The sequence below is a fragment of the Rana temporaria genome, chromosome 3 (assembly GCF_905171775.1).
Source record: "Rana temporaria chromosome 3, aRanTem1.1, whole genome shotgun sequence".
NCBI lineage: Eukaryota > Metazoa > Chordata > Amphibia > Anura > Ranidae > Rana > Rana temporaria.
Window position 1 is genome coordinate 227,771,330 of NC_053491.1, and position 576,716 is coordinate 228,348,045.

The window sequence follows — 576,716 nt, forward strand, 5'->3', positions numbered from 1 at the left end:
GCACGTGGGGACAAGGGCACTTTAAAAAAAAAATACTTTTATTTTATAAAATATTTAAAATTTTTGCACTGTCCCTTCTAAAAAAAAAACGGATTACTTTTATTACTATCACAAGGAATGTACACATCCCTGGTGATAACAATACAGCATGACAGGTCCTCTTTATGGAGAGATCTGGGGCCTAAAAGACCCCAAATCTCTCCTCTACCCTTAAAAGCAAAATCTTTTGTGTAAAAAAAGAAATAACAATGGACTCCAGCTGTGATACATCAAGGCTGGAGTTTGCAAGTGCTGAGATACATCTTGGACTTCTTCAACTTCAGATAAGTAAGCAATTAAGCCATGGAGGTTGTTATGAACATCTGACACCATTGGTTGCACGGCTTTTCATTCTAAGGTAATGCGTTTTTATTTTCAATAAAAATTACACTTCTTGAATTATGGATACTAGCATTTTACTAGTTCATGTCAAGTCATTATACAACGAATACAGTTATACCTGAACCCAAGTGCTCTTATGGACCTTATTGCGGCTTTAAAAAAAAATTAACTTGGTTACATGTGGCCTGAACTGGAAGTGATGTTATGACAGCCATCTTTCCTTTGCTCATCTCTATGCCTACAGTAGCTGTCACGAGTGCTGGATGGGTTCCTGGGCTCACCAAAACAGTAAGGTAAGCCCAGGAAGTGGCGGGAGGCACCCTTCTTGTCACTTCTAAAAGTGTAAAAGCTGCGGTGAGGATCACTTTTATCTTTAAAGTCCAGTGCCTGAGGGAAAATAAAATACTGGGGGGTTATAGCAGCTAGCTGCAGCCATAATCCCAGTTTTTAACATAAAAAAATTGCATATTTTTCCAGTTAGGCAGAAGATTGTGATGGTTGTATTTCAAAATGCGTAGGAGCTTTTTGTTCAAAGGCAGAAGTATAATGTGGAAATTCTTTGTATAGTTTTTCTGCCGCTAACAGAGTTATCATTGTAATTTAAATAGGGACACAATACACCAGAGCTCATATTTTAAGCATCTTTGGTTTTTAACTTTGTATTCATAAAGACAATTTTCATTATATATCTTACATTTTTGTATGATTTATCTTCACTGCCTAAAAGTCTAAGGGGGGAAACTCAGTTGTCTTTGTATGCTTCATGAAGGACAAGCAGCATATTTTCCTCTATGTGATCTCTTTGTATCATCTTATAATGCCAGATGAGACTGCTCCTTTCTTAGCAGACCAACAGTCATTCACTGCTTACAGTCTTCACCGTACAGATGGGCCCCAACATTAGTCAATTTGAGTTGGGTAATCAGGAGCCAGGTCCTCAGCAGTACCTTTCTCAGGAACGTATATGCCCACCCACTCTTAGCAGTGTAAGAGCAGGGTGCACTCAGTGACACTTTTTGAATTGTCATTGCAAAGATTTACAGTGAGTGTGGTAATATACTGACACTTAAAGCGGTTGTTAAGCCACTCTAACAAGTATACTCCATCAGCACTGCCTCCTATTGTAATATCCCCATAAATGCTGCAAATACCTAATTTCACTGCCAAGATTGCAATCACATGACTGGCCGGCTTTCTCCTTTCCTCCTCTGGGAGATGCAGTGGGCAGGGCTGAGATTCCTCTGCTGATGTCAGTCTGGAGGGGAGGAGTATAGGAGGAGAGAGCTAGCTGGTCATGTGATCGCAATCTCAGCTCTTAAATTTGGTATTTACAGCATTTATATTTATAAATCATTCACAGAGGTAAACACTATAACAGAAGGCAGTGCTGATGGTTTATACAGGTTAGTGTTATGAGAGCAGCAGGAGGGGGAGGGGTGGCTCACACACAGACAGATAGGGGAGGGGGAGGAGGAAACATGAGCAGAGGGAAGAGCAGATAGCAGGCTGCTGCTGACAGAGGCACGGTTTCTGGTCTCAGCAGCCATGATACACCATGGTCAGTTTACAGAAGGGTGGGGAGAAACTGGCGGGATCAGCCAGGTTTTTTAGGTATAACAGGGGGCCAAATGACACAGGACAAGCACTGTGTCATATAACATTAACATATATAACATATAGCTTTAAAGGAGCAGGATCCATTTGAATTTTTTTGGGGGTTAACAAACGCTTTAAGTTATACAGATGTGTCAGAGGGAACCGAGCAGTTTACAGAGTTGGGGCAAAAGAGAGAACCTATCATATCAATCGGCTCCTCCGTGGATAGAGCTGCATTACCAAACTAAGTGAAAAGCACAAAAGAATATTGTCCTTATGGATAAGAGTTTGTGTATCACATTGGCAAAACCATGTAAATATCACATTGGCACACTATTACCACCATGTTTTAGAAATGGGAAAGCCGATGGAACATACCCTTAATACTTTAAAATAAATAAGAGACATCAGAAAACTTGTTGGATGATAAGGGTCCTTTCACACTAGCGGACCGTTCGTCCGCTCATTACAAGTCCGTTAACGGACTTGTAATGAATCCCTATGGGATCGCGTCCGTTAGCGGATGGAGCATCCGCTAGCGTCCGCGTCAGTCGGGATCCGCTTTTCCGAACGGAAGAAACCCTATTTTTCTTCCGTTCGGCGGAACGGATTGGATGCAGACGGACAGACGGTCCGTCTGTATCCGATCCCCCATAGGGGAGAGCGGAGCGGAGACAGGGCGGTCTCTGCACTGTGTGCGGGGACCGCCCTATCCGCCGACAGCTCAGCGGGGATCCCCGCTGAGCTTTGGCGGACACACGGAGCGGACCCAGAAACGGTCCGCTCCGTGTGAAAGAGCCCTAAAGGCCGCAAGTGTTTATTATTGGTTTCAAAAGGTAAATAAATAAATAATTAAAATATTTACATAAATAAATAACCTTAAAATAAGCCTTAAAGCTAACCTAGCCACTACGGCTCAGGCTGCCAATAAAAATTACTCAGCTTTACACAAACACTATAGCATCAGCTAATAATAATAATATTATATAACACATACTCATGTAATATAAATAAATAGCTAGTCCCCCTTTGATAAAACAAAGGTGACACTACCACATAGCAAACACTGCAACAAAATTATAAAAAAGGGGGGGGGAAGAACACCACAACTCCTAAGTCTTCTGAGGCGAATGAGCCCGGGCTAACGGAACCCTGCTTAAATAGCCCAGAACCAGGTTGGTTCTGACCAGTTCAAACTGGATTTTCCCGGGCTTACTACCCCAGACTACAGAGGTCATCTGTCGGGCAATGAGCCCGCCAAAATTCCCCTGCAGTAAGAGGTCAACTGCAGGGCAAAAGAGCCTGCCAAATTACCTGAGGGAGAAACTGCACCCTAGGGAAAAATGGAACCATAGGATTCATCGCTTTCCCATGAGGAAAAGGGGGGCAAAGGCTGCCTTCCCCCTTTTCCTATCATTCTGGAATACACTGTATTGTTCATGGATCTGTAGCCTGCCCAAATAATATTTGTCAATTTCAGTAAGACGACTGGAAATTTGTGTAATTATCCAGTAAGGGAAAAGGCAGGAATATGTCATCAATTAAGAAAATCTACTGGACTGTGTGGCATTATAAAAAACAGGTGCATGCATAAATATGGACACCGCTGCATTGCAAAAACGGCTACAAATTGTTTCATAGATTCTTACCATGTTGGGCAGTTTAGAATAACCTCTTTCATCAACTGCAGTTCATAAAAAAATGGTTTATTTGATACAATTCCCTTCTGAAAATTGTTATGTTGGTAAAACAAAGTGACAACTGCATATACCTACAAGTGAACATAAAATGAATTTTGACCAAGAATGAGAAGAATCCATTTACCATGCACTTTGTTCATTTTCATAATAACTCTTCTCAGGATCTTACTTTCAAAAGCATCTATCAATTATACCTTAGTGTTCTAGAGACGGATATTTAATTTAAAAGGAATGTATGTGTGTCTAGAGTTGTAAATTAGTACAGCAAAAAGGTTAAAGCCCAACTCCGGAAATTAGAGACAATCTGCCTTTGCAATCATCCCCCATACCCCCCCCCCCGACTGCAAGGGTTAAATTCTTTTTATGTCTAGGAACAGGCTATATTACTTAGCATAATTCCCTGTTCCAGCAAGCCCTGCCACTCTTATCAAAGCTCCGGCCTGTGGCCAGCCCTTCCAGTATTATCATGTACAATGCAGTACTATTATCCCTGAAATAGATATAGAGAAGGCAGGAGTGTGGCCATGGCTGGGAGCACCTTACAGGGATTTGAGTGAACAGTTGCACCACTAAAGGGACCCTGCTGGAGTGAGGAATAAGCTAGTCATTCCACTTTATTTATTTCTTATCCCACTGTGATCTGCTGTTCAGGTGATATATATTTGGGTCCTCTGTAGGGTTGCCATCTTTTCTTCAAGCCAAACCCAAACACTTTAGAGGCGCACAGCAAACGGGAGCACACAGGAGCTCCGGGGGCAGCAGAAGGAGGTGGAAGCTGGACCGAAAGGGCAGCAGGGGTGGCGTTTACTAGAATAGATCCTCTGTATTTCCCTCCTGCAGCAGCTGAATGTCAGCAGGAGGTAGACGAGGAGAAGCCAACAATCAGCTGCTACAGAAGTAAAATACAGTCAATCAGTTCTAGTAAATGTGTGACAGGGAGTCGGCACAGGCCTCCTGAAGCTATGCCGCAAGTCCTGTCTGATTAATGTGTCCGAGTTGCAGGCCAATACCACCAACATTCTCTACCAGGGTTACGTGAGGATGAAAAGCCGGAAACTGAGGGTGAGGGGAGGGGGCATGGGAGAGGCACCGATCATCCTTCCCATCATCCCTTGAATGGAAATGAGTACCCAAACACTGCCCATTCCTCAACCACAGTCTGGCCTGAACAATGTGTTTGGGTTTTAGGGGGAATGAAACCTGGACTCATGATTCAAAACCCGGACTGTCTGGGTGAATCCCAGAGAGGTGGCAACCCTAGTCCTCTGCTGCCATCTTGGTCCTATTCTGCTGACTGTCTCCTCTGGGTGCAGGCAACCAGTTACCTCTGACACACTTGGCCCACTCTCCGGCCTCTATGTTTGCCCAATCCTGCAGCCTCCTAGGAAATGGGATGTAAGCATGAGCAGGGTTGAAGAATACAAAAATATAAAAATTCATAAACACAGGAAATAAAGGCAGTACTGCTTAGGGGCATGGGCATCCGCTCCATAGGGCAAGGGAGGGCGCTTGCCCCCCCTAGAAATCAGTGCCATGATCCTCGTGAGAAAAACAGCGGGCAGGAAGCAAGGCGGCGGCACAGCGAATCCAATTAGAGCCGCTCTCTCTCTCTCTTCTAGCTCCAGCTGACAGAGGGGGGGCTCCATTTTTTATAATATTGTTATTCAAAGTTGCTAGTTGCATCAGGTTTCTCAAACCTTTGCATGCCTGCGATTTATGTGATAATGAGTAAGCCCCTCCCCTTCATGATATTGTCAAAAAGGGACCGAGCATGGATGACCTTAAAATGATGCCCCCCCTGAAAAAAGTTCAGCGGACGCCCATGCTTAGGGGATATGGCTTAAATGGAACTAACTTCCTATTGGGAGTCAGGTTTTAACCCTTGCAGTGTGGATGGATCTCTCTGCAAAGATGTTTTGTTGTACCTGCAGTGGGGCTTTGAACAATGAATAATACAATATATATTGTTTTTGACTGGATGTTAGAAAACCCCACTTGCCCTCTATACCTAGCATATTACAAAACATGAGCGAACGTCTGCTTACCTTTTCAAGAGAATTGTAAACAACAATTAATTAACAGTTATATTTATGTTGCTACTGTATATTCCAGAAAAATAGGTTGACTGTATTATAGTAACCCAACTGGCAATTAGAACATATAAATGGCAGATAAATCCAGTGTATCAACACAGTATGAAAGCCTTAAGGGTTCATTAAGATTTGTGTGTTGCAGCAAAATATGCCATGACCAGTGTATTAGAGAAATCCCCACACTCTTGCATACCAACCCCTTACCACAAGTCCCTTACTTAACCACTTGCCGCCCGCCAATGACATATTGGCGTCGGCAAAGTGGTTGTAGAGTCCTGACTGGACGTCATATGATGTCCTCAGGATTCTGAGCCACTGCGCGCCCCCGGGGGCGCGCATCGCGGCGATAGTTGTTGCAGGGTGTCAGTTTGACACCCCGCAACACCAATCAAGGTAAAGAGTCTCTCATGGAGACTCTTTACCACGTGATCAGCAGTGTCCAATCACGGCTGATCACAATGTAAATAGGAAAAGCCGGTAATCGGCTTTTCCTCACTCGCGTCTGTCAGACGCGAGTAGAGGAGAGCCGATCGGCTGCTCCTGTGACAGGGGGGGTTTGTGCTGATCGATTATCAGCACAGCCCCCCCCGAGGATGCCCACTGGACCACCAGGGATGGCCACTGGACCACCAGGGATGGCCATATAGACCACCAGGGATAAAAAAAAAAGAAAAAAGGATGCCACCCTAGACCACCAGGGATGAGGAGGACACAAAAAATGGATGTCAATCAGTGCCGCAATGGATGCCAATCAGTGCCCACAATGGGCATCACTGATTGGCAGGCACTGTTTGGCACTAATTGGCATCCATTAGTACAACACATACAATAGTGCCCATCTATGCCCATCCGTGCCACCTATCAGTGCCCATCCATGCCACCTATCAGTGCCCATCCATGCCGCCTATCAGTGCCCATCCGTGCCGCCTATCTGTTCCCGTTGTGCCGCCTATCCATGCCCGTACATGCCGCCTATCTGTGCCCAGCCGTGCCACCTATATGTGCCCATCTGTGCCACCTATCCGTGCCCATCCATGCCGCCTATCCAAGCCCATCCATGCCGCCTATCCGTGCTGCCTATCAGTGCCATCAGTGCCGCATATTAGTGCCCATCAATGCCACCACATCAGTGCCACCACATCGGTGCCCATCAGTGCCGCCTTATCAGTGCCCGTCAGTGCAGTACCATCAGTGCCCATCAGTGAAGGAGACAACATACTTATTTACAATGTTTTATAACAGAAACAAAAAAAATTGTTTTTTCTAAATTTTCGGTCATTTTTTTATTTTTTTTGCAGAAAATAAATATCCCAGAGGTGATCAAATACCACCAAAAGAAAGCTCTATTTGTGGGTACAAAATTATAAAAATTTAGTTTGGGTACAGTGTACCATGACCGCGCAATTGTCATTCAAAGTGTAACAACGCTAAAAGCTAAAAATTGGTCTGGGCGGGAAGATGTATAAGTGCCCTGTATGGAAGTGGTTAAACATCCCTTTTGACCTTTTCCCCTTTACTTAAATAATAGACCACACCAGAGTTGGAGTATGGCCATAACAGCCTTTTTATTAACAAATAAATAACTCCAAATTTTAAATATCTTTCAATTAAATAACATTTCCATTAACATCTACAACCATTTTGTAACAACAGTTTTATAACACTTTTTTCCACTTTTTACCCTACACTGCGATGCCATAATTTCTCATACCAGGCCTCCAGCCGTAAACCAGCTCGGAGACAACCCCTTCCCGCAGTGCAACCATTACCGTATTCCAGTGGACACCGTTCCACTGAAATACACCATAGGGGCCCATACCACCGATGAGCCCCCCACCAATTCCATCACCTCTGTTTTGTGCCACCTTCAAAGACCAAAGACCCCGCCATCCTACTGCTGCTATGACGACCAGATCCATGCGTCCTGCAAGAGAGAAAACAACGACAATACCAACATACACAGTACTGCATAACCCAAAATAACCCTGTTCCCTCCCCCACTATATAAACGGCTCCTACCCTTGTACAACTAAACCTGCTGCCTCCTCCCCTCTTCCTTCCTTAAACCTTCACCCTTCTTTCTCCTTCTCCTCTCTCCCCTGTCATGTCCGGCCCTCCATTATTTTCTTTCTGTCTTTTATTCTGGGCCCCCCTAAACTCTCTTGTAATGCACAGTACAGGCATACCCCACTTTTAAGTACAACATGGGGTTTATTTACTATTGCTGGAAAATGCTAAATCAGGCTCACTTCTGCATAACAACAATTGGCTTCTAACCCCAGCTTGTTCAATTAAGCGTGGTAATAAAACCTGGAAGCTCATTGGTTTCTATGCAGAAGTGAGCCTGGTTTTGCACATTCCAGCGATAGTAAATAAACCTCATTGTGTACTTAAAAGTGGGGTATGCCTGTAATGCACCTGCTCTATATACAGTGTGTTGTGAAGCTTTTTGTTGTGAATGACAATATAACCCACTGAACAGTAGACTGCAATGTATGATACACTGTAGTGCACCACAACACAAATACCATACAGTAGATAGCTGAGCAATGCCCAGGGAGCACCTCTTTTAACCACGTCATAACGTGCCTATTCTGACACTCCTCTCCTGCATGTAAAAAATATAATTTTTTTGCTAGTAAATTACTCATAACCCCCAAATATTATATATGTTTTGTTTTAACGGAGACCCTAGGGAATAAAATGGTGGTCGTTGCAACTTTTTATGTCACAGCACAGCAATTTTTCAAACAGTTTTATGAATAAAAAAAAAACACTAAAGTTAGCCCAATTTTTTTGTATAATGTGAAAGATGATGTTATGCTGCATAAATAGATACCTACTCGTTGAATAGCTCCCCACCCCTGTGATCTCCACTCCCCCCTGCTCTTTGCCCCCACCCATGTGCTCTCCAACCCCGACAGTGCTCTCCGCTCTCCCTTCTCTCCAGCTCCCACCCAGTGCTCTCACTTCCCCATGACCAGAGGACAGGCTGAATGGGGGCAGGAAATGAGGACGACTGAAGGTGCAGGTGGCCAGGGACAACTTAATCTCACAGCAAACAGACCCTGCCTGCTGATGGCGATCATGGATATCCTGCTGGCATGGAAGGTACTGTACCGAGCATCAACAACACACCTTCCCACAGACAGGGACTGCAGACTGGGACATGGGGCATAAGAGGGGCTGCAATTATGGGCACAGAGAGGCTGCATTCGTGGGCACTGTGAGACTGCATTCATGGACACAGTAAAGCTGCATTTGATGGGCAAAGTGAGGCTGCAATGATGGGCATAGCAAGGCTGCAATGATGGGCACATTAGACTGCATTCATGGACACAGTAAAGATGCACTTGATGGGCATAGAGAGGCTGCAATGATGGATACAGTGAGGCTGCAATAGTTGGCACAGTGAGGCTGCATTCATGGGCACAGTAAAGCTGCATTTGATGAACACAGTGAGGCTGCATTTGATGAGCACAGTGAGGCTGCATTTGATGAGCACAGTGAGGCTGCAATGGTGGGCACAGTGAGGCTGCAATGGTGGGCACAGTGAGGCTCCAATGGTGGGCACAGTGAGGCTGTATTTGATGGGCACAGTGAGGCTGCATTTAATGGGCACAGTGAGGCTGCATTTAATGGGCACAGTGAGGCTGAATTTGATGGCCACTGATGAGGCTGCATTGAGTTCTTGTATCATGTCTGCAGCCTCTGACCATCTCCTGTATCATGTCTGCAGTCTCTGAGGGAGTCTGGAGAGGAGTCAAGAGTGGGATCACCACCAGGATGGGGGTCATGGGAGAAGTCAAATGTGTGTGGACTGTGAAGAGGAGACTATATAGGATAAAACTAGAGCCACCATGCTGGAGTCGACTGACTGAGCCCTGCACGGTACACCTGAGAGGAGGTCAGTGACAGCACCGCTAGGCCAGTCTGAGGGGGGTCCCTGATGTAAGGGGGAAGTAAATACGATAATGTAAGGGGGCACTTATATAAAGGTTTCCTCCCTATATCAGTAACCCACCCCCCTTACCTTAGTGTATTCTTATGCAGAAGGTGCCCCCCCCCACGTTCTGAGTTCCTGTGGTCCCCCTTGATGATTGACCACTTTTAACTGGAATTTGCTTTTATATATATAAAGCCATACAGTATGTGCTTTCATATCTGTCTTATCTATATATAACACACTCTTCAAATGTGCTTTAAAATGTATGCCTTTCCTTTTCACGAACAAGAAAATAATGATGCTATGCTGTTACGCTGGTATAATAATGCTGTGGGGCTGGTATGAAATTTTTTACAGGGCTGATTTTTATTCCCAGTTCCGGCCCTGTGTATGTCCCTCCTGGCAGTACACAGCTTTCTATGTTTTTTTTTGGACAATCACTTGCCTATTAGCCTTGAAAATGGAGTGAACTAATTTGAAATCCTTGCCTCCCCAAGACTTCAGTGTGGTTTGCATTAAAGTTTCCAATTTGTGGATTTTTAGATGTGTTTGCTGAATGTGCCCGCAAATGGAATCCAAGCAGAGTTGACCATCGCTATTAGGGACTTACTAAAGTGAATTTTGCTGTGGGCCACTTCTGTCTTTGAAAAACCCAGTATGAGGTATTTTTGTAAAAAGCATGCATTAGTTTTAAATCAGAGTTAGCATGAGGAATGCAATCAAATAATGTATAGTATCAGAGTTGCAGGAGCAAATTCATATTACCTAAGGTGCATGTGCTGAAAGCAATTATAGAGTAGAGATTATCTTATAGATCTTGACAAGTTCATTCAAACTTATCCAAAAGCCATGGCTGTAAAGAGAACACTGTACATTTATAACAAGATGTGGAGTATTTAACATCTCCATGTGACCTTGATTAAAATTAGTTCTCCCAGCCAGGAGCATAAGGTTGGCAGACTGTAAGGGCAGCATAATAGGAACCAAAAAAATGACAGAACAGAAGGTCCCTTCTTTCCTGCATGTCCTTCGCATCTGATACTGACCAATTTAAGTAACAAAGACACGTTACAAAGAGGTCTGATGGGCTATTGGCTCTTTTTGTCTCTGTCATTGTGTCACTCCACTTTTACTAGAAAAGGCTTGATAAGCATTAGAACCTTTTCTTTCCCTATTTCTTTCCCTTTTCTTTGCTGAAAATAGTACAACTTAATGGTCTGCAGATTCCTTGCTCAACACATAGGGGCTGATTTACCAAGCCTTTACTCCATGACTCATGGAGTAAAAGCAGGAGTAGCAGCCGTTTGGTGATTTACTAAAGAAATACGCTGCTAGTGCAGTGTATTTCCCTAGTTACTAATGTGCTCCGTGCGCCCAGGAGAGGGTGCATTGTGCACCAGTACAGACCTGGCGCACGGCACATTAAACTGTAAATTGCGGGGGTTCGGGCGGGAGTTTATTAGGGGGGGAGGTGGGGGGATGCAGGGGAAGTGAAGTGACATGTGTTTTGAAGTGTTTGGCGGGCCGAATTGAAAGGGAAAGTGTTTTTTGAAAACAGATCCCCGTACGCTTGCACAGTGCGCCTGAACCTCGGGAGGTTCATTTGCATACTGGGCATGCGCAGAGAGAAAAGTCAGGGATTCCCGTGCGCCTTGTCAGTACGCCGTGAAAATCTTGGTAAATACCAAGCGGCGTACCCGTGATTGCGCTGCGTGACGCGGCGCACGGGAATCTCCGAGCTGTTTTCAGCCCTGAAGGGGAACTCCGCGCCAAATTTCAAACTTGAAATCGGCGCGGGTCCCCCTCCAGGGCTACATTAGGCTCTTAGGCTTGGTTCGGAACGTGAGGGGTTAAACCCGCGCCGATTCGGCGCGGGGGTCCCCCCCAGATCCAAACCAAGCCCTCATCCCAAGCATACAGTCTGGCCCGGACAGGAATGGGGGCGGGGACGAGCGAGCGCCCCCCCCCCCCTCCTGAGCCGTACCAGACCGCATGCCCTCAACATGGGGGAGTGTGTGCTGTGGGGGAGGGGGGCACTGCCCCCCCACCCCACAGCACTCTTGCCCCCATGTCGATAGGGACAAGAGCCTCTTCCCGACAACCCTTGCCATTGGTTGTCGGGGTATGCGGGCGGGGCTAATCGGAATCTGCGAGCTCCTTTAATAAGGGGGCCCCCAGATGCCGGCCCCCCACCCTATGTGAATGAGTATGGGGTACATCGTACCTCTACCCATTCACATGGGGGAAATGTAAAGTAAAATAAAACACCACACAATAAAATATTTTATTAATCAGCTCCGGAGCCCCCCCTTTCTTCTTTAGCTCTCTTAGAAGGGGGGGTTTCTTCTCTCCCGATCTTCTGCCGGGACCCTGGGCTTCGGTGATTTCTGCCGGGGGAGGGCGCCATCCCTCGGTCCTCTCCGGAGCCTTCCGCCGGATGCCCCCACCCCATTTAAGCTCTTTTTCATTAGGGAGGGGCATCCGGACTTCGGGGTCTTCTGCCGGGGGATGGCGCCTATCCCCCGGTCTTTCCGGTGCCTTCCGCCAGGGTTCCGGTCTTCCTGGTCTTCTGCCGGGGGTGCGCCAACTCCCCGGTCTTTTCTCTGCTCCCTCTTCTGCCTGGCTCCCCCGCGGAGCCAGGGCTTTCTTCCGTCTTCTTTCTTCTCTCTTCCTTCTTCTGCCTGTCTCCTCCGGGAGCACAGGGCTTGTCTCCGCTGTCTTCTTGCTTCTCTTCCATTGGATGTTGACACGACAAGGTTCCGCGCTGACATGCCGTGTCAGCGGCGGGCATGGACTTATATAGGGTAATGCCACCATGTGACCTCAACCCATGTGACATCACATTCCCTGGGCATGATGGGAATGTGATGTCACATGGGTTGAGGTCACATGGTGGCATTGCCCTATATAAGTCCATGCCCACTGCTCAGACGGCATTCCAGCGCCGGACCTCGTCGTGTCAACATCGAATGGAAGAGAAGGGAGAAGACAGCGGAGACAAGCCCTGTGCTCCGCGGAGGAGACAGGCAGAAGCGGAAGGCATCGCAGAAGCCCGGAAAGTGGCGCCCTCCGGCGGAAGACACCGTACAAGCCCGGGACCCTCCCCCAAAGGCAGGAGCCTCCCTGGTGAAGGGGGTCCCGGTGAATTACGTCGCTGAAGACGGGGGTGGGGTGCCAGTGCACCCCCCCCCGCAGAAACCGTCGTGGAAGCCCGGGACCCTCCCCCAAAGGCAGGAGCCTCCCTGGTGAAGGGGGTCCCGGTGAATTACGTCGCTGAAGACAGGGGTGGGGTGCCAGTGCACCCCCCCCCGCAGAAACCGTCGTGGAAGCCCGGGACCCTCCCCCAAAGGCAGGAGCCTCCCTGGTGAAGGGGGTCCCGGTGAATTACGTCGCTGAAGACGGGGGTGGGGTGCCAGTGCACCCCCCCCGCAGAAACCGTCGTAGTAGCCCGGGACCCTCCCCCAAAGGCAGGAGCCTCACTGGTGAAGGGGGTTCCGGCAGAAGATGGCAAAGCCCGGGGCCTAATGGGGTGGTGGTGGGGGGCCCCGGCAGAAGACCCCCGGCTGACTAATAAATTAATTTATTCATGTGTGGTGTATTATTTTTTTCCATTTTTTTCCCCAGGTGAATGGGTAGGGGTACAATGTACCCCATACTCATTCACATAGGGTGGGGGGCCGGAATCTGGGGACCCCTTTATTAAAGGGGTCTCTCAGATTCTGATAAGCCCTCCGCCCGCATACCCCGACAACCAACGGCCAGGGTTGTCGGGAAGAGGCTCTTGTCCCTATCGACATGGGGACAAGAGTGCTTTGGGGTGGGGGGGCAGTGCCCCCTCCCCCACAGCACACACTCCCCCATGTTGAGGGCATGTGGTCTGGTATGGCTCAGGAGGGAGGGGGGCGCTCGCTCGTCCCCACCCCCATTCCTGTCTGACCAGACTGCGTGCCTGGGATAAGGGCTTGGTTTGGATCTTGGGGGGGACCCCACGCTATTTTTTTTGCGCGGGTTTAACCCCTTATGTTCCAGACCAAGCCTAAGAGCCTGGTATGCACCTGGAGGGAACCCACCTTATTTTTTTTTTGGGGGGGGTCTGGAGTTCCCCTTCATGAACAGCGATCTGTCATTTACACATGTCAGTCCCCCCCCTACAGTTAGAACACACCCAGGGAACATATTTAACCCCTCCCTCGCACCTAGTGTTAACCCCTTCCCTGCCAGTGGCATTTTTACAGTAAGCAATGCATTTTTACAGCACTGATCGATAGAAAAATGCCAATGGTTCCAAAAAAGTGTTCGATGTGTCCGCCATAATGTCGCAGTACTGATAAAAATCGCTGATCGCCCCAATAACTAGTTAAAACAAACAAAAACATATTTTGTAGACGCTATAACTTTTGCCAAAACCAAACACTAAACGCTATTTGCGATTTTTTGGAACCAAAAAGATGTAGAATACGTATCGGCCTAAACTGAGGGTTTTTTTATTTTTTAGAATATATATTTTTGGGGATATTTATTATAGCAAAAAGTAAAAATAATTTTTACATATGTGGGCGGGACTTACGCCCACATATATAAACATCGTTCAAACCACACATGTGAGGTATTGACGCGTGCCTTAGAGCGAGAGCAATACTTTTACCACTAGACCTTCTTTGTAACTATAAACTGGTAACCTGGAAAAAAAAATAAAAGGTCGCCTATGGGGATATTCACGGAATTCATTTTGGCCCCATTGCAGGAGTGTTTCCAATAGTAAAGCGTGACATGTAAGGTATCTATTTACTCAGTGTAACATCATCTTTCACATTATCCCCAAAAATTGGGCTCACTTTTGTGTTTTGTTAATTTTTAACCACTTGAGCCCGGACCATATTTCTGGTCAATGACCGGGCAAGTTTTTGTGATTCGGCACGGCGTCGCTTTAACTGACAATTGCGCAGTCGTGCGACGTGGCTCCCAAACAAAATTGGCAACCTTTTTTTTCCCACAAATAGATTATTAAATGTGCGTGTTTACTTCTGTCTTTAACACCTCCCCTTCAGGCTGGAAAGCATCAGATCAGGGGAAACAAAAAAAAAAAAGCTCTCATTCCATTGCAGCTTGGTTCCTACATGTGTGATGAACTGAGCATGCTCAAACACTTAGAAAAAAAATATCCTTTGTTTTTAAAAGGTGAAAAACACTCCTTGGATGCTCATAGAGCGTGGTTTGGGTTAATTGCAGGTGTGCCCAATTACAAGCTCACCCAAACTAGAGACTGCAAGTTGTTCATGTGATTTCAATTGCTTCATTACTAGCACTGTTATAAAAAGCTTGGATCGATCAGTCCTCAGCTGCCCTCAGAAGGGGCAGGCTGGCAGAAATGCTGTTGCTAAACACAAATGTGGTTTGTTGCATGGGTTTTGTTTTATTTTGCCAATGGTTTTGGTTTATTTTTAAATGATGTTCACTTTGATGTATTTGTCTATGTGGCCTTATTTTATGAAAAATGTGTGAAGCTATGGTTATTTAGAATTTTGAAATGCATTTTTGTGTGTTTGTTTGTCTTTTTTTGCTTTCCTTGTTTTGTTGACCAATAAAAATTACTTTAAAATTGTTAAGTTTGTCTTTTGTTACTTTTTCATGCTACATATGTTGACAGCTGCAGCTGAAATCGGTTTGGGCCTAACAAATTATGTGTGTCTAAGCTTCTTTCCTGGTGTGTAATCATGAAATGTTTGCCATGTTTATTCCCCATGACTTTAAAGACAAAAACTGGTAAGTATTTTATTTTTTCTGCAGTGGTCCTCAGCCCTCAAGTAGGACATGTTTTGTGGATTTCTCTTATCAAGAATTGCTGTCCAGACTGTATTTTAAAGCACATGTGCAAGATGAAGGAAAACCTGCAAACATGGCCTGTGGGGGGGGTTTGCTATTGGTGGACAGGCTTGACGTGCTGATTTACAGCACTGTGCTTAAATCTAGCGCAAGGCAATCCTATTCAAATTGTGGGTGTTTGAGGGAAGCCAAGTGAGTGTTAGAACCCCTGCTTTGTGTTTTTTTATTTTTGTGTTGTGTCCCTTTTCTTAAAATTGGCTTCACTTCCTGTCACACAGCTGAACAGGAAGTGAGGTTAAAACCCTACCAGTGTCATTTCTTGGGGACACAGGTCAATCTAACTAGTGTCCCCATTAAGCAAATTGCACTCGAGCACTGCTGTGTACACCCCAAATCATGGGTCTTCAAACTACGGCCCTCCAGTTGTTCAGGAACTACAATTCCCATCATGCCTAGTCATGTCTGTGAATGTCAGTGCATTACAAGGCCTCATGGGATGTGTAGTTCTAAAACAGCTGGAGGGCCGTAGTTTGAGGATCCCTGCCCCAAATGATTATTTAGTTTGGGGTTTAGTAAAGGCAAAGCCACTCTGCAGTACAAGCATAGTTGCTGAAAATCAGAGAGGAAGCACTGATGGTTTTAACATCCAATCCTGTAGAAGCAAAGTTGTTTTGTTTTCTTTCTTCCTTGCTTTGCACTTGTAGTGCAAAGTGGATTTGCCTTTAGTAAATGGACCCCAAAGTCCACGATCCCTAATAATTTGGGGTGTACACAGCAAAATGCTAGAGTGCAATTTACATAATGGGAAACTATTTAGATTGATCTCTGTGTCCCCAAGAAAAGATATTAGTAAGGTTTTACCCTCACTTCCTGTTTGGCTATGTGACAGGAAGTGAATGAATTAGAAAGGGTGAAGACACCTCACAAATGTTGTCACTATCAGGGGTGCAGACATCCCCAAAAAAATGAGCAGATAATACTTATTTGCAAATTAATAATTTTTTAGTTAACATTGGGTGGGGTGCTCTAACACACACATTCCTACATATTAGCAACGCTCTATCCTGGCCTATTGGCATGGTTATATTTTCTTAGGGCTCTCAATAAAACTCTATGAAATTTGTGCTTAAACTAGAACCAGGGGCGGACTGACAACTCATGGGGCCCCTGGGCAATAGAAGATTATGGGGCCCCTCTGGCTTACAGATGACCACCACGCCAGGAGGTAGTGCAGAGGCGGGCAGCTAAAATCTTGGGATATTCACATTAAAAGCATGTCATTTTCGGACATATCAGGGACAGATCTAAAAAAAACACAGATTTTTACATACTGTCCCTGGTTTTACTGAGCCTGGCAACCCGGATGGGGCCCCCTAGTGGCATGGGGCCCTCGGGCAGTGCCCGAGTGACTCAATGGTCAGTCCGCCCCTGACAAGAACTATAATCAACAAGTTTTATTTTCTTTAATTTTGGATAGAGTGAGGGAGGGTTATAGGCCCTGTCAGTTTATTTTGTATTATCTGTGTCCAATTGGGGAGATTTGCCTTCACTTCCTGCCCCATAGCCAAACAGGAAGTGAGAGAAAAACTATGCAAATTAACCACTTCCCGCCCAGCCTATGGCCGATTTACGTCCGGGAAGTGGTTACACAATCCTGACAGGACGTCCTGCAGGATTTCATGCCGCACGCGCCTGTGGGGGCACGCAGCGCGGCGATCGGTGATGCGGGGTGTCAGTCTGACACCCTGCATCTCCGATCTCGGTAAAGAGTCTCTCACGGAGATGGAGACTCTTTACCACGTGATCAGCCGTGTCCAATCACGGCTGATCACGATGTAAACAGGAAGAGCCATCGATGGCTCTTCCTCACTCGCGTCTGACAGACGCGAGTATAGGAGAGCCGATCGGCGGCTCTCCTGACAGGGGGCGTTCGCGCTGATTGTTTATCAGCGCAGCCCCCCCCTCGGATCACCACCCTGGACCACCAGGGATGCCCACCCTGGACCACCAGGATGTGCAAAAACAAAAAAAATATAGAACAAAAAAACAAAAAGCATTAAAAAATAAGAAAAAAGATGCCAATCAGTGCCCACAAATGGGCACTGACTGGGAAAATCAGTGCCACCCCACAGTGTTCATCAGTGCCACCCCACAGTGCCCATCCATGCACAGTGCCCACCTATCAGTGCCCACCTGTGCCACCCATAAGTATCCATCAGTGCCACCCATAAGTGCCGCCCATCTGTGCCGCCCATGAGTGCCCATCAGTGCCGCCTATGAGTGCCCATCAGTGCCGCATAGCAGCGCCGCCAATCAATGCCACCTCATCTGTGCCCGTCAGTACTACCTCATCGATGTCCATCAGTGCCATCTCATCGGTGCCCATCAGTGCCGCCATATCAGTGCCCGTAATTGAAAGAGAAAAACTTATTTACAAAAAAATTAACCTAAAAAAATAAAAACGTTTTTTTGTTTCAAAATTTGCAGTCTTTTTTTAGTTGTTGCGCAAAAAAAAAAAACGCAGAGGTGATCAAATAACAACAAAAGAAAGCTCTATTTGTGGGGAAAAAAGGACGCCAATTTTGTTTGGGTACAGTGTTGTATGACCGCGCAATTGCCATTCAAAGTGCGACAGTGTTGAAAGCTGAAAATTGGCTTGGGCGGGAAGGTGCGTAAGTGCCTGGTATGGAAGTGGTTAAGGGAATCCAGTGCCCCCCCAGAACTAGTGTGTGGGTCCCCTGAAAATTACTGGGCGGGGTTATACAAAAACAGGGTGTGACCTTGACAGGAAGGGGTGGGTCATTTTTCTATTAGGAGGTGCAGATATGTAGTCAGGCCTAGGGCAGAACCAAACCTAAATATACTACTGCATATTAGGGCTTATTTAGACCGGAACCGATTTACAGCGTGTTTTTATATTGTGGGAGGAAACCCACGCAGGCACAGGGAGAACATGCAAACTCCATGCAGATGCTGTCACGGGCGGGATTCAAACCAACGACTCTTTTGCTGCTAGGTCAAAGTGCTATACACTACACCACTGTGGTGAACGAACATGATTGCAGCTGAAAGCATGAGATCTTTTATTTTTTTTTCAATACCATGCTTTCCAGCCTTATTGACCCCGCCTCTCTCCATAAAGAGGACCTGTCACACACTAGTCCTATTACAAGGGATGTTTACATTCCTTGTAATAGGAAGAAAACTGATCATTTTTTTTTTATTTTTTTATTTCAGTGTAAAAAATTATAAAACTAAATAAAAAGAAATAAGAAAACCCAAAAAAAATTTTTTAAAGCGCCCCGTCCCGACGAGCTCGCGCACAGAAGCAAACGCATACGCGAGTAGCGCCCGCATATGAAAACGGTATTCAAACCACACAAGTGAGGTATCGCCGCGATCGTTAGAGTGAGAGCAATAATTCTAGCCCTAGACCTACTCTGCAACTCAAAAAATGCAACCTGTAGAATTTTTTAAACGTCGCCTATCGAGATTTTTAAAGGGTAAAAGTTTGACGCCATGCCACGAGCGGGCGCAATTTTTAAGCGTGACATGTTGGGTATCATTTTACTCTGCGTAACATTATCTTTCACAATATATAAAAAAATTGGGCAAAATGTATTGTTGTCTTATTTTTTAATTCAAAAAAGTGATTTTTATCCAAAAAAAGTGCGCTTGTAAGACCGCTGCGCAAATACGGTGTGACAAAAAGTATTGCAATGACTGCCATTTTATTCCCTAGGATGTCTGCTAAAAAAAAAATATATAATGTTTGGGGGTTCTGATTAATTTTCTAGCCAAAAAATTGTGATTTTCACATGAAGGAGAGAAGTGCCAGAATTAACCCGGTGGGCAAGTGGTTAAAGTACTCATGGCTATAAAGAATAGAGTCATTGCTCATTAAAAAAAAAAAAAAAGGGGGTCCCTCCAAATTAAATTACCAGGCCCTTCAGGTCTGGAATGGATATTAAGGGGAACCCCGCCGTAAAAAACCCCCCAAAAAATGGCGTGGGGTCCCTCCAAATATCCATACCAGACCCTTCAGGTCTGGTGTGGATTTTAAGGGGAACTCCACCCCAAATTGGAAAAAAAATGGCGTGGAGTCCCCCTAAAAATCCACACCAGACCCTTATCCGAGCACGTTGACCTGGCCGGCCGCAGAAAAGAGGGGGGGACAGAGTGCGGCCCCCCCCCTCTCCTGAATGGATATTTGCCGGGAACCGCACGTCTTTTTTTTTGAGGTTTTTACGGCGGGGTTCCCCTTAATATCCATTCCAGACCTGAAGGGCCTGGTAATTTAATTTGGGGGAACCCCTACACATTTTTTTGTTTGTTTTATGAATGAATCCCTTTAGAATTGTCAGAGCCGACAATTCATTATAGCCGCGTGTGAATTTTTAAATGACTTTTTTCCTTCTGAATGTCACTTTGTGCAGGGGGAGTTCTAAGTGCAGGAAAAATGCGCTATTTCACATGCTGAAATTACACCCCCCCTAGGTACGAAATTTAAAGGAATATTTCACTTTTATTGTTTCACTTTAAGAATTATTAATTTCACTGCTCCCGAAAAAACGGCCGTTTTAAAAAATAAAAAAAGCATTGATACATGTTCCCTGGGACAGGACTGAGGTCCCCAAACACTTTTTAGGACAAAACTTGCAGATTAGCCTTTAAAATGAACACTTTTGATTTCTCCCATAGACTTCTATAGGGAGTTCGGCGCGGCTTTACATATTAGTTTCAATGCGCCGGCTGCTACGCTGGTTCATGCGCCCAATTAAGCCTCCACCCGGAGTACTAATTAACGCATGAACCAGCGCAGCGCACATAGCATAGTAAATCAGGCCCATAATGTTGTTCATCAACCTATTTATCGCACTTTGCCAAACCCTTTGCATATAACAGTGAAACTAAACAAAAGAGCTTTTAGTGTTCATTTTAAAAGCCTATTTGGGTGGATTATATTTTCCTACATGAAGAATCATGCATAAACATCTAAAAGATGACCACTAGTACTGGCACATAGAAAGGAACCAAATTCTCCCTTGCATACTCTGATACTACAGTAACAAATAAAGGAGAATCACAGGCAAATATATATTTATGGTTGGAGCCCTATGGCCGATACGGATATAGACGACATAGACTGACAAGGACTCACAACATACAATGGGCCTGAAGTGAGCCCTGGCCTAATGGACGGTACGCCAAAATAAGGGGGCATACCCTGTTAAATTATGGATATTGAGGAGAGGAGTAATTTCTGAGAATTCCTTTAAAAGTGGAGGGGAAAGTGGGTGACGTGCGCCGGAAAGCACGTCCTGGGCACAGGAAACCGACAGAGCCCGCAGCGGAGCGTGATGGCTATATAGGCTGCCGGGCTCCACCCATAAATCCAGGCCGCTACTCTGCCTTCTTACATATATATATATATATATATATATATATATATATATATATATATATATATATATATATACACTGTATATATTTATATATTCCACTTCTATGGGTCTTTATTTAGGGCAAAGTTCCCAAGGAAGGAATAGCCAATACCCATTAGCATGAGATTCAGAATGCCCTACTTAATGTAATAAAAATTGTCCCTTGAATAAATTCCCCGCGTAAAAGCCCTGCACATTACCATCACTGCTACAAGGACGAAGATCTTAAATAAATATGCATCTGTGGCATTGTAAAAATGGAGCAGCGAAATGAGCAGGAGGCAAACTAAGGCAATTCAAGTGAGGCCCTGTTACCTGAAGAGTGGTTTATGCTGATTAACTACAGTCATTGTTTGGCTGACAACTTTCAACCCAACAACTCCTTCTATATTGAGATCAAAGGATGTCTGGTGGAGTGGTTTACTCCACCAGACATCCTTTGATCTCAATATAGAAGGAGTTGTTGGGTTGAAAGTTGTCAGCCAAACAATGACTGTAGTTAATCAGCATACACCACTCTTCAGGTATTCTGAAAGCTTGCTGACAGAATACAACAGCCTACAGTGGGATATTCATCCATTCATAATGTTATCTGTGAATAGGGGAAGTAATAGATTTCTAAAAATGGTCAGTCTAACACGCTTTGAGTTTCCGACAATAAATGTTCGATGGGAGCTTTTTGTCGGAAATTCCGACCGTGTGTAGGCCCCATCGGACATTTTCTGTCGGAATTTCCGATAACAAAAATTTTAGAGCTGGTTCTCAAATTTTCCGACAACAAAATCCGTTCTCATAAATTCTGAGCATGTGTAGACAATTCCAATGCACACAATTCCATGCATGCTCTGAATTAAGTACGAGACGGAAGCGCTCGGTCAGGTAAAACTAGCACAATGGAGATAGCACATTCGCCACGCTGTAACGGACTGAAAAGCACAAAGCTGAAAAACACGAATCGTCTCTCACCAAACCTCTACTAACACGAGATTAGCAGAAGGAGCCCAAAGGGGTGTGGCAATTGGTATGGAACTTCCATTTTATGGTGCCTCACAAATGTTTATTGTACTTATTTGTACATCATCATCACCTGTACCTGCTTACATTTCACATAGAATCCTCTGTCTCTGGGTGTCCTTTGTACAGTGCCTTGAAAAAGTATTCATACCCCTTTAAATCTCCACATTTTGTGTTACAAACAAAAACATAAATGTATTTTATTGGGATTTTATGTGATAGACCAACACAAAGTAGCACATTATTGTGGAAGGAAAATGATAAATGGTTTTCCAAATTTTTTACAAATAAATATCTGAAATGTGTGGCATGCATTTGTATTCAGCCCTCTTTACCCTGATACCCCTAACTAAAATCTAGTCGAACCAATTACCTTCAGTGTGTAATTTAATCTCAGTATAAATACTGTTCTGTGAAGCCCTCAGATGTTTGTTAGAGAACCTTAGTAAACAAACAACATCATGAAGGTCAAGGAACACACCAGACAGGTGCAAGATAAAGTTGTGGAGAAATGTAACCACTTTACAGACCACCCGCCATCATTATACCTTGGTACTTTGAAGAGGAATATTGTTGTTATGGCAGCAGCTAGCTGCCATAAACCCGGTATCCTCTTGTTCAGCGGGCGGTCCGCTTTTAGATAAAAGTGGTCTCTGCGGCAGGTTCACAGCGAGATCACTTTTATCGGGGGTGGAAGAGGGGCCCCCTCCCTCTGCGCTCTGGTGGTCTCTGCCGCTTACCGGACCTGCCAAAGTGGTGGAGACGATCGCGTCCTCTCACGTCCTCTGCCTGGGGTCAAGTGAGGGGAAGATGGCCCCCGCTCGGCTCCAAAGCATTGGAGGGCGGAAGCAACGTCAAACGGCACTTCTGCCCTCCAGTCCTAAAGGGGAAAAAAAATGGAAAAAAAAAAATTGGACCCCAGAAATCATATTTAGGAGGCCCTGTCATGCTTTTTCCTATTACAAGGAATGTTTACATTCCTTGTAATAGGAATAAAAGTGACCCAATTTTTTAAATGGACAGTGTCGAAAAAAAAATTAAAAAGTAAAATAAATAATAAAAAATAAAAAATAAATTTAAAGTTCCCCGCTGAGCTCGCGCGCAGAAGCGAACGCATACATGAGTAGCGCCCGCATATGAAAACGGTGTTCAAACCACACATGTGAGGTATTGTCGCAATTGTTAAAATGGGAGCAATAATTCTAGCCCTAGACCCCCTCTGTAACTCAAAACTGGTAATCTGTAGAACTTTTTAAACGTCGCCTTTAGCGGGCGCAATTTTGAAGCGTGACATTTTGGTGCATCAATTTACTCGGCGTAACATTATCTTGGGCTAACATTAAAAATTCTTTTAACTTGTAAACACAAGTCTGAAAAAGTCTGAAAAAGTGGTTAAAGCAGGATTAGGTTATAAAAAATATCCTAAGCTTTGAACATCTCACAGAGCACTGTTCAATCCATCATCCGAAAATGAAAAGAGTATGGAACAGCTGCCAAGACGCGCATAGTAACTCAAGAGGAGCTGAAGAGATCCACAGCTCAAACATGTGAGGGAAGGTGCTCTGGTCAGATGAGACAAAAATTTTAAATTTTGGGCTAAAAGCAAAACGTGGCAGAAAACTGCAAACACTGCAAATCACCCAGAGCACACCATCCCCACCCATGAAACATTGTGGTGGCAACATCATGTTGTGGCCATGTGGGATCATTAGCAGGGACAGGGAAGCTGGTCAGAATTGATGGGTAGATGGATGGAGCCAAATACAGGACAATCTTAGAAGAAAACCTGTTAGGCCTTGTACACAAGACCGAACATGTCCGCTGAAACTGGTCCGCAGATTAGTTTCCGCGGACATGTCCGACCGTGTGTAGGGCCTAGCAGACAGTTTTCCGGCCTAGCGGACAGGTTTCCAGCGGACAAAAGTTTCTTAGCATGCTAAGAAACTTGTCCGCTGGGAACATGTCCGTCGGACATGTCCGATGGTTAGTACGACTCATTGGACATGTCCGCTGGTTATGACGTATGACGGTTATGACTTTGTGTTAATGTATCACATAAAATTCCAATAAAATATATTTACGTTTTTTGGTTGTAACATGACAAAATGTTGAAAATGTCAGTGGTTATAAATACTTTTTCAAGGCACTGTATCTGTTGTCACAGGTCTTATTGGTCACAAAGCTTATGCAGTAAGGGCTTTATTTGCATTGACTGTATCCAAAAACATTTGGTTACCTTCACCATCAAGAGGAGAAAAGAACAAAATAATAAGTCATTTTTAATCTAGGCTGATCTGTACCACCAGCTCTACAAGAATCAAAAACTTTGGAAATCACCAAAATGGCCTGAAGCTAGGGATAACCTCAGCACTGGTTGGCTTGATGCAGTTATACTTTGGCTGATGCGGAGTGAGATTGTTGTGGTAATTGCTTGTGTATTTTATGTTCGCTAAATAGGCAATGTGTTATAAATGTGCCATCTGTTATAGTTGTTATTGGGCGAGAAGTCACATATACTGTAATCTTCTGAAGGAATCACGGTAGCTCTAATGTTTAACTGGGCCTGGAGAAACAGTGCAGCCTGTGCACCAATGGGAACATTTTATCTGTCTGAACCAGACTGAACACTTGATAATAATAGAAACTCTGGAAATGTAGTCTGGAGCCCTGAAAGCATTATCGGGGTGTAAAAATACGCATTTTCCTTAGAAATAAGTGTAAGGAATTCAGTCACACTGCTTGCTGTAACTTTCAATTCACTTTATATGACTATATCGTTCAATGTCTACAGAGCCTAAATGAATTATTGAAATAATAGTAAAAGGTCTAAAAATGAAATCTGAGGTGAAAGAACTCCTATACCAATACCTCTGTAATTCTTTGAACAAATATCCTGATCTTGGCAGCCTGCTTCTGCTTGATCCTTTTAAATAGTGTTGGGTGAATTTGCATTGGATTGATTCACCAAGGGTTCCATGAATCTTGTTCACAAATTGGTAAACCTGAAATTAGAGGTAAATGCAATTGAAATCTATATAGGGTAACTCTTGAAGTTAACCAAATTGTGGACCTTTTAAAGGAGAAGACCAGCCAAAGCTCACCGCGACAATAAAGTCTGGATCTGCCAGGTGCCTGGGCTGACACCCCGCTCAGCCTCTCAAGTCCAGGCAAAGCTTGTTTAGCTGTACTTCTCCTATGGATCACAGGAGTGCATTTCCTTTTGCACTCCTGTGACCCATTTTCAGCAGAGAGAGGGCTGAAGTCTGCTCTCTGCTGACGTCACAGAAGTCGGTCCGAAGTCGGTCCGACACCCGGCTCAGCCTCTCAGCTGATATGACCGCTTCGCCCTCTCCACAGCGAAACGCTCCAATGAGGGAGGAGGTTGCAGAGCAGAGAGCTCTGACTGATCAGCGGTGTTCAATCGCTCTGTTCTCACCGGGGGATAGATGCAGCACTGGGCCGATGCTGCATCCACCTAGGCAAGTATGAATTCAAAATAAATCCTTTGCTTTTAAGGGGTAATAGGCAAAATAATGTAATAATAAAAGGCAAGAGAATCTGGGCACTACCACATGGTTGACATGTGCATACTGTATACCAATATAGCAAATAAAATAAATAAATAAATACAGCAGCATTCCAATCTGATTATTTTTAATATTGAAAACAAAACCCACATTTTTTTCTAGTAATAAATGTAAAATGATGCCACTTTTCTGTTATCAAGAACATTCATTGTGATTATAGATGCCACAACCACTCTGAATGTGTTCCCACACCCTAACAATAAATCGAATAATAAATAAGTGTTGCACTGCTCTATCTCTGAATGCCCAAAAAAATATCTGTCAATCTCCAAAATATGCTCAAGCCATCTCTTAAAACAGTGATAGCAATATTCCCAGGCTAAAACTCCAATACTTAAATACAAATATACTAAGTTCATCCAATGCAGTGAAGAAATGAATGTGAATAAGAAAAAAAATATATATAACATGGTATATATACACATCAAAATATAGAAACAAATATTTGGTGGGCAATATCAGTGTGGTAAGTGCTACACAGCGGCTGGGGGCAATGCTCAAAGAAAAACAAATATCAAATCAATCAAATCAAATCTTGGCAATAATACAATACATTTTAAAAATTGCTTTTTTTTAATAATAATTCACTCACATAAAAAATATACATAACAGACTCAGCAATAATGTACACAGTTTCAGAATCAAAACCAGTTGCTGAGAAACCGCAACTGTGTACATTTCTGCTGCGTCAGTTACATATATTTTTTATGTAAATTTAATATTTTTTTATTAAATAGAAAGCTTATTTTAAAATGTATTGCACCATTGATGATATCTGTTTTTCTTTGAGCATTGCCCCCAGCTGCTGTGACTCGAGCTGGATGCTTTAAAGGGAGCTACACACGCGCCTCCTGGGTCCAGGGATTCCATTCATGTGGAAGAGATACTACACTTACTGACTGGTACAGATTAAAGTGCATGAGACCAATATGACATATAGATCAAACCTTGAGATGAACATGTAACCTGCACAGAGGTGAAGTACTAAGTAATTTGGAGTAGTGGAGCATGAGCAAGACATCATGTGTGACTGTAAACTAATAGGTGGATTCAGAAAGACTTAGGCTGGCGTATCAGTAGATACGCCAGCGTAAGTCTGAATGGGCGCCAATTTAAGCGTATTCTGGAAACCAGATGCGCTTAAATTAGGCTCAGATACGAGCGGCGTAAGTGTCTTACACCGTCGTATCCTAAAGTGTAATTTTTATGCTGACGGCTAGGTGGCGCTTCCATTGCGGTCGGCGTAGTATATGTAAATCACTAGATACGCCTATTCACGAACGTACGCCCGGCCGACGCAGTACAGATACGCCGTTTACGTAATGCATTATCAGGCCTAAAGTTATTCCATCAAATAGCTGGAATAGTAATGTTAAGTATGGCCGTCGTTCCTGTGTCGAAATTCGAAAATTGTACGTCGTTTGCGTAAGTCGTCCGTAAATTGGGATTTATGTCATTTACGTCCACGTCGAAACCAATAGGACCGTTCGGCGTACTTTGCCGCAATGCACACTGGGATATGTAGGCGGACGGCGCATGCGCTGTTCGTAAAATACGTCAATCACGTAAGGTCAACCTCCATTACCATAAAACACGCCCCCTCAGCTAAATTTGAATTAGGCGCCATTACGCCAGCCCGATTTACGCTACGCCGCCGTAACTTAGCAGGCAAGTACTTTGTGAATACGGTACTTGCCTTGCAAACTTACGGTGACGTAGTGTAAATGCCATACGCTACGCCGCCGCAACTATGCGCCCGCCTACCTGAATCCACCTATAAGCATTGGTTGAATAATATATGGACTGATATTTACACCTACATACATATTAAGTTGGATTGACAGCACTGGTGTTGTGGCATCAACTGTGGATTTGTAGTTCGTGATTTATTTTTAGGAGCAATTGTATATTAAAAGGATTTATGATTGATGTAGCTTTACCAATATTCTTTGTGAACTGATGCACTGGTATCACTTACCACACTGATATTGCCCCTCCACATATTTTTTCTTTATTTATATATGTGTATATATTTTTTAATAATTCACATTAATTTCTTCACTGTATTAAAGTTTTTGTTTAAGTATTGGAGTTTTAGAATGGGAATCTTGAGCATATTTTGGAGATTGGCAGTTTGTTTTTTGGGGTATCAGAGATAGAGCAGTGCAACACGTATTTATTATTGGATTTTTTTGGGTAGCTTTAGTAGCAACACATGTTTTTTCTTTTATCAAGCAGTGATAGATCAATTTTGACTGTAAGTTAGAAATTGGTCAGTAGTTGTCTGTGACTTTCCCTGTTCTCACTGATGCAAAACTGATCTGCTTCTGGCAGATTTCTATCAAGATAATAATTAAGAGACCACAAATAATACAGTAGTAAAAAACTTGCCACTGGCCAGTAGCAGGATTGTTTTAATGAGAGAAATGGATGAAATGTAAAAGAGAATAACAATACATGCAGGTGTTTTACTACATGAATGAAGAGACTGCAAATGACAAAGCAGTGCAAAACTGTTCAGCAATAGAATAATATGAAATAGCAGGGCTAGGCCTAAATTTACTAAAGGCCACATGCTGGGATATTACTACAATAATTAGAATATTGCAGTCGCCGGCTCAGCAGAGATCAACGGAGCAATCTGCCGCTGAGCTGGCGGACTCCGCTGAAACGGATCGGCCTCGTGTGGCAGGGGCCTTAGATGTACATTTGACTCACTCTTAGCTCTTTTGTTTCTTTCAAATGATGTAGTAGTGTGCTGCAAACAAAAGGCAGTAAAAAATAAAATGTTGAAACTACTCTGCCAAACCCCTAAAGCTTGTCTACGAACTAATGGTAGGATCTCAGAGAGATTTCCGCTGCAGAGCGGCACACGCCAGGGGTGCACCCTTTCCCCTTCAGGTTTTGCTCTTGCATTGGAATCACTGCCCATCTTGCTTAGGGCCTCCCAACAGGTGGAAGTGCTGTGGATTGGCCCCTTGAAGGAAAAGGTGTCATTATATGCGGATGACACCCTGTTACAGTATATTTGCTTGACATGGATTCCTCCTTGTGTACCACCCTTGTTCTCTTTGATGAGTTTGGAGGCTTCTCGGGGGTCGGAATTAATTGGACAAAATATGTACTTTTTCCCCTAGACCCCTTGTCACAAGTTGCCGAAGCCAATACCCCTCTACAGTGGGTCAATAGCTTTAAATACTTAGGTATTCAAATACAGCATGACCCTAATAAATTGAATGATCTTAATATAGATCCTGTGCTGGTGCAGCTGGGGGCTAGGTGCGCTTCCTGGGGGACTCTGCCACTGAACCTGTTGGGGCACATTAACCTTATAAAATAAATGGTATTCCTCCCCAAGTTTAACTACCTATTTAGAAATTCCCCAGTATGGATCCTGGGTTCATTCTTCCAGGACCTAGACAGATGCATTGGTGCCTTCATATGAAGGGGTTAAATTCCTCTTTTGGCAAGATCCACCTTGTGTCTTCCTGTTTGGGGTGGATGGTTAGCGTTGCCAAATTTCCAGATATATTATTGGGTGGCTATATTGGTCTCGGCCCTCTGGTGGTTTGTCCTCTCAAGGGCCAACACAGCTGTGTGCCTGGAGGGTGGCCTTACTGGGCTCCCTCAATGACCTGGGAAACCTAGTGTATCGGGGTCCTGGGGCCTATGCTGACCTTCCGCATCCAACCAGGATGACTCTCCGGGTATGGATGGTCACTAGGAAGAGGTTTTATAGACAGAACTCCTAGTCACCCTTTTAACCACTATGGGGTAACCCTAATTTTCCACACTTCTGGTCTATCCTGGTCCCTTAGGGACATTATGCCAGCGGGGACATTACTTGTATACAGGGACCTCCTGACCAAATTTAATCTGCCTAGATTGATGTGCTTCTGTTATTGCCAGCGCCACGCTGCTAGGGCCCAGTTTCCGGGGCCTATCGCCATGGATCCCATAGAGGAGCTTTTAGCCCAGGAGTCATTAACCAAACCTCTCTCTTCCCTCTATATGTTATATTGGATTCCCCCAAGTTGGAGAGGCTCTGGAAGGCTTGGAAAACTGATATTCCTACATTAGAGAGAGAGTATGATTTAACCTTTTATCATTGAGGGAATACAATCAAATAAGAAATGTACCATTGTCCTAATATTCTAGTAAAGAATAGGGGGTCCCAGGGAATCCCCACAATCCCTGAGGCTCCAACAGGAGAAGAGGTGGACGGGGAGGACTATACCGGTACTTTAAAGATTGGTTGCAGACAACCAGAGTGAGTCACATTAGATAAATTGTAGAAAAATGTATTCACATGAATACATTAAACAGAATAAAAAATACATGACATTTAAAAAAAACAACAATACAAACATGTTTGACCACAATCAAATCACCGGTCGTGCAATCCCTTATATGTGAACAAGGGGAGGTAGCGGTGAGAAGGTTGGAGTCATGAGACAATAGTCTCTGGTCTCTACTAGTTTCGCAAACTCAATTTTCGCTTCGTCAGGAGACAGTCTAAAATATAATGCAAAACAAGAATAAAAACATTGCATTAAAATAACATAAAACAAAATTTACTACCAGGGGGTGTAGGGAAGACACCCCCCGGGTACCAATAACAATCATGGTAGGGGAATTTGTCAACATTGTCTCATACCTAGCGGCACAGCGTTCTCTGGCCCCCAGAGGATCCAAAGCAGATAGTGGGTTAAAGGCTCACAGAAAAGCCAAGAAATGTATCTTGGGACAGACCTAGTAATGGTGATGCATATTAATGTTGTACGCAATTGATGTTAAAAAGAAGGGTGAGGAGAGAAAAGAGGGGGGGGGGGAAAGGAAAGGAAACAGAGGGGAGGGAAGGGGGCGAAGGAGAAGGGAGAGAAGGGGAGGGAGTGGGGGAGGAAGGGGGGTGGGGGGAAAAAGGGGGGAGGGGAGAGAAGTTAAAATTATTTGAAGATGGCTTTCATCTGCTTAAAGAGTTTTAAGGGAATGTATAAAGGGGCATGCCACACCATGTATAGAATCTTGGGTAGTATGATAATTTTTATTAAATTTATGCGTCCCGCACCCATAAGGATAATCTGTACTATTTCTGCATTTTGCCTTTAAGTAAGTCAAACAGAGGGGTTACATTCAAGAGTTTATAGTCAACCAGATCCCTAGTTACTTCTACTCCCAGGTACTTAATCTTGGATACTCTAGCTAATAGCAGCGGGGGGGTTGTGAAAGGGGGGGGAAACAGATCGATTGGAAGAATTTGGGACTTGTCCCAGTTTATACACAGACCCGAGTATCCCCCCATTTGTTCTATGAGTTGTAACGCAGCTCGGAGTGATGGTCCCTGGTCTGCTAGATATAATATGGTGGCATACATTCCTATTTTGTCAACCGTGGGGCCTCGGCGCAAACCCTGAATATCAGGGTGTGCTCTGATGGAAAGAAGAAAAGAAAGAGGCGCACCAGCCTAGTGTGTTACCGTTATACCAATTTAATAGAATAAAAATGTATTAAACCTCCTCCTCACAACGAAAGAATCACAATAGGCTTATCGACAACCGCTGTAGTGGATAGCCCACGAACCATGCTCCAATGGGGGGGTGAGGGTGTGTCACTGCCGGCTGACGCATTGCGAGGCTCCAAAGACCTCTTCATCAGAGAGCTCTGATGAAGAGGTCTTTGGAGCCTCAAAACGCGTCACCCAGCAGTGACACACCCTCACCCCCCTATTGGAGCATGGTTCGAGGGCTATCCACTACAGCAGTTGTCAATAAGCCTATTGTGATTCTTTCTTTGTGAGTAGTTTTTTATACGTTTTTATTCTATTAAATTGGTATAACGGTAACACACCAGGCTGGTGCGTCTTTTTCTTTTCTTCTTTTCGTTTGCCATAAGGACATTCCCCATCCATGAAGGGCAGCAAGGCCGGTGTTACTGTTGTTGATACTTCTTCCATGGATTATTGATTGTTGGACTATCCATTAATGCGCAGGAGAATTTGTTTTCTGGAGTTTTTTTTTTATAATAAACTGAACTTTTTCACAGTAAAAAAAAAAAAATATGTGAATCCTCCACTTTAAGCACCCAGACAAATAAAAAAGCACTATCAATATACAGTAAAAAAACACAAGAAATAAAAACTCCAAAATAAACCATCAAAACGAAAGCACAAAAAAAAAAAAAATCTATTTTTAAAGACAGGCCTTGCAGCAAAACGTTTAGCGCCCTCCTAGTTGGGTGCTAGAGTGAGTGTATAACATTTTTGGTTTCTCTGCTTAACAGGTAGAGAGCTAGACAAATGTAAGTGCTGTCTGCTTAAAAGAGAGCCGTGTGCTCTGGTGCTGCTCATGCTGTCTTGCAAGTTGACACTGATCCGTCCAATAGCTATGGAGTATATTGGACAGTGGGTGGAAAAATGGCAGATGAGAGCATAGATGTCTGTAAAGCCCTGGCCATTTAGAAGCGGTTGTGCCCCACGGCATGCTGGGTACCTGCATTTATATCTGAAGATCACATGGGCTCATGGTCCAGTCTTTCTCTGCAGAGAGAGGTGCAGGTGGGGAGGGGGCTCCTGACTCTCTCCAGCACAGGCTGCAATGTGGCCTCAGATGGTCTACTTAAGGGCCTGAAACACAGAAGCTGTAACCCATGGTTCTCTTGCAAATTGTCTGAGGGAGGATGTGCACAGAACCCCATAGGGGTTTCCTGGGAATTGTGATGTTAAATCCTCCTCTTGGTGCTAGAAGTCAGTATACTGGGTGTGAGCTAAAGGGGACACTGGCTAGTGTCTTGAAGAAGCAAACAAATGGACTTGCTTAATTCTGTACAGCCTGCTGCATACCGCTACTGACTGACTTCTACACAGTTCTATTAAGAAGTTGTCCTCGTTTGTGCATAGTTAATTTGAGGTATCCTACTAATTCCCTTCTCCTATCCAAGTTCTCCAAATAAAACATAAACACACATCCTCTAGACAAAGAAAAAAAACATTTAGAAGGGAAATTGAAGGAAAAGGTAAGTGAACCAACAATGCACTAGCATTAAGGAACCTATTTATAAAAAAAATAAAAAAAACCTTTACAATCCCTTTAACCTGTGGTCTGTCAGAGAGAATATTGTCCACATATGCACTTTAGCAGGGACCACCAAGACAAGATATACATAGTTGGTGCAGAATCATCCATGCTCCAGGTGGGTTTAATCTGTCTAAAATGTATATGAATGCTGTATTATCACTAATAGTTTATCTGTAAGTAATAACCATGGTCTGTGAACTGATGTTGTATTATCAGCAATTATCAAAAAAATAGGAAAAAAATTAGAAAACTATCAATGAATCATAAACAAAAATAAAAAAATAAAAGTCCCTAAATTTGTGAATATGATGGTCCCATACAACTTGTGATGTATACCACTCCTAGGTGCTGCAAAAACATGCAAGTAGAAACACCTCCACCCATGTGTATTGACAACAACTACACAGGTTAATACTGTATGTGCTCCAACACCAGATGGATTCACTTCCTTCCTAATCAGCAGTGACTCTGGCTCTTGGAGAACCTCAGCAGCTCAGGTGGGTGGATCAATTCAATGTGTATTTACATGTTAAAAGACAATGAGAACATATAAAACGTTCACTGTTATTTTATTTACAAAAAGATAAAAATAGAAAGCTACTTACATGTGTTAAGATCAGGCACAAGTCTATGCCAGTGGCGGCTGTTGCTCCAATTTTTTTGGGGGGTGCAAACAAACTGAAAAAAGGACCCCATCAATTACAGCCACTGTGCCCATCAAACGCAGCTACTGTGCCCATCAATTGCTGCCACTTTGCCATCAAGTGCAGCCTCTTTCCGCCCCTCCATGGCTCAGCGCTCCAATGAGCGTGGAGAAGGGGAAAGAGGCTGACTGACAATCAGCCTCTTTCCTCTCGGGGATCTGTGAGAACCGAGCCAGCGGCGATATTCGGTGGCTCTGTTCTCAGTGCACAGACGGCGGGGGACAGATGGAGCATTGGTCTGATGCTCCATCCACCAAGGTAAGTATGAATCAAAAATAAAAAAGAAACCCATAGTTCTCCTTTAACTGGCTGTCTTTAGTCATTAAGGTTAATATAATAAACTTTTTTATTTTAATCTCATATAAGCTAAATTATATTATTGCAAATTCAAAAATTGTTCTTGATGTTTAACCACTTGAAGACCAGACTGTTATACCCTCTTCATGTCCAGGCCATTTTTTAGTGCTGTCACACTTTGAATGACAATTACTCAGTCATGCAACACTATACACAAATTAATTTGACTTTTTTTTTTTAAATAATTAAGGCCAAAATGTATTCTGCCACATTTCTTTGGTGGAAAACAAACAAACCAGTGTATAATATTTAGTCTATGTGAAAGTTATAGAGTCTACAAACTATGGTATATATATTTGAAAATGGATCAATCATGATGTACTGACAGACATTTCTTGAGACCCTAAAATGCCGGTATGGTGCAAATACCCACAAACAACCCCTTTCTGGCAAGTAGGCAGTCCACGGTGAGTCTTTTGAGTTGTAATTTTTTTGCCATAATCTTTTTGGAAAATTAAGAAATTAAATACATTTTTTCATAAAGTTGTCATTTGTGTGCATTTGTTTTCGTCCGAATGCATTTTCGTCCGAATTTCAGGTATTCGTTATCATTTTAACAAACGATAACGAAAGCACAGAAAGCGAAAACAGAAAGATCTGACATAAGCAAATGCTTTATTTTCATTTTCGTTGCGGTCGAATGTGCCTACCTTAACTCTATTAGTCCAATATTTGTCAGGGATCTGTTGCCCGACAACGGCGCGCACACATGCGCACGCATGCTGCTGCTGCTGCACAAACTAGGCAGCAGCAGCTATTCGTGTCTGTGCGCCGGCGAGCGCCAAATGCGTGCGCGTTTGCGCCAATGACGGTTTGGCGCCATTTCCCCTTTAAAAACCCACGAGCGCAACTGATCTAGTGCTGTCTGATCTGCAGCTGTATACCTGTATCCTGCATTCCTGTTTACCTGATACCGACTCAGCTCTGTCTGACTACCCGAACCTCTCCAACCCTTGACCTTTGGCGTGTTTGACCTTGCTCACCTGATTTGCCTATCTGCTGCAGGACCCCTTGCCTGAACCTGTGACTACGCACCTGCCCTTCGCACCCAATACCTGATTACCTGTTGTGACCTGGCCTGCCTGACTCTGCTACTGCCTGTTGCTCTTAACCCAGCTTGCCTCACCAGCTCCTGTTGCCGCTGTACCAGTATCGCCAGCTTCTGGTTGCTGATCCGCTGCTCCTGCTCCAATCCTCCTCGGTTCCAGACGTTCCTGAAGGATCACATCCAGCGCCTGGCTACCACCATCACTCCGGCATTCCTACCTCGCTGCGCTCCTGAGCTTGCTGTCCCCACTTAAGTAACTCACGAGCCAGGGCTGTAGGAGAGGTTTTCTCCTGCAACTAGGCTCTGATTACCAGGTACGTTCGTACATAACAATATTATTCTACAGAAAGAGAAAAGATTCGACATTGAGATAAAAGATTCGACATTATAGAGACATGAAGAAGAGTCGACATAGAGAGAAAAGATTCAACATAGAGAGAAAAAATTCGACATAGAGAGAAAAGATTCGACATAGAGAGTCATGAAGATTCGGCAAAGCAGCTAAAAACATACGATCGCAGCAAGCGGACATTTATGGTGAAATGCTCTGCCCGTAGGCTATAGAAGAATTAGTAATAATAATTAATAAATATAATTATTATTAGTCATTAGTGTTGAGCAGAATACGCCATATTCGATTTCGCGATATATCTCGAATATATAGTCGAATATTCGAGATATATTCGCTAAATTCGAATATTCGTGATATTTTATCGAAATGAAATGATTGCGAATTTTCGCTATTGCGAATGCGAAAATAATTGCGAATTTTCGATAACTGCGGTAGGAGCACTCTGATTGGCTCAGAATATTCGTGATATTTTACAATACAAAATAATTGCGAATATTCGGCAAATGCGGAAGGAGCACTCTGATTGGCTCAGAATATTCTTGATATTTTACAATACAAAATAATTGCGAATATTCGGCAAATGCGGAAGGAGCACTCTGATTGGCTCAAAATATTCTTGATATTTTACAATACAAAATAATTGCGAATATTCGGCAAATGCGGAAGGAGCACTCTGATTGGCTCAGAATATTCTTGATATTTTACAATACAAAATAATTGCGAATATTCGGCAAATGCGGAAGGAGCACTCTGATTGGCTCAGAATATTCTTGATATTTTACAATACAAAATAATTGCGAATATTCGGCAAATGCGGAAGGAGCACTCTGATTGGCTCAGAATATTCTTGATATTTTACAATAGAAAATAAAAAGTGTTTTGCATTGGTGGTGATTCTTTACTCTATCCATCTGTCACAGCCGTTTGTCAATCAAACACCTTGAAGATTGAACACGTTCATGCTGCATGCTTTGGACTTTTTTTCACTTCACATATCAAAGACATTTTTATGAAAGATTATTTTTCTATTATTGGGACTATATTTCTTTATATAGTTTCACTGTGTATTTCACAAGTTATTTGCGCTTGCTTATTTTATAATTTGCCCACATGTCTTGTCACTAGACATATTTTTTATTCTTGTAGAGCGACTCCATTTTCTGTCTTGTATTAATTTATGTTGTATAACATTTTTGAGTTGCTGCTGTATTCTCCCCTTTTTTTAAGGTATGCGCAATTTTTTCCTTCTTACAAAAAAAAATAATATCAAACATACAAATATTCATAACAGAAACATACACAAAGCCCCCCCCCCTTTTGCATCAGAGACAATCAGAGTTCTCCTACCACAGTTATCGAAAATTCGCAATCATTTTCGCATTCGCATTAGCGAAAATTCGCAATTTTTTTTTTTTTATATTCGGCAACATAAAAGGATCGCCTCAGCTTAGCTACTCAGCCCAGGGTCTCTAATCATACCAGCAATGCTTTTAGACGTCGATAGGATGTGATCTGTTTTAAAAATAAATTTGAAAAAATGCGAATATTCGGAATTGCGAATATTCATTGCGAAATTCGAAATATATCGCGAATACTCGAATATGCCATATTCGAGCCGAATATTCGCAATACGAATATTCGTGAGCAACACTATTAGTCATATAACATTAGACCTCTTCTATAGCTTGTAGGCAGAACATTCGACCGGAAATGTACGATTGCGGCATCGTACAGCTTCGTTGCTCCATTGAATCTTCTTAAAACATTCGACAGACACCATAAGCCTTTAATGACAGATTCGACCTTAATTAATTTGGATTTTCGTACGAATGCATTTTTTTAACGAAAAACAAAATAAATAAAAACGAATTTCGGGAGTAACTAAATACATTTATTAACTTTTCGGACGAAAACGAAATTCCGAAACGAAATATTTCAGTGTGCACATGTCTAATGGTTATGCCACATGTGTGAGACTTTTTCACAGCCTAAATGCATAAAGTGGCCCAAAATCCAAGAAGCACCTTTGGGCTTTCAAGAGGCATAAACTATGGGCCAGATTCTCAAAGGCGTTACGACGGCGCAACACCATTAGCGCCGTCGTAACACCTCATCTGGCCCCCGGTATCTATGCGACTGATTCTCAGAATCAGTTGCGCATAGGTACCCATTAGATCTGACAAGCGTAAGGCTGTTACGCTGTCAGATCTTAAAAGTAATTTTTTTCCCGCCGCTAGGTGTCGCATCGTCGCTTTTCCCCGTCGTCTATGCAAATGAGGTAAGTACGGCGATTCCGAACATACGCGAGGTCGACGCAGCGAATTAACGTCGTTTGCGTAGCGTACCCGACGCGTAAGGTTGCCCCTGCTAATTAGCAGGCGCAACCAATGTTAACTATGGCCGTCGTTCCCACGTCGAATTCAATAAAAATTACGTTGTTTGCGTAAGACGTCCGTGAATGGCGCTGGACGCCATTTACGTATACATCTAGGCAAATGACGTCGGGGCGACGTCATTTAGCGCAATGCACGTCGGGTAATTTACCCGACGGAGCATGCGCAGTACGCTCGGCGCGGGAGCGCGCCTAATTTAAATGGTGCCCGTCCCATTTGAATTGGGCGGGCTTGCGCCGAGCAATCTAACGCTACACCGCCGCAAGTTTACAGGTAAGTGTTCTGAGAATCAGGATGTAAACCTGTAGACCTGCGGCGGTGTAACGTAGAGCTCATATATTACGCTGCCGAGGAGCAGCGCGAATGTATGAGAATCTGGGCCTTTGCATCTAATTTCCTTATTACATATTGTATTTTATCCCAAAAGTGCAAGGACAGGAAAAACACCCACAAAATGGCCCCATTTTGGAAAAAGGCATAGTGAGTCTTTTGAAAGTGTAATTTTTACCACAAGTTTTTGGAAAATGCAGGAAAGAAAATAAAAAGGTAATTTTTTAAAATAAAGTTGTTAATTATTATTATATTTCAAACACTAACCACATAGAGGGGCCCAAAGACCAAGGATTACCTTCTGGTTTTCTAAGGGCATAAATTATACATCTAATTTCCTGACTACCTATCCAAACTTTGAGGTGATTTACACCAGGAAAATATAATCAGTCACCCTAATCACCCACACAATGACCACATTTTGAAAATCAAACACATTCTGTTACTCCTCCCAATTATGCCAATACCACATCTGTGAGACTTTTTCACAGCCTGGCCACAAAGAGGGGCCCAAAATCCAAGAAGCACCTTTAGGCTTTCTAGGGATATAAATTATACATCTAATTTTCTGACTACCTATCACATTATTGGGTTGCCTTCACCTGAAAAAATTAGACATCTGACTCAAAAAGGCACCTAAAATGCAAATCACAGTGAATTTTTACTGCACTTTTGCCGCAAATTCTATTCAACCGTACCAAAGATGCAGCGTTCAGGACTTTTCAAAATGCACCACACTCACAGCACAGTGGTGTGAAAAGTCCCATATGATTTAAAGGGAAAGATTTTTCTTGCAGAGTAAAAATGCAGGAAAACTTATCGGTCTGAAAGGGGTCTTAGGGTAACATTGCACTGCTATGGTGGTAATCAGGGACAATGGCATATGTTCATATATGAGCAAAATGTGTCTTGGTGCTGCACTCTCTGAACTATTCTGTCTAGGCACTTGCAGTAGTTTTGCACAGAGCAGCCCAAATCCTCTTCTGGGGTCCCCCGCTGGTGCTCCTGGCCCTTCCCTTCTGCCAAGTGCCCCCACAGTAAACTGCTTAGTCTGGAGGCACAATGGCAGGCTTGCTCTTGAGCTGCTGCTTTGTGTGCCCATTCAAACACAGAGCCATGGCTCAGCCTCACCCCCTCTCTCCCATCATTGGCTCACTTGCTGTGATTGACAGCAGCTGGATCCATAGGCTGTCTCTTTGTGGGGGACTATACAGGCCCTCTTTGTGGGGGACTATACTGGCACAGACTGAAAAAAATGTTTTGTGGATGAAAACAAGGAAAAACTTTATTTTACTCAAAAAATACTAAAAGGGTACAAATACATGAAAAGCGGGTATACATGCAACAAGTGAGACATCTCACAATATATGTTTCTAATGGGGGCCAAATATTGCTGGAAGCAGATGAGAAGGTAGGGGTGGAGACTGCAGGGAGACATCATGTCAGCAATACACTGATCTTCCCAATGAAGAGCTGTGCAGGGAAAAGAAGCAGCACAAGTCTGTGCTCCCAGCGTAGCCAGAAAAATTACAACTTTGGGACGGATGTGCTTTCATGCCTAGCTTGGTCATTTTGAAATTGGAAAGCAGGAGGACTGGTGGAACTCACCAGGGATTTCACACAAAGGAAGAAATTCAAAGAGAACAGGATACTTTTTAACACAAGTACATGGTACAACAGGCAATTATCAGGAATATGAAATGTTTGGGTTGCAAATACTTTAAATACTGTGCATAGAATCACTATAATAATTTGCTCTTTCTTGACTGGTGTGGGTCCTTTTCAAAATGCTCTTAGTTGCTACAATATTTTGGTGTTTTTCCCCAGAGAAATGTATTTGATTTACATTTTTTAATAAAAGCTGGCTGATGTGTGTGCCTGTTCAAAATGCAGCCTAATACAAGCGCTTAAATACGTGCACATAGGGCCAGATTCACAAAAGAGATACGACGGCGTATCTCCTGATACGCCGTCGTATCTCTGTGATCCGCCCGTCGTAACTATGCGGCTGATTCATAGAATCAGTTACGCATAGATAGCCCTAAGATCCGACAGGTGTAACTGTGTTACACCGTCGGATTTTAGGCTGCAATTCTAGGCCGGCCGCTAGGTGGCGATTCCATTGCGGTCGGCGTAGAATATGCAAATGACTAGTTACGCGATTCACGAACGTCCGCTTTGCCCGTCGATCTAAATTTACGTTGTTTCCGTAGAGATGCGTCACGTAAAATTAAGGGTGCCCTCTAGGTGGTGTAACCCATGTTAAGTATCGCCGTCGTTCCCGCGTCGAAATTTTAAATTTCACGTTGTTTGCGTAAGTCGTCCGTGAATGGCGCTGGACGCCATTTACGTTAACGTCGAAACCAATGACGTCCTTGCGACGTCATTTAGCGCAATGCACGTCGGGTAATTTTACGGACGGAGCATGCGCAGTACGTTCGGCGCGGGAACGCGCCTAATTTAAATGGTGCCCGCCCCATTTGAATTAGGCGGGCTTGCGCCGAGCGGATTTACGTTACACCGCCGCAAGTTTACAGGTAAGAGCTTTGTGAATCAGGCACTTACGCTGTAAACCTGCGGCAGTTTTAACGTAAATGGGATACGTTACGCCGCAGCGTAACGTATTTGTACCTGAATCTGGCCCATAGTCACTACAATATTTTGCTAGTATTTCATGTTGATTTTAAAATAAATTAGGTCCTGTTCGAAAGGCGGTTTAGTGAAGGTGCCTAAATACTGTGCATAAAGTCACTACAATATTTTGCTAGTATTTCATGTTGATTTTAAAATAAATTAGGTCCTGTTTCGAAAGGTGGTTTAGTGAAGGTGCCTAAATACTGTGCATGAAGTCACTACAATATTTTAGTGGCTTTTTTTCCCAGGGAAATAAATACACTCAAATTTAGATATTTTTTGGATTAAAACCTCCCAATTAAAAATGCAGCCCAGTGAAAGTGCTGTGCACATAGATTCTACAGTCTTTTACTGGCTTTTTAAGTGAAATAAGTGCACTCTAATATTGTTTTTTTTATTTGAAGCTGATTGGTGTGGTTCCTATTCAAAGTTTGACCCAGAGGAAGTATATGTATAGAACTATTATTTTGTACAACACAACATTCAGTTTAAAATAGAAACGAGGGGCATGTATGTGTGTGTATTTGTATGTATATATATATATATATTGTAAGGGGTTAGCTCGGTAGCGGGGTGTGTGACCCCTTGGATGGGTTCACTACACACTGAATTTATACAGACAGGCAGTCGAAGACGGTTGAAAACAACGATTTTGGTTTATTCTTCCATCTTGCTCGAAACAAGTGCAAGCATCCAAACAGCATAAACAAAATCAAACAAAATAAACCCTGGCCACTTTGGGCGTCTATCTTCACCACACAGACTCCATAGATAGGTTCTATCTATGGAGTCTAGCACAGCCTAGTGCTGGGCAGACACTGCTGGTCATACAGCAGAAAAACAATAGTCTTTTGATTTTTATCACACAGAAAAATCAATCCTCTCCTCACCTCGTCAGAAGACTTTCAGTACACTGCTCTCCTTATTCACAAAGCCTTAGGATGCAGAAAATCAGTGGTAATCCTCTGAACTACTTATAAAAGGCCTTAATTGCCTCATTCTGAACAGCTGAAGTTTTCCAACGGCCTTTAGCCTTTCCTGGCTACATTTGCAGCCGACGCCTAATAACAATTGGTGTATTGTCTAAACAAGGCAGAAATGTATGTCCCGTCTGTGACAACACCCACAGATTTACCTGACTTCCTGTCACAATATATATATATATATATATATATATATATATATATATATATATATACTGTATATATATGTATATATAAAGTTGAAAGTAAAGTTGAAGAAGAAAGGAAAACAGCAGATTCAGGCGTGATGATAGGGAAACAGTCCTGCTCCCAAACGTAACACTTTCTCTGCGCCACTCTTGCCGGAGTGGGTTTAGCGTACCCGGACAAGCCCCTCTCACTGACCTGGCAGCCGGAGTATCACTCAAACATTTGTAGGATAAAGTCTCTGCCACAGACCTTCCTTGGTGATTAATCCACATCATGGCACTCCTCAGACGACTCTCCACCGAACAGCAAATACAGCTTGGGATCCGCAAAGGTGGGAACCCAGTCGCTTACTGGGTCCCCGTTGCTGTTCAGATGCTCCGGGCCAACATGGTCCCAGTACCAGGAACACCGTGTGGCACACAAGCCCTGGCCAGGTAGGCCATAATGCCGGGGGCGCCGTGATGTGGTTACTCTAAAGGTGGGTGCCACACTCAAAGAAGAAGACCCAGAACCAATGGCGTCTACCTCATAAAATACCCCTCCCCAGCATGCACAGTGAGGTCAAACCCTCCTGATTTGCTGCTGGGAAAAAGCACCCAAACCTTGACTCCACTGCTGCCACCTGCAGCACCGGGGTTGGAGGAACACCCCAGTGTAACAGAATAGCCTACAGCACAGTCAAGCTGAGACAGAGACCCTGTTTTCACTTAACAATTTGGATCAGAGTTTAACTATACTCTGATCTCCCTCTAAATGTAACTAGCACCGGTACTATAAAGTACACAGGCGTTACATATATATATATATATATATATATATATATATATATATATATATATATATATATACTGTATATATATATATATATATATATATATATATATAGTGAAGAAACAACAGGACACTGATCTTCTCAGTGACTAGCCGTGTTCTCTGCAGGGGGGTATGTCAGCCAAAATGTGACTGTTGTAGTACAAGCAGACTATTCTCCCAGCACAGCCAGAAAAGTGATCATGCTGGGATGGATGTGCTCTCATGCCTAGTGTGAGTCAGTTTGAAAAAGGCACAAAAGGCACATATCAGGAATATGAAATGTTGGGGTGACATATTCTTTAAATAATGTGCATGTAGTGATTACAATATTTGAGAGATGTATTTAGAATAATAAATACACTCTAATTGTGTGTTGGTTTATTTTTTGTTTGTTCCCTTTTCAAGTGCGTACTGTCCTGAAGCTGCCCAGATACATTGGCATCACTTACAACTTCCCGCAAAGTGTTAAAAGTAAATAAAGACACCCACATTGTTGAAAAGTCCTTTCTTGACAAAGAAAATTTAAATATCATCATCTGATGTAAATCCAACATTAATCCCTCACGTCCAGTTATATTGATCTGTTGTCAATCATGATGACCTGCAGTACTGTTTCCATGTCATTATGACAATCCATCGCACGGCGATGATTCCCAGCTTGAACCTAAATGATAGAATCCCCAAAGCTGCTGTAATAGAAACAACATCCCCAGGGATCCTGGATGGTGTCATATTTGGTCAATAATGTCACCTGGAATACCCAACAGCTTTGTTAAAATTTTTGCAGTGGGCATATGAATGGATGAACTAGCCAAAGATGGCTAGTTTGCTTTGTGGTTTACTCATCCATGATCAGAATGGATTTGGGGAACATGTATCTCATCCCTAGTTCTCACTAATTGGCTGGAGAGGAAAATTCATAACTCAGTTATTGGTTCTTCCTAGTCTGATTACTAGAATCTCCTTAATAGTGGCAGCAGGCAGTAGCAATCAATATCCTGACCCTGGGAAAAAAACACCAGATAGAGAGTAAACAAAGTCCAGGCTGGCTACAGACTGGCTGCTACAGCAAACACAGAAAAGCAAGACACTCACTAGAATCCCTATAGCAGGAAGTGTGTATTTTCAGAAGGAGGTCTGCGATCCCACCCCCCATATTTCTCTTTTTACATTAAAAAAATAAATAAAAAATCATCCAGAACCTTCAATTCCATCAAAAGAGAAATAAGAGCTTTATTCTTGATCACCTGCTGCTACTCAGGAAAAACATAAAAGATAAGTGATATTTACGAATCCTTTTAACTAAGATGAGGAAGTTGTGAAAGGGCTACATGTACACTGCTCTATGTAGGTTAAAATAAAACCAGATTAATAATGTGTAAAGTTACTGTTTGAGCATTCAGCATTTTCTAATTAAAGTGGCTATATAATCATTGCAGTATTTATTTAATTAAACTAGATGTGAAGCTTTTATTCACTCTAGATAAATCAAGAAAATAGTAAATCTACCTTGGCTGTAAATCATATCCATTAATTTTATTTTAGCACATTTATTTTTTTCAAAGTTTGTACTATCTTACCTTCTCGGTTTCTTTTTATCCAGTGTTGAAAATTAAACAATAGTACATTACGCAGGGTAAACAGCACATTTTCTTATGAGGTCATATTATGTTTGCTTTCATTATCTTGCCTTTATATTCAAAAAGTAATGGACACTGGAGTATTTCACTACAATGTTATAGCAACAATCTACAAATCCACAAGCTACCGTGGGTTTATAAATGTTATCTCCTAGGCACAGTTTACTTTTTATAGGTTGTCCTCATGTGTAGATCCATGGATACTTAACATTTCCCATACTCATCTAATGTTCTTTTATTGTTTTCACTCAGGCCCATGAGGTTTGATCAGCAAGATACATACCTCATAAAACTAAGTTGATTTACGCATATAATTTTGTTTTTCACAGTATATCTCTGGACACCATAATTGTCCCTTAGAGCTGGTTCCCTAGTTGTTAAAACTATACTGGTTATGAGAATTGCAGCCAGCTCATATACAGAATAATCATTACAGAAATGTATTGGATGGTCTCTGGAAAAAAACTAAGGGCCTGATCCACAAAAACCCGGCGTAACTTAATTTTTCCCGTTTAAGTTACACTGCCGCAAAATCTCTACCTAAGTGCCCGATCCACAAAGCACTTACCTAGAAATTTTGAGCGGTGTAACTTAAATCCGTCCGGCGCAAGGCGTTCCTAATCTAATGGGGCGAGTCCAATTTAAATTAGGCACGCTCCCGCGCCGGACGTACTGCGCATGCTCCCGACGTGATTTTCCCGACGTGCATTGTGCGGAATTACGTTACGCCGATTTTTGTGAATCGCGCCGGGCAAAAAAGTTGCGTCGGGAAAAAAAAGAGGAGCGGCGGGGAAAAAAAAAATTGTAAAATTTTTTTTACAGCGTCGCGGGAAAGAAGGGTCTACTTTTACATGGTGTACTAACTTTACACTTTGTAAAAGCAACCCTAATTTTGCGAAGGCAAACTAATACTTACGGAGAAAAAACGAAGCGTAAAAGCTTCGTGGATCTCCGTAAGTGCTAATTTGCATACCCGATGATGGATTTCGACGAGAAATGCCCCCAGCGGCGGCTGCGGTACTGCATCCTAAGATCCGACAGTGTAAGTCCCTTACACATGTCGGATCTTCTGCCTATCTATGAGAAACTGATTCTGTGGATCAGTTCCATGGATAGAAACAGGGATACGACGGCGTATCAGTAGATTTAAAGGTGACATACAGGTACGTTGATATGCCTGTCCGTGCCATTCTGAGTGTCCTCACTTCAAGGGTCAGGCTCGGATCTCTGCTGGTATGGTCTCCAGCTGGCAGATGAATATTCACTCTCTCTAACTCCCTTGGTGCCAGGAGGAAGAACTTTCCTGGGCAGTTTAATAAAAAAATCTCTCCACAACTCCTACTGCACAGTGCCTATTGGGATCTGTAATGTAACCTTTCTAAGACATTAAATGGCTGCTGTCTCAAACTGCAACTCCCAGGAATCTCAGTGCTCTGCATAGAAGTCTATGCGCTTATTTGGTTTTAGCGCTCCCCCTGTTGGCTGGAGGAGGATGGTACAGCATAACATTAGTATCTTAGTAGAGGGTGACATGGCAAAATAGGTTGTATGCAGAGCACACAGACATTTTGCCTTGTGCTAAATAAGCACACACTTCATCTTAATGCAATAATGCTTCTTAAGCTAAAATTTACTCACCATTCATTCGATTTGCCATTCATTCAAGTCAAGAGACATCACCACACTGTTCTAATCATCTCGACATCCCAGCAATCACTGCCTGCCGATGCCCATACAGGGTCCTTTTATTAGAAATCCCCCAGGAAGTGATGTCACAGCATGTGACCTCCTCCATAGGAAGTGAGCTCACAGGGTGTGAGCTCCACCCAGCAGATGACCATATAAGGATATCCCTTCCAACAGTGTTATTTAAATTCATACAATACATGAATACAATACAATACAACAACAACACGATACGATACGATACAATAACAATAATACAATAACCAATGAACACAGTTCCTGATAAGGGGAGCTTATCTGCAGGTGTATGCTCATGTCATCACGTCAATGTTGATCAGGCATACAGTGACGGCAAGAGCATACATCCGCTAAACCGATAATGCGTTTGCAGAGAGAAAACATCCCCACCAGGCCAACGTCTGTGCATCAATCACACAGGGGCCCTTTCGCCGGCCGACATCCCCACTCTGCAAACACCCTTCTCCATATCAGGAAGTTTATCTCAACCTGCGTCAGTCTGCCCCAGTCAGCTCTTTAGAGCGGGTTGCGGGAGAACTAACACTGGGTGACACTATGACAATACATATTAAATACATCTTCATAAAATTTCCAAAACAAGGGCGAGAATAATAAAGGGCAATGTCTCCATCTCCATATTGCTGTAGCCCAGCACCTGGCTACAATTGGTTTTATATGTATTCTGTTATGACATTGGTTGACCTGTTTTTATATTCACTTTGATATATATGTTTTGTATTTCATTGAATTTTTTGATTCTTTGGCATTCTCTTAGCTCTCTCTCTTTGAAACAATATTTTTCTGCATAGTAGGTTATTTTCGTTTTTTGTCTGGGGTATCATAGCAGGGGCTTTTCTTCATGATTAAATGTCCTACCTGATGTCATGTACCACAAAATATTACTATTATTAAACCCCCTTTCACACTGGGCCGTTTTGCAGGCGCTATTGCGCTAAAAATAGCGCCTGCAAACCGACCTTAAACATCCGCTGCTGTGTCTCCAGTGTGAAAGCCCCGAGGGCTTTCACACTGGAGCGGTACGCTAGCAGGACAGTAAAAAAAGTCCTGCTAGCCGCATCTTTGGAGCGGTGGAGGAGCGGTGTGTATACCGCTCCTCCACCGCACCCGTCCATTGAAATCAATGGTACACTGCGGCTATACTACCGGCAATGCGTCTCAGCAGAAGTGCTTTGCAGTGTTTTTAACCCTTTCTCCGCCACTAGCGGGGATAAAACCGCCCCGCTAGCGGACGAATAGCACCGCGAAATTTGCGGTAAAGCGCCGCTAAGAATAGCAGCGCTTTACCGCCGACGCCGTCTCTGCCCCAGTGTGAAAGGGGCCCTAGAAAGAATTGACTTCTTTACATGCATCTCTGGATTTGTTTTCCATTATCGCAAGGGGCCTGACTTAAGCAACTTCAGGACTAGGCCCCCCACCACAGACTTTCCTTACTTGCTCATTAAAGGCATGAAAACATGTCTGAAAACTAGGCATGCAAAGAAGACTTATGGAATAGTGTAGGTGGGTGGGGCTTAGACCAGAGGACATGGAAGAGAAATTCCTAGTAAAAATATGAAACTAAATCAGAAAGGACGAAGAGTAGTGTTTTTTGACTAATAAAGGCAATAGTAGGCACGTTGTATTTACATTTAACAGCTTAAAATTCATGACGGATTCACTTTAACACAATGAACAATTTGCTTACATATAAGTAATCAAATCTATTGAGCTTTAAAAATACTTAAATAACCTAATTTGTATTTGTTACATAATAATTTTTACAAAGATAATGAAAGAATGCATAACTGAAATATGCCTTATTAAATAATCAAAAGGGACATTGAGAAAACATGTAAATATGGTGTCTATGGTTTATATTGTCTGATACAAATATACACAGAAATCCTTTATGAAACCAATAATTGAAACGCAGAGGGCTCTCAGCCATAGGTATAAAATCCAGAACAAACAGTCTCTGGAATAAACAAACTCTGATTAGGTATCCCTCCTGTACAATACAACCTCTCAATTCCCATCTGTTTCTTCAGCAGCTATTACATAGTCTTTCTTTTTGCATGCACCATATTAGGCCGCTGTAAATTGAAATACCTGCTAATCCTGTAAAAACATTTAAAAAAATTATATATTTTCCTTTTTTTAACAGAAAATCAGCAAAAGCTACATCTGTTCGGTTTTGTTACATACATGAGGATAGTAATGCACAAATAGATTTAGCAGGTTAACAATTGGATAATACAGAGTATGCTATTGATTGAACAGGAGGCAGCAATCTAGGTGTTATTACAATAAGCTCATACCGTTGACTAAAGGTTGAATAAAATCATTGACTTTTGCCTTGTTATGTGTTAACCTTCTTTTTCCATTTAAAACGAGCTTGTAGTGAGTTTGTCTGGTAATAGCAATAGAGAGGGAAGATATTTAAACCTTGGGTGGTAGGGTGGGAAAAAAGGAAAGGAAAAAAGGGCTAGAAGGTTAGAGGAGGAGGAGGAAAAGGAGGAAAGATTGAAAGGGCGGAAAGAGACAAAAAAGGCAAAATCTATTATGGTGTTTCCCGAGCAGGTAATGCTGGCTCACCCAAGACACGGAGTATAGTTACCAGTTGATATTCACCAGAGCTCCTGATGGTGGATATGGGCAAGAAACCATAGTTGGCCGTGGTTTTCTTCATTGGACTCTTGCACCAGGTTGCAGTTTGTTTAATAGGGCTTCTACAGGGTTCTTGCATAAGTTACAATTTAAAACTTAATTTAAACCCATATCCATAGCCTTGGGGCATGACCACCAAATGTGTAACATCAAGCCCTCTTATCTATTAAAAAACAAAGCAAAGAGGAGAATAGTTAGGTACATATTTAGCAATGAAGGAGGGAGTTAAATACCAACGAATTGAACTTTTTATGAATTCTCTAATGTTAAAATATAAAAAAAATCTTAGCTGTGGAGGTCTAAATTTCCACCCAGTCTTCTGATACAATTTTGCCTAGTGTAACATGTAGTTAGTTTTGAGGGGAGCCTTAAATGAGGGAATAGACAACAGTATGAGTTAAAACAAGTCCCGAAAAGTGAGGAGAGACATTTACGTTTAAAGCCATTGAGAACTAGTAGTTATAGTCTTTTTCAGGGGAGAAGTAAAAGTTGTAGTTGTATATATTCAGTTCTTGAATGATCTATTGAACATAATCAAAGTACCTAATACTAGGAATATAAATTTGGACACATTTTTGGTTATTTAGTGATCTGGGTGTATCTGAATCTCCGGATAAAATAGTAAGGAATTTCATTAAAATTTGTTTATTTTAATTTCTTATATTTGTTTTCTAACAAATTCCAAATTTACAGAACGTTTTGAATTTGGAACGGTCGAAAAATGATCGTCTGATTCAAATTCTGTGTGAAGATTAGCTGGTTGTAAAGAAGCAGGTCAGAAAGCTGCCCGCCGTATCTTTAACAAGCAATGACTCATCAGTTGTCAGTAGGCTTCCCTGCTGACAGATGAATTTGAACAAAAGAATGCTGGCAATAGAAAATTCTGAAAAAAAAACAGCTTGGGGCCCCCAATCCATGCACAGGAACTTATCAAGACTTGATAACAATAGCTTAGATGCAAACTGGAACTCTCTTTATTGAAAACTCTCACAGAATTCATAGCACATCAGATCAGGTAGGGCCCGATTACATTACCCTAACAATACAAACTCTAAACAGTAATTTATTAACATAGCTAAAGTAAAAGCCAATATAAACATCAACCTAATTAAACTACCGCAAGCCTAGGTGTCTCAGTACCCACCCAGACAATGCTTTGATTAATCAATGATCCCACTCCAGATTAGACTGTCTGGCACTAATCTCACAATAAAGTACACATTATTATAGGCATAAACATCCCACAATGAAAAAAATTGTGACTTAACTAACAATGGGAATGCACACCTGGGAGACACAAAATGGTAGAGACCTACTTAACAATAAACACATAGCAAATAGTGGTCCCACCCAACCTCAGATTGTCCAACAACAGTCTATGAAACAAACTAAAACAATGTTCCAGCAGTCTGAAAAAGTTGAATTAATTTATCTTCATAGCTTTCTTGAGGGTTATTGTTGATAAATATTTCTGTCCTGATTGAAAGAACCTCTCCAACGCAGTCTACAGGAAGGCCACCATATTCCCTCTTACCATTAACATATAAAAGATTACATTTACAGCTTTCCATACACTTCAGAAGTAAAGCTTTAATGTCCTTATTCAGAAAATTATTCCAAGCCTCACTCTCAGCATTCATCACGTGTTAGTCCATCATTAGAGAATAATCTTCTCATGGGCCATAATCAGTGGGTAGGAGGCTTGCCCCTAGTCCACTCTTAAAGCCCCTGTCCTGGTTGGGTTACCACATTTTAGAGAGTAAAAACCCCAAGGTATATTAAGAGGAATGGTGAGTCTTTTAAAGTATTATTTTTTGCCCTAAGCTTTTGGCAAACGTAAAACCAGAAATTTTTTTTTTTTTACACAAAGTTGTCAATTTAAAAAAATATTTTTTACAGAGTTTACTGTGTACAGTTTACGTGGCTGATCCTAGGGATGCCAAATTCACTGGCCAGGAGGTATAGGAGGCTGAACAAAAGGTGAACAAAACAGTTCCTGTGGTTTCAGAAGTTCAGTTGTCTTTGAGGGATATCTGAGACTGGTGTCTCTCAGTAACAGTCATTTGGACATGCAGATGGGTCAGTTCAGGTGGCAGGCAATAAACGCTCTTGGAGGAGTACAGGAGGCAGGCAGAGGCAGCACTGCACTGGTGTGGTGGTAATCAGAAACACTGTTGCTTTCTGCGCTGGCTTGGATGACACAGTACTGATGTGGCGGTGATCAGGGGGACCATTGATGGTTGCATTGGATCTGGTGACACTGGCATTGGTGTAACTAGTAATCAGAAACATTGTTGATGGTGTACACTGGTCTGGTGACGCTGGTGCTTGTAGAGCTGTGATAAGGAACACTGTTGCTTACTGCAGTGGCTTTGGTGACACTGGCATCAGTGTGGCTAGGGATCAGGAACCTTGTTGAAGGATTATACTCATCTAATGAAACTGCGACTGATGTGGAGATGATCAGGAACACTGTTGATAGCTTCACTGCTCTGGCAACTCTGGCACTGATGTGGCAGTGATCAGGAACACTGTTGATGGCTTATGCTGGTTTAGTGACCCTGTGATTTGCATGGCAGTGATTAGGAACACTGTTGCTGGTTTGCACTGGTCTTGTGAAACTTGCACTGGTGTTACAGTGGTCAGGAATACTGTTGCTGGCTTACTCTTGTCTTATGACACTGAGACTGGTGTGGCAGTGATCAGGAACACTGTTATAGGCTTACACTGGACTGGTGACAGTGGGACTGGTGTGATGGCACTCAGGAATACTGATGATGGCTTATACTGGTCTGATGACACTGAAACTGGTGTGACAGTGATTAGGAATACTTCTGATGGCTTACACTGGTCTAGTGGCACTGAAACTGGTGTGGTAACAATCAGGAACTGTGTCTCTGGCTGCACTGGTCTGGTGTGGCAGCAATCAGGAACACTGTTTCTGCATACATTGGTCTGGCGACACTGTGACTGGTGTGGAGGTAATCAGGGATACTGTGACTGGCTGCACTGGTATGATGACACTGTACCTTTGTGGCGATGGTCAAGACACTGTGACTGGCTGCACTGGTAATGTGACACTGTATTGGGTTGACTAGTGATCATGATGCACTGGCAGTCAGCCAATGTCACTGATCACTAGCCACTCCAGTACAGTCTTACCATAGTGACACTGTACTGCTCTAGTGATTGTATTTTTTTTGTTTGTTTTTTATTTACATACTGAATATTTCCTATACTGCCAATCATGGTAGGAAACACTCTATTTGTCCTCACAGCCAATTGCTGTGGGAGGAATTAGAACAAAGGCTGCAACATGTAGATTTTGTTTACAAGTGTGATCGCTGTGATTGGTTACAACAATCACATGGTACAGGGCATGCATGAGGGGCGGGAGCGGAAGGACATTTCCGTTAACAGTTGTAAGTAAAAGGTAGCTTTACAGTAATTTGCTCTCTCCACACCTCTGATCTATGTCTATCCAATATTATACTACCGCCAGCCCCAATACATGAATAAATACTATGAGCCCTGCTCTGAGCTCCACAGCCATATCAATAGCTAGGGACAGGACAGCTGAAATAAAATAATAGGGATTTTATCATATTTACATATGAAAAGGGCAAATTACACATATACAAGTTAGTATTGCACCCACGTACACCCATAAGATGGTTAGAAACCCCCAAGTAGCTCAGTGGGCTAGCTATTCACCTCTTTGACTCTCTGCGGGGTACCCACAAGAACAATATGCAGACCTTAGTCCTTTTCAGTGTACGGTAAACACATTTGTATAACCTAAATTTATACCATATGGCCAAAGGTTAGTGACTATCACATCTGTATGAGCTTGTTACTGTAGACATTCAGTGGAAACCCTGTGCATATTGAACCCAAAGATGTTCAATAGGGTCGAAATCAGGGCTCTAAAGTAGGCCACTCAAGTTCCTCAACACCAAACTTGTTAAACCATGTACTTGTGGAGCTGGTTTCATGGTCAGGGGCTAAAACAGATAATGGACTTCCTCAAATTGTTGCCAGAAGTTTGCAAGTGAACAATTGTCTAAAATGTCTTTGTATATAGCAGCATTTACAATACCCCTCTGTAGTAACACTTGATCTCAACCATTTAGTGGGGTGTCTATACTTTTGGTCATATAGTAGGTGTGGTGGATAACTGTCCATAAACATCTGACCACATAATATATACAGTAAAACCTTGGTTTGAGAGTAACTTGGTTTGAGAGTGTTTTGCAAGACAAGTAAAATGTTTTAATACATTTTGCCTTGATATACAAGCGATTTCTTGATATACAAGTAGCGTCATGTCACAACTGAGTGTAGAAGAGAACAGAGGTGCCTCAAAGTGTAGCAATATGGTTACATTTAATGAGTTTATAACATTTAGCAACATATTGCTACACTTAGAGGCACCTCTCTTCTCTTTTATAGTCTGTAACTCCTGCTGGATTGTGCTTCTAATCCCCTTGTGGAGGCTTCCATTTGTGGATGGACATTTTATGGTTACACAACCTATCACGTTGCTATAATCTTTTTATATGAACTATAAACTGAAAGACCTATGAATAAATGGTTGTGGAACAAATCATTTGAGTTTCCTTTATTTTTTATGGGGAAATTTGCTTTGATATACAAGTGCTTTGGAATACAAACATGCTTCCGGAACTAATTATACTCACAATCCAAGGTCTTACTGTATACTGTATAGTTTGTAACTGTGAAAAAAACATTATATGTCACTACAGTAACTGCCTTTGAGATGGAGTTTAGGTAGTCAAGGGAGCCCTTTTTGGTTTGGCTATAGGATCCCTTGCTGATAAGATCTTGTACATACTGTATTCTTTGCAGCTGCTGTAAAACTACTCTTTTTTTTAAACCTTACACTATTTATTTATACATGTGTCTTTTAATATGAGTACTTGATCACACATATTTAAATTTTTATTTTCCTTTAAGAAAAAAATTGGCACATTTTAAAAGATCTGAGTGTAAAACTAGTATCAGCATCTTTAATAAGATTCTTTCACTTTCTCTCGATGACACCATTAGTCTTTGGCCTCACTACCTCCCATAATAATGTGGACACTTTGGCTCTCTGTGAGTTTTCAGATATGCTAATCTAGCTGTAGAAGCCTATTTATTATGTTAGACCAGGAAGCTTTTTATTGACCAGGCTCTGTAAAACTGTAAAAAAAAAAGGAAGGCAAGAGCAAAACATTTAATGAAAGGTGATAATATTTCAACACATTTAATTAGCAATTCTGTGGTACTATTAGAGCACAATGCAAGTAGAATTCATTTTCAAATCAGAGTGCATTTGCTTTCTTTAGCAAGAGATTTACAGTCAGCTCAAAATAGTCTTAACTGTATTTCATTAAAATTTTATTTACAAGTATATTTACAAGTTTTTTGATATAATTATTCCAATGTGGATTTTTGGGATTGCAAGTAAAAGCTGGTATGGCAACAATAACAAGAATGCAATTCAGTATAACTATCTTAATATATATATAAATAGGTTAGAAGGAATTTATGATGCAGTATTATGGTATATATCAAAAGACACCACTTTCTGCAATACATTTGTTAACCAAAAAGTCCCTGTTTAAACCAATTGTCATCAAAGATATGTGACCCCTGCTGGCTCTCAGTCTGGCACCAGGAACACCAGGGGTTTCACACAAAAGAAGGAATACATATAGAATAGGATAATTTCTCATACAAGTAAATGGTACAGCAGGCACATATCAGGAATATGAAATGTTACTACTTGCTGCCCACTGTCAAATGACGACGGAGCAGTGCGGCTCTCGTTTTGGGACAAGGTCATATGATGAAGCCCAGATTAGCTGCAATCGGGCGTGCAGCGATGACAGGCGTGCCTTGTTCCTGAGACACGCCGCGACCCCGATTCCGGCAAAGAGCCCATCAGTGCAGCCTATCAGTGCCCATCAGTGTTGCCTCATCAGTGCATATTGTACCAGTGAAGGAGAAAATGTTGTTATTTTCAAAAATTTCTGACAGAAACTAACAAAAAATATTTTTTTCAAAAATGTTGGTCATTTGTTTAATTTTTAACAAAAAAAAAAAAAAACAACAACTCGGCAATGATTAATTACCACCAAAAGAAAGCTCTATTTGTGTGATGAAAAGTATTAAACATTTATTTGGGTACAGTGAGAAAGCTGAAAAATTGCTTGGGCAGGAAGGGGGTGAAAGTGCCCTGTATTGAAGAAGTCAAGGTCATTACAAAGGGCAAGGGGGACACTCTTTGTGACTGGAGGCTTCTTCACAGTTATAGCTGTGAAAACGAGGAATAGCCTCCCTCAGTTCAGTTGATTGTTTACAAATAAAAACCAGCATGCATTTCTGAATGCAGAGAATATGACTGACTAATATTATTTAGGTAATAACACCTGAGAATGTTTCGTAAAGGTGTAACCCCTGTGTTACCAGCTGCTATGTGGTACGAATGTCAAAAGAATGGTTGCTAAAACTCCTGCAGTGCTTCCACAGTAGGGAGGAGCTTCGAGTTCGAGTCGAACTCATGTTCGACTCGAACATTGCCTGTTCGCCTATTCGGCGAACAACAAACAATTTGGGGTGTTCGCGGCAAATTCGAAAAGCCGAGGAACACCCTGTTAAAGTCTATGGGAGAAATCTAAAGTGCTAATTTTAAAGGCTAATATGCAAGTTATTGTCCTAAAAAGTGTTTGGAGACCTGGGCCCTGTCCCAGGGGACATATATCAATGCAATTTTTTTTTTAAAAATGGCTGTTTTTTCGGGAGCAGTGATTTTAATAATGCGAAAAGTGAAACAATAAAAGTGAAATATTCCTTTAAATTTCGTACCTAGGGGGGGGGGGGGGGTGTAAAGTTAGCATGTGAAATAGCGAATGTTTCCCGTACTTAGAACTGTCTCTGCACAAAGTGTCATTTCTGAAAGAAAAAAATACATTTTAAACTGACTTGCGGCTATAATGAATTGTCGGCTCTGGCAATTCAGAGCAAATTCATTCATAAAACAATAAAAAAAATAGCGTGGGGTCCCCCCAAATTCAAATACCAGGCCCTTCAGGTCTGGAATGGATATTAAGAGGAACCCCGCCGTCAATTTAAAAAAAAAATGACTTGGGGTTCCCCCCAAATATCCATTCCAGACCCTTCAGGTCTGGTGTGGATTTTAAGGGGAACTCCACCCCAATTTTTTTTAAAAAATGGCGTGGAGTTCCCCCAAAAATCCACACCAGACCCCTTATCTGAGCACGTTAACCTGGCCGGCCGCAGAAAAGAGGGGGGAACAGAGTGCGTCCCCCCCGCTCCTGAACCGTACCAGGCCACATGCCCTCAACATGGGGAGGATGTCCCCATGTTGATGGGGACAAGGGCCACATCCCCACAACCCTTGCCCGGTGGTTGTGGGGGTCTGCGGGCGGGGGGCTTATCAGAATCTGGAAGACCCCTTTAACAAAGGTGACCCCCAGATCCTACCCCCCTATGTGAATTGGTAATGGGGTACATTGTACCCCTACCATTTCACAAAGGAAGTGTAAATAGTTGGAAAAAACACACACACGGTAGAAAAAAGTCCTTTAATAATAAAAAAAAAGAAAAAAAATCCAGCGGTGATAATCCACTCGTTCCCGGCTTCCTGCTCCAACGTTGTCTGTATCCAGCGACGGGTGCGGGTGATCTCCGGTCCAGCGATGAGAAGATCCATCTATCCAGAGCGCAGCATCGCCAACCTCCTCTCACCGCTGGACACAGCCCAGCGAATGACGCGGGTGAAGCTGTGACATTTCTTATATAGGGGAGGCGGGCCACCCGTCACGTGACCCCGCCCCCTCTGACGCAAGGGGGAAGACCTGGGCTTCCCCAGTGAAGTAGCAGAGGGTGCATCAGAGGGTGCGGGGTCACGTGACAGGTGGCCCCCGCCTCCCCTATATAAGAAATGTCAAAGCTTCACCCGCGCCATTCGCTGGGCTGTGTCCAGCGGTGAGAGGAGGTCGGCGATGCTGCGCTCTGGATGGATGGATCGTCTCATCACTGGACCGGAGATCACCCACACCCGTCGCTGGATACAGACAAAGTTGGAGCAGGAAGCCGGGAACGAATGGATTATCACCGCTGGATTCTTTTTTCTATTAATAAAGGACTTTTTTTTGTGTGCGTTTTTCCAACTATTTACACTTCCTTCGTGAAATGGTAGGGGTACAATGTACCCCATTACCAATTCACATAAGGGGGGGCAGGATCTGGGGGTCCCCTTTGTTAACGGGGTCTTCCAGATTCTGATAAGCCCCCTGCCCGCAGACCCCCACAACCATCGGGCAAGGGTTGTGGGGATGAGGCCCTTGTCCCCATCAACATGGGTCATCCTCCCCATGTTGAGGGCATGTGGCCTGGTATGCTTCAGGAGAGGGGGGGCGCACTCTGTCCCCCCTCTTTTCTGTGGCCGGCCAGGTTAACGTGCTCGGATAAGGGGTCTGGTGTGGATTTTTGGGGGAACTCCACATCATTTTTTTTTATTTGGGGTGGAGTTCCCCTTAAAATCCACACCAGACCTGAAGGGTCTGGAATGGAGATTTGGGGGGAACCCCACGTAATTTTTTTTTAAATTGACGGCGGGGTTCCCCTTAATATCCATTCCAGACCTGAAGGGTCTGGTAATTGAATTTGGGGGGACCCCCACGCTATTTCTTTTATTTTTATGAATGAATTGCCAGAGCCGACAATTCATTAAAGCCGAAAGTCAGTTTTAAATTAAATTTTTTCTTTCAGAAATGACACTTTGTGCAGAGACAGTTCTAAGTACGGGATATTTCACATGCTAACTTTACACCCCCCCAGGTACGAAATTTAAAGGAATATTTCACTTTTATTGTTTCACTTTTAGCATTATTAAATTCACTGCTCCCGAAAAAACAGCCGTTTTTAAAACTTTTTTTGCATTGATACATGTCCTGTGGCACAGGACCCAGGTCCCCAAACACTTTTTAGGACAATAACTTGCATATTAGCCTTTAAAATTAGCACTTTAGATTTCAAACGTTTGAGTCCCATAGACTTTTATAGGGTTCTAAAGTTCACACGAACGTTTGGTGTGTTCGCAAGTTCTGGTGTGAACCGAACAGGGGGGTGTTCGGCTCATCCCTATTCCACAGTGATGCGTTAATAAAATGGGTGTAATTGGAGTTGTGCAGCCTGTGACTTATATGTTGCAGTATAACCTGGTTAAAACACATTTCCTTTAATAATAAATAAATATTTAAGCCTAATACAGCATAACGTGCACTAATAATGATATTGGTGAATCAAATCCATCACAAAATAATACAATCAATTAAAAAAATACAGTAGGTGAAATTAAATATCAATATTGATAAAATGAATAGTTTACAGTATAGCAATGGGAGATAAATTTGCAACCAGTATAGCTAATGCTTTCATGCCACAATGGGAAAAAGAAAATATATACCCCAACACACACAGCTGAGCTTCTATAAAAGTTTATATAGATGAGGTGATTACCTGTATTTTATGGAACGGGAGCAAAGAATCATTAGAAGACTTCCTGAATAAGCGTAATAACAATGACAAGAACATACAGTATCACTCACATGGAACATGAGCAATGAAAAAATTGAATTTCTAGATTTGGAAATTATGCTGGAAGATGATCGATTGATAACTAAGACCTTTTTCAAAAACATGGACAGAAACAGCTATCTACCTACTGACAGCTGTCACTTTAACCCATGGCTATATAACATCCCAAGAGGCCAACTAATGAGATTACGATGGAACTGCACAAGGAATGAGGACTTCAACACACAAACTGAAATAATGGGAAGGAGGATACACCCATAAATGTATTAATGAACAATATGGATAGAAATATGATGATACAGAACAAGAAAAAAAACACACAAGATTATTATACAGGATATATTTAGCGCCAACAGTTTTTGCAGCACTTACAATATAAAGGGGCACAGTACGATTACAATACAGTTGAAAAAAATAAGAAATAGGAGGCCCTGCTTTTAGAGCTTACAATCTAAGGGGAGGGGGAGGTGGTACAAAAGGTAATAGCTGCAGGGGATGATCTGGTGGAGCTGGGGTAGGCTTCCCTAAATAAGTGAGTTTTGAAGGATCACCTAAAGGTGGACAGGGAAGGAGCTGACCATACATACATACATACTGGGGCAGGGAGTTCCAGAGGATGGGAGAGGTTCTGGGGAAGTCCTGGTGGTGAGTATGGGAGGAGGTAACAAGAAAGCTAGATAGCGGGAGGTTTTGGGAGGAGTGGAGAGGACAATTTGGGCGATATCTGCAGATGAGGTTGGTGATTTAGCTGGGTGGAGATGATGTGGATGGCCTTGTATGTTGTAGTTAGCATTTTGAATTAGGGATGGAGTTGTATGCAACACTGAAAGTGTGCTGAGATAGGTAGGAGGAGAACCAGAAAAGAGCAGAGTCACAGAGGCCAAGGGAGTGGAGTTTATTGAGGGGGACTGGGTTGTCAACTGCGTTAAAGGCAGCAGAAAGGTCCAATAGTATGAGTATGGCATACTGCCCATTGGTTTTGGCAGTTAGTAGGTCATTAGTGAGTTTTAGTAGGGCAGTTTCAGTGGAATGTTGTGGGTGGAGGTCGGACTGTAGGGGATCGGGAAGGTTTTTGTCAGCAAGGTAGCAACTCATACGGTTGTGGACAAGGTGTTCAGGAAGCTTGGAAGCAGGGGGATGTTTCTTAAATTATTCAAACAGGTGGAATCCAGTGAGGGTTTTTTAAGTATGGGGGTAACCAGTGCATGTTTGAGCGGGGAGGGAGAGGTTGAAGATGTGTGTTAGATAGTTTAGGATAGAGCAGGATGGTGGTTGCAGTAATTGTGAGGGGACAGGATCCAGGCGACAGGTGATGAGGTGGGCCATGGAAAGGAGTTTGTCAACTTCCAAAGTAGGAACAGGGTTGAAGAAGGAAAGTAGTGAGTGTGGTGTTAAAGCTGATAGCTGAATATCTCATCATGGATTGGGTCGATTTTGTTTTTGAAATCATTGGCAATCTCCTGGGAAGTAAGCACGTTGGTGGGTGGAGGCAGTGGGGGATGAAGTAAGGAATTAAGGGTAGAAAAGAGTTGATGCGGTTTGGATGAGAGGGTTTTTGATGAGAGTGGTGTAGTAGGTTTGTTTAGCAGTGTGGACGTGGGAGTTGTTGGTGAAGTCTTGCAGGGATTTCGTTTTGCGCCACACTCACTCAAGAGCGAACGGCTTCTGGTGTCATTTGTTTTCCAGGGTTGTAGAAGGTGAGGCCTGGTTCTGCGTGTAGAGAGAGGAGCATATGTGTCCAGGGAGGATGACATTATGTTGCTGTAGACAAAGTGGCCAGGTCTGGGCAGAACAGGGGTGTGATTTTATCATAAAGGCAGTCAGTAGCAGAATGAAGAAGGGAAATGTTGAGGTGGCAAAGGTTCATGTGGGTGAATTTTTTCAGGTTGGAGGCATGGGAGGTAGGAGACAGGGAGAGTTTGAAACTGATAAGATTGTGATTAAAGCGAGGAAAAGGGGTGTTAGAGAGGTTGAAGGAAGTGCAGAGGTGGGAGAATACGAGATTGAAAGTGCTGCCATTAGAGTGAATGGTGGTTTGTGCCCATTGTGTTAGGTTAAAAGAGGAGGTTAAGTTAGTAGTTGAGCAGTGGTTGAGGTGTTAACATTGATTGGAATGTTAAAGTCACTGAGGAGATTGGCGAGTACCTCAGAGGAGAGAAAGTAGGGTAGCCATGCAGAGAAGTCGTCAAGAAAGCGTGACACTGGCCCGGGAGGACGATAAATTACTTCAAGATTTTTTAGTACACTTTAAAAGAACAAAGGAAAAAGAGGGAGGTGTAGGAAGAACCTGGAAGGGCACACATAAGGGGGAGTTGATTAGTGGAATCAGGGGAATTGAGATAAGAGAGCGGGAGTTATGGCTACTGTCAGAGAAGGTAGACTGACAATTCTAGGGGTGAGCGTTAGCTGGAGGAGGATCAGGGTTTGAGGCGATATCCGCAGAAGTTGGGAGTAGTAGGAGGTTGAGGGCAGTAAGGTTTGAGTGGGATTTATATGAGGGCAGGTGCTGCAGTTAATTGGAAGCGGTTACATTGTGTGGGCTCAAAATCAGCAGGAGGTGATAAGTGCAGTATAATTGAAATGGCAAAAGTAAGGGAGATATGTATAAGTTGTGGGCTGGAAGGGGTATAGAAATGAGAGTTTGAGGAGAGAGGGAATTATTGCAAAGAGGAAGATTAGTATGAACATGTTGGAGGGTGGAGAGAGGGGCGAAAAAAAGCCAGAGGGAAAGAGAAAAGATGAAAGGGAACTTGTGGAGCACTAATGTTTGTACTTGCTTTGGTAGAAGTGACTTAGTTAAAGCAGCGTGTTAAAAGTGCCAGGCACTTAACGCAAAGTGGCACTTTGTCCAAGAAGTCGCAAGCAGTCCTAAGAGTTAAACAGCATTTATTCTGGGATGACGTAGGGGAAGGTTAAACAATTATTCAATTAAGAGCTAATAAAACAAACACATGGTGAAAGTGGGGGTTTTCTGCCCTAAATACTAGTGCAAAACAGGAGGGAGACAGCAAGATAAGGCTAGGTGTTTGATCTTGGCCAAGGCATCATCATGAAAAAATAGTAAGTGTAACGCCAAAAAGAACAGTATAAACAACATTTTTAAAGTCTAAGCAGGGCAGAAGTAGATTCCAGTCATGCAAAGTAGCCCAGTGTTGCTGGGAAGAGTGCAAGCAAAGAAAGGCAAAGTGGCTTAGTGTTGTAGGCAAGAGTGTAGGCAGTTACCTGAAAGAGTAGAGCAGAGAAGACATGATGAGAGGATGAAGGTGGTGTTCGCATGTTAAAATACACAAAAGATCCTACTGTACCAATTTTTTATGTGTACAAAAATTGGAGGAGGCCTAGAAACAGATTTAAAAGTTAACAAACCCTAACCCAACAAATAACTAAATTATATTTTATACAACTGCAAATGTATATTTATATAGCCAGATTCAGGTAGACGTGCCTAACTTTAGGCAGGCGTAGCATATCTCATATAAGCTACGCCGCCGTAAGTTAGAGAGGCAAGTACAGTATTCACAAACAACTTGCGTCCTAAGTTATGGCGGCGTAGTGTAAATGTGCCGCGTAAGCGCGCCTAATTCAAATGTGGAAGAGGTGGGCGTGTTTTATGATAATTAAGCATGACCCCACGTAAATGACGTTTTGAACGAACGGCGCATGCGCCGTCCGTGGACGTAACCCAGTGCGCATGCTTCAAATTACGCCACAAAGACTCATTGGTTTCAACGTGAACGTAAATTACGGCCAGCCCCATTCATGGACGACTTACGCAAACGACGTAAAAATTTAAAATTTCGACGCGGTTCCGACATCCATACTTAACATTGGCTGTGCCATCTTTTTGGTGGTTTATCTTTACGCCTGAAAACGCCTTATGTAAACGGCGTATCTTCACTGCGATGGGCAAGCGTACGTTCGTGAATAGGCGTATCTCGCTGATTTACGTATTCAAGGCGTAAATCAGCGTACACGCCCCTAGCGGCCAGCGTAAATAGACATCTAAGATAAGACGGCGCTGGCGGTCGTATCTTAGCAACATTTAAGCGTATCTCAATTTGAGAATATGCTTAAATATACAACGGCGCAGATTCGTATCTCTACCTGAATCTGGCTAATAGTGTTTTTTTTTATGCTTAAAGGTATGCTGGACACATTCCAAGTAAGTTTTGTATCATCAATAAAATATTATATGTATTGGTAGTAATTAGGATTGGATAGGATCCTTCATTTTCCATTTTTGTTGAATTCACATATGATTCACATTGTGCACTGAGTAGTGTGCTACACATTTTTCATTGCCTAGTTCAGGGGTACTGAACTAATATCCTCAGGAGTCCGGTCAGTAAATTTTTTCTTCCAGCAGGGTCTGAGTGTCACATTGGTGCTATGACTCAGATCCTTCACATCACAGGCTCCTGTGCACATCAACGTCCCTCCCCCCCCACCTTTGGGGCCCAAACATCCTGGCCCTTATGGTAAAGTGGAGGGTTCTACTGTGCAGGCAACTGTTAGTGTGAGGTCAAGGAACTGGTGTGGCGGTGCCCATTTATGTGGGGGGGAGAGGACACTCAAGCAAATATTTACCAAGGCTGCGGTCCGGATAGGACTGTTAATGGGTCCGGATCCGGACCACGGTCTGCCATTTTGTGATGCCTGGCCTAGTTCATAGGCTCAGAAGACACAATGGGGAACTCTTTAAAATCTCTAAAGTTGACCATGCATCTCTTCATTTGCTTTGGATGATGTAAATTAAAAACAAATTATTTCCCCAATATTTGGGTGAGCATCTGGGCAGTTTAGCAAATTTTTTGTAATTTTAGAGGATGTATTGGAGTGATTGGGGAACGTGAAATTAGGGTGGTTTTAAGAGTGAAATGGGCTTTAAACGGCTTCTGATTTTATAGATCTCAGAATTAGCCCTGGTTCACACTGGTGCGATTTGACATGTCAAATTGCATGTCAAATTGGCGGCAATTGCCGCAGTGGCACCGTCCTAATTGCACCGATTTCAAAAAGTAGTTTATGTACTACTCTTTGGCCTAGTACACACGAGAGGATCGATCCGCGGAAACGGTCCGGAGGTCCGTTTCCGCGGATAAATCCTCTGGCGGATTTTGATCTCATGGTTGTACTAACCATGAGATCAAAATCCCCACAGAATTCCCTCCGCGTTGACGTGTCGTGCCGTCGCCGCGATGATGACGCGGCGACGTGCACGACGCTGTAATATAAGGACTTCCACGCATGTGTTGAATCATTACGACGCATGCGAGGGATGGATTTGCACGGATTGATCCGGTGAGTCTGTAAAGACCATCGGATCAATCCGCTGGACTGGATTCCAGCGGATCGATTTCTTAGCATGTTAAGAAATTTTGATCCGCTGGAAATCCATCGCCGGGAAAAATATCCGCAGAAAAATATCCGCTGGATCGTACACACCAGTGGATCTATCCGCTGAAACCGGTCCGTGGATAAATTCCAGCGGATAGATCCTCTCGTGTGTACTGGGCCTTTGTGATTTTGGCCCGCAATTTACATTGACGTTTGTGCAGAAAGCTGCACAGATGTCTCTGCAATCACACCCAAAATTGGGACTGACAAGCAGGAGTTAAATCATGTGAGTTGAGCTGAACTCGCAAGGCTTCACTCCCGCAGCCCAGTGTGAACCTGGGCTAAAGATGGAGGTATTTTATTGTTCTGCCAGATATACTGTTAAGAGAGACCAGGTAGCAAATAAGGAGATTAACACACCTATAGCATGACATATTTCTTCTACGAATATACATATTTCTACATATATACATACATATACATATATACGGGTGGTTGTAAATGATGGTATGTAGATCTCCACATGCATTGTTCTCTAGAGAGACATCTGCCTTTGTGCAGCCTACTATTTTATTTATTTTTTATGATAGACAGTAAAATGGATTTGCACAATTATCTAAAGCTTACAGTCACATATGCTTTATTTATGTTATGATATTAGTAATTTCTGACAGCAAGTGTACTAATGAACACAAGTGTGCATGACATCCTAATCCTAACACGTCTCCCAATTTCTACTACCTGCTGCACTGTGTTTGATGCTTGCCCTAGTGATGTCGTTCAACACAGTAGTGACACATGCTGTATATAAGATGACATTTTTTGCAGGTTCCCTTTTTATATTTCGAGGTGTACATCTCCTCAAGGCACACCAACAGGTCATGTTTTCAGGCTTTCCATTATTTTGCACAGGTGATTTTATCAGTTTCACTGCCTTACTAATCACCACAGCCGTTTCATCTAAAGGAAATCCTGAAAACATGACCTGTTGGTGTGCCTTGAGGACTGGAGTTGAAAAACACTGAATTAGCTCATATTGGACAGGTCCACGTATTACTCATATAGTGCCTTTAGAGCACTAGCTAATGATCCCAAAAAACACATTAACCACTTTTGGACCATCCCACATATATATATATATATATATATATATATATATATATATATATATATATATATATATATATATATATATATATATATATATATATACTGTGGCAGGGAGCAGTTCTTCTGTCATACCTTACGTGATTTTGTGCATTGGGTCTGGTGCCCGTATGCACCACCGGCTAACCGCTCCCGCTGTGATTGGACACAGCTGGAGCCAATCAGCGGGTCCGGTGGATCCAATGTTCCCTGGAACTTCGCGGTCGTTCTGAGAAGAGGCAGAAATGTGGTCTGTATATGTAAACAAGGCAGACTGCTGTTCTGTGAGAGGGGAAGATTGAGATCTGTGTTCCTGCTAAGCAGGAAAACAGATCTCTGTCTTCCCCCAGTCAAAGCATCCCCACACAGTTATAAAGCACTCCCTAGGAGCACATTTAACCCTTTAATCACCCCTGATGTTTGCCCCTTCCTCACCAGTGTCATTAGTACAGTGATAGTGCCTTTTTTTAGAACTGATCGCTGTATTGGTGTCAATGGTCCCCATAAAGTGTCACTTAGGGTCAGATTTGTCCGAGCAATGTCGCAGTCCCGCTAAAAATCACTGATTGCTGCCATTACTAGTAAAAATAATAAAATTCCATAAATATATCCCATAGTTTGTAGACGCTATGGGCCAGATTCATGTACATTTGCGGCGGCGTAACGTATAGCATTTACGTTACACCGCCGCAAGTTTTACAGGCAAGTGCTTGATTCACAAAGCACTTGCCTGTAAACTTGCGGCGGCGTAGCGTAAATCCGTCCGGCGCAAGCCCGCCTAATTCAAATGGGGCGTGTATCATTTAAATTAGGCGCGTTCCTGCGCCTGAACGTACTGCGCATGCTCCGTTTTGTAATTTCCCGCCGTGCTTTGCGCGAAATGACGTTGCACTGACGTAATTTTTTGAACGGCGACGTGCGTTACGTCCTTTCCTATTCCCGGACGACTTACGCAAAAAAAATAAAATAAAAAATTTGACGCGGGAACGACGGCCATATTTTAACATGGCAAGTCTAAATAAAAGCCATGAAATAGCAGCCGTAACTATACGCCAGGAAAAGCCGACTAGCGACGACGTAGGAGAATGCGACGAACGCGCATACCTCCGTGGATCGCCGTAAACAGCTAATTAGCATACCCGACACGGAAAACGACGCGAACTCTACCCAGCGAGCGCCGAAGTATTACACCTACGATCCGAAGGCGTACGAAGCCGTACGCCTGTCGGATCGAAGCCAGAAGCCGTCGTATCTTGGTTTGAGGATTCAAACTAAAGATACGACGCGGCAAATTTGAAAGTACGCCGGAGTATCAGTAGATACGCCGGCGTACTCTCACTGTGAATCTGGCCCTATAACTTTTGCGCAAACAAATCAATATACGCTTATTGGGCCGAAATTAATAAAGAAATACATTTTTATTTTATTTTATTGAGTATGTTTTATATCATAAAGTAAAAGAATTTTTTTTTTCAAAATTGTCTGCTTTTTTTTGTTTATAGGGCAAAAAATAAAAAACGCAGAGGTGATAAAATACCACCAAAAAAAAAACTACATCTGTGAGAAAAAAGGACACGCATTTTATTTGGGTACAGCGTTGCATGACCGCACAATTGTCAGTTAAAGTGCTGTTACACAGGCAGGTAAGAGATCAGGCCGCAGGGTCAGGTTGCAGGGTCAGGATCAGGGTCAGGATCAGGATGCAGGATGCAGGATCAGGATGCAGGAACACAGTTCAGGGACACATTGACAAAACGCCAAAAGGCAAAGAGGAGAAGCACAAGCAGGGCAAAAAAAAAACGTCCTGCAATGTGCATCAGGTGATGAATGATCGCCATAAGCTTCTGGCTGCTGAGAGACACCCACTGGTGGAACTGCAGCCTATAGGTCTGGGATCCACAGTGTCACCAGCAGGTGAACCCCTTCCTGACAGGGTGTTTCGTGCTGGGAGAGGTAAGAGGGTCATAGCAGCTATGCCTTGTGTATGTAAATTGCCAGACATCTACAGTGACGGTGAAAGCCTGGATCTGCTGCAAACACTGAGAGGTGCCACTTCAAGAATTGGTGCCTAGCTGTTTGTTACCTAGCATAAACAGTAAATTGCAGCACAGTCTACTGTACAGAGGTTTTAGGGTCTTCTCTATGGACCGAGCCACTGCAAAAAACGTCAAGCCCCGCAACTACTGTTAAGTGAGAGTTAGCCAGGCCAGCTTTAGGGCCCGGGACTGAATATCCAAGGTTATATCTGCAGGGGTTATTTCCAAAAGCATCAGAGTTACCTGAACCTGCCAGTAACATGAAGGCTCGGATGGAGTCAGTGGAGCCTGCGATAGCGGTGGTGCCTGTATTCTGTGCTGCAGATAAATCAGAGGTGATCAGTAAAAAAGGTTAGTCTACTGGGGAAGTTAGTGACAATTAGGGATGCGCTTTATGTTCAGGTTGAACATGAGTTTGACTCGAACATTGGCTGTTCGCCTGTTCGCCAAATAGCAAACAGTTTGGGGTGTTCGCAGCAAATTCAAAAGCCGCGGAACACCCTTTAAAAGTCGATGGGAGAAATCAAAATTGCTAATTTTAAAGGTTAATAAATATGCAAGTTATTGTCATAAAAAGTGTTTGGGGACCTGGGTCCTGCCCCAGGGGACATGTATCAATGCAAAAAACTAAAGTTTTTTCGGGAGCAGTGATTTTAATAATGCTTAAAGTGAAGCAATAAAAGTTAAATATTCCTTCAAATTTCGTACCTGGGGGGGGGGGGGGGGGTGTCTATAGTATGCCTGTAAAGTAGTGCATGTTTCCCATGTTTATAACAGTCTCTGCACAAAATGACATTTCTAAAGGAAAAAAAGTAATTTAAAACTACTCGTGGCTATAATGAATTGTCAGGTCCTGGCAATACATAAATAAATAGATAAAAGTAATTGAAAAAAAAAACAGCATGGGTTCTCCCCTTAGTCCATTACCAGGCCCCTCGGGTCTGGTATGAACATTAAGGGGAACCCCGAAACAAAATAAAAAGAATGCGTGGGGGTCCCCAAAAATTCCATATCAGGCCCTTCAGATCTGGTATGGATTTTAAGGGGAACCCCGTGCCAAAATAAAAAAAAATGGCCTGGGGATTCCCCCCAAAAAACCATACCAGACCCTTATCTGAGCACACAACCTGGAAGGCCGCAGAAAAAGAGGGGGGACAAAAGAGCACCCCCCTCCTGAACTGTACCTGGCCACTTGCCCTCAACATGGGGAGGATGTCCCCATGTTGATCAGGACAAGGGCCTCATCCCCACAACCCTTGCCTATTGGTTGGGGGGGTCTGCAGGCGGGGGGCTTATCGTAATTTGGAAGCCCCCTTTAACACAAGGGACCTCCAGATCCCGCCCCCCCATGTGAATTTGTAAGGGGTACATAGTACCCCTACCATTTCACCCAAAAAAGTGTAAACATTTTAAAAATCACAGGAGACAGCACTTTGGTTAATATTTTAAATGCACTAACCATTTATTGTTAGCTAGCAGTAGGGCTCTACTGGATAGGCATATATTTATTTGTATGTTGTGGGAGTTCAGTCACCTAACAGGATTTATGCCTAACCTGGTGTCAGTCTTAAAGGGTATGTAAAGGCAATTTTTTAAATAACAAACATGTTATACTTACCTCCACTGTGCAGCTCGTTTTGCACAGAGTGGCCCCGAACCTGGCCTTCTGGGGTCCCTCGGCGGCTGTCTTGGCTCTCCCTTTGCAAGAACTCATCACCTTCATGCGAGCGAGCATGGTGATGAGTTCTTGCGGGCGCGCTCCTGTGATACAGCCGGCGGCCATAGATGCTCACTGTATTACTCAGCCCCATCGCCGGCATGGGCGTCATTCACCGAGAAGCCTGGCCGAGAAGCAATCGTGTTCACAGTGCAGGACTTTCGAGTTGTCAGGTAAGTAAACGGGTCTCCACAGATGTTTTTTCACCTTAATGCATAGAATGTATTAAGGTGAAAAAACTTTTGCCTTTAAAACCCCTTTAAGACTGTATTGTACAATTTGTATTATACTTATCTTAAGCCAAAGTAAGTTCATATTGTGGAATGCCACATTTTTATTGTTACACTGTTATTTTCCCCTTTCCCAACCTTATTTTTTGTTGTGTTACCTGGTGCATGAGGACAGTGTTGTAATATGCTGTCCGATTTATGTAGGATATTGTATTACATTACCATATTGACCAGCCATGCTAAATTCTAACATATCAAAGGGACAGCTGAAGACCCTTTGATGTGTTAATCTTATGGAAGACTACCTAGGTGTGTGAGGTATGACCTGTTAACCTCAAAGGGTACATTATTTACATACGTAAGGAAGTATTTATTGATGGTAATTAGAGCGGGTATTCATTCATGGGAAACATTTGGTTGACCTGGCAGAACCCCCCCCCCCCCCCCAGTGTGAGACCAGTATTTGAGACATTCAAGCTGGCATTCAGCCAGTCTTGTCATTCTGTATGAATATGAAGGCACAGGTCTAGAATTGATCTAGTCAAATGGGACTTTGAATTATATGTACTCTGTTGGATTTGTATCATCTGTGGACTTTGGACTTTGTTCTATGTTGGAAGTCAAATAAATTGCACTCTCTGGAGAACTTGGGTGTTGCTGTGGAACATAACTTATAGTCATCATACTAATACCTAAATATCAATTATCTACCACTATACATACATCACTACAGACAGGGGGGGGGGGGGGAGTGTAGCACCATCCTAGTTAGGTTGCCTAGCAGATTATGTTTTGTCTCCTTCTGTAATCTAGGGATCAGAGATTGTTTGGTTTGGTCTGTTCAGAGTTTCACAAAACTGGTCACTAGAACTTTAACAACCTCATGACAAAGAACTCTGAGGATCTGAAAAAAATTATTGTTGCTCTACATAAAGATGGCCTAGGCTATAAGAATATTGCCAAGACCCTGAAACTGAGGTGCAGCATGGTGGTCAATAACATACAGTGTTTTACCAGGACGGGTTCCACTTGGAACAGGCCTCGCCATGGTCGACCAAAGAAGTTGAGTGCAAGTGCTCAGCATCATATCCAGGTATTCTTTGGGAAATACTCTTATGAGTGCTGCCAGCATTGCTGCAGAGGTTGACGGGGTGGGGGGTCAGCCTGTCAGTGCTCAGACCATACGCTGCACACTGCATCAAATTGTTCTGCATTACTGTCGTCCCAGAAGGAAGCCTCTTCTACTAAACAATTTGCGGAAGACAAGCAGACAAAGGACATGAATTACTGGAGCCATATGTCCAGTGGTCTGATGAGACCAAGATAAACTTATTTGGCTCAGATGGTGTCAAGCGTGTGTGGTGGCAACTAGGGATGAGCTTCGAGTTCGAGTCTAACTCATGTTCGACTCGAACATTGCCTGTTCGCCTGTTCGGCGAACAACAAACAATTTGGGATGTTCGCGGCAAATTCAAAAAGCCGCGGAACACCCTGTTAAAGTCTATGGGAGAAATCTAAAGTGCTAATTTTAAAGGCTAATGTGCAAGTTATTGTCCTAAAAAGTGTTTGGGGACCTGGGTCCTGTCCCAGGGGACATGTATCAATGCAAAAAAAAGTTTTAAAAACGGCCGTTATTTTGGGAGCAGTGAATTTAATAATGCTAAAAGTGAAACAATAAAAGTGAAATATTCCTTTAAATTTCGTACTTGGGGGGTGTGAAGTTAGCATGTGAAATAGCGCATTTTTCCTGTACTTAGAACTGTCCCTGCACAAAGTGTCATTTCTGAAAGAAAAAAAAAAGACATTTAAAACGGACTTGCGGCTATAATGAATTGTCGGCTCTGGCAATTCAGAGAGAATTCATTCATAAAAAAAAGCGTGGGGGTCCCCCCAAATTCAATTACCAGGCCCTTCAGGTCTGAAATGGATATTAAGGGGAACCCCGCCGTCAATTTAAAAAAACAATTACGTGGGGTTCCCCCCAAATATCCATTCCAGACCCTTGAGGTCTGGTGTGGATTTTAAGGGGAACTCCACCCCAAATAAAAAAAGAAAATGCGTGGAGTTCCCCCAAAAATCCACACCAGACCCCTTATCCGAGCACGTTAATCTGGCTGGCCGCAGAAAAGAGGGGGGGACAGAGTGCGGCCCCCCTCTCTCCTGAACCATACCAGGCCACATGCCTTCAACATGGGGAGGATGTCCCCATGTTGATGGGGACAAGGGCCTCATCCCCACAACCCTTGCCCGGTGGTTGTGGGGGTCTGCGGGCGGGGGGCTTATCAGAATCTGGAAGACCCCTTTAACCACTTAACCACCAGCCGCCGTCATATAACAGCGGCAAGGTGGTTGCTTAACTGGGGGTCGCCGTTATTTAACGGCGCCCACCAGAAGCAGTAATGCGCGCCGCCTCGGGCGCGCACACTGAAAACTCTGTGCGCGCCGGGTCTATGAGACCCGGCGCTACACAGATCTCGGTAACTGACCGACAACCGCGGTCTTTTACCATGTGATCGCGCCGTCCAATGAGGGCGCGATCACATGTAAACAAACCGGCGTCATTTGATGACGCCGGTTCCTCCCTCCTCTCGCTGTACCGATCGGTACAGTGTGAGAGGAGAGCGCGGATGGCAGCAGCAGTGTGGGATGGATCTGTGACTATTGCAGTCACAGATCCATCCATCCCTGCTCAGCCATCCCTGCGTTAACCCCTGCAATACTCTGCCTTCCCTGTGCAATACTCTGCATTAACCCCCTGAGATACTCTTCCTTCCCTGTGCAATACTCTGCATTAACCCCCTGCAATACTCTTCCTTCCCTGTACAATACTCTGCATTAACCCCTGCAATACTCTGCCTTCCCTGTGCAATACTCTGCATTAACCCCCTGCAATACTCTTCCTTCCCTGTGCAATACTCTGCATTAACCCCCTGAGATACTCTTCCTTCCCTGTGCAATACTCTGCATTAACCCCCTGCAATACTCTTCCTTCCCTGTGCAATACTCTGCATTAACCCCTGCAATACTCTGCCTTCCCTGCGCAATACTCTGCAATGCTCTGCCTTCCCTGCGCAATTACTCTGCAATACCCCCTGCGCAATAATCTGCAATACCCCCCGCGCAATACTCTGCAATACCCCCCGCGCAATACTCTGCAAAACCCCTGCACAATACTCTGCAAAACCCCCGCGCAATACTCTGCAAAACCCCCGCGCAATACTCTGCAAAACCCCCGCGCAATACTCTGCAAAACCCCCGCGCAATACTCTGCAATACCCCCGCGCAATACTCTGCAATACCCCCCACACAATACTCTGCAATACCCCCCACACAATACTCTGCAATACCCCCCACACAATACTCTGCAATACCCCCGCACCATACTCTGCAATACCCCCGCACCAATACTTTGCAATACCCCCCGCACAATACTCTGCAATACCCCCCGCACAATACTCTGCAATACCCCCCGCACAATACTCTGCAATACCCCCCGCACAATACTCTGCAATACCCCCCACACAATACTCTGCAATACCCCCCACACAATACTCTGCAATACCCCCCACACAATACTCTGCAATACCCCCGCACCATACTCTGCAATACCCCCGCACCAATACTTTGCAATACCCCCGCACCAATACTTTGCAATACCCCGGCCAATACTTTGCAATACCCCGGCCAATACTTTGCAATACCCCGGCCAATACTTTGCAATACCCCCCCGCACAATACTCTGCAATACCCCCCGCACAATACTCTGCAATACCCCCGCACAATACTCTGCAATACCCCCCGCACAATACTCTGCAATACCCTCCACACAATACTCTGCAATACCCCCCACACAATACTCTGCAATACCCCCCACACAATACTCTGCAATACCCCCGCACCATACTCTGCAATACCCCCGCACCAATACTTTGCAATACCCCGGCCAATACTTTGCAATACCCCGGCCAATACTTTGCAATACCCCGGCCAATACTTTGCAATACCCCCGCACCAATACTTTGCAATACCCCCGCACCAATACTTTGCAATACCCCCGCACCAATACTTTGCAATACCCCCGCACCAATACTTTGCAATACCCCAACACCAATACTCTGCAATACCCCAACACCAATACTCTGCAATACCCCAGCACCAATACTTTGCAATACCCCCGCACGAATACTTTGCAATACCCCAACACCAATACTCTGCAATACCCCAACACCAATACTTTGCAATACACCAATACTTTGCAATACCCCGGCCAATACTCTGCAATACCCAGAAAATACTCTGGGGAAAAAAATGTGTTTTAACCACTTCCCGCCCACGTCATATGAGGTCCTTGACTTTGTGCAGGGATATCTAAATGATGCCTGCAGCTACAGGCATCATTCAGATATCATTTTTTTCAGCCAGCGATTCCCTACACCATAAGAACGATCATGGCGGCTGTTCCGCCTCTTGATCGTTCTTACGGGAGGCAAAAGTGGACGTCCCCACTCCCTTCGCCCTCCGGTGCTTCTTCTGACTCACCGCTGCGATCGAAGCCAGGATCGTTTTTTTTTTTTTTTTTTTTTTCAGGCTTCCCAGCCTAGAGGTGAGATGTGGGGTCTTATTGACCCCATATCTCACTGTAAAGAGGACCTGTCATGCTATATTCCTATTACAAGGGATGTTTACATTCCTTGTAATTGGAATAAAAGTGATCAAAACATTTATTTTTGGGGAAAAACGTGTCAAACTAAAATAAATAAAGTAAAATGAACAATAAAAATAAAAAAAAAATATTTAAAGCGCCCCTGTTCCCGCGTGCTCGTACACAGAAGCGAATGTGTACGTAAGTCCCGCCCACATATGAAAACGGTGTTCAAACCACACATGTGGGGTATCGCTGCGAACGTTAGAGCGAGAGCAATCATTTTGGCCCTAGACCTCCTCTGTAACTAAAAACATGTAACCAGTAAAAACATTTAAAACGTCGCCTATGGGGATTTTTAAGTAGCGAAGTTTGGCGCCATTCCACAAGCGTGTGCAATATTGAAGGGTGACATGTTGGGTATCTATTTACTCGGCGTAACTTCATCTTTCATATTATGCAAAAACATTGGGCTAACTTTAATGTTTTTTTTTTTAAAAAGCACAAAACTGTTTTATTTCCCAAAAAAATGCGTTCGAAAAATTGCTGTGCAAATACCATGCGCGATAAAAAGTTGCAACGACCGCCATTGTATTCTCTAGGGTCTTTGCTAAAAAAGCATATATAATGTTTTGGGGTTCTATGTAATTTTCTAGCAAATAAATGATGATTTTTACATGTAGGAGAGAAATGTCAGAACTGGTCTGGGTGCTCCAGAACGCCTGATGGCGCTCCCTGCATGTTGGGCCTCTGTATGTGGCCACGCTGTGTAAAAGTCTCACACATTTGGTATCGGCATACTCGGGAGGAATAGCAGTATGTGTTTTGGGGTGTATTTTGTGGTATGAATATGCTGTGTGCGAGAAATAACCTGCTAATATGAAACTTTTGTGAAAAAAAAAAAAAAAAAAAAAAAAAAAACTTGATTTTGCAAAGAATTGTGGGAAAAAATTACAACTTCAAAAAACTCACCATGCCTCTTTCTAAATACCTTGGAATGTCTTCTTTCCAAAAAGGGGTCATTTAGGGGGTATTTGTACTTTTCTGGCATGTTAGGGTCTCAAGAAATGAGAAAGGCCGTCAGTACTTCAGATGTGATCAAATTGATAAATTTTCAGTAATTGGTACCATAGCTTGTAGACCCTATAACTTTCACCCAGACTAAATAATAACCCAATTTTTTTTTTTTTTTAACCAAAGATATGTAGCAGTATACATTTTAGGCCAAATTTCTGAAGAAAAATTCATTTTTTGCAAAATGTTATAATAGAAATGAAAAAAAAATTCATTTTTTTACAAAATTTTCGTTCTTTTTTCATTATTAGCGGAAAAAATAAAAACCGCAGAGGTGATCAAATACCACCAAAAGAAAGCTCTATTTGTGGGAAAAAAAGTTTCAAAATTTCATTTGGTTACAGTGTTGTATGACTGAGTTATTGTCATTCAAAATGTGAGAGCACCGAAAGCTGAAAATTGGTCTGGTTATTAAGGGTGTTTAAGTGCCCAGTTGTCAAGTGGTTAACAAAGGGTACCCCCAGATCCTGCCCCCCCCCTATGTGAATTGGTAATGGGGTACATTGTTGGAAAAAACACACACACACACACACACACCGTAGAAAAAGTCCCACTTGACCACTGGGCACTTAACCACTTGCTCACCGGGTTAATTCTGGCACTTCTCTCCTTCATGTGAAAATCACAATTTTTTTGCTAGAAAATTAATCAGAACCCCCAAACATTATATATTTTTTTTTAGCAGACATCCTAGGGAATAAAATGGCAGTCATTTCAATACTTTTTGTCACACCGTATTTGCGCAGCGGTCTTACAAGCGCACTTTTTTTGGATAAAAATCACTTTTTTGAATTAAAAAATAAGACAACAATACATTTTGCCCAATTTTTTTATATATTGTGAAAGATAATGTTACGCCGAGTAAAATGATACCCAACATGTCACGCTTAAAAATTGCGCCCGCTCGTGGCATGGCGTCAAACTTTTACCCTTAAAAATCTCGATAGGCGACGTTTAAAAAATTCTACAGGTTGCATTTTTTGAGTTGCAGAGTAGGTCTAGGGCTAGAATTATTGCTCTCACTCTAACGATCGCGGCGATACCTCACTTGTGTGGTTTGAATACCGTTTTCATATGCGGGCGCTACTCGCGTATGCGTTTGCTTCTGCGCGCGAGCTCGTCGGGACGGGGTGCTTTAAAAATTTTTTTTGGGGTTTTCTTATTTATTTTTATTTAGTTTTATAATTTTTTACACTGAAAAAAAAAAAAAAAAATTGATCACTTTTATTCCTATTACAAGGAATGTAAACATCCCTTGTAATAGAAAAAAGCATGACAGGTCCTCTTAAATATGAGATCTGGGGTCAAAAAGACCTCAGATCTCATAATTAGACTTAAATGCAAAAAATAAATAAAAAATGTCATTTTTTCAAATGACAAAAAAAAAAATGTTTCTTTAAGAGGCTGGGCGGGACTGACGTTTTGACGTCACTTCCGCCCAGCAGAGCTATGAGGACGGGTGAAGGAGATTTCTCCTTCAGTCCCGTCCCCGCTCAGCTGCCGGACACATCCGATCCCCTCCGCCGCTACCGACGGCTCCGGTAAGCGGCGGAGGGCGCGGGAGAGCGGCGGGAGGGGGGGGGCCCTCTCCCGCCACCGATAACGGCGATCTCGCGGCGAATCCGCCGCGGAGACCGCCGTTATCGTGTACACCACCGCCCCCTGAAAAGATGAATATCTCGGTTGTGGCAGCAGCTGCTGCCGTTATCGAGATATTCAACTTTAAAAAGAGGACGTCTTTTTGACATGGGGCGGTGGTCAAGAGATTAAACCCCCTTCTCTCACAATTTGAATGACAATTACTCCGTCATACAACATTGTACCCATTTGAAATTTTTGTCCTTTTTTTCACACAAATAGAGCTTTCTTTTGGTGGTATTAGATCACCTCTGTGTTTTTTATTTTTTGCGCTATAAAAGAAAAACGACAGAAAATTCTGTAAAAAAAAAAAAAAAACTTGTTTCTGTCATATTCGCAGGTTATTTCTCACACACAGCATATGCATACCACGAATGACACCCCAAAACACATTCTGCTATTCCTCCCGAGTATGGCGATACCCCATGTGTGCAACTTTTACACGGCGTGGCCACATACAGAGGCCCAACATGCAGGGAGCGCCATCAGGCGTTCTGGAGCACCCAGGCCAATTCTGACATTTCTCTCCTACATGGAAAAATTACAATTTATTTGCTAGAAAATTACATAGAACCCCAAAACATTATATATGTGGAGTATTGGGGTATTTCAGAGTATTTGGGTATTGCAGAGTATTGGGGTATTGGGGGTATTGCAGAGTATTGGGGTATTGCAGAGTATTTGGGGTATTGCAGAGTATTTGGGCATTGCAGAGTATCGCGCAGGGTATTGGGGTATTGCAGAGTATTGCGCAGGGTATTGCAGAGTATCGGGGTATTGCAGAGTATCGAGGTATTGCAGAGTATGGGGTATTGCAGAGTATGGGGTATTGCAGAGTATGGGGTATTGCAGAGTATCGAGGTATTGCAGAGTATGGGGTATTGCAGAGTATGGGGTATTGCAGAGTATGGGGTATTGCAGAGTATCGGGGTATTGCAGAGTATCGAGGTATTGCAGAGTATCGGGGTATTGCAGAGTATCGAGGTATTGCAGAGTATGGGGTATGGCAGAGTATGGGGTATGGCAGAGTATGGGGTATGGCAGAGTATGGGGTATGGCAGAGTATGGGTTATGGCAGAGTATGGGGTATGGCAGAGTATCGGGGTATTGCAGAGTATCGAGGTATTGCAGAGTATCGAGGTATTGCAGAGTATCGGGGTATTGCAGAGTATCGAGGTATGGCAGAGTATGGGGTATGGCAGGGTATGGCAGAGTATGGGGTATGGCAGAGTATGGGGTATGGCAGAGTATGGGGTATGGCAGAGTATGGGGTATGACAGAGTATGGGGTATTGCAGAGTATGGGGTATGGCAGAGTAACGAGGTATTGCAGAGTATGGGGTATGGCAGAGTAACGAGGTATTGCAGAGTATGGGGTATGGCAGAGTATGGGGTATGGCAGAGTAACGAGGTATTGCAGAGTAACGGGGTATGGCAGAGTATGGGGTATGGCAGAGTATGGGGTATGGCAGAGTATGGGGTATGGCAGAGTATTGCGCAGGGATAGCTGAGCTGGGATGGATGGCTGGATCTGTGACTGCAGTTGTCACAGATCCAGCCACAGCACTGCTGACACCCGCTCCCCCCCCTCTCCTCTCCTCTCGCACTGTACCGAACGGTACAGAGAGGAGAGGCAGGAACCGGCGTCATCAAATGACGCCGGTTTGTTTACAAGTGATCGCTCCGTCATTTGACGGAGCGATCACGTGGTAAACAGCCGCGATCAGCGGCAATTTACCGTGATCCGTGATGCCGTGATCCCAGGGGACGCGCAAACGCGGAAGTGCACGAGGACGTCCCAGGGACGTCCTGTCACAGTAACACGACCGCGCTGTAGCAGTATTTTTGCTATAGCGCGGTCGGCAAGTGGTTAAGAAAAAAAAGGAAAAAAAATCCAGCGATGGTAATCCACTCGGTCCCGGCTCCCTGCTCCAACGTTGTCTGTATCCAGCGACGGGTGATCTCCTCTCCAGTCCAGCGATGAGAAGATCGTCCGGGATCCAGAGCGCAGCATCACCCGCCTCCTCTCTCCGCCGGACACAGCCCAGCGAATGACGCTGCTGAAGCTGTGACATTTCTTTTATTGGTGAGGCAGGGCCACCCGTCATGTGACCCCATCCCCCTCTGACGCACCCTCTGCTACGTCACTGGGGAAGCCTGGCTTCCCCCTTGCGTCAGAGGGGGCGGGGTCACGTGACGGGTGGCTCCGCCTCACCTAAAAAAAATGTCACAGCTTCAGCAGCGTCATTCGCCGGGCTGTGTCCGGCGGAGAGAGGAGGCCGGCGATGCTGCGCTTTGAAGATTTCTCATCGCTGGACAGGAGAGGAGATCACCCGTCGCTGGATACAGACAACATTGGAGCAGGGAGACGGACTGGGTGGATTACCACCACTGGATTTATTTTTTATTTTTTTATTAATAAAGGACTTTTTTCTACGGTGTATGCTTTTTACAACTATTTACACTTCCTTTGTGAAATGGTAGGGGTATAATGTACCCCATTACCAATTCACATAGGGGGGGCCGGGATCTGGTGGTCCCCTTTGTTAAAGAGGTCTTCCAGATTCTGATAAGCCCCCCGCCCGCAGACCCCCACAACCACCGGGCAAGGGTTGTGGGGATGAGGCCCTTGTCCCCATCAACATGGGGACATCCTCCCCATGTTGAGGGCATGTGGCCTGGTACGGTTCAGGAGAGGGGGCCACACTCTGTCTCCCCCTTTTTTCTGCGGCCGGCCAGTTTAACGTGCTTGGATAAGGGGTCTGGTGTGGATTTTTGGGGGAACTCCACGCCATTTAAAAAAAAAATTGGGGTGGAGTTCACCTTAAAATCCACACCAGACCTGAAGCGTCTGGAATGGATATTTGGGGGGAACCCCACGCCATTTTTTTTAATTGACGGTGGGGTTCCCCTTAATATCCATACCAGACCTGAAGGGCCTGGTAATTGAATTTGGGGGGACCCCCATGCTTTTTTTTTTTTTTTTATGAATGAATCCTCTCTGAATTGCTGGGAGCTGACAATTCATTATAGCCGCAAGTCCGGTTTTAACCACTTAAGACCCGGACCAAAATGCAGCTAAAGGACCCGGACAGGTTTTGCAATTCGACACTGCATCGTTTAACAGACAATTGCGCGGTCGTGCGACATGGCTCCCAAACAAAATTGGCGTCCTTTTTTTCCCACAAATAGAGCTTTCTTTTGGTGGTATTTGATCACCTCTGCGGTTTTTATTCTTTGCGCTATAAACAAAAATAGAGCGACAATTTTGAAAAAAAATCTATATTGTTTACTTTTTGCTATAATAAATAAATATATAAAAATATATTAAAAAAACGTTTTTTTTCCTCAGTTTAGGCCGATACGTATTCTTCTACCTATTTTTGGTAAAAAAAATCGCAATAAAAAATGTATAGCGTTTACAAAATAGGGGATAGTTTTATTGCATTTTTATTAATAATTTATTTTTTTACTACTAATGGCGGCGATCAGCGATTTTTTTCGTGACTGCGACATTATGGCAGACACTTCGGAAAATGTTGACACATTTTTGGGACCATTGTCATTTTCACAGCAAAAAATGCATTTAAAATGCATTGTTTGGGGGGCGTGGCCGAACGTGAACGGAGAAGGACGTGTCCTGGAGGAGCTCCGCCAGGCCTGATTGTATCTACAGCCATCCTAAACTAGCAACTGATTGCTGACCCTCTAAAACCCTATACCCTGACTCCTGGGCTCTCCCTGAACAGATCCCTATTCAAATCACGATCCTGGGACGCTGGATCGCTTCGCCAGACGAGAAACAGCCGGCTACATCCACTGTAAACCCGCCGCCATCTTGAGGCCTGTGGAGCCTGGGGACTTTCCTAGTTCAGGCGCCGCGATCGTGACCGCGAGCGGAGCGGCGATCGCCTCTGGACCCACCCGCAGCAGCGCCATTAGAGGAGGAATACTACCAGACACGCGTCCAGCACGGCGATCGTGGATCCTCCGGCCATCCGCTACTCCAGACCGCGGCTTGGGCCTACACGCCGCGGCTATCTTGAGTCACCAGGTCAGTAGGCGAAATCAGCTCCTGCCCACAACCCCAGACCCCTGGCCGGATACTCCTCCACAAATCCATCGGAGATACCTACCGTACCTCCCAGAGCCCGCAGCCTACTCTGTGTCACCCCTTTGAAGCCATCTGCAGGCTCTGGTAAGCTCCGGCGGCCATCTTGGTACACCCCAGAGGACTTTCTCTATTCCCATATGGAATACTCCTCCTTGCCTCCCCGAGAACACCTTGAACTATTGATTTAAAACCCCGGACCGGGGCAAGGACCGGAATGGCCACGTAAAAACGGAGCTAGCCGCAATCTGAGATGGTCGTCTGAGAGCAGAGCTCCGCGCCACCGGGACACATAACGGCTCACAACAGCTATCCAGGATAACTCCATCACCCAAGACCTGTGCCCATCTACCTGGGGAACCCTCCGAGCATGACGAGAAAACGGAAGGAGGAGAGGAAACCGCACAAGCTGACGGAATTTTTCCCGTTCAGCCAGCATGGAGGTAGGCAAGATGGCGCCGGCATGTCCTCCACGCCAGCAAGCTCCGCTCGCTCTCCTCATCTCCCTCCCGATACCAATAACAGACACAGTGGATCGCAAAACAGCCCGCGATCGAGTCCCAGCACACCACACACTGCTAGCCCAGCCAAAGCTAGATTCCGTATGGAAGAACCACAGTATAGTCCTGTGCAGGGGCCAGAAGCGGATTCTGGAGATGACACGAGGGAGCTCCCTGCCAGGATTGAAAAGTTCCCCACTACAAATCAGCCTGTTTTAGACACAGTGTTAAAAGACATGTTACTATCCCTCAGGAGCACTATCCAAGCGGACATGATGTCCTGTATGAACAAATTTCACACAGATATACAAGCAGTAGAAGAGAGGGTGGAACATGTTGAAACAAAGATGGGTGAATATGCCATAACGATCAACGATCTGGTTGACGCTCAGGAACAGGGAGAGGACGAGTTGGAGGGCATTAAAATTAAGCTCGCAGATTTGGAGGACAGAAGTAGGAGGAACAATTTAAAAATCAGGGGGATCCCTGAATCAGTACAGCAAGGGGAGCTTAAGGCCTATGCAGCAGCCTTGTTCTCTGAACTACTCCCTGACACCACTGCGATTGACATCACTATAGACAGAATTCACCGCCTTCCAAAGCCTTCCTATCTGCCTGATACAATACCAAGGGACGTCATCTTGAGGTTACATTTTTACCACATTAAGGAACAGTTAATGGCGATTATGCGTACCAAAGATCATGTTCCATCCTGCTACCAGCACTTACAGTTCTACGCTGACCTGTCTCAGTATACCCTGAAAAAACGGAGAAACCTAGCTACCATAACCAAGGCACTGAGAAATCATCAGATTACCTACAGGTGGGGTTTTCCAACTAGCATCACCATAACTAGAGAAGGTAAAAACCACGTAGTGACCTCGCTAGAGGGCGGCCTGACCCTACTAAGGGAATGGGACATTCTCCCTGACGAATCAGCTGCGGGCAGTAATGTGAAAAAACCAAAATCGGTGACACAGGCGTGGAAGACAGTCACTCCCAAGAACTCCAAGACACATACCTAACCTGGTTTGCATTGTTACCACACTAAGTCCCGGGGGGGCTTGCTTTCTCATCACAAACTTTCTTTATTCCCCCTATTTGTGCCTGAGCAGCTTGTTGCTGCACTCTGAGCTCTTTTTGACCAATTGGTCAGTTTTGAAGTTTAAATGTTTGCTACGGCTCTTGTGCCGGAATTGCAATCTTGTTTTCTGTTTTTTTGCTTAATTCATCTTCTTTTTTATCTTCCTATCTTCCGTCAACCGAAGCACACCCAGGAGGACAACTGGCAAGCCATTCTGGTCCATCGAACCGTTCACCTGATGAGCACCTGCTCCACTGAATACAACCTAGAATCCTTTCTAATCTGCGATAAAGTAACAGAGTCGCCGAGGAGCCCTCAAAGCTGCACGTTTGTTCTTCTAAGCGTGAGTACCAAACCTACAGATGTCTCACAAACCTACATTAACATGGACTGTTCCCTACCTACAACAGAGGAATTTAGCCATTCTCCATACATCTCGACTCCTTTATGGAGCCCCCATTTCAAAACCACCACTCAGACACCATGGGAGTGACCTTTTTGTCTATCAACACTAAAGGCCTAAATCACCCCGCCAAACGTAGGGCACTATGGGCGGAGGCCATGCAACATGGAGGTGACATTCTATGCGCACAGGAGACGCACTTTCGTGCCTCGGCTCAACCCCAATGTTCACACAAGAACTTTCCGTATGTTTTTACGGCAAGTGCCGAGGTTAAGAAACGAGGCGTTCTAATGGCTATTCGAGACACAGTCTCCTTTCAGCTTCATGAGGAGATTAAAGATAGTAATGGCAGGTACCTTATCATAGTATGTGATATCAACTCAGTTAAATACACACTGGTTAATGTATACGCTCCCAACCAACACCAACTACGATTCCTCAATAGGCTCCTGAAGAGGATTGAACGTGTCAAACAAGGTGCTTTGTTGCTTTGCGGTGACTTTAACCTAGTCCCAGAAAGGTCTATGGACTCTACCTCTACACTTTCCCGGGCAGGGCCAACGCTTCAACAAACGATACACCAACATAGCTTATTCGACGCCTGGAGGTGCCACCATGCAGAAGAGAAGGACTTCACCTTTTTTTCATCATCACATAGATCCTACTCGAGGATAGACTTATTTTTGGTTGATTTTGGCCTCCTAAACAGGACTATCAAAACGAGTATTAACACTATCACATGGTCGGACCATGCATCCGTGTCCCTTTCGCTAGCCGATACACTTTCGGTGGGAGCATGCCCAGTTTGGAGAGCCAATCCTGCACTCCTACAAATGCCAGAATCGAAGGCTTCCCTAGAGGAACACTTAGGGGAATTTTTCTCTATTAATGTAAATTCAGTACATGACTGTTCTATTCTATGGAATGCTCATAAAGCCTACATGAGGGGAATGTTTATTAAAATTGGAGCAGGGGTAAAGAGGCGGAGGCAGAAACGCATCAGGGACCTAACCACCAATATTGAACGCTTAGAAGCCCAGAATAAGCAGGCCCCTTCCCCTATAGTGTCTAGCGAACTTACGAAGTTGCGACATGACCTCAGGATATGCCTTCTGGACGACTTTGAAAAGTCGTCGAGGAGACTTAAAGCCCAATTCTACGCTAACAGCAACAAGGCAGGTAAAATACTAGCACGCCGACTTCGCGGTCATAGATACAAATCCAAAATACCCTTCATTGTGCATCCCGACTCCAAAATTAAACATCATCATCCTAAGGACATTGCAGATGCCTTTAGTAGCTACTATTCGTCCCTTTATAACCTCAAACAAGATCCCCACACTTATCAACCTAACCCAGCATTGATTGATGACTTCCTGTCCAAGGTGTCACTCCCCAGCTTGACCTCGGAACAACTCCAGGAACTAAATTCCCCATTCACTATTCAGGAAATCCATAGGGCCATAGACTCTCTACCACCTAACAAATCCCCGGGCCCAGATGGGTACGTAGGAGAATATTACAAGTCATTCAAGCAAATACTATCTCCCCATTTACTTAGGGTGTTTGATGATGCGATTGCCTCGGCCTCTTTCCCCTCGGAAATGTTGAAAGCGTTGATAATTACGTTGCCCAAGCCAGGGAAGGACCCATCTGAACCTCAAAATTTCCGACCCATCTCACTCTTAAACCTAGACTTAAAAATATACGCTAAACTTATCGCCCTTCGTTTGAACAAGATCCTGCCGATACTAGTGCACCCCGATCAATCTGGATTTACAACCGGACGTCAGACGTCAGATGCCACTAGGCGCTTGATTAACATTATACATTGCTTGAACAAGACACAAACGCCTTCTCTGCTCCTCGCTTTGGATGCAGAGAAGGCGTTTGATAGGGTGCACTGGGGATACTTGGCTAGGGTTTTGGCTGCTTTCGGCTTTACAGGTTCAATTTTATCGGCCATCATGGCGTTGTATACCTGCCCAATGGCGCAGGTGTTCACGTCTGGTGTTTTGTCCACTCCATTCCAAATCACGAATGGCACGCGCCAGGGCTGTCCGCTTTCTCCTTTGATCTTCAATCTGGTAATGGAACCCCTGGCGTGTTACATTCGCAATCATCCACTGATCTCTGGTTTCAAAACCCCCACCTCCACACATAAGATCAGTCTCTTCGCGGACGACGTGATTTTGATATTGACGGATGTGGAGAGATCCCTGGCTTCGGTACATCAGGTATTACAAATGTTTGGTCAAATGTCATATTACAAGGTGAATGAACAGAAATCCTATATCCTGGGCTTGAACATTCATCCTAGATTGCAGGAGAGGCTGGCCAACTCTTTTCCATATACTTGGGATGGGGGAGGGATAAAATACCTAGGCATCACCCTTACCTCCACGACTGCGGGGCTGATCAGGGCCAACTACACATCCTTCCTAGATAAACTCAAAACTAAACTCCGTGAGCTAGGTAAAACGGAATTATCATGGTCAGGTAGACTGGCGGCCTTTAAAATGACGGTGTTACCTCAAATGATCTACATATTCCGTACACTCCCTATCCCGGTGCCGAATACCTTTTTCACAGCTGCACAGTCACTTCTCAACCAATTCTTGTGGCAGGGAAAGAGAGCCCGCTGTGCGTTTTCTAAACTAATCAAGACCAAGCGGATGGGAGGAGTGGGTATGGTGGTGCTGAGGGATTACTACACAGCGACGATTTTGGCTCAACTCAAAGCATGGTTCCCAACCTCAGGACAGAATAGATGGACAGACCTAGAAAGTCATCAGGTACCGGGTCGTGACCTTTCTGCTTTTCTTTTAATGTCGCGTACCATTAATTTCCAGCTGGGCGAGTTCTCCCCGACGATTTTAGCAGCTCTCCAGGGGTGGGAGGTGCTCAATTCCCTCAACTTTCAACACCAGACTTGTTCGAATATACCTATCCCAATTCAGGGTTTAGCTAGTGCAATCCCCAATTTGAGCGTGGAGAGCTGGGTGGGAAAGGGGATCAGAGATATGACAGACTTGACAGTGGGCCCGGCCCTGAAGACGTTTCGCACCCTCCAGCTAGACTTTGGTTTATCACATAAGGATGTATATAATTATTTACAAATTAATCACTTTATGCGAACACACCCAACAAGATACATCTCCTTGCCTTGGCAGGCCACCCTATATTTCACTAGCACTACGGTAAAGACCAGAGGTATCACTATGTTTTATATGCTGCTTAATGACAAAGATGTCTTTACCAAATCTTCAGCAATACTAACGTGGGAAAGGGACTGGGGGAAAGAATATCCCTCTGAACAGTGGCGAAAGGCTCTCGGCATTACATATGCGGCAACCAGGTGTGTGAACTTATGGGAATTAAACCAGAAAATTTTATTGAGATGGTACTTGACTCCTTCAAGGATAGCAAAATTCGCCCCGCAGACATCCAACTGCTGCTGGAGGATGTGTGGAAACCCAGGAACTTTACTTCATGTTCTCTGGGACTGTCCCATAGTGGTTAAATACTGGCATGAAGTCTTCCAAACTATCGCCGACGTTATAGGCGTATCACTACCGATGGAACCTGGCATGGCGCTGCTGTCGTTGGGTGTTGAAATTCTTCCACCCGACAAGAGAACAATAGCCATACACATCCTTCTAAGTGCCAGGCTAGTACTTGCTCGCCATTGGAAGCAAGTCAATCCACCTCCCTTGCAAGAAGTGCTCACAACTACTCGCACCCATGCCGCATATGAACTGTTGTTCGCCTCCACACAGAACTCCCTACATAAAATTCGTCCTCTGTGGCAACTATGGTTGGAATGGTATGACCGTCACAAATTATAGGCTCTCTTGAAGTAATGACTGCTGAACTAGTGGGTGTATTCAACGACGGATGGAACATTGTGCTTGTTTATTTTGTTTCTTCTTTCTTTCTCTTTCTTTTTCTTTCTTTCTTTTTCTATGTTATCTTTTATTCACCAATCTAAGATGCGCTTGGGTCTATTGAAAGGTATGATAAAATACTACTCAACAATACTTAATACTAAATGTATATGTTGCTGTTGCATCAGCTATGGGCCTTGAGCCGTGTTACCTGCTACTTGAAAAATACAATAAAAAAAACTATTGACTTTAAAATGCATTGTTTACTGTGAAAATGACAGTTGCAGTTTGGGAGTTAACCACAAGGGGGCGCTGAAGGGGTTATGTGTGACCTCATGTGTGTTTACAACTGTAGGGGGTGTGGCTGTAGGTGTGACGTCATTGATTGTGAACCCTTATAAAAGGGATCACACGATCGATGCCGCCGCCATAGTGAAGAACGGGGAAGCTGTGTTTACATACAGCTCTCCCTGTTCTTTTAGCTCTGGGGACCGATCGCGGGACTCCAGCGGCAATCGGGTCTGCGGGTCCCGCGGTCCCAGTCACGGAGCTTCGGACCCACGCCCGCAACCCACGTCTGGACAATAGCACAGCACGTACCTGTACGTGCATGTGCTCAGCCGTGCCATTCTGCCTAAGTATATGTGCAGGAGGCGGTCCTTAAGTGGTTAAATTACTTTTTTTCTTTCAGAAATGACACTTTGTGCAGGGACAGTTCTAAGTACTGGAAACATGCGCTATTTCACATGCTAACTTTACACCCCCCCTAGGTACGAAATTTAAAGGAATATTTCACTTTTATTGTTTCACTCTAAGCATTATTAAATTCACTGCTCCCGAAAAAACTGCCGTTTTTAAAACTTTTTTTGTATTGATACATGTCCCCTGGGACTGGACCCAGGACCCCAAACACTTTTTAGGACAATAACTTGCATATTAGCCTTTAAAATTAGTACTTTAGATTTCTCTCATAGACTTTAACAGGGTGTTCCGCGGCTTTTTGAATTTGCCACGAACAATTCAAATGTTCTTGTTCGCCGAACAGGCAATGTTCGAGTCGAACATAAGTTCGACTCAAACTCGAAGCTCATTCCTACTTGTCTACAGTCAAGCACGGTGGTGGGAGTGTCATTATCTGGGGCTGCATGAGTGCTGCTAGCACTGGGGAGCTACAGTTCATTGAGGGAACCATGAATGCCAAAATGTACTTCGAAATACTGAAGCAGAGCATGATCCAATCTCTTAGTAGACCTCCAAGATGACCACTCCCCTGCTAAAGAAGCTGGGGGTAAAGGCCAGACCTAAAGCCTATTGAGCATCTGTGGGGCATCCTCAAACGAAAGGTGGAGGAGCACAAGGTCACTAACATCCACCAGCTCCGTGATGTCATCATGGAGGAGTTGAAGAGGACTCCAGTGGCAACCTGTGAAGCTCTGGTGAACTTTATATCACAAGAAGGTCACGGCATCTGGAAATTAATGGTGGCCACACAAATTATTGACACTTTGGGGCCAATTTATACACTTCCACTTTTGTTACCAGCGGTTTAGACATTAAAGGGTCACTAAAGAATTATTTTTTTTTTTTTGCTGAAATGACTGTTTACAGGGTATAGAGACATATTAATTAACTGATTCCTTTTAAAAATGATTAAAAATAGATAAAAAACAATCATATAATGTACCTGCAGTTTAGTTTCGTTTTTGCTGTTGTTTCCTGGTTCTCTGATGTACAGAGACAAAGAGCCAATAGAGGGCAGTGATGCTTTGTAAAACGAAACCGGATTGGTGCTGACACACAGTAATCACACCTCCTTGATTAGTGACCACCGTGAGAAATCTCCCAGTACTGTGGTGATCAGGAAACAGACAACCAGGAAGTGTCCAGAACAGAGAGGAATTACAGCAACATCAAAGCAAAAACGAGCAATGAGGACATGAAACAAGGACTGCAGTAAGGTAAAGGAAGCTATTTAGCTAAAAAAAAAATCCTTTAGTGACCCTTTAATGTCTGTGTTGAGTTATTTTGAGGGGAAATAAAATGTACACTGTTATACAATCTGTACGCTCACTTATTTACATTGTATCAAAGTGTAATTTCTTCAGTGTTGTCACAAGAAAAAATATAATAAAATATTTTGAAAAATGTAAGGGGTGTACTCATTAAATACTGTACATTTCCTGCAAAAAGAGATGAAAATTACAAAAATCACCAGTATTAATGTAAGATGGTGATATAAAGTTGTTGAACATGTATTAGATGAGCCAAAAGAAATATCCATAGGCTTCTACATGAACATACTGTGTAAGCAGCTGGGATAAATATCACATTGTGGAATGGTTAATTTTTTGCTGGACTATAGATTCAGCCTTGAGTCATGGTGGTAAAGCTGGGAAAAGAGGATTGCTCACACTGTCCATACATCAATAAACAGTGAAATACTCTCCAGGCATAAAAAACATATGAGGTCTGGCCTGCAGGATGGGGATGATGCCATACACATGGATAACTGATCCCAGAAACCAGCTGCAGCCGATATGACCTCTATATGTATATCTGGGGTCCATATGATGTAGGTTACTCACAGTTTTACAGCAAACCAGTCCTGTTATCCAGCAGCTATCATGGGTGATATCACTCTCATCTTGATTTTTTAGCAATGCATGCTCTGGAGACTCAATCCCTGCTGCAAAGCTGATGTTTCAGTCAGTAATGGCATCAATTTAGGCAGTCCAGCTAGACCTCTTGCTGGTAATAGTCCACAAGGTCTGTTCAGTGGTTCACAGGAAGCTTCTAAAGCTTAGGGAGGGAGAAATTACATTTCCAGCCTGAATATTGATCAGGGCCCAATCAATACCTGGGGAGGTGCACCCAGATGGCGGCTTGTCAATCAGCACCTGGGCATAACTAGATCCGCCTACTGCTTTCTAGATTGGCATTACTGACTGTGCCGCTAAAACCCTCCCACTATGATCTGCAGTGTCTTCGAGGGGCAGCATGTGAGAAACAAATGAAGAGGGATTTGGTTTAGTCAAAGAAGGTTTTTTGTTTACGTTATGCTTGTGCATCATATAGTACCTGCAATTGGAACCTGTTTAGACCATCATACAGGGCTCTTTAGATGTACTTTAAGGTATGATTTATAAAGAAAAATAATATTAATAAAAAAAATTGTATCATATAGGATATTGGATAACAGTGCTGTCCAATGGCAAGCATTAATTACATATTAAATAGATTGTTACGGTAAAAAAAACTTGTTTACATAGATTTAGCTCCAAAAGAGCATGAGAAAAGAATGTATAGTACAACAAATGTTGTAATGTGTATGGTCAGTTCAGGGGAGATCTTCTTTCAGATAATGAGAAGTCTGAGGCTATGAATCTATATATTTCCCATGTGTCTTCCTAAATGAATGACATACAGAAGATGGGAAGTCATTGAATAAAATATGTGGGCCAGAAAAAAAAGTCAGTTAAAGCCACCCACATAATTTAAATTTAAACTGCTGTGACTGTAAATGTTATGTAAACCACCAAATAATTATGCACCCAGTGCTAAAGGTAATGCTGCACACTATATTCCAGAAATTATCTGTAAATCTTTATATATAAAGCTCTGTATATAAACACTGCTTATAGTTACAGTGCATTGAATTGAAAAAGTATTCATACCCCTTGAAATTTTCCACATTTTGTCATGTTTGTCAAACGTAAATGTATTTTATTGGGATTTTATGTGATAGACCAACACAAAGTGGTACATAATTGTGAAGTGAAAGGAAAATGATAAATGGTTTCAACATTTTTTACAACTGTAGCGCCTGGTTACTTTCCAGTACCAGTGCTATGTTAAATTTAGAGGGGGTCAGAGGGTTAGTTAACTCTGACCAGTTTGATTTGTTCAAATTTGGGTCTCTGTCTCAGCTTTGGCTGTGCTGTGGGTCCATTCTGTTGTTTCTGGGGTGCTGATCTCACCCCAGGTCGGCAGGTGGCAGCAGTGGAGTCAAGAATTGGGTGCTCTTGCCCAGCAGCCTATCAGGAGGGTTTGGCCTCGCGGTGCATGCTGGGAGAGAGTATTTATGAGGCAGACGCCATCTTCCTGGGTCTCTCCTCGTGTGGCACCCACCTTTAGGGTAGCCACTTCACGTCGCCCGGCGAATGGCCTTCCGGGCCGGGGTTGCGCGTGCAATGCAAGGATCCTGGCTTCGGGACCATGTTGGCCCGCAGCAATTAATCTGCCGCTTGGGGACTCAGTAATCGACTCGGTCCCACCTAAGAAGGTTCTGGGTTGTCCGTCCAGTTGGAGGAGGCCGTATGGTGGAGGGTCTGCCTGAGGAGTACCAAGAGAGGCTGGTGTTTTCTGATAGGGGCCTGACTATCCATTGGGGACCTGGGGAACAGGACACTGAAAGGCTGGATGTTGGCCGCCTTTCAGTTGGTACCCTAATTCAAAACTACCTGAAGGAGATCCAGGTGCCAAGTCTGCTAAGGAGGATTATCTCCGCTGTTCATTTACCAGGAGGGTCTGTGGCAGAGATTTTTTCCTAAGATTCGAGTGACATTCTGGCTGCCAGGCTGGTGAGAGAGGCCGGTCCAGGTGCACTATACCCACTCAGGCTGGAGTGGGGAAAGTGACATTACACGTGGGAGCAGGACTGTTTCCCTATTTGTGACATCGGGATCTGCTATCTTCATTTCTTCTGAACCTCTACTCTTCACCAAAGTTTTATTGTTTTTACCCGGCTGGGTAATAAAGAGCACAGAAAAAGACACCTGTCGTGGACATTCCGTTACTACAACTTTCACCAAACACCCCTAGACATCAGAGAAACACGAGGTAACATGCCGCCCAAAACAAACCAGCAGCTCCTTCGGGGGTAGTGCTACACAATTAAATATCTGAAAAGTACGGAGTGCATTTGCATTTAGCCCTCTTTATTCTGATACCCCTAATTAAAATCTAGTGGAACCAATTGCATTCAGAAGTCACCTAATTAGTAAATAGAGTCCACCTGTGTGTAATTTAATTTCAGTACAAATACAGCTGTTCTGTGAAGCCCTCAGAAGTTTATTAGAAAAACTTAGTGAACAAACAGCATCATGAAGGCCAAGGAACACACCAGACAGGTCAGGGATAAAATTGTTGAGAAGGTTAAAGCAAGGTTAAGTTATAAAAAAATATCCCAAGCTTTTAACATCTTACGGAGCACTGTTCAATCCATCATCCAAAAATAGAAAGAGTATGGCACAACTGCAAACCTACCAAGACATTGTTGTGCACCTAAACTGACAGGCCGGGCAAGGAGAGCATTAATTAGAGAAGCAGCCAAGAGGCCCATGGTAATTCTGGAGGAGCTGCAGAGATCCACAGCTCAGATGGAGAATCTGTCCACAGGACAACTATTAGTTGTGCACTCCACAAATCTGGCCTTTATGGAAGAGTGGCAAGATGAAAGCCATTGTTGAAAGAAAGCCATAAGAAGTCTCATTTGCAGTTTGCAAGATGCCATGCGGGGGACACAGCAAACATGTGAAAGAATGTGCTCTGGTGCTCCGATGAGACCAAAATTTAACTTTTTGGGCTAAAGCAAAATGCTATGTGTGGCATAAAACAACTGCACATCACCCTGAACACACCATCTCCACCGTGAAACATGGTGGTGGCAGCATCATGTTGTGGGGATGCTTTTTTTCAGCAGGGACAGGGAAGCTGTTCAGAGTTGATGAGAATATGTATTGAGCCAAATACAGGAAAATCTTAAAAGAAAACCTGTTAGAATCTGCAAAAGACTTGAGACTGGGATGGAGGTTCACCTTCAGCAGGACAACGGCCCTAAACATACAGGCAGAGCTACGATGGAATGGTTAGATATTCTTGTGTTATAATGGCCCAGTCAAAGTCCAGACCTAAATCCAATTGAGAATCTGTGGCAACCCTTTAAATCCAATCTGACAGATCTTGAGCTATTTTGCAAAGAATAATGGGCAAAAATTTCAATCTCTAGCTGTGCAAAGCAGGCAGAGACATACCCAAAAAAGACTTGCAGCTGTAATTGCAGTGAAAGGTAGTTCTACAAAGAATTGACTCAGGGCGGCTAAATAAAAATGCACACTTTTCATATATTTATTTGTAAAAAAAAATTGAAAATCATTTATCATTTTCTTTCCACTTCACAATTATATGCCACTTTGTGTTCGTCTATTACAATAAATCCCAATAAAATACAGTTACGTTTTTGGTTGTAACATGACAAAAATTTCAAGAGATATGAATACTTTTTCAAGGCACTGTAAGTCCAACAATAGATATAAGATGACAATCAGGCTGTAAATACATCATACCACCTTAGAACCAACTAACTTATTTACCTTAATGCATGTCTCATGTACAGGCATGCTTATGCGGTTAATGCAGTCGCAACCCCTAATATCAAGGTTACATCAAGCATCAATGTGGATGCGTGAGGTAGCGCAGCACTGGTAGAAAGGCATTTTCTGTTGCTATTTTACTCATAGAGGGATCCTGGGGCTATGTGAGCCCCAAAAAATTGGATGGCTGCCACAGAAGAAGAGGAGCATAGTTTTGGAAATGTTTAAACAGAAAGTAGCTAATACATTTTGGGCTTACTATTGTTGCCTATAGTCATAATAGGTAACAAATGTAAAACAAAATATTGGGAACTTGTTTCATAAAAATGTACCTATTAACAGTTGCTGAACGTATAGACCAGGGATCCTCAAACTACGGCCCTCCAGCTGTTGTAGAACTACACATCCCATGAGGCATTGTAACACACTGACATTCACAGACATGACTAGGCATGATGGGAACTGTAGTTCTTGAACAACTGGAGGGCCGTAGTTTGAAGATCCATGGTATAGACTAATGGCAAGTCGTTGGTCTATCAGTAATTTTTCATTAAATGAGTTCCCAATGTTTTATTTCCAATGCTGTCAAAGATAGTCAGCTGTTAGTGCTAGAGAAGTGGTTAAATCACAAGTTTACTTTCAAGGGAACATACAGTAACCTTTCAGCTTGCAAATTCTAACCTGGTCACTAGATTTTTCAGTATTCAGATAGGTATATATGTTGAGAATTAGCCAACTTTTCTCAGTGTTTAAGGATGTGACTGTTATTTTTACTTTAGTTTTTATCATCATCTTGGTAAGAGATATATGCATCATTAGAAAATAAATTATGATAAAGTAGTTTTGTTCAAAACTGTAAAACATATATTTTTTTGCAAACATTCAGAGACCTAAGGAAGACTGTGATTATGTCATGCAATGATCCAGGAAAACCACTGGGGAGAAAAACTGATTTTATCTCTAATTACAAACATATTTGCAGTCATCCTTTATGATTTGTAAATGGAGGCATAATGTTGCACTTATTGCGCACAATGAGGATGGTGTTCTTGGACACCTATTAAAGCGCACAGCTGGAGCTGTTTTTATTTAATGCTATTAAAACTAATTTACAAGGTGCTCAACAGGTAAGTTCCAAGTCCCTGGATAGAACATTTACTAAGGCAAGGCACATTACCGCTGATGTGTCAGTCTGACGATACTTCAATATACTAGCAATCAACAAATCTCCGGACCATTTACAGCTCTAATTTTCTGTATTCAAGGTTTATTTTATTTACTGATGTTTATCCAAAGAAATGATAGCCTTGCTGTATGAGACCATGCAATGTCCTAACATTGGCAAAAATATTTGATAAGGTGACATTCCAAAAATAGACACATAAAAAAAATGTATTTAGGTGCTCTCACACTGCTCCATTGAAAAAATGTTTTAAAAGCTAAGTTCACCTTTAAAAAACAAAACAAACAAAAAAACATTTGTGTTATCTACACAGCATTATACTCACAATCAGCAGGTTGCGGGGGCACTTTCAGGCTCCTGCAGAATCTCATTATAGTTGTCTGCCCATACCTCCCATATGGGCAGACAGATATTGGAAAGCAAGAAGATCAATGAACTATTAAAGAGCTCACCTGCACCCTCGCTGTTCCTTGAGAACTACAAGCCATCTGCCATGGTGACAGATGATAGTTGTAGTTTATTCAATTGCAGATCACTGTGAATAAATGATGTGGCCATATGGGTGGAGTCCGCACAGCTGCGCTCTTTTCAAAATGTGACAGCGGGTGTGTGGAGAAGATGCCCCAATTGCTGTCACAGCGGGAAATCGGCAGTGCACAGGCAGATGATCTTTGGTAACAAGTTACATGTTACACCCTCAATACCAGTGTAACATGTAACATGTTACCAAAGGAGAATGTATCCTTTAACCTCTTCCTGCCTGGCCCATTGTAAAATGACGGCCGGGTGGGAGAACTTCCATCCTGGGTGGATGTCATGTGACGTCTGGTGCTTTCCCTAGGGGCCACACAGGGGTGTAATATATTATTGGTGGACCCTGATGGAGTGAAAGACAGATCATTGTACCGGGACAGGCACGGTACCATGTGATGGCTGTGACCAACCACAGGAATCACATTTCAATAGTACACAATGGTCTTCATTCATAGCCATTCATTGTGTAGCATTGTAATCTCTGTGCTTGGTATCAGTGATCACATGATACGGGTGTCAATCACAGCTGACCTGTACCATGTGATAGCAGTGGCCAATCGTAGCTATCACAATAGTACACAATAGCTCATAAATGGATGCCATTCATAAAATGTATTGCTATCCCCAGAGGTCCTCCCCCTAGTGAGTAGTTTGCATTTACGTTTTTGCCCCAAGTGCATTTGCCGTATATTTGCCCACTCAAATATTTTGTTTAGGTCTTTCTGTAATCTGATGTGAAGTTATTGCCCTGATTATTTTGTGTCATCTGCAAAAACTGGGCTTGAGCTATTTAGTGAGCTATTTATCCCATCCTTTATATAATTTATGAATAAATTGAATAGAATTGGTCCCAAGACAGAACCTCAGGGTACCCCACTTACCAAAGTATACTTTATTTATCACTACCGTTTGGACACGTCCCTGTAACCCATATTTCCTTTGGACACGTCCCTGTAACCAGTTTTTTACCCAAGAAGAAACCTTATGGTCCACGCCTGCAGACCTCAACTTATCGATTAAGCGCTTATGGGGGACTGTATCGAATGCCTTTGCAAAATCCAAATACACTAAATCCACAGGCTTTCCCCTGTTTAGATTGTAGCTCACTTCCTCGTAGAATGTTAACAGATTGGTCTGGCAAGAATGATCTTTTGTAAACCCATGCTGATAACTACTTATGATAATTTTTTCCTCAGTAAATATTTGGATATAGTCCCTTATGGTCCCCTCCAATAATTTACCAACGATTGATGTTAGGCTGACTGGCCTTTAGTTTCCAGGGATTTGTCTGTTCTTTTATGAATATTGGTACCACATTGGCTTTTCTCAAATCAGCTGGTACAAATCCTGTCAGTATGCTGTCCACAAAGATCAGGAACAATGGTCTGGCTATAACCTGGGGACCCTCGGGTGTATGCCATCTGTTCCTAGTGATATATTTGTATTAAGTTTATCTAGTCTTTCCTTCACTCTGGCTGTTAGCCACGATGGTATGCCCTGTGATGTGTCACTAACAGTACTATATACCCCTCCTTTTTCCTGCGTAAAAACTGAGAAGGCATTTAGTACTCTGTGTCATCTGTAAACCATCCTCCCATTCTCATCTTTTATGTGGGCAAGGTGCTCTGATTTTGCCTTTTTACTATTAATGTGTCTAAAACAAATATTATTATTTTTTTACTCTCCTCTTCTATATGCATTCCTTGTAGTGTTGAAATTCTGTCGGTGACCCATCCCTTTTATATTATTTAAGGCCCTTTTTTTTCTCTTGAATTTTGACACATTTTTGGGACCATTGTCATTTTCACAGCAAACAGTGCTATAAAAATGCATTGTTTACTGTGAAAATGACAATTGCAGTTTGGGAGTTGACCACTAGGGGGCGCTGAAGGGGTTAAGTGTGACCTCATATGTGTTTCTAACTGTAGGGGGCGGGGCTGGACATGTGACGTCATTGATCGCCTTTCCCTATATCAGGGAACAGACGATCAATGAAAGCGCCACTGTGAAGAACGGGGAAGGTGTGTTTACACACACCTCTCCCCGTTTTTAAGCTCCTGTGACTGATCGTGGGACTCCGGCGGTGATCGGGTCCGCGGGTCCCGTGGCCGCGGTCACGGAGCTTCGGACCGACCCACGGCTGGGCATTTAACAATCACGTACAGGTACGTAATTGTGCCCAGCCGTGCCATTCTGCCGATGTATATCGGCGTTAGGCGGTCCTTAAGTGGTTAAAAAAGCTTTTTTTTATATAACAAAAAAATGTAAGAACCCAGTGGTGATTAATAACCACCAAGCTCTATCTGTCTCAAAAAATTGTACAAATTACATTTGGGTACAGTGTTGCATGACAGAACAATTGTCTTTCAAAGTGTAATAAGAGCACTGAAAGCTGAAAATTGGCCTGGTCAGGAAGGGGGTGAAAGTGTCTAGTATTAAAGTATCAAAACACATATGCGTTTTTGCACTTTCTGGTTGACATGCATCTGTGAAACATGGACATGTGACACCAAAAACACAACTATGGTACGCTTTTGATGCATTTTTTATGTGTTTTCCATTAATTTTAACGGGGAGCTAAGTTTTTGGTGCGGTTTTTAAAAGACTGCCAAAGATGCAGCATGCAAGCCTTTTCAAAACGCAATTGCAATGGAGTAGTGTGGAAAGTCCCATAGGATTTATTTATTTTTTTAGTTTTTAGCAAGGCAAAAACCAGTGCTATTTTCACCCTGGCCGGTCCTTAGCTGGTGTTCGGGTCCCCAACGCAGCCATCTTGACCGAGGGAAGCCGACTGTGACTTTCTGCATTTTCACAGCTCTTGGTTGCTGGTAACTGCATCACCTGTTGATAACCATTTATTTATTTCCAAAGCACTGGTTACATGACCTGTGCCCTAATGTTGTCTGGCTGCATTCATCCATCGTGCAACAGCTTCCACAAATCTGAGACCCATTGTATCATCACTCCACTACCTCCGCAGCCAAAAGTAAAAACAACAGAAGCAAGAATGCAAACCAATCAGGTTTGTTGCCAGAAATATGTAACATCTACGAAAGAAAACCATGATAATGTATAGGGAGAGTCAGTATTAAATGACACCACATTCCAATCAAATAGAGAAAATAGCCTAAAAGAAGGACACTGTGGACTTTTTAGGTGCACAAGGACAATTTAGGTGCACCTAAAAAGTCCACAGCACCCTCCTTTTGGGATCTTTTTTCTAGGAAAGAAAGACAGTGTGCATTGCCTCTGATCCAAGGGTCACTATCCAATGGAAAACTAGTTTGCCATGTACAGTAGGTGTTTTCTTGTTTAGCCTGGAGTGTCCTGTCTGAATGAGTCTTCAGGGCAGTTGGTTGCTTTGCTATCCCCAAATGTACACATTTATCTGCTGCAAGAACAAAGAGATTTTTTTTAAATTCCTGAATGAATGAAAAAATGCATTCACCTCCCGTTATCTAAATAAAAGAACCATCACCAGCAGTCTGCTACCACCCACTCTTGCCAAACAACACAATTGCTTTAAGGTAGCCTCTTTTATTTGACAGCTCCTCAAATAAAAGAAAAAAAAAAGAAGAAAAATCTTCTTTAGCATTATTGTCCCTGCTGGCACTTCTTGAATGCTACTGCTTCAAGGAAATAAGTTCTCTTCCTACATTTTTACTGTTGGCTTCCCACCTGGTGCTTCAAAATAAAAGTTTTTTAGCTGCTTAGATGCACACTATACACAAATAAAAGTCCTTTAGCAATGTTATCGCTGGCCAAGAATGCATAAACAAGTTTCTGAGTCCCTTCAGCAGTTCTCAGCTGCACGGTGTGTTTGGTATCTTGCAAGACATAACAGCTCCAGGTGTTATTGAAAATGTAGCATCCCTAGGAATGCTTCAGATGTGCATAGAGCTACTAAGAGCTTTCAGGTAACATATACCACTTGAAGTTAACTTATTTATATCTGCCCCCGAATTATTTTAAACCTCTGACAACTTAAACTTCAACAGATGCTAGCAGGTGTATTATGTGTAACACAGATGTTGATGTCAAATGTGTCAGGTATCTCTGTTCTCCATTGTGCTTTACTAAGGTCCCATGTGCCTGGCACTTACCAGCTCCTGTGTGCTTAGGCTGGGTTCACACTATTGCCAATTGGATGCTTCCTCACATCCAATTTGCATTCATGAGAATGTGATTGGCTCTCTATGGAGCTTATTCCCACATCTCCGTAGTGGCTCCAGTGTGAATTGCACAGGAGTCTTGTGCATCTTCTGGTCCGTTTTAGGTCTGAAATCAGCCAAAAGTTCAGGCTGAAATTGGACCTGAAATGGTGAACAAGGACGCACCGGACCCCTGCTGTGAGCAGCTCCATGCTGTGGTGTGAACTCAGCCTTGGGCAAACAATCCCCAAGAATGGCTGTGCATGGTCTTGTATGGCCTTCTCCCCAGACATGCTGCTTTTGTATTAGGAGGAGACATGTCATGGCAGGCATGGGTAAACACTGATACAGAAGCCATCAGTATTTACTTAAAGGGTCACTAAAGGAAAAAAAAAATTTGCCTAAAATTAATGTCTGCAAGGTAGACAGACCGAATAGTGTAATGATTCTGTTAAAAAACGAGTAAATACCTATTAAATTCCTTCATCTATATCACCTCCGGCATTCTAGTTTCTGTTCTCTCATTCACTTCCTGGTTTGCATTGTTCAATCATGTAAGAACTACATTTCCCAGTATGAATTGCGGCACGCCCAGTAATTCACACCTCCTTGAAGTCTTTAACACGTAGAGAGCATCCTGCCACACAGATGTAGTTTCCAGGAGGGGGTGAGCACGTTACTGACCACCGCAGTAAAGCCTCCCATCACGGTGGTCAGTAAAATCAGACAAGCAGGAAGTAAACAGAACATACAAGAAATAGAGCAACTTCTGAGCAAAAACGAACAATGAGGAAGTGAAAAGAGGAATGTCTGCAGGTAAAGGATGCTTATTATGAAAAAAATAAGTTTTAAAGCTTTAAAGTGATTGTAAATGATCACCTTGTAAAACAACCCATTTAGTTTCAAATAGAAATACAATGCAAAACATTTGTGTGTGTGTGTATACATATATATATATATATATATATATATATATATATATATATATATATATATATATATATGCGTAGTGCTACCCCCTCAGGAGCCGCTGATTGTTTTTGGATCTACTCTCTTTTGACATTCCCCTATTTGACTGGCTCGAACCCACCCTTGACACATCAGAAGTCTAGTGAGTGTATTATGACCTCTACTTGGCTGGGGTCACAATAGCAGGCAAATGGCATGCAATGACAATATAACAACAGTATTACCTGCTATGATGGATAGTTCCTCCAGACGAGAAAAATACACTTCACACAGTAAATATATGTAAACCAAAAAGAATGAGTTTACTTTATGTAAACTTGAAGAAAGCAAACATAGGTTTAAGTCACAAGTAGACACTATTATGCAATGACACACTATGAGTCTGCAAGAGCCCTTGCAGGAATCAGCAAATAAGATTAAGGAAGAGATTTAAACTAAAGAATGGTACCATTCAATTAAACTAAGGTAGGCAGTCTATGCTCGTGAGCTCCCTCTAGTGGCAGTTCGGCAAAACAGCTAAAGAAACGTCTCGAGACTAAAGTCCACGTTGCGGCCGGTTGGTGCACGTTAGATTTATAATCCGCAAGTGGTAAACGATAAGTGGAAGTTAATCAAACAAAGTATCCTGAACAGCAAACGTTGGTGAACGTCAGCGTCAGTCACTTCTGCATAAACAACTATGAAGTAGAGAGGCCCTCTAAGTTTCAGCTAGAGGCCAGACACGTCTCCGGCTTGTAGGGTGGCACTAAGTTAATTGTCTGAAATTGTCTGAAAGGGAGGATTTGAGGTTGAGCATGTGCTCTCTCACCCAACAGGCCCGATCCACCTGAGTTCTTCTCAAAAGGTAGATCACTGCTCTACAGCACAAGGATCCCGGCGTCAGGCTCTCCACTGTTTCAGTTGTCAGCTGGATGGCCTCTCCGATCTCCAGGAACATGAGCTGGATACTGGGGTCTTGCTTCCTTCCTGATGGCTGGTCTCTCGGAGGATATAGGCCCAAGCTTCAGGCCTAGCAGTATGGCTGTGCTATCCTCCACAGCTCCGCAGAGGAGAAGAGGCAGGTCCCCAGAGAGCGAGATCAGCCCCTCCCTTTCCTTAGGTAACCTCCCCCATAAGTCTGTTCGGAGGTGTCACATGTTCTGATAACGCAGGGCATTGTGGGATGTGTAGTCTGTTTCTCCTAAGAGTCAATGGAGTATCTCCCGCTACTTGCAGTCCCACAATGCATAACTTCTTAAAGGTATCTTACATATTTACAAGCATGAGCAAAGTTCCAGCGAGACTCAGGCCTGTCATCAGACTCAGACAGGATGACCCTGCTACATATATATACAAATTTATTTTATAGATACCCTTTTTCCCTTTTTTTTAAAGAAGTGGTCACATTCCCTCTGTTCTCAGCTGCATAAGAGCTGGGGGGAGGAGAAGCAGCAGCACACTGAGCGTCATGGGCATGTCAGGACACGTCTGGTCATTGGAGGAGAGCATACTGAGTTCCCAGCACAGCTAGAGAACTGACTACGATATATTCTCCTGCTCAGTGCGCTCCTCCGCCTTCCATTTGAGGATTCCCCACAGATGCTCAATAGGGTTTAGGTCTGGAGACATGCTTGGCCAGTCCATCTCCTTTACCCTCGGCTTCTTTAGCAAGGCAGTGGTCATCTTGGAGATGTGTTTGGGGTTGTTACCATGTTGGAATACTGCACTGTGGCCCAGTCTCCGAAGGGAGGGGATCATGCTCTGCTTCAGCATTTTACAGTACATGTTGGCATTCATGGTTCCTCCAATGAACTGTAGCTCCCCAGTGCCAGCAGCACTCAGGCAGCCCCAGACCATGACACTCCCACCACCATGCTTGACTGTAGGCAAGAAATACTTGTCTTTGTACTCCTCACCTGGTTGCCACCACACATGCTTGACACCATCTAAACTAAATAAGTTTATCTTGGACTCATCAGACCTCAGGACATGGTTCCAGTAATACATGTTCTTAGTCTGCTGGTCTTCCAAAATCTGTGTGCGGGCTTTCTTGTGCACCATCTTTAATAGATGCTTCCTTCTGGGAGGGCAGCCAAGCAGACCAATTTGATGCAGTGTGTGGTGTATGGTCTGAGCACTGAGAGGCTGACCCCCCACCACTTCAACCTCTGCAGCAATGCTGGCAGCATGCATACATCCATTTCCCATCTGGATATGATGCTGAGCACGTGCACTTAGCTTCTTTGGTTGACCATGATGAGGCCTGTTCTGAGTGGAACCTGTCCTGTTAAACTGTTGTATGGTCTTGGTCACCATGCAGCAGCTCTGTTTCAGGGTCTTAGCATTCTTTTTATAGCCTAGGCCATCTTTATGTAGAGCAACAATTCCTTTTTTCAGATCCTCAGAGAGTTCTTTGCCATGAGGTGCCATGTTGAACATCCAGTGACCAGTATGAGAGAGTGAGAGCGATAAAACCAAATTTAACACACCTGCTTCCCATTCATGCCTGTGATATTGTAGCACTAATGAGTCACATGACACCAGGGAGGGAAAATGGCTAATTGGGCGCACTATGGACATTGTCACTTAGGGGTGTACTCAATTTTGTTGCCAGCGGTTTAGACATTAATGGCTCTGTGTTGAGTTATTTAGAGGGGACAGAAAATCTACACTGTTATACAAGCTGTACACGTACTACTTTACATTGTAGCAAAGTGTAATTTCTTCAGAGTTGTCACATGATAAGATATGATAAAATATTTACATATATATATATATAGTAGATAGATAGATAGATAGATAGATAGATAGATAGATAGATAGATAGATAGATAGATAGATAGATAGATAGATAGATAGATAGATAGATAGATAGATATTAGGGCTGTTACTGATTAACATTTTCATGTTCGATTAATCGATTTTTTTTAAATTGATTAATCGACTAGTTTCCATTAATTATAACACATACATTATTCGGATCACCACCATATATAGTCCCCACTGTAATATCCACAGACATCTCCCCACTGTAATATCCACAGACATCTCCCCACTGTAATATCCACAGACATCTCCCCACTGTAATATCCACAATCACCCCCACTGTAATATCCACAGACATCTCCCCACTGTAATATCCACAATCTCCCCCACTGTAATATTCACAGACATCTCCCCACTGTAATATCCACAGACATCTCCCCCACTGTAATATCCATAGACATCTCCCCCACTACAATATCCACAGACATCTCCCCACTGTAATATCCACAGACATCTCCCCACTGTAATATCCACAATCACCCCCACTGTATTATCCACAGACATCTCCCCCACTGTAATATCCACATACATCTCCCCACTGTAATATCCACAGACATCTCCCCACTGTAATATTCACAGACATCTCCCCCACTGTAATATCCACAGACATCTCCCCCACTGTAATATCCACAATCATCCCCACAGTAATATTCACAATCACCCCCACTGTAATATCCACAATCACCCCCACTGTAATATCCACAGACATCTCCCCCACTGTAATATCCACAGACATCTCCCCACTGTAATATTCACAGACATCTCCCCCACTGTAATATCCACAGACATCTCCCCCACTGTAATATCCACAGACATCTCTCCACTGTAATATACAGACATCTCCCCCACTGTAATATCCACAGACATCTCGCACACTGTAATATCCACAGACATCTCGCACACTGTAATATCCACAGACATCTCCCCCACTGTAATTTCCACAATAACCCCGCTGTAATTTCCACAATCACCCCCACTGTAATATCCACAATAACCCACACTGTAATATCCACAATCACTCCCACTGTAATATCCACAATCTCCCCCACTGTAATATCCACAATCTCCCCCACTAGAATACCCACAGACCTCTCCCCGCTGTAGTATCCACAGACATCTCCCCACTGCAATATCAACAGACATCTCCCCACTGTAATCCACAGACATCTCCCCCACTGTAATATGGTCCACATCTCCCCCACTGTATAGGAAGATTAGTGCTTGCTTAGTCTTACCAGAGAAGCCGGCCAAACACGAGGAGTTGAGGTGGGGTGATGGCGTCAGCACGCCGCTCTAGACTCGCCTAGGCCGCCGCCGGGTGGACCAAGATGGCCGCCGCTCCGGGAGATAGGCTGAAGCCGCGTCCTTTCCTATGGAAAGACTAAGGCCGAGGCAGCAGCGGATCTACGTAGATCATGTGGTGTGCCGATCTGCATATGGTGACCTGTTCGGATCACAATCATTTACGATCTGTTGCACCACTAGTACAGATCGAGGAATTAATCTTTATTTTCTTTAATTTCCACAGCCCTAATATATATATATATATATATATATATATATATATATATATATATATATATATAAATAATACGAAATGAGAATTGACTCAAAACAGTGGCCCGGATTCACATACATCGGCGCATATTTATGCCGCCATAGCGTATCTAATTAGTGATGTGCAGAACTGTTGGCTGGCGAATAGTTTGCGGCGATTTTCGCTTGTTCACGTTCGCCGCCGCGGGCGAACATATGCAATGTTCCAAACCGCCTCCTATTAATTAACATTGAGCAAACTTTGACCCTCTACCTCACAGTCAGCAGACACATTCCAGCCAATCAGCAGCATACCCTCCCTCCCTGACCCTCCCACCTCTAGGGCAGCATCCATTTTAGATTCATTCTGAACCTGCATTCTTAGTGAGAGGAGGGACAGAGTTGCTGCTGCTGATTTTATGGGGAAAGTGATAGCTAGGCCAGTGTACTCCAGTCCTGAAAGACTCATCTGATCTCTGCTGTTAGAACAGCACCCCAAACAGCCCTTTTTAAGGCTAATCAATCAGTCTGCTTTTTTTTCTCTGTAATCTGTGCTGCGTGGTTTACAGAGAGAGACAGAGAGAGAGAGAGAGAGAGTGTAATTTTTTGGAGTTAGGCAGGCTAGTCAGTTAATATTACAGTGTGTAGAGGATATATATACATCCCCGGAGTTGTACATATATTTATACACTGTATAGTTTAGTTAGATTAGAGGTGCAGGGTGCTGTGTAATATAAAGGGGTCCAGTGGTGCAGGGTGCTATGTAAAGTGGTCCAGAGCTGTGGGGTGCTGTGTAATGTAAGTGGCCCAGTGGTGCAAGCTGCTGTGTAATATAAAGGGGTCCAGTGGTGCAGGGTGCTATGTAAAGGGGTCCAGAGCTGTGGGGTGCTGTGTAATGTAAGGGGCCCAGTAGTGCAAGCTGCTGTGTAATATAAAGGGGTCCAGTGGTGCTGGGTGCTATGTAGAGGGGCCCAGAGCTGTGGGGTGCTGTGTAATGTAAGGGGCCCAGTGGTGCAAGCTGCTGTGTAATATAAAGGGGTCCAGTGGTGCAGGGTGCTATGTAGAGGGGCCCAGAGCTGTGGGGTGCTGTGTAATGTAAGGGGCCCAGTGGTGCAAGCTGTTGTGTAATATAAAGGGGTCCAGTGGTGCAGGGTGCTATGTAGAGGGGCCCAAAGCTGTGGGGTGCTGTGTAATGTAGGGGGCCCAGTGGTGCAAGCTGCTGTGTAATATAAAGGGGTCCAGTGGTACAGGGTGCTATGTAAAGGGGTCCAGAGCTGTGGGGTGCTGTGTAATGTAGGGGCCCAGGCTCACAGCGTAAACTGTGACCACCTGTCCAGTGCCACATCTCATCTATATTGTGTTGGCACAGTTGATAAGATATAAAAACAAAATTCACTGCAATACATAATAGTAGTTATTTGTCTGCCAGGGTCTCTTTGCCTCACAGGGTAATCTCTGCCCACCTATCCAGTGCCACATCTTATCTATATTGTGTTGGCACAGTTGATAATATATAAAAACAAAATTCACTGCAATACATAATAGTAGTCATTTGTCTGCCAGGGTGTCTTTGCCTCACAGGGTAAACTGTGCCCACCTGTCCAGTGCCACATCTCATATCTGGTGGAACAGTAGCTTGCACGCATAGTACAACTAAACTACTCTAAAAAAAATGACAGGCAGAGGCAGGCCACCCCGCAGGGGCCGTCGTGGTCATGGTGCTGTGATTCCCTTTGGCCCTAGAATAATGGCCAGTGTTCAGAGGCCACATACCCTGAACTCAAAAAGTTCTGAGGACATAGTCAGAGTTTGGTCTTTCACTGTGAACCCTAACCCTATTACAGACAGGGTTAGGGTTACAGATAGGGTTAGGGTTACAGATAGGGTTAGGGTTACAGATAGGGTTAGCTTTACAGATAGGCTTAGGGTTACAGACAGGGTTAGGGTTACAGATAGGGTTAAGGTTAGGGTTACAGACAGGGTTAGGGTTACAGATAGGGTTAGGGTTAGTGTTACAGACAGGGTTAGGGTTAGGGTTTCAGACAGGGTTAGGGTTAGGGTTAGGGTTACAGACTGTAACCCTAAGCCTGTCTGTAACCCTAACCCTGTCTGTAACCCTAACCCTATCTTTAACCCTAACCCTAACCCTATCTGTTACCCTAACCCTAACCCTGTCTGTAACCCTAACCCTAACCCTATCTGTAACCCTAACCCTAACCCTTACACTACCTGATCGATAAAACATCATACCTGATGTTTTAAAGCACGTTATTCCAAACAATTTATGAATGTTAGGTGATTTATGCCCTTTATGGATTAAAAACGGAGTCTGCGACAACTTCGTAATTTTCCATGGGAGTTTTGCCACAGTCCAGGTGTTAGTCCCCTTGAAACAACTTTTCCATCACTATTGTGGCCAGAAAGAGTCCCTGTGGGTTTTAAAATTTGCCTTCCCATTGAAGTCTATGGCGGTTCGCCCGGTTAGCCCGTTCGCGAACATTTGCGTAAGTTCGCGTTCGCTGTTTGTGAACCGAAAATTTTAGGTTCGCGACATCACTATATCTAATATACGCTACGCCGACGCAGCGCACAGAGGCAAGCAATGGATTCACAAAGCACTTGCTCCCACTCGCTCTTAAAGATACGCTGGGTTACCTCCACGTAAGCCAGCGTAGGTGGAAGTGGGCGTGAGCCACGCTAATGAGGCATGACCCCATGCAAATGATGGGGCAAGTGCAATAGAAGTACTTAAAAATAACGGCGCATCCCGTGACCGCATCCCATGCGCAGAAACCCGTCGGAACTACTCCCTAACATACGCCGGATCACTGCCCACGACGTGAACGTAACCTACGCCTAGTCATATTCACGTACAATGTAAACGACAAAAGATACGATGGCTTGTGTTCCCTGGTCCATACCTTTGCATGGGTTGCGCCTCCTATATGGGGAATAACTTTACGCCGGACGTACGACTTACGCAAACCGCATATATTATGCGCCGGGTGCAATTACGTTCGTGAATCGGCGTATCTCCCTCATTTGCATATGTGCACAGAAAATCAATGGGAGCGGCAAATGCGCCCAGCGTAAATATGCGCCCACTATACGCCGGCGTAGGAAAGTTACATCGGTCGGATGAAGCCTATTTTCAGGCGTAGCTCAGTTTATGGGCACAGCGCATAGATACGACAGTGCATACTTACGTGGCGTATCTCGAGATACGTCGGCGTAAGTGCTTTGTGAATCCGGGCCGACGGCGCATACTTACACTTACGCCGACGTATCTCGAGATACGTCGGCGTAAGTGCTTTGTGAATCCGGGAAAATGTTTTTTTACTCCTGTCTCTTAGGAACCATAACAGCAGCTTAGGAATGTAAAGGCAAAAGTTAATATTAAATAGAGCGCTGAAACAGAAGGGTGCATTTACCTGGTCGATAAACTACTAAAATACATTAGGGACTAGAAAGCCAGTTCTAAAATAAATGATAGATTGATAAAGAGAGGCTGTGAAAATAAAGATCTTTTTAATATTTTGTTCTGGATGCTTTTCAGTTTATATTATATCAAATAATTGCAGTTTTGCTAATTTTTAGTCAGGCACTTTTCTTAAATACACAACATTAAGCACAATAATATTTTCTAAACTACTGAACTACAAAATAATATAAGGAAATATATTATTTTAATCATCCTTTATTTGATTTTAAACAACAAGGAAAACAGAGATTCGCGAGTACAATCCAAAGAAAAGAAAAAGGAAAAAGAAACCAAACCCGAGGGGTATTCCTCTGGTTTAACCCCCTTTGATCACATATAACAGGAATATCCATTTAATTACCCATGGAAAGAAAACAAACATTTCAAAAAACCATTTCCCCATCAAATTATTCTTCATTTATAACCAGGGGAAGGAAAAACAAATTACATTTTAAATGTTCTTATCCCTGTTTCTTTCCCCTCCCTCACTCCTCAAAAGTCAGGGCTCTCACCCTGATAGCACCTTTAATATCCCGTTCCGATTCCGTCCCCTTCATAGCGGGAAGCCAAAATCCCGCCATGATTGGGACATTTCCCCTGTATCTCCTTGTTTACTTTACTTGACCCCCCCAGTCCCTAACCCATCCCCAATACCCATTAAACCCCAAAAAAAAAAAAAAAAAAAAAAAAAAAAAAAAAAAAAAAAAAAAAAAAAAAAGCAACGCCCCTGCCTGTCTCCCCCCCACGGACCCCGCAGCAGTCATCCCACCTTCAGTCTACATCCATCAAGGCTTTCCCCTCCTCCGAATATCTGAATATGTTCCATTCCGCCCACGTTTCCAAGTAAACCCTCCGCTTCTGCCTTGAGGTCCATACTAGGTCCTCCATTCTGTTCAAGTTTTCCACTCTATTAAGCCACATCTTAATGGACGGGGCCCTTGTCTGTTTCCACAGCCCTGGAATACAACCCCGGGCTGCGTTCAGGAGATGGCACACCACTGATTTCCTGTAACGCCTCACTGATATTTCCACATCCTGAAGTATGAAAAAAGACCATTCAGTTGGTAGTTGTTCCCTACAAAATCTTTGTGTAATTTCCCGGACCCTACTCCAGTAACTTAGAATCTTAGGACAAGCCCAAAAGATATGCATTAGGGTTCCTCCTTCCCGCCCACACCTCCAACATCTGTCTGTCATGTCTGGAAAACATTTACTCAAAATCTCAGGGGTCCGATACCACTGAGACAAGATTTTATAATTCATCTCTTGTGTCTTTATACACATGGATGTTTCGAAAATATTCCCTATTATCTTGGTTTTTTGATCTTCTGTAAAAGGTCTTCCTAATTCCCGTTCCCACTTATTAAAGAAGGGTAACTGAGAGTCCGCTGATGGAGTATTAAGTAACGCACTAATTCTTGAGAGGGAGTGCCGTAAAGTCCCCTGCCCGCTACAGTACCTCTCGAACAATGTCAGGCTTCGGCAGTATCTAACTGGTGGTTTTAAGGTGTCTAAGAAATGGTACAATTGTAAAGATCTCCAAAAGTCTAGTTGATAGGGCGAGTCTTTCCTCTCCATTTCCTGCCTGGGGATCCAAGCGCCCTCCCTCAAGAAATGCGATGCTTGGAACCACCCCTGTTCCATTAGCTTACTAAAGGGGCCGTTCAATGACCCTGGTACAAACTGCGGATTTCCCAGAATTGGGAAAAGGGGTGAGTCCTCCGTCGATAGTATCCCCCTTACAAATAGCTTGTGTGCCACCCGCAAGGTGGGTCCTATCAGCGGGTGGCTTTTCATTTCTATTGGGAGAGCTCGGTAACACCATGCTGCCCGCTGTAGGATACTACCGCATTGGTCCTGCTCTAGCCCCGGCCATAACTTTTCTCCAGTATGTCGGCTCCAGTCAATAAGTCGACCCAGTAGTGTTGCTTGGTAATATCTAAAAATATCCGGGGCCGCAATTCCTCCGTCCCGTTTGGCCAGTGATATCATATGAGCCTTAATTCTTGGGCGTTTATTTGCCCAAATAAACTTATTAATGAGAGCCTGTACCTGCCTGAAGAAAGATCTGGGTATTGCTATCGGGAGGATCTGGAAGAGATACAGAAATTTGGGTAATATACTCATTTTGATGATGCTAGATCTCCCCAGCCATGAATGAAACCCCCTATGCCATCCATCCAGGAGGACCCATGTTTTGGACAACAAGGGCAAAAAATTAAGTTTAAAAACTTGTGTTAGGTCCGCCGGTATGGAGGTTCCCAAGTATGTAAGGGCAGTGTCAGACCATTTAAATTTAAATTTTGATTTCAATATCCTTAATTCTCTCCCCGGAATCGCCACTCCCATCGCCTCCGATTTATCATAATTAATCTTGAAATTTGACCACTCACCGTACAGACCTAATTCTTGTTCCAAATTGGGGAGGGATTCACTCGGGCTGGTCAAACTGAACATCATGTCATCAGCATAAGCTGAAATTTTATATTCTGTACCTCTCAGAGACACCCCCTTGATACCTGGGTTCAGGCGGATCCTGCTCAGTAGTGGTTCAACCGTCAGGGCAAATAAGAGCGGTGACAGGGGGCAACCCTGCCTTGTCCCGTTTGATAGTTTAAAAGGTGGTGACAGTATTCCATTCACTCTCACCTGTGCCGTTGGTTGCGTGTAATTGCTTGTGATCCACTGCAGCATCTTTCTCCCGAACCCCATGTGCCTTAACACTGCAAACATAAATTGCCAGTTGATCCGGTCAAATGCTTTCTCTGCATCCGTACCTAGAAAGACACATGGGGTTCGGGTGGTGCCTACCAGATGGATCAAGTTCATAGTCTTGACTGTATTGTCTCGGGCTTCCCACAACTGCACGAATCCCACCTGGTCTTTGTGGACAAGCCCTGGTATGTTCTGCTGTATCCGCCCTGCCAAGATCTTGGCAAAGAGCTTCAGGTCTTCGTTCAACAACGAAATTGGTCTATAACTCCCACATTGGGAGGGGTCCTTTCCTTCTTTAGGAATCACCGCTATCACCGCCTTTAGTGACTCGTTATGGAGGGCACCTATATCCCCTAGGCCATTAAACAAATCTACCATAAATAAACCCAATTCAGGCATAAAAGTTCTGTAATATTGAGTGGTATATCCATCCGGTCCCGGTGCCTTCCCTCCCTTCCCCTTCTTCACTACCTGCTGCAATTCCTCTATTGTAATTGGTTTTTCCATCTCCTGGCTCGTTTCTGGTGTTAAGCTTGGGATACCTGAGGTTGCTATGTAGTTACCCATCTCCGCCTGATCCTGAGGGTTTGTTTGCAAGTTATATAGGGAGCTGTAGAAATCCCCAAACCTCCCTGCCATCTCTCTGGGCAGCACAATTTTCTCCCCCTCTATACCCTGAATCGTCGGGATATAGGTTTTGGTCTGTTGTTCTTTTAATGCACTAGCTAATTGTTTCCCACTTTTGTTACCAAATTCGTAGTTCTGCCTTTTGCCATTTTGAATTGCCCATTTGGCCTTCTGTAAAAGTAATTCTGTAATTTGTCTACGTGCCGCCCTTAGATCGCGTTCCAGCACAGGGTTGGGATTATGTTTATGTTTTATCTCCAGATTTGCAATTTCTGTCATGAGAGTTGTTACCCTCAGCTCCCTCTCTCTTTTTATCCTTGCCCCGTGTTTCATTAGAACCCCCCTTATTACCGCTTTGTGGGCTTCCCACACTACCCCCATGTTACAATTTGGGGTCATATTAGCCTCAAAATACCACCTCAATTCCTTCCGCACGTCCTCTAGTACAACCTCCTCCTGCAATAGGCTTTCGTTCAATCTCCAAGACCCCGTCCCTCCTGACCACGAGTCTCCCAATGTATATTTTAGGACAATTGGTGCATGATCTGTCCACGTGATCTCACCAATTACAACCTCCTTTACAGAGTGTAACTGGTTATGTGGGATAAAATAATAGTCTATGCGCGAATAACTCTTGTGCGGAATGGAATAAAAAGAATAGTCTCGCTCCCCTGGGTGCGTCAGTCTCCATACATCTGTCAACCTTGCCTGTTGCAACATCTGCTGGACTCTCCTCCGGGTCCCCCCCATAACGGAAGATCCACCCGAAGATGTATCCAGCTTTGGATCGAGTGGCATATTCAGATCTCCACCCATTATCAACTGTCCTTCCTGGAAGCCTGCCAGTTTATCTAGAAACTTTCTCAGGAAACGGTCTTGGTATGTATTAGGGGAATAAAAGGTGGCAAGAGTTATTACCTTGCCACCTATATTCCCTTTCAGGGCCAAGTATTGGCCCCCCGGGTCTACCAAAGATTCTGTCAGTGACCATGGAGTATTGTTGGATATTAAAATAGACACTCCTCCTCTCCTAGCCTCTGGATTTGTCGCATGGTATACCAACGGGAAGGGTCTGCCTGAAAGAAAGGAGGGCCCGCCCGTTCTAAAGTGGGTCTCTTGTACCAGAGCAATATTGCATCCCCTTTTCTTCAAATCTTGTACTAAGATCCTCCTTTTTTCAGGTATGTTTAGACCCTTGGCGTTGATTGATATCACTACCAATGGATCCATGTCTAAAACCAGAACAGTGCCCACCAGGGGCGCCTCAAGATTCTATGTATTCCAACAACCGGGACACCAGGACGAATCACGCCGTGAGGGTCGCGGGGGAGACACACAGGCAGAGGAAAAAGGAAAAAAATAAAAAAAGTAAATTTACAAAAGTAAAAACCCCAGCCCACCCCCCTAATCTAAGCTGGTATCACCTAGGGCAGGAGATCTTATACCCACCCCCCCCAGGGATACCACCAAGCCAAAGCTTTGGACACTCTTAACCCCCTAGACGGACAACTAGAAACCGGAAGTGCGTGCGGGTGTGCGTGTATCCGCTTTACGCACGTTTCATCAAATTACGTCTTCTGAAGCGGCCGTGTGCGTAAAGCAGATTACACGCACACCCGCACGCACTTCCGGTTTCTAGTTGTCCGTCAGTGGAACGCACGCCGTTCCCAGGCATTCGCCGACACTTCCTGGCAAATCTAGTGCGGCGGTCGGAGCTATGCTAATAGGTTGCTAGCTGCTCCACCTGCATTGTTTGTTCTTAGTTTTAATCCTTACAGAGTGGAGCTTCTTGCCCCGCCTGTTTTTATTGTTTATTTTTATTTTATTACATTTTTTTATATTATACCTGTATTGTGCACGTTACTGACAGTGCCAAATAAACTATCCCCTGTTCCAACATACCACGCTATGTTAGTGTGTTTGTTTTCCCGGAGGACTTTGGATTCATAAAGAACTTTAACCCCTGGATTTGGAAAGCCCCGCAGGGAAGTGAAGGAGTTCCCAAGCAGAGCAGAGGAGCTGTGGGAGGCTACAACTACGTGCACTTTACCCCTGCAGGGGTTAGTGCCTCTGGTGAGTGGGGACCCAGGAGGGGAGCACCGTGACCACTGCGTGGAACTTCACTATTGTATACCTGATCACCCACCTTTTTAGGTGCACCTTTGAAAGCACTGGTTGAACCATTTCAATTTTTGGACGGTTTTTCCACCACTTAGTGACTTTGTAATTTTATATTTATTTATTATTTTTTTACCCCCGGAGAAGAATCTTTTCATCGTATCTACATTTTTTTACAATTGATGGGACTATTCATGGGCTTATGCTTTGTATTCACCATTTTTTCCTTATCAGCATTATTATTATCTTTATCAGGCGACCACTTAGTCATTGAGTGGTTTGCACTTAATACACACTCTTGAGGTTTGCACAGCCTAGCTGACAGTTGTCGGCGCTAGTACAGTTTGTGGTTATTATTTTTACACTTGTTTTTGCTTATGTTTATCCATGCATGTTAGCACTTAGACATTGGTACTAGTCCCATGCAGTTGGTGTGCACATTTGTTTTCATATCCACATTTATTTACGAATCTTTAGACTGCATACATGTTCTTTATACACATAGCATGCTAGATACTTGATATTTCACCATCACCTATTTTTACCCTATAGGGTCCTTGTACCCACCTTATGGTTCGGACTAGTTTATAGGTAGGGCAGCGCCACTACCCCACCCTATTTTATTAGTTTTTCCTGTATCCCCTTTGGGGATTTCTATTTGGGGGGCTGCAGTCCGTTATTTATTTTCCATTTAATTTATTTTATATTCTATTTAATTATCTACAGCGTAGTGTTCTATTGCTACTGGATTAGCCTTGGTTGGCCCTAAGCGCGGTTTCATTTTTCTTTTTATATTCTTAATGAGGTATAGAATATGGAGCCTGATTCATTTTACATTCCTAAATTTAACAACAGTGGCATTTGGAGGCAAAGGGCCCAGTGGAACTAAGAAAAAACCTTCTTGACATGTCTGCCTTAGGTTATAAAAACAAACTGTACATACATAGATATTTAACATAATATATAGCAGATTGTCATCTTTTTTTTTTTCAGTTTTCTATTTATGGTTTGACATTTGGCAAAAATCCACTGTATATGTGTATTCCCATAATATTTCATGGCTTTGCTGACAACATAGAAAGAGTCAAACCGTTTCTCCAGATTAACCAATAGAGACTGACTCTAAGGATTTTCTCTGAGTATCTCAGCTGTCTTTCTGTGACTCCTGTGTGTTGCCAGCACACCACCCGGACTGACTGCAGATAATTCCCTTCTAAGTAGGTGCAGGCACAAGGGAAATAAACAGACCATATCTGGAGCAATCCTTTCACTGCAGCTGCCTAAATTGTCAGGATTCATCCTAGATGTCCTGGTCATTAGCTTTTGGAAGAAGGACAGAATTGTTGCAATGCAATGCTCATTTAGATTTCCTTGTGGAATACAGATGGAGCGAATGTAAACATGACCAAGTAAATATATGTGTCAACCTTCCAAATAATGCAACCACTTTCATTAACTTGGCACTACGGTAAAACATTATCCTTACTGATGGACAGTATTGCTGCCATAGAATGGGTTAAAGCCACTTGTTCTTCAGCAAAACATTTCTACTCATAAAGCCAATAAGAGTGCAGTCTTAATTGGTAGCTCTTACAACTGCATAAGCTATGAAAGCAACAATCAGCCACACGCATACATAATTGTCTTTCATTGCCAGCCATTAAAAACATAATCAGAAAGTGCCTTAGACTCAGGCAGTGGTAAAGCTTGACGTCACTCAACAACAAAGTCTTTATAGGCAGATTAGAGATGACTTTTGCTGACAAACATATAGGATTTATAGAAATGTTAACACATATCACACTCTCAGGCCGAGTACTCACGGCAGGACATGTCCGATGAAAACGGTCTGCAGACCGTTTCCATCGGACATGTCTGGCCGGGGACTGCCCGGGGACTTCTGTTCGATGGCTATACACACCATCGAACAGAAGACCGCGCGTAAACAATACGCGGGGCGTGTCCGCGGTGTCGACGCGTCGATGACGCGGTGTCGCCGCGACAATGACGCGCCGGCGTGGGCGGCCTGCCTTGAAAATGCTTCCACGCATGCGTCGAAGTCATTCGACGCATGCGAGGGATGGCGGGCGGCAGGACATGTACGGTAGGTCTGTACAGATGACCGTACATGTCCGGGCGGACAGGTTTCCAGCGGACTGTTTTAAAGCAAGTCCGGGAAACAGTTGTCTGCTCAGAAACGGTCTGTCAGACAATTGTTTGCTGGAATCCTGTCCGCGCGGCTGTACACACGAGGGAACATGTCTGCTGAAATTGGTCTGCCGACCAGTTTCAGCAGACATGTTTGGTCGTGAGTACGGGGCCTTACAATAAGCAAATGAAAATCAAAATGTTATTTTTTTTTTTAAATGCCCCATTTCTTTTTTGTTCATAACTATTTAACAATAACAATAATAATAATAATAATGATGATGCCCTGTATACGTTAGACAATGTGAACACTGCAGTGCTGATAAATTTACTTATCTGGTGCTTGTTAAAATAAACCTGTTATAAGGCTGTGTAAAGAAATACTAACCCTATAGGTGGTTAGGAAGCACCCTATGGTGCTAAATCTTAACTTTACAATGTCAGTTATACCTTCTCAATACGCCATTGGAGCCCCTCTCCAGTCTCAGGCCTCGTACACACAACCGTTTTCCTCGACAGAATCCATCAAGAAACTTGGTGGCAGAGCTTTTTTGCCAAGGAAAATGGTTGTGTGCAGGGCAGGACTTAGGGTGGTGGGGGCCCCCGGGCTTGAGTGTTGAAGGGGCCCCCTGGAGCCGAGAATTGGGGGGGATCGAAGATGTTGAGCGAGGGGGGGAGATCATAGTTGTTGAGTGGGGGGTGCGCATTAAAGTTGTTGAGCAGGGGGGGGGCGAATTGAAGTTGTTAAGCGGGGGGGTGACTCTCACCTGTGCACGGAATGTGTCGGCTCTCTTCCCTTCAGCAGACATCCACACACCACTCCAGGGGGGGTTTTGCAGTTGTTGAGCGGGGGGGAGTGCCTCTCACCTGTGCCGACAGCCGGGGCCACAGACTGTCAATTAGCCCGGCTGTCGGCTTTCTTCCCTTCAGCAACCACAGTCCTCCACCAGGGCCAGATTAAGAACATCATGGGCCTGGTGCTGAGGATTTTGGTGGGGCCTTTTATAAATAATAAATAAATGCGTGGGAATGACATCAACGCAGCCCGGCCAAGGCAAGTGACCAAAGGCACAGAACCTAGAAGAGAGAATATGTGGCGCACGATCCAATAGAGTAAACAAAATAAGCTGAGGTGTATAAAAGTCTAATAAGGAAGTCCAATAATACTAATAATGTCCATGAAAGTCCTGGATTAGAAAATTGTAGTATAGATGGCTGTGGAGGACACTTAGCGGCAGCACCTGAAGCAGAAGCAATGCTCTGAGCGGTTCAAAAAGAAAGGGACAAGATGCGCCAATCTGAGTGCAGTAAGCCCAAATTTAATGGATGAAACAAATAGATATACATATATAAAAATGCCTACTCACAAACAAAGGTAGATGGTAGGCAAAAGACCGGGATGGGGAGATGCAGATGATCAATGATGAGATGCGTGCCTGGAGTCATTCGGTGGTCTCGACTTGCGGGCATCCAAAGTACAAACTGCAGCAAGCTGATGGTAATCGGTGTCCGGGGACAGGAACACCGGAGAGCCACAGAGGATGCGGCGTGCGCTTCACCGTGGAGCGCAGCGTCCCGTCGTCGCACCGGAAGTGACGAGGTGGTCCAGGCCAGCCAATGGGATTACGCGTTTCACAGCGTCAGCTGTTTCTTCAGATCCATGCTGTCCATAGAGGACAGACGTATTAAAAAGGAAAAGGAACTGCTGTGATAGGCTGGCGGCAAGCGTCAATATACAACATGGATTAAATTAGACAGAGATGGCTAACATATAAACACTGGGCTAGCGCAATGTACAATGCAACCAAAAAACAATATTAATATATATAAGACGGACATCTTGGGGTATTTTAAAGCTCATATAGAAACGAAATATTAGAAATTATTAATAGATAGTCATAATTGTAGTGGAAATTAGAAATTATTAATAGATAGTCATAATTGAAGTGCATGTGTAACATTAGTATGTAATGTATATAAAAGCTGGAAAATGTATATAAAAGCTGGAATCCTTTTTGAAAAAATCTATATATATATATAAAAAGAGATCATTCTTAAAAATTATTTTAAAAATATTTTAAATTATTTTAAAACAAATTATATTTGAACTTATCAGAAAGATATGCTATTTTAAAAAAAACATCTCTAAAAAAATGTCTGTAAAAAAAAAATATATATATATATATATATATGGGCGTAAAATGAAGGATGGATGGCCGCACTCCAAACCAAACAGGTTGTCTTTATTTAAACGAACAGCAAAACATACCAGATCACAGCAACGCCCATGCTTGCCTAGTGCACTGCCAGCACCCTTGGAATCCTACACCATGTGTATGACCCTATAGCAGACCCACCTTGAGCGGTGATTTTCCTTCATATATATATATATATATATATATATATATATATATATATATATATATATATATATATATCTACAAAAATGTATATAAACATATATACACATATTGCTAATAATGGTGTTGCTCACGCAGACGCAAGCACATACAAGGCCAGACATATATGTAAATATATATATGTGCACTCTCCACTTCTCCACTCCTAATATAGCAACAATAAAGAAAAGTAGTAGGGCACATAATTACTGTAAATATATGTGCAGTGAATATCTGAAAAACGCAAAAAGACATCAAATGATGTTGTTAGTGTCAATTTCTTCGTTCAAGCCATACGGCGACATAGTGTTAAGAGAATAGATCCAATAAGTCTCTTGTTTGCATAAACGTTGGAATCTTTCTACTGCTGTGGGGGTTTCAGGAATTGCTTCAATAACCCAAACTTGCAGTAGAGATGTATCACAGTGATGGTGGGAAGCGAAATGGCGTGCTACACTGTATTTGGGATTAGCTCCTTGAACTGCCCGCCTATGTTCGCCAAATCTCGTGCGAAGAGGCCTGATAGTACGGCCAATATATAACAGGCCGCAAGGACAGGAGATACAGTAGATGACATAAGTAGTCGAGCAATTATAGAAAGAATTCAGTGTATATGTCTTATTATTAACTATAAAATTATTTTTGCCGTGCGGAACATTATCACAGGCCAGACATTTTGATTTTTTACACTGATACATCCCAATCAAGGGGATAAGGGTAAGTTGTTTGAGTCTTACTAATTTTGAATTATCTGAAGGTTTCATTTTACTGGGCGCAATCTTGCCTTTAATATTGGGTGCTCTACGGGACGCTGCGCTCCACGGTGAAGCGCACGCCGCATCCTCTGTGGCTCTCCGGTGTTCCTGTCCCCGGACACCGATTACCATCAGCTTGCTGCAGTTTGTACTTTGGATGCCCGCAAGTCGAGACCACCGAATGACTCCAGGCACGCATCTCATCATTGATCATCTGCATCTCCCCATCCCGGTCTTTTGCCTACCATCTACCTTTGTTTGTGAGTAGGCATTTTTATATATGTATATCTATTTGTTTCATCCATTAAATTTGGGCTTACTGCACTCAGATTGGCGCATCTTGTCCCTTTCTTTTTGAACCGCTCAGAGCATTGCTTCTGCTTCAAGTGCTGCCGCTAAGTGTCCTCCACAGCCATCTATACTACAATTTTCTAATCCAGGACTTTCATGGACATTATTAGTATTATTGGACTTCCTTATTAGACTTTTATACACCTCAGCTTATTTTGTTTACTCTATTGGATCGTGCGCCACATATCCTCTCTTTTGCATATTGACTTTATTTGAAGCCTTTTGTGTGCTGCAGACCCTCTAGTGTATATATATCTTTCTTTTTATGTTGGATTTTATTCCCTAATGATATTGATATTGAGGTACGTTTTTATACACTTTCTGTCTTTGTGATCTAGTTGTCTCCATTTGTCGGTTTTATCATGGATATAGAATTGATAGAGAATCATAAATTTGTCATTCTAGATGAGCTATATACTTTATTCCCGGATAATTTCTTTAGCACTACTGTGCACTCCCACACATGGACTAATAATAAATATAAAGATACATGCACGAGAATGAAACGTATAGAGGATCTCACCACTTCAGCCAATCAACAGTGGTGGGATTGTTTCTTTCTCCAACAATATTTTGCATCTAAGATTTCACCAAGAGGACTACGGGTCCTCAAGACATGTACTTTCTTGGACAGTGATACTTGCAAGGAATGGGCTGATATAGCTGAGTTCTGCAGCCTAAAATGGATAAAGATCCTTATTAAACATAGAAACGAACGATACCTTTTGCTACGACAGAAGATTATAGATAATATTGCCAGTTTTTACTCTATATATTCTAACCTCCCAGCTGAATGGTTAAAAACTTTTAAAATTAACACCAAAAAAAGTGAAGATTCTCTTATTCAAAATAAATTGAGTAAATTCAGAAGAGATCTTAATGATTATGCATTTAATAGAGTTTTCAATTGGAAAAATAAGTTGTCTAACTCCGTCCCGGTACCACTCATGTCCATTATTGTGACACCTAAATTCACCTGGCCCACTCAGTACACACACTTACCCGGCAACGTGAGACCTTTGATCTCTAGTCCCCTCATCTCTGCTCCGAATACGATTGATAGCATTGACCACAGTCCACCTCATAATGACTCTCCTGTTGTTGTTACTACTACTACAGATAAACCATCTGGTAGTGGCATCAAACATCCCAATGACACTACTACAACTACATTTGAAGTTGCTTCTAACATTATTTCGGACTCTTTTTTAGTGTCACTACCCCTGCCGAAGTCTGTACCTTCCCATACAAAAAGAAAGCACATAGAAGAGGTACCAGAGGAGGTAGGGGCAAACATAGACTTACATCTTCCACGTCCAGACAAACTACGGAAACTGTAAAAATATACAATTTATCCTCTATTATCTTGAATACGCAAGAAACATCATTACTCGCTAAAGGGTTAAATTTTGCTCCTACTTTTTATCCCAATTCTTTTACCATGTTTAAAGACCTTAATAAGTTCATTCGCAATCTTACCTTAAAAAGACATTTTAATATGAAAACCTATGACATTCTCCCAGAACCCGTTGTGCCTCCTGATACTACATCAATTGTAGATACTTCTGCTGACCTTCAGGCCTTAAATGACCTGTGTGATCTTTGGAATGGTGATAGAGACAAGGATGATTTTTTAGTGTGGTCCCAATACACTCAATCTCCTCGCTCTATAGTACACACTCAGTTTCGACCTAAATCCATTTTTTACCCTACCCAATCCAAGGGCCCTTATCTTTCTACCTTTTATCAGGTAGTTTTTAAGGAGCTTACGGAACTATGTAAACCTGATATTCCCCAAAAAATGAATTTTTGTAAGAATCTTACTCCATTGGAACACAAAGCGCTACAGACCCTCAGTACTAACTCTACCATTATTATTAGATCTGCTGATAAGGGAGGGGGGATAGTCATTCAAGACAAATCTGATTATATGCTGGAAGCTAAAAGGTTACTTTCTGATAAAGATACATATACTAAATTAAAATCTGATCCTTTGCCCACTTTTACCTTGGAATCCAGTGACCTTGTAAAACAGGCACTTGCTGACGGTATACTAACCAAATTGGAGGCAGCCTTTTTTCTTAAACCATTTTTTCATGTCCCTTACTTATATCATCTACCGAAGATTCATAAGGATATTAATAATCCACCTGGTCGCCCTATTGTGGCCTCTATGGACAGCATTACCACCAGCTACTCTCTATACATAGACCATTTTCTACAACCTTTGGCCCAGGCCCTCCCCTCATATCTTCGAGACGGAACCCATGTAATAGAACTATTATCACCCTATTCCTGGGAGCCTACATATCATTGGGTATCCTTGGATGTATGTTCTTTATACACTTCCATTCCTCATTCGGTAGGACTCAAGGCAGTTTCACACTTCCTTAAAGAGGACTCTAACCTAAATTCACAACAGATTGACTTTATTCTTTTAGCTACCAGGTTTTGTTTAGAACATAATTACTTTCAATTCGATAACGATTTTTACTTGCAAAAGAGGGGCACAGCTATGGGCGCGAACTTTGCCCCTAGCTATGCTAACCTCACTATGGGTTTATGGGAAGCCCACTATATTGATAAGAACAATCCATTTACAGCAAATATGGTGTTCTATGGCCGTTACATAGACGATATCATCATGATATGGGATGGGCCTATTACTAGTATTAGTGATTTTGTGGCTTATTGCAACGATAATTCCTTTGGCCTTAGTTTCACCTCAGTAAGTGACCCGGACTCATTATGTTTCTTAGACCTAGAGCTCTTCCATAATAATGAGATTATCAGTGCGAAGAATTTCACTAAACCAACAGCAGTTAACTCATATCTCCACTATTCTAGTTGTCACCATCCTAGATGGATCAATAATGTTCCTAAGAGTCAGTTCAATCGACTCAAAAGAAACTGTACCAGACCTGAAGATTACAATGTACTGAGTTCTAACCTCAAAGACAAATTCATCTCTAAGGGATATCCCCCTAACCTTATACAAAATGCTTGTGACTTGTATTTGAGTGACCCTCCACCTCCACCCCAAAAAACCACTACAGTACCAATTACTCGTTTTATTACTCAATATCATGCCAAACACAAAAAAATGGAGAAGATTTTCGAAAAACACTGGTCGATTTTAACTCAGGACCCCCATCTATCTTCCTCCATTACCCCTTCACCTAAATTTGCTTACCGTAGAGCACCCAATATTAAAGGCAAGATTGCGCCCAGTAAAATTAAACCTTCAGATAATTCAAAATTAGTAAGACTCAAACAACTTACCCTTATCCCCTTGATTGGGATGTATCAGTGTAAAAAATCAAAATGTCTGGCCTGTGATAATGTTCCGCACGGCAAAAATAATTTTATAGTTAATAATAAGACATATACACTGAATTCTTTCTATAATTGCTCGACTACTTATGTCATCTACTGTATCTCCTGTCCTTGCGGCCTGTTATATATTGGCCTTACTATCAGGCCTCTTCGCACGAGATTTGGCGAACATAGGCGGGCAGTTCAAGGAGCTAATCCCAAATACAGTGTAGCACGCCATTTCGCTTCCCACCATCACTGTGATACATCTCTACTGCAAGTTTGGGTTATTGAAGCAATTCCTGAAACCCCCACAGCAGTAGAAAGATTCCAACGTTTATGCAAACAAGAGACTTATTGGATCTATTCTCTTAACACTATGTCGCCGTATGGCTTGAACGAAGAAATTGACACTAACAACATCATTTGATGTCTTTTTGCGTTTTTCAGATATTCACTGCACATATATTTACAGTAATTATGTGCCCTACTACTTTTCTTTATTGTTGCTATATTAGGAGTGGAGAAGTGGAGAGTGCACATATATATATTTACATATATGTCTGGCCTTGTATGTGCTTGCGTCTGCGTGAGCAACACCATTATTAGCAATATGTGTATATATGTTTATATACATTTTTGTAGATATATATATATATATATATATATATATATATATATATATATATATATATATATATATATATATATATATATTTTACAGACATTTTTTTAGAGATGTTTTTTTAAAATAGCATATCTTTCTGATAAGTTCAAATATAATTTGTTTTAAAATAATTTAAAATATTTTTAAAATAATTTTTAAGAATGATCTCTTTTTATATATATATATAGATTTTTTCAAAAAGGATTCCAGCTTTTATATACATTTTCCAGCTTTTATATACATTACATACTAATGTTACACATGCACTTCAATTATGACTATCTATTAATAATTTCTTCTAATTTTTTTCTCATTTCTAATATTTCGTTTCTATGTGAGCTTTAAAATACCCCAAGATGTCCGTCTTATATATATTAATATTGTTTTTTGGTTGCATTGTACATTGCGCTAGCCCAGTGTTTATATGTTAGCCATCTCTGTCTAATTTAATCCATGTTGTATATTGACGCTTGCCGCCAGCCTATCACAGCAGTTCCTTTTCCTTTTTAATACGTCTGTCCTCTATGGACAGCATGGATCTGAAGAAACAGCTGACGCTGTGAAACGCGTAATCCCATTGGCTGGCCTGGACCACCTCGTCACTTCCGGTGCGACGACGGGACGCTGCGCTCCACGGTGAAGCGCACGCCGCATCCTCTGTGGCTCTCCGGTGTTCCTGTCCCCGGACACCGATTACCATCAGCTTGCTGCAGTTTGTACTTTGGATGCCCGCAAGTCGAGACCACCGAATGACTCCAGGCATGCATCTCATCATTGATCATCTGCATCTCCCCATCCCGGTCTTTTGCCTACCATCTACCTTTGTTTGTGAGTAGGCATTTTTATATATGTATATCTATTTGTTTCATCCATTAAATTTGGGCTTACTGCACTCAGATTGGCGCATCTTGTCCCTTTCTTTTTGAACAGAACCCAGAAGGAAGACCGGGTGAAGATGGAAGCGCCCGGGCCCCGCCGGATTCATCACAGCGCAGCACTGGAGGGCTCAGTCTGAAAATTTAAGTGTACCCTAATGTGTTAATATGCTGTGCATACTTGTATGTTGTGGCATAACCTACCCCAGGGCCTCTAAAAAGTAGTAATGTCAGGAAAGTTTAACCACTTACCCCCCGGACCATATTGCTGCCCAAAGACCAGAGTACTTTTTGCTTTTTCCCACAAATAGAGCTTTCTTTTGGTGGTATTTGATCACCTCTGCATTTTTTATTTTTTGCGCTATAAACAAAAATAGAGCGACAATTTTGAAAAAAATGAATATTTTTTACTTTTTGCTGTAATAAATATCCCCCAAAAATATATAAAAAAACATTTTTTTTCCTCAGTTTAGGCCGATACGTATTCTTCTACATATTTTTCGTAAAAAAAATCGCAATAAGCGTTTATTGATTGGTTTGCGCAAAAGTTATAGCGTTTACAAAATAGGGGGTATTTTTATGTCATTTTTATTAATATATATTTTTTACTAGTAATGGCGGTGATCAGCGATTTTTTTTCGGTATTGCGACATTATGGCGGACACTTCGGACACTTTTGACACATTTTTGGGACCATTGGCATTTTTATAGCGATCAGTGCTATAAAAATGCATTGGATTACTATAAAAATGCCACTGGCAGTGAAGGGGTTAACACTAGGGGGCAGGGAAGGGGTTAAGTATGCCTGGGTGTGTTTTTACTGTGGGGGGGGTGGCCTCACTAGGGGAAACACTGATCCTCTGTTCATACATTGTATGAACAGAAGATCAGCATTTCCCCTGCTGACAGGACCGAGAGCTGTGTGCTCCCGCTCCCCGCTCTGTACCGAGCGATCGCCTGTGCCCGGCGGCGATCGCGCCCGCCGGGCACATGCACGGGAGTCGGGGGCGAGCGGGGGGCGCGCGCGCGCGCCCCTACTGGCGGCTGAGAGAGAGGACGTTATACTACGTGCTCTCGCCCAGCCGAGCCGACCTGCCGACGTAGGTGCACGGTCGGCTAGTGGTTAATACCGCTTTAATATCACAGGATCCCAGGAGCCCCTCATGGGGCCCCCTACTGACCCGGTGGGCGGTGGCCCTTGGACAGTGCCTAAGTGCATAGTTGCCAACAAAATATTTTCAGGGACACTTTTTTATACCAGTGCTATATTTAGAGTAGCTGAGATCCCCTATGTTCCTCTATACATCACAGTAGTAATCACAAAATTAAATGAGTGCTAATAATGGGGCAGAACAAATATGAGAACAAATATGAGAACTGAGATTTCCTTTAGTTGAACTATCAAAAGTGTGTCCATTCTAGAGATGGTAACATTGAGGATATTCAGTATAATTTTAAAGAACTGTTTTTGTGGGTAAGCGACATAGGGGAGGAGTATGGACGGTATATAAGTGGGAAGTATGTGCAGGTGAGGGAGAGGAGTGTGAAGGGTATGACAGTGGGCAGTATGTACAGGAGAGGAGTGTGGAGGGGATGACAGTGAGCAGTATGTACAGGAGAGAAGTGTGGAGGGTAAGACAGTGGGCAGTATGTACCGGAGAGAAGTGTATGACAGCAGACACTATGTACAGGAGAGGAGTGTGAAGGGTATGACAGTGGGCAGTATGTACAGAAGGAGTGTGGGAGTATGACAGAGGGTAGTATGTACCAGAGAGAAGTGTGGAGGGTATGATGGGGCAGTATGTACAGGAGAGGAGTGTGGAGGTTATGACAGTGGGCAGTATGTACAGGAGAGGAATGTGGACGGTATGATAGTGGGCACTATGTATCGGAGAGGAGTGTGGAGGGTATGACAGAAAACAGTATGTACAGGAGAGGAGTGTGGAGGGTATGACAGTGGGCACTATGTATAGGAGAGGAGTGTGGAGGGTATGACAGTGAGCAGTATGTACAGGAGAGGAGTGTGGAGGGTGCAACAGTGGGCACTATGTACAGAAGAGAAGTGTATGACAGCAGGCACTATGTAAAGGAGAGGAGTGTGAAGGGTATGACAGTGGGCGCTCTGTATACAAGAGGAGTGTGGAGGGTATGACAGTGGGCACTGTATAGGAGAGAAGTGTGGAGAGTATGACAGTGGGCACTATGTACAGGAGAGAAGTGTGGAGAGTATGACAGTGAGCACTATGTACAAGAGTGGAAGGATGTTTAGGGACTGCGTAGTGGCTAAGCGGGTCATAAATGGATTGAAATTACGCCAATTATGCAGAGACCAGCTAGGTGGGCTAGCAGGTTTTACACAAGTCAATCTATTAATCAACTTGAGTACAACCAGCCTGTTAGGTTTTTCCCAAAACAATCAGTGCTGCCAGCTATAGTTAGCAAGACTGATCATTGTACGCACTGGCAGAACACAATAACACTGCAGGAGTGATTCCCCCATCCACAGGTCAGCAGGTGAGAGGGTGTGTGGGGACAGGCTGGGGAGAGATACTAGTCAGTGGCTGGTATCAGAGCCAGTATCAGAGCCAGATACACACAGGTTACATACGCCACGATCGTTAGAGCGAGAACAATAATTCTAGTACTAGACCTCCTCTGTAACTCTAAACATGTAACCTAAAATTTTTTTAAAGTATCGCTTAGGATACCAAAAAAAATCGTGCTAACTTTAGTGTTTTTTTTTATGAATGAAACAGTGTATTTCCAAAAAAACACGTTTGAAAAATTGCTGTGCAAATACCGTGCTAGAGCTGCACAATTAATCGTTAAAAAATTGTGATTTCGATTCAACCCCCCTGACGATCTCCAATGCAGAGTTTGCTGATTCTTTCATATAACAAGTGGAGAGACTTTCAGCTATCAAAAGAAAATATCTGGGCGGTCTGCCAAGTTTTTAACAGAAAACATTTAGCTAGATTCAGAGAGAGTTAGGCCGGTGTAGTGTCACCGTTTGCTCCCTATCGCAGAATGCTGCCTAAGTCACGTGGCGGCGAACTACGCATGCGCAATGCGTTCCAACGGCAGATGTGATGCGTTCCAGGGGATTCACGACACTACCCTTCAGTGAACCCATCACAATCTGTCGCGGTGACGTATTACCGTACACGGAGCGGGGGGGACAGAGAGAGAGAGAGACCCATTCAGAGCGACAGAAAAATAGACATATAGAGACACGTAGATACATTCAGAGCGAGAGAGAGATACAGATCTAGAGATACTGAGAGAGAACCGGGGCTCAGGGAGGGGATTACCTCCCCTATGTGCATTACTTCCCTTATATAAAATATATGTACACCATCTCTCTCTCGCTCTGAATGTATTTCAGTATCTCTATATCTCTATTTCTCTCTCACTGTGAATAGGTCTCTCTCTCTCTCCCCCCCGCTCCGTGTATGGTAATACGTCACTTCTGTGACAAATTGTGATGGTTCACTGAAGGGTAGTGTCGTAAATCACATTTGCCGTTGGAGCGCATTGCGCATGCGCAGTTGCCCGTCACGTGACTTCCGCAGCATTCTAGGATAGGCAGCAGAATATGACACTGCACCGGCGTATCAGTAGATACACCGACCTAACTCGGAATCTGCGCCGTCCTAAGTTTAAGTGTATTCTCAAACTGAGATACTGTACACTTAAACCTAGCTAAGATACGACAGCCTGCGCCGTCGTATCTTAGGGTGCAATATTTAGGCTGGCCGCTAGGTGGCGCTTCCGTTGAGTTCGGTGTAGAATATGTAAATGACTAGATACGCCGATTCACGAACGTACGCTTGCGTAAGTCGTCCGTGAATGGGGCTGGACGTAATTTACGTTCACGTCAAAACCAATACGTCCTTGCGGCGTAGTTTGGAGCAATGCACACTGGGATATGTACACGGACGGCGCATGCGCCGTTCGTAAAAAACATCAATCACGTCGGGTCACGAGTAATTAACATAAAACACGTCCCCCCATTCTCATTTGAATTAGGCGCGCTTACGCTGGCTGCATTTACGCTACGCCGCCGTAAGTTAGGAGGCAAGGGCCAGATTCACAGAATAGATATGACGGTGTATCTCCTGATACATCGTCGTATCTCTTGTCCTATCTATGCGGCTGATTCATAGAATCAGTTCCGCATAGATAGCCCTAAGATCCGACAGGTGTAATTGACTTACACTGTAGGATCTTAGGATGCAATACTTCGGCCGCCGCTGGGTGGAGTTTGCGTGGTTTTCCTGCGTCGGGTATGCTAATGAGCATTTATGGCGATCCACGACGGTTTTCGCGTTCGTTACGTCGTCGCTAGTAATTTTTTCCCGTCGCAAAGTTAGTCATGATTTTACATGCCTTAACTTTACACGAGCCATGTTAAAGTATGGCCGTCGTTCCCGCTTCGAATTCGATTTTTTTTTTTTTTGCGTAAGATGTCCGGGAATACGAAACGCCGTAACTCACGTCGCCATTCAAAAAAATGACGTCACATCGCGCAAAGCAAGGCGGGAATTTCTAAACTGAGCATGCGCAGTACGTCCGGCGCGGGAGCGCGCCTAATTTAAATGGTACACGCCCCATTTGAATTGGGCGGGCTTGCGCCGGACGTGTTTTTACGATACACCCCAAGTACTTTGTGAATACAGTATTTGCCTCTCTGACTTAAGGCGGCGTAGCGTAAATACGATACGCTACGCCGCCTTAAAGTTGCGGCGGCGTCTCTGAATCTAGGTAATTGTAACTAACGCTTCCTTCTTAGATCAAAGGGATAAACTTCTGTGTGTGTAAAGAACAAATCCGGGCAGTCTGCCAAGTTTGTAACAACATGAAACATTGTAACCAACTATCTTCTTAGATCAAACTTTTGTGTGTAAATGCAGGAAATGTAACCACTTAAAGTCCAACACTTGTTTCTTAAGTTAAAAAGCAATATTTTTTGCTAGAAAATTACTTGGAACCGCCAAACAATATATATATTTTAGCAGAGACTCTAGGGAATAAAATGGCTATTGCTGCAATATTTTATGTCACACTGCATTTTCCCACTTCAATGAATAATAAAAAACATAAAAACAAAACAGTGAATTTAGCCCATTTTTTTTGTTTTTGTTTTAATGTGAAAGATGATGTTACCCTGCAAGAATGGTGAGAGAATCGTGATCTATCTTCTAAGCAAAAAAATTGCAATTCTCATTTTAGCCAGAATCGTGCAGCTCTATACCGTGCAACATAAAAAATTGCAAAGACCACCATAGAGTCATTTTCTAGGAAAAAACAAATTATGATTTTTACATGTAGTAGGATTGGCCTGGGTGGCGAGTGGTTTAATTACCATGAGTAATATACAAATAATTATTATAAGCCCTGTGATCCTATCAGTCTGCTGCAGTGTGTCAGCTTGTATTTATATTGGCCGTTCTGAATGTAGCTTCTGACAGGCTGTGCAAGCAGGCCCGTATCTCCGGAACTATAAATGATAGCCGTCCCATATTTTGATCAATTGTGGGGTAGGTCTTCAACTGCCTACCCTCCATGTGGTGTTTCTGTGACCTCTGGTCGTCGAGCTACAACCCCCGAAGTCGATCTTTTTTGGGGGTTTTTTTTTCAGATTTTTTTTTTTGGGGGGGGGCAAATGGGCCTATCTTGAGAAAGGGGCCTGGAGCTGCAGCTCCATCAGCCCCTATGTTAATCCGGCCCTGTCCTCCACACACTGCTCCAGTTCCTCCTGCTTCCGTGCTGCCTCCTCTTGCAGTGCGGAAAAATTAACCCTTTCGCGGGACTGCGGGAAGAAGCTGTTTGTGCGGGAAAGTCCCGCAGAATCCGTGCATGTTAGGAGGTATGCGCAGCATGGGCCCCTTGGAGCAGAGAACCGGGGGGGGGGGGGGAGGTGCTGCCGCAAGCGGGGGGGGCCTTTACAAAAAAAAGAAGAAATAAAGAAAAAAATACATAAATATAAAAAAAGGGGGGATTGCCATATGGGGGCCCTGGAGACCTCTGGGCCCTTTAATAATAATAATAAATATAGAAAAAAAAGGGGCCCCCTATTGGGCGGGGCCCATGGGCTTGAGCCCAGTCAAGCCCAATGGTAAGTCCGGCCCTGGTCGTGTGTATGTTTTTTGTCAAGAAAACTGTCGTGGAACTCAACGAGAAAAAAAGAGAACAAGTTCTCTTTTTCCCCGTCGGGAGTCTCAATTTCCTCATCGTGTTTCTCGTCGGCCTGGTTTACAACGAGAAACACACTCGTGTGTATGCTTAGAAACCCGCGCATGCTCAGAATAAAGTATGAGATGGGAGCATGCCTTTGGTAAAAGTAGGGTTTGTAATGGAGATAGCACATTCGTCACGCTGTAACAGACTGAAAAGCCCGAATCATCTCTCACCAAACTTTTACTTAACATGCAGTAACATAAGATTAGCAAAAGCAGCCCCAAGGGTGGCGCCAGTGGATTCAAACTTCCCCTTTATAGTGCCGTCGTACGTGTTGTACGTCACCGCGTTTGAGAACGACAAGATTTTGTCTTGACAGTGTGTACGCAAAGAAAGCTTGTCAAGATTCTCGACAAGCCTAACAAGGAACTCGTCGAGGAAAACAACGCTTCATTTACGACGAGTTCCTCGTTTGTGTGTACGAGGCCTCACAGTTCAGTGCTCACTGCCTGAGCAACTCATCACTAAGGGCTCGTTTACACCTGCTTAAAAATGTGCCATCGGGCACACATTTTAAAGCGTTCTGAATGCAAATCAAAGCACCTAAATAAAATGGTTACGTTTTAGTTCTGTTCACATGGTTGTGTTTGCTTTGCTTCACATATTATACCGCATGTCACTTTCCTGGTGCTTCAAAGCATCTCCAAAGCCTCCATAGAAATCTATGACAACGCTCGCTTACAGCACCTGAAGCTTTTGAGGGGCTTTTATTCAGAGTTAGTTTTGCTTTGTTTTGGAGGTATTGCAGATTTGAGATATCCCTGGATGCACTGGGAAACCAACAAGCGAACCAGAAAGAGGTCATCAGCAGTCACTTCCGGTTCATGTGCATATATTCTGGAAGTGTCTGATGCAGATGTCACATCTGGTGTGCAGTGTGGAGCAGCAGCAAGATGAAAGGGGTCCAGATTGGAGTGGAGGAAATAGCAGACAGCACACATGGTGTGACTGGGGGCTAGAATGTCCACATGAATACATAAATGAATGTCCATATGTAAAAAACACAATAAGTGCAGAAATATATATAAAAGTCTGACTTTAAAACAATCCAATGTAGCACGAACACTTACTGTCATGGATCTGCCACCTAAGAGTTAATAGTGCAGACTAATTTCAGTGATTGGCAACAGGCTGCATTATTTCAACACCTCAGCAGCACTGTGTCTTCGCTGCCTGATCTGCAGTTCATACCTGTTCCCGTGTCTTCCTGTTTCCTGTGATCTGATCTGTTTCCTGTGTTTGACCCGGCTTGTTTGACTACGATTGATCTCTGTTACCCTGATCCCGGCCTGCCTTGTAACCACGCTCAGCTCTACACTGCTTGATATCCTGTTGCCGAACTTTCCTGTATCCTGACCATTCTCTTCCTGTCATCTATACTACATCTGATCGTCTGTTACCAAGCTCGGCTTGTCTGACTACATATTCAGTGTCTCCCCAGCCAGTGCACCTACCAGCCTGCTTCCTGTTTCCTGCTGCACCAGCTGAACTGACAAGACCCAAGACGAACCAGGCACCCATACACCGCCAGGCTCTTGAGGCCACTGTTGCAACATCGGTGGCCCTTGAGCCGGGGTTGTACGAGAAAGCCTTCCCACTGCAGGTCAGGCTCATCTGGCAGGTACATAACACTTACATTTAGATTGATGTATAAGCACTTTGTGTAAAGTAGTAGCAACAGTGGGGTCCTACGACACGTTTCGTCCCAAGGACATCAGATGATGTCCTTGGGACGAAATGCGTCGGATAGACCCCACTTCCTTATCTTTCTTTGTCAGGTCTCTGTTAAGTTGTGAGTGCAGCAAACTCTGCTTTTTCTTTGTGTATTTCTAATTCTCCCCTTTTCTCTCCTATAATATGATTGATTTTACTCATCTTTCTTTGTTTATTTTTTTAATAAAAATATCAAAAGCTCCAATCCTTTCTCATTAAAGAAGTTTAACTATTCGTCAACTAATCTTCAGCAATACACACTAAATTGAGTATGTGCAGCATGCCACCAAGTCTCTGTTCTATCAGGAAATGGATTAGGGATCAAACAGCCTTATTACACAATTCAAAGGATTAACCCCCTAGGTTCCATAGTGAGTATAACAAGCATGCTTTACTGCATGTACAGACTGATTTTACTGTTGTGAGTTTAGTATCACTTTAATATATTCCATGAATGTATGAATTAAAATATTTGTAAATATAAGCCACGGGTATGTAACCAATATTTATATAGGAAATACAATTCTAAATAGCTGGCTTGTTTCTCTTTCAAAAAGCTTAAACCAGACTATGTAAAAAAGTCAGATCACAATTCATGAAGAAAATATATAAATAAATGAGGTCAACATATCCAATGCATTTTGTAGACTAATTTCTTTTTGCATTTTGCCAATAATAGATAGAAGGAAAATATCAATATGCTTCAAACACTGTGTGTAGGGAACAAAAAGCAAAAGCGATCTTTCCGTTTTCTTGAAAGTCATAGCGTTAACACTTCTTTCTGAAAGAGCAAACAAACCCAGAATGCTTTGAGAGAGAATGAGGAGAAAAAACATTACATCAACATGTCAATGTGCATTAATTCAGCTATGCTCTGGTATTGACATTCTTATCACTGCCGGAGTGAAAAATAAAGGCACAACAGGGGTTATTTATTAGAACACTAGACTATGTATTCTGTAAGTTGATTTTTTTTTTTCTTGCTTATAGTGAACTCAGCCTAGTTTTGTTTGCCTTGCTTTTACCCATAGCTCCCACTTGATGACAAAAAAACTTGCGACAAAAGAGAAAAACTCTTCTATGTCCTTTTGAGAGAAGTCACGTTTGTGTGTTCCTTCATCTTTGTTGTTGTATGATTCAGATGAATGGCTGTTGTTCACTTCTCATATTGTTCAGTTTTTTCAATCTTATTTTTTGACCATTTTTGTTTACTAAGGTGGAGGCGCTAGCAATGTTTCATGAGTCTTTATGAAAATTTACTCAGGCGATGAGGCCAAATAAATAAATCATAAATCTGAATCACATTTTATATTTTAAATAATCAGCACCCCTCTTACAGCTATCTTTACCACATAGTAAACTTTAACAAATGATTTTTTTTTTTAAAGCAAAGGAAGTAAAATGATTTTGAAGTGAATTCTGAAGCAGAAAATTGAAGCCTGACTCTTTTGTTTGGTTTAATATCTCTCTCTTTTAAACATCTAATCCACATTAGCTCCTGATGAGTGGCAATGTAGCCACGAAATGCGTTGAGCTTCAGATGCCACAATCATGTTCAATCAATGCAGTTTCATATACTCTGTGCCTATTGTTTTATTATTATATTTGATTAACCTCCCTATGTGCAATATGTCAATACAAATTAATTAACTGAGATTGATTATGAATCACAAACCACTGTGTCTTTTATGTATATAATTGTGTAATATTCATTAAATTTAACATTATCAAACCAATACAGCAAATGTTTGCTTCCTAAATGCATGCTTCACTCAAAGTCCCAACATTTTTCTTCAGTGTCAACAGGGATGGAGGCAATTTTACGTAATTGTCTTAGGCCTCACACAAAGTCCCAACCCCTTTCCATTCTATTATTCGTATATTATGCCTTCCCTGGTTCTTCTTTTCTCCCCTTAATAAAATTGTAAAACATCTTCCATCATATACCCAATATAGGACCCAGTAACATTATCATTGGGTCTATGAGCTTCTTTATGCAATGTAGGCAGCTTATGGCTGGTCAGAGGGGCTGAGGATTGTACCTCAAAAACAGCACCCTGCCATAAAAACTCCTCTCAAGAACACTCACCCCTGAAGTAAGCAGTGAAAGAAAAAGAAAAGCACCTCTAAGTGCAGCATTTATTGATTACAACTATAAACAGTCAAGCCTCCGATCTAAAGGTGTATCAACCGCGACGACCACGGTAGACAGAAGGATGCCGGCGAGTGCTGAATTGTTCAGGGTATGCTAGATGGCAACCAGCTTGGAGCGCAGTGTAACTAGTTAGCAAGAAGGCGTCTCTTTCTTAGTTGGTGGAGAAATTTGTCTGGTTAATTCGGATAGCGAAAGAGACTCCTCCATGCTAACTAGTTACGTGACCCCCGGTATGGTTCCTTCGTTCACCCTGGTGACGTCACATGCCTGCGGGTGCTGCGCTCCAAGTTGGTTGCCATCTAGCATACCCGGAACGATACAGGACTTGCCAGCATCCTTTTGTCTACCGTGGTCTTCACAGCGTTCTCAGCGGGTGTTCATGAACGAGCTTATCCATTTGTACCTTATGGGAGTGTTCACTTGACTGTTTATCATTGCAATCAATAAATGTAGGGGTGAGTTTTATGTTCGAGGCGAACATGAGTTTGACTCGAACATTGGCTGTTTGACCGTGCGCCAAACAATTTGGAGTGTTCGCAGCAAATTCGAAAATCCGCGGAATACCCTTTAAAAGTCTATGGGAGAAATCAAAAATGCTAATTTTAAAGGTTAACCACTTAAGCCCCGGACCATTTTGTTGCTAAATGCCCAGGCCAGGTTTTGCGATTCGGCACTGCGTCGCTTTAACAGACAATTGCGCGGTCGTGCAACGTGGCTCCCAAACAAAATTGGCGTCCTCTTTTCCCCACAAATAGAGCTTTCTTTTGGTGGTATTTGATCACCTCTGCGGTTTTTATTTTTTGCGCTATAAAAACAAATAGAGCGACAATTTTGAAAAAAATGCAATATTTTTTACTTTTTGCTATAATAAATATCCCCCAAAAACATATATAAAAAAAATTTCCTCAGTTTAGGCCGATACGTATTCTTCTACCTATTTTTGGTAAAAAAAATCGCAATAAGCGTTTATCAATTGGTTTGCGCAAAATTTATAGCGTTTACAAAATAGGGGATAGTTTTTTTGCATTTTTATGATTTTTTTTTTTTACTACTATTGGCGGCGATCAGCGATTTTTTTCATGACTGCGACATTATGGCTGACACTTTGGACAATTTTGACACATTTTTGGGACCATTGTCATTTTCACAGCAAAAAATGCATTTAAATTGCATTGTTTATTGTGAAAATGACAGTTGCAGTTTGGGAGTTAACCACAGGGGGCGCTGTAGGAGTTAGGGTTCACCTAGTGTGTGTTTACAACTGTAGGGGGGTGTGGCTGTAGGACTGACGTCATCGATCGAGTCTCCCTATAAAAGGGATCTCGATCGATGCAGCCGCCACAGTGAAGCACGGGGAAGCCGTGTTTACATACAGCTCTCCCCGTTCTTCAGCTCCAGGGAGCGATCGCGACGGAGCGGCTATAAACGAATAGCCGCGCCGTCGTCCCGGATCGCTCCCCTCGTGAATCCGCCCAACGCACGCAGCAGAGGGGGTCCCGATCGGACCCCCCACCCGCTAGAAGGCAGGGACGTATATATACGCCCATCTGCCTGTACGTGCCATTCTGTGGACGTAAATAGGCGTGCGGCGGGCGTTAAGTGGTTAATATGCAAGTTATTGTCATAAAAAGTGTTTGGGGACCTGGGTCCTGCCCCAGGGGACATGTATCAATGCAAAAAAAAGGTTTTAAAAACTGCAGTTTTTTCAGGAGCAGTGATTTTATAAATGCTTAAAGTGAAACAATAAAAGTCAAATATTCCTTTAAATTTCGCACATGAGGGGTGCCTATAGTATGCCTGTTAAGTAGCACATGTTTCCTGTGCTTAGAAAAGTCCCTGCACAAAATGACATTTCTAAAGGAAAAAAAGGAATTTGAAACTACTTGCGGCTATAATGAATTGTCGGGTCCCGGCAATACAGATAAAAGTAATTGAAAAAACCCAGCATGGGTTCCCCCCTTAGTCCATTATCAGGCCCTTTGGGTCTGGTATGAACATTAAGGGGAACCCTAAACCAAAATAAAAAAATGCATGGGGGTTCCCCCAAATTCCATATCAGGCCCTTCAGGTCTGGTATGGATATTAAGGGGAACCCTGCGCCATTTTTTTTTAAATGGCGTGTGGTTCCCCCCAAAAATCTATAACAGACCTTTATCCGAGCACGCAACCTGGCAGTCCGCAGGAAAAGAAGGGGGACGAGATAACGCCCCCCTCCTGAACTGTACCAGGCCACATGCCCTCAACATGGGGAGGATGTCCCCATGTTGATGGGGACAAGGGCCTCATTCCCACAACCCTTGCCCTGTGGTTGTGGGGGTCTGCGGGCGGGGGGCTTATTGGAATCTGGAATTCCCTTTAAACAAAGGGGAACTCCAGATCCCAGCCCCCCCCATGTGAATTGGTAATGGGGTACATTGTACATCTACCATTTCACAAAAAAAGTATCAAAATGTTAAAAACCACAGGAGACAGTTTGGGACAAGTCCTTTATTAAAAAAAATAAATAAAAAAAAAGGTTCCAATGATGCAATCCAGTCTCGAGCGATACGAAAAACAAAAAAAAGCTGCTACGAACGATACCGCCTCCATAGGAGGCGCCCGGCCGAATGACGCTCTCCCAGTGTGACAGCTCTTTTATAGCTGAGGGCGGGGCAACATGTCATGTGCGTGGGTGACCTCGCCCCTCTCTGACACAATGAGAAAGCCCAAGGTTACCCAATGACATGTATGGGTGACCACGCCCCCCACTGGCGCAATGCGGGTTTCCCGTGACGTGTCAGAGGGGGCGGGGTCACCCGTATATGTCAATGGGTAACCCCGAGCTTTCTTCTTGCATCAGAGAGGGGGCGGGGTCACCGGCACATGTGACGGGTGGACCCATTCTCAGCTATAAAAGAGATGTCACACCGGGAGAGCGTCATTCGGCCGGGCGCCTCCTATGGAGGTGGTATCATTCGTAGCTGCGTTTATTTCTCCTGTATCGCTCGAGACTGCATTACATTGTTGGAACCTTTTTTTTCTTTTTTTTTTTATTAAAGGACTTGTCCCAAATTGTCTCCTGTGGTACCCCTTTATCAATTCACATGGGGGGCCGTTGATCTGGAGTTCCCCTTTGTTAAAGGGGGCTTCCAGTTTCCGATAAGCCCCCCACCCGCAGACCCCCAAAACCACTGGGCAAGGGTTGTTGGGATGAGGCCCTTGTCCCCATCAACATAGGGACATCCTCCCCATGTTGAGGGCATGTGGCCTGGTACAGTTCAGGAGGGGGGTGCTCTCTCGTCCCCCCTCTTTTCCTGTGGCCTGCCAGGTTGCGTGCTCGGATAAGGGTCTGGTATGGATTTTTGGGGGGAACCCCACACCATTTTTTTTATTTTGGTGCGGGGTTCGCAACATAGATTTTTGGGGGGAACCCCACACCATTTAAAAACAAAATGGCGCAGGGTTCCCCTTATTATCCATACCAGACCAAAAGGGCCTGATATTGAATTTGGTTTGGGGGGACCCCCACGCATTTTTTTTTAATTTTGGTTTGCGGTTTCCCTTAATATTCATACCAGACCCAAAGGGCCTGGAAATGGACTAAGGGGGGGAACCCATGCTGTTTTTTTCCCAAAGATTTTTATCTGTATTGCCGGGACCCGACAATTCATTATAGCCACGAGTAGTTTTAAATTGCTTTTTTTCCTTTAGAAATTTCATTTTGTGCAGGGACTTTTCTAAGTACGGGAAACATGCGCTACTTTACAGACATACTATAGACACCCCCCAGGTAAGAAATTTAAAGGAATATTTCACTTTTATTGTTTCACTTTTGCATTGATACATGTCCCCTACGGCAGGACCCAGGGCCCCAAACACTTTTTATGACAATTTATTGCATATTAGCCGTTAAAATTAGCACTTTTGATTTTTCATGTTTGTGTCCCATAGACTTTAATGGTGTTCGCGTGTTGGTACAAATTTCTTGCCTGTTTGCATGTTCTACTATGAACCAAACCATGGGGTGTTCGGCTCATCCCTAAATAAATGCTGCACTTTTCTTTTACATGCTATTCTTCAGAGTTAGCTTCACTCCTGAGAAAAGTTCTGCCCTTATGCCCTTTACACACGATCAGTGTTTCCGTCGGGATAAACTCCGATGAGTTTTTCAGACGGAATTCTGTTCAAGCTGTCTTGCATACACACGGTCACACCAAATTCCGACTGTCAAAAACGTGGTGACGTACAACACTACGACGAGCCTAGAAAAATTAAGTTCAATGCTTTCGAGCATGCGTCTAATTGTTTCCAAGCATGTGTGTTTTTTTCTCCCTCGGAGTTCCATACAGATGAACGGAATTTCCGATAGAAATAGTTTCCGTCGGAATTTATGAAGTACTTACCTGAGATCATTCATTAAATTTAACATTATCAAACCAATACAGCAAATTTTTGCTTCCTAAATGCATGCTTCACTCAAAGTCCCAACATTTTTCTTCAGTGTCAACAGGGATGGAGGCAATTTTACGTAATTGTCTTAGGCCTCACACAAAGTCCCAACCCCTTTCCATTCTATTATTCGTATATTATGCCTTCCCTGGTTCTTCTTTTCTCCCCTTAATAAAATTGTAAAACATCTTCCATCATATACCCAATATAGGACCCAGTAACATTATCATTGGGTCTATGAGCTTCTTTATGCAATGTAGGCAGCTTATGGCTGGTCAGAGGGGCTGAGGATTGTACCTCAAAAACAGCACCCTGCCATAAAAACTCCTCTCAAGAACACTCACCCCTGAAGTAAGCAGTGAAAGAAAAAGAAAAGCACCTCTAAGTGCAGCATTTATTGATTACAACTATAAACAGTCAAGCCTCCGATCTAAAGGTGTATCAACCGCCACGACCACGGTAGACAGAAGGATGCCGGCGAGTGCTGAATTGTTCAGGGTATGCTAGATGGCAACCAGCTTGGAGCGCAGTGTAACTAGTTAGCAAGAAGGCGTCTCTTTCTTAGTTGGTGGAGAAATTTGTCTGGTTAATTCGGATAGCGAAAGAGACTTCTCCATGCTAACTAGTTACGTGACCCCCGGTATGGTTCCTTCGTTCACCCTGGTGACGTCACATGCCTGCGGGTGCTGCGCTCCAAGTTGGTTGCCATCTAGCATACCCGGAACGATACAGGACTTGCCAGCATCCTTTTGTCTACCGTGGTCTTCACAGCGTTCTCAGCGGGTGTTCATGAACGAGCTTATCCATTTGTACCTTATGGGAGTGTTCACTTGACTGTTTATCATTGCAATCAATAAATGTAGGGGTGAGTTTTATGTTCGAGGCGAACATGAGTTTGACTCGAACATTGGCTGTTTGACCGTGCGCCAAACAATTTGGAGTGTTCGCAGCAAATTCGAAAATCCGCGGAATACCCTTTAAAAGTCTATGGGAGAAATCAAAAATGCTAATTTTAAAGGTTAACCACTTAAGCCCCGGACCATTTTGTTGCTAAATGCCCAGGCCAGGTTTTGCGATTCGGCACTGCGTCGCTTTAACAGACAATTGCGCGGTCGTGCGACGTGGCTCCCAAACAAAATTGGCGTCCTCTTTTCCCCACAAATAGAGCTTTCTTTTGGTGGTATTTGATCACCTCTGCGGTTTTTATTTTTTGCGCTATAAACACAAATAGAGCGACAATTTTGAAAAAAATGCAATATTTTTTACTTTTTGCTATAATAAATATCCCCCAAAAACATATATAAAAAAAAATTTCCTCAGTTTAGGCCGATACGTATTCTTCTACCTATTTTTGGTAAAAAAAATCGCAATAAGCGTTTATCAATTGGTTTGCGCAAAATTTATAGCGTTTACAAAATAGGGGATAGTTTTTTTGCATTTTTATGATTTTTTTTTTTTTACTACTATTGGCGGCGATCAGCGATTTTTTTCATGACTGCGACATTATGGCTGACACTTTGGACAATTTTGACACATTTTTGGGACCATTGTCATTTTCACAGCAAAAAATGCATTTAAATTGCATTGTTTATTGTGAAAATGACAGTTGCAGTTTGGGAGTTAACCACAGGGGGCGCTGTAGGAGTTAGGGTTCACCTAGTGTGTGTTTACAACTGTAGGGGGGTGTGGCTGTAGGACTGACGTCATCGATCGAGTCTCCCTATAAAAGGGATCTCGATCGATGCAGCCGCCACAGTGAAGCACGGGGAAGCCGTGTTTACATACAGCTCTCCCCGTTCTTCAGCTCCAGGGAGCGATCGCGACGGAGCGGCTATAAACGAATAGCCGCGCCGTCGTCCCGGATCGCTCCCCTCGTGAATCCGCCCAACGCACGCAGCAGAGGGGGTCCCGATCGGACCCCCCACCCGCTAGAAGGCAGGGACGTATATATACGCCCATCTGCCTGTACGTGCCATTCTGTGGACGTAAATAGGCGTGCGGCGGGCGTTAAGTGGTTAATATGCAAGTTATTGTCATAAAAAGTGTTTGGGGACCTGGGTCCTGCCCCAGGGGACATGTATCAATGCAAAAAAAAGGTTTTAAAAACTGCAGTTTTTTCAGGAGCAGTGATTTTATAAATGCTTAAAGTGAAACAATAAAAGTCAAATATTCCTTTAAATTTCGCACATGAGGGGTGCCTATAGTATGCCTGTTAAGTAGCACATGTTTCCTGTGCTTAGAAAAGTCCCTGCACAAAATGACATTTCTAAAGGAAAAAAAGGAATTTGAAACTACTTGCGGCTATAATGAATTGTCGGGTCCCGGCAATACAGATAAAAGTAATTGAAAAAACCCAGCATGGGTTCCCCCCTTAGTCCATTATCAGGCCCTTTGGGTCTGGTATGAACATTAAGGGGAACCCTAAACCAAAATAAAAAAATGCATGGGGGTTCCCCCAAATTCCATATCAGGCCCTTCAGGTCTGGTATGGATATTAAGGGGAACCCTGCGCCATTTTTTTTTAAATGGCGTGTGGTTCCCCCCAAAAATCTATAACAGACCTTTATCCGAGCACGCAACCTGGCAGTCCGCAGGAAAAGAAGGGGGACGAGATAACGCCCCCCTCCTGAACTGTACCAGGCCACATGCCCTCAACATGGGGAGGATGTCCCCATGTTGATGGGGACAAGGGCCTCATTCCCACAACCCTTGCCCTGTGGTTGTGGGGGTCTGCGGGCGGGGGGCTTATTGGAATCTGGAATTCCCTTTAAACAAAGGGGAACTCCAGATCCCAGCCCCCCCCCCCCATGTGAATTGGTAATGGGGTACATTGTACATCTACCATTTCACAAAAAAAGTATCAAAATGTTAAAAACCACAGGAGACAGTTTGGGACAAGTCCTTTATTAAAAATAAAAAATAAAAAAAAGGTTCCAATGATGCAATCCAGTCTCGAGCGATACGAAAAACAAAAAAAAGCTGCTACGAACGATACCGCCTCCATAGGAGGCGCCCGGCCGAATGACGCTCTCCCAGTGTGACAGCTCTTTTATAGCTGAGGGCGGGGCAACATGTCATGTGCGTGGGTGACCTCGCCCCTCTCTGACACAATGAGAAAGCCCAAGGTTACCCAATGACATGTATGGGTGACCACGCCCCCCACTGGCGCAATGCGGGTTTCCCGTGACGTGTCAGAGGGGGCGGGGTCACCCGTATATGTCAATGGGTAACCCCGAGCTTTCTTCTTGCATCAGAGAGGGGGCGGGGTCACCGGCACATGTGACGGGTGGACCCATTCTCAGCTATAAAAGAGATGTCACACCGGGAGAGCGTCATTCGGCCGGGCGCCTCCTATGGAGGTGGTATCATTCGTAGCTGCGTTTATTTCTCCTGTATCGCTCGAGACTGCATTACATTGTTGGAACCTTTTTTTTCTTTTTTTTTTTATTAAAGGACTTGTCCCAAATTGTCTCCTGTGGTACCCCTTTATCAATTCACATGGGGGGCCGTTGATCTGGAGTTCCCCTTTGTTAAAGGGGGCTTCCAGTTTCCGATAAGCCCCCCACCCGCAGACCCCCAAAACCACTGGGCAAGGGTTGTTGGGATGAGGCCCTTGTCCCCATCAACATAGGGACATCCTCCCCATGTTGAGGGCATGTGGCCTGGTACAGTTCAGGAGGGGGGTGCTCTCTCGTCCCCCCTCTTTTCCTGTGGCCTGCCAGGTTGCGTGCTCGGATAAGGGTCTGGTATGGATTTTTGGGGGGAACCCCACACCATTTTTTTTATTTTGGTGCGGGGTTCGCAACATAGATTTTTGGGGGGAACCCCACACCATTTAAAAACAAAATGGCGCAGGGTTCCCCTTATTATCCATACCAGACCAAAAGGGCCTGATATTGAATTTGGTTTGGGGGGACCCCCACGCATTTTTTTTTAATTTTGGTTTGCGGTTTCCCTTAATATTCATACCAGACCCAAAGGGCCTGGAAATGGACTAAGGGGGGGAACCCATGCTGTTTTTTTCCCAAAGATTTTTATCTGTATTGCCGGGACCCGACAATTCATTATAGCCACGAGTAGTTTTAAATTGCTTTTTTTCCTTTAGAAATTTCATTTTGTGCAGGGACTTTTCTAAGTACGGGAAACATGCGCTACTTTACAGACATACTATAGACACCCCCCAGGTAAGAAATTTAAAGGAATATTTCACTTTTATTGTTTCACTTTTGCATTGATACATGTCCCCTACGGCAGGACCCAGGGCCCCAAACACTTTTTATGACAATATATTGCATATTAGCCGTTAAAATTAGCACTTTTGATTTTTCATGTTTGTGTCCCATAGACTTTAATGGTGTTCGCGTGTTGGTACAAATTTCTTGCCTGTTTGCATGTTCTACTATGAACCAAACCATGGGGTGTTCGGCTCATCCCTAAATAAATGCTGCACTTTTCTTTTACATGCTATTCTTCAGAGTTAGCTTCACTCCTGAGAAAAGTTCTGCCCTTATGCCCTTTACACACGATCAGTGTTTCCGTCGGGATAAACTCCGATGAGTTTTTCAGACGGAATTCTGTTCAAGCTGTCTTGCATACACACGGTCACACCAAATTCCGACTGTCAAAAACGTGGTGACGTACAACACTACGACGAGCCTAGAAAAATTAAGTTCAATGCTTTCGAGCATGCGTCTAATTGTTTCCGAGCATGTGTGTTTTTTTCTCCCTCGGAGTTCCATACAGATGAACGGAATTTCCGATAGAAATAGTTTCCGTCGGAATTTATGAAGTACTTACCTGAGATCAAAGCCCCGGCAGCAGTGCTCGGTCACCTCCTCTGTCGGCGCCATCTCTCCTCGTGTGACTTCCGCATATCGCAGCTCCGGCGCTGTGACTGGCCAGAGCCGCGACAATATCACTCCCGCACATGCTTGCATGTGCCGCTTTTCTTTTGCAAATATCTCCTAAACTGTGTAGGTTTAGGAGATATTTCTTGCACCTACAGGTAAGCCTTAATCTAATCTAGGCTTACCTGTAGGTTACAGTGGTCTGTAAGGGTTTACAACCATTTAAACAGTCTCTAAATGTGATGGATGCTTTCGTTTTTTTTTTTTTTTGCCCTTTATTTTCATATTTTCACCAAATAATGTTGCACAGGAATTAGGATTTCTTCCTTAAACCCAATTCCCATCTATGCACATCTAATGCCCTGTACACACGATCGGTTTTTCTGATGAAAACTGACCAATGGACCGTTTTCATTGGACGAACCGATCGTGTGTGGGCCCCATCGTTTTTTTTCTCGGTGAAAAAAAATAGAACCTGTTTTAAAATTTTCCTATGGTTAAAAAAACGATAGAAAAAAACCTTGGCCCAGATTCACGTAGGACTTACGCCGACGTATCTTCTGATACGCCGCGTAAGTTCTCGGATGCGTCGTCGTATCTGTGCGCCTAATTCTCAATACAAGATACGCCTGAATGTTGGCTTGATCCGACCGATGTAAGTCTCCTACGCCGTCGTATCTTGGGCACATATTTCCGCTGGCCGCAAGGGGCACTTCCATTGATTTACGCATCGAATATGTAAATGACCTAGATACGCCGATTCACGAACTTACTTACGCCCCTCGCTGTAATCTACGGCGTTTACGTAAGGCGTACGTCCGGCGTAAAGTTAAAACACCATATAGCAGGCGCAACCCATGCAAAGGTATGGACGACGGAACAGCCGTCGTCTTTTACGTTGTTTACATAAGTCGTACGTGAATGGGGCTGGGCGTAGGTTACGTTCACGCCGTAGGCATTGAGCCGTCGTATCTTAGGGAGTATATGCAATGTGATTCTGAGCATGCGCGCATGCGCCGTTCGTTCGGCCCTTCATTTACATGGGGTCACGGTTAATTTAAATGTAACACGCCCACTACCTTCCTACTTTGAATTAGGCGGGCTTGCGCCAGCCAATTTACGTTACGCTGTGCTTTGTGAATACTGCACTTGCCTCTCAGAGTTACGTCGGCGTAGTGCATATAAGATGCGCTACGCCAGCACAAAGATGCGTCGATCTACGTGAATCCGGCTATTCGTCTGTGGGTAAGTCCATCGGTTAAAAATCAAGGCATGCTCAGATTGAATTAGGTGACGGGAGCGCTCGTTCTGGTAAAACTAGCGTTCGTAATGGAGATAGCACATTTGACATTTTGCAAATTATTGCATCGTTTAATGCAGCGCATTGTTTTCTTTGTTCTAATGCTAGAATAAAGAAGTTGTTTTGCTGATGGCATTTATACAGAGTTCTCACATACTGATTTCTTTTAATTTTTGCGTGTGATTTCATGAATAATGTTTTTTTTTTTTAAAGCCAGATCTCTATAATATTTTTCTTTACTCCAGATCTCCTATTTTTTTTTTGGCTTTTAATATTTTCAGGTTATATAAAAAAAATTTATCAAGTTATCACAACAACATTATCCCTTTTTTCCCCCCTCAAGGAGGTTGGTGTCCTTTATTAATTACACATTGTATTTATGAAATGTTTTATGACTATTCACCAGAAACACATAGACAAGTATTTAACTTAAATAAAATCTCCATTTATTCTGGTAAAAAATAAATAAAGAGGAAGGGAAACAATTGTACAATCTGCCGAATATATGCAGACTTTGGAACCCAAAGGCAGACAACATGAATTGGATTAACAATAAAATAAATAATCTGAGGAGTCCCTCTAATTGGGATCACAATCTGGTCCCCAAATCACAGAAATCAGGAGCAGCAGCAGATGTCATACATGTCCCCAAGCTGTGGTACTCCAACAACAAACTGCGTTTTCTGGCAGAGCCGCTTGAAGCCAGGGAATCACTTTCTGGTCTTCTTTGTAGCCTTCCTTCCACGGCTCCCTGCAGCGCTCCTTCCACAGTGACGGCTCCCTCCACTCCCCCTTGCAGGCTGTGGCTCTGGTGGTGAGAATGTGGCAGGAGGAGGAGGAGGAGAAGGATGAGCCAGGTCACAGAGACTGCCACTCACCCCTTCCTCCTCCTGGCTGCCACATTCCGGAGCCTTGTCCTCCTGGCTGAGCTCCTTCTGTGTTTAAAAAAGAGACATGGTTTTAGTTTTTGCTTCATCAATCACACACATTTTTAAGCTCATGACTGTTGCAAATAGAATGTTATTAAAGAAATAGAACAGACTCTCATTCTGACCCCAGCAGTTTACATCCCTGTCGCAATGATTTCTGGCCTCGACTGTTCTTTTTTTAAAATTCTTTCATTTGGATTTAAAAAACATCTAGTTCCCAACAATAATTTGAGGCCAAGAAATATGTTGTTAACTACTATACGTGGCTGAAGATGTGGAGATCCGGCTCTTCTAGCTCTGCTTGCTCCTTATCACCCTCTGCAGGGGTGGGGGGAACGGTGGAAGGAACGCTGGAGGGTACGGTGGAGGGAAGGGTAGAGGGAAGACTCGAAAGTGATTCCCTCGCTTCAATTTGATTGTCCAGAAAATGCAGGTGTTTGTAGTACCACAGCTTGGGCATGTGTACTTGGTCTGCTGCTGCTCTTGATCTCTGTGAAGCGTGGACCTCTTTGTATTGCTTCTTATATGAGTTCCTTAGATTATTTATTTTACTGTTAATCATGTTGTAATCTGCCTCTGGGATCCAGGTCTTCATATATTCGGCAAATTGTTCAATTGTTGCCCTTCGTGCAACACTATTGTGGTACAGATTGTTTTTAATTTCCCACAGGTTGCCAAATTCCTGATACTTCTCAATGAATTTGAGGAGAATGTCGGGCTGTCTCAATGGATCCATTGTTTCTACAAGATTAAACAAAAGACATATATAAATACTAGGTCAGCTTAAATTGTCCTAATCTTATCACAATCTAGGCATTTATACACAGTGTGTAGTGCTGCTACTAATGCTGCCCAGCTCTGCCCTATTCTTGTGTAATGATGATTCTAAATAACCGGCATTCATATGGAAAAGTAATGAGAGCATTCATCTGTAAATCAAGGCACCATTTATATGTATATCATGCCCCTCTGCAGTGATGAGATGATACACTTTTCAATAACCTCTGCCAAACAATCGCAGTTATTGCCTGATCTGATACACAGTAATAAACTTTTTGTAAGTCTCGCTGATATATATTGTATATGTCTCAGAGCAGATGGAGAGCAAAATTGCATGGGGGGCCCCAAGATTTATTTGGTCAAGGGTCCAATCAACATTAAAACGACGGTCCTGCCTTTATATCATGACTCAAGTATATAGGCCACTGATGGCCCCAGTTTCATTTTTACCTTTGTTTCAGTCATTCGGCACTTCCGTTCGTCCCTACTCCGTGCACCCAACGTAGTCACGTCGTTCTCATTATATACCCTGCGCATGCTTGAAACTCCGCCCTCGTCGCCCGCACATGATGGTCTTTTTCTCCTATTCCACGCCCCTTCTCAGTGGGAGACGACAATATGGCGGTGTCACATGTGCGTGGTATACCCTGTACCGGCGAGGAAAGCCCGGAGGCAGGAACGTCCCGATCCAGGCCCAGACGATACAAGGCCACAAATATGTCACTTGATGAGATGGTGGAGATGGTGGACATACTGCGGAGGAAAGATTACGATGGCGATCATGGGCCATACAACACCCCTAATCTGAGGAAGGCACAAATAATGGACAAAGTGGCGAAGAGTCTTTACCATAAATTTGGGGTCAGGAGATCCAAGGAGCAGCTCCGTAAAAGGTAGTCTGACCTTAAATTGAGGGAGCCGGAGCAGTATAGGAAGAATAAGAAAATTCCAGACAAACGTACGTATTTTTCATGTGTTATTGCAAAATTGATTATTAGATTATTGCATATTTTTCTCCATGTGCTTGGTTTGCCCGGTTGTACTTTTGAAAATGGCAACTTTCAGGTTAGTGGCCAAATTTTTTTATTTATTTGTTCATAGTAAACATTGTTTGTCAAAAATACGATGTTTTCCGCAGATCCAGGTAAACCACACGTGTTGTCTAGATCAGCCCTCAAAATTTCCACTCGCCTACTAGCATTTGGCGAGTGGATTTAAGCTGGGGGCGAGTGATGACAGGGCTGCATGACCAATCTCCCTCCAATCTGTGCCTACACTTAGAGTCCCGATGAGATTGGCGGCCGAAGAGGAAAGGTGCATGCTCGGGAAAAGTAGTCTGGTGAGCCACGCACAGGCAGAGAAGTACACAGGTGCTCTACTTACAATTCTCATTAAGCCATGGGACCCAACAGTATGACCTCTCTGAGCCTGCCCCCCTCCCCCGGGCCCCGACCAATGTAGCTGGAGAGCAGAAAGTAATGAGTGAGGTGGAGGATTGCCAAAATTACCACTCCGGTGCAGCGCTCACTGAAAGTTGCCCTGACATGAGAGCGGCAGCCTTCTAGTTTGTGCAGTTTTCTTCTCCTTGTGCTCTATGTAAGTGTCCAACAGTTTAGCCTGAGCACTGTGAACAGACTGGTCTCAATGTGTGCTGTGCGCTGTCAGTGTGCGCTGTGCTATGGTGTCAATGGCTGTGCAGTTGTGTGGATCTCGGCGCTGGATTGTACTTCCTCCTGCTGTACTGCAGCTCCTCTCCTCTCTGCCAGCCTGAATAAAAGGGGGAAGTGAGGACATGCAAGCGTGGAGCCGCACACACAGGCTCCTGATGATGAGATGAATGGGAGAGAGAGAGAGGATGGATGGGAGTTGCAGAGGAGACAGCAAGAGAATGGGGAAGAGACCCAGTTCTAGTGCCCTCAGCCCTGTCCCTCTGGTCGGCCCCCAGTGCCCTGTCCCTCTGGTCGGCCCCCAGTGCCCTGTCCCTCTGGTCGGCCCTCAGTGCCCTGTCCCTCTGGTCTGCCCCCAGTGCCCTGTTCCTCTGGTTTGCCCCCAGTGCCCTGTTCCTCTGGTTTGCCCCCAGTGCCCTGTTCCTCTGGTCTGCCCCCAGTGCCCTGTCCCATTTTGTTAAAGTTGTTGTTGGTAATATTTAATTTTGGAACTTGATTCTGCATAAAACATTGTCATTCCATGAGATAATCTACAAGGGCGTGTTTACGGGTGCAATTAGGCGCAGGGCAGTGTATGAATTAGGTGGGGCAACTGGTGGCGAGTAACTCTTGAGGCCTGGCTAGTAGCTCAGGACTTGAAATTTTGAGCCCTGGTCTAGATGATGTGTTTGTTTGAACTTACTAGAATGTGAAATGCAAACCTAATTCATTCACAGTGTAAAGGAGAGGATACTCAGCAGCTGGTTACACATCTGTACTCAGGAGCACCTGGGTGGCCCACCAGAACAACCTTTTTAGGGTGTCACACACAGGTGCTACCGTGGATACTTTGGGGTGCCCCCATGTGTGGCACTTTGACAAAAAGCGTCAGTATTCCAGCTTGTTTAAACTCCAAAAATCACGTGTTCATTTTTGGACTGTGCCAAAACAGACAATTTACCTCACTTCCAAGCAATGTTTTCAATTTCTGCCCTCCAATATCTGTGTGCTGAGTATACGTTGAGAAAATTCCGTCTGTGCGAAGACTCCGCCATCGGACATCCGGCCATTCTTCCCCACGTCCACATACATAAACTCGTACTGTGCGGACACCACCGCCATTAACACAATACTATTAAAACCTTTATAGTTCTAATAGTACGACCCCGAACGGGGTGGTGGCACTATGCGGACGTGTTTCCCATCAATTGCCCCTCCGCAGTTAGGAAAGTCCCACCACTGGGCAAAATGGGATGCCACAGTCTGTCATTCCTGTGGCGTTGAAGGAAACTGTGGAGTCAAACAAAAAAAGAAATTAGTACTTTTGCACATAAACATTGCAAACAGATTAAAAAAATACATTCTTGTCCAACATCAGTATAACATTTATTTGAATGAGTATTTAAAGCAAAAAATATAAAAGGCCCACTTATCAGATTCCTCACCCCTCTGGTGGCCCATTGTAAAAATTTAAGGGGAAGGGGGTGAATTCTAGCTGATGTTGGGCCCTCCACAAAAAAACCTCTAGCACTCTGCCTAAATTGAATGAGAAACAATACATTTGGACACATTTGGGGGGGGGGGCAGAACTACAATGGAGCAGACAAAATACATTTTTAAAACAGACTAGGCTAGGTGTGTTTGGGCAAGGATAGCATGCTGGAGAGGTTAGTGAAGGGAAATATGCATGTAGGCCAAAAAAGGAGCATTAAAAGCTTACAGCATGCATGGGGACAAAGGGGACATTCACAGCATATTCCAATCATGGCAATTAGGGAAGGATGAAAGAAATACAATACATTAGCATACATTAAAGACATATAATGTGATGTTAAAGGACAAAACTTACCTTAATATATTCCTCCTGCATAACTTGTATGATGGCAGAACACGTTTTCGGGGATGATGATCCCAAGAGCCTGGGGGGAGATGCCTGTCGAGAACTTGAGGTCCTGCAAGCTTCTCCCAGTCGCCAGGTACCTCAACGTGGCAATGAGCCTCTGCTCGGCAGTGATGGCTTGGCGCATCACAGTGTCCTGCCTCGTGATATAGGGGGACAGCAAATCCAACAGACAGTGAAAAATGGGGTCCGTCATATGGAGAAAATTCCTGAAGTCATCAGGGTTATTCTCCTGGATTTCCCGCAGCAGAGGCATATGAGAGAATTGGTCCCGCTGGAGCAACCAATTCTTGGCCCATGAACTCCTCCTCGCCCTGTTCACGGCCTGAGCTTGGGTTACAGTATGAACTGCAAAAACAAGCCCATATGCAGCACGAACTCGACAATGGCTTCCAACATGGCTTCAAACCTTTAAACAGAACGCACCGAGAAACAGCAAGGCCTATAAAGAACGACCTGAACACCAGAAAACGAGCAGACAGGAACGCACTGCCAAACAGATGCGACCTGACTGATACGAACACACAAGCACCAACTGAACACCAGAAAACGATCTGAAAAGCACGAAATTGGCTCTCACCAAACTTTTACTAACACGCGGTAACACAAAATCAGCAAAAGCAGCCCAAAGGGTGGCGCCGTTGGATTTGACCTTCCCCTTTATAGTGTCGTCGTACGTGGTGTACGTCACCGAGTTCTGACATGAACGGATTTTTGACTGATGGTGTGTAGGCAAGACTGATGAAAGTTAGCCTCATCGGATATCTGATGAAAAAATCCATCGGTCCGTTTTCATCAGATGAACCGATCGTGTGTACAGGGCATAAGTGAGCACCTTTCTGCTTTTCTGTTTCAATCTTTTTATTACATTTTTTAAAATAACAGTATAAACATATAATTTAATACAGGAGAGTGTAAAATGGTTCTGTCATCATAAACTGTAAGCAAGAAGTTATTAACAATGACATATTTAAAGGGTAAGGAGTTAAGACAGGAATCCATGGAAGTCCATCAATGGGTACGAGGAACTGCACTAAAGTGGTCAAGTATTGCAAAACATGGCCAGTTATATTCCAAAAAAGAAGCCACGCTACCAATGGGCCTTACATCAGTCCACACCTTTCTGCTTTTCCAAAAAAACACCATCTATGACCTTTAAATTTTCAATCAAACACATTTTTTTTACTGAGATCTCTGTGCATACTTGTTTTGACATGTACACATGCTTTGATTTTAGTTCAGGGAATAAACTGAGATTGTCAAAGTCAACATAATGAAGGCTCTTCATAAACAGATTTGTATGTAAAGAGTGTTGTTGAGTAGGAACTAAAACCCTCCTTTCAATATATCTGTTTAAACACTGAGCAGTGTGTGCCAGCTGAGCATACAGTCTACCAACTCCCCATGGAGTTATTTAGAGAGTTTAAATATTGTATCATCACACATACATTTTAAATAATATTAAAGTTCCAGTTTTGAACATCATCTTGCTCCCCAGTTTAAAAAAAATGATTTATACTTACCATCTTTTATGCTGCTTTTGGTCCAGTCTCATGACCCACAGGGCCCTTTCCTTCTCTTCTGTCCTCCGGTAGTGGGCATTAGTCATTGCTACTGAAAGTTGGTGCAAAACAATGTGGGTTGAATGAATTTAGGTGTCATTTACCTGAAAGAGGACAAGCACTGGACAACATAGGAGGACAGTGATAAAGCATGGAAAACGTAATATTGCTTGGCATTTTTATTTTATTCATGTACATTTACATAGATTCAATGTTATACAGGACTATAACTGCAATAACCTGTGCAAAGGTGCATCAAATCTTAGACGGTAGTCATACTTTTGCTCATGCTGTACAGGGAGTGCAGAATTATTAGGCAAGTTGTATTTTTGAGGATTCATTTTATTATTGAACAACAACCATGTTCTCAATGAACCCAAAAAACTCATTAATATCAAAGCTGAATATTTTTGGAAGTAGTTTTTAGTTTGTTTTTAGTTTTAGCTATTTTAGGGGGATATCTGTGTGTGCAGGTGACTATTACTGTGCATAATTATTAGGCAACTTAACAAAAAAAAATATATACCCATTTCAATTATTTATTTTTACCAGTGAAACCAATATAACATCTCAACATTCACAAATATACATTTCTGACATTCAAAAACAAAACAAAAACAAATCAGTGACCAATATAGCCACCTTTCTTTGCAAGGACACTCAAAAGCCTGCCATCCATGGATTCTGTCAGTGTTTTGATCTGTTCACCATCAACATTGCGTGCAGCAGCAACCACAGCCTCCCAGACACTGTTCAGAGAGGTGTACTGTTTTCCCTCCCTGTAAATCTCACATTTGATGATGGACCACAGGTTCTCAATGGGGTTCAGATCAGGTGAACAAGGAGGCCATGTCATTAGTTTTTCTTCTTTTATAACCTTTCTTGCCAGCCACGCTGTGGAGTACTTGGACGCGTGTGATGGAGCATTGTCCTGCATTAAAATCATGTTTTTCTTGAAGGATGCAGACTTCTTCCTGTACTACTGCATGAAGAAGGTGTCTTCCAGAAACTGGCAGTAGGACTGGGAGTTGAGCTTGACTCCATCCTCAACCCGAAAAGGCCCCACAAGCTCATCTTTGATGATACCAGCCCAAACCAGTACTCCACCTCCACCTTGCTGGTGTCTGAGTCGGACTGGAGCTCTCTGCCCTTTACCAATCCAGCCACAGGCCCATCCATCTGGCCCATCAAGACTCACTCTCATTTCATCAGTCCATAAAACCTTAGAAAAATCAGTCTTGAGATATTTCTTGGCCCAGTCTTGACGTTTCAGCTTGTGTGTCTTGTTCAGTGGTCGTCGTCTTTCAGCCTTTCTTACCTTGGCCATGTCTCTGAGTATTGCACACCTTGTGCTTTTGGGCACTCCAGTGATGTTGCAGCTCTGAAATATGGCCAAACTGGTGGCAAGTGGCATCTTGGCAGCTGCACACTTGACTTTTCTCAGTTCATGGGCAGTTATTTTGCGCCTTGGTTTTTCCACACGCTTCTTGCGACCCTGTTGACTATTTTGAATGAAACGCTTGATTGTTCGATGATCACGCTTCAGAAGCTTTGCAATTTTAAGAGTGCTGCATCCCTCTGCAAGATATCTCACTATTTTTGACTTTTCTGAGCCTGTCAAGTCCTTTATTTGACCCATTTTGCCAAAGGAAAGGAAGTTGACTAATAATTATGCACACCTGATATAGGGTGTTGATGTCATTAGACCACACACCTTCTCATTACAGAGATGCACATCACCTAATATGCTTAATTGGTAGTAGGCTTTCGAGCCTATACAGCTTGGAGTAAGACAACATGCATAAAGGGGATGATGTGGTCAAAATACTAATTTGCCTAATAATTCTGCACTCCCTGTATAATGCAGCTTTCACTATATTGCAGACAGTTCTGCTGCAGCTACAAGAGTCAGCTAGTAGTATTCCCTCTACTCACATTGTCCATATACAAAATGGCTTGGATTTTGTGAACAATTCACAAAATCCAAGGCTTTTTGTGAATGGATAAGAGAAGAGATGGGGCGGATACGTGTCAGTGGCGAGAACCGCATTTCTAATAGCCCAGCTGCCTGGAAGTACAGAAAAAGCTGTACTATCATGTGTGAACAAAAGCACAGAAGGGCAGAGACCCAGACATAGAATAAATATCAGCAGAGGCAATATTTTTTTTTAGAATGGAAAATGAGAAATTCTCTCCCACCTGTAGTTCCGTTTTACAGAAAATTAATACTTGTACAAAGAGTTAATAACAGCAAACCAGCAAGACTTTGAATGTTTTCTTAAAGTGAAGCTTCACTCTCTCAATCAATTGACTAATTTTAATCTTTAGGCTTCTAGCATTAGTAAATAGATAGAAAAATACAGTAAAACCTTGGATTGCAAGCATAATTTGTTCCAGAAGCATGCTTGTAATGCAAAGCACTTGTATATCAAAGCATTTCCCCATAAGAAATAATGGTAACACAAATGATTCATTCTACAACCATTTATTCATAATTCTTTCAGTTTAAAGTCCATATAAAAAGATCATAGCAATGTGACCATGTTGTGTAACCATAAAATGTCCACAAATGGAAGCCTCCACAAGGAAATTAGAAGCAAAATCCAACAGGAGATACGGAGTATTAAAGAGAAGAGAGGTGCCTCTAAGTGTAGCAATATGGTTACATTTAATGAAGGTACAACATTTTAGCAACTCACATGGCTGATGATTAAAACAGGCACATCTAAGTATGCAGTCATCCGGGGTACAGCTGTCCACATAGACCATTCTCCGCACCGCCGGCTCTCACCGCTGTCAATCTGCAATTGTGACCGGGAAGACTACCCTGCAGTAGAGCGATCTGAAAGCGAGGCTTGAAGAGCTTGTGGAGCGCAACGTGGAAGGGACGACGTTGATGGCGGTGTGGAAGATGATCTATGTGGAAAGCTTTACCCCGGATGCCTGTATACTTAGATGTGCCTGTTTTAATCATCAACCATGTGAGTTTTTAAATGTTGTACCTTCATTAAATGTAAATATATTGCCACACTTAGAGGTGCCTCTCTTCTCTTTTATACTCAGTTGTGACTTGACGCTATTTGTATATCAAGACATCGCTTGTATATCAAGTCAAAATTTGTGAACATTTTTTACTTGTCTTGCAAAATGCTCCCAAATCAAGTTACTCTCAAACCAAGGTTTTACTGTATATTATAGTTACTTGTTTTAAACTTTTTTTTTAGTTACTTCCTAGTTTCCAGGCCTAGGCAAATGATGTCATACATTCCAGAAGTCTTCAGGAGGGGAGGAGGGGCTTTCTCAGCCAAGCACATCTTCCTGCCTGTATGCCTGGGCTAAGTGTAGATGGGTTCCAGGAAGTAAATGCTACATGAATCATCCGCCTTTACTCAAGATGGCCAATGCCAAGAAATGCTAGGGGGTGTTTTTCAAAGTGAGTTCTCAGCAAAATAAAGCATGGGGACATGAATGGATGGGGAAGTTTGAGTATTAAAAATAAATTAAATAGCATTTTTGGTTCATGGTGCTCAGATGCAGTGTAGTTCCACTTTAAGTCTCATGCTTTAAAATTGTCAGAATGATATGAATTCTTACACAGTATAGATATTGGGCCAGATTCAGAAAGAGTTATCAGTGATACGCCGGCATAACTCACACTTTGCGCCGGCTTATCTGTTTTTCTGTATGCAGAAAACAAGATAAGCCGGTTTGCAGCAAAGATCTGACAGGCGTAATTGTATTACACCGTCGGAACTTAACTGCAATTTTAAAATGGCCGCTGGGGGGCGTTCTCGCTGATTTACGCCGAGAATATGTAAATCAGCGAGATACGCCAATTCACGAACGTACGCGGGCCCGACGCAGTCACTTTACGCCGTTTACGTAAGGGCTTTCCCGGCGTAAAGATAAAGCTACCCAAAGCAGGCGCATCCTATGTTAAGTATGGACGTCGTGACCGCGGGAAATTTAAAATTTTTTACGTCGTTTGCGTAACTCGTCCATGAATGGGGATTTACGTTGATTACGTTCACGTTGAAAACACTGTCATAATTCGGAGCATGCGCACTGGGATTTTTCTAAGGCGGCCCATGCGCGTGGACGTGCCTAATTTAAATAGGAGATGCCCCCTACCCGCCTATTTTGAATTAGGCCGCCCAATTTACACTACGCCGCCCGCAACTTAACACGCAAGTGCTTTGTGAATACAGCACTTGCGTGTTAAGTTGCGGCGGCTTAACGTAAATAAGAAAAGTTACGCCGCCGCAGCTTTGCGCGCGGCTTTCTGAATCTGGCCCATTGGCATTAAAATATAATAAATATGTGTGTATGTTTTTTTTTTCTTTTCTCTTTCAACTTTTTCTCTGTTATTTTTAATTTGAGCAAACCTGACTAAGATAATCAAGATGACTAAGGATGAGCCGAACATCCCCCTGTTCGGTTCGCACCAGAACTTGTGAACACACCAAATGTTCGTGTGAACTTTAGAACCCTATTAAAGTCTATGGGACTCGAACGTTTGATATCTAAAGTGCTAATTTTAAAGGCTAATATGCAAGTTATTGTCCTAAAAAGTGTTTGGGGACCTGGGTCCTGTCCCAGGGGACATGTATCAATGCAAAAAAAGTTTTAAAAACGGCTGTTTTTTCGGGAGCAGTGAATTTAATAATGCTAAAAGTGAAACAATAAAAGTGAAATATTCCTTTAAATTTCGTACCTAGGGGGGGTGTAAAGTTAGCATGTGAAATAGCGCATGTTTCCCGTACTTAGAACTGTCTCTGCACAAAGTGTCATTTCTGAAAGAAAAGAAGACATTTAAAACTGACTTGCGGCTATAATGAATTGCCAACTCTGGCAATTCAGAGCGAATTCATTCATAAAAAAAAAAGCGTGGGGGTCCCCCCAAATTCAATTACCAGGCCCTTCAGGTCTGGAATGGATATTAAGGGGAACCCCGCCGTCAATTTAAAAAAAAAATGACGTGGGGTTCCCCCCTTCAGGTCTGGTGTGGATTTTAAGGGGAACTCCACCCCAAATGTAAAAAAAAATCCACACCAGACCCCTTATACGAGCACGTTAACCTGGCCGGCCGCAGAAAAGAGGGGGGGACAGAGTGCGCCCCCCCTCTCCTGAACCGTACCAGGCCACATGCCCTCAACATGGGGAAGATGTCCCCATGTTGATGGGGACAAGAGCCTCATCCCCACAACCCTTGCCCGGTGGTTGTGGGGGTCTGCAGGCCCCTATATAAGAAATGTCAAAGCTTCAGCCGCGTCATTCTGGTGGGCTGTGTCCAGCGGAGAGAGGAGGCCAGCGATGCTGCGCTCTGGATGGATGGATCTTCTCATCGCTGGACCGGAGATCACCAGTCGCTGGATACAGACAACATTGGAGCAGGAAGCCGCACTCTGTCCCCCCCTCTTTTCTGCGGCCGGCCAGGTTAATGTGCTCGGATAAGGGGGCTGGTGTGGATTTTTGGGGGAACTCCACCTCATTTTTTTTGTGGATTTTAAATCCTTAAAATCCACACCAGACCTGAAGGGTCTGGAATGGATATTTGGGGGGAACCCCACGTCATTTTTTTTTAAATTGACGGCGGGGTTCCCCTTAATATCCATTCCAGACCTGAGGGGCCTGGTAATTGAATTTGGGGGGACCCCCACGCTTTTTTTTTTATAAATGAATTCGCTCTGAATTGCCAGAGCTGACAATTCATTATAGCCGCAAGTCAGTTTTAAATGTCTTTTTTTTCTTTCAGAAATGACACTTTGTGCAGAGACAGTTCTAAGTACGGAAAACATGTGCTATTTCACATGCTAACTTTACACCCCCCCCATAGGTACGAAATTTAAAGGAATATTTCACTTTTATTGTTTCACTTTTAGCATTATTAAATTCACTGCTCCCGAAAAAAAAAGCAATTTTTAAAACTTTTTTTTGCATTGATACATGTCCCCTGGGACAGGACCCAGGTCCCCAAACACTTTTTAGGACAATAACTTGCATATTAGCATAGCACTTTACATTTCTCCCATAGACTTTAACAGGGTGTTCCGCGGCTTTTCGAATTTGCCGCGAACACCCCAAATTGTACGTTGTTCGCCGAACAGGCAATGTTCGAGTCGAACATGAGTTCGACTCAAACTCGAAGCTCATCCCTAAAGATGACCATACATTTGGCCATTTTCAATCAATTTCTATTGCATATACAATAACAAGAACCTAATTGATCTACCACCCACAAGTTCAATCAACCACCAGAATTCAGTTGATTGTGAAGTTTAAACTGAACAAAAAAAATATAAATTACATCTTCAATACAGTTAATTGATAGAATTGAATGGAATCAAATAGGAACCTCTCTGGACCTCTCTGGCGCCACCAGCCGCCCAGGGATGAAACCGCATTCCTGGAACGCAGACTGACCCACAGAACAATCCAGATTTGGCGACAGCCAAATTTGACAAAATCAAGAATGAGAGCAACATAACTCTCTCATTCTCCCACTAAATTTAACATAGTGTCCTTTCTGAAAGTAAAGGGGCGCTACACCTGTTTATCTGACAGCAATACTGTAGTTCAAAATACACTCCTTGACATAACACAGGATTTGTGCAATGGACAAAGGATAGTGTCGAATTTTCAGACAGAATCCACAGGCATTTAACCACTTCCCGCCGGCCTATGTCCGGGAAGTGGTAGAGGAGTAGAGGAGAGCCGATCGGCGGCTCTCCTGACAGGGGGGGTTTGCGCTGATTGTTTATCAGCGCAGCCCCCCTCAGATAGCCACACTGGACCACCAGGGAAGCCCACCCTGGGCCACCAGGGTGGGACAAAAAAAAAAAAAGCATTGAAAAAAAAAGTCTTAAAAAAAAAAAGCTTTTTTAAAAAAAAAAAAGATGCCAATCAGTGCCCACAAATGGGCACTGACTGGCAACATGGGTAGATCAGTGCTGCCCCACAATATCCATCAGTGCCACCCCAAGTGTCCATCAGTGCCACCCCACAGTGTCCATCAGTGCCACCCCACAGTGTCCATCAGTGCCACCCCACAGTGCCCATCCATGCCCAGTGCCCACCTATCAGTGCCCATCTGTGCCACCCATAAGTATCCATCAGTGCCACCCATATGTGCCACCCATGAGTGCCCATCTGTTCCGCCTATGAGTGCCCAGTGCCGCCCATGAGTGCCCATCAGTGCCGCCCATGAGTGCCCATCAGTGCCGCCTATGTGTGCCTATCAGTGCCACCTATGTGTGCCCATCAGTGCCACCTATGTGTGCCCATCAGTGCCGCATATGTGTGCCCATCAGTGCCGCATTCCAGCGCCGCCAATCAGTGCCACCTCACCTGTGCCCGTCAGTACTACCTCATCGATGTCCATCAGTGCCATCTCATCGGTGCCCATCAGTGCCGCCATATCAGTGCCCGTAATTGAAAGATAAAACTTACTTATTTACAAAAAAATTAACAGAAAAAAATAAAAACGTAATTTTGTTTTCAAAATTTTCAGTCTTTTTTTAGTTGTTGCGCAAAAAACAATCGCAGAGGTGATCAAATACCACCAAAAGAAAGCTCTATTTGTGGGGAAAAAAGGACGTTTGGGAGCCACGTCGCACGACCGCGCAATTGCCATTCAAAGTGCGACAGTGCTGAAAGCTGAAAATTGGCTTGGGCGGGAAGGTACGTAAGTGCCTGGTATGGAAGTGGTTAAACAGATATAACAAAAAACTTTTCAGTTGTATATTTAACAGATCAAAAAGGTAGCAAATAAGATTTTTTTTTTTTACATACACCCTATTACTGGCATAGTACAGCAGAACATGTTAAATGCAATAAAGGAAAAAATATGAGTGAGCTGAAAAAAAAAAGTTTGAGGAAACGTTTTAGTGGAGGGAGGAAGTTAAGGTGAGTACATGGAATTGCCTGCAAACAAAACATCAAGTCACATCACATTGGATGCATTGGTGTCAGGGCAGAGAAAGAACAAGCTGGATGTATTACCCTTTACTAGCAACTATTCTGTACAGAAATTGGAATGTGTGAACTCAAACTCTGATACTGTGTTGTAAATGCCATTTAGCTGTGAACTAGAAGTCTTCTGTGTGAAAGGAAACTGGATATAAACTTCAAAAGTGGCATATAATAAGTCAGTGGCATATATAGCTATTTTCTGGTTATTTTTTGCCTGTAAGCAATGTTACAAAACAGTTCAGCTCTAAACACTTTACTGAAGCTTTTCTGCTTTTAGAAATTTTAAAAGACTGTCTCATTATCTGTTCAGAGGGCGAATAAAAAGGAAAGCTCAGTGAACTAAAATACTGGAACTGAAAAAAATCCAAGTATTTCTGCTGCGTTGTCTCAATTATGGGCACCCATTTACCAGATTGTGAGTCACAAAGTGATATAGTTAAGATGGGCCATAATAAATCCTAAGATTTGAAACTCAAGCTTAGTAGCGAACTGCATTGAAGTCTATGGGGGGCATTCTTTCTATCAAATTCTGGCCATTTTCAAGGCTAATAAGCAAGATGTTATCAAAAAAGCATGGGAAGCTCAGAGACATTCAATTAAGCAAGAATAAATAAATAAATAAATAAATAAATACTGTACAGCATGGAGAGTGTCCTTTTAACTCAACTTCATAAAAAATACATAAATCAAACAACAGTTTTGAAAGACCACTTAAAGCTGTGTGTTGTACCATCATGGTTTTAAGGGACACTCTTGTTCACAGTAGGCAACATATTTTAGTCTGAGGAATTAAAACAGCAGCAGCACTCCAGTCTACTTTTGATGTATAACAGTTTAACAAAAGCATATTGGTGAACACAACATACAGGGATATGGGAAATGATTATCAACACTGACACACCTACACAGGTATAACTGGATGGACTAGCTTCTTTATTCAACATTAAAAAAGTTTGAGACATATACTGCAGCGCATGGTACTACATCCAATATTGTATGAACACAGAAAAAAGGAAAAAATAGAAAATGGACTGTTAACCACTTCAGCCCGAAGGATTTGGCTGCCCAATGACCAGGCCATTTTTAGTGATTCGGCACTGCGTCGCTTTAACTGACAATTGCGGGGTCGTGGTACCCAAACAAAATTGATGTCCTTTTTTTCCCCACAAATAGAGCTTTCTTTTGGTGGTATTTGCTCTTTAACTAAAAAATAGTGTACATTTTGAAAAACAAAGCAATATTTTTAACTTTTTGCTATAATGAGTATTCCCCAAAAATATCTAAAAAAAAAAAATTCCTCAGTTTAGGCCGATATATATTCTTCTACATACTTTTGGTAAAAAAAATTGCAATTAGCGTATATTGATTGGTTTGTGCAAAAGTTATAGCGTCTACAAAATAAGGCATAGTTTTATGGCATTTTTATTATTATTATTTTTTTTCACTAGTAATGGCGGCAATCAGCGAATTATATCGTGACTGCGATATTGCGGCGGACACATTGGATACTTTTGACACTATTTTGGGACCATTGTCATTTATACAGCGATCAGTGCTATAAAAATGCACTGATTGCTGCGTAAATGACACTGGCAGTGAAGGGGTTAACCAGTAGGGAGCGAGGAAGGGGTTAAGTGTATCCTAGGGAGTGATTCTAACTGTGAGGAGGCTGGGCTACCAGTGACATGACATTGATCACTGCTCCCGATTACAGGGAGCAGTAGATTAGTGTCATGTCACTAGGCAGAACAGGGAAATGCCTTGTTTACAAAGGCATCCCCCCATTCTGCCTCTCCGTGACAAGATCGCGGGACACTGGTGGACATCGAGTCCGCGGGTCCGGCAGGCACAGTCACGGAGCCTGCGGCGGTAGGGCACTAGGCAGCAGATTCAAAGCAACGTACCTGTACGTTGCTTTGCCTGCCGTGCCATTCTGCCGACATATATGTGCGTTAGGCAGTTAAGGTTGCCACTATAATCCCACTAAGAAAGAAAATGGTCTCACATTATGATAAAATAACAAAATGTATTGAATCACATTAAAACATATAATAAAAAGGAGTACATGGACATGTCTTTTTAGTAGGGATGCACCGATATATCGGTGGCCGATACATATCGGCCGAAAACCGCATTTTTGGGTCCCTGCCGAAACACATTAAAATTGCCGATAATGAACTTCGTGGGCGGGACCATTTCGTTTACAAGGGGGCACAGTTCTAATACATACATAGCCTGACAGACACACAAGCTGGCCGCCAGACATGTACAGCGCGGGCAGCGGCAGCCGCACTGTACAAATTGCGTGCCGACTGCCGATCGCGCTCCACCGGATTCCTCCTAGCTCCATTTCCTGTTTTTTGGACTCCCCCCTATGGGGGAGTCTTTTGGTCTAGTCCAGCGGCGTGACGTCACGGCCGGAGGTGAGGGAGGACTCGGAGCGCTGGGCAGGCCAGGAGCTGTGTCGGAGCCTGTGACACAGAGTCAGACTAATCACACTGCCTGCCTAGGAGGAACCTAGTAGCAGCGTAACCTGATAAAATAGTAAGCACTAGCAGCACAGAACTTGTATGAAATGAAGATTTAACTTTGTTTGTGTTAAATGGCTGGAATTGGGGGGGGGGGGGGGGGGGGGTGGTAAACTAACTGAGACTGACCAGCACTTTCCTAATGAAAAAATGGCAGATAAAAAAAAGAATTATCTGCTATTTTTTCACAGTGGCACAGTGAGGCTGCAATTAATGTTTTTTTTTGGTAGTCAGAGAAGGCAAGCATGGCTCAATAACACACAAAGTTTTTTTAAAAAAAACGTTTGTTTGTTATTGAGCCATGCTTGCCTTCTTTGACTACCAAAAAAAAAACCATTAATTGCAGCCTCACTGTGCCATCATACGTCGCCACTGTGCCATCATACGTCGCCACTGTGCCATCATACGTCGCCACTGTGCCCATCAAACGCAGCCACTGTGCCAACAGACGTCGCCACTGTGCCCATCAAACGCAGCCACTGTGCCCATCAAACGCAGCCATTGTGCCATCACACGTCGCCACTGTGCCATCATACGTCGCCACTGTGCCCATCAAACGCAGCCACTGTGCCTATCAAACGCAGCCACTGTGCCAACACACGTCGCCACTGTGCCCATCAAACAAAGCCACTGTGCCAACAGACATCGCCACTGTGCCCATCAAACGCAGCCACTGTGCCCATCAAACGCAGCCACTGTGCCCATCAAACGCAGCCATTGTGCCATCACACGTCGCCACTGTGCCATCACACGTCGCCACTGTGCCCATCAAACGCAGCCACTGTGCCCATCAAACGCAGCCACTGTGCCCATCGAACGCAGCCATTGTGCCAACACACGTCGCCACTGTGCCCATCAAACGCAGCCACTGTAACCAATTATATACTATTTGTGTCTAATTTTTTAATAAAAGTTTGGATTTTATTATATTGAATTGGAGCTTTTCAATTCTGGTTATTTTAAATCAATGAAGCTAATTAAAATGTCTCATGTAATGCATACAATTATTGGAAAAAAAATTTAAATAGGGGGAAAAAAGAAAAGTAATTTTCGGTTTCGGTTTCGGTTTCGGACTGAATTTTTTTTTCATTTCGGTTTCGTTTCGGTTCTGAAATTTCCATTTCGGTGCATCCCTACTTTTTAGTACACTGTCCCATATGTATATAGGGAGGCTGAACATGGAAAACCGCATAGATGGCTCATAGAATGATATCACTGTAGTCCCTTCTGACTGGAGGCCAAATTACCGGAATCACAGTATCAGCACCAATGGATCGCTACGCGCTTGGCCAATAGCTTCTTCAGGGGATCCTATTGGTATTGAAGGTTTTGTTCTAATAGGAATTATCACTAATAAGCAGGTGTATAGCAGGTGTATATATCACAATTACTGCTTGATCCCAAAAGTCAGCAAAGATCGTAGCCCGACACAGTCTGTCCAGGTAGCTTCCCTCTAAGGGGGATTTGGGAAACAGACAGTGGGCCCTTTACATTAGGAGTTAGCCAGAACGATGGCCCTGCTCTGTGCCATACGTCCCAAAGCATGCAAGACATATACTATGCATACAAATGTGTTGTAAATGTACGGTAATGACAAAAGAACTGTTAGGTCTCTCAGGTTTCTTAGGAGCAATGGTTCCATGACTCTAGCACTTCCAATGTCAGTGAGTATGAATTTGATCCTAGGAACCACTATCCTGCTAGTCAGTTAACTACTCGGGTAGGCAGGTGCCTTCTCCCCACCAAGAGTCCTCGATTCCCTGGTTCCTTCGTCAGGCTAATTGTCGCCAGTTCACCTCGCGGCCACTCACGAGGTAACCGTGGGTGGACAACTTCAGATGCTGTAGAGCGTAGATGGGTCTCTCACTGGCTCGATCGACAGAGTTGTCCACGAGGATCCCTCACAGGCGATCTGCTCTCCAGTCTAAGCCCCAGGCTTTGTCGGCCTAGGAACACAACAGGTCTCACAGCAGGCCTCCCGCCGGCGGAAAAGTTGGCGAGAGAGCGAGCTGAGGCCTCCTTGTCCTTATATCCGATTCCCCAGCAGGCTGTGCGAGGCGCACTGCAATTTGGTAGCACGGTGGCATTGTGGGTATTGTAGTCTCTGTCCAACCCACAACAACAGAGTCATTTCCTCTCACACTACAATGACCATGCTTTGCTCTATAACGTAACTGAACTCGGCAACTTCAACGGTATAACCCAAATCAGACATCAAAGGGAGCCAGATTCCTGTTTAGGAATACACTGTAGTCTTTTAGGGTATGTTTGGCAGTAACCCCTTGCTACATACATAATAAAAAAAAGCTGTGTTTTACTTCCATGTAAACGAATCAAGTGCTCCACCACTTTCATAAACACAAACTGCTTACCAGACAGTCAGACCTCTATCATACATCCACAAATATACCTGGCAGCTTGGACAGATTAGATTAGAAAATCTGCCTAGTAACAGCCATATACAAGTGAGTAAAAAAAAAACATTTTTAAGATTTTTTTTTTTTTTTTTTTACATTAAAGGCAAGCTGTTAATACAAAGTTTGTTTTTAGGCTGCAACTCCGCTTTAAAGATTTCACAAACCTTTCTTTTCGTCACTGCATGCATCTATGCAGTCAGCAGGTTATCTGGGGGTTGGAGGGCAAAGTCAAGGGATGCAGAAAGTGCTGAATGGTTTAAAAATGTGCAAAATATATGATGAAGGTAAAAATATCATACAGTAATAGAGGTGCTAGCAAATACTTCTGTAAAAATATAGTTAGAATTTATTGTGTCGCTTAGTTCTGCATACAAAAGTAGATATTTACAAAATAATTAATCTTGGTTATTTATTCCAATATAAGAAATGTCTATCTCACAATGAAAACTGATGAGTTAAAATGGGCGCCAATTAGTGACAAGCACAAGATGATTTTGGCGACCAGTAATTGGGGCAGCGGTACCCAGCACGGTCATATGCCTACACATCTTGGATGTAAGATGAATATAGGCCTTGTTTTGCTGTCACTGACAATGAAGGGATTAATCACTCTGACACTCAGGCGTACCCCCTACTATCAACGGAAGAAGCAGGTGCCAAAATTCCCAGATAGATACACCTGAGCACTGCAAAATGATGGTGGGCACCATTTATTACCTGCGGCTATTTATACACTGAGAGCAGGTGTGGGGAACATACAAGCATCCATGCAGAAAGAAGGAGACAATTTATTAACCCTCAGCAAAAAGAAGCAAAAGAAGTACAGTAGGGGGTTTGAGCTCTCTCTCTGTAGTTCCAAAAGAACTGCCAACGTTCAATTGTTTATTAACCAGATTGTAAAAAATTGCAGCCAGCTGTAATAAGATTATTTAAATCCCCACACGCTGAGCTGTCCACTAATTTTAGTGAATACTATCGGTTACCTTTTATCATTTTACTTCTGTAAGGCAAATGGATGTGTTGTTTTTACAGACAGGCATAGCCATCAGCATCGTTGGGGTTAACTCTCCTGGCTCGTCTACCAGCCTTCCCCCAGTCACTAGCTTTGCTTTTGTGAGTTGTCACAACCGCTGAGAAATGGTGTGTATTTTTAGCATGTTCTGCTGCTCTCTGCTGATCTTATTTTTTTCTTGTAATGATGGAGAAATTGGTATTTGGAATTTTGGGAGGTGTGGAGGCGAATTCTGTGTTTTGTGATCTCCTATTTCGATGACAGGTTATATGCCATGAAAACCTACACCTGCCTGTGTGTAACATTGGCTATGCTTTTGTAGTAACACACTTCATGTTCAGTCACTTCAAGCTTGTAGCATTCGTTCTTCTTAATACGTCACTCAGGGACTGAGGTAAAAGGACCAGAGAATTACAGAACGTACCCCACACCTTACTTTTATTGAGTCCTTAGCTGAAAAATCAGCTTTTACTGGAGAGAAGAAAAAGTCTAAAAAATCAACTTTAACAATGAGCCGACCAAACCAATTACCATACCGGGGTAATTCGTCTGAACTAGGAACCAATAGCCTGAGAGCTAGAAAACTACTTTGTATTGAATCTGAATCAGTAGATTTTGGGGCTCGCATTTCTGATATCATTCATTACAGGAAGGGTTGGTCTTCAACACAGAAGATTCCAGCGCAGAGGTAAGTATACAAACAAAGGCAAACACTGTAGAGAAAAGAAAGGCCACGCAACTAAATAAAAGCCTATGAATACATTTAATTGACAAGTGCAATTAGCAAAATCACCTGAACTTACACCGCCCCTAATGCATTTCACTCAGCAATGAGCCTAACCATAGAGACGTTTAATGGAGGATAGACTGTGCCAGCACCTGTAGCTGGGTACGCACAGACACTGAATCTGCAATGAAGCATATGAATATTATGAAGGGTTACGTTTACATTAAGCATGTGTTGCAGTTGGAGTTAATAGGAAAGAAAAGCCCGGAGCAAAAGAAAGAATGCAAAGGGGCGCAGGGCTGACATGACTGAGTTGAAAGGGTATGAAGTAAAGTTAAATGTAAAAGGGTGTGATTGGTTATAGCTATAAGGGGAGGGACTGGGAGGATTAATAAAAGGATTAGTCTCCTCAGGGCTTTTTTTCAGGGGGAACTTGGGGAAACTCAGTTCCACCACCTCTGGCTCAGACCCTTTCGTGCCTGCTCACCACAATCACTTGTAAACACAGAAGTCTGGCTTCTGTGTTTACAAGTGACAGCTCTGCACTCTGTGTGTAACCCCCTGAACTCTGCACGCTGTATGTAATGCAATCCTGGTATTTAATGCTCCTTTAAGACCCTTCTACTGTTTTTGAAATCTGAACGGGGTCGTGGTTGAGTTCCTGCTCCTATTTTCTGAGAAAAAAAGCTCTGAGTCTCCTCCCTTAAGTCAACACAGCGCAGGGGAAAGTTCCCACCCACCCTCCCTAATTTAGTTTTTTTTATTTGTGGTTTGGTCTGTTGTGTTCTTTTCTTTTGCAGGTGTTCAACACGTTGTGGCAGTGGCGGGTGTTGGTCTTTGCGGGGGAAGGAAGATACCTCAAAGCAAGTGGGCAGGACCCATCTGTGGTATGGGTCTTGAGCATGTATTCTGGTTAACAGAGGTTTAGCTGGAATAGTTTGATAATGGGGGCACTGTGGTCAGTGGTCGTCTCTGAGCCAGGTTGTCGGGTTGAGGCCTATGACCAGATGGAGAGGTACCACAATGCCAGGTTGGTTAATATATATGTAAGTTGAGGTTCCTGCAAAGACCAACGCTAGAAGGCAATGGTTTTCTGATGTCAGTTGTTCAGGTTATGTTTTGAGTTGATTTTTGATAAATAATGTATTTTAAATAAATAAGGCTGCTACGGCCTATGTTTTACTCCAAAACTGGAGGTTTGGTCTTGTTAATTAGTTATAGGTAAGGATATGGGGCAAAATGTGGGGTATGCAGAAAAGAGTACATCTGTTATACAATAGTCAAGTTATCATTAGAGTTATAAAGAGGGCCAGCATGCAGGTTACATTACAGGGAGGGTTATTGTGAAGGGTGCAGGTAAGGTTAGTGCAAAGCAGGCCATACATGGGTCAAATTCAGAATTCATTTTCTTACCAAAATCGTAACTAAATTTATTTAGAATTTCGTACCATTAGTGGGCTGCCGCAATGGCTGATTTTCATGTAGCCATCGAATTTGAGTGATCAGGCATGTTGGAAATGTTTGGAAAAACAAACACATTTCTAATCAATGATGGGAGAATCCTGGCCACGAAAATTATTTTCTGTAGCAACATGAGGTGAAATTGAAAGCTTGGTTGGTAGAATTTTGTCAAATCAATAGCACCATCAGATGACAAAATTAACAGAATTTCTGATTTTTGAATGAAAATTTGATTGTAATTTGATCCATGTATGGCTGGCTTAAAAGAGAAGTCCAGCCTGAACTTTTTAGGCTGGGCTTCTCCTTAGGGTCACAGGAGTGCCATTCGTTTGGCACTCCTGTGACCCGTTTTCAGGGGAGAGCGGTCTGAAGTCCGCTCTCCGCTGACGTCGCTGCCATCAGTCGAGACAGCACATCATCCTGACTTCCAAGTCTGGATCCGCCAGCTGCCTTGATTGATGGCTCCCCGCCCCTCCACAGCTCTCAAATATGTGTGGAGAAGCAGAGCAGAAGTGATTCTGACTGACAGTCAGCATGGCTCTGCTTGGGGAGGAGTAAGAACCGAGCCATCGGCAGTGTTCGTGGCTAGGTTCTCAGTGCAAAGATGCTGGGGGACAGCTGCAGCATTGATCTGATGCTCCATCCACGAAGGTAAGTATGAAAACAAAACAAAAACCCATACTACTCTTTTAAGGGTTAGCATTAGGGTTATAGGGAAATTTAGGGGTTGTTTTACTAAAACTGGAGAGTGTAAAATATGGTGCAGCTGTGCATGGTAGCCAGTTAGCTTCTACATTTAGCTTCTTCAATTAAGCTTTGACCAAAAAAAACCTGGAAGCTAATTAGTTTCCATGCAGAGCTGCAAAAGATTTTTCACTATCCAGTTTGTGCAGATCACATGCGATGTCTGTTCGATGCAAATTCAGCCATACAATTTGTATGGCTGAATTTGCATCGCATTTGGACCAAAATGGTGCAGGACCCCTTTTTTGGTCCAAACTGAAATCTGATCGCATGGGTGTTCATACCCATGCAATCTAATTCATGTCTGATTTTGCACTGCGATCTGCGAACCAATTTGGTTTTACCTTTACATTGACACCCGCAGCAATTCGCAGATAGCAGTGTGAACTGCCTGCAAGTGAAATGCAATGTGGGAACTCGCACTGGAATCACGCTGGTTCCAGCATTGCACAAGTGTGAACTGAGTGTGTTGGTTAGGTTTACAGGAAGGGTAAGATTGAAGGTTACAAGTTAGTGTAAGGGTTAGCACTAAGGTTATAGGCAGAGTTAATGTGCAAGTTAGGCCCCGTACTCACGACCAAACATGTCTGCTGAAACTGGTCCGCAGGCCAGTTTCAGCAGACATGTTTGGTCGTGTGTGGGCGCGAGCGGGCCGAATTCCAGCAAACATTTGCCCGCCGGGCATTTTCCCAGCGGACAAATATTCCTGGACTTGTTTTAAAACAGTCCGCTGGAATCCTGCCCGCTCGGACATGTACGGTCGTCAGTACAGACCTACCGTACATGTCCAGGCGCCCGCCGTCCCTCGCATGCGTCGAATGACTTCGACGCATGCGTGGAAGCATTTTAAAGGCGGCCCGCCCACGTCGCTGCGCCATTGTCGCGGCGACACCGCGTCATCGACGCGGCGACACCGCGGACACGCCCCGCGTATTGTTTACGCGCTGACTTCTGTACGATGGCGTGTACAACCATCGTACAGAAGCCCTCTGGCAGACATGTATGGTGAAAACGGTCCGACGGACCGCTTTCACCATACATGTTTGGTCGTGAGTACCCGGCCTTAGGGTTACAGGATGGGTTAGTGTGAGGGTTATAGGAACCATTTTATTCTCTAGGGATTTTGCTTCCATAAAATATATAACAATATATAATTCTTCTCTGACAAGACAGTCAGAGGAGAATGATAACTCCTCCTTTAACCAGACATTGATAGAAGACTGCTATATACTGCTGAAAAGAAAAGCTATTTGGCAGTTTAAATTTACTAAAATACTGTATTTATTGGTGTATAACACTCACCTTTTTAGCCTGAAACTGTGCCTACGTGTTATACGCAGGGGGCTGTGGAAAGTTTTTTTCCCTGGAACTTCCCTCTTAAAATTAGGGTGCGTGTTATATGATGATAAATACGGTAATTGCATTTCCACGTTCTGTGTACTGTGCGAGACCAGATATAGTGAATGCAGGCTCCAGTAACACGTGAACTCTAGCTAACATATAATAAGAAGTTACAGCAACAGTTTTTTTGGGGGGGATAAAGGTTTTACATAAAAAATAAAAATTGTCAGTGGTAAATGGCTTGTCTCATTCCTTTAACTGCTATATCTGCAATATATAAATGTTGGTTCTAAGGTCCCCGAACCAAAGAACCAAATAGGAGAAGATTGGGGCCAAGGTTGGACTATCACAGTACTACTAGCGTAGGTATGGAATGTAAAAAAAGAACAGGTAAGTAAATAAAAAACATATTTTATTAAATGCAGTATCAAAAAAAGATACAGCAGGGGAATACAGAATTAAAAAACAAAACGACCAACATAACACCAATGTAGTAGTCCCCAGGAGGGGGAGAAGAACAGAGGGTTGAAAGTCATATCGAACATCTTAACTAGTTTCACGGCTTCTGTCGCTTCATCAGAAGAAGGTCTACAATTAAAATGACAAGACGTCAAACAATTAAATATTAAACAACAATTGCAAAAAATAATAATGAATAAATTGGGGAACAAGAGACTCGGCTGCTCACCTAAAATCCCCCCACACACAGGAGGCGGGGAGGGTGGCTGCCACCACATGGGGTACCAGATGGCGACAGGGGGGCATGTAAGTAGACGGTTGGACCTACTAGTTTGGGTATATAAGAAAAAGTTAGTTTATGTACTAAGCCCAAACACTTGAAGGGGAAGGTTGGTGCAACCAGCGAAGTGACACCCAGTGATAAAAAATTAAGTCAAAGGTGATGTGCAAATGGTAAGGGGGTGAAGTGATAGTGAGGCTATATCTGCAAGTATTTTCCTGGTCAGATCACTGAAAAAAATAAAATAATTAAGCCTAAAAAAAATATTGCAGCCATCACAGCTAAGAATTGGAAGGCTTCAATATAATCAATGTTTTTTGGGGGGGGTTTAAAACTTTTATGAATGTAGCAGAATAAGGCTACTGTCCATTTTAAAAAGCCTCCACTGCTAGTCCAGTTTGCGAGAGGGGGGAAGAGCACTGACATGTGCAGCACTGACAAGTGTAGAATTAAAGGGTTACTAAAGGAAAAAAAAAATTCTTTAAAATAACAAACATTTTATACTTACCTCCACTGTGCAGTTCGTTTTGCACAGAGTGGCCCCGATCCACATCTTCTGGGGTCCTTCGGCGGCTGTCTCTGGTGCTACCCTCAAGAACTCATCACCTTCATGCGAGAGAGCTCGCATGGTGATGAGTCCTTGCGGGCGCACTCCCGTGATACAGCGAGAGGCTATAGCCGTTCACTGTATCACTCGGCCCCGCCCCTTGGCGCGCCACGTCACTGGATGTGATTGACAGCAGCGATAGCCAATGGCTGCGCTGCTCTCAATCCATCCGCTCTAGCCAATCAGCGGCCAGGCTGAGCGACGAAGAGGATCTCGGGACCGAGCGTGGGACTTTTGAGGGGTCAGGTAAGTAAAACGGGGGCTCGGGGGGGGGCGGCATCATCAGAAGTTTTTTCACCTTAATGCATTAAGGTGAATATGTTTTTTCCTTTACAACTCCTTTAGGTTGAAAGTAGTGAATAAGGGGAGACAATTTGGTGTTAAATTCTCCCAAACTGAAAAGATAAGCTCCACTTTTGAAAGATCCTTTTCTGTACAATCGGTAGACAGTACATTTTGTAATTTAATATTTTCAAAGTTTGCATCTCTCTCATTTTATAAAACTTTGCAATCTATACTGTTTGTGTACAGAACAGTCCCTGAGTTCTCACTTCTTGCTCACATGATTGACTCATTACTTTCCCCATATGTTTTCACAGACCCTGAACAACCTTCAAATTGTAGACATCCCCGGCATTAAGAGCTTCCTCTTTGGCAGGATAATTTCAAAAGAGCTTGCACACATAAAGATATGCAGATTATTTTCTTTACAACACTGAGCGTACTCAGATAATTATAAGAGAAAAAAAATGAAAACAGTTGGCTATTGTAAAAGTAAAACATCCATATTATCTATTTACTACAAAAGAACACATTTTTGGACTTTACTGGTGCCAAAGAGGGACACCCACAAGAAAATATAATAAAAAATATATTTTATTACAAATGTTAAAAAATATGGTTAAAATCATTTGACAATAATCACTAATATATGATGTAGTCCGTATCATTGCATCTTTAGCTTTGCTGTACAATCCAAGAGGTTGACATTGTTTACATTTCTAAGCTTCTTCAGGACCTTTAGCCCCCCAACAAAAAAAAATCAATTGATGACAACGTCATAGCATATACCATTTCATATTATCTGTGTCAACTTACACATCACTTAAATGATATATTATTATTATTATTATTATTATTATTATTATACAGGATTAAATAGCACCAACAGATATAGCAATGAGATGATGGTGAGGTTTTAGGTGTCAACAGTAGGCCTGCATGGTGGAAGGAGCAATATTTGGGAGGCTATAATGATGATACCTGGTGATGAGAATAATTCTCAAACCTATATTAAAATAGCAGCAGGTAAGAGGACCACATGTAGATGCCACATTAAATGATAATTTTATCCACACAAACACATATCCCACCCAAAGAACAACTTCAAAATAGATCACAAATGAAGCCCAATCCATATGAGTGGGAATAGTATTATATCATATCCCGATATATTTGTCTTTTATCAAAACTAACAAATGGTACAAAAGCAGCCTAAATTTAGGAACCACATAATATAAACAGAGAAAATACAGAGTTAGAGAGGGGTTTACCAAAAAACTACCTGTAATCACAGCAATCCCCCATCCACTCCTAATGGGATAGGTAAGTATTCCTTATGTATGTGTGGATGTAAACCCGTTTCATGAAATTTGAGCTGGGCACATACATCTGCAGAATTTTGTTATCTCTTTTCAATGAGCTAAGTCTTATAGCTCTCTCCTGAACGAGCCCTCCTCTGTTATCAGCCTGAGAACTCCTGACATATTTTTTTACTTTTTAGACAAAAGCAGCCTGAATCTTTTGTCAAAGGAGGTTGCTAAAATAGATTAGCAGAGGGCAGCTCCTATTACAAAACAGCTCTGAGAGTCTCTGCCTATGAGGAGAGGGGGTGTGTGCCTTTCCTCCAATCAGCAATGTTAGCTATCTTGGCTGTATGCCCAGACATCACACTCTGTGTTAACCAGGAAGAGAAAATCTCCTAACTATGAACTTTCTAAACAGTATATAAATGTGAACACAGCAGATATACATATAAAACCTGTGTATGGAGTCTCTGTGTATTTTCTGAGGCTGTTCACTCCAATGGGTTTACATCCACTTTAATATATATAGCAAATCAAACAATAGATAGATATAATAAAAGCAGAGCTTTCTACTTTGTAGCCAATTGGAGAGAGAGAGAAGTTATGGAAAGTAGATAACAGAATTTGGTTCACAAAGGTGCACTTTAACTGAATTCTGCATCCTATGAGATTCTCGCCAAACCTAAAAATAACCCCTGTTGCATTGTGTTACCGGTATATATAATTCAGGAGAAAGTGGCATGTCAATGTATCTTTCAGTCACAACATTCTTTATGTTTTGATATTTTGGAATATGAGAGTGGACATTTCTATGCTGCTGCCAGTACTTTAGTTCAACAAGTGTGATCAGTTGAAATTTCCTGTCTGCATTGTAGCCAGCAGGCAGGAGTTAAAGTCAGAAACAAGTTCATGCAACCCAGTCAAGCCAAAAATGTTTTTATGAAGCTGCTACCAGCCCCTAACGGCTGTTATTTGAGTTGAGGTTCTCACCTTGCCTCATGGTGTAAACCACTATGCAGCAGTTTGAAGTCAGTGATAAACAGTACTGTACTATTATAATGTGTGATTTTCCAAGATGTTTAAATGAGGTGAGGAGATCATTGAGATAGTCAGAACACCCATGTAGCAAATTAGATCTTTGCCCTATTAAATAAGATGAATATGGAAATTGTGCACTAGAGAATAAGTCGGGAAAAACAAGAGTCTTTAAAATTACTGTAGCTGTAAGTATGATCACTGATGTATTTTGTTGTGAGAGCAATGCCAGCCATATTGATTATTATGGAATGATACTAAAAGTAGGACAATTACTTTTCTGAAGATAGAGCACTTCTAAACAAGCTAATTGGAGGGATGCATTGTTTTTGGGAATAGAATTGACCATGCAGAACAGATTTTGCGATCAGCTGTGTCTTCTAATATCAGATAGGATGATTTAAAATTCCACATTCTGTTAAGATAAACATGGTGTACTGGAAAAACCGGTAGTTCAAATACACAAATGCATGTTTCTTTTTTAACTTGCATTATATTCCTACTGTAATTTTCTTGCAGTATTTTAACCGGCCCTCCCTGTGCTTGTTATTTAAGGAGCAGGGGGTGGAGCTAGCCATTCGGACACGAACGGCTGAAGGGGTAGCACACAGTAAGTTTTGTTCTGTGTGGCTGCCTCTTCTATGGATCATTTGGACGGCCTGCTCAAGCGGTTGCACTCTGCAGCCATTAAGCAGGGCCCCGGCTGGTTTGCGGAGCAGCTGGCGGAGATGCTGCCGGGACCGGGGGAAGGTAGGTGGACTGTTCCCCCCCGCCCCCACCTTTCAGCACACCAGGCGGTCGAGGCCTCTGGCTCGCTTCAGCCCTGAGGTGTCCGTGAGGGCCAGCTGCCGCTTGGGGAGCCCGATTGTGGACCCTCCGGCACCCCATGCAAATCGCCCAGCCACAGCATCTGGGGGGGGGTGGCCGGGAGGAATCCTCAGCCAAGAGGGGGACCCAGTCAGGAGGGGGGCATCACCTTCTCCCTCACGGCCTGCAACGGGAGTTAGAGATTCGGCGGTGGCGCGTGCAGGGCCTTCTCCCCTGCGTGGCGTCACCTGGCAAGGGAGACCTTCCAGAGCAGCTGCGAGCACCTCCATCAGGTCGGCTGTGGCCATCGGCGACAGAAGCGGAGGTCCTGTGGGAGGAAGGGAGCAGCGCAGCGCAGAGTGATCTGAGGGTTGGCGTCGCCGGTGGGTAGCCGGCCCAGCTGGCAGTTGCAGCGTCCCCTGCTGGTCAGGGGGGACCAGCGATCGGAAGGCGAGATATGGTCCATGAGATGCAGCGGGCCCGTCGGTGTCTCAGCGTGGACCCGGAGTGGCGGCTGGTCGGTCGGTTTCCCCTGGACAGCCTGGTAAGTCTCCTTCTATCCCTTTCAATGTTTCTTTGCCTGTTCCCTTGTTGTCATTGCCCTCCCCTCCCACCCCCCTTCCCCTTGCATTGTTTTCAGGACATTCGGCGGGGGGTGTAGCTCTGCTGACGCAGGCTGTAGCGGGGGGGTCAGTTCAGGGTCAGTGGTGGATGGGGTCCCGGGGTTTGGACCGGCGTTGCTGCAGCACCTATTGGCATTTTTCTTGCAGAGCTGCAGGGACGTGGTGGGGGGTGGGTCCTCTGCCACCACAGGTTAGCCAGTGGTGGCTTGGTTGGCGGGGGATGGGGGATGTGCAGGGATGGCGTCCTTGCCGGCGGTTCCTCTGGGGGTGCCTGGGGAAAGTCAGCAGCCTCTGGGGGCCCTCGGGGGTCTGCTGGGGTGACCACCCTAGCCCCGGGGGGGGGAGTAGAGACTCAGGTGAGTACAACAAGCCCTGTGGTGGTGGTTCCTCCTTCATCGGCGACGCCCCCAGCAAGTGCGGGGTTGAGTGTCGCTTCCCCAGGGGTAGCTGGAAGTTCTCAGGTGAGTACGGCGGGGAGTACAGCGTCTGGGTTGACAGCGGATGGGGTTCGGTTAGCAGGCGCAGCTCGGGGCGAGGTCTACATCTGCTACGAGGGTCCTCTGGGGTTGCATTTGAAGTCGGAAGTGAGGGAGAGGATATGGAAAGGAGACTACGTGGAGATATTCTCATTGCTGCCGCTCGGGAAATTCAATTTAGATAAGGTGAAGTCGGATGAAAGCAAAAAAGAGGAGGAGGAGAAACGGCAGTATCGTCTTATCCCGCGTACGTTTGTCAATTGGGCACAGGCGTACTACATCTTGGCTAGTGTAATTGGCGAAATAGCACCGGAGAATTGTTTGGGGTTATTTTGCTATATTGATTCCATTAGCAAAGCGCAGAGGGTGTATGGGGAAGTAGCGTGGCTGCGGTATGATGAGAAGTTCCGGCAGTGCAAGGCATTGAGACCTGCTCTGCGATGGGATCAGAAGGACATTGGGTTGTGGATGAGGATTATGTCTCAACCCAAGTCGGGGACTCAGCCCTTTCAGGGGGGGGCGGGGGTGCCCGAGCCTCTTCGCCGTCGGCCGTAAACCCGGGAACACAGGGAGGATTTGAGAGTGTGGGAGACGTTTCTTGACCAATACAACGGGAGATCGTTCTGGTTGGAACCTGTGGTGCAAGCAAGAGACTTGGAGCTCTTTACTGACGCGGCTGGATCGCTCGGTTTTGCAGCTTATTTTCAAGGGCGGTGGTGCGCCGACCGGTGGCCGGAGGCCTTGGCAGGTTCGGCGTTGATCAGGAATCTGATGTTGTTGGAGTTGTTCCCTATAGTGCTGGCAGTTGAACTGTGGGGGTTGGAATTTCAGAACCGGAGGGTTCGCTTTCATTGCAATAATATGGGGGTAGTTCAGGCAATTAATTCCTTGACGGCATCGTCATTGCCTGTGGTACGTTTGCTGCTTTATTTAGTGTTGAAGTGTTTAACAGTGGTGTGTGCTGTACATATCCCAGGAGTAAATAATGAGGTGGCTGATGCACTCTCTCTTTTACAGTGGGACAGGTTTTGATGGCTGGCTCCGGAGGCGGAGCGGGAAGGGGTGCCGTGCCCCAGTGGCTTATGGGACCTCATATCGGAACATCGATGTCTTTAGTTCGGCCGTCGGTAGCGGAATCTACTTGGCAGGCTTATGAGCGTGTGTGGCGGGAGTGGCATGAGCTGGTGAGTAATCTCAGGTCAGGTTCCTCTGATGAAGAAAGGCTCCACGCCTTATTGTACTTTCTAGGTCGGAACTGCGAGCAAGGGGTGTCTGTGGCAGCGTTGAATGTGAAAATGGCAGGTTTGGCATTCTTGTTTCAATTGTGGGGGGTTGCGGATGCTACAAAGTCCTTTGTAGTATGCAAGGCTTTGCGGGGCTACAGGAAGGGGCGGGTCAGGTCGGATTCCAGGTGACCAGTGTCGTTGAATATGTTGGAAGTGTTAGTGGGGGTGTTACTCCAGGTATGTCATTCTCGGTTTGAGGTCAGTTTGTTTAGGACCGCGTTTGTCGTGGTGTTTTTTGGGGCTTTAAGGGTAGGGGAGTTGGTTAGTCCTTCAAAAGCGGTGGCTGGTGGTTTAAGTGTCTGGGACGTGGTGTTAGAAGGGGATTCTGTCAAGCTGTTAGTGCGTAAGTCAAAAACTGAACAGTTGGGAAAAGGGACCAGTGTTGTTTTGGGGAGGGTGCCCGGCCTGGCATTGTGCCTGGTGGGAGTGCTCCAGGAGTGGTCAGCGATACGGCCTCCTGGGGTGGGCCCTCTTCTACTTCACAAGGATGGGTCGCTCTTGTCTAGGTACCAGTTTGCTGCAGTGTTTAAACATTGCCTGGAGGCCGGGGGTTCAATTCTGCGGACTATTCCTCTCCCTCCTTTAGGATTGAGGCAGCGACTGAAGCCTTTAGTTGGAGGATGAGCGATGAAATTTTATGGCGGTGGGAATCGCACCGTTCAGGTTGTATGTGCGCCCCAGATACGTTACGCCGCCGGAAATATACGCCAGTCTATGAGAATCTGGCCCATAGTGTCTATAAACTATGGGATATATTTTTTTAAGTTTTTACTAATAATGGCGGTGATCAGCGACTTATAGTGGGACTGCAATATTAGGGTGGATAAATCGGACACTAACTGACACTTTTTGGGGACCAGTGACACTAATACAGTGATCAGTGCTAAAATATATGCACTGCCACTGTACTAATGACACTGGCTGGGAAGGGGTTAACATCAGGGGTGATCAAAGGGTTAATTGCATGCCCAGCCTGTGCTTTCTCACTGTGTGGAAGGTGCTTTGACTAGGGGAAGGCATTGATCCTTGTTCCTGCTTTGTAGGAACACAGGATCAAGACCTTCCCTACTGACAGAACGGCAATCTGCCTTGTGTACTGTATAATTGGCAGGTGCCGGTGGTCATCAAATCTGTGGTACCCACTGCTGGGCTCCCGCTGTGTGTGATTACAGCAGGAGCAGGTTGCTGGCAGCGCGTGCACGCACATCAGACCCGAAAGTTTCAGATCATGTACTAGAGTGACCGCCCTGTCGCAGTATATGTACGGTTGCACCAGATTTTCCACTCTCCAGTTTAAGTAAATTAACCCTTGTGGGCTTACTGGACAACATTACTAAAATGTAATCACTGGCAGAACTGTCACTATTAAATCATGTAAAAACTTTAATTTCTGCAGGGCCAATTCTATTTCCACAAACAAACCATGCCCGTAACAACTTTGATACATTGGCCCTCTTCAATGTTTGCAGTGGCATGCTTAGCAAGCTATTATACCCTGCGATTTACCAGAAAGGTGTGCTGTTACAGACAGCTCTTGCACCCCCCCCAACTCTCACGCACACACACGCATGCACACACACGCGCACGCACACACAGACATACCAAGGCTCATGATGTTCTGAGAGTTCAGTTTCCACTGACATGAAATGACAATCAGTTATTATAGCCATTTTCTGTTGGATCAGACAACAATTTCATGCCTGTTGCAGTTATCGGCCTACTCCCAGGGGAACATCTATTGAACATTTTAGAAACATTACCCTATGTATTTTCATATGAAATATTGTTTACACAAGGGGTTTGTACATCCAATGACCCCTGTACATCTATAGGAAACTTATTCTATCAATGGAAACATCTAATAGTACTAGACTATGTCTAAGATACTTGTGCTCAAGACTAATCTAAAGTGGGTTCTAATGCCAGTGTCGAGACCCTTTTTGCATTTATTTAGCATAGCAGAAGAGATTTCTGGAAGGATATAGCTGCATAAGCGACCGCATTTTAATACAAATATGCAAATTTTTGCCTATGACATTTTGCCGCATGTGTACGATGTGGGATGGCTCCGTGAGGTATGCTACTGTGGATATATTATGGATAATGGAGGCACAGCTCATCTGTATGATGATGAGCTCATCAAATTAGGTTTTATATCAAAGGCATGTTTACTAAATAGTCCTAACAGATTTAGTAAGTGAGCTATAACAATACAAGAGATTGTCTTTCAGGAGATCCTTCTCTCACAATAGTGTTTGGCACAGAACTGCAGGTACATCTCCAGAAATAAGTGAATTGATTGCTGATCCATGCTTAATAGTTCATTTGTGGTATATGCTTGAATTATTTTCAGAAACTGCTACCAACTGTACTGAGTTTTGCATACAAAGTGATTGCCTGTCCCAATTACACAAAATAAATGCATAATACTTACAAGGCAAATATTAATCTTTTCTGACATCTACAGTACCGGCAATGTGGTTAAAGTTTAGCATAGATTATGACAGGATTGGGGATTTTATTGCCTTCTGTGTCCTCTTTGTGTTGATTTTTGCTTTACATGCTGTCCTGACCTTCACTGTTGGCAGTTGGTACAAGTAAGAGGGAATGTTTTACTTTGGGCAATTGTCCTGGCTTTTCTTCAGGACAGTAGAAGAAACATCTTCCCAATAAAAACAGAGACACATTAAAAACAATAAAGGTTCCAACCATTTTCCACAATATCTTCCAAACAATAAAACCTTTTCCCCCTGAGCTGCTGCTAAAAAGTATCCTCTCTGAAACTCCAAATATAACTAACATGACATGTTAAGGACTGATCCTTAGTGATAAACTACCCGCTATACATAACCCATTCCACCTTTTACCATACCCACATACCCCAATAATACAATGGACCACGTTGTGGAGTAAAAATTGGCCTTGTGGCCTATTTATTTAACCATTTCAAAATTTAACATAAATAACCGTTTAAATAACTTTATATACATTTCCAATATCTTGGTGGTCTAGGAGACCACCCCTCCCAACTTGGACACTGGGACAAACAATTTTAACTTAGGCCTTAGTCACAAGACACCGACACCGAAAGGTATCCGATAACCCCATACCACCTACGGGTACAACCTTTTTCCTAAACAACTTCCAGCCTTTCCTCCTCTTCCAGAGACCCAACACTGCCACCGCTCGCATGGGTAAACCCTTACCCTTGCGTGCACCTTCAAACCCTTAGGGCCCTCTGGATTCCCTCCTGCAATCCCAGGGCCCACAAATCAATGCCCACAGCATTGAGGTGAACCCCATCCCTCCAAAGATACCGCCAGGTAGCCACCTCCAGCTCCCTGTGGCACACAACCAATCCACCATTGCGGACAATGAATCTTCCCACCTCCTTGTTAACCTTTACCCAGGCCACTTTCTCCACCGACCAAGCCCACCTCCAAGCCGTCCTGCCCACCATGTCTGACCAAATAATCAGCATACCCGGGAAAGAAGAGCGTAGCCTCAGGAAATCGTACTTTATACTTTATATGTGTGTCTGGCGGCCATTTCTTCTACTGGCAAGATTGCCAGTACTTCCACGGCCATTTCCCTGACACAGCCTTCGGCCATTTCTTCTACTGGCAATATTGCCAGTACCACAGCCATTTGCTTGACACCCACCCTCAACGCCCCGAAAAAGGCCAGTGCAAAAGCCACCTTGAATAGTGAACACATACTGAACTGCACACAGAGCGTAAGCGCAGAAACAAGTTCTGCAACATCACAAATGAAACCGGCCGACGATGATCCTTAACCTTGCGACCCCTCCTGTACCCTTTTACCGCCTGTTTCACCCAAAATTCCTTGGTATAGTCCCGGCCCCCGTGTCACTTGAAAAAGAAAGTTAAACCTGCCAACAGCCGATCTACCGCAGATACCGAGACTCCCTGCTCCATCTTCAAGGTAAGAAAATAAAGTACTGCGATCCCTGCCTCGTGCCCAGCCGGGGGGATCCCCAGCCAATGCGCAAAAGCTATCCATTCCCACCATACCATAGAGTAGGCATTCCATGTAGCCTCACTCACCGACCGCTGAATCCACCGTGCTGCACTGTCAAACACACCACCAGCGGTGAGGCCGCCAAAATGTGATTCACTACCTGGACAACGCCCAAGTTGTCACAGTTGAAACAAACTTTCGAATTTCCGAAAGGACTCGCCCCACAGTTCGAGCACCACTACGATCGGGAAGAGCTCCAGGAGTACCAATTTCTTCAAGAACCCACCTGCTCCCACGCTTTAGGCCAGGACTCCGCGCTCCACTTGCCCCAGCAGAAGGCCCCATACTCTGTAGAGCCCAGGGCATCCGTAAACAAATCCAGGTCGAAATTGCTAACGGGCCCAGGCATCCACAATGCCCGTCCATTGAACGACTCCAAAAACTCATGCCACACCCTCAAGTCATCCCTGTGCTCCCCATTGAGACTCACAAAATGAGTCAGAGCCCGCACACCAGCTGTCACTGCAGACAGAATTCTCACCGCTCCAGGTGAGCCTCGTGATGATCAGGGGTTGTTGAACCACCAGGGTTCTGGCAATGCGGTAATAGCGGTAATAGCAAAAAAACAAAAGAACAAAAGCTGGACAGCCGCACTCCAAAATTTTCTTTAAAAGAGATGTCTTTATTTTCAACAAAATTTTGGAGTGCGGCTGTCCAGCTTTTGTTCTTTTGTTTTTTTGCTGTCACTGCAGACAGCCTGCGGCAAAACACCCTACCCATGGGAATTATCCTGCAGGCAAAATTCAACTTACTTAGCAGCAAATGCATCTTGCGCAGCTGGATCTTCCGCAGACCAATAATCCCCCGCACTTCAGCCTTCAGAGCCTCCAAATTGTCCTCTGGAAGTCGACACTCCATCCACAATGAGTCCAAAACGATGCCCAAGAAAACAATGAAAGTTGTGGGGCCCTCCATCTTTTCAGGTGCCAGGGGGACCCCAAAACGACCCGCCACATATTGCAGCGTGCCTAACAGGCCGGAGCATGCATTAGACTCCAGGGGGCCCACACACAAGAAATCATCCAGATAACGCATAATCGAGCTGAGCCCCTAAGCGTCACACACGACCCACTCCAAAAAAGAGGCTGAAGGTCTCAAACAACGCGCAAGAGATTGAGAAACCCATGGGCAAATAACGATCCACATAGTATGCCCCATCCCAAGTGCATCCCAACAACCGGAAACTGTCCGGGTGAACCGGTAACAACCGAAAAGCTGATTCCACATCTGCCTTTGCCATGAGAGCGCCCTGTCCACACCTGTGCACCCATGAAACTGCTGCTTCGAATGAAGTGTAAGACACTGTACACTCCTCCGGAGCAATGGCGTCATTAACCAATCTGCCCTTCGGAAAGGACAGGTGGTGTATCAAGCGAAACTTGCACAGTTCTTTCTTGGGTACCACTCCCAGTGAAGAAACCACCAAATCCCGTAACGGAGCCGTTACACCTCCTTAGCCATCTTCTCAGAAACCACCGAGGGATGCAACAAGGCGGACTGCAAATTTTTCTCCTCCGGGGAACAACCGAAATCGAACAGGGGATCCTAAAACCACTAGCAACGCCGTCCTCCAGCAACCTAGTGGCGCGCCTGTCCGGATATCTATTGAGAAAGGGCAGCATCCTTCCCACCCGTACCGGAGTCGCTCCCTTTACCCACAGGCTCTCCGGGACGGTTCTTGCTTCATTTGAAACACTTTGACAGAGCGTGGTTACCTCCGCATCTTGAACAAGTGTGCTTGAAGCGACAGTTCGCGCCATACTTGCACGTCCCGTCATTAAATTGCCAGCAAAAGCCCCATCGTTTGTCGGTCGGTTGTACCCGAGGCAGTACCTCCGACCCACCCGGAAAAAACTGCTGCGGGGCCCGTGCTGCTGTCATCAATGTCATCCATAAGTTGATGTGCTTATGATCCCAGCGTAGAGTAGGTCTGATGGCCACCCGTTGCCGGAACTGCTCGTCATATCGTAGCCACGCCATTCCTCCATACGTCCGGTATGCCGCGCTAATGGCCTCTAAATAAACAAACCTGAACAGTGTTCAGGTGCTTTCTCTCCCACCACGCAAGCCAAGATCGCAAATGCCTGCAACCAGTTGGTGAACGTGCGGGGAATCAAGCGATACCGCCGCTTCTCTTCATCCTCTTTCTTACTCTCCTCCGGCTTCAATCTATCCAGATTGAACTTCTCTAGAGGGAGCAAAGTAAAAATTTCGACATACTCCCCTTTCCAAATTTTCTCCCTAACCTCAGGCTTGAGATGGGCCCCCAAGGTGGCCTCAAAACAAATGTACATTTCGCTTTTCGCAGCATCCGCCAGCCTGAGGGTCTCCTTCTTCTTCTCTCCCGCCGACTCTAGAACACTCCCCGGCACGGCCACCCCTGTCCCTCCGGAGGATGCCACCTCAGCCGTCACGGTCGCTTCCACACTCGGAACCACCGGCCCCGCCGCAGCTACCGCAGGCACCCCCACTGTCTGAGATGACCCCCCCTGTGGGGACCATGCCACCGCAGGCGACGCTGTGTCGCCGGCGCCTGGCTCGAACCTCTTAACCAAATCCCTCAACCCAGCCCATAAATCCTGAGGCTCCGCTGCCACCCCTTGACCCCCTGAGGTATCAACCCCCGCCTATGTGCCTTGACCCTACCCGGGCCTACCCCTTCACTACCCTGACCCAACAGATCCTGCAACAATGCACAGATGGTAGAAGAAGAATTGTACTTACCGGGCTGCCTTGGACTGGGTCCACGTGCCGCTGAATTGGAATCCACCGCTGGCTGATGTCCCGGATCGTCACCGCTCTCGGACCCGGACAGCTCTCCTTCCGACCTGTCGGCACTCCCTGCTGGTGAGACATCCAAAGGCTGCACCCCAGTCAGACATGATCTGGTTGACGAGGGCCTATGTTGCAATTCACTCCATCCCCTCTATACCGAAACACCAGACCCGCTCGTAACCTCCACCGACGGACACCAGGTTTGCCCCCTAGCCCAGGCATCAACTGTGCGACCACCGCCATCACCCCTCGTCTTTCCTGTGCTCCTCACCGACCTACCTCCTGGTGCTGTTGGACCCCTCGCCGCCACCGCTGCTTGGCCACTGGCCCGCGGTTTGGACCTCCATGCTGGGCCGCAGGACCGCCACGACTGTCCCCCGCGGCCTTGGCCATGCTGTCCCGGCATCTTCGACGTGCGGGAGGTGAGGGCCCATGAGACCCACTTGACTCCCCCACTGTAGAACTCCGTCCGTGGATTCCTCCCGGCCACCCACCCCGCAGGACCAGGCTCTGACCGCTGTGGAGATGGCACCGGAGGGCCCCTGGCGGGTCGCCGTGTGTGACGGTCAGCTCCCAGGGAGGACTCCGGACTATACCGCTTCGGCGGCCTGGACCGCCGAGCACGTGGTAGGGTTACTCCCCCCGGCGGGTGCCAGATCTGGGCCATCCAGGACCGCCACGACCTGTGCCTGCACCCATTCGGCCCCCTGGGCGGACACCGCAGCACGCAATTGCGCCACTAGCTCGGCAACGGCCGCCATGATACCAGCTTCTTCTACATTTAAAAAGGAGGAGTGACGAAAACGTCACTTCCTCCAAACTATACCCTCTGCAGCCCCACCTCCCAACACTCCAGCCCCTCCCTTTACATTAAAGGAGCCTATCCTACCACCCACTACAGCCTGTCCCCACCCTGTCATGCCGTCCCTCCGCCTATCTTTCTGTCTGCTCTGTGACTATATCAAATCTAGCAACTTTCAAAAAGTGGGCAGAGCTATTGCAGGTGACATCACTTCTGGTTTATGGTGGAACTCACACCAGCTTCTTAGTGAGCAATACGGAGCAACAGCATTCCCACTAGAGGACTAGACTAGGTCTAGAGGGCGGACTGAGTGCCTTTTTTTTTGCAAATGTGCATTTTAATTTGTGAGTTATGCAATGAAGTTGTATTGGGTCTGTGTTTTTTTTTTCAACCTTTGGATCCACAAAGAGGATGGGTGGATGATTTCCTTCTGGCTAAGAAGGATCCTTATGTGGGAAAATTGTTCACTTTGAGCAAGGGAGTTATCTAAAGCTATCCCATTAGAAGCACATATTGACCGTCTTACTTCTAATGCTGCGTACACATGATCGGATTTTCCGTCAGAAAAACAGAATTCTGCTCGAGCTTGGCTTGCATACGCACGGTCACACAAAAGTTCTCTGAACTTTCGTCCATCAAGAACGCGGTGACGTACAACACTACAGACAATCAGATTTTCCGATAGGATTTTTTTTCTGATAGGATTCTTTTGTTGGCAGAAATTCCGACAGCAAAAGTCCAATGGAGCATACACACGGTCGGAATTTCTGTTCAAAAGCTCACATCGGACTTTTGCTGTTGGAATTTTCGATCGTGTGTACGGGCATACGAGAGAATTTTATTCTTGTGAGCTACCCATTTTTACTGGATGGAGGCACAAGAGAACAGAAGATTTATACTGAGGATCTGCACTTTACACATTTTTTTTAAAGAAGAATTGAAGAAGTTGCTATTTAAATGTTTAAAATGTGTACTATGTTAATTGATTTTGTGACACGTATTTATTTATTCATGTTTTGCACTGATCATTTTAGAGTGTTTTCAATTTCCACACAAAGAACAAACTGATTCTTTAAATCTTCTTTCAGAATATCTAGGCATATTTATGTATTTATTCATACTAGTTACTGGGAAGCTGCCAGGCTCTCTGGCCCAGTGTGGCTGCTGTCCTCCTGGGGCATGCAAAATAGCTTTACAGAATGTTGTCTGGATGGTTCCATAGGGTCTGAGGCACTTGGAGAAAACTGTTGGTTTTACAGTAGGTGTTTGTGATATTGTGTTTTTAACACGACAGCATCGCGCTGATTCTCGGCGACATGGTGTCGAGATCTCGCCGACATCTCGCACTCACTGGAATAGTGACAGCACATTCCAACATGCGCGTCATAGAAGCGACGAGAGATCCGACTTGGATTCCCGCCAATTCTACACGTGTGCGGCGTTTGTTATGAATCCTGAGGGGGAAGTCCCCGCCAGATTTTAAATAAAAATTCGGCATGGGTTCCCCCCTCAGGAGCATACCGGGCCCTTAGGTCTGTTATGGGTTGTAAGGAGAGCCCCCCTACGCCGAAAAAACGGCGTAGGGGGTCCCCCTACAATCCATACCAGACCCGTATCCAAAGCACGCTACCCGGCCGGCCAGGAAAGGAGTGGGGACGAGCGAGCGCCCCCCCCTCCTGCGCCGTACCAGGCTGCATGCCCTCAACATGGGGGGGTTGGGTGCTCTGGGGCAGGGGGGCGCACTGCGGGGCCCCCCCACCCCAGAGCACCCTGTCCCCATGTTGATGAGGACAGGGCCCCTTCCCGACAACCCTGGCCGTTGGTTGTCGGGGTATGCGGGCGGGAGGCTTATCGGAATCTGGGAGCCCCCTTTAATAAGGGGGCCCGAAGATACCGGCCCCCCACCCTAAGTGAATGGATATGGGGTACATCGTACCCCTACCCATTCACCTGGAGGAAAAGTGGTAAAAACACAAATAAAAAACACAGGGTATTAAAATATTTTATTAGTCTGCTCCGGAGGCTCCCCCTGTCTTCTTTAGCTCTTTTACCAGGGGAAGCTTCTTCTTCCGATTTCCGGGGGTCTTCTCCTGCTCTCCGGGGTCTTCACCGCTCTTCTGTGACGCTCCGGGGGGTCTTCTGCTATGTTCGCCGCTCTCCGCTCTTGACTCGGCGCACCCCGGTTCTTCCTCCCGCTGTCCAGTGCCTTCTCCTTCTTCCGCTGTTCTGTGACGTGTTCTCCTCTTCTTCCGCTGTTCTGTGACGACTTCTACTTCTCCCTTCAGGCCGCTGTGCTGTGACGTCTTCTCTTCTCCCGATGCTGACACGTCGCCTCTTCTCGCTGCAATGACTTGTGCACGGCTTGCGTCGGACTTATATGGGCCTCACAGTCCCATCATGCTCCGGTACCTACCCACGTGGGTAGGTATCACATGGGTAGGTACAGAGCATGATGGGACTGTGAGGCCTATATAGGTCCGATGCAAGCCGCGCACCGGTCATTTCAGCGAGAAGAGGCGACGTGTCAACATCGGGAGAAGAGAAGAAGATGACGTCACAGCCCGGAAGAAGAAGAATACGTCACAGCACCGAAGAAGAAGATAGACGTTCAGCGCTGAAGGAGAAAGCACCGGACAGCGGGAGGAAGAACCGGGGTGCGCCGAGTCAAGAGCGGAGAGCGGCGAACATAGCAGAAGACCCCCCGGAGCGGAGAAGACGTCACAGAAGAGCGGTAAAGACCCCGGAGAGCAGGAGAAGACCCCCGGAAATCGGAAGAAGAAGCTTCCCCTGGTAAAAGAGCTAAAGAAGACAGGGGGAGCCTCCGGAGCAGACTAATAAAATATTTTAATACCCTGTGTTTTTTATTTGTGTTTTTACCACTTTTCCTCCAGGTGAATGGGTAGGGGTACGATGTACCCCATATCCATTCACTTAGGGTGGGGGGCCGGTATCTGGGGGCCCCCTTATTAAAGGGGGCTCCCAGATTCCGATAAGCCTCCCGCCCGCATACCCCGACAACCAACGGCCAGGGTTGTCGGGAAGGGGCCCTGTCCTCATCAACATGGGGACAGGGTGCTCTGGGGTGGGGGGGCCCCGCAGTGCGCCCCCCTGCCCCAGAGCACCCAACCCCCCCATGTTGAGGGCATGCAGCCTGGTACGGCTCAGGAGGGGGGGGGGCGCTCGTCCCCACTCCTTTCCTGGCCGGCCGGGTAGCGTGCTTTGGATACGGGTCTGGTATGGATTGTAGGGGGACCCCCTACGCCGTTTTTTCGGCGTAGGGGGGGGGCTCTCCTTACAACCTATAACAGACCTAAGGGCCCGGTATGCTCCTGAGGGGGGAACCCATGCTGAATTTTTATTTAAAATCCGGCGGGGACTTCCCCTCAGGATTCATAACAAACGCCGCACACGTGTAGAATTGGCGGGAATCCAAGTCGGATCTCCCGTCACTTCTATGACGGCTCTGTCTCCATCGCGGCAAGCCAGCTCGGCGCTGGCTCCCGCGATGGGGCTCGTAGGTGCTCAATCTCGCCGAGAAAGGGAGCGAGATTGACACAAATAGTGTGCCCTGTCCTGCATCCTTCCCAGCTGCTATCAAATTTAACAAGTGGGTAAAGAAATGTAAAATCCCTGCCCAAACTTGCTGGAATGTGTTTTTTGGTCACATGACCTTGTCACTGACCATGTAGTCCAGTGACATGACAGCATTACCTCTCATATGTTGGGGGATAACAGTGGCTATCTAAACAAAATAATGTAAAGTGCTATAATATAATGATATAAAGTGTAGTGTTGAGCGGAATACGCCATATTCGATTTTGCGATATATCACGAATATATAGACGAATATTCGTGAAATATTCATTAAAATCGAATATTCGTGATATTTTATCCCAAAAAATTTTTTTGTGAAATTTCGCTAATGCGAATGCGAAATTGATTGCAAAATTCTCGTCCGCGCATGCGCGCTAAGAACACGCGAGAACGGAGATAATTTCCTGGATCTTTGCCAGTCGATTTTCGGATCGCTATTTTGTGCTGCCCAGCGAAGCGAAGATGATGGGGAGTAACTTTTCATCCAGTGAGGAAAAACTGCTGATTAGTCTAAGTAATTTCACCACTGTTATTTCATTATCTTTAACAGCATTTTAGACTAGTTTAAAAGTTAGGATATAAGATCAGATATTAGTATTTCCCAAACAGTGTGTCTCCAGCTGTTGCAAAACTACAACTCCCAGCATGCCTGGACAGCTTGCTGATGTGTGGGGGGGGGGTAAACTTTATTGGGGGGGGAAATGTGAGAAAGGAGTGTTTTTTGTTTTTTAGCAAGACAGGCACGCAGACAAAGACGCAGACAAAGACGCAGACAGCTACTAAACTAGAATAAAACTACTACACCTAAAACTTTTTTTTTTTTTTTTTTTTTACACGGACAAAGATGTAGAGTACGACACGGACAGCTACTAAACAGGAACTAAAATACTACACCTAAAACTTTTTTTTTTTTTACACGGACAAAAACGTAGACTACGACACGGACAGCTACTAAACAGGAACTAAAATACTACAGCTAAAACTTTTTTTTTTTTTTTTTTTTAGACTGAAGGATGCAGACAAGGACGAGGACTACAAATACTAAACTAATATGCGCTAAACACTAACTCTACTTACACAAACTTATATGACTAAACTAAAGCTAATTTTTTTTTGTTTTTGTTTTTTTATACACAAAACACAGAGACTAAACACACACTAAACTAAGCTACCTTAAAGAAATGTACACTTACACTAACTACACAGAAATCTATCTAACACTAAGCTACACTAACCTGGACAAAACAACACAAATCTGAGCTTTTAGAAAAGCTGTTGGGTCTTTTGCTTTGAAAAAAGCAGTTGGTTATAGAAGCAGGAAACTCAGAACTGAAAGCACTATAGGAAGCACAATGCTCTAAGCTCTAAGATCGCAATACACTGGAAAAACGCACAGAAACACTCCACTCTCTCTAGCCACCTTGTGAATCTGCACTGAAATACTGCTGGGAGTGATCTTATATACTGGTCGTGCAGGCAGGTTCCTATTGGTTGCTATGGAGGTTGCTAACCTCTGACAACTGTGGTAGGAGAACTCTGATTGGCTCTGATGCAAAAGAAGGGCGGAGAAAGTATTTGCGAATATTCGTAATACGAATATTCGCGAAAGCGAATATTCGTCAACATAAAAGGATCACCTCAGCTACTCGGCCCAGGGTCTCTAATCATACCAGCAATGCTTTTAGACGTCGATGGAGATCACTAGGATGTGATCTGTTTTAAAAATAAATTAGAAAAAATACGAATATTCGTAATAGCGAATTTTGACCGCGATATTCGAGTTATTCGCGAATACTCGAATATGCAATATTCGTAACGAATATTCGCAATGCGAATATTCTTGAGCAACACTAATAAAGTGCTGAGTGTTCCAACAGCAATTGAAATATCTTAGTTGAAAGGAAATCCAAGTATCACTCTCCCTTCTTGCAACTCCTCACCAGAGTTGATAGACCCTCAGCTTTGCAGTCATGGGGTCAGAAAGGCTTGTGATCTTTAGAGATCTAATATGTGGATCCAGGTTCTCAAAGAGGCTTCCATATACATATGTTCATATGGACCGAGGGAGATCGTTCATAGTAAAACAAAATATAAAAGGTACATAGTGAAGTACTGCCAGTACTAATTCACTAATTCAATGTGCATTTACACAAACGTCACTCACGGGATGATTCATCTACCGCATGGTGACGGTGGTGACTGTCGGCCAGGCTACTGCGACTCGGCCCTGCAGACCGGTCCTTATGCAAGCCCTGGAGCGCATAGCTCACCGGCCACCCGTAGAGCGACGTCGTGGACGACCCAGCGCGCAGCTACGGTCGGCACACGCTCAATGGCCGAAACTGGGAAGAATACAAGGATCTAGGATCCAGCCTGTCGCCCAGTCGGCAGTTGATCGAAGATCGCAGAAAAAATAAAAACTCCAAAAAACGGAATTTTAACTAACAGCCTCCAAGCCATGGGCCTGAAGGGAGCCATGTCTTCTCCTAACACTGGGCATAAAAAAACTGACCTGCGAGATGCAGAGAGAGTGGTTATACCCAGCAGGATACTGTGGCGCTCAAGGGTGTGTATGATAAGTTAACCTTTTCTATAAGTTTCTGCCTAGTCACTCCTAAAGGAAGGCTAATACCCACTTTTTCAAGATTAAGGCTGTGTCCGTCCATGAACGAAAGAGAAATGTGCATTTATTTTACACTTCAGCCTGCAGAGCATTGCACTGTCGATTAGTGGATTGTGGGTGCATTGTCAGGCTCCTGCAGACACTGCTGTGAGCTCTCAGGTAATCAGCTACAGAAACTGTACAGTGAAGTATGAGGACACTGATCAAGGCCCTGGTAGTTCATTCACCACTTGCCTACTGGGCACTTTTACCCCCTTCCTGCCCAGGCTAATTTTCAGCTTTCAGTGCTGTCACACTTTGAATGACAATTGAGTGGTCACGAAACACTGTACTTACATGAAATTGGTATAATTTATTTCCCACAAATAAAGCTTTCTTTTGATGGTGTTCAATCACCACTGTTAATTTTTTTATTTTTTGCTGAATAAACAAATAAATGGGCAAAATTTTGAAAAAAATAGCACAAAAGCTTTTTCATAGTTTGTTATAAAATTGGTTGGCACTGATATGGCTGAACTGATAGGCGGCACTAATGGGCACTGGTGCATGGCACTGATAGGTGACGCTGATTGGAGGCACTGTTGGGCACTGATTGGCTGCACTGGTGGGCACAGATTGAAAGCACTGGTGGGCACTTTTGGGACTGGTTATCAGTGTACATGTCCCTTTTACACAAGCCAGTTATCGCTCTCTTCTCCTCTCCTCTCCTCATACTTCAAGATAAGGAAAGGAGTGTTGATAACCAACTTCTGTTTACATCCATAATCAGCTGTGAATGGACGCAGCTAATGATGTGGTAAAGAGCCGTTGATTGCCTCTTTACCTCAATCTGTGATCTGCAGTGTCAGGAGAACACATCGATCACAGAGCGCGCCGCCTGCATCCCACAGTGGGCGCGATCATGGGAGGGCGTCATAAGATGCCCTCCCAGAACTATCCGGCCACGCCGTAGCCATCATTCGGCTATAGCACAGTTGCCAAGCAGTCAAGTACAGTACTACAATCCATCTACCGTGGTAGTTTTCTCATTCATAGATTCCTGTGAATGAATGATGTGAATAGGCAGAACAGTTTTTAAATAGTAAAAAAACACACATGGGTAGTGGTGCAGCCTATTGGGTGTTTTTAAATAAAACAAAAATCCATCTGAAAGTCCTTTTGAGCTAATCAGCTCTGTGTAAAGGAATGTAACAGTCCACTGTGTCAGGGACAGCCTTGCAGGGGAAGTGGAAGCAGACTCCAAACATGCAATAAAAGAGAGAGAAAACTCGGGCGCCTCTGAGCATGGACTGTAACATTTAAAGCGGATGTCCGCTGAAAAAAAAAATATTGCAGCTGCTGACTTTTAATATCAGCAAACTTACCTGTCCTGGAGTCCAGCGCCGTCCGCAGCAGAGGATTCACTGCCCGGTTTAACTGCCCGGTTCCCTACGCCGCATGCGCGAGTCGCGCTGCGCCGTCTGACTGGCTCCCGCTGTGCTCTGGGAGCCGAGTGTTCCCAGAACACAATGGGGGGGGGGGGCGGGAGGTGATGTTCTGCCCGCAGTCTACCCGCAGACTGTGTGGCCAGAAGTGGGTGTAAATACCTGTCTTTAGAGGGTTCCGATCAGCGGGAGTTCCACTTTAGGGTGGAGCTCTGCTTTAACCTCCCTGGCGGTATGATTCTTTCTGAAAAAAGGTGCTGAAAGCGGTACCATTATTTTGCATGGAAATTTGGCGTTTTAGATTGCAGGCCTGTAATTCTTAGGAATAACTCACCTAAATCTGTCCAAACCAGAGTCTCTAGTAGACTATGATGAAGTTTGAAACACAAAATCATAAATTATAATATAATAAATAATAACAAGTAATAATTTAATAATAACAATACTTTTTATTCAATAAATCTTAACAAATAATATATTCAGATACTCTGATTTTTTGGGGGGTCAAACAAGGGTGCAAAATCATTATTCAGTAAACGTCTCGGGTATGAAACATTTTAAAGCAGGGTACAGCGCAAAGTCCAACGTCGCAGTCGGCACAATAGAAACGCGTTTCTTTACGGATTTTTCTTTCGTTTTCGTCGCGTTTGGAGCAGCAAACCACACACATCCTTGTGGGTGCTGTTTTTTTTTCAGTAGGTGGAATGTGGTCCAAAAAATGACGACCAGTCAGTCTTTCAGGGTTCACTACACCAGAAGCCCGACGTCCAGATCGGTTTACCGCCATTGGCGTTTGGTGCTTCAGAAAGATTTGTTCTGCCACCTTCCACACAAAGTCTGAATGGACTATAGGCCTGTCACTTTTTTTTTTCATCAGGATGAAGGAATTCCAGAGACATTGTTCGACAAGATGTCGGAAAAAATTTTTATAGTACTTTTTCTGCTGCTTCCTCATCGCTGGGTAAAAAGTCATGGCCTGGTCAGCCCTGTCCACACCTCCCATCGTGTGGTTGTAGTTCAACACAACTTGTGGCTTCATAATATCCTTGCCACCTTTGGTATGCACCATGACGGTCGAGGTGTTATGGACTGTGCTCATAAGGGAAATGTCTTTTTTGTCCCGCCACTTCAGTGCCAACATTTTCCCTTTTTGCCATGCAGCTACTTCTCCTTTCCCAAGCTTTTTGCTGGGAAATGCTGACGGCATGTTACGCCGGTTAGGCTTCACGGTTCCATAAGCGTCTGTCTAATTTTGGATAAGGAACTCGTACAGTTCTGGGGAGGTATAAAAATTGTCTGTGGTGATACAATAGCCCTGGTTGAGCAAGGGCTCCATCAATGACAGAACTGAAGCGGTTGCCATCCCAAAATCGCTGAATCGCTCGCAGAACTTGGTCCCTTTCCCAGTGTATACGACTGAGTTCCAAATATATCCAGAGCTGGATTCACACAGCATAAAAGTTTTTATACCAAAACGAGCTCGCTTTGATGCGATGAACTGTATCCAGCTGAGCCGACCTTTGTAGGCCATGAGACTTTCATCGATGGTAACGTCGCGCTCAGGAATATAGGTCCGCTGGAAGTTCTGCAAAATAAGCTGGTAAACCTCCCAAATTTTTTTCAGCTTTGGAGCTGGATGAGAATGCTCATCAAAGTCCTCATTATTTGCAAAGTGCAAATATTTCATGATCAATGAAAATCTGTACTCCGACATCACGGATCCAAAAAAAGGTGTGGCCAATAATTTGTTCGTGGACCAGTACCATTTTTGCAGGGGTTTCCCCACCACTCCCTGTAAAATAATGAGGCCCAAAAACTTCCAAATGTCCTCGCTGGTTACAGGCTCCCATTTTCTGCACCTTGAAAATCGCTGAGGAGTCGCAGCTTCTTGTTCTTGGTATCGATTTGTCTCAATAACTATTTTGTCGATCACTTCAGCGGTCAGAAAAAGTTGGAGGTATTCCAGGGGATTGTCATCAACGTCCATTTTTATCCCAGGTGCTCCTGTAAATGGAAATCTTGGGGGCGCTACGTGGTCATCACCGCAATCAATTGCGCACCAAGTCCGCACATCGCTGGGCACAGGATCGTCGCTTATATCACTTTCTGCGTCTGATGACGAACTTTGCCATGCGTCGCTGTCACTCAGCTCCTCCGCAAGTGATTCCGTATCGCTGTCGCTGTTTTGCAGCAGGTCGCATAGCGATTTTGATGTACAGGTGCGCTTTGCCATGATCGCTGTGCAGTTTGCAGACACAGGTACAGTACAGGTACAGTCAATCTGCAGACAGGGCACTGGGGAAAGCACTGGGGGGCAATCAAAGGTCACTGTAATTTATTTTTAATTTTTATCCAATTGTGTCAGTGTGTTTTACTATGTGTTACTTATATTTTTTGAATTTCGCGCCGTTCCCCCCCCCCCCCGTTCCGCCCCCCTGCGTCGCGACGCTCGCAGGGAAGGGAATCAGGGGAACACAGTGCATCGGGCGGACATCCGGCCGCCGTGCACTGGGGAAAGACATCGCTGACATCGCTGGATCGCAGGGAAAAAGGTAAGAAACCTCTTCCTGCATCTAGCGAAGCAAACCCGTGTGTGGCTCGGGGTTACCGATCGTAGCCTAAAAATCTCGCCCCGAGCCACACACGGGAATACCGCTCAGAAGGTTAAGTAAAAAGAGGCATTTAAAAACTCACATAGAAGTATCTGTAATCAGGCACATATGGAACCAGTGGACCATGCTAATGTCCATCCAGACTGTGTGTTTAACCCACATCCCCCATATCCAGATGGTGTTGGAAGTCCTGGCCAAACCGAGGGTTGGAGTGCAGCTGAGGTTCGATGGAGAGGGCTGGACCACAGCACTGGGCGTGATGGCATCACTGGCGTGCTTGCTATGTGACATTTTAACGCCCAACGCTGTGGTCCAGCCCTCTCTATCAGACCTCAGCTGCGCTCCAACCCTCAGTTTGGATCCCGCTTGAGCGCCACAGTATCCTGCTGGCCAGGGCTTCCAACACCATCTGGATATGGGAGGCGCTGGTTAAACTCACAACCTGGATGGACGTTAGCATGGTTCTCTGGATCCATATGTGCCTCAGTACAGTGAGTTTTTAAATGCACCTTTTTAATTAAATATTACAGTCCATGCTCAGAGGCGCCTGTGTTTTCTCTCAGTATTTAAATAGTGACAGCAGGTGTGGGGTGAAGAACCTCCTCCCACTGTCACAGGGAAGGGGGGATTGAGGGGTGAGGGGGAGGATGCTGAACATGTTAGATGTCACATATTACACCCTAAATATGTGCATAAGAACTTACAGTATCCTTTAAATCTTAACTTCACAATTTACAAAATAAATGTTAAATTCTGAATGGCATCTATATGTTAACGGGACTAATCTACTCTGATTTTTAGTCAACCTCAAAAAATGAGTTTTCATCCATATGTTTTTATCTATAATTGCAATATACAAGGAATCCTAATTCTTGTCTATTGGTAGGATCATTCAGATACATATGGAATGTAAGTATGTTATTAATTAGTTAGCAATTACAAAAGAAACTGTTCTAACATGAAATTTAAATGTGTAATTGAAACTGATGTTGAGAAAAATTGGAGTGCTTAGTGAAAAAATAGACAAAATGCATGCTAATTGTCGGGTCTTGTGCACTACAATTGTCTCCCACATCTCTAATATGTAAATTAGCACATTCAGATGCACATGTGTATTTGTATTCAATTAGCATCACACACAGATACATTATGCTGCTTTGTGGAAACTGCTTTTTCTCTCTCTTGTGGAACACAGCTATGTAATAGACCCAACAATTCTTTTTTTTTTTTTTTTTTTAAATCCACTTAAAATTATTATGCAAATAGAAAGTACGGTATTTCTGTTCTTTCCTTGCACATTCTCTTGTCATGATTTCAGATTATATTTTTCTGTAGTTGACACTAGGCAATTTAGTAAAAGGAATATTGCACTTTGAGTATATGATTTGCTCTTCTAAGAGTAATTTTGTGTAGGTCTCCCAGGAAGAAAGAAATTGTACTGAGGGCTATTTTCATATTGAAATACAAATATAATGTTTATTCGGAACATATTGAACAAAAATTTGCATGTCCGCTTAAAAGGCAATCCTCCACTGTTAAATAAAAAAATATAAATAAATGAATGTAGTTGCAATCAAAGGGACATAAAATAAAATGTTTTTGTGATTAACCCTACTTTTTTCATTGATGATGAAATGCCGTCCAATTTTAAGGTCAGATGGACATTTTTTGGATGATCAGAAAATATTTTTAAAAACATATTACAATATCTGGTGTTTTGATTGGTCATTTTGATAATTTTGTTCTATAGCTGCTATAAAGTTTTGTTCCAATATGGCTTCTTTCATGCCCTTCAAGTCCTCCTGTGCATTTACAGCGAGATTCAGCAACCTGTAGATGGCGATCTACCAATAGATCACAGACAGGTGGCTGGTAGATTGTGGTCTGGGAATGCTGACCCACCATTCTAGAGCATTAAACAGAGTGCAATGCAGAGGAACTACTTGTAAAGTTGAAGTTGAAGTTGTAGAAGGGAGCCGCATAAGCCAATGCCTCCTCTGTAGTGCTGGCTCCTGTCCCTATGAGGAGTAATACCAACTGCACTCCACTTCTTATCCTGGCTAGCGGTCTCCAGAGTAGCGCAAGCAGCAGGAAAAATAGATATTCAGGTCAGTGTGAATAAATACACTGGGCGTAATAGTATACGGCTGTTTTTCACATGCACTGTGGTTTAGTGACACCGAGCATGCAGCGTACCTGCAGCTTTCCTGCAGGTTTAGTGCACTTTCTGAAAGAGGAACCACACCTGCAGAAAATAATAGAAGTCTATGGCAAAGGACAGCTAACCCAGGAAAGTTGCAGATGCCCTGTGCTCAGGGCCGACCTTTGGGGTGTGCAGAAAGTGCGGTCGCAAAGGGCACCATAGCAACATGGGCGCCTGGCGACGGCACAGATTCTGTAGCAAAAGGTCTTTCATAATCGCCCGCATACTATGTAGGGAGCGGGGGGGAGTGCCGCACTGGGTTCCACACACTGGGGGGTGTCAGGCCGGCGCCCCCCTCTGCGACTGAAGATGACTGAGCGGCGTTTTTGGGCACCGGGTGGCATGGCGTGGTGACAGGTGACAGGTGCCAGGTGCCTGGCTTTGCAGGGGGTGCAAGCCGAGCCGTCGGCACACCCGGGACCCGGCCGCAATAGTCCCACTTCTCTGTGGCAGTGCCGCGGGTCTTAATATCTCGGCTGCCTGTGACTGTCTCACAGTCACGCAGCCGAGAAGAGTGAAGCCGCCTCCCCCTTTTCCGTACCGTGCTGTGTGTGCAGCATGCGGCAAGCCGATTATCTGAGCCTGGTTTACAGGTCTGAAGGAGGAGGAGGGGGGGGGGGTTCTGTATTGTAGGGGGTCTGCACTGTAGCCTACAGTCTGTAGGGGTGGTTCTGTATTGTAGGAGGGGGGGTTCTGTATTGTAGGGGGTCTGTATTGTAGGGGGGTATTCTATATTGTAGGGGGTCTGCACTGTAGCCTACAGTCTGTAGGGGTGGATCTGTATTGTAGGAGGGGGGTTCTGTATTGTAGGGGGGGTTCTGTATTGTAGGGGGGTTCTGTATTGTAGGGGGGTCTGCTCTGTAGGGGTTAATCTGTATTGTAGAGGGGGTTCTGTATTGTAAGGAGGGGTCTGTATTGTAGGGGAGGGGGGTCTGCACTGTAGGGGAGGGGGGTCTGCGTAACATGCAGGGGGTCCAGAACGGTTAGGGGGTGTCTGTGTAACATACAGGTGTCTAGAGCTGTGGCTGTGTAATGTAAAGGGGTCCAGAGATGCAGGGTGTTGTGTAATGTAAAGGGGTCCAGTGATGCAGTGTGCTGTGTAATGTAAATGGGTCCAGAGGTACAAGGTGCTGTGTAATGTAAAGGGGTCCAGTGATGCAGGGTGCTGTGTAATGTAAAGGGGTCCAGAGCTGTGGGGTGCTGTGTAATGTAAGGGGCCAAGTGGTGCAAGGTGCTGTGTAGTGTACAGGGGTCCAGAGGTGCAGGGTGCTGTGTAATGTAAAGGGGTCCAGAGGTGCAGGGTGCTGTGTAATGTAAAGGGGTCCAGAGGTGTAGGGTGCTGTGTAATGTAAAGGGGTCCAGAGGTGCAGGCTGTTGTGTAATGTAAAGGGTTCCAGAGGTGCAGGATGCTGTGAAATGTAAAGGGGTCCAGTGATACAGGGTGCTGTGAAATGTAAAGGGGTCCAGTGATGCAGGGTGCTGTGAAATGTAAAGGGGTCCAGAGTTGCAAGGTGCTGTGAAATGTAAAGGGGTCCAGAGGTGCAGGGTGCTGTGTAATGTAAAGGGGTCCAGAGGTGCAAGGTGCTGTGTAATGTAAAGGGGTCCAAAGGTGCGGTGCTATGTAATGTAAAGGGGTCCAGTGGTGCAGGGTACTGTGTAAGGTAAAGGGGTCCAGAGGTGCAAGGTGCTGTAAAATGTAAAGGGGTCCAGAGGTGCAGGGTGCTGTGTAATGCAAAGGGGTCCAGTGATGCAGGGTGCTGTGTAATATAAAGGGGTCCAGTGATGCAGGGTGCTGTGTAATGTAAAGGGGTCCAGAAATGTGGGGTGCTGTGTAATGTAACGTGTGGGCGCTGGATGGATCAGCTGTCGGCTCAGCCAGGCAGCACATGCTGCAGTGACACTGTCACTGGCAGTCTGTGGGTTACTCATTAAGATTGCCGCCGTCTCGGAGACGGTGAGGCGGCCATCTTTAAAACTAGACAAAGTACTGGCAGCCTGGCAGGTCACAGGCGGATTCTGCCGGAAAGACGGCGTGGGCGGCTGTCCTTGCCTTGCTATGAGGAGCAGGAGCTCATATGCCATGCGCACTGAGAAGACAAAGGAGGGTAAGAATCCACAGAAGCAGGCAGCAGATGTAAAAACTGTTTGCTGTAAGTAAATTATTTTTTTATAAATGCAGTTTACTGCTTAATGCCTGTTTTGTATTTTATTATTTAAATAGGGTGTTTCTTAAAGGAACAGTAAATTCAAAAGTTAAAAAATACTTTATTGTAATTATGTTTGATATTTGATAGTACATTTACAGGTAGTGGTATTATACCATGTGATTTACTTTATATGTGGCGTTATTATACCATGTGATTTGCAGTATAGGTGGCGTTATTATACCATGTGATTTATAGTATAGGCTGCGTTATTATAGCGTGTGATATACAGTATATGTGGCGTTATTATAGCGTGTGAAAAAAAGTTGTATTTTTATCATAGCTTGTAATCTGTTTTTGGGGAACTTAAAGGAATGGAAGGCTTTAAATGGAGCCGGTTTTGAGAAATGGTTGTGGACACTGAAAAGGGTGTGGTTACTGAGGGGTGTGGTTACTGAGGGGCGTGGTCACTAGGAGGGGGCTGTAAAGCTTTCTCACACAGGGCGCCTAAAGGCCTAAGGCCAGCCCTGCCTGTGCTGCACCTTCAATGCAGGTAAATTGTAGCACATCAGTGTGAAATCAGCCTTATAGGGGGCTCAGAACAGTAAGCATACCATCCAGTTGGCGGGAGGAGCCCGCTTTCGCATGCTCCCACGTAATAGTGAGCACGCTTTGTGCTTGCGTCATAGCCATCTGAGGCATGACATTAGGGGGGGAGTCTGCTGCAGCCATCCAGGGATTTAGGTGGGGGCACTGGCGTGGCAAACGTTCTTGCTCATTCGGTCCTTTATCTCACAGGCATGAGGACAAATAACACTGGTAAGCACCATGACGCTTGTCATTTATGGACATCCATGATTACATCCTTTTTGCACTTGCACACACAATCTGTGTGAGTTTGCACCCACACTCCTTTCATTACTTTCTTACCGCCACAGTCCTTTCACTAGGATGATCTCAAATTATCTTTTCATCTTTTTGACTTTTTTCATATTGGTTGTTTTTCTTTCACACTTTTACTTTTCCCCTTTCTGTATCCCTGCCCATATCTTGGCGGACCCCAATGCATAACATGTATATTACTCTTATTACTCTATACTTCCAGTTTACTGTCACAGTAACTATTTATGGATTTTAGTTTACTGTTTATTATTATAGTATTTATCAATGGATTTAGATACACACACACACACACACATACATATACATTCTACCGTTCGTAATGGAGTAAGCACATTCATCACGCTGTAACAGACAAAAAAGCGTGAATCGTCTTTTACTAACACAAAATCAGCTAAAGCAGCTCAAAGGGTGGCGTCATCCGAATGGAACTTACCCTTTATAGTGCCGTCGTACGTGTTGTACGTCACCGCGCTTTGCTAGAGCATTTTTTTTAAACGATCCTGTGTGGGCAACGTCGTTTTAATGATGAAGTTGGAAAAACCGTCGTTATTTCTAGAGGCTGAAAAAACGTATTTTTTTACATGCCGAAAAATGATCGTGTGTACGTGGCATTAGTGACTTTCTTCTAGACAACTGTCAAGTCAGCATAGTTACATAGTTGGTATCGTTGAAAAAATACTCAAGTTCATCCTGTATGTGTGCGCTTTTATGTCAGTATTACATTGTATATCCCTGTATGTTGTGGATGTTTAGGTGCCTATCTAATAATTTATCGATGCTCTCTGCTGAAACTGCTGCTTGTGGAAGAGAATTCCACATCCTTAACGCTCTTACAGTAAAGAACCCTCTACGCAGTTTAAGGTTACACCGCTTTTCCTCTAATTTTAGTGAATGATCGTGAGTCTTTTTAAATGCCCTATCACGGAAAAGTTTTATCCCGATTGTGGGGTCACCAGTACGGTATTTGTACATTTGTACTCCTCTCAAGTGTCTCTTCTATTTAGAGAAAAAGTTCATTACTAGTAATCTTTCCTCATAACTTAGATCCTCCAGTCCCTTTATTAGCTGTGTTGCCCTTCTCTGCACTCTCTCCAGTTCCAGAACATCCTTCCTGAGGACTGGAGCCCAGAACTGGATGGCATACTTCAGGTGTGGCTGGACCAGAGTCTTGTAGAGTGGTACAATTATTGTTTTTTCTCTGGAGTTAATTCCCTTTTTATTGCATGCCAATATTCTTTTGGCTTTGCTTGCAGCAGCTTGGAATTGCATGCCATTGCTGAGTCTATCATCTACTAGGACCCCCAGGTCCTTTTTCATCCTATATTCCCCCAGAGGTTCTGCCCTTAGTAAGTAGATTATTTTAAATTGTTCTACATTAATCCTCATTTACCATGTAGTTGCCCACCCATTAATTTGTTCAGATTTTCTTGCAAGGTTTACACATCCTGCAGAGAAGCGTTTGCCCTGCTTAACTTATTATTGTCCGCAAATACTGAGATTGAGCTTTTTACCCCATCCTCCAGATCATTTATGAATAAGTTGAATAGGTTGGTCCCAGCACAGTACCCTGGGTGACCCCACTCTCCACACCGGACCAATCTGATTACTCACCATTTCATTTATCACTACTCTCTGAACTCGCCCCTGTAGCCAGTTTTCAATCCATGTACTCACCCTTTGGTCCATGCCGATAGTCCTTAGTTTGTACATAATGGGCCAGATTCACAAATGGGATACGACGGCGTTTCTCCTGATACGCCGTCGTATCTCTGTTTCTATCTATGCGACTGATTCATAGAACCAGTTACGCATAGATATCCCTAAGATCCGACAGGTGTAATTGTTTTACACTGTCGGATCTTAGGATGCAATACCGCGGCCGCCGCTGGGGGGAGTTTGCGTCGTAAACCAGCGTCGGGTATGCAAATTAGGAGTTACGGCGGATCCACATCGTTTTTTTGCGTTCGCTACGTCACCGCTAGTCTAGTTTCCCGTCGCAAAGTTAGTCGTTTTTTTTGGTGCCCTAACTTTAGTCAGCAAGCATATTGCTGTCTAAAGTATGGCCGTCGTTCCCGGTCGAAATTCAAAATTTAACATCGTTTGCGTAAGCCGTCCGGGAATACGGAAGTACGCTACGCGCGTCGCCGTTCAAAAAAATGACGTCACGGCGCGCAAAGCACGGCGGGAGTTAAGAAACGGAGCATGCGCAGTAGGTCCGGCGCGGGAGCGCGCCTAATTTAAATGGCACACGCCCATTTAAATTGGCCCGCCTTGCGCCGGAGGCCGCCGGCGTAGTTTTCATCGCAAGTGCTTGGTGAATCAGGCACTTGCGATGAAAAATTGCGGCGTATCTAGGATACGTTACGCCGCCGCGATTCTACGTGAATCTGGCCCTAAATGTTTATGGGGAACTGTATCGAATGCCTTTGCAAAATCCAGATACACCACATCTGCGAGCTTTCCTTAATTATAATTTTTCAAGAATCCATGCTCATTTCTGCTAATGATACTGTTTTTGTTACTAAACAATTGTATATAGTCCCTTATTATCCCCTCCAAGAGCTTGCAAACTTTTGACGTTTGGCTAACTGGTCTGTAGTTCCCAGGGATATATCTTGGTCCTTTTTTAATTATTGGTGATACATTGTCTTTTCTCCAATTAGCTGGTACCATACCAGACAGTGAAAAAGGTGTATAATTATGCGCTGTCAGTTGAACCAGTCTTATACTTGAGAATTGTGAAAAAATGCTGCAACTACAAATGTGAGACACATACAACATGAAGACCTGTAAAAAATAAGCTGCGCAATAATCATATGTGAGAATAACCTGATGAGCTCAGTGCTGTTAGAATAAATCATGAACAACAACAATGCTCAGAGTGAAAAAATATATATAAAAGGGGATGAGTGCAAAATCAAAATTAAATCAAAAAAACACCCCGTATCAAAACTATGGCACCGATCACTGCACAGATGCAAACGAATAGTTCAAGTAGTCCCAACAGATGGTCAACAGGTTAGATGTTGAGCAACCTCCGTATTTCAAAAATGGATGCCAGTATGTTGGTATTGTGAAGTCCTCCTAGGACACCCAAGAACAGTGCTGTATGATAGAAAAGGGATCCTCCACCTCCAAAACAACTGCCGCTTACCAGAAGATATGATCCCAACTAGAGATCTATGTTCACGCATGGCCTATACCCCAGCCTGGGTCTCTGTGTGGCTCTGTCAGATGTCTCCACTCGATCTAAATCTGTCCTCAGCCACTCTCACAGGATCACAATGTGCTCATGACAGGAGAGGAGCCGCAGTTGACATCTCCCACAAAGGATTTCCTCCTCGTTTAATCTTCAAAGTCTTTGCTGCAGAAAAGAAAACAGCTTGCTCGGATCTTCATCCAGGTAGGTCTGCTATGTGCACACAATGGGCAGACTTTGGTTGTTGATTCAACTTTTATTTGAAGTCGTTGTTGCAGGTTTTGTTGAGGTGTGATGAACCAGAAAGGATCTTTTCACTTCCTCTAATTTTTTTTCCCTACTCATCTTTTCTGGCTGTTTTTCACTAGTTTTGCATTTGGCTAGGGCTAGGGTCAGTGTCACTACTGGTAGCACAAGCCGATACTTGGACCCTATAAAGGTTGCACAAGCAGCCCAATGCCTCCAGGATGGCACATCAATACGTGTCATTTCCAGAAGGTTTGCCGTGTCTCCCAGCACAGTCTCAAGAGCATGGAGGAGATTCCAGGAGACAGGCAGTTAGTCTAGGAGAGCTGGACAGAGCCGTAGAAGGTCCTTAACCCATCAGCAGGAACGGTATCTGCTCCTTTGTGCAAGGAGGAACAGGATGAGCACTGCCAGAGCCCTACAAAATGACCTCCAGCAGGCCACTGGTGTGAATGTCTCTGACCAAACAATCAGAAACATCGTTCATGGGGGTGGCCTGAGGGCCCGACGTCCTCTAGTGTGCTCTGTGCTCACTGCCGGACACAGTGGAGCTTGATTGGCATTTTTCATTAAACACTGGAATTGGCAGGTCCGCCACTGGTGTCCCATGCTTTTCACATATAAGAGCAGGTTCACCCTGAGCATATGTGACAGATGTGAAAAGGTCTGGAGAAGCCGCGGAGAACTTTATGCTGCCTGTAACATCGTTCAGCATGACCTGTTTGGTAGTGGGTCAGTGATGGTCTGGGGAGGCATATCCATATAGGGACGCACAAACCTCTACAGGCTACACAATGGCACCCTGACTGCCATTAGGTATCGGGATGAAATCCTTGGACCCATTGTCAGACCCTACTCTGGTGAAGTGGGTTCTAAGTTCCTCCTGGTGAACGACAATGCCCGGCCTCATGTGGTGAGAGCATGCAGCCAGTTCCTTGAGGATGAAGAAATTGATACCATTGAATGGCCCTCACGCTCACCTGACCTAAATCCAAAAGAACACCTTTGGGACATTATGTTTCCGTCCATCTGGTGCTGCCAGGTTGCACCTCAGTCTGTTCAGGAGCTCAGTGATGCTCTGGTCCAGATCTGGGAGGAAATACCCCAGGACACCATCCGTCGTTTAATTAGGAGCATGCCCTGATGTTGTCATGCATGCATACAAGCACTTGGGGGCCATATAAACTACTGAGGACCATTTTGAATTGTTGAAATGAAATTTCAGCAAAATGGACTAGCTTGCTGCATCATTTTTTCACTTTGATTTTCGGGGTGTCTTTGAATTCAGCTCTCTGTAGGTGGACAATTTTCATTTCCATCAACTGATGTGCCATCCTTTCATTCCTAACACATTACCCAGTCCATATTTGTATAGATATCCAGCATGAGATTTTTTCCCCCCGTTGAGATCTGATATGTTTTCAAAGTGCTCCTTTAATTTTTTTTGAGCAGTGTATATATCATTATAGCATCAATTCTTCACATATATTTGATATTAGTAGATTATAAATGTTATTACTAACAATACATCATAAATTTATACAGATGAATTATTAAGATATAGCGTCCACCTTGCTCATAATAACCTTCTTGATCCCCTTCAGTCTGGTTTTCGTCCTCAACAATCCACAGAAACTGCTCTCCCAAAACTAACGATATACTAACAGCCAAAACTAAGGGCCATTATTCTGTACTCCTACTCCTGGACCTCTCTGCTGCCTTCGATACAGTTGACCACTCCCTCCTCAAAAAAAAACCTCCACACATTTGGTCTCCGTGACTGTATTCTTCGCTGGTTCTCTATCTACTTATCCAACTGTATCTTTAGCGTTACTTACAACTCTACTTCCTCCTCTCCTCTTCCATTCTCTGCTGGGGTTCCCCAAGGTTCTGTTCTTTTACCTCTCCTATTTTCAATCTACACCTCCTCCCTGAGTCAGCTGATACCACCTCTACGCTGACAGCACTCAAATCTATTTCTCTGCCCTTCAATTCACTCCTTCAGTCTCTTCACATATCACTAATCTACTATCAGATATATCAGTTTGGATGTCACACCACTTCCTCAAACTTAATCTATCCAAAACTGAACCTATAATTTTTCCTCCCTCACGTGCCTCTTCCCCTGATCTATCTGTCAAAATCTATGGCACAACTATCAGCCCATCCCCACATGCTAAGGTCCTAGGAGTAGTCCTGGACTCTGAACTCTACTTTAAGCCTCACATCCATTCACTGTCCAAATCTTGCCGCCTCAACCTCCGCAACATCTCCAAAAATATTCCCCTTTCTAATCAATGACACAACAAAACTATTAATTCACTCCCTGTTCATCCCTCGCCTCGATTACAGCAACGCTCTCCTCATTGGCTTACCTCTGCATACTCCATTCCCCTTCAGTCCATCATGAATGCTGCCACCTTACCAACCGCTCTGTCTCTGTTACTCCTCTCTGTCAATCCCTCCACTGGCTTCCGCTCGCCAAACTAATTAAATTCAAAATACTAACAATTACCTACAAAGCCATCCACAACTCTGCCCCCAACTACATAACTGACCTAGTCTCTAAATACCAACCTAATCGTTCTCTTCGTTCTTCTCAAGACCTCCTGCTCTCTAGCTCTCTCATCACCTGCTCCCATGCTCATCTCCAGGACTTTTCCAGAGCCTCTCCAAGGTTATGGATGTCCTTGACGTCATCACCCCGCGCCAGTCATGTGATGTTCCCCATGAGTGAGACGAGCAGGACGCTGCAAAGAGAGCTGCGAGGCTGCCGAGTACCCTGAGTACACTGACCACCGCCGCTCTACCATTACCAGGATTGGGCCTATACCACAGCGTTTTTCTACCAATTGGCAAGCATTAAGCAGCTGATCAAACAATCATCATGACTTTTGAACCGCGATAGACCACAAGATCCCTCTGCCCAGCTGACTGGCCAATCCACACTCTTTACATCAATACGCGTCCATATGGCCCAAAGTAATGGACTGACAAGTATGAGAATGGCGGCATGGTGGTAATGTATTAACATCTTCCCAATTGTCTAATGCTACTGAATGCTAGAACCAATCAGGTGCTCTGAATGTCAATAATATCATCTTTTGGCTACCAGTACTGCTTCATTCACCACTGGTGACAGGACTGTCTATGATTAAGCAAAATAACGCTGATGAAGCAAAGTTATTTATGATTACTGGATACCTATGGACCCAATAGGATACTCATAGCTAGGACAGCCTCCATGCAATGTTTATGAACTTTTATTTGAATAGCCTGACTAATTCCAGCTCATTATAGCGCTTTCAGGAATACTAACCAATAACAATATCTAACCAACGCATGCCTATGGCCCCTACTTTGATATTAACCAACCAGGATATCCTAATATAATTTTTTGGCCAATCCAGACAGCTCTTTCTTTCTCTCCTCTCTCACGCACTGGGTTCAGCCACTAGTAAAAGCACCCATTGGCTCAGCTAAAGAAGGTGTTATCAAACTAAGTTATTTGATTCATATACTTTCCTTCTTTCAACAATTTTGCCAAATAATTCATGAACCATATTGGATGGTGTGCCTGAACCATTTACGTCCGGACTGGTGCTGTGTTTATGTTTTGTAACAAGTTAGTCCTGTTTGTTATTTATGTCCATGATAATTCATGTTTTTAAATGATTCTATTTTTTGTGTCATCAAGTTCTAAATAACTACACTTTCCAATATTTTTGATACTAGAATAAATTTAAGTTGTATCATACTTTGGTGAAGATCATTATTTGTTGCTACAGGTAACCTTTTTTTAAATAGCCTTTTCTTAGGCTATTTCCCTTTCCCAGTCCTTTCCCTACCAATTTACAGATATGGATGTCCTTACGCCAATCTGTCCGTCTATCTCCTTCTCTATTGCCTTTTAGAGGATCCCTGAAAACACTCCTCTTCAGAGAAGCTTATCCTACCCACACCTATCAACTGTATTTTTATTTTTGTCCATCTGATCATCCCCCACAGCTAACTACCCTTTGTCCCACTTGACTCTCCCTTCTAGACTGTAAGCTCTAAAGAGCAGGGCCCTCTGATCCCTCCTGTATTGAATTGTATTGTGACTGTACTGTCTTCCCTGATGTAAAGCGCTGCGCAAACTGTTGGCGCTATATAAATCCTGTATAATAATAAATAATAATAATAATAATAATAATAATAATAATAATAATAATAATAACATATAAAACTAAAAAGGAGATTCTACCTATTCTTAATAAATTACTAAAAAATTACTTTGCAGTGAGCTATGAGGGAAGGATAAACCTTCCCCCTCACATGCTCAAAGATCTGAAATCCTATCTACAACCATCTAAGAACAACCTAATGATTCCAGACATAGGGTAGGCATATATCCAGAGTCAAAATCTCTGTCACATTGTGAACTATACAGGATGCTTAAAGGAATTGTAAAGGAAAAAAATGTTTTTGCTGAAATTACTGTTTACAGGGTATATAGACATAATAGTTAACTGATTCCTTTTAAAAATGATTTAAAAAATTGATAAAAATCAATCATATAATGTACCTGCAGTTTCTAGTTTCGTTTTTGCATGTTGTTTCCTGCTTCTGTGATGTACAGAGCCACAGAGCCAATACAGGGCAATGGTGGTTTGGAAAACAAAACTGATTGGTGCTGAGGGGTTTTAGACACACAGTAATCACACCTCCTTGATTAGTGACCACAGAGAGAAAACTCCCAGTACTGTGGTTATCAGGAAACAGACAACCAGGAAGTGTGGAGATCAGAGAAGAATTACAGCAACTTGAGAGCAAAAACTAACAAAGAGGACCTGAAAACAGCACTGCATTAAGGTAAAGGAAGCTATTAAGATAAAAAAAATTCCTTTACAAACCCTTTAACGCAATATGTTTACATGTGATTATCCCCAGCAGTGTTATTACCCCTGAAATAGCTACCGATTGTCTATATAGAAATGTATGTCTTATTCAATCATAAACCCCAAGGGACTATAAGATTGGATATCAAATATCCATCCAATTTCTCTACGTGAAATATGTCTTTTGAGATTATTCCCTCTCCTGTGAGGGAAATACGTCTCAACAGCAATAACTTGAAGGCGGAAGGCATCCCTATTATGGTGAAGGGTAAAATGTTTAGAGACACTGTTTCCTATAAACCCCTTATGAATGTTGGCAAGGTGTTCCCCTATTTGTACAATAGGTGCCCTTGTGGTCCTCCCCACATGTTGGAGACCTAAGAAGATAGATTACCCCTATAGTTCCACTAATAATAAAATATGTGCTGTTATATATGTTGGAAGTGACATGTGAAGAAAAGGAAGAGGTCTTAATAGTTTTGGATGTTTTACATACAGTACATTTTTTACATGGAAAAAAACTTTTAGGTTCCCAAACATACTGATCTTTTAGGGGGGTGGGGTCTAATGCACTAGGTGCCAAAACTTTCTTCAGGGTTTGATTTTTCCTGTATATAACAATTGGTTTGTCCAGAAGTTTAGGTCCTAAAATTCAGTCACTTTTTAAAACCAGCCAATGTTTTTTAATTATTTTATTAACCCACCAATATTGGGACAAAAAAGTTGTTAAAAAAAGACCATTCAAATCTGTTCTGATTTGCCCTCTCCTTTTTTAGGGGCCAATAAGCTCCCTCTATTTAGGAGTGACACTGTTTGAAGCTCTCTATTTAATTTCATCAGATCATATCCCTTTTCCTTAAAACGATCTTTAAGTATATTCGCTTGAGATTCAAAATCCTCTAAGTGCAAACAATTCCTCCTAATGCATTGGAATTGTCCTTTAGGTATGGACTTAAGCCAGTTGGGGTGATGACAACTGTCTATTGGGATATACCCATTATGATCTGTCGATTTAAAAAAATGTTTTGGTTAATAATTGGCCTTGTTCTTTGAAGATAACCAAATCTAAAAAAAGTGTATTGATGTTCTGCTGTTGTCATATGTGAATCCGTCCCCCATCCAAAGAAAAAAGGCATCATCAATGTAGCGATACCAAAAAAGGAGGCGAGAATCATTTGATGAAAAAAAACCATCATTCTCCCACAAAGCCATAAAAAGATTAGCGGGGCTTGTGGTCCATAGTGAATTGTAAAAGCCTCAAAATAAAAAACAAAGTAGGGGTATTCAAAGAATGGTCCCTAATTAGGAAACACTTTTCTGCTTGATATCCCAACTCATGTGGAATAATGGTATATAGAGAGAAGACATCCACCATTACCAGCATGACGTCTTCCTTTCAAAAAAGCTGGGGTCCTAGTTACCAAGGGTTGGAAAAAATCTACAAACTTCCCTATTCATGAGGTAAGGGAATCTATACCACTATCTATAGGGTGACCTGGTGGACAGAGCAGGTTTTTATGCACTTTTGGTAAATAATAAATTATAGGTATCCAAGGAGCAAGCAGTATTAAAAATTCTAGCTCTTTTTTATTTATAATTCCCTTTCTATGTCCATCCTGAATGATACTATTTAGTGATCTTTTATATACATTTGTGGGGTTCTTTTTAGGAATGGTATATGTATCCCTATCAGATAGAAGATGATCCATCTGATCTAAATCTAGTCTTGTTATTTTAACCACTTACCGGGCACATATACCCCCTTCCTGCCCAGGCGAAATTTCAGCTTTCAGCGCTGTCACGCTTTGAATGACAATTGTGCGGTCGTGCGACATTGCTCCCAAACAAAATTTACGTAATTTTTTTCCCACAAATAGAGCTTTCTTTTGGTGGTATTTTATCACCTCTGTGGTTTTTATTTTTATTTTATTTTTTTGCGCTATAAACAAGAAAAGAGTGACAATTTTGAAAAAAACACAATATTTTTTACTTTTTGCTATAATAAATATCTATTAAAAAAAAATATGTTTTCCTCAGTTTAGGCCGATACGTATTCTTCTACGTATTTTTGGTAAAAAAAATCTCAATAAGCATTTATTGATTGGTTTGCGCAAAAGTTATAGCATCTACAAAATAGGGGATAGAATTATGACATTTTTTTTATTTTTTACTAGTAATGACGGTTATCTGCAATTTTTGTCAGGACTGTGATATTGCGGCGGACACATCGGACACTTTTAACACTATATTGGGACTAATCACATTATACAGCGAACAGTGCTATAAAACTGCGCTGTTTACTGTATAAATGTGACTGGCGGGGAAGGGGTTAACACTAGGGGGCAATCAAGGGGTTAAATGTGTTCTCTGCTAGGTGATTCTTACTGTGGGGGGAGGGGACTGACTGGGGGAGGTGACCAATGGGTGTCCCTATGTACAAGGGACACACCATCAGTCTCCTCTCCCTGACAGGACATGGATCTCTGTGTTTACACACAGAGATCCAAGTCCCTGCTCTGTGACTGCCGATCGCAGGTACCTGGCGGACATCACAGTCGCCAGGCACGCGCATCGGCACCTGAGTGACGTGGTGGACACGCGCGCCTCCCAGTGGCCAGGAGGAGCCGAGGATGTCAATAGACGTCCTCCTGGCATTGTAGAGCCACCTTGTGGCCTTCAAATTACAATGGCCCGGGCAACAAGTAGTTAAAAGAACAATTCCTCCTCTCTTGTCAGCTGGCCGTATAATTAGATTTTTTCTGGCACATAAATACCCTCATGTATATTTTTTTCATGTTCCTTTTTAAAGTGTACTTGTTGTAAATCTTGTAAAACTAAGTCTTTGAACACTGAAATGCTAGGGGCAAGTTTGACAGGTGTATTGATTAGAGAAGCATTCCTCAGACCAGTTCCTATACTTTTATCATCTGCTACACTGTAAGTATGAGTGTTGGTGGTATTAGATAAAAAGTGTCGTTTGATACACAACTTCCTGATAAACTTTTGAACGTCCATGAACATCTGAAATTTGTTCATGGATTTTTTAGGGGAATATTTCAAACCCTGATTTAATGTAATTTTTTCTGATTTTGTTAACTCCTCTCCACTTAAGTTGAAAATTCCCTCGCATTTTACCCCTGCATCCTCTTTTAGTCTTCCTTTTTTGCTCTGACCTTTTCCTAAAAAATTGTCTGTTTTGTTCAGCAGAGGAGCTTCTCCGGGTGGGCCATCACCAGGACGAACATAATTGTTCCGAGAAGGTCCATATCCTGCAGCTTGGTACTCTGCTTCGTCTTCAGTTTCATCATAGTAATCTTGTAGTGATCCAAATCTTTTCCCTACTGGAATGTAATATCTCCAAGGGACACTAGGGGAGTGGGCTGGGCCAAACCTAGTTTTTGGATGCTTGAGGTGGTCTATTTCCTCTATAAGGTCTTGGCTGTGGAAACCTTCTCTTATTTCTAGAATAGTTGTCCCGGTGGTGCTGATAATTATTCCTCGATACATTGTTCTGTATAATTGGGCCGTAATCTCCCTTTTTCTTAGGCTGGTGTGTTGTATGACCTCCACCTCTCCTTCGGGGTCCCAAATCCCTATGACTTGGGGTTGAAGTTCCATTTACGAATCTCTAATTTTCAAGGGGTGGATGGGAGTTGTGCACTCATTTGGTTGTCAATGCTGTCCATAATGACAGCTTCAGATGGTTGTGTGTGATTTCCCCTATAAATCTCCTGCCATTTAAAAACATTTTGGGACTTGTAGTTATCCACATCTCTTAATTGTTTTTCTGTTTCTTGATTCTTTGTTCCATTTCCTCTTCTATCATAATTGCACACAATTCCTTAGCGTATACTCTCCTTATTCATAGGTATGGGTTTTTCATGGTCAGGGTCACAAGCAAACAGGAATAGTCGGGGACAAGCCAAGATCGGTACAAGGAGATAAATGTAGCACACGGCAAGCAGGAACCCAAACACACAATGATTAACAAACAACGTTGATCAGCAAGGCAGACCTGCAGTGCACTGGTTAATATAGAGTTCCTGATATGGCCTGGGGTGGAGCCATACAGGGAGGAGAGATGATAAAAGCAGGCAGGTGAGAGTGTCAGGCCTCTAAGGTGAACACATGGAGAGGAAGGTAAGCTGCCAGACATTACTGCATATCCATGACAGGTTGTCTTTCGGAAATAGACATATGAGTGCTGTCGGCATTGCTGCGGAGGTTGAAGCGGTGGCCTGTCAGTGCTCAGACCATACACTGCACACTGTATCAAATTGGTCTGCATGGCTGTTGTCCTCAAAGGATGATGTACAAGAAAGTACACAAACAGTTTGCTGAAGATAAGCAGACTAAATTGGATTACTGGAACCATGTCCTGTGGTCTGATGAGACCAAGATAAATGTTTTTGGTTCAGATGGTGTCACGCATGTGTCGTGCCAACCAGGTGAGGAGTACTAAGACAAGTGTGTCTTTCCATGGAAGTGGGAGTGTTATTGTCTGGGGCTGCATGAGTGCTGTTCATTGAGGGAACCATGAATGCCAACATGTACTGTGACATACTAAAGCAAAGCACAATACCCTCCTTTGGAGACTGGACCGCAGGACAGTATTCCAACATGATAACGACCCCAAAAACACCTCTAAGAGGACCACTGCCTTGCTAAAGAAGCTTAGGGTAAAGGGGATGGACTGGCCAAGCATGTCTCCAGACCTAAACTCTATTGAGCATCTGTGGGGCATAAACGGAAGGTGGAGCAGTGCAGGTTCGCTAACATCCACCAGCTCCGCAATGTCATCATGGAGGAGTGGAAGAGGACTCCAGTGGCAACCTGTGAAGCTCTGGTGCACAGCACATTTACACAGTTATACAAGCTGTACACTCGCTACTTTACATTGTAGCAAAGTCTTTCACATGAAAAGATATAATAAAATATTTACAAAAACGTGAGCCAACTAAGGCTTCTAGGGATCATTTTTTCTTTTAGATACATTTCCAAAAAAACAATATCCTATGATGTATGCAATTCAGCTACTACACATCCCTCCAATTCACTTGTACATCATTTTTGATATACAGGCATATCCCTCCCCCCCCTTTTTTACAATCCCTATCTCTGCGATATAGGGAATACACTTGAATTGTTGCCATCCAATCGTGAGAGCTTTTGAACCAAGTCTCTGAAATTCCCACAAAATCAAAATCCTCCTCATGGTTCTACACTACTGATTTTATCATGCTTTTTAACACTCAATGATCTTGTAAGTGCTTTTAACTCTTTGTGCACTTTATTAAATTTTGCATACTGCACTTAGAGGCGCCTTTCTTTTCCCTTTTATATCTTTAGAGTTGCTTCTCCTCTAACCAAAGTGCTACCGGAAGTATTCTTCAAACAAGTTCCTCAGAGCTCCTGCCTGTCTTTCCTGAAGTACTGGTTATTTTTTCAGACCATTTTAAAATCAGCCAATTAGTAACTTAATTTATAGCCCAAATACACTAAATTGCAATAGTAGTGCTATAATGGGTAATGAAATAAATGAAAAAAACTCACACGCTCCTTTATTAATTTAATGTATTTTAAAGCAATCCTCAACATTGCATTGTAAAAATACCTTTACAATTGTAACCATTAGCACCTATGTTGAATCCAGATTTTGTATTCTTGCACAACCAGAGGGATTGCTATTGTTTGCGTATTGTGTTTCCAACACTTTAAGCTGTTCAATGTCTGTTTACTGCTGCAGTAGAAATTATTTCAGGTTTATTTCTTTATTTTATTTTTAATTAGGGAAAAGCATTCTCTGTAAAATCTTCAACCTATTTAATTTTGTAAATATATATATATATATATATATATATATATATATATATATATATATATATATATATATATATATATATATATATATATATAGCGTATGGATAAGGAGTATGCAATATAATAACATATGAACAGAGTACAGTCAAGATGTAAATTGCTATAGGCATTAAAACTTGATAAGATGCCTGGGACCTTGCTTATGGGTTTAGAATAATTGAGCTACATTTATTTTACATGTCCAAGGGGTTTATTTAATCACAGTTTGATAATTTCCTAAAGGAGTAATTTTTACGGTTTGTTGAAGCAGGCCTGTTTATTTTCAACAGCCAGCCATATGTGGTGTGATAAAACAAAAAATGTAACTTCTGCACAGGTCCATTTTGGCAATTATGAAATCTACCACTTTAGCAATTTCTGCCAAGATATGTACAAATCTATGAAGGGCCCTTACTGTTACAACTTGTGGCTAAAAGGACTTTAAAGCAGAACTTCACTTAAACTCCCTTTCCACCATCCCAATCCTCCTTCTCTCCAGAACATAAAAAAGCAGTATATTTAAGAAATATACATATATTGGCCCGGATTCACAAAGCACTTACGCCGACGTATCTCGAGATACGCCGTGTAAGGCCCCATACACACGATAGAATCCATCCGCAGATAAATCCCAGCAAATGGGTTTCTGCGGATAGATCCTATGGTGTGTACACGCCAGCGGATCTGTTTCCACGGAGAAATCTCCTCTGGGATGGATTCCAGCAGATCGGATATTTGCTGACATGCACAACAAATCCATCTGCTGGAATCCATTCCAACGGATGGATCCGCTCGTCTGTACAGACTTACCGGATCCATCCGTCCAAAGGGATTCCCCGCACGCGTCGTAATGATTTGACGCATGCGTGGAATTCCTTATATGACAGCGTCGCGCCCGTCGCCGCGTCATAATAGCGGCGACGGCGCGACACGTCATCGCCAGAGGATTTCAGCGCGGATTTCAATGCGATGGTGTGTACACGCCATCGCATAGAAATCTTCTGAAATCCTCGAGAGGATTTATCCGCGGATACGGTCCGCTGGACCGTATCTGCGGATAAATCCTCTCACGTGTATGGGGCCTAAGTGTAACTATGCGCCGTCGTATCTGTGCACAGTGCCCACAATCTGAGATACGCCTAAAAATAGGCTTCCTACGACCGACGTAACTTTCCTACGCCGTCGTATCGTGGGCGCATATTTACGCTGGGCGCATTTTACGCCGATTCACGAACGTACTTGCGCCCGCGCATAATATACGTGGTCTGCGTAAGTCGTACGTCCGGCGTAAAGTTATTCCCCATATAGGAGACGCAACTCATGCAAAGGTATGGACCAGGGAACACAAGCCATCATATCTTTTGTCGTTTACGTTGTACTTGAATATGACTAGGCATAGGTTTTGTTCACGTCGTAGGCAGTGATTTGACGTATCTTAGGCAGTTGTTTCGACGTGATTCTGAGCATGCGCACTGGGATGCGGCCACGGGACGGCGAATGCGCCGTTCATTTTAAGTACTTCTATGGCGCTTGGCCCATCATTTGCAAGGGGGCACGCCTCATTAGCATGGCTCACGCCCACTTCCACCTACGCTGGCTTACGCCAAGGAAACCCAGCGTATCTTTAGGAGCAAGTGGGAGCGAGTGCTTTGTGAATCCAGTGCTTGCCAATGTGCGCTGCGCCGGTGTAGCGTAAAAGAGATACGCTACGGCGGCATAAATATGCGCCGATGTATGTGAATCCGGGCCATTGTGTGTAATATATATATATATATACACAGTATAATTATCAGCAAAATCTTCTCCTTTTTCATTTCATAAAATGAATTTATATATAGAATATATTGTATACTGTATATCATAAAGGCTTGTTATCCTCATATCTCATGTACTGTATATGTCATAAGGACTTGTCATCCTTGTCAATAACGTGTTATCTTCTTCCATGTCACATATTCCAGGAGGCTGCATGCTTGCCCACAGCAAGGGGATGATGCATTAGACTGTGGGGAGTCGACTGCAAGAATCTGAAAAAGACAGCTGGCCCACTGATGACATACAACAGGAATTTCCCAATATGGGAAAATACCTGTAGGAGGAGAGTATCGTATCGTACATTCTGCTATAATATGAGAACGTTTTTCGTGCTTGTTCCTTCTGATATTTTCATGATCGGCTCTCGAAAGCTATGTACTAACGATCAGATTATTAAATGATCACGCCAAAAGCGTTATCTTTCATCTGATTTTCTCTTCCTGTGTACCAGGCATTATGAGGCTTTAATTTTATCCAATTTTCAGAGTGATTATGGTTGCTTCACTTAGTGGCATTTTTGACATGTAAAACTAGTGTGTCTTCTGGTGGGGGGAGGATGCTGGTTGTTAAGAAACCGACACCCACTGGCGTCCTAACAACCAGTAACTTATCCCTGATGTCAGCTGGGGACTGGGGGCTGAGTCATTGGTTGTTAAGGCGCTGGCACCCACTGATATTCTAACAACCAATGACTCATCCATTCCCGGCTGACAGCAGAGTGCAAACAAAGGAACCTGTCAGTAAAAAAAAAGCGCAGGGGGGGTCACCCCGCAATACATGTCAGACCCTTGTGGGGGACAAGCATGAACCACATGCTCCATGCTCTCAATAGGGGGGGGGTACTTTGCCAGTGGGTATCGTCAGTCAAGTCGTCCAGTGATTTAGGTCCACGTCAATCAGGATGAACAAGACCAGATTGCTCCCCTTGCTTGCCTTACATTGAATGGGGATCCCTTCTGAAGTAAACACAGTAATTACATGTTCATATTTGGTCAATGACATCATAAGGTGGTGGGGTCACCCAGTGACATTATTCACTAAAGATGTCCATCTATGGTCAATGATGTCACCGGGTGACCCTGCTCCTAGGTTGGTGGCCATCGTTCATTCTAATTGACATAGACCTACATCACTGGATGACATGTTTGGCGATGAATGCACATTGGGGGGCTTTTACATTTTTTTTTTAATAAAGGACTAATCAAAAACTGTGTTTGTGGATTTATTTGCCAATTACTTTTTTTGGTGAATGAGTAGAAGTACTATCTTCTTCTTAAGCCCTGTACACACGATATATCTGATGGAATCTAACCCAATGGATTTTTTCGCCGGATATCCGATGAAGCTGACTTTCATTCTGACCGTGCCAAAACGCGTGACATAAAACCCTACAACGTGCTGAGAAAAATGAAGTTCAATGCTTCCTAACATGCGTCGACTTGATTCTGAACATGCGTGGATTTTTGACCGATGGACTTCCACACAGACGATCGTTTTTTTCTATCGTTTTTTTATCCATAGGAAAAATTTAAAACATATTCTATTTTTTTTTCACCGATGGAAAACAAATCCCATCGATTTGTTTTCCATCGGTGAAAAAAAAATAGAATATGTTTTAAATTTTTCACACACGATAGTTTTTTTCGATGAAAACAGTCCATCGGTCTGTTTTCATTGGACAAACCGCTCGTGTGTACAGGGCTTTACTCATTTACATGGATAGAATCAGTATCTGGGAGCCCTCTTATTGTTAAAGGAGGTTTACAGATTATTTTAAGCCCCCCACCTGCAGACCCCCACAATCACTGGACCAGGGTTTAAAACCTTAAAACTGTGAATTATTTATTCACACCATCCATGGCTATCAAATACTTCAGAAAAATTTAATAAAGCCTTGGGATTTTTAAAAAAAATTCTATGTGTTACTTACATTTACAGTATAAATGCAATAGCATGTTGATCCAAAGAGTTGTCTACTTGGACACAGGGAAGCAAGAAGGGAATATTTTTTCCTCTTAAAGCTAATTATACAATACTTTACACATTTTCACTTTCCTTTTAATGAAACAGGGTTTTAAAAAATCTAATTCTGAACCAAATGACTAATGATTTTTTTTCAACCCAGCTAACTGTAACTCTTGATGATCTCTCAGTGCCAGTTCACACAGGGGCAACTTGACTTGCAGCGCAATTTTGCAAGGTGATATGGAGGCGACTTCAGTGCCACTTTGAGCAACTTAAAATGCGACTTAAAGTTGCCTCCAGGACAGGCGACTTTGGCTGTCACCAATCACAGAATAATTAGCTCTGTGGGAGGGAGGGGTTTGCCTGGGTAAACTATTTTCTTTTTACTGTAAAGTCGCTTCAGTATAGATGGAGATCCAACTTGGAGGCAACTTCCATTGCAATCTATGGGTACAAGTTGCCTAGAAGTCTCCTTGTAGTAGTACATGAACCTTTTCTGGAGTTGGAGCAACTTCAGTAGTGTGCTCTCATTTACTTCTATGGCATTTCTTATGTCCAGCAACTTGAGGACTTACAAGTCGGATCTCAAGTTGCTGTAGTGTGAACTGGCACTAAGTGTGTGAAAAAACATTTCCGAACAAATTTGTAGTTTTAAAAAAAATCTGCGAATATGCTGTTTAAGACCTGGAAATACAGTAAGTTGAATTGTACAAGTGAATTACAGTTGGCTGATAGATATATTACATACATACTATGGAAAATTAGTACATGGTGCTTTGTATTCCCTTTAAAACTATTGGACAAACAGATATTTGTTGGAGATGCAAGGGGGACTATGGGCCACATCTGGTACGGATGTCGCCTGGTGAGAAACTTCTGGGATAAAGTGTATGAGATATATCGGAAAGTATCGGGAGTAGAGAGGAACCGAAATATAGATATTTCAGTGATATTTCTGATGCCAGAATCAATTAAGAGTATTAAGAAGGATATTTTACATCATATGATAATGGCAGCTGGAACAATAATAGCTCGCAATTGGAGAAAATAAAAGCCCAAATATAGCGGATATGTCAAATGAACGAAATGCAATATATGGAAAGACAGATAAGAGAAGAAGGATACATAAATAGTCAAATGCCAGTAATATGGCAAAAATGGGATGAATTCCGGTTCTCGAAAGGAATGAAAGAATATTTATAAATGAAAAATAAGGCAAAAAATGAAGGGGGAGTTTTAATGAAGTGAAAAATTAGCTAATGGAAAGGGAGGGGAGAGAAATAAGGGTGAGATATGTTTCCTATCCTTTTTTTTATTTGTGAATGGATGGAACATGAATTGGTATGGAAGTTAGTAGGAGTATATGTAGATAAATATTTAAGGGGATTTTTGTTTTAATGATAAAGCAATTAATAGATATGCATCATGATTTTATATACTGAATAACGAGAGGGAACAAATGTATATTGTAACAGAATTTTGTATAAATGTAAAAAAAAAATTGTATTTAAGAAAAAAAGACTAATAAAAAGGAATTGAAAACATTTTAAAACTGGTCAAATTGAGGATATTCTGCTGGATCAGAAAAATAATTTTATACCTACACTTGTATTGCCTGTTACTGTACTGTTGTTGTTTATTTGGTTCATATTCTGTTTGTGTGCATTTTCCTTTTTATTCCAATAAAAATGTAATGACTAAAAAATAAATAAAAATAATGTTATGGGTTATTTTTAACCTGGTAGACATAAAGTGCCAGATTCAGAGAGATCGGCGCATCTTTAGATAGGCGTAGCGCATTTCATATGCGCTACGCCGTCGTAACATTGAGAGGCAAGTACAGTATTCACAAAGCACGTGCTCCCATATGTACGCCGGCGTAACGTAAATGGGCCGGCGTAAGCCCGCCTAATTCAAAGTAGCAAGGCAGTGGGCGTGTTGTATTATAATTAACCGTGACCCCATGTAAATGAATGGCCGATCGAACAGGGCATGCGCGCGCATGCTCAGAATCACATCGCAAATACTCCCTAAGATACGCTGGCTCAATGCCTATGACGTAACCTATGCCCAGCCCCATTTATGTACGACTTACGTAAACGACGTAAAATCCGACGGTTGTTCTGTCGTCCATACCTTAGCATTGGCTGCGCCTCATATAGCAGGGGTAACTTTACGCCGGACGTACGCCTTGCGTAAACGGCATAGCTTACTGCAACGGGCACAAGTACATTCGTGAATCGGTGTATCTAGCTCATTTACATATTTGATGCGTAAATCAACGGAAGCGCCTCTAGCGGCCAGCGTAAATATGAACCCAAGATACGACGGCGTAGGAGACTTACGTTGGTCGTATCTTGGCAAAATTCAGGCGTTTCTAGTTTCCTGAATACCGCGCATAGATACGACGGTGCATCCTTGAACTTACGCCGCGTATCAACAGATACGTTGGCATAAGTTGTCTGTGAATCCGGGCCAAAATAGTTTTCTGAACAGATGTTAGGGCCCCATAAGCACGTTAACATCCACGCACTAATGCACTGCAGGGCTCTGCATGGTGCATACACGTTAACATGCTTTATGCTGCGCGTTGACATTCACTCATTTTGAATGGCCTGCCAATGCACCTCAGTATTCCTAGAACTTGATTTGACCCTAATCTAGCAATGTAACATACGACAAGACATTGTAGTGTGTTTTACTTGTGTTGCAGTGCACTGCAATACAGGTCTGTTGCCCCTAGTGCACTTTCAGAATTAATGGCACTGCAACATGCTACTGCTTACATGCTGCTGTACCATGCTGGACTTAGATTTATTTTTTAATCCTTTTTTTTAGAACCGAGCATTAGGAAAACTGCACATGCACATTATAAACATTTCAAACATTAAAAATAAATTTACAATTCAGAATACAGTTAATTTGAGGTATTTTCCTGGTAATGCCCATCTGACCTGGTGTGAGCACATATACAATCTCCTCCTGCGGTCTTTTTTAAAAAAAAATGTGGTTTTATGTATGAGGGTTAATCAGTGGTTTAGGTTAAACCTGTTGGGGTTGGTGGTGGTGGGGGACAAAAATTGGGGAAAAAAGTAGGGCATGTGGAACAATTGGATGCAAAAAAAAAAAAACAGGGGAAGGAGTAAAACAGCTGTAGGAGGGGAGTGAGAGAGGTGGAGGATGAATGGATGAAGAGGGTGAAGAGGAATGGGCAGAGTGAGAAAGAAGAGGGTAAGAGTGGGGAAGTGGGTAGGTCAGATCCTGTTCAGCTACACCCCCCCCCGCTCAAAGATTTAAAGGGTCACTAAAGGAAACATTTTTTTTAGCTAAATAGCTTCCTTTACCTTACTGCAGTCCTGGTTTCATGTCCTCGTTGTTCGTTTTTGCTCTGATGTTGCTGCAATTCTTCTCTGTTCTGGACACTTCCTGGTTGTCTGTTTCCTGATGACCACAGTACTGGGAGATTATAGTTTCATTTTCCAAACCATCACTGCTCTATGACTCTGTGCTATCACAGAGGCAGGATAATATGCAAAAACGAAACTAGATGCAAAAACTAAACTAGAGGTACATTATATGATTGTTTTTTATCTATTTTTAATCAATTTTAAAAGGAATCAGTTAACTATTATGTCTCTATACCCTGTAAACCGTAATTTCAGCAAAAAAAATGTTTTCCTTTACAACTCCTTTAAGTTACAAATACCAACCTATGTTCTTTTGAGGTGGTAAATCTTATCCAGGTATATTACATTGACTGAAATGTGTAATGTTTACTGAAGAGAGACAAATGAGTCCTCCATAAGCATGGTTTCAATTCATCCTACAGAATTGCACATATTTGTTTCCACAGTGCTAGCACACACACCCTAGTGCTAATTACCTCCCTGCATCCAGTTATTGTAATGACATGGCTGGTTAGCACCCTTAAAAGTCCTTTTAGTTCCACCTTATATGAAGGTCTGGACTGTTTACATTGGCAAGCTCTCCCCTTACCCTCACAATGCAGGTAGTGGAGGAGGAGGATTTCACAAATTACTCTGTTCATTAAATCCAAGGTCTGCAGCAAAGGAATGAGTGATCACAGGTGGTAGGAAAGAAAGAGGGGTGTTTAAAGGGTCAATGATCACCTATGTTGTGGGATTGATTTGGGGTGATGTAAAGTGCAAATAACAAATTAATGATTGGGAGAAAGAGGGTTAAAATGCCACTTACCACAAATGTTGTTGTTTTGGGGGGTTAAAATACCGCTGTCCACTGTGGTAGGATTGTTTAGGAAGGGGAGTTTAAAGTGCTACTGACCACCATCAATGGGGATGTTTGCTTGACACTCACTGATACGCCTTTGTTTTTTTTCCAACGTTTTAACCACTTGACAACTGGGCACTTAAACACCCTTAATAACCAGACCAATTTTCAGCTTTTGGTGCTCTCACGTTTTGAATGACAATAACTCAGTCATACAACACTGTAACCAAATGACATTTTTGTCCTTTTTTTCCCATAAATAGAGCTTTCTTTTGGTGGTATTTGATCACCTCTGCGTTTTTTTTTTCCCGCTATTAATGAAAAAAGAACGAAAATTTTGTAAAAAAATGAATTTTTCTTCATTTCTATCATATCATTTTGTAAAAAAGTAATTTTCCTCATACATTTGGCCTAAAATGCATACTGCTACATATTTTTGGTAAAAAAAAAAAAAAATTTGGATATTATTTAGTCTGGGTGAAAGTTATAGGGTCTACAAGCTATGGTACCAATTTCTGAAAATTGAACAATTTGATCACACCTGAAGTACTGACAGCTTCTCTCATTTCTTGAGACCCTAACAAGCCAATAAAGTACAAATACCCCCCAAATGACCCCTTTTTGGAAAGTAGACATTCCAAGGTAGTTAGTAAGAGTCATAGTTAGTTTTTTGAAGTTGTCATTTTTTCCCACAATTCTTTGCAAAATTAAGATTTTTTTTTTTTTTTTCATACCAATATTGTCATTATAACAGGTTATTTCTCTCACATGGCATGTATATTCCACAAATGACACCCCAAAATATATTCTGCTGCTCCTCCTGAGTATGGCGATACCACATGTGTGAGACTTTTACACAGCGTGGCCACATACAGAGGCCCAACACCGAAGTAGCAACTTCAAGCATTCTAGGAGCATAAATTACACATCTAATCTCTCAACCACCTATTACACTTTTGAAGGCCCTGGAGCACCAGGACAATGGAAACGCCCACAAAGTGACCCCATTTTGGAAAGCTAACACCCCAACGTATAATCTATGAGGCATAATGAGTATTTTGAACAGTTCATTTTTTTGCAGATGTTTTTGGAAAATGTGGAAAAAAAAATGAAAACGCATTTTTTTTACACAAAGTTGTCCATTTATAGGATATTTCCAACACATAGCATGTACATAGCAAAAATTACACCCCAATATATATTCTGCTGCTCCTCCTGAGTATGGCGATACCACATGTGTGAGACTTTTACACAGCGTGGCCACATACAGAGGCCCAACACCGAAGTAGCAACTTCAAGCATTCTAGGAGCATAAATTACACATCTAATCTCTCAACCACCTATTACACTTTTGAAGGCCCTGGAGCACCAGGACAATGGAAACGCCCACAAAGTGACCCCATTTTGGAAAGCTAACACACCAACGTATAATCTATGAGGCATAATGAGTCTTTTGAACAGTTCATTTTTTTGCAGATGTTTTTGGAAAATGTGAAAAAAAAATGAAAACGCATTTTTTTTACACAAAGTTGTCCATTTATAGGATATTTCCAACACATAGCATGTACATAGCAAAAATTACACCCCAAAATATATTCTGCTGCTCCTCCTGAGTATGGCGATACCACATGTGTGAGACTTTTACACAGCGTGGCCACATACAGAGGCCCAACACCGAAGTAGCAACTTCAAGCATTCTAGGAGCATAAATTACACATCTAATCTCTCAACCACCTATTACACTTTTGAAGGCCCTGGAGCACCAGGACAATGGAAACGCCCACAAAGTGACCCCATTTTGGAAAGCTAACACCCCAACGTATAATCTATGAGGCATAATGAGTCTTTTGAACAGTTCATTTTTTTGCAGATGTTTTTGGAAAATGTAGAAAAAAAATGAAAACGCATTTTTTTTACACAAAGTTGTCCATTTATAGGATATTTCCAACACATAGCATGTACATAGCAAAAATTACACCCCAAAATATATTCTGCTGCTCCTCCTGAGTATGACGATACCACATGTGTGAGACTTTTACACAGCGTGGCCACATACAGAGGCTCAACACCGAAGTAGCAACTTCAAGCATTCTAGGAGCATAAATTACACATCTAATCTCTCAACCACCTATTACATTTTTGAAGGCCCTGGAGCACCAGGACAATGGAAACGCCCACAAAGTGACCCCATTTTGGAAAGCTAACACCCCAACGTATAATCTATGAGGCATAATGAGTCTTTTGAACAGTTCATTTTTTTGCAGATGTTTTTGGAAAATGTGGAAAAAAAATGAAAACGCATTTTTTTTACACAAAGTTGTCCATTTATAGGATATTTCCAACACATAGCATGTACATAGCAAAAATTACACCCCAAAATGTATTCTGCTGCTCCTCCTGAGTATGGCGATACCACATGTGTGAGACTTTTACACAGCGTGGCCACATACAGAGGCCCAACACCGAAGTAGCAACTTCAAGCATTCTAGGAGCATAAATTACACATCTAATCTCTCAACCACCTATTACACTTTTGAAGGCCCTGGAGCACCAGGACAATGGAAACGCCCACAAAGTGACCCCATTTTGGAAAGCTAACACCCCAACGTATAATCTATGAGGCATAATGAGTCTTTTGAAGAGTTCATTTTTTTGCAGATGTTTTTGGAAAATGTGGAAAAAAAATGAAAACGCATTTTTTTTACACAAAGTTGTCCATTTATAGGATATTTCCAACACATAGCATGTACATAGCAAAAATTACACCCCAAAATATATTCTGCTGCTCCTCCTGAGTATGACGATACCACATGTGTGAGACTTTTACACAGCGTGGCCACATACAGAGGCCCAACACCGAAGTAGCAACTTCAAGCATTCTAGGAGCATAAATTACACATCTAATCTCTCAACCACCTATTACACTTTTGAAGGCCCTGGAGCACCAGGACAATGGAAACGCCCACAAAGTGACCCCATTTTGGAAAGCTAACACCCCAACGTATAATCTATGAGGCATAATGAGTCTTTTGAACAGTTCATTTTTTTGCAGATGTTTTTGGAAAATGTGGAAAAAAAATGAAAACGCATTTTTTTTACACAAAGTTGTCCATTTATAGGATATTTCCAACACATAGCATGTACATAGCAAAAATTACACCCCAAAATATATTCTGCTGCTCCTCCTGAGTATGGCGATACCACATGTGTGAGACTTTTACACAGCGTGGCCACATACAGAGGCCCAACACCGAAGTAGCAACTTCAAGCATTCTAGGAGCATAAATTACACATCTAATCTCTCAACCACCTATTACACTTTTGAAGGCCCTGGAGCACCAGGACAATGGAAACGCCCACAAAGTGACCCCATTTTGGAAAGCTAACACCCCAACGTATAATCTATGAGGCATAATGAGTCTTTTGAACAGTTCATTTTTTTGCAGATGTTTTTGGAAAATGTGGAAAAAAAATGAAAACGCATTTTTTTTACACAAAGTTGTCCATTTATAGGATATTTCCAACACATAGCATGTACATAGCAAAAATTACACCCCAATATATATTCTGCTGCTCCTCCTGAGTATGGCGATACCACATGTGTGAGACTTTTACACAGCGTGGCCACATACAGAGGCCCAACACCGAAGTAGCAACTTCAAGCATTCTAGGAGCATAAATTACACATCTAATCTCTCAACCACCTATTACACTTTTGAAGGCCCTGGAGCACCAGGACAATGGAAACGCCCACAAAGTGACCCCATTTTGGAAAGCTAACACCCCAACGTATAATCTATGAGGCATAATGAGTCTTTTGAACAGTTCATTTTTTTGCAGATGTTTTTGGAAAATGTGAAAAAAAAATGAAAACGCATTTTTTTTACACAAAGTTGTCCATTTATAGGATATTTCCAACACATAGCATGTACATAGCAAAAATTACACCCCAAAATATATTCTGCTGCTCCTCCTGAGTATGGCGATACCACATGTGTGAGACTTTTACACAGCGTGGCCACATACAGAGGCCCAACACCGAAGTAGCAACTTCAAGCATTCTAGGAGCATAAATTACACATCTAATCTCTCAACCACCTATTACACTTTTGAAGGCCCTGGAGCACCAGGACAATGGAAACGCCCACAAACTGACCCCATTTTGGAAAGCTAACACCCCAACGTATAATCTATGAGGCATAATGAGTCTTTTGAACAGTTCATTTTTTTGCAGATGTTTTTGGAAAATGTGGAAAAAAAATGAAAACGCATTTTTTTTACACAAAGTTGTCCATTTATAGGATATTTCCAACACATAGCATGTACATAGCAAAAATTACACCCCAAAATATATTATGCTGCTCCTCCTGAGTATGGCGATACCACATGTGTGAGACTTTTACACAGCGTGGCCACATACAGAGGCTCAACACCGAAGTAGCAACTTCAAGCATTCTAGGAGCATAAATTACACATCTAATCTCTCAACCACCTATTACATTTTTGAAGGCCCTGGAGCACCAGGACAATGGAAACGCCCACAAAGTGACCCCATTTTGGAAAGCTAACACCCCAACGTATAATCTATGAGGCATAATGAGTCTTTTGAAGAGTTCATTTTTTTGCAGATGTTTTTGGAAAATGTGGAAAAAAAATGAAAACGCATTTTTTTTACACAAAGTTGTCCATTTATAGGATATTTCCAACACATAGCATGTACATAGCAAAAATTACACCCCAAAATATATTCTGCTGCTCCTCCTGAGTATGACGATACCACATGTGTGAGACTTTTACACAGCGTGGCCACATACAGAGGCCCAACACCGAAGTAGCAACTTCAAGCATTCTAGGAGCATAAATTACACATCTAATCTCTCAACCACCTATTACACTTTTGAAGGCCCTGGAGCACCAGGACAATGGAAACGCCCACAAACTGACCCCATTTTGGAAAGCTAACACCCCAACGTATAATCTATGAGGCATAATGAGTCTTTTGAACAGTTCATTTTTTTGCAGATGTTTTTGGAAAATGTGGAAAAAAAATGAAAACGCATTTTTTTTACACAAAGTTGTCCATTTATAGGATATTTCCAACACATAGCATGTACATAGCAAAAATTACACCCCAAAATATATTATGCTGCTCCTCCTGAGTATGGCGATACCACATGTGTGAGACTTTTACACAGCGTGGCCACATACAGAGGCTCAACACCGAAGTAGCAACTTCAAGCATTCTAGGAGCATAAATTACACATCTAATCTCTCAACCACCTATTACATTTTTGAAGGCCCTGGAGCACCAGGACAATGGAAACGCCCACAAAGTGACCCCATTTTGGAAAGCTAACACCCCAACGTATAATCTATGAGGCATAATGAGTCTTTTGAACAGTTCATTTTTTTGCAGATGTTTTTGGAAAATGTGGAAAAAAAATGAAAACGCATTTTTTTTACACAAAGTTGTCCATTTATAGGATATTTCCAACACATAGCATGTACATAGCAAAAATTACACCCCAAAATGTATTCTGCTGCTCCTCCTGAGTATGGCGATACCACATGTGTGAGACTTTTACACAGCGTGGCCACATACAGAGGCCCAACACCGAAGTAGCAACTTCAAGCATTCTAGGAGCATAAATTACACATCTAATCTCTCAACCACCTATTACACTTTTGAAGGCCCTGGAGCACCAGGACAATGGAAACGCCCACAAAGTGACCCCATTTTGGAAAGCTAACACCCCAACGTATAATCTATGAGGCATAATGAGTCTTTTGAACAGTTCATTTTTTTGCAGATGTTTTTGGAAAATGTGGAAAAAAAAATGAAAACGCATTTTTTTTACACAAAGTTGTCCATTTATAGGATATTTCCAACACATAGCATGTACATAGCAAAAATTACACCCCAAAATATATTCTGCTGCTCCTCCTGAGTATGGCGATACCACATGTGTGAGACTTTTACACAGCCTGGCCACATAGAGACCCAACATCCAAGAAGCACCATCAGGTGTTGTAGGGACACAAATTACACATCCAATTTCCTTACAATCTATCACATTTTTGAAGGCCCTTCATATTTCTAACACAGCATGTACATACCAAGAGTTACACCCTAAAATACATTCTGCTGAGTAATGGGTACAAAAAAAAAGGATTACCTGTGTTTTTAGTAGTGCAATTGTCCACAGGAGGAGAGCCCTGATCCAGGCAGCAGGCAGGGACGTGGTCAGCGACAATGAATGGAATTGTCCAGGCAGCAATATTGTTCATAGTCGGTACATAGCCAGCAGTGCCAAAATATTGGTCCTGGTAGTAAGGCCAGGAAAGAATGGGGACAGGGGTAGAGGCTTCTCCCACCCAAATCTCTTTGAAGCCTCCGGGCAACCAGACCCTAATCTGGGAATGAGAAAACTAAAAGATTATTTTTTTCATCCAGAAAAACAATTCTGGAGCCCCTCACATGTGTGAGACCCCTGTGTTCCCACTAGCATAGTAGGGTAAAAGATCAATCCAAGGGGCAGGCAAAAAACGTGGTCAAACAGTCCAGGGTCAATTCCAGAGCAGGCAGATGTAGGTACAGTTTAGGGTTAGGCAAAAGAGTGGTCGTATAACAAGCCAGGGTCAGTTCCAGAGAAAGCAGAGGTATTTTTAGCATTAGGCAAAATCGTGGTCGTATAACAGTCCAGGGTCGGTTCCGGAGAAGGCAGAGGTATGTAGAGTGCAGTGGCATAAGGGGTGTGGAGGAAAATGACAGGGAATTTGAATTTTGTTTACCTAATAATTTTCAATAGTGTGGTAACGGCGGAAACATGCACCTAAACAGAGGCCTGGTTGGGAGGGACAATCGGGACAATAAACTGTTGTGTCTCTTCTGACTCCTCCTCTGGCGCACACCCGGCATTTCTTCTGACGGGCTGCACCTGTTCGACGGGGGGGGATTTTGTCAGGAAAGTGCCGTTTGTGAAGTCTGCTCACGCAATCAGTGCAAAGAATGTCTGGTGGCATTTCAGGGAACAAAAGGGCGGTGATAACGTCTTCTTGGTAAAGTAGATATGGAACGGGATTCTGTGTTGCTTTTTTGTAGATAACATAAGAGTTATAGAAGGCCAAACTGAAAAAGTAAATGGACACTTTTTTATACCAGTGACGGGATTTTCGGGAGGGAAGATAGGGTTCAATCATCTGGTCATTGAAGTCTACGTCACCCATAAATAAATTGTAATCGTAGACACAAGATGGTTTCTGCACTGGGCCGCTTCTTTTGGGGACTTCCACGTAGGTGTCATTGTGGATGGTGGTGAGCATGTGGACATCTCGTCTGTCCCTCCACTTGACAGCCAATAGCTCCTGGTTCCGTAAAGACGTCGTCTCTCCTCGTCTCAGCTTCTGATTCAACAATTTTTGGGGGAAGCCCTTTCTGTTTATTCTCACTGTGCCACATGCTGGGGTGTCTCTCCGGTAAAGATTTCTAAACAGGGGCAAGCTGGTATAAAAATTGTCCACGTAAAGGTGGTATCCTTTTCCAAGTAGTGGATAGATGAGCTCCCAGACGACTTTTCCACTTGTTCCGATGTATTCGGGGCATTCGGGGGGATGCAGTTGGGAGTCCTTCCCTTCATATACAATAAAGGAGTAGATGTACCCCGTGTCTCGGTCACACAGTTTGTACATCTTCACCCCATATCGGGCCCTTTTGCTTGGGATGAATTGTTTGATGCCCAGCCTGCCATGGAATTTTACAAGGGACTCATCTATTGATATATTTTGTTGAGGGGTATATAACTGGGGGAATTTTTCAGAAAAAAAATTTAGAAGTGGCCGAATTTTAAATAATTTGTCAAAAGCAGGGTCATTTCGGGGAGGGCACTGGGTGTTGTCATTGAAGTGGAGGAATCGTAGAATAATAAAGTATCGGGATCTGGGCATACGGGATGAGAAGACGGGCATGTGGTGGATGGCTTTGGTAGACCAATAGGAGTACCCTTTGTTTTTTTTTGAGAGACCCATATTGAAGGTCAGGCCTAAGAATATTTTAAACTCCTCTACGGTCAGGTCTCTCCAATGAAAGGGGCGGGCATAGCTGGAATCGGGGTTGCTTACAATAAATTGCTGAGCGTAGAGATTGCACTGGGCCACAATAGATGACAATAATTCTTCTGTAAAAACTAAATGAAAAAAATCAATCATGTCAAAATTATCGGTGTTCACCTGTACACCTGGTTGGGCGGTGAAAGGGGGGATACTTGATGCTCCAGAATTCGAAGGCAGCCACAGGGGGTTTTGAAGGCCATAGGGAAGGCTGGCATGGCCCCTATCCCTTTGGGGCAGAGAGGACACCCTACTGGAGCCTGACCTTTGTTGCACTGCTTGCGGGGTGGATGGCACTGCTTGCGGGGTGGACGGCACTGCTTGCGGGGTGGACGGCACTGCTTGCGGGGTGGACGGCACTGCTTGCGGGTGGACGGCACTGCTTGCGAGGTGGACGGCACTGCTCGCGAGGTGGACGGCACTGCTTGCGAGGTGGACGGCACTGCACTAGTAGTAGGCTGCTCCACGCCAGAACGCCTTCTTTTAACGGGCACAGGTTCCTCCTCTGAATCCGTATCAGACCCGCTTCCTGTTACGGGCTCATAGGCCGAATCGGAATCGGACAGAGACTCCTCGCAGCTGTCATCAGACGCCCATAGTTTCTGGAAGGCCTGCTCGGTGGTAAAACATTTTTTTGCCATACTGGTGGCTAGTGAGGCTGGACTGCAGAACACTGGTGGGCACTAGTGGCACTGCAGTGGCGCAGGTGTAACTGATGGGCGAATGTGGCACTGGTGTGGCTCTGGTTGCACTGCTGTGGCTCTGGGGTCACTGATTAGCAGGCGGCACTGGTGGGCACAGGCGTCACTGCAGTGGTGCAGGTGGAACTGGTGTGGCACTGGTGGGCACAGATGGCACTGGTGGGGCACAGATGGCACTGGTGGGGCACAGATGGCACTGGTGGGGCACAGGCAGCACTGGTGTGGTGCAGATGAGCACTGGTGGGGTGCAGATGAGCACTGGTGGGGTGCAGATGAGCACTGATGGGCACAGGTGGCACTGATGGGCACAGGCGGCACTGATGGGCACAGGTGGGACTGATGGGCACAGGCAGCACTGATGTGGCTCAGATGACACTGGTGTGGCACTGGTGTGGCTCAGATGACACTGGTGCGGCACTGGTTTGGTACAGGCGGCACTGGTTTGGTACAGGCGGCACTGGTGTGGCACAGGTGGCACTGATGGGCACAGGCGGCACTGATGGGCACAGGTGGCACTGATGGGAACAGGCGGCACTGATGTGGCAAAGATGACACTGGTGTGGCACTGGTGTGGCTCAGATGACACTGGTGCGGCACTGGTTTGGTACAGGCGGCACTGGTTTGGTACAGGCGGCACTGGTGTGGCACAGGTGGCACTGATGGGCACAGGCGGCACTGATGGGCACAGGTGGCACTGATGGGCACAGGCGGCACTGATGTGGCTCAGATGACACTGGTGTGGCACTGGTGTGGCTCAGATGACACTGGTGCGGCACTGGTTTGGTACAGGCGGCACTGGTGTGGCACAGGCGGCACTGGTGTGGCACAGGCGGCACTGGTGTGGCACAGGCGGCACTGGTGTGGCACAGGCGGCACTTGTGGGCACAGGCAGCACTCGTGGGCACAGGCGGCACTCGTGGGCACAGGCGGCACTGATTGGCACTTATGGGCACAGGTGGCACTTATGGGCACAGGTGGCACTGATGTGGCAGTGTTGTGGCACTGATGTGGCAGTGTTGTGGTACTGTTGTGGCACTGGTGTGCACTGGTGTAGGACAGGTGGCACTGGTGGGGCACTTGTGGGGCACAGGTGGCACAGATGGCACTAGTGGGGCACAGATGGCACTAGTGGGGCACAGATGGCACTGCCTGGGGCACAGATGGCACTGCCTGGGGTAAAGATGGGGCACTGCTGGGCACTGCTGGGCACTGCTGGCACTTACTTTAATTGAAAAAAATCTCTCTCCTCTTCTCTCACGCTGCAACGGTGTGAGGAGAGGAGAGAGATGACCTGCAGGTGACCCAGCCGCAGGGTTTGTTTACAAATGTGATCGCGCCGTCATTGGACGGCGCGATCACGTGGTAAGGAGCCGCTTCCATTGGTTCCTTACCGCGAGTGCTGTTGCTGCGGGTCCCGTAGACCCGGCGAGCACCGGCGATCGCGTGTGCGCGCCCGCTCGGGCGCGCACAACTCACTCTCTGGGAGGACGTACATTGACGCCCTCCTAGAGTAAAGGAACCGCTCTGTAGCCGTATTTTGGCTATAGGGCGGTTACCAACTGGTTAATAGGCTACACTGCTCGGCTTAATAAATAAGCATACATGGTGTCAAGAGAGAAGAGCTGGTTAGGAAAATCACTGTTACCAGAAATAAGATGTTTGGCTAGACTTGTTCCTAGATGGCTATGATACAAACTGAATACCGTTCACATTAGTATAGTTCAAGACAGTCTCCACACTAGATACTGACTTACCGTTCTAGTACCTGAAAATGTCTAACTGACCAAGAAAACATAGGGGTAAATTTACTAAAACTGTTGCACTCAAAATCTGGTGCAGCTGTGCATGGTAGCCAATCAGTGTTTAACTTCAGATTGTTCAATTAAGCTTTGGCAATGAAACCTGGAAGTTGATTTGTTTCTATGCAGAACTGCACCAGTTTTAGTAAATAAGCCCCAATGGTAATTTCTGGCCAGCATTTGGGACCTGGGTGTTGGTTGGAGTGCTAAATGACTGGTACAAAATATTCTGGTGGCCACATAGCCTCTCTCTGGTCCTGAAGACTTAAGCAAACCCTCCACTGTGACAAACAACTCCTGGAAAACTCACATTCTATGTCCTCCCTTGGCTTATGTGTCAAACACCAACACACTCAGTTTACTGTTTTAGTTCTATCCCTAGGAGAAGCATTAGAGACACGTACAGACAGGTGTGTTAATTTACTAAAGGCAGATAGACTGTGCACTTTGCAAAGCATAGTGCAGGTGCTCCAGAGCTTAGTAAATGAGCAGAAGCTCTGTTAAATTCCATTATCCAATCCTGTGCAAGCAAAAATTCAGTTTTTTTATTTTTCTTGCACATGATTGGTTATTCTTTGCCAAGTGAAGCTTTACTTAATTTCTAAGTTTTGGAGCAACTGTACTTTGCAAAGTACACAGTCTATTTGCTTTTAGTAAATCAACCCCTTGTCTCTCAATCCAAGGCTATCCCTTTGAATATAGTGTATTCCCTCTTTCCCAATGTAAGTCAGTGTAGTAGTGACTAAGAACAGCAGGAATTGATCAAACCTGTGTCAGCAATGCCACAGGGAGTATATCCATTTTAGGATTGGTAGCCAATGACAGGTGCAGCAACCACTAGTCTCACAGCCTCTGACCCCTTCTGTCTCCCTCCACATGTGCCTCCTTCAAGTGTCTCTCTCTTCACTTCTCTCATCTCCAGCCAATCACAGTGTTACTCTATCCATTGAAGCTCATGCAAGATGGCTGCCACTAGGGTTGGAAACACTGTATAGCTGAACATTGTTCATGATCTCCTTGAAGATGGCCCCAGCACTTAGGGCCAGATTCACAGAAACAGTACGCCGGAGTATCTGCTGATACTCTGGCGTACTTTCCAATTTGCCGCGTCGTATCTTTATTTTGAATTCACAAACAAAGAAACAACGGCATATGGCTAAGATCCGACAGGCGTACAGCTTCGTACGCCTTCGAATCTTAGGATGCAATACTTCGGCACCCGCTGGGTGGAGTTCGCGTCGTTTTCCGCGCCAGGTATGCTAATTAGCTGTTTACGGCGATCCACGAAGGTACGCACGTTCGTCGCATTCTCTTACGTCGTCGCTAGTCAGCTTTTCCCGTCGCAAAGTTACGGCTGCTATTTAGGTGGTGTAAAAATAGACAGCCCATGTTAAAGTATGGCCGTCGTTCCCGCATCGAATTTCAATATTTTTTTTGCGTAAGTCGTCCGGGAATACGAAAGGACGTAACGCACGTCGCCGTTCAAAACATTACGTCGGAGCATGCGCAGTACGTTAGGCGCGGGAACGCGCCTAATTTAAATGGTACACGCCCCATTTGAATTAGGCGGGCTTGCGCCAAACGCATTTACGCTACGCTGCCGCAAGTTTACAGGCAAGTGCTTTGTGAATCAAGCACTTGCGCTGAAAACTTGCGGCGGTGTAACGTAAATGAGATACGTTACGCTGCGGCGCAGCTACGTGAATCTGGCCCTTAGTATTTAGCAAGATGGCCACTGCAGTTCTGTATTATGGCTACCTTCACTTAAATCTGCAAATACCACTAGCATGGAGTGACACGTGTCAAAAAAGAGAAACTTTTGCAACTGGTAGCAGTTGCTGTCCTGGCTACACTTATATAACTGACACAGAAGCTTCGGAGCTGAAAGGAAAATGGCTTTACATACCCCACATTTTAAGGATCTTTGCTTACCCTGATTTGTTCAACAAAATTCTAGTAAAATAAAACAGCTTCCTTGCCTTGTTTGGTTTGCTTGACTGCAATATTATTTGTGAAGATGTACAGGCATGCACAGATAAACACACATCAAAAAGAAGCATTGATGCATTTGATACAAACGGTTTAGTCATAAGACTAATTTGTTTCAGTCCAAAAGTAAATTTGGATGAATTTTTGGATATTCAAAGATTCGGATGTAAGCGAATTTTTGAATAACAATTGTAACATTTTTTTTGTAACATTTTTAATTGCCGGGATTCTGTTGTTTATATATATAGCTGATGAGTCATTGGTAGTTAATGGATAGTTAACAACTAGCTATTCTTCACACAGAGTTCGGAAAGGTCGAAACATTTTCGACTGATTGGAATTCAAATCACTCTGAAAATTTGGAATTTATTAGAAAATAAAAACAAATGAAAACGAAACTGAACGAATTCCAAAATGAATGCACAAACAAAATTAGTAACATAACTAATTTATCCAACACGAAACACATTTTTCCATTCTGCACATGCCTATTAGTCACAAGGAACTATATTTGGTCAATGATGTTCCTTGGGATCCCTGCCCACTTGTTTACAAACAAAAAACAATGAGTATTTCCCATGTCATTTAGTGATGGTAGTAGTACCTCCCCAAAATGACAGCTTACCAGCCTACATTTGCGTATAAACCTCAGCCTCAGATTTCGGTGAGAGAACTGGCCAATATGACCAGTTTGTTTTCCTGTTCATCGAACTCTGACACATGTTCAATACAAACCCGAAGCTCATCCCTAGTTTGAATTACTTACATGTCCCCAGTCTTGACTTCCAACTAGCAGCCATTTTGCTTAGTCATGTACCTCATATGTGGGACTTATTCACTGAATAAACATAATGATTTGCTAAGAGAAATAAGCTAGAAAATGAAATACACTTTTAGTCTACAATAGGCAAATTAGTAAAAGTAAACTTCTTATTGGTTTTGCTGCACTTTAGATATCAACCTTGCTCTGCATTAACGAAAAAGCAAATGATTGCAATCTAAATAGAGTGAATATTATACTTTCCAGTATCAGGAAAAAAGACTGATTTTGGAGAAGGAGGTCCCTCTGTGTTGCTATACAGAGGTGGCCTCAGGCAGCTGTCTACTTTCAGTTTACAATAGAAAACTATTGTAAAGAAGCTTAAAAATACTTAAAGAGTTGTATTCATAGAGATTTTGATTTAAGTGATACTGCAACTTTTTCCTGACTCTCAAACTGCTACATCATCATCTGTTCAGTAGCAGATTGAGGCAAAAAAAATGCTCTCTTGTGTTGATTTCAATTGGCTAATGTTGCGGCACTGTCAACCTCCTCAATGGGAGATAGATTAAGGTTTCTAGAATAAAGACCTTTATTTTTCAGTTTGTGTTCCCACTATCCATCATAAATCTAGTCTCTGTAAGCAGAAGAAAACCCTCCTGTTAGGGGTAAGATGGTAGAATGCATGGAGCAAAATCTGTAACGATATATGCAGCATTGAATAAAACTAACAGAAGCAACAATTCAAAAAAATTCAAAATAATACTTAGAAATAGTTCAGCAACTCAGTTATTGTCTACCTGGTATACGCAATACACCAGTGATCCTTTTTTAAAGAGAAATGTGTAATATACATAGAAGGTCCGACCACTTTATCTCTAGTGACAGATATAACACGATTCTTCACTAGCAGTGGACTTTCTAAAGGCACAGATTGAAACTCTAGAAAGGTGATATGGGATTTCCTTTTTGTCTCTCTTAAGTGTTAGTCTTTAGTTTGAAACAGCTGATGTGTAGACAGAAGATGTAAGAGATGCAACATACCAACAAACAAGTCCACTCAAAAGCCAATGATTAGGATAGACTGCATAGTCAAGAGGTTAAAGTGATGGTAAAGGCTTGTTTAAAAAAATAAATAACAAACATGTTATACTTACCTGTGCAGTTGGTTTTGCACAGAGCAGCCCAGATCTTCTTCTTCTCAGGTCCTTCTTCTGCTCTCCTGGCCCCTCCTTCTGGTGAGTACCCCTTCAGCCAGCAGCTTGCTACTAGGGGCACCCGAGCCGAGTCAGAGCTCTGTGTATCCATTCAGACACGCACCCACCTTTTACTGGTAGGCATCAAGCCATCTGAGACCAATGCTATACAATTATGTTACTCTCCTTAATTCCTTTACATACCATATCTAAATTATAATTTTTAGTAGATATGTGCAATTCGTTTAGTTCCAAATTAGTTTTTTAACAAATTTAGACACATTCGTTAATTCGGAAATATTTGAATTTCCGAATTTTCAAATTTTTCCGAATATTCTAGACCAAGCATATCTATATGAGGTACGCGGCTTGTAGCCCACAATACACATTTGAATAATTAGACACTTTTCAAATCACAACACATTTTTTCCTTTTGTGTCAGTGCTAGGTGGTCTCAGTGTATGCATGGCTGGCCTCATTGGGCTGAAAAGCTCCCACCCACCCCACCTTTTGTACATCTTGGCTGGGGGTATGGTCCTTCCTGCAACAAGTCCAGCAACCTTTTTTTTTTTCAAAAGAATAAAAACACATTGCTGTTACTGTTACTGTTAAATTCCTTCCTGCCAATGGTCAAGGTGTCACTGTGATTGTCTGTCACAGTAATCATGTGATCAGGAGCCCATCCTACTGGCTCGCTCAGTCATGGTGCTGCGGAGGCCGAGTGAACCCACTCCCTGAACAAATAAAAAGGGCAACAAATGGAGCGGTGTACCAAGCTTAGTGCTTGGTACACCGCTCCATTTGTTGCCCTTTTTATTCGTTCATAATATGATCACTTTTATGCCTTGTTGGTTTTTATTCAATAAAACCCACAATTGATCTGCACTAACGGAGCCCTCTTTTTCTTTTCTTTTCACCATGTCTTGGTGAATCGATTGTTTTTGAAGCCTCGCTCCAATGTGCCATCTACAGCCCTGAAAAGGACTGATAGTTTCTCTTCATTTTCTGAAGAACCATATTGACATTCAGTGTACCCTGAGTTTCTCTCCGGTCTAGAATATCTCGAATAAGGATTGTCCACGGTCACATCTTGGGTCCACATTCACCATCCATGGTTTCCAGCAGTGAGAGCCTTCAGACAAGCTGCCAAGACTTACCACGTGGATTTCTCATGCTCTAATGATCTGCTGTTGCTGACAGGTAGATCCATCAACTCTGGTAAGAGTGGTCCATTTGGTTCACGTCCAACCTCACCACTTCTTTTTATTGTTTCTTAAATGGACAATTATTATCACTTGTCACTTTCATGTGGATTGTAAATTCATTATTATTGTTTGCTTAAGACTTTGGGGACTCATTTCGTACCTGTGTGGTCACTCTGAACACTTAGTGCTACATTTTTATTACCAGCACTTTACCAAATGGCCAGATGTTTAAGGTGCGACATTTTGCAAACTGCAAGACAGTGGGCGTGGTCTATGTAATGCTTTGTGACTATGGCTCATTTTAGGTGGGCAAGACAAAGGTTCGATTTCCAAACATGTTTGGAGCATAAGTGGTGCAACCCTGAACTACCCCTGGGTAGACATGTTATAACTCTGCACAATGGACTTGTTCCCAAGATTAAATTATTGGCCCTTGATAGGGTGCATCCCAACCACAGAGGAGGATATTGGAACAAGTAAACAAGAAACAGTTTGTTTATGTTTTTACATACACGATGTATGATCATGCATGACAGGCTGAAGAAAAATAACATAACAATAAATACCTCTGGAAAATCAGGACAAATATTTTGTATTTATCTTTGTCTATTTCCTTCATATGTCCGTTTACTATGATGTTTTTAATAGCAAAAAAGTTCTAATTTTAAGTTGCTATTGTGACTTTCTCCCCATTGTATAACATATTTCAAATAACACAATAAAACGCCAATAAATAAATGAGAAGAGCAAAAGGTAAACGGCCCATAATACATTTTTATTTTATATTCTATTTTTGTCAAAAGAATGTCTGCCTTACATTAAGTGCTAATGACCTTGCCTAGAGTCAATTTTTTTGGACTTAAATAAATACAAGCCCATTCGTAAATATTTACTTGCAATAACTTATAACAGCTAGGTTTCTAATAAATATGATTATATACAGTACAACCGATTAATATTGTTTTTATGAATGGGCTTGTATGTACATAATTATATGACTCTAGGTAGGCTCAATTAGGTTCACTATGATGCTGACTCAGGATGTAAACCAACTGCCATTATGGAGCCAGCAAGAAATCATTTTTTCCCCTTTAAGACATAATTGGCAAGAATTGTCTTCAGGTTTTTCTTTACCTTCCTCTGAATCCAAGGAGCATTGGTTTCTAAATCAGACCTCAGAGACCTTCACATATTAGTTAATTGATTCAAATTACTGTAATTTATCTGGGATCCTCAAAGGCCTAGACTGGGAATCGATAACATTATCACATGTATTGATTACATATTGTATAAATTATTTTAATTGCTGTTTTGCTTATTGCTAAATAAATAAAGAAGGTGAAAAACCTTCTGTGCTGAAGCTCCCCCTCAGACCCCCCCTTTTCTTACCTGAGCCCGATTTGATCCAGCCACTGTCTCTCTCCTCATTGGACAGATTGATAGCAGCAGGAGCCATTGGTTGCTGTCAATCAAATCATGTGATACAGAAGCGAGGACATATCCTGCTGTCTGTATCAATGGACACAGTAACGGGACTCGGGAGCGAGCTTGCGTGGGTGCCCCCAGGGAAAGTAGCTTTTTCGTGGGGGCACTTGATAAAGAGGAGGAGAGGCCTGGAGCACTGGTGGGGGACCCCAGAAGAGGGTGATCGGGGTTGATCTGTGCAAAACCATTGCACAGAGCAGGTAAGTATAGGCGTGTTTGTTATTTTTAATTAAAAAAAAAAAACAAAGGTTTACAGCCACTTTAAACTATGTATTACTCTTCTTTGCTCCCCTATAATTTAGTTAACTTTGTTCCTGGAAAATGACTTTTCCTCAATTTTTGGCTAAACCACCACTAACTGCAATTCAATAAATCTGCATTACAAGCCAACTAGGGCACTGTTATTAGACATAGTGGTGGCAGATGGGGGATCTTACCCACCAGGTTAGCAAAGGGCATTGGTAACCAACAAATAACCCAGTAGACCAGTGAAACTAAAGAGAGAGACACAGAAAAGATTTTGGGCTAATAACAATATTAGCAGATATCTTCTGAGGATCTTTGTCTAACTAAAATGTTAGAAAAGAGTACAGGTTAATTTTAAAAGAGCAACACCATTCCTATTAGCTTCTTTTTTGACATCTTGTAGATGCTTAGAAGGAAATGCTGCTGTTTCTATAGTATATTCATGCATAGGGGAGTCAGACTCAAAAATACCAGGCATGGTTTTCATGATCACCCAATAACAAATCAAGCTTGTGCTGCATTCTTCTGCAAGCTGCAGTGAGAAACTGTCACAAATGTCACGTCTACCCCAATGCAGGTGGTCAGATATTATAGCTAGCTACTGTGTGCTTCGCCTACCCCCAGGACCTATACACAATGCTATAGTGCCTGGCCACCACACCAGGGCAGATGCGAACTGAGCAAACAAGCAGACTACTTGCAGTTAGCAGACAGATAATGCGGTTCTATAACAGTCCAGATAAACACCAGGCTGAGTTCAGGGAATAGTCCAAAATCCGATCCAGGTCATAAACAAGGAAATCCAGACTAGCAAAGCAGGACAGACAAATGGGAGGCTTGGACGGGAACAATGCAGGTATATTGTCTCTTCCAGAAAGCAAGGGATAGAGTGTTGGGTTTGCTTATAACAGGTGACTGACTGTATCAATTACCTTACAGGTGGACACAAACAGGGAGAATGCAACATCCAACACCCAGATGCTGAAACAAAGAGCAGGAGCACAAAATTGATCCTGACAGAAACTCATTTAAGTGGGATTTGTTATCCTATGCTAATTTGTCCTCAGAAGACTTGCCAATAGTGTTGAGCAGAATACGCCATATTCGATTTCGCGATATATCTCGAATATATAGTCGAATATTCGAGATATATTCGCTAAATTCGAATATTCGTGATATTTTATCGAAATGAAATGATTGCGAATTTTCGCTATTGCGAATGCGAAAATAATTGCGAATTTTCGATAACTGCGGTAGGAGCACTCTGATTGGCTCAGAATATTCGTGATATTTTACAATACAAAATAATTGCGAATATTCGGCAAATGCGGAAGGAGCACTCTGATTGGCTCAGAATATTCTTGATATTTTACAATACAAAATAATTGCGAATATTCGGCAAATGCGGAAGGAGCACTCTGATTGGCTCAGAATATTCTTGATATTTTACAATACAAAATAATTGTGAATATTCGGCAAATGCAGAAGGAGCACTCTGATTGGCTCAGAATATTCGTGATATTTTACAATAGAAAATAAAAAGTGTTTTGCATTGGTGGTGATTCTTTACTCTATCCATCTGTCACAGCCGTTTGTCAATCAAACACCTTGAAGATTGAACACGTTCATGCTGCATGCTTTGGACTTTTTTTCACTTCACATATCAAAGACATTTTTATGAAAGATTATTTTTCTATTATTGGGATTATATTTCTTTATATATTTGTTTCACTGTGTATTTCACAAGTTATTTGCGCTTGCTTATTTTATAATTTGCCCACATGTCTTGTCACTAGACATATTTTTTATTCTTGTAGAGCGACTCCATTTTCTGTCTTGTATTCATTTATGTTGTATAACATTTTTGAGTTGCTGCTGTATTCTCCCCTTTTTTTAAGGTATGCGCAATTTTTTCCTTCTTACAAAAAAAAATAATATCAAACATACAAATATTCATAACATACACATACACAAAGCCCCCCCTTTTGCATCAGAGACAATCAGAGTTCTCCTACCACAGTTATCGAAAATTCGCAATCATTTTCGCATTCGCATTAGCGAAAATTCGCAATTTTATTTTTTTTATATTCGGCAACATGAAAGGATCGCCTCAGCTTAGCTACTCGGCCCAGGGTCTCTAATCATACCAGCAATGCTTTTAGACGTCGATAGGATGTGATCTGTTTTAAAAATAAAATTGAAAAAATGCGAATATTCGGAATTGCGAATATTCACCGCGAAATTCGAAATATATCGCGAATACTCGAATATGCCATATTCGAGCCGAATATTCGCAATACGAATATTCGTGAGCAACACTACTTGCCAACTGATTTTCTTTTTTCATTGTATAGACTGGTGATCATTGGATATTGGATAATATTGGATAGAGCGGTAAACATATTTTATTTTGTGCTGTGATTCTTTCTATTGTGAAAACTGCCTCCCAGTTTGGTCATTCAGTCAGGAAGTGAGAATCCCTGGAAAAATACAGACAACAGTAAACATTCTGACAGAGTTTCTAATCCTTTCCCACTCCATCCAAAGTAAAACAATGTTGTTGTTTAAGTTCTACTTTCAGCAATTTGCTGTATTGTCATTTCATAATGCTTAATGTATGCAGCTGTCCATGAACTGTACTTGTATTTTTTACTGTAGCTGTCATGCTTTTGTATGTGTACTTTGTCTTGAACTGCCAACTATGGTAGCTACAAATACATTAACAGTAATTTAACAGCAGAATTCCACAAATACCACAAATGTATTGCTGCTACATTGCAGAGACCCTGAACCATTTTTCACAGAACGATATATATACCTGCTACACAAAACCTACTGACCAGAAATATAAAAAAATACTATTCATTTATGAACATGCTATAAATCAATAAAATTCGGCTTTGGAAATATAGTATTTCTCATAAGCCAAACTGATAATATTACTTCTAGGTAGATTGTGATGACAGAAAGTTTGCAAACACAGAATCGCAATATACCAGTTTGGATTCACTAGGGTTTGTTTACTCTTTCTGTTGGAAATTCAGCAGGGAGTCACAAACATAGTTACATAGCTAGTTAGGTTGAAAAAAAGATACAAATCATCTAGTTCAACCTATAAAAGGGGAAAAGAGAAAAATAAAATAATATCATACAATCCCACAGTTGGCAACATTCAGAAAAAAATAATAGGAAAACATTTTTTGTATGTGGGCGGAGTGTTATTTTAATTAGGGGCGTGGCATTCAGTTGTGGGTGCTGCTGAGCAAAGAGAAATAATGCTGCAATGAGAAATGGGCGTGGTTTAAACTTAATATTGTGCGTGACTCAAATTGGGTGTGGTTAGAGTCTGAGATGAAAAAGGGAGAGGTAAAGAAAGAGAAAAAGGGAGAAAGAGAGGGTGAAAAAAAGAAAGAAAGAGCTAGGGAGGGAAAGAGAGAGAAGGAAAGAAAGAAGGAAATAAAGAGGGATGTAGAGACAGCAGACCCGGATCCTACACCACAATAGCAATATGTGTATTCCAGAAAATGTAACTACCAGCAGATAAAGATACTCCAAACATCATCATCCCAGGAAGATCCCATCAAACAGATACAAGTGATGGTCAGAGACTGCATTGTACCAGCTGATTGGAGAAAAGCCAATGTAGCACCAATATTTAAAAAGGGCTCAAAATACATCCCTGGGAATTACAGACCAGTAAGCCTAACATCAATAGTATGCAAGCTTTCGGAGGGGATGATAAGGGACTATATACAATATTTTAGTAATGAGAACAGTATCATTAGCAATAATCAGTATGGATTCATGAAGACTCATTCTTGCCAAACCAATCTATTAACCTTCTATGAGGGGGTGAGTTGCCATTTAGATAAAGAAAGGCTCGTAGACATGGTGTATCTAGATTTTGCAAAAGCATTTGACACAGTTTCCCATAAACATTTACTGAATAAGGTACTGAACATTTACAAAATAAGGTCTGTTGGCGTGGACCATAGGGTGAGTATGTGGATTGAAAACTGGCTACAAGGGCGACTTCAGAGGGTGGTGATAAATGGGGAGTACTTGGAATGGTCAGGGGTGGGTAGTGGGGTCCCCCAGGGTTCTGTGCTAGGACCAATACTATTTAATTTGTTCATAAACAACCTGGGGGGTAGGGTAAACAGTTCAATCTCGTTATTTGCGGACAATACTAAGCTAAGCAGGGCAATAACTTCTCCACAGGATGTGGAAATCTTGCAAAAAAATCTGAACAAATTAATGGGGTGGGCAACTACATGGCAAGTTAGGTTTAATGTAAAAAATATAAAATAATGCATTTGGGTGGCAAAAATATGAATGCAATCTATACACTGGGGGGAGAACCTCTGGGGAAATCTAGGATGGAAAAGGACCTGGGGGTCCTAGTAGATGGTAGGCTCAGCCATGGCATGCAATGCCAAGCTGCTGCTAACAAAACAAACAGAATATTGGCATGCATTAAAAAGGGTATGCTGTCCAGTTCTAGGCACCAGTCCTAAGGAAGGATGTACTGGAAATGGAGCGAGTACAAAAAGGGCAACAAAGCTAATAAAGGGTCTGGAGGATATCAGTTATGAGGAAAGGTTGTGAGCACTGAACTTATTCTCTCTGAAGAAGACATGCTTGAGAGGGGATATGATTTCAATTTACAAATACCATACTGTTGACCCTACAATAGGGGAATTTTTTTTTGTGTAAGGGAGTTTAACAAGACTCGTGGCCACTCATTAAAATGAGAAGAAAAAAGGTTTAACTTTAAACTATGAGGGTTCTTTACTGTAAGAGTGGCAAGGATGCAGAATTCCCTTCCACAGGCTTTGGTCTCATCGGGGAGCATCAATAGTTTAAAAAAACTATTAGATAAGCACCGGAACGACCACAACATAAAGGGATATACAATGTAATACTGACATAATCACACACATAGGTTGGACTTGATGGACTTGTGTCTTTTTTCAACCTCACCTACTATGTAACTGCAGACATGATACAAGAGATGGTCAGAGAGTGTGAGGACATGATACAAGAGATGGCCAGAGAGTGAGAGAATATGGTAAAGGAGAAGGTCAGAGAGGGTGCAGACATGATACAATACATGGTCAGAGAGTGAGAGGACACATACAGAAGACTTTCAGAGAGGGTACAGACATGACACAAGAGATGGTCTGAGAGTGTGTGGACATGATACAGGAGACTGTCAGAGAGGGTGCATACATGATACAAGAGATGGTCAGAAAGTGTGCAGACATAATATTAGAGATAGTCAAAGAGTGTAAGGACATGATACAAGAGATGGTCAGAGAGTGTGAGGACATGGTACAGAAGATGGTCAGAGAGGGTGTGGACATGGTACAGGAGACGGTCAGAGAGGGTGCAGACATGATACAAGAGATGGTCAGAGATTATGCGGACATGATATAAACAGAAAAGTCAGTGTTACACTGAACACAGAGGAGAGGCCTGTTAGCCAGAAGTTATGGCCGGTGGTCGGCCTCCGATGTGTTGTCTACTAAATACCGGGACAAAGCCAATTGGCAGCTATGCAATCCCATATACACAATCCTATACCCACAGTTGATCCAGAGGAAGGCAAAAAAGCAAAAAAAAGCATGATCCAATTTCCTCCAGCAGGAGAAAATGTTTTCTTCCTGATCCCCCGAAAGGCAATTGGATATTTCCTGGATCAACTTTACCTATAATTGTTAGTACCCAGTTATATTATGTACATTTACTATAGAATCTGGACCTTTTATAGCAATCTACTGAGCTGGCCAGAACCAGCTATTGAGGGAGTCTATTCCACATTTTCACAGCTCTTACTGTGAAGAAACCATTCCATATTTGGAGATTAAATCTCTTTTCCTTCAGATGTAAATAGTTCCCACCTGTCTCCTGTGATGACCTTTAAAGTGAATAACTCACCACCAAGTTCACTATATGGACCACTTTTTAATTTGTACATGTTGATCATATCCGCCCTTAATCTCCTCTTCTCAAGAGGGAATAGATTCAGTTTGTCTAATCTCTCCTCATAGTTTAGCTCCTCCATGCCTCTTATCAGTTTGGCTGCCCTTCTCTTCACTTCATCCAGTTCTCCCATATATTTTTTGTGAACTGGTACCTAAAACTGAACTGCATATTCCAGATGAGGTCTTACTAATGATTTGTACAGGGGCATTATTATATCTCTTTTTTGAGTCTATACCTCTCTTAATACAAGAAAGGTCTTTGCATGCTTAGGAAACTGCATCCTGGCATTGCATGCTATTGTTAAAAAAACAAGAAAAGGGGGCGCCTCTGAGTATATATCATGAGAATAATTTAATAAATAACAACATCCACTCACATAGAGAACAGGTAAGTTGCATTCAAATCCGATTGCTGGGCTGAAGAGATAAAAGTGGTACTGCAAGTCACAGCAAGTGTGCAGAAAGTAAACACAGCCGTGTATTCAGAGTGAGGCTAGGAGAGCATCACAGCACGGCTCCCGGCAATGACATCACACACATGCGACATGTTTTGAAGCTAGCAAGCCATTGGTGGAAAAATGGCAGCGCCTCTTTTTCAAGCATAGAGTGTGTGAGAGCTGGATGGGACATTTATAGGCTGACAGGGGGCGGGGGCCAGAGCGGAGATTTGAAAAAAAAAGGTCGGCAAAGCCAGGGGGAAAAAGAACATTAAGCAGACACAATGCAAGTGGAATGAATATAACATAGAACGAAAAATAATGAATACAAATTCAGGGGGAAGTTAACATTTAGAAAACACAATGCAAATGAAGTCGATAAATATGATGAAGAATTACTGGGTAAAAGGGTTCATCTAAAATTTATGCTGCATGAAGGGAAATAAATGCAGGGAAACTAGATGGTGGGAATGGGATTAAATGATAAAAAAATACTATACATTAGGAAGGATAGTGATACGATATCAATCAGTATCATTGTAATGTAGGTTATTAATGATGATAATGCATCTCAGGTAAACCAATTACATATTAAAGCAAATAATTAATTAATCAACTAGATTAAAACTATGTAGGTGAACTATACATCAGTATCAATATTCATGGACATTGGGTGGAGAAAAAAGATAATGAATAAAAAAAAAAAAAAAAAAAAAGCAGGGATAGAAATAGAGAAAAAAAAGGGGAGGGTTAGGCATAAGATCATACTACCTCCAGGGTTACCATATACTTACTAGGGAAACAAACCCGCCACCCCCATTTTAAAAATAAAATTAAATATATATTTGAACATCCCCAAATTTGCTAAAAACAAATGTGGTGGGAGGACCCTGGAAGTTCAAGGAGCTCAGTTCTGGAACTCCTTGCCCCTTCACATAAGACTGGAAAATGATCTCCTAAAGTTTAGGAGATTGTTAAAAACATGGCTATATATCCAGGCTTTCGGGGTGACTTAAATATTAAGTATTCTAATAGCTCAAAAATGTTATATATTTAACTTTGTATGTTTTATATTTTCCTTTTCGCTGATTGTTATTGTTTTATTGTCACTTGTTTGGTCGATGTCGTTTTTGCCCCTTTTCTGTTCTGTTTTTATCCCGCCAGCGCATCGAGGCACGTGTGTAAGACTGCGCTGTTGTTTTATAAGCATTTTAATAAATAAATAAATAAATATATAGACCTGCATAAAAAAATGACAAAGATGTATAAAAAATGAGTGAATCGATAGATAAAAAAGTAATACCATATAAAATCCAATTATGAGTAGTAATGACTAGTTTATAGATTGCCTTAATACAGTCACTATTTATATCCCTTCTTTTAGGCCACCAGGCGAGAGAACGCCAAGGCAATAAATCCAAAATGTCTCACAGGCACATCATTTTTTGAAGTGTTCAGTCTATGTCATCGTATTGGGAATTTGCTCGATGACCCAGACCGAAAGACCAATGGTAGATTTTTTATGGTGAACGGCAAAATGCCAGGGGATGCTGTGCATATCCTAACCACCCTCGATAAGTCATCAATGCTGGCCGAAACGTTGCCTATGAGAGCAAATAGTTTGTCCGACATAAATCAACCCACAAGGGCAGGTAAGACCATATGCAACAAAGTTGGATATGGTCCAGTGCATAAGTTCTACCCTTATGCCGCGTACACACCATCGTTTTCTGCGATGGAAAAAAACGACACTTTCTGTGAAGTAAAAAATGACGTTTTTGAAACTTCAATTTTCAAAGACGAAGTTGCATACACACCATCGTTTTCTCACAATGATCTTGCAAAGTCAGGTTACGTTCCACCACGTTTTACCATTGAAGCTAGCTTCTGGGCATGCGTAGATGAAAAAACGTCTTAGAAAACGACGTTTTTTGCTACACACGGTCAATTTCTGTGAGGTAAAATGTGCACTTTTGAAAAACGACACATAAAATTGAAGCATGCTTCAATTTTTTTCTGTCGTTTTTTAGAAGACATAAAACGACGTTTTTGCCCACACACGGTCAATTAAATTGACGTTTTTGAAAATGACGTTTTTTTCCATCGCAGAAAGTGATGGTGTGTACGCGGCATTAGAGCAAAAAGGTTTTTTGCTGTGTTGGACAAACAGACAAGTTTTGCAGCAGGCTTTTTTGCATTGGAACATGCCAACTAAGGGTATGAGTATGGTGGGATTGGGGGTGACCTGGTTACTTTTGCGTTTGCTCTGTGCGATTTTATTTTTTAGGCTGGTAGCGTTGCAATAAGTAATTCTGGGTGCTGATGGAAGATGCTTTTGTTAAGCTTATGATCTACCATAACCCCAGATCCTTCTCCACCATTGATTCTCCAATAGGAATGAGCCAAACACCCTCCCCCCCCGGTTCGGTTTGCAGCAGAACATGCAAACAGGCAACAAATTTGTTCGAACACATGAACACCATTAAAGTCTATGGGTCACGAACATCAAAAGTGCTAATTTTAAAAGTTGTCATAAAAAGTGTTTAAGGAACTGGGTTCTGCCCCAGGGGACATGTATCAATGCAAAAAAAAATGCGTGGGGGTCCCTCCAAATTCCATACCAGGCCCTTCAAGTCTAGTATGGATATTAAGGGGAACCATGCGCCAAATAAAAACAAAATGGCATAGGGTTCCCCCAAAAAATCCATACCAGACCCTTATGCGAGCACCCGTGATGTGCGCAGGTCACACATACATGTCACTGGGTAACTCCGCGGTGTTCCCCCATTGCGTCAGAGGGGGGCAAGGTCACCTGTGCACATCACGGGTGGAAAGGGAAGGGGGAAAAAACAATGAGGAGGAAGAAAGAACTTAGAGGGGGGGGGCATATATTGATATTATAACTCTATGAATATAATTTACATGGGAGAAGTACTTACTGTACCAAAATATGGCCCACCTCCCCAGGCATGTATGTGTAGGTGTCTGACAGACACATCGAGCATCACCGGGGGCGGGGGGGGGGGGAGTATGGGTTGGTTAAAAGGGAAGGAAGGGGAAAAACCAAATTAACAGTATAGTGGATATTTCAAGTTCCTCGTTGATACCTCCAGGGTTGAGAGTATCCAATGAATGAATCCAATATGTTTCTCTTTCATACAAATTTTGGAATCTCTCTGCTTCTGAAAGGGTATTGGGGATGTGTTCGATAACCCAGACTTCCAGGCCATTAGTTAATTTTTGATAGTGTTCAGCAAAATGGCGGGGGACACTGTGTTTGTCCTTACCCACCTCAATTTTCCTTCTATGTTCATTGAACCTTTGCCGAAGCGGTCGTATGGTACGTCCCATGTATACAAGGCGACAAGGACAAATGAGGCCATAAACCACAAAGTCTGAACCACAATTAAAAAATTCTCCTAAAATCCTTGGAGACAGCTGACCCGAACGGAGAAAGACACCTCATCGGACTCCATTATGCCAACATTAAGAATCTTCTAAGTGAGTGTTTTGATACATCTGTTCATTAAAATTACATAGTTAACCTAAGTGGCACCTGCTTTTTGTTTTTCCTATTTTTACATGCTTTAGAGTACTGCTTCATCTCTCCCTGCAAGACAGCCCTGGTTATATAAGACTGTTATCTCGCATCAGAACTATTAGCTAGCTCAAAGGACTTATATGGACAAATGTTTACATTATATTACAATTATGCGCCATTACCCATTGTTTTTATTATTGTCTAAACCACTGGCAACAAAAGTCAGTACACCCCTAAATGAAAATGTCCAAATTGGGCCAAATTTGCAATTTTCCCTCCCTGGTGTCATGTGATTCGTTATTGTTACAAGGTCTCAGGTGTGAATGGGGAGCAGACATAAACAAAAAAATGGGTAATACGGCGCACTCTGGTTATGACTCAAAATAGTAGAAATGGATAGGGAGGAGGAGTGGAACAGGGTGGTATTAACAGTATATTAGAGGGAGTATTAGTCCATGTAAGGTCACAATGAATGGATAACTGTTCAAAAGAGGCTGCCAGTTCAATATAGTAGAAGTAAAAAGAACTCTGTAATACAAGAAAAGGAGAGAGAACAGCGCCCTCTAAGTGCAGTAAATATGTTTTTAATATAATGGACAATAAAAATTATTGCACTCACAGGATGGTAGTGAAAGCAGGCATGGTATAGATCATTCACTCCGACTTCCGGGTGAGATGAGAGGGGGAGAGTAGGTCCAGCGTCACTGTAGTGGACTGGTGTCCACGGTCGTGTCTGTCCTCCGGGAACAAGGCTGGAGACGATGCTTCCGGATGGCTAAAGCACGGTCGGCGGTGCACTGTGGACAACGTCACTTCCGGGTCGGGTCAGTGGGGCGGTGCTAGCGTTCAGAGTATTCGTACTCCTTCATCCGGCATTGGATGGTGGCCATGTTAGGGGAGGAGATTTAAATATACTCTCATGCCAAGTTAGCACGGCGGTCACCATGGTGATGATACAGCAATAGTAGAGTTCAACATGTTGAATATAAAAGACATATTACGAACTGTTAAAATCAATAATTAGAGAGCAGTTAAAATCAACAATTGACGGGGTTGACAGGGACAAGGTAAAACAAAGGATAATATTATACTATATAATACTATGTAATGGTCTAGTCATTATACTTACTACAACGATCAAAGTTTGCTGTAGAAAAGCAGACTAAGGACATGGATTACTGGAACCATGTCCTGTGGTCTGATGAATAAACCTTTTTGGTTCAGATAGTGTCAAGCGTGTGTCGCAGCAACCAGGTGAGGAGTACAAAGACAAGTGTGGTTTGCCTACAGTCAAGCATGTTGGTGGGAGTGTCATGGTCTGGGGCTGCATGAGTGCTGCCGTCACTGGGGAGCTACAGTTCATTGAGGGAACCATGAATCCCAACATGTACTATGACATACTGAAGCAGAGCATGATCCTCTCTCTGTGGAGACTGGGCCACCGGGCAGTATTCCAACATGATAACGACTCCAAACACACCTCCAAGACAACTACTGATTTGCTAAAGAGGAAAAGGGAATGGACTGGCCAAGTATGTCTCCACACCTAAACCCTATTGAGCATCTGTGGGGCATCCTCAAATGGAAGCTGGAGGAGCGCAAGGTCTCTAACATCCACTAGCTCCGTGATGTCGTCATGGAGGATTGGAAAAGTACTCCAGTGGTTGCCTTACTCCTGCTCCTTGTTCCTGTACCCAGTCTTGATTCCCCCTTCCTTGCATCCCTGGTATTCCCTGTTAGGAGAAGTACATTTCTTCTGAGTTTGGCTCCTGTCACAACTTCTCTCCCACACACCTCTCTAGACTATTTGCCCTGCACCCACAATCTGACCATCTATGGTTTACACAGAACACAACCAGCAAAATCTTAAACTGCTCAGTCCTAAAAATCCTAAAAATTCTGTGCAGTGAATCTGAAACAAGTGTGGTTGCCGAGAGTGGGATTTCCAGCTTCACAAGATGATCAGGTACACATTTAGGGGCGAAGGTGGAATGTCCCACAGGTGAGGCGGGGCACCATTTGACATCTACAGCCTGGGCACTGGATGACCTTTTTCAGGCACTGCACAGATGATCAGTTTCACTCTCACAGCAAGACATCCACTCAAACTAATGGCGTTTCAGGTTCTCTCTAATAACATGCTGGTTTATTTCAAACTTAGCTACAGGCTACCAATCTGTATTTCTAGCTATATCGGTAGCCTACAATTATTGCTTAATTTTGTTACAAGAACACAGGTAAATTACAGGTAATGTATTTAAAAATTGACAAAATATGTAATCGCTAAATGATCTATCTAAGATAACTCTGAAGAACTTCTGTATGGGGAAAAGCTTAAAATATTTATATTTTGTAATTTGAATGGAAGAATTAACTACATGCTGTACTTTGTATGAAAGTCTAAGTGCTGCTTATATATTACATTTAGGAACGTGGTTTAGGAACGTTTTAAAAAGTGAAAAAATGTGAACACAGTAAGTATTCTTGTGTACCGTAGTTGCCTAAGGCCAAGGCCCTCCCTACACCAGGTGCAGTGCAATTAAGTGATAGAGCTAGCCACCTGTATATACAATCTAAAATGCGCGTAAAGGCTGTTAGCATATCACAGGCCACCTGGGTTTTAATTACAGAACATCAAAAACTGTCTTAGAATTTACAGAATGGCGTTTGAATAGACTCTGATAGATATGCACAACATATCATCACAGCATTGTAAAATACCTTTTTTTATTGTCAGAAAATGTAAGGACTTCATAAAACCAATACCCTACCATACAAACGTTTAGGTATGAGAAGGTTAAAAAGTTTTTTTTTTAAGTCTATATTTTTCTAGAAAAAGCTTTGTGGGGTATTTTGAGGACCCCTAAACTATATTCAGTTAATGAGCATTTTGCTGTAGGCATTGAGAGTTGAACACAGGAGCGTAACCACAGCAACGCCTTGGGCATAAGCAGAGAAACCTTTAATAGAGCAATGTTAATCACAAAAGAGCTCTGCAGAGATACTTCAGGAGGCAAAATCTTCTTAGGTGATAGTCATATGGGCTGGGAGTCAATAGTCCTCAAATACTGCAATCTCCAACATACTCTGTTCTCAAGGTACTTTACTATCCATTGATGGCTCATTAAGTGCTGAAGTGGTTAATGAGGCTTGCAGGAGAGAGAGATATTTTTTTGACAAGACATGCCTTTTTGTATCTCATACATGTTTTGTTTGCCACATGGCCTGTCCCTCTTCTGCAATACAAAAAATGGGAAAAAGGGGGGAGCACTCACATTGCCACATCCATAAATTTAGAAGACAAAAAAGAAAAAATTACTTGAGAAACGGTAAATTGATGGTCGGACTTTAGAGGCAGGACAGGAATATCAACAAATATTAATTTTATTACAAAAAATAGAAAATTTACAAAAACAGATCAATAAAAAAACATATAGGATATATGATATGGAAAATATCCTTTGTGCATCGTCCGACGATGTAACGATGCACAGAGGATATTTTCCATATCATATATCCTATATGGTTTTTTATTGATCTGTTTTTGTAAATTTTCTATTTGTTGTAATACATTTTTTATTTTTTTATATTCCTGTCCGGCCTCTAAAGTACGACCATCAATTACCGCTTCTCGAGTAATTTTTTCTTTTTTGTCTTCTGCAATACAATTGTTAGATAAAAAAAGGAGGCCCTGGACAATCCTAATAGTCTGCTGTAGTGGCCTAAGATAATTATATGATTTTGCACAAAGAACCTTTTCAACACTGGGGGGGGGGGTCTTACCACAGCCATAGCACTGTTTAAGGCCCAATGCACACTGGGCATTTGGCCCCAGTGCATGGGGTTCCATGGTTTAGCCATGGAAGAGGGGCTGGCTGGTGCAACAGTGCCCTTGGCTGTGGCTAAATGCCAGAACCCCATGCACCGAGGTTAAACACCCAGTGCGCATGTGACCTAAAAAAATACAAAGATATGTGAATAAAAAAACATAAAGGTGAAGCTGAGAGGAGTGCATAGTGAGGAAAGGGATTACACACTGGGTGGAGGGGCAGAACATTCTTCTGTGTGTGTAGGTGAAGGTGTAAAGCCTCCTGAATCACTTCTAGCAAAAAGGCAACAGTTATCTGAAGGAGTGTAAACACACTTTTGGCTACTATAGCAGCGTGGAGTATGTTTGAAAACCCTTGCTGGGACTAATGTACCTGTAAGCCCTATGTTGGTGGCACTGAAAGGGTTAAGCACAAATTCTGACAAAAATGTTAATATGTTTTGGATAGATGAGAAAATATATAGAGGGCGCTAGACCACTCAGTGATACTAATTAATATTAAACAAAGTGATCCTGTGAAAAAAATGTATAATTATAGATATGTAACTATCTGTATTAACAAAATATATAATAAAGGTAATTGACAAAAAAAACATTCAGAAGTGTCTCTGTGTCAAAAAATATAGTCCCAATAGTGTGTTCAATCAATGCATCACACATGTATAAACAAATCTTCTTTGTTGGTTTTTCTTTATGTGAAAAAGGAGAGGAAAGCCATCACCACAAATCCAATCTTCTTAATCACCCACTAATGGTGTTGAAGCAAAAAGATGCGCTTACCGGAAATATTGGACTATTATAATTAAACAATAGTCTGTTACACTTATGCAGGATTGTGCCTGCATACACATCGGACAGGAAAACCAAAATAGAACCTCGGTACCAGGGATTCCAGATAGGATATGAAACAACAAAAAGGCAATGGAGATGCCAATAGTGTGATATTGCTAAAAATTTATTAATTATAAAAATAGAAAAAACAAGGTACAATGGACAAGGTGGCCTCTTACTTTAAAAGTGCCTACCCGGCACTGGGGCTGCAGGCGTGTCACCGCTACCTTGTGGTGCGGTACGTGTGTGGGTCGTCTGGTGCGGTGCTAGCTCCGTAGCATGGCTCGGCGTCCCAGCTGACAGCTTACACGGGCAGGGAGGCACGTCACGTGATCGGGTCCGCCTCCGACATACGTTTCGTCAGGTACAACGTCTTCAGGGGGGCGTGCATGTTTTGGATAGAGCAGAGATGGGATAGAACCTCAGATGTCTATTTTTATTTGTATCCTTATTTGGGTATCAGGGCAGAAAGTAATGGTAAAGGAGAACATACCGTGTTTCCACGAAAATAAGGCTGGGTCTTATATTAAATTTGGCAACCAAAAACACTGTAGAGCTTATTTTCAGGGTAGGGCTTGCTTTTGCATTCTTCTCTACCCCTCTCCCTCCCTGCCTGACAGGAATCCCCTGTGTGAAGTAAAGTAAAATGTATTGTGTCAGGTACTATATTATAGCGCCCTAGTTGTTTCAGCTGACAGTGATTACAAGAAATGGCATACAGTTTTATGGTATATAATCTTTCTGACCTTAAGCCTAGGTTCACACTGATGCAGGTTTGAAATCGTGCAAGTTTAAACCCGCATGTGAGTCCGACTTCAGGAGAGATTTCAGAGACATCTGTGTGGGTTCCTGCACAGGTGTCTATTGAAATCACCCCCGAAGTTGCCAAAAGTAGTGCAGGAACTTCGTAAATTCGGATTTGTGTTGTTGCCGGCAATAGCCAGCGATTTGACATGTCAAATTACATGTGAAAATGGCCCAATGTGAACGAGGGGCTAAAGCACATGTATAAAATTCCTTATTTATGTACATATAATTTGTGGGAGTTTAGTATTAAATGTTAATTTTTCAAGACAAATTGAAATACTGTAGTAACGTGAGACCCTTTTTGAAACTGAGCACATTAGTGAGGGGCACATAGTCTACAAAATGGCACACTATGGTAAATATTATAAATTGTCTCCTTGTTAAAGGACAGTATCCATGAAGCTAGCTTTTGTAACCGTTATGGCTAAATGATGTACCATGGCTGCTTTATAGTACTAAGACTGTAAAAGGAATGACCTTTGTTATCTGTGTTTGGAGGCCAAACACAATGATCCTTACTTCTGACATACTATTATAGGTTAATTGAAAAAATAATTGGATAAACAAATTAATAGCTCTTCCACATGAGTATATAACCCAAGGGATCCTGGTCAAGACAGCATTAGTTCTTTGCATTTGCATTTGCATTATATAACAAATTATGTGTATCCCAATATTAATGGTTTCTTATTTTGTACAGATTGGTGTACACTATTTTAATTACTTCTCGAGGGCTATAGGAATACATTAGAATATAATAGAGGGTTGATAAGTCAGTGGCTTTGCATCTCATCTTAGTAGTAAGACCTATGGCAAATATGGCACCAAGACTGTTACCTTTTTCCCGCTCTGTTCTTTTAACCATCTAATTACAAATAAATACAGGTATATATGTACAAACCAGAATTGCTATCCTCTGTTGTAGATTTGCTCAGATATGCATTTATTTCATATATAATAATATATTTTTTCAGTATCATAATTACCATGAATATGGAAATCTTTGGTCACAATAAATGCTACTTTCAAAAAAATCCATAACTAGAATTGTCTAATCTGCCCTCATGACTGACACTCCAATTCTCAATCTCCAAATTTCCTAAAATGACTACACTACCCTTGAATTGGAGTAGAGTTTAACCACTTAACGACCGCCGCACGCCTATATACGTCCGCACAATGGCACGGACAGGCACAAGGGCGTATATATACGCCCTTGCCTTCTAGCGGGTGGGGGGTCCGATCGGGACCCCCTCCGCTGCGTGCGGCGGTCGGGTCCCCTCGGGGAGCGATCCAGGACGACGGCGCGGCTATTCGTTTATAGCCGCTCCGTCGCGATCGCTCCCCGGAGCTGAAGAACGGGGAGAGCCGTATGTAAACACGGCTTCCCCGTGCTTCACTGTGGCGGCGCATCGATCGAGTGATCCCTTATATAGGGAGACTCGATCGATGACGTCCATCCTACAGCCACACCCCCCTACAGTTGTAAACACACACACAGTGATCCTTAACTCCTACAGCGCCCCCTGTGGTTAACTCCCAAACTGCAACTGTCATTTTCACAATAAACAATGCAATTTAAATGCATTTTTTGCTGTGAAAATGACAATGGTCCCAAAAATGTGTCAAAATTGTCCGAAGTGTCCGCCATAATGTCGCAGTCACGAAAAAAATCGCTGATCGCCGGCAAAAGTAGTAAAAAAAAATAATTAATAAAAATGCAATAAAACTATCCCCTATTTTGTAAACACTATAAATCTTGCGCAAACCAATCGATAAACGCTTATTGCGATTTTTTTTACCAAAAATAGGTAGAAGAATACGTATCGGCCTAAACTGAGGAAAAAAAAAATGTATATATGTTTTTGGGGGATTTTTATTATAGCAAAAAGTAAAAAATATTGAATTTTTTTCAAAATTGTCGCTCTATTTTTGTTTATAGCGCAAAAAATAAAAACCGCAGAGGTGATCAAATACCACCAAAAGAAAGCTCTATTTGTGGGGAAAAAAGGACGCCAATTTTGTTTGGGAGCCACGTCGCACGACCGCGCAATTGTCTGTTAAAGCGACGCAGTCCCGAATCGCAAAACCTGGCCTGGGCATTTAGCTGCAAAATGGTCCGGGGCTTAAGCGGATAAACAACTACATTTATTATTCCATATAGTATGTTATTCTATGTAGGTGTGTTTTACTGTAGCCTGTTTAGATTTTTTTGCTAGTTTTCTTAGCAATGTCTGATGATCTTGTCAGTACCTCTTGCTTGTTGCTGCAATCTGAGAACATCAAGAATGTTAGCATAGATCATTTTGAGTGTTAAGCTGGATTCACACCTATGCATTTTAGTGCTTTTTGCATTTTGCAGATTTTCACTACAGAACATTTACCATTGTTTCCTATGGAACACGTTCTGTAGTGCAAATCTGCAAAATGCAAAAAGCGTTAAAAACACATAGGTGTAAATCCAGTCTAAGGCCTCATTTACACCTATGCAGGTTGCATATTCCAGGTACATTTTGCGTTTTTTCAATACACATTTTTGATCCATTGAAGTCTAAGGAATAAAAAAACAAAAAAAAATCCCTGACCCTTTCCATAAAATGCACTTTAGTAATTTTTGCTAGGCACTGTGCAGTGTTCCTATAACTCTGTAGTCAGTTATAGCCACTCCCAACACCCAGCCCTGTTGTTGTCGTGTACCTGGGTGTGTTTGAACCAGAATCTTCCTGGTCCCACAGCTGCAGCCTTACCTATTGTGCTACGGAGGAGATCTAGACTTTTGGAAATGTCCTTGCAATATTAAGCCTTACCTTGGACTCACTAGCCCCACCTGCTGCCAGCTGTGGACAATTTTCAATCAATGCAGTCCATAAATAGGAAGTGATGCTATCTCTCAGCGCCCGTTTGTGTGGATTAGCTCCCTGGGTGTTCTGACTGCTTGTGATCTTGATTATCGTGTTGAACTTCTGCCTGAATCCCTGACTACTCTCTAGCCTGCTGATTTTATACTTCACCGCCAGCTCGTGTATGACCTTTGCCTGCCTGACCACTCTCTGGATTTTGATTGTGTACCGTTTTGCCTGACCTGTTGCCAACCTAATCTGCCTGACTACGTTTTTCGCCTGAATCCTCAGCACACAAGTTCCACTTCGGAGACTACCTACCACAGGTACCTTACAGTTGTGCTCTGTATCAGTGTACAAGATGTTGCATGGTGTCCTGTACACATTAGTATGTATTCTTCTCTGCCTTTCTCTCGGCTCACCTCTCAACCCAACTCTCCTCCTGCCTCTCAATGCACACCACTCTGCCAGACTTTCCCTTTAAAATCAGATGTGACTGGCTGTAGATAGGGAGAGTCAAGGGGTGTCAATCATCACTTTATCCCTGCTTTTAGGCTGAGGATGCTTCCAACACTCTCTATGAGGCTTGAAAGCCCCTGAGATACTTTGGTGCAAGAAGCTGAGTATCAGTTTGAGGATCCATCTGCAGCACATACGACAAGAAAGAAGAAACGACACAGTGGTCACACAACTTCTGATCAAAGAAATTGGAAAACATACTTAACCACTTAAGCCCCGGACCATATTGCTGCCTAAAGACCCAAGGGGTTTTTACAGTTCGGGACTGCGTCGTTTTAACAGACAATTGCGCGGTCGTGCGACGTGGCTCCCAAACAAAATTGGCGTCCTTTTTTCCCCACAAATAGAGCTTTCTTTTGGTGGTATTTGATCACCTCTGCGGTTTTTATTTTTTGCGCTATAAACAAAAATAGAGCGACAGTTTTGAAAAAAAAAATTTCCTCAGTTTAGGCCGATACGTATTCTTCTACCTATTTTTGGTAAAAAAAAATCGCAATAATCGTTTATCGGTTGGTTTGCGCAAAATTTATAGCGTTTACAAAATAGGGGATAGTTTTTTTTTTTTACTACTAATGGCGGCGATCAGCGATTTTTTTCGTGACTGCGACATTATGGCGGACACATTTTTGGGACAATTGTCATTCTCACAGCAAAAAATGCATTTAAATTGCATTGTTTATTGTGAAAATGACAGTTGCAGTTTGGGAGTTAACCACAGGGGGCGCTGTAGGAGTTAGGGTTTACTTTGTGTGTGTTTACTAGTGTAGGGGGGTGTGGCTGTAGGAATGACGTCATCGGTCGTGTCTTCCCTATAAAGGGAATGACGCGATCGATGCGCCGACACAGTGAAGCACGGGGAAGCCGTGTTTACACACGGCTCTCCCCGTTTTTCAGCTCCGGGGAGCGATCGCGACGGAGCGGCTATAAACAAATAGCCGCGCCGTCGTCCCGGATCGCTCCCCGAGCGGACCCGATCTCCGCATGTACGGGGGGGTCCCGATCGGACCCCCCACCCACGTCTAGCAGAGGACGTACAGGTACGTACATGTGCCTGTCCGTGCCATTCTGCTGACGTATATGTACATGAGGAGGTCGGGAAGTGGTTAAACATACTATTTAAATTTTTTAGATAAACTGCATGTTTAACCAGTTAGTACGCTTTACCATGTTGTAGATTGCATATATTAGGTTCATAAATACCATGGCAGGCCACATGTCCTCAACATGGTGGGGTGGGTGCTTTGGGGCCCTGCCCCACCGCCCTAATGCACCTTGTCCCCATGTTGATGGGGATGAGAACCTCATCCCCACAGCCATGGCTGGCAGTTGTGGGGAGTCTGTGGGTATATGACCTGGTATGGTTCAGGAAGGGGCACTTGCTCGTCCCCCTCCTTTCCTGTCCTGTCAGGCTGCAAGCTTGGATTTTGGGGGGACCCCACGCCTTTTTAAAAGAAAAATTGCCGTGGGATTCACCTCCAAATCCATAGCAGACCCATTTTTCCTTTATTTTTTAACTGGCACTTTTTTATTATTATTATTCAGCTGTCATCTGGGAAACACATTTACAGTTGATGACTCATCAGTTGTTAAGGATGCCATTGCCAGCTTCTCAGTCCTGCCCCTTTAACAACAAGCTTACACTGTGCCCTAATTGGGCAGTGCTCAGTGCATTTAATGGTGTTCGTCGGGGCGAACACCCTCCACATTCAGGTGTTCGGCGAACGGCCGAACGGGCAAATGTTTGGCCTGAACTCATGCTCGGGCCGAACCGTTTGCCCATTCTTTTTTTTTTTTAATCCATTTTTTATTTATTTGTTTTTCTTATTTCATACATAAATATGCCTAATTGGCATCTGTTGCATTTCAATTGTCATAAATTGTACAACATTTTTACATTCCTCTTATGATCCACTATACGTCTCTATATTTTTATATCCCACCCCCCCTCTATCCTCTGCACTCTACATAGAGAATCTATCCATCACCAGTTTTGGTGGTGCGACACTCTCATCTCTCAATCAGGAGTACCAAATCTCCTCAAATTTACCTTCTGTTTTCCTTCTTTTGTAGGCCAGGTGTTCTCTACCCAACAATGAGTTAACATAAGCAATCCATTGCTTCCCTGTGGGGACCCCCGGGGCCATCCAATAACGTGCAACAAGTTTTCTTGCCAAATACAACAATCTTGTTATCATATAGTACTTTCCTTTTGTATACTCTCTAGGATCAATGGCCCCTAACAAATATACTAAGGGATCCAATGGGACTGGTACCTGTGCCACTCTATTGATATACTGTGATACTTCCTCCCAATATCTGTGAAGCTTTGGGCATCTCCAAATCAAGTGTATGAAGTCCCCCTGCTGAACCTTACACTTTGGGCACATAGGGGTCTCCCGTCTTCCCCATCTGTGTAGTTGTGGCGCTGTTCTGTAGGCCCTGTGTAAAATAAAGAGTTGCGACAATTTGTGCGATGCAGAAACAGACACCACCGGGACAGATTCAAGCGCCCTCTCCCACTGGTCTCCGTCTATCTCCCCAATGTCTTCCACCCACTTCCTGCGGCTTCTATGGGAGGCATGGCTCTGAATTGTTGCTAACAATCCCTCATATATTTTTGTTATCAGTCCTCTCCGAGCTTCTGCCTGCAGAACCACCGTCATCAGGGGTGACGGTGGAGTCACACCAGTGATCGTGTTTGTTGTTGTTTCTGTAGAGCATGCCGGAGCTGGAGATACTGATAGAAGCCCCGTGGGGCTAATTGGTATTCTCTACACAGTTGCTCGTAAGTTTTCAGTACCTCACCCTCATACAGCTGTGAAAAGAACCAAATTCCCCTCTTTTTCCAGGAGGTAGAGCCTACTAGATCCTGTAGCTCTGCATATCTAGGATTGTTTCATATTGGAGTGAATGGTAACACCCCTTCTGTCCCCACAGTCTTCCGCAGCACCCCCCATACCTTTCTGAGGAGGGTTCCTGTGGGTTCTGCCTGTGGCATACTGGGCAAGCCCATCTCAAGATGGGAGACTGCCTTTAATAAGGGAGCAGTACCAGTCACCAGGTTTCTATTTGGATCCTCTCTTTCTTCCCGTCCCCATCCCGCCAGCTGTTGTATCTGGGAGGCTAAAAAGTACGTTTTGGGGTGAGGTACCACTAGTCCCCCCCTATCTTTTCCATATTGTAAAGTGGTTAAGCTAATCCTGGCTACCTTTCTTAGCAATCAGCAATCCCTAGTATCTGCACTTATGTGGTTTGTAGTTTTTATACTAGCATCTCTATTAAGGATGAGCCGAACACCCCCCTGTTCGGTTCGCATCAGAACTTGCAAACACACCAAATGTTCGTGTAAACTTTAGAACCCTGTTAAAGTCTATGGGACTCGAACATTTGAAATCTAAAGTGTTAATTTTAAAGGCTAATATGCAAGTTATTGTCCTAAAAAGTGTTTGGGGACCTGGGTCCTGTCCCAGGAAACATGTATCAATGCAAAAAAAAGTTTTAAAAACGGCCGTTTTTTCAGGAGCAGTGAATTTAATAATGCTAAAAGTGAAACAATAAAAGTGTAATATTACTTTAAATTTCGTACCTAGGGGGGTGTAAAGTCAGCATGTGAAAAAGCGCATGGTTCCCGTACATAGAACTGTCCCTGCACAAAGTGTCATTTCTGAAAGAAAAAAAGGCATTTAAAACCGGCTTTGCGGCTCTAATGAATTGTTGGCTCTGGCAATTACAGAGATGATTCATTCATAACAAAAAAAAAAAAAAAAGCTGGGGGTCCCCCCAAATTCCATTAACAGGCCCTTCAGGTCTGATATGGATATTAAGGGGAACCCCACCGTCAATTAAAAAAAAATGACGTGGGGTTCCCCCCAAATATCCATACCAGGTCTGGTGTGGATTTTAAAATGACGTGGGGTTCCCCCCAAATATCCTTCAGGTCTGGTGTGGTTTTTAAGGGGAACTCCACCCCAAAAATCCACACCAGACCCTTATCCGAGCACGTTAACCTGGCCGGCTGCAGAAAAGAGGGGGGGACAGAGTGCGGCCCCCCCTCTCCTGAACCGCACCAGGCTACATGCCCTCAACATGGGGAGGATGTCCCCATGTTGATGGGGACAAGGGCCTCATCCCCACAACCCTTGCCCGGTGGTTGTGGGGGTTTGCGGGCGGGGGGCTTATCAGAATCTGGAAGACCCCTTTAACAAAGGGGACCCCCAGATCCTGCCCCCCCCTATGTGAATTGGTAATGGGGTACACTGTACCTCTACCATTTCACGAAGGAAGTGTAAATAATAAAAAAAAACACACAGATACCGTAGAAAAAAATCCTTTATTAATAAAAAAATAAAAATCCAGCGATGTGAATCCACTCTCGGCCCGGCCCCCCGCTCCAACGTTCTCTTCTATCCAGCGACGGATGATCTCTCCAGCGACAGGTGATCAGCGGTCCGGTCCAGCGATGAGAAGATTCATCCGTCCAGAGCGCAGCAGGCAGCTCCTCTCTCCGCTGGACACAGCCCAGCGGAATGACGCGCTGGAGCTGTGACATTTCTTATATAGGGGAAGCGGCCACCCGTCACGTGACCCCGCCCCCTCTGACGCACCCTCGTACGTCACTGGGAAAGACCGGGAAATACCGGGCTCCCTTGAAGGAGTTGTAAAGGCAGAAGTTTTTTTTAATCTTAATGCATTCTATGTATTAAGATAAAAAAAAGTCTGTGTGTAGCAGCCTCCCCAGCACCTCCAATTTACTTTCCTGAACCCCTTCTCTCTCCAGCGATGTTCACAAGGGACCAGGAGTAGCAAAGAGGGACCCAAGAAGAAGAGGATCCGGGCTACTCTGTGAAAAACCAAGTGCACAGAGGAGGTAAGTAGAACAGGTTTGTTATTTAAAAAAAAACAAGACTTTACAATCACTTTAACATTCTAAAAAGCTTTTCAAGTAAGCCAAATACTCCAAAAGTTTTCTCATGAAAAAATCATGTGCTTCTCCAAAATCAACAATCAGTTGGCATATTTCTATTCCTCTTTCTTAGTTCTTTTCAAGCATTTGCCTCAAAAAAAGATTTGGGCTGTCATTAACCTTCCAGCCCTAAACGTGCTTAGTAGTCTTCTAGCCCCATGTATATAATTTTAGAGATTTGACTGTAATGCCAGATGGAATTTTATATGCAGAATTTAGCTTGTTCCTTTGTAGTTTGTAGTATTTCAGTATTGGGCAGAGAATACTAATATTCAATTCCATTGGCAATATTTTTTCACCCACATCATCCTAATAAGAGCATGGGCTTGTTTTTTTTTTTTTTAAACCACGTCAGACTCAACCATAGCAAGAGCCTTGCTCATGATTTCATTTATTCATAAATATTGTCTCTACTTCAGTTTCGCATCATTTGTGGTTATGAATGAATGAAATGAATGAAAAACGTATAAAGCGCGGCGCATGCGAACTGAATCGCTTCTGGGCGCTAGTTGTTCGTGTCTCATGACATCAAAAGAGCAGAGTTTTGATCCGTCTTCTGAAAGTCAGGTGGTTTTTCTCCAACCGAATGCTGGTTGGTAAAGCGTTCCATAGTCTAGGACCCTGAAAAGCAAACCTTCTTTCTCCTTTGGACTTGTATTTGGTTTTTGGTACCCTGACCAGATTTTGGTCGGTGGATCGCAGAACGCGATTCGAATTGTGAGGTTCTATCTTGTCGCAAAGATATTGCGGAGCCTTCCCATGGATGCACTTATGTGTCAGGCAGAGTGCTTTAAATGCAATTCTGTCTTTTACTGGCAGCCAGTGAAGGGTTCTCAACGAAGGTGAGATTGATTCCCATTTTTTTTTCCCAGTCACCAGTCTGGCGGCCGTATTCTGAACGACTTGCAGACGGGAGATTTGGTACTTTGGGAGTCCGAGGTACAGGGCGTTAGCATAGTCCAGTCTGGAATTCACGATTGTTCCCACCACGACTGCTACGTCTTCTTTGGGGATAAATGGAATAAGTCTGCGTAGTAGGCGCAACAGATGGTGCGCTCCGCTGACTACTGACCCTATTTGTGCGTCCATTGTCATGAAGGTGTCGAAGATGACCCCGAGACTTTTGACTTTGGAGCTAGGGGTGATGATTTGGCCCAGAATGGGCGGGGGTGTCCAGGTTGTTGCCAGTTGACTCTTTCGGCTGGCGTGAAATATAAGGAGTTCTGTTTTTGAACTGTTGAGTTTAAGATAACTCTTAGTCATCCAGTTTTCTATCAAAGAGAGACATTTCTCTAAACTGGGATGATGATCCTTTTTGTTGCAGATGCGAAAATACAGTTGCGTATCGTCTGCATAAGAGTGATAGAGTAGTTCTTGGCTACTGATAATATCAAAGAGAGGGCGAAGATAGATGTTGAAAAGCAGCGGTGACAGGGGGGATCCTTGGGGGACTCCACATGACACCGTGCGCTTTTCCGACGTGAAACAACCCAATTTAACTGTTTGTGATCGGTTTTCAAGAAAGGAAGAAAACCATGGTAAATCACCTTCTGCGACTTCTGCTACCTTGGCTAGTCGCATCAGTAACAGTTTGTGGTCTACCGTGTCAAAGGCTGCGCTTAGGTCCAGCAGAACCAGGAGACAAGATTCTCCTTCGTCTGCGGCCTCGAGGGCATCGTCCCATATTTTGAGTAAGGCCGTTTCTGTCCCGTGTCCGGGACGGAAGCCTGATTGTAATGGATCCAGTAAATTGTGGGTATCTAGATGCTGTTGCAGCTGTTGTACCACTACTTTCTCCATTATCTTGGAGAGAACATTTAGGCCTGTTATGGGACGGCGGTGAGTTGGGTCCTTGGGATCCAGGTTAGGTTTTTTCAAGATGGGCTGGATTGTGCCCTCTTTCAACAGGGATGGCACTGTGCCTTCCTTAAATGACTGGTTTATAAGCTGTGTGATGGGTGGTGCCAGGATGTCGGCACATTCCTTCAGCAGTTTGGTGGGGATGATATCATTGGGCGATGTGCTGTTCCTCAAAGCACCAATGATATTTTTTGTGGTATCGATGGAGATCGGTTCCAGAGTGAACTTTGTTGATTGTAGAGCGTTTCTGTGGGTGTTTTGTGGTTGATTGACGGTGGGGTTGAGGGGGGTATTATTTTGCATGATGCTTTCCCGGATTCTTTCAATTTTGTTGATGAAGAAATCCGATAGTTCATTGCAGAACTCTTGGGTGTCTGAGTTGGGGACTTCAAGACTTCCTGGATTCATGGTCTGGGTGACCATCTTGAAGAGTTCGCGGGGGCGGTTTAGGGCGCTGTTAATCGCCATAGAAAAATGATGTTTCTTGGCTTTGAAGATTTCTTTATGATATCGTGTTGTTATTGCCTTGTAGATGATGAGGTTATCCTCTGCAGGACTTCTTTTCCAGGCGGCTTCCGCCCTTCTGCGCTCTTGCTTCAGAAGCGACAGCTGGTTGTTGAACCAGCCGGACTTTCTTTTTCGGATGCAGGCTTTGCGTTTCGGTGCTACTAAATCGGCTGACTGTAGCAGGGCTGCGTTTATGGCATCCAGTGTATCTGCGGCTGTTTGATGTGGATGGATTGTTTTGATTCTGTTTCCCAAGGTAGATTTGAAGAGTTCCGAATGGAGCTTCTTCTGAGATCTAGCCCAGTGTATTGTCACCGGCTTGGGTGCTTTTATCACTGGGGGAATTTTGGAGATTATGAAATTAATTGCATGGTGGTCTGTCCATGGCAATGGTTCATTATCTAAAATGCTTATTTTCAGATTTTGTCTGAAAATTAGGTCGAGTGTGTGACCTGAAGCATGTGTTGGCCCGCATATAAGTTGCTGTAGCCCTAATCCCTCCAGGTGATCAATGCAGGCGTCCGCAATGGGATCCTGTGCGGAGTTGGCCCACAGATTAAAGTCCCCGAGCAGCAAAAGGTGTTTGCTGTTAAGGGTATAAGTGGATATAAACTCCGTTAATGATGGCAAAAACTGCGATTTTGGCCCAGGTGGCCTATAGCAGAGGAGAATGTGAACAGTCTCCTGGGGGGAAGTTTGAAGTTGAAGAGTAAGGGTTTCCATGAATGGAAGAGGATTTTGAAGGGCTGGCTTAGTGATTGTAATGCGATTCTTGTGAATCACCGCCAGGCCTCCTCCTCTTTGCCCTATTCTGTTTTCCGTTATAATGCGATAGTTTTCTGGCACCAATTCTCCGAGAATGGTGTTGCAGTCGTCTGAGAGCCAGCTTTCTGTAATAAAGAGGCAGTCTAGATCGTTTTGTAGTAAGAAATCGTGGATTTCTAATCGGTGTTTTACTGCCGATCTTGTGTTGATCAAAGCACATGATATGTGCTCGAGCTGGGTTAAAAAGTTAACATTTTTGATGGTCGATCGTCGATCGAATCTCAAAAGTTGCTCTATTTTTAAGGCCTTTTTGGTGACGGCTGGTAATGCTGTTGCGAATTGTCTCAGACCCCGAATAGAGTCCGCAGAGTATCGCAGATTAGCCATTGTCGCCAGTCACATTGTCGTCAGTCTTTCCTAATTGCGGCGGCCGCGAATGAGGCCTGGTCTGGCGCGGATGCGGGAAGAGCCGCGAGACGCCGGACGTGATGGGTGGAAGACTGTCCAAGTGAGCCGTCACTCGTTGAGTCTTCTCTCCCTGATTGGTCCAGAGGAAGGCGAAAAACCCCAGGCGTGCTGTGCCAATCTGCAGCGATCGGGGGAAAAATTCCTTCCTGACCCCTTAACGGCGATCGGTGCAACCCTGGATCAATTGGCTAGGGGGGTGTGGTGGACCCTGCTTGGCTGCACTATCCCTGGGGAGAGCCGACTCGTTTGAGAGCGTCCTGCTCTCACTATCCCTGGGGTGAGCAGACTAAGATGAGAGCGTCTGCTGCACCGCTGAATCTAATAGCAAGAGTTCCAGCTTTATTAGTTGCAAGCTTGTTCTGGATCAGTGATTGAAAAAAATAATGAAGACTCCTGTCTTACCTCCTGTTTCAAACTCCTGGTTTTTAACTCGCACTTTTGATCAAAGAATGCACTTCTGATCAGAGAGTCCACATGTGAAGCCACCATCAACTGGGAGCCAGCTCCTCTGGGAGCTTGTACAGCCACTTTATACTCACCTGTGAACAAACACACACCTGTGAACAATTAAACCCTCCCCTTAATTAGCAGAAAGGAAAAAGAAAAAAAAGCTGTTATCTATTCTGTTTTATATATTTATATTTTTACTTCATTTTCTTTTCTTCTCCCCCCCCCCCCCCCCTTCCCCTCCCTCGCCCTCCCTCCCCCCCTCTCAGTCTCCTAAAGGTTTGTTCCTTCCTTTCTATTCCTCCATTATTTTCCCCAAATATTCCTCCGATGTTTTAAAGTCTTTCCACCATCTCCATTTTTTATTATGTTCATTGAGTTGACCCACATCACAGCTACATAGATATTCCATTCTGTTATAGTTTTCAACCCTTTCAAACCATTCTTTTATGTCAGGTTTTTTTTTTATTTAGCCAATTTTTTGGTATTAGTCCTTTTGCGGAATTTATTAATGGTGGAATTAATGTTTTCCTGTATCTTGTATTTGATTGTTTTTGTTCATGGAACACACAAGCTTGTAGCTATCTTTTCTCCAGTTATTACTTCCACACGTTCCAGAATTTCCTTCCAATATTCCTTTATCTTTGGACAGTCCCACCATATATGTGTAGTTGTTCCAATCTGTCCACATTCTCTCCAACACAGTGGGGTTTTATCTTTATTAAATTTATGGATCACTTCGGGTGTCCTATGCCATCTTGAAATACATTTATAGTTCATTTCAATTGTATTCATATTGGTTGCGGTGTTATGTACGGATGCTATTATTCTTTCAACTTGTTGGTCCTCAAATTTCTTACTTATTTATTTTTCCCATTTCTCGATAAAATAAGGTTTTCGTTGTAGCTCTGATTCTGTCAGAATTTGATATAACCTTGATATCACATGCTTTACTGGGGTTTGCGTAGAGCACAATTTTTCTAAAAGAGTTCATTTCTTTTCATCTCTTAAAGGTGTAGGCATTGAGTTTATCAGATATTTTAGTTGTATATATTCCCAGTGGTCGATATCCCACCTGTTTTTTTCTTTTATCTCCAGGAGGGTTTTTATCTTTCCCTGTTCTATGATGTCCTTTATTTGTGCAGCCCCCATTTTTTTTTGTTTACAAAAATGTATTGAGTAGTAAATTGTAGTACAAGCATAGGTAAAGATATAAAGTACAAAATCTTTTCAGAGGTATACAAATATTAAAGCAACATGTGAACAATCTTGCATTGAATAATCCCTGAGTAAGTTCAAAATTATCATGGTAACACTACTTAGAAATTGAGAGTATGGGCCTGATTTACTATGCTCTGTGCGCTGCGCTGGTTCATGCGTTAATTAGTACTCCGGGTGGAGGCTTAATTGGGCGCATGAACCAGCGTAGCAGCCGGCGCATTGAAACTAATATGTAAAGCCGCGCCGAACTCCCTATAGAAGTCTATGGGAGAAATCAAAAGTGTTCATTTTAAAGGCTAATCTGCAAGTTTTGTCCTAAAAAGTGTTTGGGGACCTCAGTCCTGTCCCAGGGAACATGTATCAATGCTTTTTTTATTTTTTAAAACGGCCGTTTTTTCGGGAGCAGTGAAATTAAAATTTCTTAAAGTGAAACAATAAAAGTGAAATATTCCTTTAAATTTCGTACCTAGGGGGGGTGTAATGTCAGCATGTGAAATAGCGCATTTTTCCCGCACTTAGAACTACCCCTGCACAAAGTGACATTCAGAAGGAAAAAAGTCATTTAAAGCGGGGGTTCACCCTGTTAAAAAAAAAAAAAAAAATTTTTATTAGACCATTACATTCGGCATCGTAGCGCGAGCTACGGTATGCCGGTCTTACATTTTTTATCCCCGTACTCACTGTGCTATGGCTCATTGAAGATTCCGGGGAATGGGCGTTCCTATGGTGAGAGAAGGTGATTGACGGCCGGCCCTGGCACGTCACGCTTCTCCGGAAATAGCCGAAATAGGCTTGGCTATTCACGGCGCCTGCGCATAGCCTGTGCGCAGGCGCCGTGAAGAGCCGAGACCTACTCCGGCTGTCTTCGGGGAGCGTGACGTGCCAGAGCCGGCCGTCAATCATCCTCCCTCTCCATAGGCACGCCCATTCCCCGCGGGAGTCGGATTCTTCAATGAGCGATAGCACAGTGAGTACGGGGATTAAAAATTTAAGACCGGCATACCGTAGCTCGCGCTACGATGCCGAATGTAATGGTCTAATGATGTGAAGGAGGGTGAACCACCGCTTTAAAAATTCACACGCGGCTATAATGAATTGTCGGCTCTGACAATTCTAAAGGGATTCATTCATAAAACAAACAAAAAAATGTGTAGGGGTTCCCCCAAATTAAATTACCAGGCCCTTCAGGTCTGGAATGGATATTAAGGGGAACCCCGCCGTAAAAACCAAAAAAAAAAAAGACGTGCGGTTCCCGGCAAATATCCGTTCCAGGCCCTTCAGGTCTGGTGTGGATTTTAGAGCCCCGCCGTAAAACCCCCCCCAAAAAATGGCGTGGGGTCCCCCCAAATATCCATACCATACCCTTCAGGTCTGGTGTGGATTTTAAGGGGAACTCCACCCCAAATTGAAAAAAAAAAATGGCGTGGAGTCCCCCTAAAAATCCACACCAGACCCTTATCCGAGCACGTTGACCTGGCCGGCCGCAGAAAAGAGGGGGGGACAGAGTGCGGCCCCCCCCCCTCTCCTGAACCGCACCAGGCCACATGCCCTCAACATGGGGAGGATGTCCCCATGTTGATGGGGACAAGGGCCTCATCCCCACAACCCTTGCCCGGTGGTTGTGGGGGTCTGCGGGCGGGGGGCTTATCAGAATCTGGAAGACCCCTTTAACAAAGGGGACCCCCAGATCCTGGCCCCCCCCTATGTGAAATGGTAATGGGGTACATTGTACCTCTACCATTTCACCCCATAAAAAATGTCAAAGTGTTAAAAATGACAGTAGCCGGTTTTTGACAAATCTTTTAATAAAATCTTATTTTCTTCTTTCCTTCAGGTTTCTTCCGCTGCTTCTTTCTTGGGTCTTCTCGTCCACATCTTGCCCGACGTATTCTTCTATCTTCTCCGTCTGTCCTTCAGCCTTCTGGTCCCGCATCTTGCCCGTTGTCTTGTCCTGTCTTCTTCTCCGTCCGTCCGCCAGCCTCCTCGTCCGCATCTTGTGTCTTCTCCGTGCTTCTTCTCGGTCCGCCAGCCTTCTCGTCCCCGGACCCAGCGTTTGAAATTGATTTGGCCGCCGTGTTCCCGCTCCTGGGACCCGCCCCCCTCTGACGCCACAAGTAAACTCCTTAGAAGGTCATGTGCGTCAGAGGGGGGCGGGGTCACAGAGCGTCACACAGCGGGGGAATTCAATTTCAATCGCGCCGCCCGGAGAAGAAGTTCCCGCCGTGTCACACTCATGTGACCCCGCCCCCCTCTGACGCACATATGCCACACGCGGACTTTCATATGAGTTTACTTGTGGCGTCAGAGGGGGGCGGGTCCCAGGAGCGGGAACACGGCGGCCAAATCAAATTCAAACGCTAGGTCGGGGGACGAGAAGGCTGGCGGACCGAGAAGAAGACCGGAGAAGACACAAGATGCGGACGAGGAGGCTGGCGGACGGACGGAGAAGAAGACAGGACAAGACAACGGGCAAGATGCGGGACCAGAAGGCTGAAGGACGGACGGAGAAGATAGAAGAACACGTCGGGCAAGATGTGGACGAGAAGACCCAAGAAAGAAGCAGCGGAAGAAACCCGAAGGAAAGAAGAAAAGAAGATTTTATTAAAAGATTTGTCAAAAACCGGCTACTGTCATTTTTAAAACTTTGACATTTTTTTTGGGGTGAAATGGTAGAGGTACAATGTACCCCATTACCATTTCACATAGGGGGGGGGCCAGGATCTGGGGGTCCCCTTTGTTAAAGGGGTCTTCCAGATTCTGATAAGCCCCCCGCCCGCAGACCCCCACAACCACCGGGCAAGGGTTGTGGGGATGAGGCCCTTGTCCCCATCAACATGGGGACATCCTCCCCATGTTGAGGGCATGTGGCCTGGTGCGGTTCAGGAGAGGGGGGGGGCCGCACTCTGTCCCCCCCTCTTTTCTGCGGCCGGCCAGGTCAACGTGCTCGGATAAGGGTCTGGTGTGGATTTTTAGGGGGACTCCACGCCATTTTTTTTTTCAATTTGGGGTGGAGTTCCCCTTAAAATCCACACCAGACCTGAAGGGTATGGTATGGATATTTGGGGGGACCCCACGCCATTTTTTGGGGGGGGTTTTACGGCGGGGCTCTAACGCACGCGTCAATACCTCACATGTGTGGTTTGAATGGTGTTTACATATGTGGGCGGGACTTACATGCATATTTGCTTCTGAGTGCGACCTTCTAGGGACAGGGGCGTTATTTTTTTTTTTTTTTTTTTTTTTTACCTCATATTTTTATTCTTGCACTTTTTTGACACTTTTTTTGATTTTGGATCACTTTTCTTCCTATTACAAGGAATGTAAACATCCCTTGTAATAGGACTAGTGTGTGACAGGTCCTCTTTATGGAGAGAGGCGGGGTCAATAAGGCTGGAAAGCATGGTATTGAAAAAAAAATAAAAGTTCTCATGCTTTCAGCTGCAATCATGTTCGTTCAGCACAGTGGTGTAGTGTATAGCACTTTGACCTAGCAGCAAAAGAGTCGTTGGTTCGAATCCCGCCCGTGACAGCATCTGCATAGAGTTTGCATGTTCTCCCTGTGCCTGCGTGGGTTTCCTCCCACAATATAAAAACACGCTGTAAATCGGATCCGGTCTAAATAAGCCCTAATATGCAGTAGTATATTTAGGTTTTGTTCTGCCCTAGGCCTGACTACATATCTGCACCTCCTAATAGAAAAATGACCCACCCCTTCCTGTCAAAGCCACACCCTGTTTTTGTATGACCCGCCCAGGAATTTTCAGGGGACCCACACACTAGTTCTGGGGGGGCACTGGATTCCCTTAACCACTTCCATACCAGGCACTTACGCACCTTCACGCCCAAGCCAATTTTCAGCTTTCAACACTGTCGCACTTTGAATGGCAATTGCGCGGTCATACAACACTGTACCCCAACAAAATTGGCGTCCTTTTTCCCCCACAAATAGAGCTTTCTTTTGTTGTTATTTGATCACCTCTGCGATTTTTTTTTGGCGCAACAACTAAAAAAAGACTGCAAATTTTGAAACAAAAAACGTTTTTATTTTTTTAGGTTAATTTTTTTGTAAATAAGTTTTTCTCTTTCAATTACGGGCACTGATATGGCGGCACTGATGGGCACCGATGAGATGGCACTGATGGACATCGATGAGGTAGTACTGACGGGCACAGATGAGGTGGCATTGATTGGCGGCGCTGCTATGCGGCACTGATGGGCACTCATAGGCGGCACTGATGGGCACTCATGGGCGGCACAGATGGGCACTGATAGGTGGGCACTGTGCATGGATGGGCACTGTGGGGTGGCACTGATGGACACTGTGGGGTGGCACTGATGGACACTGTGGGGTGGCACTGATTTTCCCAGGTTGCCAGTCAGTGCCCATTTGTGGGCACTGATTGGCATCTTTTTTCTTTTTTTTAATGCGTTTTTTTTTTTTTTTCTCTATTTTTTTTTTTTTTTGCACACCCTGGTGGTCCAGGGTGGGCATCCCTGGTGGTCCAGTGTGGTGATCCGAGGGGGGGCTGCGCTGATAAACAATCAGCGCGAACGCCCCCTGTCAGGAGAGCCGCCGATCAACTCTCCTATACTCGCGTCTGTCAGACGCGAGTGAGGAAGAGCCATCGATGGCTCTTCCTGTTTACATCGTGATCAGCCATGATTGGACACGGCTGATCACGTGGTAAAGAGTCTCCGTCTCCGTGAGAGACTCTTTACCGAGATCGGAGATGCAGGGTGTCAGACTGACACCCCGCATCACCGATCGCCGCGCTGCGTGCCCCCACAGGCGCGCACGGCATGAAATCCTGCAGGACGTCCTGTCAGGATTGTGTAACCACTTCCCGGACGTAAATCGGCCATAGGCTGGGCGGGAAGTGGTTAATTTGCATAGTTTTTCTCTCACTTCCTGTTTGGCTATGGGGCAGGAAGTGAAGGCAAATCTCCCCAATTGGACACAGATAATACAAAATAAACTGACAGGGCCTATAACCCTCCCTCACTCTATCCAAAATTAAAGAAAATAAAACTTGTTGATTATAGTTCTTGTCAGGGGCGGACTGACCATTGAGTCACTCGGGCACTGCCCGAGGGCCCCATGCCACTAGGGGGCCCCATCCGGGTTGCCAGGCTCAGTAAAACCCGGGACAGTATGTAAAAATCTGTGTTTTTTTTAGATCTGTCCCTGATATGTCCGAAAATGACATGATTTTAATGTGAATATCCCAAGATTTTAGCTGCCCGCCTCTGCACTACCTCCTGGCGTCTTGGTCATCTGTAAGCCAGAGGGGCCCCATAATCTTCTATTGCCCAGGGGCCCCATGAGTTGTCAGTCCGCCCCTGGTTCTAGTTTAAGCACAAATTTCATAGAGTTTTATTGAGAGCCCTAAGAAAATATAACCATGCCAATAGGCCAGGATAGAGCGTTGCTAATATGTAGGAATGTGTGTGTTAGAGCACCCCACCCAATGTTAACTAAAAAATTATTAATTTGCAAATAAGTATTATCTGCTAATTTTTTTGGGGATGTCTGCACCCCTGATAGTGACAACATTTGTGAGGTGTCTTCACCCTTTCTAATTCATTCACTTCCTGTCACATAGCCAAACAGGAAGTGAGGGTAAAACCTTACTAATATCTTTTCTTGGGGACACAGAGATCAATCTAAATAGTTTCCCATTATGTAAATTGCACTCTAGCATTTTGCTGTGTACACCCCAAATTATTAGGGATCTTGGACTTTGGGGTCCATTTACTAAAGGCAAATCCACTTTGCACTACAAGTGCAAAGCAAGGAAGAAAGAAAACAAAACAACTTTGCTTCTACAGGATTGGATGTTAAAACCATCAGTGCTTCCTCTCTGATTTTCAGCAACTATGCTTGTACTGCAGAGTGGCTTTGCCTTTACTAAACCCCAAACTAAATAATCATTTGGGGCAGGGATCCTCAAACTACGGCCCTCCAGCTGTTGTAGAACTACACATCCCATGAGGCCTTGTAATGCACTGACATTCACAGACATGACTAGGCATGATGGGAATTGTAGTTCCTGAACAACTGGAGGGCCGTAGTTTGAAGACCCATGATTTGGGGTGTACACAGCAGTGCTGGAGTGCAATTTGCTTAATGGGGACACTAGTTAGATTGACCTGTGTCCCCAAGAAATGACACTGGTAGGGTTTTAACCTCACCTCCTGTTCAGCTGTGTGACAGGAAGTGAAGCCAATTATAAGAAAAGGGACACAAAGCTCAACACAAAAATAAAAAAACACAAAGCAGGGGTTCTAACACTCACTTGGCTTCCCTCAAACACCCACAATTTGAATAGGATTGCCTTGCGCTAGATTTAAGCACAGTGCTGTAAATCAGCACGTCAAGCCTGTCCACCAATAGCAACCCCCCCCCCCCCACAGGCCATGTTTGCAGGTTTTCCTTCATCTTGCACATGTGCTTTAAAATACAGTCTGGACAGCAATTCTTGATAAGAGAAATCCACAAAACATGTCCTGTCGGGGGTACTTGAGGGCTGAGGACCACTGCAGAAAAAATAAAATAATTACCAGTTTTGTCTTTAAAGTCATGGAGAATAAACATGGCAAACATTTCATGATTACACACCAGGAAAGAAGCTTAGACAAAAATCACACATAATTTGTTAGGCCCAAACCGATTTCTGCTGCAGCTGTCAACATATGTAGCATGAAAAAGTAACAAAAGACAAACTTAACAATTTTAAAGTAATTTTTATTGGTCAACAAAACAAGGAAAGCAAAAAAAGACAAACAAACAAACACAAACAAAAATACATTTCAAAATTCTAAATAACCATAGCTTCACACATTTTTCATAAAATAAGTCCACATAGACAAATACATCAAAGTGAACATCACTTAAAAATAAACCAAAACCATTGGCAAAATAAAACAAAACCCATGCAACAAACCACATTTGTGTTTAGCAACAGCATTTCTGCCAGCTTGCCCCTTCTGAGGGCAGCTGAGGACTGATCGATCCAAGCTTTTTATAACAGTGCTAGTAATGAAGCAATTGAAATCACATGAACAAATTGCAGTCTCTAGTTTGGGTGAGCTTGTAATTGGGCACACCTGCAATTAACCCAAACCACGCTCTATGAGCATCCAAGGAGTGTTTCCTGGTGCCTCCATGGCAGCATACCTGTGACAAGCTCCGCCTTGGCTCCTCCCTCAGGACTAGTGAATATTATAAAAGAGTTGGTTAGCAGCGCCCCCACATTCTCCTTTTTTTCCTCATACCTCATGGCAGTGAATACTGGTCGATCGTCCTACCTTCTGCATTCGGCAGCGTCCATCCGGGTTCAAGCCTCTCCCGGATGCGGTCCCTTCTCTTGGGCAGCTAAACGCGCTAATAAGGTTGGGAGTCCCTTCTGTAGGATCTTTTGGGACAGGCAGTTTGTCTCTTAACTAAGAGCTCTATCTGCAGTGTATCTCTCAGGCATCTGGCTTCCCATGGTAACGGAGGCAGCAGCTAATTCTTTTACTTTTCATTTATTTTTCATTTATTTTTTTATTTTTTTCTTTCCCCCTTTCCTAAACTCCTTTCTGGCATCCTTCCTGTCCCTGCAATCCCATGGCTCACCTGCGGTCCCCCTCGTTTTCCCCCTCGTTTTCCCCCGGTGTTTCCCTCGCCTGCCCCGGTCATCCCTCACTTTCCATATTGTCTCCTGGCCCCTTAGGGGTCGCGTGCGTCACCCCCAGCCGTTTTGTATGGCTGGGGGCGTCCTCTGCTGCATTCGACGCTGGCACCGACGGCCGGGACTTCCGGGTCCTAGAGCCGCCGGTTCGCGCATGCGCAGTACGCCCGGAGGCTCCGGCGGCCATCTTGGAATAGGGAAAAACATAGAATTTTTGCCCTTTCTCCAAAAGTTCAGGGCAGAGGCGTTCCTCTGTTCACCTGAACCCTTTATAACTCCCTGGCTGCCTCACTAAGATGCCTGAGGCTGTCCAGGGAGAACCAAAATACTGAGAGCTCCAGGACAAAAGACCTGTTTTCTCTGTTTTAACAGCTCATGTACCTATTTTTTGGTACTAACCTAACGATCCTTGATGTATGCAGATGACCACCAACTCCATTGGTACTATGTTTGGCTCTATTGCATGCTGCCCTTCATTTTTTATTGGATTATGTTTTATGTTATCTATATGTTAAAAATGTACAACTCTCTTTCAGACACATACAAGTAGCAATACTTTCGTGTTATAAAACCATACAACTCGTCCAGAAGAAGCCGTAAGGCGAAACGCGTCGGCGAGACGTTTTATTGCTCGAATATGTATCTATGTTCTCTTTCTTGATAACATTTTTTATATGAATTTTTCTGAATATGTACTATTTTGTAATTAAACTTTATTTTTATAACGATATACGTCCCTGTGATTGCCCTCTAAAGTCCGCCATGTCGCTACTTTTTGTAGTACAATTCTTTTCTTTTTGAACCTATACTTCGGATGTGGGCCAATGTGAGTGCCTTATTGTTTTCTTCCCCCCTGACCCTCTTTTGAAATTATCCTGGGTGGCAAACACCAACCTGTCTTGTTGCACTCGTGGGCATGCCAATCCCCTACTAGGATCTGGCTCCCCCCTCTCCTCCCTTTAATAGATTTTTTGTTTTGCTATATATTGGTATTCCTTTCTTTTTTTCCTTTTTCCTTTTTATAGTTATAAATATAATACTTTATTTGTTTTTGTTCCCAATATCCTGTTCACACCTCTGTGTGATTTAGCTATATTGGCTACACATCAGCGACAATGGCTACTTTCTCGGGCAATGATTGGGAGGACTTTATGATAGGGATTCAAAAAACATGTTCCACTTCCAAATCCAATGAGGTAGAATACGAAATAGTCTATCAAAAACTTTTACAAACTTTCGAACGCAAATCGAGTCTTTTCTGGCATATAAAATATTTTGAACAATATATTATAAGCGGACTGAACCCTAAAGGATTAAGGGTACAGGTGTTCCCAAATATCTGGGCCATTGATAGCGATCTCAAGGCCCGATGGGAAGAAAACCTCTACATGTGCTCCAAAAAAATGATGGAGCTTATGGTAGAATATTATATGCAAGAGTTAAAAATAGTCGATTGCGAAATAAAAAGAATCTATGACGAAAACAGCCAAATACTCAATAAATCTGAATTTGGTAGCTACGATACACGACTCAAGGAACACATACAGACCTTTACTAGTGATTTGCTGAATAAGAAGGAAGAAAAATTATCACGTGATAAATTAGCCTTTGCAGGGAAATATGCTTATAATTGGCCTAATACCAATGGACAACGTGGGGGACATAGGACCTTTGGACCTAATAGAAATAGGAAGGGCCCCAACCAAAAAGACAAGAACAGGGAGAAAGACAAATACGCTGACTCTGATTCTTCTGCTAATTCTCTCATTTCACAGAACTCCAAATTCAGCGACCAAGGACGAACAAGAGGTCGACAGACCAGGAAACGGCAACAACAAGGTGGTGGGCATCAATCGGGCACCGTGAGTAAAAAACATATCACTGACGTATCAGACGGAGCTAATACTGACACCCAAATGGATACATCTAACCGCGACTTAGCAACGGTAGGAACACACACCGTTTCCATGTTTCCTCACGCTGCACCGGGTGTCTCCTCTGAGAATCTTTCTACCCTTCCCAAACTATCGACACCAGATGACCATTTGCGACAGAATATTATAGAGACAGCTCAAAACATGGCTAAATCCCATACCAGTGGCAATAAGGAAGGGAAGGTAAGGGATGGTCCTAAGTGACGTATGGATCACTTTTTTCCACGTATCCCCTATACTGATCCGACCATTGCCCAATCTGACACCTCCAGTGTTGCATTGCCTCTACCTTCGAATATACCAGATGCCAATAATAGTCCTCGTTTGGAGGTAATCAATCTATCATCTTATAATTTAAATACAATAGAAACTGATCTCCTTAGTTTAGGTCTCAGTTTTTGCCCTAACCCAAGATTGAATAAATTCGAACTTATAAAAGATCTCTACCTGTTCGCGCGCAAGTTGACTTTCAACTTTATGTACGACAGTGAAAGATGTAAAAAACAAACGGACATCATACAACAGGACACATGGAAAGAATTTACGGTAGCGGACTTCCGCGCCCTAAAAACTCTGGTTCTTCTATTGGAAGAGAATGAGGGTAATTCAACACTGGAGGACTCATTTGAATCTGAGGAAACAATAGGACAACGAGTACAACTTAACCGTTACCAAAACGATCTAGATGCCCTAGAGAAGGCAGTAAAGAAAAAATCCTTAAAGTTTCCACCACTACAGACAAATCCCAACATTTGGGCCTTCTTAATGCAGGCAATCAAGGACATTGAATCCCTGCCTCCCTGCCTATACCCAGACAAAAATCTTACCTCGGCCCAGACCCAGGCCCTTGCAAATCTAAGCAATAGCCCCCAATTGGTGATCAAGCCCTCGGACAAGGGCGGCAATGTTGTGGTGATGAACGAGTTGAACTACCGCAACATGTGCTGGGATATACTCAAAAATAGGGATTGGTACAGACCGGTTCCGATCGATCTTATCGATAGATTCAACCAGCAGTATAATGATACCATTCAAGCGGCCCTCTCCGAGGGCTTGATCACCAAGCCCATGTTCGATGGCATTCAGGTTCCTTACCCCAAAATTCCTACCTTTTATTCACTCCCAAAGACACATAAAAATCTACATCATCCACCGGGTCGTCCGATCGTCTCTGGCATAGGCTCTAAAACCGAACGTGCAAGCAGATTTGTAGATCAATATCTTAGACCACACGTAAACACTATGCCTTCTTTTATTCAGGATACCCCCGACCTTTTACGGGCACTAGATGATCTAACTGTACCCTCTGGTTGCCTCCTCGTCTCAATTGACGTGGAAGCCTTGTATTCCTCTATTCCACACTCTAAGGGTTTGGAAACCATTAAGAAATTCCTGACCGAAAGAGGCCCTAAGTCTTGTAAACTGAATGATTTCATCATCAAACTCTTGGCACATATTTTAACCAAAAATATTTTTTCGTTCGATGGGTCCCACTTCCTCCAGGTACAGGGAGTCGCTATGGGCACATGCTGTGCGCCGTCCTACGCGAACCTGTACCTGGGGGGGTGGGAACGAGAACTTTTTTCCAGTGACAGTTTTTCCGATTTTCTACCGTTTATTTTGAGTTGGTATAGGTATATCGATGACATTCTGCTTTTTTGGACGGGATCATCAAAAGGCCTCAACAGTTTTATGACCAAACTCGGCCAAAATGATTACAACTTGAAGTTCACGATGAACTCAAGCATAACCGAATTGGCCTTCTTAGATCTAACTATCTACATCTCTGAAGATGGCAATATAAGCACATCCCTATACCGTAAGCCCACGGCTGGTAATACCATCCTCCACGCCAGCAGTGCCCATCCTAAGTCTCTGGTCCAGAGCATTCCGTTTGGACAATATCTGCGTCTTAGACGGAATTGCTCAGATAATCAAAAATTTAAACTTGAGGCAGACCTCCTATACACCAGACTTAGAGCTAGGGGATACAGTAAAAAATGCTTGAAAAGAGCGTTTGCCAAAGCCAATGGTAAATCCAGAGGTGATCTTCTACTACGCAGATTGAAACCAACCGATCAAAACAATACTAGAGTCATTACAACATACTCTAACCAACATGTAGAAACACGGGAAATAATACAAAAGCACTGGCATCTACTAACATCTGACCAAGTACTAACAAGATACATTGGGCCAAAGCCCGAAATCACCTATAGACGGGCCAGATCGATTCGTGACCATCTCGTCACGAGTAACTACACCAGATCCAGCGATAAAAAGCGTGAGATGCCCGGCCTGTATAGGTGTGGGGAATGCAACTTTTGTATGTACCTTATAGTGGGCACTGACGCCCAACTCCCAAATGGACATAAACACAAAATCAGGCAACACATCACGTGCCAAACAAAAGGAGTGGTTTACTTAATCCTATGTAACTGTGGCTGTTTTTACGTTGGTAAAACGATAAGACCCTTTTGGAAACGGATCAAAGACCACACCTATTATGCGACTAATGGCCTATTGAACACCACTATGGGCCATCACATAGCATTCGGGCATAAATATGTACCAAATGTGTTTAAATTTACAGCCTTGGAGAGTATATACGAGGATCCACGAGGGGGTAACTTTGATCAACGCGTCTTACAATGCGAAACTCGTTGGATCCATAAGTTACACGCCAACCAATTTCCAGGCCTTAACGATGCCCTAAGCTTTAAACCCTTCTTAAACATCTAATTGCACTTTATATCACTAATAACCACCTTGCCAATCGGTGATAGGCGGCAAAACTCTTTGACCCCCCTAACATGTTCTCCCCAATAATGCCCTGTTGATATATCCATTGCCTAAATATACCATCTTTTTTCCACCCTAGAAATGTACCTATGTATTTAGGAAAACAAGGAATAAGGTCCTGTATCCACACTTGACCCCTTGAAATATTTGGATGTTTATTCACTAGGGAACTAAAATAATACAGGAAAAATTATCTAATTATCTAATGTTTTTGATTTCCCTTTTTCTTTACTTAAATCTGTTTTTTCTTTTGAAAACCAATATGTATGTATATATATATATAAATATGGATGTGAGAAAATTTAATTTCAAATATCCTTGATCAGGGAATTGGATACAATGTGAAAATATCCATTTGCTGTAATATTTGAATAGTTTTTAATCCTATTGACTGTCAGCATGCAACTGATCCCTTACTTGTTACCATTGCTGGTTGCTACAGGCCTTTCCGTCCTGTTCTTTATCTGCCATCTTGTGGTCAATTAACCACACTGCATCTATATTGCCTGCTCGAGCTACTACAAATGGGGTTTTCCTACCTAGGTTCTTTTTCCGTGCTGTGGTCCATTCTTACTATCGGGTCATTAAACTAATATTAGTTTCTCTCTTTTCTTTGCCCCGATATATTTTTTCATTTATCATATTTTTTTTCTCATCTTTTTACCTACACTGGTTTGTTGATGCGGCTCCTTTCATTGATTTCTATCTTAACCTGGGGGCTGGCATGATCTATGATTACGATCGATGCCGCCCCGCCTATAGTCACGCCCACCTGTTGGGTTTCGTTGGGATAGGCAGGCATGGATATGCATGTCAGCATGGACACAAGTCGCCCATTGGTTGGAGCTCACTCAGCCTTAGCTGATGCTCCTTTGTTTATGCGCCGTAGGCCCAGGCGCGATGACGATGACGTCATCGCGTCTCTCCGACGTGACACACCCTCCCTGATCAGGCCTATTTAAAGCCAGCTCCAGCCGTTGCCTCGGCGTGGAGCACAGGCTGCTACCTCCCCGGGACACACATCACTCCATAAGCGGCAAGGTAATACCCTATCGTTATCCCTTTTATTTGCTATTTTCACTCGCTGTGCATATGGGTTATTCTGGCCATTTTTCATATAGGTTTCAAAGCCTTTTTTCTGCCCTCTACTGCGGACAGTGCAGTGTAGTCACCCAGCGACGGAATCTATTTTCCCTCCAGGTTCTTTTCACCTGTCTTCTGCCTTGCTGGTCCCGGTTGTTGCCTTTTTATACTATCTTCGAGGTAATTCAACTACTTTTGATATTTGTCATTCCTGACATTTTATTTATTTACTATTTTGGCTGCTGTCTACATTCCCATTAGGTTTCATCATATGCACAGATACATTTACCTGCTCCTCTTTTCTCTCCTAGAACCTATTACTATTGTGGCTCCCCATACCATCAGGAAATCGTGTCTTTATTGCTAACCGGGTAGGTCTTTTATTTGGCCTTCTTTGTTTGCTCAAGCGCAATATTATGCATATATATATGCGTACATTGTTCACACATATATAAAGCTATATATACACTGAGATATTTTGCTTGTCAGTTTCTGGTTATTTTTTTCTCTGTTTTAACAGCTCATGTACCTATTTTTTGGTACTAACCTAACGATCCTTGATGTATGCAGATGACCACCAACTCCATTGGTACTATGTTTGGCTCTATTGCATGCTGCCCTTCATTTTTTATTGGATTATGTTTTATGTTATCTATATGTTAAAAATGTACAACTCTCTTTCAGACACATACAAGTAGCAATACTTTCGTGTTATAAAACCATACAACTCGTCCAGAAGAAGCCGTAAGGCGAAACGCGTCGGCGAGACGTTTTATTGCTCGAATATGTATCTATGTTCTCTTTCTTGATAACATTTTTTATATGAATTTTTCTGTATATGTACTATTTTGTAATTAAACTTTATTTTTATAACGATATACGTCCCTGTGATTGCCCTCTAAAGTCCGCCATGTCGCTACTTTTTGTAGTACAATTCTTTTCTTTTTGAAACTGTTTCTACAGGTAAAAAAAAAAAAAAAAGGGGGCCATTTATTACAAAAAAAAAAAAAGAAGACATAAAATAATTTTTTTCTAAAAAAAAAAAAAAAACAATAACACTTAGGAATGTGTCCGTTTAGCCGGGTTAGGTTATGGCGTTTAACCTTTTCCTGTTCTTTCCTTAGCTGCTTCCTCCGCTAATCCACCTAACATGAGCCATTCGCCGTCCATACAAGATCCTACTCTACAATTAAGGTAAGGACCTACGTCCAGGTAAGTTTTAAAAAAAAAAAAAAAAAAGAGTGCACTAAGGCGCATACTCTTATGTATTGCAGCCCTGTACGCCAGAAGACGTCTAAGAAGACATCAAGGCGTCATGAAGACTCTGACTCAAGCCACAGCAGGGGAAGGTCTTCCAGGCGAGGAGACCATGAGAGTGGCAAGAAGTCTTTGGCCAAAAAGCGCCATCACTCACGCTCCCCGAGACCCAGATCTCCAAAGTGTCAAGCCTGTGGAGCTACCCCTCTTCCACATAAACGGATCTGTCAAGATTGCATGAGGGACTATGCGGCGGACAGAGAGTCCGAGGGCATGCAAGTGGCGGACCTGCTTAAGAAAGCAATAAAGGATTCCTTTGCAGAATTAGTGGCCTCAATGCCATCGCAACCGGTGGTTCCTCTCCAGGAGCAGCCGGCGGGGGAGGCCATTCCCGGACCGTCCACTAGCGGAATTCCTCGACCGACACCTGCCTCATCCTCTAAACATCAGGAGGAGGATGACGCTTCAGACGCTCGGATGACCTGGATGTCTCCGGCTTTGCCTTTTCCATGGTCCAGCCCTATGTGCAGGCAGTAAAACAGGCAATTGGTTGGGAGGAAACTGAGACAGAAGGCAAGAAGTCTAAGGCATACTTCCCCTTTCTCAAGCGCCAGATTTCCTTTTTCCCTCTCATGGACGAGATTAAGGGTGTGATCGAGGAAGAATGGGGAAAGACCGAAAAAAGATTCTCCCTTAACCGCCTAGGAAAACTATATCCTCTATCGGAAGAAGACTCTGTAATGCTCGAGGCCCCTCCAGTGGTCGATGCAGCTGTGGTAAGGTTAGCGAAAAACGTTACGCTGCCTATGGAAGATTCAACGTCATTCAAGGATCCACTGGATAGAAGAATGGATCTCGACCTCAAAAAAGCCTACCAGATGGCGGGCAATGCCTGCAAGCCCGCGGTTGCTTTAACATCGGTTTCCAACGCGCTACGCGTTTGGACAGAGAATATAGAGTCGGCAATCCAGCAGGATGTCCCAAAGGAAGACATTATTAAGGCCTTAGATGAGCTAAAACTCTCTGCAGACTTCATTGGGGAAGCTGCCATCGATTCAGTTCGATGCTCCGCAAGGGCAATGCTCCACACAGTAATGGCCAAACGGGCCTTGTGGCTAAAACCATGGTCAGCAGATATTGCATCGAAACAGAATTGGTGCAAAATACCATTTTATGGAAAAGCCCTATTTGGGGAGAAGTTGGATAAAGCCATATCTCGCGTTACTGGCGGGAAGTCGGGTCTGTTGCCCCAGGACAGGCGATCCAAGCGCTTCAGAACATTCACACCCAGATTCCAATATTCTAAGAACAAGGACTACAGACAGTCCAGGCAAGGAAGAGGCTTTAGGCAAAATTGGAAAAGCACGCAGTCCACCTTCCTCAAGAACCGTAGACAGGGATCCGTGCCTACTCCGCAGGATTCTGCTAAGTCCTTTTGACGCCGAACCATCCCAAGCGATTCCGGTGGGGGCCAGACTCCAACACTTCTCGAAAATCTGGGAGCAAAGGTGCAGGGATCCCTGGGTAATTTCCACTGTAAAATACGGACACTTCTGGACGTTTCTAGACAAACCCCCCAAAGACTTCTTCTCTCCAACAAGGATGTCAAGGTCCCCTCAAAAAGCGGAGGCTCTACAGCACTTTCTTCTCTCCTTACAGGAACAGCAGGCAGTAATCCCAGTACCTCCATCGGAAAGATTTACAGGTTTTTACTCCACCCTGTTTCTCGTCCCCAAAAAAAACGGAGGTTGGAGACCTGTCATAGACCTAAAGAGGCTAAATCGTTACATTTTCCTAGAACGATTCAAGAAGGAGTCACTACAAACAATCGTCCGTGTAATCCAACCAGGGGACTGGATGTTATCCATAGACTTACGGGATGCGTACCTGCATATACCCATACTCCCCTCTTTCCAGAAGTATCTGAGGTTTGCAGTAGGCCAGGTACATCTTCAATTCCGCAGTCTCCCGTTTGGCCTCTGCACATCACCGAGAGTCTTCACAAAGACACTGATTGCCGTGATAGCCCCTCTAAGGGAACAGGGGCTTCGAGTATACCATTATTTGGACGACCTTCTTCTCCTAGCGAGCGATCCAGCCCAATTGATGGAACACAGGGATGTTCTTCTAACGACGCTAGTAGACTTTGGATGGAAGATAAACCAGGAGAAGAGTCATCTGTCTCCAACCCAGGAAATGATTTATCTGGGTGCACTGTTCAACACAGAGAATGGTACAGTGTCCCTTCCACCTCAGAAAGTGGCGTCTATTATTCAGCAGATGAAGAGTGTGAGTGCGAGACTCCATCTGACCGCCTCGAAGTGTCTGAGCCTGATAGGCCGGATGTCGTCATGTATCCCCATGGTCCCTTGGGCCCATTGGCATTTGAGATATTTCCAACTGGAATTCTTGAGGCAGTGGAACAAACGATATCTATCTCAACCTATACATCTGACGACCCTGATGCTCAGAAGTCTTCATTGGTGGATGAAGAAACACACGCTGATGAAATCACGTCCGCTAGGGCATGTAAACTGGATCACAATTACCACCGATGCCAGTTCAGCAGGTTGGGGAGCACACTGCAACCAGATCTCAGTGCAGGGGAGATGGTCCTTCAGTGCGACGGGCTTGGTGTCGAATATCCTGGAGATCCGGGCAGCCTACCGTGCATTACTAGCCCTAGAATTCGAGATCACAGGGAGACCAGTCCTTCTACGGATGGACAACAAAGCCGCTGTATCTTATATACACCGTCAAGGAGGGACGCACAGCAGGTCCCTGCTGAGGGAGGTGGAGCCCATTATCCTCTGGGCGGAAAGAAACCTAAAGGACCTAAGGGCAATCTACCTACCAGGTCATCTCAACTCAAGAGCCGACCTCCTATCTCGCAGGTTCATAGATGCCAACGAGTGGTCTCTACACCCAAGAATCTTCAACTGGATAGTGAGCCAGTGGGGGCTCCCCGAACTGGACCTATTTGCAACTGCATGCAATTCCAAGCTTCCAAGATTCATCTCGAGGCTCCCACATCCCCAAGCGGAAGCAATAGATGCTCTCTCAGCCCCATGGGCATGCAAACTGGCCTATGCATTCCCTCCACGGCCCCTCATTCCAAAACTCCTGGCGAGGATCATGATAGAGTCCACAACAGTAATAACGGTTCTACCATACTGGCCGAGACACCCTTGGTTTCCTACGGCAATGTACCTGAGTACTCAGCCGCCGGTCAAGGTTCCGCTGATACCCTTCCTCCTCGCTCAGGGATGTCACACCCATCCAGATCCAGGCAGGCTGAACCTTCACATCTGGCTGCTGAAAGGCAAAGGTTTGAATCACTAGGATGTTCCAACGAGGTTATCGCAACCCTTCTCACGGCTAGAAAGCCTTCCACAAACAGTATATACGATAGGGTGTGGAACAAGTTCAAGGCCTTCATGATTAGCAGAAGCTGCGATCCAGATTCTCCATCATCCTCGCAAATGCTTGAATTTTTGCAGGCAGGCCTGGATGTGGGCCTTGCTATGAGTACATTAAAAGTACAGGTAGCAGCAATTTCAACAGCAACCAGCAGAAGGTGGGCAGAGGACCCATTAATAATCCAATTTTTTAAGGCAGTCAGAAAGATCCGTCCACCAACTAAACAGGCTTTTCCCACCTGGGACCTCGCTGTCATCCTAGAGGCCTTAGCCAGCCCACCTTTTGCTCCTTCGGACTCGGCATCACTTTGGAACTTAACCTTGAAGCTTACCTTCTTGATAGCCATAACCTCTGGCAGACGGGTTTCAGAGCTCCAAGCTCTGGGGGCGGATGATAACCATATCATATTCTACCATGACAGAGTGGAACTGAGAACAGTACGAGGGTTTATCCCCAAGGTCACATCATCTTTGGCCATGTCGGAACCCTGGGCTCTCCCAACGTTTCTAGAACAGGAATCAGGTTCTCTTCATGAACTGGACATTGCCTCCACCCTAAAATGCTATCTCAGGGTCACGGCACCTTTCAGAGACTCTACCAAATTGCTCATAATTCCCTGGGGGAAGAACAAAGGCAAGGAGGCGTCAGCAAGAACAATTGCCTCATGGATTGTTAAGCTTATCCACAAGGCGTACAGGGCAAAGGGTCTGGACCCCCCTTTGATGGTCAGGGCACACTCCACTAGGGCGGTCTCTGCCTCTTGGGCGGCAAGAGCGAACGTGGCAATCGAAACTATTTGTAGGGCAGCGACCTGGTCGTCCCAACATACTTTTCTGAAGCATTACCGAGTAGACCCAGGAGCTCTCTCATCGGTAGAATTCGGCAGACAGGCGATCAAATCAGCCGTTGCTTCCTCTAATTATTGATAATAATAATAATAATTCCTTTGAAATAAACCTCCTAAGCATCATCCCACCCGTCTCAGCTAGTTATTTGTCACAGGTATGCTGCCATGGAGGCACCAGGAAAACGGAAAATTGTATCATACTTACCAGTAATTTTCCTTTCCTGGTGCCTATCCATGGCAGCATACGCTCCCACCCTCGGTATTCTATATTACGGAGAATGTGGGGGCGCTGCTAACCAACTCTTTTATAATATTCACTAGTCCTGAGGGAGGAGCCAAGGCGGAGCTTGTCACAGGTATGCTGCCATGGATAGGCACCAGGAAAGGAAAATTACTGGTAAGTATGATACAATTTTCCATTTTTTCACCTTTTAAAAAGAAAGGATATTTTTTTTCTAAGTGTTTGAGCATGCTCAGTTCATCACACATGTAGGAACCAAGCTGCAATGGAATAAGAGCTTTTTTTTTTTTTGTTTCCCCTGATCTGATGCTTTCCAGCCTGAAGGGGAGGTGTTAAAGACAGAAGTAAACACGCACATTTAATAATCTATTTGTGGGAAAAAAAAGGTTGCCAATTTTGTTTGGGAGCCACGTCGCACGACTGCGCAATTGTCAGTTAAAGCGACGCCGTGCCGAATCACAAAAACTTGCCCGGTCATTGACCAGAAATATGGTCCGGGCTCAAGTGGTTAAAAATTAACAAAACACCAAAGTGAGCCCAATTTTTGGGGATAATGTGAAAGATGATGTTACACTGAGTAAATAGATACCTTACATGTCACGCTTTACTATTGGAAACACTCCTGCAATGGGGCCAAAATGAATTCCGTGAATATCCCCATAGGCGACCTTTTTCTTTTTTTTCCAGGTTACCAGTTTATAGTTACAAAGAAGGTCTAGTGGTAAAAGTATTGCTCTCGCTCTAACGCACGCGTCAATACCTCACATGTGTGGTTTGAACGATGTTTATATATGTGGGCGGGACTTGCGTAAGTCCCGCCCACATATGTCAAAATTATTTTTACTTTTTGCTCTAATAAATATCCCCAAAAATATATATTCTAAAAAATAAAAAACCCTCAGTTTAGGCCGATACGTATTCTACATCTTTTTGGTTCCAAAAAATCGCAAATAGCGTTTAGTGTTTGGTTTTGGCAAAAGTTATAGCGTCTACAAAATATTTTTTTTTTTTGTTTTAACTAGTTATTGGGGCGATCAGCGATTTTTATCGGTACTGCGACATTATGGCGGACACATCGAACACTTTTTTGGAACCATTGGCATTTTTCTAGCGATCAGTGCTGTAAAAATGCATTGCTTACTCTAAAAATGCCACTGGCAGGGAAGGGGTTAACACTAGGTGCGAGGGAGGGGTTAAATATGTTCCCTGGGTGTGTTCTAACTGTAGGGGGGGGGGTGGGACTGACATGTGTAAATGACAGATCGCTGTTCATGAAGGAGAACTCCAGACCCCCAAAAAAAAAATAAGGTGGGTTCCCTCCAGGTGCATACCAGGCTCTTAGGCTTGGTCTGGAACATAAGGGGTTAAACCCGCGCAAAAAAAAATAGCGTGGGGTCCCCCCCAAGATCCAAACCAAGCCCTTATCCCAGGCACGCAGTCTGGTCAGACAGGAATGGGGGTGGGGACGAGCGAGCGCCCCCCTCCCTCCTGAGCCATACCAGACCACATGCCCTCAACATGGGGGAGTGTGTGCTGTGGGGGAGGGGGGCACTGCCCCCCCACCCCAAAGCACTCTTGTCCCCATGTCGATAGGGACAAGAGCCTCTTCCCGACAACCCTGGCCGTTGGTTGTCGGGGTATGCGGGCGGAGGGCTTATCAGAATCTGAGAGACCCCTTTAATAAAGGGGTCCCCAGATTCCGGCCCCCCACCCTATGTGAATGAGTATGGGGTACATTGTACCCCTACCCATTCACCTGGGGAAAAAAATGGAAAAAAATAATACACCACACACATTTAAAAATTAATTTATTAGTCAGCCGGGGGTCTTCTGCCGGGGCCCCCCACCACCACCCCATTAGGCCCCGGGCTTCGCCATCTTCTGCCGGAACCCCCTTCACCAGTGAGGCTCCTGCCTTTGGGGGAGGGTCCCGGGCTACTACGACGGTTTCTGCGGGGGGGGGTGCACTGGCACCCCACCCCCGTCTTCAGCGACGTAATTCACCGGGACCCCCTTCACCAGGGAGGCTCCTGCCTTTGGGGGAGGGTCCCGGGCTTCCACGACGGTTTCTGCGGGGGGGGTGCACTGGCACCCCACCCCCGTCTTCAGCGACGTAATTCACCGGGACCCCCTTCACCAGGGAGGCTCCTGCCTTTGGGGGAGGGTCCCGGGCTTGTACGGTGTCTTCTGCCGGGGGGCGACACCCGCGGGCTTCTGCGATGCCTTCCGCTTCTGCCTGTCTCCTCCGCGGAGCACAGGGCTTGTCTCCGCTGTCTTCTCCCTTCTCTTCCATTCGATGTTGACACGACGAGGTCCGGCGCTGGAATGCCGTCTGAGCAGTGGGCATGGACTTATATAGGGCAATGCCACCATGTGACCTCAACCCATGTGACATCACATTCCCATCATGCCCAGGGAATGTGATGTCACATGGGTTGAGGTCACATGGTGGCATTACCCTATATAAGTCCATGCCCGCCGCTGACACGGCATGTCAGCGCGGAACCTCGTCGTGTCAACATCCAATGGAAGAGAAGGAAGAAGACAGCGGAGACAAGCCCTGGGCTCCCGGAGGAGACAGGCAGAAGAAGGAAGAGAGAAGAAAGAAGACGGAAGAAAGCCCTGGCTCCGCGGGGGAGCCAGGCAGAAGAGGGAGCAGAGAAAAGACCGGGGAGTTGGAGCACCCCCGGCAGAAGACCAGGAAGACCGGAACCCTGGCGGAAGGCACCGGAAAGACCGGGGGATAGGCGCCATCCCCCGGCAGAAGACCCCGAAGTCCGGATGCCCCTCCCTAATGAAAAAGAGCTTAAATGGGGTGGGGGCATCCGGCGGAAGGCTCCGGAGAGGACCGAGGGATGGCGCCCTCCCCCGGCAGAAATCACCGAAGCCCAGGGTCCCGGCAGAAGATCGGGAGAGAAGAAACCCCCCCTTCTAAGAGAGCTAAAGAAGAAAGGGGGGGCTCCGGAGCAGATTAATAAAATATTTTATTCTGTGTGGTGTTTTATTTTACTTTACATTTCCCCCATGTGAATGGGTAGAGGTACGATGTACCCCATACTCATTCACATAGGGTGGGGGGCCGGCATCTGGGGGCCCCCTTATTAAAGGGAGCTCGCAGATTCCGATTAGCCCCGCCCGCATACCCCGACAACCAATGGCAAGGGTTGTCGGGAAGAGGCTCTTGTCCCTATCGACATGGGGGAAAGAGTGCTGTGGGGTGGGGGGGGCAGTGCCCCCACAGCACACACTCCCCCATGTTGAGGGCATGCGGTCTGGTACGGCTCAGGAGGGGGGGCGCTCGCTCGTCCCCGCCCCCATTCCTGTCCGGGCCAGACTGCATGCTTGGGATGAGGGCTTGGTTTGGATCTGGGGGGGGGACCCCCGCGCCGAATCGGCGCGGGTTTAACCCCTCACGTTCCGGACCAAGCCTAAGAGCCTAATGTAGCCCTGAAGGGGGACCCGCGCCGATTTCAAGTTTGAAATTTGGCGCTGAGTTCCCCTTCAGGGCTGAAAACAGCTCGGAGATTCCTGTGCGCCGCGTCACGCAGCGCATTCACGGGTACGCCGCTTGGTATTTACCAAGATTTTCACGGCGTACTGACAAGGCGCACGGGAATCCCTGACTTTTCTCTCTGCGCATGCCCAGTATGCAAATGAACCTCCCGAGGTTCAGGCGCACTGTGCAAGCGTACGGGGATCTGTTTTCAAAAAACACTTTCCCTTTCAATTCGGCCCGCCAAACACTTCAAAACACATGTCACTTCACTTCCCCTGCATCCCCCCACCTCCCCCCCTAATAAACTCCCGCCCGAACCCCCGCAATTTACAGTTTAATGTGCCGTGCGCCAGGTCTGTACTGGTGCACAATGCACCCTCTCCTGGGCGCACGGAGCACATTAGTAACTAGGGAAATACACTGCACTAGCAGCGTATTTCTTTAGTAAATGGCCAAACGGCTGCTACTCCTGCTTTTACTCCATGAGTCATGGAGTAAAGGCTTGGTAAATCAGGCCCTATATCACAATACTGGAAGCAACCACAGAGATTTACCAGTACGACCACTTGTCTTCAAAGATGTAAAGGCTATCGTTAATTGTGTGAAATATTCTCTCTGAAAGCTTCAATAGCTCCATTCTATCAAGAACCTGTGACCATATTAATTCCTCAGATCTCCAGTTAAGTGCTATCATCCATTGCACCAAGCTACAGAGAGAGTGAAGGAGTCTGGTGCATGGGGGTGGAATGTTTGGGGCATTACCGTATAGGAGGCAGATTTGTGGTGTGAGGGCAATCTTGTGTTTGGAAGAGGCTTCGAGTCTGCGGGCTGCTTCTAGACAGATTTGTGAAAGACGTGGGCAGCTCCAGAATATGTGGAGTAAAGTACCGTCTGTCTGGCAGCCCCTGAAGCAATCAGGGGAGACTGATGGGTAGAAGGTATGGATTTTGCATGGTGTGAAGTACCACCTTGTAAATAGCTTTGTAGGTGTTTCTCTAAAAGATACCGCTTTATTGCTTTTACGGAGGTTTTCCGACATGGAGTGCCATGTATCAGGAGAGAGGGTGATATCTAATTCTGTTTCCCATTGGATCATGGGATGTGATTTTTCTGGGGCAGAGAAGTCATTAAGAAAATTATAGAGTTTAGAGATCATGCCTTTGTCTCTGGATGTAGATTTGCATATTCTCTCGAATATCGTGATATTAGGATTTGTGGAAAGTGAGAAGTGTGTGCGAAAAAAAGATTCGATCAGCAGATATCTTTCAAATTCTGAAGAGGGGAAGTTATAATCCTTTTGGAAGGAATCAAAAGATCTGAAGGTCCACCTGGACTGCAGCGAACCCAGAGATGTTAGTCCCCGATCAATCCAGGCGGAAAACAGATGACTGTCTGTATATTCAAGGGGTAATCTAGGGTCACCTAAAAATGATTTGAGTGGGGAGACTTCTGAAGCTAGAGAAAAAATGTCTCTGGAAGTTTGCCAGAGCTTGAAGGCATGAGCTACTATAACATTGCGTTTAATGAGGTCTCGGTAAAGAATATATTTGGACCAAAGAATCCCCTGTAGGTGCAACGGTTGTATAGATGAGGTCTCAAAGCTCATCCAAGGGATATTTTTATTTGGGGAGAACCATTGGGATATTTGGGAGAGACGTGCGGCTAGGAAATATTTCCATAAGTTGGGAAGACCCAAACCACCCTTGGGTTGAGATCTATATTGCAAAGCGTAGCTGTATCTCGGTTTCTTGTCTGCCCATATAAATTTGTTAATGATCCTCTGTAGTGCCTCGAGTTTAGATTTAGGGACATTAATTGGTATGGTACGAAAATAATATAATAATTTGGGGAGAATATTCATCTTAATTGCACAAACTCTGCCCAAAAATGAAATATGATAGTTGGACCAGGCATTCAGGAGGGTGGTAATGCGTGCGAACAAGGGGGTGTAGTTGGCCTTAAATAGACCATTATGAAGTGGGGTGATGTTGACACCTAAATATTTGATTGAGGATGAGATCCATGTGAAGGGGAAGTTGGTTTGAAGAAGAGTGAGTGAGTCTGGGGGGATGTTGATAGGTAGAGCGGAGCACTTGCTTAGATTGATTTTGAGTCCGGATACTTTGTGGAAGAGTTCTAGAACTTTAAGAAGCACGGGTAAGGAGGTATGGGGATTTGTAATATATATCAGTGCATCGTCAGCATACAGACTAATTTTATATTCCTGATGCTCTTTAGCATAGCCCTTTATGTCTGGGTTGGCTCTAATAGCCTGGGCAAGTGGCTCCATAGCTAGGGCGAAGAGGAGTGGGGATAATGGGCAGCCCTGTCTAGTTCCTCTGCCCAGGGGGAAGAAGTCAGAATTGATACCAGGTAAATGGATGCGTGTTTGTGGGGAGCTATAAAGAGCGTTAAACCCCTGCAAAAATGCTCCAGAGATTCCGAATCTGGGTAGTAGATAATTTAGGTATGTCCAGCTGACGCTGTCGAACGCCTTGTGAATATCAAGGCTAAGAAGACATGTTTGGCGTGCATGGAGATTTGCATCCTGGATAATGTTGGTAACAAGCCCGATGTTATCTGTGATCTGCCTATTGGGGATGAAACCTGATTGGTCTATGTGCACTAATGGAGAAATCACCCTAGCAAGTCTATCTGCCAGGATCCTGCCAAAGATCTTGAGATCATTATTTAGGACCGAAATTGGTCGGAAATTTTGGGGGAGTGAATGGTCCTTGTTGGGTTTGGGGATAAGGGAAAGGTTGGCCAATAGCATTTCCCTTGGGAAGGAGTTACCTTCTAGTATGTGGTTAAATAGGTTTTTTAAATGAGGGGCGAGAAGGGGGGCGTATTTTTTATAGTATAGGGAAGTGTAACCATCAGGACCAGGCGCTGTAGAGGATTTAAGTGATTTAATGATAGATGTGATTTCCTCAACAGTACATGGGGAATTAAGAGAGTCTAAGCTTTCTTGTTTTAGGGAAGGGAGATTGAGACTGTCAAGCCAGGACTTGGCGGCTAAACCTGGGGGGGTGTTGGGATCAGACATAAGGTCCTTATAGAAGGAGGTGAATATTTCCATTACTTTTTGCGGGTGGGAGATTAAGTTACCATTACTGTTTCTAAGTTTATATGTATGGGTGGGGTTACTGTCTTGTTTGAGTTTCCTTGCGAACATCGCTGAGTGAGAGTTACAGTGTAGCATGTATTTAGCTTTGGAAAATCTAAGCGATTTTTCAACGTTGGCGGAAAGGAGTAAATCTAGAGATTTTCGTTTGTCTTGTATTTGTTGAGTAATAATAGGATTAACATTGTGGTGTAATTTAATGTATAGATGGTGGAGTTCATTGGTAAGGCGTTTAATGTCTGCCTGTCTTTCTTTGTTTTTTGATGCTGCTAAACTAATAATATGGCCTCTCAGGACCGCTTTATGAGCGACCCATATTGAGGTGGGTAGGGTTTCTTCATTAATGTTGTCTGTAAAATAGTTTTCTATATGTGTGGAAATAGTAGACTTGCAAGAGGAGTTGGTTAGGAGAGAGTCATTGAGGCGCCAGTTGAATGGGGAGGGGGCTAGGCCAATATATGAGGTGGTGAAAGTACAGATATTATGATCTGACCATGGGCAGGGATGAATTAGAGCCTGTGTAGAATTGGCTAGGAGAATGGGAGTAGAGAATAGATAGTCAAGCCTGGCGTAACAGTCGTGCGGGTGTGAGTAGTGGGTATAGGCCCTGATACCTGTGTTATGAGCTCTCCAGGTGTCTAGTAGTTGTGTTTTGTTGATCAGACGGTTAATGGTTTTAGAAAATGATTTTGTGTGGGGGGATACATTACTCCTATCAAGGACTGGGTGAGCAGCCAGATTAAAATCTCCACCAATCAATATGTGGTAGTGAGTGGTATTTATCTAGAATCTCAAAAAATTTGAGAAAAAAGGAGGTGTGTGTATCATTCGGAGCGTAGACAGATGCTATGGTGATCTCCCTGTTATTGATGATTCCCTTGAGGATGAGAAATCTACTCTCAGGATCTCTAAATACGTGCTGTACATCAAAGATTGTTGAGTTGCAAATAAAAATGGCGACGCCCCTAGTTTTGTTATTATATGTGGTAAAATATGTTTGATTGTAGGATTTGTGGAAATATTTAGGGTGATTAGAGGATGCGAAGTGAGTCTCCTGGAGAAGAATAATGTCAGCCCCTAGTTTTTTGTATTGTTGGAAAGCCTTTTTGCGTTTGTTGGGAGAATTAAACCCATTTGTATTGTGTGACAGAAATCTAAGACCCATGACTAGATTTATAGTAGACTATCAGCAGAATAACAGATAAGATAAAAATCTGTCGATATAGAAATATTTCAGATTGAGTCAAGTAGGCATGCATTGAATCAGTCTTTCTATTAATGTGCTGTAGGCGAAGTAAACCCAAGAAGTGTCTATATGGAGTTAGTGCAATTGTTGCACACATTGGTTTGTAGAAAGCACAAATATATAAAACATGTTGGTTGCGTATACCTATAAGTGAGGAGGAACAAAAATACTTATACTCTATACTTGTAAGAAACATATTCAGCTTTTTAGATAGAGAATAATAGGAGATAGCACTCGTGGTGCCATCCAGGAATATCACGACAGGTGGAGACCCATCTAACCTGGATGTATACAATATCAATGAAAAAAAAATAAACGAGAAAAACAATATGAAGGACAACAAGAAAAAAAAGTCCTTTTCCCGCGTCAGGCCTAGCCAGACCATCAGTGATGGTAGTCTAGACGAGGACCGAGGCAGGGGTGGGGTCAATCCAGCGGCGGTGGACGCACCCGGTCAAAGAAGGCAATTTAAACTGCAAGAATCAACATATTAGTGCATGGCAATTAGCACAGTAGAACAACAACATATAACATTATTAAAGTTAAAGAACAGGGCCTGTAAGGTTAATTGCATCATCATGTTAAATGAAGAGAGCAAATGATGGGTATGAACCTGTGGGCATTATCCCAGACAGACCAGCAGGGGGGGGGGAGAGACACATATGAAATGTATGGAAGTTCAACCCAGAGACTGGGGATCAGGATAGGAAAGTCCAGGAAGTCCATCCTTTTTCTGTAGAATCCGAATGTGGCATTAAAATCCGATCAACCTGGGCGCTAGAGTATAGGGCAGAGTCATACTGAAGGAGTAGGCACCTGGTATGTAGAAAAAATTATAGTGCAGACAATACAGTGACTTGAAGTGTCCCTTTACTATATATAGGAGCTGGTAGTGTGTTTCAATGAGCTGTGTGAGTGACTTCCCAGCCTAGATGTCAAGAGGCTTCTGGTATGTAAAATAAATACAGTGCAGACAGTACAATGACTTGAAGTGTTTCTTTACCATACCTAGGAGCTGGTAATGTGCTTCAGTGAGCTTCAGTGAGCTGTGTCAGAGACTTTCCAGTCTATATGTTGAGACTTAACTGGGTAACGCCATATTCCAGCATAATCATGGGGGATTGACATGAGTAAGTCAATGATGTCTCTCTCACTCCCGCAGAATCCGCACAGAGCCATCATATTAAAGCTGTCTGCACCCTAGGCAGTGTAAGGTCGAATTCCAGGAGTAAACGATTAGAAAATAAAGTCATACCTTCAGAACAGATGGTATAATAACTTGAAGCAACCATTCTTAGTTAACATGGGTTAGTTCTGATGGGGGTTGAATAGTCTCCTTTGATCTCTCTGGCTGCGCCTGTTGGAAGGGGTAGACCAAATAGGTGAGGGCCTTGGAGTAGCAGGGAGCCGTGGGTGAGGTTCAGGAGGCAAGAGACCCAGCTTAATCAGGAGTTCCTTTCCTTCTATCACATTATAAACTGTGTACGTGGATCCGTTGTGGGGGATAGTTAGTTTGAAGGGGAATCCCCATCTGTACTTTATCCTAGCAGATTGCAGGACTGAGGTAACCTCCTTCATCCTGCATCTTCTGTCTAATGTAGCAGGTGAGATGTCTGGGTAGATTTGTATGCGTTTCCCTTCATAGGAAATGTTGGGGGTATTCCTGGAAGCACGCATGATGTCTTCTTTTACAAGGAAATCCTTCATACACATAATAATATCTCTAGGGGGATTTTCAGGGGGGGGGTTTGGGACGGAGGGCCCTGTGTATCCTATCGCAGGCAAATGCTGAAAGCTGCTTTTCTGGTAGGAGACCATGAAATACTTGGGACACCGCTGGTAATAGATCTGTAGTAGATTCTGGAATACCACGTATTCTTATGTTTTGGCGGCGATTGCGATTGTCCAAATCTTCGACCTGGGCCTGCATGAATGCAAAGTTATCTGCTAAATTTTCATAGTCCTTTCTCAGGTCGTTATGTGCCAGGGAGAGTTCATCATGTTTTGTCTCTAAGAGATCCGTGCGGCCCCCTATGCTGGCTATCTCATGGGACAGTGCAGCGGTGGATTTGTGTACCTCCCTCTCGATTTTTTCTACCATTTTGTTAAAAATATGTGAGAGACTCTCATCCAAGTCAGCCTTAGAGAGAGGGGAGTTGTACTCACGATTTTCTAAACTTTTGGGAGGCTGTGAGACGAGTTCATCCTCTCCCCACACGCTGCTGCCGGCGCCATTTTGGGATTTCTTCCCTGCTCTCTGCTCCATGTCCAGGAGGAAGTTTGTCAGCGAATGCTGCTGGTTCCGATTTTTTTTTCTTTGGTTGCCAGGCATGCACCCCGTTTTCCCACAGGGGTGCTGATGGTTTTTTTCCGAAAACGAGGGTTGTAGCCCTGGGGAAACGGCTTCTGAGTGACGGGGTGTGGCGGAGCTGTGACTAGGCACGTCCCATCAGCGTCGCGCCGCGCATGCGCTCCCCGTGCAGCCCCCATTTTATTTCCCATCCGTGTCCCTTTCCCCGGTATAAAAAAAAAATAGTTTCCGTGAGTGAAATTAAAGGTGAATTATAAATCCATTTATTCTGTTTGTATATTAAATCCCAAACTTTGAAAACATTCTTTGTTAGTCCGTGTGTGTCTACACACTTTATACTTTCGTGATATCCATACATTTTTGTGAAGTGCTGTTTTACTTATATTTTCCATTCGAATCAATTTTTTTTCATTCTCTTTGTGTTTATTTCCTCATTCTACCATTCGTGCAATGATCGTAGCCTTGTAATATCTCTTTATATCCGGCGCTGCTAATCCTCCGTGTTTTTTTCCTCTTGTTAATGTTACGAAGTTTACTCTTGATTTTTTATTTTTCCATATATATTTTAACAACATTGTTTTGATAGTCTTGAAGAAGCTCGGTGGGATATCTATAGGTAACATCTGTAATTTATATGTTATTTTTGGGAGGATAGCCATCTTAAAAGCATTTATCCTACCTAACCATGAAAATGCTCTTATTGCATTCTTTTTTAAATCTGTTTTTATCTCGTTTAGCAGAGGGATAAAGTTGGCAAGATACAGACCATCTACTGTAGATGTCAATTTAACCCCCAGATAAGTTAGCTCTCCTCTCACCCACGTGTATGAATATTGTTTTTGCAACGCAAGTTCTTCTTTTTTCTTCACTCCTATATTTAGAATTTCTGTTTTTATAGGATTTATTTTGAAGTTCGAAAGTTCTGCGTACTTTTTTATTTCTGTAGCTATATTTGGCAAGGTCACCCTTGGATTAGTTATATACATTAAAATATCATCGACATATGCCGCTATCTTATGTTCTTCTTCGCCTATTCTCGCCCCCTCTATTTTTGGATTATTTCGGAGAGTTGCCAAAAAAGGTTCCAACGTTAGTACGTATAGAAGTGGCGAGAGCGGGCACCCTTGTCTAGTCCCATTATACATTTCAAAGGGAGATGACAGTTTACCATTAACCTTGACCATTGCCGTTGGTCTGCTATATAAATTTTGTATCCAGTGTCTGATTTTAGGTCCCATCCCCAGATGTTGGAGCGTATCCATCATAAATCCCCAGTCTATCCTGTCAAATGCTTTCTTGGCACCTATTGACAGGAAGAGGACTGGGGATTTTACGCTCTTGTTTTCCTGCAGTAGTAATATAGTTTTAAGACTGTTATCTCTACCTTCTCTTCCGGGTATAAACCCGGTCTGGTCTGGGTCAACCCAATCTGGCATTAGATCCTTTAGTCGAGTGGCTAGAATTTTTGCATATAGTTTTGTGTCGACATTTAGTAATGCTATAGGCCTATAACTAGAACATAATGTCTTATCTTTCCCAGGTTTTGGTATTATAGTGATGTGGGCCAATAAAGATTTATGTCGCATTTCTTCTTTTTCCCCTATTTGGTTAAAGTAATCACATAGTCTCGGGATCAGTTGACTCTGAAATGTTTTATAATATTTGATGGTGAACCCATCTGGTCCGGGACTTTTCCCAGTGGGTGTTTCTTTTAATGCTCTTATAATTTCTTCCTGTGTAATCCCTGCTTCCAAAGCTGTCAGGCGTTCTTCGTATATTTTTGGCAATTTCGCATTCTTTAAGTATTCTTGTGTTTTTTTCTTTCCTCTTCTCTTTCTCCTTATATGTTTCTTTGTTTCTAATTGCGTATAATGTACTATAATATGTTTGGAATGCTGTTGCAATATCAGCTGTTTTGTTCAGCATTTCTCCTCTTCCATTCTTTATCTTCTCTAGATAGTTTTTTAAAGGGTAAATTGTATTGTACATACCAGCATTAATACACAGAAGTATGTTACAGTACACATAAATACACATTATAACCAAGCCACATTAGTAGCGAAAAAGCAATGTGAAGTGCAGCATGTACATCCATTTTTATGAAAGCATACAAATTTGAACAAACAGTTTTAACAAGACACCCTCCAGACCTTCCTTATATATACGTATCAAGGATCAATATCCAAGACCCAACCACCACCCGACAAATCATCTGATATCCTCAGTCCATGCATTTCATATTACATCCATTACACCTCCACCTCTCCAGACACTTTCTCCAGCCATTCCGCCCACACTTTCTCAAATTTATTGGGGCACCCTCTGGCAATATAGGTCAATTTGTACAGCGGTAAATTATTATTTACTAACTTCAACCAACCCTGCAATGTTGGGGGTGATGGGTTCCGCCACTTGAGAGCCAGGGCCTTTTTAGCATAGCAAAATAGGATTCTAAGTAGCGTCTTCTGCGAGTTAGAGATATCTTCCTCCTCCAGATCTCCCAGTAGGCATCTGGCCGGGGAGTATATATTTGGCAGGTCCATCTCATTTTCAAGAAATGACAAAATCTCTCTCCAAAAGCCCTCCACCCTAGGACACCGCCACACCATATGAAAAAAATCTGCCTCAGCAGCATAGCAGCGAGGGCATTCCGCTGAAGTCCCCCTACCCATTCTATGTAATCTCAGGGGAGTAAAATATATTCTGTGTAAAAAATTAAATTGAGTCAGTTTATCCCTAGCAGAAATAACCGAAGGCACTAGCGTATCCAGCGCCTCCGACCAAGTTTCCTCTGAAAGGGACGGTATATCATTGCGCCACTGCACCGCCAACTTCTCCATTCTGGGGCATGAGGATGACAGTAGCATGAAGTAATATCTAGATATCAGTTTTGAGTGATCTCCATCTGCAATGACTACCTCCATCTTGGAAGGGGAGAGCGCCACCACCCCCCCACCGTATTGAGCCGTCACTGCATGGCGTAATTGGAGATAACGAAAGAAAAACATATTGGGGACTCCAAACTCATTTCTCAGGTCCGAAAAGGTCTTAAGTATTCCCTCTCTGAACAGCTGATGGGCGTACTTAAGCCCGTAAGCCGCCCAGCATGATCCCTCCGGAACCTTTACAATTTCGCCCAACTGGGGGTTATGCCACAATGGGGTGTTAGGAGAGTTTGTTAATCTGGACCCACCCCCCCTGGCATTACACATGTGGAATATCTTATAGGACAATTTTAACAGCCCTGCCCCTTGATCCGGATACGGTCCATTCCTGTTCAAAACATTGAGCAATCCTTCATATGATCTCATCTGTGCCGCCTGGGTTGCCACCGATGCAATGTCCAAATTTGGAAAACCCCACCAATGCACATGCGTCAATTGGGCCGCCAAATAATAACACTGCAGGTTCGGTAGTGCCAAACCACCCATCCTGATTGGCAAATAGAGTGTCTTCAAGGACACCCTAGCAGGCCTAGGTCCCCAAAGAAATGCTGAGAGCATTTGGTTAATGCCTGTAAACCATCTCTTAGGGACATAAACCGGTGCGTGCCACAACAGATATAGAAACCTGGGCAAATAAACCATTTTAAATATATTAATCCTTCCAAGGAGACCTAATGGTAGCTTTGCCCAAGTTTGCAGACTGTCCCTCAATCTCACCTTCATGGGTGTTAGGTTGTTAATTACATAGGTATTGATTGGGAGCTGAACCTCAACCCCCAAATATCGAAATTTAGAGACCACCTTCAAGGGGACCCCCGGGGGCAGATCCAGGGCGCACGTAGAGTCAAAAGGGAAAATAATGGATTTATCCCAGTTGACTTTGAATCCTGAGAAGTTGCCAAATGTAGCAATTTTGTCCAGGGCTGAGGTCAACGATCCCCCCCACCTCGGACAAATACAAGAGCATGTCATCAGCGTAGAAGGAAGTTTTTTCCTCACGCTCATTGATCATGCACCCCTTGACAGTTTCATCTGCCCTCAACAGGGCCGCTAGCGGCTCTATGGCCAGGGCAAACAAAAGGGGCGATAGTGGGCACCCCTGTCGCGTGACCCTCGCTATCTGAAAGGAATCCATAATAGTGTTATTGACCCTGATTCGAGCGCGAGGCTCAGCATATAGAATTTGGACCCATCGTATGAACCTGGGGCCGAACCCCATCTGCCCAAGGACCGCCACGAGATAGGGCCATTCAATAGAATCAAACGCTTTATGTGTATCCAGGGAGAGGACCACCCGAGTATCCAGAGTGGGTCCCCCGGATTGTAGGATAGTAAATAGGCGCCGCAAATTTATAGCCGTCGATCTTTCGGGTATGAACCCCGTTTGGTCCGGATGAATAATTGATGCAATCACTTTGTTTAGGCGTTTGGCAAGTAATTTAGCTAGGATTTTCGCGTCCACATTAATTAGGGATATTGGTCTATAGGATTCGCAGAAGTCATGGTCCTTGTGCGGCTTGGGGATCAGAACTATCAATGCTTCCCTCAAAGACTCGGGGAGCCCTCCCCCTCCATAGGCATCCAGGTACATTTTGAGCAATTGGGGGGCCAAACTTTCCGCATATGTGGCGTACCACTCCACTGGGAACCCATCCATACCCGGGGTCTTGTTCGGGGTGAGGGACCTTATTGCTGACATAACCTCCTCTGTAGTAAGAGGGAGGTCTAACTCCTCCGCCCCTTCCCTTGATAGCTCCCGAAGGGGTATTGGGATTAGGTAGTTCCTGACCGTCTCCTCATCATAATCTACCCTGGAGGCATATAAATTGACGTAGAAATCTACGCAGGCCTGGGCTATATCCGCCAGTGAAACACAAAGTCTCCACTGGGCATCATATATACGAGGGATAGAAGTAGGCGCCTGATGTGAATGGGCCAAATATGCCAGTAGTCTACTGTTCTTATCCCCAAATTCAAAGATACGTTGGGCTTGGTAGAGTAATTTTTTCTGTGTTTTTTCTACAAGCACCAAATCTAGCTGCCGCATACTCTCTCTCCAGATCTTATGGGTGGTAGGATTGGGATTTCTAATATAGTCAACCTCCGCTTCAGTGGCAATCTGTTCCGACTCTTTGACCTTCCAAGCCCTATCTGATTGGAACTGTTTGACCTCCGCTCTGACCTTCTCTAGATAGTTTAATGACTTATTGCACCTTGGCATTTTTGCGAGGTATTTTCCAGGCTTGTTTCCTCCTTTGTATCTGTCCTTTCTGATACTGTTGAACTCCTTTCTTGTTTCCTGCTCCATTAGATCTTTCAGTGATTCCCTTTTTAGTATTAAAGCACATTGAGTTTCCTTTTCAATATTTCTCTTATGTCTTTGCTCCAGGTCGTATATTTCTTTTAAGATTTTTCGCATATTAGTTTCTCTTTCTTTCTTCTGGCCCCAATAGCTATCAATTGGCCCCTTATAATGGCCTTATGTGCTTCCCAAATGATTGCTTTACTCAAATCTGGTGTATCGTTGATCAGGAAATACTGTTCGATTTCTAAATTCTATTATCTTCTCTACTTCTTGATCTTCAATTATATCTTTGTTTATTCTCCAGGCTCCTCTCCCCTTCATTTCCCTATTTAATTTTAACTTCATTGTCACTGGGGCATGATCTGATATTGTGGCTATATCTATTGATGTTTCCATTACTACTTCCAATGCGCTATGTTCGATCAGTATGTAGTCCAATCTACATTACGTGTATCGTTGAGTGGTATGTAAAGTCTTTTATACTGGGATGCTGAATCCTCCAGACGTCTACTAGTTGATGTTCAAATAGTTTTCCTTTTATTATTCTTAATACTTTTTTTTTCTTTATCTACAGCCCCAGAGCAGCTGTCCATAGTAAAGTTTAAATCTCCAGCCAATATTAGGTAGCCTTTTTTAAATTCACCTTGTTCCTTTAAGATTTCTAGCAAATATTTTTTAGGATGCTTATTGGGACAGTATACATTTGCCAAGGTGTATTTTACGCCTGATATATTTCCTATCAGGAACAGGAATCTGCCTTCAGGGTCGACCTTCTTATCCTCTATCTTGAAGTCAATGTTATTTCCAAAGCCAATTGCCACCCCTTTTGCCCTTTTTGTGGGTGAATCTCCGTAATACTATATAGAGATCTTCTTAGAATATAATTTGAGCATGGTCTTGTTATGAAAGTTTTCACTTCCTACATTAATGATTTCATCTTGAATATTATCTCTCCTTGGTACTTTGTTATTTGTCGGTTTAGAGTTTCTGTATACCCTTCTGTAGAGGGTTGCACCTCTTCACTATGACTAATGTTCTACTGAATGCTCGGAACTGTAGGATTATATAACCTCAGTAGCAGCTCTTTGGAATAGTCTGTCTTCCTGTCAAGAATCCCCATCTGTTATAAAAAAAACATTCTTTAGGTAGACACATGGTGAGCCTGGATTTAAATTCAGTCCTCAGTTTGTTCACAATTGTGTAAAACATGGATGCCTTGTTATTCTGTTCAGCTGCTTTATATCCCTCAACTTTTCTTTTTCTTTTGGTGGAATATTTTATCATCCTGTCTTAACCTCATGTAGTCTATTTTTCAAGCACACTTGTGTTATTCTGCTGTATTATCTTACTTTATTCTTTTCACAGGCAACTTTCTCACATTTGCTATTAAAGTGGAGGTTCACCCGGAAATGAACATTTTTAAGATTAGATTCATGCTCATAATCTATTCTACACAGCTTCTCCTGACTTCACAGGTTAGAGTCTGAAAGAGTGACTCCTCCCCAGGGCTAGAACTGCATCCAGTAGTAATCGGCGCACGTTACCTAGGAGTAGGACGTGTGGCTCCTGGATGCAGACGGGAAGGGTTTTCCTCCCCCAGTCAGCCTTCAGCTTGCTCCAGGACCTGCCATCTGCCTTTCCCGCGGCTTCCTGCTCCTCCACAAGCCAGCAAAGGCAAGCCCCTGGCACAGGGCTGTTTCTCCCACCTCCCCAGTCCGTTGGCGGCCGTCCTTTTCAGGACAAGCCGCAGCGGCGGCCCTCGCGCTACCGCCTGGAACTAATCGGCGGCCGCGATTTGAGGAAAGACCGCGGCTTCACCCGCGGCCTAGCGGCCCCCGCACCTGCCTTCCAGAGAGCCCAAAAAAACGCAAACCGGACACCAATCCCCCCTCCACCCCCCATCTATCACCAGATATCCCTGGAGGAGCCCCCGCCCGCACAATCTAGCCCCCCAGCCCCCGAGTCACCGTCTTTCTGTGGGTGGCCATCTTGGTACACCCCTGCAATTGGGGTTCACCCACCGCTCACCCCTGACTCAAGTCATAACCCAATAACTACCAGTTGGGTAACCCCCCCCCCCACGCCCGTTCTCCCTTCGAGGTCACCACCACAGCTCTTTTGCAGTATTTGATCCAGGGCCACGTCCGATCGCCCCCAGGGGGTCAGGAAGGATTTTCTTCCCCTGCCACGGCACATTGGCTTAGCACTACTGCAAAGCCCCCCCCCCCTTATAGGCATCGGCCCCCAGTGCATAAGCAAATATGACTAAACTGAGGTACAAGGCAGCAACTATTTGGGGACTAAAGCCATTGGCCTCAATATTGCCGGCCGCCACCAAAAAAGCCTTAAGGACTGAACGTCTGTTTAGAATCGATCGACGATCGACAGTCAAACACTACACCTGCTTAACCAAACCAAAGCCCATATCATGCGCTCTGGTCAATACAAGATCTGCAGTAAGTAGAAATTCAGGTTTTCATCTTACAATGCGATTTAGACTGCCTCTTTATTACAGAAAGCTGGCTCACAGCTGACTGTAACACCATTCTTGACGAACTGGTGCCAGAGAACTGTCGCATAATAACAGAAAACAGAGTGGGGCAAAGAGGAGGAGACCTGGCAGTGATCCATAAGAGTCACCTCGCGATCACTAAACCAGTCCTTCAAAACACACTTGCATTCATGGAAACCCTGGGGGTTATCCACAAAGCCGCGGCGCAACGTAACTTTTCGGATTTAAGTTACTCTGCCGCAAAATTCCCAAGTTAGGTGCCGATCCACAAAGCACTTACCTGGAATTTTGCGGCGCTGTAACTTAAATCCGTCCGGCGCAAGGCGTTCCTATTCAAATGGGCGAGTCCCATTTAAATTAGGCGCGCTCCCGCGCCGGACGTACTGCGCATGTTCCGTCGGGTAAATTACCCGACGTGCATTGCGCTAACTGACGTCGCTCCGACGTCATTTGCTTAGACGTTAACGTAAATGGCGTCCAGCGCCATTCACAGACGTCTTACGCAAACGACGTAGAATTTAAAATTCGACGCGGGAACGACGGCCATACTTAACATGGCTTAAGACAACTAGGGCTTAGCCCTAGTTTTACGCGGCGGAACTCGACGTAAACGACGTAGATTTAGAGCGACGGGCCCGTCGGAGTGTTCGTGGATCGCCGTAACTGGTCATTTGCATATTCTACGCCGGCCTCAATGGCCTCGCCACCTAGCGGCCGGCCTAGAATTGCATCCTTAAGATCCGACAGTGTAATTCAATTACACATGTCGGATCTTCGTCCTAACTATGGGAAACTGAGTCTGTGGATCAGTTCCATAGTTAGGACCAGGGATACGACGGAGTAACAGCAGTTACTCCGCCGTATCTCTTTTGAGGATCTGGCCCCATCTCCCTACAGCTTCAAACAAATCCCCAGGAGACCATCCATATCCTACTCTGCTATAGACCACCGGGTCCAAAATCGCAGCTTCTCACATCATTGACAGAGTTCCTGTCCATTTATACACTAAACAGCAAATATTTTTTGCTGCTTGGGGATCTCAACCTTTGGGCCAACTCCTCACAAGATCCCGTGGCCATCGCCTGCATTGACCACTTGGAAGGACTAGGCCTGCAGCAACTAGTATGTGGGCCCACACATGCTTCTGGTCACACGCTCAATCTTATTTTCAGACAAGATCTGGAAGTAAAAATTCTGGAAAATGAGCCGTTACCATGGACAGACCACCATGTAATCAAATTTATGATTACCAAAAATACCCATTTAACAAAAACGCCAAAACCAGTGACAATGCACTGGACGAGATCTCAGAAGAAGCTCCATTCGGAGGTCTTCAAAACAATATTAGGAAATAAAGTAAAAACAATCCATTCACATCAATCAGCCACTGAAACCTTGGATGCCATTAACACAGCTCTACTGCAGTCAGCCGACTTAGTAGCGCCCAAACGTAAAACCTGCATCCGGAAATACAACTCCAGCTGGTTTAATGACCAGCTGTCGTTCCTTAAGCAAGAACGCAGAAGAGCGGAAGCAGCTTGGAAAAGAAGTACTACAGACGAAAACCACGCCATCTACAAGGAAACCACAAAAAAATACCACAAAGAAATTTTCCAGGCAAAAAAAATCATTTTTCCAAGATCATCACCAATGCCTTAAATCGTCCCTGCGAACTCTTCAAGTTGGTCAGTCAGACCATGAACCCAGCCTGTCTTGAAGCCCCCAATTCTGATACCCAAGAATTTTGCAATGAATTATCGGATCATTTTGTTAACAAAATTGAAAGGATCCATGAAAGCATTCAGCAAAACAGTACCCCCCTCAATCCCCCCCCTCAGTCGCCCGCCTAATCCCCACAGAAATCAGGCCCAATCAACAATGTTTACTCTAAAACCCATCTCCCTCGAGGCCACAAAAAAATATCATCAGCGCCCTGCCAAATAGCACAGCGCCTAATGATATTATCCCCACCAAACTGGTGAAGGAATGTGCCGATATTCTGGCACCACCCATCAAGCAGCTGATTGACCAGTCATTCAGGGAAGGCATAGTGCCCACCCTGTTGAAACAAGGATTAATCAAACCCATCTTAAAGAAACACACCCTTGACCCCAAAGACCCTGAACACCGTCTTCCCATAACAGGCCTGAACGTAGTGGTACAACAGCTGCAACAGCATTTAGACATCCATAATTTGCTTGAACCTTATCAATCGGGTTTCCGCCCAGGGTACGGGACGGAAACAGCATTGCTCAAAATATGGGATGATGCTCTTGAGGCCGCAGACGAAGGAGAACCTTGTCTTCTAGTACTGTGGGACCTTAGCATAGCTTTTGACACAGTAGACCACAAACTATTACTAAATAAGTAAATAGTGCAGCGCAAATACAAAAAATCTCTAAATAACAAAATTAGTAACAATTAATAGAAGTCCATATAGTGCACGGTGATGAAGAAGGTGCTCCAAAAAAACAATGGTGACGAATTGTGCAGCAATTTTTCATAAGATCAGTGACCCACAGGAAAGGAATATCCTCCACCAAGGCTATGGATGGCCTCTCACCTCAGCAATTCGACCTGTGGCTAGGTCAAAAAGCATATAACATATCCTCCAAATAGTAGATGGTAACAGCATACAAGAAGTCAGCTCTGTGCGTCCCCTGATGGAGCCAGCATTCAGTAAGACAACTCAGCAATCTCCCAAAACTTATTCCATGGACCAGTGTCACTAGTAGACAATCTGTAGGTGTCATGGACTTGCGGTAGGCAGTATCCTGAAGCTCAAAGATCAGGTGTGAGGATATCCAAAAGATGGTCAAAGGGTTTAGGCAGAACTTCCAGTCCTTCTCAGCTGTGCACAGCTTCTGCAGACAGGTCCACTCCCAAACTCCTCCACTCCTCCTAGTGGAGGAGTTTGGGAGTGGACCTGTCTGCAGAAGCTGTGCACAGCTGAGAAGGACTGGAAGTTCGTCCGAAAATCCAAATTAAGGACAGAATCTTAAAAAAAAAAAAAAAAGATTTCGACTCTTCATGTCTCTCTATGTCGAATCTTCATGTCTCTCTATGTCAAATCTGTCATTGAAGGCTTATGGTGTCTGTCAAATGTTCTAAGAAAAAAAAAAAGATTCGACAGAATCTTAAAAAAAAAAGAATTTGACTTCATGTCTCTCTATGTCGAATCTTCATGTCTCTCTATGTCGAATATTTTCTCTCTATGTCGAATATTTTCTCTTTATGTAGAATAATATTGACCTAATAGAGTTAAGGTTAGGCACATTCGACCGTTTTCTGAGCTTTCGTTATCGTTTGTTAAAACGAAAACGAAAATACCAAAAATTCGGACGAAAATGCATTCCGACGAAAACGAATGCACATGTCTAATAAATACCTTATCTCATATATTTTATGGCCGGTCACATGACCTCCCTTCATTCTTTCCCCATCTAAGGGCTACAGCGGGAGGGGCTGACCAGCCAGCACAGCGGTTATGTGACTTCCCCGGCTGATGCCAGATGGGGAATGGGGATCTCAGCTCCTCCCGCTGTAGCCCTTCAGAGGAGGAACGCAGCCGGAGGTCACATGACTGGCCATAAAAAATCATTTTACAGGCATTGTTTTATAAAAAAAAATGTACACAGTGTGGGTATGATAGATTAATAGAACAGAGGGGCTGGCAAATATTGTTTCTTTAGCTTTACAACCACTTTAAATATGTCATCTAATGCTAACATGCAATGTGCGCGCGTGCAATCCCTGTGCACATTCCTGTGAGCTTGCATGTCCCTGTTCACTATTCTATTGGAAATGCCTTGTGCATGCGCATTCCTGTATGCCAGATGTCTCGCAAGAATTCCCTGAAATCTCCACTACTCCTTCTGCACAGTGCATATTGGGATCTACAGTATAGTCCAGCCAATCTTTGGCTACCATCTCAAACTACAACTCCTAGCATTCTCAGGGCTTTGAATATAAGTCTATGGGCTTGCTTGGCTTTAGCCAGAGGACAATGGTGCAGCATAACATTCAGAGTAGAGGGAGAGAATCAAAAAAAGTGCCACGCTCCTTCTCCATGTTGTTGTAGTCCAGAACCTGGGTACAATAACACACTATTTCTTCCAATGATTGGGCACTATTCTCCCCCACTGACACCAATGCACTATTCCTCCTGTTACTGACCTCCAATTGTGGAATTTTCTACTGCCACTGACACCAATAATGGTTTGCTATTCCTGCATCAATGTACCACCAACACAATTTTTTACCTCCACTGACTGGCAATTTTTACCCCCAGTAAACTTGCCTATTGTTTAAAAAGTTTAAGGACTCCTAATTTAGAACAAAAAGCCAACCCTAAAGGTATGCTTTTATTAAACACAATGATAAAATATTGCTGTAGTTTATCATTGGTTGCACCAACCTATTTAATTTTCCTGTATTCAATATATACTTTACTTTACTGTCTGAAAGTGGCATAATTGTTAGGACTAAAAGCCAACACGATTGGGGCAAAGCAGTACCAACTACTGCATAGGCATCTACGTTACTGGGTTATGGAACTAAACGTCAAATAATTTTTAAGCCATTTTCATTACTGGTCATTAATTATTACTTACTTAGTCATTGTAGATGGATCTACACAGATCAACTAGTGTTTGAAACAAATCTTTCATTTAAAAATGAGCAGTAGTGTGTCCTTCCAAAGTTTTAGAGGTTATTTGTGTCTCTCTTTGTGTCTCTCTCCTATTTTGTGCTTTGTGATACCAGTTTTAGTAAGCTAGTCATATCTGATCCAGCACAGAGGAAGATGTAAGCTTTGCTCCTTCAGCTTCAGATTTGTGTGCTCTGCAGTTAAACATATTTTTCCAGTGATTGATATGACTTGTCATTGTCTTGATGTGACTTGTCTTGTCATTATGTAGCTGAATCTATGCAGAAGTTTTGGTATCTCTTTCAATCATTGTATTAAGGTTTTCCTATGTTGTGAAAGGGCAGAATTTAATAAAAACCCTGGATATAAGGTAATAAAGTAAATCTATGTGCCTTTATTGTTTGGTGGTAAAATCATGTTTGGTTTAAAATCATCAAATATTATCTAAGGACAGAATTATAAAATGTAATGTTTTAGAAAATATTTTGTCATCCATAAAATAGGGAATATTCTAAGGTATCATATATAGATAAAGCATATTTTTAAATAAAGTGAATCATTCTGCTCAAAACAGAGGCTGTGGTGGATCAGACAGATTGGCAAAAGGCAGTAGAGAAGCAAACCACACGGTTACGTATCTGCAGGAGGCAAATACATGGGTAAGTAAATAGGGACTAGGGGATTAACTTTTCATCCTGTGTGGGTTAAGCCCCTCTCCTAACCTGCCTGCACCCTAACCAGTCGGGTGTCTTAATGGTGATTAAAGCACTCTTATTGGACAAGGGAATGAAAACTGAGAAAAGTTTAAGGCCTTGTTCACACCTATGCATTTTTTTGTACATTTTCAGTTTTGCATAAACACACTACAGTCCATTTAACATGGTTTCCTATGGATGTAGTTCACATCTGTGTATTTTACGGAAAGGACCAGGGACTTTTTTTTGGTTTTTGGTTCCATAGACTTCAATGGATCAAAAACATGTATTAAAAAACGCAAAATGCACCGGTAACATGCAAACTGCAACCTGCAAAGGTGTGAATCAAGCCTAAAGGGTCATAGCAAACTGGCTGTCAGCTTCACTTTAAACCATACCTAAAACCCTAATAACGCTATGAAAAAAAAAAATATCTTTCAGCAGTTTTTTGTGGAATTCTGATACATTTTTGATGGAATCTTTGAACGCAGGGTGCTGTGATTGCCATTCTGATCCCGGTCTACAAAATCCTATAAAGCAAGTAAAAGCAAAACCTGTCCACATTGCCTTGCAAAATACAGGTTTGCAATACACAGGTTCTGTAAACCCCCAACTAATTTAAGATTGATACATTTCCCTACTGCTAAAAGATTTCATCATTAACTCTTTTATCACTGGCACAATGTCTAAACAAGGCACTACACATTTGGGAGAGACAGATCCACAAGAAAAATCTGAATTTTTTCTACATACAGTAATTTAAACTCTGAAATGGGCACACAAGCAAAACATCCAACTAAACCAACTTGACATTTTCAACAGAACCAAGAGGCTGACAAAGAGGAACTGCTATCCAGTATTAACCACTTGCTTACTGGGCACATATACCCCCCTCCTGCCCAGGTGAAATTTCAGCTTTCGGCACTGCATCGCTTTAACTAACAATTGCGCGGTCGTGCGACGTGGCTCCCAAACAAAATTGATGTCCTTTTTTCCCCACAAGTAGAGCTTTCTTTTGGTGGTATTTGATCGCCTGTGCGGTTTTTATTTTTTGCGCTATAAACAAAAAAGTGAGACAATTTTGAAAAAAATACAATATTTTTTACTTCTTGCTATAATAAATATCCCAATTTAAAAAAAAACAAAAACATTTTTTTTTCTCAGTTTAGGCCGATACGTATTCTTCTACATATTTTTGGTAAAAAAAAAAAAAAATCGCAATAAGCGACTGGTTTGCGCAAAAGTTATAGCGCTTACAAAATAGGGGACAGAATTATTTTTTTTTAATTATTTTTTTTTACTAGAAATGGCGGCGATCTGCGATTTTTAATGGGACTGCGACGTTATGGCGGACACATCGGACACATTTTTGGCGCCATTCACATTTATACTGCGATCAGTGCTATAAATATGCACTAATTACAGTATAAATGTGACTGGCATTGAAGGGGTTAACACTAGGGGGTGAGGAAGGGGTTAAATGTATCCCTGCTTAGTGTTCTAACTGTAGGTGGAGGGGGGGGTGACTGGGGGGGTGACCGATCTGTGTCTCTATGTACAAGAGACACAGATCGGTCTCCTCTCCAGAGACAGCACCGCTGTCTCTGTGTAAAACGGCAATGAGAGATGATCTCATATGTTTACATATGAGATCCTCTCTCATTGGCCGCACAGATCGCCTCGCGAACGGCCACTCTGATTGGCCGTTCGCGGCGATCTGTAATTGGCTGTGTCCGAGGGACACGGCCAACACAGATTTTCCCCGCAGCGCGCTCTGGAGCGCGCGCGGGGACCGCCCTAAGGGGCGGACGTCAATTGACGGCAGTTTGGCGATTGGGATCCGCACTGTAGCCGTCAATTGACGGCAGGCGGATCCCAAGTGGTTAAAGGAGAAGTATAGCCAAAGCTTGTTTGGCTATAAATCTCCCATGGATCACAGAAATGCAGTGCATTCTGCACTCTTGTGACCCATTTTCAGCAGACAGTGAGCTGAAGTCAACAGAGGCAGTTGAGGCTCGGCCAGGATCACGACAATGGAGTCGGGATCTGCCCACATGCCTGGACCAGCACCCAGCTCAACCTCTCAACGAGCTGCTGAGAGCCTAAATCAGCCCTTCCCATCCCCCCCACAGCCCAGTGCTCCAGCGAGCTACAGTATGTGCTCAGGGAGCTTTCAGAACCAAGCAATCTACCGTGTAATATCGGACCGATGCTGCGTCCAGCTAGGTAAGTATAATTCTGGAAAAAAAGTTAATCCCATACTTCTCTGTGAATGACTTATGATCTGAGACCAATAACTGCATGTCTGTCCTCTCTCAATTTTCTTATGAGGCACTGCAGCTAGAGGGTGCGCTTAAACAATATATTGCTACTAGGGATGAGTTCATGTGTGTTCAGATCCTAGTCCAACTATCCCACTAGGAAGCTGTCACTGCACAAAGCCAATCATAAACAGATGAGGTATGCCTCACCCCAAAACCACATGTATACAAGGGGTGTTTGTATATGTGTGGCTGTGGGGCAGGAAATGTCTCAGCCACTTTTTCTTGGCTTTATGCAGTAACAGATTCCTAATGGAATAGCTCAGGTGAGACTAGGATCTAAATACAGACTGAGATCATCCTTAATTGCTACCTAGGAGAATTACTAAATATTGTGTGTTTATAAATATAAACCCTATAAACCCTTTCTAAAAAGTCTTCTAGGTCCCATAGTTCAAGATACTCAACACTCAGTGAGCGAATTATTAATGCCCACGTTGAAGTGGAAGCCAGAAAGGTGCAGGTTGCATATGCAGAAAAGAGAGCAGAGTTGGAAGCTCAGACAGCACATCAAAGAGCAGAGTTGAAAGCTCAGACAGCACGTCAAAGAGCAACAATAGAAACCTTAAACGAACTGTGTAAACATGATGCAGCTATGGAAAAGCTATCAGTGCAGACGAAGGTGCTAGTGAGAAAGACAGCATCAACCTAAACATAGCAGATAGGGAAGACCCCCTCGCACTAAAGTCTATGTCCTAAGCCACTGCAGCATACACTCCATCGTCTCCAATGCTCCTGACTACATAGAGACTCCTTCACAGCTTCAAGTCAAAGAGGTTCCAGCAACTTTCTGCCCGCAAAATCACTCCAGTGCATTTCCTACCTGCCCACCTAATCCTCCTTCATATGTCACAGAGCATCAGAGCAAGCTTCAAGCAAGTCATCAATTTTCGGTCATCGGTACAGCCTTGAATGAATGTACCATTGGAATAACTGACTTCAAGCAAGCAACTCACCTGAACGTTTCTGCTGCACCATATTTCCCTGTGTCCTTTAACAACAATGTCAAAGATAGTGCAATCAGCACCATTCAGCCAACAGCATCTTGCATTAAGGCAGAGACAACTGAGACAGCAGAGTTTGTGAGGCACATACTTTGCAGAGAGCTCACAAAGACTGGTCTTACAAGTTTTAATGACCAACCTGAAAACTACAAAAGTTGGAAATGTGCTTTCAGAACTGCAATCAGTGATCTTGGCATTACAACTGCTGAAGAACTGGATCTGCTGATCAGATGGCTTGGTCTTCTATCTGCTGCACGTGTTAAACCATTAAGATTGGTTTTCATGGACAATCCTACAGCAGGCCTCACTGCTGTATGGGATTGACTAGAGCAAAGTTATGGCAGTCCAAAAGCTATAGAAAATGCTTTGTTAATGCGTCTGGAAACTATCCCAAATATATCTGATATAAGGACAACAAGGAGTTCCAGAGACTGAGTGACCTTCTCCTTGAGCTTCAGCTAGCCAGGGCAGACCCAAAACTACCTGGACTCAGTTACCTTGACACTGCAAGAGTGGTAAACCCAATCGTCTCCAAGCTACCGTATGGTTTGCAAGAGAAATGGTCTGCACTAGAGTCATCATACAAAAAAGAGAACAAGGTTTCCTCCCTTCCATTCTCTTTCTTCTGCAACTGCATCAGGAAAATCGCAGAGACCAAGGACGATCCAAGTTTTTCATATGGTGAGTACAGTCTCTTCTCACCCTTTCCTAAGAGTACAAGTCTTCAGGGCAAATATAAAACCCGTAGACGCCCAGTATCTGTGAAAAAGACTGACATCCTTCCCACTCCTAACACAGTTGTGGCCACGAACAGAGTAGGAAGATTGAAAACCCTAACAGAGAGTGTCCCATTCACAAGAAGCCACACCCCCTCACTAAAAGTATTGGCTTTAGGAAAAAGCCTCTTGAAGAGTGTAAGAGCTTTAAAAGACTTTTAGGGTATGTTTCAGGTGCTGTGCTTCTACAGAACATTTTGCAAGGGACTATGTGCATAGAGTGTGGCTCTGAAGAACATGTGCAAGCCCTCCATCCGCTTGAGCCCAGCTCTGCACAACCTGCCAACTCTCCTCCCAGGTTGATACATGGCAGGCAGAATACAGACCAAGGGCCAGATTCACAGAAGAGATACGACGACGTATCTCCTGATACGCCGTCATATCTCTGTGATCCGCCCGTCCGTCCTAACTATGCGGCTGATTCATAGAATCAGTTACACATAGATAGCCCTAAGATCCGACAGGTGTAATTGACGTACACCGTCGGATCTTAGGATGCAATTCTAGGCCGGCCGCTAGGTGGCCATTCCATAGCGGTCGGCGTAGAATATGCAAATGACTAGTTACGGCGATCCACGAAGATCCGCGCGTTCGCCGCAATCTCGTACGTCGTCGCTCGTCGGTTTTTCCCGTCGCAAAGTTATACCTGCTTTAACATGGCTTATCTTTAGATCAGCCATGTTAAAGTATGGCCGTCGTTCCCGCGTCGAATTTCGATTTTTTTTTTTTGCGTAAGACGTCGGGGAATACGAAACGCCGTAACGCACGTCACCGTTCAAAAAAAAACGTTGGGGCGCCGTAATTTCGCACAAAGCACGTCGGGAAATTTTAACATGGAGCATGCGCAGAACGTTCGGCGCGGGAACGCGCCTAATTTAAATGGTGCCCGAATTTAAATGATGCGCTGGAGCTGTGACATTACTTATATAGGGGAAGCGCCGGCCACCCGTCACGTGACCCCGCCCCCTCTGACGCACCCTCGTACGTCACTGGGAAAGCCCTGTCTTTCAGGGTCTTTCCCAGTGACGTACGAGTGTGCGTCAGAGGGGGCGGAGTCACGTGACGGGTGGCCGCTTCCTCTATATAAGTAATGTCACAGCTCCAGCGCATCATTCCGCTGGGCTGTGTCCAGCTGAGAGTGGAGCTCCCCTGCTGCGCTCTGGACGGATGGATCTTCTGCATCGCTGGACCGGACCGCTGATCATCCATCGCTGGAGAGATCATCCATCGCTGGATAGGAGACAGTGGATTCACATCGCTGGATTTTTATTTATTTTTTATTAACAAAGGATTTTTTTCTACGGTGTCTGTGTGTTTTTTTTTAAACTATTTACACTTCCTTCATGAAATGGTAGATGTACAGTGTACCCCATTACCAATTCACATAGGGGGGGCCAGGATCTGGGGGTCCCCTTTGTTAAAGGGGTCTTCCAGATTCTGATAAGCCACCCGCCCGCAGACCCCCACAACCACCGGGCAAGGGTTGTGGGGATGAGGCCCTTGTCCCCATCAACATGGGGACATCCTCCCCATGTTGAGGGCATGTGGCCTGGTGCGGTTCAGGAGAGGGGGGGCCGCACTCTGTCCCCCCCCTCTTTTCTGCAGCCGGTCAGGTTAACGTGCTCGGATAAGGGTCTGGTGTGGATTTTTAGGGGGACTCCACACCGTTTTTTTTTTATTTGGGGTGGAGTTCCCCTTAAAATCCACACCAGACCTGAAGGGCCTGGTATGGATATTTGCGGGGAACCCTACGTAATTTTTTTTTTTTTTTTTTTTACGGCGGGGTTCCCCTTAATATCCATTCCAGGCTCCTGAAAAAACGGACGTTTTTAAAACTTTTTTTTGCATTGATACATGTTTCCTGGGACAGGACCCAGGTCCCCAAACACTTTTTAGGACAATAACTTGCATATTAGCCTTTAAAATTAACACTTTAGATTTCAAATGTTCGAGTCCCATAGACTTTAACGGGGTTCTAATGTTCACAGGAACATTTGGTGTGTTCGCAAGTTCTGATGCGAACCGAACAGGGGGGTGTTCAGCTCATCCTTATTGAGTGCAATCAGATACTAGGGGTGTAACGGATCGTCACCGATCCGTGATCCGAACGGGCCACCCCGTTCGGATCGGCACACCACACGATCCGCGGATCGCTCCGGAGCCTCGGCCGTAGGAAAGTCCCCGGCTTCGGCCTAGCTCCGGAGCTGGCGGCCATATTGCTCCAGCCCAGTGGAGAGCGTGTGCTTGCCAGTGACCCTTCACAGCATGGGACTGAATTCCCCTGGCTGCTCCGACAGAAGCGATGGATGTCACCGACTCACCCGTGATTACACAGTAATCTGTAAGTGTCTGGAAGGGGGAACGGCCAGCCTCTGCTCTGCAGATAAGATAATGTTAGGTGAGGGATCGGGAACAAGTGCACTGTATAGAGAGGTGAGAAACGAAGCCAGCAGTGTGTGTTCAGCTTGTTACTTCCTCTCACTCACTTTCTCCTCTCCCTAACCTGCCTGCTTGGAATGCCGTGCTGGAACAATCACACCTGGCTGTGAGGGGATCATGAGAGTCCTTAGGAGGGGTGGAGAGGGCTTAACCTGTCAGTGTGTGCTTGTACATCGCTACTGTCTGTGTGTGTGCTACACTGAGACACTTCCCCCACTGTATACACAGCATGTCACAGTACACCGTTCCTTTGCTTCACACACTGTGTATGGCATTGTCCAGGTCCCTGTTTAACCACTTCAGCCTCTGAAGATTTACCCCCCCCCCCCCTTCCTGACCAGAGCATTTTTTTGCGATACGGTACTGTGTCGCTCATATATTTAGGCCAATATGTACTCTGATAAATGTTTTTTGGTAAAAAAACAAATAGTTTTTTTTGTGAATAGCTGCGTTTAATGGCACCTTACATGCTTGCTAATGTGACAGAACTTCTCTGATATTAATATTTAACTTAATGTGAAAATCGGAGGTGTTCTGTCACATTAGCACGCATGTAAGGTTTGCTGCAGATTTTAAAATGTAACATGTAAACAGTCCGTCAGATTTACATATTCTGTATTTAAGCTCCGTTTTGTGTTGAAAATAACTGAATCTAAAACTCTGTTGGGTGTAACAAGTTTAGTATTTTTTTTTGCTGATCCGAAAAATGATCCGATCCGTGACTCCTGATCCGAGGATCGATCCGATCCGTGAGTTTTCTGATCCGTTACACCCCTACCTGCAGGGACGAAATCCCTACTCCAGCTGCTGCTTTCCATCACCATCACCTGAAGGTAATAGCAAATGAGAAACCACCGCTTGACAAAGATGCTCAGATCCTTCTTCTGTTAGGAAGAGACATTCTAAGAGTTCACAAGGTACACAGACAAGTCAGTGGACCTCCAGATGCCCCATTTACCCAGCGCATGGATTTAGGTAGGGTCATCATAGGCCATGTCTGTATAGGCAAAATAACATTTTGTCATTCAATACAAATGTTCTGCCAAATGGCCAAAACACTTACTTTGAGCCATGCCCACATCTCTACTGGGTGTTAAGAGAAGATAGCCAGCCACGAATGGCAACATGGTATCTCAGGTAACACAAGCCCGTTGTCCTGCCACAATGACGACTTCGACTCTACAGTGTTTAATGCAACCAGTGAAGATGACATACTGGCTCCTTCAATGGAAGACAAAGAATTCATCAAGGTAATGGACAATGAGTTATTCCAAGATGACTCCAATAACTGGGTAGCACCACCTTTTCGTCTCCCAAGAGAGAGATTGCCCAACAACTTGCAGCAGGCCATCAGTAGATTCTCCTCCTTAAAGGGAAACCTAAGAAGGAAACCAGAGATGCAAAAGCACTTTGTGGACCTTATGCAAAATATATTTGACATAGATCACGCAGAGCCTGCACCCCGGCCATCCTTTGGCGTGAATCACCCACGCAAACCATACCAAATCAAAGTTGTCTTTGATTCCAGTGCTCAGCATGAAGGTGTTTCTCTCAACAACATGCTCCTTATGGGGCCCAACTTGAACAACAGTCTAATAGGAGTTTTGCCTCACTTCAAACAAGAGCCTTTAGCAGTAATGGCCGACATTCAACAGATGTTTCACTGCTTCATCGTCAGAGAAGACAACAGGAACTACTTTAGGTTTCTATGGCACAAAGACAATGACATCAACAAGGAAGTTATAGATTATCGAATGAAGGTACATGTCTTTGGTAACAGTCCTTCCTCAGCAGTAGCCTTTGGGCTAAAGAGAACAGATCAGACTGGAGAAGAAGAATATGGATCTGATGCTTGTCAATTTGTTGAAAGAAACATCTACGTTGACGACTCACTCAAGTCTTTTCCAACCGCTAAAGAAGCAAATGATCTTCTCACCAGAACAAAAGACATACTGTCTGTAGCAAACCTTAGACTGCACAATATTATATCCAACAGCCAGGAACTTATGAATGTCTTTTACTCTGGGTAAGTCTGGGTTTGTTGTGGAACATCAAACAAGACACATTCACCTTCCAAGTGTCAACTTGTGACAAAATCTTCACTAAGAGAGGAATCCTGTCGGTGGTGAATAGCATCTATGACCCACTGGGTTTCTTTGTTCCAGTTACCACTCAAGGTAAGATTTTGCTAAGATCGTTATCTACTGTGAACATAGACTGGGATACTCCCTTGCCTAGCGAGAATCAACACAAGTGGGAAAGATGGAGACATTCACTAGAAAAACTTCAGATCTCCCATTGCTATGTTCCAGGTTCCACTTCAACTGCTAAACGGAGAGAGATTCATATTTTCTCTGATACATCAGTTGAAGCTATTGCTACAGTAGCCTATTTGAAGACCTCTGAAATTAATGGATAATCACACTGTAGTTTTGTCCTAGACAAGGCAAAACTCACTTCCAAACCTGCACATACCATACCAAGACTTGAACTTTATGCAGCCATGCTAGCAGTAGAAATTGCCGAAGTCATATGAAGTGAAATGGACACTAGAATTGATTCTTTCACCTTCTATACAGACAGTAAGGCAGTACTTGGTTACATATACAACCAAACAAAACACTTTAATGTGTACATCAGCAACAGGATTGAACGTATTAAGAGATTCTCTCTACCAATTCAATGGCATCATGTTCCCACTGAATTCAACCCATCTGACTGTGGTACCAACTTTGTTGGATCATGTAAAGAGCTACAATTGGACAATTTCCTGGCCAACAATAGATGTACTTGGTTGTTTAATTCTCCACATTCTTCACACATGGGAGCATCCTGGGAAAGAATGATGTAGCCTTGTCAAAGAACTTGTCAAAAACTTCTAGTGTTTTTATTTATTTTTGACACCTTTTTTGGGTGAATGAGAAGTTGTACAGTGTACCCCATAATCATTCACATATGGGGGCTTCCAGATTCTGACAAGGGGGCTTCCAGATTTTGGCAAGCCCCCTGCCCGCAGACCCCTACAACCACCACCCAGGGTTGTCAGGAAGAGGCCCTTGTCCCTATCAACATAGGAACAAGGGGCCAGATTCACGTAGAGCGGTGCAAATTTAGTTTGTCCTAACGTATGTCAGTTAAGTTAAGGCGGCTGAATTTTGTGACGTAAGTGCCGTATCCACAGAGCATTTGCGCCCAAATGCGCGCCAGCATAACGTAAATACCGAGGCGTAAGGCGGGGTTATTGCAAGTGGGAAGGAAGTGGGCGTGCTCCATTGAAATGAGCCGTGACCCCATGCAAATGAAGGGCCGGCCGTACTGCGCATGCGCGCACGAATCTGCACCTTACTGGGCATGCTCAGAACTTGGCCGGCGCAATCGGTGAGATAGGAAAAAGGCCAAGCAGACTAAGTGAGATCCACCATGTGTATAAATAGCCCCACACAAACGCACTTCCATTGCAAAAGTACATCCCTGTGTTCCCCTTCCTAAAGCAAGTTGCTTTTGCTCTGTTATCTGTTGGTGTTTGTTGGTGAGTGTAGTATTGTTAGATAAAAGATTTATAGAAGTAGGAGGTTGTAGTAGTTGTGTTTTTTTTCTGAGTGTTTTTTTCTGTTTGTTTTTTCTGTGTTTGTTTTTTAATTTGTATTAGCTGTCTGCTTGTGTTGTTTGATATTGCTGTCTTGTGTTTGCGGTTTGATTTTTGTGTGTGTTTGTTCAGTGTCTTTTTGTGTGTGTTTGTTCTGTGTCTTTTTGTGTGTGTTTGTTCTGTGTGTATTTGTGTTTGTTTGTTGTGTTAGATTTTTGTGTGTGTGTTTGGTGCTGAGTGTTGGGTGTTATGGCACCAAAGAGACGTAAGCTTAATTTTTCGGTGTGAGAAAAGCAAATACTTGCCAGGGCCATCACCCAATTTGGGCGATATTTACATGGCCCTGAGAGCCGGGACACCACCGCGGCCAGGAATAGGGAGATCATTCAGCAGATAACTGATCAGATCAATGCGAAGGGGGGGGGAGACGAGGACCCCCAGTGGGATAGCCAAGAAGATAAATGACCTGAGGAGCCTGGTTCGTGACAAGATGGCCAAGATAAATGCCCATGCCACGGGCACTGGCAGAGGACCACCCTGCTCCGTCAGGCTGACTGAGGAGGAGTGGGCAGTGGCCCGGTGCTTCCACAGACAACAAGTGGTGGGCCTGCCTGGCTTTGACTCCGAGGAGGGCGTGAGGACAGGTAAGTTATTTTTTTAATTTCTATCTGGTGAGTAGCATGTGTGGGTGGGGGAAGGGAATATGTGCCAAGTGTGTGGGTCCTCCAACCTGTGAATGTTTTGTGTCATCCATAGATGGCCAGGAGATTGCAGGGCCATCAGGCCAGTCCGCACCAACCCCCGGACAACAGGCTGCTGAAGAGCCCCAAGAAGGGCAGGAGTCCTCAGGGGAGGGGAGTGGCCACACCTCACATCATGAGGAGGTTGAGGGGGGGAGGATGAGGGGGAGGAGGATGGGGATGATCGGATGGACTTTGCCAGGGAAATCCTATTGACTACGGATGTGGTTCCCCCTGAGGCTACCCCTGAGGCTACCCCTGTGGCTGGCAGCAGTCAGGCCTCCATCAGGGGTAGCCCCTCCCACTCCTCCCCCAACAGGGCTCCCCCCACAAGGGTCTCTATCTCCCCTCCTCCCAGGCCACAAGCCTCAGCTGCAGGCAGGAAGGCTACCCAGAAGACCAGGGGGGTGGCCGAGGTTCTGCCGGGACCAGGCCCGGCAGACCCAACATCTGGGTCAGGTCGCCCGGACTTTGACCCAGATGGAGGACAGCCTGGGCTCAATTTAGGACTCGGTCAATGAAGTGGGCACAAACTCCTTGGCGGTCATAACATGCATTTGTGACCTGCAGACCACCACAGCAGGCGTGGCCCTGGAGGTGAGTGCCCTGACCCAGGCTGTCCATGCAAACACCCAGGCTGTCCAGGCCAATACGGCTGCCCTCACTGTGGGTCTGACCAGGATAGCCGTGGTCTTGGAGGGGAGGCCAGCAGGAGGACATTCACCAAGGGAGGCTCCTCCTTCCCCTGCTCCTCCCCCATGAGTCTCCCCTGGTTGGCCGTGGCCGTGCCCGTGGTCGGCCCAGGCGTAGCTCACGCTGCCGCCATTCATTTTGGTTGTACTTTTTTTTTTTTTTTTTTTTTTTATTATACTGTGATTATGATTTGGTTTATGTGTGTGAATGATGTATGATATAGGTCCATGAAACATGGACCTATACTGAAACACTGTGTATCATTATCACTGTGATTATTTATGTGGCATAATTTACACTGAGTTGTTGGAACACTGAGACAGGTTTTCTGGCTTCACTGCAGAAATACATTTGTTTTAGGCATCACTTACCTTCACAGGTTTAGTTATCATGTTTATTTTTTGCAACAGTCCTGTTTACTTCAGAGGATAATTGCCATATTAGATTGTGTTATTTTTATATTTCACGTATATAATTTTTCATTCATGGTTTATTCATTTATTTAAATATTCTATTGACACACTTTTCACACTTGATGTTATATTTTGTCTAGCACTGCACTGTCTTTTTCCAAATGATGTATGAATGTGGGGGTGACATTCCTGATGAAAAAAGGGTGTCACCCTCAGTTTTGGTGGAGTAGGGATCCCCAGGACCAGGGAGAAGTGATCCCAGGTCCATGTGAATGGTGTATGAATGCACAGTAACATAATTGGAGCCGTGGCGTGGCGTTGCTGCTCCCTAGTCCCATGGGGGTTACTTGGGTCTAATCAAATTCGATGAGGATGTGATGTGTCTGTGCTAGGGACCACAGTGGGTGTGCATGCATGCATTCTCATTGTACCATGATTAATGTGTGTGTTTACTGTGCAAAGGTGCATTCTGCGAGGCGTCTCCTGGCTGTTGTTCCCTCAGAAGAGGGGGTACCCTCGGTTACTAAAGTCACTAGTATAGCTATGAGCATGGATGCCCCTGGCATGTTGGCATACAGATTGTTGTCCTGCAAGTGTGTGTGCTCAGTTCTTCCCTAACGGTTTTGCTTTAGCTGACATTTACACGGCTGGTGTAAAGTTAGGGCACCTTTTATAAGGTGTCATTTTAAACCGTGAAACTAGCAGATGCACACAGGGCGTAGTCTACGCCGCACAAGCGTACTTTTGTGGATCGCCCTATCTCCTTCATTTGCATATTAGCATAGAAAATCAATGGTGTGTCTAGCGTATTTTGCGCTTCAAGACGCGCCGGTGTAATCGTTTTACGTAGGACGTAAAAATCTGTTTTTCAGGTGTATTTCGTTTTGAGGATCAGGCGCAAAGATACGCGCGGTGCATTTTTCAATTACGCCACGCATCTTTAGATACGTTGGCGTAAGTGCTTTGTGAATCTGGCCCAAGGTGCTTAGGGGTGGGGGGCAGGGTCCCTAGAGCACCCACCCCCCCATGTTGAGGTCATGTGGCCTGGTATGCAGGAGTCATGTCTTACGGTCCAAATCTCCCCAATATCCAGATCCAAAGATCATGGAGCTTGGAGGTACCTAATCCAAGGGGACCACACCCTGTCGAATATTGTTTGTTTATCTTTAAGGATGCTGGTCAATTTTTCATTGACCATGATCCAAGAAAGTTTACTTTTTACTACAGCAAGACTGATCACTGGAGTTTTACATGCTCGTGCAATTGTAATTTTTGCTGCAGAAAAAATAAAAAAGATAAGAGTTCTAATATGTTTAGGGGTCCCGTCCAGTAGGTCTGAAAAAAAGTTTTTTTTTGGGACTTTACATGGCTAGAAGATGAATAGATATCAAAAACATGTTTTTATTGGTGAAACAAAAGACATGGCAAAATTACATGATACATGCAGCAATTAATAAAATAGTCAATCACATATTACAGACCATATATACTAATGTTTGTTTCTATATATGGTCTGCAATATGTGATTGACAATTTTATTCATTGCTGCATGTATCATGTCATTTTGCCATGTTTTTTGTTTCACCAATAAATACATGTTTTTGATATCTATTCATCTTCTAGCCATGTAAAGTCCACAAAAAAAACTTTCTTTACCTTGATATTGTTTGGGCATAACATATCCAAAGCGTGATTTGACATATTTCTGGTAAGTGCAATTCCATCCTGGGGTAGTGGAATCACGTAGTGTGGTGAAGGTGGATTCTCCATGCACCTGATGATTTTCCATGAACTGTCCGAATTTGTCTCCCTGGGTGTTTTGTACTATTGTCATCTAATGGTGTGCAACATTATTTGGAAGCGTTGCTTGCCTTAGGGACTTTTTTCAGAATTAACTTTATGGTTTATGGATTATATAACAAATAGTTTACTGGTGAGTGTTTGATTCATGTGCTAAGCTAAAAAAAAAGCACTAAGTCACACAATGTAGTGTGCACTTTACATTAAGTGCAGTTGCCCTCATTTACTCCAGAGCTTATTAAATGTGGTAGTGCTTCACGTTGTAAAGAACACCCAATCAGGTGCAAGAAAATGCACATTGGATGATGGAAATCAGAACAGCTTTACCACTTTTACTAAGCTCTGGAAAAAATTAGTGCAACTGCACTTGCAAAGTGCACAATCTACTTGCTATTTAGTAAATCCACTCCAATGTCGGTATAGATGTCTAGTCTGTAGTGACATGGCAGACTTTTGGTGGAATCGTTAATAATAAAGGTTTGAGTGTGCTATTCTCTTGCCTCAGTGTTTGCGTAGTGCACACTGAAGTGATACAATCAATAGACTCTTCTTACTTCATTAAAGTGGTTGTAAAGACAGAAGGTTTTTGTATCTTAATGCATTATGCATTAAGATAAAAAGCCATCTGTGTGCAGCAGCCCCCCTCAGCCCCCCTAATACTCACCTGAGGTGCATCTAAATCCAGCTATGTTGCATGAGAGACTCGGCTGGCTAGGACTCTCCTTCTCATTGACTGACACAGCACCATGACACCATTGGCTCCCGCTGCTGTCAAAGTAAGTCAGTGAGCTAATGAGGAGCGAAAGGGGGTGGGACGGGGCCGGGCAGCGGCTCTGTGTCTGAATGAACACAGAGCTGCAGCTCGACTCGGGTGCCTCCATAGCAAGCTGCTTGCTGTGGGGTCACTCAACAGGCGGGAGGGGCCAGGAGTGATGAAGAGGAACCCGAGAAGAGGAGGATCAGGGGGCTTCTCTGCACAGGGCAGGTAAGTATGACATGTTTGTTATATTTAATGCACAAAAAAATTATGTAGATTTAACAGGATGGGTCGTCTTATCCCTTAATGGCCCTTAATTCCAAACTTAAAGGGTCACTAAAGGAATTTTTTTTATGATTTTTTTATATACCTTCCTTTACCTTATTGCAGTTCTGTTTTCATTTCCTGCTTGTTCGTTTTTCCTCTGAATTAGAGTTCTGTCTTGTCATTTCTCCCCACTTCCTGGTTGTGTAGATAAGAAAAAGTCAGCAGAGCGAGGACTTCATAGTGTGGTCACTAACGTGCTCACTCCCTCTGGTTAGACTACAGGTCTGCGTGAGAACGCTGTGTACGTCTGTGTAGACTAGAAGGAGCTGTGATATCGTGGGTGTGTCTAACACCCCAGTACCTCCTCTCTATCTGAAAATTTTGTTTCAGGCAAGCTCTGCCCTGCCTGGATCCCGCCACCCTTTGCTAAGAGGAAAGGTTCACTTTTCCATTTTGACAAAGGTTAGTGGGCTGGAGGAGGCGGGAATATGTGTGGAAGGAGAGTGGAGAATCGAATGTGTATAGGCAGAGGGGCGGGAAGGGGTGTATACCGGTGGTGGTTTGGGCGGAGTGCTGCTAAAGTGTGCATGAGAACTTTGCTCGTTCTCATCCGCACTTGGAAAAGAAAAAAACACTTCTGCGCATGCACGCACTGCTAAGCCTAATGTGAACTGTAGTTCCCATTAGGCAGTGACGTTTAGAACAAGAACGCGCACCGCAAAACCAGGGAGTCAGGGGAAAGAAAAGACAGGACGGACGGTCCTTTTAAACAGGTACAGCTATATTTTAAACAATAATCATGACGTTTTTCTTTCACATATGTATGCAGACTATATTTTAAACCAATAACATTTTTTCCTTTAGTGAGCCTTTAACTGCACTGATTAAAAGAGTATAACTCCCCCCCCCCCAAGAAAAAAAACACTCACAGTCAGAGAGACAAGAGCAGTAGAATACCCAGCCACTTGGGTAAATGCTGGCAGGCATAGTATTTCTTGAAACTATTAGACTGGGTTCACATTTGAACTGCATGCAGCTCACAGTAGGGGTCCGATGTGTCCTGGTTCACTGTTTCAGGTCCGATTTCAGCCCAAATTTCAGGCTGAATTCATACCTGAAACAGACCTAAAGACGTCCTTGTGCAAATCCCACCGGACCTGCTGTGAAGATATGTGAACCGGGTCCATAGGGAGCCGGTCAAAATCTCCTGCTATTGTGAATTGGATGCTGGGAATCTGAATCCAATTTACAACGGTGTGAACTCAGCCTAGGCTCCGTTCACACTAGCAATATCCTTTATCGCCCATTGTAAACTGCTCTGAAAGGCACCAAGTCTGCTTATATGTGAATAGTTGAGGGGTGGTCAAAGAGTGGATCAACCACCTTTTTATTTTTCATCCACTTTTGAGAACACTGGGGGGGGGGGGGGGCGATTTACTAAAACTGGGGCACACAGAATCTGGTGCAGCTGTACATAGTAACCAATCAGTTTTTAACTTCAGCTTAAACAATTAAGCTTTGACAACCAGCCCATGTTTACATAGGGCCGTTTTGAAAAATCGCCGCCTATTGCCGGCAACGGCACCGTCCGAATCGGTGCGACGCTGACTTTACGGCGCTGCAGGAACAACTTTTGTGGGGTGATCTGAATAGACATCTCTGACTGAACTTGCACAGATGTCTGTCAAATCACCCCTGAAGTCGGACTGAAATGATGGTTTGAAATTGTGCACGTTTCAAACCGGTCCTTAGTGTGAACGTGGGCTAAAACCTGAAAGCTGACTGGTTACTATGCACAGCTGCACCAGGTTTTTCACACTTCAGTTTTAGTAACAAACCCCCCCTTCCGCCACACTGTCACTGTTTTGCACAAGTTTGATGGAACACTGGGGTTGATTTATTAAATCGGGTGCAGCTGTACATGGTATCCAATCAGCTTCTGAATTCAGCTTGTTTAGTTGAAGTGGTTGTAAAGTGCTGGTGCTTAAAAAAATAAATAAAAAGGCAAGGCAATGTCATAATGTGCTAGTATGCATCGTATACTAGCACAATATGAGAAATGTATCTTAGAACAAAGCCCTCCGGCACCACGATGTCACCACTGAGATGGCTGACATCTTTCACCGGCCTTTATTCCAGGTTCGAGGCCTCCGGCTACATGAGTGACCAAGAGCGCGATGATGTCACTCTCGTGAATGCGCGCAGGACCTGCCATTTCAGACATGGGCTCTGTAAGCCTTGACCTTCAGAGCAAGTGCAAGTTTAGGAGATATTCACAGTACCTACAGATGAGCCTTATTATAGGCTTACCTATAGGTACAAGTGGTAGTACAGCGTTTACTACCACTTAAAGCTTTGACAATAAAACCTGGAACTTTATTGGTTTTCATGCTGAGCTGCACCAGATTTTGCACTCTCCAGGTTTAATAAATCAGCCCCAGTGTCTTTCACCAGCCTCAGTCAATTTAAAAAAACAAAACATAGAAACAAAGCAGTGAGTGTCTGAGTTTATTTCCTTTTTATGTTACCAATGCCCCTGCCTGTCTGATTAAAATGCAGCACTACTGTGCATCAGAGTATAAAATCTCCTTGATTTTCCTTAAAACTGCCATCAAATATATCAAATCATCACTTTTCACAATAACCATCACATTTTAATTAGTCATACACGGCATGTGCTTTTAATGAGATTTGTTCTATAACAATATTGGGTTGTTGTTTTTTTTTTAGAGAGAACAACTTATTCTTCTGGTCATGTGTGACAAATTGGTTAAATAGACAAACAAATACTATTTAGTTTGGCTTTGATTTCCTTACTTGTAAATTCTGTTTGTTCATTTCTCATGCTCATTTTGTAATGTTCCAAAACACTGGTGTTCTTAAATTGAATTAGGGACGTTCGACAGCATAAAGAGTTGAGCATCACTGATCTAGAAGGAGAGAAGAAAACCACTGGGCTAGAGATGCAGTAAACTAACGATTTAATATCTTGTCAGATGTTAAATTAATGTTGTACTTAATGAAATGTTGATTAAACATCTTCTGTGCTTGTACACTGTAAAAGCGATGAAATAAAAATGAAACACCGGAGTGCATCAAAGCGAAGTTTGCTGTGAGGCACAGACCATATTTCTTTGCTTTTATATGTAGACCTTCTTATATTACATCTTTGTTATTCTACTCTGCTCCTGACTGCCAGCACTCCATAAAATAAATTAATACTCAGTTACTCTTGGAGATTCCCTGCACCTATTAGTTATTCATGAGAGCTCTCCTTGGTGAACAGCAGATTGTGCTCTGTTTTGAATCATGACTTCTAGCCGAATATCCATTCCATGACTCTATCAGCCGCGTGAATCAAACTCCCACAAAGACCACATTGGCATAAAAAAGGCTCTGAAAAATTCACCACGGGGGTCTATGTATCACTGTGATTTTGGCATTAACTCAATGCAAACTTAGGAAATGCTTTTTAGTGTTTGTTACAGGCAACAGGGCTTGCACATGTCTTTAACCATACAGCGTGTGCCAGCTACTTACTGGCTTGAAAAAATCTTAACAGAATTAATTTAGATGATTGATGCAAAGCCTAGCATATATTCAAAATAAGTAACTGTAATGTAGAATAAATATGTTCTTTATCATCTTTTTGAGGTTGCATAACTCATTCCATAACTCTAGGGTCTGTCTTTTTATTTTTTTTCTTTACCTGAAGGTGTTTTATTAACTCACTCTTTTTCTTAGGGGGATGTAAAGTCTTCAGGTCTTTTTGGATAAACATGTAAATTCAATCAGTTTGATGTGAATAATCGTATTAATGAATGCTAATGTTTCAAAAACTTGTTTATATGAAGGAATGCACTTATGCAGGTACACTATTAGAGGTTGTTCTTTATTGTTGTTTTTCATAATGTCACAATCATGTTGATTTACTAAAACTGGAGTGCAAAATCCGTTGAAGCTGTGCATAGTAGCCAATCATCTCCTAACTTCAGCTTGTTTAATTAAAGGGGTTGTAAAGACAAAAATATTTTCCTCTTAAATTAAAGTCTGACAGTAGCTGATAAAGTAAAAAGTAATGTTTTGCATTATAACTAGTTTGATACCTGTTGAAATCGAGCTGTTTTATTCACCTCCGTCACTCCTGAATCGTTATTCTCACTTCCTGGTTTGCGGTGCGCATTCATTCTTGCTACATCACGGCCTAATGGGAACTACAGTTCCCATTAGGCTTAGCCTCCATGCCTGTAAGGGATAAGAGAGCATCTTCACGCAGGGCTGTAGTCCTAGGCTTTCCACCATGCAAAACGGCTCAGATGCTGGTGGAAAGCAAGAAGAGGAGAGACAGGAAATGGCATTTTCAAACCTGGATTACTGTATTTTGGAGGTCAAAAGGAAAAACGAGGCAAGTGATATTTAAATGCTCTAGCTTACAGCAATCAATTGATCTAATAAAAAACGAACATTTAGTGTTCCTTTAAGCCTTGACAAAAAATAACTGGACGCTGATTGGTTTCTATGCAGAGCTGCACCAGATTTTGCACTCTCCAATTTTAGTAAACCAACCCCAAAAGGTCTATAAGTTGACTAACTCATTGAAAACAATACACTCAGTGGCCCGGATTCAGATAGGAGATACAACGGCGTATCGGGCCGTCGTATGTTACGCATAGATTTCCCTAAGATCCGACCGGCGTAAGTGTCTTACACCGTTGTATCTTAGGCTGCATATTTACGCTGGCCGCTAGGTGGCGCTTATGTATAGTTACGCGAGGAATATGCTAATTAGGTATTTACGCCGATTCAGAAATGTACGTCCCGCCGGCGCATTTTTTTACGTCGTTTACATTAGGCTTTTTTCGGCGTATAGTTACCCCTGCTATATGAGGCGTAGCTAATGTTAAGTATGGACGTGGTTCCCCGCGCCGAGTTTTGAAAATTTTACGTCGTTTGCGTAAGTCGTTCGCGAATAGGGCTGGACGTCATTTACGTTCACATCTAATCCAATACATCCTTGCGGCATACTTTGGAGCAATGCACACTTGGATATTTCATAGACGGCGCATGCGCCGTTCAAAAAACCCGTCAAAAACGTGGGGTCATCTTAAATTTAAATAAAACACGCCCACAACATCCCCATTTGAATTAGGCGGGCTTACGCCGCCACACATACGTTATGCCGCCGTAACTAAGGGCGCCAGTTGTTTCTGCTTACGGAACTTGCGCCCAAAGTTACAGCGGCGTAACGTATCTAAGATACGTTACACCCACAGATAGATAGAGCATTCTATCTGAATCCGGGTCACTGTATGGATAATATCATACCACAGTTGTCAAAGCAAAACTCCAGTCAAATTTTTTTTTGCCTAGAATGCAGGTTTTCTTATTGTCTGTTTGCATCATTGGCATCATTTTCATAATTCCTGTCCAAGTTATAGCAGTGAATCCCAAGAATTTAAGCTCAAACAATAATAAAAACCTAGTAGAGCATTTTGTAAATTTAAAAATGAACCTTCCAAAATACATATCAGACCCTTATATACTTTGGGGGACCTTTGGCGCGATCCCCATGCCATTTTGTATATAAAAAAGCCAACAGTTATACATAGTTAATCAAGTTGAAAAAAGACACAAGTCCATCCAGTGCAACCATAAAAAATAAAAATAAAAAATAAATAATATCATACAGTCCCATATACCCAATTATATACCCACAGTTGAAAAAACAGCAGAGCATGATCCAATTTGCTACAGCAGGGGAAAAAATCCTTCCTGATCCCCCGAGAGACAATCGGATTTTCCCCGGATCAACTTTACCTATAAATGTTAGTACCCTGTTATATAATGTACATTTAGGAAATAATCCAGGCCTTTCTTAAAACAATCTACTGAGCTGGACAGAGCCACCTCTGCAGGGAGTATATTCCACATTTTCACACCTCTGAGGCCCGGTACACACGAGCAAACATGTACGGTGAAACCGGTCCGTCGGACCGTTTTCACCGTACATGCCTGCCAGAGGGCTTCTGTACGATGGTTGTACTAACCATCGTACAGAAGTCCGCGCGTAAACAATACGCGGGGCGTGTCCGCGTCGTCGCCGCGACGATGACGCGGCGATGACGCGGAGACGTGGGCGGGCCTGCCATTTAAAGTCTTCCACGCATGCGTCGAAGTCATTCGACGCATGCGAGGGACGGTGGGCGCTCGGACATGTACGGTAGGTCTGTACTGACGACCGTACATGTCCTAGCAGGCAGGATTCCAGCGGACGGTTTTAAAACACGTCCAGGAATATTTGCCCGCTGGGAAAAGGCCCGGCGGGCAAATGTTTGCTGGAATTCGGCCCGCTCGCGCCCACACACGACCGAACATGTATGCTGAAACTGGTCCGCGGACCAGTTTCAGCATACATGTTAGGTCGTGTGTACGGGGCCTTACTGTGAAGAAACCTTTCCGTATTTGGAGAATACATCTCTTTTTCTCTAGACTAAAGAGTGCCCCCCTTGTCCTTTGTGTTGACCATAAAGTGAATAACTCAACACCAAGTTCACTATATGGACCCCTTATATATTTGTACATGTTGATCATATGCCCCTTAATCTCCTCTTCTCAAGAGTGAATTAATTCAGTTCCTCTAATCTTTCCTCATAGCTGAGTTCCTCCATGCCTTTTATCAGTTTGGTAGCCCTTCTCTGCACTTTCTCCAGTTCCCCAATATCCTTTTTGAGAACTGGTGCCAACAAAAAGAAACTGCATATTCCAGATGAGGTCTAACTAATAATTTGAACAGGGGCAAAATGATATCGCTCTCTCTGGAGTCCATACCTCTCTTAATAAAATAAGTAACTTTGCTCGCTTTGGAAACTGCATGTTATGTACTGAACGTACCTTGTAGTAGAGCCTGACTTTGTAGGAAGAGACCTCTCTTACAGCCCTGGCTCAGGAGTCACTGAAGTGGGGGCAGTGAACTCGAGAGTGCAGTGAAGCAGGAGTGCCTGGGATAGTTGTAGCAGCTGACACAGTAGAAAGATGATAACCCTCCAGGGATGGCTGGACTGCAGGTGACAGCAGAGGTGGTTGCAGATCAGCGGCCTGAAGAGCTGGTGGGTGCAGGATCAGCAGTGAGCTGGAGCAGGGTGAGACAAGCTGGGTTAGGTGCAGAAGCAGTACAGAGCAAAGCAGCATACAGTAACAGGGTCAGACAATTTGTCGCTTGGCAATTGCGGCAAAATCGCACCACATTTTGGGCGACATAAAAAAAATGGCATCGCAAACGCATTCCACGTTTTGTTGCGATTCTAGAAGCGCGGGCAGAATCACAGCGATTCCATCCGCAATCCAGAATGCCCAGGTGTTAATGGAGCCTAAAGTATTAAGAGAGGCATCTACCCATGTCCAGCCAAACAATTAGGTACAGTTCACCAAGTTTTTACACATACAAAACAAAGACATATGCCTCCAATAGTGTAATATAGTATAGATAATTTTATTTAAAAACACTTTCATATTACTGTGAATAACAAAAGAGCTCCAAATACCATGTAAGAATCCTGCTGGTAATTAAAGTTCCACTAAACCCACATCATAAAAAACTATCATTAAATGATTTATTACATGCTGTTCATACTCAGGCACTATGAGATTTGTTTTCTGTATTCAGCAAAAAACCTGGTTGATCCTGCTGTTCTCAAAATTCACCTACTTTCCATGCCCCCCAATTCAGCTAGGGATTTAGCAGCCTACAGCAATTTACGGTGATACCAAATTTGTGAATAAATAAATCAAATAGTGTGGCACTACATCAATGCAACATGATAGAGAATACACAAAACTTTTACTGTATTTTTTTTTATTTTTTTTATTCAATAATTTTTATTGAAGATTTTCAGGGAACAACAAAGAAAGAAAAAAAAGGGGGAAGGGATAAAGATATACACAAGGTGCGGTGATGTACACGTATTCCATCATATACTTAGTACTGATACCAGAAAACATCGATAATCAATGTCCATGTACCAAATCTCAAAAATTAAAAACAATGTAACAAAACCTGAGTATCCTTAGGAGTGTATCCTTATAGACCAACAGTCATCAAATTGTTTGGTTCTCATAGCATTGATGGCGATAAGCCTTTCAAATGTGTAGTTTCTATGAGTCCCAACGAGCACGTCAGAAATGTTGATAGACTTATTGGATTTCCAATGTCGTAAGACGAGCGTTCTTGTTTCTAGTAGTATGTGTGTTACGACCGGTCTCATGGTGCAAGGGAATCTATCAATATGTAAGTGGAGAATTGCAAGTGCAGGGTCCGGTTTTGTGAGAACCCCCGTCAGGGATGAGATAAGTTGGAAAACCTGGTTCCATAGGCTCTTAACATTTGGGCATTGCCACAACATGTGTATTAGGTTGTCCGGTTGTCCGCATTCCCTCCAGCAGCCAGCCGAGGCTCCTGGAAAGAACGTGGCAATTCTTAGAGGCGTATAGTGCCACCTGTTGGTTAGTTTAATTGCCAGCTCCCAGTGATTGATGCAGTGAGAGGCTTTGTGGATTTCCCGAAAAACGCGTGCGACCATTGCTCCACCGAGAACGTGGAGTTCAGGTCCACCTCCCATTTTTGCATTGCGGTGGTTTTGGATAACGTTAGCTTGTCCTGGAACAAATTATAAAAGACTTCTATGCCCTTGGTGTCTGGTTTCACAGTGGAGTAAAAACGCCAAACTGTACTAGGGAGGGAAATGTGGGGAGGAGGCAGCAGTCGGAGAAAGTGGGCTATACGTATACCCTTAAATAGAGCGTTACCAGTCAAGTGCGAACTTGTCATAAAATGGTCGATTGGTTTAAGTGCGGTGCCTTCGTAAAAGTCTGATATACTCTTTACGTCACGGTCAATCAAGTCGTCAACCCTTAACATTGGGATTTTTGCTTCCAGCAACTGCAGTGGTAGCACAAAGTCGATGTCCTGGACATCTTGTTGCTTGTGGTCAAGGAGATATCTCCAGGCCCTTAATGATATCTGCACGGTAGGGGGTAAAACGGTCAAGTCCCATGGGTCCCACCTGTCGCTCAGCAGTAGTAGTTTCAGATCCTTGGTCGGTGATTTCGCCCGATTCTATCTCTACCCAAAGGGGACAGTCAGAGTCAAGGAACCAATGTTTGAGTTGGTCTAACCGAACCGCCCATAGGTAGTCGGGGATGTCAGGCAGGCCCGATCCCCCTACTCGTCTGTGTGATAGTAAGTTGTTCCTTAAGCACCTGGCTTTTTTGCCGTTCCATATATATCTCCAGCTGAGCCTCATTAAACCTTTGAGATAATGAAGAGGTATATGGATCGGCAGGGTTCGGAACATATACAAGAGTTGTGTCAAAATTAACATTTTGTAGGCAGAGATTCTACCCATCCAAGATACCTCTTTCTTGGACATATCTTTAAGCTGTGAATCCAATTTGGCTATTAGTGGGGCTATGTTGGCTCTGGCGAGTGAAGACACCTTACTAGTGAGTGTTATGCCTAGATACGTGATTCTCCCCGAGCTCCAAGAGTAAGGTAGACTGTTTTGTAAGGAGCTTTTAATTCGAGGAGGAACCCCCAAGTCCAGGATCAGGGATTTGGAAAAGTTAATTTTGTAATAAGATATCTCCCCAAAAGATGTCAAGACCTTGTGAGCTTCCTGTAAAGATGTTGCCGGGTTAGAGAGAAGTAATATAACATCATCAGCGAAAAGGTTGATGGTGTGCTCGCCAGAGCCAAATTGAAATCCCGTAATCCCTGGATTCGACCTGATGGCTTCAGCCAGTGGTTCTATCATCAGGTTGAAGACCGAAGGGGACAAAGGGCACCCCTGTCTCGTGACATTCGTAATGCCAAATGGCCAAGAGAGGAATCCCGAGGAGTAAACTTGAGCGGAGGGACACGAGTACAGGGAGTGCAGAATTATTAGGCAAGTTGTATTTTTGAGGATTAATTTTATTATTGAACAACAACCATGTTCTCAATGAACCCAAAAAACTCATTAATATCAAAGCTGAATATTTTTGGAAGTAGTTTTTAGTTTGTTTTTAGTTTTAGCTATTTTAGGGGGATATTTGTGTGTGCAGGTGACTATTACTGTGCATAATTATTAGGCAACTTAACAAAAAAAAAAATATATACCCATTTCAATTATTTATTTTTACCAGTGAAACCAATATAACATCTCAACATTCACAAATATACATTTCTGACATTCAAAAACAAAACAAAAACAAATCAGTGACCAATATAGCCACCTTTCTTTGCAAGGACACTCAAAAGCCTGCCATCCATGGATTCTGTCAGTGTTTTGATCTGTTCACCATCAACATTTCATGCAGCAGCAACCACAGCCTCCCAGACACTGTTCAGAGAGGTGTACTGTTTTCCCTCCTTGTAAATCTCACATTTGATGATGGACCACAGGTTCTCAATGGGGTTCAGATCAGGTGAACAAGGAGGCCATGTCATTAGTTTTTCTTCTTTTATACCCTTTCTTGCCAGCCACGCTGTGGAGTACTTGGACGCGTGTGATGGAGCATTGTCCTGCATGAAAATCATGTTTTTCTTGAAGGATGCAGACTTCTTCCTGTACCACTGCTTGAAGAAGGTGTCTTCCAGAAACTGGCAGTAGGACTGGGAGTTGAGCTTGACTCCATCCTCAACCCGAAAAGGCCCCACAAGCTCATCTTTGATGATACCAGCCCAAACCAGTACTCCACCTCCACCTTGCTGGCGTCTGAGTCGGACTGGAGCTCTCTGCCCTTTACCAATCCAGCCACGGGCCCATCCATCTGGCCCATCAAGACTCACTCTCATTTCATCAGTCCATAAAACCTTAGAAAAATCAGTCTTGAGATATTTCTTGGCCCAGTCTTGACGTTTCAGCTTGTGTCTTGTTCAGTGGTCGTCGTCTTTCAGCCTTTCTTACCTTGGCCATGTCTCTGAGTATTACACACCTTGTGCTTTTGGGCACTCCAGTGATGTTGCAGCTCTGAAATATGGCCAAACTGGTGGCAAGTGGCATCTTGGCAGCTGCACGCTTGACTTTTCTCAGTTCATGGGCAGTTATTTTGCGCCTTGGTTTTTCCACACGCTTCTTGCGACCCTGTTGACTATTTTGAATGAAACGCTTGATTGTTCGATGATCACGCTTCAGAAGCTTTGCAATTTTAAGAGTGCTGCATCCCTCTGCAAGATATCTCACTATTTTTGACTTTTCTGAGCCTGTCAAGTCCTTCTTTTGACCCATTTTTCCAAAGGAAAGGAAGTTGACTAATAATTATGCACACCTGATATAGGGTGTTGATGTCATTAGACCACACCCCTTCTCATTACAGAGATGTACATCACCTAATATGCTTAATTGGTAGTAGGCTTTCGAGCCTATACAGCTTGGAGTAAGACAACATGCATAAAGAGGATGATGTGGTCAAAATACTCATTTGCCTAATAATTCTGCACTCCCTGTATAGGGCCAATATAGCCCTCAGGATCGGGCCCCGAAATCCAAATTCATTCAAAACCATTTCCATATACGTCCAGTGGACCCGATCGAACGCCTTCTCCGCGTCAATAGATAACAACAGAGAAGGCGTCCGACTAGTCTCAGCACGGTGCAACACATTGATAATACGCCTTGTGGCGTCCGAGGTTTGCCTCCCCCTCACAAAGCCCATCTGGTCTTTCTGAATAAGCAATGGAATGATATGCGTTAGCCTAGTGGCTATCAGCTTTGCGTAAATTTTGACATCCGTGTTGAGGAGGGATATAGGCCTAAAATTGGCTGGCGTGTCCGGGGTCTTGCCTGGTTTTGGGAGTGTCACTATATGGGCTCTCAGCATTTCCTGAGGAAGCGATGCCGACTGAACAAATTCATTAAAGACTTTCGACATTTGGGGTGCTAAAATTGTTTGGAAGGATTTAAAATATTCATTTGAAAACCCGTCAGGGCCCGGTGATTTACCCGCAGGGATCGTGTGTATAATCCTCTCTATCTCTTGGGCAGTGATAGGAGAATTGAGGCCATCAAGCTGTTGTGCGGACAGGGAGGGTAGATTTATGTTACGCAGGAATGTTTGTATCTTGTCTACACTGGGTTGAGGGGTGGTGGTATCATCGCGCAGGTTGTACAGGGAACTGTAATACTCCGCAAAGTGGTCAGCAATTTCCTTGGGATTAGTTATTTTGGTTGAGGAGGCCGGATGTTTGAGGTATGCTATTCTGGATTTTGTGCGTGCAGCTTTTAGCATGTTCGCCAAATACTTGCCCGCCCTATCCGCGTTGGAGTAGTGGTTAAGCCGCAGCCGCCTCAGGTGCCTATCATATTGCTGGGTCAAGAGCTCCCTAATCCTTTCTCTGAGGGATTGTAATCTGGTGGCTAGGGCTGCTGAGGGCGACTGTTTATTTTGTGATTCCGTAGTGCGCAGGTCTGTGAGAGCTTCCTGGAAAATTTTGGCCTGTTTTCTTTTCTCGATCGCTCCAAACTGTATGAGGATACCTCTCAAAAAGGCTTTGTGTGCATTCCACATGACACAGGGATCCTGTACAGATTCGTAGTTGATCAGAAAATAGTTGGATAGATGCTCAGTGATAGCCTTGTGGTAGTGTGGGTGCTGTAAGATTTTTGGATTGCAGCGCCAGATGGGTGAGGAGGAAGAGACACCCCTCTCTACTATATGCAAAGATATGGCAGCGTGGTCAGACCACGTTATTTCATGTATTGATGCCCTTTCTACGTTCTGTAGCAGCCATTTGTCCATCAGGAACATGTCTATACGGGAATAAGACCCATGTCTGCCAGAGAAAAATGTGTAATCGCGTTCAGTCGAGTGGAGGCACCTCCAAGCATCAAATAGTTCCTCGGAGTGGAGCAGCGGTTGCAGAGTCTGCCCCCCTTTCTTCAGGCCTGAAGAAGTGTCCAACAGTGGGTCCGCCGTGAGGTTGAAGTCCCCGCATACTAATAGCCTGCCATATTTCATGGAATTCGCTCTCTTGAGGACTCTCCGCAGGAAGCGCAGCTGGTGAGAGTTCGGGGCGTACAGTGTGACAATGGTGTACGGCCTGGCATTAATGTCGCCCGAAACTATCACATACCTGCCCCTGTCATCTATGACCACTTCCTTGGGCTGGAAAGCTATCGAGTTCTTAAACGCCAGTAGCACCCCCCCCACTCTTGACAACCGGATTGGAGGCCATGTAAACAATAGGGAAGTCCTTATGTGCACAGTATGGGGTCTTGTCCTTGAGGAAGTGTGTCTCTTGCACGCACATTATGTCAGCTCCGGATTTGCAGGCCTCGCTCCACATGGAGTACCGCTTTGCAGGGTGGTTTAGGCCCCGAGCGTTAAGTGAGAGGACTTTAATCGTCATAGCGGTAGTAAGGTGACGGTGTGAGCTGTGGTGGTGTTTTGGTACTCACGGTTCCTGCAGGACATAGGCCGTGTGTGGCCAATGTGGTTGGAGACGAGTGGTGCTTCCCAGGTGCGGCAACGATCTCTGAGATGGAGGTTCGGGTGAGACTGTGTATATCAAGGGAACAAAAAGGTAAGGTAAAAAGAAGAAACAAACCGAAAACAAAAAAATTGGCAACTGTAAAAATTGGATCCATCAATTGATCCCAGCGCAGTCGTAGCTGCTATAGAACAACGGAGGGGAAAGAAGAGTTAGCGTGTAACATCTCGGCCCCGGAGATAACTAAGTATGGGCGAACTTCAGATTGGTGCGTTGCCACCGGCCTTTTTCTTGGAGGCTTGTTTGCGTGCTACTACCTGCCAGTCGTCCTGTAAACCCTGTGGTGTCATAGGAACAGGAGGTAAAGATGATTGATCAGGAATGATTCCCCAACGGCGTAGTGCTTCCAGGCCGTCTTCCAGTGTGAAAACCAAAACGGTGCTCCCATTATGGGTGATCGTAAGCGTCGCAGGGTACTTCCACTTGTGGATGATATTGTGGTTTCTCAGTGCTTTAGTAACTGATAGTAGATTCCTGCGACGTTGTAGCGTGTGCCGAGACAGATCAGGCAAAAGTCTGATGCCGCCATATTGCTGAGGCATGCTCCCTGGCTTGCGTGCTATTTGCAGCATTTGATCTTCTATGTGGAAGAAATGCACTCTGAGCAGCACATCCCTGGGCGTGTCATCAGGGAGGAAGGACGGTTTAGGGACTCTGTGAATACGGTCGATAAGTAAGTCCTGTGCCGTTGCCGTCGGTAACAGGGTGGAGAACAGAGACTGGGAAAACTGTAGAAGCTGAGTGGGAGGCACTGATTCAGGGATACCCCTTAGTTTGAGGTTATTTCTCCTCGATCTGTCCTCGAGGTCAGCCATCTTGTCTTTAAGCCACGCTATGTCCCCTCTCTGTTCAGAATGTGCTTCTACCATTGTGTTGTATGAGGAGGTATACTCCTCCATCTTGTGCTCAATCTGATTGACCCTGTTACCCAGAGCCTGCACTTCTCTCTGGCATTCGTTCAGTCCCCTGTACAGATCAGATTGCAGGGATGACCGCAGGGACAGCAACATGTCCTTTAACATTGTATCTGACACTGGTCTGTCAGCCATGGGGAAATTAGTTATGGGATCTCCCCCCTGTTCCTGAGAGCCTGCAGCGGCATGTGAGGGACCGCTTACCTCCATGGTGTGGTCTGTCCGCGGCCTAGGAGGGGAGTCCCGCCTCGGCTTGGACTTCACCGGGCTCCTGGTAGTAGGGCTGGCAGAGCTGGAGGACGATCCGCTGGGCGGTGCAGTCGGGTGAGGGCTGATGAGCGGCACTGGCTTGGCTTGGTGCTTGTCCCTCAGCTAAGTGCTGCGTTGTGGAGCCGCCGCCATTTTGTGAGACCCCGCGCGCTGTGAGGGAGAAGAAGCTGTCTAGCTTCTGTGGCAGCAGCGGCTTTTTGCGGCTTCTCCCCATCACCGATCCGTTCAGCGGGGGTTTACTGTTCGGACTGAGCGGGTCCTGTGTAGTTAGGTCACCGGTGGACGCTGCTGGTGGCTGAGTATCTCCGGCGGGCTACGGAGCTCCCAGGTTAAGCGGCCATCTCGGAGTCCGGTCGCCACGCCCCCCAGAATACACAAAACTTAATGTGTATGAAACTAAAATTGTATAAATAAAGAGGGTCTCAATTCATAAAGTGAGAAATTTCTTAAACAATCACCAACATAATATGATTAGTGCAAATGAAAAAACAGCTCTTACTGTGAAGAAACCTTTCCGTATTTGGAGATTAATAGCTGGATTCAGAAAGCTTTACGCCGGCGTATCAGTAGATACGTCAACATAACTCTGAATCGATGCCGGAAACCAGATACGCTTAAATTAGGCTAAGATACGAGCGGCGTAAGTCTCCTACGCCATCGTATCTTAGGGTGCAATATTTACGTTGGCCGCTAGGTGGCGCTTCCGTTGAGTTTGGCATAGAATATGCAAATGACTAGATACGCCGATCCAGAAACGTACGCGCGCCCGGCGCATTTTTTTACATTGTTTACGTATGGCTTTTTCCGGCGTAAAGTTAGTCGAACAAATAGCTGGCCTAGTCAATGTTAAGTATGGCCGTCGTTCCCGCGTCGAAATTTGAACATTTTGCGTAAGTCGTCCGTGAATGGGGCTGGACGTAATTTACGTTCACGTCAAAACCAATACGTCCTTGCGGCGTACTTTGGAGCAATGCACACTGGGATATGTACACGGACGGCGCATGCGCCGTTCGTAAAAAACGTCAATCACGTCGGGTCACCACCCATTTACAGCACTTGCCTCTCTGACTTACGGCGGCATAGCGTAAATACGATACACTATGCCGCCTGAAAGATGCGCCACCGTACCTGAATCTAGCTACAAATCTCTTTTCCTCTAGACGTAAAGAGTACCCCATTGTCCTCAGTGTTGACCGTAAAGTGAATATCTCAACACCAAGTTCACTATATGGACCTCTTATATGTTTGTACATGTGGATCATATTCCCCCTTATTCTCCTCTTCTCCAGAGTGAATACATTCAGTTCCTCTAATCTTTCCTCATAGCTGAGCTCCTCCATGCCTCTTATCTGTTTGGTTGCTCTTCTCTGCACTTTCTCCAGTTCCCCGATATCCTTTTTGAGAACTGGAGCCCAGAACTGAACTGCATATTCCAGATGAGGTCTTACTAATGATTTGTACAGGGGCAAAATTATTAGCCAAACCCAGAGAATTCCCATTTGCCTGACCCGGGCGCATGCCCGCATGCGCACACATGCACTCGTCGGCGTGCACGCTCGCCACTAAGTGGCTCCAAGTGCCACTCCAGGCTTCTATGCCTCCTCTTTACTCTATTATGGGCACCAGGCTGGAGGAGTAAAAGATCATCTTACTCTCCACATCAGGCTCCATCTACAGGTACGTGACAATATGGAAATATTAAAGAACAATCTCCATAGTGTAATTCCGTAATCCAAAATGTATAGCAAAAATAGTTATGAACTTATATCTGTTTAAAAGTCAAACAGCATATAAAAGCAGGAAGTCCGGGATGCGTTGCGCTCCACAGACCTGAAACCGGAAGTGATGCAATGACGCTGTACCTACGTCCTACGCGTTTTGTCACAACAACGTCATCAGGAGTGGCTGCTCATTTGTGTACAGTGTTGCATGACTGTACAATTACCAGTTAAAGTAGTGCCATGCTAAATAGTAAAAAATGGTCTAGTTATAAACAGGGTAAAAACTTCCAGAGCTGAAGTGGTTAAGGGTTCACTTCCAATTGGAGCTGAAGGTTTGCTCAGCTTTCACACAGGAAACACCATATACTTTATACACACTGCAGAGGCATTTCGTAAACCCACCACTCACCCAGTATCAACTAATGGCACAGTATTATTGTATATATACATGCAAGCCTCCTGCATGTGTCCCTACCTTGCAAATGTCACCCCCTTCAACAGTAGGAGCCTCACAAAACTCTGGAATCAGTGGGTGGGTCTGTTTGCCGAAGCTCGTTGGGTGGGGTTATGATGTCACAAGACTCCCTGCCCACCTCTACACTCTCCTACTTTTCAGTCACACTGATAATGACCCATGATGAGTAACATCCAATCAAAACTCAGGAAAGGCACCACATGACTTCAGCATGCCCAATCATGCTGAGGTGTGGAGCAGCCACTCCTGGGAGAGCTGGAAAAGAAAGGAGGGGGGGGGTGAAGCTGGAATCTTAACATACACTCTGCTCTCTAGATGTCAGTCACAGCAGTGGGGGGTGTGGCGACACAAACTTATCTGTGTGTCGTTTTTTATCTTACTAAAAAAAGACAAGAGGATATCTCAGAGCTGGATAAACTCTTCGTGGCAAGACTGGGTAAAGATGACTTGACATTCTCTTCTGTACCAGGTAGAAGTATTCACTAAAACATTTTTTTCAGGTTTACATCCATTTTAAGTCTATTTTCTCTTAGGATCCAATACTAGGAAATATTACATTCGTCTGGTGAAAGGCAACATATAGAAACTGATATTACAGGCATATTACAAACATTAAGGAGGGGGGGAATTTAACAGTTGACAGGTAAGGGTTGAGTTAGAAAAGATCAAGTTTATTACATGTATATAGTACTGATGCCTCACAATGTGAAAGGTAGCATGAGCATGTGCACATGACATAACCTACATAGTATATGTACATAACAACCAAAAAGAAGGTACAGCGCTGATGTGAATGAAACAAATTGTGAGTGAACAATGCAATTATGAAAAATAATCAGTGACTGAATAAAAAAATTAGATATTGATAAAAATAATTCATAAAAATATCCAAAAGTGAATGTACTGATCCTTCACCAATCAAGAATTAAGTATAAGTGACAAACATAGCAAATGTAAATCGGTGAAAAAAAGAGTCCAATGATAAAAAAAGCAAAATTCTTATTTCTTTATCTTCCACCAAGTATGACACCCGTGTGATGGTATTCCAATCTGCTTACCAGAATGACTGACCGTGATTGCGGTCAGATAAAGCCCAGAGATCTTTTAGAGTCCTCTCAAGTGGACTAAATGGCAACAGGTTATACAGATCATCTACTGCTCCAAAGCTCCAGAGGGAATAGGGATACGCTCATATATTCAAAAAGAAGAAGAAACGAGAAAAAGCTCCATGGTGAAGTACTGTATGTAAGGTTGGTTTATTGAGGGAATGATAACACTTACAATTCAGATGATATAGACAGGCTTGTCACAAATCCCAGCGCGTGCAACGCGAACTGACAATCGAATCCTAGGTAGCTGTGTTCAGTGTGTATAGCTCTCTCCGTACAAGCGATGACAAGGTACGCTTTAGGCCACTCCTACGTACGTTTCGTCGTAAGACGTCGTCGGGGATGGACCAATAGCGCGCCGGCCAACGCTAGAGCACTATATAGTGTCCGGCCGCCATTTTTGTTGTGGGCGAACGCTAAGGGCAAGCGGAAATAGCTGTATACACACTAGAAAGGAACTGATGGAGAATCGAATCAAGATGCAGATGACTGCCATCTTGTGGAAAAATAGGAGAAGAGTCTTACCACACACTGAAACACAGCATATAGGAAACGAATGGGACATAGTGTGCAAAATGGACTAGACAAAATAGAAGTCCATTAATACAAAGAACATAAAACATAAAAAACCTGAATATCTTGATGTAACAGTATAAAATCTATGATAATATCTTTAATTGAATAAAATTAATTAAATTAATTAATTAAAACATTAATATGTCTCAATTATTATAATATATAAAATATTAAAAAATATTATAAAAATATTATAAAAATACGGTAAAAAATGGAGAAGCTATGTATTACTGAGAAAACAATTTATATCCCACTCTACATTCAACCCAAAGGGGACAAAACTTTTCATATTAAAAATCCATTGAGTTTCACATTTGGATATAGACCGTACTTTATTTGTTCCTCTCCAGGGAGCATTAAGTTTTTCGATAGGAAGAAATAGAGATCCTGCAATCTGTTTATTGTGATATTTGGCGTAATGTTTAGACAGATTGTGTTTATAAAATCCTCGCCCTACGTTTCCAACATGTTCTTCCAATCTGACATGTAATGCCCGTTTTGTACGTCCTATATATTGTTTAGAACAAGGGCATTGTATAAGATAGACTACATGATCACTAGTACAAGTGATAAATGAGTCTATACTATATGTCCTTTTGGTCTGAGTGGACTGAAAAGACAAGAGCTTACGTCCGCGGAAGGAATTTATTTTACAAATGTTGCACTTTCTGCAAGGGTAGAAACCTTTCATGTCTTGGAAAAACCCTATTGTGTTTGGTGGGTCAATTACATTCGGGGCAACTTTTAAACGCAATGGGGGTGCTCCTCTAAAGATGACAACTGGTTGATCCGGAATAACTGCCCCCAGAATGCGATCATTTTTTAAAATCTTCCAATGTTTCTTTAAGATTTTTTTAACAGAGAAGTGCTGATTGGAGTAACCGGTGATCATGGCATAACTAAATTTAGGGTCTATATTTTTTCTCGAGGCATTTTTGGTGCAAAGTAATTGATTTCTATCAATTGTTCCCACTTGTTGAATGGTATCGTCAATAGTGGCTTGATCATAACCTTTTTCCAAAAACTTAATTTTTAAAATGTCAGCCTGTTGAAAATAATCTTCTGATGATGTGCAATTTCGCCTAATCCTTTGAAGTTGGCCCTTAGGTATGGCCTTAAGCCATTGGGCATGATGGCAACTATTCAGAGGAATATAGGCATTGCGATCTGTCGGTTTGAAATGGGTTGTGGTTTTAACAACTCCATCGTGAACCAAAATGTTTAGATCTAAAAAATGAATCTCAGAATTGCTGGCCTCATACGTTAAAATTATGCCCTTGTTGTTCTCATTTAATCTGGCAAAAAAACTTTCCAAAGAAGGGAGATCACCTTCCCAAATTATCAAAACATCATCGATGTATCTTTTCCACAACCTCAGCTCGTTGGGGGGGTTGGTGTCTATTAGATCCCTCTCCCAAAAAGCTAAAAAAAGGTTCGCTAGGCTCGGGGCAAATTTAGCCCCCATAGCCACGCCTCTTGTTTGTAAATAAAAATTCTTTCCGAACCAAAAATAATTATGAGTGGTTGCAAAAATCAACAAATTAATAATGAAATCTCTTTGGATAATAGAAAGAGTGGAATCTTGTTGAATATAAAAACGAACAGCCTCTAGTCCATCATCATGTGAAATGATCGTATATAAGGAATTTACATCCGCAGTTGTACATAACAGTCAACATGACGTGGTTGGGTTCTGGACCATGTTTTGTTTAAAACCCGGGAGCTGCGATGCACTCTGTGTGTCCTCCCTGTCTCCTTTGCTTTCGCCTGATTGAGGGTGGGAGTGTCCAGGGATTGGGAGGGTGCCCACAGTGCATCGGTGCCACGCACTGCCCCCCTCATCCAACATCATTCATGGGCGTTGCGAGAGGGTTGCGGTATTTCCATCATAGCCGACATAGCTGGAATTTGTGACATGGGCTGTGAGCGGGTCTGTACACCGCCCAGGCTATGTTCCCGCCCCATGCAATGTTCGGCGAGCGTGACGCTGGTGGTGATCGTCGGCACATGCGGGATGCATATAAGGTGTCCTCCCGGTAGCAGCCCTTCACCTCCACACATGTGTAGATGCCACAGTTTTGGAAGATCCCTGTATATGGTACACCAAAGGTAAGAATTCTGATTGTAACAGAATGACCCATAACACCCAGAGACTTTTGAAGGATGAGGGGTACACCTGTGCCAGCGTCACTAATGACTCTTGGGTCTAGGGTCATCCTGTGCCCCTTTTGAGCATAGGGTGACTGGGAAATATTAATTATAAATAACATTAGATGGGACATTACTGATAATTCATGTTTTGCAGGATATCTTGGAATATTACAGTTTGATTTCATGCTGACCCCCAACCGGTCAATAATAGTGTCTACTTCAATGCTTAACCTAGGCTGTTGAGATGCTAACTAAGTACGTCTGCTCCTAAGACCTTTCATTGTGTGAAGATTGTTGTGAGTTAGCAGTCTAAAAGTCAGACGTCTGACTTAAGGAATGTGTATTATGAAGTAGGTGAGAACAGCTTGGCGGAGCCATTCTGTCTGGATAATGTTTAGTAATTAGCCCATCTGAAGGTGTATTGAAGCCCATTGTGTGATGCTGGGGGTGGAGAGTTTCATTGTCACTGTAACATATTTGTACTGTATATAAGAAAGCTAAGGAACCATTGAAGTTCGATCATACATTTTGAAACCAGTAACAGAGCTTGTCTTGTTTTTCTGGGAAATGGGATGGATCGTGTCTGCTAGATTGTGGAGTGTCAGATAGGCTGTCTTGGATGATGGAATGGGAATATCGTAAATGGTGGTGACCGTTACAGTGGTGGCACAGCAGTGAGATGGTTTCATCGCCAGAGGAACAGCTACAAGGACACAGGACAATGGAGACACAGTATGAACGTCTGAAGCTCTCTTCCCTCATGGACTTACTGGAGAGTCGGGGCAGACCTGCCAGCAACCATAAGAAAAGGGACATTATTGCAGAACTTGTCAAAATGTATAGAGCTGAAAGGCTCGGCATAACAGACAGGACACCCAAGGAAGAAAGTTTTGATTGGACTGTTAAACGAGGACTGGCACAGTATGGTCCTAATCCTCCACCGGAGATCATAGACCTGGTAATAGCGGCTGTGGATGCCACTTGGCTACATCAAAGAGGTGCTGCAGCAGCAGAAGTCACAGCAGCACCAACTGAAGAGAGAGGAGAGGTACAGATTCCAGTCTCCATGGAAGAGGAATTCAGAAGGAGGTTACACGAGATGCAGGTACAGCACAAAGGACCAGTATCAGAGGAGGCCCTGCTGGGATGGTCGGATGTGATTCGTTGCCAACTCTGGAAGGAAGCGCTAGCTCTTGAGCAGCAACACCAGGGGAAGGTTCTCCCCTCCATCTATGTAAGGTACTGGCCACAGTATGACGCACGAATGCCGTTATTGGGGGGAATAACCGAAGCAGGACAGCCGAGTTAAGCAGGCGATCCGGGCAGAGATGCGGTTGGACGAGAGCTACAGAGCCCTCCGGTGGTATGTAGCCCAAGAGTGCCTGTGGTCAGTGGATGACAGCCCCACGGAAGGCTTTGACTATGATGTCCTGGGACTATTGTATTGGAGGATGTCCAGTGATCCTGACTTCGGGGATGATAGGGAGTGGCGCTTGGAGGACATAATGGAGCACAGAGAGGAAAAATTTAATGTCTCGGAAGGCCACTGGTTGCAGGAAGATTTGGAGTTTCTGGCCATTCAGGAAAGGGAGCTGGAAATCGCCTACAGACAGCTGCTAGACTCTGCTCAGCAGCAAGGTGGGGCTCCCGTTGCATGGGACTATGAGGACATTTCAGACGACAGCTCTGAAATCCTAGCTGATGAATCGGCAGTGGAAAATATGGAGATTGCCATTCCAAAAGCTGAAGCGGATGGTGTGGAGTTCCAGGGAGCCGGGGCAGTTGGCCCCCCTCTCCAGCAACAAGCTGAGGTGGTAAAGCTTTTACTCCCAGCTGAATCACTGGCAGCCGGGCAGGATGCTACTGACCGCTGCACACAACTACAGATTGAGCTGATATCGGGGGATGGGACTGTGGTCTTCCCTCACAGCAACCCAACAGAAGAGCTGTCAACATAGCAGAGTGCCACAAGCCTCTGCTCTAAACTAGCAGGAAAGGGAGTTCCTGTGGTAGTGAATGGGACTGTGGTCTCCACTCACAGCAACCCAGCAGAAGAGCTGGCAACAGAGCAGAGTGCCACAAGCCTCTGTTCTCAACTAACGGAAGATGGAGTTCCTGGGGTAGTTGATGGGACTTCAGTCTTCACTGACACAACCCCAGAGAATAGTGCGGCACTGATACAGGAGGATGTCAGCTTTGCTTTGCAAGCACCGGGGGATTTTCACCTACCACCAGTGGTTGGGACTTTAGTCTCCACTGGTATACCCCAGGGATGGGGGCCAGTTGGCCAAAAACCCCAACAGCATGATGGACTGAGCCCAGTCACCCTGTCTTCTCCCCAGCGGCAGGCAGGTTCTCTGAGAGAGGCAGAGGTTGGCTGGGTGAGTAATGCTCTGTTTGGAGCAATTTATTTGGGGTACGGTATGGATACCAGCATTGGAGGACTGGAACTACTGACTAACTGCAGAGTCAACCCATTTGGGGTTCCCTCCTATGTCAGTCTCCCCCCGAAAGGGGAGAGATGTAACAGAATGACCCATGACACCAGAGACTTTTGAAGGATGAGGGGTACTCCTCAGCCAGCGTCACTAATGACTCTTGGGTCTAGGGTCATCCTGTGCCCCTTTTGGGCATAGGGTGACTGGGAAATATTAATTATAAATTACATGATATGGGACATTACTGATAATTCATGTTTTGCAGGATATAGATAGATATGTGTTGTGAGTTAGCAGTCTAAAGGTCAGACGTCTGACTTAAGGAATGTGTATTATGAAGTAAGTGAGAACAGCTTGGCGGAGCCATGCTGTCTGGATAATGTTTAGTAATTAGCCCATCTGAAGGTGTATTGAAGCCCCATTGTGTGATGCTGGGGGTGGAGAGTTTCATTGTCACTGTAACATTTGTACTGTATATAAGAAAGCTAAGGAACCATTAAAGTTTGTTCATACATTTTGAAACCAGTAACAGAGCTTGTCTCGTTATTCTGGGAAATGGGATGGATCGTGTCTTCTAGATTGTGGAGTGTCAGATAAGCTGTCATGGATGATGGAATGGGAATATTGTAAACGGTCGTGACCGTTACACTGATCAAAGTTAAAAAGGTTTCAGCATTCCTTTACTCACCGTTTGGATGCTTCTGGTTATTCCTAATGGACCTATTCATCCATTTTAGAAATGTACCCTTTACCTTGATCACCCACTAACCACACTGTGGACGTGGTTATTTGTGGCTTCTTGCGCTATGGGAGTGATGTCGGTGCACCCTTGCGTGTGTTGGATTTTTAGCTACCTCAGCTCCCGGGAGGGACACCTCTTGGGACCCAGCCCCCACTCACACCGAAACCTGGTATATTGTAAGTATCCATAACTGACACTTTGTGTCTGCTGGTTGCACATTATTAAAATCTTATGTTATCATTCTCTGTTAATTTAGATGCCCTTTAACATCCGCCCCTGATGAAGTGGCATTCACAGAAACACGTCGGGCACCAAGGATGTAGCTACTTGCTAATAGGACTTTACTTTATCCAATTTTATGAGTTATATCTATTCTATACACAAGCTATTACAACATGGATCCAAAACCAATCACTGATTTACAAGAGTCAGATTATCTAATGTAGCAAATACCCAGAAGAACATAAGTAAAAAGCCATGAAAGTTAAAAAAAAAATTTTTTTATCAAAACATACACATGACTTTATTTAGATGTGAATGGATAAAGACCCCAACTAAACAAAAACAATCCAAGAAATCCACTTGCTTATCTTGATTTCACAACATGCATTGTGATTGTGGTTATGGGTTATGCTGTAACTTGTAGCGTATATGTTTATTACATTTAAGTTGCACCGTTGTCTTAAAAAAATACACATGTAATGTATTTGCCCCAATGGGCCAAGCTGCAGTATCACATATCTCATGCTAAGAGTGTTATATAAAGTATTTATATCAGATTGTATTCATCCATAGAAAACGAGCAGTTTTAGAGCCTGGAACATTCTAAAGGAAAATATGCATGCATCAATAAGACGGAAATGTTTCCCTTGAGGATCTTAGGAGATACGAGTTAGGAACCCTTTTCACTAGTTGAAAAAACAAATGTTGTATTATGATTGCTTGATCTTTACAGATGGTAGACGTGAAAGCTAGCTATCGCATGGCTGACAGTGCTTCTTTTACAGTAGAGGAGCACCACATATTTAAGAAACATATCTATACAGTCTATACATTCCAGAATATATATATTACAAAAGCAATATACTGTATGTATATGTGTATATATATATATATATATATATATATATATATATATATAGTACTTATATACTTTCATACTTTATGTACCCATTAGGTAGCGATATAGCAGCATGTTTTTTTTTTTTTCAAGTTCATATTACATATTTTCTTTTTGCAAAAAAACGTGTTAGACATTTTTTATTTCTTTAAAATCACATATTGCAGGATAATTCTACACAAGTGAACAGCCAAGTGGCTCTTGTAGGTTATTTCTGGTCTGAAATGTGAAAGGATACTTTTGCAGTTGCCATGCAGATTCCTAGAAAAGTGGATACTGTTCATTGGCTTAAGAGAGAGACAGAAAGACTCCACTAGGTCCTTTAGTGATAAAGAGGCAGTGTTAAGATATCATAAGGCATTGGATCAGTTGGCTGAGCATCAATGAGCAGTTATGAGGCACTGGATTTCAAAATGTTGCTTAAAAATCAGATAGATTTGTTGGAAAATGTGGCTTTGTTTGTCAAAAAAAGCCACTCATCATCAATTTATGCTCTGACACATGTTGTTGATAAATTATGTAAGTTAACCACTTAAGACCCGGACCAAAATGCAGGTAAAGGACCAGGCCCCTTTTTGCGATTCGGCACTGCGTCGCTTTAACTGACAATTGTGTGGTCGTGCGACGTGGCTCCCATACAAAATTGGCGTACTTTTTTCCCCACAAATAGAGCTTTATTTTGGTGGTATTTGATCACCTCTGCGGTTTTTATTTTTTGCGCTATAAACAAAAATAGAGCGACAATTTTGAAAAAAATGCAATATTTTTTACATTTTGCTATAATAAATATCCCCCAAAAATATATAAAAAACCTTTTTTCCCCTCAGTTTAGGCCGATACGTATTCTTCTACCTATTTTTGGTTTGCGCAAAATTTATAGCGTTTACAAAATAGGGGATAGTTTTATTGCATTTTTATTATTTTATTTTTTATTTTTTTACTACTAATGGCGGCTATCAGCATTTTTTTTCATGACTGCGACATTATGGCGGACACATCGGACAATTTTGACACATTTTTGGGACCATTGTCATTTTCACAGCAAAAAAATCTAAAAAAATGCATTGTTTACTGTGAAAATTAAAATTGCAGTTTGGGAGTTAACCACTAGGGGGCTCTGAAGGGGTTAAGTGTGACCTCATATGTGTTTCTAACTGTAGGGGGGAGGGACATCATTGATCGTCTTTCCCTACATCAGGGAACAGACGATCAATGACAGCGCCACTGTGAAGAACGGGGAAGGTGTGTTTACACACACCTCTCCCCGTTCTTCAGCTCCAGGGACCGATCGCGGGACTCCGGCGGCGATCGACCCCCGCGGCCGCGGACTCACGGCTGAGCATTTAACAGTCATGTACAGGTACGTGATTGTGCCCAGCCGTGCCATTCTGCTGACGTATATCGGCGTTAGGCGGTCCTTAACCACTTGCCGACCAGCCGCCGTCATTCTACGGCGGCAGGTCGGTTCTCCTGGGCGAGAGCCCGTAGTATAACGTCGGCTAATAGAGCGGCCGCTCGCCCCCGACTCCCGTGCGTGTGCCAGGCGGGCGCGATCGCCGCCGGGCACACGCGATCGCTCGTTACAGAACGGGGACCGGGAGCTGTGTGTGTAAACACACAGCTCCCGGTCCTGTCAGCGGGGGAAATGCTGATCTTCTGTTCATACAATGTATGAACAGAGGATCAGTGTTTCCCCTAGTGAGACCACCCCCCCACAGTAAGAACACACCCAGGGACATACTTAACCCCTTCCCCGCTCCCTAGTGTTAACCACGTCACTGCCAGTGGCATTTTTATAGTAATCCAATGCATTTTTATAGCACTGATCGCTATAAAAATGCCAATGGTCCCAAAAATGTGTCAAAAGTGTCCGAAGTGTCCGCCATAATGTCGCAGTACCGAAAAAAAATCGCTGATCGCCTCCATTACTAGTAAAAAAATATATTAATAAAAATGACATAAAAATACCCCCTATGTGGTAAACGCTATAACTTTTGCGCAAACCAATCAATAAACGCTTATTGCGATTTTTTTTAATGAAAAATACGTAGAAGAATACGTATCGGCCTAAACTGAGGAAAAAAAATGTTTTTTTATATATTTTTGGGGGATATTTATTACAGCAAAAAGTAAAAAATATTCATTTTTTTAAAAATTGTCGCTCTATTTTTGTTTATAGCGCAAAAAATAAAAACCGCAGAGGTGATAAAATACCACCAAAAGAAAGCTCTATTTGTGGGAAAAAAAGGACGCCGATTTTGTTTGGGAGCCACGTCGCACGACCGCGCAATTGTCAGTTAAAGCGACGCAGTCCCGAATCGCAAAAAGTGCTCTGGTCTTTGACCAGCAATATGGTCCGGGGGGTAAGTGGTTAAGTGGTTAAAAAAAAACATTAAACACTTTATCACTCTTTTTGGTATATTTTTGTACAAAGTTTGGGTTATGGCTAGGGTTCAAGTTTTTGTTTTTTGCAGTAGCTAACAACATGCTAATGAGGGGCCATGTGTTGGTCTAAGAATAGGTCCAGACCAGTTGGCCATCAGAAACCATTTAGTATTGAACCGTTAAAAATCTCTAATAACCACATTCGTTTTGCCTTTTTTATGCTCCAATGCATTGTGCAGAAATTTGTAATTTTGCAGAAATCTCTTTCTGGTAATAAATTATGTCAGGTAAAACTGGAGATTAAGGGGATTTTCAGTAGAAGAATAGCTACGTACTTGAAGAAAGCTATATTGAACGAATTCACCAAGATCCAAAGGAAGGGCTACTAGGTTCCACAAAATGGTCTTGAGTTACCTAACACTCAATAAATCAATTAGGCCAGCTTTTGTCAAACAAATCAATGCCGCCCAACATTTGACCCGTGTGTGTACTAGGCTTTAGCCTCACTCCTGCTTCTGAATGCTGGAATTACATCAATGGTGTTAACAGAAGGCCAGACAACGCCATAAAATGGATGAAGAAATGGGCCTACAGGCAGCTACAGAATTCTCGCTGTAAGGACCCTATTAGCCAGATTCAGAAAGACTGGCTTAACTTTGTGCAGGCGTAGCGTATCGCATATACGCTACGCCGCTGTAAGTCAGAGAGGCAAGTGCTGTATTCACAAAGCACTTGCGTCCTAAGTTACAGTGATGTAGCGTAAATGGGCCGGCGTAAGCGCGCCTAATTTAAATTGTGAAGAGGTGGGCGTGTTTTATGTACATAAACCATGACCCCACGTAAATGACGTTTTGAACGAACGGTGCATACGTCGTCCGTGGACGTATCCCAGTGCGCATGCTCCAAATTACGCCGCAAGGACTTATTGGTTTCAACGTGAATGTAAATTACGTCCAGCCCCATTCACGGACGACTTACGCAAACGACGTAAAATTTTCAAAATGCGACGCGGGACCGACGTCCATACTTAACATTGGCTAGGCCAGCTTTTTGGTGGAATAACTTTACGCCTGAACACGCCTTAAGTAAACGGTGTATCTTTACTGCGACGGGCAAGCGTACGTTTGTGAATAGGCGTATCTCGCTGATTTACGCATTCTAGGCGTAAATCAGCGTTCATGCCCCTAGCGGCCGGCCTAAATAGAAAGCTAAGATACGACGGCGCAGGCCGTCGTATCTTAGCTAGATTTAAGTGTATCTCATTTTGAGAATACACTTAAAGATACGACGGCTTAGATTCAGAGTTACGACGGCGTATCTACTGATACGCCGGCTTAACTCTTTCTGAATCTAGCTATATGATTTACAAATGTAATGTTATGCACTGTTTTAAGAAATAGGTTGTCTAAGCCATGGTCTCCTTTAAAAATCAATGGTTGAAACGAATTAGGTTGCTCTCAGCTTTTCAACAGCATTTTATGTAGTACTGATCTATTCTATACCCAGGCAGAAAAAATCTAGTAGAACAAATGCAATCCCTTCCAGATCTGTTTTCTGTTGCTCAGTGGATTGGATTATACAATTACTATGGAAGCAGAATGACTTTTACATTACTAGTCTCCATCGTGCTTAGATTTGTGAAGCCTTTGTGAATGTTAGTGTACTGGGATTAAGGGTCAGGAAATCCAGCAATGAAATGAAGTCTCATAAATACATGGCTGTAAATTGAAAGTACTGTGAGTATGTAACATTTGGAGGGGGCTGCCCAGGACACAGATCCCAAAGCACTTGTCTCAGGAATAAACAGACCTAGCTGGTGACCTGTCAGATCCACTCAATCCATCAGTGAGGAAGGTTGTCGTGCAAAGTGACAGGCAGGCAAAACATAGCAGGGAAAATGGGGATGAAGAGGAGGGGACTGAACCTGGAGAATGACTGTACCTTGCTTTAACCCTTATTTGCGGAAGGTACGAATGATCATTGTAATGCATAGCCTTAGTGAAGTACCTAAGAATCACGCACAGAAGGGTTAAACTGCAATGGCCTGTAGCGCTCACAGAGGTTGGTCTCTGCGCACATAACTTTTTTTTTTTGTTAATCTTGTTTAGTGCTTCATTGCAGATTTACCAGAATTGATGCTGGCTTTGTTCTATTTCATGTGAAGTAGAGAAACAAAAACCTAAAATCTAACAGGTCATTAAAAGTAATGAGTGTCTTACAAGGTAGGTTCTCTGAAAGAGAAGGTATAATGTGTTGCTCTTTTAATTTTTAGGTATTTAAATACATAACTTTTTTATTCTGGATAGAGCAAGGGAGGGTTATAACTAGGGATGAATCAACTAAACTTTTGCCCATTTGGTGGGAGCTGAGCAAGATATATAGAAATAGTATTTCTATCACTTCTATATCTGATGACTTACCACTGTTACTGGTTCCTAATGAAGCAGCAGATGCTTGCACCCGCCAAGTCCCTAGAAACAGAATCCCCTCAACATAATTAATTGAACAAGGATATCAGTGACATCATTGCTCTGCTCCTTCCCTTATATAACAACTTATAAAAACATAAGGACTCAGTATCTGGAAGCATCCTCATTTATTAAAGTTGACCCCACAACCACCGGCCAGGGCTGTATGGGGAACAGGCCCATTGTCCTCATCAACATGGGGTTAATGTCCTTTGCTGATGGGTGGTCCCTGACAAGGAAAGCCCCCACGTTGAGGGAATATAGTATGGTTCAGGAAGGGGACACACGCTCATTTCCCCTCTTCCTATTCAGCCAGGTTGCATAATCAGTTTAAGAGTCTGGTATGTATTTCAATGGGGACCTCATGCATTTTTTCTGTGTGTGGGGTACCCCCTTAAAATTTATACCAGACTCAAAGGGTCAGATATGGATTTTAGGAAGGACTCTACACAAATATTTATTTCCATTCTTGCTGTAGGATGTGTGAGAGCAAAAAATATATTTACAATGAAAAACAGCATAGACTGCTCCAAATGTCCCCCAAAATACATAGCAAACCTTTAGAGAGGTCTGTACCAATGAAATGTCATTTGCCTGAACTTGTAACTCTTTTATTCTTTGTAAATGTCAGTGCTGCTGCACCACTTTCTGTACATTACAGAGATGTTCTCCTTCACAGACAGGATTTGGTCACCCATAGGCATATTATATAAAGGAACTGGGCATTTTTATGTTTAATTTTAAGCATTTAAAAAAGTATTGCTCCTGGCCGAACAAAATAATAAAACATTTTTTTTTTGCATTGGTAGATGTGTCAGAGCAGTGTGATATTGGGGGTGTTTAGCTCTCGGGGGATAGATGCGTTTTCGTGTAGTGGGTCGACACTAAACAGGCATGTATTGTTAAGGGCCTGGTAGCCCACGTTTATTAAATGAGAAAAACAAAAAAAAAAGTCCACTCAGGAATCCCACGCAGGGGTTTAAACAATGTTCAGAAATAACTGAAAATACCAGCCCACCTGGCTACTCTTTGACAGCACTGCTGCCATAGGTACTGGTCCCTTAAACCAGTGGCTCCTCCAGGCCCCCAGTCTTGGGTGCACACGGCTTTGAAGCCCTTCAACACCCACAGCATCTGTCCGCCACTGCTCCAACTCCACCTTCCTCTCACTTCTGCTCTCCCCAGCCCCTCATTATATGAGCTGTGTGCACCTGGGCACACACCCTGCATGCTGTCTTTAAAACCTGGACACAGGGTTGGAGATCCCGCCCCACCCAAGTCTCTGAAGGATCTCCAAGCCACAGAGCCCCATGTAGAAATAGAAAAATCAGAGAAAACTGCCAGAACAGTTTTCTCTGTCTTTAAATTTAAGCTCTGCAGCTCTGCACTCAGCTGATATGCAGCCTCTGTGTCCACTTTAACCCCATTTTCATTGGGACAGAGCCTCACTCTGCCACATACCCCCCCTCTTGTTTTGATCCAGAGGGAGAAACACCTGCACCCACCATAGCAGTTGGGACACCTCTGTGCTGGCCATCAGCCACGTAGGCCCAACCCTTTATTGGGTGTGCTTCTAGGTACGTCCCAGCTTGGAACTTAACAGGGTCTTATAATTTTGTATACTCTGCCTTCCCACTCTTCTCTTGGGGTCCCTGAGTATACTCTCCTCTCTTGGGGGAACTCTGCCTTCCCTAATTCTATCTTTCAGCTTATGGAAGTAAGTTTTATCTTTCACCACAGGTCTTTCAGGTTCAAAAACCTCTCTCTGGTTACCCACGGCAACCACATCACTTTTAACAGCACCAATCATTAGCAGATCATACATTTCAATGTCACCCAGTCCAACACAATCAGTGCCATCAATCTCAGTGCTTGTTAGAACTAGACCCAAGGAGGGACCACACACAGCTAAGTGACTACAACCCACTGGTCTATAGCACAGCTCCACCTCACCTGTTGTCCGACACTCCATGGGTAACTGATCTAACAAATGACACTGATCCACGTAACTACTTCTTTCCGATGTACACATTACATTGTTGCAGAAACCAACCTTAGTACTTTCATTCACAGCGTCTCCGGGGTACTTTAAGTTGTACCTCTTTCTGAGTGATAGAAAGCATCTCTGCTAGTGCTGCATCTATTCTGAGCCCTTCCTTCTCATGAGGTTTAGCGGGTGAGACAGTATCTGTGCCCTCTACTGATCACTGCTCAGCTGCACCTCGGACTACACCAGTAGGGATGTTTCTAGTCACTACACCAGCTGGAGAGACCTTTGATGTCTCCAACAGTTCTGAGCACCTTCCATACCACTCAGTAACTGGGACCACCCTCTTAGAGAACCTCTGGACTATTTGCCACGCTGTTAAAGCGGAGGTTCACCCTAAAAACAAGTATATACCATTACATCCAGCAAACTTCCGACACAACTTCCGCTCTATACGGTGCTATACGGCGCCTGCGCACAGACTAGGAGCCGCGTAGAACTGACTGCGCAGGTGCCATATAGAACCGACTCCAAGTTCGGCTATTTTCAGAACGTGTGACATGCCTTATCCGCACGTCAATCATCTGGGCTAAGTCCCAGATGAGACTACGCCTCTTCATAGGAATGCCTACTCCCTGCGGGAGTGAGAACCCGGAAGCCGGGTGGAAAAGAATAATAAGACGGTATGTACAGCGATAAAAAAAAAACAGCATACTGTACATGTCAGAAGTATGTGGGATGTAATGGTATATACTTGATTTTAGGGTGAACCTCCGCTTTAATAAGCATTGGACCCACCAATACCACTCTTGATCAAAGTTTCCCTGCACAGCCTGTACCACCTGGCTCCACCTATTGGTACTATGCAGCACAACCTGGTCCGTCTGCGGTGGAGACACCCAAGTGTATAGCGAGTGCGTTTTTGCCAACTACAACATTTCTAATAAAGTTTTTGTCATCTCTATGCAACCCATGTCTAAATACCAGACCTTTCTAGGGACTTTTCCCTGTCTGAGGCATGGAGGGGCTCATCCACTGCAGGTTGAGAGGTTGAGACATTTGAAGAGACCTCCACCATCTTGGAAGTTCCCATGATCACTGCCTGTTGCTCCCCTGGAGCACTGTCATACACATGTCTCCTCTTCACCTCTAACACTAACACCAATGAGCCTCTGCAAGTCAATATTAGTCACATTGTCACCTTGACACTTGCTATTACTTAATTGCTGGGTTGTGGACAATACATCTGCCATGTCTACGCTCAGAACTGTTCCTTTAGACTGAAGGGGATCAACCTTCACAGGGGCCGACATGCCCTTGAGCACCAGCCGCTCTGCAAACCCTCTGTCTGGCATAACAGATGTTGTGTCCACACACTTGTCACCCATCATTGCTTTATAACTCATGGTCACTTTGCTTAGTGTTGCAAAAGTTTCCTTGCACCATGCTTCCCAGTCTGTGGTACTTCACTGACAGGCATTCTGCAGCGCTGCATCACCTGTCCCAAGAGGCACCAAAGGAACTTGGGATTCACTAGCCAAAACATCACCTGGGTCATTTCTATACATATCCCCCTGGGATGACACATTATCTGACAAGGCAGGTTGTAATACATGCTTTTGCCCTACCAGCTCTGGTGGCGCTACTGACACATACAGCTCTGCACTTTCAGCTTTCCCCTAGTTCAACTTTCCCAGGACTCTGCTGGATTATAGCAGGCACATGCATAGTCCCCATGTCCATTTGAGCCTTTAACCTTGTCGTCAGCTGGGCTTCTCCATATACCGCCCCACTGCTCTGGGTAGCACACTGCAGCAAGTCTATGTCCATTTGTACTGCAGATCTCTCTGCCGGACATACTCCCACTTCACTAGGTTTAGTCCCACAAACTGAAACAGTCTTACCATTTTCAGTGGCTGGCATCATAGCCTTCACTTGAGTGTGCTGTCTCTCAGCTGCATCCATACCAGCTACTGTCTCTTTGGGGCCACAGGATGGCACTGCAGCCTTTCCAGACTCTTCAATGGTGTTCCAGACCGCCCTTCAAGCCTCACTCTGCCACAGCAGGTAAAACAAATTCTGACCCGTGCTAAAAACCTGTGAGTCTTAATCTGGGTCAGGGTTTACTAGGATTCAGAGCTGGGTGACTAATGCAGACAGCTCTCTGGTGTCTCCCCCTGGTTCTGGAAAGTTTGATAACATTCTGGAAGCTGGAAGCCCCTCTTATCAATTCACATAGGGGGGGGATCTGGGGTTCCCCATTGTTAAAGGAGGCTTCCAGATTCCGATAAGCCCCCTGCCCGCAGACTCCCACAACCACCGGGCAAGGGTTGTGGGGATGAGGCCCTTTTACCTATCAACATGGGGGCAAGGTGCTTTGGGGGACCCCTAAAGCATTTTCCCCCACATGTTGAGGGCATGTGGCCTGGTACGGTTCAGGAGGGGGGTGCTCTCTCGTCCCCCTCTTTTCCAGGTTGCGTGCTCGGATAAAGGGTCTGGTACGGATTTTTGGGAGGACCCCATGCCATTTTTTTTAATTTGGGTGAGGAGTTCCCCTTAAAATCCATACCAGACCTGAAGGGTCTGAAATAGATTTTTTGGGGGAACCCCACATAATTTTGTTTTGTAATTACGCGGGGTTCCCCTCAATATCCATACCAGACCTGAAGGGCCTCATATGGAATTTGGGCGGGGCCGCCACACATTTGTTTTTTTTTAATTTTGGTTCCCTGCACAAAATTTCATTTTTGAAGGAAAAAAAATCATTTAAAAACTACTCCCGCTATTAATGAATTTACGGGTCCCAGCAATACAGATAAAAGTCAGTGAAAAAAATGGCAAGGGTTCCCCTTAATATTCATACCAGACCCAAAGGGCCTGGTAATGGACTGGGGGGGGGACCCCTGTCATTTTTTTCAATTACTTTTCTCTGTATTGCCTGGACCGACAATTCATAAATAGCCGCTAGTAGTTTTAAATTACTTTTTTCCTTCAGAAATGACACTTTGTACAGGAACAATTCTAAGCATGGGAAACATGCGCTACTTTGCAGTCATACTTTAGACACCCCCCAGGTACAAAATTTAAAGGAATATTTCACATTTATTGTTTCACTTTGAGCATTATTAAAATCACTGCTCCCGAAAAAACTGCAGTTTTTAAAACTTTTTTTGCATTGATACATGTCCCCTGGGGCAGGACACGGGTCCCCAAACACTCTTTATGACAATAACTTGCATATTAACCTTTAAAATTAGCACTTTTGATTTTTCATGTTTGTGTTTCATAGATTTTAACAGTGTTCGCGTGTTCGAACACATTTTTTGCCTGTTCGCATGTTCTGGTGCAAACAGAACTGGGGGGTGTTTGCCTCATCCCTACTCTTCTGAGTCTTCTCCAGTCAAACACATGAAAAAACTGCAGCTTACTCAGCCATAAGCCAATACATTGCTTACTGTTCAAGCAGACTTTTTTTATACACAAATAAGTTCCTCACCTCCCACAATACCCCTTTTAACGCATATAACAATAACCATAATACCCTATTCTTCTCTTTTTTCAATCTCACTAATCCATACATCATAACTTTCCACCCACTCAATCTCACACCCCCGTAAATTTTTTCACGAAATCTTGACATTTACCAATCACCTCTCTTGCAAAGTCACACCTCCAAAATACATGTTTACAGCCTTCCACACCCCCACAATTCCCTCTCGGACTCACATCACACACACACACACACACACACACAAATCCCTCTTCATAAACAATCTCATAGTCAAACACTCTTGCAGCCCCATCCATACATTCTCCTTCTGTTTATTCGTCACCCCATTTCTACCACACTTCAGCCCCATCGTCACATTCACTTCTTTTAAATTGCATACACCCTCCCTTTCCACCAACCATTTTTTTTTTTACTATTATTTTTATATTTTAAGATACAAAACAGATACTATTGGGCATACCCAGGCTCGGCAGGTAACATCACAATAAAACAAACAGTATAGAAAAATAAAACATTTACAGTAGTGCCACTATTGGCACTCAGACAAACCTACATGCTCCAATAACGTCTGACGTTTTTGGTGTATTGTGGGTATTATCTACTCAGAGATAGCATTAAACAAAATTAACAAAGATGGAAGTCACAACTCTTGGACATGCGGATTAGATGTGGGTTCACCCATACACATATGTTCACCTTTGTCTTTGTTAGGCAGTCTACTAGTTTGGAGGTTCCGCCAACCTAAACTCTGCTCTAAACCTTTGCAATACCCAATATAATAGTCCTGAGACACTACAAAAGCTACTGGTACCTTTGAATCCCTCCCCAGCCACCTCCACCTCCTAAATAACCACCCCCCTGAAAACGCAATCTTTCTAGCACACAACCCCTCATTCTTCAAAATGTTTACTACACAAAACCAGTAATGCATCCACACAAATGCTCTCAGATCCACAAGCCACAGTCCACCGTAATGCTGCTGCCTGCACACATATTCCCTCCTGTAGATCCCCACAAAAAGGTAAAGATCAACTTATTAATTTTTCCCTGTCTTACCACCCCTGGAGGGAAGATGTTACTTGTATACAAGACAACGGGTAAAATTATGCTTTAATAATCAATAGCCTACCATAAATTGATAGTTTTCACAAGCACCAAAATCTCATTTTTTTTTTTTGCTGCTCTCACTCCCAGCTCATTACAGCATACATGAATATAAGAAGGGGGTATAGGGGTGCTAACTCTAAAATTACTAATTAAATTAAGATAAAAGGTGCATATATCTTATTTTTTCTTCAATAAATAAATACATATGACTTCCTCTAAAGTGCAGCAATCCAAGACTGATAAAAACTAATATAAATATTCAGTGATAAATAGTATAAAGTGCATCAAACAACAATATTATGTGCAAAGTAGGCCAATCCAAAAAAACAGTAACACGTGCAAATGCAGTTCCTTGTGCTGGAAATGTTCTCGTTTAGAGACTTTCTGGATATATGAGCTTCCATCCCGTTCTCCGTCAGGTATGAACGTTGAATGGGATATAATTTTTATTTTTTTTGGGCGATGATAGGCAGTATGAGGGGAAGATCAGGTAGAGGAGGAGCAGTGGCAAAGTCACCCCGTTCAAGTCTAAGCCCTGGCCCCATGACTAATTATGTGACGCTAGGAGTAAGTGGGAGTAACCAGGCCATAGAAAAACAACACAATACCAAAGGGTGGCAAAACGGAGTAAAGGAGAAAAAAAAGAAAAAGACTCAGAATGAAATAGCCCCAGAAATTAGTACACACTTATAGGTAGATTGACAAAGAGTTAGGCCGGCTTATCAGTAGATAAGCCGAACTAACTCAGAATCTACACCGACTTATGTTTAAGTGTATTCTCAAACAGAGATACGCTTAAACATATCTAAGATAGGACGGCGCGCGCCGTCCTATCTTAGGTTGCAATATTGAGGCTGGCCGCTAGGTGGCGCTTCCATTGCGGTCGGCGTAGAATATGTAAATTAGTATATACGCCGATTCACGAACGTACGCCCAGCCGCCGCAGTACATTTACGCCGTTTCCGTAAGGCAATATCAGGCCTAAAGTTATTCCATCTTGTAGATGGAATAGTAATGTTAAAGTATGGCCACCGTTCCTGCTTCGAAATTCGAAATTTTTACGTCGTTTGCGTAAATGTCGTCCGTGAATAGGGATTTACGTAGTTTACGTCCACGTCTAAATCAATAGGCCCGTGCGGCGTACTTAGCCGCAATGCACACTGGAAAATGTAGGCACCCGGCGCATGCGCAGTTTAAAAAAAACGTCAAAAACGTAAGGTCAAGCCCCATTAACATAAAACATGCCACCTTAGACACATTTGAATTAGGCGCCCTTACACCCGCCCGCTTTAGGCTACGCCCCTGTAACTTAGCAGGCAAGTACTTTGAGAATCAAGTACTTGCCTAGCTAACTTACGGCGGCATAGCCTAAACATGCTAAGCTACGCCGCCGCAAGTATACACCATTATACCTGAATCTACCTATAAGACTCTCGTGAAGAAATAGAGGTTGAAATAGAAGGGGAGATAAGAAAAGAAAAGGAACAACATAGACAAGATCAACTCCCAACGAAATGTGATATGGAAAATATGTTTGCCGTAGTGGAGAAATCATTGAAGAGCTTGGAAAGCTCTTTGAAAAGAGAAATAGCCATAATCCATAACGATGTGGGACACTTACTTATGAGAGTGGAAAAGGTGGAAAATAAAGCAGATATCCATACAACTATAATAAAGGAATTAAAAGGAGAAATAAGAACTTTAAGAACAGAACAGCAAGAACAAGCATATGGACTGGAAGAACAGGAAAATAAGAATAGGAGAAAGAATTTCCGAATAAGAGGACTCCCTGAAAATTCTCAGAGAGAAGACTTGACAGAAATAATGGGGAAAATATTCAACCCATTATTGGGAAAGCAAGAAGCAAATCTTATAAAATCTTATAAAATTGGTTTCCAGGAGGAAGACTTAACGGGGGAAAAGTAAAAGCAAGAGAGGTTGCCCTTCCCCCCTTTTTTTTGTTTACAGGAGGAGTAAAGGGGACGGGAGCTAGGGAGAATAGAAGAGAAATGGACATTAAAGAAATAAAAGGGGGTAGGAGTAGGGATGAGCTTCGCGTTCGATACGAATGTATTTTCGACTCGAACATCGGTCGTTCGATTGTTCGTCGAAATTCGAACAAAACGGGTCGTTCGCGCCAAATTCGAGTGACGCAAAATGTCCCATAATTCACTGCGGCGTTGAGCGCTGATGATTGGCCAAGCATGCTGTATGTCCCGCATGCTTGGCCAATCACAGCGCGCAAAAAACGAAGAGCCATAATTGGCCAAAGCCAGGGTGGCTTTGGACAATTATGGCTCAGGGGGTTTAGTACATGCCCCACACTATAAAAGGCAGCCTGCAAGGCGGCCTCGTGTAGTGTGTTCCGGCTTTATGAAAGAGAAGATCAGTCAGACAGTTAGAGAGAGAGAGATAGATAGAGACAGAGGGCCAGATTCACAAAGAGATACAACGGTGTATCTACAGATACACCATCGTATCTCTGACTTACACTGGTCCTATCTATGCGCCTGATTCATAGAATCAGATACGCATAGATAGGGCTAAGATCTGACAGGTTACACTGTCGGATCTTTTTTTCAATTAAAAAATGGCGCCGGGGGCGTTCCCGCTGATTTACGATAAATAATATGTAAATCAGCGAGATACGCAAATTCACGAACGTACGCGGACCCGACGCAGTCTTCTTACGACGTTTCCGTAGCGGCGTACCCGTCGTATACTTACCCCTGCTTTCATCAGGCGCAGCCATTGTTAAGTATAGCCGACGTTCCCGCGTCGAATTTAAATTTTTTAACGTCGTTTGCGTAAGTCGTTCTAGAATACGGATGGACGTCGTTTACGTAAGCGTCAAAACCACTGACGTCCTAGCGACGTCAGTGGGAGCAATGCACGCCGGGAAATTCCCCGGACGGCGCATGCGCATTTAAATAGGCGCAGGAACGCGCCTGATTTAAATAGTACACTCCCCTAGCCGTGGAATTTGAATTCCGCCGGGGGATTTAGGATCCGCCGTCGCAAGTTTGGAGGTAAGTGGTTTGTGAATTAGCCACTTGCCTCCTAAACTTGCGGGAGCGGATCTTAATTCACGCAGATCGAGCGGATCTATAGATCCGCTGAGCTACGTGAATCTGGCCCAGAGTGTTTTTTCTACCAGATAGATAGATACTCCCACCCCACCCCCTTGTTGGTTTGCGCATTATTTTCCCCTCATTTTCATTCCAGCATACATCCCCTCTCTTCCACACACACTCGTACTACGTTTACTCAAATTCACACTCATTCCTGAGCACACACAAAAGATTGATAAGAGCAACTTCACTCTTTTAACCCCTACTACTGTCTGACAAAATTCTACGACATCGTCCATGTATCCCAGACACTTTATTTCCCTCCCTCCACTTCCTGGCACCAAAAAAAAAACCCTCACCACTATATCCCTCTGTATGAGTTTTAACAAAGTTTTTAACAAAGGGTAATGTTTCTCATTTTAGAGGAACATGAGTGTGGTCATCTCCCGAATTTGGAGGAGTGGGATATGACAGCTGGACCCAGCACAGAGCCTTTCACTTGACATAACATCCCCTGACGTAAGTCAGACAGATGGCCAAAGAGACCCACAAGTGGAAGAAACTACCCTTGAGCCTCATGTTTGCGCAAGTAAGTATTCTTTGAATCTGGCTTCAAATGTGTATACATGTCAAGTGTTTAGCTGTACAAGCCAAACACCCACTCCACACATTAGCAAAGTATGTAGTGCCTTAACATTAGCATGGAGAAGGAAGAGGTGGAATGAGCTGGCAGTGTTGCTAGGTACCCGAGTTTTGTAGACCCAGGCACCAAGGCCAAGATTACAGAGTAGTTGCAGTGTGTACATTCCTAGTAGTGTAGGTGTCTGAAGGGCAAGCAGGTTGCAAACAACAATAGACTGGCTACGTAAGTATTTCCCCAATTTGACTAGTAACTTGACCATAATTCACTATGTAGGGCCTCAGCCACTTGACCATCGTTCCCTTAATAATTTTTTCTCTTTTTCCAAGGACACGAACTTCCAAAATGCCCAATTGGCTATATCAGTGCAGATATGATGCAGGATTTGAATGAGCTTAAGCAAATAAAGGAGGCTGCCACTGGTTTACAGAGAAGAATACAGGATTATGTTGACATGCTAGCCAAGTTTTAAGCTCATCTGGCCTGAAGTTTTATTCAACTTGTTGGCCCCTGTTTGCATTTTTCCTATTTCACATGTTTTTATTACTTCACCCTGGTTCACATTGATGCTACTTTGAAATCTCGCTACTTCACTTGAACTACCACAATTTCGAAGAAGCAAGGTCAGTGCAATTTCAGGTGCTATTTGATAGACATTTGTGTGGCTTCATGCCCATATGTCTATTGAAGTCGCACCTTAAATTGTAAAAAGTAGTGTAGGAACTACTTTTGCAAATTGGTGCGGCACCACTAAATCAGTGTCGCACCGATTGGAACAGTGCCATTGCCTCCAATAGGCTGCGACTTGTCATGTGATTTCAGCTCTCAAATCGCATTACAAATCTGAACCTAGGCTTTGTTAGTGTCTGAGGTAGTAAAATGTTTTTTTTTACAAAAAAATTTGTGGCTTCTTATTTCAATGCTCAATACCAGTGTATATGTTAAGTTGGAGAAGTTACAGTGACAATGTGCCCTAAAATGTGGCAAACTCAGGCAATTGAAATGGCATAATGTGTTTGACATTAATGCATTAGATATATTAAGAACAAAAACATTGTGTGTGTGTAGCAGAGCCACAGCACAACATAATAGTTAGCTGAAGAAGAGATTGTCGCCTCATGTAGTAAATAAGGTACGTTTGCACTATTGTAGAAAATTTGAAAAACTAAGGCCATTTGAGAACCTAGGAGACAGATAAGAAACACAGACAACAGTAGTTCAAATGAAATAGGAGTTTATGATCAAATAAAACATTTATTCAGACTCAGTTACAGTTAGCTGCCAAGCCACGGCCCCTCTACCCACAAAGTAGTCCATGTATTGTTGCCGGAAAACTCTGGCATTTTGGGAGGGCAACCCAGCACGACCACTTTCAAGAGCTGTCATCACAGCCTCTTCAGCTGGGCCTGACACTGCAAGGTCAACATCACTTAGCCCTGAGGCAAGGTAGCTGCTAGCATTCCTCAGTAAAAAATTGTGGAGGATGCAGTAGCACAACACAACATGGTTGATTTTATATTCGGCCAGGTTGATGGAGGTTAAAAACAGTCTAAGGCAACTGGATAGTATGCCAAAAGCGTTTTCAACCACCCTTCTGGCACGAGAGAGCCTATAATTTAAAGTGCTCTGCTCTGGGGTGAGGTTCCTTATAGGAAAGGGCTTCAGAAGATGTTCCCCCAGAGCAAAGGCCTCATCTGCCACAAACACAAAATGTAGGCCCTCAAAATTGTCCTCAGCAGGTGACAAATTTAAGGTGTAGAACTCGGTCTGCATTATGACATCCGAGTTGCGGCTGTTATTCCCAACATCCAGGTACAGGAACTCGTATGTTGCAGACACTACAGCTAGCATGACTATGCTGCAAAAGCCTTTATAATTAAAATAATACGATCCCGAGTTGGGTGGTGGGACAATCCTCACATGCTTCCCATCAATAGCACCACCACAGTTGTGAAAATTCCACTGATGTTCAAACTGGGCCGCAACATCCTGCCATTTCTGGGGGTTGGAATCAAACTGAGGAGTCAAACAAGGAAAAAAAATACTACTTTGGCTCATAACATTGCAAGCAGATTTGACACAAATATTCTTGGACAAAAAAGTATAAATGAGTATTTAAAGAGAAAAGTGTAAGGTCAAGTTATGAGATTCCTCACCTCCTCTGGTGGCCCATTCTGGTGGCCCATGTTCTGTTGGGGGGGATGGGTAGATGTTATGGACAGGTAAGGCTTCATTTCCACTGACATTTTTACAGCCACTTTTTTTAGCCTTTTTTACAGCTTAAAAATGGCTGTCCATTTTTTTTGTGAGCTGGAGCTCAAAAACACAGCGGTAGAGTTTTTGAGCGTTTTTGGTCATTTTGCAAGTTTTTGAGCATTTTTGAGCGTTTTTTAATGTCTAGTGTTTTTACAGCTCTATTGCTGGAGCCACAGAACGCCCTGGTCCCGCATTTTTTTTACAGCTCAAAAATGCCTATGCCATTTGCAGCTCAAAAACGCCTATGTAGGCATGATGCCATAGAATAACATGGACAGGCGTTTTTAAGCTGTAAAAAACGCTCAGAAAAGTGGCTGTAAAAATGCCAGTGGAAATGAAGCCTAACACTCTCCACTTCCATTAAAGCTGAATGCATAAATAATGTGTGATAATTTGGCCAGTCACTTCTTACTTACACTATTGGCAGCCCAGTGGACAGGTAAGAAGTGACATAATCCAAAAATCTGAATACACACTGTCCAAATTGAAGCACATTTTGACATTCATAAATTACCGATCAAGATAATAGGAGACACAAACTTTCACCAGTACAATTTGAAAAGTAATCAGGCAGGCCCTTGCACTACATGCTTTGGTGAATTCATCCAGAAATATGACCACAAAAGAGCTATACTGTGTATGGGTTTCGCAAAGTTAGCAGATAGAGTAGTTGTATCAGTTGACTTAGCATTTTGGGGACTCTTGCACTACTTACCTCCAGTCCCATCACTTGCTCCTGAGAATTGGAATACGTTCCTCAGTACCGCACTTCTCTCATCTTCCAGATATTCTACGCCAGGCAATAGACTACCCAGCTAAAAATCTCCAGTGTCCCAGGGCTTACTATCGGGGACCTGATCCCAGCCCCCAATGTTCCCAGCACTTCAAACACGTTGATAACTTCCAACACAGGAGCTGCCTTCATCTTCTTTTTGGCTCTCTTGTGTTTGGGACTATGCAGCACATCTGCTTTTGTTTTAGCCCCAACTGTCTCCATCTGATCTTCCTCCACATCCTCCTGCTCCTCTGGTTCCCACTGCAATTCTGCCTCCAACTCGCCCACAAGGGACTCCACCTCCTTCTCAGTCTCAACTATGACTTCAAGCACTGGCCCACCACTATCACCTGCCGGTTCTGCTTCTTCCTCAATGTCCAGATGCGCTTCCTGCTCCTCAGCCACCACCTCCTCTTCTAGCCTCTCAAGTGAGTTAGACAGCACCTGTGCGGACACTGGCTGCCCATTCTCAGAAGTATGCTTATTAGCGTCTGCATACAAGACATAAGCCCCACTGACAGTTTTTGACTGTCTGGTCACGCTTCCCACATACATTGCAGGCGTGCTTTGCCAGACAGGCCCCTGCTTTTTGTCCCTCCTCGCCACAATTCTGGCACTTTTCCTGGACAATTCTCTTTAGTGTTGCAAAAAGTGAAGCATTTCCTGCAGTGTGCAGGCTGTCCCGGGTAAAACAGGAATGCTCTATTACCTGCCATTTAAAAATTAGCCAGCAGATGGCGCACCAATCCCATACGGGTCCACTTTTAATTTGACAAAAAAAATAGTTTACTGTTAAATATTCTGACATGGTCGATTAGCCTGAAACCTCCTGTCACAGAGGAACAGTACCTTCTCAAGAAAGCCACAATCAGAGCAATGTCTGTGTAAGGGTTAAAGAGATGAACTACCAAAGGCTTCTTCTCCTTAGAATATAGCAGATCAATCCTGAAGGGCCTAATAAGCGCATTACTTTCTTCCTCCAGTTCCCTGCATTTCTCAAGGACGTCCATACAATAGTTACTATGAATAAAGGAGACATCGTAGTAGCTTGGTGCTGCATGATCTTGAATGCAAAAGATATGGCGTATCTCCACTTGAATGGTCTTCACCAGCACTACCTCCATGAGGTAATCCAAATTCACCTTCCAAATATAACAGATCAGACCTGAAAGTGCAGGGTATTATGTATACCATCCCTGAATGAATGAATGACTTGTATAGCGCTACACATGCAAACTGAATCGCCTCTAGGTGCTTTTTTCAGCCAGTGTCTGCTTGTCTGGTGCGGTCATTTTAACCCGTAGGATCTCGCCATGCTTGGGACACACAGTCGTACACACAAATATATATTCTGGGCCAATTTGGACAAGATCCAATTTACCTACCAGTATGTCTTTGGAGGGTGGGAGTAAACCGGAGTACCCGAAGGAAATCCACACAGACACAGGTAGAACATGCAAACTCCAGGCAGATGGTGTTGTGGTCCCTCTCCATCTTACTCTCCATAAGTTGATTGCAGCTCAGCTCCTTTCAACAGCCTGAAGACTTATTGCAATCTACATACTACAAAGAAAGATCCAGGCCTATTCTTAGGCCAAACACTCGCCACACATGCAGGCCTTTAAATAACCTAGCTAGGATTGCTAACACACCCACCTAGACCCACCCAGTAAAGGACACCCACCAGTATAATTGTTTTTGTCTCTTCATGTAAGCCTCAAGTACACCTGTTCATCAGGAATAAACACTCTTTACAAATGAAAGAATGCATCAGCATAGATATCTGTGTAGGGTAAACCTTTAAAATAACAGATGTCCAAGGCTCTGGCCATGATCAGTTATCCCAAAAATCTCCAAATTAAACTTGTACATTGTTGGTCATGTGGAGGGTACAACACAGGAAATTACAACTTTGTGAGGGTTGCTTCACACAAATTGGTAACAAACCACATTCGTTATTCATCATTAGCATACAACATTCAAATATGTGTGCAGGATCACACCAGACTTATACATCCACATCTGGCCCAAAACACCATTGTTCTAGATTTGGTGCAAACCCACACTGATTTACAATGTCATTTCTTGGGGTTCCATTATGTGAAACCCATCAAAAATGTGATCACTGATAAAAAATAAACTTTTATACCACAATAGAGGAAGAGCACACAAACCTCTAGCCAGGTAGCAGGATTGTAATTCAACCACAGAACCTCAGTGCTGCTAGGCAGATGTGCTTGCAGTTAGCCACTGTGCTGCCAGATGCACGTAGACTGCATCTCTGTGGTATGAAATAGTCATAAGTCCCAGGGGTGCAAGAAGTTAATCAATACAGATGTATTGTGGAACGCCAGAGAGCCATTGAACAACCTGTTTCTGGCATATGCCATCTGTTTTGAAGGTTGGTTGTGGCTGATTACTGTCAGCATGCTGAGAGATAAAAAGCTGTCATTTTGTGGGTTTGGGCTTGGTAAGAGACTGCAATTAGTGCTGGTGGGGAAATGTTATGGTTGATTATATTCCTTGCCAATGGAAAACATATGACACCATTTTCAATGGTGATAGAACCCTCCTACACATAAATACTACATTTAGTCATAATTTATGTAAGGACCTGAGTCAGGAGTTATGTTTAACAACATAGGGAGAACAGATAACTTCTCTACATGACTTGGCATGTTTGGGATTTGAACCAAGAACCTCAACACTGCTAGGCAGAAGTGCTAAGCAGTTAGCCACTGTGCTGCCACATATGGAATCTGCCTATACACAGATTCCATACACGCATTTCTTTGGACATATAGGTGGTGGAATTACATTAGTCAGGAGTTATTCTTCTTGATTTATTCTGTGAAATTTGGTGGTTCCAGGTGTGTGTGTGCATGTAGAATAGTGATGTTACCCTCTGAATTTTGGAAATTACAATTTTTATTTCTGATGTTGGTACAAATATCACATTTTCCTGGGCTCATATTATAATCATTTAGAAATACTAAACAGCCCACAAAAGTGTGACTCATTTTAAATTTGCATCAGCAATGGTATTGTTTGTGGTTTGTAAAGATACCCGTAAGAGCCGGTTCACACTGGGGCAGCACGACTTCGGGGGTGACTCGGCAAGGCGTCCTGAAGACGACTTCAGAAGCGACTTACAAAATGACTTCTGTACAGAAGTCAATGCAAGTCGCCCCGAGTCGCCCCCAAAGTCGTACAAGAACCTTTTTCTAAGTCCGAGTGACTTGCGTCACTCCTTTTAGAATGGTTCTATTGAATAGAATGGGACGTGACTTGTCAGGCGGCTGATTCGCCTGACGAGTCGCCCCAGTGTGAACCGGCTCTGAGAGTTTGGGTAAATTTCAAGTGAGAGATTCAGAGAAAAATATTTTTTTTTACCTAAACATGAAAACATTACTCGTTCTAGCATTCTTAAAAACAAAATAGATGACAAAGAAGCAACATTGTTGCAAGGACAATTTTTTTGAGAAAAAGATACAGTTCATCTCAACATTAAAAGTATTTATTTGAAGAAGTTACAATTGTACCATTATAATCAATGGCTGAAACTTGCATTGGGCTAAATGACTCTAATTTTCACTCTAAAAAATGCTTTTTAGCCCAGCACTAATTTTAGTATTTACTATAGCGCCCTGTAAGAAAGGCATAAGAATTAAAATGAGAGTAGTTTGCATGTCTGAGCATGCTCAGTTGTTAGGAGAGGGGGAATGTATCTCTTCTCAGGCCCCGTACACACCATAGAATCCATCTGCAGATAAATCCCAGCAAATGGGTTTCAGCGGATAGATCCTATGGTGTGTACACGCCAGCGGATCTTTTTCCGCGGATATATCTCCCCTGGGATGGATTCCAGCAGATCGAATATTCGCTGACATGCAGAACATATCTATCTGCTGGAATCCATCCCAACGGATGGATCCGCTGGTCTGTACAGACTCACCGGATCCATCCGTCCTAAGGGATCCCCCGCATGCGTCGTAATGATTTGACGCATGCGTGGAATTCCTTATATGACAGCGTCGCGCACGTCGCCGCGTCATAATCGCGGTGACGGCGCGACACGTCATCGCCAGATGATTTTGGCGCGGATTTCAATGCGATGGTGTGTACACGCCATCGCATAGAAATCCGCGGAAATCCTCGAGAGGATTTATCCGCGGAAACGGTCCGCTGGACCGTATTCGCGGATAAATTCTCCCGTGTGTATGGGGCCTTAGACTTTTAAAGATATTTCAGTGTATACAGTATATTACTTTTTAAAGCAGTTTCAAAAGCAGATTATCTTTAAACCATATACCACATAGTTAAGTACCATTTAGACGATCATATCATGCTCTAAACATTATTTCCATGTGAAATAAGGGTTTGCGCGCTGTTGTCTGGGTTGCTATAAAAAAAAATATTTTGGGAGTATTTTTTCCTCAGTGCTATAGTGAATTCAGTTTTTTAATAGCATGGTTTCACTATTTTGCGTGTATTTATTCACCCATTTGCATATTCACGCTATAGCAAATTACCTCCATAGTGTGCAGCAGACATTCAACTCTGAATGAAAGTGGGGTACCAGGTTCTGGTCGTTTCTTCCTTTTAGATTTGTGATGAGCCTTTTTTAAAGTCTGTTTTATGGACATAATTATCTATTTTTACCTTTTGAATAAATGGTATTCCGGTTTAATGCACTAGGCTGGTGCACCCTAATTTGTCTTTCTGTATATACAACAAATGTGGTTGAAACTAAGGAACATATGGCAGTAAAAAAATGTCATGGGCAGCATCAGCACCCGGATCACCGGGTGTTTGAGCTTTGTATTTTCTGCCTCTATATGCCCCTCTATGTTACCCTATATGCCCATGCACACCTAGGAGTTTAGTGGAATTTAGAATAAGGGGGTGTGTAAGGAAGAAAAAAACATCACTTTAGAGAGGAGTTTTAGAGCACAAAAAAATGCTCAATAGCGCATAAACATGAAATAATCAGCATTAGCACTGGACACGTTAAGGCATGGTCCCTTGTTAATGCACTCCAATGCCAAAATTCTGGTCAATGGAATGTATAAATGCCAGGTGCGGGAATGCGCATGAACACGCATGCAAAAACACGGCTTTGTACTGCATGTTTGGTGTTGCGAAACTCCTGTAGGAGAAAAAGGCATCAATAGAATACAGTGTGCATGAAGCCTTATGGTGAGAGGTAAAACAATATCACTACAAGGAATTTGGAGCATGAATCAAATGTTAACAAAATAAACAATATTTTCAAAAAGTGATTTTAATAAAAATAACTGTCATTCAAGGGCTTCTAAAAGCCCATGGAAGATAAGTTACAATGTTTATACACTGAATATGCTATACCATGGAGAATTAATTAAAATGACTTGTGAGCACCAATCAGAGATAGAAGTCTGGAGCAGGGATGCCTCTTTGCAGTACATGGTCAAATGGAGAGAAATCAGAGAAAGCACAAATCCTGCTAATGAATCTCAAAAGAGGAAAAGAGAAAATATTTTCTAATCATAAAAACTAAATACAGAATCGTTTTTCCATGAATTGCTGGTCAGATTGACAATTCCCATTCTTGTAAATGTAGTTTAACACTAACCATTTGCTATGGCATTAATTGCAAGAGAATTTGTTCTTCACATCGGTGTTTCATGGATCTACTTTGAAGTGTACATTACTTAGGTCTATGCACATCTACCAAGCAGTAAAATAAAGGCTAAGCATCAGCAAGCAGAAAATTCATATACTGTTCAGGTATTTTTTCATTATGTGTATTTTTTGCTATGAAAATAGTAGAACCAGCCTAGCGCTCCATCTAAAGCATTAGTAATACATCTACACCTGGTGAGGATATAGAGTGCCAGAACTTTACACATTGGTAAAGGCGTGTCTATTTTCTGTAACTGTCCCTCTTGTATGAAGTAAATCCTGCTGTTGTTGAATAACTTTTCCAAGAGGAAAAAACAGGTAAATTCCAATATGTTCAGATAAGCCAAGAAACTTTGCAAATATAACCAATAAATTAGGATTTATGTGCTGCAATGCATCATCTACAAGTAGACAGGACTTGCTGTGGAGGAAAAACAAAAAATAATATGCAATCATCTTACTGTATTTAACGAAACCTGTCTTTAGAGAAACATGGAGGTTGGCAATAATGACCTCTCTTCCGAAAATGCTAATTGTAAGGTTGAAATGCTGATCCTCATGCTTCAATACTTTTTGAGTCACCGAGCAGAGCAAATATGTAGATAAGGACTGATGTAAACTTTTCTCTGCCTCTCCCGATCTACATATGTGCTCCAGATCAGTGACTGGGAAAGAATTGAAGCTAGACACAAACAAGAAATTACAATTTTGAGAAGAAGGTCAACAATGGTAGACCTTTATGCCTCTAATAAAAGATCTTCTTTTAAGAGAAATTACAGACAATGATGAAAAAAGGTGCAAACTGATTTGTGAGTTGCAAAGATTGTAGCAACCGCCACTGGATTTTCCAGGTGGCAGTTGTTTAGCCACAGAATAAAGGACTATATATATTTTTCTAATACGGTTTTTATTATTTTTCAAGAACATTTTACAAAAATAATTCAATCAAATCCAAAAAAAATATTGAAATTACAAATAAAATCCTAAGTAAACAAATAAACAAAATATGAAATTCTACGAGTATATTTTAATATTTTATAAGAGTGTGTTTATAGCATAGTGTTTAACATAGAAACAATTACCTTAATGTTTCTATTAATAAAATCTACAAAATTGTCAACCTTGAAAATTTGAACCAAATTTACATTGAGTAAACAATTTTGGATGGACTATATTTTTAATCTATACTATGTATAAAATGTGCTTTTGAAATCTGTATGTGACTGCATCCATTCCTTGTTTAATTCCCATTGCTTAACAAAATGTGCCAACTTTGTCTATCAGCCAGCACTAATATTGATCTTTGATTTTCATCGTTTTTTTTTTTAGGGGAAAGGAGTCAATGTAGCAAATACTAGGACTGAATGCTTGCAGTAGGTATGGGCAACCAATGACTGTCCAATATAGGTAGGAGAAAATAAAGTAGTGATTTTTTTGCCTACAGGTTACTTTATCTAAGAGCATTTGCTTCTTGGTAGGAAAAGGCACTGCTTGAAATATTAGATTTGCATGCAGTAGCGCTTTGAACTCTACACTGAAATCACACAGCTTGAATGTTATATGAGATAACTGAGTTCTATCACTTTCAGATTCTTACTCCATCTGCTATTTAGATATAATATTGTTGCTGCTCTAACATGATGTAATGGTGACCCATGAACTTAAAATATTGGATACAGTTGGACTTTAAAGTATAACTAAAGTCAACATTTTTTATTTAGCTTTGGATTGAGTGGAAAGGGAATATAACCCCTGTCAGTTGTTGTAGCTGTCTGTGCTCCTGTTAGGGAAATTCACAATCTCTATTTGTCATGTTTTTTCCATTACCATTGAGTAAAAGTAAAAGTAGAAGAAAATCACAAATTCTGAGTTGTCCTGGCCTGGGGGTCCCCTTAATTTGCAAGGATTTCCTTCTGGCTATAGGACAGAATGTGAAGGTTAATCTCCCCAATGGGGCACAGACGGCAAAAAAAAAAAAATCAAATAGTGCTGCACTGCTAATATATATATATATATATATATATATATATATATATTAGTGCTCTGGTGGTGATCAGGGTAGGGTGCTTTTAAGGCTCTCTTATATTCATACTGCAAGATTTACCTCCAGAGTAGACCATGATGGCTAGTCAAGGTCCAGATACACTTTTGCCCCCTTGACAGGCTGCAAACAGGCTCCAATTTTGCTCCCACTGTTCCATGGATCCTTCACTCACATAGGAAGCATTATTTAATTCATGAAAGAAGAATAGGGACTGATAGTGCTCTCCGCACAGTAAAAGGTGGCTGCCAATTTAACCTTGCTTCATGCCAATAAGCATTACGCTCAATCAACAGGCTTCCTCAGTAGGACCGAAGTAGGCCAGCAGGACATTCTTATATAACCTCCAAGCTGTTACCACAGCAACCCCTTACTCTATCCAAAATAAATAAAAAAATGCCTATGGTAGAATAATCCTCAACTATTATAAGCAATAGCAGGATAAAAGGAGCATTGTTATTTTAGGGGTTAATAGCATTGTTGTTTTAGGGCTTAATAGGAGAGGGGAAATTATCTGTCCCCACATAAGGAGGGGTCAGAAATCCATATAAACTGCTTTAATAGAGCTACAAGTATAATTTAAGTAGTGCTAAAGACAAAAACTTTTTGTAATGTTCAGATAGAGTAAGGGAAGAGTAAGGTTCTAACCTCTGCCAGTTTTATTTTGCCATCTGTGTCCCATTGGGAAATGTCCCTTAACAAAAACAGGAAGTGAGAGGAAATCCCTCTAAAGTGAAGGAGTTCCTGGTTGTCACTAGGGTCACCAGAACTATATTCCCAATTGGAAGATTTCCCCTCTATTCCTGATCTGGCGACAACACAAAATGTGTGATTTTCTTTTACTTTCACTTGTTTGATTATTCAATAATGGTAAACAGGACAAATATAGAGGGAGAAGGTCCATAATGGGAGTACATACAATAGGTGTTCTAATTATTCTCCACTCTATCCAACGCTAGAAAAAAAGTTTTGCCTTTAGTTATACTTTAAGGATGTAATCACTGAATATAATCTGAACTTTAGTTTTGCTGAATGTGGATACATTTGCAAATTCTGCATTGGAGCCCTATGTTATCTTGGAGTGCAGTCATTGAAACCCTGCTAATTTACCAAAATAAATGTTAATCCATGCTTCCATTATTTAATGTGCCTAGAACTTAGATCATTATGATGAATTTTGGATAAAAAGATACAGGCAAATGAGATGCTAATCGATGCACATTTCCTCTTGGCCCTTATGATTTGGATTAATAGACCTCATCAGTCTTCAGTCAGTTGTTGGTTTTTTCAAAGCTGCTGTTTGATTTTGGTCCCTGTAATTCCCCTGGATCTTCTCTCTGATCTCTCCAGTTGGCTGAGAAGTTGAGAATCTGGCGTATCGTCAGCCATGCTGTCTGTTATTTAAAGCCAGGGATAAGTCTGGCCAGAAAGCCTGCTTGTGTCATTATATTGAACATGTTATCTATGAAGTACTGTTTTGTGGCTTCATTTATCTCCCACTGGTTGATAGCAACCTCCACCTCATAGATAGGATGATTTCATACCTGTCAACTTAGTCCAGAATGATTTGGGTCGGCTGTGGCTATTAACATAAGCTACCAGTGATTTGTACTTCTGTCTCTGTCTATATTAAACATGAAACTACAAATCCCCAGGCACTTAAACCATTGAAAACCAGAGATAGCGGGATGCAAGTAGATAACTTTAGAAATAAACAGCATGGGAGGAAGAGTACTGAATACATATCACAGAAACAAATGAATGTTGGATAATAAAAGACGTAATTTTATATGTTTTTTTTAGTGACTCAATAATTTCAAGAGTTTCGTTTGTGATAGGGATCAAACCGATGTATAACTAGCTACTGAAAACTAATTGTGGTGATCAGCCACTTAACTTAAGGTACAAAATGTTGATGCAAAAATTTCAGAATTTTTTTAAATTATGCATAAATATGGAAAACTACGAAATAATTTCAATTACAGTTTTGAATCATTGTAATTTATCTAAACCATACATACACCAAGCTGTATTTCCGGCCCACACATGCAACACTTAAGCACTGATCAAATGACTCACTAACATGCTTTAAATGTTAAGATTAAATACAGGGTCTGTGGGGACTGAAAAAGAGCATGGTGTATGTTTGTTTTATCTTGTAAATTTTATAGATAGGCAACTCCTATTTTGATGTTGATCAGGTTCCATTTTAATAACTACTGCAGTAAGGAACAGACACAAAAAAAGATACACTCAGCATCATTTCAATTACCTGTTCTGTTTATTTGGCACATTTGAGGGTTTTCATAAACATGCTTAAGTATTTATCACATTACTATTACAATTGTACTTAAAATATAACAAGGGGAGTAACAGTACATAGATGGGCTAGTTTCTTATCAGGGTCTTAGAAATGTAAGTGTGTTGTAGAAGAGTTAGAATGATGCTAAGGGGGTGGCAAAGCATACAAAATTTAATACATGCATATACTGGGCCAGATCCACGTAGGAGATACGACGGCGTATCTCCAGATACGCCGTCGTATCTCTGAGTCTGAGGCATCGTATCTTGGTGCCTGATTCAAAGAATCAGATACGCCAGAATTTTGCTAAGATACGAGCAGCGTAATTCGCCTACGCCGTTGTATCTTAACTGCATATTTACCCTGGCCGCTAGGGGCGTGTACGCTGATTTACGCCTAGAACATGTAAATCAGCTAGATACGCCAATTCACGAACGTACGCCCGGCCGTCGCAGTACAGATATGCCGTTTACTTTAGGCTTTTTCTGGTGTAAAGTTACCCCTGCTATATAAGGCGCAGCCAATGTTAAGTATGGACGTCGGGCCAGCGCCAATTTTTCCGGCGATTACGTCATTTGCGTAAGTCATTCGTGAATAGGGCTGTGCGTCATTTACGTTCACGTCTAAAGCATTGGCTTTTTGCGGGTTAATTTGGAGCATGCGCACTGGGATACTTTCACGGACAGCTCATGCGCTGTTCGTAAAAAGCGTAATTTACGTGGGGTCACAATATATTGACATAAAACACTCCCACGTGTTCCATATTTGAATTAGGCGGGCTTACGCCGGCCTATTTAAGCTACGCCGCCGCAACTTTGCTTTGAGAATACTGCACTTGCCTGTCAAAGTAGGGGCGGCGTAGCGTAACTACAATATGCTACGCCTGCTTAAAATTACGCCGTTCTACGTGGATCTGGCCCACAGAGTTTAACATTTCTCTCGTAGTTATATATATATATTTTTGGAGAAATTGGTTGCACTTCTTTTGTTGGTTCCCGGGCTTTGTTTTATAGATCTATATAAACTTTAACTGGATGACATTTAGTGTTTACTAACGCATTCTGTATCATAGACAATTGCCAACTTTATTTTAATGAAATACTATTTTCCAACATTTATTTTAACTTTTTTTTGCATCTCAGAACTACCTTCAGCTTTCCAGTCTGAATGCACTCACTCCAATGTTGACTGCAAGATTAACTTCTTAAAAGTTAGAGGCATGCACCCTGCCTGCAACATAGTATTGGTAGGGCTGGTTGTAGTCACTACAGTTACAAGGTGGCAACAAAGGAACACTGTTACCATTCTCCTCCCTTACAAGAAGGTGACTAAACAAGATGGATCACCGGGTAATCACATTACAGGATTGCCAGATATTCTTTTAATGATAGTTACAGATTTAAAAAAAAATTGGAAACAACTTTTAAAATAACATTGACATGTTAAAATGTACATGATATTTTAGTAATTGGGTTTAGAGCTATATTAAAGCAGAGCTCCATCTAAAAGGGGATGCTCCACTGGTTTTGACAGGTATCTGCTCCCACGTCCGGGTAAGATCTCCAATCTGTCATCTACAACATTTCCAAACCCTCCCCCTTCCCCCTGCTGCCTTCTGGGACATACACAGCTCCCAAAGGAAGGTGGGACCATTCAGAAAATGCAGCGTGACTCACTCATGCGCAGTAAGAAAAGGCTTCACCTTCTGCTTCCCTTACTACAATTGCGGCCACCTGCACCCAAAGCCAATTGAAGAATCGGCTTGGGATGCCAACGTTGCGGGACTCCTGGGCAGGTAAGTGTCCTTATATTAAAAGTCACCAGCTACAGCCTGAAGTTCCTCTTTAACCACTTAAGCCCCGGACCAAAATGCAGGTAAAGGACCAGGACCTTTTTGCGATTCGGCACTGCGTCGCTTTAATTAACAATTGCGCGGTCGTGCGACATAGCTCCCAAACAAAATGGGCGTCCTTTTTTTCCCACAAATAGAGATTTCTTTTGGTGGTATTTGATCACCTCTGCGGTTTTTATTTTTTGCGCTTTAAACAAAAATAGAGCGACAATTTTGAAAAAAATTCAATATTTTTTACTTTTTGCTATAATAAATATCCCCCAAAAATATATAAAAAAATTGTTTTTTTCCTCAGTTTAGGCCGATACGTATTCTTCTACATATTTTTGGTAAAAAAAATCGCAATAAGCATTTATCGGTTGGTTTGCGCAAAATTTATAGCGTTTACAAAATAGGGGATAGTTTTATTGCATTTTTATAAATTTTTATTTTTTTACTACTAATGGCGGCGATCAGCGATTTTTTTCGTGACTGCGACATTATGGCGGACACTTCGGACAATTTTGACACATTTTTGGGACCATTTAAAATGCATTGTTTATTGTGGAAATGACAGTTGCAGTTTGGGAGTTAACCACAGGGGGCGCTGAAGGAGTTATGTTTCACCTAATGTGTGTTTACAACTGTAGGGGGGTGTGGCTGTAGGAGTGACGTCATCGATTGTGTCTCCCTATAAAGGGGATGACACAATCGATGCAGCCGCCACAGTGAAGCACAGGGAAGCACGGCTCTCCCCGTTCTTCAGCTCCGGGGACCGATCGCGGGACGCCAGCGGCGATCGTGTCCGCGGGTCCCGGTCCAGGAGCTTCGGACCGGGTCGTGGGCGCGCGCCCACGACCCACGGCTGGGTAGATGTACAGGATGTACCTGTACGTACATCTGCCCAGCTGTGCCATTCTGCTGACGTATATATGCAGGAGGCGGTCGTTAAGTGGTTAAAATAAATTGTCCTTGGGACCCCTTGCCAACATTGTACAGACCACCAGACCACCACCTATGAGGTAAAAACAGAGCGAGCTTATCAGAGACCAAAGAATACATAAACCAATTCAAGGTCTTTTCGTGAATAATGTTTTTAATTAAGTCTTTTACTCATTTTACCATTAATAACTAATAACTACTACAGGTGTGATGTGAATTGGTCCTGTAGAATATAATTAAGTTTAACATTTGGCTGCCTGTGGGAAATGTAACGCATTATTGTGCAGGAACCCTCACGAGTATGAAGAGACCTTTAGAGGCACTTTACACTTTTTTTGTGTAAGCAGGGCAGTGTTTAGTATTATTAAGCACACGTGTATGATACACCCTTTGATACAGTTTCCGCTGTTTTCACTGCCAACTGTGATATGTAATTAAAATTATGAAAATATATAAAACCAGAATGTGATATGTGTTCTTTAATTTCCTTACTGAACTGCCGCAGTCTGCCATTCTGCATCCTGCAGAGAAACAAATGAGGACATGTTACTTGATGTACGAACCTTGGAACTCCTTTAACATGGACACACACTTAATAAAGAAAGATTTTCTCTATTACAGAGAGTATATAGAACTCTATATTTACAGTACACAGAAACATCTACATTTTGCCAATAATTCCTCCTGAAAAAAAGCAGAAAACGTTCTGACATGAGTGCTTAGACACCCCTGTATGCTGCTGACATATCATCCTGTAGATCTGGGCTTCTTCCATCACTCCTGCTGAATCTTGATCATAGTCCACATTTCATCAGTTCACCAATCACAGGAGCAGCTCTAAAAGTTAAAGGAAGTAAAGCCCAGACCCTCTACCAAGATGACAGTTAACCTGTTTATGGATGTTCCTGAATCTGCGGTTGGGAAAGATCGATATCTATGAAGGTATGTCAATGTATAAAGCGGCAGTTGAGACAGAACATGCAGTCTCATTTATTACGTTTTAGACGATATGCAGCGTGTAATGCAGATAACTAATACAACAACAGTAATGTGGAATCATATTCCTTTACCTGAAAAAGTTGATATACTCGTGTAGCACTTGTCCCCCCAAAAAATCCCATGTTCAAACTAGTTCTCCCCTGACCTTCTGAGGTGCTGACACTGCTGAAGTGCAGGTGCCTTGTGATATCTGTGGAGCTACTATATTTTAGGCCCATACTATATCCAGGACTATGCCTTTTGCCTGAGGTGTCACTAGGCCCTATCTTCTTCCAGTTCTAACAGTTCAATGAAAAAAACCTCAGTGGAGAGTAGAAGCTGTGGCATCATTCATTTTTGAATTGCGAAAGTAGGGCTTAGCATCAGAAAGGGTTCCGCTAACCTTTGTATCCTATCAGCACCTGTGCTCTTGCCTACTTAACCCTCAATGGGTAAGTCTGCTGTGATGTTTCTTGCCAGAGTCCTATCACTTATTCACCCTGAAGTCTCTCGTTATGAATCCCTTATTCACCCTAAGGTCCCAAGTCAATACAACACTTTGGGCTGGATTCACATACATCTGTGCATATTTATGCCGCCGTAGCGTATCTTCTTTACGCTACGCCGACGCAGCGCAGAGAGGCAAGCACCGAATTCACAAAGCACTTGCCACCAAATCTGCGCTGGGTTTCTTAGGCGTAAGTCGTCGTAAGTGGGCGTGACCCATGCAAATGAGGCGTGACCCCATGCAAATGATGGGCCAAGCGCCATAAAGATACGAATAACGAACGGCGCATCCCAGTGCGCAGGCTCAGAATCACGTCGGAACTACTCCCTAAGATAAGCCGGATCACTGCCTACGACGTGAACGTAACCTACGCCTAGTCATATTCACGTACAACGTAAACGACAAAAGATACGACGGCTTGTGTTCCCTGGTCCATACCTTTGCATGGGTTGCGCCTCATATATAGGGAATAACTTTACGCCGGACGTACGACATGCGCAAACTGTGTATATTATGTGCCGGGCGCAAGTATGTTCGTGAATCGACGTATCTCCCTCATTTCCATATTTGAATAGGCGTATCTCAGTTTGTGGGCACGGCGCATAAATACGACGGCGCATATTTGCACTTACGCGGCGTATCTCGAGATACGTGCTTTGTGAATCTGGGCCTTTATCTCTGCATGACTAGTCAAATACCTGACTGCCTATGTACTTTGTTTTTCTTTCCTCTTGGATAGCTAACACAGAAATATATTTTCCAATTTGGTCAGCCCAGGACCCCTTCTGCCTAATGTATCTTGGAGCTTTGAATAGTGAACCAGGCCACACTGTACAATTTGTGTAAATTTTTGCCTTAATAAAAAAATGCAAAGGTTCTGTGAACACAGGGTTTGCAGCTGTTTTTTTCCCCACTGTAGCATTTTTGGTAGACAAGGAAAGGTAAATGATACCCTCCGAGAGGTACTATGGGTTATTGCACTTTGCAAACATTTTTTTCTTGTTTTTCTGCCTTATGTCCTAAAAGTGTTACAAAGTTGAAAAGCAAAGGAATGCAATTAAAAAATCAGTCTACAGATGACAAAAAAAGGAATAGTCTGCTATTTTGCCTTCTCTGGTTCCTCCCTTCCCCTGCATCAGAATGCTAATTGCATTTTTAAAATACAAGCTTTCTATTTTGGTTACATACCATATTTTAGACCCATTATCATCATCATTGGGACTCTATGCTCCTCTGTGCAATGCTTGGAGATCATGGCTGGTGGGAGGGGCCATCAGGGTGCTGTGCATAGATCCCTGAAGACATCACAGAACCCTGCCTCAGCATTCTTCTTGAAAGTCCTCAGCCCTGATACAAGCAGTGGGCAATGCCTTAATAGGTAGATATCAGACAGGAGGACTGAGCGTTCCTAGGCAGGCTGCATGATTCCGAGCCTTCATAGCTGAAAGAACTGAAATCAAATTAATGAAAGGGGCAAATGAGGTACAGTAAGGCTAGGGAGGAAAAAGTTAGATAATGCTAGACATCCTCCAACCAGGAAAGGAGAAGTTTTAATACGGGAAAGGAGCTAATACAATTGGGCAGGTTTGAAGGTAAGGATGGAATTCAGCCTAATCTGTGTTGAATTATAGATTTGTAGGCTGGGTGGATTATATAGAAACAAAAAACTCTTCAATAAATTAAAAGCTTAAATCGCCACACATTTAACCAGATTTGGCTATCTACTTTGTTATCCCTGCTTTAAGCAACTCAACAGTGTACACTTAGTCCAAAAGCAAACACCTTTTATGAAAACTGTGTTAAAACGAATATGGTCAATTCTGCACACAATAAAGACTTTATTGTTGCTCTTGCGACTTTCTGTGCATAATGGCGATCAGTGGTTGAGCTGTTTCATCTAGAGTCACGACCTTAGTTGTACCCCACCTGGGATTATGAAAAGTCATTAGGATTATCCTAACCCTTATAAATATGTATTGTGGCAGTGGGATCTTGTGATATAGGCTGCATACTGCTGGTGTCAAAGGGCTATGTAAATGTTCTTTCGTCAGGCAATATGCATATTCTGATAAAAGAATGATGTTTACATGGTAACAAGAATCATTTCAACTGCATATTAAAGCCAACTGTTTTCTTACCACTGATTTGCCTTAAAATGTAATTAAGTTCAATAAACTTTAAGACACAAACAATTCTCCTGCGCTCTGGTGTTTCTTGGTATAGGGCAACGGAATCCAATTACAGGGTAAATTCTATGGTCTTGCAGCCCTCCTCAGAATCATGGGAATTCATAGAGCTAAAAAAAGAAAAGAAAAAGGAGGGCGCACCGACCTAGTGTGATACCGTTTAAAAAGGATTTATTGAATATATAAAAAACACAATGGTCATACTCACAAACATGCGTTGTAAACAGCGCTTAGCAAATGATAAGACTGGTACACAGCATCACCAAACAAACACGATGACAGCACAGATCAGATGATAACAGACCGGCAATATGGCTGACGCGTTTCAGAGGCGAGCCTCTTTCATCAGAGCCTTGGTGGTCCGTAGTTGAGGGGCTATATGGTTCTATTTGAGGGGAATCTACCATTTTTTATGTTTAGATATGGTTGTAAATGTGACACATGCTCACATTTTAAACACATTTAGCAAAATGTTATTTAAATAACTATGAACTCGCATTGAAATGCTGATATACAAACCCACGGAGGGTTTCTTCACTGTCACAAAATGTTGCATTAAGCATTTGATGCTATATAGTAGCAAGACATGCTAAACATATTAAAACAGCTAATGATGGTTATTAAGCCAGCAATGCTTACTGAACATGCAACCACACAGGAGATGTGTCTGCTAAGTAAAATAATGTGGGTCACAACCGAATTCCAGCATTTTAATTTAGATGATTAATTAGAGAGAGAAAAATATATATACAGTGCTCAGCTTAACCGCTTGCCGACCAGCCGCCGCACAGGTTGGCTCTGCTGCATGAGATCACGTAGCTATACGTCATCTCGCTATGCAGCCAATAGGGGCGCGTGTGTGCCGCCGGAGGCACGTGCACGCGCCCCCGCTCGCCCCTGGTCACAATCACAGCCGGGCACCCGCGATTGCTCTCTACAGAGCGATAACCGGGAGCTGTGTGTGTAAACACACAGCTCTCGGTCCTGTCAGGGGGAGAAATTACTGTTTGCTGTTCATACAATGTATGAAGTCAGTCCCACCCCCCCTTCAGTTAGAACACACCTAGGGAACATACTTAACCCCTTCCTCGCCCCCTAGTGTTATGCCCTTCCCTGCCAGTGCCATTTTTATAGTAATCAATGCATTTTTATAGCACTGATCGCTATAAAAATGGCAATGGTCCCAAAAATGTGTCAAAAGTGTCCGAAGTGTCCGCCATAAGGTCGCAGTACCGATAAAAATCGCAGATCGCCGCCATTACTATTTTTTTTATATATTTTTGGGGATATTTATTATAGAAAAAAGTAAAAAATATTGTTTTTTTTTTCAAAATTGTCGCTCTATTTTTGTTTATAGCGCAAAAAATAAAAAACGCAGAGGTGATCAAATACCACCAAAATAAAGCTCTGTTTGTGGGAAAAAAAGGACGCCAATTTTGTTTGGGAGCCACGTTGCAGGACCGCGCAATTGTCAGTTAAAGCGACGCAGTGCCGAATCGCAAAAAGTGACCAGCAATATGGTCCGGGGCTGAAGTGGTTAAATGAGTATACTCCTTTTGAAAAGTACGATATTAATCAATATCTCAATGAACACAAGCACAATTTCCCAAATTTTGGCAAAACCGAGTTCTAACAAACATTTTTTTAGCTCCATTAAATGAAAGTAAGGTTAATAATGTAACTTAGATTACAAAATCTTCAGTTTTACTCAAATTAGTTGATGCAAACATGAATACACCCCACAACAAAAACTACTACATCTAGTAACCAAGGGGAGAAGGTGGAGGCTGACCTCCTACCATAATTTGGATTAGCGGCAAGGATTGGAAGTGTCATTTTAATGGGGGATTTTAATTATCCATTCCAGACATAGACTGGGTGGAAGGAACTGCACATCTATCTAAGGCTCGCCAGTTCCAAGATGTCTTGCAGGACAATTTCATGGGTCAGATACACACCAACTAGAAACAAAGCATTACTAAACCTACTGATTACCAACAATACAGACTTGATCACGGATGTAGAAATATGGGGCAATTTAGGAAACAGCGATCACAGGTCAATTTGTTTCAGTATAAATCACACTAATAGGAAACATAAGGGGAATACAAAGACACTGAATTTCAAAAGAGCCAACTTCCCTAAACTACGAGCCTTGCTGGAAGATACAATATAAGATACAGGATATAATCTTAGGCACACGATCATTTTTTGGCATGAAAAAAACTATGTTTTTCGGCATGTAGAAAAAACGTTGTTTTTTCCAACTTCATCATCAAAACGACGTTGCCCACACACTATCATTTTAAAAAAATGCTCTACCAAAGCGCGGTGACGTACAACACGTACAACGGTACTATAAAGGGGAAGTTCCATGCGGATGACGCCACCCTTGGGGCTGCTTTAGCTGATTTCCTGTTAGTAAGAGACGATTTGCGCTTTTCTGTCTGTTACAGCGTGATGAATGTGCTTACTCCATTACGAATGGTAGTTTTACCAGAACAAGCGTTCCCGTCTCATAACATGCTTCTGAGCATGCGCGGGTTTTTAACATCGTTTTAGCCCACACACGATCACAGTTTATCACTGTTTTACTCATGTTCCTTTATTTCCATCTCAAGTAAAGTATTACTTTGGTTATCTTGAAGTCTGTGTGCAGCCTATCTATCATACTGCAGGATCCCTTCCATTTAAGGTAACCTTTAAATTGTATAATCTGTTGTAGTGTAACAGGATATTGTGCTTCCCCACAAGTTACTGGGGTCCACAACTCCCATATTACCAGTTGTGTCAAGGGAGGGTTTTGAGCCACTTTAAGGGGTTGATCACAGAGCTTAGACCCAAAACAAACCAGCAGCTCCTCCGGGGGTAGTGCTACATATCTGCTTTATAGTTTTGAGTTAGGGACCACACTTATCAGAGGTGCCTTGGCACGTCTTTGTGGCTTTAATTATTTTCAAATATATGCAACAAAAGTCTCTATTTTCGACCATTTTATATTTATATTTTTGACTAGACTTTTTTATTTTATTTTTGCTGGCTAGTTTAAAAGTACACTGGGAACCCCCTTTGCTGTATTGCTTAAAAAAAGCAATATAGCAAAGGGAGTTCCCAGTGTACTTTTAAACTAGCCAGCAAAAAGAAAAGAAAAAAGTCTAGTCTAAAATATAAATATAAAATATAAATAAAATATAATATATTCAAAACAGTTTGGTGTGTTTTTGAAAGATCCTGCTTGCTGAATCTTTCATTCGGTTTTGAAAAAACACACTTTACATTATAGTCAATGCACTAAAAATGCAATATGCATTTTAATCACATAACTGTGATTTCTGGGGAGGATTTAAAAAAAAAAAAACAGAAGCGTGCATGTAAAACTAAAGCAAATTGTGCATAAAATATGTCTCATTGTGTTAAATTTTAAAGCAACACATTAAAAATGCATTTTTAACAAAATGTACCGTATTTATTGGCGTATACCGTGCACTATTTTCAGGGCAAAATCATGGGTGCGCGATATACGCCGATACCCGCTTTCCCGCCACGAGTTTGAATACTGCGCCGGCATATACCGAGCGCAGTACACTCGTGAATCTTCAGGCGGTCTTGGCGCCTCTCGCACTGACGTCCTAAGTTCAATGCTTCCAAGCATGCGTCGACTTGATTCTGAGCATGCGTGGATTTTTAACCGATGGACGTGCCTACAAACGATTGTTTTTTTTCTATCGGTTAGGTATCCATCATTAAATTTAATTAAAAAAAATGGCTGTCAACCAACGTTTACCATCCAACCTGACAGAACTGGAGAAGATCTGCAAGGGGGAATGGCAGAGGATCCCCAAATCCAGGTGTGAAAAACTTGTTGCATCTTTCCCAAAAAGATTCATGGCTGTATTAGATGAAAAGGGTGCTTCTACAAAATACTGAGCAAAGAGTCTGAATAGAACCATGTGATATTTCAGTTTTCCTTTTTTAATAAATCTGCAAAAATGTCAACAATTCTGTGTTTTTCTGTCAATATGGGGTGCTGTGTGTACATTAATGAGAGAAAAATGAACTTAAATGATTTTATCAAATGGCTGTAATATAACAAAGAGTGAAACATTTTAGGGGTTCTGAATACTTTTCGTACCCACTGTATATACAAATGTGGAGTGGTACTCTCAAACTGAATAATTAAAAATCTGATTTGGACTCAAACAACCACTATGACCTCACATCTTAGTAATGTAATGCAAAACTGGTCAGGCAGTGGTTACTAGTTGCAATAGTCCAGTGTATTGCATTCTGATAAATAGAAATGCCATATACAGTAGAGTAAATACAATATTTACATGTAAATAAACTATGCTTTATTGTCATAGTGATTCCAAATCAGGTTTTTATTCATTGTGTTTGGCGTACCTGAATCCTCCTATTAAATGAAACTCCAACTTTGGATAATATTTTTTAAGCAATTGCAGCAACATTTTTTTTTACTTTTTCTAAAAAAAGGCACCCTCACCAAATAAAATTGTTTGTTCCATACCATTGTTTGTAATTGCCACTTTCACTGTACCCTTGGTCTGTTAAAGGAAGTAAAAAAAAACAGCTGTAGTGTCTGAATACGGGAAATAAAAGTACAGTATGTTACTGGATGACTTAGGAAAACAAAAACTTCTATGTTTTTTTTTGTTTTGTTTTGTTTTTTAAAGTGTATTTTGTACGTGTACTCGAGAGAGGAGCCGGACTGCAGGAGTTGGGAGTAGGCAGGCCTCCCCCAGAGGCAATCTGCCACCTTTCTCCATTCCCCGGGTGGCAATGGTGGGTGTGTGAGGGGGTCCTCCCACACAGCCCGCCCTACCTGCTCCGCTTTGAAGCCCAACAGGGCAGAGGGACTCCCTATAAGGGAGTGAGAGGATCTAGCCCGCTCAACCAGCCCCGTTAGTCCTTCGCCTCTCTTTTTAGAGACCCCGTGGTCAAAGTGCGTGCATGTTAACCCAATTCTGAATCCGTGTAAGTGTGGTGGTTTTTGTGGGAGGGGGGTGGGCGTACTAAGCGCAGGCTTACCTCGCATAGCACACCCACCGGGAGCCGGGCTGAGACCACCAAACTCAATTCACATGTAGCTGAGACCGGGATCCGAACCCCTAGCTGCAGAGGTGAATGGCTTGTCAGCGCAGTGGCAATCGCATTGAGCCACCAAAAAAAAAACTTCTATGTTAATGCTACTGAGAGACTGCATCATATGTCATTTTTTTTTTATTGTGTCACTGTTCTATTCTAATAATGACAATATTAAGACATTACAATTTTATAATTAATAAAATACAGTGGGCCGGATTCAGAATGAGATACGACGGCGTATCTCCTGATACGCCGTTGTATCTCTGAGTCCGGCCGGTCGTATCTATGCGACTGATTCAGAGAATCAGTTACGCATAGATATCCCTAAGATCTGACAGGTGTAAGTGTCTTACACCGTCGTATCTTAGGCTGCAATTTCAGGCTGGCCGCTAGGTGGCGCTTACGTATTTTTACGCAAGGAATATGCAAATTAGTATTTACGCCGATTCAGAAACGAACGACCGCCCGGCGCTTTTTTTTACGCCGTTTACGTTCGGCTTTTTCCGGCGTATAGTTACCCCTGCTATATGAGGCGTAGCTAATGTTAAGTATGGCCGTCGTTCCCGCGCTGAGTTTTGAATTTTTTAGTCGTTTGCGTAAGTTGTTTGCGAATACGGCTGGACGTAATTTCCGTTCACGTCGAAAGCAATGACGTTTTGCGGCCGATTTTCGAGCATGCGCACTGGGATGTTTTCACGAACGGCGCATGCACCGTTCAAAAAACCGTAAATAAACGCGGGGTCAAGCAAAATTTTAATAAACAATGCCCCCCACATCCCCATTTGAATTAGGCGGGCTTACGCCGGCCCACATACATTACGCCGCCGTAACTTAGGGCGCAAGTTCTTTCTGAATACGGAACTTGCGCCCAAAGTTACAGCGGCGTAACGTATCTAGGATACGTTACACCGGTCGAAGAGATACGCACAGGTATCTGAATCCGGCCCTCTATGTATTAATGTGTGTGCATGCACGCACACACACACATAGAGAATGCAGGCGCTGAGCAGGATTCTTCTAATTAAAGTACTTTAGGCATTTCACAGAAACAATCTAACAATGCGCATTTACAAACTTTTGCAAAATACAACTGAAGGACTCCAACAGAGGAACAAAAAGATCTGTCTGCGTTGTGATTCTTTTCCCTTTGGTTGGACAGAGGTAGGCTAGCAGTCTGGGTTACCCTTCCGGTTTCTAAGGACCTTTAATGTGAGTTTTTTCATTCCCGTTGGTTTCCCATCTCTTTCACCTTACATGACATCTGGTGCAATGCATAACAACATGGGTAAAAGCATATGAAACAACACTGCACTGCGGTCCCACAGATTTAAGTGGATTTCAGTTTCCTAGCTATCAGCACTGCATGATGTTTCTGTTCTGGTTAGATGAACTATCTTTTCAGCTTAAAACCTTCTGTATATACAGTACCCACTTGTAGAAGTATAAGACAGCATGAGCCAGACACCAATGAAGACTCTTTAATGAACCTTCTATAATATCCCACAAGGCCAAGGAAGCTTATTAAGTCCTGCTGGTACAAGAGGGTCACCAATGTCTTAATTTTGCTTTGTCTAAGTGGGAGGCCACTTTATCTGATGACACCATATGGCAAAATGTTCAAAGTTTAACATTTTAAGCCATGGCATGTCTGAGGCTTTAGTTTAAATCACACAGGCACACTCATTTAACTGATGTTCAGTGTTTCAGAAGTTGCAGAAGAGATATCTGTCCCACATACACACGTACATATACACCCACGACCATGACATTAATGGTAAGGACAAAAGGTGTAGATGTCCCAGGCTCACCAGTCTAGAGGGCCCCAAACACTGCTGCGTGGGCCCCAGGTTGGCAAATCTAAAGGTGTAACATTTGTAATTGGAAAAAAATGACTTTTCTTCAAGCTCGGTACCTGCCAGGAAGTGAGAATAAATTCCCTCTTGTTCTTCTGTGTCTCAGCCGTATGGTGTGATAACATGACTGGAATACAAGGAAAATCTCGATTCATCTCCATATACTGTGTATATATAAATATATATATAATATATATATAATGGTATGTATATTTATATAATGGTATGTATATATATATATATATATATATATATATATATATATATATATATATATATATATATATATACATACCATTATGACCGCAGACAGGTACAGTGAATCACATTGATTATCTGAATGTGGGTGGGATATATTAGGCAGCAAGCAAGCAAGTTGCTCCTGAAGTTGATCTGTTGAAACCAGAAAAAAAAAAGGATTTGAGCGACTTTGACATAGGCCAGATTGTAAAAACTAAATGACTTGATCAGAGCCAGTCCAAAACTGCAGTGATCAGGCCCTACCTAGAGTGGTCCAAAGAAGAAAAATATCTAACTGGCAATAAGGTTATGGTAAACTGGTGGGCCAAGGTTTATTGATACGCATGGGGAGCAAAAGCTGGCCCTTGTAGTCTGATCCAATAGAAGAGCTCAAATCACTGAAAAAAATTATCTTGGTTCCAATAGAAAGGTATTAGAACACACAATGCATTGCAGTATGTTGCTGTCCTGTGTCCACAGCCAAAAGCACCTACAATGGGCATGTGAGCATCAGAACTGCACCATAGGGCAATGGAAGAACGTGGCCTGGTATGATGAATTTAAGAATCGTTTGAGGAATAGGGATGAGCTGAACACCCCCCACTGGTTGTGGGGGTCTGCAGGCGGGGGCTTAAAGCAATCTGGAAGCCCCCTTTAACAAGATCCCGACCCCCCCCATGTGAATTGGTAACGGCGATGTAAATCCATTCTCGAGTTCCGGAACAAGGAAAAAATGGGCAGGTGTGACCCGCCCCCTCTGATGACACAGGGAAACACCACGGGGGTACCCCGTAACGTGTATGGGTGACCCCGCCCCCCTCTGACGCCATGGGAAACCCCCCAGGTACGAAATTTAAAGGAATATTTCACTTTTATTATTTCACTTTAAGCATTATTAACTGCTTGCCGACCAGCGCACAACTCTATATGTCGGCAGCATGGCACGGACAGGCAGATGGACGTATATATATGTCCCCTTTAAGATCGCGGCATTGTGGACGCGCACACGCCGCGGCAAGCTCCGTGAGCCCGGCTGCGGGTCCCGCATGCTCGATCACCGCGGGGGTACCCGCGGTCATCTCACGGTGAGGAAGAATGGGGAGATGCTGATGTAAACAAGCATCTCCATGCTCTGCCTAGTGACAATGACAATGATCACCGCTTCCTATAATCGGAAACGGTATTCACTGTCTTGTCACATGTAGCCCATCCCCCTACAGTAAGAATCACTCACTAGGGCACCCTTAACCCCTACAGCGCCACCTAGTGGTTAACCCCTTCACTGTCAGTGTCATTTTCACAGTTATCAGTGCATTTTTATAGCACTGATCGCTGTAAAAATAACAATGGTCCCAAAAATGTGACAAAAGTGTCTGATGTGTCCGCCATAATGTCGCAGTCATGATAAAATCGCTGATCACCGCCATTACTAGTAAAAAAATAATATTAATAAAAATGCCAAAACTATCCCCTATTTTGTAGACGCTATAACTTTTGTGCAAACCGATCAATAAATGCTTATGGTGATTTTTTTTTTACCAAAAATATGTAGAATACAAATCGGCTTAAACTGAGGAAAAAAATATTTTTTATATATTTTTGGGGGATATTTATTATAGCAAATAGTAAAAAATATATTATTTTTTTCAAAATTGTCGCTCTATTTTTGTTTATAGCGCAAAAAATAAAAACCGCAGAGGTGATCAAATACCACCAAAAGAAAGCTCTATTTGTGCGAAAAAAAGGACGTCAATTTTGTTTGTTTGTTAAAGTGACGCAGTGGCGAATCGCAAAAAGTGTCCGGTCTTTGACCAGCAAAATGGTCAGGGGCTGATGTGGTTAAAATCACTGCTCCCGAAAAAACTTAAATTTTGAAAACTTTTTTTTTGCATTGATACATGTCCCCTGGGGCAGGACCCAGGTCCCCAAACACTTCCTATGACAATACCATGCATATAAGCCTTTAAAATTAGCACTTTTTATTTCTCCCATAGACTTTTAAAGGCTGTTCCGCGGCTTTTGAATTTGCCACGAACACCCCAAATTGTTCACTATTCGGCGAACAGGCAAACATCGGTATCATCCCTATTGAGGAACACAATGACAAGCTTGAGGTGTTAACTTGGCCTCCAAATTCTCTATATCTCCAATTGAGCATCTGTGGAATGTGCTGGAAAAAAAATCTGATCCATGGAGGCTCCATCTTGCAACTTACAGGACTTAAATAATCTGATGCTGACAGCTTAGTGCCAAATGCCACAGCATACCTATAGAGGTCTAGTCGAGTCCATGCCTTGATGGATTATGGTGGGTGGTCATAATGTTATGGCTGATCGGTGTATATAATACGGTATAATCATTAGTGTGCTACTATAGTCCTATACAGTGGTACAGTACTATAGTCAGTGCTGTAAATTACCCATAGCTTCCAACTGTCCCTGATTTCGAGGGACTGTCCCTGATTTGGAACAATGTCCCTCTGTCCCTCTTTCCTCCTCATTTGTCCTCATTTTTTGCTGCAATACCAAAGGGGTCCGCAGTCCCTGCCTGTATAGGGCAGTTTCTATGGTCTGATTGAGCTCTTGTCACACCCTCTTTAAAGTGCCAGTTGGCCCTGGGAGTTGTTTTTCTACAAGCAAGATTATGCTGGAGGTAGAAGGAGATGCGTATATACAGGCTGTATATAGTTTGTGTCCCCGAAGAGTTCTGAGCTTGATCAAGTGGACATCCCATGTTTCCCTCATCCCTATCCAAGTTCAATTTCCCTAATAAAACCCAAATCAAAGCTGGAAGGACTGATTCTTGACTCCAGCGTGACATGTAAAATTCTGTGTGCCTGGCTGTGCAGGTTGGGAAATATTTCATTTACCAGCGGCTCCTGCTGGTAATGAATTGTAGATGACTTATTACATATAAGATTTTTTGTTTATGTCTAATACCACTAATTAAATTATATTTGCATCAATACAATTACTTGAGCTAAAATCAAAAGTATGAAAAGCTAAACAACGCATGGTATACATATGCCTTTTAATGATTAAACATTCACTGTTGGTTAATTATTATTAAAAATAAAGAATCTCTATAACTTTTCTGAATTTAAAAATCATTCCCAAACAACTCACTTTTAAAGAAAAGTATTTTTCTGACTTCTGTCCTTGTGTGTCATGCTAATGCACAATATACCTTATTAATAATATGTGTCCTCATTAATTTCACTGACTCCTGCCCTTAATGAAGCTTTGCTGTCATATTGATGATGCAAATTCCAATGTTTTAATCTTCGTTCTCTCTCTCTCTCTCTTTCTCTCTCTAGTGTTGTGCCCTGTTACAGTGGTAGAAGGAGTAAATGTCACACAGGGTTACCATAAATGCAGGTTGAGGGGCTCCAGAATGTTAGTTCTGAGTGAAGAAAATTGTCTTTCAGGTTAATCCGGGATTGGTAAATCCCAGATTGGGTTCTGGAGTCCAAGACTTTGAAGAGTCTTGGGAGGGATGAAGCCTCTAACTCTATGTCCATGTCTTACAGGAGATTAGGAGGCTGAGTGTGCAAGCATGTACAGCCTTTAAAAATAAAGGGGCGGCCTGTAGTTCAGGGCTCCACCCAGGAGACAAAAGGTTGCCTTCCCAGAGGTCAGGGTGTGGGCCAGTGCAGCAAGAAGCTGAAAGATTGCAGAGAGAGAGTGCCCACTAACACACAGCTCCTTTGTCTATCTGCAATGTAGAGAATGTCCTGACTCTCTTGTAGTCTAAGGGAGGGGGCAAGCATAACACTCCACACCAGGGAGAAAGCCTTGCATTACTGTGTGGAGTTACAGACAGAAGAACAGGAAGTGAGGATTTCTCAGAAGAAATAAGGAAGCAAAATTGAAGGATGAGGTAAGTGAAGGAGGACTGCACTAAGGTAAAGGAAGCTATTTAGGAAAAAAATTGTACCTTTACAACTAGGGATGAGCTTCGTGTTCGAATCGAACTCACGTTCAACTCGAACATCGTATGTTCGAGTCGAACTCACGTTCAACTCGAACATCGTATGTTCGATCGTTCGTCGAATTACGAACGTTATGGGCCGTTCGCGCCAAATTCGAGTGGCGTGTCACGGCCCATAATTCACTGCGGCATCGCAGTGCATTGCTGGCTGATGATTGGCCAAGCATGCACAATGACCCGCATGCTTTGGCCATGCGGTGCTTGAGCTGGTGTGCTTGGGAGACAGGAGCCACACTGGGTCAGAGATTCTGTCAGCTCTGCAGGGGCAGGCTCAGATGTGGTTGACGCCATGCCAGCTTAAGCCAGGAATGGTGGTTTGCGACAATGGCACAACCTCCTCTCCACCCTGCGACAGGGACAACTGACCCATGTGCCCTGTTTTGCTCATGTCCTTAACTTGGTGGTGCAGCGGTTCTTGGGAAGGTACCCGGGCTTACAGGATGTCCTGAAGCAGGCCAGGAAAGTCTGTGTGCATTTCCGATGGTCATATAATGCCAGTGCCAAAGGAATACAACCTGCCCAAGAACCACCTAATCTGTGACATGCCCACCAGCTGGAAATCTACGTTGGCCATGCTTCAGTGGCTGCACACGCAGCAAAGGGTCATCAATGAGTATCTGTGCCAATATGGCACCAGAACAGGGTCAGGGGAGCTTGTTTTTTTTCCCACGCCAGTGGGCCATGATCAGGGATGCATGCACTGTCCTGTCACCATTTGAGGAGGCCACAAGGATGGTGAGCGGTGACAGCGCATGCATCAGTGACACTGTCCCTCTTATGCACATGTTGGAGCACACGCTGCATGGAATAATGGACAGGGCCCTTGAGGCAGAACAGAGGGAGGAAGAGAAGGACTTCCTTACCCCCTTTATCCAGACAGTGTTCCTGCTTGCCCGCCTATCACACAGGAAGAGGACGAGGAGGAGGAGGATTGTGTCAGCATGAAGGTGGAGCCTAGCACTCAGCATCAGCAGCAGTCTTCAAGGGATCAATTACAGTCCCAAGAAACCCATGGACTTGTACGTGGCTGGGACGAGGTGGCTGCGGATGCAGAGGACTATGCACCGAATGCCTCAGCAAACCTATGCTGTATGGCCTCCCTGATCCTGCAAAGCCTGCGGAAGGATCCTTGTATTCGTGCTATCAAGGAGTGGGATCATTACTGGCTGTCAACCCTCCTTAATCCACATTACAAGGGTAAGGTTGCAGACCTTATCTTGCCGGCACAGAGGGAGCAGAAGATTAAATATCTTCGGGAGGCCTTGCAGAAAGGTCTGTGCAACGCGTTCTCAGAGACTGGGAGGTTACAAAATCCTGGTCCTGGACAACGTGTTGCTGAGGCTTCGGTCAGTCACAGAAGGAGAGGTGGAGAAGGTGGCCATCTGACAGATGCGTTCAGACAATTTTTTAGTCCGCAGCCCCAAGGTATGACCAGTTCCAGCAACCATTGCCAGCATCTGTTTCACATGATGCGCGAATACCTAGGGGCAAGATCAGACTTGGACACCTTTCCCACCGAAAATCCTCTGGCTTACTGGGTCTTGAGGATCACTGGCAAGAGCTTGCACAGTATGCAATTGAGCTACTGGCCTGTCCTGCATCCAGCGTTCTTTCGGAACACACATTCAGTGCTGCTGGAGGCTTTGTAACCAATCATAGGGGGCGCCTCTCCACAGACTCGGTCGATCGGCTGACCTTCATAAAAATGAATCAGGCTTGGATCACCACCAGCTACCAAGCACCTGATGCTAATGTAACTGAATATTTTTTTTGGAAATGTCAGATGCCTTCAAGACTGCCTATGCTGATGCTGAGTGACTATCCTGTTATGCTGAGTGACTATCCCTTTCCTCCTCAATGATCATGCAGATAGCTTGTAAGAACATTTTTGGTTCTGGGCCCAATTTTTATGCCCCTGTTTAACAAGGGTGTGTAATTACAATTTTTGATGCAATACTTTGCAGCAGGGCTTATTCTTGCGCTCCAACTAGAGTATCTGTGAGGGGTTGCAGTGTTGTGGCACCAACACCAGTGCCTAAAGCCCAATTTTTCTGCCCCTGTTTAACAGGGGCATACAATTCCAATTTTTGATGCAATACTTTGCAGCAGGGCTCATTAGTTTGCTCCAACTAGAGTATCTGTGAGGGGTTGCTGTGTTGTGGAACCAGTGCCTAAGGCCTTATTTTTCTGCCCCTGTTTAACAGGGGTGTGTAATTAAAATTTTTGATGCAATACTTTGCAGCAGGACTTATTCCTGGGCTCCAACTAGAGTATCTGTGAGGGGTTGCTGTGTTGTGGAACCAGTGCCTAAGGCCCATTTTGTCTGCCCCTGTTCAACAGGGGCATGTAATTACAATTTTTGAAATAATATTTCCCAGCAGGGCCCATTCCTGCGCCCACCAAGAGTAACTGTGAGGGCTTACAGTGTTGTGGCACCAGCACCACCACCACCAACAAAGGCCCAATTTTTCTGCCCCTGTTCAATAGGGGCATGTAATTACAATTTTTGATCTAATATTTAACAGCAGGGCTCATTCCTGCACCCACCAAGAGTAACTGTGAGGACTTACAGTGTTTTGGCACCAGCGCCAGCACCAAAGGCCCAATTTTTCTACCACTGTTTAACAATGGCATGTAATTACAATTCTTGATATAATAGTTCACACAGCAGGGCGTTCCAGTGCCCACCAAGACTAACTGTGAGGGCTTACAGTGTTGTGGCAACACCAACACCTAGGGCCCAAATTTCTGTAGAGTATATATGGCAGGCCCCTACTTTCAAACATCTGACTTACAAACGACTCCTATTTGCAAACGGAAGGAGACAACAGGAAGTGAGAGGAAATCTACCCCTAGTAAGGGAAATTCTCTTCTGTAAGAGGTGTCTCCTGTCCACTGATGCTTTATCACCAATCCTTGTTTCACTAAAAAAAAAACATTTTCAAAAAAATATTTGTCATTGGGACAAACAGTGAGGTGCAATCTTCTGAACATATGCGCACAGACAGCAAAACCAATGTTACAGGGGTGATAACCCTTCTCTATGTTTTCCAAAAAGCTTAAAAATTGATTTTATGGCTGGAGCTACACTTTAAAAAAGTACCAGTTCAAAATTACAAAAAGATTATAGTAAAGTAATTTTGTGCAGGGACAGTTTTAAACATGTGCCACTTCACAGGCATACTATAGACACCCAGCAGGTACAATATTTAACCAGTTCCCGACCCGCTCATGTCCATATACGTCAGCAGAATGGCACGGACAGGCACATCAACGTACCTGTACGTGCCCTGCTTGACGGGGGTCGGGGGTCCGATCGGGACCCCCCCCGGTACATGGCGCGGGTCGGTAATCTTCAGGAGCGATCCGGGATGCGGGGGCGGCAGTTCGTTTTTGTCCGCCCCCTCCGGATCGCTCCCCAGCCAATCAGCTTCCTCCCCCGCCCTCCTCTGCCTGCATTGTAAACACAGGCAGAGGAGGAAGTGATGTCACCGCTCCTCCCGCCGGTATTTTCGTCCGGCGGAGGAGCAGAGACATCACACAGTGAGTACACAAGCACTACACTGACACACAGACACATAGGCTTACGATCCCCCCCCCGGTCACCCCCCGATCGCCCCCACCAGCCCCCCCCTGTCACACAGTCACTAAATTGCAGTGATCATTTACTGATCACTGCATTTAGTTTCAGTGTGACAGGCAGTTAGTGTCAGGCAGTTAGTGTTAGGTCCAGGATAGCCCCCCCCCCAATAAAGGTTTTAACCCCTTGATCACCCCCTAGTTAACCCTTTCACCCCCCTTTTTCCAGCGTCACTAAGCGATCGTTTTTCTGATCGCTGTATTAGTGTCGCTCGTGCCACTAGGTAGCTAGTTTTTTTTTGAGGTTCGCCGCCATGTTTTTATAGCGTTAGAAAATTTATGGGGGTACCTAACGCTATAAAAACATGGCAGCGAACCTCAAAAAAAACTAGCTACCTAGCGGCACGAGCGACACTAATACAGCGATCAGAAAAACGATCGCTTAGTGACGCTGGCAAAAGGGGGGTGAAAGGGTTAACTAGGGGGTGATCAAGGGGTTAAAACCTTTATTGGGGGGGTAGGGGGCTACATTGGACCTAACACTTTTAACCCCTTGATCACCCCCTAGTTAACCCTTTCACCCCCCTTTTGCCAGCGTCACTAAGCAATCGTTTTTCTGATCGCTGTATTAGTGTCGCTCGTGCCGCTAGGTAGCTAGTTATTTTTTGAGGTTCGCCCGGCAGGTTTTTATAGCGTTAGGTACCCCCATACATTTTCTAATAAAGGTTTTAACCCCTGATTGCCCCTAGAGTTAACCCTTTCACCCCCCTATTGCCAGCGTCACTAAGCGATCGTTTTTCTGATCGCTGTATTAGTGCCGCTGGTGCCGCTAGGTAGCTAGTTATTTTTTGAGGTTCGCCCGCCAGGTTTTTATAGCGTTAGGTACCCCCATACATTTTCTAATAAAGGTTTTAACCCCTGATTGTCCCTAGAGTTAACTCTTTCACCCCCTACTGCCAGCGTCACTAAGCGATCGTTTTTCTGATCGCTGTATTAGTGTCGCTGGTGCCGCTAGGTAGCTAGTTATTTTTTGAGGTTCGCCCGCCAGGTTTTTATAGCGTTAGGTACCCCCATACATTTTCTAATAAAGGTTTTAACCCCTGATTGCCCCTAGAGTTAACCCTTTCACCCCCTATTGCCAGCTTAACTAAGCGATCATTTTTCTGATCGCTGTATTAGTGTCGCTGGTGCCGCTAGGTAGCTAGTTATTTTTTGAGGTTCGCCCGCCAGGTTTTTATAGCGTTAGGTACCCCCATACATTTTCTAATAAAGGTTTTAACCCCTGATTGCCCCTAGAGTTAACCCTTTCACCCCCTATTGCCAGCGTCACTAAGCGATCGTTTTTCTGATCGCTGTATTAGTGTCGCTGGTGCCGCTAGGTAGCTAGTTATTTTTTGAGGTTCGCCCGCCAGGTTTTTATAGCGTTAGGTACCCCCATACATTTTCTAATAAAGGTTTTTAACCCCTGATTGCCCCTAGAGTTAACCCTTTCACCCCCTATTGCCAGCGTCACTAAGCGATCGTTTTTTTCTGATCGCTGTATTAGTGTCGCTGGTGCCGCTAGGTAGCTAGTTATTTTTTGAGGTTCGCCCGCCAGGTTTTTATAGCGTTAGGTACCCCCATACATTTTCTAATAAAGGTTTTAACCCCTGATTGCCCCTAGAGTTAACCCTTTTACCCCCTATTACCAGCGTCACTAAGCAATCATTTTTCTGATCGCTGTATTAGTGCCGCTAGGTAGCTAGTTATTTTTTGAGGTTCGCCCGCTAGGTTTTTATAGCGTTAGGTACCCCCATACATTTTCTAATAAAGGTTTTAACCCCTGATTGCCCCTAGAGTTAACCCTTTCACCCCCCTATTGCCAGCATCACTAAGCGATCATTTTTCTGATCGCTGTATTAGTGTCGCTGGTGCCGCTAGGTAGCTAGTTAGTGCCAGTAACGCTTACACCCACGCGCAAAACATACTCCCCCCATATGTGGAATTACACCCCAAAATACATTCTGCTGCTTCTCCTGAGTACGGGGCTACCACATGTGTGAGACTTTTTGGGAGCCTAGCCGCGTACGGGACCCCAAAAAACAATCACCGCCTTCAGGCTTTCTAAGGGTGTAAATTTTTGATTTCACTCCTCACTACCCATCACAGTTTCGAAGGCCATAAAATGCCAAAATAGCACAAAAACCCCCCAAATGACCCCATTTTGGAAAGTAGACACCCCAAGCTATTTTCTGAGAGGGATGTCGAGTCCATGGAATATTTTATATTTTGACACAAGTTGCGGGAATATGATAAACTGATTTTTTTTTGCACAAAGTTGTCACTAAATGATATATTTCTCACACATGCCATGGTTATATGTGGAATTGCACCCCAAAATACATTCTGCTGCTTCTCCTGAGTACGGGGATACCACATGTGTGGGACTTTTTGGGAGCCTAGCCGCGTACGGGACCCCGAAAACCAAGCACCGCCTTCAAGATTTCTAAGGGCATACATTTTTGATTTCACTCCTCACTACCTATCATAGTTTTGAAGGCCATAAAATGCCAAGATGGCACACAACCCCCCCAAATGACCCCATTTTGTAAAGAAGACACCCCAAGCTATTTGCTGAGAGGCATGTTAAGTCCATGGAATATTACATTTTTTTGCCCCAAGTGATTGAATATTGACCAAAAAAATAAAAAATTACAAAACGTTGTCACTAAATGATATATTTCTCACACATGCCATGGTTATATGTGGAATTGCACCCCAAAATACATTCTGCTGCTTCTCCTGAGTACGGAGATACCACATGTGTGGGACTTTTTGGGAGCTTAGCCGCGTACGGGACCCCGAAAACCAATCACCACCTTCAAGATTTGTGTGAGTGAAATCAAAAATTTATGTCCTTAGAAATCTTGAAGGTGGTGATTGGTTTTCGGGGTCCCGTACGCGGCTAAGCTCCCAAAAAGTCCCACACATGTGGTATCCCCGTACTCAGGAGAAGCAGCAGAATGTATTTTGGGATGCAATACCACATATAACCATGGCATGTGTGAGAAATATATCATTTAGTGACAACGTTTTGTAATTTATTTTTTATTTATTTTTTTGGTCAATATTCAATCACTTGGGGAAAAAAAAATTAAATATTCCATGGACTCAACATGCCTCTCAGCAAATAGCTTGGGGTGTCTTCTTTCCAAAATGGGGTCATTTGGGGGGGTTGTGTGCCATCTTGGCATTGTATGGCCTTCAAAACTATGATAGGTAGTGAGGAGTGAAATCAAAAATTTATGCCCTTAGAAATCTTGAAGGTGGTGATTGGTTTTCGGGGTCCCGTACGCGGCTAGGCTCCCAAAAAGTCCCACACATGTGGTATCCCTGTACTCAGGAGAAGCAGCAGAATGTATTTTGGGGTGCAATTCTACATATAACCATGGCATGTGTGAGAAATCTATCATTTAGTGACAACTTTGTGCAAAAAAAAATCAGTTTGTCATATTCCCGCAACTTGTGTCAAAATATAAAATATTCCATGGACTCGACATGCCTCTCAGCAAATAGCTTGGGGTGTCTACTTTCCAAAATGGGGTCATTTGGGGGGGTTTTGTGCTATTTTGGCATTTTATGGCCTTCGAAACTGTGATAGGTAGTGAGGAGTGAAATCAAAAATTTGCGCCCTTAGAAATGCTGAAGGCGGTGCTTGGTTTTCGGGGTCCCGTACGTGGCTAGGCTCCCAAAAAGTCCCACACATGTGGTATCCCCGTACTCAGAAGAAGCAGCAGAATGTATTTTGGGGTGCAATTCCACATATAACCATGGCATGTGTGAGCAATATATCATTTAGTGACAACTTTTTGTAATTTTTTTTTATTTTTATTATTTTGTCATTATTCAATCACTTGGGACAAAAAAAAAAATATTCAATGGACTCAACATGCCTCTCAGCAGTTTCCCTGGGGTGTCTACTTTCCAAAATGGGGTCATTTGGGGGGGGTTTGTACTGCCTTGCCATTTTAGCACCTCAAGAAATGAGATAGGCAGTCATAAAATAAAAGTTGTGTAAATTCCAGAAAATGTACCCTAGTTTGTAGACGCTATAATTTTTGCGAAAACCAATAAATATACGCTTATTGCGATTTTTTTTACAAAAGACATGTGGCTGAATACATTTTGGCCTAAATGTTTGACTAAAATTTAGTTTATTCGATATTTTTTACTTTTTGTTATAAGAAAAATCTTTTGTTTTCAAAATTTTCGGTCTTTTTCCGTTTATATCGCAAAAAATAAAAATCGCATAGGCAATCAAATACCATCAAAAGAAAGCTCTATTTGTGGGAAGAAAAGGACGCAAATTTTGTTTCGGTACAACATTGCATGACCGCGCAATTACCAGTTAAAGCAGCGCAGTGACAAATTGTAAAAACACCTTGGGTCTTTAGACAGCGTATTGGTCCGGGGCTTAAGTGGTTAAAGGAATTAAAAAAAATAAAAAAATTCTCTTTAAGCATCATTAAAATCACTGCTCCCAAAAAAATGTCCGTTTAAAAAAAAAAAAATATTCCATTGATACATGTTCCCTGGGGCAAGACCCGGGTCCTTAAACCCCTTTTAAGACAATAACTTGCATATTAGCCTTTAAAATTAGCACTTTTGATTTCGAACGTTCGAGTCCCATAGACTTCAATGGGGTTCTAAAGTTTGCGCGAATGATCAGTCGTTCGAAGGTTCTGGTGGGAACCGAACGGGGGGGGGGGGGGGGTTCGGCTCATCCCTATTTGTAACCCCTTTAAGCCCAGGTTTACACTGGGCTGCGGGAGTGAAGCTGAACTCGCACAATTTCACTCCCGCTGGCAGTCCCGATTTCGGCCGGGATTTCAGAGACATCTGTGCAGGTTTCTGCACAGATGTCAATGTAAATCGCGGGCCGAAATTGGAAAAAGTTGTACAGGAACTACTTTTTTGAAATCGGTGCAGCGCCGCAGATGCAGCGTTGCACCGATTAGGACGGTGCCATTGCCGACAATCCTAAAGCAGAGTTCCATTCGTTTCTAAGTTTATTAAAAGTCAGCAGCTACAAAAAGCGTAGCTGCTGACTTTTAATAAACAGATACTCACCTGTCCCACGGTCCAGCGAAATTTAGCCGCCTGAAGCCTTGCTCCTCTCCCCCTCTTCTCCACGGCGCCATCATTGCAAGTGTTTCACATCCAGGTGTGCACTGTGCATGTGTGAGTCGCGCTGCACTCTCTTAGGGGCAAGGCAATCTTCTGGGACCTGTGATGTGTCCTAGAAGATTGCAGAGAGGGTGGGGGAGAGGAGAAGTTGCCTAGGCGGCGAGGCAACAGAAGCAGGAAGTGGGACAGGAAACACCTGTCAAAACTAGGTTCCCACATCCCCCCTTAAAAAAAATTACATGCCAAATGTGGCATCTAAGGGGGCAAGGAGTGCTTAAAGTTGGGTGGAACTCCGCTTTAAGTTAAAAAAAAAGACAACTACAGTGTTGGCATGCATGTCAAACAAATTTACAAATCTGTGTAGTTTATTATATGATTGTTGCTGTTAAGAAATCTTCTATTGTCAACCATGAATGGCCCAAGGTGGAAAACTCCATACAGCATCAAGACTTGGAGCTTGGGAAAAATGCTAATTATGAACTTGCCTGCTTCCATCTATCTTTTTATTGCAATTACATTGCATAGAAGAAAACAGTCATTGTTTCTGTATATGATCTCCCTTTAAGAGAAGAAAATGCATTAGCCCTTATCTGACGACCAGTATGTTGCTTGTATCATGGAGTAGCTGAAGTAGATAATTATGTGGCTACAACTTTATAAAAGACAATGCAGAATAAAAAGCGGATTCTGATTAAAAAAATATATATGATTTTGGGTCATATGCAGGGTCATACTTTGAGATAGTATACATGAGTGGCAACGAGAGGGAGCTATGTGAAATAGGAAACCTATAGGTTACAACTTGCAAAGAATTAGGAAATAGCTAAATGATACCTAAATCTAATTATTTCTTATGTCTTCTTTTGAAGAGCTTCAGCCACCAAAGCCTTTGGGGTCACATCACAGCATGCATCACCACATGTACATTGCTATGCTATGACTATAGACATTGCAATTCTTTTTATGTGTGTTTCTGTGCTTTTTTTGTTCTGTGCTGTTTGCTTAATGACACATTACTTTTCATTTACCTAACACACACTACAATGTGTCACAATGCTTCACGGTGCTTTTAAATGCCGCCTGCGTAATGTTGATTTAATGCATTAGTGTGAACCGAAACAATAGAAAGCAGGGCTTTTTGCTTTGTGCATTTGTTGGACTGCATTGACCAGCTGCAAAATTTGCCTGGTACAGATCCTTTATAAACAGATCCATTAGTCTATAGAGTGGTGGATAGACGGAATAATGGTTAGAACCTCTCTCAGATTTGTATTGCTGTCTTTGGCTCCATTGGGGATATTTTCCTCACACATAGCAAAAGAGGCCTGATCACACCATGTCAGTTGACCTGTCTTGATCAAGGCAGGCTCAACACAAAGCCACAACTGTTTTGTAAGTGCCCTATCCACTCAATAAAGGTGTATTACATATGTTGTAAAACGCAGCATGTCAGCACATTGCAACACATATTGTGCACTGTTGTAAACAAAGTTTTTCCATGGGGCATATTTGCGTATCTCCCTTTGTGCTGAGAGCACTTTGCACAGTGTGCTAGCAGCACAGAGACCAGGGTCTCGTCAAGAGCCCTGGGTCCATACTAAAGCTCGGGACCCAGAACTCCTGATTCTGGGTCACAAGATCTCTGTGGTAGCCTCTGATTGGCTCCCACGGTGATCACTCCCTGTGAAGCCTGCCCCTATGTTTCTCACTCTGTGTGAAAAAGATGCAATGTATCTTTCTCTCTCCTTGTAGATAGAAAAAAGTGTGTGTAAAAAAAATAAAAAATAAAAGAAGAAAAAAATAAAGAAAAAGGTTTGAGCTAGGTCAGTGCCAGGGTTAGTGTTTGCGTCAAGTAAGGGTCAAAGTTCAAGGTCAGGGTCAAAGGGTACAAACAACAAATAACATACAAATATGTGGTATTGCTGCGATCATCAGGAGCAGGGAATTATTTTTTTGGGTTGTTCTTTGATGGAAGGTTATGGTAGTAACAAAATATTTACAGCAAAATTTTGGAAAATATGCTTTTTATTATTTTGGGCCAGTTTTACTACCAAATGAAGGTCCAATTTGTCCTGGAAAAAAAACAAGGTATAATCCACCTGGATGCACAAAGTAGTTGTGATAATATGTACAGTTTTACCCTTAGGCCCCATACACACGAGAGAATTTATCCGCGGATACGGTCCAGCGGACCGTTTCCACGGATAAATCCTCTCAAAGATTTCCGCAGATTTCTATGCGATGGAGTGTACTCACCATCGCATTGAAATCCGCCCGGAAATCCTCTGGCGATGACGTGTCGCGCCGTCGCCGCGATTATGACGCGGCGACGGGCGCGACGCTGTCATATAAGGAATTCCACGCATGCGTCAAATCATTACGACGCGTGCGGGGAATCCCTTTGGAAGGATGGATCCGGTGAGTCTGTACAGACGAGCGGATCCATCCGTTGGGATGGATTCCAGCAGATGGATTTGTTCAGCATGTCAGCGAATATCCGATCTGCTGGAATCCATCCCAGGGGAGATATATCCGCGGATAAAGATCCGCTGGCGTGTACACACCATAGGATCTATCCGCTGAAACCCATTTGCTGGGATTTATCTGCGGATAGATTCTATGGTGTGTATGGGGCCTAAGGTGTGAAGGGGTTAATAAAGTTTTACAAAGTTTTACAAAGTGACCCTGTCGTTATACAAACACTTTAAAACCAAAACATGGCAATAAAAGAAGACAGGACATACCTTTCTTGCAAACTTCCCTCTGATGTTGAGAACATTCCTTCAGACATCCAAGAGAAACCAAAACTTCCTGGAGTGGTCCCACACAGCATTCATTGGTTCCTTCCTTGTTATAGAAGACACTAGTTACATAGGCCCAGATTCTCAAAGACTTACGACGGCGTATCTCCAGATACGCCGTCGTAAGTGCGAAAGGCCGCCGTCATATCTATGCGCCTGATTTATAGAATCAGTTATGCATAGATTTGGCTAAGAAACGAGCGGCGTAAGTCTCCTACGCCTTCGTATCTTGGGGTGCATATTTACGCTGGCCGCTAGGTGGCGCTTCCGTTGATTTCCGCGTTGAATATGTAAATGAGCAAGATACGCCGATTCACGAACGTACATACGCCCGTCACAATTAGTTACGCCGTTTACGTAAGACATACGCCGGCGTAAAGATAAAGCTGGTCTCTAGGTGGCGCAGCCCATGCAAGGTATGGACGTCGGAACAAGCGTATTTTTTTACGTCTTTTACGTAAGTCGTACGTGAATGGGGCTGTGCCTAGGTTACGTTCACGTCACAGGCATTGAGCCGGCGTATCTTTGGGCGTAAATACGATGTGATACTGAGCATGCGCATGCATGTGCCGTTCGTTTGGCCATGCATCTACATGGGGTCACGCTTAATTTAAATACAACACGCCCACGACCTGCCTACTTTGAATTACGCTACGCCGCCGTAACTTAGGACGCAAGTGCTTTGTGAATACAGCACTTGCCTCTCTAAGTAGTGGCGGTGTAGCGTAAATAAGATATGCTACGCCCGCACAACGTTATGCTGCCCTACGTGAATCTAGGCCAGTGAGATCAGCAGGTAGAACCAGTGAGAGCTGGAGGAAGAATGATATTTCAAAAGAATTGGTTTCCCTTTGGACTTCTGCAGAAGATTTCTTAGCATCGGAGGGCAGATCAACAGTGTAGAAAACATGACTTTGTTCTCTCTTCCTTTAAAGGAATGCAGTGGTTTTAGATGCTTTCCCTAAAAATCCATGTTTTGTTACCTTCGTTAAGATAGGACCCGAAACGAACACACCTTTGGATATTGGTCATAGTCTTTTATTGTTAAATTAGATGTTCACTTATTGAACAGTGACTCTTGTGTCAAAGCCTATACTCCTGGGTACATAGATATATATGTATCATGACACCTGTTGCTCCAGGCTTTGACACATGTAGGTGTTACGACACTTTTCTTGAGAATCACTACCCTAGAGACTGTTCATTGATTCCTGTAAATTACCAGGACCGTCACCTGTTATCATAGCTGCTGTGCTAGTTTTGTCTATTGATTGCAACTCCTACATAAAATAAGACATTTTTAGGGTGCTTGATTTACCATTAACCCTCCAAAGGAACCAATGCATCTATTAATCCAGCTCACATTCAGGGAAACTCACAACAAAATCAAATATATGGCAGACAGAATTGATTTTTTACTATTACTGTCATGATGGTTGGTAGTAATCATTTAAAATATTTATGACACAAGCATTGCAGGAATATTGCACATAAAATAATTTAAACAAATAAGCACGATTTCACTTGCAATTGGGCTCTGCTTAAGAAGTGTATTCGGAACACAGCTACAGGTCTGAGTTGTGTTCAGTTGTATTTTTTATTTAGTGACAACATTTTCGGTAGCATTTGTGGAGTATTGTTTATCATTCACACAAGTCCCTGCTCCTTTCATGCTCTTACAGTTTTATTTGATTTTTTTTTTTTTTACACACTTTAGGACTACTTTAGGCATAGGTTAATTGACACAAACCTTGACAGGACCTCTAAACCAGCCATAGTGATATAAAACACATCAATCTTCCTCAGTAATCGATAGCTAGGTACAGGAAGCTGGAGAAGATGGTCAATTATAAATTTAGTGTTGAAAAGTTGATATTTGCATATCAGACCATCCAGGTTTTGGAGAATCGCTGGACACTCAAAGAGGCTATTGCAAGTATGTGCAGTCAAATGAAGGTGCCAGCCTAACAGTGCCGCAGCTGGTTTATAGTTTTTATCCTATGAAATATTTCATTTTATACTCCTGGTTTATAAGTAATAAAATGTTATTGCCCATGGAGGACACAGGATATTTTACAAGTGTAAAATGTTAAAGTTGAGGAAAAGCCTAACTATATTGAAAAAAAATCCTCCCCTCCTGACTATTTTTCCTAACCTGTATAAAAAAAAATATGTGGATTTACTTATTTTTACTCTGGTCCAGGTCTTATTTATTTATTTGTTTGCTTCAAGTATTTAGTGCCATCAACGTATGCAGCACTTTACATATACAGTATATTGTATGTTCACATCAGTTCCTGCCTTCAAGGGGCTTACTATCTATGATCCCTACTGTAACTCACATTCATAAATACACATATTAGGGCCAATTTAGACAGGAACCAATTAACCTACCAGCATGTATTTTGAGTGTGGGAGTAAATCAGAGTACCCAAAGAAAACCCATGCAGGCACAGGGAGAATATCCTGCAGCTCTGGCTCCCCCGTGTTGGTGGTCACAGGGGAGAGAAGGGATCGCCGACAATGGCTGGGCTATGGGAGCCATTAGGTGACACCTTCGATCCTGGATTTAAGAGTCATTGTCCAGTGCTCCCTGAGAAAGAGTTGTAGGGTCATGTGACTGGACCGATGAGTGAAAATAGGTGAACATATACGTACATATACAGCTTTGCCCAGGAGTGCCACCAGATAGCTTGCAAGTCCGCTTGAGGTGCGCGCACCTGCTGCACATCGGGGAACCTGAAGCATGTGGCTGGCAGGGGCAATCGCCGCCGGCCACGTTAAATTGCGTGTAAACACTCAAATCCCTGTGCTGTCTAAGGAAAGGAGACAGATTGTGTGTTTCTACAAAGTAGAAACCACAATCTGGCATCTCTCCTAGTTAGTCCCACCCCCCCACAGTTAGAACACACAATAGGGAACACAGTTAACCCCTTGATTGACCCTAGTGTTAACCCCTTCCCTGCCAGTGACATTTACATAGTAATCAGTGCATATTTATAGCACTGATTGCTCTGTAAATGTCAATGGTCCCAAAAATGTGTCAAAAGTGTCCGACCTGTCCTCCGCAATGTCACAATACCGCAAGATCACTGCCATTACTAGTAAAAAAAATAAAATGCCATATACTGTAAATGCCATACATCTTTTCCATAGTTTGTAAACACTATAACTTTTGCGCAAACCAATCAATATACACTTATTGAGATTTTTCTTACCAATAATATGTAGAAGAATACATATTGGCCTAAACTGAGAGATATTGGGATATTTATTATAGCAAAAAGTAAAATATATAATATAATATATATAAAATCCACTTTGCACTACAAGTGCAAACTACAAGTGCACTTGGAAGTGTAGTCGCTGTAAATTTGAGGGGAAAATACGGAATGATTTTATCATCCAATCATGTGCAAGCTAAAATTATGTTTTTTATTATCCTTGCATGTCCCCCTTGGATCTACAGCGACTGCACATCCAAGTGCTCTTTCAGTGCAATTTCAAGTGCGCTTTGCACTTGTAGTTTGCACTTGTAGTGTAAAGTGTATTTGCCTTTCGTAAATAACCCCCATTGTGTTTTTTTTTTCAAAATTGTCGCTCTTTTTTTGTTTATAGCGCAAAAAATAACCACATAGGTGATCAAATGCCACCAAAAGAAAGCTCTCTTTGTGGGAAAAAAAGGTCATGAATTTTGTTTGGGTACAACATCGCACAACCACGCAATTGTCAGTTAAATCGATGCAGTGCCGTATCGCAAAAAATGGCCAGATCATTCAGCAGCCAAGTGTTCCAGGGCTGAAGTGGTTAAAACGCCCCCATCACCCGGTAGCTCGTGCAGCAAAGAAACCGCATGCGTAATTCAGGCCCGCATATGTAAACAGTGTTTAAATCACACATGTGAGGTATTGCCGTGATCATTTGAGCAAGAGAAATAATTCTAGCAACATACCTCTTCTGTAACTCTAACCTGGTAACCATAATTTTTTTTAAAGCATCGCCTATGGATATTTTTAGGTACTGTAGTGTGTCGCTATTCAACGAGTGTGCGCAATATCACAGGTATTTAGTTACTCGGCGTAACATCATCTTTCACATTATACAAAAAAAATTGTCTAACTTTATGGTTTGGTTTCTTTTTAATTCATGAAAGTGGATTTTTTCCAATAAAAAGTGCTTTTGAAAGACCACTGCGGAAATACCTTGTGACACAAAATATTGCAATGATCTTTATTTTATTCTTTAGGGCCTCTGCTAATATATATATATATATATATATATATATATATATATATATATATATATATACCCACTATTTGGGTTATGCTCCCTTTAAATAGCTGTGAGAGTGTTCAGGGGGTCAACCAAAATGGGTGAGGGATTCCAGGCGTAAGAGTTAATCCAGAGTGGGCTGGCTCGCAGTCCTCTCTGTCTTGGTAGAGTCATTTGGGGCCTGGAATTTTGGAGGCTCTAAAGTGTTATTCGGGTGGGAAAGAGCCTCCACCCCTAACCACTGGGAGTCAGCACATAGAGAGTTAACACTTCCAGAGAACAGCCCATAAAACAGGAAGTGGTTCTAGAGGTGTGTGGAGGAGTATTGGGTTTGCACCTGTGAAGATGAGCTGGGAGCCGTTAAGAATACAGTGAGGACTTTTGAAATACGGGGGGGGCGAAGACCCGTCTACAACCAATCTGTATGTGTTTTTGCTTTGACTTATTTTGTGCTGAAGAAAAGCAGACTTTTATTTGATGCCGAAGCTAAACGGACTTTTGTGTTATAGTTTTTCCCTGTGTGCTGAGAAAAGCCTTATTTTGGTTTGTCTGTGAATAAAAGCCTTTTTTTCCCCCCAAACGGTTTATGCACTTAATCCCGCTGAGCTATAGCCCCCAAACTTTACAGTATATATATAATGTTTGGGGTTCTAAGTTGTAAAGGTTTATTTTTTATTTTCTAAATAGGTTACTTTAAGCTAGTGCATCGTTGGTTCACTTACCTTTTCCTTCCATTTCCCTTCTGAGGCCCCGTACACACGAGAGGATCCATCCGCTGAAAAATCTCAGCGGATCGGTTTCAGCGGATAGATCCCCTGGTGTGTACGTTCCAGCGGATATTTATCCGCGGATATTTCCGATTTCCAGCAGATAAAAATTTGTAGACATGCTAACAAATCTATCTGCTGGAATCGGCTCCAGCGGATCGATCCGGTGGTCTGTACAGACTCACCGAATCGATCCATCCGAACCCATCCCTCGCATGCGTTGTAATGATTCGACACATGCGTGGATATCCTTATATGACAGCGTCGCGCACGTCGCCGCGTCATCATCGCGGCGACGGCGCGACACGTCACCGCGATGGGAATTCGGCGCGGATTTCGATCCGATGGTGTGTGCACTCCATCGGATCAAAATCCTCAGAGGATTTATCCGCGGATACGGTCCGGCGGACCGTATCCGCTGGTCAATCCTATCGTGTGTACCAGGCCTCAATGTTTTTTTTCATTGTTTTCTTTGTCTGAATTTCTCACTTCCTGTTCCTCCTCAGTAAGGTGTTCAGTAAGCTGTTCTAAATGACTTTCCAACTCTCGGATGATGGTGGAAAGCTTACTGAGGAGAAACAGGAAGTGAGAAATTCAAACAAAGAAAAAAAGACATTTAGAAGGGAAATCGAAGGAAAAGGTAAGTGAACCAACAATGCACTAGCTTAAAGGAACCGATTTAGAAAATAAAAGACGAACCTTTACAACCCCTTTAAGCAAAAAATACAGATTTTAAAGCGGGAGTTCACCCGAATTTTTTTTTTTTTAACATTAGATTGATGCTCATTTTGTCAAGGGGAATCGGGTGTTTTTTTTTAAATCGAAGCAGTACTTACCATTTTAGAGAGCGATCTTCTCCGCCGTTTCCGGGTATGGTCTTCGGAACTGGGCGTTCCTATTTGATTGACAGGCTTCCGACAGGCTTCCGACGGTCGCATACATCGCGTCACGAGTAGCCGAAAGAATCCGAATGTCGGTGCAGCTCTATACGGCGCCTGCGCACCGACGTTTGGCTACTTTCGGAAAATCGTGACGCGATGTATGCGACCATCGGAAGCCTGTCGGAAGCCTGTCAATCAAATAGGAACGCCCAGTCCCGCAGCCCATACCCGGAAGCGGCGGAGAAGATCGCTCTCTAAAACGGTAAGTACTGCTTCGATAAAAAAAAAACTACCTGATTCCCCTTGACAAAATGAGCATCAATCTAATGTTAAAAATTAAGTTTTTGGGTGAACCTCCACTTTAACTTGAGGGCTGACGTTCCAACCTAACCCAAGGCCTTCTTTTGAAATAAGACATTTACTGTATTTATTTTATTGTTCTTTTTGTATTTCGTAATCACCTGTACTTCTAGTTTTCCCAATAGAAATCCTGGGAAATTACTTTAATTAATAAGAAGTTGTGCAAGTACATGCTTGCACAATTCTTTTAAACTTAGAACATAGAGCAACATGCTGCTCCAAACTAACTATATAGGGGCATTAATTAGGAGTAAACAGTTCTCTGTTCTGTGGCTGTGACAGGCAGAGCACACAACACAGAGTTATGTGCCTTGGTATTACAGGTATCTCTGCCCGCTGATCAGTGCAAATGTAGGAGTAGGGTATTACCCATAGGTTTGCACAGCCTATTGCATTAGGATGTGCACCCCAAAGCTCAAAAACACACATGTCTTTCTCTGCAGTCTCAGCTGCACTGGACAGTGAATGAACAGAATAGTGCTCTGTGCTGAGCAGCTTCCTGTTTATTCACAAACTGAAGCACAGTAAACAGTTTACTTTTTCTTCAGTTATGAAGGAACACAGTGAGTGCGTATTTTCACTGTATTCATTTAGAAAAGCAAGGGGGTGCTAAATTACATATTTACTAGCCCCTTTGCCCACTCTCTATCAGAAACATCCCTCACAGGAGAAAAGAGGAGGGAAGCCAGCAGCACTACGAAGGGACACAACGTGGGGGGATCAAACACCGCACCCAGGCAGTAGGAGGAATCAGCACTGCATGCAGTGATTAGGGTGTGCACCCCTATGCACGCCTATGGTGTTAGCTCTGTGCAATCTCTGCTTGTGCTGTGTGATAGCTGCACAGGCAGAGAGCGGGAGGTGAGATGTCTGCTGGTAGCCCACATTCCATACAACAGGGTCACACCTGGTGGGTATCTGCAGCAGTTTTCTACATGGAAAATGTCCCTATTTCCTCTAATAATCAGGTGCAGACAAACACTAGTTTACATTTCCCTCTTAAATAGAGGTTGGCGCAGGTGGCCCAGATAGACCTGAAACAGGTCTATCTGCACTGTTGATGTGACAAACACCACTTCTGACAGTTTTCCTGTACCACTATAATGGAGCAGGATGATTAATTAATTCCCCTGTTTATTGCACACATAGACTGACATAGAAAAATTAGCACGCATTAACAATGGGCAACATCTTTTTTCAACATTTTACTTCCTAATAAAACTGATAATCAGAAAGACTGTATCATTTAGGAATCTTGAGAAATGTTAAATACATTTTTAATGACTATAATGTATTTAATCCAACAATGTTTCTGACACACTGCATGAGTTGACAGGGTTTAAAACGTTTGCTGCTGATTTTCATTAATACTTAGTGTCCCCTGCATATTGCTGCAGTGACCAACAATAGTCACTGATGAACTCTGAATAGTCACCGACGGCACTGATGGATTCCAACTGCCCCAATACCGTTTTCCATTTTTCCATTGTGGTAATGTCCTGGTGAAACCTTAAATCATGTTTGTCACTGACTGTACCTTGATTTTTAGGAAAGAAGTCTAAGTGTGAAAGCAGAAAATGTATCTTCAATGAGTTGTTGCACTTCATGGTTTTTTATGCTGTAAGATGTTGTCAACCAGTGTACAGGACGCCAGGGTTGGGTCCTGGACGGGTGCTATACAGCACCACTATTTGGGCTATGGTCCCTTTAAATAGCGGGAAGAGTGTTCAGGGGGTCACCCAAAGTGGGTGAAGGATTCCAGGTAAGAATTAATCCAGAGAGGACTGGCTCGCAGTTCTATCTGTTTTGATAGAGTAATTTGGGGCCTGGAATTCTGGAGGCTCTAAAGTGCTATTTGGGTGGGAAAGAGCCTCCACTCCTAAACACTGAAGAGCCAGCACACAAGGTGTTAACACTCCCAGAGAACCACCCATTTAAACAGGAAGTGATGGTGGAGGTGTGAGGAGGAGTGTGGAGATTGCACCTGTGAGGACAAGCTGGGAGTCTGATAGCTGCTGTTCACAATACAGTGAGGACTTTTGGAATACAGGGGGTGAAGACCCGGCTACCAACGAACTGTATGTGTTTTTGTTTTTGACTTACTTTTTGGTGCTGAAGATAAGCAGACTTTATTTAATGCTGAAGCTAAGCGGACTTTTTGTTTATAGTTTTCCTTGTGTGCTGAGAAAAGCCTTATTTTTTTGTTGACCTATGAATAAAAGCCTTTTTATGTTCAGGTCGAACGGTTTGTGCACTTAATCCCACCGAGCTATAGCCCCGAATGTTACAACTGGTGTCGAATGCGGGCAAAGTGCATTTGCAGGCGCAAAAACCGTTTAAAACTGACATTTAAAGAGACAGTATACTTATGGCATGTCTTGGGTGAAGTCAGCCCAGGCGTTACAAACAGCAGACAAAGGCATGGAGGAGGTCGTTAAGGCTTTGGCACAAGCCACTGTGGCCCAGCAGCAAGCGTCAGCAGAGTCAAACCGTCGCCATGAGGAAGCGATGGCTCAGCAGCAGCAGGCCCTGGCACAGGCTATAGCTGCGCAGCAGGAAAATACACGGCTGCTATCCGCCCAGTTTACGGCCCAGCAGGAGTCCACTCAAGCACAGGTGGCTGCCTTGCAGGAGGCCGTACAGCAGCTGGCTCAGGGACAAGCGCAAGCGGTCGTTGCCGTTAGCAACCCAGTGTCTGTTAGAGCCAGCCATTTTTTGCAGAAACTAACACCCAGCGATGACGTGGAAGCCTTTCTTACCACCTTTGAAAGGATAGCAGAGAGAGAAGCGTGGCCCCGGGACCAATGGGCCGGCATTATATCGCCTTTTCTCACTTGTGACCCGCAAAAGGCCTATTTTGACCTCCCAGCTGAGCACATCAAAGACTATGAACGTCTAAAAGCTGAAATCCTGGCCCGCCTGGGAGTGACCACAGCTGTCCGGGCTCAGAGGGTGCATCGCTGGCGGTACAAATCGGACCAACCACCCAGGTCCCAGATGCATGAACTAATTCAGTTAGTTAAAAAATGGCTGCAGCCAGAAAAGTTGTCAGGTCCACAAATGGTGGAACGAGTGGTGATGGACCGGTACCTACGGTCCCTACAAGATGACCTACAGCGCTGGGTAAGCCATGGAAACCCTACTAATGCTGACCAGCTGATCGAGCTGGTTGAACGGTATACCGTGGTGGAGGACCTGCTTGGGCCTGCCAAGCGTCGAGAACCCACGCCAAGGACACCCAGACCAGCCACCAACCTGAGGAGAGAAGCCTTGCCAGATGTTGGCGTCCGCAGGTTTACACCATCTGCCCTAGAACCACGGAGGTCGGTTCCTGTACCAAAGATGGGAGACATACAATGTTGGCGATGTCGGTCCTGGGGGCATACCCGGGCACAATGCCCACTGCAGGAGGAGCCTATGGACTGCGGGATTGGTCGGAGAAGCTCCTTCTATGTGCAAAGTGTGTGTGCCACTCATCTTGATCTGGCTGCAGGACGGTTTGAGTGTGAAGTGTGGGTGAACCACCTTCCTGCCAGGGCTCTACTGGACTCCGGTAGCATGGTAACACTAGTACATGCCAGGGTACTTGGGAGGCTTGGGCCAGTAACCAAGACACTACGGGTAGTGTGTATCCATGGGGACACCAAGGAGTACCTCTTGGTCCCGGTGACTGTTTCCTATGGCCATGCCTCAGTTACACAGGAGGTTGGGGTGGTAAAAAGTTTAATTCATGACATCATAGTGGGGCGGGACTGTCAACTATTTCTGGAACTATGGACCCAGGTACAGATGGGGCTGCCAGGAGAACTGGGGACACTGGACCTGGAAGGGACAGGGTCTGAGGGGTCCGAACCTGAAACCTCCCCAACATACCCCTCCAATATGGAGACACCTGTCACCAATAATGAAACTGCAGAGAATGCTAATATGGAGGATAATGCCCCTGTCCCAGGTCTAGAAACCGAGTTGATCTCTGAGGGGGGGAGAGTCTTCCCATTGCAAGTTATGCTGGGGGAGGATGATGAGGAGCTCTCCCAGGTTGAGGAGGGGGAAGGGGAAGCATCCTCAAGGCCAGTACTTCCAGACCTGGATATATCCAGGGGTGCGTTCGGCACCGCCCAATTACAGGACCCTACATTGATCAATGCTCGAGAGCAGGTTTCTGTTATTGGTGGGGTCTCACAAATGCCAGGCGCAGATCAGAGGTTTCCTCACTTTGCATTGAAGGGGGACTTGGTGTATCGAGTGGCTGAGAGCCGAGGGGAAACTGTAGAGCAGTTGCTGGTTCCCCAACCGTATAGGCGGATGCTCCTTGATCTGGCCCACAACGATGCACTGGGAGGACACCTGGGGGCGGAGAAAACAGAGGCCAGGATAACCGACCGGTTTTACTGGCCAGGGCTGAAAGCCGAGGTTAAAAGGTATTGTGCGTCTTGTCCCATTTGCCAGTTAACCGCCCCAGTGTCCCACTATAGAAATCCTCTGGTACCCTTGCCAATTATTGAGGTCCCGTTTGAGCGAATCGCTATGGATCTGGTGGGACCCCTGGTAAAGTCGGCCTGGGGGCACCAATACATATTGGTAATCCTAGATTATGCAACTAGGTATCCAGAAGCCATCCCTTTGAGGAAAGTCTCCTCTAAGGCCATTGCCAGGGAATTGTTTCAAATGTTCTCACGAACTGGGTTCCCCAAAGAGATACTGACGGATCAGGGTACCCCTTTTATGTCAAAGGTGATGGCGGACTTGTGCAAACTGTTCCAAATTAAGCAGTTGCGGACGTCCGTCTATCACCCTCAGACCGATGGCCTGGTTGAGAGGTTCAATAAAACCCTAAAGTCCATGTTGAAAAGAGTAGTCCAGAAAGATGGTAAGGATTGGGATATGCTACTCCCTGCTCTGTTGTTTGCTATCCGGGAGGTTCCACAAGCATCCACGGGCTTCTCACCATTTGAATTAGTGTATGGACGAAGGCCCCGGGGATTACTCGATCTGGTAAAAGAGACATGGGAAAGTGAGTCTCACCGCATAAAACGGTGGTGGAGCATATCTCTCAAATGCGAGAGAGAGTGGCTAAGGTGATGCCGCTGGTGAGGGAGCACATGCAGAAGGCTCAGGATGCCCAAAGAAGAGTGTATAACAGGTCGGCTAAAATTAGACAGTTCCAAGTAGGAGACCGGGTGGCTGTTCTAATACCCACGGTAGAGAGTAAATTCTTGGCCAAGTGGCAAGGCCCGTTTGAGGTGGTAGAGAAAGTCGGTGAGGTGGACTACAAGGTACACCAGCCAGGAAAAAGAAAACCATACCAGATCTATCATGTTAATTTATTGAAACCCTGGAGAGACAGAGAACAAGTGTCCGCGGTAGTAGGGGTACAGTCAGGGGACCATGCAGGGATCGACCTGGTGCAGGTTGCTGCTACCCTGACTGGGCCCCAAACCCAGCAAACAAAAGAATTTTTACAAAGAAATAAGGATATGTTTTCAGAGTTGCCCGGTCGCACCAATGTCATCGAGCATGACATTGTGACCGAGCCGAATGTAAAAATCCGATTAAGGCCTTACCGTATCCCAGAAGCTCATAGGGTGGCAGTGTCAGAAGAGGTTAAAAGAATGTTCGAGCTTGGAGTCATTGAAGAGTCGCAGAGCGAGTGGTCAAGTCCAATCGTGTTGGTACCCAAGCCCAACGGCACCCTCCGCTTCTGCAACGACTTCAGAAAACTTAATGAAGTCTCCAAGTTTGACGCATATCCCATGCCACGGGTAGATGAGCTGATTGAGAGGTTAGGTCCTGCCAGGTACATCACCACGCTAGACCTCACAAAAGGGTACTGGCAGATCCCCCTGACTAAGGAAGCCAGGGAGAAAACGGCCTTCTCTACCCCGGAAGGCCACTTCCAATATAAAAGGATGCCGTTTGGTCTACACTCAGCCCCCGCCACATTCCAAAGGGCCATGGACAAAACTCTGCGTCCACACCAACGGTACGCTTCCGTCTATCTAGATGACATAGTCATCTTCAGCACTGATTGGGAGTCTCACCTTCCCCGGGTTCAGGCAGTCGTAGACTCCTTGAGAAGAGCAGGATTCACCATCAATCCAGAGAAGTGTGCCATTGGGATGGAGAAAGCAAAATACCTAGGGTATATTGTGGGTAGAGGGCTGGTGAAGCCCCAAATGAATAAGGTGGAGGCTATACAGGACTGGCCCCGTCCCATAACCAAGAAGCAGGTCAGAGCGTTTTTGGGCATAGTTGGCTATTATAGGAGGTTTGTCCCCAACTTCGCCACTATTGCTGCACCGCTGACTGACTTGACCAAAGGCAGAAAGTCAGTGATGATAAAGTGGAACGCCGAGGCCGAGACAGCTTTTCAAAAGCTTAAGACAGCTTTGTGCCAAGGTCCGGTGCTTGTAGCTCCAGATTTTAAAAAAGATTTTGTAGTGCAGACAGATGCTTCCAGTGAAGGGTTGGGAGCGGTCCTGTCTCAGGAAATCAATGGAGAGGAGCACCCCGTGGTTTTTCTTAGCAGGAAGCTGACATCAGCTGAGAGAAACTATGCAGTGGTGGAACGGGAGTGTCTGGCCATCAAGTGGGCTTTAGACTCCCTACGATATTTCCTCCTGGGTAGGAAGTTTCGCTTGGTGTCAGACCACGCTCCCCTTACGTGGATGAGACAAAACAAGCACACCAATGCCAGGGTAACAAGGTGGTTCCTTTCTCTCCAGGAGTTCAATTTTGTGGTAGAGCACAGACCCGGGAGACAACATCAGAATGCCGATGCCCTCTCCCGTGTCCATTGTATGGTGTCTACTGGTGCCTCCAACACCTCCGCGTTGAGGCAGAGGGGGGGGATATGTACAGGACGCCAGGGTTGGGTCCTGGACGGGTGCTATACAGCACCACTATTTGGGCTATGGTCCCTTTAAATAGCGGGAAGAGTGTTCAGGGGGTCACCCAAAGTGGGTGAAGGATTCCAGGTAAGAATTAATCCAGAGAGGACTGGCTCGCAGTTCTATCTGTTTTGATAGAGTAATTTGGGGCCTGGAATTCTGGAGGCTCTAAAGTGCTATTTGGGTGGGAAAGAGCCTCCACTCCTAAACACTGAAGAGCCAGCACACAAGGTGTTAACACTCCCAGAGAACCATCCATTTAAACAGGAAGTGATGGTGGAGGTGTGAGGAGGAGTGTGGAGATTGCACCTGTGAGGACAAGCTGGGAGTCTGATAGCTGCTGTTCACAATACAGTGAGGACTTTTGGAATACAGGGGGTGAAGACCCGGCTACCAACGAACTGTATGTGTTTTTGTTTTTGACTTACTTTTTGGTGCTGAAGATAAGCAGACTTTATTTAATGCTGAAGCTAAGCGGACTTTTTGTTTATAGTTTTCCTTGTGTGCTGAGAAAAGCCTTATTTTTTTGTTGACCTATGAATAAAAGCCTTTTTATGTTCAGGTCGAATGGTTTGTGCACTTAATCCCACCGAGCTATAGCCCCGAATGTTACACCAGCTAAATGTAGTTTAGTGCTCTGTAGATGTGAAGAAAATTCTCAACGACATTCTTGAATGCTTTACAGGTGATTTTTACTGACCTCACCAACAGATCTTCAAAACCACTTGTCAGTGATGACTTATCTGATTTGTGCACCAGCAAAAATGCCTTCTTTAATCTTGGCATCAGTTATTCTTGGAATAATTGGTCTCAAACAATGAACCTTCACCTTCTTTGTTCGGTTTCACCACATTTGTCATCAGTCCAAGTTTTATGTGAAGCGGAGGCAAAAATATCTTTAAAAGATAAACAAGTGGTTCATGCGTGTCAGGAACCAAAAAACAGGCTGAGACAGAAAATGCAGTTAAAATCACACCTTTAATAAAATTTAGGGCTGTTACTGATCAAAATTTTTGTGTTCGATTGATCGATTTTTTTTTAATCGATTAGTCGACTAATTTCGATTAATTATAACGCACATACAGATCCAACTACTTTTAGCTGATCTCCTCCTTGCAAGCTGATTCCCAATGCAGCTACCAACCACTGGAAAAATGGATAGCAGGATACAAAAAACACACAAAGGCAGCGCTCGATGGGAATAGTATTAAAACTTTTATAGTCTTCAAGTAGGTAACAAAATAAATATTGCACTGGAGATAAAATCGATGTAGCTACATAAACTGTACAAATGGTGTGAGTAATACCAAACGGTAACAAAAGCAGTCATAAAAAACATGTAGCTAAGTATGATACTGGTATAAAAATGTGTACAACAATGCCACTGCTGAATCCAGATGAGGAGAAGTTAACATCAGTCCGTCGGCATGTAGATGTCCCGTGAAGGGAACTATCACAACTCCCAGTGGATGGTTGTAGAATACCAGGTTGATAGAGGGAAGTTTAAAGCCGCGTACACACGATCGGGTCATCTGATGAAAACGGTCTGATGGACCGTTTTCATCAGACGAACCGATCGTGTGTGGGACCCATCGGTTTGTTATCCATCGGTGAAAAAACTAAGAACTTGTTTTAAAATTATCTGATGGTTAAAAAAACGATAGAAAAAAATGATCGTCTGTGGGCACGTCCATCGGTTAAAAAACCATGCATGCTCAGAATCAAGTCGACACATGCTTGGAAGCATTGAACTTCATTTTTCTCAGCAAGTCATTGTGTTTTACGTCACCGGGTTCTGACACAATCGTTTTTTTAACTGATGGTGTGTAGGCACGACTGATGAAAGTCAGCTTCATCGGATATCTGGTGAAAAAATCCATCAGTCCGTTTTCATCGGATGAACCGATCGTGTGTACAGGGCATAACAGCCCTTGCGTGTGGCAGATAGAAAGGTCCCGCCGACATGCAGATATAAAGGCACAGCAAAGGAGCCCTTCAGATGGACATGGCAAGCCCCGCCGGTGGCCTTGACGTCACCGGATCTCCGACGGAACTCCCTGAAGCCGGCGGAGAGGTGAGTACAAATCAAAATAATTTTGATCGATCAAAAAATTTTTAAGATGAATCGATTAATTAATAGTTACGTTCCACAGCCCTAATAAAATTGCAAAAAAAAACCTATAGTTCAGGAACGTAGTCAAAAACTGAAGCTAGGGTTTGCATGTTTAGACGAGCCAGGGTCAGAAAGTCAGAAGTCAGCGTAGTAAGGAGCAAAAACAGGAACAGGTATCGGACAAGAAGTCAGCCAGTCCAAGTCATACACAGGCCATGCAAAGGCACAGAGGAAATGAGCAAAGCTGTTTAAATAGCCAAATAGGGCTGGCTGTAAGCTAATGAGGCAGGTAATGGTAACGGTAATGGTAACCAGGTGAGTCACCATGGGAAAAAACGAATGGCTGGTTATTAACTGACAGCTGAGCAGCCTCTGCAGCACTGAAAAGAAAAGAGCTGCTTGTAAATAGCAGGAGCAATATGCCCCGTTTTTCTCTCTCTTCTATCTCTTGCACAACTGTCCCATTTGCATATATAGCAATAGTTTTTGGTATATTTGAGATACATTCCAAGCATCAGAGCCACTGCTTTTAGATATTTACAAATATTATAGTTGTACTTGGTATACTGCATGTGCTTTAACAGTTTCGTGTTTGTGTATGTTTCTTTCATGTGTGAAGCATAGTCAAAGGGCATTTCAAACTGCAAAACAGAAGATTTCTATAAATCGGTACCTTATAGGTTAAATTACAGAATATTTTCGTGATTAGCAGCCAAAAACTATAAGATTCACCAAAAAGTAGGAATGTAGCAAAATCTTTGTTGCCCAGTGTAATTATTTTGAAAATTGTCCTTTTCACTGTGCTAAAAAAATTGCATACACAGGCTGTTATATTTATTGCTTTAAAATATATAAAACATAGCTTTTTTTTCTGTTTGTACTATACACAGCTTGTTATTCTTAGATATTTTTTTAGATGACACACTGAGGTGTCCAATAGTTTCAGTATAACTTACATTATAATGTGAGCAAAATAAGCAGACAGATTTTTAACAGTATTTTTTTTTTTGTCTAATGTTAAAAGTTAGCATGAAGTATCCTTTTTTTTTTTTTTTTTTTGGTGAAGCTCTAGGCTTATTTGATTGCTCTTGCTACCAACCAATAGTTTAAAAAAGTCAATTGTTTGAAGAGGTCAATAGCCCAAGGTAAAATTTACACACAGAGCTAGGTAAGTCATAACAATGAATTACCCCTTAACTGGGATCTCGGTCTAAGGTTATTAGCTATCTGAAGGGCAGCTACTATGCTGTCTCACTGGCTATCCGGCAGTGCTTTAGGCATCTTTTATTGTTTAGTAAGCAATTATCTGCAGAACTAAAGAAATGCTTGTTTGTAAAAAAAATATACCCACATCATGATACTTTCCCCTCAATTGACAATGCAATATACTTACCAGAAAAGATTATAAATCATAGTGCTGAATAGACCAGTACTATGGGTTTAGCACTAGGGTTGAGCGAACCTGAACTGTAAAGTACCAGAATTTTGGGGTTTTTGGTACCCCGACCCGAACCCGAACAATTTACTGAAAGTTCGGGTTCGAGTTTGGGTTCGGCAATGTAATGGTGCGCTGCAGGGCAGCCAATCACTATTTGTTTTACTCGTGTGACCTAGAAGCCATCACAGCCATGCCTACTAATGGCATGGCTGTGATTGGCCAGTGCAGCATGTGACCCAGCCTCTATATAAGCTAGAGGCACATAGCACAGCACGGCACTCTGCTTTAGATAGGGTAGGGAAAGGCTGCTGCTGCCCTGAGGGAGAGAATTAGATAGGAGTCAGACTGTCCTGCTTCAGAAATCAAATTACTCAGCGATCTACATATGTGCAAGTCACTCTGCATTAGATACTTTAGGGAAAGGTTCCTGGTTTTGCTTGTAGGGAGAGAAATATATAGGAGTCAGCCCTGCTTCAGAAATCAAATTACACCAGCACTGCATATGTTACTGTGAGATACTCTGCATTACATACTTTAGGGGAAAGGTTCCTGCTTTTGCTTGTAGGGAGAGAAATACAGTATATAGGAGTCAGTCCTGCTTCAGAAATCAAATTACACCAGCACTGCATATGTTACTGTGAGATACTCTGCATTAGATACTTTAGGGAAAGGTTTCTGCTTTTGCTTGTAGGGAGAGAAATATATAGGAGTCAGTCCTGCTTCAGAAATCAAATTACACCAGCACTGCATATGTTACTGTGAGATACACCCTTTAGATACTTTTCTTCTATTGTGCTATTCAAAAAACATCCATTTAGGACACAAAAAAAATTGCAGTGTTTCCACCATATCTGTACGTGTGAGATACACCCTTTAGATACTTTTCTTCTATTGTGCTATTCAAAAAACATCCATTTAGAGAAAAAAAATTGCAGTGTTTCCTCCATATCTGTACGTGTGAGATAAACACTTTAGCTAGTGTTCTTTTATTGTGCTATTCCAAAAAGAAACATTTAGGGCAAAAAAAAATATTTTGCAGTGTTTCCTCTAGTGTTTGCAGTGTTTCCTCTATATTTTTAATATTTATATATTTTATGTTATTTTAAGTTATTTCCCTATCCACATTTGTTTGCAGAGTACTTGCCATGCTCTTACCAACATTTTGCTGCCATTTGCAGCCCTCTAGCCCTTTCCATTCGTTTTTTTAGAGACATTTTAGTACTGAAAAGTTTGGGCCCCTATTGACTTCAATGGGGTTCGGGTTCATGGTCAAGTTCGGGTCCCGAACCCAGACTTTTTTCCGAAGTTCGGCCGAACCCGTCGAACCAGAACATCCAGGTGTCCGCTCAACTCTATTTAGCACCTAAATTGAACATATATTTCTGGCACATTTTTCATTAAATTGTATGTCAAGCCAAAAGCATATTGTCTAGTGTTGGATAGAGTAAGGAAGGATTAGAACTCCTGACAGGTTTATCCTGCTTTCTAGAATTTTGTTAGAGGTGCATCCCCTCATCTCCTGTCCTACTGACAATGGTTTCACCAGAAAAGCAGTGAAGGAAAATCTACAACAGGGACACATACAGAAATACAAATCTGACATGGGTTCTTGCCTTCCCTACTCTACTAAATGAAAACATTTTTTTTTCTGTGTTGCTATTGCAGTGTAACTTTTGTTTTCTTTGAGCATGACAGGAAGTAAGGATACATTTCATTAATGGCGCCCTATATAATAGTAAACACTTGACAGGGATTCTAACCATTCTTCACCCTATCCACCCTATCCAAAACTAAGAAAAAAAATGGTTGAATTTAGATATAAAATAGAGACAGGTATACCTCAGTGCATGGAAATAATTCTCTATAAGAAGAAAATAAATTCTAGGTAATGCCATTTTACAGTGAAGGCCTGTAATGAATGACTCACCCATTGGATATCTAAAGTGGAACTTTGTTCAGAAAAAGTCCTGCTAGATCATTTCAGGCTGGCCCTTTCACAGGTATAGTTATGTAAAACATTATAAATAAGTGTCTATACTGTGTAAAATCCAGTAATACACCGCCTCATCTTGCTCTGCACATGCTTGGTTGCTCCCAATTGTAGGCATTTTTAGGCACCGTTGAGTTTGTAGACAGCCTTAAAGCAGAATTAAACCCTCTTATCATTTACAGCCTGAAGATGCTTCTGTTTGATCTTCAACTGCTATGGTGCTGCACATTTGATCAGTTATGACACCAGTCATTTGATGGTTTGACAGCTTGGTTGAGGACACAAGCAAATGTAACAGTTAGAAAAACCGGCATTCCAGCAATGTAACTGTTTTTTTAAACCATTAAATCAAAGGGGTTTAGTTCTACGTTATGGTTTGCTGCTGTTCAGTGGCTCTGGGCTTCAGCAAAATGACAGCCTTCAACAATAAGAAATAGGAACAATGCTGGAGGTAATTTGGAATGTAATGTTCCTTGCTAAAGAACATGGGGCCTGATTCCCAAAAAAGCTACCTAACTTAACTTTCAGCAGTTAAGTTACACTGACTTAAAATCTCTACCTATGCCCAGTGGCCCTTAAACATTCCCCATGGGTACCAAAGGTAGCATACCCAACCTCCTTACGTAAAAATCCTATCACGGGGCCTACTTTGGAGATATTCCAATCAATAGCTAAAAGACAGGGCATTTCAGATGTACCGGGCCCTCTCACACCACTAGCTGATAACCCGGATTTTACCCCAGGAGTGGACAATGCGTCCCTTAGATCAGCTCCTCAGTCGGACCCCCTACTAGCGGGCGAATGCTTCGAAGGGAATAGGCTCAAAGACTGGCAGGTTCTTAAATCTGACAACAATCTCCCCAGATTGAGGCTCTGGACATATTTCCAACTTCGCAGCTACATACACAAACTTAAAGACTCTGCGAACCTAACAAGACCACTGACCGAAATGGAATCAGTATGCCGCTCACACTCTCCACAGGCTAAAACGACTTCCGTGGCGTACTCTTGGCTACAGCGGGCTGGAGGGGGGGAGTCGGATGGACACAGGGGGAGATGGTCGGAGGACCTGGGAGTGGATATCCCGGAGAAGAGATGGAGGTATGCATGTATTATGGCACACAAATGCTCAATCAGTTCTAGATTGCAGGAAACAAGCTTCAAACTCCTGACCCGCTGGTACAATACACCGGAAAGGTTACACAGATGGGATCCACAGAGATCCGAGGCCTGCTGGAGATGCCAAGATGATAAAGGCACTCTGCTCCACATCTGGTGGAGTTGCCCCATGATCGCCACCTACTGGACAGAGGTGAGAGACATTATTAAACAAATCACAGACACTAAGCTAGACCTAGATGCTGCATGTTGCTTGCTACACCTGTCCTCCTTCTCTCTGACACGCTACAAGAAATCTTTAACTAAACACTTATTGAACGCGGCCAAATCACTGATCCCACTTTACTGGAGCTCTTCCAGAGTCCCGACCATACGGGAATGGCTTCATAGAGTCCATGACGTGTACGAGATGGAGGACACGTTGGCACAGGACAGAGGCACGGCTGAAAGTCTTCATGACACATGGCGCACCTGGCTTGTCTTTAAATATTCTAGCGCATATGATAAACTTATGTCAGGAGCAGACTCCGACAATATCGCTTGAGGAGTGGATTCGGCCGAGCCGGATCTTGGTCACACTAGGGCAGAGGGATCAGACCCTCCTGTTAGAACGGGATGGACGACCCTCTTCTAAATATCATCTCCCAACCTCTTTCTTTCTTCTTTGCTTCAATTTCTTTTAACCTTCTTTCCTGGCTTCCTCTACCTTATTTCTGCTAACTCTGGATGACAAGCTTGAAGGTGATACCTCAGACTGTTTAATATACTAAGTGAAATAGAGATCACCCCTACTGATGGAGTTATAATAGATATCATAGTTGTTTGAACTGGTTTGGCTCAAATGAAAGCTACATCTATGCTATGAATTAAACTTGGGCCCCTGTGTGCCATTCACAATGTTTTATGATGCATTCTTAAATGTACAAGTAACTTATACGTTACAAGTTGCACGGGTCACAATACATCTGTAACTTTTCACTGACGTTTATTGCTATGCTTGTCTGTATCGCATATTTTTTTTTCTTCAATAAAGCTCTTTTGAATATATAAAATCTCTACCTAAGTGCCCGATCCACAAAGCACTTACCTAGAAATTTCAGGCCGTGTAACTTAAGTGCCTCCGTCGCAAGGTGGTCCTCCTCTCCGGGGGGCGTTTAAAATTTAAATGAGGCGCGCTCCCGCGCCGGCCGTACTGCGCATGCGTGTGACGTAATTTTCCCGACGTGCAGCGCGCGAATGTAATTGACGCCGGGCTTTGTGGATTGCGACGGGACACTAAAGTTGCGACGGGTGAAAAAAAATATACGCGCCGGGAAAACAAATAATTATAAAAAAAAATGACAGCGTCACTCAGCATGCATTCCTGAGAGGGAGAACTCCATGCCAATTTTCAAAGAAAAAAACGGCATGGGTTCCCCCCCCCAGGAGCATACCAGGCCCTTAGGTCTGGTATGGGTTGTAAGGAGACCCCCCCACGCCGAAAAATCGACGTAGAGGGTCCCCCTACAATCCATACCAGACCCGTATCCAAAGCACGCTACCCGGCCGGTCAGGAATGGGAGTGGGGACGAGCGAGCGCCCCCCCTCCTGAGCCGTGCCAGGCCGCATGCCCTCAACATGGGGGGGTTGGGTGCTCTGGGGCAGGGGGGCGCACTGCGGGCCCCCCCACCCCAGAGCACCCTGTCCCCATGTTGATGAGGACAGGACTTCTTCCCGACAACCCTTGCCGTTGGTTGTCGGGGTCTGCGGGCGGGGGCTTATCGGAATCTGGGAGTCCCCTTTAATAAGGGGGCCCCCAGATACCGGCCCCCCACCCTAAGTGAATGGATATGGGGTACATCGTACCCCTACCCATTCACCTGGAGGCAAAAAGTAAAAGTTATTAAACACACAACACAAGGGTTTTTAAAATAATTTATTATTCTGCTCCGGAGGCACCCCCCTGTCTTCTTTATTAGCTCTAATACCAGGGGGGGCTTCTTCTTCCGCTCTCCAGGGGGGGCTTCTCCGCTCTCCGGGGGGGCTTCTTCTTCCGCTCTCCGGGGGGGGCTTCTCCGCTCTCCGGGGGTCTTCTTCTATCTTCGCCGCTCTCCGCTGTTGACTCGGCGAACCCCGGTTCTTCTGCAGCTGTCCGGTGCCTTCTTCTTCAGCGCTGGCTGCCTGCTATCATCGTGTGTTAGCTCAATTAATAGCAGGCAGCCATCGCGGTCTTCTGTGACGTCACCTTCTTCTCTTCTGTTCTTCTCCCCTCTTCCGATGTTGACTCGTCGCCTCTTGTCACTGCAATGATGGAAGCGCGCCTTGCATCCCATTTATATAGGCATCACCGTCCCATCATGCTCCGGTAGGTACCCACGTGGTGGGTGCACGTGGGTAGGCACCCACCACGTGGGTACCTGCCGGAGCATGATGGGACGGTGATGCCTATATAAATGGGATGCAAGGCGCGCTTCCATCATTGCAGTGACAAGAGGCGACGAGTCAACATCGGAAGAGGGGAGAAGAACAGAAGAGAAGAAGGTGACGTCACAGAAGACCGCGATGGCTGCCTGCTAGTAATTGAGCTAACACACGAAGATAGCAGGCAGCCAGCGCTGAAGAAGAAGGCACCGGACAGCTGCAGAAGAACCGGGGTTCGCCGAGTCAACAGCGGAGAGCGGCGAAGATAGAAGAAGACCCCCGGAGAGCGGAGAAGCCCCCCCGGAGAGCGGAAGAAGAAGCCCCCCCAGAGAGCGAAGAAGACCCCCGGAGAGCGGAAGAAGAAGCCCCCCCTGGTATTAGAGCTAATAAAGAAGACAGGGGGGTGCCTCCGGAGCAGAATAATAAATTATTTTAAAAACCCTTGTGTTGTGTGTTTAATAACTTTTACTTTTTGCCTCCAGGTGAATGGGTAGGGGTACGATGTACCCCATATCCATTCACTTAGGGTGGGGGGCCGGTATCTGGGGGCCCCCTTATTAAAGGGGACTCCCAGATTCCGATAAGCCCCCGCCCGCAGACCCCGACAACCAACGGCAAGGGTTGTCGGGAAGAGGTCCTGTCCTCATCAACATGGGGACAGGGTGCTCTGGGGTGGGAGGGCCCGCAGTGCGCCCCCTGCCCCAGAGCACCCAACCCCCCCATGTTGAGGGCATGCGGCCTGGCACGGCTCAAGAGGGGGGGGGCGCTCGCTCGTCCCCACTCCCATTCCTGACCGGCCGGGTAGCGTGCTTTGGATACGGGTCTGGTATGGATTGTAGGGGGACCCCTACGTCGATTTTTCGGCGTAGGGGGGGTCTCCTTACAACCCATACCAGACCTAAGGGCCTGGTATGCTCCTGGGGGGAACCCATGCCGGTTTTGAATTTAAAAATTGCCGTGGAGTTCTCCCTCGGGAATGCATACCAAATGCCGTCGCTTGAATGGGCCTTTACAAGGTGTGACTAACTTTCCACATTGTAAAACCAGCCCTAGTTTTGCGCAAGCAAAATCGGAACTTACGCAGAAATCACAGTGCTGAAAAGCGTTGTGGATCTGCTTAAGTCCTCATTTGCATACTCAAAGCTGCATTTCAATGAGAAATGCCCCCAGCGGCGGATGCGGTACTGCATCCTAAGATCTGACCGTGTAAGTGTCTTATACATGTCAGATTTTCTGCCTAACTTTGGAAAAAGCCTTTTGAGGATCGTTTCCAAAGTTAGGCACAGAGATAAGCAGGCTGAACAGCAGTTCCGCCTGCGTATCTCTTTTGGGAATCAGGCCCATTATTTTTTTATCAAGTTGTTGTGGGTAAAGTTCAGTTATAAAGTAGAATTAAAGCCTCCTATCCTACAGCCAACAAAGCTGCTTCTGTTTGATCTGCAACTACTATGGTGCTGTGCCACACATGTCTTATGACCCCAGCCATTTGATGGTTTGACAGTTTGGTTTAGGATACAAGCAAACATGACAGTTAGCAATCCAGGAATGTAACTATTTTTTGAAACTGTGAAATCAATGGGTTTAATCCCGCTTAATGGTTTACTGCTGTTCAGGGGCTCTGGGCTTTGGCAAAATGGCAGCCTCCAGCAAGAAGAAGCAGTAGCAATGCTGGAGACAATTTACAGCACACACTCATTTTGGTAACATAATTAATAATGTGAAATGTATGTTCCTTGCTAAAGAACATTATTTTTTATCAAGTTGTTATGGGAAAAATAAACTATAATTAAAATCATCAAAAATCACATATATGATGCAGCCTATCACTAGCATTATGTCACGTACCTTACCAGAAGCCGAAGTGCTGAGAGGGCTTCCCTTGCGACTGAGTGCAGAATGCCCCCTGGAGGTGACACAGGGGGGTGCTATGCCCAGAAATGCAGGGGATGCTAGCTGCGACTTGCTGAGAAGATGTAGAAGCTCAGCTGTCCACCAGGATACGTGGTCAGGCAGGGGTACCACGGAAGTACCAGATGAGGTAGAATCGCAGGGAACCCAGGGGCGGAGTCAGGAGCCAAGCCGGAAGTCATGCACAGGAAACAGGAAGTAGCTGGAGCAGGTCAGAAGGCAAGCCGAGGTCATACACTGGAACAATCAGGCAGGAATGGGCTAAAGGGTAAACCGAGAGACAAGCCGGGGTCATACACAAAGGAATCTAGTCAGGCAAGCCGGGTCGTCAACGGGTACACAGGAACACAGGAACAAGAGCTCAGGAACACACAAAGGCTGAAGATCATGCAGCAGTTGGTAACTGCTGCAGCAAATCCTTAAATAGGGCACTGACGCCAGGAGTCCCGCCCGCAATGCGTGCACACTGGCGCACACGCATGCGCAGTAAAGAATACAGGATTTGCAGAGTTGTTGCCCGTTTGCTCGCGCACGCGCACTGCGCGCGTTTGCGCGTGCACGTGCACTGCGCGCGTTTGCGCGCGCATACGCACTGTGCTTGCTGGTCCGTGAAGGGCAGGTCTGACAGTTCTTCCACGGTTGGTTCCCTGACACATTAGCACAGCAATTTTTTTCTTTTTTTTTCTTTTAGTCCTACCTGTAACATTGGTATTATTTACACACAAGCCAGGGGTTAATCAAGCACTCTCCGGATATAGTAGCGAACAACTGGTTTAAGAGAAATGGGAAAGGTGGGGGGGGGAGGGGGAGAATAGGGAAGGGAACGGGAAAAGAAAAGACACCGATCTTAAACCATGAAAGATCACAGAACTGTATGTGTTAGTCCATACAGTAAAAAGTCTATAAAAAAGTTTATACTATACTCTCGCCAAGGGCGGATCCAGGGGGGGCAACAGGACAATTGCCCCCCTGAGACAATCATGTCACATTGGCTTTTAAAACTGCTTTGTGGTGCCTGCAGCTGCCACTGCCGAGTGTGTCTCTCTCTCTGTTAATCAGGGCGGGACTGGCCCAGCCCGGTAGGCTGCCTGTCCTGAGGCTGTTTTGAGCTGTAGCTGACTGCAGCGCTCCCCCTCTCTCCTGCGTGTATGACACCGGGCATCTCTCGCTGTGTGTGAGAGCTGGGTCTGTGTTCGGCTGTGCTGCCTGTGCTAGACCTGCTTGTGTGATAGTAGATGGAACACTGATTGAATCAGTGTTTTGTCTATCATACAAGCCCGTCTAGGGGGGGACCTTGCTAGAGCACACTGCCCTGCCGAACACAAACCTACAGCTCCTGTTTGTTGCATGACACACGTTGGGAGAGGAGATACCTGCTGTGTGTGATCGAGGCAATGCCATGGTGAGTGCCATGCACAGTGGGGCTTCATTCATATACAAAGTGGGGCTTCATTCATAGACAAAAGTGGGGCTGCATTCATATACAAAGTGGGGCTGCATTCATATACAAAGTGGGACTGCATTCATAGACAAAAGTGGGACTGCATTCATAGACAAAAGTGGGACTGCATTAATATACAAAAGTGGGACTGAATTTATATACAAAAGTGGGGCTGCATTAATATACAAAAGTGGGGCTGCATTCATATACAAAAGTGGGGCTGCATTCATATACAAAAGTGGGGCTGCATTCATTTACAAAAGTGGGACTGCATTTATATACAAAAGTGGGACTGAATTTATATACAAAAGTGGGACTGAATTTATATACAAAAGTGGGACTGAATTTATATACAAAAGTGGGGCTGCATTCATAGACAAAAGTGGGACTGCATTCATAGACAAAAGTGGGACTGCATTCATAGACAAAAGTGGGGCTGCATTCATAGACAAAAGTGGGACTGTATTCATATACAAAAGTGGGGCTGCATTTATATACAAAAGTGGGGCTGCATTTATATACAAAAGTGGGACTGAATTTATATACAAAAGTGGGGCTGCATTAATATACAAAAGTGGGGCTGCATTAATATACAAAAGTGGGGCTGCATTAATAGACAAAAGTGGGACTGCATTCATAGACAAAAGTGGGGCTGCGTTCATATGTACAGTGAGGCTGCAATGATGGGCACTGATGAGGCTGCATTGATCTCTTGTACCATGTCTTCAGTCTCTGACCATCTCTTGTACCATGTCTCCAGTCTCTGACCATCCCTTGTACCATGACCATCTCTTGTACCATGTCTGCAGTCTCTGACCATCCCTTGTACCATGTCTTCAGTCTCTGACCATCTCTTGTACCATGTCTGCAGTCTCTGACCATCTCTTGTACCATGTCTGCAGTCTCTGACCATCCCTTGTACCATGTCTGCAGTCTCTGACCATCTCTTGTACCATGTCTGCAGTCTCTGACCATCTCTTGTACCATGTCTGCAGTCTCTGACCATCTCTTGTACCATGTCTGCAGTCTCTGACCATCTCCTGTATCATGTCTGCATTCTCTAACCATCTCTTGTACCACGTCTGCATTCTCTGACCATCTCTTGTACCACGTCTGCATTCTCTGACCATCTCTTGTACCACGTCTGCAGTCTCTGACCATCTCTTGTACCACGTCTGCAGTCTCTGACCATCTCTTGTACCATGTCAGCAGTCTCTGACCATCTCTTTTACCATGTCTGCAGTCCCTGACAATCGTCTACAAACTATGGGATAGATTTAAGGCATTTATATTTAAATATTTTTTACTAGTAATGGCGGCGATCATTGATTTTTTAGCGGTACTGCAACATTGCAGCGGACACACCGGACACCTAATTGAGTTCTGTGTGCAACACCTTATTTTCTGGCAGTGCCCCTCCCGAGACTAGACTCTGGATCCGCCCTTGACTCTCGCAAGGAGGGCTGCCAGCTTGCAGGTAGAAGCGACTCTGAAATGGTAAAAGAGGGGAAAAAAGCAGCGCCCTCTAAGCGTAGTAATCTCGTTATTTATTTAAATAGGTAATTCATATAAAGGTGTCACTCACAAAGGAATTAAAAACAAGGGCTTATCTGTAGGTTTTGTCATCCGCTCGACATCCGGAATGTAGGTGCTCTGTTGGTCCAGATGATCGTGGACAGGCGTCGCTGTATGTCCCAACCTCTGTCAGTCACGGTTAGAGATCGTATAACTCTGGTGCTGGGAAGAAGGGACAGCGTTCCGTGGAGCACAGTGGTGGAACGTCACTTCCGGGTACGGGTCGCGGGGAGGTGCGCACGTTCGAAGCATGCTTTTTTTTTTTTTCTCTTTTTTTTTTCCTTTTACTGCAAACATGCTAACAAAACGCTAACACTCCTGAAATGATGCTAAAACCCTACCACAAAAAGCTATTATCAGCTATTATAGGCTAAAAAAAATGCTAGTGTGCATGAAGCCTAATGCCTCGTACACACGACCATTTTTCTTGTCAGGAAAAAAAACAATGGGGTAGATTCAGATAGAATTTACGCCGGCGTATCCATAGATACGCCACGAAAATTCAAATCTGTGCTGGCGTATCTACTTTCTGTATTCAGAAAGCTAGATACGCCGACATTAGTCTAAGATACGACTGGCATAAGTCTCTTAAGCCATCGTATCTTAGGGTGCATTCTCACGTTGGCCGCTAGGTGGCGCTCCCGTAGTTTTCAGCGTAGAGTATGCAAATGACCTTCTTACGCCGATTCACAAACGTATGTGTGCCCGGTGGTAGTTTTTTACGTCGTTTGCGTAAGTAGTTTTCGTCATAACGTTGCTCCTGCTATTAGGAATGGCAGCCAATGTTAAGTATGGACGTCGTTCCCGCGTCGAAATTCGAAAATTTTACGTCGTTTGCGTAACTCGTCCGTGAATGGGGCTGGACGCCATTTACGTTCACGTCGAAACCAATGACGTCCTTGCGACGTCATTTAGCGCAATGCACGTTGGGAAATTGTAGGGACGGCGCATGCGCAGTACGTTCGGCGCGGGAACGTGTCTAATTTGAATGATCCACGCCCCCTACCCGGATCATTTGAATTAGGCGGGCTTGCGCCGGGGGATTTACGCTACGCCGCCGCAACTTTACAGGCAAGTGCTTTGTGAATCAAGCACTTGCCCGTAAAACTTGCGGCGGCATAACGTAAATGTCATACGTTACGCCGCCGCAGATTTGCCCGATTCTACGTGAATCTGGGCCAATGTTTTTCCCCACGTGATTCCTCTCCAGCCTGACTTGCATACACACGTTTATGCAAAAAAACATCCAACCAAAGCGCGGTGACGTACAACACATACTACGGGACTATAAAGGGGAAGTTCCTTTCAAATGGCGCCACCCTTTGCGCTGCATACTTGATTCTGAGCATGCACATTTTTTTTTCTTCTCAGAAAAGCATACACATGACCGTTTTTCGTGACGGGAAACACGATGAGAAAAAAGAGAGCTGGTTTAAATTTTTTTGCGGGTAGTTTTTTCATCGAGAAAACTGCAAGGGAGCATACACACGACCGGTTTTCACGACCAATATAAAAAAATGGCAGTTTTCTCGTTGTGAAAAACGGTCGTGTATACAAGGCATAAGGCTAGCCATACATTATACCATATTCTTGTACAACTTTCCTTTAGATTTATCAAAACCATATAATAGAAGGTCAAACCTAAACACTTTCAATTTGTATGCAACCAGGCAGGTCCTTCCACGAAATAGTTGAAGGTAAATCTAAAGGAAATTTAACAAGAAAATTGTATAATGGATGACCAGCTTTAGAAAAAAAATGTGCTACTGACAGGATGTGAAAACGAAACAAAAAAGCCTAATAATGGCCTTTTTATTTTTATTTTTTTAACGTGACACTAATTGTGTCTAAGAAAAGCAGATACTGTTGTTCTGGGCTGTGTCCCAGAAACTATTTGTACCATTTACATTTAAAGTCTAATGAGCAAGATTCCTAAAATGAAAAGGCTTTTATATAAATACCAAATGACCTTTTTCTCCCTTGTATAAAACATGATGACACTTCCGAGCATCGGATGCATAGGCTATTATGTTAGGATTAGCTGCTAGATTATGTAAGGCTAGCACAATCACTTTTGTTTCTATATTAGAAGCGGGGGGAGGGATGGGTTAATCATCTCTTTATTAGAACAGACCTCGGGTGTCGCTTTAGAACCTTCCACAAAACAGCAGGGACTACTGTTACCATATAATTAAATCCAGAATAGGCCTCCCCGACCCCCTCCTAAGGCAGAGGGTTAATGCTCTGAGTCTGATGAGGCATCGTTGTTGGGAGGGGCACCGTTCAGATAACTTGGAGATTGTGTGTGGCGGAGATCACATTAAATCTCACCGCCTGTACCCGCAGAGATGTTAACGAGCCAGGAAGCTGAAATGGGGGGCTAATTAAATTTGCGTGTATTACTTCTCAGGCGAAAATGATCATCCCTGCTGCAAAAGAGACATAAATAACGCGGGCCAGCCCTGGAGCTGTCACATCAGGGAACAGCTAATGTCACATCCTGTGCCAGACCCAGAGAGATCCGTAGAGCATCACTGGAGGCCTGTGCACAGGAGAAATGCAAATGGGTATGGGGCCCATTGGACCTTAGTGGATGTGCATTAACCTCTTCAAAGCCATCTGCCAACCATGTATGCCCAGCTGCATAGCACTAGCAAAAGATGATATTTGGCCAACAGTCCTAAACAGCATTAAAAAGCATATTTGTAATAAGCAAACTGTAAGATTATACAGAAATACTGCATTTTATACACAAGCTCCAGCAGTATACAGAGTGGAAATGAAACTCTTATCGAAGCTGTTTCTGCTTTTATGACCTTCATTTTTAATTCTTTAGGTGCTTTCAAGTGACTTTTTAACACTTTTGGAGTATTACAGCATATAAATTCTGGCTAAATATAATTTTCTCCTTGTTCATTTGATAATAAAAATAGACAGTAATAATACTAGCAAACCTCATATATACGAATTCCTATCATTTACATGTAAATTACTGAGGTTACAGAAGCATAATATGTAGTAGTGCAAATATACTGTATTTTAATAAAGTGACACTGTAGGTTAGATTTTTTTTTTTACATAACAAACATGTCATACTTATCAACACTGTGCAGCTCATTTTGCACAGTGTGGCCCCGAACGCTGATTTCTGGGTTCCCCCTTTGGCTCTCTCGGCTCCTCCCCGCATCAGAAAACCCCCTCTGGGAAGCGCTCTCCCGAGGGGGTTACCTTGCGGGCGCGCTCCCGAGTCCAGCATTCGCGTCCATAGCCCCCGAATGCAGGACTCTGCCAACACCCCCGGGTAACCGCACCATTGAATTTGATTGACAGCAGTGGGAGCCAATTGCTGTGCTGCTATCAATCTATCCAATGAAGAGCCGATAACCCTGGTCAAAGATCCAGAATGTTCTCGAAGCGGGACTTTCTAGGGCTCGAGTAAGTAAAACGGGGGGCTAAGAGGCCGGTAATTGTTAGATGTTTTTTCACCTTAATGCATAGGATGCATTAAGGTGAAAAAACAGGAGGGTTTACAACCCCTTTAATATTAAGTGTTGTCAAGTCAATGTTGACTCCTGGCAACTGCATGGATAGTGTTTCTCTATAATGATCTGTCTTTGTGTTCTAAGGCCCAGATTCTCGTAGAATCGCGTAAAATTGGGCGGGCGTAACGTATCTGATTTACGTTACGCCGCCGCAAGTTTTGCAGGCAAGTGCTTTATTCTCAAAGAACTTGCCTGTAAAGTTGCGGCGGCGTAGCGTAAATCACCCGGCGCAAGCCCGCCTAATTCAAATTAGCCGGGTAGGGGGCGTGAAGCATTTAAATTAAGCGTGTTCCCGCGCCGAACGTACTGCGCATGCGCCGTCCAAAGAATATCCCAGGGTGCATTGCTCCAAATGACGTCGTAAGGACGTCATTGGTTTCGACGTGAACGTAAATGGCGTCCAGCCCAATTCATGGACGACTTACGCAAACAACGTAAATTTTTAAATTTTGACGCGGGAACGACGGCCATACTTAACATTGGTTGCCCCTCATATAGCAGGGGCAACTTATGCCGGGACAAGCCTAACGTAAACGTCGTAACATCACTGCGTCGGCCGCGCGTACGTTCGGGAATTTGCGTATCTAGCTAATTTGCATACTCAACGGGGAAAACGATGGAGGCGACACCTAGCGGCCAAAAAATAAATTGCATTTAAGATCCGACGGCGTAAGAGCCTTACGCCTGTCGAATCTAATGGTTATCTATGTGTAACTGATTCTAAGAATCAGTCGCATAGATACGACGGCCCAGATTAGGACTTACGACGGCGTACATGGCGTTGCACCGTCGTAAGCCCTTTGAGTATCTGGGCCTAAGTCTTTGCAACGGCATATTTATAATTTCTGTAATAAATTGCTGGTTGTCCATTTTCCTTGTTTCCTTTACATTTTCAAAACATAATTGTTCGGTTACATAGTTAGTCTGGCTGAAAACAAAAAACAAGTCCATCTAGTTCAACCAATAAGTTCCTACCAATTAATTGACTTAATTTCCTCTCCTAACAAGTCCAAAATAAGGCCTTATATTTACTCCTTTATTATTTAAAGTGAAAATTAAAGTGGAATTCCGGGCTGGCTCCAATTAGGCTTAAAAAGTCTCCTACCCCCTTCTAACTCCTGTTCTAATCACCCCATAGAAGAGAGATGCTTATACTTACCTATTTTAAGAATACTTCAGTCGGGGTAACGTGATCCCCCCCCAGCTGTCACTGACAATGGATGGAATGCCTGGGCAATGATGTCAACCATAGGCTTACTATGGAGCATTCATTGTCGGCTGTACTTCCTCTCCCCTGAAGCTGCTGCTGGGAGCCAATCATTTAACCAGACCAGAGAGCCCTGAGAATAGGTAATATAAGCAGCTTCCTTCTACATGGTAGTTAGAATGGAAGTTAGGAGGGGGGTGGGAGAATTTTTGAAGCTTAGATCTAAACTGGACCTCCACTTTAAAGCCTAAATTTTAGTTAAAAAAAAAAAAAAAGATCAGCACAAGATACATTACTTACTATCAGTGTGATGTTTCCTTTGTGCTACTGTCTCCTGGTTTATTGAAATCGTTCTTCTCTACCCCCATTGCCAATCTTCCAGTGTGGTGGAAATTAATAGAACTGAGGGAGCTGTAACTTATCAAAATGTATAGCTATACCCTCCCTTTCTGCCCAGCTCCTTCATTCATAGAAACCATACTATAACTTCTAGGAATGAAAAAGTATCTATGAATAAAGGAGGTGGACCTTTCAATCATCTGCCCATCCTCCATAGGTATCTTTTCATTTATAGAAGAGACAGTACAGCCTCTATTAATGGAGGAGGTGGGTGGAAAGTGTGGGCATACACAGGCACATTTGATGAGTGCCTGGCACAGTTCCCTCAGCTTTATTAACCACAATGAAGCACCAGAAGGAACACATAACACTGTCAGTAAGCAATGTCCATTGTGCTGATTTTTTTTTTTTTTTTTTAACTTAGGCTTTAACTATTACTGAGGGGCAAGATCTTGTGCAATAATGAGCATACAGCATACTGGTAGACTTTCCTTCTAGGTTCCCTCCTTCATTACTGATTGCGTCATGCTTGCTGTCATTGCCTTCAATACTTATCCCGGACCAGCATCCTCGGCCTCTGGCCACTGGGTGGACACTTTTGATGTAATTTGCACTCCTGAGGAATTAAATTACCCTGGGGCAGATTCTCGTAGAATCTGCGGTGGCGTAGCGTAAGCGATTTACACCACGCCGCCACAACTTACTGGAGCAAGTGCCGTATTCTCCAAGCACTTGCTCCGTAATTTGTGGCGGCGTAGTGTAATTGGCCCGGCGTATATGGCCGCGTAATTCAAAGGGGGCGGCTTGTATTCAAAGTAAGCGCGCCCCCGCTCCGATTGAACTGCGCATGCACCGGGCTGAAAAATAGCCCAGTGCACATGCTCCAGCTCACGATGGAAAACGTCAATGACGCCGACGTGAGCGTCATTGACGTAAAGTCGTATTCAAGAACGACTTAGGAAAATGTCGTAACCGACGGAAAAAGACGACGCAGACCCGACGCCATAGTTAACATGGCATACGGCGGACTGGCGTAAGGTTACCCCTCATATAGCAGGGGTAACCTTACGCTTACGCAAACGACGTAAACGACGAGTAGGCGACGCAAATTTGTTCGGGAATCGGCGTAACAGGCTTATTTGCATAGTCAAATGAGACCTGAACGTAAACGCCACCTAGCGGTCAGCGTTGTATTGCATTTAGGATCCGACGGTGTAAGTGACTTACACCAGTCGGATCCTAGCCTAATTCCGGCGTATCATGTTTTGCGAATACAAAACAATGATACGCCGGCGGGAATTTCGAATTACGCAGGTGTATCAGTAGATACACCGGCGTAACTCTTTGGCCCCCTGTCTCCAGGCTCTATTTTCCCCTGCTTACAGATGCCAACAGTGGATCAAGAGTGTATGCTACAATGGACATGCATCAGAAGCAGGGTAAAAATTACCACATAAAAAGGAGAATATAGCTTTTTGGCAGCAGAGACATACAAACACAAAACCTTTACTCTCCAGCAACTTTATTTCTGTAATAAATAATTACATGTTTAGTGTATACAGCCCATCACAAATATGGAAAGTGTAAGGGTGCACTTGTTTTCCTCCCTATCCTAGTACATATTTTAATAGCTCATACTTACCTATGACCCACACCCTTGCTGAAAGGCTAACATACTAGTGGCTGCAATGCACATGTGTGGGTACCCTTAAAAATATTTTGGACAAAGACTGTACAGCACCGGGCAAACAGCCCAGTGAAGATTTCAAAGGACCAGAGTTGTGGGTTATTATGACCTTTTGTGAATGAATTGGGGGGAAAGGAGGGGTGCACAAAAGGATAAGCACAGTAAAATGTGCACTTATACGCTATAGAGTTGAGCATGGACTATGATTCAAAAATATCTCACAGCTACTGAATGTGAAGGTGCATCTCCTCTAGTTTGATAACTCCGATGTACCTAAATCTCACTGCTGGATGATTTTTAGTTCTTCAAATACTGCATTGAGCATGTCTAAAGCCATTTTTTGGCTAGAGGATTGAATGGATGAAACCTCTGTCAGGTTTTTTTTAGTCACCTGTGCCCCATTCTAGAGATTTTCCTTCACTTCATGACCTGTGAACACAGCAAAAAGTAGGAAGAAATCTTTCAAAGTGAAAAAAAATTGGTAAGTTCTCACTTATACAGTTATAATAGAAACATGTGTCCCTATTGGAAGATTTCTACTCTATTCTAGCGTTGGTGGAAACTCAAAACTTTGGATTTTCCCTTACCTTCAATCCAGTAACAGGTAAAATATGGAGGGTTAATATATCTAACTGAGATATAGAAAGCATTAAAAACCTAAAAGGGGTTTTAACCTTTACATTCTCTATGTTTCCTTAAGATCTACTTTAACCACTTCAATACCAGGCACTTATACACCTTCCTGCCCAAGCTAATTTTCAGCTTTCATCGCTGTCGTAATTTGAATGAGAATTGCGCAGTCATGCTACACTGTACCCAAACAAATTGTTTATCATGTTGTTCCCACAAATAGAGCTTTCTTTTGGTGGTATTTGATCACCTCTGCGATTTTTATTTTTTGAGCAACAAATAAAAAAAGATCTAAAATTTTGAAAAAAACGTTTTTCTTTGTTTCTGTAATTTTTTTTGTAAATAAGTATGTTTTCTTCTTCAATGACGGGCACTGATATGGCTGCACTGATGGGCACCAATGAGCTGGCACTGATGGGTGACACTGATGGGCGACACTGATAGGCAGCACTGAAGGCACTCATAGGTGGCACTGATGGGTTCTCATAGGCGGCACTAATGAGTACTTATGGGTGGCACTGATAGGTGGCACGGATGACCACTGACAGGTGGGCACTGATGGACACTGATGGGTGGCACTGATGACACTAATGAGTGACATTGCTCCGCATCACTGATTTTATGTGTGCCATAATGGTGCCAGTCAGTGCCCATTTGTGGGCACTGATTGGCATATGTTGGGAATTAATTTGCACATGTGGATGGCCATGGGGGATGTACCTGGCCATCCACATGTTAGGTGCTTCCCTGGTGGTCCTGGCGGCTTCCCTGGTGGTCCAATGTGGGCATCCAAGGGGGTGCTGCGCTGATAAATAATCAGCACAGACCCCCCTGTCAGGAGAGCCGCCGATCGGCTCTCCCCTACTCGCATCTGTCAAATGCAAGTAAGGTAAAGCCGAACAATAGCTCATCCTGTTTACATCGTGATCAGCTGTGGTTGGACATGGCTGATCACATGGTAAAGAGCCTTTACCGAGCTCCATCGATCGATGTGATGCATGCCCCCACGGGCACGTGGCGGCTGTTATCCTGCTGGACGTCATATGACATCCAGTCAGGATAACTGAACCACCGCCCGGCCATCATTTTGCTATATGCCGGGCGGTAAGTGGTTAAGTTAGAAATATAATCATTGTCTTTTGCTGGACTACAGAATATCTCATTTGCTTCTAACCTCCTTAACATAAGTTAGAGTGTTCTGTGGTCCAGAAGAACACTGCTAGGGATTTCAGTGCATAGGCATTATGTTGTTGGCTTACCAGAGAAGATAGGAGCCCAATGAATTTCTGGCAAATCAATAGTAAGTTTTAAAGGGACACAATATGGAGAAATGTACATGTATTTTTTTTTTTTTTTTTAAACAGATGTATAAATGTACACATTATCAGGAAAGAAGGAATTCCTAACCATCTATCTTCTCCATGAATAATAGGACACCCAGACAGACAGATTAGCTGACATGTATCTTCTAAAATGTCACCAAAATGAACAAAAGCATGATGGCTCCCAAAATTTTAAGACGCTCATGTCCATGAATGACATTTGCAGAGTCAAATAATAATGTATGTGCTTTCTTTTCCAATCTGGGCATGTTCACTGGAGAACTTTGTGACCATTGTCCATGTAAACCTGATTAATATTTGCATTGACATTAAAGGAAGAAGGGGCTGGCAAAATCTGTTCTTCACATTGATAGATGGTAAAAACAAATCAGAGATAGATTTTAGCATCTCTTCATGACACTTTCAGGATATTTCTGTCTGTGGTAACTATAGCATTTTACTGAGCAGCAGATTGTCTTTGGTCAATACGCTTTACGCTCATCAGGAGTGTATCTTTTTTCTTTATCTGACAGAGAGAGGTAGACTACATGCCCTGGAGACATAGACTATGAGTTAATCAAATGTGGAACAGCCAAAGCACTAATAGAGATTCTGTGGAGGTTATTTTTAAAGTAGATGATTGTCCAGACTTCAAATCACAAATCTTAACACTTTTTCCCAAGTACCCTACACGGTCCTTTTAAAATATAAAATCCCTTTACAGATTGCATACACAACAGTATTAGAACAGGGAAAGTTTGAAGGCGTTTAAAAACATCTAGAGATACATCGAGGTAATGAGCTGATAGAAAAGGGGGAAACAGTTGAAATGGGATAAAATAAGGATTTTAAGTGAGAGGTAGGGTGGGGGTCGGGATGGGGGGTGAGGGCAATTGAAAATGTATTAATGCTATATGTAAAATTGCATTTTGATAGAAAACTTTGTTTTTTCTTTTACTTTTGTATGTTGACATTTTGTTAAAATAAAAATAAATAATAAAAAAAGAACAGTTTCCCATGAAAAGGTAACCCATATTTTTCCTGGCCCCGCTGAACCCTCTTACACCGCCCCACATATATCCACCCACTATAACTTACCAATAATAGGCTGACACCAAAGGTTGGGAAAAAACTGGCCGTTGTACGGCCCCTTTTTTTAAAGTAAAATAATTTAACATTACAACCAAAACAAAACATACTCTTATTTGGCTGCCGATCCTTGGAGGCACTACCTAGAAAATCTTTTTTAACCTTATATCTGCTTAAACACTACCGGGTCCCTGCCGCATTGCACCAACTTGGGGACAACCACCTTCAGCAGATATACCATTCCCTTCCCAGTTAATCCACCATAACTGGTATTCACCGGGGACCCATACCTCAGATGTGTCCCCACCCATCAAATTCCATAAGCCTGTTTAACAATGCCTCCAAAGACCCAACCGCATCCCATGGAACTGAAAACATCTAAATAAAGAACAACCCCACACATTACCAAAACTCCAAAACTGTAGGGCGGGCAGGGGGGAACATTTATCCTCCTCGTGTGCTGACCAGAAGCTGCTGCGTGCCCTGTGACCCCCACACTGCACAGCCTCCCTGAATTAGCTGGCCAATCCCCTGCTTTGCCTGTGTCCTGAACTAAACTACATTAACCCATACTAGCCCAGTCTGACTGGGCACCTTCTCATGCTGCCCTGCGCTTATTGTCATTTATTTTTCTTTTTGCTCCGGGCTTACTTTCCTGCAGAAATTTGTCCTAGTTGATTAGTACATTTGTCCCTTGAAGTGAAGCCCAGATATCAGGTTTTATGACATTGTAAGTGCATGGCCTGGAAGTAAAACTGGGTGGCTATCTTTGTGTTGACTATGCTGGCTGTATTAGAAAGAGAAGATCTTAAAAGAGTACAAGTAGGGTGCACCCCGATGACATATGAGGGAACACATTATTGGGATCACTTCATTTGTAAAGTAACTCAAGGCCTACCTCAAGGAATTTGGATGAGCATTGTAAACTAAGAGCTGCATCTAACTTCCTTGTTTGGCGCCAAATGTAGCGTTGGCGGGTGACGGTGGCTCCGGCAGGGACGGGTATCACAGCCACCAGGTACAACTCCCTACTGCTTCCCACACAGCCATGGAACATCCCCCTATGAAGCGGTACCTTATATTGAGCAGCACTGGTCCTGCACAAGTCACAGTGCCTGATCCATCTCTCGGAACACATCAAACCAAGACGAGCAGTACAGCAGAATGACCCAGGCAGTGTCAGCCCTGCACTCCAACCACGATCACAGCATCTGTGGACAGGGCAGCTAATGCAGGGATTGATCAGCGCTGGAGGGACCTATGAGAGCAGGCAGGCAGAATCACAGATGCAGAGAAACACCAGGCATCTCAGCCCCAACAATACATACTGGAGAAGCTGGATGACCTGGAAAATCACTCATGTCGCAACAACCTAAGAATTGTAGGCCTTCCAGAGACCTACAATTCAGGATCACTAATGAGTTATGAACTACCAGCATCCCTGAAGCCCTTGGCATCGCCATCCCCTGTGTAGTGGAGAGAACCCACCGAGTAGAAGCACCATAGAATGACCAACGTTCCCCCCGCCCGAAAATCATAAAATGCCTAAATTACACTGACAGAGTTGCTATCCTAAAATCATTCTGAAATGCAAAATCCTTTCAGCATGAAGGACAAACGCTTCTCACCTTCGCCAATTGTTCCTAAAACGTTTCACGCAAGAGGACAGCTTTCCAACCCATCTGCTCAGCTCTCCACCTTAAGGGGATAAAATTCACCCTGTCATACCTGGCTATTTTACACCTCTCCAACCAAGCAGGGAAGACCATGTCCTTCAGCCACCCAGAATAAGCTAATCCCACAGGATCTTACCCCCATGGAAACCAATCAATGCCCCAAAGGTCTCAGGGATCAGTGTGGTCCTCACAAGCACCCTCCAAAAAGGATCTGCTACTCAAATAATCCAGGATCTCCTAAAAACTGCTGAAAAAGGGCTCCATAAAACCTGTGTGCTCAAGCTCCTAACTAATTCTGGCATCTCTAATACCTCTATCTAAATGTTCAGGCAACATGTTATTTTTGTTACTTTTTTGTTACCAATATGCATTGACCCAAACTGTATGGCGACCTTCCTTTACCTTGCCATCCAACATGATACAACTGCCATGCAATCATAACCTGGCATATTGGCCAAGTCCCCCCTTCTCCAGTAATGCTGTCCTTTGGAGTTTGTTACGTGTGGAACAAAGTGAATTCAAGACTTCCCTTTAACTGTGAGTTGAATTTTACTTTACTTCTATTTCATCCCACTGCTGATTTTTCACACATACCCTATCATCTACCCCTCCCTTGGTTTGCACCCACCCCTTTCCCTTTACGCCTTTCCCTGACCACGAAACCTAGCAAATACTCCACAGGCCCATTGACCATTAACACACCGCTTTCTTTGACATAATCTCAACCCTTATAACACAATGAAAATCACCTCATGGAATGTCAAAGGGCTCCGATCCCCCCACAAATACATGGTAATAATCCGCCACTTAAAGAGGTTACAAACAGGCACCACACTTCTCCAGGAGATCCATTTCCCTTCAGCTGACTTTTGGTATATGTGCAAGCTTTGGGTGGGCCACACCCACGGCTCGGCCTCGATAAAAGGCAATACAGGTGTCCCGATCCTCATACACAAAAACCTCCCTTGCGAAGTGGTGTCATCTACAAACGATGAGGAAGGGCGTCTTTCAACCCTACACCTTTGTATCTAAATAAAGACCACATGGTGACCAATGTCTATGCCCCAATTCTCCTACCAAATTCTTTTTCCAGGCAGTCGGTTCGCACCATAACCTTTGAACGGACCGAACGTTCGCGTGAACATTTAGAACCCCATTGACGTCTATAGGACTTGAACGTTCCAATTCAAAAGTGCTCATTATAAAGCCTAATATGCAAGTTATTGTTGTACCTGGGTCTTGCCCCAGGGAACATGTATCAATGGAAAAAAAGTTTTAAAAACGGTCGTTTTTTCAGGAGCAGTGATTTTAATGATGCTTAAATAAAAAAAATTAAAAAAAATTAAAAATTCCTTTAAATATTGTACCTGCTGGGTGTCTATAGTATGCCTGTGAAAACGTCTTTGAGAACCCGGGTCTTGCCCCAGGGAAATTCTCCAGGGAGGGGACTACATCCCTTCGGATACCAAGCCCACATTAAGCTGATTGTCAAGAAAGGGAAAGACCCATCAGAACCAAGTTCCTACAGTCCAATCTTCCTCCACAACATCCATTCCAAAATTTTATCGAAGATCATGGCTAACAGACTGGCCAAAATAATGCCCACCCTAATTCACCCAGGTCAGGCAGGCTTCATCCAAGGTCGATCTGCATCTTCCAATATTCGAAAAGTTCTTATGGTCCTCGAACATGCGAGAACAAACACTGACAATGACATTATCTCCCTCGAAACGGAGAAAGCCTTTGACAATGTTGACTTTCCTTGGTTTTCACTAGCAATAAAACATTTTGCCTTTTTCTAGCCCCTAATTACCTCAATTTATGCCACACCTACAGCTAACATTGTAGCAGCTGGCCTCATCTCCAAAACTATCAAACTTCACAAGGGCACCAGGCAAGGCTGACCCCTCTCCCCACTTCTCTTCAATCTAGGCCTAGAACCTCTATCTCTCTATCTTCTTTCCCATAGAGTGCAAATAGGACACCAGGAATTCCGCCTAGCTCTATTTGTAGATGACATCCTTATTTTCAACGCCGACCGAACACCCGACATGCCTATCACCCATGACATTTTCACCAGGTTTGGGGGACATTCAAGACTACGCATTAATTTTGATAAAAGCGAGATCCTCCCTTTATTTCATCATTAAATCCCCCTTTGGGCCAACTCCTCTATTTTCTCAGTATCAAAAAAGCACAGCGAGCTGGAGACATGTTTGGACCTCACCATCTCCCTCTTCAGGTGATATCATCTATTCAAAATAGTCAGCTTCGCCAGACTTTTATATCCCCTACAAACTATACCCCTACTCTTAAGCCATAAAGACGTACAACATGTACATAGAGCCTTATCCAAATTTCTTTAGCAGAGACAACACCCCCGCATTTCACTGCAAAAACTATTTCTCCAGAGGAGCGACAGGGGAGCTAACCTCCCCAATATAAGAATGTATAACTTGTCTTCCCTACTATGAATATGTCTAGACTGAATTTCACAAACTTCCAGATACTCCAGCTTTGATCTAGAAACACAAATGACAATGCCCACTGCTTACCAGCCCTTTTACACTGTAAACTGCGCTCCCTCCCCTCACATCTCCAACAAAATATGTTAATTTGAGATACGCTCATCGCATGGTGGGAGGTCATATGGAAACTGAACCTATCCCCATGGATCCCTCAACATCTCCCAATCCACGGGAACCCTTCCTTTACCGCCACTATGCCTCACATGGGCTTCAAGACCTGGTCTCACCAGAAACTACTACATTTTGCTCAACTTTTTGATTCGATCACAGGCAAGGCCAGGCCGGTCTCTCAAAATCAAACCCTCTTCAATCTACTGCACCACCATTTCTTGCTAATCCATCAAGTGGTAGAACATGTTGCCAGCTCATGCCCAAACAAAACCCAACGTTTCCACCCCTCCATTCTGCACTCCCATCTGGAATAACAGCGATTCAGGATCCCGGACATTTATAAACCTTTCAACACGTCTCAGCAAACCCCTGAAGACAACTTCTATTGCATCATGGAACTCTGACCTCCATTCCCCAGATGCTGTAGATCGCATCTAAACTGTCTTTTTGTCACCAATGAATTTTGCCATGAACAACAGTTTAAAATAGTGCATTGTGCCTATATTCCCTTACTATCCTCAACTCACCAAAATCCCAGACAACAATGCCGGCTGTATAGTCAGAGAAGACCTACATTTCTCCACAAACTCTGATAATGTCCCCACATCACCTTCTTTTGGAACCAAATAGAGAATTTTGATCTAAAAATCACAGGACGTACCCCTACAAAAGACATCTTCTCATTGCTCTACCTCGAAATCCCCACCACCAACTGTTTGTCCACTCATCCAATGGCCCCTCAGCGCATCAAAGCATGGCTATCTACATACTTTATGTCAGCCAGACATGCTATTTTTAAAAAGTGAACATCCTCCAGCCCACCTACAGTCAAGGACATTAAACTAGACCTTACATTTCTGCTGGACAAAGAAAAGCTAGATGCAAGCTTATCCAGACGTGACCTGTCACCCCAATTTCAACTTAAATGGGCACCCTACATTGCCACGGCACTACCATTTACAGACCACCCCTGACACCTTCCATCTCCCACTGCAACCAACAGAGCCCTCCCTTTACCTACAGGACTTTATTCTTCTTAAGACCACTCTATGGACCTAACAAACTTTTGCTGGAGCTAGGTGGCACCCCTAACCCTATCCTCATCAAACAACATTTAGTACCACCCCCACCCCCACCTACTGCAATAACTCATAGCAATGGGTTTACCCCAGGTCACCCCTACCCCCCTCCCTGGAGTCCATCCATCTATTCAGGTTTACTTCTAGCCCCCTCCACTCTCCCTGTCACACCCCTATCCCCAGGATGTTACATTGCTATGTTGCCTTATCTGTCAATGTTGTATCATCCTGAACTTACCGTTCCATTTATAGTCACTAGTTTAGGACCACTTCTTGAAATACATCGCTAATACACCCTTCTTTGAAGGCTATATCTCTTAACCAGTTCCCTGGGGTGGGATCCTGGGGTTGCACCCTCTGAGAGGGTGGCACCAGACCCCACCGACCCGATTCCCCCCCTTCCCTCCCCTTTTATGGGAGCTAAGGAGGGTTGACACCAAAGGGACTGGAGAAAAAGTTCCTCCATACCACACCAGCTCTCACAATTGGAAATCTCCCTCTTCCTTGTGTCACAATTTCTGTACTCTGATCAGTATTTGCCTACGTATGAATCATAATTGTATGCTATCAGGCCTACTCCCTACCCAGGGAAAGCCTCAGCAAGTTAATTTTGCTATGTATTGTTGTTCTCTCTCCTGTTGAAAATGTAAATAAAGAATATTGCATCTAGGATCCTTGAGGGTTGGCTGGCATCAGCTAGGAGTAACGGTTGAGCATGGGAGAAGCTTACTGGAGTGCAAAGACTAAACGGAGTGTAGTATAAATGTTGCACCTTTCAGCCATTGACTAGTATAGGCAGAAAAGTGGAGACACATTACACATATCCTAAACTGACAATACCAAGCTCAATGGTTGAAATGATATGTTGCTTTCAGTAAGAGTGTGGTTTAGAGCCATGTGGGGTGCACTAGAATGTCATCAGGCACTTTTTTTTGTCTTTTTTTAAAGGAACTACAAATCATAGCAGGATCTCCCAGAATGGAATACTGCTATTCTGGTTGTTTTCTGCTTGGATTAAACATTTTTAAAAGTTGCTGTGTCCAAGAAACATTGAGGGTTATTTACGAAAGGCAAATCCACTTTGCACTACAAGTGCACTTACAAGTACAGTCACTGTAGATCTGAAATGAGGGGAAGCTCTACTGATTTTATCATCCAATTATTTGCAAGCTAAAATTATGTTTTAGATTATCCTTGCATGTCCCCCTGCATTGAGATCTCTACAGCGACTGCACTTCCAAGTGCACTTGCAGTGCAAAGAGGATTTGCCTTTCTGTAAATAACCCCCCACGTCTACGTTCTATCCCCTGTCAAAACTGTGTCCAGACCTGGGTTTGTAGCTATGCAATCCCATAAGCATGAAAAATAAGTATTAATTTAACTGCATAGTTCCTAGCTGATTTTTCAGTACTATGGGTAAACAGTACTTAAGTAAGACACGATATATGGCAGGAGAAAATCTGCAAGGAAAACTTCACTGTATGTACCTTTCTTGCTAAGAATAATGGAAGTGAATGCTGATAAATAGGTAGGCAGACGTACTCATTACCCCTACACTGGACAGCCACCGCAATGTTCTCCAAGTCAAGCTGGTAATGGCTTTGATTGATGTCCTATGTCTTGCTGGGGATGGATGTTTGCTAATTATGTGAAGAGTGTGACACCTGTGCCCTCTGCGTGCAAAGCTTCCACCTGCTTTAACTCCTACTTAATATTAGACTTACTGCCAGAGGGCTCTTTATTATCGAAAGCGGAGGAGAGGTAAAGGTTCATTCCCACATCAAAAAAACACTTTGAATTTGCAACCCAGTGAATGAAATCACCCAAGCAGTACATTCTCTGTTGGTTTTATATGACTTTAGACTGCAGGTTTCCCTGAATTATTATTAACTGTAGAAAGTAGCACAGGAACAAACACATGGTATAATTCCTGTTTACAGGATCTGAGTGATAAGAGCATTTTCAATATCATATCAACGTGTATTTAAAAGGCAATTAACATTGATAACTATTTCACAGGGCTTTCATCCACAGATAAAAGACTATGCATGGAAACTTCTGCACTATTTATAGGTGAAGTTTATTTTCCATTTCCAGTAAAACGCATGGTAAAATTATGTGTTCAGGAAACATTGTGTAGTCAATTACATCTGTCCATTTAGAAATAATTATGGCTTTTAGTTAGTACATATAACAAAAAAAAGAACTTTTAAAATAGTATAATAAGACAAGAAAGACATTATGTTGCTGCACATCTCACTTTTGTACACAGCAATTAAAAATTCTTTACATTGCCTTGAAAATCTACAATAATGTTATAGGATATATATATACACATGTGTTTTTCAGCAGGCATGTTCTTTCCATTAGCAAACACCATGCAATCTTCAGTAACTTCTTGTGAGCATCCAACACCCATCGCTTGGACAGCAGAGTCATATCTAACAAGCACTGTCTCTGGTACACTTTAAAATAAACAGAAATGACTCTCAGAAAATGTTAGCAAATACTGTACAGAAACTCTGAAAGCAGTTTTCAAACTTTACATCTTTGGACACATTAACACCCAAAAGAGACCTTCTTCTATTATTGACTGCCATGAGATAGTACAAGTTTAACCATAACCATAGCATATAATAAACCAGATTCTAAAAGTAAGAAAGCACCTCTGATCCTCTTACAGATATACTCAGGAGAAATTGTGAACTCTGAGGAGCCAGGTGGCCATATTTAGGCAATGATGTCACTCCCTATCCCTGTGGCTTTACATACATGGCTGGAAATTCCCGGCCATGTAAATAAATAGATTAGGTGACTTCAGTGGTTGGTAAGGACATGGTAGGTGCAGACACTAGCTTCTTCCCTGACAACCATTGAGTGTAGAACTCATGTTCATCCACACTGAACATTCTAAACATTTGGCATTTAGACGCACATCCAAACAAAGAATTTTCAGTCTGAATTTATCCTTAATTTTAATTTGAGTTCATCCTGAACAGTCAGCTCATCCCTATTGCTGCTAAATTTCAAATAAGGTGTATTAATGAAAGTGCACGAGCAGATTGCAAAAGAAAATCAAGTTTATTAGATATGCATTATGATATTGAATATGATGATTATCAAGGCACCCTATCCCCAATACACCAATCACATAAAAAATGCACATATATAAATGGGACAAATTTAAAATGAACAATGTAGCCATGGTTTTAATCAGTGGTTACATGTTAAATTACTGTTAAGCACCGTACACACGGTCGGACCTTTGTCCGATCAAAATCACATCAGAATTCATCGGAATATCTGATGGAAATAATCCGATGGGGCATACACACGTTCGTCTGCCTTTTTCCATCGGAAATTCCGATCATGTGTATGGGGCATTAGGCTTATGGCGCGTACACATGATCAGTCAAACCGATGAGAATGGTCTGATGGACCGTTTTCATCGGACCAAGCCGATCGTGTGTGGGCCCCATCGGTTATTTATCCATAGGTTAAAAAAAAGCAATCCTGTTTTAAATTTAACCGATGGATACCTAACCGATAGAAAAATTGTTAGTAGGCACAACCATCGGTTAAAAATCCATGCATGCTCAGAATCAACTTGTCGCATGCTTGGAAGCATTGAACTTCGTTTTTTTTCAGCACGTCGTTGTGTTTTACGTCACCGCGTTCTGACACAATCGTTTTTTTAACCGATGGTGTGTAGGCGCGACGGACCATCAGTCAGCTTGATCGGTTAACCGATGAAAACGGTCCATCGGTCCGTTCTCATCGGATGGACCGATCGTGTGTACGCGGCATTAGAGTCAAGCATTAGGGCAAGAGTTCCCTTTTTTTCTGCAATTCACAGTGCTGCACCATGCGCATGTTAGTGGGTTGTGGTACCATTCAGACATCCCAATGCACTAAGGAAACCCACCTGTGTTACAGGGTTCCACAATGCAACACTGAAAAGAAGGATCAGGTGCAGTTTATTTTGTGTTGGGGTGCACTAGTAACCCATTCAAGATTAATTGTCTGCTTTTAACATAATGCATGTGATCTAACACACGTTAATGTGCATGCAATAACACACCACACAGATGTGATCCCAGCCTTAGGACATTCATTTTAAGAAATAGGTTAAGAGTTTAGGGAATCAATAGAGTTTAAGTGTATCTATAGTTACATTTTAAAATCATACATTTATTTCCGCATTGTATTTCAGTTATTTCCAGCTTACTCCTATTATTCTAAATTATCTTAAAGTTTGTAAACTTATTTTGTGAAACTTCCCACACAATTACCTCCTTGAATTATGTAACGCATATTCACTATGTCCTGTGAGTACTGGTGCTGCGGTGTCACAGAATTCATAGAGTCTGCCCTCTGAACTAAAAAGGTGCTGAGAGGAAGATTTCTAGAAGGTGCGGAAAGAAAGAGTTCCAGAAGGTGCTGAGAGGTCCAGAAGGTGCTGAGAGGAAGAGTTCCAGAAGGTGCTGTGAGGAAGAGTTCCAGAAGGTGCTGAGAGGTCCAGAAGTTGCTGAGAGGAAGAGTTCCAGAAGGTGCGGAGAGGAAGAGTTCCAGAAGGTGCGGAGAGGAAGAGTTCCAGAAGGTGCGGAGAGGAAGAGTTCCAGAAGGTGCTGTGAGGAAGAGTTCCAGAAGGTGCTGTGAGGAAGAGTTCCAGGAGGTGCAGAGAGGAAGAGTTCCAGGAGGTGCGGAGAGGAAGAGTTCCAGAAGGTGCGGAGAGGAAGAGTTCCAGAAGGTGCTGAGAGGAAGAGTTCCAGAAGGTGGATTCAGCACAGGAATCATTGCTTAAAGACAACAAGGTACCAATAGGTCATAGACACTGAAAGCAAACAGCAGGTGAAGATGCAAAGCAGGCAGGGAATCCAGGAAGTTTAGATGTTTTCAAGAAAATGTATTTTGAATTGCCAAAAATAGCTATTGTTTGTTTTGCTATTACAATACTGACGGTATAAAATAAAAGTGTATGCTGTGACCATAGAATTCCTTTAACTATTAGATTTAAGTTAATGCTGAACTCCAGGAAGGTACAAATAATAATTTCCTTGCAGATAATTCAATCAGATGTGCTAACGTGCACAATCATTGACATAAACTGGACTACAGGAGAGTAAGCAGAGAGATAACTGTAGCTGTCTTCTGCTGTTCCTTCCTTGTCCAATCACAGGGTGGTGGTAAAGCAGTGACCAAACAGTTTTTATGTCATTTGCAGTAGACACATATTGAGTCATCAATGTGGCTCTGCTCTCTGGCAGAGCTCTGCAAATCATTGGACTGAATGCACAAAAAATACAAATCCCTTAGGTAAAGCAATTATGTATGTGTATATGTGTTTTAACTGTATGTTGATTTATGTTCCTAAAGTTCAGCTGTCCATGTTTATTTTAAAGGTTTAGGTTAGGGTGTAGGGGTTAGTTTGCAAGATGTGTAATAACCATGGCATAAGGAACATATCCTATGAGGAAGCAGATTCACTAAGTCTTACCTGACAAGTGATCAAGCTGTTGGTAAGCCATTGCACAAGTTAGACTTAACTTGCCAGATGTAGCAATCACTTGGAGTGAGAACCTACAGTGTGCTTGCATACCCTCAGATCATAAAATGTCAGTTCTCTGTTAACACCATTGTGACACCTTGTTACATTTTCCTGAATAAGCATGATTATGTTTCAATGTTAAAGATGTTCTCCATCCTGTTTGAAAAAAATAATAAAAGTCAGCAGCTGCAATTACTGTAAATGATGACTTTTAATGAAAGGACACTTACCTGTCCAGGGATCCAGTACCAGCCAGCCAGCATGTTAACTTTGGGTAAGCCTTTCTGTGACTCCTTACAGCTTCACAGCTGGATTCCCCTTCACATGTGTGAGCCGTTCTGTGAATGGTCCCACAACCTTCTGGGACCAATGACAAAACTAAGGTGCTTTTTAGTGTTTTTAAAGCGTGCAATAGGTTTTAAATACTGTAGCTCGTGATGGCCTCCATTATGAAGCTCTTATTTACTATGCTAAGCTTTCTTGTGCCAAAAAACAGTTCTTCATTAGATTTAATGCTGTACTTTTATTTTTACAGAAATTATAAAAAGAAAAGGATAAAAAGTGACTCTGTGAATTTTGGTAAGCCTTAGGCCCCATACTCACGACCAAACATGTCTGCTGAAACTGGTCCGCGGGCCAGTTTCAGCAGACATGTTCGGTCGTGTGTGGGTGCGAGCGGGCCGAATTCCAGCAAACATTTGCCCGCCGGGCCTTTTCCCAGCAGACAAATATTCCTGGACGTGTTTTAAAACCGTCCGCTGGAATCCTGCCCGCTCGGACATGTACGGTCGTCAGTACAGACCTACCGTACATGTCCAGGCGCCCGCCGTCCCTCGCATGCGTCGAATGACTTCGACGCATGCGTGGAAGCATTTTAAAGGCGGGCCGCCCACGTCGCTGCGTCATTGTCGCGGCGACACCGCGTCATCGACGCGGCAACACCGCGGACACGCCCCGTGTATTGTTTACGTGCGGACTTCTGTACGATGGTGTGTACAACCATCGTACAGAAGCCCTCTGGCAGACATGTATGGTGAAAACGGTCCGACGGACCGCTTTCACCATACATGTTTGTTCGTGTGTACCCGGCCCTACTTGTTACCTCAATGTAGTTTTTAATCTAGCCCATAATCCTCCATCTTGGCTGCCTATATAAAGGAGCTCATCTTGGCCACACGTGTTTGGTGAATGCTGGTGCAGATAGTCAGTCAAAAACGTTGTTCTAGAGACTGACAAAAGGAGTCTGAGGAATTACTTATTACGAGCAATACTGCTGTTGTATATCATTTTCCCTGCACTCCACCCACAAAAAAGACTCATGCACACCGTCATGATTAACCCTCAGGGCTGGTGGGGCAAGAATTCTAAAGCTCCCTGTCCCCTGAAAGAATTAAACTTTTGAAATGTGCAGGGAAGAGCTATATGCAGTGACATAATCACGTTCCCGGAAGTGATGTGCGCTTATACTACTTGGGGGGATTTCATATACAGCACTGTTGATTCTCAACATTTGTGCATTTATTTGATCTTAAAAAATAAGCTATTTGGATTTTACACTATGTGGAGCATTTGTTCTCCCTCGTTTTCTTTCAAACAAAGGTTCACTTATTGGATGACGATTGGAGTGGAATACTCAATATGCTTTATATGTGTAGCCAAGGTTTGATACTGTGCTTATTAATAAGGGACAGTTTGTTGTGTTTTTTTATATGAGTTTGGCTCCCTCTAGTGCATGCTGGACTCTATGTGTGTTCTTTTTTCTCCTGTGAGAATGACCAGAGCAATGCATCATGGAACATGTAATCCGTAATGAGAAAGTGACACTGTTATCTGGACCAAACTGCACTACAGGTAACAGAATCCTGTGCGCACAGAGCAGCCTGCTGGGAGAGGAAATAAAAGAGCGGGTGTGGCCTGTTTTCGCTCTCTGGACGCCATTCTGACCCTGCCAGCAGGAGGTGCTGAGAATCTGTGGCCTACACAGTGGGAAGCAGGATCGCCAGCCTCGGAGGGATCTTGGAGGTCAGCATTGCTATTCCAGTACAGCGGACCGGCCTGTGTTCCAGACCATCTGGAGGCACCTGCAATCCAGTCCACTGGGAACTGCAGCACGGTGTAGCGCTGCCATTTCCACAGGACAGAGACACAGAGAATTACAACTGGAACCCTCTATTCATCTGATGTCCATAGTGGTAAGCGGGCACAGCCCTTGTGATAGTTGACAACAGTACTGCCGAGTCATTTTTATACAGACTGGCTGATGATACTTGTAGTTCCACGGATATTAATCTACTTCTTCCCAGAACTTATAGAGCAGGCGCTTGGGGCCAATATTTCCCCATTGTGCTTTAAAGTCATCATTGCGAACATTTATCTAACACAGTTTAAGGAGGAGCATACATGTATTATCATCCCTTCAGATAAGGTGCAGTTTAGTTTATCTTTGTTCTCATCTTCCATTTTGGATTACAAATTTACTGCAGTATAACCAACAGGCTAGCTGAAGATAACTGGAACTGAAGGAACACTTACCATTTCTTCTCTGTTGTGCACAACTTCCTTACATGCCTTTGCTTATTGCATTGAACTTCTAATACAGGCAGCCCATCTATTGTTTAATTTAAGTTGTGTTTGATATAAACCTATGTATATAACTGTTTTTTGGCCTGTGTGTTGGGGACACAGAGGGAAAATATCTGATATGTGTTATACAGTATTGGGTATTTGTTCCTCTGTCTACCTGTCCACATAGGTCTTGTAGTTGATTTATGTCAAGTATTATTGTGTAGCAGTTATGAGATGTATTCGCTGTTAAATTAAGCTGTGTTTACTTATGCTATTCTTTGTGTCCATTTCATCCCAGTAAACATATCTGAGTTGTTCATTGATACTGTGTGAGATTCTCATTACTATCGCAGCTGTGGCAGGATGGAACCCAAGGTGTCAGAGGTAAGAGAGGGTTTGCAGAGTCGAGGTAACCAATAGACATGTGCACACTGAAATATTTTGTTTCGGAATTTCGTTTTCGTTCGAAAAATAAATGTATTTAGTTACTCCCGAAATTCGTTTTTATTTATTTCATTTTTCGTTAAAAAAATGCATTCGTCCGAAAATCCAAATTAATTAAGGTCGAATCTGTCATTGAAGGCTTATGGTGTCTCTCGAATGTTTTAAGAAGGTTCGACGAAATCTTTAAAAAATAAAAATAAAGATTTGACAGAATCTTAAAAAAAATAAAAAGATTTGAGGGAGCAACGAAACTTTACGATGCCGCAATCGTACATTTCCGGTTGAATGTTCCACCTACAAGCTATAGAAGAATTCTAATGTTGTATGACTAATAATAATTATATTTATTATTATTATTACTAGTCAACCAACATTAGAATTCTTCTATAGCCTATGGGCAGAGCATTTCACCATAAATGTCCGCTTGCTGCGATTGTATGTTTTTAGCTGCTTCGTCGAATCTTCATGTCTCTCTATGTCGAATCTTTTCTCTCTATGTCGAATCTTCTTCATGTCTCTATAATGTCGAATCTTTTCTATGTCGAATATTTTCTCTCTATGTCGACTCTTCTTCATGTCTCTATATTGTCAAATCTTTTCTCTCAATGTCGAATCTTTTCTCTTTATGTAGAATAATATTGGACTAACAGAGTTAAGGTTAGGCACATTCGACCCCACAAAAACGAAAATAAAGCATTTGTTTATGTCGGATCTTTCGGTTTTTGCTTTCTGTGCTTTCGTTATCGTTTGTTAAAACGATAACGAAAATACCTGAAATTCGGACGAAAATGCATTCAGACGAAAACGAATGCACATGTCTAGTAACCAATGGGGTATAGAGTCTGATGGCAGCCCTCACGGGGGTACCGCTACATATGACTCTATAATCTGAATGTCATATATTTCTGGTAAGCCTTTTGCTTTAATTATATGGTGGTGAAGATTCATGTGGCGTGGGATTCACATCACTTACTTTTTGGACTTTTTGTCCTAATTTTACTTATGTATGATTCACAAGTGTTGTTTCTGAAATCATTATTTTAGTATATATTGTGGTAATCACACAATGCATACATTTTGAAGTTGACATATTGTTCATTATTGGATATTAGGATTTAATTTGTCTGACAAATAGTGCTGCACAATAGATGAAAAGAATTCTAGAGCTGCAGTGACACCCGAATTGTAGCTGTTTTCCTGCTTGTAATATGCTCCCACAGAGGGACCATTTTAAACATTGGGGGTCGTTGCTCTGAATCAGGTGACCAAAGTTTGATAAAGTAATGCAACTTCTAAACTCAATTTATTTATTAAATGTTATTATCATTCTTCATGCCTATAAGCTGCTTGTGTATATGTAAATGTGATAGCGTTGGTGTATATACAGTATATTAATAGTGTAATTGTCCTATGGCTTACCCTACACTTTTGAAATATGCAAGTCTCCTGTTTTAGCTGTGCAGGTTTTATATTCATCCTCCCTCTTGAAGCCCACACTACAGATCTTTAATTCATGTAATTTTTCACATAGATGGTCTACAAAAGAAAGGATGCAAAAATAAATCCTGATCCTTCCTATTCCAAATATGTCAGCTCTTCAGTTGTTGTAGACATGGTAGGATAATTCTTGTTTGATCTGACACAAAATCTGTTTGTTTTTCCCTTTTTATCGGGCCTTCTGTACTCATCATATCTGCACAGTTCTATTAGTGTACCTGCATATATTGACATCTCCTGGGGCCTGTTCTCAGTGCTACATTTACAATGCAGCTCTGGGTCTTTAGGGAACTGTGTGTTCTCAGCCCTTCAGCATCCCTCAGGCATTTTTCAAGGCTGTTTCACACAAGGGTGCGTACAGGTGGGGAGATGGGAAAACTACGTCCATCGGGGATTGCATTTGGATGGCATGTGGTGCTCTAGGCATCAATTAGGTGCTGGCTTGGAAATGTGACTAAGATGTGTGTGCTTGAATTCTGCTCTGTAAAAGAGAGAGAAAATACAGAAATATGAAGCTCATCCTTCAAATGATACGCAGGTGTTAAATTAGTTATAAATTACTGTTTAACAAAAGAGTAACGTTTCCAAATATCTGCTTTCTGGCTTGTCATTTTTTTCTGTGGTGAACCGCAAGTAATTTACTGTACATCATATTGGAAAAAAACACTCTAGATGTGTTGGTTTACTATGCCTCATGCTGGTCCATGGGAGCATTTGGAGATTTAAAGTACAGTGGAACCTTGGTTTACAAGTAACGCGGTTAACGAGCGTTTTGAAAGACAAGCAACTTTTTTTTTTAAGTCCTAACTCAGTTTGCGAGTGTTGTCTCATAAAATGAGCAGAATTCAAGCTAATGGGTAGGGATAAGCCGAACATACCCACGTTCAGTTCGCACCAGAACGTTTGAACGGACCGACCGCTCGCACGAACATTTAGAACCCCATTGAAGTCTATGGGATTCGAACGTTCGAATTCAAAAGTGCTAATTTTAAAGCCCAATATTCAAGCTATTGTTGGAAAACGTCTTTGAGAACCCGGGTCTTGCCCCAGGGAACATGTATCAATGGAAAAAAACTTTTAAAAACTGTAGTTTTTTCTGGAGCAGCGATTTTAATGATGCTTAAAGTGAAAAAAAAAATTCCTTTAAATATCGTACCTGCTGGGTGTCTATAGTAGTGGCACGTGTTCAGAAATGTCCCTGCACAACATGAGATTACTATAAGAAAAAAGTAATTTAATACTGCTTGCGGCTTTAATGTAATGTTTGGTCCCTGCAATATGGATAAAAATCATTGAAAAAAATAGCATGAGTTTCCCCGCCACCCATCCCCCCAGGTCATTACAAGACCCAGTGCCGATCCTGACCTCCCTGGGGCCCTAAGCAAAATGACATGGCACATTAAAAATGAGAAGCAGGGGGCGCTGACGACAGTGACATGTCACATTAAAGAAAGTTGAGAAGCGTGGGGAGGGGTGTTCTGCTGTCGGAAATGACTCAGCCAGCAAGTTTAGAAGCAGGGTGAGGGGGCGAAAATGACTTCTCACCAGGTGGGGCCTCTAGTAATTTGGGGGGCCCTTTGCAGCTTTGCATGGCCCTAAGCGGCTTGCATAGTGAGCCTATAGGGAGGATCGGCCCTGACAAGACCCTTTGGCCCTATATACTTTGAACAGCAGTATACAGGCGGTGCAAACAAGACAAGGACTGTAGGTTTGTTAAGTAGAATCTGAACCATGTCATACTTTGCTGCTGCATATTGCACAATTTCCTAAAGAGACCCTCAACAAACTACATGACACTCCTGCCTGGTGATGAGGCCATTGATGTTCCAGTGGTGGCCCGTGAGCCTGTGGCCATACAGGCTTGGTCCCCCAAAGCGCACATGCTGTGTGGCAACAATATGTCGATTATTTTAGGGGGGGGGAATTACAATGCCAGATCTTGGCTCAAGAAATTATTTTTTTGTGAAAGAAAAATTCTAGAAAAAAAGGGGGGTTGCCATCCGGGGCCCCCTTTGAACAAATTCTGTGAAGAACTCCTATTCTCTGAAGGCCTCTATTATTTCTGAAAGTCAAAATTTAGCAAAAAAAACTAAATGTCAGTGAAGCCTTAGCTTTCTCCCCATATCTAACCCACAAACTCATTCACTGATCATGAAGTCCAAAAATCAAGTTTCGTATCGTCGTATTGCACGATCGTTTTTCCGACGTTTTCTACCGACTGTGAACGACGTTCTCATTCACGCAATATCCCTTTATACACTGCGCGTGTGAGAAGCTCCGCACGTTTCCCCGCCCATGACAATCGTTGTAGTGATTGCCACGCCCCTTTTTAGTCGGTCAATGCAAGACGGTGAAGAGTCTGAAGACATGATGGAGGAGAGACAGCAAGCTGCAACCAGGCAGGAGAGAGGCCAGGCACACACCAGGAGGAGCAGGAGGTACAAAACCACCAACATGAGCTTCGACGAGATGGTTGAGATGGTGGCTATTCTTAAAAAGGAGGACTACGACAGCAAAAAAGGCCTTACAAGAACCCCAATAAACTCAAGGCCCAGATCATGGAGAAGGTAAGGAGGACTAACCATGCAAAATTCGGGGTGCAGAGGTCCAGGGAGCAGTTGCGCAAGAGATGGTCTGATTTGAAAATCCGAGAGCCGGAGCAGCTGGAGAGAATTCGAAGAGTCCTCAGAAGACGTAAGTAATTTTCATGTGTACTCTGGATATTTGTTTTTATTATTTTGTGGCATGTGCTTTTTATTTCAGGTTGTGTATATATACAGTTCAAGAATAGATGTCTCAAGGTTCATGTTTGTGGTCATTATAATTGGTTGTTCATTCTATTTAAGATCTTTATATGTGAGACCAATTTTTTATTTAATGTAGATGTGTTCTTAACTAGATTTAAATAATCCAACTTGAGTCAATATACAGTAAAAGGAGAGTATGCTCAGCAAAGCAGTTGATTACACATATGGACTCAGTAGCACAATGGTTGGCATGGCCGATCCGCCCTATAGGCTCACTATGCAAAGCTGCGAAGGTCCCCCCAAATATCTAGAGGCCCTGCCTGGTAAGAAGTCCTTTTCGGCCCCTAACCCCGCTTCTCAACTCGCTGACTTCATGGGAGAAGAGGCAAGAAGTCAGCACCCCTTGCTTCTCAATTTAATGTAAGATGTCATTTCCGACAGCAGAACACCCCCTCCCCCAACTTCTCAACTTTCTTTAATGTGACATGTCACTGTCGTCAGCACCCCCCGCTTCTCATTTTTAATGTGCCATGTCATTTTGCTTTGGGCCCCAGGGAGGTCAGGATCGGCACTGAGTGTTGGTCACAAGAACAACCTAGTTAGGGTGTCACACAGAGGTGATCCAGTGTATACTTGTTTTTCCATGTAGGAAACTTGGCCAAAGATAGAGAAGTGCAGCAGCTTTGGTAATGGATAAAATCCTGTATTAAGCTTAGAAGGATTGTAAAAACAGACAATTGTACCACACTTTTTAAAAAGAATGATTGATATTCCTCTTTCAGGCCTCTAATCTTTTTGATTCATGTATCCCTTTTTTTACAATCTCATAGGCCGTAATCAAGCTGCAGCAGTGGAGCCGACCAACCCCACACAGAGCCAAGCCCCACCCTCGCCGGATGTACAGGAAGTGCAAAATGCCACCACATCAGGTCAGTGTCATACAGCACAGCTTCAGGTAATACATGTAGGCCTGCATCATTTTAATACATGTTTTTTTTCCAAATTTCAGGAGGTTTTCGAGCTGTTGGGGGCGGATTAGACACCTACAGTGCCCAGGTGCTAATTGGGTCATCTCCTGCAGGGCAGAAATAGAGGACACAAACCTCGCCCTCGAGAAGATCATAAAGAACAACTGAAAGGTGGATCAAAACCTGAAGAATCTGATTGATGTGCTGGGGAGGGTTTAAAAAAAAAGGAAAAAAAATAGATGTAGACAAGTATTTAAAAGCAAAAATACATTTCTTGACAAAAATAAATAAAAAATAAACAATTTCTATTAAGATATTTTTTGAAAAAATGAAAATGACACATTTTAAGTGTGATACAATAAATATTTTTGGATACTCAACAATGTGTGGCTTCTTATTATATCAATGCTGCCTAAAAGAACAAATCTAGATTTGTGGTGTTTACATTGACAATGATGAGTATTTAGTACAGGAAAATAAACATGACACTATGATAACGTAGGAGAAAGCTAGAATGAACTCAAATTTGAAAAGAATCAAACAAAGAAAAGTACTAGAACAGGGGCAGAAAATTGGGCCTTAGGCACTGGTGGCGGTGTCACAACACTGCAACCCCTCACAGATACTGTAATTGGAGTGCAGCAAAGAGCCACATGCAAAGTATTGCATCAAAAATTGTTATTAGATGCCCCTGTTAAACAGGTGCATAAAAATTGGGCCTTAGGCACAACACAACACTGCAACCCCTCAGATACTGTAATTGGAGCGCAGCAAAGAGCCACATGCAAAGTATTGCATCAAAAATTGTTATTAGAAGCCCCTGTTAAACAGGGGCATAAAAATTGGGCCTTAGGCACAACACAACACTGCAACCCCTCAGATACTGTAATTGGAGCGCAGCAAAGAGCCACATGCAAAGTATTGCATCAAAAATTGTTATTAGACGCCCCTGTTAACTACTTGCTTACTGGGCACATAAACCCCCTTCATGCCCAGGCGAAATTTCAGCTTCCGGCACTGCCTCGCTTTAACTGACATTTGCGCGGTCGTGCGACGTGGCTCCCAAACAAAATTGACGTCCTTTTTTCCCCACAAAAACAAAGCTTTATTTTGGTGGTATTTGATCGCCTTATTTTTTGCGCTATAAACAAAAAAAGAGCGACAATTTAAAAAATATATATATTTTTTTTACTTGTTGCTATAATAAATATCCCAATTTTTTTTAAAAAAAACTATTTTTTTTTGTAGCGCCTACAAAATGGGGAACAGAATTATGATTTTTTTTTACTAGTAATGGTGGCGATCTGCGATTTTTATTGAGACTGCAATATTGCGGCGGATGTATCGGACACTTTTGACACAAATTTGGGACCATTCACATTTATACAGCGATCAGTGCTATAAAAATGCACTAATTACTGTATAAATGTGACTGGCAGGGAAGGGGTTAACACTAGGGGGTGAGGAAGGGGTTAAATGTGTATCCTGGGTGTGTTCTAACTGTGTGGGGGAAGGGGGGTGATTGGGGGAGGTGACCGATGCTGTGTCCCTATGTACAAGGGACACAGATCGGTCTCCTCTCCTCTGACAGCACGTGGAGCTCTGTGTTTACACACAGAGCTCCACGTCCCTGCTGTGTTACCGACGATCGTGTGTACCCGGCGGACATCGCGGCCGCCCGGTACACGCATCAGCTCTTCGGCAATGCGCCGGGACAGTGTTTACCTGCTGCGCGCCCCCCAGTGGCGCAAGGGGGTAATACACATAAAGGGACGTCTAAAGACGTCCACTCGGCACTTGAGAGCCGCGCTGTGGACGTCTTTTGTCTATAGCGCGGGTCTCAAGTGGTTAAACAGGGGCAGAAAACTTGGAACTTAGGCACAACACAACACTGCAACCCCTCAGATACTGTAATTGGAGCGCAGCAAAGAGCCACATGCAAAGTATTGCATCAAAAATTGTTATTAGACGCCCCTGTTAAACAGGGGCAGAAAACTTGGGCCTTAGGCACAACACAACACTGCAACCCCTTAGATACTGTAATTGGAGCGCAGCAAAGAGCCACATGCAAAGTATTGCATCAAAATTTTTTATTAGACGCCCCTGTTAAACAGGGGCAGAAAACTTGGGCCTTAGGCACAACACAACACTGCAACCCCTCAGATACTGTAATTGGAGCGCAGCAAAGAGCCACATGAAAAGTATTGCATCAAAAATTGTTATTAGACGCACAGGGGCATAAAAATTGGGCCTTAGGCACAACACAACACTGCAACCCCTCAGATACTGTAATTGGAGCGCAGCAAAGAGCCACATGCAAAGTATTGCATCAAAAATTGTTATTAGACCCCCCTGTTAAACAGGGGCATAAAAATTGGGCCTTAGGCACTGGTGGTGGAGCCCAGAAACAAAAATGTTCTTATTAGCTATCAGCAAGAGCAGTAAGGAGGAAAAGGATATTCAGTCAGCAGCATAACAGGACAGTCACTCAGCATCAGCATAGGCAGTCTCCAAGGGATCTGTCATTTCCAAAAAAAATATTCAGTTACATCAGCATCAGGTGCTTGGTAGCTGGTGTGGATCCAAGCCTGATTCATTTTTATGAAGGTCAGTCGATCGACGGAGTCGGTGGAGAGGCGCACCCTGTGATCGGTCACAAAGCCTCCAGCAGCACTGAATGTGCGTTCTGAAAGAATGCTGGATGCAGGGCAAGCCAGTAGCTCAATTGCGTACTGTGCAAGCTCTGGCCAGTGATCCATCCTCAAGACCCAGTAAGCCAGAAAATTTCCGGTGGGGAAGGTGTCCAAGTCTGATCTTGCCCCTAGGTATTCACGCACCATGTAAACCAAACGCTTGCCATGGTTGCTGGAACCGGTCATACCTTGGGGCTGCGGACTAAAAAATTGTCTGAACGCATCGGTCAGACGGCCACCTTCTCCACCGCTCCTTCTGTGACTCACCGAAGCCTCAGCAGCACGTTGTCCAGGAACAGGATTTGGTAATCCCCCAGGTTCTGGGAACGCGTTGCACAGACCCTTCTGCAAGGCCTCCCGAAGATGTTTCATCTTCTGCTCCCTCTGCGACGGCAAGATAAGCTCCGCAACCTTACTCTTGTAACGTGGATCAAGGAGAGTTGCCAGCCAGTAATGATCCCTCTCCTTGATACCACGAACACGAGGATCCTTACGCAGGCTTTGCAGGATCAGGGTGACCATGCAGCGTAGGTTTGCTGAGGCATTCGGGGCACAGTCCTCTGGGTCACTGAGGACGACAGGATCCGCAGCCACCTCATCGCAGTCACGTAAAAGTCCACAGGTTCCTTGGGACTCTAAGTGATCCCTTAAAGTCTGCTGCTGCCGAGTGCTAGGCTCCACCTCCAGGCTGCTGATACAATCCTCCTCCTCGTCCTCCTCGTCCTCCTCGTCCTCTTCCTGTGTGCTAGGCGGGCATGCAGGACCACTGTCTGGATAAAGGGGGCTTTGAGAGGTAAGGAAGTCCTCCTCTTCCTCCCTCTGTTCTGCCTCAATTGCTCTGTCCATTATTCCACGTAGCGTGTGCTCCAACAGGTGAATAAGAGGGACAGTCTCACTGATGCATGCACTGTCACTGCTCACCATCCTCATGGCGTCCTCAAATGGTGACAGGACAGTGCATGCATCCCTGATCAAGGCCCACTGGCGTGGGGAAAAAAACCCAAGCTCCCCTGACCCAGTTCTGCTGCAATATTGGCACAGGTACTCATTGATGGCCCTCTGCTGCATGTGCAGCCGCTGCAGCATGGCCAATGTAGAGTTCCATCTGGTGGGCATGTCACAGATTAGGCGGTTCTTGGGCAGGTTGTATTCCCTTTGGAGGTTTGTCAGCCGAGCAGTGGCATTGTATGACCTTCGGAAATGCACACAGACATTCCTGGCCTGCTTCAGGACATCCTGTAAGCCCGGGTACCTGCCCAAGAACCGCTGCACCACCAAATTGAGAACATGAGCAAAACAGGGCACATGGGTCAGTTTTCCCTGTCGCAGGGCAGAGAGGAGGTTGGTGCCATTGTCGCTAACCACCATTCCTGGCTTAAGCTGGGGTGGCATCAACCACCTCTGAGCCTGCCCCTGTAGAGCTGACAGAACCTCTGCCCCAGTGTGGCTCCTGTCTCCCAAGCACACCAGCTCTAGCACCGCATGGCATCTCTCGGCCTGCATTCCTGCGTAGCCCCTTGTACTCCTACGGAGCGCGGCTGGTTCAGAGGAAACATCAGCACAGGAAGAGGCCACAGAGGGAGAAGAAGAGGAGGGGGTGGAGGAGAGAGGTGTGTCACAACCAGTAGTAGTGTTTTGGAGGCGTGGTGGCGGAACAACCTCCAACACTACTGTACCTTGCCCTGCGTCCTTCCCAGGTGCTCACCATGCAAGCAGAGTCACCCAATGCACCGTGAAAGAGAGGTAACGTCCCTGTCCATGCCTGCTGGACCATGAGTCAACGGTAAGATGCACCTTACCACTGACTGCCCTGTCCAGCGAGGCATGGACATTGCCTTCCACATGACGGTAGAGAGCAGGAATCGCCTTCCGTGAGAAAAAGTGGCGTTTGGGTACTTGCCACTGAGGTACCGCACATTCCACAAACTCACGGAAGGGGGCAGAATCTACCAACTGAAAAGGTAGCAGTTTAAGTGCTAGCAATTTCGCTAAGCTAGCATTCAACCGCTGGGAATGTGGATGGCTGGGAGAGTACTTCTTTTGGGACTGCAGCAGCTGGGACAGGGAAATTTGTCTGCTACCATCAGTAGATTTCCCGCATGTACTACTAGGTTGTGACACACCTATTTCTACACCTTCAGTCCTATCAGTGCAGGCTTCAGAGAGGACTGAGGGTCTAGTGGGGTTGGAGCTCCCAGCTGATGAGGGGCAAGGGGAGGTCCACTTTGTTCTTTGGTGTGCGTCTTTCAGGTATGCTTGCCAACGAACTGCATGGCAGGTCGACATATGTCTGGTCAAGCATGTGGTGCCCAAGCGGGTGATTTTTTGGCCACACGAGATACACTTGAGACATATGTTGCAAATAGCAACGGTGCGATCTGATGCACATGTCTCAAAAAAGGCCCACACCAAAGAACTTTTGCAGTACCGTTGAGACACAGCAGCGCCCTGCACCGGCGTAGCTCTGCTATGTAATGCAGTTGGTGTGCTGCCCTTAAGCTGTCCCCTGGAGGGCATCCTGCCTCTTTGGAGATGTGCCTGTGCCTCTTCCAGCTCCTCCTCCTCCTCCTGCTCCTCTTCCTCCTCCTCCTCTCTCCTTCCTCCTCCTCCCTCCTATCAGGCATCCACGTAGAGTCAGTGACCTCATCATCCCCTCCCTCCTCATCACTGTCGAAATCCTGGCAGTATGCTGCAGCTGGGGGAACCTGACTGCCAGATTGCTGTTCCTCTCGGGCACCCGATCTCTCTGGGCTCACATCAATGCCTTCCTCTATCTGTGTTCTGTCATCGGAGCCTTCAAAACGCTGCTCATCTTCATGTAGCATGTACCCAACACTGTGTTGAAACAGTTCGGGGGACTCCTCAGGAGGACATAGTGGGACTAGGGAAGGATTGTGTGATGCCATTGTGCAGAGGGAAGAGGACGCCTTGGCAGCTGCTTTGCCAGACAAACTAAGCTCAGCCTGGGTGAGAGAGGATGAGGAGGATGAGGACGGCTTGGTCATCCACTCTACTAGATGCAGTTGCCTCTAGATGCAGAGCCTGCTTGCCCTCGTGACTCTCTGCCTCTCTTTGTTGTCCTTCCAGACATTTTAATAGCCTGCACAGGACAAAATCAGAAATAAACAGCACACATGCAGTAAGAGCGACTGTGTTTATGTGCAATTAAATAGCCCACGTGCAGTAACAGCAACTGCGTTTATGTGCAAAAAAATAGCACACGTGCAGTAACAGCTAATGCGTTTATGTGCAATTAAATAGCACACGTGCAGTAACTGCTAATGCGTTTATGGACAAAAACACAGCAAACATGCAGTAAGAGCGAATGCGTTTATGGGCAAAAACACAGCAAACGTACAGTAAGAGCGACTGCTTTTATGGGCAAAAACGCAGCACACGTGCAGTAAGAGCGACTGCGTTTATCTGCAATTAAAAAGCCCATGTGCAGTAACAGCAACTGTGTTTATTTGCAATTAAATAGCCCACGTGCAGTAACACCTAATGCGTTTATGGGCAAAAACACAGCAAATGTGCAGTAAGAGCGACTGCGTTTATGGGCAAAAACACAGCAAACGTGCAGTAAGAGCGACTGCGTTTATGGGCAAAAAACGGCACACGTGCAGTAAGAGTGACTGCATTTATGTGCAATTAAATAGCCCACGTGCAGTAACAGCAACTGCATTTATTTGCAATTAAATAGCCCACGTGCAGTAGCAGCTAATGCGTTTATGGGCAAAAAAACAGCAAACGTGCAGTAAGAGCGACTGCGTTTATGGGCTAAAAAACAGCACACGTGCAGTAAGAGCAACTGCGTTTATGTGCAATTAAATAGGCCACGTGCAGTAAGAGCGACTTTGTTTATGGGTAAAAAAAACAGCACACGTGCAGTAAGAGCGACTGCGATTATTTGCAATTAAATAGCCCACGTGCAGTAGCAGCTAATGCGTTTATGGGCAAAAAAACAGAAAACGTGCAGTAAGAGCGACTGCGTTTATGGGAAAAAACACAGCAAACGCGCAGTAAGAGCGACTGCGTTTATGGGCTAAAAAACAGCACACGTGCAGTAAGAGCGACTGCGTTTATTTGCAATTAAAGAGGGGGTTCACCCTATAAAAAAAAAAATTCTAGCATTAAATTAAGCATAGTAGCGCGAGCTACAGTATGCCTTTATTTTATTTTTTTGCCCCGTACTCACTGTGTAATCCTATAGTGAAGATTCTGACTCCCCGCGGGGAATGGGCATTCCTATCCAGAGGGAAGATGATTGACGGCCGGCTCTGGCACGTCACGCTTCTCCGTAAATAGCCGAAATAGGACTTGGCTCTTCACGGCGCCTGCGCATAGTCTGTGCGCAGGCGCCGTATAGCGCCGTGAAGAGCCAAGACCTACTCCGGCTATCTTCGGGGAGCGTGACGTGCCATAGCCGGCCGTCAATCGTCTTCCCTCTGGATAGGAATGCCCATTCCCCGTGGGGAGTTGGAATCTTCACTATAGGATTACACACTGAGTACGGGGCAAAAAAATAAATAAAGGCATACTGTAGCTTGCGCTACTATGCTTAATTTAATGCTAGAATGTTGTTATTGTGGGTGAACCACCGCTTTAAATAGCCCACGTGCAGTAGCAGCTAATGCGTTTATGGGCAAAAAAACAGCAAACGTGCAGTAAGAGCGACTGCATTTATGGGCAAAAACACAGCAAACGTGCAGTAAGAGCGACTGCGTTTATGGGCAAAAAACAGCACACGTGCAGTAAGAGCGACTGCGTTTATTTGCAATTAAATAGCCTACGTGCAGTAGCAGCTAATGCGTTTATGGGCAAAAAAACAGCAAACGTGCAGTAAGAGCGACTGCGTTTATGGGCAAAAACACAGCAAACATGCAGTAAGAGCGACTGCGTTTATGGGCAAAAACACAGCAAACATGCAGTAAGAGCGACTGCGTTTATGGGCTAAAAAACAGCACACGTGCAGTAAGAGCGACTGCGTTTATATGCAAATAGACCACGTGCAGTAAGAGCGACTGCGTTTATGGGCAAAAAAACAGCACACGTGCAGTAAGAGCGACTGCGTTTATGTGCAATTAAATAGCCCACGTGCAGTAACAGCGACTGCGTTTATGTGCAAATAAATAGCACACGTGCAGTAACAGCTAATGCGTTTATGTGCAATTATATAGCACACGTGCATGTATGTGCAATTAAATAGCACACGTCCACTAACACTGAGTACTATGTTTAGGTGTAAACTAAACACTATGCAGGCAATACAACACGTTAGAGCACTGCAGCTATCACAATCTACTGCCTAACAATAGGAATAGCTGATCTAGCTAAGCTATACAGTGTATAAATATATGTACAACGCTAGGATGTATATATATCCTCTACACACTGTAAATTTAACTAAACTGACTAGCCTGCCTGCTCTATCTATCTATCTATCTATCTGGTAGAAAAGACACTGGGCCAGATTCACGTAGGTGAGGGGCGGCGTAATGTATCCTAGATACGTTACACCGCCGCAAGTTTTCATCGCAAGTGCCTGATTTACCAAGCACTTGCGATGAAAACCTACGCTGGCGGCCTCCGGCGCAAGGCGGGCCAATTCAAATGGGCGTGTCCCATTTAAATTAGGCGCGCTCCCGCGCCGGACCTACCTCGAATGCCCCGTTTCCTAACTCATGCCGTGCTTTGCGCGAAGTGACGTCATTTTTTCGAACAGCGACGCAAGTAGCGTAATTCCGTATTCCGGGAACGACGGCCATACTTTAGACAGCAATACGTTTGCTGACTAAAGTTAGGGCACCAAAAAAAACTACTAACTTTGCGACGGGAAACTAGACTAGCGGCGACGTAGCGAACGCGAAAATCTGTCGGGAATTGCCGTAACTCCTAATTTGCATACCCGACGCTGGTTTACGACGCAAACTACCCCCAGCGGCGGCCGCGGTATTGCATCCTAAGATCCGACAGTGTAAAATAATTACACCTGTCGGATCTTAGGGATATCTATGCGTAACTGATTCTATGAATCAGTCGCATAGATACTCTGAGGGATACGACAGAGTATCTGAGATTCTCCGTCGTATCTCAGCTGTGAATCTGGCCCACTGTGTCTCTATCTATCTCTCTCTCTCTCTCTAACTGACTGACTGTCTGATGTGGTCTGTAACAGCGCCGCAACACACTACAGGCGGCCTTATATAGTGTGGGGCGTGTACTAAACCCCCTGAGCCATAATTGGCCAAAGCCACCCTGGCTTTGGCCAATTATGGTTCTTCGTTTTTTGCGCGCTGTGATTGGCCAAGCATGCAGGGTCATGGTGCATGCTTGACCAATCATCAGCACGCAATCCCGCAGTGAATTATGGGCCGACGCGCGTCACTCGAATTTGGCGCGAATGACCCGTTTTGTTCGAAATTCGTCGAACGTATGAACAGACGATGTTCGAGTCGAACATACGTTCGAGTCGAACACAAAGCTCATCCCTACTAATGGGGTGTGCAGTACCGCATTTGGGCAGAGGTGCCGGGCGCCGGTGACACTCAGAACGGTTCGGAACCGTTCAGAGACATTCGGAAATACTCAGAATCACTTAGAAATACTCATAAATACTCCATTACTGAGTGTTTCCAAGCCTTTCCAAGGTTTTCCGAGATCAGCCGAGCTGTCTTTAGAGTATTTCCGAGGCTCTCTGGCCACATGCGGTATTGCATGCCATAGAAGTCAATACGGAGCAAATGATCTTAGTTTCCATTGACTTCTATGGGGAAACTCACTTTGATATGCGTGTGCTTTGGATTACAAGCATTCTCCTGGAACGGATTATGCTCGTAATCCAAGGTTCTACTGTATATGTAAAACTAAAGAATGCACTTAAAGCGACATTAAACCTTCAGGTTTGTTCAATTAAACCACTTGATCTCTGGAAAATGTACCCTCCTTCACGAACAGGCCATTTTTTTACGGCACTGCGCTACCTAAACTAACAATTGCACGGTCGTTGCGACACTGTACCCAACTAAATATTATGTCCTTTTTTTCAAACAAATAGAGCTTTCTTTTGGTGGTATTTGATTTCCTCTGTGGATTTTATTGTTTGTGCTATAAACACTTTGGTTGTTTTCGCAGTATGCTTCGGGTCATTGTTCATCTGCACTGTGAAGCGCCGTCCAATGAGTTCTTAAGCATTATGGCTGAATATGAACAGATAATATTGCCTGAAACACTTCAGAATTCATCCTTCTGTTTTGTCAGCAGTCACATCATCAATAAATACAAGAGAACCAGTTCCATTGGCAGCCATACATGCCCATGCCATGACACTACCACCACCATGCTTCACTGATGAGGTGGTATGCTTTGGATCATGAGCAGTTCCTTTCCTTCTCCATACTATTGTCTTCCCATCACTCTGGTACAAGTTGATCTTGGTCTCATCTGTCCATAGGATGTTGTTCCAGAACTGTGAAGGCTTTTTTAGATGTTGTTTGGCAAACTCTAATCTGGCCTTCTTGTTTTTGAGGCTCACCAATGGTTTACATCATGTGGTGAACCCTCTGTGTTCACTTTGGTGAAGTCTTGTCTTGATTGTTGACTTTGACACACATACACCTACCTCCTGGAGAGTGTTCTTGATCTGGCCAACTGTTATGAAGAGTGTTTTCTTCACCAGGGAAATAATTATTCGGTCATCCACCACAGTTGTTTTCCGTGGTCTTCCGGGTCTTTTGGTGTTGCTGAGCTCACCGGTGCGTTCTTTCTTTTTAAGGATGTTCCAAACAGTTGATTTGGCCACACTAATGTTTTTGCTATCTCTCTGATGAGTTTGTTTTGTTTTTTCAGCCTAATGATGGCTTGCTTCACTGATAGTGACAGCTCTTTGGATCTCATATTGAGAGTTGACAGCAACAGATTCCAAATGCAAATAGCACACTTGAAATCAACTCTGGACCTTTTATCTGCTCCTGGCCCAGATTCTCAGAAGAGATACGACGGCGTATCTCCAGATACGCCATCGTATCTCTGCGTTGCATGGTCGTATCTATGCGCCTGATTCTTAGAATCAGTTACGCATAGATTTCCCGTAGATTTCCCGTAGATTCGACTGGCGTAACTGTGTTACACCGTCGGATCGTAACTGCATATTTATGCTGGCCGCTAGGTGGCGCTTATCCGTCGAATTCCGCATTGAGTATGCAAATTAGCTAGATACACGAATTCCCGAACGTACGCCCGGCCGACGCAGTAAAGTTACACCGTTTACATTAGGCTTTTCCCGGCGTATAGTTGCCCCTGCTATATGGTGGCATAAGTGCGGCGTAATAATGTTAAGTATGGCCATCGTTCCCGCGTCGAAATTTGAAAAAGTTACGTCGTTTGCGTAAGTCGTCCATGAATGGGGCTAGACGTCATTTACGTTCACGTCGAAACCAATGACGTCCTTGCTGCGTACTTTGGAGCAATGCATACTGGGAAATTCCACGGACGGCGCATGCGCCGTTCGGGAAAAACGTCAATCACGTCGGGTCACAGTACATTTACATAAAACGCGCCCCCCTGATCCAAATTTGAATTAGGCGGGCTTACGCTACCTGTTTTACGCTACACCGCCGCAACTTACGGAGCAAGTGCTTTGAGAATACAGCACTTGCCCGTCTAAGTTGCGGCGGCGTAACGTAAATCGAACATGTTACGCCGCCGCAGATATATGCCGCTGGACGAGAATCTGGCCCATTGTGTTTTTTTAAAAATTGTTGCTCTTCTTTTGTTTATAGCGCAAAAACATAAAAACCGCAGAGGTGATCAAATACCACCAAAAGAAAGCTCTATTTGTGGGAAAAAAGGGCGTCAATGTTGTTTGGGAGCCACGTCGCACGACCGTGCAATTGTCATTCAAAGTGCGACAGCGCTGAAAACTAAAAATTGGTCTGGGCAGGAAGGGGGTGAAAATGCCCTGTATTAAAGTGGTTAAGGGGAACCCCGCCATCAAATTAAAAAAAAATGATGTGGGGTTTCCCCCAAATATCCATACCAGGCCCTTCAGGTCTTGGATGGATTTTAAGGGGAACTCCACCCCAAATTTAAAAAAAAAATTGTGTGGAGTGCCCCCAAAAATCCACACCAGACCCCTTATCCTAGCACGCAACCTGGCCGGCTGCAGGAAAAGAGGGGGGGACGAGAGAGCGCCCCCCTCCTGAACCGTACCAGGCCACATGCCCTCAACATGGGAAGGATGCTTTGGGGTCCCCCTCCAAAGCACCTTGTCCCCATGTTGATGGGGACAAGGGCCTCATCCCCACAACTCTGGCCGGTGGTTGTGGGGGTCTGCGGGCGGGGCTTATCGGAATCTGGAAGACCCCTTTAACAAAGGGGACCCCCAGATCCCGGCCCCCCCTTTTGTGAAATGGTAACGGGGTACATTGTACCTCTACCATTTCACAAAAAAAAGTGTCAAAAATGTAAAAAAAAGACAATAGCCGGTTTTTGACAATTCCTTTATTAATGTCTTCTTTCCGCGCTTCTTCTCCCATCTTCTTTTCTGCATTCATTCGGGTTTCTTCCTCCATCTTCTTCTTCTTCTGCTTCTTTCTTTGGTCTTCTCATCCGCATCTTGCACCGGCTTCTTCTTTTGTGCATTCCGGTTTCTTCCTCCATCTTCTTCTTCTTCTTCCTCTGCTTCTTTCCTTGGTCTTCTTGTCCGCATTTTGCATCGCCTTCTTCTTCCCCGGACGACCCGCTTGCAATTGAAGTTCCCGCTGTGTGACAATCCTGTTCTTCTGACAGTTCTTTTATCACTGAGGACGCGGCATCACCAGTTGACCCCGCCCCCCTTTGACGCAACGGGGAAAGCCATAGGGAAGTCAAGTGTAGTACATGTGCGTTAGAGGGGGGCGGGGTCCCTGGATGACGCCACGTCCTCAGTGATAAAAGTACTGTCAGAAGAACAGGAACCATACACAGCGGGAACTTCAATTGCAAGCGAGTTGTCCAAGGAAGAAAAAGCTGGTGCAAGATGCGGACGAGAAGACCCAAGAAAGAAGCAGAGGAAGAAGAAGATGGAGGAAGAAACCCGAATGAATGCACAAAAGAAGAAGCCGGTGCAAGATGCGGACGAGAAGACCAAAGGAAAAACTAGAGGAAGAAGAAGATGGAGGAAGAAACCCGAATGAATGCAGAAAAGAAGAAGATGGGAGAAGAAGAAGCGCGGAAAGAAGACATTAATAAAGGAATTGTCAAAAACCGGCTATTGTCTTTTTTTACATTTTTGACACTTTTTTGGGTGAAATGGTAGAGGTACACTGTACCCCATTACAATTTCACACAGGGGGAGGGGCCAGGATCTGGGGGTCCCCTTTGTTAAAGGGGTCTTCCAGATTCCGATAAGCCCCCCGCCCGCAGACCCCCACAACCACCTTCCAGGGTTGTGGGGATGAGGCCTTTGTCCCCATCAACATGGGGACAAAGTGCTTTGGGGGGACCCCAAAGCATCCTCCCCATGTTGAGGGCATTTGGCCTGGTATGGTTCAGGAGGGGGGCGCTCTCTCGTCCCCCCCTCTTTTCCTGTGGCCAGCCAGGACCCGTGCACAGATAAGGGGTCTGGTGTGGATTTTTGGGGGAACTCCACGCCATTTCTTTTTTAATTTGGGGTGGAGTTCCCCTTAAAATCCATACCAGACCTGCAGTAATTGGCCTGGTAATTGAATTTGGGGGGACCCCCACGCTTTTTTTTTTTAAGCAATGACTGTTCTCTGTATTCTTTATAGCCACGAGTACTTTTAAATTACTTTTTTTTCCTTCAGAAATTACATCTTGTACAAGGACAGTTCTAAGCACGGGAAACATGCACTACTTCACAGGCATACTATACCCCCCCCCCGTATGAAATTTAAAGGAATATTTCACTTTTATTGTTTCACTTTACCCACTTCCATACCGCGCCTATTCTGGCACTTCTCTCCTTCATGTAAAAATTATATTTTGTTTCTGGAAAATTACTCAGGACCCCCAAACATTATATATATTTTTTTAATATTGCACACACTCATGGAATGGCGCCAAACTTCGGGACATAAAAATCTCCATAGGCGATGCCTGAATTTTTTTTACAGGTTACCAGTTTAGAGTTACAGAGGAGGTCTAGTGCTAGAATTATTGCTCTCGCTCTAATGCACGCGTCAATACCTCACGTGTGTGGTTTGAACAGCGTTTACATATGTGGGCAGGACTTCCATGCACATTAGCTTCTGAGTGCGAGCTACTAGGGACAGGGGCGTTTTATTTTTTTTTATTTTTATTTTTTATTTTATTTTACGTAATTTTTTTTTAGTTTTGCACTTTTTTTTTCCTTTTTTTTTTTTTAATCACTTTTATTCCTATTACAAGGAACGTAAACATCTCTTGTAATAGGAATAGTGTGTGACAGGTCCTCTTTATGGAGAGAGGTGGGGTCAATAAGACCCCACATCTGTCCTCCAGGCTGGAAAGCATGAGATCGGAAAAAAAAAATGATCTCATGCTTTCAGCCGCAATCATGTTCGTTCAGCACAGTGGTGTAATGGATAGCACTTTCACCTAGCAGCAAAAGGGTCGCTGGTTTAAATCCCGCCCGTGACACCATCTGCCTGGAGTTTGCATGTTCTCCCTGTGGCTGCGTGGGTTTCCTTCCACAATCTAAATACATGCTGTAAATCGGATCCTGTCTACATAAGCCCTAATATGCAGTAGTAAATTTCGGTTTTGTGCTGCCCTAGGCCTGACTAAACTTCTGCACCTCCTAATAGAAAAAATTACCCACCCCTTCCTGTCAAGGCCACACAATGTTTTTTTATGACCCGCCCAGAAATTTTCAGGGGGGCGACACACACTAGTTCTGGGGGGGGCATTGGATTCCTTTAATTTGCATAGTTTTTCTCTCACTTCCTGTTTGGCAATGGGGCAGGAAGTGAAGGGAAATCTATGCAATTGGACAGAGATGGGACAAAATAACCTGACAGGGGCTATAACCCTCCCTCCCTCCCTTACTCTATCCAAAATGAAAAAAAAATGTTGATTATAGTTCTACTTTAAGCACAAATTTCTGAAAATTTTATTGAGAGAACTAAGAAAATATAACCATGACAATAGGCCAGGATACAGCGTTGCTAATATGTATGAATGTGTGTTAGGGACCCCCACAAACATCACTGTGTGTCCCCAAGAAAAGTCATTGGTAGGGTTTTAATCTCACTTCCTGTTCAGCTGTGTGACAGGAAGTGAAGCCAATTTTAAGAAAAGGGACACAAAGCCCAACAGAAAAAACACAAGCAGGGGTTCTAACACTCACTTGGTTTCCCTCGTCCGCCGCCGAATGAGGAGCATAGAGATTTAAAAACATAAACATGTATGGAGAAACTCATTTACCAACACAGGGGAAGCAACCGTAAATATGAAAACCTTTGGGCTCCGTGGCTGGATACACCGGGGCTTTCACCGGTGGATCTGGTTATGGATAGATTGCTAGGAGCGCATGTGGGATAAATGTTATAATTCGGGGAAATGTATACTAGGGGGGGTGAGAGAAATGCCAAGTGACTGCAGTGCCCGGCTGGGACTGGTTGATGAGAAATGTATTCCTGGTTTTGCTGTGTAATGTTGAATGCCATAAGCTGTGTACCACCTTTTCATCAATAAAACTTTTTTTGTTGGATAAAAAAAAAAAAAAAAAAAACATAAACATAAACAAAGCTGCAATCGTGACTGAAAGCATGAAATCAGTGTTTTTTTTCCCCGATCTCATGCTTTCCAGCCTGGAGGACAGATGTGGGGTCTTATTGACCCCGCCTCTCTCCATAAAGAGGACCTGTCACACACTATTCCTATTAAAAGGGATGTTTACGTTCCTTGTAAGAGGAATAAAAGTGATAAAAAAAATGAAAAACAAAGTGCAAAACTAAAAAAAAAATACGTAAAAAAAATGAAAAAACAAAAAAATAAATTAAAACACCCCTGTCCCTAGTAGCTCGCACTCAGAAGCGAACACGCATGTAAGTCCCGCCCACATATGTAAATGCCGTTTAAACCACACATGTGAGGTATTGATGCGTGCGTTAGAGCGAGAGCAATAATTTTAGCACTAGACCTCCTCTGTAACTCTAAACTGGTAACCTGTAAAAAAAATTCAAGCGTCGCCTATGGAGATTTTTAAGTCCCAAAGTTTGGCGCCATTCCATGAGTGTGTGCAATATTAAAGCGTGACAAGTTAGGTGTCTATTTACTCAGTGTAACATCATCTTTCACATTATCCCCAAAAAATTGGCTAACTTTACTGTTTTGTTATTTTTTAATTCATTAAACCATTGGAGATAAAACGTTGCAATGACGCCACTTTATTCCCTAGCGTGTCTTCTAAAAATATATATATATATAATGTTTGGGGTTCTGAGTAATTTTCTAGTAAAACAAATGCTGATTTATACATGAAGAAAAGAAGTTCCAGAATAGGCGTGGTATGGAAGTGGTTAAATAAAACACCGGCTTGGGTTTTTGTTACGCTGATCATGAAGGGGAACTTCTCACCAAATTTCACAAAAAAAAACGGCGTGGGTTCCCCTTTAGGAGCATACCAGGCCCTTAGGTTTGTTATGGATTGTAAGGGGGACACCTACGCCAAAAAAACAGCGTGGTGGTTCCCCCAAGATCCATACCAAACCCTTATCCGAGCACGCCGCCTGGCCGGACAGGAATGGGGGTGGGGATGAGCGAGTGCCCCCCTCCTGAGCCGTACCAGACCGCATGCTCTCAAGATGGGGTGGTGGCATCACCCGATGACCACGCCCCATGCCTATATAATTCGTTGTGCAACGCGAACACGGCATTACAGCAGGAGAGCTTGTTGCGTCAACATCGCTAGAAGAGAATACAGAACAACACAGCGGAGAAGACCGGGCCCCCTTGGTGGAGCCCGGCAGAAGAGAGAACAGAGAAGACGGTGGTGGAGCCCGGCAGAAGAAAGAACAGAGAAGACTGGCCTCCCCGGCAGAAGACAGCGGAGAAGACCAGGGGCACCCCCATTTGTAAAAGAGCTCAAAGAAGAAAGGAGGAGGGGGCCCAGGCGGAAGACAGCGTGAAGTCCGGTTCCCCCCCATGGCATAAGACATTGTGAAGTCCGGTTCCCCCCCCCGCAGAAGACAGCGGAGAAGACCGGGCGCAACCCCCCCTTTGTAAAAGAGATTAAAGAAGAAAGGGAGAGGGGGTCCCAGCGGAAGACAGCGTGAAGTCCGGTTCCCCCCAGCAGAAGACAGCTTGAAGTCCGGTTCCCCGTGATTCGTCATAATTGTGATGATTATGGCTTACAGCTCATGAAAACCCCAAATCCACAATCTCAGAAAATTTGAATATTGTGAAAAGGTGCAATATTCTAGGCTCAAAGTGTCCCACTCTAATCAGCTAATTAAGCCATAACACCTGCAAAGGGTTCCTGAGCCTTTAAATGGTCTCTCAGTCTAGTTCAGTAGGAATCACAATCATGGGAAAGACTGCTGACCTGACACTTGTGCAGAAAACCATCATTGACACCCTCCATAAGGAGGGAAAGCCTCAAAAGGTAATTGCAAAAGAAGTTGGATATCCCCAAAGTGCTGTATCAAAGCACATTAATAGAAAGATATGTGGAAGGGAAAAGTGTGAAAGAAAAGGGTGCAAAAGCAGCAGGGATGACCGCAGCCTGGAGAGGATTGTCAGGAAAAGGCCATTCAAAAGTGTTGGGGACTTTCACAAGAAGTGGACTGAGCCTGGAGTCAGTGCATCAAGAGCCACCACACATAGACGGATCCTGGACATGGGCTTCAAATGTCGTATTCCTCTTGTCAAGCCACTCCTGAACAACACACAACGTCAAAAGCATCTTACCTGGGCTAAAGAAAAACACACCTGGTCTGTTGCTCAGTGGTCCAAAGTCTTATTTTCTGATGAGAGCAAATTTTGCATCTCATTTGGAAACCAAGGACCCAGAGTATGGAGGAAGAATGGAGAGGCACACACTGCAAGATGATTGAAGTCCAGTGTGAAGTTTCCACAGTCTGTGTTGACTTGGGGAGCCATGTCATCTGCTGGTGTTGGTCCACTGTGCTTCATTAAGTCCCGGGTCAATGCAGCCCTCTACCAGGAGATTTTAGAGCACTTCATGCTTCCTTCCGCAAATGAGCTCTATGGGGATGCTGACTTATTTTTCCAGCAGGACTTGGCACCTGCCCACACTGCCAAAAACACCAAAACCTGGTTCAATGACAGTGGGATTACTGTGCTTGATTGGCCAGAAAATTCTCCTGACCTGAACCCCATAGAGAATCTATGGGGCATTGCCAAGAAAAAGATGAGAGTCATGAGACCGAACAATGCAGAAGAGCTGAAGGCCGCTATTGAAGCATCCTGGTCTTCCATAACACCTCAGCAGTGCCATAGGCTGATAGCTTCCATGCCATGCCGCATTGAGGCAGTAATTGCTGCAAAAGGGGCCCAAACCAAGTACTGAGTACATATGCATGCTTATACTTTTCAGAGGTCTGATATTGTTTTATGTACAATCCTTGTTTTATTGATTGCATGTAATATTCAAATTTACTGAGATTGTGGATTTGGGGTTTCCATGAGCTGTAAGCCATAATCATCACAATTATGTTAATCACGGCTTGAATTATCTTGCTTTCATGTAATGAGTCTATCTCATATATTAGTTTCCCCTTTTAAATTGCATTAGTGAAATAAATGAACTTTTGCACGATATTCAAATTTTTTGAGTTTCACCTGTAGGTAGTGTAAATATTTCCTAAACATGCACCGTTTAGGAGATATTTGGTGTACATGCAGCCGGTGACATCATCGTCGCAGGAGCTCTGAAGGAACGGCCACCCATGCTATCCTTTCAGAGCCCTGTGCCACGAACGGCAGCTCCTGCACATGGGAGAGACGTTATCGCGGCTCTGGCAAATCACAGAGCCAGAGTCTGCGAACATGGAAGCAAGATCGGTAAAGATGAGAGCACCTGCAGCGCTGACATCTCGGCGCTGGAAGAGCTTTGCTTTAAGGCAAGCGTATAGCGATGCATACTAGCACATTATGCCTTTGCCTTGCAGGTACAAAAAAATAAATTGTACAGCGGTTTACAACCGCTTTAAAGGTTATGGGTAAGGGTGAAGTTTAGAATTTTGGGTTAAAGCTAGCATTATTGCCATACCAAAACTTCTTATGCCCCATAAGTGTTAGTGTCATACACAAGTAGGCGATGGAGCTGTGCTCACATAGAGTTATTTTTTTTATTTTTATGAAAAATCACAAACCATTATGTTTGGCACTTGAATTGTTGCTTTTCTAGTTTTATATAGCTCATTGCAATTAGTTATTCATAACTATCACTATATGCAATGCTGTTTCCAATTCTGGATATAAATGCCAAAACTATCAGATAAAAACCCAGTCTAGCCGGTAGGCTTCTTTTTTCTTTTTTTTTTCAGGCTGCGTCCTCACTCCCTCCTCTCAAAGATTATGCTGACACCTCACTGATTTGTTTTTATCTCTGCCTCAATGTCACACAGTACAGGTCAGTGCTCAAGGGCCTCTGTCCCTTTGCTTGCCTTCAGTCACCCCATCACTGGCACCCCCTGCTTTACTGCCTACAGTAATCCATCCCCTCTTCACTACCGCTATGTCCTCTCTTTGCTGCAATCTATCACTTGCCATCCGTAGCCTCTGCTACATGAATCTGTCTCTTTATCAGCCCATCAGGAATGCTCTGATATGTTCAAAAGGTTGGACATCTCCGAATGCCCCGGCATGCATATCGATTCCACTTAGCTTCCCATTAATAGCTGTCGCAAATTTAACGCATTTAATTAACCCATTCAAACAGCCCCATAATAAGGAGCTGGACTGCGTGCTTTCGGACACTGAAAGCTTTGCACAGGGTTTAATGGCTGATAGATGTGTCTGTCTGCTCTGTCCTTGTCTGCTTTCCCTGTCATTGTCACTGCACTTCAATAGCATTCACGAAGTACAACATGTATTACTTGTAACCACTCAGACAGGGTGAGTAAAGTGCAAGCTTCTGTAGCTGCTGAAAGCACAATTCACCTCATTTGTTTTTGATGGGGTTTGGTATGGTCATGTTATTCAGGGATAAAAGAACCTTCTCTTCCGTTAAATACCATGTTGTGTGTTTCTAAAGTCACCATTGTTCCTATTTCAACTTTAGTGTTTTTATGTAAGCGGTTTATGCAAAAATTGGTTCTACCAGGCCAGGTCAACAAACACAGTTCTAAGGTTAAATTGGATGTAAGCTTCAACAGAATGACATTTTGCTACAGTACCATGTATCATAAACAATTACCATGTTTCATTTGAATAAAGTAATTGTTTCCATTTTTTTTAATCCTTTGTTGCATCTCAGTACTGCTAATCTCCTTTAGTCTCTTGAAACCACATGCATGAACTCCAGTTTTCAGGGCAGGATTCCTGATGCTAAAACAGTGAACCATGTCTGTGTAATGTATGTTGAAACAACCACCTGTAGTCTTCATTGGAAGCCCATTTGACAGGGTGACAATGCAGGAGCACAATTAGAAGATGGGGTCAGAGCTTTGTCACTTTATAACTGAAAGTGGCTGAACAAGGACATTCAAAGCAAGAGTAGAAAATGCATTTATAATTACGTTAAATTATAACTAAAACCAAAATTTTTTTCTTTTAGTTTTTAGACAGAGTAGAGATTCATTAGAACACCTGTCAGTTTTTATTGCTGTCTGTGCCCCCGTTAAGGAGAATCACCCTCTCTATTTGATAGCTCAGCTGTTCCTGATTTCGAGGGATGGTCCCTGATAAGGAGCAATGTCCCTCTGTCCCTCTTTCCTCCTCATTTGTCCATCATTTTGGTCTTTATTCTGTATAGTTGTATATGAAATGCACTTTTTAGATTTCAAAAAGTGTTTTTCAGTGCTAAACCTTTCATCCAATTTGCTAATTGCTGCTTTTGTAAATTTCAAAAGCCAATATAAAGGAATAGTAGTGGTAAACAAAAAAAGCCATTGTGGGTTTAACTAATCTTTTTTTAGGTTAATTTTCCTTTAAGGGGGCATGGCAGGGGGTGTCCTATGCCTACATGCTTTTGCTAGTAGGTGTCCCTAATTCCCATCTCACAAAGCTGGGAGGTATGCTATTTGTCTTGTTTACCATTATCATTAAAAGTGAAAGAAAATTCAAAATTTTGGGTTGTTCCCTTAACTTGCAGAGATTTCCAATCACTTCCTCTTTGGTCATGGGACAGGAAGTGAAAGTAGATCTCACCAGTGGGATAAAGATGGCAAAAATAAACCTTACAGGGGTTATAACCCTCCCATATGCTATCCAAAATAAAAAAAAAAAAAGTTTTGCCTATAGTTCCACTTTAAGCTAAATGCTGGAATTTTTTTTAAAAACTACCCTTGCAATGGAGACTACGAGAGCTAAATACTACATTTTGTCTAGTAGAACTTAAAAAGTAGTTTTACTTACCTTTTTCCTCACTCCTGTAAGTGCCTTCTCTTTATGCACCTGGTCCCTCAAAGCCACTTCTCTCTGGGCGTCTGTTCACCTATCACACTCTGACATCACCACATACAAAGCAGGGCCAGCTGTCCTGAATTGTAAGTGAGGAAGGCGAGGGCCCACCCACAAGCTGGACAGCTTCAGCTTCCGGGGGAGTAAGGGGTAAGGTAAGTAAAATTGTTTTCACTTTCTCAATCAACTTTGACTATTTTAAATCCTGATGCTGGCCATAAAATCAGATGATAGCTTTTTCGAAAAACAAATACATTTTCTGAATTTTTTACCATTATGTAGCGACCAAATTTCAAAATATAACCGTTCAATGGACATAAATTAAACAGTTTGTCATTTGATTTGGTCACATGAGAAAGTAAACGTCAAAATAAAATTGAACTTTCAATGTCCCTTCCGCGTATGCCAACTTTTGTTAATAAAGTTTGTTAAAAGCAATTTCCCTTGTCTTTACTTTGTGTTAGTTTATTTTACGTTATCACAAATTTTTTTGCTTCCAGGTTAAAGTTTTCTTGCACATGCGCACTAAAAAATCAAAATTTTTACCATGCGAGAAAGCCACTAACCTTACAAATTTCGTTCTTTCAATAAAAATATTTCAAACTTTTCAATCTAATCTGGAAATTTCGAAATATTGGACTTTCTGTAATTTTTTTCGTAATGTGTATGGCCAGCATTATGCTGCTAGAATAATAAAAAGATAGGAAGATATATTGTATATACTTGTTTTGAACTTTTTCTTAATACAATCTTCAGTTACTTCCTGGTTTCTATGCCTAAGCAAATGATCTTATACACCTCAAGATTCTTTAGGAGGGGAGGATGAGGTTTTCTCAGCTATGCTCACTCTCCTGCCTGCATGCCTGGGCTAAGGACAGCTGGATTTGAGGAAGTAAATACTCCATGAATCATCTGCCAATACTCAAGATGGAAACTGCCAGAAATGCTAGGGAGTATTCTTCAAAGTTATTTCTCAGCAAAATAAAACACAGAGCCATGGATGGATGGGGGTGTGTGCTTTGAATACTAAAAATTCATTAAATAGTGCTTTTATTTTGTTATGTTCAGATACAGTGTAGATCCGCTTTAATGTTTTAAAATGTACAACTTGCCTGGATATGAGCTTTAACCACTGGGCAATTTCACCCCCTTCCTGCCAATTAATTTTTTTTAGCGCTGTCACAGTTTGACTGACAATTGCACAGTCATGCAACACTGTACCCATATGTACCCATATGTACCCATATGTACCCATACTTTGCGATAACTTACTGTATAACCCTAACTGTGTACAAAGCTGCTCTAGAAAGTTTACCTAACTGCTAGAAAAAAATAATTCTTAACTTTGTAGAACCTGACAATGTCTTTTTTAGTACTAAGCAGAAATTCATAAATTGTATTATTGGGCTCAAGAAGAATACATAAATCAAAATATCAGCTCCAGAAACACCTATAAAATGTAGTGCGTATACATATCTATGAATATCAATAAAGTGTCCATGCAACAAGAAAGTCTCTTATGCTTTCAAAATATTCTCCTCTGTGCCATATTGTGCTATTGTGCTGTGTAATCCAAAACATTTTTGAAGGCGCTGTTGTGATCCACCTCCCGCCACACCAAAAAACTCACCAATGAAATTTGACCACCCACGACAGGTAAGTCATATAGCGCCTGTTTTAAACAGAGTATCCACATTCGCAGCAAGCCTGGGAAATCTACCTCTCTTCTCACCAAAGTTGAAATGGAATTACAGGTAAACATATATGCATTTCATTTTGGCCCTGGGGGGTTTGAACACCCCTGACTCCCCCCTTATCTACGCCCCTGCTTGACAGGGACAATGGTAATATCAGTAGTAGAGAACACCGGGGCTACTTGTAAAGTTGGAGCTGTAGTAGGGAGCAAGTACCACATAAGTCGATGCCTCCTCTGTAGTGCTGGCTCCTGTCCCATGCAAAGTGATAACAACTGCACTCCACCTCTCATCCCGGCTAGAGATCTCCAGAGTGGTGCCAACAACAGGAAGGAAGAGATCTTCAGGTCAGTGTGAAGCAATACACTGGGCATAATAGTATAGGACTGCTTCCACAATGATGTGCTGTGGTTTACCCACACTGCGGGTACAGTTCAGTGTACCTGCACCTTTTTTTGCAGGTTTATTGCACTTAGCCATATATTATTTTTGATATTCTGCTGTTTTACCACCAAGGGCTCATTCACAAATGCAGCAAAATTGCTGCTCCTCTGAAAAGTGATCCAAGGGTGTGTTGATAGGTGGCGAGGAGGTGATATGTTGCCTTCTCACAACCTGATTTAAACCCATGATTGCCATGCAATGCACGCGTTTGCGACACAGTTGTACTGTAATTGGAGGTTTAAATCTGGTGTGAGGAGGCAACACTGTGTCCGGTGATCTTTTTTTTATTTTCCAGAATAGAAGTTTATTAAATCATAAAACATTACAGCAGTATAGTCAATCCAACTATTAAGCATTTTGTGGCAATCACAGAGCATAAACGGTACTACATACATATAGTAGTGTGGAATATATACATAGGTGTACAGTTTATCATTATTTATGTTATTAAGTGGCATAAAAGAGGTTAATCAAGAATCTACATATGAGACAATATGGTAGCAATCATAACAGGAGAGTCAGCTGTATACTGTCTGTTGTGATAGAGGTTATCAAGACTAACCTATGGGCCAAAAGAAGACAGTAACGCCTATAACGACCAGCAGGGTTAACCCCCCACTCAACCCACCCCTAACGGGGGCAAAACTGTGGGCAATGTGGGGGTAAACTTGAAAAGTACATATCAGAGGAAATTTGAGAGAATTCCTGGTCTGTTTAGGTAACAAATTCTAACAGTCTAATTCGTAACCCAAAGGACATATCTCCTTAGGTTGTCTCAAAAGTTGTGTAGTGTTATACCCGCGAGGGGTTGGAGGCAAGGGTAAGGCCTCCCCAGGCTATTAAACTAGAGCTGAAATGCATCCATTAGGTCCTTACAGATAAGACCAGAAGTGGTTGGGAAGGGCAAGGGGAAAAAAGGTTTCGTAAAGGAGGAAAAGAGGGGGACCAGAGATCGAAAAAATAAAAGGTAAAGAAAGCAGTTACGTAGGGTCAGTCATGGTGGTCAGAGGAAGCCGTCAATGAGTCAGTGGGAAGGGATTCTCTGTAAAGTGTCCAACAATTCCAAGTAAGTCTGAATGTCTCAGCTGCATCTCTCGCTTGGTGGATTAGTCTCTCCATCAGCTCAATTTTATTGACTCTGGCATGCCATTCCTGTATGGTTGGTGGGAGAGAGTCCTTCCACCGTAGTGGGATGCACTGAGAGGCTGCATTAATCAGATGCAGCATTAGAGACTTTCGGTATGTCGACTGTGGCAAAGAGGTATGATGCAAAAGATATTGCTCAGGGGTAAAGTCAGGCGTGAACGATGTTATGCGGGCAATGATTGAGTGGATAGATTTCCAGAACAGTTGGAGCTTAGGACAGCTCCACCAGATATGTAAAAGAGTACCCTCTGCCTCATTGCATCTCCAGCAGGTCGCAGGGACATTTGGGTAAAATTTATGTAGTTTACTAGGGGTTCTGTACCAACGTGAGTATATCTTATATCTGTTCTCTTGTGCAGAAACGTTAATCGAACCCTTGTGAATATGTGTCCATATGGAGTTCCAATCGTCATCAGAAAGGGAGATCTGCAAATCAGTTTCCCATTTGTCGTGAATAGAGGCCATTGAGGTAGTTGTAGGTGTGAGCATGGAATATAACACCGAGATTAAATGCCATTGCGGAGCAGAGGAAACACATACATTTTCAAGGGGTGTGAGATCTCTGCTCCATAAGGCAGGTGTAGGAGAGTTCTGTAGAAAATGCCTAATTTGGAAAAATTTGAAGCATGGAATTTGAAAGGTAGGAAATTTCAATACCATAGCTGACTGGGATAAAAGTGTTCCATTATTAAAAAATTGGTGTGCTCGTAGGGAAGGCTCGGTTTGAGTTGCCTGTGGGTCTACAGTATTGACACCATCTGGGAAACTTGGGTTATGCGTAAGAGGGGTCATGGGACTAGGAAAAGGTGTCGAGCCTGGCTCTTTAAATATTGTCCTGAGACAGGAAAGGGTTGGGCCAATCAGAGGGTGTGAAGTGCATTTCCTGGGGGTGAGCGGTCGGTCTATCCAGGGAAGGTGAGATATTCGGAAGCCCACAAAGGCTTCTTCTAAATCAACCCAACCTTTATTCTTTCCATGGATGTGCCAGTCGACTATTCGTGTGAGAAGACAGGCCCGATGATATCTGGAGAGATCAGGGATCCCGATGCCTCCCTTCGCTTTGGGCAAAGATAATCTGTCCCAACTCAACCTGGCTGGACGCCCACCCCAGAGAAAGGTCCTACACATTGATTTAAAGGAATTCAGGAATGTGGCTGGGAGTCTAATTGGGATCGCTTGTAACAAGTACAACAGTCTTGGAAGGACATTCATCTTCAGAACAGCTGCACGTCCAAACCAAGAAAATGTGCCCTTAGTCCAAGTCTCTAAGTCAGCCTTAATTGATTGCAGTGCAGGTGGGAAGTTACGGGTAAAAAGATCAGAGAGTTTTGCAGGGAGCTTAATTCCTAGATATGTTATATCGTTAGGGTCCCATTTAAAAGGAAATTTTTTTTTGCACAGGTCTACAGTCTCCACCGGCAGTGAGACATTTAACGCCATTGACTTACCAAAGTTAATACGCAGATTGTAGAGTGTATGAAATAATTTGAAATCTTTAAGAAGGTTGGGCAAAGTAATCAGGGGATTTGTGAGAAACAATAGGACGTCATCCGCATATGCGGCTACTTTATATTGGCGATGCTTGATGTCAATGCCCCGTATATCTGGATTATCTCTCAGGCAGTTCAATAGTGGTTCTAGAGTGAGGATGAAGATTAAAGGTGAAAGTGGGCAACCTTGCCTAGTTCCATTGCGCACCGAGAAGGCGTCCGACAGTCGACCATTGACTTTAACACGTGCAGAGGGGACCGAATAGAGTGTTAAGACCATTTGCATAAAACGCGAAGGCAAACCTAGCTTGCGAAGAGCAGCTTCCATGTAGTCCCATGCCAACCTGTCGAACGCCTTCTCGGCATCAAGGGACAGCAGAAATCCCTTTGTCTTAGATGTTGATAACCAGTGGTGGATATTTATCGCCTTTATGGTGTTGTCCCTGGCCTCTCTGCCAGGGACAAATCCCACCTGGTCTGTCGAGACTAGAGACGGAAGATGAGTGAGCAATCTATTGGCTAAAATTTTTGCGAATAGCTTTAAGTCAACATTGAGTAATGATATGGGCCAGTAATTAGGGACTAATGTGCTATCTTTCCCTGGTTTCGGCACTAAAGCAATATGAGCCTCCAGGAGGTCAGATCCAGTTGCGGGTAAAAATGGTACGTCATTAAATGCCCTAACAAAATGGGGGATCAATAGAGGGGCAAAGGACTTGTAATATCCCGAGCTCAGGCCATCAGGACCAGGGCTTTTACCTGATTTTGCTTGTTTTAGGGCAGCTAGAGCCTCCTCTATTGATATTGGTGAATCTAAGTAATCTAAATTAGGAATTGGGGTGGGGGGTAAACCGTATTTGGAAAGGAAATCGTCAATCAGTTGTTTTCTATGAGCGGGAGTCCCTGAACCTGGTGGTGTAGGTAAATTGTATAATGAAGAGAGGAAGGATGTAAATTGCTTGGCAATTAAATCCGTTCTATGTAGGTTTTCACCTGTTGGGGTAGTTATAGAGTGTATTGTATTGAGTTCTTTCTTTTTCTGCAATGCGTGAGCTAGCAGTTTACTAGATTTGTTGCCAAACTCATAATATAGCTTGTGGGCTAAGGCAAATCTATATTTTAAACATGCGTGAAGCTCCGCCTGGAGATCCTTCCTAGCTTCTAATAAAGCTTCAAGAGAATTTGCAGCTAGGGAGCGTTTGTGGGCCCCTTCCAGGGTCCTGATTTTGGCAAAAAGTTCTTCAAGTCGAGCTTAACGCAGCTTGCGGCGTTTAGACATAATAGAGATAAGCTTCCCTCTGAGAACACATATGTGTGCTGCCCATACAGAAGCGGGAGTTATCTCTGGAGATGAATTGTCAGAAAAGTATTGCGTTAGAGATTCTGATAATTCAGCTATACAACTCTGATCCAATAGGATAGAATCGTCCATCCGCCATACAGGTCGACCAGGGATCCGACCCCTCCAGGTAAGTGTAATAGCGATTGGGTGGTGATCTGATAACACCATGGGCTCAATGGATGCACTAGTGAGTCGAATAAGGTCCTCCTGGGTGATGAAAAAATAATCGATACGTGAATACCTGGCGTGCAAGGGTGAGAAATAGGTGTAATCTTTAGTTGTGGGGTATAATGAACGCCAGGTATCATGCAGAGTAAGCGGATCTAATTGGGTTTTAACCGCTCGTAATGTACGATAGGTCAGGCAGGAGGAGCCATTCGAAGCATCAAGGAGGGGAGTTAGTGGAACATTAAAGTCCCCACCCATGATCAGCATTCCAGATCTAAAAACTGTGAGGCGTTGGACAATGTCTCGGAAGAAACTAACGTGTTGTGAATTAGGCGCGTAGATATTAGCGATTGTAACTGGAGAGTTGAATATTTTGCCTTTAAGGAAGATGAATCTCCCATTAGGATCACGTTCAACATCTTCAACTTTAAGTGGGCAATTTTTGGACAATAGTATGGACACTCCTCTGGTTTTTGAAACATCATTAGTGGCATGAAGTACAGTAGGGAAATGGCAACTTCGAAGGACGGGAACACTGTCCGACCTAAAGTGGGTTTCTTGAAGTAATACAATTTGGGGTTTCTCTTTATGTAAAGAAGAGAGCAATAAAGAGCGCTTTTCAGGTGTATTTAATCCTCTGATGTTAATGGAATACAGCTTAAGATTTAAAAAAGGTACCTCCTTGTCAGCAGGTCGCAAGGATGGGGTAGGAAAGTCAGTCATTGTCGTGGGAGAAGAGGGAAACGAAAGTTGAACAGGGATTCCGAGGTGGGATAGGTATATGAGATAGAAAGGAGAATCTAGTCTTGGTCACGTAAAGAGGTCTATGGGTCCTCAACGAGTTGAGAATCTGTATAAGAACGATGGGTATAATGACTACCCAAATAAATATAAGGGAATGCCGTTTGGCAAGGGGTGCGGTGCACCTCAAATAGAGATACCACGACCAGCGGGTATAGGGGCTACCAGGCCCAACCGTATGGGGGTTGGTCTGTCCTAGACTGAAGAACAGCTAAGATATAGATGTAACCAGTAACTTCTGCTCTAAATACTAACAAAAAATTAAAACAGTGAAAGCATCACACGCCACCCCAGAACCACCACACGTTACAATGGGCCAATTGCCAGCCATATATGGAGGAACTAATAATGCTCAGTCACTGAAGAAGAACCACTCCCCTGAACAGGTAAGGAGTTACCTATTGTCTGAAGAGACCTATCCTTATAACCCGAAATCTAGACTCAACCTGGAATAACATTCACTAACTATTTTCCCTGTATTAAGAGGGGACCCTTTCAAACCGTATGATCCGAGAATGCTAGGCCCCCACTACCTCCCTCTAACCTGGGATCTAGAGTCAGCCCAGAACCCAGGGACAGATAAACAGCCGGAAAGGGCCTATGTGCAATATTACCGAGAGTATATATCACTGTATCATAGCTCTAAAACATTACCAGCAAGTATATTAAGCGTCTGAGAAAAAACAATATTCAAAATTAAAATACTATAAATTTAAATTTAACCGTTCCCATATGTGGGTACTGGTGTTATCAACCCGTATGCTGAAGTCTGAAGAGCTGGGGCCGTGCATTGTCTGTCGGTGGTTCTGTATTTGAGTTCAACGCTTGGCAGATGTAAATTGCAGTTTCTTCCTCGCAAAACCACCAGTTAGCAAGTAGAAAGTTCCCAAAGTCGATAGTGATGAGTTTCCAAATGAGCTCAGAAGGAGACTGGTGTCGAGCAGTGCTCAGATGTGGTTGTGTGATAATATTCATACCTCAAAAACAAGGGGTGTAATATAACCATAGCAGAGAAGGATCAAAATCAAGGTGGAAAAAGGTTACATCATAGCATCTCGGGTGTTTAGAAATCTCCAGCACACTTGTCGAAATGACCGTAGTTAGTAAATAGTAAACTAATCATTTTGCTACATTGAAGTATTGGGTATATGTAGTCCCAAATAACCTGGTTGGGAAGCTTCATCAGGGCTTCAGCTGATTGGTTTCTCGTGTTGTGATAGTGAAGCGGCTGATCTGTGGACATCAGTAGTTAGGCGCCCTTATCCAGTCTCTTTCTACAGTATATAGGTATTCAGTTTAGTGACAGAGGTTTCAAGAAAGGGGGACTGCTCTTTCTTCTTCATCTATCGTATTTTCCAGTGTAAAACAAACCGAGCATTGTATGTCCCGTAGGAAAGTGCAGTGCAGCCTGCGGAAGTGACTTTCCATAAACCCCTTGTAATGTCATCTAGAGTGTAGTATGAGCATATGGAGTAGCAGAACAAGACTTTAGAAAAAATATGTATGCTCGGACTGAGACCCTATGAGGCTTAAGCAAAGATGAAGCTGTCCAGTCGATATGTAGGTTAGGGAGTAGAAACCCATCAGTATACTGCATGGATGTAAAGAAAAAAGGCAATGAAAATTTCTTGTTATTATTTTTTTCTTTTCTTTTTTTTTTCCTTTTTTTTTTTTTTTCCCCTGGTGTCCAACGTGAACATCAAATTAAGGTCAATGCAATGCTGCAAACAGGTCAGAACGAGTAAACATGTTTTACGTGACCTCAGCGGTCTCTCCGAGCTCTCCGGGCTGCCGGCAATAGAGGTTCCTGGTGATCCCCACCGGGGGTTTGCGGATCTCGTATGCTTCTAGATTCTGATGGAGATCTTCGGCGACGGAAACTAGTGGTTTGTGTTTCCATTGGATCCGCACGTAGAGATGGCCATCTGTCCACTGACTGGCGATAAATCGCGTACCACTCTGGCACCGCCACAATGGGGATCCCTAATGTGTCACAGAAGCGTGGCAGGTCTTCTGGGACCTTAAGCAGTGCAGTACGGCCTTGATGAGTAGCGGAAAGGCAAAAGAGAAACTTCCACTTATAACCTATGTTTTTCCCCCTTAACACCTCTAGCAAGGGCCTGAGGTCACGGCGATGTTTAAGCGTAATACCGGATAGGTCCTGGTAAAGCTGTATCGGGGCACCATCGTGTGATAATCGTTTGCCCCTCGCCTTTCTCAGTATGTCTTCCTTCAATCTAAAATCCGCCAGACACCATACAATGTCTCTAGGTGGATCCGACTCTCTACCTTTAGGGCGCAATGCACGATGAATCGTGACTATGTCAATTGCCGTTTGAGGGGGTCTTTCTAGGATAAAGTTGAAAATGGCCATCACAGAGTTAGGAATGAGGTCCCCTTCAACCGATTCTGGCATAACTCTAATCCGCAGGTTCTGGCGTCTTCCACGGTTGTCAAGGTCCTCCATGCACGGGCGTAGGAACCGGGGGGGACGGGGGGGACGCATCCCCCCCAGGAAATAATGCAGGGGGGACATGTATGGTAAAATCCCCCCCAGATGTGACAGCGCAGTCACTAAATTGTGTGCCCGCTGGCGCCGACTCACTGGCTGCCGCGTGCGCTCCTGGCTGGCTCCCTTTCCTCCTGTGCGTCTCCTCGCCCCCCCCATGGAGGATTGATTTGGTACATTCCAGTTCCACCGACGTGCGCCGCGTGACGTCACGCCGGCGGCCGGAGGTGAGAGGTGAGAGAGGGAGGAGGGAGCGAGAGTGACTGTCGGCGTCAGAGAACAAGTCATGACTCACGAGGAGCCTGCTGCTGCGCCTGGGCCTGCCTTACTGATTACAGTAAAAACTGGTAAGAGCACCACCTGTAGTGTGTATGTACTCTCCTATGCAGTGTGCTGCCATACCGACCTATACTGCCGCTCAGGAACACCCACAGGTGTAAATGAAGGCCTTGGTGCACCAGCCACCTGTACAAGGGCTCTACTATATCAGCTCCGGCCATTTCATGACATAAGCTCTATAATAAAGCAGATAATTCATATTTAGTGACCAGAGAAAAGAGCATGCCTGATAGAAATGACTAGTCATGACACACCTCTTATCTGTAATGCCTGCAGCATGTGGAAGCTGGGAGGATAATTCTGCCTTTTGTAGTAACTTCAATGTAAACTTTTAGTATTAACATACAATCTGTGAGGAGTTACAAATGATTTTAGTTTAATAAATCCAGTCAGTCTGTGGTGCATTTTCTATGACATCATACTATCACACATACAGCATTGAAGCCATCTTCTGTCCTCTCTGTGACCACCGATGATGTAACTTGGGATACCGGTGTCTGCACCCTACTCCATTCCTGTAGATGCATGGAGTGTACACAGGGCCGGTGATCTGCCAATATGGTTCCTGTAAGAACTGCGCAGGCACCTCTATGATCAGTGCTCTCTACGGCAGCCGCATGCTTCCTCTAGCACCGGTAAAAAGTAAGAAAGTATTGTGTATTGGGGAGGAGGGAGGAGGGGGGGTGTTGGACTGAGCTGAGGACCTCAATGTTTTTTTTTTTCTTTAGTCAGAGAAGGCAAGCTCAAAATAACAAACATTTTTTTAAACTGCTATTTTTTATTTAAAAAATTATGGTCACCTCAGCCTGAGGTGACCATCATTTTTTAAATACAAAATAGCAGTTTAAAGGAGTTCTCTGACCTAAATGTTTTAACCCCCGCTGTGCCCAGGCTGTAAAAAAATAGAAAATAAACTGTCACTTACCTGCCTACGATCCCCCGTTGTTCCGATATCGCCGTCCCGTTCTCCGGTCCCGGTCTCTTCCGCTTCCTGTGTGTCGGTGACTCATAGTGCGCTCAGCCTATCAGTGGCCGCGACGGAACATTGCTGCGGCCGCTGATAGGCTGAGCGCACTATGAGTCACCGACACACAGGAAGCGGAAGGGGCCCGGGACCGGAGAACGGGACGGCGATATCGGAACAACGGGGGATCGTAGGCAGGTAAGTGACAGTTTATTTTCTATTTTTTTACAGCCCGGGCACAGCGGGGGTTAAAACTTTTAGGTCAGAGAACTCCTTTAAAAAAATGTTTGTTATTTTGAGCTTGCCTTCTCTGACTAAAGAAAAAAAAACATTAATTGCAGCCTCACTGTGCCACCAAACTCAGTCAGTGTGCCATCACATGCAGCCACTGTGCCCATCAATTGTCGCCACTGTGCTTATCACACGCAGTCACTGTACCATCACATGCAGCCACTGTGCCCATCAATTGTCGCCACTGTGCTCATCACATGCAGCCACTGTGCCATCACATGCAGCCACTGTGCCCATCAAACGTAGTAGCCACTGTGCCCATCAATTGTCGCCACTGTGCTCATCACACGCAGCCACTGTGCCATCACATGCAACCACTGTGCCATCACATGCAGCCACTGTGCCATCACATGCAGCCACTGTGCCCATCAAACGCAGCCACTGTGCCCACCAATTGTCACCACTGTGCCCAAATGCATCCACTGTGCCAATTACACACAGCCACTGTGCCCATCAAACGCAGCCACTCTTCGCATTACCCTCTCTGGATTGCTTTAATAGTTTGATTTATTGGCTTGAGATACGAATATACCTGGCGAGTAAAAATGCTGTCCCCCCCAGATTTGTAAGGGTTCCTACACCCATGCCTCCATGTGGCGATTAACGTCCCTTAATTGAAGGGTGTGATCGTCGACCTTTATTGTGGACCGTCTCAGAACCGTTTCCTGATCCTCCAGAGCGATTTCGGTCTGTGCGACCCTGTTCGTGAGGGAGCGGAACTCCAGGCTTAATTCTGAAATGGCTGCTGCCAAGGTTTCTTTAATGTCTAAGGCCCCATACACACGATAGAATCCATCCGCAGATAAATCCCAGCAAATGGGTTTCTGCGGATAGATCCTATGGTGTGTACACGCCAGCGGATCTGTTTCCGCGGAGAAATCTCCTCTGGGATGGATTCCAGCAGATCGGATATTTGCTGACATGCACAACAAATCCATCTGCTGGAATCCATTCCAACGGATGGATCCGCTCGTCTGTACAGACTTACCGGATCCATCCGTCCAAAGGGATTCCCGCACGCGTCGTAATGATTTGACGCATGCGTGGAATTCCTTATATGGCAGCGTCGCGCCCGTCGCCGCGTCATAATAGCGACACGTCATCGCCAGAGGATTTCAGCGCGGATTTCAATGCGATGGTGTGTACACGCCATCGCATAGAAATCTTCTGAAATCCTCGAGAGGATTTATCCGCGGATACGGTCCGCTGGACCGTATCTGCGGATAAATCCTCTCGTGTGTATGGGGCCTAAGGCGACACTTTTGAGGTCGTCAATAGTCAGGGTCCGGTGGGAGCCTGCATCATGCGATTCCGGTAAGGCCCGTCTTCGGGGAGCGGCAGAAGGTGACGGTTCCGGGCTTAGTATAATCTCTGTCCCCTCTGAGTGTAAAGGTTGGGCCATTTGTGAGGCGATTCTCTGGCGGGACGACGCCATATTACCTCTCGGCGCTCTGAATAGCTTCAGTGTGTTTTGTGACCCAGCGCCGGTATTTTCCCTTGGTGAACGGGACTGGGATGCAGAGTTATGTCTAGAGGTTGTACCCATTCCAAAAAAACGGGTAAAATCAGGCCGGGTGATCTGCAAATAGATCGGGTTGCTCTGAGGTGGCAGGAGCTGAGAGCTTAAGCGTCCATTCTTCTCACGGTCCAGGCCACGCCCCCGTGTCCGGTGATCTTTGACTTCTGCCATGTTGTTCAGGTAGATCTCCACCTCTTTAAAGTTGCCCACCCCTGCGGTAAAGTGTTACTAAACCCACAATGGTAAAATCAGTGTGTATATGCAGTAAAGCATGCTTGTTATACTCACTGGGGAACATAAAGGTTTAATCCTGTGTATTGTGTAAAAAGGCTGTTTGATCTGCCCCTTCTTTTACTGTACGCAATCCATTTGCTGATAGAACAGAGCCCTAGGAGGCACTCTGCACATGTTCAGTTTGGTGCGTATTTCCAGAGAGGTTTTTTTTGTTGGGAGGGTGCATGTGGTCGGCAAAGGGCCAATCAGCACTGTCCAGAAAGAAAGTGAGGGGTCCTGTAGCCTCATTGAACAGAATCAAAACTCCTCCTACAAGCTTTAACCAGTGCTCAGCCAGACTCTGATAGAAGTAACAAAACTGCTATATACTGCTGATGAGAAAAGGTATTTAGCAGTTTATATTTACTAAAATAATTGCATTTCCATGTTCTGTGTACTGTGAAAGACCAGATATAGTGAAAGCAGGTTCTGGGTTTAGTAACGCTTTAACTGAGCACACCTTGATGTTACATTTACAGGATTAAAGTATATATCTGGACAATGTATACATCTGTTTTATTCCTTCGAAAATACTGCAAAAGCAGAAAAATACCTCTGGTCTTTTAGAAATACATTGTTCTCTGAACTTCCTGCCTGCTGGATCTCAGGGCTCTGCCTATCCCCCACCTTTCGCTGTCCTTCTCCACATACCTTATATCTTTCCCGCCAAAACAATGCAGCTGCCTTGGCTCCCATGAGCCTCTCACACTCACTGCGTGTAGGGTAAGAGCTATTGGTAAATGTAGTTCTGGTGGAGTGCCTACATCAATAGAAACTGAGCTCCCAGAAGCTGCCCCTGTAGGAATTTTACAAGTCTGGTGATGGAGGGAGTAATAAAAGCTACAATAACAAAACAGTAGAAAACAATTATAATGCTGCAACATGCTTTAGAGGTCAGGATGGAAGGTTCAAGGGTAAACTTGGACAATGATGACTAGAAATACACTTACATACACTAACCACTTCCATGCTGGCACTCCTATCCTACATGTAAAAATCATAATTTTGCTAGAAAATTACTCAGAACCCCCAAACCATATATGTTTTTTTTTAGCAGACATTGTAGGGAATAAAATGGCGGTCATTGCAACTTTTTATTTTGTACGGTATTTGCACAATCGTTTTCCAAGCGACTTTAAAAAAAAATGTTTTTCTGAATAAAAAAAAACAAAACAGTAAAGTCAGCCCAATTTTTTTGTATAATGTGAAAGATGATGTCACACCGAGTAAATAGATACCAAATGTATCACACTTTAAAATTGCGCACACTCATGGAATGGCGCCAAACTTCAACACGGTTGTACTGTAATTAGAGGTTCAAATCTGCTGTGAGGAGGCAACACTGTGTCCGGTGATCTTTGACTTCTCCCATGTTGTTCAGGTAGATCTCCACCTCTTTAAGGTGTCACCCCGAGTAAATAGATATAAAAAATGTCACGCTTTAAAATTGCGCACACTCATGGAATGGCGCCAAACTTCTGTAGTTAAAAATCTCCATAGATGCTTACATTTTTTTTACAGGTTACCAGTTTAAAGTTACAATGGAGGTCCAGTGCTAGAATTGTTGCTTGTTTGCTCTACCGCATGCGGCGATACCTCACATGTGTGGTTTGAACGGCGTTTACTTATGTGGGAGGGACTTACGTGTGTGTTTGCTTCTGAGCATGAGCTACCAGGGACAGGGGCGTTTTAAAAAGAATAAAAATATAATTTTTTTTCTTTTACTTAAAGGAGTTGCAAAGGAAAATGTTTTTTCACCTTAATGCCATCTATGCATTAAGGTGAAAAAACATCTGATCACGCCCCCCCCCCCCCGAGCCCCCCTTATACTTACCTGACTCCTCGAAAGTCCCGTGCGCTGTCCCGTGATCCTCTTCGTCGCTCAGCCTGGCCGCTGATTGGCTAGAGCGGATGGATTGAGAGCAGCGCAGCCATTGGCTGGCGCTGCTGTCAATCACATCCAGTGACGGGGCGCGCTGAGGGGCGGGGCCGAGTGATACAGTGAGCGGCTATGGGCGCTCGCTGTATCATGGGAGCGCGCCCGCAATTAGTGACCACCATGCGAGCTCTCACATGACTGTGAGGACTAATTGCAGGGAGGACCAGAGACAGCCGCCGAGGGACCCCAGAAGACATGAATCGGGGCCACTCTGTGCAAAACGAACTGTACAGTGGAGGTAAGTATGACATGTTTGTTATTTTAAAAAAAAATATTCCTTTAGTAACGCTTACATTTTTTTTTTTTTACACTTTTTTTTACATTCAAATTTGTTTGATCACTTTTATTCCTATTACAAGGAATGTAATCATCCCTTGTAATAGGAATCTATTGTGACAGGTCCTCTTTTTGTAGAGATGCAGGGTCAATAAGACCCCAAATCTCTACTCCAGAGTGTCTGTAGCTGCAGGCATCATTCAGATACATGTGCCGAGGGGCAAACTGGTTATAACATTCACATTTTAGTAATTATGTTAAAATCATAGAATATATGGCTAATGTTATTATTTTGTAGTATAATAGTTTTTTTTGTGTAGGTAGATTTGCATGGGTGAATGTAGAATTGCCTAATATGACAATGTTTTCTCTGTTTCATGTGACATGATTGCATTCATCTCACATCGTAGTAACATGAGTGGTAATAAGCACTTTAGCAAGCTATTCACAACCATCAGTACTATGAATATACACATACTGTTTATCACACTAAATCATGTCTCACTTCTTTCTCAGCCTATAATCTACTTGGCCTCATCTATCACACACTGCCTTATTACATCAAATTGTTTTTTTTTTTTTTCTGCTTTGACTATTCTCTGTCCTATCTTTGTACTTTTCATATATGTCTACAGTCAGATCACATTTGTGGACTGTTTTTGATTTAAGAAGACTAATGATAAAGTTTATTGTGCAGAGAATAACAACCTCCCCTAAGAATTCAGTCTATTAGTCAACTGGAAATTATTTTTAATTCTGAAAGCTGTGATCTAAATGTGTACTTATGTTGCTATTGATAGCATACCGCTACACTTAAAGCAGCATTAAACTTAAACGTAAACATTTATTATATTGCAGATTAGGATTTCTTAGATGTGATAGCTGCATTCATTTTTTAGGCTTTCTTTTTAATATTTTCTTCTGGTGGTGGTCCAGCCTGCAAGTCTGTTTTTCAAAATCGCAAGCTCTCCAGCAGAATGTATCAGTTTTCTGGAATGAGACAAACCATTTAACCAGCTTACAATGATCAGACTTTATTTATTCATGTAGAACCTTTTTTCGAAAATAAAAAAGTTTGTTGAAACTGATTATCAGGTGTGAGCTGGGGCTTGGCTTCAATGTGTTAGTGCATTTAAATCTGCTACTACAATACCCCCCCCCCCCAACTGACAAGGCTGCTGTCCGCTGTGTCTCTTGTTCTCATTCATTCAGAGTTGTGTTTCACTAATACAGGAGGTGTGTTACTATCCAGGTCACCAGGTGTAAATAGGGGGAAAAAGCCTCATGCCTCGTATACACGTCGGGAAAACTGCAATGACAGCTTTTGGCTGGGAAAACTGGTCGTGTGTATGCTCCATGGCAGTTTTCCCGACAGGAAAACCGCCAGGAATCGCGGCAGGAAAAATGAGAACATGTTCTCTTTTTTCCTGCCACAATTCCCAGCGGTCTTTTTCGTGGTAGTTTCCCTATGGGGAAAACCTCTGGTGAGTACATGGGGAAAGTGACCGAGCAGGTTCTCAGTTTTCCCCCTGGGATTCCCGGCGGACTTTTTACCGCCCGGAATCCCTATCGTGTGTACCGGCCATCAGAAAAGAAAACTAATGCAGCCACTAGATGATTGGTAAGTTGCAATATAATTAGTATTTGGCTTTGGGTCTAATACCTCTTCAATAACTTTTATTACACCCATTTTTAAAACCCAACTCTAGGCAAAACACCCCACCCCTAGTGCTCCCTTTCCCCACTCTGTATTTTACTTATTAATACTTACCTTTTTCAGAAATATGCAAACCAGTCACACATCCCCATGGTCCTTTTTCTCTTTGGCTTTTTTCCCCCTAGATGTGGGGAGTCCTCAGTGATGTTGATAACCGAGTTAAACAGTGATGCTGACTTGGTGGACGTTACAGTGAAGCAGGGGCCATAGTGATGCCCCATTGGGATGGGTTATTAAAGAGGTAGTAAAAAATCCTAAGCAAAGGCATTGGCATATTGTGATAGTATGCATCACATACTAGCACATTATTAAAAACGTACTTTAAACAAAGCCCTCCAGCGGTGCACTCTCACCCTTCCTTCCAGGTTTGCGGGCTCCGGCTGTATGAGAGGCGGGGGCCACAATGACATCGCTTCTGCTGTAGCTCTCAGCTGCGGCACAGGTCTGGCACGGTATGCCAGACCATCAGAGTGAATGCTCCAGTGCCGTCACCGGCTACTTCCAGTGTGAATATCTCCTTAACCACTTAACCCCCGGACCATATTGCTGCCCAAAGACCAGAGTACTTTTTGCGATTCGGGACTGCGTCGCTTTAACAGACAATTGCGCGGTCGTGCGACGTGGCTCCCAAACAAAATTGGCGTCCTTTTTTCCCCACAAATAGAGCTTTCTTTTGGTGGTATTTGATCACCTTTGCGGTTTTTAGTTTTTGCGCTATAAACAAAAATAGAGAGACAATTTTGAAAAAAATGAATATTTTTTACATTTTGCTATAATAAATATCCCCCAAAAATATATAAAAAAACATTTTTTTTCCTCAGTTTAGGCCGATACGTTTTTTAGGCCGATACGCATTTCCCCTGCTGACAGGACCGGGAGCTGTGTGTTTACACACACAGCTCCCGGTCCCCGCTCTGTACCGAGCGATCGCGTGTGCCCGGCGGCGATCGCGCCCGCCGGGCACACGCACGGGAGTCGGGGGCGAGCGGGGGGCGCGCGCCCCTAGTGGCGGCTGGGAGAGAGGACGTTATACTACGTGCTCTCGCCCAGCCGAGCCAACTTGCCGACGTAGAACGGCGGTGGGCGGTCGGCTAGTGGTTAACAGTGCAAGTTTAGGAGATATTCAATATACCTAAAGGTAAGCCTTATCATAGGCTTACCTGTAGGTACAAGTCCAAAAAATGACTTTACTACCACTTTAACATCCAGGACTCATAGTATGTCCTCAAGGCTGGAGACAATTGATGGCATAGAAGTGGTACAGTGGGGGGGACAGCACTGGAGAGAGAGAATTTTGCAGCCAGAGCTGCATTTTTTATACTAAAAACTAGCTGCAGCTCCTTTAAAAAATGTGTCCCCCCCCCCTAGGTTTTGAGCTTTAACCTACCACTTGCCTACCAGGCACTTACACCCCCTTCCTGCCCAAGCCATTTTTCAGCTTTCAGCGCTGTTGCACTTTGAATGAGAATTGTGCAGTCATGTAACACTGTACCCAAACAATTGTTTTATAATTTTCTTCACACAAATAGAGCTTTCTTTTGGTGGTATTCAATCACTGCTGTTTTTTTTATTTAAAAAAAGACCAAAAATGCACTGATTGGCAGCATGGATAGGCGGTACTGATGGGCACAGATGGTCATTGATGGGTGGCACTGATGGGTGACACTGATGGGCATTGATTGACAGCAGTGCTGGGCATTGATGGGCAGCACTGATAGACATCACTGATAGCCAGCACTGACTATCATTGCCAATGGGCACTGATTGGTGGAAATTGTGGGCAGTGGTGGGCACTGATTGGTGCAAACTGGTGGGCACTGATTGCTGGCACTGGTGGGCAATGGTGGGCACTGATTGGTGACACTTAATTGACATACTGTAATCAGGGCACAGATGATCATAGCCCTGATTACATTCCTACATGTCCCCCTGTGAGGAGATGTCGCTGATCAGCTCTCCTCGCCACACACACTCTGTCAGTATGAGGCGAGGAGAGCCGATTACTGGCATTTCTGTCTTTTTACATGTGACCAGCTGTGATTGGACACAGCCAATCACATTGTAAAAGAGCCGCGGACGCAGAGATCGGGCTTGCGCCATGTCCTAGCAACATGGCGCGGCCACAGAGAGTGGCCGTTTTGGAATGCCGTCATATGACGTTGTCCCAGAACGAGAGCGGCACCGCTCCGCTGTCATTTGACAGTGGGTGGGCGGCAAGCAGTTAAGGGAAATGTTTATTTCCTTTTTGAGCTTTAAAGGAAATGTAAAATGCTCTTGTATGTATTTTCTTTCATGAGCTTTAAAGAAATTATACAATGCTCTTGTATGTGTTTCCTTTATTTATTTTTTTATGATCAGGAATAAAATAAAATAAAAAACTTTTTTTTAATATATATATATATATATATATATATATATATATATATAATAAATAGATAAAGCATTTTAATATCCTACATTCTTCTTTTGAGCCAGCAGGTAGAGCTTTAGACTCCTCTTCACATATATACTTTAGCCCCTTTGTTGGCTCATTGTTATCAGACAGTTCGTTCTGAAGTTTCAGTCAGACAAGATGAGCCTCAAGGCAGGCAGACACTGCTGTGCTGTTCTGGGAAACTTTTGCAAAGGATTAAATGTTTATTTCTAAAACAAAGATTGTACTTAAAGCAAAATAGCAAAGATGAAACAACAGGCCCAACTCCGGGAAAACTTTGAGGTTATTCCTTGCAGTGGGGCTCCACCTGCAATGCATCCACACTGCAAGGATTACCTGCTTGTTTTGTGTAGGGGGAGAGGAAAAGTGCTTTTACTTACCTGATCTTCCCCTCCTCTGCATTCACTATATTTGGTCTGCCACAGTACACAAATGATGGAAATGTAATTATTTTAGTAAATATAAACTGCTAAATAAAAGAGTATATAGCAGTCTTGTGACTTCTATCAGTGTCTGGTCAAAGCTTGTAGGAGGAGTTTCCATTCTACTCTGACTGTCCTATAGGGCTGCAGGACCCGTGACCCTCTGTCTGGACATTGCTGATTGATCCAGTGCCAATCACTCAACCTCCCAAGAAAAAAAACTCTCTAGCAATACACACCAAACTTAGCATGTGCAGAATGACTACAAAGGCTCTGTCTTATCAGGAGATGGCTTTGGGACAGTGGAAGAAGGGGAGGATCAAAAGAACAGGATTACCAGCCTTTTTACACAATGCAGAGGATTATCCGCTTAGGTTCCACAGTGAGTAAAACAAGCATACTTTACTGCATACATATAGCTAGATTCACAAAGAGTTAGGCAGGTGTATCAGTAGATACGCCGACCTAACTCGGAATCTGCGCCGTCCTAAGTTTAAGTGTATTCTCAAACAGAGATACACTTAAACTTATCTAAGATACGACGGCTTGCGCCGTCGGATCTTAGGGTGCAATATTTAGGCTGGCCGCTAGGTGGCGATTCCATTGCGTTCAGCGTAGAATATGTAAATCACTAGATACGCCTATTCACGAACGTACGTGCGCCCGTCGCAGTAAAGATATGCCGTTTACGTAAGGCATTTTCAGGCGTAAAGTTATTCCATCAAATAGCTGGACTAGTAATGTTAAGTATAGCGGTCCTCCCGCGTCGAAATTTGAAAATTTTACGTTGTTTGCGTAAGTCGTCCGTGAATATGGCTGGACGTAATTTACGTCCACGTCGAAACCAATACGTCCTTGCGGCGTACTTTGCCGCAATGCACACTGGGATATGTACACGGACGGCGCATGCGCCGTTCGTAAAAAAAACGTCAATCACGTCGGGTCACAGTTAATCTACATAAAACATGCCCCCCACATCCTCATTTGAATTTGGCACGCTTACGCCGGCCTATTCACGCTACGCCGCCGTAACTTAGCAGGCAAGTACTTTGTGAATACAGTACTTGCCTAGCTAACTTACAGCGGCGTAGTGTAAATACGATACGCTACGCCGCCGCAAAGATGCGCGCCCCTACCTGAATCCAGCTAATAGACTGATTTTACTGTTGTAGGTTTAGGGCTCTCTCACACGGGATGGATCCGTGATGATCCGCCCCGTGAACCTCCGCTTGTTCAGCGGGGATCGCTCTGCCGATCCCCGCTAAACCGGCGGGTGACAGGGCGGTCCCTGCACACTGTGCAGGGACTGTCCTGTCAGAATTCCGCTCTCCCCTATGGGGGGATTGGATGAACAGGGGACCGTCTGTCCGTTTTCACCCGATCCGATCCGCAGATGGATGGAAAAATAGGGTTTTCCTCCGTCTGCAGAATTGGAGGATTGCGGACCCGGATGAGATCGGGTGTTAGCGGATATTCATTTGACACCCACAATTTCATAGGGATCAATGTATGTCCCTTTTTCATCAGTAAACGGATGGATGAAAAAGGACATACAGTGTGTATGTGTGAAAGAGCCCTTTGTAACACTTTAAAGGAAAACAATCTGCTTCAATGAAAAATGTGTTCTGCATGGATCATCTTTACTTTTTCACTAATATGAGGATTGGCGCAAGAGGGGATTTTTGTAAGTTCTCCAATTTAAAACAAGTAATTCAAAAGAATAAAACATAAGAGACTGGATGATATCAGTCTGAGTTCCTTACACACCTGTGAAATGGAGGAAGAGTATAAAGAAGTTTCTGATATACAGATCTCATTCAATTGTGCAATGGGCAGTTAACCATACCATGGCAAGTATCTATATAATGAAGTCAAGTCAATAAAAAAAAAATTGATTTCTATGTGTTACTGCACTTTGCACATTGTATTGTGAAAGTAAACATTGTCTGTAAATACACTATACACTATAAATACAATAAAATCACTGCTCAAGCGCTTTATGAAAAAGTAGATTTTTGTGGAAGTTGTCCTTTCTATCTCATGCTTACATATAATAACAACGCATGCATTGTCTTCTGTCCTTTCATCATTTTAATATTGACATCACATTCTTTTTTGAACCATCATTGGGATTCTTTCTTCTTATCTTTTTTTTTTTTTGCATCATACTTTCTCATTTTCTCCTCTGTTTCAAGTACTCTATGTTCTCAGTAGTCTAGTATTCCCCCCTCTTCTATTTCTTTTCTCATTCTCTCTCCCTTGTTACATTCTGTCTCCCAGGCTGCGCCAAATAAACACGCTTCAACAGGACAAGACAACCACTCAGTGTTGTAAAAAATTTAAGCCGCATTTTTATTTCCCTTTGCTCTTTGAAAAACTCCCTGACTGAATTTCAACCAATTTTACAGTTGTTTCTTTGTAGTGTTCTTGAGACACCAACCCAGGCTTCTAGCCCTGTTACCATTAAATGATCATTGTAAGTTGGTAATTAAATCATGTATGCATGTTACTTTGGTGTTCAGTATTTACATATTTTGAATATGTTTTTTCGAATGTTTGTTATGCATGACTGGATCAACAGATTGGTCTGATGTTGGAAGATTTCTTGGTGGAACATGGATTCTCCCAGTGATCTATTACATTTACCATTTTACTTCACATCAGATGGAAATTAGGTCATAAACAACAATTCAGAAGAAATTTGTTAATAATTTATTATCAATGTTTGATATCTTTTCATATACATCTGCCTTTCATCTGCATATCTATCTATCTATCTATCTATCTATCTATCTATCTATCTATCTATCTATCTATCTATCTATCTATCAAGTTATAAAATATTCATATAGGCCATTGCTTGCAACTGACCATCTTTGTGAAGATAACGCTCACATTAAGAGACTATAATCTGAAGGGTTTAATCAATATGCTGCGCAGTTGATATCCCCTGTATTTACAGTGTTTGACAGCCAGGAAAACTTGCAGTTTTACAATATTTACCTTGTTCATTAATGACAAGTCTGTGGAAGAAATTGTCCACCATTAATCAGTGGACACTTGAACTCTAGCATTTAACTAATCCCATCGCACAAATAGCCTAATTTCCATAATTTCTAGATTATTTCCATGGGTTCATAAAAGAGAAATATGACAAGATGATGAATCAAAAAACAGTATATTACCCTATTAAAGCTTTTCAACCAAGACCATGGCCTTTTATTAAATGCTGTTCCTAATGAATTTTATTTCCTAATGGCCATAGTACTATCCCTCTGCAGCACGAACAAAGTATATAGCTGACATAGACTACTGCCTGATAGAATCATAGAATATGTATGCTGATGGTCATAATAATACATTTATTTCAGGCAGCTGTCTATTGTGATGCATTATCGACTGTACAGTCGTGTATCCACATTGCCTGTATTCAATTAAAATTGTAATCCTTGGCGACTCTTTCGCCAAAGCATTGTCAACTGTATATGAACAATTGTTTATTGATATTAATAAATTCTTTGTGCCCTGCAGGGCAGCCTGGGAGGCAGTGATCCCCCAGATGGATGAGGATGACTGGGATGATCTTTGGGAGACAAATTTTTCCAGGTTTTGAGGAGAGATCATCTTATTTAATACAAATTCCTACATCAAATTTACCTCACTTTGGCCAGATTGGCTAGAATAATTTCCACCTAGTCGCCCTGTTGCTGGTGGTGCACTTCACCTAGTGCAGACTTTCTACACATTTTCTGGGGCTGTACGACCATTCAAAGGTCACTACGCTCTGTGTAAGGCCAACTGTTGAAGTGTGTCTCCTATGATTAGTAGATTCCCTGGCTCCTAAAAAGTGACACGTAATCTTTTTACACTATTGTTTTTTTTTATGTCAGGAAGCTGAGACGCTTTTTCTGGAAAAAATCAAATCCTTCCCCTTGCTATTGAAGGCTCTCATTAACCACTTCCATACAGGGCACTTACGCACCTTCCCGCCCAAGCCAATTTTCAGCTTTCAGCACTGTCGCACTTTGAATGACAAAGTCATGCTACACTGTACCCAAACAAAATTGGCGTCCTTTTTTCCCCACAAATAGAGCTTTCTTTTGGTGGTATTTGATCACCTCTGCGATTTTTTTTTTTTGCGCATCAACTAAAAAAATAAGTTTTTATTTTTTTCTGTAATTTTTTTGTAAATAAGTACATTTTCTCTTTCAATCACGGGCACTGATATGGTGGCACTAATGGGCACAGATGAGATGGCACTGATGGACATCGATGAGGTAGTACTGACGGGCACAGATGAGGTGGCACTGATTGGCGGCGCTGGTATGCGGCACTGATGGGCACTCATAGGCGGCACTGATGGGCACACATAGGCGGCACTGATGGGCACTCATGGGCGGCACTGATGGGCACTCATGGGCGGCACTGATGGGCACTCATGGGCGGCACTGGGCACTCATAGGCGGCACAGATGGGCACTCATGGGCGGCACTTATGGGTGGCACAGATGGGCACTGTGGGGTGGCACTGATGGACACTGTGGGGTGGCACTGATGAACACTGTGGGGCGGCACTGATGGACACTGTGGGGCGGCACTGATTTACTTATGTTGCCAGTCAGTGCCCATTTGTGGGCACTGATTGGCATCTTTTTTTTTCCGACTTTTGTTTTTCAGACTTTTTATTTTTTTCAGACCTTTTTTTTTAGACTTTTTTTTGCCCTTTATTTTATTTGTTTTCCTTCCCTGGTGGTCCAGGGTGGGCTTCCCTGGTGGTCCATGTGGCGATCCGAGGGGGGGCTGCACTGATAAACAATCAGCGCGAACCACCCCTGTCAGGAGAGCCGCCGATCGGCTCTCCTCTACTCGCGTCTGTCAGACGCGAGTGAGGAAGAGCCATCAACGGCTCTTCCTGTTTACATCGTGATCAGCCGTGGCTGATCACGTGGTAAAGAGTCTCCGTGAGAGACTCTTTACCGAGATCGGTGTTGCGGGGTGTCAGACTGACACCCTGCAACAACGATCGCCGTGATGCGCGCCCCCGGGGGTGCGCAGCAGCTCAGAATCCTGAGGATGTCATATGACGTCCAGTCAGGATTCTACAACCACTTTGCCGCCGTCAATATGTCATTGGCGGGCGGCAAGTGGTTAATAAAGCCCTCCCCTTCCATAAAGCCACATATAATAGTAGGGGAATACCCAATAAGTTTGAAAAAGTGTGGGGTGGATGGACAAATAATGCGTCCACAGTCTCTGACTAAATTGCTACATTCTGATGCTTAGAGGGATACAGTAGTTCTATATATGTGAAGCAAGGTACTGATATTTTGTAAGAACTTAAATATGCTATATGTATGCGGTGGTATATTTGCCATTATGGTTCTGTTTAGGCCTTGGAGCTTTAGTGGCCTAGTGCTGAGGTCTTAATTGTTTTGTGTGTCCTGTTCTGCCTGGTTGTCAGGCTGTCTTTGTATGTTCTGTACAGTATGTTTATTTTGCTTCTGTAAGTTTGAAATTGCAAAATGTAGGGAAAAAAATATTCTCATAAAATATATATTTAAATCCTTTATTTTACACATATTTGGCCCCAATCAGTGTCTCTGAATGCTCTTGTTTAAAAACTGGTGATGTACACGATCCAGTAACGGTACTATTTTGTGTACTATTTTGGGGAGTGCATCTCAACAATTGGGATGCTAAAAATGTCCAGGCCCCCATGACAGCTCATAAACATCAAATAAATAAGAAATTTAGCACTCACATACTGTGTAAGGTGACCTGTGCATCACATATTGCTCCAATAATAAAGTGAATACAGTGCATTAAAAAGTGAACAATCAAATATATTGCATAAAGTAAAAGTCCATTTGTGGCATATCCCAACACCAATTTTATGCTTCTATTTAGTCATGTCTTCCAAATCCTTCACCACAGGTGCTCAGGAAATAGATGGCAACTCACCAGAGCTCACAGCAGGGGTCCAGTATATCCCTGTTCTCTGTTTCAGGGACGAATCAGGACTACATTTTGCCTGAATTCGAACCTGAAATGGACCCCTGTGCAATCCGCTCCATGGCCACCACGGAGATGTGTGAACTGGCTCCATTGAGAGCCGGGCACACTTTCTTGTAATGCAAATTTAATGCAGGGAAACCCACATCCAATTCACACTAGTGTGAACCCAGCCTAAAACAGAATTACTGGTTGTTGGCACCAGCCTCTTCCATATCACCACAGGATTTGTTGGATGCCTGAAGATGGCTTTTGTCTAACTAATTTGTCCATGATAGAATTCATATTTAGGTTCTGTCTCTGGTGAACATTTATAGAAGTAACAGTAACTAAACATTGAGTATATCTGAAAAGAAGAATGGAACTATAAAGGTGCCAAAAAAACAAACCTCAGGAATAGAATCACACCACTACATGATAAATGTTATAATTTGTATTGTACAGCATTATTACAAATAGAAGATAATAGACCCCCTTAATCATAAAAACATTAAAAATACAGTGGATATAGAAACTTATGACCCCCTTCAAAATAATCACATTGTGTTGCTTTTCAGGCTGAAGTAAAGGCAGACACAGTTTTTGTTTTATCCAGCTGTATTTACTAGTGCAGCTTATAACATCCAAGCTATATTAGATTTCCACAAGATCTATCATTTGGCGTTGAGGCCAAAATATTTGATTTTGGTGTCATCTGACATTAACACCATTTTCCATGTGGCTTCAAGGTGCATTTGAGGTGGTCAGATTAAACTAAAATGTAATTATTTGGCCTCAACACCAAACAATATGTCTGGCTGAAATCCAATACAGCTCACCATACAAATAGCACTATTCCTACAGTAAAGCATGGAGGTGGTAATATCCTGTTATAGGGATGTTTCTCTGCAGCAGGGATTGAAGCACTTGGCAGGATAGAAGGAAAAATGAATAGGACACAATACCGTCAAATTCTTGAGAAAAATCTGCTGCCTTCTGCCAGAAAGTTGTCAATGGAAATAAGGTTTACCTTCCAACATGACAATGACCCAAAGCACACAGCAAAAATAACCACACAGTGGTTGAAGGAGAAAAAGGTGCATGTCCTTGCCTGTCTTAGAGCCCAGACTTAAACCTCATTGAAAATCTGTGTAATGACTTTAAGACTGCAGTCCACAAACAGTATCGTCTATACGTTACACCGCCGCAAGTTTTCAGCGCAAGCGCCTGATTCACCAAGCACTTGCGTGTAAACTTACGGCGGTGTAACGTAAAGGCGTCCGGCGCAAGCCCGCCTAATTCAAATGGGGCGTGTACCATTTAAATTAGGCGTGCTCCTGCACCGGACGTACTGCGCATGATCCGTTTTGAACTTCCCGCCGTGCTTTGCGCAAAGTGACGTAATTTTTTGGACCGGCGACGTGTGTAACGTACTTTCATATTCCCGGACATCTTACGCAGAAGAATAAAAATTGAAATTTGACGCAGGAACGACGGCCATACTTTAACATGGCTTGTCTAAATTTAAGCCATGTTAAAGCAGGTCTAACTTTGTGATGGGAAAAAACGACTAGCGACGATGTAGCGAACACGAAAACCTTTGTGGATCGCCGTAAAAGCTCATTTGCATACCCGACGCTGGAAAACGACGCAAACTCCACCCAGCCGCGGCCGAAGTATTGCATCCTAAGATCCGACGGTGTAAGTCAATTACACCTGTCGGATCTTAGGGCTATCTATGCGTAACTGATTCTATGAATCAGCCGCATAGATACTCTCAGAGCTACGCCGTCGTATCTCTTCTGTGAATCTGGCCCTAGGTGTGCAAAGTTATTAGCCCAACATACTAAAGGCTATAATTAAAGAAAAAGGTAATACAACAAAATACTGACATACTGTGACGATTCTTTTTCAAACTCAGTGATTCTGTTTTTGATTTTTTGTGTTATATCTTTCACTTGGATGTTATCTGTTTCACTAGTAAATACAGCTGGATAAAGCAAAAACTGTATCTGTCTTCATTTCAGGCTGCAAAGCAGCAAAATGTGAATATTTTAAAGGGGGTGATTATTTTCTATACCCACTGTAGGTACAGTATGTAAGATCAGCACCCCAAACACCTTCCTCATAGCAAAAACAATACCACTAAATAGGTTATATCACATAATATTGTTGTAGCCATCATAAATATGTTGCCAAAATGAGGTACAGGTGTTATTGGTCCTGAGGCATTTCACAGCCTAAGCTTTCTCAGAGGCTCAAATGGGTATTGCTGATAGGAAAAAATATCATAAGTACACTAAACAGATATATATCCCTCTTTAACATACAGTGTAATATAATTCAAAATAAAGCAATGAATATACATACATACATACACTGATCACATAACCACTCTCCAAAAAGATCAAGTAACATGGGGATGAAATAATGGCCAGCATAACTGGCAGAAATGTAGGAAGAGCAATCCAGAAGGGCGAGGACAGACCCACATGGAAGGCGGTCAAAACAGTCCCAAAGTCACACCAGCGCCAAAAGGGGAGTACACAGCAACGCCACAAGCCCATGCAAAAGAAGCCTACAACATTTAAAGGGGTTGTAAAGGCAGAGGTTTTTCTTATCTTAAGGCATTCATGCCTTAAGATAAAAAACCTTTTGTTTGTAGCAGCCCCCCATCACCCCCTAATTACCTGAGCCCCTTCTCTCTCCAGCGATGTCTACAGCCACCCAGGACACTCCTCCTGATTGGCTAAGACATATTAGCGGTGTCATTGGCTCCTGCGGCTGTCAATCAAAGTTAGTCAGCCAAGCAGGGGAGAGAGGGGACGGGGCCTGTATGAATACATACACAGAGATCTGACTCAGCTAGGGTGTCCCCATAGAAATCTGCTGACTGAGAGGGCACTCGATAGGAGATAGGGGCCAGGAGCAGCAATGAGGGACCCGAGAAGAGGAGGATCCGCACTGCTCTGTGCAAAATCAACTGCACAGAGCAGGTAAGTATAACATTCTTGTTATTTAAAAAAAAATTAGATTTTACAATCACTTTTAGGATATCTATTTAAGGACATGCATTACAAGACACAACAAAAATTATGTTCATACAGGCAGAATCCCTACCTGGTTAGACAGCACACGTTCCTGCTAAAACTGCTGAACGTTCTCTGACAGACCCAACATCAACCAAAGCCAGACTAGAATTAGCAATTTGTCATATGAAAAAGATTAGTTGATTTGGCATAGATCAGTTATGGGTTCAACCAAGTTGCTCCAATTCACATCCTTAAAGAACAGAGAGATTCAGTATTTTTTACGTCACGTATTTCAAGTTGACATATATTGGTCTTTTTAATTCTGCCAATAAAACCATACACATCTAGATAGAAAGTTATTAAGAGTTTGCATATGAATTATTTAGGGATTCTGGACAACAATAAATATGAATATTTATCTTTTTTTTTTTCACAATCAAAGGTTTTTATTGAAGATTGAACAGGCAAACATTGGACAGTTACTATTTATATTATAAAGAAATCATCAATTATTCAATGGATTATTATCATTATTATTGTGCACTCGTGTCCATACACATTATTGTACAAATAAATGTATTTTTCTGGGGGGTGAAGCTACCTGGAGACCGGGATGGACGTGCTGTAGCCGAGCTCCGGATCCAGCGGTTCTTCTGCGGCTTATAGCCTAGGAGTGTTTATTCAACATAAACAAGGCGATCTACCTCCACGAGGACTGAGGAAAAGATCACAGGCATGGCCAGACGCAAGAAGGAGTGGAACCAGCCTACCAAGCTCACGGAGTTCTTCTCCCTGGAGGCCAAGCAAGATGGCGCCGGTGTGTCATCCACACCACTACCCAGTGCTTCTCAGCATTCATCCCAGAAGGGAAAAACAACGAAAAGGAGCAGCCCTCCTAAAAGCATGAACTCCCCTCCTGCTACTCCTTCATCTGGAAGTCCAGAGAAGGCGAGATTTCGGCTGGATGCCGTGGATGCTGGAACGGAGGTGAGCTCTCCCAAAGAATCAGGGGATGACACTAGGGAGTTACCTGACTCCATTGACCTCTTCCCTACTAAGAAAAAGCCTGTGTTAGACACAGTACTGAAGGAGATGCTAGTGTCCCTCAGAAGCTCTCTTCATTTGGACATGGTTTCCTGTGTGCATAGATTTAGCACTGATCTGAGAAGTGTGGCTGACAGAGTATCACACATAGAGAACAAAATGGGGGAGGATGCTTCCACTATCAACGATCTAGTTGATGCTAATGAGAATACTGAGGATTACATTGAGACACTTACAGCTAAAATGGTGGATATGGTGGACAGGTCGAGGAGAAACAACATTAAGATCAGGGGGATCCCTGAATCTGTTAAACAACAAGAACTGCGTGACTATGTTGCTCAACTGTTCGCTGCAGTGTTACCTGACCTGTCCGAATTGGACTTTACTGTGGACAGAATACATAGGCTTCCCAAACCCGCCTATCTCTCTGACAATATACAGTACCTAGGGATGTAATCCTCAGGCTCCACTTCTATCACACTAAGGAGAAACTAATGATCATTTCTCGGCAAAAAGATCTAATCCCAGCGCCCAACCTCTAGTTTTACACAGACTTGTTGCAATATACGCTTCAGAAACGCAGAAATCTCAATACAGTTACGAAGGCCCTCAGAAATCACAATTTGAGCTACAAATGGTGCTTCCCAACAAAACTGATAGTCACAAAAGATGACAAGGAGTATGTGATGGACTCTCTTGCTAAGGGATTTGCTTTGCCACAATCCTGGGGGATCGTTCCTGACCCCCAAACAACATTGCACCAGAAGAACGGCATCAAAGGCCCGGAACCGGAATGGCGTACAGTTGACCGCAAAAATGCTCGCTCTCATAACTGACCTAGATTGAGACACTATTCCTATTCAGGTTTATCCGCTGGAGAGAAGTTATTCTCTGTTCCAAGTTCCTTTTTTCCTACTCCCCCACTTACCTTTTGAGTGACCAAGTGTCACAGCCTCTTCAGTTTTACTATCTGGCTTCTAGCTGCTGTTTTGTTTTGTTATGTTTTTCTTTTATAGACTGCCTTTTCTTGCCCTATCAGTCGGTTACGACACAATGTTTCCCAAGATGCTGCACCCAAGCATTGGAATATTCACGGGCCCCTGAGACCTGGTCAATGTTCTACATGCGTCCTTCCATGGGACCTACCTCCGCCACATGTAAGTGCCAAACTACACTTCTGCTACTTTAAACATGACCTTCACATGCACACATGGTGGTGAAATTCCTTACTTTGAATGCTAAGGACCTCAACCATCCAGCCAAGCGGAGATCTCTTTGGAAAGATGCTTTGCAACAAAAATGTGACATTTTGTGCGTTCAAGAGGCGCATTTCATTCAGTAATCGCCTCCTAAATGCACACACCCCCAGTTCCCCCACATATATTTGGCAAATGCCAATGCAAAGAAGAAAGGGGTGATGGTGGCGATAAGGGACTCTGTGGTATTCCACCTCGACAAAGTCATCTCCAACCCACAGGGTTGCTACCTTTTTCTGGTCTGCGACATTAATTCCACCACATATACTGTGGCAAATATATATGCTCCAAATGTCCGGCAGATCAGATTTTTTCACAGGATTATGAAAAAGGTGAGAGCGGTGCAGAGAGGGTTGTTGGTGGTATGCGGAGACTTCATTATTATGCCAGATCCAACTATGGACATAACTTCATCTCCTAAGAGACTCCCACCTTCCCTGAAAGCTTCTATACAGTCCCATGAACGCTATGATTTATGGAGATGCTTGAATGCCAATGAAAGAGACTATACCTTTTTTTCCAATTCCCATGGTTCCTATAGTAGAATTGACTTATTTTTCGTTGATAGGCCATTACTGTTCAGGTGTAAATCAGCCAAAATCAATATTATCACATTGTCGAATCACGCCTCAGTGAGTCTAACCGTGGGGGATTCCTCCCTCCAGAGCCCCACTTATTTGTGAAGAGCTAATCCCTGTTTAATCAGGGCGGATCCGTCCAGTTCCTACATTGAGCAACGGCTGGTGGAGTTTTTTTACATGAACCAAGGGTCAGTAGCAGACCCATTTGTTTTATGGGATGCCCATAAGGCATACGTGAGAGGTATTATGATCCAACAAGGGGCGAGACTTAAGAGGGAAAGGCAGCAGTGGACCATACAACTAATCTCCCAGATAGACCCATTAGACAGGCAAAACATCACCAACCCTTCTCAACTATTGACTGACCAGATAACACATCTCCGTACAGAGCTCAGACTTAAGTTCTCTAGGAGATTGAAACTAGTTTATTACACCAGTGGTAACAAGGCTGGGAAACTCTTAGCCAATAAAATAAAAGGGCATAGATCCAAAACCCAAATTTCACACATATTACAACCTAAAACTCTGATCAGACAAACTCATCCTCAGGCGATAGCCAACGCTTTTAGACAATATTATGGCTCGCTATACAACCTTAAGGATGACCAATCTATTCCACAACCAACAGAAAGCAACATTAATGCCTTTCTAGACAAGATCAATCTTCCCAAACTCACGCATAATCACCTTGAGCGCCTTAATTCCCCTATCACGGAACTAGAGGTGAAGGAGATTGTTCAGTCCCTTCCACTTAATAAATCCCTGGGCCCTGACGGTTATACAGGGGAATATTATAAGACCTTCCAGGACATTCTTTGCCCACACCTTTCCAAGGTTTTCGGTTCTGCTGCTGCATCTTCCTAATTCCCCCCAGAGATGCTTAAGGCGACAATTATAGCTCTACCAAAGCCAGGGAAGTCTCCGGACGCACCGCAAAATTTTAGACTGATTTCATTGCTGAATAATGATGTTAAGATATACGCTAAGCTTCTGGCTACCAGCCTGGTGGACATCCTACCTGACATTGTGGATGTGGACCAATCTGGGTTCACCAAGGGGAGACAGACTGCTGATGCCACTAGGCGCTTGGTGAATCTGATTCATATAGCTAGACATAGGGGAACGCCTTCTCTGCTCCTATCTTTGGACGCAGAGAAGGCGTTTGACAGGATTCACTTGGGATTCCTGGCAGGGGTTCTTCAGAAGTTTTGTTTCATTGGCTGTGTGTTCTCGGCTATTATGGCACTTTACACGCAACCGTTGGCTCAGTTTTATATAGCGGGACACTATCAACCCTGTTTTTGATAACAAACGGTACGCGCCAGGGGTGCCCTCTTTCCCCGCTTATTTTTAACTTACTGATGGAACCACTGGCCACGTATTTGAGAACACATCCCCAAATCACTGGCTTGGATGTGGGCCCTAGGAGCCATGTCATAAGCTTATTTGCTGACGACATAATTCTAATATTTTCCAAAGCAGATGAGTCCTTGGCCACAGTCCATAGAGCATTGCAAACCTTTTCTGCAGTCTCGTACTATAAGGTGAATGAGGCGAAATCTCATGTGTTGAATTTGGGTGTGGATGTTGAGACGAGGAAAATCCTACAGAGTAAATTTCCTAGGCATCACATTGACTTCTAATCCAGAAAATTTAGTTGCTGCAAACTACACTACATTCCTGAACTCCTTTAAGAACAAGTTACATAAATTAGCACAATCTGAGCTATCCTGGCTGGGTAGATTGGCGGCTTTTAAGATGCTAATTTTACCCCAGCTTCTGTATATCTTCAGGACCCTTCCAGTCCCCCTGCCCAATGTCTACTTTAATTCCTAACAGTCCATTCTCAATAGTTTCCTGTGGCAGGGGAAAAAAGCTAGGTGTGCAATCAGCAAGATAATAAAGAGTAGGATGGCGGGAGGGATAGGCCATGTACACTTACAGGACTATTACTTTGCATATGTTCTAAACCAGCTTAGTCATTGGGTAAATCCTGATTCTAGAGCACTATGGAAGGAACTAGAGCAAATGCAAATACCAAAGGGGAGTCTCAAGGACTTTTTACTGACAGCACACCTCTGCCAAAAGTCAATTGACAAAAGATTTGCACCACCTATCCCGGCTTCACTGAGGGCTTGGGCTCATCTGTGTACAGCTAATAAATGGGAGGGTCTGACAACGCCATTTAACCTTCCGAAAACAGCGGTCCAAAATATAATCCCAGACATAAATCTTACTCTCTGGAAGGAGAAGGGAATAACTAACCTAGAAGATATAATTGTAGATTCCCATATGTTGACATTCAACGTTCTGCAGCAGAGGTACCATCTGCCAGTAGGTGAACGATACAAATATATGCAGATATCCCAATTGTTTAAAAAGAACCCCTTAATTCTCACTCATCTCCCGGTGAAAGTAGCCCAATTTTTTCAACTAAAACTGCGTTCACACAACCTTTTTTCGGATTATAAAAAATTACGTTTTAAGGGTCTAGAAAAAATAACGTTTTTTTCAACCCGATCATTAAAACAGCCTTTGCCTACACATGATCGTGAAAAAAAATTCTCTCGCAAAGCGCGGTGACGTACAACACGTATGATGGCACTATAAAGGGGAAGTTTCATTCGGTTGGCGCCACCCTTGGGGCTGCTTTTGCTGATTTTGTGTTAGTAAAAGACGAATCGTGCTTTTCAGTCTGTTACTGCATGATGAATGTGCTTACTCCATTCTGAATGATAGTTTTACCAGAACGAGCGCTCCCATCTCATAACTTGCTTCTGAGCATGCATGTTTTTTTCATGTCGTTAAAGCCCACATACGACCATTTTTTAGAACCTTAAAAACGACAACGTTAAAAACGTAGTGAAAAAATAAAGCATGTTCGAAATTTTTAATGCCCATTTTTTAGATAGTGAAAAATGCTCTGGAGCCCACGCACGATTGTTTTTAATGACATAAAAAAAATGTAAATTTTTAGAACCCGAAAAATGGTTGTGTGTACGCGGCAAAGCACCCAGTAAGGCCAAGGGTATATCAATTATATATCGGGGGCTTCAGGAAAAGGATACCTTGGTTAAATTTTAAAACATCCTGGCATGGGAACGAGATCTTGGGATAAAGTACACAGTTCAACACTGGGAGAAATCACTAAGATTGAAGCTCACTTCCACCAAAAGCACCAACTTGTTGGAGATGCACCAGAAGATACTCCTTCACTGGTATCTCACCCTGTATTGTCTATCAAATATGTTTCCAACTGCCTCCTCAAGGTGTTGGAGACTCTGCGGGGGGAGGGGTACACTGTTCCACATATTGTGGGAATGCCCAAAAATCAAACCTCTGTGGTCCCAGGTAGGTGTCTATTAGCTGATGTCTCACCTATTAATCACCCACTGCAACCTAGCATGGCTATTCTGTCTCTGGATCTCGGTTCGACACCTACACCATACGTAACAGTAGTCTCACACATTCTGATGGCCACCCACCTCACCATACTAAGACACTGGAAAAACATTGTCCCTCCATCATTATCAGAAGTTATTAATACGGTGCAAACACATAGTACATACGAGATACTTCATGCATCTGCAATGGGGAAATTTGAGAAAGTATCCAAACTATGGATGCCTTGGCAAAACTGGAAGCTAGGTAGGAGAGATTATGATCGTTGATGACCAAGAGTGGTGCGTTAACTGATCAGGGCAAGGCAAATGTTATTCTATTGTTATTCTGTTTTATTTTACGTTATTTACTATGTTGTTCCCTGTCACGCAATTGGGATTCTTCAGATATCTAGGTTTGTCTTATGAGATGATAGATGTCTAAAGGGATTCATTTTCCTTTTCTGGAGCTGGTCACTGCGACCAATTAGAGAGATCATATGTGATTGGCTATAGCGAGTACTCTGGCTAGGGTGTTAATGGTATCCCGATTAATGTCTTGGTATGTGCTACTAGATATCTATGACAATGCTACTGGACAATCTTCTGTATTAACGGAACGTGTTCTTCTCTTTATTTTATTACATTTATATATTTTATTTTTTCTCTTTTTTGTACTGTTTGTATAATGAAAACCTCAATAAAAACTATTACAATTAAATGTATTTTTCTCTTGAAGTGTAGACAATGGTATAAAGGGAATACTTGTATGTATGTTTGTGTGAACATTAGGTGCAAGATGCTTCCTGAGCATTATATCTCATTTTAAAGTGCCTGATGGTGTAACAATTCCTGTATGATAAATGTATCTGTGTGCATTATACATCTCTGTCACACAATACCTGCAGTATCGTCCTGTAGTTTATATGATATCACTATGAATAATGTTTCTATGTATATTTCTGTGTTATCATTTGGGGAGTGTATCTATCTTATTATTAATGCATGTGAGGTTTTACTGCTTGTTGTAAACAGGTTTGGTCTTACAATAGTGTGTGACTTAAATCTGGCTTTGAAATGCATCTATCATGCCACACAGGATATAACTTTATTAATATAAGACAGTGATAACATTGTTACTACAGACAACTATCTAGCCCTACAGAATTTACCCCACAGTTTGTAAACTATTCGTAGGTCAATCAAGGAAATGTTTTAAAGAGAACTTATAGCAAAAAAAATGTTTTAATAAATAATACTACAGACTGCTCATCCTGAAATCTTTGTAATCTTATAATCTTTTAAGTGTATATCCCTCTGTTATCTGTCAATATTTCTGCTATAGTCTGAAATATAGAGCGTAATTTGCCCCTTTTATCCACATAAAATATTATATTTATCAGTTTTCCCCCCAAGATTACATTCTTTTTCGTAACTGAATCGTATGTAAAAAAGTGTAAACCTTGGGTGAAAGTTGTGTGAATCTCGGGTAAGAACATTAATAAATAGAGCCCTTGGACCATCCGTTCTTATCCAGGGTTCTGTGGAATGTTAAGGTTCATCCGGAGCTGGCTAGATGTCCTCTGATCTGCATAGAACTGACCTCCCACATGATAGTACCTGTGTAGTTCCAGATAAAACTTAACTTAGTAGAGCCAGAGCCATGACCGTACCAATGTAAGAAGCATTCTTCCCACTGACCACCACCAAGGGAAGAGGCACTTTCCCAATGACCACCTATAGACTAATCTACAGGGGTTTCCCAAGACCTGGAAGTTGTTGCAGGGTTTTCTTTGGGGTAAACAGGTTGAGAAAGGACTACCTTGAAAGCCTTGTACACACAAATGGTTTTCCCGGCAAGAAAACTGCTGGGAGAGCTTTTTTCCCGTGAAAACCAGACGTGTGTGCGCTCCCTCTCCGGGAAAACTGCCGGGGATCCCGTCAGGAAAAATAGAGAACCTGCTCTCTATTTTCTCACCGGCATTCCCGGCGTTTTTTTTTTCGCCAGATTTACTACACTTATCAATGAAAAACACTGCGAGGCAGTGCTGAGGGAGCATAAGCCCTGTACACACGGCCGGGATTCCCAGACAAAGCTCTCACCGCAGTTTTCCCGTCGGGATTCTCTTTGTACTGCTGAGAATCCCGGCCGTGTGTCCAGGGCTTCAGACCTGAGAAATATGAATGTTTCTCTCATTCATTTTGGACTTGACTGTGAGCACAATTTGAGCACATGGATTGATTTTAAAGGGTTAAATAACTTAACATTTGTGGAGACAAGAGGGCCTAGGAGGAAGTTTGCATTGAGCTTTTCTCACAATTTTTTATTATTCCTTTAGGTGCCACTATTTTATATGGTAATGACTTCTTCAAAATGCATGCATGTAAAATTACATTTATGCCTTCTAAAGTTGCCATGGTATAATTTCACTCTGGAAACTTCCCTATAGCTGTTAAATATTTTAAGAGCATGCATGTTTAGACACGTCAAAGTGAAAAGTGTGGGTGATAAAGCAGTATTTCTATAATAAAAGTCTGTGTGCTTAGATTTAGATCATTTGAAATTTGAAAAGACAGCCAGGATTACCATAGGTAAGTTACAGATTTAATTTTTAACCTTAGTAATCCAAGGCCATGGCATTTGTTCTGGTAGATTGACATGTACACATAAAAAAAAAAAAAGATATATATTGGTCTATGTCCCCCTAACAGTATAATCCCTATTTGTTTCACAATCCCTTGCCTAATACTGTAGTGTTAAAAATGGGCAAAACAAGGGAGCTGTGGTGGCTCAACGCGATTGGCACTGCACTGACAAGCCATTCACCTCTGCAGCTAGGGGTTCGGATCCCGGTCTCGGCTACATGTGAATTGAGTTTGGTGGCCTCAGCCTGGCTCCCGGTGGGTGTGCTATGTGAGGTAAGCCTGTGCTTAGTACGCCCACCCCCCTCCCACAAAAACCACCACACTTACACGCACTCGAAATTGGGTTAACATGCACGCACTTTGACCACGCGGTCTCTAAAAAGAGAGGCGAAGGACTAACGGGGCTGGTTGAGCAGGCTAGATCCTCTCACTCCCTTATAGGGAGTCCCTCTGCTCCGTTGGGCTTCAAAGCGGAGCAGGTAGGGCAGGCTATGTGGGAGGACCCCCTCACACACCCACCATAGCCACCCGGGGCATGGAGAAAGGTGGCAGATTGCCTCTGGGGGAGGCCTGCCTACTCCCAACTCCTGCAAGTCCGGCTCTTCTCTCGAGTACACGCACAAAATACACTTTAAATAAAAAAAAAATAAAAATGGGCAAAACAAATTTTAAAGTTTAAGCTTCCCTTGATTTCAGTGGGGTTCAGATTAGCATTTTGTGAAATGTTCAGGAAATCTTCCACGAACCATATCAATGGGTTTAACTGAAGAATTGGTCCTCATGCATGAGAAGGTCATCATACATAACCCAACACTGACCCGTATCTTATCTATTTGCAATCACTAAATGAATTACTATGTTCACTTATTTTTCTCCTCCTCCATCTCTTCAAGAAAAACTGCATTGGTTGCTGGAGCAACTGCAAAAGAACACTTTAATAGCTTTAATAACTTTATTTTTTTTAGCAAAAAATAAATAAAAAATTAGCATGCATAAAAACTCAGTTAAAACATACAAAAACACACATCAAAACACATTGCTAGAAAATGCAAACAGGTGTAAGGTGTAAACATACAGTAGGTGTGAATTTTGAAAACTATAAGGGAATCATTTTAAATCTGTGAATGTGATATTCACCAAACATTTACTGCAGGTGAATCCATCACTGTAATTTAAAAAACATGCACCAGGAAAACGAATCTGCAGTTAATCTTTGGTGAAATTCCAACTCACAGTTTTTTAGACTATTAGAATATTACTGTTAGTTGCGGGAGGCCCAGCAGGGGTTCTTAGCAATTAGCCACAGGTGGGGAAACTCCATTAGAATCAATAAGAGGCTGACAGCTCCTGCAACTGTTTGCGGCTGCTCGAATGTAATAATTAAAGCAGCAACTAATTGTGAATGATTGGTCCTGGATGCAAACTGCGTACATGAGAAGGGCTGTGAAGAACTGCAGGAGCTGTCAGCCTCCCATTGCTTTGCCTGTGGATAATTGCATGGAACCCCAATGGGGTAATATTTATAAATATACAGTAAAACCTTGGTTTGAGAGTAACTTAGTTTGAGAGCGTTTTGCAAGACAAGCAACATTTTGTAATACATTTTCACTTGATATGCAAGCGATGTCTTGACATGCAAGTAGCGAAGCTACAACACTTAGCAACATATTGCTACACTTAGAGGTGCCTCTCTTCTCTTTAATACATTGTAGCTCCTGCTGGATTTTGCTTCTAATCCCCTTGTGGAGGCTTCCATTTGTGGATGGGAATTTTATGGTTACACAACCTGGTCACATTGCTATAATCTTTTTATATGGACTATAAACTGAAGGACCTACAAATAATTGGTTGTGGAACTAATCTTTTGAGTTTCCATTATTTCTTATGGGGAAATCAAATTGGCTTTGATATACAAGTGCTTTGGTCTACAAGCAAGTTTCTGGAACTAAGTATACTCACAATCCAAGGTTTTACTGTACCTTTATGTGTTTTCTTTTTTTTCTTGGCATAGTACACCTGATTGTGTAGATAAATAACACAAATACCAATTAAGTCCATCCTACTTTCCAGTAAAAAACTAAATATGGAAACGTTCAAGGGGATGAATATTTATGTATTTCTTAAGCATTCTTGACTAAGTTAGCTCTAATGCCCTGTACACACAATCGGTTTTCCTGTTGGAAAAAGTCAGATGAGAGCTTTGGTCGGGAACCGTGTGTATGCTCCATCAGACTTTTTACTAAATAAAAAGGTGGAAATAGCTATACAGAGAATATCCTAGCTACAGAGAGAGGAATGGGCAAACATATTTAAAGCCAAACAAACAATTACCATGTCACTCTTAATGGCAACACATTCCTGCCACTGGGTTGGCAGTGTATCCTGCCTGCATATTTCAGCGTGTGTATGTTGCCACAAACCAGAATTGTTATACAAGCAAAGTTTAGAATCATAATAATGACAAGGACCAATGTTCATTGTAAATTCTCAAACATCTTATTAATTATGTGTTACAAATGGGAACTTAAGGGTTAGGTACCTTTCACAGCAGCTCTGTGGGAAGAGTATTATCTCTTAGACATAATTAATGCACATTTTAATTTCAAAATAAGGGTTGCTATGTAATATATTTTTAGAATACGGACTTTAAGTATACACTGCATGGCCTTCTTAAGAATGGTCACTTTTAGGGCTGTGGTGTCTATGCCACAACACATCTTCTCTCTTTATTTGAAAAGGGATGACAACCTGGCTTCAGTGACTGGATTATTTCAGCTTACCCTCTCAAGCTCGGTTTTCAGGGTGACTTTGATTTTCAAATCAATGCATAGAGATGTTGGGGTAGTCAAAGTAAATAGAGATGTTTGGGATGTTGAGCAGGCACCAAGGTCTATGACATTTTAAACAATCTGAAGTCATCAAGTATCCCATAACACTATTGTACTGTATGTATATTGAACTGAATAGGTGTTATGTATGGCTTGCTTTGCTAAAACCATCAGTAAACTATTTTTCATTTTGGGGTGTGTATGGTTTGGATAATTCCTGTTTTGGAATGTCATATTAGAAGGCCAATATGGTGGTCTGAGTTTATGGGAGGAGCCCGGAGGGTATTTAAGCAGCCCACTCACACATGCTCTTTGTCGGTTTAGTGTGCGGCACTACACGTCACTGGGCCGACTCATTCCAGCTCACCTCATGTCTGTGAGTCTGCGCATTGAATCGCAAGTACATTGCGGCTTCTCTCTTCATGGTCTTCGTCGGCTGTTCCCGCTTACTGTCGCAGGTACAGTAGGTGAACGCGATATTGTGTCAATCTCGCTCCCTTTCTCGGCGAGATTGACCACCTACGAGCCCCATCGCGGGAGCCAGCGCCGAGCTGGCTTGCCGCGATGGAGACAGAGCCGTCATAGAAGCGACGGGAGATCCGACTTGGATTCCCGCCAATTCTACACGTGTGCGGCGTTTGTTATGAATCCTGAGGGGGAAGTCCCCGCCGGATTTTAAATAAAAATCCGGCATGGGTTCCCCCCTCAGGAGCATACCGGGCCCTTAGGTCTGTTATGGGTTGTAAGGAGAGCCCCCCTACGCCGAAAAAAACGGCGTAGGGGGTCCCCCTACAATCCATACTAGACCCGTATCCAAAGCACGCTACCCGGCCGGCCAGGAAGGTACTTCCTACCGTTGCAAAACGTTGTTTCCCCCATGCCGTGTGTTTTAGTTCCCGCAGCGGAACTTACGAATTGTACACGGTTCTTCTCTCTCATTTATTTACCAAAGTTATTGCCTGTGCGTCATGCATGGTGCCACACCACACTTTTCGGATGTGTTGCACACCCGCTCCAGTCCAAAGCAAACCCAGTCGCACGTTCACTGTCCCAGGCAGGATTCGTTACCTTGTTTGTCATGTCAAATTTGTGGCCACTCATGGTGTCACCCGTACCATATGTTCGGTTCCCGCAGCGGACCTTAAAAATTATTCGTACGCACTTCTTGTGTTCTATTTTCTACACCAAACCTCGTTGTTTTGCCTCATGCACGACATCACGCTACACCTTCCTGATATGGTTCACTGGGGTGTGTTTATGTGATCCACATATCTCTCGGTCAGAGGGCCACGACCATAAATTAGAAGGCCAATATGGTGGCCTGAGTTTATGGGAGGAGCCCGGAGGGTATTTAAGCAGCCCACTCACACATGCTCTTTGTCGGTTCAGTGTGCAGTACTACATGTCTCTGGGCCGACTTTTCCCAGCTCACCTCATGTCCGTGAGTCTGTGCATTCAATCGCATTTGACACCCTCCTTTTTCAGGGCACTTCTCAGCATGTCCTTCTTCAATTAACTACCCATTACTTACCTTGGGTATGCCCCCTTTTCTTGCATACTGACCAGACCACCAAGGCACACTTGAGGTCTATTTATGTTGTAAGTCTTGTTGCGTGTTTATGTGATCCACATCTCTCTTGGTCAGAGGGCCACGACCATAAATAAAGTTTATTCTAAAGTTTAGCAAAATTAATGATCACATCCAATTAAGTGTAAGCAAAAGTGGAGATAGCACATTCGTCACGCTGTAACGGACTGAAAAGCACAAGGCTGAAAAGCGCAAATCATCTCTCACCAAACTTCTACTAACACGACTGTTATTGAACTTCCCTTTAATAATGCCGTTTTACGTGTTGTACGTGACCACGTTCTTGAAGTTCTGAATTTCCGACAACATTTGTGTGACCGTGTGTATGCAAGACAAGTTTGAGCCAACATCCGTCGGAAAAAAATCCATGGTTTTATCGTCCATGGAATGTCCAATCGTGTGTACGCGGCATTAGAGTCCAAAGCATACCGAGTTTCCAGTGATAATGTTTTATATATAAGGTGGTTATATGTATATTGTAAATGCTCAAGCATCTTATCAATTATACATACTTCATTCATCATTAGAGGTAAGTTATGTCCCTGGTGCTGCATTTAAAAAAAAATGTAACTTCAGTTTTAGGTTTGGCTTTCACTTACTACTGACCATTTGTTTTTGGAGCTGCCTTTTGCTTTCAGCATAGAGCTGCATGAATTGAAAGAAAATATTTGCTTGTTGCATTATTTGAATGGAAAATAAATGTATTTGCAAGAAAAGTGTGCACCTAAACCACCTCACATTATTTAATCCACTTTCACTGAACCCCCGTATTTCCTTATTAAAAATAAATGTTAAGCTTCTTAAAATAGTTTTGCTGCCAGCCAAATTGGCACTACTGTATCATCTGAAACATCTTAGTTCTCGTAGTCAAATCTTTACCTATACTCTTTATTTTATTTTTAATTTTTTTTGTAAATCAGGGGCTAATTAAAGTTTACCTGCTGCTGGCCAATTTTACAATGCTTCAGCCCCAGAAAACTTTACCCCCCTTCCCAACCAGAGCACTTTTACAATTTGGCACTATGTCGTTTTAACTGAAAATTGCGTGGTCATGCGATGCTGTACCGAAACAAAATTTGCATCTTTTTTTTTTCTCCACAAATAGACCTTTCTTTTGGTGATATTTGATCACCTCTGTGGTTTTTATTTTTTGCGCTATTAAACAAAAAAAGAGCGACAATTTTGAAAAATATACTATACTTTTTACTTTTTGCTATAATAGATATCCCCAATTTCAAAAACACAAAAACAGATTTCTTCATCAGTTTAGGTCGATATATATTCTTCTACATATTTTTGGTAAAAAAAATGCAATAAGCATATATTGATTGGTTTGCGTAAACGTTATAGCATCTACAAACCATGGGAAAGATTTATGTAATTTTTATGGCATTTTAATTATTATTTTACTAGTAATGGCGGTGATCTGCAATTTTAAGTGGTACTGCGACATTGCGTCGGACAGATCGAACACCTTTGACATCTTTTTGGGACCATTGACATTTATACAGCAATCAGTGGTATAAATATATGCACTGATTACTATATAAATGTCACTGGCAGGGAAGGGGTTAACACCAGGGGACGATCAAAGGATTAAACGTGTGTTCCCTCACTGTGTTCCTAACTGTATGGGGATTGGACTGATTAGGTGAGGAGACATATCGTTATTCCTACTAAGTAGGAAAAAACGACATGTCTCCTCTGCCCTGACAGACCGGTTAATTATCTGCAGATCTTTTAACCTTTGTACTAAAACATCCACCTGAATTCCTTGTCTCTTGTAAATTTCAGCCTATTCTCTCTCTCATTGAAAATGCTGCTGGCAAATTTATGGTGCTATTTCATCTTCTTTATTATTTGAGGTCTTTTAATTCTTAATGAGAATTTTAAAGAAATTGGCCAGCTGCAATACCAAAATAGGAACAGCGTTAACGAACTACATGCCACTTTTCGTCTGCTTTTCAAAGTGGGCCTCTTACGTAGAATAATTTAATCCCCGAGTCTCACCCCACACTTGGTCAATCTTGGCTCCCTTCCCCTCCCCTCCTCCCAACTCCCTTGCCACCCCCTCCCTTCCTCTGTCATAATTTCTCCTACGTCAATAATTCCTATGGCCCCATATCTCTTGCTACATCCCCATACATCCCCCAACTATCTATATCCCTTAAACAAATCTACACTTACATATTCATAACCTGTACACATACCCCAGTTAATGAGTTATCACACCTACCATCAATATGAATACCCACAAACCATTTAATGATACCCAAGCACCAGACCTCTACAAGTTGTATGCCCATGAGTATCTGATGACACCCATATCACACATCAATCGAGATTACTGACACAAGCACACAACGTGTATGGTTCGAAAGACTTAGTATTATAAAGTCTCATCCATCTCTTTGGATGTAGACATACCATCTTCATAGTCTTGTTTTGCAAATATCTATGTATGACTTAGTATTTTTGATACAAGAACAAAATGTTATTGAGATTTGTTTGTAGAGGATGCCATTTGCCATATTATCACTTTATATGACTGTTGTATGTTCCACATGTTATATATACATCTGACTTTAACAGCTCCCGAGGAAAAGGAGCCCTAAATTCATGGCAAACTCTTAGTAAAGAAAAGTACCATACCTAGGAGTGATTATTGGTTACACCACCAGTTTGTTCCCAAGAGGGGTGTCTGTATAAGCAAGAGGCACGCCTAATTTCACCAGCTTGCTGTGAATTTCCCTTAACTCATGGTTCATTTAGCTATACCGTTTTGTTTTACTCTTCTTATACTGTCTGTAATGGCTATGTATCTATAATCACATATTGTTTACTTGGGGTTCTGGTATTACTTTGCTATTGGTATATATTTATGTATTTTTCTTGGAAGACAATAAAAACAATTTGAATAGAAACATTTAAATTCCAGTACACAATTATTAAAAAAAGGGGAAACAGGCATTGGGGTTCTCCCTAATATTCCAATCAGACGTCACACTCCTATTGCTAAATGACAGATATGCAGTATTTGACAGCCAAGAATCCTAAATTATGTCATTGATCAAATTTTTTTTGCATGGGACATGGTAAGTGCCCAGATTCCCATTACTGTTACTTTTTTGACAGCAGTTAGCCTATTAGCCCTAAAAATATCCAAGATTTACATTCAATGATCTGCAGTGAGACTTTATTCTAAGTTCTGGTTTAATGAATTTCAAGTAGGATTTTTTAAATCCCCCACAAGTCAAAAACTATCAAATTTGCTCATGCCTAATTTTCTGGCTAGGAATTTTTTTTTTGTATATATATCAGAGATCCTTTGGAAACATCCTTTCTATAGAACCTCAGAATTAATAAAAACTGTTGTGCAGCCTCCCAGAATCTAGAATATCTGTCAAGTTATGGAGAACTGACAGGAGAAAGGCATTAGAAATCTAACAACAGAAGCCAAGTTGCACGTATACTACAGAGGATTAAAATAATGAATAAATAATAGAAAACCTCTAACATGGCATCCCTAGGATACAATATTTGTATGCAGTTAACTGAAGAATATATTAAGGTTTAAGCAACTAAACTGTGTTATAGCATATAGCGAGGGATGCATTACAACAGTTTTCTTAAACACTCTCCACTTTCAGGATAAGCAGATCTTATTTTACTTTCACCTCAGATCTACCGTTAGAACATAGATCCTGATAAATTAGCGTTAACTGGCCTCAAAATTGAAAATTAAGTATATTAAAACCCTGTCAATTTCCAAAAGTCAGAGTGTAGTGCAAACATATACTAAACAATGTATTATAATATAAAAATTCTTACAAAAGTGATGTGATCCCTATAACACTTTCTTTTGGTCAGAAGAACAAGAGCCAATGGGGAGGGGAAAACCACAGAACGTGTCAATGCTGGGAGATGTTTCTTCAGAACTTCAGGTCCTAGGCTTCCGTGCAGTATTTCTCTGCTAGAGTGATTGCTGGTTGATTTCCAATGTCACTAGCTGTAGCCCAAAGTCAGGGGCTGACTACAGATGGATGCAAATATTCTCTGTGAGGCCACACCGTTCTGGGGTGTCAAAGCAGGAGACCACACAGTGGGGTGACAATAGTACCACATTGTTAGAAGTCTGTGGTAACACTGTCACTATGCCATATCACAGGAAGTCCTCTGAAAGAGAAGAAACTAGCAGGATCTAACATTGATATAAAAGAAAAAAACTTTGCACTACTAAATTTACAAAGCAAAAGGGGAGTAATTTAAATTGAAAACACTTTACCTCAGCAAACATATCAAAATACATACTTTAATTTTACCAAAAAATGCGAGTGAGATCAAAAAGCACCACAAAGTAGCCATATGTATTGACATTAGTTCAGATGTAGAGATATCTACCTCTTCACTCTTCAGGACTCAAAAATTGATTGGCAAAAGTGATACTCCCGATGTCTTTTGTATTTTTCCTTTGGGCACCATGCACACTTGTATGGACCAATGTATGCATTAAGTTGCACTTTAACATGAAACACATGGTAGTGCAATACCGTACTATGTGGTGCACTACAACCTAAGTGAGTTTAAGGAGTCATTGGGGGGCAATTCAAAATTAATTCTATCTGCAACTCAGTCCCTTATGGTACTGTGTGTTAAATCACACACATTACTGTAATGCATTTATATGAAGCCAGTAACATTTTTAAGAGTACTGGGCTGTGAACCCCCTAAGGATACCTATCCGTGTTGGCCATGTTGGCCATATGAGTGGCTCGGTGTTGTGCCGGTTTGCTATTTCATTGTATGTCTTGTATTAAAATAATAAATACACATTTTTGGGACATTTATGTAGATTTATGTGTTCACCGATAAACTGTTTTTTTTATTGATTTTGTTCACATTTCTGGGACATTTGTGTAGATATATTTGTTCACTGACAGGGATTTTTTGCATGTTTTTGTGCATGTTTATTGTTACACAATAATTGTATGAATACTTTAGGCGATGATTGTGCTGTACTAATTTCATGTTTTTATTGGTTGAAGGGGAGGTAAATACACTTTTTTTCAGTACTGGCAGCAATCTCAAACTTTTTTTGAACTCTTTTGAATTTGTTAAATCTTTTGCTGAAGAATATTTGTTTGGTTATTTGTATTGATTTTTTTTTCCGCTGATTAATATTTATACACAGTGTAAGAGAAAATAATAATTGTTAAAAATATAATATTTTTACAAATAAATGCCTAGTTCATAAAAATATTCTCATTCAACAACTAAGCATAATTTATGGTTTGTGAATTATTGTATTTAGGAGAAAATTATTTCATACCACAGAATAACCAGCTATAGTGAACATTTTTGATAGCCTATGAAGAATGTAAAATAATTTTTTTTTTAAATAAAGATATGAAAATATTCCTCAAAATAAAGAAAGACTCCAGGGTAACTCTGTCTTACATGACCTGTGTAAATCTTCTACCTACTGTATGTTTGAAGCACAACATTGCCTTACCTACTTCTTGACACCACAGTTTTGACCTACTCAGTCTTGTGAGCATTGGGCTAATAATTAATTTACAAGATTTTCAAGTAATTCAGCAAAGATCAGAAATATTTAATCCTTTTGAAGACTAGCTCCAAATAGAAGCTAATACGGTGTTTGTAAGGGAACAAACTTGTAGACATTAAACCATGGGAGAAAAGTGGAACAAATTTGGGGTATGAGGTTACATAGGTACATAGTTAGTCTGGCTCAAAAAAAGACACAGGTCCATCTAGTTCAACCAATCGTAGGGAAAAAAAATACATTCCCATATAAACAATTCTATACCCACAATTGATCCAGAGGAAGGCAAAAACCCCAATAAAGCTTGATCCAATTTGCTCCAGCAGGGGAAATAATTCCTTCCTGATCCCCCAAGAGGCAAACAGATGTTCCCTGGATTAACTTTACCTATAAATGTTAGTATCTGGTTATATTATGTACATTTAGGAAATAATCCAGTCTTTTTTTAAAGCAGTCTACTGAGCTGGCCAGAACCACCTCTTGAGGGGGTCTATTCCACAGTTTCACAGCTCTTATGCCACGTACACACGATCGGTTAAACCGATGAGAATGGTCTGATGGACCGCTTTCATCGGTCCAAACCGATCGTGTGGAGGCGCCATCAGTTATATAACCATCAGTTAAAAAAAAGCCAACTTGTTTTAAATTTAACCGATGGATTTCTAACCGATAGGAAAAAAACGATCGTTAGTAGGCACAACCATTGGTTAAAAATCCATGCATGCTCAGACTAAATTAGGGGACAGGAGCGCTCATTCTGGTAAAACTAGCGTTCGTTATGGAGATGGCACATTCTACATTTTAAAAATGAGTGCCTCGTTTATTGCAGCGCATTTTGTTCTTCGCTCTATTGCTAGAATAAAGACGTTGTTTTGCTGATGGTATTTAGACAGAGTTCTCACATACTGACTTCTTTTATTTTTGGCTTGTGATCTCATGAATAATCGTTTTTTTTTTTAAAAAGCCAGATCTCCAAAATAGTTTTTTGTACTCCACATATTTTATTTTTTTTGTATCAAGTTATCACCACAATCCCCCCCCCCCCCCTCAAGGAGGTTGTGTCCTTTGTTTATTACACATTGTATTTCTGTAATGTTTGATGGCTATTCACCAGAAAAACACAATAGACAAGTATTTAACTTAAATTAAATCTCCATTTATTCTGGAACAAAAGATTTAACATGAAGGGCAACAATTGACCAATCAGCCAAATATATGCAGACTTTGGAGCCCAAAGCCACATTCCACCATGATAAACAACAAAATAAATAACATGAGGAGTCCCTCTAATTTGGGTCACAATGTGCTCCCCAAATCCCAGAAATCAGAAGCAGCAGCAGATGTCATACATGACCCCAAGATGCGGTACTACAACAACCTCAGTTTTCTGGCAGATCAGCTTGAAGCCAGGGAATCACTTTCTGGTCTTCCTTGCAGCCTTCCTTACACGGCTCTCTGCAGTGTTCCTTCCACGGCTCCCTCCACGGCCCCTTGCAGGTGGTGAGAATGTGGCAGCAGGAGGAGGAGGAGACTAGGCTGGGTCACTGAGTTGTGTGTTCTCAGTCAGCAGGCCACTTCTTCCCCTCTGAATCACAGATACAAAAATATCCTCTGCCAGGGCCCATTGTCGCTCATCCATTTTTTGCAGCTGGACAGCAAGGTAGGTGCTGTAGCCCCCAACAGGGTTAAGGGGGGCCCTCATGATGGAGGCTGCCTCACTAATGACCTGCAGATACTCCTCCTCCAGCTGGGACATGCGCCTCTGCCTTTTTTTTTTTTTTTTTGGAAAAGTAATATGGTCTGGCATAGCAATGGCCCCCCTACCCGTGAAGTACTCCATGTATATATCACGGGACTCTCGAGCAGTTCTGGGTGCAAATCCAGTACGGCCAGTGTTCAGGCCAGTAAGGTTCTCTGATGATAGTCTGGCCTCAGGCCCAATGTTTGAAAGGTAGGTGTCTGAATGCCTGCGCAAATAATTATGAAAAATGCAGTAGGTAAAAATTACAGTGTTCAGTTTATATTCCGCCATGTGTATGGCTGTCTGGAAAAGGCATTCTCGACAACCCTCCGGGCTCTGGGCAGCCGGAAATTAAAAACCCTCCTCTCCGGGGTGAGGGTCCTCTGGGGAAAAGGCCTCATGAGGTGTGGTCCAGGCCCGAAAGCTTCATCCGCGCCAAAAAACACAAAATGGAGTCCCTCCACATTGTCTTCATCACGTGGCAGGGCCAGGCCACCAGTCTGGAGACATTGGGCAAATTCCGTCTGTGCAAATACTCCGCCGTCGGACATCCGGCCGTTCTTCCCCACGTCCACATACAAAAACTCGTACTGTGCCGACACCACCGCCATCAACACAATACTATGAAAACCTTTGTAGTTGAAATATTATGACCCCGAAAGGGGTGGCGGCACTATGCGGATGTGTTTTCCATCTATTGCCCCTTCGCAGTTAGGGAAGTCCCACCGCTGGGCCAATTGGGAAGACACAGTCTGCCATTCCTGTGGCATGGAAGGAAACTGTGGAGTCAAACAAAAATAAAAATTAGTACTTTGGCACATAAACATTGCAATCACAACACAAAAGACATCCTTGTCCAACATCAGTATAACATTTATTAGTGGAGTGATAATTTCATGCCAAAACTAAAATAGGCCCACTTATCAGACTCCTCACCCCTCTGATGGGCCATAAAACATTTTAAGGGGGGTGGGCAGAACTACAATTGAGTAGACAAAAAACAAGTTGGAAACAGACTAGGCTAGGTGTGTTTGCCTAGGATAGCATGTTAGTGAAGGCAAATATGCATGTAGGCCAAAAATGGATCATTCAAAGGTTACAACATGCATGGGGACAAAGGGGACATTCACAGCATAATACAATCATGGTAATTAGGGAATGATGCAAAACATACAAGACATTAGCATACATTAAAGACATAGATTGTGATGTGAAAGGAGACAACTTACCTTAATATAGACCTTCTGCATCACTTGTATGATGGAAGAACACTTAAAACAGAAAGTAACCAAGTACAGCAAGGCCTGTAAATAACGAACTGAAAAACAGAAATCGAGCGGACAGGAACGCACTGCAAAACAGATACGACCTGACTGCAAGCACTGAAAGACAGATACGAACCCACAAGCACAAACTGAACCAGAGAAAACGATCTGCAAAACACGGAGACTGAAAAGCGCGAATCGGCTCTAACCAAACTTTTACTAACACGCGGTAACACGGAATCAGCAAAAGCAGCCCCAAGGGTGGCGCCATCAGATTTGACCTTCCCCTTTATAGTGCCGTCGTACGTGGTTTACATGTCAGCGTTCTGACACAATCGGTTATTTAACCAATGGTGTGTAGGCATGACGGACCATCAGTCAGCTTCATCGGTTAACCAATGAAAGCGGTCCATCCGTTCGTTCTCATCGGATGGACCGATCGTGTGTACGCGGCATTACTGTGAAGAAGCCTTTCCACATCTGGAGATGTAAAGAGTGCCCACTTGTCCTCTGTGATGACCTTAAAGGGAATAGCTCAACATCAAGTTCACTATATGGACCACCTATGTATTTACACGTTGATTGTATCCCCCTCAATCTCCTCTTCTCAAGAGAGAATAAATTCAGTTCAGCTAACTTTTCCTCATAGCTGAGCTCCTCCATGCCTCTTATCAGCTTGGTTGCCCTTCTCTGCACTTTCTCAAGTTTCCTGATATCCTTTTTGTGAACTGGTGGCCAAAACTGAACTTCATATTCCAGATGAGGTCTTACTAATGATTTGTTCAGGGGCAAAATAATGTCTCTATTACTGCATTCCATGCCTCTCTTAATACAAGAAAGGATTTTGCTTGCTTTGGAAACTGCAACTTGCCATTGCATGCTATTATTAAGCTCTACCAGAACACCTAGATCCTTCTCCACCATTGACTCCCCCAGCTGTTATTTTCCTATTATGTATGATGCATGCATGCTTATAGCTCCCAAGTGCATACATTTACATTTATCAACATTAAACCTTGACATAGTTGCCCAATTAAATGTTGGAAAAGCAACAGCAAGTTGCTTTATAATGTGAACTATATACTGTATGCATTATACCTATCTATACCAGTAGGTGGCACGGCAGTGTTATAATGTGTATTCCATGGTAATGTAATGGGAGGACGTGTTTGTCTTTCCTCACTGTGTTTTTGTATGCTCCTTGTTCCCTTTCCATGAAAATACATGTTCTAATATTCCTTCATAAAGTAAAGCTAATTGCTGTATACAAGAAGCTTCCAGCAAATAATTTCAATACTCTGCACAACAGGTTATGGGACCCAGGCACCCAGCGCACCCAGCCTACCCAGCAGGCACCCAGGCAGTGGCGGCTGGTGAAGTTTTAGGATGGGGGGGCGCAAGACTCCGCCCTTCATGTGTGACCCCTCCCACTTCCCATAAGCCCCACCCCTTACATACTCCACCCACACCATCCCCTGTATTCCACCCATAGTGTCGGGAGTATACAGCGCTAGCATCACAGGACAGAGTATACACCCCTAGCATCACAGGACAGAGTATACAGCTCTAGCATCACAGGACAGAGTATACAGCTCTAGCATCACAGGACAGAGTATACAGCTCTAGCATCACAGGACAGAGTATACAGCCCTAGCATCACAGGACAGAGTATACAGCCCTAGCATCACAGGACAGAGTATACAGCTCAGCCTCACAGATCAGGGTATGAAGGTATACATCATCTGTCCTGTTGTCAGGACCGTTAAGGTAAGTACTCACCGAGAGCGAGATGCCGAGGGTGGCTACCTTTGCGACTCTGTGCACCTCACCCTCTGGAGATGGAGACAGCGAGGAGGGGCACAAAGAGGCACCGGCTGCCGGCAGCGGAAGATGATTAGCTGGAAGTCACTGAAGCTATGATTCGGAGACACCAAGGGAGCTGTAGCAGATGAGGTGAAGATGCCGGTGCAAGTCAGAGTCCACGGGTTTGAGAGCCTGATCAGGTCAAGCAGGAAGTCCAGGAAACAAGCCGAATGGTCAGGGGTTCCAGAAGGTAGAGAGTCCAAAACGGGAAGCCAGGGATCAAAGGAATGGAGACGGAAGCGGGTCCAGTAAACAAGCCAGGAGGTCAAAGCGTAGGAGAAGGCAAAGAGTAGTCAAGTCCAAATCCGGGTCAAAACAGGTCAGAATACAGGTAATCTTCCAAGGTACTTCAGGTAAAGCTGACAACGAACCAGCAATTAGCAAGGAGGAAGGGGCTGGCTTAAATAGGCCGCTCAGGCCACTGATTGGTCCAAAGTAACATAGGTTAAGCACCAGGCTCCAACGGACAGCAAGCAAAGTAACACTTGAGCAGTGGCTCAGAGGCAAAGAGCTGGACTTGTAATGGATAGGTCCTAGGTTCAATCCCACCCAGAGCCAACTGGGGAATGTGACCGTAAAGGGCAGTGCCCTGACACCTGTATACAGCTAGCTATATACACCAACCTTCCTTCCTGTATATAGAGACCTTCCTCCATCATCACTGACTGCAGATATACATCATCTGTCCTGTATACAGCTATGTATACAGTAACAGGACATGCTGGGAGGTTAATTGGATCATGTCTAAATTGGCCCCAGTATGTGTATGAATGTGTGTTAGGGACCTTAGGTTGTAAGCTCCTTGATGGTAGTGACTAATGTGACTGTACAATGTATATGTAAAGCGCTGCGTAAATTGACGGCGCTATAGAAGTACCTGAAATAAAATAAATACAATAATAATGATGTATATCTGCAGTCAGTGATGATGGAGGATGGTCTCTATATACAGATGGGTGTATATAGCTGTATACATTACAGGACAGATGTACTCACAATTTGTGACTATTATGTAGTGTAACATAGTCAGCACATGGCATGGCAGAAATCCCCAAAATCATGTATTGAAAAGCAGCCAACGAGACATGATGTGGCACACTCAATAACACTGTCTGACACCCTGATGCTCCAGTCATTGTATAATACACCCATCATCGTCATCCCCATATTATACACCCATCATTATCATCATCATCATCTTCATCATCATACTCCTCATCATTGTATAATACACCCGTCATCGTCATCCCCATATTATATCATCATCATCATTGTATAATACACCCATTATACACCCATCATTATCATCATCATCATCATCATCATCATCATCATACTCCTCATCATTGTATAATACACCCGTCATCGTCATCCCCATATTATACACCCATCATTATCATCATCATCATCATCATACTCCTCATCATTGTACAATACACCCGTCATCGTCATCCCCATATTATACACCCATCATTATCATAATCATACTCCTCATCATTGTATAATACACCCGTCATCGTCATCCCCATATTATACACCCATCATTATCATCATCATACTCCTCATCATTGTATAATACACCCATCATCGTCATCCCCATATTATACACCCATCATTATCATCATCATCATCATCATCATCATCCTCCTCATCATTGTATAATACACCCGTCATCGTCATCCCCATATTATACACCCATCATTATCATCATCATACTCCTCATCATTGTATAATACACCCATCATCGTCATCCCCATATTATACACCCATCATCATCATCATCATCATCATCATCATCATCATCATCATCCTCCTCATCATTGTATAATACACCCGTCATCATCATCCCCATATTATACACCCATCATTATCATCATCATCATCATCATCATACTGCTCATCATTATCCTCATATTATACACCCATCATTATCATCATCATCATCATCATCCTCCTCATCATTGTATAATACACCCGTCATCGTCATCCCCATATTATACATCCATCATTATCATCATCATACTCCTCATCATTGTATAATACACCCATCATCGTCATCCCCATATTATACACCCATCATTATCATCATCATCATACTCCTCATCATTGTATAATACACCCGTCATCCCCATATTATGCACCCATCATTATCATCATCATCATACACCTCATCATTGTATAATACACCCATCATCGTCATCCCCATATTATACACCCATCATTATCATCATCGTCATACACCTCATCATTGTATAATACACCCATCATCGTCATCCCCATATTATACACCCGTCATTATCATACTCCTCATCATTGTATAATACACCCGTCATCGTCATCCCCATATTATACACCCATCATTATCATCATCATACTCCTCATCATTGTATAATACACCCGTCATCTTTATCCTCATCATTCTATAATACACTGATCCTCACCATTGTATAATACACCGGTCATCATCATCCTCATCCTTGTACTACACCCAGGTTTAACAAACAGTTGAATTCTAAAATAGTGGATGCTTCTAATCTAGAAGCATGGAGCACCAGCCCTGGTTTTATGAGATGATCCTTCTCCTTTAGCCTGGGTTCACACTGATTGTGATGCGGGAACCAGTGCGATTTCAGCGTTGGTTCCCGCATCGCATCTCTCCTGCTGGCAGTTCATACTGCCCTCTGCGAACAGCTGCGAACAGATCGCAGTGTGAACTGTGAACTCACACAGAAATCGCATCGCATAGGTGAGAACACCCATGCGATCCAATTTCAGTGTGGGGGGAAAATAAGTCCCTGCACTTTTTTTCCCTGCGAATCTAATGCGAGTTCAGCCAAACAACTGTATGGCTGAACTCACATCTCACTGACATTGCATGCGATTTGCACCGCAGTGCGGGTGCAAATCACATGCCATGTCTTAGATCGCAGTAGTCTGAACCTGGGCTCATACCCTACCTCCAGTAGGTAATCAGAGAAACCAACAAAACAAATGCAGGGAAGTAAAGAGTTAACCTATGTCCTCAAGTTCAATAAACAGTGAGATAGCAGCAGTCTGAGGGTAACCTGTCACAGGGGAAGAACGTTATCTCCTGCAATATATAAGGCTGAGCCTAGTGTGCAGTGAGCTGTTATCAGGAGTCAGTGAAACATTTACTTCCCCCCCTCCCCGACCCTCCGAGTACTGTACCTTCTCTGTTTTCAGTGTGCACTGCTGGCTGTCACATGGAGATGGATGGAGGAAGGAGGCAGGCAGTGTGTGAGCCTAGTACTTCAAATGCAGCCAGTGTACATCCACATAGGAGCAGGAAGGAAAAAATAAATAGTCCCTCCAGCTACAGTCTTCCTGACTTCACTAGAACAGAAAGTGAAAGTAAGACGGCTGCTGGGGGGAAAGCACCTCCCAAGTCCTACAGTGATTGCTAATGGTCAGACACACAGACAGGCAGAAGTCTGACCAATGAGAGTGCTGGGGCTATTAGCTCTGTGCCTCGAATCAACACAAAACCCTGCAAATGTAGCGTCTCGCCTGCAATCACGGGATTGCAGTGACATGAACGCTCCCATAGTTCACAGTGGCCAGCGCCCTAGCAGAGTAAACTTAAAGAACTTAAAAAAAAAAAAAAAAATTAAAGGGACCATTTAAAGGGACCTTTTTTTTTCCTTTTTTTTTTGCAGCCTTGGGGGGGTGGGGGGCGGCGCCCAGGCGCCCCCTATGGACGGGCCGCCACTGCACCCAGGCATTCAGAATTCTACAGTGAGTCAGTAAATACTGTATACAAGCTACTGAAAGATGGCAAGCAGTTTAGATGTGACATGTGCAATAGCAAAGCTGAACAATGCCAATTACTAGCTGTGGAAGTTTAGGCTAGAAATGCTTCTGAACAAGGAGGACTTGTGGCAAGTGCTAAATACAGAAAGACCCACAAATGGAGAGACGGAGGAATTCGATGAGTAAGATAGACAGGCAAAATCTATAAGCTTACTAGTGGAAGATGATCAGCTTATCCACATAAGAACAGAGAAAATGGCCCCTTTTACCTCCCCCATCCTTCCTCACTTTCCATCTTTCCCTTTTCACCCTGGTTCACCATTACCATCCGGTGATCAATTTTCCATCACAGTTTCTGATCTTCACTGGCTCAAGTAGAACCAACTTATGATATTTATGAGTAATTTACTTTTTCAATTAGATATTGCCTTTGGCCAATCATGGCTCTCCCAGCAGATTACAATGTGATTGTCGAGTCAAACTTGCTTTTGATTCGAATATCAGCACCATCTCTACTATACATGTGTATTTTAGAACACAACTCTCAATTTCCCCTACAGGTACTCCAGAAGTCCTTCCTACTCAAGCGTTGTTTGTACTTTTGACAAGCTGTCCATCTTAGGCCTTCTAAAATGTTTTCTCACATGTCAGTTCTTCATCTCAGATGTCCTATTCATGTGTTCTACTGGAACTGGTCATTTCCCACTTATAGAGAGGTTAGATCTTTTTCTCTTCTACTTCATGTACGTCCTCTTTAGACCTTCTTCCCCTTCCTCAGTTCAATCCATTCTTCTCTATTCCCATTGTAAACTATCTTTCTTTACTCTGAGTGTCAACCATCCTTATTTTCTTTTTGGAATCAGCCACAATCTTTGCTTAATCAGTATCAGCCGTCTTTTCCTCCCACACTAACAACTGTCCTTCTCCTGCCTTATTATCAGTTAACCACTTACGGACCGCCGCACGACTATATACATCCTTAATTTGAAGAGGGATATCTCGGGAGCGGCAGCAGCTGCTGCCACATCTGAGGTATCATCTCTTCAGGCGGCGGTCCTGTAAACGATAATGGTGGTCTCTGCAGCGGATTTGCTGCAAGATCAGCCATATCGGAGGCAGGAAAGGGGCCCCCTCCCGCCGCTCTCCCGTGCCCTCCACCGTTTACCGGAGCCGTCGGCAGCGGGGGAGGCGATCGGGTCCTCTATCGTCTTAGGCATGGATACGAGTGAGGGCAAGATGGCCCCCACCCATATCAATACCATAGCAGGGTGGAAGCAACGTCAAAACGTCCTTCCCGCCCATACATCTTAAAGGGACAATTTATTTTTGTCATTTTTCAAATTACAATTTTTTTTCTTTTTCAATTGCATTTTAGTCTAAATATGAGATCTGAGGTCTTTTTGACCCCAGATCTCATATTTAAGAGGACCTGTCACTCTATTTTCTATTACAAGGGATGGTTATATTAGATAGTGTTAGAAATAAAATGTATAATGTTTAGGGGTTCTAAAAACAGTGGTTAATCTTCTCCTCCTTAGTCTCAGACATCCTACCTCTTTTCAGCGTCAGTTTCATTCTTCCCCTCAGTGTCAGTTGTTCATTTTCATCCTAGGTTTTAGCCATCCTTCTCCTCCCTTTGTCCAGCCATTCTTCTCCCTATACTACCTTAGTGTCAGCATCAGTCATCCTTCTCTTGTCTCAGTGTAATCTCTCCTTTCCCTGCCTGCCCTATGCTTCCCTGGCCTCAGTATCACTCATCTTTCTTCATACTTTATCATCCTTCTTCTGCCTCAGTGTGAGCCATCCTTTTTCACCTACAATCTTGGCCATCCCTCACACCCCTGTCGAAGTTCAATAGAACGAAACATGTCGGGTTTCTCTGCTTACCATTGCGCTTAATCCTATTTTTAACCTTGTGGTCACATTTTATTCATTGTACACACCGAAGGGTGTTTTGTTGTACAACTTTTTTATTAAACCATTTTTGACCTATGCCATGAGGAGGCCATTTTCTCTTTTTTCCTTTTGATCTACTTTCTGTTAAATCCAATTTGGGGGTCTTAATTAAGACGATCAGATAATATGGTAGATAAAGATAATAAGTAGGTGCTTTAATTATAAAACATTGCAATGGAGAAAGACAACACAGATCTCGGCATATAAGCGATTAAAAGTGAAAGTGTTTCTGAGCTTACAACTACGGGCTATACAATCTATACGTATGAATATTCATAAGATATGGGTATGTATCAAGTATATTCTAGGCGTAATGAAGGTGTGATCGTATAGTTTAGTCCAATCAAAGTCCATTTCTTCTTAGCAAGGGAACAGTTAAATGGGTGGTTACATCACGTGACTGGCAAAAAAAACTTTTTCAAGAGTCTCTGTCCAGTTCAAACTGGTTTAGTAGAAAGTCTATTCCGAACAGGCCTTATCAGCAGCCTGTGTCTGATTTCCAAGGACAAACGAAGAAGCTGACAACATCTGTGAAAAAGCAAACAAGGGTGCATTATCAATCCTTAAAGTGAACGTCTATATTTATATATCTATATCTATATCAACATTATCAGACCCCTACATTTTACTAATTTCCCTCCTCTTGACCCCCATGGCGGGGTCACTACCATATCTTCTCTACCTAGTATGACCCCAAAGGGTCCACAGTACTACTCCACATCTATGTGGAGTAAAGCTCTTCTTAGGGTGTATGTGGATACATATCTTTACTCATTCGTATCACCCATCTTGGTATCATACAAATTTGTTAATCTGACAATCTGATAACACTCTATCTCTTCCTTGGGGGTCATCTCCCTCAGATCTAACTGTCATTGTATTTCACATTTAGCACACCTGAAAAAAACAAATAAACAAGCAATCCTATAACGATAATTCCTATGAGGACAAAAACATATCTGTTGAATCCATGAAAATGTACTATATCAAACAAAGTGTCATCTGAGTTTTTCATATTTCCTATCATAATGTCACATTGTATACCTCTTTTCCTTACTAAACAAGGAGGTATTCCAAAAGGCCTCAAGTTATATTTAGCATAAAATGTATTTTCACAATAATACATTTGTGATATACTTAAAGTGTAAGTAAACCCACCTGTCATTTTCAGGCAAGGAAGCTGCCATCTTGGCCTATGTTTAATCTTCAACTGCCATGATGCTGCACATGTGATTAGTTATGACACCAGCCATTGGATGGTTTGACAGTTTGGTTGAGAGCACAACCAATGTGACAGTTAGCAATCCCGGCATGCCGGAAATGTAACTGCTTTTTGAAACTGTTAAATCAAAGGGTTTACTTCCACTTTAAACTCAAAATGAAAGTAAACGAGTACTAGGTGTGTGTCTTTCTTTTTTTTTTAACTGTCTGGCCTATGTGAACATATCTAGCAATTACTCAAATGACTCCTCATGCCTGTTAGCATGTGTAATTTGTACAGGATTTTCCTCTATAGCCTTGACTAAGATCAAGCAAAGGCATAACAGTAGTTTACTCATCTTTTGATATTAGCTATACTTTCTTGCAATGGCTGGCATGTATCCACATCACTTTACAGCTGTAGCAGTTGTCAGGAACACTTGGTAGGGTCCTTCAGACTTTGGTCTCAAAGGTACTTTCACATGTTCTTTTACTAGGACCCAATCACCTGGCTGTAAATCATGTGTTCCAGTTTCTTGATCTAGAATTGAATCAAAAACAAACGTGTGCATAATATGCAATTAAAAATGAAGATATGTATAAGGAGAAGAGAAAAGAAAAAATACAAGAATACTTAAAGAAGCTGAATTTGCCAAAAATACATGAAGAATACCGGATAGCTTTGGATGCAGTGATTACGCAGGAGGAAATTATAAGAGCATTGAAAGAAACACCCACAGGGAAAAGCCCTGGACCAGATGGGTTCACCATTAAATATTATAAAAAATTCCAGAGCCAACTGATTCCGAGACTATGTGATTACTTTAACAAAATAGGGGAATATGAAGAAATAAGGCACGAATCTCTAATGGCCCATATCACTATAATATCAAAACCCGGAAAAGACAAGACTTTGTGCTCCAGTTATAGGCCTATAGCACTTCTTAATGCTGATACAAAATTATATGCTAAAGTCTTGGCCACCCGTTTAAAGAACCTAATGCCAGACTTAGTCAACCCGGATCAGACAGGATTTATACCCGGAAGAGAAGGGAGAGACAATAGTTTAAAAACCATATTACTACTGCAGAAAAATAAAAGTGGAAAACCCCCAGTCCTACTCTTGTCAATAGATGCTGAGAAAGCATTTGACAGAGTGGACTGGGTGTTTATGATGGATACACTGCAACATCTGGGATTGGGACCCAAGATTAGACATTGGATTCAAAATCTGTACAGTAGACCAACGGCAATGGTCAAGGTCAATGGTAATATGTCAGCACCTTTTGAAATGTTTAATGGGACTAGACAAGGGTGCCCGCTCTCGCCACTTCTATATGTATTGACGTTGGAACCTTTCCTGGCTACTCTGCGAAATAACCAAAATATAGAGGGGGCGAGAATAGGCGAAGAAGAACATAAGATAGCGGCCTACGCCGATGATATCCTAATGTATATAACTAACCCAAGAGTTACCTTGCCAAATGTAGCTAAATAAATAAAACAATACGGGGAACTTTCGAACTTTAAAATAAATCCTATAAAAACAGAAATTTTAAATATAGGGGTGGAGAAGAAAGAAGAACTTTGGCTACAAAAGCAGTTCCCATTTACATGGGTAAGAGAAGAGTTGACCTACTTGGGGATTAAATTGACATCTACGGTAGCGGGCCTATATATGGCTAACTATTTCCCCCTTTTAAATGAAATAAAAACAGATCTAAAAAAGAATATAACAAGACCACTTTCATTGCTAGGAAGGATTAATGCTTTTAAGATGGTCACCCTCCCCAAAATAACATACAAATTCCAGATGCTACCCATAGAAATTCCGCTGAGTTTTTTTGAGATCCTTAAATCAATGTTGATAAAACATATATGGAAAAACAAAAAGCCGAGAGTCAATTTTGCCAAAATAACAAGAGAAAAAAAACACAGAGGATTAGCAGCACCGGACATAAATAGATATTATAAAGCCACGATTATTGCACGTATGGTAGAATGGGGGAATAAAGATAAAGAAAAAGAAAAAAAATGGATTTGAATGGAAAATAGTATAAGTAAAACAACACTGCACAAAAATCTATGGGTATCACGAAAATATAGAGTGTTGGATGAAGATACACATGGAATAACAAAAAAAGTTTTCAAAGTTTGGGACTTAATTTATAGACAGAATAAATGGATTTATAATTCACCTTTAATTTCACTTACGGAAACTAATTTTTTTATCCCTGGGAAAGGGACTCGGCTGGGAACTAACATCGGAGCAGCACAAATAAAGGACATCATGGAGCAAGGAAAAATAAAAACATTCCGAGAGATAAAGGAAAATAATTTATGGGACATTAGCGAATGGGAATATATACAACTAAAACATCTGGTAACGTCAATACCCTCGCCTATAAGAGAAGAAAAAAAATTAACAGCCTTGGAAAAACTATGCTGTATAAAAACCCCATTACGGCATGTTATATGAAAAGTATATCAAATCTTGACAGAACTAGATTCACAAGGAAATCCATATTTTATAGGAAAATGGGAAAAAGAAATAAACAGGAAGTTTGAAGACCAACAAGTAGAAAGAATAATAGCATCCGTACATAACACCGCAACTGACATAACTACAATCGAAATTAATTATAAATGTATCGCGAGATGGCACAGGACACCTGAAATTATGCATAAATTCAGTAAAGATAAAACGCCATTGTGTTGGAGAGAATGTGGACAGATAGGAACAACTACACACATATGGTGGGACTGTCCAAGGATAAAGGAATATTGGCAGGAAATTCTGGTGTATATTGAAGCCATAACTGGGAAAAAGGTACCTAATACCATACAAGCTTGCCTGTTCCATGAATCAAAAGAATCAAATAGTAGCTATAAGAAAACGTTAATTCCAGCACTGATAAATGCCGCAAAGGGTCTGATACCAAGAAACTGGTTAAGTATTAGAAAACCTGACATAAAAGAATGGTTCGAAAGGGTGGAAAATTATAATAATTTGGAACATCTATGTAGCTGTGATGAGGGCCAATTTAACACATATAGAAAGAGATGGAAGCCTTGGAGAGATTTTAAATTAACTGAGCAATATCTGGAGAAAATTATAGTAGACAGCAGCTAAAGAAGTAGATAAAAAAAAAGGAAAAGTAAGGGACAAACCATTAGGGGTGGGGGGTGGAAGAGGGGGGGGGTAAGGTTTATATCAACTGAATTAAAAGAGATTAGGAAAAAAAACTAATAATAATGAAAAAAAAAAAGCAAAACAAACATATAAAATAACGTTTGAAATACCACAAATGATGCAAAACCAAAAGTGGAGACGGAATTATGAATCCAATCATGAGCAAAGTCTCTTGCTATGGTTGAGTCTGAGGTGGAAAAAAAAAACGTGTGCATTGCAGTTAGTTGCTTGTATTAGACAATTGAATAACAAAACAAAATCATTATACATTACAGCAGTCTGATGTGGAAAATACAACCCTGTCTTAGGTGGGCCCCCAAATAAAATCTCATAAGGGCTCAAATTCTCTGACCTATAAGTAGGGGTAATCCTGATGTTGTAAAGAACCAGAGGCAACAGTTCTGGTCATTGTTTCCTTACTGACCTGTCTTTCCTTTCCCTGCATTAATTTGGCTAACCTGTCTTTAATGATTCCTATATTTTTCTACCTTTCCTGAACTTTGAGGATTATAGAGGCATGAAAGGCCTGCTCAATTGCCAAGTCCCTGCATGTAATTTGCATGATCTGTCCAGTGAAATGTGTTCCTCTGTCATTCTCTAGTATTTCAGGGACTTCAAGTGGCATATTACTTCGGAAAGGAGTTTCCTTGCTGTTGTCTTGGCATTTGCTTTAGCTACCAGTCAGGCTTCTATTCAGCTTGAAAACATGTCTACGCACAACAAAACATTTTGATATTGGCCTGATTTGGGCAATTGGATTTAACTAATCTGAAGTCTTTGGAAAAGGAATGGTGACTTGGCCAAATGTCTTTGTGTTACTCTGCTTGGTTTTCCTGGGTTATTTTTAGCACAGATTATGCATCCCTCAACAAAGTCTTGATATGCATTTCTGGAGTATCGAATAAACCATCCAGCCTTGCTTATGTCTCTCTCCATTGCCTTAGGGCATACATGACTCAGTCCATGAGCTAGTGGCATAATCATCTTCTCTGTTTGAGATAGGACACGTATTCCTTTTTCCTTGCACAAGTCCATCTTGATCCTTCTTTGTTCCGTCCCTTTACATGATTTTATTCCAATCGTCAGGTGCAGATTCTTGCAATTTCTTAATCCGTTCCTTTACTTTCAGTATTTGTTCTTTTCTTTTCCTTCAATCTGTTACAGGCTTCTTCTTATTCCGTTGCAAAATCATTTATTAGGGTCATGATTGCTTCCATGGGTGTTTCAGCAGTCTTCCTGGCAGTATGATCAGACAACTGTTTCCTTTCTCTTCCATGGGTTGTCCTTCAGTATGTGCCTTGACCTTCGGGGTGGTTGCTTCCTTTGGGAGGGTGACTGGTTCAAAAAGTTCTTGAACATATTTTCAGTTTTGAATTGGTTCTCTTGCATCAGTTGTGAGTCTTCTGTTCTTCCTTATGGGTCCATAATCATGGACTACTTTGACAGCATGCTTGCTATCAGTGTAGATGTTGTCTGTTTGATCCTTTGCGGTCTCGCTGGCTCTTGTGAGTGCTACCACTTTGGAAAACTGCGCTGAAAGTGATGAAGGGAGTAGTTGGATCTCAATTACTTCCTCCAATGTTGTCACCGCATATGCCATTCTTGGGACTCCATCTTTGTGCAGGCATGAACCGTCCACAAACAGGATCAGATAGATGAGGATTTTCAAGAGTAGTGTCCTTTACTGGGGAAATTTGCTGCATTTCTTCTTCCATAAGTTTTAAGCAGATGTGGTCACCCTCCTCTTTGAGGTCTTCTTCTCTCTCTAGGAAAAAGCTGGCAAGCTTGATTGTAGTACATCTTTTCACTTCCATTGCTCCTAATTCAAGCGGTATTGCTTCATAACATCCATTCCAAAGCATGTCTTCTCTTTCGTACAGCACCATTGTCACAGGTTGCAGCTGCAGTTTTCTTTTTGTGTTCTTCCCACAGCATGGATCTTGGTGCATCCACCAGCCAAATCTATTTTATACATGGCTTGAAAGGGTTTGCAGTCAACAGGGCAGGATGAAGAGGTTTCACACCATTTAAGAATGCAGGATACAGAAAACATGACAACAATCTTCTGGAACGCCAACCTTCAGGGAAAGACTATTCAGGCAAATTGGACACCTCTTAGTTGAACTTAATGCTAAAGTACTGGCACCAGTCCCATCTTTGCCTTCGTCACCATCTTTTTCTTCATGTTGCTGGTCTTTCAGATGAGCATAAACGCTTGCTCCTCATCCTTTCCACTAAACCTAATAATGTCATTTATCTCAGCAGGATCAGAAATGAATGCAACCATAAAATCACCATCCAAACAAAGGCTATTGTAGCTTTGATTCCTCAACTGCAATTCTGTTATTCCATCATAATGTTAGTTGAAGTGGAAAGCGTAATGTTACAAAACCGTCTTTACCATCCGTCTCAGAGATGCACAAATTAACTTCTGTGTGCTCAGAAAGTTCATGCTGCTTTACTATTCATTCATCATCTCTCTCTTTCTTCTGCTTACGTCTGTCAGGCAATCTGCATTTTCCTGCCACAATTATAGCATTTCCTGGTTTCTTTTTGAGAAACAGCTCCTTGACCATCATTTTGGGCTACAAAAGCATTCAGCCTTTTCTCTTTTCTCACATCCAGCAATCCTCATTAACCACTTCCCTACCGGCCCATAGTGAAATGACGTCCACAAAGAACCTCTGCCGTTCAGAGTGGACGTCATATGATGTCCTGGGCTTTGTGGGGGGGATATCTGAATGATGCCTGCAGCTAGAGGCATCATTCAGATATCCTTCTCTTGTGCCGGCGATTCTGCACAACGTAAGAACGATCATAGCGGCGGTTCCGCCGCTAGATCGTTCTTACAGGCGGCGGGAGGGGACATCCCCCCTCCCGCCACCATCCGGTGCTTCTCCGGGCTCTCCCGTGCCATCGGGGGCCCGGAGAACGAATCGTCCGGCGCTCGCAGGAAGCATAGAGATGACTGGTGACCAGATTTATTTTTTTAATTCATGAAACAATTTTTTTCCAAAAATGACCGTCGTTTTATTCCCTATGGTGTCTGCTAAAAAAAAATATATAATGTTTGGGGGTTCTGCGTAATTATCTAGCAAAAAAATTATGATTTGTACATGTAGGAGAGAAGTGCCAGAATAGGCCTGGTATGGAAGTGTGTATAACTGCCCTGTATGGAAGAGGTTAATAATTCTACAACATTCTCTCCACTTTCTTTAATCTTAGAAATAAACTTGCCTTTCTCCACTTTCATGTTTACTATCCTAGAATGGAGAGCTAAACATTTAAATAATTATAATAATCATGGCTACCTTTTCTTTCTTAGTTTAAAATTAATCCAAGAGTTACATAACAAAAACTAACAATTTTAACTAGGATTTCACGTTGCCACATAATTAAACATTTCTTAGATATTTAGAACTATCTGGCTCCTTTACACCAGGTATTTGAAGGGAGGGGCATCTCACTCTTTTCTTCACACACTAACCCAAGCACAAAGGAGGGGGGAGGAAACTGCAAAAGGCAGCAGGCTCGTCTCATCATTATCTTAAACATTTATATAACAATGGCATTGCCTGGTCTAATTCTCTAACTTTGACAGGCTCATAATTAGTTAGTTTCATCATGTTGCATACTTTCAAAAACACATTGTACATTTTTAATTACCTTATTCAACTCTGTCATAAAAATTAACATACACAGAAACCCAAGTTGATCATAACTCCTTCTGGTACTAGATCAGCTCTGTTTTGGTCCAGCCTATAATAGTCTTGGTGTCATCTTAACCACTGTCCACATCTGTCTGTCATGTCAGTCATAGGACTTACTTGTGCCACTTCTACCTTACCCGGTTTGAAAAGGTCCATGGGAGCACCGTACTCCCAATCTAGAGAACTCACTCTCGAGTCTCTACTTAAAAATGTATGGGTCGTCACCCAAAATTTGCTACACACAGTAGCCATCAAATGGCACTTTATTACACTTGGCCACACAGGCCTTACTCGCCACACAGGCTCACTACTACAGTCCTCTGGTCAGACCTTTTCACAAGTTTCATAAATCTATTGAACAAAACATCAACATTGATAATTATTGACTCTATTTCTGCAACAAGTAAAGTAGAGGAGTTATTTGGGTCAAACAGTGTAGCATTAACATTACTCTGGTTTCCATTAATTTTATCTCACCATCTCATCAAAGAAAAACAAACACATCAGACGTCAGCCAATAGACTTCAGACAGCGACTGGTACTTGCCGTGGTGGGCAGAATGAGTAAGAAGAAAAGGTTTTCTTACCGTTGCCACTGGTTCTGCCCACCATGGGTTTCCCGTCTCTTTGATCGGAAGTCCAACGGAACTGAATCCGAGTCACAGGCACCAGCTGTTAAATCCAATTTGGGGGTCTTAATTAAGACGATCAGATAAGATGGTAGATAAAGATAATAAGTAGGTGCTTTAATTATAAAACATTGCAATGGAGAAAGACAACACAGATCTCTGCATATAAGCGAGTAAAAGTGAAAGTGTTTCTGAGCTTACAACTACGGGCTATACTATTTATACGTATGAATATTCATAAGATATGGGTATGTATCAAGTATATTCTAGGCGTGATGAAGGTGCGATCGTATAGTTTAGTCCAATCAAAGTCCATTTCTTCTTTATAGCAAGGGAACAGTTAAATGGGTGGTTACATCACGTGACTGGCAAAAAAAACTTTTTCAAGAGTCTCTGTCCAGTTCAAACTGGTTTAGTAGAAAGTCTATTCCGAACAGACCTTATCAGCAGCCTGTGTCTGATTTCCAAGGACAAACAAAGAAGCTGTCAACATCTGTGAAAAAGCAAACAAGGGTGCATTATCAATCCTTAAAGTGAACGTCTATATTTATATATCTATATCTATATCAACATTATCAGACCCCTACATTTTACTCATTTCCAACATCTCTGTCGCGATCCATGCGAGGGGCCACCATATTTAATTTACACTTTGTCCACCACGGATTCATCTGTGTCATTGACCACTGGCTGGATCACCATCTGGAGACTCTTCCCAGCTATCCTTTGAAAGGATCGTCTGAAGAAGCAGGCACTACTCTCACGCTGTTTAGACTCACTACTGCTGTGGGGGAGTCCACACCTCACGGTAAGAGTATCCATCTTCTTCTCTTTGGTGGTGGCTTCTTAAATATACAGTTGTGACAGTATCCGCATGACGTCAGGACCAATACCAGCAATATACTTCAGTGGAGAAATTACTGACTGTTCATTATGTTTTGCATATGAGACTTAGGGCCAGATTCACGTAGCCCGGGCAAAACGTAACTTAAACGATTTAAGTTACACCGCCGCAAATTTTCCAAGTTAGTGCCCGATCCACAAAGCACTTACCTGGAAATTTGCGGCGGTGTATCCTAAATCCGTCCGGCGCAAGGCAGGCCAATTCAAATGGGGCGAGTCCCATTTAAATTAGGCGCGCTCCCGCGCCGGACGTACTGCGCATGCTCCCGGTGCAAATTTCCCGACGTGCTTTGCGCGAAGTTACGATGCGCCGAGGTTTTGTGAATCGCGACGGGTAAAAAAGAGTTGCACGGGGAAAAAAAGAGTTGCGCCGGGAATTTTTTTAAATTTGAAAGCGACGCGGGAAAGACGGGTATACTTTTACATGGTGTACTAATTTTACACTTTGTAAAAGCAGCCCTATCTTTGCGACGGTAAACTAACACTTGCGGTGACTTTCCGACGGGAAAAAGTTTTGTGGATCGCCGTAAGTGCTAATTTGCATACCCGGCGCTGGTTTACGACGAGAACTCCCCCCAGCGGCGGCCGCGGTATTGCATCCTAAGAACCGACAGTGTAAAACAATTACACCTGTCGGATCTTAGGGATATCTATGCGTAACTGATTCTATGAATCAGCCGCATAGATAGAAACAGGGATACGACAGGGCATCAGCAGATACGCCTGCGTATCCCTTTTGTGAATCTGGCCCTTAATTTTAATGTTTATTCATATTTTGCACTTCTTGTGAGTTTTTTTGGAGACTGAGTTCTCATCCTATCAGAGGACCTGTTGTTTTATGGACACTTATCTGTTTGCATCACAACACTTTTCAGTGTCTTAAATTTATACGTATAATTGCAAAATTTACGTTCTGTTCACCAGTGTTTCATTTTCACATTGTATATATTTTGTCTACTTTAGACATCGTATACCATCAGCGCCGCACTTGTATTTTCCTTCACACCTTGTCACAAATCTATCTATTTGTTGGTGCAGGCAGCTTTCTTTTCCATTACACACTTATGGGTAGCCCAGTTTTATACCTTTTCTACCATCCTCCACAATGTAAGCTCTATTTCTTCTTCCTCAGTGTCAGGCTTGATTTACATCCTCATAGTCAACAATCTTCATTTAGTTTTAGGCATCAAGTTGTTTCTTCAATTTCAGCTGTTTTTCACTTCTGGCATACCTTAATGTTTTGTAGAATAAAGCTTGAAGCTATAAAAAGCTTAAGAAAAAAAAAATCAATGCATTTCTATAGTGATGGGTCTTATCTCCACCCCAAAATACCTGAAGTCAAATGGATCTTAAAAAAGATGTGTAGCTACATTTGTAGCTTGATTAAGGCAGATTGGTGCGTTCAAAGCTGTTTTGAGCCCTATAGAATTGCATTGGTGCAAAAACACAAAATAAGCACGTTTTGTCACACATTTATGTGCGTTTTTAAGATGATATGTCCACACAGCAACAAGTGGTGTCACAGATGATACCTTCTTTCCCCCTCCCTCCCTCTCCCCTTTCCCCCCTTTTACTTCCCCTCTTTTTCCCCCTTTTACCTCCCCCTTCCTCACCTTTCCTTTTTCACCCTGGTTCACCATTACCATCCGGTGATCAATTTTCCATCACAGTTTGGGATCTTCACTGGCTCAAGTAGAACCAACTTATGATATTTATGAGTAATTTACTTTTTCAATTAGATATTGTCACGTACAATGCCCCCTGTCCGCCCTGGGGGGAACTCTTTTGAATGGCCTATCTTCAACTGACGCAGAGTACATTGCAGCAGCACATGCTTGTCAAGAAGCAATATGGATTTGTTAACTTTTTGTTACCTTTTTGTGGACATTGGGGTAGACATGTCAAAACCAATTCCTATTTTTGAAGACAACCAGGGATGTATAAAGCTTACTCAAGGGTCAATCGTAGGACCAAACACATCGACCACAAGTATCACCTACTGAGGGACAATCAAGAGCAAGGTTGACATTCAATACTGCCCATCAGAGAAGATGACTGCCGATGCACTCACCAAGCTTTTGTTAAAGGAACGTCATAGTTATTTCCAGAAGAAGCTGAATATAATTTGACAAAGCACATGCTGTTGAGAAGGGGTGTTGGAAAAGCAACAGCAAGTAGCTTTATAATGTAAACTATATACTGTATGCTTTATACCTATCTATACCAGTAGGTGGCACTGCAGTGTTATAATGTGTTTTCCATGGTAATGTAAAGAGAGGAAGTGTTTGTCTTTCCTCACTGTGTTCTTGTATTCTCCTTCTTCCTGTTTCATGTAAAGACATGTTCTGATATTCCTCCATAAAGTAAAGCTAATTGCTGTATACAAGAAGCTTCCAGCACATGATTTCAATACTCTGCATAACATTAAACAGTGCATTGAGGTTGGACTGTAAGTTAGAGACATCCTGTAAGGATGTTATTCCACTGCATAGCTTGTTGTCATCTGCAAACACTGAAATTGCACTTTTAATCACAGACCCTCTATCATTTATAAATATATATAAAAAAAAAGGGTCCCAACACTGAACCCCAGGGTATATCACTAATACCTTGGACCATTCAGAGTATGAATCATTAACCACTACTGTCTGGATATGGTCTTTGTAACGGAACCCCAAATGGGACAGGGGTTAAATCCGTTCACGATATTCCATTCCACCCAAGACAGCTTATCGACACTCCACAATCAGGCAAACGAACGAGACCCATAAGAATTCCCCCCAGAAACGAGACACACAGCTCTTGTTTGAGGTTTAAAACAGGGAATGAATCTTTATTATCTGCACATGGTAATACATTCCTCTTCAAAATACATCCCTCCCACCCTTGGGAAACAGGGTGGGTTAAATTGTCCAATGACAATGGTGATACCGGTCAGGTGTGTTCAAACTTCTCCTTCAGTAAACAGTCTTAGCAGGGGGGGGTTGCTGGAGTGATTCCCCCCCCCCTTTCCTCACAGCAAAACACTTGAACATCCCATAATAGGTATGCAGACTGTCTACCAAGCTCCAATCCACATAGCAGACTTAATTACCACAATAGACAATGGAATGCAATCACACCCCACCCCTTTCATCACAGCAAGCTGACTAGTATACATCAGCCAACACACAATATATATACAATATATACAATATCTGACCGCATTAAATGTGACTAGCACAGACCATAATGGGGTTCTCATTCACCCTGTGCCCCTAAAGCGACTCCCGTTACATGGCTCCCTCCTTGTGGAACACTCTGGCAGACCCGGCTTGATCCTTTTCGGGTCAACTTGGGGATGTCCGGAACTAGGAGGCCGGGATGACGTCTGTTTGCCGGGATAACCCATCAGCATTGCCATTTGGCTTACCAGGTCGGTAGCTGATGGTGAAGGTGAATAATGGAGTTCAGCTCTGGAACAGTGACTTGCTTTGCTCTCTCAATGGCTCCCAAAACCTGTTGCTGATGCTCTTGGGACAGATAAGGCACCACCTGGATGCAAATCCCATTTAATCTTTTGACAATTTCAGCCTGTTTGTGCATTTCAATGTTCAAGCCACGGGACATCTCATAATACATGACATAGTGTCGTTGCATCTCTGATTTCTCACTGGCCAACTTGTCACATTCCCATTTTAGACTGTGATATTGTCCCGGATCTACAGTACATGTCGGGGAAGGTAGTCTTACCCGGGTCTCAGCAGCAAGCGAGTTGGTTCCAGCAACGCGGGTCTGGGCACAGGTAGTCACTGTGTGGGCTTCAGCGGGGCACATCGGGGCGTACGCAGAAACAAGGGGGGCCAAATCATTCCCCAGTAGTACATCTGCTGGCAAATCCTTCATCACCCCCACATTCACATGTCCCGAACCAACCCCCCAATCCAGGTGAACCCGGGCAACGGGTAGCCGGAAGACGGTGCCTCCCGCTACTCTTACGGCTACGGTGTCTCCGGTGTGCTGGCTCTCTGGGATGAGTTTCTTCTGTAGCAGGGTCATCGTGGCCCCAGAATCGCGTAGTCCATTGGCTACCTTTCCATTGACCCAGACAGTCTGCCTGTGTTGCTGCCTGTTGTCCTGGTTAGCTGCTTGTATCGGATCTGCCTCGTGCAGAATGCCCCAATGTTCTTCCTCCTCAACGCAATGGGCCGCAGGCATGGATGTGCGGGGGTTCCCCCTTTCTGGCTGTCTCCATGACTGTGACTGCCTGGGTGGATTCAATGGACAGTCTAGCTTTCTGTGTCCTAGCTGTTTACACCCAAAACACCTGATGGACTGTGAGTAGTCCTGGGAGTTGAACCTAGGCTTCTGAGGATAAGTGGCCGCTGGAGGTGGTGTTGTAGGACGGTCCGACTGGGGTTTGTAGGCAATAGCCGGCGGGGGTGCCGCTGATCGATAATCCACCCGAGCTGTGGTCTTGACCACAGAGTTATCCAGTTTGCGGGCGTCTGTGTATTCGTCCGCCAGGCGAGCTGCTTCAGACAAGGAGAAAGGGTTTCTGTCCCGGACCCATTCTCTGACTTCCCGGGACAGTTTGTCAAAGAAGTGCTCCAGCAGGAACACCTGCAGCACCTCTTCCCCGGATTCTGCTTGGCATCCATCGACCCAGTGGGATGCTGTGCGGTGTAGGCGGCATGCCCACTCGGTATATGAGTCTCCAGTCTGCTTTCTCGTCTCTCGGAACCGCCTCCGGTATGCCTCCGGTGTGACGGCATACCTGGCCAAAAGTGCTTCTTTTACCAGTCCATAGTTCATAATATCCTTGTCTGGGATGGCCCTGAAAGCTTCACTGGCCCGGCCGGACAATTTCCCAGACAAAATGGTAACCCATTCCTCTGTGGGCACCCGGTGTAGGGCACATTGCCGTTCAAAATCAGCAAGATACCCATCAATCTCCCCTTCCGTTTCAATGAAGTTCTTAAAAGCAGCAAAATGTATCTTTCTCCTTTCAGTTGGTGCTGCTGTGACTTCTGCTGCTGCAGAACGTCTTTGCCGTAGCCAATTTGCGTCCACAGCAGCTATAACCCGGTCTATGATCTCCGGTGGAGGGTTAGGACCATAGTGTGCCAGTCTTAGTTTGACAGCCCGATCAAAGCTTGCCTCCTCCGGGGTCCTGTCTGTTACGCTGGGCCTTTCCGTTAAGTTGGGTCTTCCAGCTCCATCCATTTGGACAAGTTCTGTGATCACGTCCATCTTCTTATGGTTGCTGGCCGGTCTGCCACGGTTCTCCAGTAAGTCCTTGAGGGTAGAGAGCTTCAGCCGTTCCTACTGTGTCTCCATCGTCCTGTGTCCTTGTAGCCGTCCTTTAAGGGATGGAATTATCCCACTGCTGTGCCACCACTGTAACGGAACCCCAAATGGGACAGGGGTTAAATCCGTTCACGATATTCCATTCCACCCAAGACAGCTTATCGACACTCCACAATCAGGCAAACGAACGAGACCCATAAGAATTCCCCCCAGAAACGAGACACACAGCTCTTGTTTGAGGTTTAAAACAGGGAATGAATCTTTATTATCTGCACATGGTAATACATTCCTCTTCAAAATACATCCCTCCCACCCTTGGGAAACAGGGTGGGTTAAATTGTCCAATGACAATGGTGATACCGGTCAGGTGTGTTCAAACTTCTCCTTCAGTAAACAGTCTTAGCAGGGGGGGGGTTGCTGGAGTGATTCCCCCCCCCCCTTTCCTCACAGCAAAACACTTGAACATCCCATAATAGGTATGCAGACTGTCTACCAAGCTCCAATCCACATAGCAGACTTAATTACCACAATAGACAATGGAATGCAATCACACCCCACCCCTTTCATCACAGCAAGCTGACTAGTATACATCAGCCAACACACAATATATATACAATATATACAATATCTGACCGCATTAAATGTGACTAGCACAGACCATAATGGGGTTCTCATTCACCCTGTGCCCCTAAAGTGACTCCCGTTACAGTCTTTTAGACAGTTTTCTATCTAATTTTTCCAAGAAGGTAGACTTGTGGGATTATATCTTTAAATAATAATCAACAAGATTCTTTGCATCATTGAACCTGAAATCAAAGTGAAGGAATTGACTTGATGTATCACCCGACATGTGGGCTGTTAGTGCCTGGACCTCAATGGGGACCCATTGGGAAATCCTCTGGGGGATTGTAAAAATAGTTATAGACCTCTGTTTTGAACAATGCATGTTGCTCTGCCTTATTGAATTTGTTTGTATATATATATATATATATATATATATATATATATATATATATATATATATATATATATATATATATATACATACCGTGTATATATATATACACACATATACATATGGAAAATGTCTTATCATAGTTCACTGTGTGCTTGTTCTTGTTCCTTGTTGTTCTTTTAGTTTAGGATCAATAACTGCTTCCTCCTCGCTGTTCCAGTTCTGACAGGTTGACCTGCCACTCTCCTGCAATTAGACCAAATTAATTACTTTTTGATTAGAACATTGTAGTACAAACTGTGCTTGCTGATAACAGCCCAGAAGGGCTGGCTTCACTGTGTGTCTTCACATTCTATCCATCTGCCCCCTCCTTTGCACAGTTTTCCCTGGCTCAAGCCTCAGGTCATCAGCACACCTTCTGTGGGATACAGGCACGGCTGCAAATACTGCAGGACACATGTTTGTTGGCAAGATGCCGCAGTATGTCTCGTTTATCCTGACCTCATTTCTGTTCTGTGCTACCTGGCTGGAGTACTGAGACAGCAACAAAGAGGCTTATGCAGATAAAGTGCCAGTTGTGAGTTCTGTACCCCTGTGACTTTCATGACATCAGTGTTATCCATCAATGCTATTTTCTGTTATCATTTTGCAGCATCAGGCTACAGCATATTGAATTTGAATTCCACATTTTAAAATACATAACTTAATCATCAGGTCTTTATTTGTACCACATGGCACAATATTACGATTTTTTTTATATTATTATGCCGTTGAAGCAGAAAAAACAGTGGGAAGCAAAATTGTCTTCTTTGTTATTGTTGCATGTATTATTCCTGGCCATTTTAAGTGTTACAAAACATGCTAATAATAATTATTTTTCTGCCATTAGGCAGTGGTCATTTTTTAAGTGATTGTAAAGTAAGCAGATTGTATCTTCATATTTTGAAATATACTATACATAGTTGTAGTTACCTTAAAGTGGCTGTAAAGACTGAAGGTTCTTTACCTCCATGCGTTCTATGCATGAATGTAAAAAATCTTCTGTGTGCTGCTCCCCCCACAGCCCCCCATAATATCCACCGCAGCCCCTCTAGATCCAGTGATGTGCACAGGAGCCTTGGCTGTCCCAAGTCTCTCTCTCCTCATTGGCTGAGATAGCAGTAAGAGCCATTGGTTCCCACTGCTGTTAATCACAGACAGTGAGTCAATGAGGAGAGAGCAGAGAGGGGTGGGTGTTAAAACATGGCTCTATGTGTCTTATGGATGCATAGAGTGGGGCTCAGGACCAAGCATGCATCTCTGCCCCTAGAGTAGAGATGACCAAGGGGGAGGGGCCTGTTTTTTTTTATAACCACTTAAACCACCTTAAATAACGGCGGTAGGGTGGTTCCTTAACTCTGGGAGGACGTTATATAATGTGCTCCCAGAATCGCACCCCCACGCGCCGCCTGGAGCGTGCATACGGGAGTGTCCATGACCAGAGGACCCGGCGGATCACGGTAAATTGCCGCTGATAGCGGCCGTTTACCACGTGATCGCCCCATCAAATGACGGAGCGATCACTTGTAAACAAACCGGCGTCATGTCATGTCAGGAACACCGGTTCCTCTCTCCCCTCCCTATACTGATCAGTACAGTGTGAGAGGGGAGAGAGCGGGTGGCAGCAGCAATGGATCTGTGACAACTGCAGTCACAGATCCATCCATCCATGCTTTGCCATCCCTGCAATACTTTGCAATACTCTGCATTCCCTGCAATACTCTGCCATCCCTGCAATACTCTGTAATACCGCCATTGTATTGTATACCGCCATTGAAATCTCTAGGTTCTCTGCTTAAAAAAAAAAACATATATAATGTTTTGGGGTTCTATGTAATTTTCTATCAAATATATGATGATTTTTACATGTAGGAGAGAAAGGTGCTCCAGAACGCCTGATGGTGCTCCCTGCACGCTGGGCCTCTGTATGTGGCCACGCTGTGTAAAAGTCTCACACATGTGGTATCGTCATACTCAGGAGTAATAGCAGAATGTGTTTTGGGGTGTAATTTGTGGTATACATATGCTTTGTGTGAGAAATAACCTGCTAATTTTAAAAATTTTGTGAGAAAAAAAAAAGAAAAAAAAATCTTGATTTTTGCAAAGAATTGTGGGAAAAAATTACAACTTCAAAAAACTATGGCCCTTTCTAAATACCTTGTAATGTCTTGTTTCCAAAAAGGGGTAATTTGGGGGGTATTTGTACTTTTCTGACATGTTAGGGCAGTGATGGCGAACCTTGGCACCCCAGATGTTTTGGAACTACATTTCCCCTGATGCTCAGTTACTCTGAAGAGTGCATGAGCATCATGAGAAATGTAGTTCCAAAACATCTGGGGTGCCAAGGTTCGCCATCACTGTGTTAGGGTCTCAAGAAATGAGATAGGTTGTCAGTACTTCAGGCGTGATCAATTTTCAGATATTGGCATCATAGCTTGTGGACTCTATAACTTTCACAAATACCAAATAATATACACTGATGTGTACTTATTTTTACCAAAGATATGTAGCAGTATAAATTTTGGCCAAAATTCATAAAGAAAAATTAAGTTGTCAAGTGGTTAAACAAACCTTTAACCACTTAAGGACCGCCTTAAGCTCAGAAGCTCCGTGACTGCGGCCGCGGGACCCGCGGACCCGATCGCCACCGGAGTCCACGCGATCGGTCCCTGGAGCTGAAGAACAAGCTTCCCCGTTCTTCACAGTGGCAGCTTCATTGATCGTGTGTTCCCTAATATAGGGAAACACGATCAATGACATCACACGTCCAGCCCCGCCCCCCTACAGTTAAAAAACATATGAGGTCACACATAACCCCTAAAGTGCCCCCTAGTGGTTAACTCCCAAACTGCAATTGTAATTTTCACAGTAAACAATGCATTTTTAGAGCATTTTTTGCTATGAAAATGACAATGGTCCCAAAAATGTGTCAAAATTGTCTGATGTGTCCACCATAATGTCGCAGTCACGGAAAAAACGCTGATCGCCGCCATTAGTAGTAAAAATTATTTTTTTATAAAAATGCAATAAAACTATCTCCTATTTTGTAAACACTATAAATTTTGCGCAAACCAATCGATAAACGCTTATTGCATTTTTTTTTACCAAAAATAGGTAGAAGAATACGTATCGGCCTAAACTGAGGAAAAAAAACGTTTTTTATATCTTTTTGGGGGATATTTATTATAGCAAAAAAGTAAAAAATATTGTGTTTTTTTCAAAATTGTCGCTCTATTTTTGTTTATAGCGCAAAAAATAAAAACCGCAGAGGTGATCAAATACCACCAAAAGAAAGCTCTATTTGTGGGAAAAAAGGATGCCAATTTTGTTTGGGAGCCACATCGCACGACCGCACAATTGTCAGTTAAAGCGACGCAGTGCCGAATCGCAAAAACTGGCCAGGTCCTTTACCTGCATAAAGGTCCGGGTCTTAAGTGGTTAATATCACTTTATGATAACTTTTTACAAACCCATATGACACATATATTACAGAATTATTCTTCTCCCTAAAATATCCAAACACTAAGGGAGGAAATTGCAAGATGTCAGAAAAAGGGGGAGGCAAGGAAGGAGGAACTTAATACTAAGATAGGGGAGGATTCCACAGACAAGAGGAGGGGAGGGTTCCCAAGATAATATTTATGCCAATATGGAACTCAACTATTATTAATATGACAATTGATGTCCCATTCCACATTGAGTCCCAAGGGGTTATAACACTGGAGGTCAAAAATCCACCTGGTCTCACGGCGGGAAATATGTCTCTTCAGATCATTTCCCCTCTGGTGTGGAACACATTTTTCTATAGCTATAACCTGAAGTAAAGATGTATCTCGATGATGGAAATGGCGGAAATGGTGGAAATGGCGTGAAACACTGTGCCCTATGAAGCCTCTCCTGATATTAGAGAGATGTTCCCCTATACGGACATTAGGGGTTTGGTGGTACATCCTACATATTGTAGCCCACACAGGCATCTCAACAGGTATATGACCCCTACAGTACTGCAGTTAAATTACTCAGAATTCTGGAAGGTTTTAGAAGTAACACGAGATGTAAAAGTCGAAGTTCTAATAGTTTGTGTTGTTTTGCATACAGCACACTTTTTACAGGGAAAACACCCTTTTAAATGACCAAACATCGTGGGGTGCAGTGTTTCACAGCATTTCTGCCATTTCCATCATCGAGATACATCTTTACATCAGGTTATAGCTATACAAAAATGTGTTCCACACTGGATATATATTTTTTTTATTTATACACATTTTTGCATTGGTCAGATAATTTTATATACTATTTCCAATATGGAAGGAGGGAGTTCAGCTCCCCTCCAGGCTCCCTGAGGAAAATTTGTTTTATTGTCAACTACTACAATTGATATGTTTGACGTATTGTTTGATTTTTAATTAATGAAAAAAAATCCCCTTTTTTTATATATGCATGGATGACTATGTAAAATCAATGTATTGGTTACTATGTACTATATTACTATGCAAAATGAAAATGTGATTAGGTTCTGAGGTATTTTTTTCATTTTAATTGTAACATTTTAAATGTATGTTGACTGAAGGTTTAAGGTTTTTTGATTGCAGCACCACTTCATTTATCATTTATTCTTACTTTTGCTACTTTTCTTGACCTGAAGGGCCTGGTATGGATATTTGGGGGGAGCCCCATGTCATTTTGTTTTTTTCATTTGATGGCGGGGTTCCCCTTAATATCCATACCAGACCTGAAGGGCCTGGTAATTGAATTTGGGGGGACCCCCACGTTTTTTTTTTTGTTATGAGCAATGACTGTATTCTTTATAGCCATGAGTACTTTTAAATTACTTTTTTTTCCCCTTCAGAAATGACATCTTGTACAGGGACAGTTCTAAGAGCACGGGAAACATGCACTACTCACAGGGAAAATATTTAACACCCCCCCTGTATGAAATTTAAAAGAATATTTCACTTTTAGGCTGCATTCACACCTCCGCGACAAGATACGCCGCGTACACGGCGTATTTTGTCGCGAGTGTGTAACTTTTTTTTTTTTTTCAACAAAGCCTTCCCATTGCTTTGTATGGCCGAACGCCAATGCCGCCACAGGATTAGCTTGCTCAGGGGGCCTGAACACCTAAGGCCGGCCCTGCTGATGTATGGATACATTTTGGTTAAATTAAGGACACATATTAGAATAACACACTAGCAGCCAATGCTAAATCATCTATTAGCCTTTGTTGTAAGAATTATATTCCTTTTTCTGTTGTAGAGATGGAAGGAGGCTGAAAGAACATTCATGGTTGCATTTCTGATGTCTAAACTGCAGGTTAAGGAATGACTTAATGGCAGGGAAAATATTACGCAGGTCTGTAGAGAAATTTAGGCTGAAGTTAATGCATTTGGTTTCCAAATATAGATAAAAAAAAAACATATCTTTCTTGGGAACCATTCCATTGTGTGCCTGTCATAAAGTAAGTTCATTTTTCAAAAGTGCACTTTTCAAAAGCAACTTTAGGCAACTACAATCAATTTGTGAACTGCTGAAGTTATTTAGAATGTAGTGCCAATATGCTAATGGCAGAAAGTATTCTCTTACCTCTTATTTTTAAAGAGAAACTCCAGACAAGCAGCTTAATACACAGTTGAAATATATAATAAGGGTTTTATTCTACACAGGTAGTCTTGTCATCCAGAAACTCCTACCAGACAGAAAAGCCAGGTCCTGCACCTACACTACAGTATCAGTAAATCTTCACTCAGGCCCCACCAAAGTCTGCTGGCTGAACAATTTAAGTTAATGTTCCTTTGTTTTGCCTGAAAGCACTGTGCCCTGCAACACAGCCTTATTGAATTCCTGTGTTGTCTTACCTCTTCTGATCTGAGTCCAGCTGTGAAGGTGATTACAGAAAGCTGATATATAGAGAAATTCAGGTACTTACAATACTTTTATGAAAATAAAAGCTGTGTTCTATTTCTTTATCGTACATCACGGGACACAGAGCACCATAGTCATAACTATGTGGGTTATACGCCATCTATAGGTGAATGGACACTGGTACACTCAAAAGACAGGAAGTCCCCCTCCCTAGGGTGGGGGACTTCCTGTCTTTTGAGTGTAGCAGTGTCCATTCACCTATAGATGGCGTATAACCCACAACTGGTGGTGATTATACATAGGCCTCTAACTTCTGCTCCTCAACTCCCTCTTACACTGAGTCATCCTCTACCCAACCAGTCCTCCTTAAACAGCTCAAGCAAAAAGATGCCACGCAGTACTGCATCTGGAATGTCTAGGGGACAGGAGCCACACTGGGGCGGTGATTCTTTCAGCTCTGCAGAGGCAGGCCCAAAGGTGATTAATCCTGTGGCAACATGTGCCAAAAATGGTGGTGTGCAACAACAGGGCCAACTGCTGTCGACCCTCCTGCAAAGAAAGTTGACACACATACCTTGCCTTGCACACTTGCTCAGATTGGTAGTGCAACATTTCCCGGAAACGTACCCTGGGTTACAAGATCTTCTGATTCAGGCCAGAAGAGTTTGTAACTAGAGTTGAGCGAACCCGAACTGTAAAGTTCGGGTTCGGTACGGACTTTGGGTTTTTCCCGAACCCGGACCCGAACCCGAATAATTGCTGAAAGTTCGGGTTCGGAGTTCGGGGAAAAAAAAATGCGCGGAGGTCCCCCCAAATTCAATAACCAGACCCTTTAGGTCTAGTATGGATATTAAGGGGAACCCCGCCATCAATTTTTAAAAAAAAATTACGTAGGGTTCCCCCTAAATATCCATAACCAGACCCTTTAGGTCTGGTGTGGATTTTAAGGGGAACTCCACCCCAAATTAAAAAAAAAGAGTGGAGTTCCCCCTAAAATCCACACCAGACTCTTTATCCGAGCACGTTGACCTGGCCGGCCGCAGAAAAGAGGGGGGACAGAGTGCGCCCCCCCTCTCCTGAACCACACCAGGCCACATGCCCTCAACATTGGGAGGGTGCTTTGGGGTGCCCCCCAAAGCACCTTGTCCCCATGTTGATGGGGACAAGGGTCTCATCCCCACAACCCTTGCCCGATGGTTGTGGGGATGCGGGCAGGGGGCTTATCAGAATCTGGAAGACCCCTTTAACAAAGGGGACCCCCAGATCCTGACCCCCCCTGTGTGAAATGGTAATAGGGTACACTGTACCCCTACCATTTCATGAAGGAAGTGTAAATAGTAGTTTTCAGGAAAAAAAACCACACACACCGTAGAACAAATGACTTTATTAATTAAACCAAATAAAAATCCAGCGGTGAAAATAGACGATCGATGCTGCTCGCTACTCCATCGTTGTCTCTATCCAGCGTCGGGTGATGTCTCCAGCGATGGGTGATGTCTCCAGCGATTGGTCCAGCGATGAGAACATCCATCCATTCAGAGCACAGCTCAGCGAATGACGCGGCGATGCTTTGACGTTTCTTTTATAGAGGAGGCGGGCCACGCTTCACGTGACCCCGTCCCCCTCTGACGCACACTCTGCTACATCACTGGGACAGCCCTTGCGTCAGAACGGCACGGGGTCACGTGACGCGTGGCCTGCCTCACCTATAAAAGAAACGTCAAAGCATCGGCGCGTCATTCGCTGAGCTGTGCTCTGAATGGATGGATGTTCTCATCGCTGGACCAATCGCTGGAGACATCACCCGTCGCTGGAGACATCACCCGTCGCTGGAGAGATCACCCGACGCTGGATAGAGACAACGATGGAGTAGCGAGCAGCATCGATCGTCTATTTTCACCGCTGGATTTTTATTTGGTTTAATTAATAAAGTAATTTGTTCTACGGTGTGTGTGTTTTTTTCTGAAAACTACTATTTACACTTCCTTCGTGAAATGGTAGGGGTACAGTGTACCCCATTACCATTTCACACAGGGGGGAGCAGGATCTGGGGGTCCCCTTTGTTAAAGGGGTCTTCCAGATTCTTATAAGCCCCCTGCCCGCATACCCCCACAACCACCGGGCAAGGGTTGTGGGGATGAGACCCTTGTCCCCATTAACATGGGGACAAGGTGCTTTGGGGGGCACCCCAAAGCACCCTCCCAATGTTGAGGGCATGTGGCCTGGTGCGGTTCAGGAGAGGGGGGGCCGCACTCTGCCCCCCCCTCTTTTCTGCGGCCGGCCAGGTCAACGTGCTCGGATAAGGGGTCTGTGTGGATTTTAGGGGGAACTCCACGCCATTATTTTTTTTAAATTTGGGGTGGAGTTCCCCTTAAAATCCACACCAGACCTGAAGGGTCTGGTTATGGATATTTAGGGGGAACCCTACGTATTTTTTTTTCTAAATTGACGGCGGGGTTCCCCTTAATATCCATACCAGACCTAAAGGGTCTGGTTATTGAATTTGGGGGGACCTCCGCGCATTTTTTTTTTTACTAAAAGTCCGTGTCCCATTGACTTCAATGGGGTTCGGAGTTTAGGTTCGGGTTCGGGTTCCCGAACCCAAACTTTTTTTTTAAAGTTCGGGTTCGGATCCGAACAGCCAGGTGTCCGCTCAACTCTATTTGTAACCATTTCAGGCAGTCCTATCCTGCCATTGTTCGGCTGTGTGAAATTCAGCAGAAATTCTATCTGGCTGCAAACTGCCTGTTCTGCAACTTGACCACCAGGTGGAGCTTGACCTTAGCCATGCTGCAGCAGTTGCACATGTAGCAGGGGCCATCAACAGGTACCTGTGTGAGTATGGTACAAGGACAGGCTCGGGAGAGGTGACAAAGTTTGCAACAGCGACACTATGACAAATATTTTCCTACTGGAGCACACACTGCGTGGCATTATGGAGATGGCATTTGAGGCAGAGCAGCAGGAGGAAGAGGAGGACTTCCTTGCATCTCAGGGCCTGCTCTTTGCAGACGCTATCCCTGAGAGCCACAGCAGGCAAAGCAAGAGGAGATGAAGGAGTATGGTTTCTGCAAGGGCATTAAGGTTAAAAATGATATGTGGGAGTCTATCAGGGGTGGGTTTCATGCCCCCTAACCCTCGGAATAATATGTGGCAGGGAAAAATAGCTCAGGACGATGTTGTCATCAGTGACCAAAAGTACTCAGATTCCTCTTCCTCCAGTAATTTGTGGTGCATGAGCGCCCTCATGCTTCAGTGCCTACAAAAGGACCCCAACATTTGTGGCATCAAGGAGAGGGACTGGTACTGGTTGGAACTCCTTCTTGATCCATGTTACAAAAAGAAAGTCACAGAGTTAATCTTACCCTTGTAGTGGGAGCAGAGGATGAAACATGTAGCAAATGTGTTGTGGAGTAACCTGTGCCACTCATTGTCAGACACTGGCAGTATAATGTCTCATAGACAATGTGTCTCTTCAAGCGGGAGTTCACCCATAAAACAATTTTTCCCCTTAGATGGATGCTAGATGGATGCTCGTTTTGTCTAGGGGAATCGGCTAGTTGTTTTAAAATATGAGCTGTACTTACCGTTTTCGAGATGCATCTTCTCCGTCGCTTCCGGGTATGGGTCTTCGGGAGCGGGCGTTCCTTCTTGATTGACAGTCTTCCGAGAGGCTTCCGACGGTCGCATCCATTGCGTCACTAGTAGCCAAAAGAAGCCGAACGTCGGTGCGGCTCTATACTGCGCCTGCGCACCGACGTTCGGTTTCTTTCAGAAAATCGTGACGCGATGGATGCGACCGTCGGAAGCCTCTCGGAAGACTGTCAATCAAAATAGGAACGCCCAGTCCCGCAGCCCATACCCGGAAGCAGCGGAGAAGATGCATCTCGTAAACGGTAAGTACAGCTCATATTTTAAAACAACTAGCCGATTCCCCTAGACAAAACGAGCATCCATCTAAGGGGAAAAAGTGTTATGTACGGGTGAACCCCCGCTTTAACCTCCTGTTGGTGAAACGGGAAGCGACATGGAGGTGGCTTTCTGAACAACGCCTTTTAAAAATGTTTCGGTCATCAGCACCCAGGGCTATCTGCTGCCAGCATATATTGGCAGCTGCTTCATCACATGGTGGCCGATTATCTGGGAGCAGGAGCTGATGTAGCAACTCCACAACTGGGTCACTAGGATGGACCACCAACCAGAGCTTGCCCAGTATGCAAATGAGCTGCTGGGCTGCCCTACAGCCGGTGTATTCTCTAAACATTCAGTTCTGCAGGGTGCTTTGTGACAGAAAAAAGAGTCCTGCCACCCTCCAATTTTCTTTTTTTCTTTATCCAATGCACATCTCTCAGCCTACCACTGTTAGTATCTTCTGCCACTATTGTAGGCATTCTAGCATTACTGTCTAACAACTAGACAATTGGCAACTCACATTTGGGAAGTAAATGAGCACTTGCCAAACCACCCAAAGGTTGGGATGGTCACTGTCTCATAGAGGTGTTTGGAGTCCAAGGGATCCACTGGTTTGTTTGGTGGGAGGGACTGACAATCTCTGCTATGTTCCCAGGAGCCATGAAGCCTCCTGGGGCCATGGAAGGTCTGTACAGGTGGCCGGGAGTGACATCAGCGGGGGCAGAAGGGGTTATTTGAATAAACTTGTTTTGGTGTGTTATGCTGCAAACAAATGTGCTTTTCCTTGTGTATTTAGTGATTACCTACATCTTGCGCCATTAACGCTGTGAATGGTGTTTTAAAGGGTCAATCATATGCTCTGCAGGACACCAGTCTCAGCCATCCTTGCAGACAACTGCTCTTCTGGGATCATAAGAACTCTTTTGTTCACCCTTTGTTCAGCACCCTGTGTTTCCTGGCCACTGAACATAGTATTCTTGAGGGCAGACAGGTACCTGCTTGACTTACAGGAAAAGGGACTGTTACAGGTGACACTACACTAAGCTACATTCCCTGACCACATGTACAGAGGTGAGTGTTAAAGTACATTGATACAATATGGCCTATGTTTGTGATACACAAGATACAATGTCCAATACATATTCAGTCCAAACATTGAAAATGTCTCACACATGAGATTTGTGTCAAAAACAAAACAAATTTTCATTTTCTTTCCATATGTTCCAAAAACTTGTGGTGAAAATTACATTTTCAAAAGACTCACCATGTCTCTTAGAAAAACTTTGGGGTGTTTACTTTTCAAAATGTAGTAATTTTGTGGGTGTTTCTACTGTCCTGCTGCTCTAGGGCCTCCAGAAATGTAATAGGTAATCAGGAAATTAGATGCATAATTTATGCCCCTTGCAAGCCTGGAGATGCTCCTTAGATTTTGTGCCCCTCTGTATGGCTAGGCTGCAAACAAATTCTCACACATGGTATCTTAATGCTCAGGTGGAGTATCAGAGAATATTTTGGAGTGTATTTCTTATTATGCCCATTAGGAACTTCTTATTGATTAACAACTTTGCATAAATTATTTCCATTTTCTTTCTGCATGTCCGAATTTTTATTTATTTTTTTAAAAACTCTCTATTCCTCTTAAAGTGGTTGTATACCCGCATATTTTTATATTTGTTTTTAAACCTCTAAGGCAAAAGTCATTATGAGCTAGCTCATTATGAAATACTTACCTTAGAACAAGGCGTCGGCAGGTGATTCCGGTCCACGGAAGCTGACATTTTCCCTTGTCGTGTCTTTCGGGTATAGCGGCTCTGGCCACTCACATGTCGTCATTCCCGCATATGCGCGCGGGAGACTTCTTTCCGGCAAGGTCCGGCATCGTCTGCCGTCAGCGGCTGCATGCAAAGGGAATATCTCCTAAACCATACAGGTTTAGGAGATATTCTTTTTACCTACAGGTAAGCCTTATTATAGGTTAATAAGGTTAAAGCAATTTTGTGGGTGTTTCTACTGTCCTGGCATTCCAGGCCTACAAATATGTGATAGGTAGTCAGGAAATGACATGCCTAATTTATGCTCCTTGAAAAGCCTGAAGGTACTCCGTGGATTTTGGGCCCCTCTATGTATCTAGGCTGCCAAAAAGGTTCACGTTTGTGGTATCATAATGCTCATGCATGTTGCTTAAATGAACTTTATTCTTTTTTGTTGCCCTTTGACCCAGTCTATAAATGACCTCTCCTTGTTTTTTTTCTTTGGTACATGTCCCCCAGAATGCCCAGCCACTATGCCCTTTTTTTGTCAATCTCTTGACTTTTAGCTTAGAGAATGGCCATTACTAAAAATGAGAATTCAGCCCATTGCCTTCAATTGAGTTCAGATTCTGGATCTGGCCTTCGATAATGTTTGTCAAACATTCACTAAACCAAACCTGGGTATGTTCAGATTATCACTATTCATTGTCTAATCATTAGCTGAAATTTTCTTACATTTCAGTCCTATGTCTCACTGGCTGAAATTTTCATAGACCAAAAGACCAAAACAGTGCATTTTTATTACATATGTTATATACATATGCTTTCACACCATACTATCATGCTGTTGAATTCTCTTGATACTTATTCATTTTCCAGGAATTTACACATTTTCTCTACATCCTGGTGTGGTATAAACCCAAATTCTCTTTGGAAGTATTTACTTTGAACAATCCCGAAAACTTATAGACAAAAAAAGTACTAATTCTCCTCTCACACCGAAGCGATTTGTCGCTCTGACTCCATCAACATCTGTCAGCTTTAAATCATCCTTTCTTTGTGCGCCTAACTCTCATCCACTTATCCATTTTACATTACAGGTCTTACACACTTGAATGTTTGATTTGAATTGCATTTTGAAAATTGCGGCATCATATCAGAGGTTATTTTCAGGCTCTCGTGCAGATTGCACAAGCTTTCTTATTTTAACCCCAACCAACCTTTCCTTTTAAAGCCCTATTTTTTTGTGTTGTAAAGAAATGTTAATGTAAAATCATTTGACGTTGATGTCTGTTACTCCGTCTGCCATAATTACAATTATCTAAATGTTTTTCTTCATATATATATATATATATATATATAATTGATCCTTGATTGCTTAAATGTAAAATAAGTGAGACGCCCTTTCGTCATTTACATCAGAGATGTCAGAAATGGGTGCATATGTCACAGCAACAGGAAAAACAACCAGAGCTGAATCTAGTTATATCAAATAATGCAGACAAGGTTGTTACATTGAAGAAGTGGAGTGATCAGAGCGACAGATTTACAATCACAAGCCACCAGTGATCAGTGTCACAAACGACCCTTGTGGTTTATGACAGGAACACTGCTCTGTATTTCTTTCCTGTAGCATTGGCTGGCTTTATTATGCATCCAATTGTGAAGCCTACTTTGTACATGATTGTACAAGGAAGCATAGTCTAACTGAATAGTTACCCTTTAGGTAAATAAACATTGTCATGCATGTGTACTGAACTGCTCAAAAATGGCACTAAAAATTTAATTAAAATAGTACAAATATGGAATACTCACCATGACTAAATTTAGGTACAACTAATTCTATCTATCTATCTATCTATCTATCTATCTATCTATCTATCTATCTATCTATCTATCTATCTATCTATCTATCTATCTATCTATCTTTTTTCTCTGCAGGATGCCAGCAGTTAGCCAATTCATGCTACTTACTTAAAGTACAGAAACAAACATAATAAAATACAGTATTATAAAATGGTTGCATGTATTTTTTCAGATTATCAATCAATTCAAAGTGAGCAATGATTTTACTGCAAATGCTTTAACACACACATTTTTTGGCACAAATAATTTTACCACGTTATACACTTATCACACCTGACAAATTATTTTAAGAAACCCGTAAAATGAATCTATCACACCTAAGAAAGCAATAATCACTTTCTAACTCTTATGTCGCGTACAGACGGTCGTTTTTTGTGATGAAAAAAAACACTGTTTTTAAAAACGTCATTTAAAATGACCGTGTGTGGGGAAAACGTAGTTTTATGTCTTCTGAAAAACGACCAAAAAAAAATTCGAGCATGCTTTAATTTTTTATGTCGTTTTTCAAAACGTAGTTTTTTGTGTCATAAAAAATCACTGGGCCTAATCCACAAAAACCCGGCGCAACGTAATTTTTCCCATTTAAGTTACACCGCCGCAAAATCTCTACCTAAGTGCCTGATCCACAAAGCACTTACCTAGAAATTTTGAGCGGTGTAACTTAAATCCGTCCGGCGCAAGGCGTTCCTAATTTAATGGGGCGAGTCCCATTTAAATTAGGCGCGCTCCCGCGCCGGACGTACTGCGCATGCTCCCGACGTCATTTTCCCGACGTGCTTTGCGCGGTTTTACGTTACGCTGAGTTTTGTGAATCGCCCCGGGTAAAAAAAGTTGCGTCGGGAAAAAAAAAAGATGCGGCGTGAAATTTTTTTTTTAAAAATAAATTTGACAGCGTCGCGGGAAAGAAGGGTCTACTTTTACAAGGTGTACTAACTTTACACTTTATAAAAGCAGCCCTAATTTTGCGACTGCAAACTAATACTTACGGAGAAAAAACGAAGCGTAAAAGCTTTGTGGATCTCCGTAAGTGCTAATTTGCATACCCGAAGCGGCATTTCGACGAGAAATGCCCCCAGCGGCGGCTGCGGTACTGCATCCTAAGATCCGACAGTGTAAGTCCCTTACACATGTCGGATCTTCTGCCTGTGGATTCTGTGGATCAGTTCCATAGATAGAAACAGGGATACGACGGCGTATCAGTAGATACGCCGGCGTATCCCTTTTGAGGATCAGGCCCACTGTGTGTAGCTAAAACGACGTTTAAAACAACGTTTTAAACCCGTGCATGCTCAGAAGCAAGTTATGTAGCGAGCTTCAATGGAAAAGAGTGCTGAACAGAACCGCGCTTTGCTGGAGCATTTTGAAAAAACTATGGTGTGCAGGCAACGTCGTTTCTTAAAATGAAGTTTCAAAAACGTTGTTTTATTTCATGATTTAAAACGTCGTTTTATTTCATCACAAAAAACGACCGTGTGTACACGGCATTAAAGTAATCCTGAACTGGGAGAAATATAAAGTCATTGCTGATCATCCTATGTCTCACTGACATGGAATAAATGTGCAGCCAGCAAAGTCACAGTAAAAATGTAACTTCTGATCTGCATAGTTGCATTAATTCATTAATTTAAACATTTCTGAAACCAGTCAACCAGTGTGACAATAATTCAACTAACATTTTCAGCAGAATATGTGAGCAACAGCCTATATATTTCTATGAGCACAGTTTTTTTGTTGTTGTTTTAGCTATAACCCCTAAGCCTAGCTCATCATAAGACCCCTTTCACACTGAGACGTTTTTCAAGCACTAAATGACTAAAAAATAGCGTCTGCAAAGCACCTGAAAACGCCTCCCCTGCCACCCCAATGTGAAAGCTTGTGTGCTTTCACACTGGGGCTCTGCATGGGCAGGACATTAAAAAAAGTCCTGAAAGCAGCATCTTTGGGGCGGGGAAGGAGCGGTGTATACATCGCTCCTCCACCACTCCTGCCCATTGAAATGAATTGGCATCGCTGCCAAAGCTCCTGCAAAGTGCTTCGGCACCAGCGCTAAACGGGCGCATTTAACCTCTTCCTCGGCCACTAGCAGGGGTTAAAAGTGACCTGCTAGCGGCCGAATAGTGCTGCTAAAATAGCGGTAAAGCGCCGCCAAGACTAGCGGCACTTTAATGCTAATGCTGGCTCAGTGTGAAATGGGTCATAACCTAATCCCTAACACTAAGGTACTTTCACACTGAGGTGGTGGGGGCATTGGTGATAAAGTGGTGCTTTTTGGCCGCTAGCGGGGCGCTTTTAACCCCCGATTAAGGGGTTAATAGTGTCAGTGTAGTGCCACTGCCGAATCGATTTGCAGGCGCTTCGGCAGCGCTGCCCATTGATTTCAATGGGCAGGGGTGCTTTAGGAGCGGTTGCATGAACATAACTGTAATTGTATGTAGCCAGGTGCTGGACTACAGAAATAAATCAAAGCGAGAAGGTGGCCCTATCTAAGTATATCTGTTTATTAAAAGAATAAAGACAAATATAAAGGATTGCACTCACAGGGCGCATCATCATCAGTCCTGGCTGGCTTTCCGATGTTTTCTAGGGAAAATCCAGTGGAGGCTGGGGGGGAGAGTCCATAGCTCTCACTGAGGGTAGAGGTGTCTGTGATTCCTGCTTGTGGAAAGATGGCATGCTTGGTGGATGAGACTTGGCAGGAGCTGGTAGGATAAAGAGAAAAACAAAAAATATAGTGTACCTAAACACTTCAGAGAAGTGCATGCCCAATCCAATGAGGGTTTACAAGTGTGGATCATCAAACAGATTCCCAGTAACTTCCAAAAAACAGAACGGTACAGAAAACTATGTGAACAGGAAACGTTCTGGATTTTCTCCTTAAACACTTTAATCCCTATAAGACTTAACGAGGAGATAGAAACCCACACTATTTTATGACATTCCATAGTACCACAGGCATCCCCGCTGATACTGTAAAGATGATCTTTGTCTTTACTCTTTTAATAAACAGATACACTTAGATGGCTGCACTTTCTCCCTTTTTTTTATTTCCATAGTGCACAGAGGAATTTAATACCCACATTAAGAAGAGCTGCAGCCATCTGTAAATGGACAGTTTTACATGGCACTTTCCCACATATAGACTTATGGCTTAATAGGGTTACTAACCCATTCTCTGGTTGTGCTAGGAATTTTTGTTGTGTATTCGCTGGACTACAGAAACACGGAGAAGGAGACATTGCCCTCTTTTCTTTTCTTTCACTTTTACTGTTATACTGGGCACTATGCCTTCCAGCCAGCCAGCCTAAAGACTTCTATGCTGGATGATGGGGATCACAGGAATTGAAATATATGGCAGCAATCATTGAATAGGACTCATGGACCATTTCAAACTAAAATTCCCAGAGTACCCTAAGGCAGAGGGGAAATGGTAATATAGGGCCAAATCTTCAAAGGAGATACGCAGGCGGAACTGCTGTTCAGCCTGCGTATCCCTGTGCCTAACTTTGGAAACGATCCTCAAAAGGATTTTTCCAAAGTTAGGCAGAAGATCTGAAATCTGTAAGACACTTAAGCCCCATACACACTATCAGTTTTCCTGATGGTTTTCTCTTCAGGTTTACCAAAACCATCTAATATGAGGTCAAACCTCAAGCGTTTCAATTTGAATGCAATCAGGCAGGTCCTTGTACTACATGGTTTTGGTAAACCTGAAGAGAAAACCAGCAGGAAAACTGATAGTGTGTATGGGGCTTTACACTGTCAGATCTTAGGATGCAGTACCGCATCCGCCGCTGGGGGCATTTCTCATTGAAATGCGTATGCAAATGAGGACTTAAGCAGATCCACAAAGCTTTTAAGCATTGTGGTTTCTGCGTAAGTTACGATTTGCTTGCGCAAAACTAGGTCTGGTTTTACAATGTGTAAATTTAGTACACCATGTAAAATCAGACCTTTTTTTCGATCGCCGCGATTTTTTTTTAAATTTGAATTTTTTTTCCCGGCGCGTATTTTTTTTTTTCCCGACGCAACTTTATTGTCCCGTTGCGATCCACAAAGCCCGGCGTAAATTACGTTTGCGCGCTGCCCGTCGGGAAAAATGACGTCACACGCATGCGCAGTACGTCCGGCGCGGGAGCGCGCCTAATTTAAATGGGAATCGCCCATTTAAACTAGGAACGCCTTGCGACGGACGGAGTTAAGTTGCGCTGCCGCAATTTTCCGGGTAAGTGCTTTGAGAATCGGTACTTAATTTCGGAAAATTGCGGCAGTGTAACTTAACTCCCTAAAGTTAAGTTCCGCACGATTTTTGAGAATTTGGCCCATAGTGTACCTCTGTGCTTACATATTAACAAGAGGCCAATCCAGCA